Below are 576,716 nucleotides of genomic sequence, written 5' to 3' on the forward strand. Positions count from 1 at the left end.
CTTACTTTTACATTATTTTCTTTCTCTTCATTTTTTAAAACCTTTAGCCAAGAGGGGATTAGAATACTACTTGTGGTTCTCATTTTTGCTGAGAAAGTTCTGGTATTTGATTTCATTCTTTTTGAAGTGTCTAGGAAAAGTTATAAACCTCAGCATTGGTAAGGAAACTTCTCCATCTAGGGAGGGCAGGCAAGAAAGAAGTAGAAGATTTCATACCCATCATATTGATAGAATGTAAACATTTTGAAGGAACTAAGCATTTTGGGGAATGTAAATCAACTGGATCTCTTATACACTATTGGCAGGAGTTTACATTTGTACAACTACTTAGAAAAATAAGTTGGCATTATCTCCATAAAATTGAACATTCACAATGTATACATTGTACTGTTTTGATTATTATTTGATTGAGTATATCAAAGGAGCCATATTTGTCAAGATAATAATGGTGATTCACATACCAAGGTTTGTAATTAATGTAGTTTTTTGCACTTGAGGCCAGACTATTCTTAGAATTCCAGGATGGCTGAGCACATGGGTGGGTATCACTTGTTAAGGCAGCATACCAGGCTAAGGGAAAACTAGAAGGAGTACAGAGAAATGTTGTTTGATAAGAATACTATACATTTAGAGTAGTTCTTGGTTCATAGAATTTTATCAATGACTTTATGAAGCAAAAAAATGAAGAAAGAAGTAATGATGATTATTTGCCAGTGGCTACTTAAGGTACTGGATTTTTAATCAAAACCAAATAAAAACAATTAATTAAAATATTGATAGACCTTGCCAAATTGCCTTAATGGCTAGTGCACCAATTTATTTTACCATCACAGTATTTAAGAAATTATGGTTCATTGAGAATACATATTCATTGCTAACTGTAACTTTTCTCAGATGCCTATAATAAATTATACTTTGAATTGCACAGCTGAAAAAATATGTAACAAATGTTGAAATGAGGAGAGATACAGAGACTTGGACTAAAAATAGACATAAAATCTTTGTTAAACACATGAGAGACTCATGGGAGATTTAAGTTCTGATAAAGTGAAATGTTTAAATAAATATTAAATTATAACTGGTAAACAATGTTTAATAAATGTATAACAATAATAATTATAAATGAGAAAATGAGGCCCAATAACAGTAACTGTTTTCTGATGAAATAGGAAGCTACATAGAAACAAAGTCAAATGAAAAGAAAAGCAATAAGCTTGCTAAAAATGAATGAATGAATAGAATTTCACCATCTAATGTATGTGGAATTGACATTATAAATTGAATTGTTATAATAATGTCAATTCCAATGTTACAATTAACCATATGAAGTCAAACAATAAAATATCAATTAAACTAACTAATATATTAGTTCATTATAACAATTTAGGAGACACCTACTAGGTCTCAGATGTTATGAGAAGAGCAACAGGTATGGGTGGGAAGGCAGTTATAAAGACAGAATGAGGATTAAAAGACGTCTAAAAGCATCTTTTAATCCACATTCTGTCTTTATAAATACAACCAGAGACATTGAAATTAAGAACAAACTGACAGTCACCAGAGGGAAGTGGGAGGGGATAATGGGGAGAAAAGGGGGAAGGGTCATCAAGGAACATGTATAAAGGACACATGGACAAAGCCAAAGCAGGGGTGGAATCAGGGGAGGGAGGTGGGGATGGTTGGGGTAGGAAGAGTGGTGGGAGGAAAATAGAGATAACTGTACTTGAACAACAATAAAAAATGTGAAAAAAAGAGAGAAATGTGCCATAGATGTAAGAGGAAAGAAGGAGCATGTGTCAATAAATAAAAATTATTGAAGCTAAAAAAAATGAAAACACTTGGGGGAGCACATCAAATGAATAGGTTTCTGTTTGGTACAATATATGTGAGAGAATGTAAGTTCCACCCAGATGTATAAAAAAATTGTGTCTGTCTTTTATATATTTCAAGGGCAATGATCTACAAATTCTCATCAGAAAAGTTTAGGAAAGTTTAAATAGTTTTATTCAACATTTAAGCCAACATAAACAATTAGGTATAAAGCAACTTGGCTTTTCTAAGGGAAAATTATAAGACTAGCAGAAAAAGTAGAATTATTAACTAAAAATCCAAGTTTTTGAAATTAAGTTTCTCACAAATAGTAATTTTAAAGAGAAAGACAGGTGCCATTAACAAGGGGTGAGATATTTTGTTGTGATACCAGCTGTTATTTATTATACATCTAATAATATCAGGTATTGGGCTGGACTCTGCAAATTATTTATTTTAATTCTTACGACAGTCAACTATCAATGAAATAGTTATTGTTGATCCCATTTAATATATGAGGAAACATGGGCCAAGAGAGCTTAAGTGAGTTTCCAAGATCCCACAGCTAGTGAGAATAACAGAGCTGGAATTCTGAACACAAACCTACCTGATTCTAAACTCACATTGCTTTCCCCAAAGCTGCCCCATGTATGCAGTAGCAACGCTAAGTGAATGAAGCAATAGATCCTGAGATGTTTCAGGTCTCCCATCCACCTTCTCCTCAAAGCTGGTTCTTCTACACAGGATGCAGGGTCCCAACCCTAGCTCTGCTGTCTAGCACCGGCATAGGACCTATTGGTGTTCTCCTGGACCAAATGGGCATTGAGCAGTAGGAAAGCAAATCCCTCCTAAATCTGGGAAAGTCATGCTGTGGGATACTCCTGCATGCAGGTGGATACAAATGTTCATGCTCCTGTGACCCTGACTAAGAAAAGTGACAGGGTTAAAATATAAATCAAGCAGCTGAGTACCTGCTATTACTAGATAAGGGTGACTATGTTCATATCAGGCTAATAGCAGGTACTAAGAAAATAGTGCCATCATTACTACACCATCATCACCACCATTAGTAACTGTGTAGTTCTTAGCAAGTTACATTAACCCCTCTTAAACTCAATGTCCTAGCACAAACACTAAGGTTGACAGTAAGATTGACCTAAGATCTTAGCTCAGTAACCTAAGATTGTCATGGTGATAACATTATAAAATAAATTCATTTAAGTTCCCTGGAAAATTGCTTATTGTTAGTAAGACAGGAGAGACAAGTTTTCTTTCTGATGTGACACAATGAGATTATAATTATCTTGCAGATGTTGGGATGAAGAGCAGTCAAGATTTTAGAAAGAATTGTTTAATGAAAAGTAGAAGTAACAAAAAAATAGGAGCTGTAGTAGATGTTTGATCATGAATTAGTGCTAAAAGAAAATTTAGAACTGAGAGTATTTCTTTCCTCTGTATTCTACCTTACACACAAAATGCTTATAAACACTGCTACAAGGTATTTCCCCTTACATTTTGTGCAGTTAGGCATGGGAAGGGAAACTGAAGCCCTGTCAGGGAAATATTCTTAGTCAATACCATTCACAGTTTCTTTAAGTAAATTCCAGGTGCTAAGAAATTTCCACTAGCTTTCTACTTAGTCCTATTGGAACTTCAAAATTTTGTGGGTTTCTTTTTTTCAGAAATACATGCTTCTGTACATTTAAATCTATAAATGTACTAAGGCAACTACATTAAGCATTAACTCAGATATGAACAGCTGAAAATTGATAGTGGCTAAAACTAGATTGTAAGTAAATCATTAGAAATCTGTCTTTTCAACTATACTACACATTAATTTTAAATCAGTCTATTGGATTCTGCCAGTCATATTAGACTATTAAATTTTGAAAACTTGTGACTAAAAGGGAAGAAATGGGAAGAGGAAAAGCAAAAACACATATGGAATCAGTTGACAATGTGCTGAAATAGTAATCAGCAGATACCTCTAACTAAGTGTATGTTTAAAACTAAGGTCAAATTTGAAAGCAGATTATTTCTTTTGAAAATGGGCTCAATAATTTCAAGGAGTAGAAGCAAACGCAATGCAAACCTCCACTCATTTTCTGAGTGTGTGTGTTGTGTGTGTGTGTTTAATTATTGTTCTGGCAAATTAAGTGCATGACAAGGGCCAAGTATAAGACAAGAGAAATAAAACAAAGATGCTAACTTACTCTGAGATATGAAGACCTTGAGCAATGCAAACTTGTTTTTAAAAAGGCAATGGGGGTGGGAGGGGCTTCATTTTTGCAATTGAAGAAAGCCAAGACTGCCTAAGGAAGAGTGAGTTTAATAACAAAAAGAGTCCTGGTTAGTGTAGCTCAGTGGGTTGAGTGTGGGCTGTGAATCAAGTGGTCACTGATTAGATTCTCAGTCAGGGCACCTGCCTGGGTTGAGGGCTAGGTCTCTAAGAGGGGACATGCAAGAGGCAACCACACATTGATAATTCTCTCCCTCTCTTTCTCCTTCCTTTTCTCTCTTTCTAAAAACAAATAAATGAAATCTTAAAAAAAGAAAATAAGCTGAATTGAGACCAACAAGATGGTACATATTCCCTTTCTGCCTGATGAGTTATGAAAGTTTTCTAGGACAGAAAGTATAGTAAAGAGAGATCTGCACTGATAGAGTTTCAGGGAAAATGACTGGGTTTTATAACAGAGTTGTAGATTACTGTGTCTTCTTAATGTAGAATGAAATGAATGATTAAATGGAAGGCTTCACTGATTTTCCTAAGCAAACCTACTTAACAGAATTTCAGAAATAGGGAGTGCATTCTCAGATGAGGAATATGAACCTACCCATTCCCCAAACCACACATTGAGAACAAGTTGAGAGGAAACAACAAAATAGCCTGACAGTTCCATACTATAAATTCATTTATTTTCATACCTCCAAATATGGATTTAACAGCATCTATAAGTATCCATTTTTGAAATGCAGAGGCATGAAATGTTATATTCTCAGGGCCTTTAGGTTAGTAAACCTATAGAACAAAAAGTTGCAAATACAATCCTTGTACAACTTTAAAAGTGATTATTTGTAATATGTTTTTGACCATTATATAATATTATCTTATTATATTATGTAATACTGTATCAGCTATTTCATATAATATTCTAAGGGAACAATGAATATTCTTCTGTATCTTTAATTCTGGTTTTGCTTGAGCAGCTCCCTAAATGTGTATTTATTTGGTACATTATTTTTATTATGAAAAGTAAAACAAATGGCTTCTTTGTTAAATAAAGTAGTTCTATAAATATTTTGATTGAACATTTATTAATTTCTATTCATGTGAAATAAACATCTTAAATGCCATTTATTGATGGTTAATTTGTAAGTGTTATTAAATTTCATTTACAAATTATCTGAGGAATTTGTTTTTTAAAGGAAAAGATCATGATGAGGGTATAGATCAACACCTCTGTTAAGGGACTCCCAGCCTGTTTCTGCCATTATATAAATAATCCTTCCTGTTTTTTTCAAGTAACATTATCCATCTGAAATCTAGGAGGCAGGTGCTTGGAAAATACATGGAGGAGGCCACAATGACAACTGTCATCATGATTGATTTCCTTGGGATAGAAGATTGATCAGCTGATTGCAATCAATGCATTTAGGACTCTCTCAGAATAATGAAACTGTTACATTAAAACCCCTCAAAGAAGAACAAAGTAGTGTTTGAAATTTTAAAGATTTTGAAGTGCAAGATATTTTCTTATGTCATTTCTTCTTATACACAACACAATTAGTGTTTGAGCCATGTGTTTTTCACAGATTATAATGTTGCAATGATAAGATACAAGAAAAAATAAAACTTCATAAACTAAAAAATGTACACTCAAAAGATGACAATAGTGATAAAATGACTGAGATTTTTTATTTTAATTTTGTACTTTGTGTAATGCTACTTTGGAAAATTTTGTAGAATTATAAGTAGATTCATATATGGTCAACATATTTTATAATCTTCCTGCCTTTGAGTTTGAAGGGCTATTACAGGTTAAGCTCAAGCCAGGAAACAAGAGTGTTTATAGAATTCCATGATTCTCAAAATTGAGATTTGGAGTGACTGTTATATATCTTTTTTAAAAATGATTTTATTTAATTATTTTTAGACAGAGGGGAAGAGAGGGAGAAAGAGAGGGAAAGAAACATCAATGTGTGGTTGCCTCTCCCATGCCCCCTACTCTGGGCTTGGCCCACAACCCAAGCGTGTGCCCTGACTGAGAATTGAACTATGACCCTTTGGTTCAGAGGTCAGTGTTCAATCTACTGAGCCATATCAGTCAGGACTGAAGTGACTGTGATATAACTTAATAGTAAAATAATAGTAATTATAAAGTAAATATAATCATAAGTTAAATATAAATATATGTATACAATTTATTTCTTTATTCAACAAATACATAACACCTAATACATGCAAGGTATTTTCCATTCACAATCTATTCTTAGTGAAAATCATTTCAGCCACTTAGTAATGGAAATTATATTATCTTCTATTTACCAGAAGGACAATGCATCCCTAAATCATGAAAAGTAGGATTGGACGTCTCTACTCTCCACATTTTCTTCTTAAATGTTTTATACTCTCTTTGGATGGAAAGATGAGACACATATTATCAGGAGTGACTATTGAATAGGAATAATCAAGTGACATTTCCTAATGACATGGTCCTCTAAACAGAGTCAGGTGCACAGATGAGCCACTAGGAAGTAGAACATTAAAAGACTTTGTAAATAGCATCTTATCATTTGCAAGACCACCGGTAGAATTTTATTGAAATTTTGATCTCATGAATTTCAAATTTTATTACACAGAAGATGAATGTTAGAGTTTCTCCAGGCTATGCCATACCACTATGCAGCTTGAAAGTAAATGTTTAACAGCTGTATTTTTGGTAACATATTATGCATATTTCAAAAAATTATTGAAAGTCATTTTGAATTTGATATTTGATTCAATCAAACATCTTTTGAGGACAATGTTAAATGTAATGAAGACAAAAACAAATTCTGTGCACTCAAGAATTTCACAGTATGTGGACACAGATTTCTTAGCCCCTTTTAAAAAGTAGGACTTTTCTACCTTATGCATTTGCCCATCATCTTTAATTTTATAATGACTTTTGTTTTTTAAACTCAAGATTGTTTATTGGTAGTAAATTTTCTACTTAAGCATATGATACTTGACTACATTAGTATATAAAAATTACAAATAGAATCAGATATTCTCTTTTATCATAAAACTAACTTCTGCTTTTGATGAGTCCTTATGTTTAAGAACATGAAATTAGGGCCCCTGTTTTCTGTTGGAGGTTCTTCTGATGTAGAGATCTTGGTTAGTATATTCTCATTTAAAGATAAAGAACCAATTCTATGAAATCTGAGAGTGATTTCCTGACTAGTTCTTATACTGTATTTTTTATTTGTTAAATTTACTTTTATTATTTATTTTTTGATTACAGTTTACTTTCAATGCTACTTTGTTTTTTTAATTGTTGTTCAAGTACAGTTTCCTACCTTTTCCCCTCATCCAGGCCCAACACCCTAACCTCCCCGCCTCTGTCCCCTGTTTCCACCTCCCCATCTTGTTATTGTCCATGTGTCCTTTATAATTGTTCCTGCAAATCCTTCACCCTTTCCCCCAGAAATTCCCTTCCCTCTCCATTCTGGTCACAGTCAGCCTATTCTCCATTTCAGTGTCTTTGGTTATATTTTGCTTGTTTGTTTGTTTTGTTGATTAGGTTCCTGTTAAAGGTGGGATCATATGGTATTTGTCTTTCACCACCTGGTTTATTTTGCTTAGCATAATGCTTTCCAGTTCCATCCATACTGCCACAAAGGGTATAAGCTTCTTCTTTCTTTCTGCTGCATAGAATTCCATTGTGTAAATGTACCATTGATTTTTGATCCATTCATTTACTGATGGGCATTTAGGTTGGTTCCAGCATGTGGCTATTTTAAATTGTGCTGTTATAAACATTGGAATGCATAGGTTCTTTTGTATTGGTGTTTCAGGGTTCTTAGGATATAAACCCAGCAGTGGAATTGCTGGGTCAAAAGGCAGCTCCATTTTTAGTTTTATGAGGAAATTCCATACCGTTTTCCGTAATGGGTATACCAATCTGCAATCCCACCAACAGTGCACTAGGGTTCCCTTTTCTCCACAACCTCTCCAACACTTGTTGTATGTTGCTTTGTTTATGATGGCCATTCTGACCGGTGTGAGGTGGTATTTCATTGTGGTTTTATTTTGCATCTCTCTGATAGCTAGTGATACTGAACATCTTTTCATATGCCTCTGGATCCTCTGTATGTCCTCCTTGGAGAACTGTTTGTTCAAGACTTTTGCTCATTTTTAATTGGGATGTTTGTCTTCCTAGAGTGCAGTCCTGTGAGTTCTTTATATATTTTGGAGATTAAACTCTTGCCTGAGGTACCATTAGAAAATATGTTTTCCCATACAATTGGTGATCTTTTTCTTTTAATATTGTTTTCTTTAGCTGTGCAGAAGCTTTTGATTTGGATGAGATCTCATTTGTTTATTCTTTCCTTTATGTCCCCTGCTCTAAGGGACACATCAGTGAAAATATCGCTGCATGAAGTATCTGAGGTTTTCCTGCCTATGTTCTCCTCTCGGACTTTAATGGTGTTATGACTTATATTTAAATATTTTATCCACCTTGAATTTATTTCTGTGTATTGTGGAAGTTTGTGATCGAGTTTCATTTTTTTTTTTTTTTGCATGTAGCTGTCCAGCTCTCCCAACACCATTTGTTGAAGAGGCTATTTTAATTCCTTTTTATGCTGCTGCTCCCTTTGTCAAAAATTAATTGACTGTAGAGACTTGGGTTTATTTCTGGGCTCTCTGTTCTGTTCCATTGGTATGTCAGTTCTTATGCCTGTACCAGACTCCTTTGACTACAGTGGTCTCATAATACAGTTTGATATTAGGTATTGTGATCCCTCCTCCGTTGTTCTTCTTTCTGAAAATTGCAGCAGCTATTTGGGGTGGTTTGTGGTTCCATATAAATTTTTGAAATGTTTGTTCTATGTCTGCGACATATGTCATTGGTACTTTAATGGGGATTGCATTGAACCTATAAATTGCTTTGGGTAATATGGACATTTTGATGATGTTAACTCTTCTGATCCATGAACATGATATATGTTTCCATTTGTTTGTGTCTTCTTTGATTTCTTTCTTCAGTGTTGTGTGGTTTTCTAAGTACAACTCTTTTACCTCCTTGGTTAGATTTATTCCTAGGTATTTCATTTATCTTGTTGCTATATCAAATGGGATTTTTTTCCTGACTTCTGCTTCTGATGTCTCATTGTTAGTGTACAAAAATGCTTTTGATATCTGCATGTTGACTTTGTATCCTGCAGTTTGCCAGATTCATTTATTAGGCCAAGCACTTTTTTGGCAGAGCCTATATGATTTTTTTATGTACACTGTCATGTCATCTGCAAACAATGACAGTTTTGTTTCCTCCTTTCTGATTCGGCTGCCTTTTATTTCTTTTTCTTGTTTCATTGTTGTGGCTGGACTTCCAGTAGTATGTTGAATAAAAGTGGTGAAAGTGGACAACCTTGTCTTTTTACTGATCTTAGTGGAAAAGACTTTAGTTTTTGCCCACTGAGTATGATGTTGGCTGCAGGTCTCTCATATATGGTCTTTATTATGTTGAGTAATGCTCCCTCTATTCCCACTTTGCTGAGTGTTTTTATCATAAATTGGTGCTATACCTTATCAAATGCTTTTTCTGCATTAATTGATGTGATCATGTGATCTTTACATTTCTTTTGTTTATGTGATGTATTACATTTATTGATTTGTGAATATCGTACCATCCTTGCATCCCTGGGATGAATCCCACTTGGTCATGGTGTATGATCTTTTTAATGTATTACTGGGTATGGCTTCCCAATATTTTGTTGAGGATTTTAACATCTATGCTCATCAGTGATACTGGCCTGAAGTTTTCTTTCTCTGTTATGTCATCTGGTTTTGGGATTAGGATGATGCTGGCTTCATAAAGAGAATTTGGAAATCTTCCTTCATTTTGGGTTTTTGCAAATAGTCTGTGAATGATAGGGGTTAGCTCTTCCTTAAATGCTTTGTAGAATTCTCCCATGAAACCATCTGGTCCAGGGGTTTTGTGTGTCAGGAGTTTTTGATTATTGCTTCAATTTCACCTGCTGTTGATGGTCTGATGGTTTCATTGGTCTGTTCAGGCTTTCTCTTTCTCCTTTATTGAGTTTTGGAAAATTTTATTTTTCTAGAAATGTGTCCATTTCACCTAGGTTTTCAAATTCCTTGGCATACAGTTCTTCTTAGTAATTTCTTACAATCTTTTGTATTTATGTGGTATCAATTATAATCTCTCCTGTTTCATTTCTGATTGTGTTGATTTGGGTCTTCTCTCTATTTTTCTTGATGAGTCTGCTTAAAGGCTTGTCAATTTTGTTTATCTTTTCAAAGAACCTGCTCCTGGATATTTTGATGCTTAGAATTGTGCTTTTAGTCTCTTTGTTGTTTAGTACTGCTCTGATCTTTGTTATTTACTTCCTTCTGCTTGCTCTGGGTTGTCTTTGTTGTTGTTCCTTGAGTTATTGTAGGCACAGTGTTAGGTTGTTTGTTTGAAATGTTTCTATCTTTTTTAGGTTGGCCTGTATCACTATGAACTTCCCTCTCAGGACTGCCTTCACTGTGCCCCATAAGTTTTGGATTTTTGTGAGTTCATTTTCATTAGTTTCCAGAAAGTTTCAATTTCTTCCTTGATCTCATTTTTGACCCATCCATTGTTTAACAACATGCTATTCAATCTCCATGAATTTGAATGTTTTTTTTTTTTCCTTGAGGTTCATTTCTAGTTTGAGTCCCTTGTGGTCATAGAAAATGCTTGAAATAATTTCAATTTTGTTGAATTTGCTGAGGCTTCCAAATGACTATATATATATATAGTCATTTGATATAGGACATTGTTCAATGCCACAATATTTTTGCTGGTATTTTATTTGGAAGATTTATCCATTTTTGACAGTGGAGTATTGAAATCCTCTACTATAATTGTGTTGCTGTCAATATCTTTCTTGAAGTCCTCCAAGATTTTCTTTATGTATTTGGGTGGTCCCGTGATGGGTGCATATATATTTACAATGTTCATGTCTTCTTAATGGATTCTTCCCTTGAGTATTATGAAGTGACCTTTTGGGTCTCCTTTTATGGCCCTTTTTTTTTTAATCAATTTTGTCTGATATGCGTATTCCTACCCTGGCTTTTTTTCCCCCTGTCTGTTTTCTTGGAAATTTGTTTCCATCCCTTTAATTCCAATCTGTATAGGTCTTTTGTCCTAAGGTGGGTCTCTTGCAGGCAGCGTTTGTGTGGGTTATGCTTTTTTTTTTTTTGTCAATTCAGCTGTTCTAAGTCTTTTTATTGGATCATTTAATCCATTTACATTTAAGGTTATTATTGATAGGTATGTATTCATTGCCTTTTTTGGTTCCCGTGTTCCTCTCTCTCTTCCTTCCTTTTCTTAAAGCAGTCCCTTTAGCATCTCTTGCAGAGCAGGTTTGGTGGAGGTGTATTCTTTTAGACTTCTTTTGTCTGGGAAGCTCATTATTTGGCCTTCCGTGTTAATTGAGAGCCCTGTTGGGTAAAATATCCTTGGTTGCAGGCCTCTTGGTTCTCATTGCTTGGAATATTTCTTGCCATTCCCTTCTGGCTTGGAGCATTTCCTTTGAGAACTCAGCTGGTAGTCTTATCAGGGCTCCCTTGTATGTTATTTCCTGTTTCTCCCTTGCTGCCTTTAAGGTTCTCTGTTTGTCTTGGAATTTTGCCATTTTAATTATGATGTGTGTTGATGTGGGCCTCTTTGGGTTCCTCTTGATTGGGACTCTGTTTCCTGGATTTCTGTGACTTTTTCCCTCATCAAATTATCGAAGTTTTCCATCATTACTTTTTCAAACACATTTTCTATCCTTTTCTTCTACTTCTGGTATCTCTATTATACAGATATTATTATGTTTCATGTTGTCCTGCAGTTCCCTTAACCCATCTTCATTCTTTATGAGCCTCTTTTCTTTTTCTAGTTTTTTTTTCCGGGTGTTTTTTTCTACCTTGTTCTCCAGCTCGCTGATCCGATCCTCTGCTTCATCTTAGCCTACTTTTGATTCCTTCTACTGTGTTCTTGTGTTCAGAAATTTTCTTCTTCATTTCTTCTTGGCCCTTGTTGATAGTTTCTATTTCCTTTTTCATGCTGATGTAGTTTTCAGTGAGTTCATCATAGTTTCCCTGTAGTTTATGGTAATTCTCTGTGAGCTCACTGAGCTTCCTGATAACAGTTGCTTTGAACTCAATATCTGATAGTTGACTTGCCTCTATTTCATTTAGCATTCTTTCTGAAGCTTCCTCCTTTTGTTTCATTTGGGGATTCATTCTTTGTCTTCCTGTTGTTTGCCTTCCTTCTTGTTAGCCTGTGTCTCTTAAATTGATCTTTTTTGACTCCCTGTGTTAATGGTGTGAACTTCTACGGTTGAAGACCTGTGAGATTCAGTGTTGCAATCTCCTTAATCTCTTGAGCTTGCTGGTCTTGCGCTTTCATTTATATTGCCTCTCTGTATGTCTTTGGATTTTGTTGTTGTTGCGTCTTCCTTTGGTGGGCCCTTTCCTCCAGCATGTTAACTGAGGGTCACTCTGTCCACCATGTCTTGTATTCTGTTTTGCAGGTGTGGACAAGGTATTGAGGCTTCTCTCTCTCTTTGGTTCAGTTGCTTGTTATGGGTAATTTCTCCACCATTTAGTTGTATTTCCAGATTGGTCCTGGATTGAGGTTAGTGTGACTTCCACTCCCTCCTTTACCTTCTTCCGTTGTTATCTGTTGGTGGTTCGCTTGTTGGTGGGTTTCATCTTCAGGCAGGTGTACTTGTTTCACCACTTACACCTTGCACGTTCTCTGGAGTAGCAAAGTGAAATTTGTCTCCCTGTCTCAGTTGTTTTAATGACTCCGCTTTGGGTCTTTTCTTGTTTTTGTTTTTTTTTTTCCTAAACAAGAAAAAAAAGGGAAGAAAAGAAGGAAGAAGGAATAAAAATTAATGGAAGGAGGAAGGAATAAAAAAAGAGAGAAGAAAAGAAAGGAAGAAGGAATTTTAAAAAAATAAAAAAGAAGGAAGGAAGAAGGAATAAGAAAGAAAAGGAAGGCAGGAAAAAAGGAATAGAAAAAGAGAGATGGAAAAAAAGGAAGAAGGAATTAAAAAAAAAAGCGCCTTCTGCTGGCTTTAAACCGGCCAAGCCAGTTCTGCTGGTCTTCCTGGCTGCGTCAGGCTGTGGAGGGATTCATTTCACTTTTCTCCTTCCTGAGCCACACATTTTGCTGTTGTCCAGCCTTCAGCCCAGTTCCTCAGTTTGTTATTAGGCCCCCAGTGCCCTTTTGTGCCCAGCCTAGGCCTTCAGTATACCAATTGCACTGTCCTTGAGGTGCACCAATTAGAGGCAACTCACACACCACTTTATTACTCTTTGATATCCTAGATGCTAGGGACTCTCATTGCCCCTTCATGGTAGTTTAACCCCCCTCCCCGCACTGAGTCAAGTCTTTGCAGGGACTGCCGTCTCCCTCGAGCCCTGCACCTCCCCTCTGCAGGGAGTTTCCGACTTCCTCCTAGAGAACCAGTTCACCCTGCAGGGCCCTGGGCACAGGAGCCGGGTGGGAGGTGTTCTGTCCTCAGCGCTTTGGGTGTGGGTGTGGGCAGGTAGCCACCAGGCCTGGGATCAGGTGTGCAGTGTCCTGTGGGCTGAGGGAATAGGGGTGTAGGAGGCAGGGCAGCTGCTACAGAGAATTCCCCAAACAGCAGCCAAATGCCTCTTTTATCTCTTTCTTTTTGAAAACTTCCTCCTTTTCATGCCTGCTGGTCTAAACAAGCACCTCTCACACAGCCCAGTCTGGCTCTCTCCCAAGAATCTGGCAGCAGACATCGCTGGCGCCAGGCCTGGGGCTGCAGCCTCCCTGGTCCCCTCACTGGTCCCCACCATGGTCCCAGGGACAATCAGGGACCTGATTGTCCTGAAGCACTCTCCTTACCACCTGATTTTTTTTTTTTTACTGATTTAAGTGTCACTTTATAAAACCAGTATTGATTTTAAGTGATAAAGCGTTTTTATCTAGAGACAAAATCTTCAATTGCTAATTCATCTTGCTAATTTTCTAGAATGTTTTCTGATCTATGTTTTTGTTTTGTTTTGTTTTGTTTTTATTTTAATTGTTGTTCAAGTACAGTTTTCTGTCTTTTACTCCCATCCCAGCTCACCCCCCAACCCTCCCCACCTCCCTCCCATCTCCACCCCTCCTACTAATTTTTGTCCATGTGATTCTTCAATGTCCTCTATAATTTTTGGTCTTCAATCTTCATATATGCTGGGATACCATTGGCTGTTCACTCTGTTCCTCAGAAGATCAGCTAGGCATTTCACTAGTGCACAGGGGGAAGTGGACTCCGCTCCCACCTATCTTGCAGCCATATTCCTCCTCCTTATACTGTTTTTTTTTTCCCCTAAATGATTAGACTTTGAAATTAAAAATAAATTTTGTCAGTCCAGACTTGGTTAGATGTAAGTGGTCACTGACATAAGATCAACAAGGAAAATTTTAATTTTCTTTGAATAATAACTTTTGATGTTTTAGTTTTTCCTTAAAATTTCTCTCAAGAGCAGGAAAGAATGACTATATTTCTCAGCAGACAATCATGAAAAATGATCACGGAGAAAAGATATGTCATTTCATCAAGATGTGGTATTAGTTCAGGCAGTGATAATTTTTTTTAAAGAGATTTTATTTACTTATTTTTAGAGAGGGGAGGGAGGGAGAAAGAGAGAGAGAGAGAGAGAAACATCAATGTGCGGTTGCTGGGGGCTGTGGCCTGCAACCCAGGCATGGGCCCTGACTGGGAATCGAACCTGTGATGGTTTGGTTCACAGCCCACGCTCAATCCACTGAGCTACGCCAGCCAGGGCCAGGCAGTGATAAATTAAGTGCATTAATTTCTATACATCTTTATAAATATCAAATATGCATTTTCATAGCTTAGTTCTTATAACTATACCCTACATGAAAAAACATGCAATCCAAGCAGAAAAGAGTAAATTGCTATAACTCATAAGTGAGCTTTCTATTAATACTATGTAATATTCATATCAACACTTTTTAAAAAACCTCAAGAAAATGTCTCTTTTTGAAACTCAGTTATAGGAATATACAACTTAGAATTTTATATATAATATGGGTAGAATAATAAGTAGGATATTTCTTTATATATCTTTTTATGTATTTACTTATATTTTTATTACTGTTTCTTTTTGTTTTGTTTGCAGGTAACATTTTTCTAGCTTCTGATTTACTTTAGTAAATTTATGTTGTAATATAGGATATTGGACTATATTTGCCTTTATGCAAATTAGTTTTTATAGAAAGATTTTATAGATTTCTCATCAATTTTCAGTTTATACTGAAACACATTTGTTTTCTTGCTAATACATTTTAGCACAATAATTATTTGATAATTAACTACCAACTTTTTCATATTGCTGTTACTGATGAGTGAGTGAGGAAAAATTATGCAAAACAGAATCCATTTTCAAGAAAATAATTATAAAGTAGGATGCATGACTTATTTAGAAAGAAAAAACAGCCCTGGCTGGTGTGGCTCAGTGGATTGAGAGCCAGCCTGTGAAACAAAGAGTTGTGGTTTGATTCCCAGTCAGGGCATGTGCCTGGGTTGCAGACCAGGTCCCCATTAGGGGGCATGCGAGAGGCAACCACACATTGATGTTTCTCTCCTTCTGTCTCCCTGGCTGCCCTTTCTAAAAATAAATAAAATCTTAAAAAAAGTAAAAATGTTATTATTACTGAGTTAGATGTGAAAGTTGTGATGCCATATACTTTTGCTTCTTTTCTGTGTTTTGTTCTATATAAGTGAGGCTCCTGTATAAAAGAGTTTATGTAGTTTACAGAGCATCCTTAGGGTTTTCAGGAAAATGTATAAAGGACACATGGACAAAACCAAAGGAGGGTAGGATCAAAGGTGGGATGTGGGGATGGCTGGGGTCGAGCAGAGCGGAGTAGGGAACATGGAGACAACTGTACTTGAGCAACAATAAAAAAAATGTGAAAAAAATAACTGTTTTCTTGTTCACAAGAATCTAGAAGTTAAATTACTGACTTGTGTGTTAGGAGAAATGGACAAAATGCACATGAAAACAGCCCACAAGAAAAGTGTAAGAAAAGCAGCACTTAATACTTCCATTGTTTGGGAAGGCATATGGAATTTCAAAATTGGTGACAATAGTCCACTCAACTGAAAATCCACCTAACAGTTAAAAAAGAGAGAAGGAAGTATGAGGCAGAAGAAAAGAAATACAAATATCAAGTGGTGACAAGGATGGAAAATCTAGAAGAAAACGGGTACATTAAGGCTCACATAAGGAAAAAGAATTTCAAGAAAACAGTATGAAGGCAATATCTCTGTGGGGAAGGAGGAAATCCCCCTTAACCTTCTTTAGTTCTTACACTTGGACTAATAATAAATAATAAAAGTAACACAAGAGTAGATTAACAGGAGAAAAAAATTAATACATATGCACAGGAGATACATAATTTGATATTAACATCATAAAATGAGGCTCAGAGAAATGATGATCCAGCCAAAAGTATGAAAAAAAGAAACAATACATTTATGAGAAAGTGAAAGGTAGAAAATATTAGGGCTGATTAGAAAGGAATCTAAGTAAGGTTTGTGTATTCCTTAATGAGAAATTTAAACAAAGTAGTAAATTAGAAAAGAGAACAAAGTTTGTTTCTACAGATTTTTCAGCTCTGAGTTGTTTATTACAATAAGGGTTCTCTTCCAGGTGCAGGCAAGATACCTTTCACATGGCATGTTTTTCTCCTGCTTTTAGGGGGACAGAAAGTTCAGTGTTCTTCTTGCAATGATAGTTTCCTAAGTAACTTTAATTCAAAATAATCAATATGACATTGTGGGACAGCTTGGGGTGGCCCACCCTGGGTCCCAATAGCTCCATAGAGAAGGATTTTGTCAATATGAGAAAATAAAATAGAAAGGATTAAAAATAGTACACAACTTCCCCAGGAGAGCTATGAGTGGTGGAAGAGGGAGGCAGAGAGATAAAAACAAAAACATTAAAGAACAATAAAGAATTAGGGAAACAAGCTGCCTTAGTTGGAAACTGACTTGTAAAGCATAGAGGGCAAAGTCAAGGGGAGCATTAAAGAGAGTTTAAGGGGAATCTTCTTGAAGAACTAATTAAAATAAGATAACCAAGAGTAACACAGCTAAAAGCATGTACATGCAATGTATGTAGTATAAGAATACAAAAGGCAGGATTATAAAAATCCAAAAGATTGTGGTGATTTATGCATGTTCAGGGCAATGAATCCAATTTAATAGTTAAGAAACCATTTTTAATAAAAGGGTGAATATGACTCATTTATGAGTAACCTATTTCAGTTACTAGATTTAAAAAAATCATAGAGGAGTTATTAAAAATATAGGAAATCTAGGAAGGATGATGGATGATTATGGATGAGATAGAAAATGGAAAAGAGAAAATCAGGTTTGTGAATATTATGCAATACAAAAGGTGAGATTACTTCTTTTCTATGGATAATCAGATGTTCTAAGGAGTTTTATATTTGTTACAAAAAGAATTCTACAATACAATGAAGAATTTATGTATATTATTTATATTTTTAGAGCAACTGTATTTCATCTTCAAGTCATTAAGGAAGTAAGCATTTGCTACTTTAGTTAAATTTTTATATCAATTCAGAGGAGTACTTTAAATATCTTACTCATTGACAAATATTGCTTGAAATTGTTAAACAGAATTGCTTAGATTATTAAAATTATTTAAAGCATATTTAAATTTTTGTGATATTCTTAGAGATTATAATAGATTTAAATTGACTTCACAATGGTCAGGGCAGAAAAATTATTCCTTTTACCTTTCTGGGTTTTTTTTTTTTTTTTTGCTTCTCTAATAATTAAATTGACATAATATAGATTAACATGAGAAAAACAGTTAATTTTTTACATATGAAAGCCCCATAAAAATATGAGACCCAATAGCAATTAGGCAATTCACACTTATATGCCATCCTGAGCTAAAGAATGGAATAGCTGCCTGGGACTTCAAAGAGGAGGAAAGTAGTCATCATTGCCCAGCTATCCAGGTTAGTCTTTTAGATGACAACTTATCTCTGATAACATCATTCTTTCTGGGCCAGGAAGTCATCTAAATTCTTTTAAGCAGTTAAGGGAGAGGTAAAAGTTTGATTATGCTTGGTCTTGATTTCCTTCAGCTCAAAATAGTCTATGAGCCAAAGTGGCACATATTAAAATGCCGTATCTGACTCCCCTTCAAATCTTTTCCACAAATCTAATAGTATATTTTAAATTGCCTTAGAAACACAACATTAAATGTCCTTTACACATCTGTTTTTTTCCTGCATGAAAAGAGGTCTTTATATTAAATTTTTAAATAATGTCCAAACTTGTAAGAATTCTATGAGTTTATTTGAGCAAAATTGTTGGCAACTGTCATGAAACAAAATGTGAACAGATTGAGAAAATGCTCCAGAGAATGGAAGTTTGCACCTTATTTTATACATTAGAATCAAATGGGGAGGCATAAGGAAGTACATGTAATTTATTGGTGGTAAATTAGGAAGGCAGGAGAAAGCAAAACAGAGAAATCTCTGAGATTGGAATGAAAAGTAAAATGAAGAAACAAATACTTCTTTTACATTGGTGGGTACAGGATAGTTAACAGCTAACAACTAACACACTAACAATAACGATGAAGGGTTCTGTGGTGTGTACTCTAGTGCAGTGATTGTGCCCCATGATCCAGAAAAAAGAAATTTCTCTGACATTTCAAAGGTGTGCTATCTTAGACTAAAAATACAATTGACAGGCTCAGTTAAGTATATATTGACCTTTGCCAAGAAAGATTCTGACCTAGGATGTGACTATCCACCCTGACCTGCTTTTAGTTAGGGAATTTTATGGTCAGATCACCTTAAGTGGTTACTTTCAGTGTCTGAGTTTATAAGGCGCATGCAACATGTAGGCCTCCCCTGAGCTTGCCAGGTTTAGTACGTTGCCCCTTTTTTGTCCATACTATTTTCCTCAACTTCAAGTGTCTGCAAGTATTTTGCTTAGTACTGTTCAGTTCAGTAACAGTTTACCAAATGCCTATGCAGGGATTCAGAATGAACTTCCCTGAAATATGCCACTTTGGCATGTAGATTATTTTGAGCTGAAAGTAATTAGGGCCCAGTGACATGGCCACTGGCCTGCAGTGACCACAGAACACTGCAGATGGCTGAGTCAGCTGGCGCCATGTTGGGCGCCAGCTGTGGAGGATACTGGCCAGCAGTATCCATCCTGCTGTGGATGCTTGTCAAAACATGAGAAAAACATACACAGGGACAACCAAGTCCTGTGGGGAAATAGAGATGAAACGGCCATCTCTCTAGTGGAGAGCACCCAGAGCCCCTGCCTCAGTAGGTTTTTATTAAGAATACAGACACAGTTTGTGGATTCCAGTCTGGCAGGGAAGATCAAACAAGTAGGTAATTTTCAAAGGTGCTGACAGAACTCCTGCTGGGATTCTGGGCAGAGTTTGGGGTTTTATCACTACAGGACCTAAAAGGCTAGTCTCCGTGCCTTCATATTCTAATTCAATAGAATCCTCCAGCAAGCAGATCTCACAGGATCTTGCATATTCTATGTCCCAGGCCTGATTACCCCGGGGGTCCGCTGACTCTGGTCTGGGCTGCACCACCCCTGTTATTCCCGCAGGCCTGAGTCAACAGAAGAGACAAAGCCAGGAGACTTGGAATTCTCACAACTAGAACAAGGACTCAGGCTCTGACAAAGCCGAGGGGGCAGGGGTTGATGTTGATCATTCTTTCATTTCCATAGCCCCAAGTCTCTTCCCTGAGGCCTCCAACATGATCATGCCTGTCTGAGATGATTCCCTCCATGGGAAATCTTACCCGTCATTGGCTAACTGATCAAACATAGGAGGCCAGGCACAGAACAGGCAGAGTTCATGCCAGGGAAATGAGTTTTGTCTCCTTAGTGGCTCCTGGTTTGGAGGTCTCTTACTTAGCCTAAGTCATGGGGGATTACAGCTTCCTGAGACCAGGCAGGGCGGGCCCCAACAGCCCAGTAGATATAAAGTTTCCTTTAACTGGTTAAAATACTTTAGATAGGTGGCTTGGCTCAGGATGAGAGCTGTTACCAGAGATAACTTTTTATCTAAACGACCTATCTGAATGGCAAGGCAAACATCTGATTAGTAAACATCTGCTTTTCTTATTGTCCTATGTCCTAATTACCCACCTCCTCTTTGAAGCCCCAGGTCCCTATCCCATTCCTTAGCTCAGGATGGCACATAAGCCTCAACTTCTCAATTTGTCCTTGGGTTTCAATGTCTTTGTGGGGAGTCCATATTTACATAATCAACCTTGTTTTTCCCCCTGTTAATCTTTATAATACTGATTTGATCATTATACCATCCAAAAGGACCTAGAAGGGCAGAGAAAAAAGATTGTCTTCCCCTACATCTACTATGTGCCAGACACTGGGCCAAGATTTAGGGATTAAAAAGGAATTAAATTATAGTTGCTGTAATTTAATTGCTCTTAGCCTCATAGAGGAGACAGTGTGCAGACAAATAATTAAAATGGTATTAAGACAATGATGAAATAAATGTGAGGTCCACAAGTAATCTAGAGGAGGAAAAGCTTGGTACTGTCAGGGAACTTCATGGAAGACATGAGATATGTAGCAGTGCTCTATGGAATAACTCAGATGTCCAAGTATGGAAATAGGTCAAAGTTCATTACAGAAAGAGGAAACAGAATGTAGCAAGACAGAGATGTCTGAAAAGAGTATAGCCTGTGTAAGAAAGGAAAAATAATTTTCACTGTACCCTTCTGAGTTCCTGTAATAAAAGATCAACAAGAGAAAAACAATGGAAGTTTACTAGCAAGTATACCTCCTGTATATATGGAAGACACCCAGCAAAACAGTATAACTTCCTGAGATTGCTACTGAACAGCCTGTGTGGGGGGATGAGATACTATTGCCAGATGGACTCCCTCTTCTTCCAGGGTACCCCTGGACTAGATTTGCCTTGCCTGCTGCCAGGGAATTATAGCTCTCAATGTCAGAGATTGGTGAAAAGGAAAGGAAGCATTTATTCAAAAAGTTATACAGATTTGGAGTAATGACTTAATGACTTCATTAAGCTCATGAAGTCCCTTAAAATACCCACAAATGCACACAGTCCTTCCTTCTCCTTTCTGCCCAGTCTGGGGTACCATATCTCAGGACAATAAATAGAAGTCTGTGACTCAGATAGCCACCCCCCTCCCCAGTTCTTTTCAGTAATCCACACTCAGCTGGCAGGCCTCCCTTGGTTCCCAGCACCATCAGCTGTGTCGCCATCACAATCTCCAGTTGATCCAAAACCACATGGCACCTTCTCATGGACCACCAGCAAGAGCCCTTTCACCCCTTTTATTCCCTGCAAGGTCTCTCCTGCTTCCTAAGCCATGTGGCAAAAGAGGGCACCCAAAGCTATGTGGTCTCTTCTTTACAATGGCTGCTGCACTTGGGTTTTAAATCCCAGTGCCAAACTTCCTCTGCAGCCCTGTTTCTGACTTCTCCCACAGTCAGCTACACCTGCCAGCATTCCTGCATTTTTCCAGATTTTCTGGGCTGCCATAGTAAGTCCAGGCAGACATGGCCCAATGGTATGAAGCAAATCATCTCCAAGCTCTCACACAGGCACTGTAACCAGGGGGAGTTGCCTCCCAGTTACATCCTGGGTGGAAGTCACTCCCATCTCCCTGTCTCAAAGCATGGCCACAGCTATTTAACATATCCATGAAACCAGTTAAAAGTTATGGATATGCTAAATTACCATTCCTGAGATTATTTGCAAAACTGTTGCTGTGCAGAACAACTCTCAATGGCCCTGCTCAATGTGTCCATCCCTCAGTTCAGACTTGTGGGGGTGAGGACATCCTATATTTTTAATATTTCCTAGATACCCTGAGTTTTGGACCCCATTACAAATCCCTCTTGTGGGAGAGACTGGCTGCACCCTGTTACAAGATGGCCCCAGCCACCACTTTAAATACCATTTTTATTGAGATCCAAGATGGTGGTAGATTAAGTAGATGTTACACTCACTGTCTCCCAAACTGAAGTGGAATTACAAGTAAAATGCAAAACTATCATCCTGAATAACCAACTGAAGATTAGTTGAATAGAAGTCTTATAACCAAGGTTTACAGAAAAAGCCACATTGAGATTGGTAGGGAAGGCGCACAAATTAAAAGAGCTGTCTGCATCCCATGGGTAGAAGCTGAGGTTCTGTAGGGATATCTCAGGTGCAGACATTTCCCCTGAGGAGCATGGAGTCTCATCCCCATGTTGGACTCTCTTTTCCAGAGCACCAGAGCCAGGAAGACACACCCACATAATATCTGTCTGTGAAAATCAGTGGGAATTATCTCTGCCAGGAAGACAGGAGTCTGCTAGAGACACAGACACACTCCTAAAAGGCTGATGCACACAATCTTGTTTGTAACCACTCACCCTGGGCTCCAATAGAGGGAGGGCAGTGCTGATTGGAAATGTATGAGGAGAGACTGAGGTTCGTGGCTCTGGGGACAGAAGGAGGAGACAGTGGCCAGGACCCTGTACTGAGTCACACTCCCTCACCATAGACACCATCTTTCTTTTGGCAGAGCACTTCCCTCCTTACAACATTAACCTGCAGTCACTGTCATCCCACCCTGCAATGCACACACCCTGCTAAGGAGTAACCTGCCAGGGCCCAGGGTATAGAGGTCCAGGTATACTCAGGGAGGCTGTCAGTGACTGATTGATATGGCTTTGGGGCTGGGGCAATGTCCCATGAACCTGCCAAAAGCTGCCTCCCCACAGAGGATCTTCTAGCCTAACCCTGCAGGTAGCCCCTCCCTCTCAATTCCTGGGAGCCTGCTCTGCCAAAGTTTGGGAAGAATCCAGAACTGACTGAGTTGTGTGGCTCTGGGGCAAGGCCCAGTCCTCTCACCTTCCCTTAAGTCTGACCAGCAGCTCCCCTTCATGAGAGAGCTAGTAGCCTTAACTTTCTTCCTGATTCTTGGTGGCAATGCCCTGTTGAGCTGGGGCTCCTGGCACAATATTGGACAGAGTGAGTTGTGTGGCTGTAGGACAGGGCCTTTTTACCCTCACATACCAGACTGGTACTGAGCCCTGGCTTCATGTGGACAAATCTTGGTCCATTTGAACCTAATTACCTCTCTTGGTCTCACCCTGATGACTCTCTGAGACCCCATCACAAAGGTCTGTTGGGAACCCAGTGAGTGACAATGAGACTTGGTGTACCTGCGACTTTTGCCAAATGGCCTAACATCCTTCACTGACACTGAGTTTGGACCTGTATCAATCTGGTGAACACCACTTGCCCCTAACTGGTGATTCACTGAGAACCTACCTCATGCAACTTGAGTACCACCAGAGGCTCTTTCAGTGGCTGAACTTATCAGGCAGCCAGTGGGCAGAGGCAGGTGGAAGCAGATCTGGGAGTGCCTTGGGACATTTTCTGACTTGCCAGTGGGCTCTGTGCTGGTAAAAACTGGCCTTGGTGATCAGCTTGGTCTTTCCTGCCCACACCCCACAAAGGCAGCCACAAACTTTGGACTATTTTGTAACCCCAAACAAGTTACTCAGGGCCAGTAATAGGCAGCGGCTGACATTGGTCTACACTGGACTCCCTCCCAAGAGGCCCCAGAACCAACATACCCAGTAGCCACCTTCAGACAACATCCAATTAGTTTCACAAGTGGCATATCCAAAGTGAGATTTTGGCAGGTACCAGAACCTGCTAAGGCAAATTCCACTTTGTGCTGTCAGCACCTGCACAGCAGCTCATACACTGTGGTTGGCATCAGCCAGCCTGAAGGTTAACCCCACAGAAGAACTGGATAATAACAATCAAAACTCAATGAAAATGTGAGGGCCCACATAACCTACACAAGGGACATTCTTGGAGCATTCAGATCAGGTCATCAAGGAGACAGTGCCACTGGGTCCCACAGGACATCTACTACATAAGCTCAACCTACCAAAACTGGGAATCTTAACACATCTCTCTAATACACAGAAGCTAACACAAAGAGGCAGACAAAATGGGGAGACAAAAACCATGCCTCAAACAAAAGAATAGGAGTAATCCTCAGAAAAAGAGATAAATGAAATGGAGGGAAGCAATTTACCAGATATAGAATTGGAAAAAAAAAGTGGTTTAAAGAATGATCAAAGAACTTAGTAAGAACATCAGGAAAGACATAGGAACTATAAGAAACCATCAAAAAGTTAGAAATGAGGAATACAATAGCTTAAATGAAGAATACACTAGAAGGAATAAACAGTAAGTCAGGTGAAGCAGAAGATTGAATCAGCAATTTGGAAAACAAAGTAGCAGAAACACACAATCAGAGTAACCAAAAGAAAAAAATAATTTTGAAAAACGAGATAGTTTAAGAGATCTTTGGGATAATATGAAGCATAGCAACATCTTTACTGCATTATTGGGGTACCAAAAAGAGAAGAGAGAGAGTGCAAGGGATCAAGAACCTATTTGAAGAAATGACTGAAAACTTCCTTAACATATAAAAGAAGATAACATACAAGTTCAGGAAGTACAGAGTGTCCAAAAAATATGAGCCCAAAGAGACCTACACCAAGATACATCTTAGTTCAAATGCAAAGGTTAAGGTCTAAGAGATAATCTTAAAAGCAGCCAGAGAAAGAGTTACTTACAAGGGAGTTTTCATAAGACTGTCAGCTGCTTTCTCAACAGAAACTTTTCAGGCCAAAAGAGACTGGCATAAAATACACAAAGCCATGAAAAACAAGGACCTATAACCAAGACTATTCAGAGAGTTTATCATTTACAATCAAAGGAGAAATAAAGCACTTCCTAGACGAGAAAAAGCTAAAGAAGTTTATAACAACCAAAGCAGTATTACAGGAAATATTAAAGAGCTTGCTAGAAGAAGAAGGAGCAGGGGGAGGGGAAGTAGGGGGAGGAGGGGAGGGGGAGGGGAGGGGAGGGGGAGGAGGGGGAAAAACAGAGGAACACAGTTAAAAATAAAATGACAATTGATACTCACCTATTAATAATCACTCTAAATGTAAATGGTTTAATGCTCCAATCAAAATACATTGGGTAGCTAAATAGATAAGAAAACAGAACCTATATATGTGCTGTCTACAAGAGAGCCACCTCAGAGTGAAAGACAAACACAAACTGAAATGAAAGAGATGGAAAAATACAGGCAGTAAAACCTCAGACCTTTCTCATAGCAGTGTTTTTACTATTATGTCTTCTCAGGCAAGAAAAAAACAAAAGAAAAATAAAACAAATGGAACTATATTAAAGCAAAAAGCTTTTACACAGCTAAGGAAACTGACAAAATGAGAAAACAACACACTGAATGGGAGAAAATATTTGTCAATAATATATCTGATAATGAGTTAATATCCAAAATTTATGAAGAACATATACAACTCTACACCAAAAAAACAATTAAATTAAAAAATAAACAAAAGACCTGAATAAACACTTCTCCAAAGAGGACATACAGATGGCCAATAGACATGAAAAGATGCTCAACATCACTAATCATCAAAGACATGTAAATTAAAACCAGGATGAGATATCACTTCACAACGGTCAGAATAGCTATCATCAATACATCAGCAAACAACAAGTGTTGATGAGGATGTGGAGAAAGGGCACCCTCATGCAGCGTTGGTGGGAATGCAGACTGGTGCAGCCACTGTGGAAACAGTATGGAGTTTCCTAAAAAAAAATAAAAAATGGAACTGCTTTATAACCCAGCAACTCCACTTCTTGGAATATATCACCTGAAATACTGATTTGAAAGAATATGTATTCCTATGTTCATTGCAGTGTTATTTACAAAAACCAAGATTTGGAAGAAGACAATGTGCCAATCAGTAGATGAGTAGATAAAAAGCAGTGGTACATTTTCACAATGAAATACTATTATGCTGTCAAAAAGAAGGAAATTTTTACCTTTTGTTGTTACAGTATTAACCTGTGGGGGAACCCAGATACTGTTACCGAAAAAAGCCCCCTCTGCTGGGGTCTTTCTGTACTATGGTTCTTCTTGCCCACCACTAGTATAAACTGGGGCTCTTAATGCCAGACTTTGGTAAAAAGGAAAGGAACTATTTATTCAAAAGTTATACAGGTTTAGAGTAATGGTGGAATGTTACTGTTAAATCTCAAGTTTCTTTAAAACACTCACAAGCACACACAGTCCTTCCTTTCTGCCTTTGCCCAGCCAAGCCAGTCTCAGAACATGCCTATCAGAAGTACTGTACTCCAGAAGATGAAGAACAGAAGTCTGCAGCTCTCTTCTCCCTGTTCCTCTCAGTAATGTGCTCAGCAGGGAAGTTCTCCCACAGTTCCCAGCACCATCAGCTGTGTTGCTGCTATCTCCAGTTCTTATTCCAAAACCACATGGTACCTCCTCATGGCCCACCAGGGAGAGTCCTTTAACCCCTTTTCTCTCTGCATGGTCTCAAATTGTCTCTCCATCCTGCACTGTCTCCATTCCTTCTGGCAGCCCATGTTTAGTTCAAATCCCAGCCTAGAACCTCCTCACAACCCCATTTCTGACTCCTCTCACAATTGGCTACACCTGTCAGCACTCTTGCAGTTTCTGCCTTTATTCACTGCCATAGTTAATCCGGGCAGGTGTGGTCCCATGGTGTGGAGTGAACCATCTCCAAGCTCTCTCGCAGGTGCTGTAACCAGAGGGAGCTGCCTCCCAGCTATACCAAGGGTCAAAGTCATGCCAGTCTCCCTAACTAACCTGCTCGTGATATGCAAAATAAATGTTTTTGCATGTAGGTAGGAAGCTAGACTGCTGTTATCGATATGCAAAATAACTCTCAATGGTCCTGCTCTCTGTCTCCCATCCCAGGCCAGGCTTGTGGAGGAGCAGGTGTCAGCCTGCATCCCTTTACATTGTGACAGCATGGATAGAACTGGAGTGCATTACGCTAAGTGAAATAAACTAGTCAGAGAGAGACAAACATCATATGATTTCACTTATATATGGAATCTAATGAACAAAAAGAAAGAAACAAACTCATAAATACAGAAAACAGGCTGACTATTAGAGGGAAGGCAGTTGGGTGGCTGGGTGAAAAAGGTGAAGGGCTTAAGCAAAAAAGAAAAAAAAGCCCTCATAGACACAGGCAACAGTATGATAATTACCAGAGTGAAAAGGAAAGTGGGATTACGGGGAGGTGGAAGAGGGCTAAGGGGGGATAAATGGTCTTGGAAAGAGACTTGACTCTGTATGGTGAACACACAATACAATATACAGATGATGTATTATAGAACTGTACACCTGAAACCTATATAACTTTATTAACAATTGTCACCCCCAAATATTCAATACAAGTTTTTAAAATGAAAAATAAAAGTCACAAATAAATAAGTAATTTACCATCATCAACTAAAGACAAAAGGAAAGATGTCGTGGGGAAGTTGGAAGGCCAGTTATTACAGGTTACCAGGAAAAGCATGGTAAACAAGAGTAAGGTTTGTTATGCAGATTTGAGCAGACATCTTGTCAATTGATAAAATTTTCCTGTGAATTAGGCATCCTTCTCTTCCTAGTACAGTAGGAGTCACTCTCACAAATAGAGATTTCCTTTACACATGTAAATTTTCCTTACAAAAGAGTAATTTTTGCTTTGTTTTTAAGGGTTCTCCAGTGTCTGACGTTTCTCAAAGATAATCTTATGCCAAAGAAGCATATTCTGGGATGGCATATTCTGCTACCCTTCATCTGTATTTTGGTATTGCTATAGTATTAACGTCTTCTAGAATTCTTTTTATTTTTCTTCTAAAGATATACAAACTAACAGGTATATGTGGTTGTTAATATTATTATTGCTTACACTGTGTCAGGTTCTAGTATTTTGAATAGTTTTCTACCACACATCTAATTTTTTTAGCAATTTTAGGTTAATTTTCAAAGACATGAGGACATGAGGACTGTATCAGGAGTTCAGTAAAGTTTTAGGATTCTGTCCTTCCACTGACTATGAATATTTTAGAATCTTCCCCTTCCATATTAGGGTATGGAAACTAACAGGTCCCAGATGGTTTAGTTCAGTGATAATTTATTGATTTCCTACTATACTCTACTTTTAGATATGTTCATATCAACACACCTTGGCTCCAATGGAATAGTAGTGTATCATTTCAAGTACAGACATTATATTCTCCATTTTTCCTAATTATTTCATGTTAAGTGTTTTGCATGTACATTCATGATGATTATAGTATTAAATCTATATTATCTAATATATTTTTCAAGTACTTGGGCAGATATTGTTAGAGTAGTTGGAATCACAGGCTGTGAAAATATTCACAAAGAGAAGAATGTGCAAAGAGTAAAGTTGTATTTTACTTTCTCAAGAGAGGGAAAGGGCTGAGTGCCCAGACATGCGCCAGCCCTGAGTGATTATAGAGCAGGATGTTTCAGTTGCTCTTGTATAAGTTGCAACTTGTTTCAATGTAATCTTTGGGTGCAGAGTCTTGTCTGGTCCTTGTGGTCTGGTATGTCCTGTTCTGTAAATTCCCAGAGCCTCTGCATCTTAAGGGTGCTACCAGCAATTTTCTAGTCCTAAGGATAAAGGCTCATAAAACAATTAGGGTCAGTCATGCTTTATGGGGTCCAGCCAGCTCTGGGGAAAAGGGCCTGAGAAAGTGGCTTCTGTCCTATTGTTCCCTCTTCTGGTTTTTGAGATTAATTTATTCTTTTATATATATATATATATTTTATTGATTATGCTATTACAGTTGTCCCATTTCCCCCTTCACTCCCCTCCACGCTGTACCCCCTCTCCCACCCACGTTCCCCCCTTTAGTTCATGTCCATGTGTCATACTTGTGAGTTCTTTAGCTTCTACATTTCCTGTACTATTCTTGCCCTCCCCCTATTTTCAACCTACATTCTATGCTACTGATTCTCTATACCTTTTCCCCCTCTCTCCTCCTCCCACCCCCCTGCTGCTAGCCCTCCATGTGCCCTCCATTTCTGTGGCTCTGTTCCTGTTCTATTGTTTACTTAGTTTCTTTTGGTTTTGCTTTAGGTGTGGTTGTTAATAATTGTGAGTTTGCTGTCCTTTTACTATACATGTCTTTTCTTTATCTTCTTTTCTTAGATAAGTCCCTTTAGCATTTCATAAAATAAGGGCTTGGTGATGATGAACTCCTTTAATTTGACCTTATCTGAAAAGCACTTTATCTTCCCTTCCATTCTAAATGAGAGCTTTGCTGGATAGAGCAATCTGGGATGTAGGTCCTTGTCTTTCATTACTTGGAATATTTCTTTCCAGCCCCTTCTTGCCTGTAAGGTCTCTTTGGAGAAATCAGCTGACAGTCTGATGGGAACTCCTTTGTCGGTTACTGTCCCTTTATCTCTTGCTGCTTCTAGGATTCTCTCCTTCGTTTTTACCTTGGCTAATGTAATTATGATGTGCCTTGGTGTGTTTCTTCTTGGGTCCAGCTTCTTTGGGGGCTCTCTGAGCTTCTTGGATTTCTTGGAAGACTGTTCCCTTTGCCAGATTGGGAAAGTTCTCCTTTATTATTTGTTCAAATAACTTTTCCACTTGTTGCTCCTCCCCTTCTGGTACCCCTATAATTCGGATGTTGGAACGTTTAAAGGTGTCCTGGATGCTCTTAAGTTTTTCCTCGATTTTTTGAATTCTTATTTCATCATGTTTTCCTGCTTGGTTGATTCTGTCTTCCTTCTGGTCCACTGTATTGTTTTGAGACTCAGATTCCTTCCTTTCACTATTGGCTCTCCTCCATCTATCTTCCTGCATCTCTTCTATCTAAATTGCACCCAAAGTCAACCAATTCCGTGAGCTTTCTGATCATCAGTGTTTTGAACTGTGCATCTGATAGATTGGCTATTTCTTGGTCGCTCAAAAGGATGAGTCCTGGGGGACTGATCCGTTCTGCTGGAAACATGTCTTATGTCTTTCCCTGTCTCTCCTATTTATTTATTTATTTGTTTTTTTGTTTGTTTATTTATTTATTTTTCCGGTCTGGTCGCTCACGTTACGGTGGGGGGCGGAGCCTTAGTTGTTCACTGGGGCTGGGCACCCCAGTCGCTAGATTGTGACGTTATATGTGGGGGCGGGGGCGGGATCGGGGACGGGTGGGAACTAGGTGGCAGTTCGGTTCTCCTTGGCTCAGACACTTCCCTGGGATCCTGGGCTGTGAGCTCTGCCCTGGTCCACAATCGCTGCCTCACTGGTTCCCCCAGCCACTGTTTGCGTACTCAGGGATCACCGCTGCGTTCTTGCGCCCCGAATGGCTGTCGCGCCGATTTTGCGCCAAATTTCCCCCGACCTCCGCGCGCCGCCGACCCGCGCTAGACCCGCACCCGCCCGGCTCGTCGTCCCCTACCAGTCTGGATGTACGGGTCTACTTCAACTTCTTGGCTGTCCGACTTCCATTCAGATAAATCCTCTGACAGTTCTGAGTGATATTATATTTGTAAATTATTGTTGTTCTATTCTTGGTTGTGCGAGGAGGTACGGTGCATCCACCTATTCCTCCATCTTGCCGGAAGTCATGAGATTAATTTATTCTTAATGATATGGACTTATGCTGGTACTGAGGAGTAGGAATGAAGGTCTCTTGTTCTGGGACTACTTCCTGAGGATTATGGACATAGAGTTGTCCATGCCTGTGGATCTGGGTATGGATCATTAAGAGGGAGAGGGTGGAACTGGAGCCCAAGAGGGGAGACCTGTGGACAGAGGCCATTTGCAAAAGGAATTTTCTAGAGCTTGGATGCTTTGTTGGACGAAAGACATAAGATATCTTAGGAGGCATGGCCGAAATCGACAATAAAGAGAAGAGCTGCAATAGGACCTAGGAAAGGAGTCAGCCAGAAAAAACCAGGACTAGATATTGGCCTTGAAATCCCTAAAAGGGAAAGGTGGGGTAGTAGGTGAATTCTGTATGACTGACACTGCATCAGTAGCTCTCAATAATTCCAAGTCAAGGGATGAAAGAAAAATGAAACATTAGCTTGGAAGAAAACTAGAAAATTAAGATTTAATTCAGTTGTGTGTAACAATTGGACATTGTGATTTCCATGGAACTACAATCTCTTTCTCTAAAATCACCCTCATTTTATCAAAGAGACTGCATTAAGTCCAGTTTCAATTTGGCCTGATTATTTGCATGAACACACAAAGAATAGTAATTGATCATATAGGCTCTTTCAAGTCTGCTTTGCTGTAATTTTACAAGGAACCTTCAGATTCAGCTTTAGTCAGCCTCTCAGGGCAAAGAAGCCAAGCCATGTAGTTGCCATCTGAATTTGCCTGAAATACTGTTAGTTTGGGTGGATTCCTTAAGTTCTTGGGGTCCCTAAAATGTCTTGAGGTTCCCTTCCTTCCATTTTTTTCAGGAAAGCAACCTTCATTCCTTACCTGGAAAGACTGCATGAATCACGTGAACAAGCAAGGTACCAGGGCATTTTTCCAGGGGGCTTTTATTGGCTTCAAAAGTCAACCTTGGGGGTGTTATTGGTGGAGGAAGGCAAAGGGGGGAAATTGGGACAACTATAAGAGAATAACAATAAAAACTAATTTTAAAAAGTCAATCTTAATTCCTTAAGGCTTTCTGGTGACATCCAGAGTCCAGGCATGACTCTTTCAATCATGACATTCCAGAAAAAGATTTGGTTAATAAAACCACATTTGGAAACTGGTGCTACTGTAAACACAATAAATTCTTATTGTATTTATGTGAACAAACACATTGCTATGAAAATAATACTCATTAAGAGTTACCAAATTCATGTGGGATTAAGTAGGGAGAAAAATATAAATGCTTCAATACTGCTTATAAGGGTTTACAAGTTGCAATGATTTACAAGTTGCTCTAGAGAAAAAAAATGTTTCCTTATATCTGGAAAACAAAAATATTTAAAATTAGCAATATTTTGAGTAAATTTGTGTTTGTTTTGATTATTTGCTTGTATTTCCATGAATCCACTTATTTCTTATAGTTCCATAAATCTTTATTTACTTCAAAGATATGACCTGCTTGAGTATCTGCAATTTAAAGTAAGCCAGAGTTCTTTTTGTGAACCTTTCCAAAGATACATTTGCAAATGCATTAAAGTAAAATAATGACTGTTTATAAAAGACAAAATTTAAAATTATGTGGTTATAGATTTGATTATAATGCATTGATAAAGAGCTTTGCTTCTTTGTAAGATATAACATTTATAAGATAATAATTTCTTGGTAAGTAATAATTACTATGAAATGACATAAAATAATATAAAGCCTGTATTTTTAGATTTAACACAATCTCAATATGTATAATGACAAAACAGTATGCAAGGTTTTAAAACACTGTACATTACTTATCGGAAGTGTGCATTGAACACTGGAGACAATTCACAAATTCCCAATGTGTAGGTTACAAACACCCAGAGCACCAGTGCTTGATGTCTCCACAGGGAACCATCACTGTTGGCTCATCTGGTGTCACTGACAGGACACCTGTTACCCCTGAGAATTTTATGTTTCAACTTGATTTTAATTTTTTGCATGTTTCTTCCTAAGGCAAGTTGAAATTTATAGAATATCTCTTTTGATAAAAAATATACATATACAAATAGAACATAGTTATTCAGTTTGGCAAAGCTTCCCATGTAATTTCAAGTATACTAAATAGTTCTAATTAGTTTTAAAACTTTTATACTTTGGGAAGATTGTCAAGCAAGTTTAATTATAATATTATAACATACCCTTGTTGTAAAATAAATATATGTATTTTGGTTATAACCCTAAAATGCATTAATCAAACTTAAAGCTGGTTTTAATACCAAATATTTTTTCCAGAATACAAGGTCCTGCTTAATTTATGTAAGTACAATGAAAATACCCAATTATGCCCTCTGGAGGCAGAAAACATACCACATATAATGCACAAATGGACATATCACATACAGGTCATACCCTTGAAGACTAAATACATAAAGACCATACACATACTTTGAATCACTAACTTTTTTAGAGAAAGCAGAAGATTTTTCTCATTTGCTTTTGACAACTTTTAAGAAGACTGGAAAAGGGGATAGAAGGTCCTAAATACCAAGCAAGAAGGCCTATTTAGACTTTTGATGAAAACTTCAAGGACTATGAATGAATGGTGGAAATAAAGAAAGCCTTGGCTGCAATCCAAGGAACCAAGCAGCAGGAAAAAAAAAACAGGCCCCTGAAAGATCAGACACCTGATCTTTCAGGTGTCTGATCTGTCATTTACCTGGTGACACAAGGTAAATGTTCCAGATAGTGGACCAGGAGTTACAGTGATGAAAATAACTCCAGGTCCCTCCAGAGTCAAAGAATGTCCCCAGAGAGAAATTAGGTGGACGACAGGGTACTGGAGCCTGACTGAGGTTTTTCTTTACAAATTTAAAACTTTTACAAACTTTCACAAACCTTCCTTATCCTTTTAGAAATAAGCATCTTTAGAATAACTCACTTGTAATCCCTATCCTTCAAAATTTCATTTCCACACCTTATACCTTCTATTACTAAAACCATACAATTTCTTTTCAACTTATTTTGAACTTTTATAACCTCCATTTCCAATGATTAAAGATATGCAAATGGTATTCCCTAGACTGACTTTTAAGAACACATTTCATGACCTTTTGAAACATAGGCTCCTGTATTTGCAAACACATGCTCACTTTCAAGACATACAACTCCAACAAAGCACAAGACATTTATCTATAGCTCCAAATCCATTTTACGGCCTTTTTGTAATAAAAAGCCAAAAGCAGGTGAATTTAAGACTTTCCTATCAATCAGTGTTTCAGAGTTTCATGTTATTTCAAAATGCCTAGACATTCAATAACTTATCAGAATTATGAAGGAGTAGCTAAAACAAATTAAATTGATTTGCTCAGATTTTCCCTTTTTGATAAAAATTATTTTCCCATATTTTGTATTTTAGATAATGGCTTAGATAAGAGTCCTTGAAGAGGACTAGGTATTTGCATTTTGAAAATGTAGGGAAAGAAAAGCAAACTTCTCCTGGACGACTTTGGTTTCATAAAGCCAATTATCCATAAGCTGTTGTTTTTTTAAGTTAAAAATTTATTTTATTTTTTCAACTTGTTAAAATCTTGCTTTTATTAATTTTTTCTTTTTCTTCTTTTAAATTTTATTTTAATTGTTGTTCAAGTAGTTTTCTGTCCTTTACTCCCATCCCAGCCCACCCACCCATCCCTCTCCACCTCCCTCCCATTTCCACCCCCACCCTAGTTTTTGTCCATGTGTCCTTTATACTTGTATGCCCTTCATGGATGGAACTGGAAAGCATTATGCTAAGCGAAATAAGCCAGGTGGTGAAAGACAAATACCATATGATCTCACCTTTAACAGGAACCTAAACAACAAAGCAAACAAACAAGCAAAATATAACCTAAGACCCTGAAATAGAGAATAGGCTAACAATGACCAGAGGGGAAGAGAGGAGGGAATTTCAGGGGAATTTCAGGGGAAAAGGGGAAGGGTATACCCATAAGTTTTTTAAGGTGAATAGGGTAGGCTTTGGAAAGGTAAAAGAGTTTGGTGGGTTTTGATGTTCTGGAGGCATGTCTCTGGCCCTGTAAAGACTTTATTCATAAAACAAAGAGTTATTTTTAATACCTCAACAGTTGGGTAGCCACTCAAATGTTTGTAAAGGACTGACAAATCTGTTTACCCCTATTTGAAATGCTTTTTCCATCTGGGTACATTTTTCAAGTTTACTGACAGCATATAGAAGATATTTGGGCATCATTAGTTTCAAGAAAGTCTTACCCTATCAAGTGAATCAGGGCCAATTTGATTGGTAAAAATATATGCTGCCCTATAACATTTCCTAGCTGGAAAGAAACAGGTTCTGAATTAAAAACAGACAGTGGACAATTATCTGTACCATTTGTACAGAAGCTTACTCTGAGGGAAGTTGGCAGTTGCCAGAGCTAAAGGGGGATTAAGTGAATAAGGTGAAGGGATTCGGAAGTACACATTGGCAGTCACAAAATAGTCACAAAGATGTCATATGAGTGGGTGGGATTTTCAAACTCCTTTGTAAATTTAGCTGAATTTCAAAAAAGACTGCCATGCCTGACTTCAGTTTGGGAGAGGCCTGACATTGAAAATGGGGTCTGGACCCGAATCGTGCCCTCCAGTTCAGCAACCTCATGGAGAGAGAGCTGGGTCACAGGCTTAGGGGATTCCTGGGGGGATAGCCAGAATGGGAATGGCCAGAAGAAAGCCAATCTAAAGGGTGGGGCAGGGGTAGAGGTCTGAGGAGAAGTAGGAGGAAGAGATGGAGGGGGTGTTAAAAGCCAGGCAAAGGGATGGAAAAGCAGCTTGAGTTTAAAATGCCACTTTTCCCCCTCTGCATTGAGAGGCACGCCCAATTGTTCCCAGGATTTAGCAGCTCCCAGGTCTCCAGGAGGAGAATTAAGAGTGTTTTACAATGTGAGAGGGGGTTAGAGTGAGGCAAATTTGAAGGAAGAGTCATAGTTAGGAGAAAGAGGCCTGAAGCACTGGATGGTATGGCTCAGCGAATCGACTGCTGGACTGCAAACCAAGAGATTGGTGGTTCAATTTCTAGTCAGGGCATATGCCTGGGTTGCGGGCCAGGTTCCTACTTGGGGGCGTGGTAGAGGCAATTGATCCATGTGTCTCTTGTACATTGATGTTTCTGTCCCTCTGTTTTTCCCTCTCTTTCCTTCTCTCTAAAAATAAATAAAATCTTTTTTTAAAGAGGCTTAGATCAAGACAGCGACAGTAAAGGTTGAGTTGGAGGATAGTGTTACAGTCAAGAGATCCGTTCATGGGCCAGACCTCCTGGTCAGTGAGTTTGTATAGAGGCCAAGTCATGTTGTAATAGAAAATCAAGCACTTGGGCTTGAGGTTGGTAAGTCCCAGAGCTTTCAGTTTCTTAAGTAGACAACCCAACCCATGGAGAGTCCTTGGGTGGGGTCGATTGAGTATTTCCTGTGGTGAGAACTACAAAAAAGTAAAGGGAAGAATAACTCAGGGATGAGAACACATGTTGAGGGGAAGGTTTGAGAAGGGTGTCTCCAATTCAAATGACCTAGAGATCTGAGGCCAGACTTGAGAGTCCTTGAGCCTGAGGGCAGACTGAGCATGAGGTTCTGCCTCAGAGCCAGGAGTCCCTGAGCCCTGAGAGCAGACACGAACCAGCAGGGCGATGGTTGGAGGCATTCTTCCCAGTCAAACCTCTGGGAAAGTGATAGACCTAGTACCAGGGATTACAACAATGAGACGAGGGCATAAGCTGTCACCTTTGATAGGATGTTTTCATCCTGAGATTCAGAGGCCATGAAGATGGGTGACAATGAGGCTGTCCAGAGAGTCCAGAGAGATGGAGAATTAGAATCTTCTCTCCAAGACAGCCTTAGGAAGTTAGTCTGGGTCAAGCTTCCGCTCTCAACTGCTCCCCTAGTCAAAAGTCTCAGGAGGGTGGAGTCGAGGGAGAAATGGAAAATGTCCCTGTATGGGCCACCAAAATGTTAGGGTGGTCAGTGATGCAGGCTATAAAAGAATTCACAAAGAGAAGAAAGTGCCAAGAGTAAAGTTCTATTTTACTTTTCCAAGAGAGGGAAAGGGCTAGGTGCTGAGACATGAAAGAGCACCAGCCTTGAAGGGTGAGGACTTTGAGCTTTTATTAGATGATTGGAGTAGTTGCAGAGCAGGATGTTTCAGTTGGTCTCATACAGGTTGCAACTTGTTTCAATGTTATCTTTAGGTGCAGGGTCTTTTCTTGCCATTGTGGTCTTCCATGTCCAGTTTTGTAAGTTCCTGGAGCCTCTGTGCCTTCAGGGCGCTTCCAACAATTTTCTAGTCCTGACTGTAAAGGCTCATAAAACAATTTTGGTCAGTCTTGCTTCCTGGGGTCCAGCCAGCTCTGGGAAAGACAGCCTGAGAAAGGGGCTTTCATCCTACTAGATAATATATTTTCATTTATCAATTTTAACTTTTCTATACATTAACATTGATATAAAGAAAAGGTACTACTGAAAAATAATAAATAAGCAATTGTTTTTATAAAAAAATTATCTATCATAAACAATTTACTTCTATTTTATTTTCTATTGTTCAGGAAGAGTTGTCTGTATTTTCCTCATTATTCTCCGTGTCCTACCCAACCCCACCTCCCACATTCAATCCTCCTTCCTGTTGTTTTTGTCTATGGGTCATTCATACTCTTCCTTGACTTGACCCTTCCCCTTCTTTCCTCCATTATCCCCCTATCCTTACCCTTCTGGTCATTGCCAGTTTGTTTTTTATTTCCATGTCTCTGGTTCAATTTTGTTCACTTCTTTAACTCATTCCATTCCACTTATAAGTAAGATCATATGATATATGTCTTTCACCACCTGACTTATTTCACTTAGCATAATACTCTCCAGTTTCATCCATGCTATTGCAAAAAACAGGAGTTCTATCCTTCTTTCTGGTGTGTAGTATTCCATTGTGTAAATGTACCAGTTGTTAGTTGCTGTTTTTTTTTTTTTTTGATCCATTCATTTACTGATGGGCACTTAGGTTGCTTCCAGCACTTGGCTATTGTAAATTGTACTATGAACATTGGGTGCATAGGTTCTTTTGAATTGCTGCTTAAGGATTCTTAGGGTACAATTCTAGCAGTGGAATTGCTGACTCAAAAAGCAGTTCCATTTTTAGTTTGCTGAGGAAATTCACAGTAGCTGTACCAGTATGCATTTCCACCACATTGTTCTAGGGTTCCCATTTCTCCACAATCTCTCTAATACTTGTTGTTTGTTGATTTGTTTTTGATGTCCACTTTGATTGGATAAAGTGGTATCTCATTGTGTTTTTAATTTACATCTCTCTGATGGCTAGTGATGCTGAGCATCCTCTCATATGTCTCTGGACCCTCTATATGTCCTCCTTTGGAGAATTGTCTGTTCAGCTACTTTGACCATTTTTTAATTTGATGGTTTGTCTTCCTGGTGTGGAGTCATATGAGTTTTTAATATATTTTGGCAATCAAACCCTTGTCCAAGGTATCATTGCCAAACTTGTATTCCCATAAGGTTGGTTCCCTTTTAATTTTTCTGATGTTGTCTTTAACTGTGCAGAAGCTTTTTAATTTGATATCGTCCCATTTGTTTATTCTTTCCTTTATGTCCCTTGATCTAGGGGACAAATCAGTGAAAATATTGCTGTATGGAATAACTGAAATTTTCCTGCCTATGTGCTGGAGTCCAGCTCCAGCAGGTCCAGGGATTCCCAATGGGTGGATGGCATCGGCGAAGGAATGACACGAGAGGTGCAGTCTCAAAGCTCAGCGGCCAGGCATCTCTGCCTGGGCTCTTGAGTTTTTTATTTTTATACAGTTGGGTGTGTACATGTGACATATGTGAAAGCAATAAAAAATGAGGTTTTTAAGTCATATTTGCTTTATCCTTATTCTGCAGAAAATAGGAAACAGCTATCTATTGTATATTATTGTGCAAGCTTTTAGCTCCTAATCTTTGCAAATAATCAGTAACACATTTTACCACATTATATAACACCTTAATTTCTTAAAGCTTAACTTAATTTTAATCTATATATTTTAAAGTTGCAAGCTGGGCACATAGCTGGGCACAGGACTGTTTTAGCTCACTGGCAAAGGCCATGCAGAAGGCTTTCGTGGTCAATGTGGTTAGTACCTGTCTCTCACTTCCTACTTCAGCACCAGAACCCTGTCATCTTGTGCAAGTAATAATCTTTGTTTTGCTCAGTCCATTCGGCTGCCTGCCATCTACCTTGGTGTTGATGTATTTTTATTATTTGTTTCTATCTTTGATGTCTGACATTTTAGGCAATAAACACCATGGGGGTCCTGATCGCTTAAGCACTCATAGAAAAGGAGTGTATAATAATCTTTCCAATACCCATTCTTTGAATTCTCTAACCCACTTAGGAGGACTCCCCACTCTGGTGGGGAGTCACTCTCCAATGAGCTGTCATTTTCTTGCTTACTTTCAAAGAACTGTATTTCTTCTGTGGAATTGCCATTTGTCCCAGTCCCATGGTAGATCACATAGACCCTAAGCATAGGCAGTAATACAATGATTAAGCAGAGGAGTGCCAAGTACTTTCCCCCACTGTGTCTGCTGTGCGGACGTATGGCTCCCTCTGTGACTGTGTTAGACAGCAGGGCTGGGTTGGCTCTCGGCACCTATGTTCTGCTTTAGGACTTGTATGCTATCCTAACTTATATTTAATCCTTTTATCCATCTTGAGTTTATTTTTGTGTATGGTATAAGTTTGAGGTCAAGTTTTATTTTTTTTCCATGTAGCTGTCCAGATGTTTCAACACCATTTGTTGAAGAGGCTATCTTTACTCCCTTGTATGCATCTGCCCCCTTTGTCCAATATCAATTAACCATAGAAGCATAGGTTTATTTCTTGGCTCTCTATTCTGTTCCATTGATCTATGTGTCTGTTTTCATGTGAACATCAGTCTATTTGGATTATAGTGGCCTTGTAATATAGTTTGATATCACGTATTATGATCTTTTATTTTGTTCTTCTTTCTTAAAATTGCTGCAGTTAGTTGGGGTCATTTATGGTTCCATACAAATTTTTGAAATATTTGTCCTGCATCTGTGAAATATGTCATTGGTATTTTAAAAGGGATTGTGTTGAGTCTATAAATTGATTTGGTTAATATGAACATTTTAATGATGTTAATTCTTCAAATCCATGAATATGGTATATGCTTCCATTTATTTATGTCTTCCTTAATTTCTCTCTTCAGTGTTGTGGAGTTTTCTCAGTACAGGTCTTTTACCTCCTTGGTTATGTTTATTCCTAGGTACATTATTATTCTTGTTGCTATAGGAAATGGGATTTTCCCCTAATTTCTGTTTCAGATATTTCATTGTTGGTGTACAAAAATACCTTAAATTTCTGAATATTGACTTTGTATCCTGCTGTTTTGCCAAAATCACTTATTAAGTCGAGTAGTTATTTTGCAGAGTCTATAGGGTGTTCTATGTACACTATCATGTCTTCTGCAAACAATGATGGATTTACTTCCTCTTTTACAATTTGGATGCCTTTTATTTCTAATTCTTGTCTGATGGCCATGGCTAGCACTTCCAGTATTGTGTTAAGTAGATGTGATGAAAGTGGACACTCTTGTCTTGTGCCTGACTTTAGGGGGAAAGCTTTTAATTTTGCCTGTTGAATTGGCTATAGGTTTCTTGTATATGGCCTTTATTATATTGAAGTTTGCTCCCTCTACTCCCACGTTGCTAGATATTTTTATCATAAATGGGTGTTGTACCCTATCAAATGCTTTTTCTGCATTTATTGATATGATCATGTGATTTTTGTCTTTCCTTTTGTTTATGTGATGTATTACATTTATTGATTTGTGAATATTGTTCCATCCTCACATACCTGGGATGAATCCCACTTGGTCATGGTGTACGATCTTTTTGATGCATTGCTGGATGTGGTTTGCCAATATTTTGTTGAGGAATTTAGCATCTATATTGGCCTGTAAGTTTCTTTTCTTGTTCTGTCCTTATCTGGTTTTGAGATTAAGATGATTCTGGCCTCATAAAAAGAGTTTGGGAGTCTTCAGTCTTCTTGTATTTTTTTGGAATACTTGAGCAAGATAGGTGTTAGTTCTTCCTTGAGTGTTTAGTAAAATTCTCCTGTAAAAGCATCCAGGTCAGGGCTTTTGTGTGCCCAGATTTTTTTATTACTGCTTTAATTTCACCATCTGTTATTGGTCTGTTCAGGCTTTCTAATTCTTGATTCAATTTGGAAGATTATATATTTCTGGAAATTTGTCCATTTTACCCAGGTTTTCAAATTTCTTTGCATAGTGGTGTTCATTGCAATTTCTTAAAATCCTTTGTATTTCTTTAGTATCAGTTGTAATATCTCCACTTTCACTTCTGATTATATTTATTTTTTAAAAGATTTTATTTATTTATTTTTAGAGAGGGAAGGGAGGGAGAGAGACAGACAGACAGACAGAAACATCAATGTGCAGTTGCTAGGGGCCATGACCTGCAACCCAGGCATGTGCCCTGACTGGGAATTGAACCTGCGATGCTTTGGTTTGCAGTCCGCACTCAATCCACTGAGCTACTCCAGCCAGGGCCTGATTATATTATTTGGGTTCTCTCTCCTTTATTCTTTTTGAGTCTGCTTAAGTCTTGTCTATTTGTTTATCTTTTCAAAGAACTACCTCCTAGATTAATTGACCCTTTGAATTGTTTTTTGGTCTCTATGTCTTTTAATTCTGCTCTGATCTTGGTTATTTCCTTCCTTCTTCTTAATTTAGGTTTTGATTGTTGTTGTTCCTCCAATTTTTTTAAAAGATTTTATTTATTTATTTTTAGAGAGGGAAGGGAGGGAGATAGGGAAAGAGAGAGAAACATCAATGTGTGGTTGCTGGGGGTCATGGCCTGCAACCCAGGCATGTACTCTGACTGGGAATCGAGCCTGCGACACTTTGGTTCGCAGCCCGCGCTCAATCCACTGAGTTGCTCCAGCCAGGGCCTGTTCCTCCAATTTTTGTAGATGTAGGGTTGGGTTATTTATTTGAAATATTTCTGTCTTTTTTTAGGTAGGCCTGTGTTGCTATGAATTTCCGTCTCTGGACTGCCTTCACTGTGTCCCATAGGTTTTAGGCTGTTATGTGTTAATTTTCATTTGTTTCTAGAATTTTTTAAAATTTCTTCCTCCATTTCATCATGAACCCATCCACTGTTTATAACATTTTGTTCAGTCTTCATGAATTTGAATGTTTTTGAGTTTTTTTCCTTGAGGTTGTTTCCAGTTTCAAGTCATTGTGTTCTGAGAAAATACTTGATATGATTAAATTTTCTTGAGTTTGTTGAGGCTTGTTATGTCTCCTATCATATGGTCTATCTTTGAAAATATTCCATATGCATTTGAAAAGAATGTGTATTTTGTTTCTTTAGGATGAAAGGTTCTGGATATATTGGCTAAGTCCACTTGATCTGGTGCATCCTTCATTGCCACAATATCCTTATTGATATTTTTTGTAAGATATATTCATTGTTGACTATGGGTTGTTAAAATCCTCTAGTACAGGCATGTTGCTGTCTATATCTTTCTTCAAGTCTTCCTAGATACTTTTTATATATTTGGTTGCTCCTATATTAGGTGCATATATGTAACAATGTTTATGTCTTTTGATGAATTCTTCCCTTGAATACTATGACATGTCCTTGTGTATCTCTTTTTTATGGCCTTTCTTTTGAAGTCTATTTTGTCTGATATAAGTATTGCTATCCTGTTTTTTTTTTTCTTGTCTATTTGCTTGGAATATTTTTTCTAACCCTTAACTTTCAGTCTGTCTAGGTCTTTTGTTCTGAGGTAGGTCTCTTGTAGACAACATATATGTGGGTCATGTTTTCTTGTCCATTCAGGTACTCTATGCCTTTTGATTGAAGTATTTAACCCATTTACATTTAAGGTTATTCTTGATATGTACTTATTCATTGCTATTTTTTTCACTTTGTACTTCTGTTCCTCCTTCTCTTTCACTCTTTTTCTTCATTTTCTTAAGGCAATCTCTTTAGCATTTATTGCAATGTTTATTTGATGGAGGTGCATTCTTTTAGCCACCTATTGTCTGGGAAACTCCTTATTTGACCTTCTATTTTAATTGAGAGCATTGCTGGGTAGAGTAGTCTTGGTTGCAGTCCTTTGCTTTTATTACTTGGAATATTTCTTGGCATTCTCTTCTGGCTTGTATTGTTCTCTTAAGAACTCATCTGCTAGCCTTATTGGAGCTCCCTTTTATGTTACTTCCTTTTTCTACCTTGATGCTTTTAAGCTTATCTCTTTGTCTTGGAATATTGCCATTTTTATTATGGTGTGTCTTTGAATGGTCCTCTTTGGGTTCATCTTTATTGGGACCCTGTGCTTCATGGACTAGTGTGACTTTTTCTCTTATCAAATTAGGGAAGTTTTCCATCATTACATTTGCAAAAATATGTCTTCTATCCTTTGTCACTATTCTCATTCTGTTATCCTTATTATAGAGATATTAGTACATTTTGTGATGTCTTGCACTTCCCTTAACCTCTCTTCATTCTTTTTGAATCTTTTTTCCCTTTTCTTTCTCATTCTCAGAGTTTTTTTCTACCTTGTCCTCCAGCTTGCTGATTTGATCCTCTGCTTCATCTGGCCTGCTTTTGATTTCTTCTACTGTGTTCTTCAATTCTGAAATTGTATTAATTTCCTCCTGGCACTTATTGGTAGTTTTTGTGTCCTTTTTCATGATGATGTAGCTCACAGTAAACTCCTTGCAGCTTCCCTATAATTTTTGGTAATTCTCACTGAGCTTCCTTACAACTGTTGTTTTGAACTCAATATCTGATAGTTTACTTGCCTCAATTTTCTTTAGCACTGTTTCTGGGTATTCCTATTGTCTTTCTTATTAGAGGTTGTTTCTTTGTCTCCTGAGTTTAGGGTAGATTCTTCTTGTTTGCTTCTGCTTCTTAAATTGATCTGTTTTAACTTCCTGACTTTGTGATGTGAACTTCTTTGGTAGGAGACCTGTGAGATTCAGTGGTGCAGTCAGTCTTCTTGATCTACTGATCTTGATGCTCTTGGGATGCCCTTTATGCTCTTTATGTTGGCTCTCTGGTTGTAATTATATTTGTTTGTTTTTTGGTCCTTTGTTGGTGAGTCCATTGCTGAAGCTGGTTGACTGAGGGTCACTCCATCCACCATATGTTGTATGCTGTTGTGGAGGTTCTGCCAGAAGGAAACTGCAAATCCCAAGGAACAAACCCATACCCGCAAAAATAACTCCCACCTGCACTCCCACTCTCAAGAGCAAATTAACCAGAATTAATATGGCTGTAAAGAGATTAAGACTATTATAAGTAAGGTGAACAGATATTAGATGACCTACTGAAAGAAAAAGAATTTTGACAAGGTTGAGGGAGGAACACTAGTAAGACTAGGGAATCAGAACAATGCAAAGAGAGAAAGTAAAATTTATATCATAAATAAAAAGGTAATTAAAAAGGCCCAATGGAATAAATGAAGGGAAACATATAGTATTAGGTTTAAATAAGAATTAAAAAAAAATAAAGCAAGAGAGGCAGAAAATGAAAAAAGTAAATAAATAATAAAAAATGGGAAACAAATGGGAGAAAAAGATCCACCACAGCACTATCAAGTACAAATGAGCTAAAATTAATATTGGTGAGATGGTAATGAGAGGGAAAAGAAAGAAAGAAAGAAAGAAAGAGAAGAAAGAAAAGCTTAAGAGATGTCTCGAGGAAATGAAAGTGATTTTGAGATGAGGGAGAGGAAATCCTAAGAGGGAGGAATGAAAAACTGTCTTTAGAGAGGAAAAAATTAAAATTTGAAATGAAAAGAAAAAAGGGAAAAAGGGGTGGGAAGAAAGAGAAAAAAAACAGGCTAAGACAGGGAAAAATTAAAAATTTAAAGTGAGCCCTGGCTGGCATAGCTCAGTGGATTGATTGCGGGCTGCGAACCAAAGCATCACAGGTTCAATTCCCAGTCAGGGCACATGCCTGGGTTGCAGGCCACGGCCCCCAGCAACTGCACATTGATGTGTTTTTTTTCTCTCTCTTTCTCCCTCCCTTCCCTCTCTAAAAATAAATAAATAAAATCTTTAAAAAAGTAAAACTTAAAAAAATTTGAAATGATAAAAAGAGTAGGAGAGGGAACTGGTAAAATTTGAGATTTGAAATACAAAATTAGTGAAGGTCTAGAGATAAAACTGGAAAAATGGAACAACTACACTCTCCACCACCAACAAGCAAAGATTGTTAAAGGTAGAGAGAGAATGTAGATATTTTAAGAGCAAGAAAAGGAATGTGAGATGATCATTGACAAAAAAAAATTGGTTTTGAGATGATGGATGGGGGAGATATAGTAAGAGTGTGAAATGGAAACAAGCTGTAACTAGAGAGAAAACAAAATTGAAAATGAAAATAATAAGAGGTAAGAAGAAGTTAAAACGTGGTAAGACAAGAGAGGAGCAAAATGTGAATTGAAATAAACTATAGTATGAAATCTAGTGAGTTAATGTGCATAAAGTTGAAGGATAAGAAATGAATGTTAAAAAGCTATGCAGGAGAGAAAATATTGCAAATCATGGAGAATACAATGGTCAGTTTCATCTTGGTAACATCTAGTACTTACCACTGTTTTTTCTTTCTGGATCCACTTATGGTGATGTCAGATGGTGACCCGGTCTCGCCTTAGGCAACCTGTTTGAGATTCACCAGGGATCTACTGTGTTTGGCTGACTCCTTCAGTTGTTAATTTAGTCACTCTGTACTCAGCCGTCAGGCTTAAGAGCCATAGGTAAGGCAGAGTCCTTCCTGGGGGTAGGAGTATTGCTTCCCCTCAGGCTGATGCCACTGAAGGGGAGTGGTCTCCCTAAGCCGATGGCTGCTGCAGTATGGGGGATGACTCAGCATCAGGAACTCTCTCACTTCCCTCCCTAAAATTGGAAAAGTCAGCATTTGTGCTGCCTGTCACATACCAAACCCAATAAGCAGAGACAAAGATTGAATCTTTGTAGGTGCTTTATTCATATGGCTGGCAATCTGAGAAGATGGTGGGTTTGTACCCTAATGGACTGTCTTGCATTTCCTTCCAAGCCAGCCTTTTTATAGCAGAAAACAAAGTGCATTGAGGGGTTTTGAAATTCAGGAATAATTAGATTTTAAAAACTGCAGCATTCTTGCCCTAGGTGGTTAGCTGTCCCCAGGCAAGTGGGCATCCCTCTTTCCCTGGAACACAATGGTTTGGATATCTCTAGCTGTACTCTAGTAGGTAGTCTTGAATTGTGCCACTGTCAGTGGTCTTTAGCTGTGCTCTGGTGCTCTAGGCTGGGGATCCCAGCTTAGGGTTTAGACCCCACTCTTCTCAGGAGGATCCAACAGGTCACTTAATTATCCCTCTTGCTTTTCAGCTGCTTCCTTCAGCTACCCAGAAAATCCTCTTAAGTCTCCACTGCACTCCCTACCAGTCCTGTTGTGCTGAAGCTGATTCTTGTCTGTCCGTGGTTATAAGTCTTCTCTGTCATTGTTGTTCAGTTGCTTGTTCTGGGTAGTTTCTCCACTGTTTAGTTGTAATTTCAGATTAGCCCTGGGAGGAGGTTAGTGTTACTTCCACTCAGTCCTCTACCATCTTGGATCTCTCTCTTCATGTATTTTTAATACAATTTAAATGTTACACAGAAAAAAAAATTAACAGTTGGCAGCACATTTCATCACCTTTGTCTATTAACCAACAATGCAAATAGTTTTTATTTTTGTGGGGCTTTTTCTTGATGATGAATTTATTTTGGTGATTCCTGATACAATATGATATAGCACTCTTTATTTTACAAAGAAACAGTGTTTATCATACTGTTAATTGCATTTTTCTCTGAAAGAATGTTTTGGCTTTTCCAGGAGAGTGGTTACAACCAAGACTTTTTCCTATAACTCTGGGAATCTAAGAAAAGCTTAGGTCCTTTGTAAAGCTAAAAGTCTTTAGTCCTTCCTCTTTGGTTTTAAAGAATATCTATATAATACCACCATTCAATCATTTCCTCATTGAATTACAGGTGAGGAATAAGAAACATGGTTTTATCTACATAGCAAAGTGACTCTAATTTTGCGTGACTTCCTATGAAATATAGATAGCATAGGCCTAACATAGTAGTCTATTTTGGCAGACATAAAGAATGAGGAAAAAATGGATGGCATAGATCTCTAAGTTGACTAAATTTATGTTACTCATTACTATGTTGCAAAGTACCATATTAAAAAAAAAAAACAATTAATGCCTACTAAGCAGACATGAAAAGAAAATCCTAAATTTAAATTGCAGATCATTTAAAGGGTAAAACAGGTCCCAAAGGGTACTCAGTTGAAGATATTGAGAGCATGAGAAATTACTTGGTACACTGTAAAGGCTGGTGTTTTAGATCATTGCAACACATCAGTCCATGCTTGAAAATATCAATGCCTTCTTATCTCAAGTCTTTACTGTGATTTGTAACACCTTAAGGACAGATGCCCAGGTTTTTCTTACTAGCTTCATCTTATGCAACCCATTTACTATTCTTCAACCATAGTGGCTTACAGCCATCTTAAGCCATTTGTACTTGATGTTCACTCTGGAACACTATTTTCCCAGATCCTCAAATTACAAATTTTCCGCATTTTTAGAATTTCAGGTCATATGCCACTGCCTCAAAGAGCTCTACTTTTACCACCCTATCAAAACTACTCACCTCCACTGCTCATGTTTATCTGTTTTATTTTATTTTTCACAGAATTATTACTATATAAAATTATCTTATTCACTTCCTTATTAACTCTCTCCCTGCCTTTATATTGAAACTCCATGGTAGTGAGAACCTTATCTGTCTTGTTCATAGCTGTAACCCAAGCAACCAGTTTGCATGTTTATTGAAGTAGGTATCAGTAATAAAAATAGCCCTTAGCCATCTAACCAATTAAGTCTTGGATCTAGTTCATGGCAGAGGAATTGGATAATGATGTAGAAGCTCTTGAAAAGATTTTAGAATTGGAATACAAAGATGACAAAAAGATGAGAAAACAAGACCTATGGAGAGGAGAAAATGGTAATATGAAATGAAATAATACTATTACAAAATTGGAATCCACTATAGTTGTTCATTTTTATAGTGTACAGAGTATTTTTGCATGTATAAGCTCCCTTAACCTTTTACATAATAATTATGTAGATTTGTCATTATTGTCCCTGTTTCATGGACATTGAAATTTTGATATGGAGAATTTAAATGATTTGTCCAAAGTCATATAGTTATATGATATAATTCATATTTTCATAGTCTCAAGTCCAGTTTTTTCCACTATACTACCTCTGGTTTAGCCTGCAGAGCAAAGGATTTAATTTGAATGTAATAAACAAAGACATTTCTCATTAAAATTTATAAATTCTGATAAAAGTTATCCTGGGTGGCTTCCAGATATCTTTGGAATTCACTTGGAATAGATATTTATTATCTGGTATGGTTTGGAAGATGATAAAGGATCTAACTAGAGAGTAAGTGATTACTTAGCTGTAGTTTCTTCAAGCTCTAAGATTCTACAGTGTTTTGGCCAAACTTTCAACTTTCAGAATGAATTATTTCAAATTTATTTAACATTTAAAATATGGCCAAAAGATACTACCTTTTGAACTTTATATCACAACTGGACTTCGCTCCAGGATGTGCTCATTGCATGGACTATGCATATTTTTATTCAATACCCAGAGAATGCAGTGGGAACATAACAGAGATTGAAAGACAGCCAGAAGAGTAAAACATGGATTCTTAAAGAGTAACTTTATCTTTCATGTAGGCTTGTTAACTCATAATTTTATGCTTTTTACTAAACCTGACTCCAAACTCTCAGTTCCATAACCTAGATTCCAAACTCATAACTGGCATTTGCACACTGCTTCTATTTTATAATAGTTTTTTTATTCCTTTTTTATTTAGATTAAATGTTTGTTAGAATTTCACATGGATAGTCAAAGTTAGCTTTCACTAATAGAAGCATTCTTTTCATAGAACTATAAAAAACACATTAGGAAGAATACAATTCTTTTGATTTTCATCATTTTATTGAAATTTCCTTTTTTACACATCAGATGCTTTCTATCTAAAATTGGTAATTGAAATATATACTATGGTAATCTCTATAGTATGATTTTACATCATGATAATATTGGTGAGTATATCACCTTGTGATCATCCAACTGGATGTTACTTTAAATCATGTATTCAAAATCTTCTACAATTTTCAATATTTTTAAAATGAGAATTTATTACTTCAATAATTATAAATTGTTGGTATGTCCTTAGGTCAGAATAGGAAACATATTTTTTTTTCTAGAGTACTAGAATTAATTTGTTTGATTTGAAATCTGCATGATCTTTTCATAAAATTCCAAATATAAAGTACACTTGTTCCAATTTTGACTATATTCCTTGTAATTAAATAATTGTTTTCTTATCCTTCTTTTGGATCACTTTGCTTTATTAAGAACCAAAAGGTGAATGTAGGCATCTAATAGCAAAATAAATATTTAAAGATACTGATTAAAAGACTTATTTTCAAACATGAATTTAAAAATATTATAGGGCAAAAAAAATGACATAAGTGCATTTGAATGAACCTATAAATAGGAGATATATAGAAATTATGTTTATAGGAAAAAAAGAATTTTAATAAATGCTGATTAGAAATATTAAGGCATTTTCTGTAATATTATCATATTTCAAACCATGGTATAATGGTTTTTTAAATACTTTATTTATTTATTTTTAGAGAGAGGGGGAGGGAAGGAGAAAGGAAGGGAGAGAAACATCAATGTGTGGTTGCCTCTCATTTGCCCCCCACTGGGACCTGGCCTGCGTCATAGGCATGTGCCCTAAACTGGGAATGGAACCTGTGACCCTTTGGTTTGCAGGCCTCAGCTCAGTCCACTGAACTATGCCAGCCAGGGCAGTGTAATAGTTGTAAAGAAAATGTCAGACTATATTCAACACATTGTGTCTCTTCATGCCTGGCATATATAGCAGGTCCTCAACAGGTATTTGTTGAAAGAATAAATGAACCAACAAGTCTTATTTGAGCACCTGTTATGTGGAGGATAAAAAACTATGGCTTTGACAGAGTTTATGATAAAATATGGGAGAGAAGAAATATAAAGCAGATGCACAAATGAGCACCATGAAAGAAAGTGTGTGATAAGAATAAATGTACCCTACTGCACACTACTTCTCAATAAAAGGTCAGAGGAAGGCCAGATCATGTCCCATTTGAGAAGATTTTAGGAAGAAAAAGGAAATTGAGACTTGGAATTGGTAAAAATTAAGTGAGCAAAATTATTTGTTTAAGCAAATATATAAAGATTACTAAATATTATTAATAGACACTAAATAAATTAAAAATTAATATTAGATCATCAAGGAATCTTTGCACGATCATCCATTTTTAAAAATTTCATTTGCTTTTTACATTAATATATGAAATAGTTTAGGTTCCTGCAAACTTCTTTGTTTCTTGGCTTATTTTCCCCTTAATGTGTTACATACATCAATTATAATATAACATATTTGAAATGTTTCAGTAATTACTCTGTCAACCATTTTATTCTTCAGGTTAAATTTTTAGTCTAAATTAGAAATTAATTTAGAAACAGAACCTTTTCTTTTAGGAAAAATTAAGAACTTTAATACTTTCTATTTTTATTTCTCCGTAGGTCATCTTTGTGATAAGTAGCTGGTATTAGGAAATGTTGATTTCATCAGGGTAAACAGAGGTGTTAGAAGCAAGCTGTTTTCACCATGTGGGATATTTATGCCTATTATGTGAATGATTTGAAGGTCACTTTCATTCTAAGCTGGTTTTTGATGTGGACACTGGCCCACAGTGTCTGTGGTGCTATGGATGAGATGAGACAGATTCACATGTACTGCAGAGTCCTGTGGAGAAAAAGGGATGACACGGCCACTGTCTCAGTGAGAGTGCCAGCCCATCTCTTGCCTGGACAGGCTTTTATTGCTTTTCTGAGCACATTACATTGAGGATGGTCCTCATTTACTATGTATAGGTTCACTTTAGGTGGTTACCTTTTATAGAGAACAAAGGAGAGGATGTTCCTAATTACATCAAAAAAAGAAGGGTATTTGCAAATGTAAAGGGAAAAGTGGTGAACTGGTTACACTTGTCCTTGGGAGGTTTAGCATAGATTTTAGGAAGTTACTTTAAAGATATGCAGTAAACATTACCTGCCTCAATTCAGGGTGACAGAGTTTTAGCAAAAAGCAAGTCTCAAAGCTGCCTAAGTACAATGCAGCCCTGATTCCCCACAGGAGAACCTGTCTGTGGGTGTGGGTCCTGTGTGCCAGACCTCGCTTTCCACTGGCCTTTCAGAGTGGGAGTTGGGCTACATTTCCCACACTACACAGAACAGTCTCCTATAAGTTTCCTCATTCATTTCATACAACTTGCTCCTAATCCACTTTCCAATTTATCATATGGAATCTAGCTATCCCATTCTCTTCTTTCTCCTTCTCCCAATTCTTCTTGCTCAACTTTCTTTAAGTACACATGGACTATGCAGACTTTGTTTACCATTCTATATCCAGCTGTTATCACAGCCCTTGGGCTTGAATAGGCATGCATATAACATTTGTTGAAGAAAGTAATAATCCCCTGCTCAGGAGACTAAACCATTTAAATATAGCACTCTAAGAAACACAGCAGAGAAAGATTAATCTGATGCCTGAATATAAACAGTGCATAATAAAATAAAATTCAAATGTATTTTAAATTATTAACTCATTTGAAATATTTCTACTACTATGACTTCTCTACCCAACTCTGTCTAAGAGAACAGAAGTCATAGGGCCAGTGTGTCCCATGCTTCTTTTTACCTATTAGCTGTGTAACCTTGAACCAGTGAATTAATAATACAGAGCTTTAGGTGTTTCTCAATGTAAAATGTGACTAATAATATCTTGTCTTTTGAAATATAGTAAATTAAATGAGAAAATCTATTGATCCATCTTATGATGGATAAAAATGTCCACAAGATTCCAAAATTCACTATATTAAAAATAATGCATAGGTACATATACTTTTTATATTTTTGTGTATACATACACACATTTATATATGTACTATTTTAATACATATATAAAATATATGCATAAATATATATATTTTACTAATAGAACTCATGACACCCACTTAGTAATATTGTTAAGTACTATCATTTAGAACTATGTAATCCATGAAATTTTTAAACACAAAATAAGATCAAAATCTTTGTTGTAAATGTATCTCTAGATGTTTAATGATATATTTTGAAGGATTAAGAATGATTACAAATACCCCTTCATTACAGTAATTGTAGAATTATTTTTTATCAGTGAGCTCCTTTTTTTACTTGCACTGAAAATTAATTCCATATTGATCTTGTATTTGTTCAATAAAGTTGTACCTAACATTTAGTACTGTGCTAGGAACTGCAGATGTAGCAATGAATAAGACACAATCTCTCTCCTCAAAGAGATCAAGTTTTATTGGAACAATAAATTTTATTGGGACAAGTAAGCAAACAATTAAAATATTGTATTTCAAGTGCTACAGTAGGAGTGAGATCAGGACATTTTGGGAAGGGAAGGAGAGAGGGACAGAAACATCAGTGTACAAGAGAAATATCCATTGGTTTCCTCTCACATGCCCCTAAACAGGGACCCAGCCCACAACCCAAGCATGTGCCCTGAATGGGAACTGAACCAGTGACCCTCTGGTTTTTGGACAACACCAAATCTACTGAACCACACCAGTCTAAAAGTAGAATCCTTTTCTACCCCTTGAATTTCTTTGACTCATTTGACTGGATTCTTTTGGAAAATACTGTACATTCTCAAGTTTTGCATAAAATTTTACTTATTTGAATTGATCTATTAATTAACATTACAAAAATAACTATAACCTGCTAAATCATGGCACATTTATTTTCATTATTACCATCTTGGCATTCTTTGTATTTTTATTGTCATTTTGAATATGCATTTAATTTTAGTTTGCGTGGTAATTTCAGCCAACTTACCTTCATTTAGGTCACTTTGTGCAAGGAAATAAATTAGCTAATTGTTTCATCCATTTGATTGATTGATTTCTGCTACTGTATATACTTTTGAGCTGCCCCAGACATGTTCTGAGCTTCTCTATTATTTTTATTAACTTGTTTTATCACGGCATCACCTATCACTTTTAAATGCTCACTTTGTTGCTCTTAGATAATTTATTGCCTCACTGCTTATTATTTAACTAGGGAAATTAAAGACAGGGATGGAGATGAAAAAACCTCCCAAACTTACTGTTCTATCTGCTTTTATGTTGTATTCTTTCTAGAGTATTAATCCAATATGCAAAAAAGAATACCCATTTAATCACATTTAATCACCCAACTATCCATTTATTTATTTATTTGTAACTATGATTAGCATACCTTGCATAGTTGGTTACAAATGAATGGGTATATCCATTGGTTTCTTAATGCAAACTAAAGATCCTATTTCCACCAAATCAAGTTTTGTTTTGTTTTTAACTATACTTTTAACTTCCTGTAGTCCAGAAAGGGGGAGAGAGAAAGAGAGAGAAAGAGAGTGAGAGGGTACACACACACACACATACACACACACGTGTGTGTGTGTGTATAATCACTTAAGAAACAAAAAATGATCTAATATATAATCACTTAGAAAGTGTTTGCTAAGATAGACTCAAGAGTCAGGTAATGCCAGATAATTTTCTTTCTGGAATAGGTTTTATTTTGAGCAAAAGAAAATGATCTAACATAGAAGTTTCTACATCTGAAATCTCAATATATTATCATAGACCTTACACTGAAACCTTCCCATAGAAGATTAGTACATTTTTCTGAAGTCGTTTTTAAATGTATCCAAATTGTATCTAGTCATATAGCTTGAAAGTTAACAAGCTGATAATTTCATTTATTTTCTATTTTAGTCAAAAGACAACTTTTGGTCCAAAAAAGAGCATCTGGGAAAAACAAACAAAAATTTAAATATGCTTGTATTATGCCTAACTTCATAGGGAACTTTTCTAGTTTCTCTCAATAATAAAACAATAAATAAATAAATAAATTTAACTATGAGAGTAGACAGTCTTATCTCCCAAAATAGATGCAGCTCGATGAAATTTAGAGGTATATATCTTCAACACAATTAAATCAGTTGCTAAGTCCTTTATCACACTTGATTTTAAAGATATTAGATTGAAACAGAAATATTTTCATACATTTTTCTATTGTTTCTCTTCCATAGTTATCATTTACAATCTAATTATTTCTTGTATTGAATCCTGTTTATAAAGAGGTGTGTTCACCTGTTTCATGCTGCTGACAGAAGATTCACAGTGAAAGTAAGAAGAGCAGCATGTTGAGTTATTAAATAAGAATAATAAATAAGAAACTGGAAATAAGAATATTGGAAATGAGAAAATACAATGACATAGTTGATAAGAAGCAGACTGAGAACACAACCCGCATTTGAGTTTTGAGCTCAATTCTTTTCTGAGTTTGCTCTCTTTGTTGCAGATATTTCTGTACAAAATGGACAAAGTAATGCTAGCCAACCTTCAGATACAGTTTTCAGAATGTTGCCACAGATAATTTTCTAGAGAAATTGAAATGAAAGTCAACCTGAGTACTGAAGACAGTTTTTTTTTTAAGTTTTTCAGGGAACAACCTTTTATCTAACAATCAGTTATCTTATTTCTCTTTATGATTACCTAATTTTATCTTATTAGTGTCAACAAGGAGCCATTTTTTTGTATGATGAGAAGAAAACTTGAATTTTGAGCAAAGACAACATTTTATGATTTGTAATGGCATTGAGAAGATTCAAGTTATTAGCTTTATGCTTGGTTATTTATATTAATATTTGAATACATTGTTTATTTCCCCTTCTATTAGACTTGATTTTTAAGGTCATTTACTTTAGAGGTGTACTTCCTAACTCATACGCATAACTATTACTTTGTTTCATTTAACTATAATCAACTGTTTAGAAAATAATTTGAACTTATCTTACATTTAATAAATACCAATATTGGATACTAAATGCAATGGGTAAGTTATCTGTGATGGAGTTTTATTTTGGAAGCATAATCGTATTTTACAAAATGTACTGTAACTAAATTACTTTCCTGTGCTTTTTGTGAGTAAACTCTTCTCTTTTTTTACTTAAAATATTATTTAGCAACTGCAACAGTGATGTACAGAATAGAGCTTTGCATTATATTCATTTTCTGCTAGGCTGAATAACATTCTAAGGTCTATGCCTTATCAGAATCATTGAATTCCTTTTTCTTTATTAATTCAAGGTGGACAGATCTTGGGGATAACTAAGTAAAATGTAAAATAAAGGTATGTAGTTTGGGAAAACTCTAAATTGCTACAGATGCAACAATGTTTGTAAATCAGAAACTTGCTGGGGTTTTTTTCCCCTCAAAAACATTTTTTTATGTCATGCAAGATTTCTTAGGAATGCCACTATCATACCAGAACCAAGAAGTGAGATGACAGGGGCTATTAATTAGATCATGAACAATGATTTCAAGCATTATATAGTACACAATGATATCTATTAAGGTAGGTTACAGCAAGCCCATTGCTAGTTACTTTCATCATTACTTGCTATCACTATGTACTTATGAAAATAATGTAATAGTTTTACATTTTTATAATTCACGGAACCATTAAACTCCTCTTTTTTTCCATTTGTTTTTGTCTTGAGTTTTAAGTGAACCCTGAGCTTTATCAAATAGAGGAGAATATAAAATCACATTGTAGGAAGATTAATATATTCAAATCTGTAAGCAACAAATCTAAATATTACAATAAGTATTTAATACTAGGCTAATCTGAAAATAAAACTAAAATTTATAGAATCAGTGGCTTTTTAAGAAAGATTTTATTCATTTTTAGAGAGAGGGGAAGGGAGGGAGAAAGAAAGGGAGAGAAACATCAATGTGTGATTGCCTCTTGCACACCCCCAACCAGGGACCTGGCCCACAACCCAGGCATGTGCCCTGATTTGGAATCGAACTGGTGACATTTTGGTGCACATGCCAGCATTCAATCCACTGAGCCACTCCAGCCAGGACCATTTACATACTTTCTTATGTATGGCAAAAATTGCTTTCCTGTAAGCTCAATAAAAATTATTACGTGTATTTGCCCATGTCTTGGAAAATAAAAGACATAACAAAACTTCTATTTTATTGATATTAAAGAGCAATGTACACATATACCCAGAATATAAACATACTTTAGATTTACTATGCATAGTAAATAATGGAAGGATTTTGATATAGTAGACTCCCAATAACACATCTTATGATTTTTTTCTTTCTCAGTACTTCTTCCTTTGTAGAAGGTACTGCCTTATATTTCTAAAATTCAAGGGGTTTATCCTCCTAGCATGGATGCCTGATTTTTGCTCCTTTTAGATTAAAATAAATTCTTTAAGGAATAGTTGTTTGAAAACATACCTAAAGAATATCAGAAACTGGTGACTATTCATGCTAATTAAAAATGACATGTTTACAATTTGCCCACACATTTTTGCTATAAAATTTGTATTACATCTCTGAGGCTGTGAAGGAAGCCATTCTCTGAAGGACCAAAATTCTGTAATTAATTAAAAGGTGTATATTTATGGCTAGATTTAAATTTAAAATAGGTGGATACAGAACCTAAAAAGGCATAAATAGAATAAAAATAGGTTTTACAGTATGTGCCCCAATAAGTAAATTCTGTTCCATATATGACATATTCCCTTTTTGCAGATATTCCAAATCTGGTATCATTCTACTGTGCACTGGCAATTTACATATCTTTTATCCATCAAAATAGTAATATGATCATAAAAGTGGGTACCAATAATGATTTTCTTTTTCCATAATATTTTATAAAGACACTCTTCCATAACTCTTCTGTTCAGGAGACCTAAAACACAGACAGTATGCAGAGGGGAGGTGGGAGGGGATAATAGGGGGAAAAGGGAGAAGGGTTTTCAGGAACATATATGAAGACCAAGGTGGGGTGAGATCAGGGGTGGGAGGTGGTGGTGGCTGGGGTGGGGGTATAAATGGAGATAAATGCACTTGAACAACAATAAAAAAGTATACAATGAAAATGCAAAAAAAATAGTGTAAGCAATGACATAAAAATATAAATAAAACAGAAAGTGCAAGGGAAATTGTGTAGCAGTGATATTTCCTTGGACTTATTTAGCTATTTCAGATCATGTTACATGGTTGGGGCCAAAAATAAAATTTGAATTTAATTAAAACATATAATATATTCAATATAGCTCAGGCTATTTTTAATATAAGTAATTTTTGAAGGGTAGTGGCCCTGGTGACATATTAGGTCATGAAATGATATTTTCTTTCAAATGACCTACAGAGGTTAAAAGGAAAGATACATGTGTTATACAATACTATATATGATATATTTACCATATTTTTGTCAACTTTTAATATATAAAGGAGAGTAGGACTAAGTTACCTTTTACACACCATTTTTTTTCAGTAGATTCTTTTATAAAGTTAGTTCTAATAGGTAAGATGTCATTGTAAAACTGATCAAAATGATAGTAATCATAGGGTGGTTTTAATCTTACCCTTAACTAAATGAAGCTAAGACTTATTCACACATAAATAATTCACTATTAATAAATTAGAGATCTCTCAACATGTGAAATTTCCTTTAATTTGATGATCTGGTTAACCTATTTATTGGAATAGAAAAACTTCATAGAGCCTAATTCATTGGTGATTTATGTAATAGTGCCCAAACCACTACTGGTCCCCCTTTGTCTATTAATTAGAATATCAATATCACATAAATTTTAAATCATTTAATTATGCATAATAATTATCAGGTAAGTGAGTATGAACCAAACCATTGAGTGAATTAACCTTATTATCATTAAGAACACCAATTTCAACTCTTCTTATTCAATATTTGCTAAACAAAATTATATTTTTTCTCTTCAAAGTTTTCTTTGAAGAGAAAAAATAGTAATTTTTTAATAATAATTGGTATTTACATACCATCCAAATCTAAAGGCCATGAATCAGTTGAACCTCTGAGCTGTAAAATTTTCCATACAGTTTAAATTTATTTCTTATGTACTGGGAACCATGTCAAACAGTTCTTTAGAGGGAGCTTTAGTTACAATTTATTTTTGAGTAGTACCAGAAAAGATATACTACTTTATTAATGAATACATACATTTCTATTTTTTAAGCACTAAGTTGAAAGAATACTTTTATGTAATAAATTAGGAGTGTTTTGCACTGATAATGGATCATATTCTTTAAACACTATGTGTTCAGCATTATTCTAAGAGTATTACATGCATTTTTCACTATCTCCTACAACAGGCTTTTTAAAGTAAGTTTTGTTAGTGTCCCAATTTAAAAGATGAGGAAACAATCACAGAGTGGTTAAATAACTAACCTGAGTCACATGGTTTGTACATGGAAAAGCTAAGACAACTACTTTAGTTATTCACTCCATAAAGTTTTCTATTTTTATGCTCAGGAAAATAATTCTCCTCATGTTTGGACTCTATTAACAATATAAATATCAAACTGACCTTTGTCCAAAAAGCATTGCATAGTTACTGTGATATAAGCATTTGTACAAAGAAAACTGATTTTTCTTCTGAGCCTCACATGCAATAACACATCTGAAAGAGTTTACTGATTAAATAGTGTGGTTTCACTGTATACAATGACTATGTGTTGGCCAAAACTGAATTTATGTACTGTATTAAATTTCTCATTAAATGTATAAATTTATAGCAGGTAGATTAATTAATACTTCTTCCAAGCAAACCCACAGACTGTTGTTATGAGTTTGGCATATTTGTACCTTCTGCGCAGTTTTTCTAAATGTATAAATAAAATGTATTCAGGAGTAAAATATTTATCTTTTTACCAAAGTACTCTGTTCATGTAATTAGTGTATGAGTTTAACTGGAGAACAGGTGTAAATAAGTAGTGGACTTAAAATTTATTCTTATTTAATGTTACTATAAATGTTCAGTAGATTATCTATTCTCGGTTTTACAAATACGTGTAAGTGGCATGCCATGTAAACTGTGAACTTGTGTCATTATCAGACTTATATAATTTATTTGATCTTTCAATCAATATTTTTGGTCAATAATTTTATTTTTTAAGATTTTATTTATTTCACATAGAAGAGAAGGGAGGGAGAAAGACAGGGAGAGAAAGATCAATGTGTGAAACATTGACTAGATTGCCTCTCTCTCACCCCCATTCAAGAAGGACCTAGCCATAACACAGGCATGCACCCAGACTGGAATCAAACCAGCGACCATTCATTTTGCAGATGACACCCAATCTAATGACCATCCAGTTAGGGCTGGTCAATGATTTTAATTGACTGATATTTTTGCCAATGATTTTAATGAGGATGTATCTAATCTTTCCAATTTGCAAAACTGTTTCTGTGCAGTTCTTAATAGACTGTGGGAGAAATCAAACTGAGATTAACATTTAAGTTTGTATATATGTCCATTAGTATACACAGAAAGAAAATACGCTAAAACGCTTTCTTTACGAAAATTATGGATGATTCTTGACAAGTGAATTTCAGATAAAAACCTAGTTAAAATGACATGTAAATACTGTTTGTTTGCCTTGTTTTCAGATCCCAGATTCTTGATCTCAAAATTATGTAAAAACTATTATTAATGTTAATAACAAATATTAAAATAAACATTTTGCTTTGCTACTGGCAGCTTGCAATTTTTAATCAATAAAGTGAGAATTCAGAAGATTTAGGTTTGCAGCATTTAGATTCCTATAGATTTGACATTTGCTTTAACTTTTCACTCATTTTTAAATTTCCATGGTAATTGACATTGAACAACAATATGGTGTTTACTGTATTTTGCCATGTATAATATGCACCTTTTTGCCCAAATTTTTTAAGTAAAAATAAGGATGCACATTATACATGGGTAGTGTTACAATGTGGGTACTCATTTTATACAAAAAAATATGGCATTTCTACAGTTCTTAAGTTGATCTACAATCATTGAAAAATATAAAACTTTCAGAATATTTGTTTGATCATTGTAATTGTTATAATTTAGTCATTGATGTTATTGATTTGGACTATATTTTTAAGAACTTGGCATGCATAGTCATGTGCTCAGACATCACCATCATTCACAGTTAGCAGTTCATTGGAAAGTAAAAATAGAATATTCATGTATGGTTGCAATCTCTTCTCTAAAAATATAGATAATTGTACACTTGTGACATACTTAAAAACAGGTTTAAAATTCACTTTTCATAGAAAACAAACAATGACATCACCCAAACACATATTTTCTTCTCTTTAGTAAATTATTGAAATGAAAAACATCACTATTGAACAATATAAATATATACCCAAAATGTCAGGATTCTGTTAGATGTAAGCACACAAGAAACAGATTATAAAAAGTATCAGAAGCATTTATTTTTAGAAAAGTGTTAAATCTGAAAAGTAGAGGAAATGGGACCATAAAGTTAAAGTTTATCTGAAACATTGTTTAAAATAATATTTCAGCCCTGGCTGGTGTAGCTCAGTGGAACGTGGGCTGCAAACCAAAGACCCAAAGGTTTGATTGCCAGTCAGGGGACATACCAGGGTTGTGGGCCAGGTTCCCACTGGGGACCAGATGAGAGGCAACCACAGGTTTCTCTCCCTTTCTTTCTCCCTCCCTTCCCCTCTCTCTAAAAACAAATAAATAATTTAAAAAAATAAATAATATTTTGGAACTTCCAACCAAGATGGAGGCATAGGTAGATACACTGTGCCTCCTCGTGCAACGAAAAGGACAACAACAATTTAAAACTAAAAAACAGCCAGAACTGATAGAAAATCGAACTGTATGGAAGTCCGACAACCAAGGAGTTAAGAAGAAACATTCATCCAGACTGGTAGGAGGAGCAGAGACACGCAGCCAGACAGAGAGGACTAGTGGCAAGGCTGCAGCTGGAGGGCCAGAGTGGTCAAGGCAGTGGCTGGCACATCCAGAGATGTGGCAGCCAGTGAAGCTGGCAGTCCCATATTCATGTGCAGATAAACTGGGAGGAACAACTGGGGAGTGAGACAGACCTTGAAACACAGGACTCCAGTGAGGGGAAATAAAGCTTCAAACCTCTGACTGAAAACACTGGTTGGGGTGAGGCAGCAGCGGGAGAAACTCCCAGCCTCACAAGAGAGTTCATTGGAGGGACCAACAGGGTCCTAGAACATATACAAACCCACCCACTTGGGAATCAGCACCAGAAGGGCCCAATTTTATTGTGGGTATTGGGGAAGTGACTAAAACCCAGCAAAGACTGGAGCAAGCACCATTGTTCCCTCTCTGACCCCTCCCCGACATACAGCATCACACCACAGTCACATGGATTCCTCGCTCCAGTACATACGTAGGGCTCCATCCCTTTCTACATAACAGGCCTGCTGAGACAAGAAAAAGGCCCAAATTAAAGAACAGATCAAAGCTCCAGAAAAAGTACAACTAAGTGATGAAGAGATTATTAACCTATCAGAGGCACAGCTCAAACCACTGGTAATCAGGATGCTCACAGAATTGGTTGAATATGGTTGCAAATTAGATGAAAAAATGAAGGCTATGATAAGTGGAATAATGGAAAATGTACAGGGAACCAACAGTGACAGGAAGGAAATTCAATGCAAATCAACGCTGTGGACCAGAAGGAGGAAACATTCAACCAGAAAAGAATGAAGAAACAAGAATTCAAAAAATGAGGAGAGGCTTAAAATTTTTCAGGACATCTTTAAACATTCCAACATCCAAATCATAGGGGCACCAGAAGGAGAAGAGGAAGAGCAAGAAATTGAAAACTTATTTGAAAAAATACAGAAGGAGAACTTCCCCAATCTAGCAAAGTAAATAGACTTCCAGGAAGTCCAGGAAGCTCGGAGAGTCCCAAAGAAGTTGGACCCAAGGAGGAGCACACCAAGGCACATCATAATTACATTCGCCAAGATTAAAATAAGGAATCTTAGAAGCAGCAAGAGAAAAGGAAACAGTTACCTACAAAGGAGTTCCCATAAGACCGTAAGCTAATTTCTCAAAAGAAATCTTACAGGCAAGAAAGGGCTGGAAAGAAGTATTCCAAGTCATGAAAGGCAAGGACCTACATCTAAGATCACTCTATCCAGCAAAGCTATCATTTAGAATGGAAGGACAGATAAAGTGGTTCCCAGATAAGGTCAAGTTAAAGGAGTTCATCATCACCAAGCCCTTATTATATGAAATGTTAAAGGGACTTATCTAAGAAAAAAAAGATAAAAAATATGAACAGTAAAATGACAGCAAACTCACAATTATTCACAACCACACCTAAAACAAAAACAAAAACAAACTAAGCAAACCACAAGAACAGGACCAGAATCACAGAAATGGAGATCACATGGAGGGTTATCAGCAGGGGAGTGGGAGGGAGAAAGAGGAGGGAAAAGGTACAGAGAATAAGTAGCATAAATGGTAGGTAGAAAATAGACAGGGGGAGGTTAAGAATAGTATAGGAAATGTAGAAGCCAAAGAACTTATATGTATGACCCACGGGCACAAACTAAAAGGGGGGAATGTGGGTGGGAGGTGTTTGCAGGGCTGAGGGGAATAAAGGAGAGGAAATGGGACAACTGTAATAACATAATCAATAAAATATATTTTGAAAACAATATTCATTCCACTTGAATAAAATAATAAATTTTAATTCCATTCTATATTCTGAGTTAAATAAATTAATATGTAAACATTTAGTTATGCAAAACAATTTTAAGAGAAATGTAATAGATATATGACCTCCAGTAATTTACTTAGCTTTTCTCTAAACTGGGATATTCCTCACCTATAAAATGGGGATGAAAACTTTGATAGGAAGTTTAAATGAAACTTTGCAAGACATTTTGTCCGAAACATCCACAGATACATTTGTCCACTGAATCCCAGCTACCTCACCCCATATACCATTACCAGCTAGACTACCAAGGAAAGATGTGTTATTTTGGCATTACAATCGTCACAATTATTACACCAAGAAAACATAATAGTATTTTTATGTAAGAATGCTGCTAACCACAAATAGAAATAAATGTTGTGGGTTCTTTGAACCCAGTATCATTTTCTAAGCAAGGACATTTCAGACAAGCCCAAATTTCAAGGGCCTTTGGCTTGGACCGAAGGTCTCCATGGACATATTGGATAGGACCAAATGTCTGCTAATCAAATGAAGTAATGCAAATATATATACATACATACATACATATATGTGTATATATACACATATATGTATATATACATATATATATGTATATACAGTTTAAAATAGCTGCAGCTAACATCTCCATTAAGAATATTCAAGGGAGAACCACTGCGTCTTTAGCAAAGTGGGGATTCCTGCGGCCCTGTGAGAGAGAATCACCACGTTGCTTTAGCAGAGAACCACCACTCGGCTTTGGTAGAGTGGCGACCCCCCTCCTCTCAGCCATTGTGGAGAGAGAACCATGTGGCTGTGGCCATAGAAAGGGAAGAACCACGTGGCTTTGCCATAGTGGGGACCCCCACAGCTTTAGTAGGGAGAACCACCACTCGGCTTTAGCAGAGATCCGGGTGACACAGCTGATGGTGCCAGGAACCGAGGGAGGCCTACCAGCCAAGCACGGATTACTGGGAAGAACTGGGGGCTGCCTGAGCCATGGATTTCTATTTCTTTTCCTGAGATATGGTACCCCAGAGTGGGCAAAGAGGGGAAGGAAGAACTGTGTGTGTTTGTGGGTGTTCTAGGGACTTTGAGATTTTGATGAAGACATTAGGTTACTACTTTAAGTCTGTATAGCATTAAATAAACATTTCCTTTCCTTTTCACACACAAAAAAAGAAAAAAAATAGAATATTCAACCCAGGTCAGTGTAGCTCAGTTGGTTCTGCACAGCAGAAGGTTGCAGGTTCAGTTAACAGTCAGGACACATACCTAGGTTTCAGATCCGATCCCCAGTTGGGGCTGTATGGGAGGCAACCAATCAGTGTTTCTTTCTCACAGTGATGTTTCTCTCTTTCTCTCTTTCACTCCCTTCCTCTCTCTCTAAAACTAATAAACATATGTTTTTTAAAAAGAATATTCACAATGTGGACAAATGCAAACAACTTACCAAGACTTCAAATTAAGGCATGCGCACTTATTCTGTGGGTTTTCAAATATGAATTTGGGAAATATCACAGCTATATATATGCATACATATTAAAGTTAATATGCAAAAATTGAGATTATTAACCTGTTATAATTTTGCTGTTCTTAACTAGATATATAGTTATATAAACTAGGTCAATGTTTCCTGCTTTCCATTTTTATTATTGCCTTGATCATTGTGGCTTAGTTGGTTGGGCATCATCTCACAAAACGAAAGGTCTGGTTTGACTCCTGGTCGTGGCAAATGCTTGGGTTATGGGTTCAGTTCCCAGTGGAGGTGCATAGGAGAGACAACTGGTTGATGATTTTTCTTGCACATCAATGTTTCTCACTTTCTCTTTCTCTGTCTTTTCCCCTCTCTCTAAAAATAAATGAATAAAATCTTCAATTTTTATTACTAAATAAAACAAACAGCATAGTTGTGAAAGAAATTTATCTTAAGTTAACTGTAACAAGACTAATATGGATCAGAGGCTTATTTAATTGCATCCTTAAGGCCAGAATGATTAGATTAAAAGTGCTGCTTCCCATGTGTAACTGGACTTAAAATTTTTATGATTCTTCATTAGTGAGACAGATTTTCTCAGGGCAAAAGCTGTTCCTCTGCTTCCAAATGAAAACACTTGTAAGCTATATTAACTTGTAAGGTTTCCCAAGAACTATACTTGGCCTAGTTCATTGGATCTTGCTTTGGTGACTTGAATTAATTAGCAATTAACTTCAGTTTAGGGTGAACCTTATATTGAATAATAAATTCTAAGAAGACAAAACACTAAAAAGTAAGTTATTTCACCCAATTATAAAAATTTTATTTTAGTTTATTTTTAATTTTTTAAAATTATTTATTTATTTCTAGAGAGGGGAGGGAAGAGAGAAAGAGAGGGAAGGAAACATCAGTGTGTGCTTGCATCTTGCACAGCCCCTACTGGGGACCTGGCCTGCAACCCAGGCATGTATTGTGGCTGGGAATCGAACCTGCGTCCCTTTGGTTCGCAGGCCGGCATTCAATCCACTGAAGCACAACAATCAGGGCTGAAAATTTGTATTTTAAACATTATTTTTCTGTTATGTTTTTATGTTCCTATTACTCTTTTCGATGAATTTGTTGGGAAAGGTATAGATTGATAAATTTGACATGTATGATATTAAGCTAACAATCCAAGATTTTGAAAACAAGGTTAAGAAATCAAAGTTTGTTACAATTTATCTTTTATATAAATACTAAAAAGCATCCTGGACACTGTATCCTCTCAAAATTTCCATCCTCAATAGAGAGTATGCAAATAATTTCAGAAAAGATGAAAAACATTCATCCTTTGGCATTCTATATCTTTGAATCCTACTATTCTTATTATAAATTAACTGACATCATATGGCAACATGAGGTTTTATTTTAAATGAAAAATCTTGATATTAAGTAGAAAATACGGCTAAAATTATACATTTGATTTCATTTACCTGAAAATATACATATGTTTAAAAGTAGTTATATATGAGTGTTCAAAGTCACCTGGGATTTCTGTATCTTTTTTGTTTTCAAATTTTATATGATGGATATATACATTGTTTATAAGCAGTGGAAATAATAAGTAATATTTTAAAACATTAGAAATTTCTTTACCACAAAGACTGAAAAGAGTCTCAAAAACTTTACTTCCCAGAACCTAATCAACAAAACACACAAGCAAGCATAATACAAGCAGAGACATTGAAATAAAGAACCAACTGACAGTAACCAGAGAGGAGAGGGGAGAGGTGTAATAGGAGGGATAATAGGTGAAGGGCCATCAAGGAACATGTATAAAGGACACATGGGCAAAGCCAAAGGGGGTAGGTTTGAGGGTGGGAGGTGGGGATGGGTGAAAATGGAGACAACTGTACTTGAGCAGCAATTTGGAAATATTCTACTTCTCTAATTAAATTTTTCTTTCTCTGAATCACTCAAAATACTTACATTAATAATATGTTATAATACAGTCTAATAAGAAGGCACTTTGGCCACTGGTTGCTTCAAGGCTATGTTTGATGAGTCTCTGAACTTCCAGCTTGTTCTGGATGGTAAAGAGAAGAGCAGTTGGGTTTTTTCAAAGATAGTGCCTCAGGGCAGTGCAGGGGGACTGTTTTAACACATGAACAAATGTGCTTGTCAATTAAACAATGTCCAGGCTCTGCAATTACAGCTCACCAAATAGCTTCATAATATATCTTTCTAGGTATTTCATAGTCTAGTTTTCTAGGATATTCCCTTTTCTAAGTATTTTATTTATTTTTGGAGAGGTGGGAGGGAGAAGGAGGCAGAGAATCATTGATGTGTCAGAGAAACATTGATCAGTTGCCTCTCCCACACACCCAACTGGGGACCCAGCCCAAAATCCAGGTCTGTACCCTGATGGGGTCAAATGAGCAACCTTTCAGTCAGCAGGCTAGTACCCAGTCCACTGAGCCACACCAGCCAGGGTGGATATTCCTATTAGTACTAAGAAAAGCTTTATTAGAAAAAAATTAGTGACATATGGTTCATTTTATTCAATGTCTAAAGCTGTGTTTCTATGACAATATTTATAATTTGAAATTCTATCATTTTTCATGTTAAACAATAAACTTTTTAAGGGAAACTGCTAAACTAATATTAATGAATTTAAAAGAGAAATAATACTTCAAGAATTGTTTCTTTGTTTCTAAATATGCAGTAGACAGAAAAAAGGAAAAATGTGTCTTCTGGCACCTGTTTTTCTCATCTGCTTTCCCACTTCAGACATATTTCTCACTTTGTTTCTGCTTATATTTTTCTAAATCCTAAATATAAAAATTTGAAACAATATACTTGTGACATGTAATAGAGGCTGATTCACTCCCTTAAATCAAGTGTATGACACAACTTTATATTGCATAGTATTTTAATTTTTAAAAATTACAATCTTCATTATTTCATGTAAGCCTCCCAACAATCTTCTAAAGTATGTAGGGCAGTATTATACTCACTCAACAGATACATGATTAAGTTATATGGGAGTGTATGGCCTAAAAATGTCAAATGTGTATTAAAAACAGAGATGGTTCTAGAACCCATGTTTTCTGAATTTAAACTCCCCTTGTCTACCAGACAAATTTCTTGACACTGTGTTCACTACTGTGGCCTTATATCCTATTTTACAGTTTCATACTCTGTGCACAATGGAGTCTGAATGTAAAATCACATTTATTTAAACTTCAAAGAAATATGGAACTGTAGTTACTTTGGTTAGAGCTAAATATAGAAGGTACTGTGTCATTTTCTGCTTTTTATTCCTACATTGTGTCTACAAAATAAACAAAGTCTTTTTAAATATTACATTTTCTTCAACATAAATGCATTATAAATAATCTTGTGTCATAATTATGGCAAATGCTTGCATATTCAGCAGCAAATATTCTGCATCATTTAACACACTTGTAATTAGCAGTTAAAAGGTTGCATGTATGTGGTATAGATGCAAACAGATTTCTTGTTGTAAATACTAGACAAAATAACTTCTAGACAGTTTGACTTTGGTTGGTTGGAACAGTCTGACGATAGCAGTTCAGGTAAAATCTTTTTGTTTTTTGTTTTAACTTCAACGTCCTTCTAAAATGTATTAGTCTTTTGTTCTGGTTTTTATTCAAAGATCTCATCTGTCATTTACATCAATGAAATAATTCCAATGTATATCAAAGAGGTAACCAATGTATATTTATGGGCTCAAGAGTAGAAAGGGACCTGTGGAATGGCACAGTCTAACTTTTTCGTAATGGGTTGTACTTGGTCTACCATGTATTTATTGAAAGGTTATTTTATGTTATCTCCTTGACAGTTCCCAATTAGGGACCTTAGGCGTTTACATTATTCCTTTTATTTCCCCGAGGTTTGTTGTAGAACAGTGAGATACTGGCTCATCAAATAATATGCGATGACCTGAAATAGTTGCTGTAGCTTTCCAAGGTGACAGACATGGAAATAGTTTAAGTCTTGATATCTTGATCATTTCATTGAACAAAAATCCAAAATAAAATCAGTCATAAAAAATCATAAGAATTAGGGTAATTTTGAGAGGCTTTTTAAGGGTTTATTAAAAATAATCATATCTAATATTGAGTAAGTGAATATCAACCTGAAAATCGTATGCTTGAAATCACATTTTATCTGTGGGTGCCTAACACATTATAGTGAAAAAACACAAAAATTGAGTTGATTAATGTAATAACATGACTAAGCAAAAAGAATTGTACTCCAATATTCAAAATTCTCCATAATCTTGTGATATAATCACTTTCCATCATCCACAGTCGCTATTACATGCTGAAAATGGAAATGTGTTCCAATTCAGCTTTCTGAGGTAAGAAAAGACACAATTCTGAAGAGAAAAATAAAAAGATAATTTGGGCTGCAAAATATTTCCATTTTTATGCATATTAGAAAATTCATTGCTAAGGAATCATTTAGAAAGGAAGAATTCATTGTGATATGCAGGAGTAACAACTTTTGAAGTGCAATATGACTTTTTCATATGGATTTATTAATTGCTGAAAGAATTATTCAGGGAAATTTTTAAATAGGAATGTGGAAAATCACTTCTACAAAAAAAGGTTTAAATAATTTGTAATTGATGTATTACTGCAGATCTATGATACTCTGTTTTTTCCTTGCTTGCATGATTGCTTGGCTTTATAGTTTTAAATCAGAATGAACAATGTCCATCAAACTATTTTTTTAATCCTTTGAAAACGATCAAAAGACTTCTCTGGAATTCTATACTTTGACCTAAAAACTAATCAAAAACAGGTGAACTGAGTGAATGAATGTGAAATTCAAGTGAGATTTGCTAACTTGAAGTCCTTCTCCAGTTCAGTGTTTGAACTTCTTAATTTAATTCAATGCTGAGAAATTATGTTTGATTTCTTATGTGTAAGAAGAAAGACCTAGAGTCATGAAAGGATCTGACATGTTCAATAAATATATTGATTAGTGTTGAATGTGTGTTTGCAGGGCCAGTATTGACGGGGAGGAATGCAAAGTACTCTGTGGAAATTTTGTGAAGGGATGAGAGTTTGGACTTTTATATAAAATTATTTTGAATTCATATTCTATTACAACTGTCCAAATTTTTCACCCTTGCCATCTTTTTCTTCTATTTTTTATTTTAATTATTGTTCAAGTACAGTTTTCTCCCTTTTACTCCATTCCAGCCAAACCACCCAACCCTCCCCACTTCCCTCCCATTAACACCCTCCCCCTAGTTTTTGTCCATGTGTCCTTTAAACTTGTTCCCGAGAAACCTACCCATTCTCCCCTGAAATTCCCTCTTCTCTCCCCTGTGGTCAATGTCAGTCTGTCCTCTATTTCATTGTCTATGGTTATATTTTGCTTGTTTGTTTGTTTTGTTGTTTAGGTAACTGTTAAAGGTGAGATCATATGGTATATTTCCTTAAATGCCTGGCTTGTTTCGCTTAGCATAATACTTTCCAGCTCCATCCAAGCTGTTGCAAAGGGTAGGAGCTCCTTTTTTCTTTCTGCTGCATAGAATTCCATTGTGTAAATGTACCAGAGTTGTTTGATCCATTCATTTACTGATGGGCATCTAGGTTGCTTCCAGGATCTAGCTGTTGTAAATTGTGCTTCTATGAACATTGGAATGCATAGGTTCTTTTGGATTGGTGTTTTAGTGTTCTTAGGATAGAGTCCCAGCAGTGGAATTGCTGGGTCAAAAGGTAGATCCATTTTTAGTTTTCTGAGGAAGTTCCATACTGCTTTCCACAGTGGTTGGAGCAGCCTGCAGTCCGACCAAGAGTGCACTAGGGACCCCTTTTCTCCACAACCTCTTCAACACTTGTTGCCTGTTGCTTTGTTTATGATGGCCATTCTGACTGGTGTGAAGTGGTATCTCATTGTGGTTTTAATTTGCACCTCTCTGATAGCCAGAGATATTGAACATCATTTCATGTGTCTTTGGATCTTCTGTATGTCTTCCTTGGAGAAGTGTCTGTTCAAGTCCTTTGCACATCTTTTAATTGGGGGCTTGTCTTCTTAGAGTGTAGTTGTGTAAGTTCTTTATATATTTTGGAGATTCAACCCTTGTCTGAGGTATCATTGGCAAATATGTTTTCCCATACAGTTGGTTCTCTTTTTACTTTGATACTGTTTTCTTTAGCTGTGCCAAAGCTTTTTATTTTGATGAGGTCCCATTTGTTTATTCTTTCCTTTATGTCCTTTGCTCTAGGGGACATGTCAGTAAAAAAGTTTCTGCATGAAATATCTGAGATTTTCCTACTTCCGTTCTCCTCTAGGACTTTAATGGTGTCATGTTTCATATTTAAGTCTTTTATCCACCTTGAATTTATTTTTGTATAAGGTGTAAGTTGGTGCTCGAGATTCATTTTTTTTTTTTTTTGCATGTAGCTGTCCAGTTCTCCCAACACCATTTGTTGAAGAGGCTATTTTTATTCCATTTTATGTTGCTGCTTCCTTTGTCAAATATGAATTGACCATAGAGACTTGTGTTTATTTCTGGGCTCTGTGTTCTGTTCCATTGGTCTATGTGCCTGTTTTTATGCCAGTACCAGGCTGTTTTGATTATAGTGGCCTTGTAGTATAGTTTAGTGTCAGGTATTGTGATCCCTCCTACTTTACTCTTCTTTCTCAAAGTTGCAGCAGCTACTCGGGGTCATGTATGGTTCCATATAAATTTTTGAAGTGTTTGTTTTATGTCTGTAAAATAAGCCATTGATACTTTAATAGGTATTGCATTGAATGTGTAAATTGCTTTCGGTAGTATGTACATTTTGATGATATTAATTCTTCCAGTCCATGAACACGGTATATGTTTCCATTTGTTTGTGTCTTCCTTGATTTCTTTCCTCAGTGTTAGGTAGTTTTCTAAATACAGGTCTTTTACCTCTTTGATTAGGTTTATTCCGAGGTATATTTTTTCCTTTTTGTTATTTGAAGTGGGATTTTGTTTTGCTTTGTTTGTGCTTCTGTTGTTTCTTTGTTGGTTTACAGAAATGCCTTTGATTTCTGGATATTGACTTTGTATCCCGCTGTTTTGCCACATTCATTTATTATGTCAATCAGTTTTATTGTGCAGTCTGTAGGATTTTCCGTGTAGACTATCATGTCATCTGTCAACAGTGACAGTTTTGTTTCCTCCTTTCTGATTTGGGTGCCTTTTTTTTCTTCTTCTTGTCTGATCTCTGTGGGTAAATCTTCCAGTACTCTATTGAATAGAAGTGGTGAAAGTGGACAGGCTTGTCTTGTTCCTGATCTTAGTGGAAAAGATGTTAGTTGTTGCCCAGTGATAATGATGTTGGCTGTAGGTCTCTCATATATGGCCTTTATTATGTTGAGGAATGCTCCCTCTATTCCCACTTTGCCGAGTGTTTTTATCATAAATGGGTCCTGTACTTTCTCAAATGCTTTTTCTACATCTATTGATATGATCATGTGATTTTTGTCTTTGCTTTTGTTTATGTGATGTATTACATTTACTGATTTGTGAATATTGTATCATCCTTGCATTCTTGGAATGAATGCCACTTGGTCATGGTGTATGATCTTTTTAATATACTGTTGGATGCGGTTTGCCAGCATTTTGTTGAGGATTTTAGCGTCTATGTTCATCAGCGATATTGGCCTGAATTTTTCTTTCTTTGTTGTGTCTTTATCTGGCTTTGGGATTAGGATGATGCTGGCCTCATAAAAAGAGTTTGGGAGTCTTCCATCTTTTGGATTTTTTGAAATAGTCTGTAAAGGATAGGGGTTAGCTCTTCCTTAAATGCTTTGTAGAATTCTCCTGTGAAACCATTTGGTCCAGGGCTTTTGTGTGTTGGGCATTTTTTGATTACTTGCTTCAATTTCTTTTGTGCTATTGGTTTGTTCAGGCTTTCTGCTTCCTTTTCATTGAGTTTTGGAATATTACATTTTTTCAGAAATTTGTCCATTTCATCTAGGTTTTTAAAATTTCTTGGTATACAGTTCTTTGTAGTAATTTCTTACAATGCTTTGTATTTCTATGGTATCTGTTGTAATCTCTCCTCTTTCATTTCTGATTGTGTTTATTTGGGTCTTCTCTCTTTTTTTTTTGATGAGTCTGCTTAAAGGCTTGTCAATTTTGTTTATCTTTTCAAAAAAGCAGGTCTTGGATTCATTGATCCTTAGAATTGTGCTTTTAGTCTCTATGTCATTTAATTCTGCTCTGATTGTGGTTATTTATTTCCCTCTGCTTGCTCTGGGCTTTCTTTGTCGTTGTTCCTCGAGTTCTTGTAGATGTAGGGTTAGGTTGTTTGTTTGAAATGTTTCTAACCTTTTTAGGTGGGCCTGTATCGCTATGAACTTCCCTCTCGGGACTGCCTTGGCTGTGTCCCATAAGTTTTGGGTTGTTGTGAGTTCATTTTCATTTGTTTCCAGAAACCTTTTCATTTCTTCCCTAATATCATTCTTGACCCATTCATTGTTTATTAGCATGGTATTTAAGCTCCATGATTTTGAGTGTTTGGGTTTTTTATTTTCCTGTTGTTGGTTTCCAGCTTTAGTCCCTTGTGATCCGAGAAAATGTTTGGTATGATTTCAATTGTTTTGAAATTGTTGAGGCTTGTTTTGTGTCCTATCATGTGGTCAGTCTTTGAAAATGTTCCATGTACATTTGAGAAGAATGTGTATTTAGCTTCTTTGGGATGGAGGGTTCTGTATATATCAGTAAAGCCCATTTCATCTAGGGTATTGTTCAATGCTACAATATCTTTGTTGATATTTTGTTTGGAAGATCTGTCCATTTTTGATAGTGGGGTGTTAAAATCCCCCAGAATAATTGTGTTGCTGTCAATATCTTTTTTGAAGTCCTCTAAGATTTTCTTTATGTACTTGGGTGCTCCTATGTTGGGTGCACTTATATTTACAATATTTATGTCTTCTTTGTGCAATCTTCCCTTGAGTATTATGAAATGACCTTTTGGGTCTGTCTTTATGGCCCTTTTTTGGAAGTCTATTCTGTCAGATATGGGTATTGCTACCCTGCATTTCTTTTCCTGTCCATTTGCTCGGAAAATTTGTTTCCAGCCCTTCACTTTCAGCCTGTGCAGGTCTTTTATCTTGAGGTCGGTCTCTTGTAGGCAGCATATGTGTGGGTCATGTATTCTTATCCAATCAGCTATTCTATGTCTTTTGATTGGAGCATTTAATCCATTTACATTTAAGGTATTATTGATAGGTACTTATTCATTGCCTTTTATGTACACACATATGTTCCTCTTTCTCTCTCTCTTTTCCTTTCTTTCCTTAAAGCAGTCCTTTTAGAATCTCTTGCAGAGCTGGTTTGGTGGAGATGTATTCTTTTAGACTTCTTTTGTCTGAGAAGCTTCTTATTTGGCCTTCTATCTTGATTGAGAGCCTTCTTGGGTAAAGTAGCCTTGGTTGCAGACCTCTGGGTTACATTACTTGGAATATTTTTTTGCCATTGTCTCCTGGTTTGGAGTGTTTCCATTGAGAAGTCAGCTGTTAGCCTTATTGGGGCTCCCTTGTATGTTACTTTTTGTTTTTCCCTTGCTGCCTTTAATATTCTCTCATTGTCTTGAAATTTTGCCATTTTAATTATGATGTGTCTTGAGGTGGGCCTCTTTGGGTTCCTCTGATTGGGACCCTGTTTTTCCTGGATTTGTGTGACTTTTTCTCTCATCAAATTGGGGAAGTTTTCCATCATTACTTTTTCAAATAGGTTTTCTATCCCTTGCTCTTCTTCTTCTCCTTCTGGTATCCCTATTATAGGGATATTAATACGTTTCATATTGTCTGTCATTTCTCGTAATCCCTCATCATCCTTTCTGAGCCTCTTTTCTTTTTCTTGCTCTTTCTGGGTGTTTTCTTCTACTTTGTCCTCTAGCTTACTCATCCTATATTCTGCTTCATCGATCCTGCTTTTCATTTCATCTACTGTGTTCTTCAGTTCAGAAATTGTATTCTTCATTTCCTCTTGGCCTTTGTTAGTACTTTTTATTTCCTTTTTCATGCTGATGTAGTTTTCAGTGAGTTCATTGTAGCTTCCCTGTAGTTTCTCGTAGCTCATTGTGAGCTCATTGAGCTTCCTGATAATCATTGCTTTGAACTCAATATCTGATAGTTGAATTGCCTCTGTTTCATTTAGCATTCTTTATGATGCTTCCTCCTTTCCTTTCATTTGGGGATTGTTTCTTTGTCTTCCCATTGTTCTTGAGACTCTTCTTGTTAGCCTCAGCTTCTTAAATTTATCTGTTCTGGCTCTCTGGGTTTGTGGTGTGAAGTTGTGTGGTAGAATACCAGTGAGATTCAGTGGTGCAGTTTCCTTGATCTCCCGAGCTCACTGGGCTGTCATTTAAGTTGGCTTTGTGTTTTCCTTTGGGTTTTGATTGTTGTTGGGTCTTTCTTTGGTGGTTCCTTCCCACCAGCTGGTTAACTGAGGGTCACTCTGTCCACCACCTCTTGTATTTTGTTGTGCTGGTGAGGTCAGGTTGTGTTGAAGCCGGTTCTTCTGTGTGTATAAGGTTTTGAGGATTCTCTCTTGCTCTTCTTCAGTTGCTTGTATTGGGTACTGTCTCTACTGTTTAGTTGTATTTCCAGATAGGTCCTGGATTGAGGTTTGTGTGGTTACCACTCCCCCCTTCACCTTCTTCTGTTGTTATCTGTTAGTGGTTCCTTTGTTGTTGGGTTTTCTCTTCCAGTGGGTATCCTGGTGTTCACTGCCTCCACCTATTCTTTTTTGTCATCAGTTGGAGGGGGAAGGCAAAATGGTTTAAGACAGCAACAGAGAATTCTATGATATTTACAGTAGCAGCAAGTAGAGAAGTGATAGGAGATCCTTTGACTATGTATAGTGTTAACCATGATCTTCCACCCAGCTAGCTGATTTTTAGAAAGGATGGAAAGAAGATAAGACTCTTGTTAGGGAAGGAAGGATTGTGAGTTGGATCTATAAAGCAGGGAGGTTGTGGGAGGTCAGATTTTGAGGTAAGGTGAGAGTAAAGGATAGTAAATAGGTGTAGTGTGTGAGAGAATAGAGTTAACCACTGCAGTGATAGAGTTCAGAAAACTTTGACATTGGCTAAGATCTGGGGGGAGGGGGTGTTGTGAAGTAATTACAATTGCACGGAACAGCAATTATTTACAATGATATTAGGGCAACAATCATATGACAGAATCTATGAGATCTAGGTAACAAGAATAGGGAGTACAGAACCTCGAGTAGTGTGCTAATGGGACATAGGTGAGTTAAAGGACAGTAGATTAGCAATACACTATGGAAAGAGATATCAGGGGAAAGCTGTCACGTCCAACAATACATCCAGCCTAGCAAGGAAGACTATACAAAAAGACGAGGGATACAAAAATACTATTAAAAAAAGATGTAAGAATACTGGAAAAACAATAATAATACAAATATGCAATCAATTGCAGGTTCTTTGTAATAGCAGAGTGAAATTTGTCTCACCGTCCCAGCTGTTGTGATGCCCCTTCTTTGGGTTCAACTTTGGTCTTTTCACAGATCCAGGATCTTTTTTCACTTGTTACAGCACTCTTCTTAGGGTCTGGTTTTTCGGTTCCCCCACACCTCTTGGTCCCCTATTTTCACATATGCTGAAGTGTGTTGGTTGCTTGCTTTTCTACTCCATAGACTGGTCAGGATTTTCTCCCCTGAGCAGAGGGAAGCCGAATCTGCTCCTTCCTACTCCAATGCCATCTTAGCCCCCGCCCCGCCCCCCCGCCCTTGCCTTCTTCCTCCCTTCCCATCCCGCACTCCCACGGTCAATTTCCACACTGTTGTCCATGTCTGTGGGTCTTTTATACATGTTCTTTGTCCAGTCCCTTCCCCATCTTTTCCATGGTCAATATAGATTTTTTGAGCTGATGGTTAACATAATCACATCTCATATAAGAAGTAAGCTATGGCGGCAGTACTGAGAAAAATTAGGGTAATTAGACAACAGTCACCCAGCACCAGGGCTGGCACAGCACTTATGACATGGTGGGAGGCTGAGAATCCTCATTGATTGCATTTTCTTTCCTTTCAAATTCAAAATATTCTGATCTCCAACTCTGCTCCCACCAGACAGAATCTTAGAAAAAGCTGCACAATAGAAGGTAGAAACATGAACATCTTGTAAAATTCTAGACCTCCAGCCAAGATGGAGACATAAGTAGATGTTTCCTTAGTTAATTAACTGCCTCCTTGCACAACCAAAAGAAGGACAACAAATTTAAAATTAAACAAAATATCCAAAACTGCCAGAAAATCAGACTGTATGGAAGTCCAACAACCAAGGAGTTAAAGAGGAAACATTCATCCAGACCGGTAGGAGGGGCAGACATGGGCAGCTGGGGCAGAGAGAACTTGCAGCAAGGCAGCAGCTAGAGGACAATGTGGCCCCACATTTGTGTGCAGATAAACCAGGAGGAACAACTGGGAAGGGAAACAGACCATGTAACCCAGGGTCCCAGTGTGGGAAAATAAAGCCTTAAAACCTCTGACTGAAAAAACCTGTGGGGGTTGAGGTGGCTGGAGAAACTCCCAGCCTCACAGGAGAGTTTGTTGGAGAGATCCACAGGGCCCTAGTATGTACACAAACCCACCTACCCAGGAATCAGCCCCAGAATGGCCCCATTTGCTTGTAGGTAGTGGGGAAAGTGACTGAAAGTCATCCAAGAGAGGAGCTAGTAGCTTGTTCTCTCTCAGACCCCTCCACCACATACAGCACCACAACACAACCATGTGGGTTGCCCCACCTTGGCAAATACCTAAGGCTCTGCCTCCTACTATGTAACAATCATGCCAAGACAACAAAATATGGCCCAAATGAAAGAACAGATAAAAGCTCCAGAAAAAAATGCAACTGAGTGGCAAAGAGATAGCCAACTTCTCAGATGTACAGTTCAAAACACTGGTAATCAAGATGCTCACAGACTGGGTTGAGTATGCTCACAAAATAGAGGAAAAAGTGAAGACTATGAAAAGTGAAATAAAGGAAAATGTACAGGGAACCAACAGTGACAAGAAGGAAACTGGGACTCAAATCAATGGTTTGGAGCAGAAGGAAGAAAGAAACATTCAACCAGAAAAGAATGAAGAAACAAGATTTCAAAAAAAAAAAAAATGAAGAGATGCTTAGAAACCTCCAGGACAACATTAAACATTACAACATCCTAATCATAGAGGTGCCAGAAGGAGAAGAGGACGAGGAAGAAATGGAAAACTTACTTGAACAAATAATGAAGGAGAACTTCCCCAATCTGGCAAAGGAAATAGACTTCCAGGAAGTCCAGGAAGCTCAGTGGGTCTCAAAGAATTTGGACCCAAGGAGGAACACACCAAGGCACATCATAATTGCATTCACCAAGATGAAAGATAAGGAGAGAATCTTAAAAGCAACAAGAGAAAAGGAGACAGTTACCACAAAGTAGTTCCCATAAAACTATCAGCGGATTCCTTAAAAGAAACCTTATAGGCAAGAAGGGGCTGGAATGAAGTATTCCAAGTCATGAAGGGCAAGGACCCACATCCAAGATTACTCTATCCAGTAAAGCTATCATTTAGAATGGAAGGACAGATAAAGTTCTTTCAGATAAGGTCAAGTTAAAGGAGTTCATCATCACCAAGCCATTATTATATGAAATATTAAAGGGACCTATCTACCAAAAAGAAGTAGATTGCCCTGGCTGGTGTAGCTCAGTGGATTGAGTGCGGGCTGCGAACCAGGCATCACAGGTTCAATTCCAAGTCAGAGCACATGCCTAGGTTGCAGGCCATGGCCCCCAGCAACCGCACATTGATCTCTTTCTCTCTCTCTCTCTTTCTCTCTCTCTCTCTCTCCCTCCATTCCCTCTCTAAAAATAAATAAATAAAATCTTTTTTAAAAAAGTAGGTCAACAGTATGAACAGTAAGTCACAACTATCAATAACCTAACCTAAAAAGGCCAAAAATGAACTAAGCAAACAAATAGAAAAGGAAGAAATTCACAGAAATAGAGATCACATGGAGGGTTATCAGTGGGGAGGGGACAGAGGGAGAATGGGGGAAAAGGTACAGGGAATAAGACAAATAAATGGTAGGTACAAAATAGACAGGGGAAAGTTAAAAATAGTGTGGAAAATGTAGAAGAACTTATATGTATGACCCATGGACATGAGCTAAGGTTGGGGAATGATGGTGAGAGGGAGGTACAGTGTAGGTAGAAATACAAGGGAGAAAAAATGGGACAACTGTAATAGCAAAATCAATAAAATATATTATAAAAAGAACATAGAGACAGAAGGGGGAAAAATCGACACATTTTTGTTCCTGTCACAGTCTATATAGGCATAAGCATTACCCATCCTCTCCCTCCTCAACAAGCATACCCTATCTGCTATTATTACATTGTAAAGGGATTTGGGAAAATGCTAATGGGTACATGCAAATTGATTTATATAGCAGGAACAGTGGTAAGAAAAAATTAGGGCAAGTAAGAAACTAGAAGCAAGGAAAACTATGTGGAAACTGTTAGAATAGTTTAGACAAAAGTTGAGAAGAGCCTAAATAGAAAGGAAGGGAGAGATTCAGAGAAATTTTCCTAAATTTATTGAATTTATTGGGATGATATTTGTTAATAAAAGTATATAGTTTTCAAGTATACAATTCTATAATACATAATCTGTATATTGTACTTTGGTGATCACCCCAAGTCAAATCTCTTTCCATCACCATTTATCCACCCTTCACCCTCTTCTGTATCCCCCAACCCCCTCCCCTGGTAATCACCGTACCATTGTCTATGAAGATTTTTTTTTTGCTTAATCCATTCTTTTTCATCCTGCCCCACAACACTGCCCAGCTGACAGTTGTCAGTCTGTTCTCTGTATCTATGAGTCTTTTTCTATTTTGTTAATTTATTGTGTTCTTTAGACTCCACATATAAGTGGAATCATGCTATTTGTCTTTCTATGACTAAAATATTTCAATTAGCATAATGATTTCCAGGTCCATGCAGGAACATGCAAAAGGTAAGATTTTCTTCTTTTTATGACTGAATAGTATTCCATTGTGTAAATGTACCACAATGATTTATCCATTCATCTACTGATAGGCACTTGAGCTACTCCAAATCTTGGCTATTGTAATTTGTGCTGCAATAAGTATACAGGTGCAAATATTGTTTCAAATAAGTGTTTTGGGTTTCTTTGAAAAATAAACATAAGTAGAATCACTGGGTCATAGGCAGTTTCATTTTTAATTTTTTTGTGGAAACTATACTATTTTCAACAGTGGGTTCCCTTTTCTCCAAATCCCCACTAACACTTATTGTTTGTTGATTTACTGATGATAGCCATTCTGATAGGTGTGAGGTGATATCTCATTGTGGTTTTAATTTGCATTTCTTTGATGATTAATGACAATATCTTTTCATGCTTCTATCGGCCACCTGTATGTCCTCTTTGGAGAAGTGTCTGTTCATGTCCTTTGTCCAATTTTAATTGGAATATGTTTTTTTTTTATGTTGAGTTGTATAAGTTCTTTATCTACTTTGGATATTAACCTCTCATCAGATGTATCATTGGCAAATATGTTCTCCATTTCAGTGAGTTGTTCTATCATTTGATTTCCTTTGTTGCTCAAAAAAATTTTGAGTTTGATGTAGTACTGTTTGTTTGTTGTTTCTTTTCTTTCCCTTGCCCAAGAAGATATATCATAAAAAATATAGCTATGAATAATATTTGAGATTTTACTGCCTATGTTTTCTTCAAGGATCTTTATGGTTTCAAGGCTTACATTTAATTAAGTGTTTCATCAATTTTCAGTTTGTTCTTGTGTATGGTGTAACAAGGTGATCTATTCTCATTTTTTTTACATGTCTGTCCAATTTTTCCAGCACCATTTATGGAATGTACAGTCTTTAGTTCATTGTATGTTCTTGTGTTCTTTGTCGAATATTAATTCATCATAAAAGTATGGTTTTATTTCTAGGCTTTCTATTGTGTTCCATTGATCTTTATGTCTGTTTTAAGACCAATACTATGCTGTTTTGATTACTGTGGCCTTGTAATATATTCCGACCAGGTAGCATGATTCCTCCAACTTTGTTCTTCATTCAACATTGCTGTGGCTACTTAGGGTCTTTTGTGGTTCCATATAACTTTTGGATTATTTCTTTTAATTTTGTCAAATATGCCATTGGCTTCTTGATAGAAATTCCATCGAATCCATATATTACTTTGGGTATTATGGAAATTTAATGATGTTAATTCTTCCTATCCATGAACTTGGTATATGCTTCCTCTGTTTTGTATCTTCTTCAATTTCTTTCTTCAGTATCTTATAATTTTTCTTGTTTTAAAAATGTTACTTAATTATTTTTATAGAGATGGGACAGAAGGGAGAGAGAGAGAGTAAGAGAAACATCAATGTGTGAGAGATACTTCAATTGGTTGCCTCTCACATGTCCCCAACTGGGGACCTGGCCCACAATCCAGGCATGTTCCCTGACTGGGTTTCACACTGGTCACCTTTTGGTTCACTGGCCAGGGCTTCATCCACTGAGTGACACTAGGCAGGGCAGTGTCTTATAATTTTTCAAGTACAGGTCTTTTATATCCTTGATGAAATTTATTCCTGGATTTTTTTTTCATAATTATTTTCATTTCTCTTTTAGTGTTGTTCAAGTACAGTTGTCTCCATTTTCACCCCACCATGCCCCATCACCGCACCCATCCCTGCCTCACACCTTCGAACCCACCCGTTTGGCTTTGTCCATTTGTCCTTTTTATATGTTCCTTGATGGCCTTTCCCCTATGATCCCCAATTAATCTTCTTCTCCCTACTCTCTGGTTACTGTCAGTTTGTTCTTTATTTCACTGTCTTTGGTTATATTTTGCTTGTTTGTTTGTTTGTTTTGTTGATTAGGTTCCACTTGTAGGTGAGATCATGTGGTATTTCTCTTTCACTGCTTGGCTTATTTCACTTAGCATAATGCTCTCTAGTTTGATCCATGCTGTCGTGAAGAGTAGGAACTTCTTCTTTCTTTCTTTCTGCTGGGTAGTATTCCATTGTGTAAATGCACCATAGCTTTCTGATCCACTCATTTACTAATGGGCATTTGGGCTGTTTCCAGCACTTGGCTCTTATAAATTGTGCTTCTATGAACAATTGTGGTGCATAGGTTCTTTTGAATTGGTGTTTCAAGATCCTTAATATACGAAAAGCTTCTTTATGGTTAAAGAAAACACCATTAAAATGAAAAGAGAACCAACTATATGGGAAAACATATTTGCCAATGATACCTCAGACAAGGGCTTGATCTCCAAATTATACAAAGAACTCACATGACTCCATTCCATGAAGACAAACATCCCAATAAAAAACAGGAAAATGACTTGAATAGACACTTTCCCAAGGAGCAATACAGAGGGCCCAGAGATATGAAAGGGTGCTCAGCATCACTAGACATCAGAGAGATGCAAATTAAAATCACAATGAGTACCACCTCACAAGGGTGAGAATGGCCATCATAAACAAATCAACAAACAAGTGCCAGTTAGGCTGTGGAGAAAAGAGATGCCTAGCACACTGTTGGTGGGAATGCCAACTGGTACAGCCAGTGTGGAAAACAGTATGCAATTTCCTCAAAAACTAAAAATGTAATTGCCTTTTGACCTAGTTATGTGCTCCAGGAATGCCTTTTGTATTGGTTATATGAGTCTGTCTGTTGTAATTGGGTCTTGATTGCTATTGGGCTGTCTGCGCATGGGATTGACCCTCAGTCTGGCTGACTGTGAGCAGCAACCCAGATCAGAGTACACAGACTGTTGACCCTATGAAGTGAAGTTTGCATCAACAAGGTCTGGTGCCTGATGAGATCTTCCTTTGGATATGCTGTTTGTGAAGTTAATTTTATCCTGTTGGGATATTGTCTGAATATCACCACTGGGTGTGTTGCTTCTGTGGCCTTTTGGGATTGTATCTGGTGCAAAACAGCTTCAGACACTTCCTGTGATTGGCCCTTGGCAACTTGTTTGGAGCTACACAGTCATCTGCCATTTGTGTCTGTCTTTGCTGGGCCTTGGTGTGTGTGGGAAGGGTCACCCTGAGCACCAATGTCAGCTTCCACCAGTAATGAGCTTGGGGGCAGGTCAGCAAAAGGACTAAAACACCCTGAGATATGGCTCTGTATGCCTCCAACTGCTGGATGCCTGTTAAGCTCAGTCACCGAAAGAGCCTCTGGCAGTACTTGAGCACGTGAGGTAGGTTCTCAGTGAGTCACCAGGTAGAGGCAAGTGGTATTTAGCATACTGATATAGGTTCCAAGATGGTGTCAGAGCTGGGTCTGAGGTTACTCAACAAATGTCCCAGTGTATAGCAGCTCTAGCTGCCCTACACTGGGTACCTGCAGACATTTGTGGCTTAAGCAGACCAAGATTTGACTATATGAAGGGAAGGCTCCACACCAATCTGTAGCATGAGGGAAAAAATGGCCCCAATCTTAGAACCACACAGGTCAGTCTGTCCCAATTTCTGACAGATTCCTAGTTTGCATGACAAGACCACTGGGAATTTTAAGGGTGGGGCCACCAGGGATCAGAGGGTGGGGTTAGTGATTTCTTGTGCAGGGGAAGCACCACCATTCAGGTTCACAGGAAAGTTAATGGAATGACTCCTGCCCCAAAGCCACACAACTCAGTAACTGACACCCACTAAGTCTGCTGAACCTCTATACCCAGGGCCAGGCAGGTGGCTCCACAGGTTGTAGCAACAGGGAGTCCTGAGTTTGGGCCTATTGTATTCTCCTTAATCGAGGGGAGTTCTCCACCCAAGAAATGTGGCATCTGTAGTGTGGGAGAGGAATTCAACACAAGGATCCTGGAGGCTGTCCTTTCAGTTCTCTCCCAAGACCCATGAACCTCAGTGTCTCCTCACATGACCCTAATGCACTCTGCTCTGCTTCCACCAGATCCCAGGGTGAGTGGCTATGAATGAGATTTTGTGTGTTGGCCCTTGAAGATGCCACCTGTGTCTCTAGCAGACTCCTGTTTCTCCTTGGGTAGAGTCCCTGCTGATTTTCACAACAAGGTGTTATGTGGGCACTTCTTTCTGGCTTTGGTGTTCTGGGCTGGGGAGCCTGATGTAAAGTTGAGACTCTACACCTAACAGGGGAATGTCTGCAGCTGAGATGCCACTCTGGAATCTTGGCTACTGCCCACCTGTGAGGAGCAAGGCCAGCCTTGTTTATGTCCCTGCCCTTCCCACCAGTCTCGATGTGCCTTCTTCTTTAAGTCCTTGGTTATAAAACTTCTATTCAGCTAGTCTTCAGTTAGTTATTCAGGTTGATTATTCTATATATCACTTGTAATTTTGCTTTTGTCCTGGGAAGAGGCAAGTGTACCTTCCACTTACTTTGCCAACTTGTACCTCCCCATAAATATTATAATGAGAAGACACATTGGCTTAAATAATTGGAGAAAAGTACTACTGTATAACATCTCAATGAAGTATTGATGGTTTTGTCTTCTCTGTGGAGGGCAAACCTAATTTAACTGCAAGACAATGTTTGGCTCTAAAGAGCAATAAAGTAGTTACTGATGTTTTAACCATTGCACAATGAAAAAGTATACTGGAAAGAGTTAAAAATGCTATTTTTCAGTCATCACCATCTTGATGACAAAAGAAGCCTTGTGTTTTAAGATACTATAAGAAGAAGCAGCCTCAGTGCTCATCAGCAAATGAGTGGATCAAAAAACTGGTACATTTGCACAATGGAATACTATGCAGCAGAAAGAAAGAAGGAACTATTCTTCGCAACAGCATGGATGGACTGGTTACTTAGTTAAGTTTGTATAGCATTAAATAAACATTTCCTTTCCTTTTCACGAATCTATGGAATTGAGAGATGTCTTTCCTCTGGCAGCAGACATAATGAACCTGGGGGGAGTGTTTCCTTTTGAGTAATAGTATATTGCCCTTTGGCCCCCCTGTGCTCTGTAACACTGTGAAATAATACCATTTTATAATATAAAATTAACTTTGAACCAGAAGATCTGGTCACTGTCTTCTTTTTCTCTGTGATTTGAATTATTTTCATACCCTTGAGTAAAGGGTATGATTTTCTTTTGATTATGTAGTGTATTTTAAAGGTTGATGACACAGTGTGTGCTTGAGAAGATATTTTGCATATTTGGTTGTGCATGCACACACACATTTATAAAAGTGAATGTATGTAAAACAGACTTAATTTTAAATGGTCAAACTAACCCTTCTTAACTCTTGTTGACCTCACTTGCAGTCTTACATGTTCTTAACTCAAACTGGAAAAAAAAGAAGTAGGGAAAAACACAAAATGCTATTAATGACTTGGTAGTGAGGATGATAACAAGGGAGAGAAAACTAAGTTCTCTTGCAGTGGCATTGAAGAGTGTAGCCAGACATTTCTGGAGAATAAATAGAGCCTCAATACTAATTATTAAGTAGGAAGGATGGCATTTACTTTGCTTTTACCCTCTTGTTTCAAATTCTATTGATCCCAATCTTGTGATGTTCTTTGAGAAGATGAATACTAAAGTGTTTTGCAAACTAAAGTACCATAAATTCTAGGAATGTTATACATTTGGTTCTAGGTAACAACACTTCAAAAGATATAGGAATTTTCATCTCTTCATCCCAGATTTAGTTTCTAAGTTACCCACACATTTCTTTGAAAATGGTAGCATCAAGATGTTTCATTTTTATTATATAACTAGCTAGAAGAACTATGAAATTAACTAATAAAATGTTCTTGCTGCCTAACTAATCTCCAATTAGAGGCACTTATTTTTACCCACAAAAGGATCTCTTCTTAGACTTCTACACGAGTTTTCTAAAGAAAAATAAAATATAAATAAATCTGAAAGAAAGAAATATAAAATGTTGAAAAGACATATCTTCTAAACTGTAAATTGAAAAAGCAATTGAAAATTATAAATTAAAAATTACTAGATTCTTAGTGAAGTGATTATATAAACAATTATTAAATGAGCCCCTTGTTGTGGGCTTATTTCTCTTTTTTCTCATAACATATTTTATGTGCAGTTGTAACATGAACTTTCTTTCCCTATACATTATTCTGGCTTATCCTTTGCAATCTCAAATATTAGTATTGCAGAATTTTAAAAGTGAATATGCATTTAGAGATAATCCAGTGAGAAAATAACACCCATCTACAATATAAACATCGCAAAAGTACAGGCTAGTTCATACTCATACCTGTATTCCCAAACCTAGTACCTTATAAATAATGCATAGTAGATGTTTATAGAAGAGGAAATTGAGCTCAAAACAGATTGAGGCTTGCCCAGTTTTACAAAACTAGCATCTAGATCTTCACTTCTAGTTTAGTGCTTTGTCTATATCATGCCATATTGAGTCTCCTCAAAGATCTGGTATCACCTCCAAATCTGTAAAATTTAGGTTCAGAATAATATTTATTTGATTATGAATGTATAACACACTGAATTTGTAACTCTTGAATTTCATTATACTGATACATACTTAAAAGATTAGAAATTCTACCTACTTTATTTGGCTTTACAATTGCACAATATTTGATTACACTATTTATCTATTTAAATTCAGAACCATGGCAAAATAAACAGAATTAGGTGACCAAAAATAATAAAAAGGGATAGGTGTCCTCTTTGAACAGGAAGTACTTAATCACCAGATCTAAAACCATTTCAGATTCCCAAGAAAATTTTAGCTTTCTTGCCAATAATGAAAGCTAAAGAAAAAAGTCTCCAGAAGAAAATTATGCAAAAGAATCATTGATAGCTTGTATTCTGGTGAGGATTAAAAGCATTTAATTAAGGGAGTAATATATACAAAAATACATGTGCAGAGAGTTTATTTAAAGCATGTGGTAACAGAAATATTGTATCTCCCTGTATCCTATTTCTCCCAAATTTTTACAATTTCAAACTCAACAGTTTTCGTAGAAAAAGATTGCCATTGTTTTATACTTACAAAAATACTGCCATGTAGCTCATGGTGCCCACATTTGATGTTTAATTCATTCGGACATTGAAAAGGAAAGTAGTGTATCATACTGGTTAATATTGGTAACAGCCACATGGAAACCTCATTTCATCTGATTATCAAGTTTGTGCTCCATTCAGAAACCCATTTCAATGTTGAATATTTTTTGGTATCCTTCTTTTTTATTTCAAAGTTAAATATATTGTGCCCAAAAGTTATCCCTTTCTTAATTCTATCCCTAAGGAAATTGAGGATAGTCATTTTATTTTAAGTAAGATTACTATTTATTTAGATATCATTAGTAAGTCACTCCCTTGGTCACTGCCAGCCTTAATAATAATTATTATAATTAAGATCTATTGAATGCTTACTAGTTGCTATGCACCTGCAAGATTTTATGTTTCCCACAACTCTTTGAAGTAGAACTGTCTTTTATTTTTTAATATATTTTATTGATTATGCTATTATGGTTGTCCTATTTTCCACCCTTTATTCCCCTCCACCCTGCACACCTCTTCCCACTCGCATTCCCCCTCCTTTATTTCATGTCCATGAGTCATACATATAAGTTCTTTGGCTTCTACATTTCCTATACTATCCTAAACACCCCCTGTCTATTTTCTCCTTACCATTTATGCTACTTATTCCCTGTACCTTTTTCCCCTCTATCCCCCTCCCACTTCCCTGCTGATAACCCCCCATGTGATCTCCATTTTTGTGATTCTGTTCCTGTTCTTGTGATTTGCTTAGTTTGTTTTTGTTTTTGTTTTTTTTTGTTTTTTTTTTTTTTTTTTGCTTTTAGGTTCGGTTGTTAATAGTTGTGAGTTTGTTATTTTACTGTTCATATTTTTTATCTTCTTTTTCTTAGATAAGTTCCTTTAACGTTTCATATAATAAGGGCTTGGTGATGAACTCCTTTAACTTGACCTTATCTGGGAAGCGCTTCATCTGTCCTTCCATTTTAAATGATAGCTTTGCTGGATAGAGTGATCTTGGATGTAGGTCCTTGCCTTTCATGACTTGGAATACTTCTTTCCATCCCCTTCTTGCCTGTAAGATTTCTTTTGAGAAATTAGCTTATGGTCTTATGGGAACTCCTTTGTAGGTAACTGTTTCCTTTTCTCTTGCTGCTTCTAAGATTCTCTCCTTACTTTAATCTTGGTGAATGTAATTATGATGTGCCTTGGTGTGTTCCTCCTTGGGTCCAACTTCTTTGGGACTCTCCAAGCTTCCTGGACTTCCTGGAAGTCTATTTACTTTGCTAGATTGGGGAAGTTCTCATTCTGTATTTTTTCAAATAAGTTTTCAATTTCTTGCTCGTCCTCTTCTTCTGGCACTCCCATGATTCAGATATTGGAATGTTTAAAGATGTCCTGGAGGTTCCTCAGCCTCTCCTCATTTTTTTTTAATTATTGTTTCTCCATTCTGTTCCGGTTAAATATTTCTTTTTTCCCTTCTCGTCCATACTGTTGATTTGAGTCCTGGTTGCCTTTCTGTCACTGTTGGTTTCCTGTACATTTTCCTTTATTTCACTTTTCGTAGCCTTCATTTTTTCCTCTATTTTGTGACCATACTCAAACAATTCTGTGAGCTTCCTCCCTACCAGTGTTTTGAACTGTGCATCTGATAGGTTGGCTATCTCTTCATCACTTAGTTCTATTTTTCTGGAGCTTTGATCTGTTCTTTCATTTGTGCCATTTTTTTTGTTGTCTTGGTTCACCTATTATGCAGTAAGGGGCAGAGCCTTAGGTATTCACCAGGGAAGGGCAACACAAGACACTGTGTTGTGACACTGTCAGCAGGGGAGGGGTCCAACAGGGAACAGTGCTGCTTGCTCTGCTCTCTTCTAGCTTTCAGTCACTTCCAGGGCTTCTGACATGCAAATAACCATTCTGGTGCTGATTCCTGAGTGGGTAGGTTTGTGTATCTTCTAGGACCCTCTGAGTCTCTCCAAGGAACTCTACTGTGAGGCTAGGAGTTTCATTTGATGTCGCAAACCTCAAAGGTTTTTTTCAGTCAGAGGTTTTGAGGCTTTATTTTCCTACACTATAACCTTAGGTTGTGCGGTCTGTCTGTCTCCCCATTTGTTCCTCCCAGTTATCTGCATGCAAATGTGGGACAACACTCTGCCAGCTGCCACCTCCCCTGCTCCACTAGCTGCTGCCTTGCCATGAGTCATCTCCACCTCTGCTGCCTGTCTCCACCCCTCCTATGGGTCTGGACGAATGTTTCTTCTTTAACTTCTTGGTTGTCGGACTTCCATACAGTTTGGTTTTCTGATAAAGAACCAGTTCTGGTTGTTTTTTTGTTTTTAAGTTTGTTGTTTTCCTTCCTTTGGATGTGTGCGGAGGCACAGTGTACCCACCTATGTTCCATCTTGGCCAGAAGCCAGAACTGTCTTTTAAAGAGGAAGAAACTGATGACATCCTAAAATAGCATCGGGCTATTTGAAAGTATGCTATACTAAATTAGCTAGGGGCCTTGATTGCTTTAATATTGAGTAACATTACAAGAAACAAAAAATGATAAAGTGGACTCAAGTATGGATTTTAGTTAGGTTTCTTAGCTTCTAGCACCAAAAAAAGGAAAAGGAAATAAAAGTTGTTAATGTCATCAATAAGTTTAATTCAAACTTTTGAATGAAGTGATCACTTTGTTTGTCTTGTGCCTCTCAGACTAATATGAAAAGTATACTTCTTCAAGGTCTCAGGTATTTTAGTAATTTAATCCCAAGGGGTAATCATGATAGCTCTCTTCTTTCAACAGTTTAAACTACTCCTAATGGTAGAATATATTACAGTTTTCTACTATCAAAATATGTTTCTCTCTTCCTGCTTGCTTTCTATTACTGGTAGACTGTATTTTCCTTTCTGTAAACATGAGCCTTCAAATACTGATTTGTATGGCTAGCAATGTCACAAAAGAAGAAAAGAAATGCGTGCAATTAAAATGGAATATGGGACATGTGAATTTCTTCTATTTTATGTTTTAAACATGTTTATTTATTTTTTTATTTTTAAAACAAAGTCTATTTTATTTTTTAAACAAAGATTTCATTTTCCGTCTTTGGTATCTGAACAACTTAAGACAGATTTTAGTCGAGTTTTGTCACCTATAAAAATTCACTTGTTTAGAATGTATACATGCCACTTTGCCTTGCATTCAGAGAAAAGATTTAAAGATTAAGAAATTCATCTCACAGGCTAACACTTTTTTTTCAAAAGAACAAGAAATTAGTATCTAGAATGATAAAGAAGTATATACTATAAGCATTAATGAAAGACAACTAAATATCTTTAAAATGCTATGAATGAGATTTAATTTGTGTAGATTAAAATTAGCCAGTTTTTGCTCGATAATTTTAGATGTATTTTTAAAGTGAGTAGTACTATTTCAAGTAGATACTGAATCTTTTATAAAACTTAACTACTTAGTATCTATAATTAGTGGGTGATAACAGATTTATATTGAAATTTCTAGATGACATATTCATATGTAAATATGTAATTTATATTATTTAATATGCTGCTTTTTTGAATTTCAAAGTTCAGAGAAATTAGGTTGCCTTAGAAATTTGATTTATTTTTCATTCTCTTAAAAGAATATTTCACTAACTTTCTGTTGCTTATTAAGTTTTATAGTAAAAGTTCCTAATATCTTCTTGAAATAAATCTTTTCTTTTTTGCCTGCTCAGAAAAAAAAAGAAATCTATAATTCACTTAAAGATTTGTCTGTATCTCATTTCCTGTTTCCTGCTCCTCTTCTCTGCACCTGTGCAATATCTTTTTTCTGAAGGCTCTGAAATCCTATACAATATCTGTGCATAAGGTTTCATCCAAACTTCTCCAAAAGTTTCTTTCTGTAAAAAAAGATTGAAGTATATTCTAATGCATATAAGTATTTGAAAAGAAGCAGTATGTCCTCATTGACTTCATTCAAAAGTTTCCATTAATTTAACATTATTCAAATGTGAATAGAAGTTCCTCTTTCTGCCAGCTTGGAAAGTATATATCTGTACTGATGACACCAGGCAAGCAGAGCTGGATCCCCACTTTACTGATGTAATCATAATATAAGATTGTAATCATGGCCATAAAATAAACAAAGCATGATGCACAAGTCACAACTTGGTGTCACTCTAGGAAGTATAATGAAACACTTCAGTGTCTGAAACAGAGGTTGAGCTGTTAACTATTTTTATCTGTCAGTATTTGCTGCATACACAAAGGATAAATGTCTTCTCTGTAATTTTCTTTATAACATGTTGAAATAAGAATAATGAATATAATAGATTGAAGAAAGAAATATCTATACTGCTCTTCATTTATGCTAGTATGTCACTTATTTATACAAAATAGTTTCATAGAAAAAATGTCCCTTGATTTCATATTTGCACTTTTTAATATTTTATGCCTAGTAAATGTAAGCTGAAGTTTTATTGAAGCATTGGGTGGAAGGAGGGGAGAGATTTATCATCCACTGAACTCCTGCATTGCCAAAGAAAAATAAGCCTTAAGAATCCAGAAAAGAGAGACCAAGTGAAAGAACCACTATATTCAAAATGCTTGACTTCTGAAAATTATATTTTTGCACTAAAAATTTTGTTATAAAAATTATCTTTGGAAATAAGAGTATTCTCTCTATAACTTCAGAAAGTTGCTGAGATATATTCCTTTCCCTGAATATAATGGCCCTTGGAATCAATGAATACATTTAATTAATGTAAATTATATTTTATAACCTAAACAACAATCTTTATATTGATAACCCTTTGAGATAGTCTATATCAGCAGATTAAATAGGCCTTGTTTATTATTAACTATTTACCAGTTTAGTATTTTTATATTTTTGCATCAGTTTTATTTTAGAGTTCCAAAGAAGTACTCTGAGATAATTTGTATCATGACTGCTTCTCACATGTTGTAAAATGGTTTACCTACCAAGACTGAAGAATGCAATAAAATAACAATATTCACTAATATTAAGTAAAGATATTGATCTAAAACATTTTTCTTTATTTCTTATTTTTATTTTATTTAATTATTTATTTTTAATGTTTTTATTGCTGTTAGAGCATGGTTGTCTCCATTCATTTCCCTCTACCACTACCCGCACCACAGCAATCCCCACCTCCCACCCTTGGTCCTCCCATGTTGCAGGCCACCCTGCCTGGTTTCAGGAAGCTGTAACCCCCGTGACTTAGGCTGAGTGAAAGACCTCTGGACCAGGAGCCACTGAAGGAGACAAAAACTTATTTCCCTGGCATGAATGCTGCCTGTTCATATGCCTCATTCCTCATGCTTGAACGGCAGTCAATGATGGGTAACAATTCTCTTGGAGAGAATGAACCTGAGACAGACGTGTTCACGAAGAAATGACAGGGACAAGACTCACGAGGCTGTGGAAATGAAGGGGTGATCAGACATCAACCCCTGCCCCCTTTGGCTTTGTCAAAGCCTGAGTCTTTGCTCTTGGATGTGAGAAATCCAAGTCTCCTGGCTGCCTTAGTCTTCTGAGACCTGCAGGGGCAAAACAGCCCAGACCAGAAACTGCAGACCCCCGGGGTTATCAGGCCTGGGACATAGATTATGCAACATCCTGTGAGATCTGTTTGCTGGAGGATGTTATTGTCTTGGAATTTAAAAGCACAGGCAGGAAACTTTTGGAACCTGTACCTCTTTCATATGTTAAAAACCCCAGCCTTCCCCAGAATCTCAGCAGGAGTGCTGTCCCCACCTTTGTAAGTTGTTTACATCTTTTGATCTTTTCTGCCAGACTGTGAATCCACAAGCTAAGTCTGTTTTCTCCATACAAATCTGCTTGGGTATGGACTCGGGGCGCTCCCCATGTGAGGAGTGGCCATTCTGTCCTGATTCCCCCACAGGACCTGGTTGTCTCTGTGTATATTTTTTCTCGTGCTTTGATGAACCATCTGCAGCCTTCTGTGCTCACTGCAGGCAGGTGGGCACGCGACACTACCACCCCTTAGTTTTGTCAATGTTTCCTTTATAGTTGTTCCTGGAAACCCCTCCGACTTTCCCCCATTTTTCCCCTACCACCACTCCTCTGGTTACTGTCAGCTTATTCTTTATTTCACTGCCTCTAGTCATATTTTCTTTGCTTGACTGTTTTGTTAATTAGGTTCCACTTATAGGGGAGATCATATGGTATTTGTCTTTCACTGTCTGGATTACTTCAGCCAGCATAATGCTCTCCAGATCCATCCATGCTGTTGCAAAGGGTAAGAGCTACTTCCTTATTTCTGCTGTGTAGTATTCCATTGTGTAAATGTACCACAATTTTGGGATCCATTCATTTACTGATGGGCACTTATGTTGCTTCCAGCACTTGGCTATTGTGAACTGTGCTGCTATGATCATTGGGGTGCACAGGTTCTTTTGGACTGGTGCTTCAGGGTTCTTAGGATAAAATCCCAGCAGGGGAATTGCCAGGTTGAAAGGCAGTTTGATTTTTAGTTTTCAGAGGAAATTCCACACTGTTTTCCAGAGTGGCTACACCACTCTTCATTCCCACCAACAGTGCACTAGAGTTCCCTTTTCCTATAACCTCTTCAACACTTGTTGATTGTTTACTTGTTTATGATGGCCATTCTCACTGGTGTGAAGTGGTATCTCACCGCAGTTTTAATTTGTATCTCACTGATGGCTACAGATGTGGAGCATCTTTTCATATGTCTCTAGAGCCTTTATAGGTCCTCCTTGGAAAAGTATCTGTTCAAGTCCTTTGCCTATTTTTTAATTGGGTTGTTTTTCTTCTTAGAGTGGAGTAATGTGAGTTCTTTATATATTTGGGAAACCAAACTCTTGTCTGAGGTATCATTGGCATTTCCCATAGAGCTGGTTTTCTTTTCATTTTAATACTGTTTTCTTTAGCCATGCAGAAGCATTTTATTGTGATGAGATCTCATTTGTTTATTCTTGTCTTTATGTCTCTTGCTCTAGGGAACATATCAGTGAAAATATTGCTGCATGAAGTATCTGAGATTTTTCTGCCCATGTTCTCCTCTAGGACTTTTATTATGTCACAATTTCTATTTAAGTCTTTTATCCACCTTGAATTTATTTTTGTGTATGGTGTCATTTGGTGATTGAGTTTTTTTGGTTTTTTTTTTTTTTTGTATGTAGCTGTCCAGGTCTCCCAACACCATTTGTTGAAGAGGCTGTTTTTACTCCATTTTATGCCGCTGCCACCTTTGTTGAAAATTAATTGACCATAGAGACTTGGGCCTATTTCTGGGCTCTCTGTTCTGTTCCATTGGTCTATCTGTCTGTTTTTATGCCAGTACCAGGCTGCTTTGATTACAATGGACTTATAATACAGAGTGATATCAGACATTGTGAAACCTCTTACTTTGTTCTTCTTTCTTTTAATTGCTGCAGCAATTGGGGTCCTGTATGGTTCCATATAAATTTATGAAATATTTGTTCTATAACTTTGAAATATGCCATTGGTACTTTAATAGGGATTGTGCTGGGTCTAATAATTACTTTGGGTAGTATGGACATTTTGATGCTGTAAATTCTTCCAAATCATGAGCATGGTACATGCTTCCATTTGTTTGTGTCTTCCTTAATTTCTTTCTTCAGTGTTGTGTAGTTTTCTGAGTCTTTAACCTCCTTGGTTAGGTTTATACCTAGGTAATTTATTTTTCTTGTTACTATATCAAATGGGATTTTTTCCCTGATTTCTGTTTCTAATATTTCATTGTTGGTGTACAAGAATGTCTTTGATTTCTGATTATTGACTTTGTATCCCACTGTTTTGCCAAATTCACTTATTAGGTCAAGTAGTGTTTTAGGGAAGTTTATAGGATTTTCTGTGTACACTGTCATGTTGTCTGCAAACAATGATAGTTTTGCTTACTCCTTTCCAGTTTGGATACCTTTTATTTTTTTTTCTTGTCTGATTGGTCTGGATAGGACTTCAAATACTATGTTGAATAGGAGTGGTGAAAGCAGGCATCCTGTCTTGTTCTTTATCTTAGTTGGAAAGTTTGTAGTTTTTGCCCATTGAGTATAATGGTGGTTGTAGGTGTCCCCTATATGGCCTTTATTATGTTGAGGAATGCTCCCTCTGTTCCCACTTTGCTGAGTGTTTTAATCATAAATGGGCACTGTACCTTATCAAATTATTTTTCTGCATTCTGTTGATATGATCATGTGATTTGTCTTTCATTTTGCTTATGTGGTGTAGTATGTTTATTGATTAGTGAATATTGTATGATCCTTGCATCCCTGGAATGAATCTAACCTGATGACGGTGTATGATCTTTTTAATATATTGCTGAATGCGCTTTGCCAATATTTTGTTGAGGACTTTAGCATTTATGTTCATCAGTGATATTGGCCTATGTTTTCTTTCTTTGTTGTGTATTTATCTGGTTTTGGGATTGGGATGATACTGGCTTCATAAAAAGACTGGTAATCTCCCATCTCCTTTGAGTTTTTGGAATAGTTTGTGAAGGATAGGGCTCATCTCTTCTTTAAATTATTTTTTAATTCTTTCTTGTTCAATTACAGTTGTCTGCATTTCTCCCCACCCCTCCCCCCACCCCAGCTAAACCCACCACCACCCTTGTTTGCACCCTCACCCTTGCTTTTCTCCATGTGTCCTTTACAGTAGTTCCTGAAAAACCTTCTCTCCACTGTCCCACACCCCTCCCCTCTGGATATTGTTAGCTTGTTCTTAATTTCAATGTATCTGGTTACGTTTTGTCACTTTTTTTTTTGGTGACTGTGTTCCAGTTAAAGGTGAGATGATATGGTATTTGTCCCTTACCACCTGGCTTATTTCACTTAGCATAATGTTTGCCAGTTCCATCCATGCTGTCACAAAGGGTAGGAGCTCCTTCTTTCTCTCTACTGCATAGAATTCCACTGTGTAAATGTACCATAGTTTTTTGATCCACTCACGTACTGATGGGCACTTAGGTTGCTTCCAACACTTGACTATTGTAAATTGTGCTGCAATGAACACTGGGGTGCATAGGTTCTTTTGGATTTGTGTTTAAGGGCTCTTAGGATATAATCCCAGCATTGGAATTGCTGGGTCAAAAGGCAGTTCCATTTTCAATTTTTTGAGGAAATTCCATACTGTTTTCCACAGTGGCTGCACCAGTCTGCACTCCCACCAACAGGGCACTACAGTTCCCTTTTTTCCACATCCTCTCCAGCACTTATTTGTTGCTTTGTTTATGATGGCCATTCTGAGCACTGTGAGGTGGTATTTCATTGTGGTTTTAACTCGCCTCTCTCTGATGGCTAGTGATGCTGAGAATCTTGTCATATGTCTCTGGGCACTCTGTATGTCCTCCTTGGAGAAGTGTCTGTTCAACTCTTTTGCCCATTTTTTAATTGGGTTGTTTGTCTTCTTGGAGTGGAGTTGTGTGAGTTCCTTACAAATTTTGGAGATCCAACCCTTGTCTGAGGTATCACTGGCAAATATGTTTTCCCATATAGTTGGTTCTCTTTTCATTTTAATCCTGTTTTCTTTAGCCCTACAGTAGCTTTTTAATTTGATTAGAGCACATTAGTTTATTCTTTCCTTTCTGTTCCTTCCTTTAGGGGACGTATCAGTGAAGATGTTGCTGTGTGTGATGTCTGAGATTTCCCTGCCAATGTTTTCCTCTAGGACTTTTACAGTGTTACCACTTATATTTAAGTCTTTTATCCACCCTGAATTTATTTTTGTGTATGGTGTAAGTTGGTAATTGAGTTTCATTTTTTTTTTGCATGTAGTTGTCCATAACTCCCAACACCATTTGTTGAAGAGGCTATTTTTACTCTATTTTATGCTTCCTCCCCCTTTGTCAAAAATTAAGTGACCATAAGGACTTGGGTTTATTTCTGGGCTCTCTGTTCTGTTCCATTGCTCTTTGTGGCTGGTTTTATGCCAGTACCAGGCTGTTTTGATTACAGTGGCCTTGTAATACAATTTGATGTCAGATATTGTGATCCCTCCTGCTTTGTTCTTCTTTCTCAAAATTACTGCAGCTATTTGGGGTTGTTTATGGTTCCATATAAATTTCTGAAATGTTTATTCTATATCTGTGAAATATATCATTGGTACTTTAATAGGGATTGCATTGAATCTGTAAATCACTTTGAGTTGTATTGCCATTTTGATGATGTTAATTCTTCCAGTCCATTAGCATGGTACATGCTTCCATTTGTTTGTGCTTTCCTTAATTTCTTTCATCAGTGTCGTGTGATTGTCTGAGTGTAGGTTTGACATTCTTGGTTAGGTTTATTCCTAGGTACTTTATTTGTCTTGTTGCTATATCAAAAGGGATATTTTTCCTGATTTCTGTTTCTTATATTTCACTGTTGGTGTACAAAAATACCTTTGATTTGTGAATATTGACTTTGTATCCCACTGTTTTACCAAATTTGTTTATTAAGTGGAACAGTAATTTCGTGGAATCTATAGGATTTCTATGTACACTATCATGTCATCTGCAAACAATGACAGCTTTGCTTCCTCCTTTTTCCAATTTGGATGCTCTTTTCCCTTTTTCTGGTCTGATTGCTCCATACAGGACTTCAAATACCATATTGAATAAAAGTTGTGGAAGTGGGCATCCTTGAGATGTTCCTGATCTTAATGGGAAAGTTTTCAGTTTTTGAACATTGAGTATGATGTTGGTGGTAGGTCTCCCCTATATGGCCTTTATTATGTTGAGTAATGCTCCCTCTATTCCCACTTTGCTAAGTGTTTTAATCATAAATGTGTGGTATACCTCATCAAATGCTTTTTTCTGCAACTATTGATATGATTATGTGATTTTTTGTGTTTCCTTTTGTTCATGTGTTGTATTATGTTTATTGATTTGCAATTACTGTATTGCTGAATGCAGTTTGCCAATATTTTGTTGAGGATTTCAGCATCTAAGTTCATCAGTGAAATGTAGTTTTCTTTCTCTTTTGTGTCTTTATCTGGTTTTGGGATTAAGATGATGATGGCTTCTTAAAAAGAGTTTGGGAGTCTTTCATCTCCTTTGAGTTTTTGGAATAATCTGTGGAGGATAGGACTTATCTCATCTTTAAATGTTTTGTAAAACTTTCCTGTGAAACCATCTGGTCCAGACCTTTTGTGTCCTGTTTTTTGTTTGTTTGTTTGTTTGTTTTTAATTATTGCTTCAACTTCATCAGCCGTTATTGGTTTGTTCAAGCTTTCTGCTTCTTTTTCATTCTATTTTGTAAGATTATATTTTTTTTCTAGAAATTTGTCCATTTCACCTAGGTGTTCAAATTTTTTGACATACAGTTCTTCATAGTAATTTCTTACTATCTTTTGTATTTCTGTGGTGTCAGTTGTAATCTCTCCTCTTTCATTTCTGATTGTGTTTATTTGGATCCTTTCTCTTTTTTTCTTGATGAGTCTGCTTAAAAGCTTGTTGATTTTGTTTATCTTTTCAAAGAACCAGCTCCTGAATTTTTTCATCCTTATAATTGTGCTTTTAGTCTCTATGTTATTTAATTGTTCTCTGATCTTGCTTATTTTCTTCATTCTACTTGCTCTGGCTTGTCTTTGTTGTTGTTCCTTGATTTCTGGTAGGTGTAGGTTAGGTTATTTATTTGAGATGTTTCTATTCTTTTTAGGTAGGCCTGTATTGCTATGAACTTTCAGGATTGCCTCCACTTTTCCCATAAGTTTTGGATTGTTGTGAGTTTATTTTCATTTGTTCCCTGAAAGTTTCTGATTTCTTCCTTGATCTGATTCTTAACCCATCTATTGTTTAACAACATGCTATTCAATCTCCATGAGTTTGAGTGTTTTTTTAGTTTTTCCCTTGAAGGTGGTTTCTAGTTTCAGTAACTTCTGGTGAGAGAAAATGCTTGATATGATTTCAATTTTCTTCTCTCATTAAATTAGGAAAGTTTTCCATCATTACTTTTTCAAATAGGTTTTCTACCCCTTGCTCTTCTTCTCTTTCTGGTATCCCTATTATACGGATATTATTATGTTTCATATTGTCTTGCATTTCTCTTAATCCCTCTTCATTCTTTATGAGCCTCTTTTCCTTTTCTTGCTCTTTCTGGGTGTTTTTTTGTACTTTGTCCTCCAATTCCCTGAACTGATCCTCTGCTTCATCGATCCTGCTTTTCATTCCTTCTACTGTGTTCTTCAGTTCATAAATTGTATTCTTCATTTCCTCTTGGCCCTTGTTGATAGTTTCTATTTCCTTTTTCATATTGATATAGTTTGCAGTGAGATCATTGTAGTTTCCCTGTAGTTTCTGGTAGCTCATTGTGAGTTCCTTGAGCTTCCTGATAATCATTTCTTTGAACTCAATATCTGATAGTTGAATTGCCTCTATTTCATTTAGCATTCTTTCTGAGGCTTCCTCCTTTTCTTTCATTTGGGGATTGTTTCTTTGTCTTCCCATTGTTTGTGAGACTCTTCTTGTTAGCCTCTGTTTCTTAAATTGATTTGTTCTGGTCCCCTGGGTTTATGGTGTGAACTTCTGTGGTAGAATACCTGTGAGATTCAGTGGTGCTATCTCCTTCGGGTATCCTTGTGTTCACCGCTTCCCGCTACTCTTTTTTTGTGATCAGTTGGAGGATTAAGGCAAAATGGTTTAAGACAGCAAGACAGTATTCTATGATATTTACAGCAGCAGCAAGTAGAGAAGAGATAGGAGATCCTTTGGCTACATATAGTGTTAACCATGATCTTCCACCACACCAGCCACTTTTTAGAAAGGATGGAAAGAAGATCAGACTCTTATTGGGGAGGAAAAGATTATGAATTGGATCTAGAAAGCAGTGAGGCTGTGGGAGGTCAGATTCTGAGGTAGGGTGAGAGTAAAGAATAATAAATATGTATAGTGTGTGAGAGAGTAGAGTTAACCACTATAGTAATAGAGTTCGGGAAACCACAAAGTGGGCTGAGATCTGGGAGGGGTATTGTGTAGTATTTACAATTGTATGGAATAGGTCTTATTTACAGTAATATTAGAGCAACAATCATATTGCAGAATCTATGAGATCTAGATAACAAGAATAGGGAGTATAGGACCTTGAGTAGTGTACTAATGGGACACAAATGAAGGACAGTAAATTAGCAATACACTATGAATGAGATAACAGGGGAAACCTATCAAACAATACAGTATAATTAGCCAAGCAAAGAAGACTATACAGAAAGAAGAGGAATACCAAAGTACTATTAAAATAAAAAATGTAAGAATAATGAAAAAAAGATAATACAAATTTGTAGTAACTTGCAGGTTCAAAAAAAAGGAAGAAAGCAGAAGATGGAATGAAGAAGAGATAAATTTGGAAAGGAAATAATAACACTAGGGTGAAAGGAATAGAAGCATAAGGAATTGAGATATATAAAAATAATAAGAATTAAAACATAAAAAGTTACTCAAAAAAAGATAAAATCGAACAATCAAACAACAATGACGAAGACGACGACGACAACGACGACAACAACAACAAAACCTCTTGTTGGTTTCTAACTGACCAAACCAGTTTTTCTGGTTTTGCTGGCTTCAGCAGGCTGAGGGGCAATTGGAATGCTTTTCTCCCTTCCCAGTCAGAACTCAGTCAGCCTCTCCCATACTGTCCCCAGGGCTAGCTGCACATTCTCCCTAGAGCCAGTCTGGTGCCTCTCCGCAGGGCCCTGAGTGTGGGTCTGGGCACTCCCAAGCAGGTTCTCCAGAGCTCACAGTCACAGGTCCCAGGCTCCGGGATCCTGCGGAGTGCTGGTGTCTTTTCCGGGTTCACGGTGTGAGCCCCGGGGATACTGAGGGGGCACGCACTTCCCCCGAGTTCACCTCCGCAGGCTCCAGGATCCTGTGAGCATCTGTGCCTTTTCTGTGTTCAATGCTGTGGGGTCTGGGTCTTCCACAAAATCACACTCTGAGTTGGAGGCATGGGTGCACAGCCAAGCCACCCTTGGTCACAGAGGCTAGGGCACACACTCTTCCCACAGCTATGTGTGGGTGCTTGCAGCCCCGGTATGATTATCTCTCAGTCCTCACTCCCCTCTCTGTGCCTTCAAGCAATGAGGCCTCCCCAGGTGCTGCTCAATCCTTGTTTGGCTGGGGAGGGAGCAGTTGACCCCGCTCTTTCCCAAGTGCCCTTAGGTAGACCTGGGAGCACAAGGCCTGGGGCCTGCAACCTCCCTAGTCCCTGCGCTGATCCCTGGGCCCTTATTATCCTGGAGCAGTCTGCTTCCTGTCAGGATTTTCAATGTCTGCTATAATTTTTGATGTCCTATTTTCATAAATGTTGTGATATTGTTGGCCCCTTGCTCTGTTCTTCCATAGATCAGTTAGTTTCTCTTCTGTGCGTAGGGGAAAGTGGAATCTGCTCCCTCCTACCACACTGCCATCTTCCTCTCTCCGATTTAAATTTTCTTGAATTTTTTGAGGCTTGTTTTGTGTTCTATCATGTGTTCTATCTTTGAAAATATTCCATGTGCATTTGAAAGGAATGTGTATTTTGTTTCTTTGGGAGGAAAGGTATATATAAAGTCCATTCATCTAGGATATTGTTCAATCTAGCAATATTGTGCACATATGTTTTTGGAAGATCTATCCATTTTTGACAGTGGTGTGTTAAATCCCCTACTATATTTGTGTTGCTTTCAGTATCTTTCTTGAACTCCTCTAAGACTTTCCTTAAATATTTAGGTACTCCTATATTGTGTGCATATATATTTACAATGTTATGTCTTTTTGGTAGATTCATCCCTTGAGTATTATAAAGTGTCCTTCTGAGTCTCTTTTTATCACCATTATTTTGAAATCTATTTGTTTCTGATATGAGTGTTGGTACTCTGCCTTTTGTTTTTCCTATCCATTTGTTTGGAATACTTTTTTCCACCCTTTCACTTTCAGTTTGTGTATGTCTTTTGTTTTGAGGTGGGTGCCTTGTAGGCAGCATATGTGTGGATCATATTTTCTTATCAGTTCAGCTACTCTGTTTTGATTGGAGCATTTAATCCATTCATATTTAAGGTTATTAATGGTAAGCATTTATTCGTTTTTCCCCCTTTATACCTGTATTCCTCTCTTTTTCACCCTTTCCTTCTTCTTCTTATAGTAGTCCCTTTAGTACATCTTGTAGTGCTGGTTTGATGGAAATGTATTCTTTCAGCCTTTGTTTGTCTGGAAAACTCTTTATTTCACCTTCCATTGTAATTGAGAGTCTCACTGTGTATAATAATCTTAGTTGCAGGCCTTTGTTTTCATTATTAGTATATCTCATGCATTTCTTTCCTGGATTGGAGTGTTTTTGTTGAGAAATCAGCTGCTAGCCTTATTGGAACCCTTTTATATGTTACTTATTGTTCTCCCTTGCTGCTTTTAGGATTCTCTCTTTGTCTTTAAAACTTGGCATTTTAATTATGATGTGTCTTGGAATAGGCCTCCTTGTGTTCATCTTGATTGGGACTCTCTGTGCCTCCTGCATTTGCATGTTTTTTCCCCTCTCCAGGTTTGGAAAGAAGTTTTTTGTCATTTTTTTCTCAAATAGGGTTTCTATCCCTTGTTCCTTTCCTTCTCCTTCTGACATTCCTTTGATTTGAATGTTGTTGTATTTCATGTTGTCCTTTCAATTCCCTTAAGCTATGTTCTTAATTTTTTAGCCTTTATTCTTGCAGCTGCTCTACCTGGGTGTTTCTTTCCACCTTGTCTTGCAGCTCACTTTGTTGACTTGTCATAATATAACTGGACAAGTGTCCAAAAATCACACTTATTTTTTAAAAAGGCAATGAGTATATTAAACTTAAATATTCTTGGCAAAGAAAAATATGTTTTAAAGTGTGCTTTTATGTTCTTTTCAAGGCTAGGTGTGTAATGACAGAAAACACCTCTAATTTCACAGTGTTGAAATTTTTAAAAGTTTAGTAGTTACCCTGGTGGTTTTGGGTACTTCTTGGAAGGGGGAGTCATTTTTCTAAGAAAAACAAACAATTCCCACTTCATAAGACTGATTAAAAATACTAAGAATAAGTGCAAAAACATTTTAGGCATATGAAGTATTGCAATGGTTTCACAAGATACCTATTTTATGGAAAAGATAATGGTATTGGGAGGATTATATTTCTTTTAACTATGGTGCAATAAAAATATGTCTGTATATGAAAAAAACTAAAGCAATATATTTTTAAATGTCACCATTACATAAATGAATTTGGTACTTTAAAAGTTTAATTAAAATAGCTCTTTTATAACAAAAAACCTCTGCTATAAAATTGTATCTCTAAGTCTGGACAGGTTATGATTTATGTAAATACTTGAATAGATACTATAGATTGAAAGACTAAAATCTTTCCATGAATAGTGAGATGTAGTTTGATGAGCAATAGTATAGTTTGTGTACTGCCATCGAAGTTTTCAGTAACTTAACATTTGATGGGCATTTTTATTTTAAAGACTATATTTGTGCTTTTTAAATTGTTGTTTTATTAATTTATGTTATTTGTACTATAACTACCATTAATTTGTATCATTAATAAATACCATGGTAATACATTAGTGAACCATTTAACAACAGCTTTAAGATTTATTAATATTTAAACTTGTATTAATAGATTCTAAATCCTTGGGCTAATTAAATCTTATCATCCTACAATAACAATGTTAAATTATCTTGACAATGCAACTGATTAAAAACATGTTAATATAGAGTTCTTGTTTCACTTTTTCCGTTTTATTTTGGTACTTTTGTACTTTCAAAAGTTGTGAGTTAAATGTAGCTTGGTTCTTTATCTCTTAATCATGAATAACATGGAGACCTTTTCAATAAAACTAAGCCTTATGGTTAGTCACAATTCATTTGACTGATCATATGAATTCTGAATTCATCAATGAGGTATTAACTTACTTTGGGAACTGACATAATTTTTATTATTACTATTTGTGTTTACATGTTCTGATACAGCTCCCAGAAGTTGAATACTTTACTTATAGCAAACAAAACTGAAATTAGAGGAACCCGCTGCCAGGGGTATTGTCAATTCCTGAATTGCCTGTCAGATGCTTTTCTAGTGCCATTTATCTGAGACAGGTTATGAGATCAGATTATCATAGATTCATAGGACTTTAGAACAAGAAGGCATCTAGTACAATTGACTTATTTTCCACAAGCAAAAAAAAATGAGAATCATGCTGTGTTTATAACTAGCCCCTAAATTTTTCCCATTAAAATGCTGCTATTCAACTTAATGAAGTTTAACAATGTCAAGCCTTCAATATAGATTTGCTCAATATAGAGCAAATCCTTTTAACAATAAATAATATAAATTAAGGTAATTTTAGTAACTCTCATGATAGCCCTTCCCTGTTAGTATTCACCACTTACTCTTAAGTATTTTATGTAATAAAATTTTACATATTATGTAAAAATAACATTTTTATCCAAAACCTTTGGCCCTAGTATGAGAATCCTGTAACAGAAAGAATTTTTAACTCCTCTACTTCACAGCATATTCTAGAAATAATTCTCCATGTGTTCTGAATTCCACAGAGGGAAAGGGGAATGAGCAGAGCAAAAGTAAGACTTTTGGTGACAAATGTCATATATTATCCAGTGTTCCTTTGCCGTACAGAGTTATCATCTAGTGTATGATTGTGATTCAGGAAAGCTCCGCTTAGTATAGTGAGAGAATTCACTTTAAGGCTAATGCAATATTATTCTGGTTCTATTTTAAGTTAATGTTACAACAAACTGGCTTCCAGAATTACATGAATTCAGGTTTTGGAAGTGAGGAGATATTAGTACATTTTCTTATTTTAAATTAATAGATAAAAAGCAATTTTTGTTTGACAAATGTGATTCAGTGGAATTTCTTGCTACAATTTGGCTGGTCAGGGCCTTATCAATCAAGGGAATATGGGAATACTTACATGACTGCCATTTCTGTGTGACTGCGAAGACAGCATCATTTCCCCCACAAGGAGGTAAGCATCGAATTTGTAACACATTGAATGTATTTTTATAACCAAAGCAATGGAAATGTATTAGACCAGAAACTAGTACCTACTGTAACTTCCACACAACAAAATTCCTAATATTAGTAAATAATATTAATATACTAATAATATTATATACTAATAATATTAGTCATTAATAGTTTGAATGGAACTGTAAACTGATAGATAAGTTTAGCTTGTGATGCAGTAATTTTTAAGTGAAATTAAGTTTGCAGTTATTGCTGGCAAGAGTTCTTATCATTTATAAGATAACTCATGTCTCATTTTTCTAAACATGAGTACTTATAAAAGATATCAATTTGACAGCTTGGAGACATACTTCATATTTTTATTCAAATAATAGAAACAGCAGCACAGTAACTTTCTGCATAATTTCCAACAAAAGCATCTGTCATGTCTCTCACTATTTGAAAAGTCTGTTTCCTGGGGGAATAACTTATTTTGGTGAACATATCTTAGCAGTATCCTGGAAAGGCAGCTTTTTTTCTTCAGAACACTAAAGATAATCACGACAGTTCTTGACTCTTCTGAGATGTAGATGTATATCTGGTTAAGAACTTCCAATCTGCAACCCAGCCATTTCTTTCTTTAAAAATTTATGTCAAGAATTAAATATCTTAACATGTGGATGTTCCTGGCATAGTGCCTGGTATTCAATAAATGATAGATTTCCTTTCTGTTTTTCTTCTTTTCTCCTCCAGAATATACTGAAAAGAAACTAAAACTAGAACTACATGATTTCAACTGCCTGCCTGTCTTCCATCTGCTTCAGTATGCTTCAGGGTGTTTTTTAAATACCATTTCCATCTAATCTAACAAGCAGTTTGAAATCTAACACAGCTATTTCCATATAAAAATAGAATATGATGAAAAAACTTTAAAAGACTGCAGTATGGGAAATAACTCAAACAAAAATATATAAATGAGAAAAGGTTATTTTACTCCACATTGAGTAAATTAGCAACTACATAGTCAATTATTTATTCTGGGATAATAGAGCAAGTGCTCTCTTGAATATTATTTGATAGTTAGATTGAGATGAACATTATAAAGATAGAACTCAGTACAGCTTAAAAACAATAAGCATTCAATGTTTTACTTGATTCATCCTCTAAAATGAAAACATCAATATTTTAGCAAAATACTAGAAAAAACAATTAAGAATTATTTAATAATTTTGTTGTGTTATGAAAAACATGGCCTATACCCTAGACTGAGACCCAGTTTAACACTATACTGCATTCTATACAAGGACAGGAGTTGGCTCATGGGACAGGTATCTCTTCAATGAGTAACACTATTTTTATTTTATCATCATGTTAAATAAACTCAAAGAAGTCTAAAGGCTTTGGTAAGAAACCAACAATAAAGATGTATACATAGGCCATAAGGACTTGCAAACCAGAAACACAGTTAGGCAATACCCAGAGTTTCCCAACAAAGATAGAAAAGCTAAGAGTTCATATAGTAAAAAGTATTTTCTGGAGAAGTATCAGTCCTGTATCCTTAGCCTCTGGATCAGTATGAGATGGCAATCCCCTGGTAGGGGTTCCAACCTTTTGGTGTCTCTGAGCCATGCTGGAAGAAGAGGTGCTATTTTGGGCCACACATTAAATAACAAGCACTAAAGAAAACAAAAAAAATTCAAATATTTTAAGTAAGTTGATGATTTTGTATTGGGCCACATTCATAGCCATCCTGGGCCACATGCAGCCCATAGGCCATGGGTCGTACAATCTTGTATCTAGATGATGGTGGTCTGGATAGTGGATGTCAGATGGTCTGGATACATTCTTTCCTTAGTCCTTCAGGTGTAATCAGAGGGCTATATGTAGGTTTGATGCATATCCAGGCATTGAAGCAGGACTGGGAAGTTAAAAAATTAAAATTCCTTGGTGATAGCCAAAGTGAAGCAGGAGTGGGGGCTGGGTGGAGGTGGGCAAAGGGGAGGAAAATGAAAACATGTGTAATAGTGTCAACAATAGGAATAAGGTTTAAAAAAATTTGTTTCCCGGCTAGTTAATGCAAGAATAAAATCATTTCCTCATGCCCCAACCTACTTGATTTTAGTAATTTAGCAACTTGACTGCAGTGAATCCATTTTATTTCTTCACTCTATTCTTCAATCACAATCATATTAATAACAATAATAATCTTCATTCTATCATTCTCAATACTCATAACAACTCTATGTGATTGACACTATTATAAACTCCATATTACAGAAGAGGAAATTGAGGCTAGAAGTGATTAAGTAAGTACCTTGTAGGACCACTCACAGGACTGTGGTAAAATAGAAGTCACACTGTCAAATGCTTAATGCTGAATGTAAAAAGTGACAAAACAATAGTGGTAAAGTAGCCTATTTAACATTGTAATTAGGTTTACTTTGCTTTGTAGCAGTCTCATGAAAAAATGTGAGTTATAAAGGTTTTTGGTAAAAATCCCAACCTTACCTGTTTACCATATTACCTTCAGATTTTTGTTGCTCTGTGTCTTTAATAAGGCAAGTTTTTAAATAATTTTTTGAACTTTCTTTCTTTTTTATTTTACTTTACATCATCTTTAATTTTGTATAAATTCTTAACAAAATCTCAACTGGTTTGAGAAGCTCCAATAGTTTCTTCTTTGAACAGACATTTACTGAACTACAATATGCCAAGCCCTGTCTTAAGAAATTTAATTTCAATTATCTACATTGATAGTCAGAAACAGGGTTTGGATTCACTTTGCTGTTTTTACATGTTTAAAACAAATTACTTTCCAATATACAAATAAATACATTGTTTCATAAAATGGGTTTGTCCAAGATTGATGCAGCTTGTTAGGGGGAGGGAAACATCTGATATAATTACTGCTAGTCTGGAATTTTTGAAATCCTAAGACAGAAGTGCAACAAGAGAACAATGCTGAGTCTTTATTTTCTTGCTAAAAAAAGAGTCTGAATCTTCCTTAAAAGAAATTATACAGTACATTTCTTCTTGGTTATTATCTTTATTTTCACAGAAAAAGAATTCCTTCAGAAGTGACTATCAATTTTTCAGCATCTCTAATAACAAAATACTATATTTTAGGAAACAATAATTACCAATCAAGTCTTCCTCCAAGATCAAATGTTTCAGCATAACAATCTGAAAATATATGTTGATATTTTCTTTCACTTTATGCTATAATAAGGGAAATGCTAAAATGAGGCACAACACCAGGCCCTTTCATATAAGAAATGAGCCAGAAATTAAGAAATTTTGTTCCCGTTGCTGGTTCTACAGACAGTAATATAGTCTGGTTAGACAAGTAGGAAGCTGGAAAAGAAAGAGTTGGGCAGAAGAGGCAAATCAGAACTCTATTTCCCATATAGTGCCAGAGGTCAAGAGCCTGTCAAATGTTTGAGAACCAAGAAATCAAGTGTGCCCATGCAGCTAATGGATCTGTAGTGCCCATCTGTACAAATGGGGAAAACCCATCAAAATCCCTCAAACTGGGAAATTCATGTGGAATTAAAGAGTTGAAAGCATTCTTTGTCAGGATCAAACCAGATTTTTGGTGACTGGGTAATAGAAGTAGAATTGAATGGGAATAGTCTGACTCCAATATTCAGCAGAAGTTAGGGTTCAGAATATCAGAATGTCAGCTTAGAAAACAGGTCTCTGAGGCTGGTATTTTGCTTTCTGATCCCTTTGCCTGATTAGAGTAGGGGCATGTGGTGTTACAGGTGCATAGATGAAGTAATTAGGAACTAGCTGAAGGGAAGGAACTGGAGGACTGTAGGTATGCACTAATTGCACCTATAGGGATGGTAGGAGTTTGGGGAAAATGTTCAGGTATAATCCATTAATATATGGAGGATGTTTGTGCTGTCATATTTACAATCTCTTAATTGAATTCCCAAGCCTGTCTGTTTGTCTCATAAAAATGATTACAAAGAAGAATTAAAAAATTTTAGATCTCTTTTGGTGAAAAGGTTCTTCATCAATTCAAAATGTTGAGGTTGATCAGAAAGTGTTAAAAAACCTGAATAATTCTAATAAAACAGAAAAAATGAGAGCATAGCTTGGTGTTTTACCTCATTTTCGCATCTCCCTTATTACAGCATAAAGTGAAAGAATATATCAACATATATTTTCAGATTGTTAAGCTGAAACATTTGATCTTAGAGGAAAAATTGATTGGTAATTATTGTTCCCTTTAATATTGTATTTCACTTTTAGAGTTACAAATACAACTGAAAGGAGACTTCATTAAAGTTTCTGAGAAGGCTTCCTTGTTAAAAGTCAATGACTTACTGAAAAATTATTCAACAAATATTTCTTGAGTGCCAACTATGTACAAAGTGCTGTACTGAGACTTTGGAGCATAAGCATAATATAATATAAGGGAGAATATAAAAAGAGATGCAAAAAGGCTAGAAATAATTCAGAGGTAAGAGAAATATTTCTTGCTATCTAAGATCACATAAGTAGAAAGCAACCCATTTTTTACAGATAAATAATAAAATATTTCTTCAACTAGTAAATTAAAGATAAGAATATAATTTTTTTAGTATATGAGGTCTGTCCAGAAAGTATCCTGCCATGAAATTTCAAAAATACAGGCATTTATTGAAGAAGATGCAAGATACAAGAAACATCGTGCAGAAATCCAGTCAAGATGGCATCACAGGTAAACATGGCTCACCTCCTCGCACAACCATATAAAAATTACAACAGAAATATAGACAACCAGCACTCAGAACAGTCAGAAATTGAGCTTAATGGAAGTCCGACAACAACAGAATTACAAAAAAACACATCCATCCAAACTGGTAGGAGTAGCATAGATGCAGAATGGCTGGTCCCACATTCATGTGTAGTGGATACAAATTCAGGAAAGATACCTTGGGTGTGAGGAGTCTCAGCCCCACACCAGGACTCCCAGCCCAGGGTTCCAGGGCCAGAAACATAAGTCCTCATAACATTTGGCTGCAAAACCCAGCAGGGATTGAGTCAGTGGAAGAAACTTCTTGAGTCCCAAGCAGTTCCCTTAAAGAACCCACACCTGGACTTACTCAGACTTACTCTTGCTGAGCTCCAGCACCAGGGTAGCAGCTTGAAAGGAACCAGAGGCATGCAAGGAGGAACTGAAGTATCTGGCTTCAAGGTGGGAGTTGAGGAACAGCTTTCTCCAAGACAGAAAGGTGGACAGAGGCCATTGTCCGTTTTCTGAGCCCTCCTCCTACATAGCCACAGAGAAAGCAGGCAGGTGCCATATCTGAGACACCATCAACCTAACACTGATTGCCCTACCCTGGAGATCCCCTAAGAATCTGGCCCACCCAAATTGGAAGCCCATCCAAACTGTTAACTGTGACTTTTCCACCTGAATGTCTGGTCTTGACTCATGCTTCACAACCACCTAAATCCTATCAAATAAGCAATAGCCAGCCTCAGTGAGCCCACAGGCCCTGTGCCTTTTGCTAAGTGGACCAAGGTTTTTCACTAGCAGCAGCCAGGCTATACTCACAGTGTGGCTGAGACTGGGAATCTCCAAGCCCAGCACAAGTAGCAGCCATCTCAGATTTCTTTATAGCTCTGGCAGAGTGGTCCCAGGCAGAACACAGGTGGGGGTTTACCTTGGCTTGCACCACCTGGGAAATCCCAGGGCCTGCACACCCAATGGACAGCTATAGAACATGTTGCACATCACCACCCTGACCCTGCATAGCTGATCATCCAAGGACGGTGAAGATTGGTGGTCAAACCCTGTCCTTGTAGTTGACTGGCTTGGGTAAATCCTTCCCATTGACCTACCAACAACAGTCAAGACTCAATTACAAGAGGAAGGTGTACTCATTCCACATGAAGGGCACACCTCATGTACCCAACTTGGGTGATAGGGAAAGCTATGCCACTGGACCCTATAGCACAGCTACTATATTAGGGCATGCTACCAAGACAGGAAACCATAGCAGCAGTACCTAATACATAGAAACAAACACAGGGAGGCTGCCAAGAAAGAACAGATCAAAACTGCAGAAAAAGAATTAAACAGCATGGAGATAAGCAATCTATCAGATGCAGAGTTCAAAACACTGATTATAAGGATTCTCAAGGAACTTAGTGAGGACCTCAATAGTATAAAAACAATCCAGTCATAAAAAAGGATACACTAATTGAAATAACAATTTATGGAGAAACAACAGTAGAGTGGATGCAGCTGAGAATCACATCAATGAGTTGGAACATAAGGAAACAAACAAACAAACAAACAAAAATAACCAATTAGAACAAGAAGAAGTAATATGAATCCAAAAAATGAGGATGGTGTAAGGAGCCTCTGGGACTACATCAAGTATTCAAACATTTGCATCATCAGGGTGCCAGAAGGAGAAGAGACAAAAGCAAGAAATTGGAAATCTATTTGAAAACATAGTGAAAGAAAACTTCCCTAATTTGGTGAAGGAAATATACAAGCAAGTCCAGGAAGCACAGAGATTCCCAAACAAGATGGATACAAAGAGGTCCACTCCAAGACACATCATAATTGTAATGCCAAAGGTTAATGTAAAAGAGAGAATCTTAAAAGCAGCAAGGGAAAAGCAGTTGGTTACATACAGGAGAGTTCCCATAAGACTATCAGTTGATTTCTCAAAATAAATTGTGCAGGCTAGAAGGGATTTGCAAGATGTATTCAAAGTAATGAAAAGCAGGGATCTACAGCCAAGATCACTCAACCCAGCATAGCCATGATTTAGAATGGAAGGGCAAATAAAGTGCTTCCCAGATAAGGTCAAGTTAAAGGAGTTCATCATCACCAACCCATTATTATATGAAATGTTAAAGGAACTTATTCAAGAAAAAAAAGATCAAAACCATGCACAATAAAAAGCAATAAATCTATTTTGTTTTTTCATAAATGTAATCTACCCCAATCATTTTTAATTTATTTTCATTATTTGTTCACTCCTTTTAGGCAATTTCCCAAATTAGTCACTTTAGAAATAATAGCCAACTCAAGATGATTTATGAGAAACACATAGATAGGAAATAATGTAGTCAGCGAGGTGATTAATTTTGAGATTTAAAAATTTGCTACTTCTTGAAATAATTTATTTTCTGAACAAATACAATTTTCTTTCTGTCAGTTTTGACCCAATTCAATGTATCTCTCCTGTAGTGTTTACCAATAGTCTAACCTTTTTCATCATGAAATAAAATTACAATGATTTGGATTGCATATGCTTGTTTGGGAGATTTTACTTGTTATTAAATGAATTCTGTTCTGCATAACTAGAATATTTAGCACACTGAATAAATAGGATGTCTTGCAATTATTCAACTATGTCTATATATGTAATTTATATTTTCAGATTTTTGCATTTTCTCAATATTTATGAAATCGTAAGCATTTCCAAAACTCTCTCTTTTACTGTTGATAGTGTTTTTCTAGTAGACTTCTTCATCCTGGCAAGAATGCTGAGTTTTTTATGATGAAATCAAGGGCATATGTGACATTAATAAAATGTCAACACTTTAATTTCTGATCTAAATTAGAGGTATATTTTGTATTTTTCTCCAGGATATATTTAAGGACCTCTCCCCTCCATAAAATAGTATTGCCTTCTAATGTTTTCCCAAGCAATGATACTAAAATCTCAGTTGAGCTATAAATAAGTGGTTACTTTGCAGAATAATTAAAAAAAATATGTATAACTCCAATGTCAGCATTAACAGCTGAGAGATTTTGGGAGTTAAGCATACAAATCAATTAACAGCATTAGAACAAAACATTTCTTCATATAAAATTACTTTATGCCCTGGCTAGCATAGCTCAGTGGATTGAGCATGGGCTGCGAACCAAAGTGTCACAGGTTTGATTCCCAGTCAGGGTATATGCCTGGGTTGCAGGCCATGACCCTCAGCAACCGCACACTGATGTTTCTCTCTCTCTCTCTATCTCCCTCCCTTCCCTCTCTAAAAATAAATAAAAATCTTTTAAAAAATTACTTTATAAAATTTATGTGTTTTCTGAGATTAATATTCAGTAATGGTCACATTTATTTCTTTTTTTCTCCTTGAACAGCTTCCTGGGATGTAATGCATTTAGAATTATGAAATCTGTGATTTATGTACATCATTACATATTTTCTGATAATTTGGTGTACTCAGTTGACTGTAGGTTTCATTTTAAACTATTAAGAGAATTTTCTTTATGGAAGACTAAATTTTCATAGCAACAAATAAAAATAATATAAATATTGTAACTGTATTGTTTAAAGACAATTTTATATCTCTGAAGGTTGAGTCTTTAGATTATTTGCAAAATCTTAATGAATGGCAAATTTGGAGTTGAGGAGCATTCTTAGGTTGTTCTTGACCTTCTGTTATGTTTCAACCAATAGTGTAGTCTTCTACAATTGTTTCCTGACACTGCATATTTTGAGAACCATATCTGTGGTAGGGACTTTTCTGACAGGTGCTTTGTTTATTATTTCATTTTTGTGCTTTCCCAACCCCATTCTAATTTTCTTAGCCATGATAAATAACATATTTTGGACTAAGTACATCTAGGCAGCTATCCAGGGACTTCCTCCTCTCAGGTTATTTGCCACAAATATATTCATCATCTGCTTTTCTGACTGTGTATTTTTTGAGGACATTCAAAAAGCCCTTCATTTATGGAGAAAATAATTTAAACCATCTAGTGGATAGTACTCTTTTCTATGAGTTTTTCATACAATATCATGAGCTTCTTGGTAAGGGAAGTATTTTATTTATATGTTGTGCCTGGCATATAGTAAACAGCGAACATGTTGGTATGGACATTTTTATGAATAATTTGTCTCCTCTTCAAAATTATATCAATTATTTTCTGCAATATTAAGAATTGGTATTTGTAATACTGGAAATGGCTTCATGAAATTATACTTCTAGCTTTATATCTTTGGACAAACTAGGTATTATCCATATTTTATATATAGGGTAAATCAAGGCACTTGCTAGAAGATACAATGTACAATGATAACATCATTTTTAGTCAGTCAATACTTCATTGTGTTGAATGCTGATACAGTATTCTTTTCTAAGCATCATTTTACATTTGGCATCATGATCTTTGAAAACTAGCCTTTGAAAAGTGCTTTTGGAAAACAGGTGAAGAGAGTATTATTAGACATTATTGTCTGTATGCTTTTGAGAGTACTATTTTATCTGATAGTCTCAGGTTTGAACAAGCTTATTTTCTTTAGTGTACAACATTAGCATTATAGTGCAATGTAAATATTCTTTACCAAATATATTCTGTTAAATTATGAATTTAAATAAGTGTGTAGTTAAAATACTTGCACATGTGCTTCAGATTACTTAAAATGTCACCAGATAATGCAATCTTATCAGAGTGGTTTGTATTAGTAAGATCATAAGTAATTTCAGATAAGAGCAATGCAGCATCCGAAACTCATTTTATTCATATTTGGACTTGCCAGTCTTAATATAATAGATTAAAATAAATAATCAACACAGTATCTTCATAAAAGACTGCCCATACATTTGATGAGAACTGTGTTAACTAAACAGATTATCTCTCCCTTGTCATAATCACTACTTTTAGTAAAAACTTCATACTCAAAATAGGAGGAAAGGATGGGATGATTATAAATTTATCTGATAATATATTGTATCCCTAGTATTCAAGAATATTTTAGGAGTTGGAGTAGTAATAGTTATATTATTCTCTATTCATTCCCATAATGTATTTAAAACCAAAACTCCTTGGATTATGCTCTTCCATCTTTGAAACAAAAGTTGGCTAAACTGGGAGATTAAAAAAACAAAACAAAAGGAAACTCATAAAAATTTCAGATAGACTCTTCCAAAGAAATCTAAGGGAATTAAATGAAAATTAAATTTTTGAAATATTGTAGCATGTCATCAGCAATTTTTATACCACACTTGTTTCTTTTTTACTCTCTTTCCAATTTTTTGATGGTATAACCATAAAGTTCAACATAGAAAGTGATCCTATGGTAGCAACTACAAAGTTTCAGTGAGAAAATCAGTGCTAAATTACTTGCAGGAATCTCTAAATTCTTGGTACCGACAGTAGGCCTCTGTGTCTTCTACAACTATGGTTACATTCAGGTCAAGTCAAAGTAAGCTGTTAAACACTAAGCACTGAAAATATTATAGTGCTTTCCCAGGTGACACTTAGAGCACCAGCAAGACAAAATCAAAAGCTAAAACTAATAAGGCCACATAATTTAGGATTATTTTAATGATATATTAAGTGTTGCATAGACTCAGTTAAGGGACAAAATATTCCTCTACTGGAGACCTTACGGCCTCTGGCTGAGGGCTTCCTTTAAGTATCCCCAGCACATGAAGATAAAAAAAATATTTACTGTAGCTAGAGATACCTATTAATTTACTTTTTATCATATACTTCAATATCTATTATATTTATGCTAAGACTACTAAGATAATATTGCAGCCACAGAGAAGTTTTTGCTCTCCTTTTCTTTACATGATCTCTTTCAAACTTCACTAGTAGCAAAATGTATTTCTAATGGATAATCTAGAAATTAATGTTAGATTCTGACATTGAGGGGTTGCAAATGGGTAGAAAAACTTTAAGCGTTTTTATTTTAATATTTTCAGTGAATTTCACAGTTTTCCATTGATGTTATAAAGTGAATGAGAAAGGATTATTGATCCCCTGCCTCTCCTTAGGCTTGTTGTCTGATAGATCAATTATATCTTCAGGATTTTTAAAAATAACAGTTTACTGACTGTAATATCATCTACAAAGGGAAATCTGTCATACAAAGAGATTATATAATTTATTAAAACTTATAAATATTTTGTATGTCTTTAAGAATGAAAAAGACTATTTGATTGGGGCATTTTAAATAGAAATTATCCTTTAGTAGTAGTAGAAACTCTTAAGATGAAATAGAAGATACACCAATTATTGTATGATGAAACACAGACTTAGTTCTGGGTTTTGTTTTGTTTTTGATACTATAGATTCAGACTCTTTAGGTGAGATTAGGATTAGGAGTTCTAAAGTATATTTGTTTGTGTGTGAATGGGAATAAAAGATAACAGTGAAAAAAAAGCTCTGGGATTTTCCTAATGCCACATATTTGCTTTTCCTGAATAATCAGCTGCTCTGTCAGCTGTCTCATAATCAGTTATATTCAACCTCATCATGTCTTTCTCCCTTTCCCTTTACACATTCATTGCAATAAACACAAGAAAGGCATTTAAAAATATTATAATTGCTAGAACCATGATCTTCATTTATGGAAATGTTTTGAGGAGTTATACATTTTTAAGTAGCAGAGTTATATTTAAATCTTTCCCATTCAATGGTAAACACTACCTCGGAATCACTAATGGTATGCAAATAATAACTATGGAGAGAAAATAATTCTCTTTTTTTAATTTTTGAAATTCTATTGTTGTTCAAGTACAGTTGTCTGCCTTTTCTACCCACCTCTCCCCCACACCCCAGCCATCCCCACCTCCCTCCCCTGATTCCACCACCCTTTGGTTTTGTCCATATGTCCTTTAGAGTTGTTCCTAAAAACCCTTCCTACTTTTCCCCCATTATCCCCTCCAATCTTCCCTCAGGTTACTGTCTGTTTGTTCTTAGTTTCAGTGTCTCTGGTTATATTTTAATGCGTGGGTCACCAGCCAGCAGTGATCACGGAACGCTGTGGATGGCTCGTCGAAACACGAGACAAACATACACCGAGACAACCAGGTCCTGTGGGGGAATAGGAACAGCAGGGCCACTCCTCACATGGGGAGCGTGCCACTTGGCCACCCTCCCTGGTGGGAAGAGAGCGCCGGTTCCCCCTCCGGAGAGGCTTTTCATTGGTTTCATTTGAATAAGAACTCAGGTAAAAGCTCATTACTCATTGCTAGGAAGTAAGGATCAAACAATAGATAACAAGGAAGCCTGAGGGTCTATTTTGAGTCAGGGTCAAAGAGCTGTAAGACTTTAAGGAACAAACTAACTTCCTCCTTGGACCCTTCTCATTCAACTGAGAGCATTCTAAACAAAGCAGGTTTCACAGGATTTTACATCTTCTTTCTTAGGCCTGATCACCTGGGGAACCTGCTCTTTTCAGCACAGAGCTGCACCACCCTGTCATTGTTTCAGGCTTAGGTGGAGGAAGGGAACTAAGGCAACCGAGGGATAAGGAGATTGTCTCCCCGACAATGAGGACTAAGGCTATGTCAAAGCCCAAGAGTGAGGGTCCATCACTCCCTTTTGCTGTAGCCCCCAAAGTCCTTCTTTTGGGGGCCTCCCACGTGATCATGCCTGTCTTAGGTTGTTCCCCCCTTGGGGAATCTTACCCGTCTTTGGCTAACCGACCAAGCTTTGGGGTTCACTTATGAATGAAGCAGCAGAAGCAGCGCTCCTGCCAGGGAGATAAGCTTTTGTCTCCTTGCTGGCTTACGGTTCCAAGGGCATTCCCTTAGCCTTAGCCTAGGCAGGGGTTACAGCTTCTGATACCAGGCAGGGATGTTCCCAACAATATTTTGTTTGCTTGTTTGTTTTGTTGATTAGTTTTCATTTAAAGGTGAGATCATACGGTATTTGTATTTGACCACCTGGCTTATTTCACTTAGCATAATGCTCTCCAGTTCCATCCATACTGTCGCAAAGGGTAAGAGTTCCTTCTTTCTTTCTGCTGCATAGTTTTCCATTGCGTAAATCTACCATTGATTTTTGATCCATTCATTTCCCCATGGACACTTAGGCTGTTTCCAGCACTTGGCTATTGTAAATTGTGCTGCTGTGAACATTGGGGTGCATAGGTTCTTATGGATTGGTGTTTTAGGGTTCTTAGGATATAATCCTAGCCGTGGAATTGCCAGGCCAAAAGGCAGCTCCATTTTTAGTTTTCTGATGAAATTCCATACTGTTTTCCACAGTGGCTGCACCAGTCTGCAGTCCCACCAATCTCCAGTGTGCTAGGGTTCCCTTTTCTCTATATCCTCTCCAACACTTGTTCTTTGTTGCTTTGTTTATGATGGCCATTCTGACTGATGTGAAGTGGTATCTCACTGTGGTTTTAACTTGCATCTCTCTGATGGCTGGCAAAGCAGAGCATGTTTTCATATGTCTCTGAACCCTTTGTATGTCCTCCTTGGAGAAGTGACTGTTGAAGTCCTTTGCCCATTTTTAATTTTTTTTTTGTCTTCCTAGAGTAGAGTCATGTGAGTTCTTTACACATTTTGGAGATCAAACCCTTGTCTGAAGTATAATTGGCAAATATGTTTTCCCATAGAGTTGATTCTCTTTTTATTCTAATGCTGTTTTTTTTTTTGTTTTTGTTTTTTTGCTGTGCAGAAGCTTTTTATTTTAATGAAATCCCACTAGTTTATTCTTTACTTTATGTCCCTTGCTCTAGGGGGCATATCAGTGAAAATATTGCTGCATGGAACATCTGAGATTTTCCTGTCTATGTTCTCCTCTAGGATTTTAATGGTGTCATGATGTTACAGAACACACAACAAGGGGGGCCTGAGACAATATACTATTATTGAAAGAAGGCCCGGGGTCCGTTATGTCCGCCGCCAGAGGAAAGACGTCTCTCAATGCCAGAGATTCGTGAAAAGGAAAGGAAATGTTTATTTAATGCTATACAAACTTAAAGTAGTGACCTAATGTCTTTATAAAAAAATCCCGAAGTCCCCCCCAAAACACCCACAAACACACACAGTCCTTCCTTCCTTCCCCCTTTGCCCAGTCCAGAGTACCGTATCTCAGGAAAGGAAATAGAAGTCCATGGATCAGGCAGTCCTCTGGTTCTTAGTTAGTCCTCCATCTCGACTGGGAGACCTCCCTGGGTACCCGGCACCCTCGGCTGAGTCGCCGGGATCTCTGCCAAAACCAGGTGGTGGTTCCCCCTTCTAAAGCTTCGGGGGTCCCCACTCTGTCCAGGCCTCGTGGTTCTCCCTCTCAGGGCTGCGGGAAGGGGAGAGTCCCCACTCCGCCAAAGCCGCGTGGTTCTCTCTCCTAGGGCTGCGGGAGTCTCCACTCTGTCAAAGCCGAGTGGTTCTCTCTCCCTCAGGGCTGCATATGGCTCTCCTTCTCAAGGCAGAATGGTTCTCCTTCCTAAAGCACCACGGTTCTCCTGTCAATGGCCGAGGTCCTCCCCATTCTGCTAAAGCCACATGGTTCTCTCTTCTCTAATGGCCACCAAGTCTGGGTTTTAAATCCCTGCAGCCAATCTTCCTCTGCCGCCTCATTTCCGACTCCTCCCACACTCGGCTTCACATGCCAGAACTCGTATCCTTCCAGCTTTACTGGGCTGCCATCATGAGTCTGGGCAGGTGTGGCCCCATGTCTTGGAGCCAATATTCTCCGAGCTCCCACACAGGGGCTGTAGCTTGGGGGATTTGCCCCCAGTCACGTCTTGGTGGGGAAATTACTTCCATTCCCTCGGCTCAGAGATGATCACAGCTATTTAACATATCTAAGCGACCAGCCAAAGGCTATAGATATGTTAAATGACCACGCCAGAGCTTAGCTGCAAGGCTGTTGCTATGCAAAACAGCTCTCAATGGCCCTGCTCCATTTGTTCCTTCTCTCAACCCACACCCTGGGTGGGGGGATGAAGACATCTTAAAATCTCCTGGACACCTTAAGTTCTGGACCCCATTTCAAATGCCCATTTGGGGTCCCCCCTCTTGGCTGCACCCTGTAACAATGTCTTATGTTTAAGTCTTTCATCCACCTTGATATTTTTGTGTGTGGTATAAGTTGATGATCAAGTTTCATTTTGTTGCATGTAGCTGTCCAGGTCCCCCAACACCATTTGTTGAAGAAGCTATTTTTACTCCATTTTATGCTCCTTCCCCCTTTGTCAAATATTAATTGACCATAGAGACTTGGGTTTATGTCTGGGCTCTCTATTCTGTTTCATTGGTCTATGTGTCTGTTTTTATCTTACACATGGCAAATATAAAGTGCTATATAAATGCACCACAATAATAATAATGATGAGTTGCAGTGAAGCTTAATGTCATATTTCCCATTTAATTATATCTTAAGATTTGATTTAGGAAACTTTCCTTTATTCATTACCAGCAGGAGCCATATATATTCATGCCAGGAAACAAATGAATGCCACTAATAAAGTAGTTTTGTTCTACTAGCATGCTTTTCACATATGGGTTAATTCTTCAAACTTATATAAATGAGCTTGCTTTATATAGTATTGAACAGGACTATGTAGTTGTTAGGTCGGACAAAAAATTCATATTGTTTTTTCTCTAAAATAGAAGACATTTTTTATTTTCACCAATAACTTTATTGACTTGGATATTTTTGAGTATGTAGGCTATCTCCCACATTGATTTTTCTCAATTAATGTCTCAATTTGGTCGCCATCAACTTCAACTGATCTACCTGACCAAGGAGCATCATCCATCGAGAAATCTCCAGCACAAAACTTCCCAAACCACATTTGACATGTTTGGTCAGTCACAGCATCTTCTTCATACACTGCACAGATATTTTTCTTTTAGTTGTGTTTTTTTACTTTCCTGAAATAATAAAGCATAATATGTTGAAAATGTTGCTTATTTCTTCCATCTCCAATATCAAAAGTGGCTACACAAAAATTCACCAATTTTGATAAGTTTTTTTAATTCATGTTGATTTTACAGCTACCACAATACAATCTAACAAAATTGTTCTGAATGAAGTTAGATAACAAACCACTACTAGAACCATGCTATGGAAAAAAAATGAAATTTTTGGCCAAGCCAATATTGATTCCTACTCCCTGATTTCAAGTAAGACCATGCCCTAAGCATACTAGAATAAATAAAAGTATATCTTATCTAAAGGCTTAGATAAAATTTGATTCACTGGTGACTCTTATTAACTCCAACAATCAGGTCACCCATCATCTTTGCAATGTAGTGACTTCTAGGCTGTACCTGAATCTGCTTTACCATTCTTCTTTTCACCCTGACTTGGAAATAAAATCTGTACCTAATTAATAACACCTACTGAAATGTTGCTCCAAATTTACTAGTGTCCTGGCCAGGTAGCTTTGTTTGTTGGAGCATCATCCTGTACACCAAGAGGTTGTGGGTTCAATCCCCTGAAAGGGAACATACCTAGGAGGCAATTGATGAATGATGAATGTTTCTCTGTCAAAGCTATGTTTCTCTCTCTCTCTCTCCCCACCCCCCCAAATCAATAAGCATATCCTCAGGTGAGAATTTTTAAAAATTACTGAGTAACCAGTATTTGCAAAAAGAAAAAAATGAAGTTTTATTTGTGCTATTGAAAATGATAAAATGAAGTGAGTGTAACATTTATCTATACAATTTGGATGTGGAAAATAAGATAAGGAACTCTGGAAACAAGAGTTTTTCTTTGACTAAGAAATTCCACAAGGATGGACCATAATAGAAGTTACAGGAGCAAAACTAAGTGAAAGTACATATTTGAGTTTTCACTTTTTTACTGTGTGTTAAATTCTAGTTGAAAGTGTTTTTATTTTCATTGTTTTGAACTCTGTTAAAGATTTACAACACAAGAAAAAGATATGATGATTGACAAAGCTATACAATGTTGATGATACTTCTTATTTATCTTTCTTCTATTTTCCTAGGGTAGTAATTCTCTGTGGACCTAGTACCTGCCCTCTTATTACATAAACTCCCCAAGGAAAAAAAAAACTCTTTTGTTCATAATAGTGGCTTATTAATGGCTTTTTATGAAGTTTCACTACAAGGGAAGGATTTAAAAATTTAATAATCCTGCTAGTTCTTTGAGTATTTTGGTGCACAGAAGATATTTAAAGTTTTATGGCATTCTCCTGAGAAGCCATCATCTCTTTGCTTTTTCTCACATTTAAGATTTAATTGCTTCAGCATTTCAATAACAATTACAGCCTATTCAGAAATTTTCTTTTCATGAGCTGAAAGCTCTGAGTTTTAATTTAGAAAATTTTTCTTTAAGTAGGTTATATTTGCTACCCAAAGTCTCAGAAGAATTTCAATCTGTGCAACAGGGGATCAATTTCTCATTTACTTGTTTTGGACCCATCAATGTTTTACCCGATTCTGTATATTAAGCAAGCAGCGGTCTCCAATGTTTTTGTTTTCTGCCACCATTCTAACAATGTACTGACTTGATCACTTAACAGTCTGTATCAATTCCAATAAAGTGTTCTGTTTTTAATTTTTTTTTACCATGAGTTTAATTCATTTCCTATTCATTCTTATTCAAATCCAATAAAGTTTTTCTATTGATATGGATTGTGGCAATGTGCAACTTCTATTTTCACTCCAGACTTCATTATGCATCAGAACATATGCAGCTTTAGGAAATCCTGAGCCTAATTCTCCCATTTATATCTACAAAACACTAGAAAAATAGTTAAATAAAGTAGAATGTAAATATTTTTAAGTCCTCACTTAAGGACATATTTATTAATTTTTGAGAGAGTAGAAGTAGGAGAGACAAAGACATTGATCGTGTATGGGAAGATGCTCCAACAACTGAGCTACCCAAGCAGGGCTAAAGTGTAAACATTTTTTAAAAATTTTTATTTACTTCTCTTCAGAGAGAGGGTAAAGGAGGGAGGGAGAGAGAGGAGAGAAACATCAATGTGTGAGAGAAACATCCCATCGCTGCCTCTCACATGCCCCCAATGGAGAGGAACATCAGATTGTACCAACTGGGCACCAACCAGCCTTGCCCCACCAAGAACTGAACCAGTGACCTGAGAATCTTTTGGTCTGCAGCATGACTCCCAACCCAGTGAGCTACACCAGTCAGGGATTAAATGGGTGTGAACCCATTTTCTCTAATAGGGAAGAGATAGTTTTACCTAACTCATCAGACAACTGTCGCTAGTGCTTTGGATCTATTAAAAGTGAGGCCAAAATACCATTTTTTAAATAACCTTGTGACCTGATGAAAAATTGGCATAACTGAATCCTTCAGATCCAAGTTAGTTGTTATTCTTAAAGAAGTCATATTTGACCAACCAATTTAATTAAACTCTCTCACAGCGCCCTATCCTTGTCTCTTAACACTGATCATAGCCTCCAAAGATAAGGAATTAGTTATTATTTATATAAGGTCTGGCACACAAAATAGACTTTCTTCTCCGTATGAAAAAGGATCATATCTAATTTGCTTATTATCATGTCACCAGCATCTAGTACAGTGCCTGACACAAAGAAAGCCCCTGATTAAGGCTTATTCAGTAAATTAATGATGAATATCAATAGGATTCTTTTCTTTTTTCTTCATCAAGACTTTTTAGAGACCTTGCTAACACTTAGGGACATGTGAGATTTTTCTCAGGGAGTTCCAAGGCTTAAGTGAATCACCATTATTGCCATTTCAAAAAAGAGGCAACCACTTTTAGGTATCGTTTCCATTTTCCTCTACAATGTTTTAATAAAAATGTTAATATTGAAATGTCACTATAGGTATGCTATAATTTTCATGGAGAAAGCTAAGAAATGTCAAGCCAATGTGTTTTTTCTTGCCACTGTATATTCTCTGATCCATCTGTCTTTATGACTGCCAGTTTCCTCATTACCATCAAAGGTTGCTGCCACAGATATTGGTCTGTTGCATTTCTTATGATTGAATTAGGAATTTCTTGCCAAAGAAAGCATGAGTGTACAGATTTGAAAGAATATATAATATGATCATAGTAGATGTATCTCTTCATTTCACTCTAGCAGTTGGTATTGTCAGGTGATTTTGCACTTATTCATATACTTTTTCTCTTATAATAATATTACTAATACAGTAAAGCATTGAATTATTCCTTGAAATGGAATATTAATTTTGCTCAAGTGTAAATAGAACTGACATGTTACTCTCAACCATTATGAATAGATATGAAGGCTTGTGATTCTACCTACCTTCATCATGAAAAAGCTATCATATTTTCAGTTTGATGGATATAATACACCTACCCTAATTCACCAGTTCTCCATTTTATTATTGTTGTCTTATATGAATAACAAATGCCTTGCTGAAACAGAAGCCTCAAGAATGTTTTGCTGAAGTGACTTTGAATCAATATGAAGTCTCTAAATGGATTGGACATGCTCATTTTTTCAACACCTGCTTGTCCTGTTTATTTTGAACTTAAAAGTAAAAATAACCCAGAGAGTTGACATAGTCTCATCTCAAGATTTAAGAAAAAAAATCTGATCTCTAATTGCATAAATACACTGTTTGGTTGGCTTTATTGTCCTTATATCTTTATAGTAAACTGAATTTTGGTACCATCTTAAGCTGAAATCTATAGCTTTTGGCAATGTAGTCAAAATACAAATAGTAACCAAGAAACCACATATGATTTCATAAAATCAAAATATTAGATGGTAATGAATTAAAATAATATTTTAATTCAATTTAATCCAATTGGTATTTTTTTTAAATAAGATTTTATGATTTGTCCAGGCTAATTTTTTCTAAACTTTATTAAAAACAACTAAACAAGATCAAAAAAGGTTACAGTTATTGTTGTATGTAGAAAGCAAATACAAACTATCAGTGACAACCACACAGCCACCTTAACCCAGAAAAACAACTCTAAGAACTCTTTATCCTCAAAACTTTAACTCAAATAACTCAAAAACTATTTTTGAGTGCCTACTATGTTTCTGCTTTAAAAAATGATGTAGTGACCTCCTACCCTTTGAGACAGCATGGATGGAACTGAAGAGCATTATGCTAAGTGAAGTAAGCCAGGTGGTAAAAGACAAATAACACATAATCTCACCTATAAGTGAAACCTAATCAACAAAACAAACAAGCAAGCAAAATATAACCAGATACATTGAAATTAAGAACGACTGTACAGTAACCATAGAGGAGGTGGGAGGGCATAATGCCGGGTGGGGGAAGAGGGAAGGGTTTTCAGAAACAACTGTAAAGGACACATGGACAAAACCAAGGCAGTTTGGGATCAGGGGAGGGAGCTGGGCATGGCTGAGGTCAGGAGAATGGAGACAACTGTATCTGAACAATAAAAAATTAAATTAAAAAATTATGCAGTGATAGGATCTTCTAAAAGGAATTCCTACTTTAAATATCATTAATGAAATTTAGATTCAAACATTTATAAAGATGTGTTAATACTGTTTCAATGGGACTCTAAAACCTAAAGATCTATACAGCACTTTAAACACCTACAGAAATCCCTGGCTGGGGTAGCTCATTGGATTAAGCACTGGCCTGTGAACCTAAGGGTTGCTGCTTCGATTCCCAGTCAGGGCACACACCTGGGTGGTCAGCCAGGTTCTCAGTTGGGGCTGTTTTTCTCCTTCTTCCTCCCTTTCTCCTAAAATAAATAAATAAATAAATAAATAAATAAATAAATAAATAAATAAATAAATAAATTTTTAAAAGCCTACAGAAAATGCACATCAATTTGATAGCATGTGCTTGTATAATAAATCATTTTTTTTTACCACTTTTCTCTTGCCTGGTGTGCCAGAAGCTATTGATTTCATGCAGCTCACAATGGTTCAAAAGTCCAGCCTATTAATAATAAGAGAATGAAGCCGACTGGAGAGTGTATGTATGCTGAACCTGTTTTTCAAGAGCTATTTCTTCACTGTAAGAAATAATTCCTCCTTTGGACAGGCTATTTGTCCTTGCACTCTAGTTCATCACTTAAGTGAGTGAATTTGTTTCCCTCCTTACATGTGTAAATTTTGAATGTTTAAGTATCCTCCTCATTTGAGTACCATGGAAATCCTACTAATTTCAATTCTAGTCTGGTGCAAATGCTGTCAATTCAGTCTTTTGAATTTTAACTGACATTTTATTAAGGTAAAAATATTTAGATAAATGTATTATAACCATTTTAACTGATTTGCTTCCCAATCTTTGAAGACAAAAATTTAGATAATTTTTTTGTATTGTCAGTTTCTTTGCTAAGATTGTATTTTATCAGAACTGCATATTAGGAAAGTAATTAACATTGTTTTTATTTTTTTATTTACTTTTAAAGAGAGGGGGAGGAAGAGAGGGAGAGAAACATCAATGTGTGGTTGCATCTTGTGTGCCCCCTACCGGGGACCTGGCCCACCACCCAGGCATGTGCCTTGACTGGGAATTGAACCAGTGACCATTTATTTGTTCTGCAGGCTGGTGCTCAATCCACTGAGCCACACCAGCCAGGTCAGGAAAAATAATTAATGTTAATTTAAATAGTTTGTAACTAATTATGTTACCCTGAACATGATTTTAAAATAATTGCATAACTCTATTGACTATTTTTGAAAATACATTTACTCATTAAATAAAAAGACCTCATTTCATTGTCTATCAAACATTTAGTTTTTACAGGGCAATTTTACATTGATCAGTTTTTTTACCACATATTAAATAAAAGCACAAAAGTTTTAAATGAATTTTCCTAAACTTATAATGATAAGAAATAAAAATTGGACTCAACTTTTCATCTCTGGGCCCCAGAACTCTGTTCTCATTCAAATGCAGCTTACTTATGTCTTCCTTTAATAACAATTAGCCCTGGTTGGTATGGCTAAGTGGATTGAACACGGGCCTGTGAATGAAAGGGTCACTGATTTGATTCCTAGTCAGGGCACATGCCTGGGTTGTGGACCAGGTCCCCAGTTGGGGATCTTTCACACATCAATGTTTCTTTCCTCTTTCACCCCCTCTTCCCTTCTCCCTAAAAATGCATAAATAAAATCTTTAAAATTAATAACAAATTCAACTTATCCCAATATTATATACAATTAATCCAAAGGGTTTAGAGACATAATGCCCTCAAAAAAATTTGTTACCTGACTCAAAAATTTAGTATCATTCAGCTTTATGTGGTATTGAACAAAAGACTTTTTATGCATACTTAAATATGTAACTCAGAGGGTGAAGAAATTATTTGACAACTCTTAACCTATAATTGAATACTTTATCTCTTCAAAGGAATCTCTGCTTTCAAAACAACTGGCACAATCATATACTTTACAAAGTGCCCCCCCACATCACAAATTAAAGTTTTTAAACAGTTTTGAATTTAAAAACAACTGGCACAATTAAACACTTTAGGGAGATCAAAGACAATGTCATTTTGTAAATCACTTGGTTTAATCTCAGTGAGTCAAAACTAAAAGCTATCTTCCATTGCTATTTGAAACCTCCCTAGTGGAGTTTTTTTTTTTTGTTTGTCTATAGTTTTGTCAGTTATGCTAAATTCACAAACTGTATTAAAATAATAATATAGGACTATTGGTTAGTAGGATTATTACCATAGGATTTGTTTGAATACATAAACAAGTTGTGTTTTCCAACAAAACAAAACTTGCCTTCTAACATTTTTGCTCTAGTCATGATAATGTTAATTGCATCTAAAAGTCATTTTGTTCCTCCACTACTGTTGTGAGTAAACTAATTGATAAAGAAAGCAATTGTGAGATTTAACAAAGTTTTGCCTAAACAACTTATATTTGAAAATAGTACTGCCAGCTCTTTCTGGCAGTTAGTCCCAGGAAGAGTATTCACAACACAACCATGTGGGTCTTCCAGACATTTAGGAATCAATACAGATTTTAGGAAAAATTTTATTCCCTTTCTTCCTTGTGTTCCCTCCTTCCTTTTGTTCCCTCCTTCCCTGCCTCCCGTACTCCCTTCTTTCTCTTTTTCCCTTTGTTTATTTTTTCTTCCTGCTTTTTTGCCTGACTTCTATTTTTGAATATTTGGAAAGCCAGGTGTTTGAGAATGCATTCCAAAGTAGCTTCCTACTGCATTTAATTTTTTTAAGTATATTTTATTGAGCCCTGGCTAGTATAGCTCAGTGGATTAAACGTGGGCCTGCAAACCAAAGGGTTGCCAGTTTGATTCCCAGTCAGGGCACATTCCTGGCTTTGTGGGCCAGGTCCCCAGTTGGGGACATGTGAGGAGCAACCACACACTGATGTTTCTCTCCCTCACTTTCTCCTTCCCTTCCCCTTTCCCTAATAAATAAAATCTTAAAAAATAAAATATATTTTATTGATTATGCTATTACAATTGTCCCCATTTTTCACCCCTTTATCCCACTTCTGTCCCATGACCCCCACCCTCCAGCATTCTCCCCTTCTTAATTCTTTTCCATGGGTTGTACATACAAGTTCTTTGGCTTTTCTACCTCCTATACTATTCTTAACCTATCACAGTCTATTTTATGCCTACCAATTATGCTTCTTATTCCTTTTACCTTTCCCCGGCATTCTCCCACTACCCCTCCCCATTGATAACCCTCCTTGTGATCTTTATTTCTGTGATTTTGTTCCTGTTCTAGTTGTTTGCTTAGTTTTTGTTTTTGTTTTTTTAGTTTCAGTTATTGACAGTTATGACATTGTTGTGATTTATTTATTTATTTTGTTGTTCAAGTACAGTTGTCTCCTTTTTACCCCCACCATGCTGCCCACTCTTATTATTCATACATTTTTTCACATCAATATAGATTTATAATTATTGCCTTATTTAGTTGTCTTTTGAAACAGATAGAAAAAGTGTTACAAACAAAATACATTTACAATCTATAATTATGAAGTTTTCTTTACTGATGTTTATTTCTTCATATTGATTCAACTGACTATCTAGTATCCTTTCATTTCAGCCTGAAAATTTTTCTTTAAAATTTCTCATAAGGCAGATCTCGTAGTGATAAACTTTTCCAGCTATTGTTTATCTTAGTATGCCTTAATTTCTTCTTTGTTTTTTGAAGTGTATTTTTTAAAATTTTATTTTAGTTCAAGTACAGTTGTCTGCATTTTCCCCCCACAACTGCTCCCAACCCCAGCCATCCCAGCCTCCCTCCTCTGATCCCACTGCCCCTTGGTTTTGTCCATGTGTCCTTTATAGTTGTTCCTGAAAACATTTCTCATTTCCTCCCCATTATCCTCTCCCACCTCCCCTCTGGTTACTGTAAGTATGTTCATAATTTCAATGTCTCTGATTATGTTTTGCTTGTCTATTTGTTTTTTTATTAGGTTCCTATTAAAGGTGAGACCATATGGTATTTGTCCCTAACTGACCTGGCTTATTTCACTTAGCATAATGCTCTCCAGTTCCATCTATTGCTGTCGCAAAGGGTAGGAGCTCCTTCCTTCTTTCTGCTGCATAATATTCCATTGTGTAAATGTACCACTGATTTTTGATCCATTCATTTACTGATGGGCACTTAGCTTGCTTCCAGAACTTGGCTATTGTAAATTGTGCTGCTATGGACATAGCAGCATAGGGTGCATAGGTTCCTTTGGATTGGTCTTTCAGGGTATTTAGGATATAATCCCAGCAGTGGAACTGCCAGGTCAAAAGGCAGTTCCATTTTCAGTTTTCTGAGGAAATTCCGTACTATTTTTCACAGTGGTGGCACCAGTCTGCAATCCCACCAACAGTGCAGTAGGGTTCCTTTTTCTCCTCATCCTCTCCAACACTTGTTCTTTGTTGATTTGTTTATGGTAGCCATTCTCATAGGTGAGAAGTGGTATCTCACTGTGGTTTTAACTTGCATCTCCCTGATGGCTAGTGATGGTCAGCATTGTTTCATGTGTCTCTGGGCCTTCCATATGTCCTCCTGGGGGAAGTGTCTGTTCAGGTATTTTGTCCATTTTTTAATTGGGTTGTTTGTTTTCCTAGAGTGAACTCATGAGTTGTTTATATATTTTGGAGGTAAAACCATTGTCCGAGATATCATTGGCAAACATGTTTTCTCATAAGGTTGGTTCTATTTTCATTTTATTTCTGTTTTCTTTAGCAGTGCAGAAGCTTTTTATTTGGATGAGATCCTATTTGTTTATTCTTCCCTTTATGTCCCTTGCTCTATTGGACATATCAGTGAGAATATTGCTGCATGGAATATTTCAGATTTTCCTGCCTATATTTTCCACTAAAACTTTTATGGTGTCATGACTTATGTTTAAGTCTTTTATCCACCTTGAATTTATTTTTGTGTTGGTGTAAGTTGGTTGTCGAGGTTCTTTTTTTTGCATGTAGCTGTCCAGATCTTCCAAAATTATTTGTTAAAGATGCTATTTTCACTCCATTTTATGCTGCTACCCCTTTGTCAAATACTGGTTGACCATAAAGACTTGAGTTTATTTCTGGGCTCTCTGTTCTGTTCCATTGATCTATGTGTCTGTTCTTACGCCAATACCAGGCTGTTTAATTACAGTGGCCTTATAATACAATTTGATATCAGGAATTGTGATACCTCCTACTTTGTTCTTCTTTCTCTTAATTGCTGTAGCTATTCAGGGTTGTTTATGGTTCCATTTAAAGTTTTGAAATGTTTATTCTATATCTGTGAAATATGTCATTGGTATTTTAATAAGGATTTCATTGAATCTATAAATTGATTTGGGTAGTATGGAAATTTTGATGATGTTAATTCTTTCAATTCATTAGCATGGTACATGCTTCCACTTGTTTGTGTCTCCCTTAATTTCTGTCTTCAGTGTTGTGTAGTTTTCTGAGTACAGGTCTTTTACCTCCTTGGTTAAATTATTTGTTGGTAATTTATTCTTGCTACATCAAATGGGAATTTTTCCTGATTTCTGTTTCTGATATTTCATTGTTAGTGTACAAAAATGCCTTTGATTTCTGAGTATTGACTTTGTATTCATCTGTTTTGCCACATTGACTTAGTAGATTGAATACTTTCTTTTTTTAAAAAAGATTTTGTTTATTTATTTTTAGAAAGGGAAGGGAAGGAGAAAGAGGGAGAGAGAAACATCAATGTGCGGTTGCTGGGGGCCATGGCCTACAACCCAGGCATGTGTCCTGACTGGGAATCAAACCTGTGACACTTTGGTTCACAGCCCGCGCTCAATCCACTGAGCTACGCCAGCCAGGGCTAGATTGAATACTTTCTTGATGGAGGCTGTAGGATTTTCTACGAACTCTCCCTTGTCATGTGCAAACAATGACAGTTTTGCTTTATACTTTCCAATTTGGATGATTTTTATTTCATTTTGTTGTCTCATTGCTCCAGATAGGATTTTCAATACTATGTTAAATAGGAGTGGTGAAAGCAGACATCTTGTCTTGTTCCTGATCTTAGTGCAAAGTTTTTAGTTTCTGCTCATTGAGTATGATGTTGGCTGTAGTTCTCTCATATATGGTCTCTACTATGTTGAGGAATGCTCCCTCTATTCCTACTTTGCTAAGTGTTTTTATCATAAATGGTGCTGTACTTTAACAAATGCTTTTTCTGCATCTATTGATATGATCATGTGATTTGGGCCTTTCTTTTGTTTATGCGATGTGTTACATTTATTAATTTGAAAATATTGTAACATCCTTACATCCCTGGGATGAATCCCACATGACCATGGTGTATGATCTTTTTAATGTATTGCTGGATGTGGTTTGCCAATATTTTTGAGGATTTTAGCATCTATGTTCATTGGCTATATTGGTGTGTATTTTTTTTTCTTTGTTGTGTCTTCATCTGGTTTTGGGATTAGGATGATACTGGATTCATAAAAAGAGTTGGGGAGTCTTCCATCCACTTGGATTTTTTGGAATAGTCTGTGAAAGATAGGGGTTAGCTCTTCCTTAAATGCTTTGCAAAATTGTCTTTTGAAACTGTCCCATCCAGGGCTTTGTGCACACAGAGTTTTTTTATTGCTGTTTCAGTTTCATCAGCTGGTTCAGGCTTTCTGCTTCTACTTCATTCAGTTTTGGAAGATTATGTTTTTCTAGAAATTTTTCCATTTCACCTAGGTTTTCAAATTTCTTGGCATATAGTTCTTGGTAGTACTTACAATCCTTTGTATTTCTGTAGTATCAGTTGTAATCTCTCCTCTTTCATTTCTGATTGTGATTATTTGGGTCTTCTCTCTCTTTTTTTGCTGAGTTTCCTTAAAGGATTCTCAATTTTGTTTATCTTTTCAAAGAACTAGCTCCTGGATTCATTAATCCTTAGAATTGATGGGAACAATTTAATTTAATTCTGCTCTGATCTTGGTTATTTCCTTCCTTCTATTTGCTTCGGGCTATCTTTGTTGTTGTTCCTCATGTTATTGTAGGTGTAGGGTTAGGTTGTTTGTTTGAAATGTTTCTATCTTTTTTAAGTAGGACTGTATCACTATGAACTTCCCTCTCAGGACTGCCTTCACTGTGTCCCATAAGTTTTGGATTATTGTGAGTCCATTTTCATTTGTTTCTAGAAGCTTTTTAATTTCCTCCTTGGTCTCATTCTTAACCCATTCATTGTTTAATAGCCTGCTTTTCAATCTCCATGATTTTGCGTGTTTTTGAATTTTTTCGTTGAGGTTGGTTTCTAGTTTCAGTCCCTTGTGGTCATAGAAAATGCTTGATATGATTTCAATTTTCTTGAATTTGTTGAGACTTGTTTTGTGTCCTATCATTTGGTCTATCTTTGAAAATGTTCCATGTGCACTAGTGAATAATGTGTATTTATCTTCTTTGGGATGATAGCTTATTGTTGAGAACTGCCCTGCCTGGTTTCAGAAGCTGTAACCCCCTCATGGGTAAGGCTGAGTGAGCAACCTTCAGACCGTAAGCCACTAAGGAGACAAAGCTTATCTCCCTGGCAGGAGCACTGCTTCTTCTCTTTTTACTTCATCTATAAGTGGCCCCCAATGCTTGGTCAGTTAGCCAATGATGAGTAAGATTCCCCAAAGCGGGGAACAACCTAAGACAGGCATGATCATGTGGGAGGCCCCCAAGGAAGGGCTTGGGGGGCTACAGCAAAAGGGGGTGGTGGACCCTTGCCCCTTGGCTTTGACAAAGCCTGAGTCCTCATTCTGTCTGTGAGAAGTCTCCTAATCCCTTGGCTGCCTTACTTCCCCTGCCTGACCTAAGCCTGAAACAATGACAGAGGGTGGTTCAGCCCTGTGCTGGAAAGGGTGGGTTCCCACGGTGATCAGACCTAAGAAAGAATATGTAAAATCCTGTGAAACCTGCTTTATTTAGAATGCTCTCAAATAAATAAAAGTCCAAGCAAGAAGTGAGTTTGTTCCTCAAAGTTTTATAGTTCTTTAGCTATCTGACCCTCACTCAAAATAGGCCTTCAGAGTTTTTTGTATGTTATCTGTTGTTTGATCCTTACTGCCTGACAATGATTAATGAGCTTTGCCTGTATTCCTATGCAAAATGAACCTAATAAAAGCCCACTGAGGAAAAGGCTATTGGCCCTTCTCCTTGGAGAGATTGGCCACCTTTCGTCCCCAAGCAGATCATGTCTTGGTAGACTTATTCTCATCCATGGTGGCTGGGGAGGCCCTGTGGATGGAACTCCCCCCACCCCACACAGATTATATATACACACATGCGCGTGCGCACATGCACACACATACACATACACACTTCAGTTATGTCCATCTGATCTAGGACATTGTTCAATGTCTCAATATCTTTGTTGATATTTTGTTTTGAAGATCTATCCATTTTTTTTTTACTGTGGGGTGTTAAAGTCTTATACTGTAATTGTGTTGCTGTCAATATCTTTCTTGAAGCCCTCTATGATTTTCCTTATGTATTTGGGTACTCCTATGTTGGGTGCACATATGTTTATATTTTTTATGTCTTCTTGATAGATTTTTCCCTTGAGAATTGTGAAGTGACCTCCTGGGTCTTTTTTTATCACCATTGTTTTGAAGTCTGTCTTGCCTGATAGGAGTATTGCTATCCAGGCTTTTTTTTTTTCTTGTCCATTTGCTTGGAATTTTTTTTCAACCCTTCATATTCAGTGCAGGTATTTTCTTCTGAGTTGGGTCTCTTGTAGGCAGCATATATGTGGGTCATGTTTTTGTTCAGCTATTCTATGTCTTTTGATTGGAACATTTAATCCATTTACATTTAAGGTTATTACTGATAGGTACATAATCATTGCCATTTTACTTCCCTGTACCTGTGTTCCTCTCTCTCTCTCACTCTTTTTTTTTCTTATTTTCTTAAAGCAGACCCTTTAGCATCTCTTGCAGTGCTTGTTTGGTGGAGGTGTATTCTTTGATCCTTCTTTTGTCTGAGAAACTTTTTTTTCCTAACATTTTAATTGAGTGCCTTGCTGGATAGAGTAATCTTTGTTGCATGACTTTGTTTTCATTACTTGGAATATTTCTTGACATCCCCTTCTGGCCTGTAGTGTTTCCATTGACAAGTTTCCCCTTTGCTGCCTTTAATATTTTCTCTTTGTCTTGGAATTTTGCCATTTTAATGATGATGTGTCTGGAGGTGGGCCTGTTTCGGTTCCTCTTGAATGGGACTCTCTGTGTTTTGTGGATTTGTGTGACTTTTTCTCTCATCAAATTAGATAAATTTTTCATCATTACTTTTTCAAACAGGTTTTCTATCCCTTGCTCTTCTTCTTCTCCTTCTGATGTCCTTATTATACAGATATTACGCTTCATGTTGTCCTGCTGTTCCCTTAACCCATCTTCACTCTGTCTGAGTCTTTTTACCTTTTCTTGCTCTTTCTGGGAGTTTTTTTTCTACCTTCTCCTCTAGCTCACTGATTTGATGCCCTGCTTTATTGAGCTTGGTTTTGATTCCTCTTACCATGTTCTTCAGTTCATAAATTGTATTTTTCATTTCCTCTTGGTCCTTGTTAATCATTTCTATTTCCTTTTTCATGTTGGTATAGTTTGTAGTGAGTTCATCATAGTTTCCCTGTAGTTTTTGGTAATTCTTAGTGAGTTCATTGAGCTTCCTTATAACCATTGCTTTGAACTCAATATCTGACTTGCCTTGGTTTCATGTAACATTCTTTATGAGGCTTCCTTCTTTCCTTTCATTTGGGGTTTGTTTCTTTGCCTTTCCTTTTTTTGTGTGTGACACTCTTCTTTTTAGCCTCTGCTTCTTAAATTGATCTGTTGTGACTCCCTGGGTTTGTGGTGTGGATTTCTATAGTAAAAGACCTGTGAGATTCAGTAGTGCAGTCTCCTCAATCTCCTGAACTTTCTGCTCTTGGGACATTTTTTATGTTGGCTCTGTGGATGCATTTAGGTTTAGATTGTTCTTGGGTTTTTGTTTGGTGGGTCTTTTCCTACAGCTGGTTGGCTGAGGGTCACTCAACTCTTCAGGTCTTGCATGCTGTTTTGCCAGTGCAGACAGGTGATATCAAAGCTGGTTCTTTTGTCTGTCCAAGGTTATGAGGCTTATCTCTCACTATTGTTCAGTTGTTTGTTTTGGATAATTTATCCACTGTTTAGTTGTAATTCCAGATTGGTCTTGGGTGGAGGTGGGTGGAGCTTCCACTCACTCCTCCACCATCTTCCTTTATTTTCTGTTAGTGGTTCCTTTGTTTTTAAGTTCTCTCTTCCAGCAGGTATATTAGTGTTCATAGCTCCCACCTTTTATGTGGTCTGTTGGAGGGAGAAATCAAAATGGATTAAGACAGCGGGCATGTATTCTATGGGATTTATTATACCATCACATAGAGAAGAGATAAGAGATCCTTTGGATAAGTATAGTGTAACCATGATATTTCACCCAACTAGTCCCTTTTTAGAAAGGGCCAAAAAGAGATAAGACTCTTGTTATAGGGGGAAGGACTCTGAGTTGAATCCAAAAAACAGAGAACTTGTAGGAGGTCAGATTATGAGCTATAGTGAGAGTAAAAGGATAGAAAATAGTCATAGTGTGTGAGAGAATAGAGTTAACCACAATAGTAATAAAGCCCCAAAAGACAGTGAAAGGGGTGAAGATCCAGGAGGGGTGTGGTGTAGTATTTACAATTGTGTGGAGCAATGATTTTTATAATAATACTGGAACAACAATAATATGACAGAAACTATATGATTGAATAACAAGAATAGGAAGTACACGACGTAGAGTAGTGTGCTATTGGCACACAAGTGAAGTGAGAAAAGTGTAATTTAAATACACTATGAAAGTGAAAAGAAGGAAAACCAAAGAATACAATTAAACAAACAAATAAAATGAAGAAAACTAAACAGAAAAAAGAAATAAAAATACTAATAAAATAAGAGAAGTAGAAATAATGAAAAAATAATAACAATACAAATAAACAATAACATGCAAGTTCTCTGGAATAGTAAAGTGAAATTTGTCTCAGTTTCTTAGTTGTTGTGATCAGTCTTGTGATCCCTCTTTGGGTCTGAGTCTGGTCCATTCACAGCTTCTAGTCTTATTGTCTCACTTGGGGGAAAAAGAGAAAAAAATCCTGCTGCTGACTGTAACAAGCCAAGCAAGTTCTGCTGGTCTTCCTAGATGCTGCAGGCTGAGGGGGGTTAGGCTTTGCTTTTCTCCCTTCCTATGGTTTTACGAGGATTGGGGCCACAATCTACAGTTGCCTGGCCTCCAGGCCAGGTCCTTAGTTTGCTGCTGGGGCCCCACTGCCTGTCTGCACAAGGCTGGTGTTCAATTCACCAGTTGTGCAGTGCTTGAGGTACACTAATTAGGGGCAATGCACCGACCACCTTCTCTGTCTTTGCTGTCCTTGGTGCTAGGCACTCTCAAAGTCTCTTCAGTATAGTTCAACTCCCCCACTGAGTTTAGTCTTTCTGGGGACTGCTAACTCCCTGAGCCCTGCTGCTTCCCTCTGTTGTGGGTGCCTCTTTCTTCCTCATAGCATGCCAGCCTGGCCACACAAGGCAGAGGTGCTTCTGCCACTGCTATGGTGGCAGGTGTGTGGGCATGGCCTCTGCCACAAAGGAAGCAGTGGCAGGGGTGTGACCACAGTTTTGGCAGTGTGAGTGTGGCTTCTGTGTCAGCATGGGCACAGCTGAGTTTGTGCCTGCAGTGTCTGCAGGGATTCAGCGAGGTGGTGGGGATGGTTGGTCTCGGAGAGTTCCCTAAACAATCACCAAGAGCCTTTTTCTGAACAAAATCGTGTTCAAGCATGCCACTCCTAATAAGCACCCAGCCTCTCACACAGCCCAACTTTCCAACGATACTGGGAACTATCCAGGTCAAGGTCCATCACAGTCCAGCTTTTCTCCTTTCTCCAGGTTTCACCCTGATCCCCAATTTCTCTGGTAATTAGCCAGCTGACATCCATAGTCTCAGTGCATGAACACTGCACTTGCGCATCTCCCACTTCATCTTTATCCCCCCCCCCAACTACCTCAAGAATCCAGGTCCATCCTGGTGCTACTTTATCTTCCCTGTTTGGCAGTGGAGGGAGCTGTTGATTTGCCTCTTGTCCAAGGATCCTGAGGTATTCCCCAGCAGGTGCCAGGCCTGGACTTGCACCTGCAGCAGCCCTGGTCTCTGCAATGGTCCCAAGGACCTAACCATTCCTAAGAAATCTCCTTAATGTATTTTTTCAATATCCTCTACAATTTTGCCCTCCAACCTTCATATATTCTGGGATTCCATTTACTGTTCACTCTGTTCCTCAGAAAATCGGCTAAGTGTTCCACCTGTGTGCAGGAGAAACTGGGCTCTGCTCCCACATACCTCACCGCCATCTACCAAAGACCTCTTCATAGTTTTTGATTTTCTTCTATTTCTTAGATAAGTCCCTTTAACATTTCATGTAATAATGGCTTGATGATGATGAACTCCTTGAATTTGACCTTATCTGGGAAGCACTTTATCTGCCCTTCCATTCTAAATGATAGCTTTGCTGGATAGAGTAATCTTGAATGTAGGCCCTTGCCTTTCATGACCTGGAATACTTTTTTCAGCCCCTTCTTGCCTGCAAGATTTCTTTTGAGAAATCAGCTGATAGTCTTATGGGAATTCTTTTGTAGGTAACTCTCTCCTTTCCTCTTACTGCTTTTAAGATTCTTTCCTTATCATTAATCTTGGGTACTTTAATTATTATGAGTCTTGGTGTGTTCGTCCTTGGGTCCAAGTTTTTTGGAACTCTCTGAGCTTGCTGGACCTCCAGAAAGTTTATTTCCTTTGTCATCTTGAGGAAGTTTTCCTTCATTATTTTTCAAATAAGTTTTCAATTTCTCGCTCTTCATCTTCACCTTCTGGCAGTCCTATGATGTGGATGTTAGAGAGCTTAAAGTTGTCTCAGATGTTTCTAAGCTTCTCCTCATTTTTTTTAATCCTTTTTCCTTCATTCTGTTTCAGTTGAATGTTTATTTCTTCCTTTGGTTCCAAATATTTGGTCTGTGTCCCTTTTTCCTTCCTTCACTCTTGCTTCCCTGTATATTTTTCTTTATTTCACTTTGGGTAGCCTTCAATTTCTTCCTTCACTTTGAGACTGAACTCAATCAATTCTGTGAGCATCCTTATTTCTAGTGTTCTGAACTCTGCATCAGATTGGTTGCCTATCTCTGCATTGCTGAGCTCTTTTTCTGGAATTTTGAAATGTTCTTTCATTTGGGCCATATTTCTTTGTCTCAGCATACCTGTTAAGTTGTAAGGGGGTGAGGCCTTAGGTATTTGCCAGGGCACAGCAACCCTCTTTGCTGTGTTGTGGCACTGTCTGTGGGGTAAGGGTCAGAGAAAGAACAATGTGGCCTTTGCTATGCTCTAGCCCCACTTTCTGATGAACTCTCCTGTGAGACTGGGAGTTTCTCCCACCTTCGCAATCCCCACCGAATTTTATACCTAAAGGTTTTGAGTCTAGATTCCTAGTGATTCAGCCCCTCCTCACACACACAGTCTTCTGTCTTGCTGGAAGTCTTCTCTGCCCGCCGAGCTGCCCATTTCCATTCCCTCATACCAGTCTGGGTGAATGTTTAACTCCTTGGTTGTCAAAGTTCCATGCAGTTTGATTTTCTGGCCCTTGTGGTTGTTTATTGTTTTTAAATTGGTTGTTATTCTTCTTTTGATTGTGCAAAGAAGCGAAGTATTTCTCCCTATGCTTCCTTCTTTGCTGGAACTCCTACTGGAGTTAATTTTGTAGGGTATGACATTTCCTTCATTTCTTTCACTTAAAGGAGCACATAAAACAACTCTATTAAAAGTTATTCATAAACTAATGAGACTTTAATCATAGATGACTCTTAGAGGCTATTTGCTCTTGGTAAGGCTCAGCACTGAAGGACTGGAAAGAGAATAGGAGATTCTTTTTTATCTTAGTATTGAGAAAAATAAACATAACTATAGTGAATAAGTCATTTATCTCTTCTGGATCAGTTTCCTCAACTATTAAAGCAGGAAGTTGAGAGGTCTTTAAGTGCTTCCTTTCAACACCTTCCATGAAGGTGTTGAACTGCCTCCAAACTCTGGCGCAAGTACAGCAATCCCTTAGCTACATCACATGTTAAGGTCACATCCATCTCCCTGGCCTGGAGGGCAGCAGGCACTACTATTTAGCATAACTATGAAGCTAGCCAAGTTGTCATAGATATGCAAAAATCTGTCAATTCTCCATTTCCCCCATTCCCCAAGCCATGACTGTGGAGGTTTTGGAGACTTTTTTCTGACCCCCATTCTACCCTGTTACACTATCATGAAATATTGAGTCCTTGAAATGACAGACAATAATAATTACTCTCTGGTGGGTACAACATCCTGTGTGATTATTTGATACTGCCAAGATCTTGGTTTAGATAACTGCAGATTTATCTGTTTTTCGAGCTTCTGTCTTTTAGTTCTTTTCTTCAGTTACTTCAGGTACTGTTTTTTTTTTTTTGACATAAAAGTGGTCCTTCAAAGAGACTTGTTGGAGACAGTCTGGATTTTCTTCAAGTTTATGCACAATTTAATGGAAGGTTTCTGGACAGAAGAACAACCTGGTGTTTGTTTAGCAAAAGTTCAGTATGTCTTCAACTGAGGTTTCTTTCATTAAAACAAAACAAAACAAAACAAAACAAAATGATACTCATTAACATATTTCCCAGCACATGTGAGATAAAGTTGTCACAGCATACCTCAAGTGCTGATTTACACTGAGCACATTTTCCTTTATAAATTTGCTGAGTCAAGAGAGGTTTTTGATGAGAAATGAATACATTTAATCAAGGACAATCTTCACTATATTTAGTCACTGGTATTGAAAAGTATGCCTAATCATGCATGATGGAACCAATTTTGAATTTTTAGCTACTAGAAAATCCATACCACATTTAAATACTGTAATATTCATAATGCATGTATAGCTCTCAGAAAACCTTATTTACAATCACCTTCTTTTAAAGAGATCACATTGTTGTAGTGCAAGAGTTTTAAGACCTTTATCAAATTAGAGCTATACCCTGCATTTAGTGAATCACCATAATTACACCTCCCATAATAGCTTAAGTGAATGACTTCAAGTTGTTGTAATCTGTTGTTAAGTGGACAGGGTACTACTGATGACGAGACACTAATGAATTGGTATTAGAAATGCAACTTACCCAAGGGCTACTTTTATCAAAATGCAATATCATAACATCCATTGGGAAGAAAATCATCAAAGAAGAAAGATGTCTATATAATTTTATACTATCTAGGAAGGTTAATTTTTTCTAGAGAAAATACATCATCCTTATCATTTTAGGAGATTGTTAAAATAATGTTTAGTGTTTTTCTTTTTGTTGTTTTTTCTAACAACTGAACTGGTGATACATTAAGGTGCTACAAATAAATACTGGATTGGGTATAAAATAACAAAGTCTTCTATCTTTGAAAAAACTTAATATTTAAATGCTGTATAACCTTAGAACATATCTAGTAACTTCTTCTGAAAAGAACTTTCAAACATACCAGCAGTAAAGACAATAGTACAATCATTCTCCATTAAAGCACCCAGCTTTTATTATTATTAAGATTTTACAATGTTTGTCTCATCTGTCCCTTTCTGTTTCTCTCCCACTCTCTTTGTTGAATTACTTTAATTATTTTGCTTTATTTTAGCATGCATTTTTAATTTGTATTTTCTGTTAACCTAAAAATAAAAAGCCAAAGTGAGAGGCAACAAGAGGTTGAGATCAATAAATGTTTGGGAAGCACTGATTAAGACAGACAATGAAATAGTGCTCCTATTGTGCAGCAAAGGCAAGGGGTTTTATTAGAAAAAGAAAGGAAACATTTACATGAACAGAAGGAAGGAATTTATATTGGTGCTAATAAGCTAAGTTATTCTTTAGTAATACATCATGGTGCTAATTCTAAGGAATGTTCATAATCATCAGCCTTTGTGGTCAGGAGGTCTACTCTCCTGTTAGCTTTGTAAACAGATGTTTGGAATACACTGTCATTTGACTCACTCCAAAGGTTATTTTGGTCATTTAAAACATTCCAGAGGTTTGAGGAATAAGATGTGCAAGGCAGTTCCTCTGGAATGGCTTTTACAGTTTTATTTTAAAATAACTGCACTTCTATTTTTAATATTTTGAAGTATCTTCATATTGCTTTCCATGGTGGCTTCATCAATCTGCATTCCCACCAACAGTGCATAAGAATATGATTCCATTCATATGTGGAAATAATGAACAACATAAAATAACAAAACAGAAACAGACTTATAGATAGCAGACTTACAACTATCAGAGGGAGGAGGTTTTGGGGCTGGATGTAAAGGTTAAGGGATTAAGAAAAAAAATAATCTCATAGTTACAGACAACTGTATGGTGATTACCAGAGAGAAAGGGGGTTGGGGAAGAAGAGGAAGATATGGGGAAATAATTGGTGATGGAAGAATTGACTTGGGGTGGTAAACATACAATACAATATACAGATGATGTATTAATTATACACCTGAAAACTATATAAATTAACTAACCAATGCCACCTCAATAAATTCAAATAAAATAAAAAAGTGGCTCCACTTAACGCTAACTTTTCACAACTCTTGCATAACCATGATGCAATTACCACACCTAACAATTTTAAGAATAATTTCCTGACACCATCTAATATGCTAGTCCATTTTCAAATTTTCTCAATTGCATCAGAAATACTTTTTTACTTTTTTTTAATTTACTTTAGATCAAATTGTGGAATAACATATTTGATATTTTAGCAAAATTGCCTACAGTTGATCTATATTATAGTAGGAGTCTATGTGATAGAAAACTGTTTCTACTGCACACAAGTAGATGGAGCAATCATGATTGCTTATATGTGTAATGATGTTCAGTGATATGTAAAAACAGGTGTGATTGTTATGTAGCATCTTATTTCACAAATGGCTTATTTTACTCAACTTTGCAGTGATCAATATCTTGTAGAGTTTTAATATCAGATAATTTAATTGTACTGCTTCAATACTGAGAATAAAAATATTCAACCACTAAAAAAAGGAGCTTTGAATCATCATGAAATGATTTTAATTTATGAAATTATGATACTTTGAAGGATGATAATAAAATCTGTATATTCTTAGCACCTTTTCTTTGTATTCTCCACCCTCAATGCACACAGACACATATATACACACACTTTAAAATCATATGCAAAAGGATTTGACAGATTTTATTTTTTAAATTGAGTTGTACAAGTGGTACTCTGGGAATGTAATTAGCAGGATTCTTTCCACATCCTGCTAGAAATAAGAGTGAAAACATATTATGTGTCACTTGTGGTCTCATAATTTAGCTTTAAGCTCCCTGGAAAGAGTTATAAAATAGGCATATATGGTTTTCAAAATATTGACATCATCTGATATGAAGTTCACAGAACTAGTGCAAGAAATAGTATTTTCAAAGTCCTCAAACTGAAGTCCTACTTTTCTCCATAAATTTAAAAAAAAAAGGAAGAAAAGAACACAAAACAGTGAAGAGGTTTTAGTTGAGCACTAAACCACTAAAGCAAAAGTCAAGCTTTAAATATCTGCACAACTAGTCATTATTTCTTATACTTCACCTTTTCCTGTAAAATATTCTTGGCATAATATTTTTTAATCATATTTTGTAATTTTTAAAATTACAATTAAATAACTTGGGTCTTTTTTGTGAGTCAGTGTAATCTCCTAACTTTTTGATAATGAGACATATATTTAGGGTTCAGTTAAAGAAGTAGAACACATAAGACAGGATACATATGTATTAATTTGCAGGATATGCAGGCTGCACTATGAGAATACTCAAATTCAAAATCACTTTTACAGTCTTTTGAAATCAAGAGGCTTTGTCAGATGCATATCCTGTTTTACATTTAATTGAAAATAACACAAAGTAGAATCTAATTATAACCAAGCTTACCTACTTAGAATAATTTTATTTAAAAAGCCTATAAAAATAGCATAAAGTCAAACATTTGTGAAAATACATGATTCACAGCATTTCAGAACCAGAAGGATAGAAATCTTCTCTCACAGCCTCTTCCTGTCATAAATGAAAAAAACTGAGGCCCAAATTGGTTCAGTGACTTATCCTAAGTCACACATCACGTGAGTGATAAACTCTGGACTAGAACCCATGTCTCCTACCACCCAGCTTAGAGCCCTTTATGCTATGCTACACATATTTAACACCTAGAGTATTGAATGATACTAGAAAGATACTATATGTTATATAAATGAACAATTATGAAACAAATTTTGATTTGACCCATTTTTAGTTGTGATATATTTTAATGTCACACTATCAGTTATGTATAAATATTGCTGAATATCAGTGATGTAGATGCATTATTTAATAATGTTATAAAACAAAAGTAGAAGTTGCTTTTTTATTTAAGATGGGGCAGAAGAACCAGGAATAGACTGAGTCTTTCATTCCAAAGTAGAATGTTGTTTGTTTCTTTCTCTTCCTTTTATATAGGTAATTCTGAAGCTGTGAAATGAAAAGGTGTTGAAAAAAATGAAGAGTTAAGAGTTCATTCAGATGTCCAGATGTAACCAAGTACCCAGTTATTTGGCACTAAATATGTCTGGGCAACTGATTGAACATTTTGTTTTTCATGACTAGTCTGGGACCCTCTACAGCTTACTGCTATATAACCAGAAGTTTGTGATCTCTTAACCTAATGAGATGGAAAGTTGGAATTGCTTATAGGGGAGGATACACCATTGTAAATATTAGAACACATTTTAGTTTGTAGCTAAATTGAATTTTAAATATCTTAGCAAAGGATGAGTGGGGTTTCCCCTTAGTATGCAAAATGTCAATCAAGCTAATAGAAAATTTTGAACTGTTCAACCAATGCCAGCTGTTATGTACTTAACTACTAGTGTAAAAGAAATGTATTTTTATTGTGATTGAGAATAACAAAATATGCTTGCTAATATTATTAATATATCATAATATTTTTAAAATATGTAACCTTAAGGTATGGCTACATACATAGATCCATCTAAAATATTTCCCCCAGTCACTCTTTATCCCATACACCATTTCATTTTATTTATAGTAATTTTTTCAAAATGTAATTATTTTATTTTTATTTATTTATTTTTGACTGTTATTTTATTAGAGTTGTCCCAATTTTCTCACTTCACCCTCCTCTGTCCAGCCTGCCCTCTGCTCCCACTGTTGTCCTTGTCCATGGGTCATTCATACATGGTCCTTGACTTGACACTTCCCCTTCTTTCCCCTGTTATCCACCTTCCCTCTCCCCTCTCATCAGTCTGTTGCATGTTTCCTTGTCTCTGGTTCTACTTTTCTCATTAGCTTATTTTGTTCATTAGATTTCTCTTATAAGTGAGATCATATGATGTTTGTCTTTTACTGCCTGGTTTATTTCACTTAGCATAATGTTCTCCAGGTCCATCCATGGCGTTGCAAAGGGTAGGAGCTCCTTCTTTCTCTCTGCTGTGTGGAATTCCATTTTGTGAATGTACCTCAGTTTTTGGATCCATTCATTTACTGATGGGCACTTAGGTTTCTTCCAGCACTTGGCTATTGTAAATTCTGCTGCTATGAACATTGGGGTCCATAGGTTCTTTTGAATTGGTATTTTGGGCTTATTAAGGTATATTCCCAGCAGTGGAATCTCTGGGTCAAAAGGCAGTTCTGACCTTTAGTTTTCTGAGGAAGTTCCATACTGTTTTCCATAGTGGTTGCACAAGTCTGCAATCCCACCAACAGTGTCCTAGGATTCCTTTTTTTCCACAACCTCACCAGCACTTGTTTGTTGATTTGTTAATGATGGCCATTCTGACTGGTATGAAGTGATATCTCATTGTGGTTTCAATTTGCATCTCTTTGATGGCTAGTGATGTTGAGCATCTTTTCATATGTCTATGGTCCCCATACAGAGTGCCCACTTCCTTGGAGAAGTATCTGTTCAGGTCCTTTGCCCATTTTTAATTGGATTGTTTGTCTGCTTGGTGTTGAGTCATATGAGTTATCTATATATTTTGTAGACTAAACCCTTTTCCAATGTATCATTGGCAAATATTATCTCCCATATGGCTGGTCCCTTTTCATTTTAATGATGGTTTCTTTAGCTGTGCAGAACCTTTTTAATTTGATATAGGCCAATTTGTTTATTTTTCCCTTTTATTTCCCTTGCCCTAGTAGATATATCAGCAAAACCATATCTCTATGGTCAAGTATTATTTTACAAAGGGAGTATGAGTGTACAATTGAGTAAAAAATAGCCTTTTCAATAAATGGTGTTGGGAGAACAGGACTGGTATATGCAAAAAAATGAAATGACCACCAATTCACACCATATGCCACGATATAAACTCAAAATGGATGAAAAGCTTAAACATAAGCTTGGGCACCATAAAAGTTCTAGCAGAAAACATAGACAGGGAAATTTCAGATATTTATAGCAACTCTTACTATCTGAAATTATCCTACATATTGGTTTAAATGTTATTATCTGTGCCTCTTGCTAGAATGTAAGCTCCATGAGAGCAAAAGCCTTGTCTATGTGCTCCACATACAGCAGAGTGCCTAGCACACAATAAGCAAGCAATAAACATTTGAATACATGGAAGTGCTATTAAAGTTTTCAGTCCTGTGAATCAGCTGGCTTTGGTCTCCAACACAGACATATACCGTATAGTTTGCTCCATGATCTCTGCTGTTTAAAAGCCTTCAGTTTATTCTGTTATGTGGATGCTTATGCTAAGATAATTCAGGGACAAGTCTGCTACCACCTATAGAAAAAGCAGCTTCAAATTCCGGGGGCACTGTGCCCACTAAAACAGATTCTCTCAATGTCTGCTATTACTATCATGGAGTGATTTGGGTAGCTCTTTTAACTCTGTCAATTTTGAAGCTGTTTTGTTTCTAAAGTATTTTAGGAAAATGGAGTGGGTCTTGCTGTGAAAAACTTAAGATCTTATATACTGTAGATTTCAGGAGTTAATCTTGTTTAAGTCTCACTAAATTTAACATTCATCACTCATGAAATATGTAAAAATGAACAGAAACCTTTAGTAAATACAAATAAAGAGAAAACATTTGTTTCATTTTAATTCTAAGTATAAGAGGAACAGTTAAATATTTTTAAACAACTACTTACCTTTCTTGGGTTGGGGGAAAAAAATGACAGCAATAGCACTAAGACCTTCATTCATATAGAATAATAACCTTATTAAGAGGTGTAATGAAATGCCCAGGAGGCCTTGGCTGGGTAGTTCAGCTGGTTAGAATGTCACCCCAATATGCCAAGGTTGCGGGTTCAGTCCCCATTCAGGACACATACAAGAATCAACCAATTAATGCATAAATATGTGGAACATCAAATTAATGACTCTCCCTCTCTCAAATCAAAAGAAAATAAGAAATGCCCAGGAGAGACCCAGTCCCCTCCAGTTAAGGCCCCCTGCCTTTCACTTTCAAAAGCATATCTGTTTGGAGAAGAAATAATAAAGTCACCCAACATATACAATTGCATATTCAGAACTGTTAGATTACTTCATAGCACACTATAAGGAAGCATCCAGTTCTATCAGAAAGCTGTGCATTCTCAAACAAGGCAAAGAAAGATTCACTAAGTATGCTGGTAGTATTACATTATCCTGTGACATAGGTACTTAGTAAGTATTAGTTATTTCAATTAAAGTCTCTTAGCTTGAGGCTTTTTTGCCTAATATAAAATAACATTTTCTGTGAGAACAGATTGCTAAATAGTGAAAGGTTATGAAATTGCTTCTCCTGGAATTTTTTTCTAAAGAACATCAATTATCAAATTTGTGAGGTGGGTTAAATATAGACCCATCTGAAGACAAAAGACTGGATTATTTGATCACTTATAATTTTCAGCCTTAGGAGTTCTGTGAATTCATAATTGTAGAATAAATTATGACTTGAAACTTGAAGATAGAAGGCTTGAATTTATTTAAATTCATAGGATAAATTTCAAAATGAGCTTTACATTTTTAAACAACTACTTCAAATGTCCGTGTTTGCAGATCCTCTGTTGACTGGTACAAGAGCAGCCTTTAATTTCATTGATTATAATAAATGGATAACTTAGTAGGTTTTTATTAAAATCATAAGGAATTATCATTTTATTTAATCATAATCAGAAAAAATTAAACAAGTATGACAATTGTCTCTTAGAAAATTATTATAGTACATTTGAAGTTGAAAGGAAAATTTCTGCAATATTTATTCATCCTAAGGATAACTTTTGAATTACAAATTCCCCCCAAAATGTTATAAATTCATGCCACATTAACATTGTCTTCCCAGGACTAATCTGAGCATTTTTGATTAATTCACCTTTGATTGAGCCATCTGCTGAAACCTCAGTGACTATAGTAACCAGAGGGATGATTTTTGAGTCTGTAATTTCTGAACAGTGAAAGCTGACAAAATTAAACCTCTACATATATTATTATTTATTCAATTATTAAATTCTTTATTATAAAAAGTCAGACAAGAATGATCTCAGTTGACTGTATTCTATGATTTTTAAAAAAACATTCAGTGTCAGATTTATTCTCTTCAGGATTAGAGAAAATAATTTTTGGTATCACTATGAGGACCTCATAGAATTTTCAAAAATCAAATGTAAACTATGTCTTTTTGTGGGTTAATTTATACCCTCTAAATTTTGTAAAAAACTGAAGGGATTAAGCCAAAACAAAACAAAACTCATAGACACAGACAAAGGTGGTGATCACCAAAGGTGAAGTGGAGTAGGGGAAAGAGAAGAAGGTAAATGTCGAAAAATGGTGATGGAAAGAGACTTGACTTGGGGTGGTAAACACTCAATACAATATACAGATGATGTGTTCTGTTACAGACGTGTACAAACATCAGGTAGAAATGTTGGCATTTTCTTTTTAGTCTCATCAATGTCATGTGTGACCAGGTCTGGGAAAGAAAGAATAAGAAACTCTTTGAGGACAGAAAATGTGATTGAAACATGACCAATTTTCCTTCAGCGTCAAAAGGTGGAAGAGGTAATGTTAAAAATGAATTAGAAATGGTTAGTTTTAAAAGATACAAGAAAATGTCCATGTTTTCAATCAAGTTATAGACTTCTATCATCTCCAAGCACAATTTGGACAAAACCACGGCTCCTACTTCATTCTTAAATAAGATCTTTTGTCTTCACACCTTAAGTCTCTTCAAGCCTCTCCTTTCTCTTGTTTTAATCAACCAATTACATTGTACCCAGCATTTGGCTAAGAAATGTGGGTATTACATGGGAAGTATGCATGTCTCCTTCATTCAAACATTTGTCTTTAGTGCATGTTTATTACACATCTACTTCTGGGGCATTAGACAAAAAAAAAAAAACAACCTTTAAACACTTCCCTTTTCCTCCCCAGCCACCTCCCCTCATCTGCCAAGTCCCCTTCTCTTCACCTTTATCAAACTACATTCTAGACTCATTCTATATTATTTTATTGAAATGGTGCTAAGATCACAAGCCATCTCCTTCTGGACAAATCACATAGTATGAGCTCTATTCCTTCCCAAAACACTCTCCTTTAATACATTTCCTTTTCCTTATTCTTTCCATTTTATTTACTGCCTTCCTCCTTATTTTTTTCTTTATCTAATTTAATATTTACTCTCTATTTGCTTAACAGTTGATTCTTAAAGCTAATCCCCAACTATGACTTTATGGGAGTCCAAATTATGTTTTTTTTTTCCCCTTATTGCTATTGTTTATGTTTTTGCCTTTTTCTCTCAATAGATAACAATATATATGCTCTTTCATAATCTAAATGTAATATGTGTAAAACTAATATGAAGTGCAAAACTGATTCCCCTTTCTTGTTCTTGTAGTTTAAAAAATGAATTTGGTAAAAAGTATTCTATAGACTATAAGGATGGCCACATATTTTCACCACTTGGTTGGCAAATTGACATAGAAAACTAGGTATCCTTTATTGAGTACATAACACTGGTCTTCCAAGTGAATCATCACATTATTGTTGAAAAGGTATAGCATACTTAAACTCATTCTCATGCAAAACCATTAAAAGAACACTATAAGAAGTCAAAATAGATTGTTTTTGGTTTTGGGTTTTTTTTTTTTTGCTTTCAGTTCAGTTGTCAATAGTTGTGAGTTTGTTGTCATTTTACTGTTCATGTTTTTGATCATCTTTTTTTCTTAGATAAGTCCCTTTAAAAATAACAAAAACAATCCTAAGCAAACAGCTAGGAGAGGAACAGAATCACAGAAATGGAGATCACATGGAGGGTTGTGAGGGAGAAGGGGGTGGAGGGAGAATGAGGGAGAAGGTACAGGGAATAAGAAGTATAGATGGTAGGTACAAAATGGACAGGGAGAGGTTAAGAATAGTATAGGAAATGGAGAAGCCAAAGGACTTATATGTACAACCCATGGGCATAAACTAAGTAGGGGAATGCTGGTGGGAGGCAGGGTGCAGGATGGAGGAGTATAAAGGGGAGAAAAAAAGGGACAACTGAAATATCATTATCAATAAAATATACTTTAAAAAAGAAGTCAAAACAGTATAAAAAAACTTAGATTCCACCATAGTCATTTTTAAATTTAGAGATAAATAGGAATCACTTCAATTAGATGTGAAATGAAGAAATTCACAAACCTAGTCTGAGGACATATTAAAAAAGTCCAAAACAGTTTTTGCTCCTTTTAATTCATGCTAGCCTCTCTTCACCAAGGCATTTCCCTTGTTTTCATTGTTTTAAACTCTAAGATGATTATTGATAATAGCATTTAAGTATTTCTGTAAGTGATACTGATTCTGATAGTTTGAAATTTATTTCTGAAAACACACTGGAGATATTGTTTTGGTTCAAATATTTTTAAATGTTCACACTATATTTGATGATATATGCATTATGACACATGACATATTGACATATAAGCATAGATTCATAAGCATTAAGTATAATACTCAGGGTGTGAGTTTTACTTAATTAAAATGTCATATTAATTGAGGTTATTCTGCAATATTTTGGGTAACATTGTACTATTGAGAACTATATGAAAACTAATATTTGTCCCTCTTTTTGCTTTAGCAAATGTAATTAGTGTTATTGATGTCTGAAGATCTTACAGTGCTTTAGAGGGACCATGAAAAGGTTTGTAAATTATGCTGAAGTAGGAAATGAGATGGGCTTAAATGTGTACTGATTCTAAACTTATTTCAGTGTTGCTTTAATTTGTGATTTTTTCTTCATTCTTAAGACAGCTGATTGATGTCAGGTTAATCAATGTTTTTCTGTACACAGCACACAGAATTATTATATATATTTCTGTATATATACACATATAAATATGTGCATATATTCTTATAACATTTTATATTGTTACATGATCATAGTTCTTATGAGAATCATATAAATTCTCATTAAAATTAATTATTCCATTATCCCAAAAGTGATTTTTTCTTTATTTTATTAAAACACAATTCTTGTCTCTTGAGTCAACCCTGCTCATGCAGTTTGTGGTGTGTGAGCCAAAAATAGTCCCTGCTCTCTGGTACTTGCATCTCTTCACTTTCAAGATGCCTGAGGAAGTACGCCATGGAGAGGAGGAGGTAGAGACTTTTGCTTTCCAGGCAGAAATTGCCTAACTCATGTCTCTCATCATCAATATCTTCTACTCTAACAAGGAAATATTCCTTTGGGAGTTCATCAGTAATGCTTCTGATGCCTTGGTCAAGATACACTATGAGAGCATTACTGACCCTTCCAAGTTGTACGGTGGTAAAGAAATGAAAATTGACATCATCCTTAATCCTCAGGAACACACTTTGACTCTGGCAGACACAGTCATTGGCATAAACAAAGCTGATCTCATAAATAATATGGGAACCATTGCTAAATCTAGTACAAAAGCATTTATGGAGGCTTTTCAGGTTGGTGTGAACATCTACATGATTGGGCAATTTGTTGTTTGCTTTTATTCTGCCTACCTGGTGGCAGAAAAAGTAGTAATGATCACAAAGCACAATGATGATGAACAGTATGCCTAGGAGTCTTCTTCTGGGGGTTCCTTCATTGTGCAAGCTGACCATGGTGAGCCCATTGGCTAGGGCACCAAAGTGATCCTTCACCTTAAAGAAGACCAGAGTGCTCTCCTCTAGGAGAGGCAGGTCAAAGAAGTGGTGAAGAAGCACTCACAGTTCATAAGTTATCCCATCACCCTTTATTTGAGGAAGCAACTAGAGAAAGAAATCAGTGGTGATGAAGCAGAGAAAGAGAAAGGGAAGAAGAGGAAGGTAAAGATGATGAGAAGAAATCCAAGATTGAAGAGGTGGGCTCAGATGAGGAGGATGATAATGCTAAGGATAAGAAAAAAAAACCTAAGAAGATTAAGGTGAAATATATTGATCATGAAGAACTGAACAACACCAAGCCCATTTGGACCAGAAATCCTGATAGCATCACCCAGGAGGAATATGGAGAGTTCTATAGGAGGCTTACCAATGACTGGGAAGACAATTTGGCAGTCAAACCCTTCTCTATAGAAGGTCAGTTGGAATTCAGGGCATTGTTATTCATTCACCATGGGGCTCCTTTTGACCTCTTTGAGAACAACAGGAATGACAACATCAAACTGTATGTCCACCATGTGTTCATCATGGACAGCTGTGATGAATTGATACCGGAGTACCTCAACTTCATCCATGGTGTGGTTGACTCTGAGGATCTGACCCTGAACATCCCCCAAGAGATGCTCCAACAGGGCAAAATCTTGAAGGTCATCCATAAAAACATTGTTAAGTGCCTTGAGCTCTTCTCTGAGCTGTTGGAAGACAAGGAGAATTATAAAAAATTGTATGAGGTATTCTCTAAAAACCTAAAGCTTGGAATCCATGAGAACTCAACTAACTGGTGATGCTTTTCTGAGCTTCTGCATTATCACACCTCCCAGTTTGGGGGTGAAATGATTTCTCTTTTGGAATATGTCTCTCACATGAAGGAGACCCAGGAGTCCATCTATTACATCACTGGTGAGAGCAAAGAGCAAGTTGCCAACTCTGCTTTTGTGGATCGAGTACAGAAGCAGAGTTTTGAGGTGGTAGTATATATGATGGAGTCTATTGATGAGTATTGTGTACAGCAGCTCAAGAAGTTTGATGGGAAGAGCTTGGTCTCAGTTACCAAAGAGGGCCTGGAGCTACCCGAGGATGAAGATGAGAAGAAAATGGAAGAGAGCAAGGCCAAGTTTGAGAATCTCTGCAAACTCATGAAAGAGATCTTGGATAAGAAGGTTGAGAAAGTGATAATCTCCAATAGGCTCATGTCTTCACCCTGCTGTATTGTGACTAGCACTTATGGCTGGACAGCTAATATGGAGCATATCATGAAAGCCCAGGCACTCTGTGATAACTCTACAATGGGTTACATAATGACCAAAAAGCACCTGGATATTAACCCTGTCCACCCCATTGTGGGGACTCTATGACAGAAGGCAGAGGCAGACAAGAATAACAAGGCTGTCAAGGACCTTATGATGTTGCTGTTTGAAACTGCTGCTTTCTTCTGGCTTCTCACATGAGGATCCACAGACCCGCTCCAACCACGTCTATCACATGATCAAGCTAGGTCTAGGGATTGATGAAGATAAAGTGACAGCAGAAGAACCCAATGCTGCTGTTCCTGGTGAGATCCCCCTCCTTGAGGGTGACAAGGATGCCTCTCACCTGGAAGAACTAGATTAGAAGTTTCTACCTGCAGACCTTGTGTCCTCTGTGTACTGTCTTCATGACTTCCCCAGCAGGCCTGAGTGACCCTGGCCCACCTGGTTTCCTCTTCTGTTTAGTGGGTTTTTTCTCCTGTCATTGCCTAAGGCAGGTTACAAGGGCCTCAAGCCTTCTCTTCTCATTTGACATTGGGTTTGATTGTTGTTGTGTATTTTTATTTTGTTCTGAAATTAAAGTATGCAAAATGTTGTCTGGTAGAACTTTATGGGATAGAAATGGTCTGGCTAATGGCATTCTATCTCTTCCGTAGTATATTTAAGTTTTCTGGAAATCAGAGGTCATATTTTATGTATTACTATAGTTAAGGGGATGATTTTGAGATAGATTTTTTTGTAGACAGAATTGATAGAAATTACCAGTGAAAGTTGATAAATAAGAAGAGAGAATAAATTAACTTTGTAGCTTGAGTGACTAGAATAATATTGCCAATAAATGAGATGGAAAATATGGGGAAATTCATAATTTTCTAGTAAAATTTTATTTCCAAATTTTTAAAAGGAACTAGAAAACACTTTAAAAGATTACCAACAACTGTTTGTTGTAGTTCTTGAAAATTTCCAAATTAGACACAATGGTTGTTTCATGTTATTTCTCATTCTCAAGCTATTACATTCTCTCTCTCAACACACACACACACACACACACACACACACACACACACATTTTTCTCATCGACAATGTTGCCATCCTGACTCTTTCAATAGCTTGTGATCTCAGAAACAAGTACAGTTGGATGTTTGGTATGGGAAGAGAGTACAATCAAAATCATAAAATAGAAAAACAAGATGGAGAACAGAGATGTTTATCTATTCTATTCCCTGTTAGGAACCACTAAACAGAAAAACCAAAGAGTCTCTATGTTCATCACTAGAATCACTACTGAGTATTCATTCAATGTCAATATAAAGGATGAGAGTGACATGTTTCACTCTGTAAGATATTATTTTCACAAGGAGTGTAGCAGAGGTTCTCAGCAAATTTGCATCCAGTGTACCTTGGCCAACCTTTTAGCATACTGAATATAGTGCATGCTAAGTGGTAAATAATCTGCTATGGAAATATTTGGTGGGCTTTGTAATGAAACAAATGACTCCTTGAAAAATAGATTATGTAAATCAAAGATATTCACTCTAAAATTCTTTAATAAGTTGTTTGGAGACTTGTCATGTTTCCTTCATAGTACCTTTGATGATACATTGTCACCTCTTAATAAAACAAACTAAAAATTTTTCTTTCAGTCATCTAGTGCAAGTAACTTTTTGTTTGTAGTTTTCAGCATTTATTCCATGTCTCCTGACTGTAACATACTATCTGTTGGATACTAATTAGTTGATACATGAGGTTTTTTGCTATATTTAATGCACATAATTAACTCATTTATTTTGGTATAAACCTGTTTCTGCCCTGTGGAGAATATTGTTGATTAAAACAAAAATATAAATAAAGTTATCTATGTAAATGCAGATGGCTTCACTTTGAAGAAAAAAGTTTAAAATGTTGTACAAAATATGTTCAATTTATAAAAATGCTTAAAACTTGTTTTAGTTTTCCATATTCCTATAAGATAAAAATTTTTTACTTTTTAGTGCTACTGAATTAGATCACAAAATTTGCCCTAATGGTTTGCAAGTTAAAGAAACACATAATCTTAATTTCTTTCTCAAAACACTGATTTGAAGCTCTCTGCCCTCTAACAGGGGGAGATTAAGTAGAAATAAAGTGTATATAATGAATATAAATATAAATAAAGTGTATACAATAAATTTTAGAAAAACTATGATGGTTGTATATTGATAAATAATGAAAAATTTGTTCTCTTTGCTTTTTTATCACTTATTTTGTATAAAATTTTTACCTGTTTGCCAAATTTAGTATTGGTTGTTTCTTATCACTTAATAAGTATATTTAAGTTCATTTAATTGGTTGTTATATATTATTTAAACCCTTAACTAATTTTCTTTTTCTTTTCTTTTTCTTTTTCTTTTTTCTCACCAGAAAGAATGGCATTATGAATCTAATATAAATTTCCTTTTCTCAATTTTAAATTTTGGTTGCTTAAACCTGAAGCAATCATGGTGAACCTGAGGAAAGCAGTACACTCATTCCTGTAAGGATGTTATTATTTATTGTTGTTATTTATTATTTTTTAAAAGATAACTTTATGGTAGCTTACTCAAAAATGTTAACAAGGATTCTTTATGATCATTCAGCTATATTTTCTTCAATCTACATAAATTACTTTTGTTACAATAGACTAATATTATGGGTGTTTCCTATTAAAGACAATAAATGGAACATCTATTTCAGGAAGAGCTAATAAAGGATACATAGATAGAGCCAGGGAATGGGATGGAGGGTGGAAGGTGGGATGGCTGGGGTGGGGGGAGTGGTGTGGGGAAAATGGAGACAACTGTACTTGAACAACAACAACAACAAAAAATAAACAAATACAGTGAAGAAAAAACAATAAAAGGGAAAAGACAGATATTTGAACTCTGATTAAACACAACTATTTGTGTATTCAAGCAAGTACTATGGTAATGATACCTGTCATTAAAAAATAATACCAATGCCAATGTTTGCCTTTCCATAGTTAAAACACAGAAATGAAAAGATCCTTTCCTTTTTCTTCCTGCATGAACTCAACAGCTGAGAAAATAAAATGTCTTTATGTTTCTGGTTTTATAAAGAATATTTGAGGTTGAAAAAGAATGGATCAGAAGTCAAGTAACAGAGGTTGGGGGATGTAACTATAAAGATGAAAACAATGCCATCTTTGGAAGTCTTGATACAATGACCCAGTGGTTAAAATCAATACAATGTAAACGTAAAGGGGATAAGTAAAGAATTGGATTGAAGTACTGAGCAATTCTAAACATGATCTAATCCAGGCATATCTTCTTTTTAACTTGGTAAACATGAGGTTGATTTCTTCTAAACCTACTCTTTGAGGAATGGGATATTGACAAAAGATCCAGAGCTCTGTACACTCTGACCCACACAGTGGAGAAGCCTTGAATTGCTTTGTTTCTGTACAATCTCCTCTATAATTTGTGCAAAAGAGTTCACTCAAAAAAAAAGTTTACAGAGTAGTGTAGGTGTAAAGTATATCAACATCAATTCCTCTCCAGTATGCACCATTGTAGACCATCTTGGATGTCATTGCACATTATAGTAACGGTAGTTTCATGGATGTGTGATTCCAAGAGAACTAGAGCAGAAAGGAAAAGGAAATGGTAGACAGTGATAAAGAAAAGAGAAGTTAGGTATAAGAAAATGAAAGGACAAATATTCCATGTGCCTGTGCCAACTCAGTATTTGGCCATTGGTCTATATACCAAAATGCAGGACTACTTTAAAAGGTACCAAATTATTCTGGTATGAAACTAAGGAATTCATATAAGCTTCTGTCCATCTATTAAGAGAAACAGGAACCATTCATTACTTCTAATAATGCTCATTGTCATAGGCCAGGGAAAAACAGTAGATTTAAAGTGTACTCAGACTCTTAAATTAAATTATCATTTTGTTTATCTACTAAGAATGTAACATTATATTTTCATTAAAAATTTTGTAGCAATGAATAAATTATTTGCACTGTTCTAAGAGAACTTGTGATTTTGGGGCATACATTTTATTAGACTTCTGCAGGCTTAATAACAATTTATATCAGCTTTAGGAGCAAGACCTAAATTACTCCTTTTTGTGAAAGGACTATATGTATTTTACCAAACATGTAAATATTAGAAATTTAATTTTAATATAACCATGTTTTATTATAAAACTCTAAAATAAAACTCATAGTATCAATAATTGCCCATAAATAATACTCAATAGCAATTTATTAAGTTGAATTGAATTGAAACCAGGGAACTAAAGTAAATACTCTTTCAGGATCTTTCCCAGCACCATTACTTTATTTTATAATTCACAATATGTGTATTTAGATTTTACAAACTTCCTTAGTAGTTCAGTATTTGTCGTAAGGTCTCTTTAATAATATTTGTGGATAGCTGACCAATAGAGGTATACTTAAAGTAGTTTTCTACCCTAAAGTTCTAAGATATTCAAGTTAAAAAATTATAATTGGACATAGTTTTTATGTGTTTTGTTATGTGCAATTTTATTCTCTATTCCTCCACTATTTTAGAGAAATATGAAAAGATTTAGATGTTTCCACTATTTCCTTTTAAAAATGTGAAGTTGTACTGCATATTCTGTTAGGACCTTATTCTGTAGGCTTAAGGATAAATATATTATTTGTGGCTTTGCAAATGACAATTGAAGGTGCAGTATACTATTGTGAGCATGAAGTCTTGTAGTATTATTTGAGATGATCACCATGTAATTTGAAAGAGAAAAAAATTAATGGCAGAAACATCACCATCAGTATTATTATTATTATTATTATTATTATTATTATTATTATTATTTAGGCCAGAAAAGACCTAAGATTTAAAATTACTATCTGAGCTTAGTTGTGCATAAATAAGAAAGTCTTAAAATAAAATCAGGACTTAAGTTCTTGGTGAATTTTAAAATACATGAATTGGGGTATAGTTACCAGAAAATACTTGTTTACCTTTGAAGGCAGAAAGAAGGTAAGCTCCAACATTTACTGAGGACTTATTATAACAAAGGCACAACTTTCAGGACTTTACACATACCATTTATTTTTCACAATAATCAGGCAATAGAAATCATCCTCATTGGGCAGATGAGGAAATTAATGTTGTGAGAGGTTAAGTGACTGGTCAAAAAAATTATTGAGGTCATGTAGCCTGGACATTGGCCACATGCCAAATGCTACAAATAAAATGACAAAGTAATCAAAGCTGAAAGGAAATAACTTGCTTCTATTGAGTTGGTCCATTATTCAATAATTTGTATTCATATCAATCACATATTCATTATGATATAAATTATGTAAATCATATATTATTTTATCTTACTTTTTAATATCCCAGGAAAATAATACAACATACCTTTGAGAGTATTTACTGATTACTTCTCATTATTTGATAAAAATTACTATGTGTGTCTCCTCGCTCCATGTTGCTTACAATATGTTAGCTTTGACAATTGAGAAAGTAATTTTAAGCTGGATGTCTAAAGTATTAATTTTCTATCCATTGTAAAATGATAAAGTGAAAATAATGTCATGATTTCTTCATTATCTTAAAATCCATTGTGTATTAACAAAATATTAAGAGAAATAATTTTAATGTGCTTTAAATTATTATAATATTTTAAGTTTAAATAACGCCAAAATTTTTCAGCCAGAGTGTTATAGTTTGGATTCAGAAGGCATGGTGTGTGTGCATGTGTGTATGTATAATAGTATAGATATGATTATTATAACACAATTATCTAGTTTTACTACAATAAGTTTCTCTGATGATTGATAATAAAGAATGAGTCAATCAAATCACACATGTAATTTCCCTGTAAAGAGTTAATATTTTAAGTTCAAAGACCAAGTGAATGAGATGATAAAATAAAGGCATTTAGGTAAAGGCTTCATAGACTCTGGATGTTGTAGTATCATATGTTCCATCTCCCCAATTCCAGAAAGAATATTACTTCAACTTTTTGCATACAAAATTGTTCAGCACATATTGTACTTGTACAGGAAATTTTCTCCCCTATACATAATAACCGCTACATATAGTTTAGTCATTGTTTAATATTAATTAAATAACTATTACTGAACATATTATAGAATACACATAAGACATTCAAGCACAGATAATAGCCCTTGATTTTAAGCAGGAAATTTTGAATATGCTTGTCTTTCTTGTCTATTTTATTAAAATAAATGTTCATTTTATTAGACATGTTAAAATCTTACACTTTGAAAAGACAATGTATATAACTTGAATAAATCTCATATCACCACCAGGAGAAATTAATTTGGAATGTGCAAAACATAACCACACTCTTGCATTAATCTGCAGCCTGGCCTGAAATTTCTACTGGTAGAATCTACCAAAGTACTATCATGAGAAACATACCTTCTAAATGACTCCCAGTATAGGAAAGCAGCAAACCCATAAGATTTAATCATCAACACAAATCATTTTCCAGCCAGAACAGGGTCCAGAAAATATGACACAAATGGGGAGAGTGTCAGGTAATAAGAAAGTTTCTAGCACTGATATTAAGAAACTATGAACCAGCATAAAGTCACTCTGGACTGTGAGAAAGTAAGAAGAGTTATTTAAAAATGATGAATATGTGCCATTGCCGAAACCCACTGTATCTCTTTCAAAACCTTGCCTGAAGCTGATCTGATGGCAACATAGTTCTCAGTTTTGGATTTTGAAAGACAATTTCTAATTATCTTTAATAATATTACTGGATACTTAAAACTAAGTCTTCTCATTCTGTTTTCAGTTGTCTTAAATGATATCTAAAAAAAGTGAATATTTTTAAAGTATAAAGAATAGACCATTACAGTCAATGGAGCAATATACTATGGTTTCAGAATATTTGCATAGAGTAAAAGTTTAAAATACCAGCTCTGAAATTAGCGAAACCTGAATATGGACTCTTCTGCCACTTACTGGCTATATTGCCTTAAGAAAGTTACTTAACCTCTCTGAATTTATCTCCTAATTTACATAAAGGATATAAATCATCACTGACCTAATGAGGTTGTTGTATGAAATCAAATGAGATTATAGATATATATTTTGGTAAGCTAAGTGCCTGACTCATAATAAGCACACAATAAAAAGTATTCTTTGGATAGAAAATATACTGAGGTTTGTTATGAGTAGAAATGATGATGGTGATGATGAAGGAAAAGCAGTTGTTTCGTACAGACAATTTACTGTATTTAAGCAATACAGGGTGGAGCAAAAGTAGGTTTACAGTTGATATGGAAAATAATACAATAATTAATAAATAATAATACAAGAATAAACTTTGTGCTTCATGTACTCACAACTGTAAACCTACTTTTGACCCGCTATGTATAATATGTACCTGATTTTTGTTTTTCTTATTTTCAGTGTGCACTTAATTGGCCTATTGGTTTGGCAATGTGATATTTCTGTGAGCCCAGTTGCAGCCATAGTAACTGACATTTTCAATACCTCCGATGGTGGACGCTTCAAATTCCCAGATGGGGTACAAAACTGGCCAGCACTTCCAATCGTCCTAATAGTAATCCTGACAATAGGTGGCAACATTCTCGTTATCTTGGCAGTAAGCTTGGAAAAGAAACTGCACAATGCCACCAATTACTTCTTAATGTCCCTAGCCATCGCAGATATGCTAGTGGGACTACTTGTCATGCCACTGTCTCTGCTCACAATCCTTTATGGTAAGTACAATTTTATTAGTTTTTAAATATTAAATTATATCATGAATTTGTGTCAGGTATTGCAGTAAGCACTCATAAAGACTATTATTTTGCTGGTATCATCTGGAAAATGAAGAAAAAAGCAAATTATGTGACAGAAGAAATTGGATGTGTGTGTAGTAGTTATTAAATAAATCAGTAGCAGACTTCAAAAGGTAAAACAGACATTTCATAATATATTAAGATCATACATAGATACTCTATTGCTCAGTGTCATCTGTAAACAATGATGGTTGCCTTACAATGGGACAGTGTCAGAAACATACTCCTACCCCTATATTCTGAGCAGTATACATACCTAGTACTGTCTCATACAGAAAAAGGTGAAAGCGCTCATCATTTTAATAAATATATTTTTAGTAACCTTTTTAAATGTTAGCAGAGTGATTGTCACATAATAAATTATCAATAACAGCTATTCTTCATAGAATTGACAATTTATGTTTTTATAAGGACACAGGGGATAACAAATTAATTAGTAACATAAATGCAAGGTCACATTATCATGATAAAGATTCAGGCAATGAAAGTTTTGATATATTGATTTTAAAGAGGTTTTAATTTTTCTTTTGATTTTCTGCCATCTCTGTTTCATATGTGTTTTAACTTAGATTTTGTTTCTAGCTAGTATGTATAAAGATCAAAGTCACTTCTATAAAACTACAAAGGATCTTTATCAGCAAATTTGAGACCCCAGTTTGAATTTGATTACTGATATGCTCATCTCACAGAGGAGTGAAATAGACTCCCTATTCCCTGGAGTGTGTGATGGAATTGGACTAGACTGGAATGATACTGAAAGTGTACCTAGTTCTCAAATCCTTAAAAAAATCTTCCATGGAACATAAAAACTATTTCTTCTGTTCTAAATATACGGCGATAATAGATTATCTTTTTTAATATATTTTATTGATTATGCTATTACAGTTGTCCCATTTCCCTCCTTCACTCCCCTCCACCCTGTACACCCTCTCTCACCCATATCCCCCCCTTTAGTCATGTCCATGTGTCATACTTATAAGTTCCTTAGCTTCTAGATTTCCCATACTATTCTTACCCTCCCCCTATCTATTTTCAACCTACAATCTATGCTACTTATTCTCTGTACCTTTTCTCCCTCTCTCCTCCTCCCACTCCCCTGTTGCTAACCCTCCATGTGATCTCCATTTCTGTGGTTCTGTTCCTGTTCTAGTTGTTTGCTTAGTTTCTTTTGGTTTTGCTTTAGGTGTGATTGTTAATAATTGTGAGTTTGCTGTCCTTTTACTATACATGTTTTTTCTTTATCTTCTTTTCTTAGATAAGTCCCTTTAGCATTTCATAAAATAAGGGCTTGGTGATGATGAACTCCTTTAAGTTGACCTTATCTGAAAAGCACTTTATCTGCCCTTCCATTCTAAATGAAAGCTTTGCTGGATAGAGTAATCTGGGATATAGGTCCTTGTCTTTCATAACTTGGAATATTTCCTTCCAGCCCCTTCTTGCCTGTAAGGTCTCTTTTGAGAAATCAGCTGACAGTGTGATGGGAACTCCTTTGTAGGTGACTGTCCCCTTATCTCTTGCTGCTTCTAGGATTCTCTCCTTCATTTTTACCTTGGCTAATGTAATTATGATGTGCCTTGGTGTGTTTCTTCTTGGGTCCAACTTCTTTGGGGCTCTCTGAGCTTCCTGGATTTCCTGGAAGTCTATTTCCTTTGCAAGAGTGGGGAAGTTCTCCTTTATTATTTGTTCAAATACGTGCTCAATCTGTTGCTTTTCCTCTTCCCCTTCTGGTACCCCTATAATTCGGATGTTGGAACGTTTAAAGATGTCCTGGAGGTTCCTAAGCTTCTCCTCATTTTTTTGAATTCTTATTTCTTCATTCTTTCCTGTTTGTTTGTTTGTTTGTTTTTTCCTTCCTTCTGGTCCACTCTATTGTTTTGAGTCCCAGTTTCCTTCCCATCACTATTGATTCTCCGTGCATCTTCCTTCATCTCTTTTATGGTAACCTGCATTTTCTTATCTAATTTGCACCCAAAATCAACCAATTCCCTGAGCTTCCTGATCACCAGTGTTTTGAACTGTGCATCTGATAGATTGGCAATCTCTTCTTCGCTCAAAAGGATGAGCCCTGGGGCATTGATCTGTTTTTCTGTTTGTGACATGTTGCTCCTGTTATGGTGAGGGGCGGAGCCTTAGGTGTTCTCCGGGGCTGGGCACCCCAGTGGCTAGATTGTGACGTTGTATGTGGGGGCAGGGGCGGGAGGAAGCAATGGTGGGAGCTCCATTCTCCTGGGACCTCAGAGCCTTCCCTGGGATCCTGGGTTGCGTGCTCTGCCATGGTTCACAATTGCAGCCTCACTGGGTCTGCCAGCTGCTGCTTGCGTACTCAGGGTCCACCCACTGCGATCTTGCATGCCCCCATGGCTTATGCGCCCAGTTCTCCCTGTTCTCCGTGCTCTCCTGCTGCTAGTCTCTGCCCCTCCTACCGGTCTGGATGAACGGGTCAACTTCAACTTCCTGGCTGTCCAACTTCCATTCAGATAAATTCTCTGTCAGTTCTGGGTGTTATTCTGCCTCTAAATTGTTGTTGTTCTAATCTTTGTTGTACACGGAGGTACGGTGCATCCACCTATGCCTCCATCTTGCTGGAAGTCCGGTAATAGATTATCTTAAAGGCATTTTCTAAATAGTATTCTCAGAATATCTGTTTTTATCTTTATTTTTTTAACAATCCATTAATCTCAAAGAGGAAGTATTTTATCAGCTCAGCTCTGAGAATTGTACTACTCTATGGCTCAAAACTTATGTGAGAAAAGATTACTGAAAATAATATGCTTTAGAAGGTATGCTTTGTCTTTTACTGTCTGCTTCATATTGCCAGTTTGTCCTTTAAAAAGTATATGGGTGATCAAAAAATAGTGTCATCTTAAATCCATATCTGGTAACACAACCATCCCCATACCCAATAGGAAAGTACAACAGAAAATAAATAAAACTACACAATACCACCATCAAATTTGGAAAACTGAAACCAGAAACGACACCAGCATTAGGGCTTCCTGTCATTACCAAACCCAATAAGCAATGACAGCGATTGAATCTTTATGGGCGCTTTATTCAGATGGCCCGTGATCTGAGAAGGAGGCAGGTTCTCACCCAAAAGAACCATCTTCCCTTTTTCTTTCCAGGCCAGTCTTTTTATAACAGGGAATAAATAAGGTGCAGTGAGGGGTTTTGAAATTCATGGAGAATTGGGGTGAAAAAGACTGCAGCATTCTTCTCCTGGGCAGTTAGCTGTTCCCAGAGATGGGTGGTCATCTGTCTCTCCCTGGAACACAATGGCCTGGATGCCTCCACTTGTCCTCAGGTGGTAATCTTTAGCAGTGCCCCAGGAGGTCAACTGTCTTCCCAGGAGCTGGATGGGCCTTATCTATCTGTAATTTCTGGAACAAAAACTTTAACATATACATTACTTGCTAGGCTTATAAATATTTACTTTAAACTAAAATTTTCCAACTATTAAGTCCCCTATCAAATCAACCATATTCTGAAATATTTGCAAATAAGAAAATTAAACAGGAGATCACAATGAGCTATCTATTAGGCTCCCATCACATGCCATCCTGTGGAGGAAGGACAATCCAATAAATACTGCATGAAAGGAAGAAAAGCCAGCAGGAAGCTTAAGATTGGTCTAAAATCTTGCAAAAATGAACGTTTACCCTATGGGGGCTACAAAAATACTCTCCTCCCCACTTTCCAACTTCTATGTAGGCTAATAATCAAATTAATAGAGACAGATTAACAGAAGAAAATAAAAATGTTAATATGCAAATCCAGGGAATTTGCATAAACATGAAAATTCCAAAGACAGGGAGGCAAAATTGGATATACATGTTATTTGGACAAAGGAGAAAAAGGGGGCAATGGGATCTTAGATTTCAGAAGTGAGAATAGACCATTTACAGATAGTTGAGGAAAAACAGAGCACACTTGGCGGGCAAATTCTTCCTTCAATGGGACTCTATTCAGTGGGACCTTCAATGGGTGATCTAGTTACCAGACTCCTGCTTGGAGCCCTCCCATCCATGTATTCAATTCAAATTAGGCTAAGGCAAACATTCTAAGATTTCCTTTCTGAAAAGGGTCTTTGTATCTGAATCTCTTAGTCAGGAAAGGGATTGTGGGAGGAGAGTCATCCCATCCCTTTGTTTCTGAGTTATCTGTTTCTTAATAACCAAAAGGTGTAGCTGGTGGGGGTTGGGCAGCAGCAGAAACTTCAGTTCCCTTCAACTAAAGTTTGAAATTTCTCAAGTTTTTCTGAAAGGTCAGCCTTTAAGGAAGTTACTTAAAATTGTGTGTAGGACTCAAGAAAGCAGTCTTGGAAAAGGTACTATTTGGAGATATAAAATGGTAAAAGAGGAAAGAGAGAGTTGAATATTTTTAAAAATGCACAAAAAAAGGAAAAAAAGAAGCAAGAGGAAAAATTATCACCTTACAGGACCAAACAAAAAATGTCGATATGTAAGGTCATCAACCAGCCCCACTATAGCCCCCACTGCGTCACAAAAGTCCTCCTATAAAGAAACCATACTTGTGATATGGAAAGAAGAAGGTTAGATTTGAGCTTAGAATTACTCCCAAGCTACTAGCCATGTTCATACAAACTCAAAGATGCAAATAATTTTAATCTACACCAGGCTACTACAATAAATTTAATTTTAAAATTTAAAAAAGTAATAAAAAACAAATGACAGCAGTAGGAGCTCAGTAAATATTTACTGAATAAATAAAAATTCATCAAAACTAAAGCAGAACATGGGAATTTTAAAAAGTAGTTAATAAAAATTTCCACCACTAAAGAAAAAAAAAACAAGAAAAAGAAAACTGTAACAAAATACTTAAAAAAATGAGATTTCCTCAGTAAGCATATGAAAGTATGAAAAGAAACTTTGATGTATAAAGTTAAAAACTGAGAAATAAAACAGACAAAAAATTGTCAAGCAAAAGCTGATGAAGCCAAGACAATAAAATAGAAGAACAATAAAATCATATTAGAAATGAACGTAAAATTAAAATGTCATAAAGAATAATCAATTTATATCAAACCATAATAAAGAGCATTGAAGCAGAACAGTGCACCAATATAGAGTGAAGTTGAGATAAAACAGTAAAAAGGCTCAGAAAGAAAGTGTTTAAGAAGAAAGACCAGCAAAAGAAATCTAATGTGTGTACAATGAGAATCCTTGAAAAGGACAACAAATAATGGAACAAGTTAATATTTAAATCTATAATTTAGGAAAGCTTTTCAGAAATAAAAGAGCATATGAATCTCCATAAGGCAGACCCGGCACCAGAAATTTGACCTGAAACAATCAACCGTGATCTATATTTCAGACATTAGACTAATTTATTAATTAATTTTTTAGAGAGAGGGAGGGAGAAGAAGAGAAACATCAATCAGTTGCCACTTGCATGCACCCCAGTCAGGGACTGAACCCATGACCTAGGCATGTGCCTTGACTGGGAATTGAACACATGACCCTTTCCTTCGTGGGAAGGCACCAAACCTACTGAGCCCCATCAGTAAAGGTGAGACATTAGATTGTAAATATAAATTAATCCTCTTTCACCACCTAGTTTATTTCACTTAGCATAGTGCTCTCCAGATCCATCCATGCTGTTGTGAAGGGTAAGAGCTCCTTCCTTCTTTCTGCTGTGTAGTATTCCATTGTGTACTGCCATATGACATCACTTATAAGTGGATCCTAGTAAACAAAACAAGCAAGCAAGCAAAATGAAACATTGAAATGAAGACATTGAAATGAAGAGCTGACAATAATCAGAGGGGAGAGAGGATGGAGATAACAGGGGAAAGAAGGGAAAGGGTCATCGAGGAACATGTATAAATGACCCATGGAGAAAGACAAATGGGGATAGGATTGTGAGTAGCAAGTGGGGGTGGGTGGGGCAGGGGAAAGTGGTGGCAGGAAAATGGAGACAACTGTACTTGAGCAACAATAAAAAATAATTAAAATAAAGTAAAATACATTGACAAAAATGCCAGGGATTACAGGAAAAATGAGAAATAGTTTACAAGAACTAGAGAATCAGACTGGCCTCACAATGAACAAAAATGATGGAGCAAAGAGACAGTGAAGCAATATTTTTTTAAAGGTACATTTTTGGAAGACAAAAAAATCCAAATTTATAGAGATAGAAAATAGATCATTAGGGCTAAAGGTGAGAAGATGACTCCAAAGGGGTATTTACTTAATAGGTTGGTATTATGAAGCTGTTCTGTATCTTGATTGTTGTGGCGGTATATATGTTTTCCAAAATGTGAGAAACTATAAAGTCTAGAATGTAGTTTTGAAAGGGTGAATTTTAATTTATATAAATTAAAACTTAAATTACAATATAGAAAAAATGCTCAAAGTTTGAAACAAAGAATTTGTATGAAAACAATTTTGTTTTCCATGCAATAAACTCTTTAACACTTAAACTCAGAGAATTCTAAACCATAAGTTCTTCTAAAAGTTGAATAATCAATCGGATTTATTCAACAGAGAGATAACTTGGAAAACATGAAAAAAACCTGATGATGAATATTTAACATATTTAATTTATTTATTTTCTTTTTTAATTGACTTATTATTGTTCACGTACAGTTGTCTGCATTTACCCCTCACCACTTCCCCCCTACCCCAGCCATCCCCACCTCCTTCCCCTGATTCCACATCACCTTAGTTGTGTCCATGAGTCCTTTATACTTGTTATTGAAAACCTTTCCCCACTTTCCATTCATTATTCCCTCCCACCTCCCATATGGTTACTGTCAGATTGTTCTTGGTTTCAATGTCTCTGGTTGTATTTTGCTTGCTTGTTTGTTTTGTTGATTAGGTTCCACTTAAAAGTGAGATCACATGGTATTTGTACCTCACCGTCTGGCATATTTCACTTGCCATAATGCTCCTCAGTTCCATCCATGCTGTTGCAAACAGTAGGGACTCTTTTTTTCTGCTACATAGTATTCCATTGTGTAAATGTACCATGGATGTTTGATCCATTCATTTACTGATGGGAACTTAGGTTACTTCCAGCACTTGGCTATTGTAAATTATTCTGTTATGAACATTGGGGTGCATATGTTCTTATGAATTGGTCTTTCAGCCTTCTTAGGATATAATCCAGCAGGAAGTATAATCTCAGTGGAATTGTTGGGTCAAAAGGCAGTTGCATTTTTAGTTTTCTGAGGAAGTTCCATACTGTTTTCCACACTGGCTGTTCCAGTCTGCATTCCCACCAAGAGTGCACTAGGGTTCCCTTTTCAACACTTGTGGTTCCCTTTCCACAACCTCTCCAACACTTGTTCTTTGTTGATTTGTTATGGTGGCCATTCTCACTGGTGTGAAGTGGTAACTCATTGAGGTTTAAATTTGCATATCTCTGATGACCAATGATGCTGAGAGTCTTTTCATGTGTCTCTGGACCCTCTGTATGTCCACCTTGGAGAAGTGTCTGTTCAGGTGTTTTTCCCATTTTTTAATTAGGTTGTTTATCTTTATGGAGTGGGGTCGTGTGAGTTCTTTATATATTTTGGCGATCAAACTTTTGTCTGAGGTATCATTGGCACATATGTTTTCCCATATAGTTAGTTCCCTTTTATTTTAATGCTGTTTTCCTTAGCTATGCAGAAGGTTTTTAACTCCATGAAGTCCCATCTGTTTATTCTTTCCTTTATATACCTTGCTCTAAGGGACATATTGGTGAAGACGTTGCTGCATGGAAAGTCTGAGATTTTTCTGCCAAGGTTTTCCCAAGGACTTTTATGGTATCACAACTTATAGTTAAGTCTTCTGTTCACCTTGAATTTATTTTTGTGTATTGTGTAAGTTGGTGATGAAGTTCCATTTATTTATTTATTTATATTTTTGCATGTGACTGTTTAGATCTCCCAACACCATTTGCTGAAGAGGCTATTTTTACCCCATTTTATGCTTCTGCTCCCTTTGTCAAATATTAATTGACTGCAGAGACTAGGGTTTATTTCTGGGTTCTTTGTTCTGTTCCATTGGTCTATGTGCCTGTCCTTATGCCAGTACCAGGCTGTTTTGATTACAATGGCTTTTTAATACAGTTTTATATCAGGTATTAGCATCCTTCCTTCTTTGTTATTCTTTTTCAAAATTGCTATAGCTATTTGGGGTCATTTATGGTTACATATAAATTTCTGAAATGTTTCTTCTATGTCAGTGAAATATGTCATTGGTACTTTAATAGAGATTGCATTGAATCTATAAGTTGCTTTAGGTAGTATTGACATTTTGATGATGTAAATTCTTTCAAATCATGAGCATAGCACATGCTTCCATTTGTTTGTGTCTTTTTGAATTTCTTCAGTGTCATGTAGTTGTCTGAGTACAGGTCTTTTACATCCTTGGTTAGGTTTATTTCTAAGTACTTTATTTTCTTTGTTGCTATATCAAATGGGATATTTTCTGATTTCTGTTTCTGATATTTCATTGTAGATGTACAAAAATGCCTTTGATTTCTGAATATTTTCTTTGTATCCTGTTGTTTTGCCAAATTCACTTTTTTAGGTGGAGCAGTTTTTTGAGGAGATCATAGGATTTTCTATGTATACTGTCATGTCATCCGCGAACAATGAGAGTTTTGCTTCCTCCTTTCCAATTTGGATGCTTTTTATTTCTTTTTCTTTTCTGGTTCCTATGGCTAGGAATTCTAGTACTGTGTTGAGTAGGAGTGGTGAAAGCGGGCATCCTTGTGGTGTGCCTGGTCTGTGTGGGGGCTCCACCCACAGAGCTACCCCCCCCACCCCACCCCAGTCTGACACAGCGAGAATAAGTCTCCCAAGTCATGATCATGATCTGCTTGGGGAGGAAATGTGGCCCATCTCTCAAATCGGAAGGTCCAGGAACCTGTTCCTCAATGGGCTTTTACTGAGTTTAACTTGCACAGGAATATGGGTAAAGCTCATCAATCATTGTCAGGCAGTAAGAATCAATCTTATGTCCTCCATTGGCAGACCCAGGCCCATGAGTGATGGCACAGGTGTCTGTTTTCCTTCTGGTTGTTCAGGGTCAGCTGGGCCATCTGGTCTCTCAGTCAATTGGTTCTTGGCTCCAGGTAGTGGAGCTTGGTGTTGATTTCACTCATGATAAAGTTTTATTCTTTTGACTGGTAGCCAGACAGAACCTGTAGGAATGGAAACACACACATACCCTCTTCCACATCCCAAGAGATCTACAGGGCCTTGTCAAGAGCCTTCTCCCAGTGGATCTCTATATAAAACCTGAGGATAAGATAACCTTGGCTCTTTCTTCTGAAAATGTTTCTCAATTAATGTACACAGTGATTATTATCACAATTTAGAAAATTATATGTAAACATAGCCAACACAATCAAATTTTCAGGGGGAGAACTCATGGCTCCCCCATTTTTGTTTTTTAAGAAGATGTTTAGAAGTATGATGAGCCCATTCTATGGTTGCATGACCAGTTGGATGGTAAGCTATTCTTGTGTTTTTTTCAAATTTTATTTTAATTGTTGTTGCAGTACAATTTTCTATCTTTTATTCCAATCCCAGCCGACCCACCCAGCCTTCCCCTCCTCCCTCCCATTTCTACCCACCCCTAGTTTTTTATCCATGTGTCCTTTATACTTGTTCTTGTAAACCTTTCCCCTTTTCCCCAGAAATTCCCATGAAATTCCCTCCCCTCTCCCCTCTGAACACTATCATTCTGTTCTCTATTTCAGTGTCTTTGATTATATTTTGCTTGTTTCTTTGTTTTGTTGTTTAGGTTCCTGTTAAAGGTGAGATCATATGGTATTTGTCTTTCACTGCCTGGCTTATTTCACTTAGCATAATGCTTGCCAGTTTCATCCATGCTGTTACAAAGGGTAGGAGCTCCTTCTTTCTTTCTGCTGCATAGAATTCCATTGTGTAAATATACCATACTTTTTTGATGCATTCGTTTATTGATGAGCACTTAGGTTGCTTCCAACACTTGGTTATTGTAAATTGTGCTCCTATGAACATTGGGGTGCATAGTTTCTTTTGGATTGGAGTTTCAGGGTTCTTAGGACAAAAACCTAGCAGTGGAATTGCTGGGTCAAAAGGCAGATCCATTTTTAGATTCCTGAGAAAATTCCATACTGTTTTCCATAGTGGTTGTACCGGTCTGCAGTCCCACCAACAGTGCACTAGGGTCCCCTTTTCTCCACAACCTCTCCAACACTTGTTCTTTGTTGCTTTGTTTATGATGGCCATTCTGACTGGTGTGAAGTGGTATCTCATTGTGGTTTTAATTTTCACCTCTCTGATAGCTAGCAATATTGAGCATCTTTTCATATGCCTCTGGATCCTCTGTATGTCCTCCTTGGAGAAGTGTCTGTTCAAGTCCTTTGCCTATTTTTAATTGGGTTGCTTGTCTTCTTAGAGTGGAATCATTTAAGTTCTTTATACATTTTGGAGATTGAACCCCTGTCTGATGTATCATTGGTAAATATGTTTTTGCATGCAGTTGGTTCTCTTTTTATTTTGATACTGTTTTCTTTTGCTGTGCAGAAGCTTTATTTTCATGAGATCCCATTTGTTTATTGTTTCCTTTATGTCCCTTGCTCTAGGGGACATATCAGTAAAAATGTTGCTTCATGAAATATCTGATATATTCCTGCCTATGTTCTTCTCTAGGACTTTAATATTGACATGGCTTATAGTTAAGTCTTTTATCCATCTTGAGTTTATTTTTGTGTGAGGTGTAAGTAAGTTGGTGCTCAAGTTTCATTTTTTTTTGCACATAGCTGTCCAGTTCTCCCAACACCATTTGTTGCAGAGGCTGTTTTTACTCCATTTTATGTTGCTGCCTCCTTTGTCAAATATTTATTGACCGTAGAGGCTTGGGTTTATTTCTGGGCTCTCTGTTCTGTTCCACTGCTCCATGTACCTGTTTTTATGCCAATACCAGGCTGTTTGAATTACAGTGACCTTGCAATAGAGTTTGGTATCAGGTATTGTCATCCCTCCTATTTTGTTCTTCTTTCTCAAAATTGCAGCAGGCATTTGGGGTAATTTACAGTATCATGTAAATTTTTGAAGTGTTTGTTCCATGTCTGTGAAATATGCTATTGGTACTTTAATAGGTATTGCATTGAATCTGTAAATTGCTTTGGGTAGTATGGATATTTTGATGATGTTAATTCTTCCAATCCATGAACACGGTATATGTTTCCATTTGTTTGTGTCTTCATTGATTTCTTTCTTCAGTGTTGTGTAGTTTACTGCATACCGGTCTTTTACCTCCTTGGTTAGATTTATTCCTAGGTATTTTATTTTTCTTTTTGCTATATTGAATGGGATTTTTTTTTCTTGATTTCTGCTTCTTCTCTTTCATTGATGGTATACAAAAATGCCTTTGATTTCTGGGTATTGACTTTGTATCCTGCTGTTTTGCCAAATTCGTTTATTAGGTCAAGCAGTTTTTTGGTGGAGTCTATAGGATTCTCTATGTGCAAAATCATGTCATCTGCAAACAATGACAGATTTGCTTCCTATTTTTTGATTTCGATGCCTTTTATTTCCTTTTCTTCTCTGATAACTGTAGCTAAAATTTCCAATACTATATTGAATATAAGTGGTGAAAAGTGGACAACCTTGTCTTGTCCCTGATCTTAGTGGAAAAGTTTTAGTTTTTGCCCACTGAGTATGAAGTTGGCTGTAGGTCTCTCATATGTGGACTTTATTATGTTGAGGAATGCTCCCTCTATTTCCACTATGCTGAGTGTTTTTTTAATCATAAATAGATGCTGTACCTTATCAAATGCTTTTTCTGCATCTATTGAAATGATCATGTGATTTTTGTCTTTCATTTTGTTCATGTGATGTATTACATTTACTGATTTGCAAATATTGAACCATCCTTGCATACCTGGAATGAATCCCTCTTGGTCACGGTGTATGATCTTTTTAATGTATTGTTGGATGAGGTTTGCCAGTATTTTGTTGAGGATTTTAGCGTCAATGTTCATCAGCGATATTGGTCTGAAGTTTCCTTTCTTTATTGTGTCTTTATCTGGTTTTGGGATTAGGATGATGCTGGCTTCATAAAAAGCAGTTTGGGAGTTCTCCATCATTCTGGATTTTTTGGAATAGTCTGTGAAGGATAGGGGTTAGCTCTTCCTTAAATGCTTTGTAGAATTCTCCTGTGATACCATCTGGACCCGGACTTTTGTGTGTTGCGAGGTTTTTGATTACTGCTTCAATTTCATGTGCTATTATTGGTCTGTTCAGGATTTCTGCTTATTCTTCATTGAGTTTTGGAAGATTATAGTTTTCTAGAAATTTGTCCATTTCATCTAGGTTTTCAAATTTCTTGACATACAGTTCTTCATAGTAATTTCCTACTATCCTTTGTATTTCTGTAGTGTCAGTTGTAATCTCTCCTCTTTCATTTCTGTGTGTATTTGGATCCTCTCTCTTTTTTTCTTGATGAGTTTGCTTAAAGGCTTGTCAATTTTATCTTTTCAAAGAACCAGCTTCTGGATTCATTGATCCTTAGAATTGTGCTTTTAGTCTCTATGTCATTTAATTCTGCTCTGATCTTGGTTATTTCCTTTCTTTTGCTTTCCCTGGGCTGTCTTTGTTGTTGTTCCTCGAGTTCATGTTGTAGGGTTAGGTTGTTTGTTTGAAAAGTTTCTATCATTTTTAGGTAGGCCTGTATCACTATGAACTTCCCTCTCAGGACTGCGTTTGCTGTGTCCCATAAGTTTTTGGTTGTTGTGCGTTCATTTTCATTTGTTTCCAGAAAGTTTTTAATTTCTTCCCCAATTTCACCCTTGACCCATTCATTGTTTAATACCATGCTATTCAATCTCCATGATTTTGAGTGTTTTGGGTTTCTTCCCTTGGGGTTGGTTTCTTGTTTCAGTCCTTTGTGGTCAGAGAAAATGCTTGGTATATTTTCAATTTTCTTGAATTTGTTGAGTTTTGATTTGTGTCCTATCAGGTGGTCTATCTTTGAAAATGTTCCATGTACATTTGAGAAGAATGTGTATTTTGCTTCTTTGGGATGAAGGGCTCTCTATATATGAGTTAAGTCCATTTCTTCTAGGGCATTGTTCAATGCCACAATATCTTTGTTGATATTTTGTTTGGAAGATCTGTCCATTTTAACCAGTGGGGTGTTAAAATCCCCTACTCTAATTGTCTTTCTATCAATATCTTTCTTGAAGTCCTCTAAGATTTTCTTTATGCATTGGGGTGCTCCTATGTTGGGTGCATATATATTTACAATGTTTATGTCTTCTTGGTGGATTCGTCCCTTGAGTACTATGTAGTGACCTTCTGGGTCTGTCTTCGTGGCCCTTTTTTTGAAGTCTATTTTGTCTGATATGAGTTTTGCTACCCTGGGTTTCTTTTTCTTGTCCATTTCCTTGGAAGATTTCTTTCCAGCCCTTCACTTTCAGCCTGTCTAGGTCTTTTGTTCTGAGGTGGGTCTCTTGAAGGCATCCTATGTGTGGTTCATGCTTTCTTATCTATTCAGCTATTCTATGTGTTTTGGTTGGAGCATTTAATCCATTTACGTTTAAGGTTATTACTGATAGGTACTTTTTCATTGCTGTTTTCATACATGTGTTCCTCTCTCTCTCTTTTTTCCTTCTTTTCCTTAAAGCAGTTCCTTTAGCATCTCTTGCAGAGCTGGTTTGGTGGAGGTGTATTCTTTTAGATTTCTTATGTCTGGGAAGCTCCTTATTCGGCCTTCTATCTTGATTGAGAGCCTTGCTGGGTAAAGTAGCCTTGGTTGCAGATCTCTGGTTCTCATTACTTGGAATATTTCTTGCCATTCTCTTCTAGCTTGGAGTGTTTCCATTCAGGAGTCAGCTGCTACCTTACTGGGGCTACCTTGTATGTTCCTTACTGTTTCTCCCTTGCTGCTTTTAAGATTCTCTCTTTGTCGTGGTATTTTGTCATTTTAATTATGCTATGTCTTGCAGTGGGCTTCTTTGGGTTCCTCTTGATTGGGACTCTCTGTGTTTGCTGGATATGTGTGACTTTTTCTCTCTTCAGGTTAGGGAAGTTTTCCATCATTACTTTTTCAAATATTTTTTCTATCCCTTGCTCTTCTTCTTCTCCTTCTGGTATCCCTATTATACAGATATTATTATGTTTCATATTGTTTTGCATTCCTCTTTAACCCTCTTGATTCTTTCTGAGCCTCTTTTCCTTTTTTGCTCTTTCTTGGTGTTTTCTTTTACTTTGTCCTCTAGTTCACTGATCCGATCTTCTGCTTCATCAATCCTGCTTTTCATTCCTTCTACTGTGTTCTTCCGTTCAGAAATTGTATTTTTCATTTCCCCTTGGCCCTTCTTGTTAGTTCCTATTTCCTTTTTCATGTTGATATAGTTTTCAGTGGGTTCCTTGTAGCTTCCCTGTAGTTTCTGGTAGCTCATTGTGAGCTCTTTGAGCATCCTGACAATCATTGTTTTGAATCAATATCTGATAGTTGAGTTGCCTCTATTTCATTTAACATTCTTTCTGAGGCTTCCTCCTTTCCTTTCATTTGGGGATTGTATCTTTGTCTTCCTATTATCTGTGAGACACTTCTTGTTAGCCTCAGCTTCTTAAATTTATCTGTTCTCGCTCCCTGGGTTTGTGGTGTGAAGTTGTGTGGTAGAATACCACTGAGATTCAGTGGTGCAGTTTTCTTGATCTCCCGAGCTCACTGGGCTGTCATTTAAGTTGGCTTTGTGTTTTCCTTTGGGTTTTGATTGTTGTTGGGTCTTTCTTTGGTGGTTTCTTCCCACCAGCTGGTTAACTGAGGGTCACTCTGTCCATCACCTCTTGTATTTTGTTGTGCTGGTGAGGTCAGGTTGTGTTGAAGCTGGTTCTTCTGTGTGCATAAGGTTTTGAGGATTCTCTCTTGCTCTTGTTCAGTTGTTTGTACTGGGTACTGTCTCTACTGTTTAGTTGTATTTCCAGATAGGTCCTGGATTGAGGTTTGTGTGGTTTCCACTCCCTCCTTCACCTTCTTCTGTTGTTATCTGTTGGTGGTTCCTTTGTTGTTGGGTTTCCTCTTCGAGTGGTATCTTGTTGTTCACTGCTTTCACCTACTCTTTTTTTGTCATCAGTTGGAGGGGGAAGGCAAAATGGTTTAAGACAGCAAGAGAGTATTCTATTATATTTGCAGTACCATCATGTAGAGAAGAGATAGGATATCCTTTGGCTAGGTATAGTTTTAACCATTATCTTTTACCCAGCTAGCTGATATTTAGAAAGGATGGAAAGAAGATAAGACTCTTGTTAGGGAAGGAAGGATTGTGAGTTGGGTCTAGAAAGTGGTGAGTTTATGGGAGATCAGATTCTGAGGTAAGGTGAGAGTAAAAAATAGAAAATAGGTGTTGTGTGTGAGAGAATAGAGTTAACCACTACAGTAATAGAGTTCAGGAAACCATGAAGTGGGTTAAGATCTGGGAGGGATGTTGTAAAGTACTTACAATTGCATGGAACAGCAATTATTTACAATAATTTTAGAGCAACAATCATATGACAGAATCTATGTGATCTAGATAACAGCAATAGGGAGTATAGAACCTTGAGTAGTGTGCTAATGGGACACAGGTGAAGTGAAGGACAGTAAATTAGCAATATACTATGAAAGAGATATCAGGGGAAACCTGTCAAGTGATATAGTATAACCAGCCTAGCAAAGCAGAGTCTACAGAAAGAAGAGAAATACAAAAATACTATTAAAATAAAAGAAGTAAGAATAGTGGAAACATCATCATCGTCATCATCATCATCATCATCATCGTAATACAAATATGCAATAACTTGCAGGTTGTCTGTAGTAGCAGAGTGAAATTTGTCTCACTGTCGCAGCTGCTGTGATGCCTCTTCTTTTGGTTCTACTGTGGTCTTTTCACAGTTCCAGGTTTTTGTTATTTTTTTTTGTCTCACTTGTAGGTGTTTTAAAAAAAGGCAGGTGAAGGAAGGAAGAAAAGATAAAACTGGAGCAAAGAAAGGAAGAAGGAATAAAAGAAGACAACAGGAAAGAGAGGAAAAAGAAATTGAAAGAGAATAAAAATAATAAAAATTTAAAAATTAAAAATTGTTAAAAAATAGAATAAAATTAAAAAGCCTCTTTCTCTCCAAGTAGCCAAAGCAGTTTTTCTGCTCTTGCTGGCTGCAGCAGGCTGCAGGGTGATTGGTATAACGTCTTCCTTACCAATCTGAACTCAGTCAGCTGTGTGCACTGTCTGGGGAGCTACAATGGCACCTCTCCCCTCACCCTGATTGTGGGAACCAGGCCTTTCCCCAGTGTTCCTGCTGTGCGCTGGGGTGCAGGGGTAAGCTCAGGCACATGTGCCCTCCGCCAGGCTGCCTTACCTTTCCCAGTGCTATGGGGGTGCACAGGGTCCTCTACGCAAGCACAACCTTCCGTGCAACCTCGGGATCACTGCCTGGCTGGGTGGCAGGGAGGCCGAACTGAGTGCTATAGGAGAATTCCCCAAACAGTGTCTGTCTTTTCACTCCTTCCTCTTGAGAAATTCCTCCTACTCAAGTCTGCTGCTCCAATATAGTGGCCTGGCCTCACCCACAGCCCAATTCTCCAGCCAGACCAGTGACCGTGCGGGTCAGGGCACATTGCGAGACCCAACCCAACTGGTGTCCACAGACTCTGAGGGTGCTCACAGCTCCTGTGTGTTTGCTAGCAACTGGGTTCCTCCCGGTGCCACTCAGACATTGTTTGGCTGGGGAGGGAGCAGTTGCCCTCCCTCTCTCCCAAGGACTCTGTGGCAAACCCAGCAGCAGGCACTAGGCCTGGGGCTGCAGCTCCCCTGGACCCCGTGCTGGTCCCTGGTACCCTACCATCCTGCAGCACTCCTCTCACTGTCTGGTTTTTCGGTTCCACCACAATTCTTGGTCCTTTATTTTTATATATGTTGAGGTATGTTGGTTGCTTGCTCTTTTACTCTGTAGATCGGCCAGGATTTTCTCTTGTGTGTAGCGGGAACTGGAATCTGCTCCCTCCTACCCTGACACCATCTTCCTTCCTCTCTCTATTCTTGTTCTATATTGGATATTCTAACGCTGAAGGAAGACCTGAGTAGAATATGCAAGGTATCCAGGGCCATTATCAGTTTTAATTTGCTGAGGCCATCCTAAATGACTAAAGACCTCAAGACAATGGGCTTGTATATTTTTAGCAGATTCTCCTGTTAAAGCGTATGCATGTAGGGCACCAGAGTAAGTATCAAGAGAAATATGAACGTATTTGAATTTTCCAAAGGGAGTGTAATGAGTGACATCTGTTTGCCAAATTATTTGAGAACTTAGTCCTCGAGGATTAACTCTTGTAGATGTGGATGCCTTGCTAAGGAATTGGCAATCAGGACATTCTTTAATAATCTGCTTAGTTTGGAAGTGAGGAATATTAAATTGGTTTCAGAGCGCCTGGCTGTTTTGATGAAAAAACTCATGAGAAGCTGTTGCTTGCTGGAAGGTAGTAAAGACACTGACTAAGTTATCTGCCTTATTTTTACCATCCACCAGGGAGCCAGGTAAGCCTGGATGGGATTGAATATGAGTAATGAAGAAGGGGTATTCTCACTTTTCGAGGAGGGACTGTAGGGTCAAAAATAGTTTAAGTTGGTTGGGTTCAATAGAAGTCTTAATTAATGCCTGATCTGGATGCAGAGTAGTATAAACAGTATATACTGAGTCACAGACTATATTCAAAGGTTCCTGGGGCCATTGCCACAGGGCCATGATTGCAGTGAAAAACTCAGCCATTTGAGTAGAGGAATGTCCTGAGGATATAAAACTTCTCCAGTTTTTGCCTTCTTGCCAGGTAATAGCAGTCCATTTGTTTTTTCTGGACCCATCAAGAAACACAGTTCTCACCCCAGTTATTGGCATGGGGCTGACCTTTTCTGCTAGCCTTGTTTGAAGGAATGGAATGTTTTGAAGCAATTTATCTGAGGGCAGATTAATTTCTAGTCCTCCTACGAAATCAGCTATGGCACACTGAAATTTTAAAGATTGAGCTGCCAATTGTTGTAAATAGACTTGAGTTAAGGGGATCATACCCAAATAACTACTGTGTTCACTCACATTCTTTTATAACATGTTGGGAACCGCCCTGACTGGTATCAGAAGCTGAAACCCCCGCCTAGCTAAGGCTAAGGGAACGCCCTTGGAACCATGAGCCAGCAAGGAGACAAAAGCTTATCTCCCTGGCAGGAATGCTGCTTCTGCTGCTGAACCCCAAAAAGCTTGGTCAGTTAGCCAAAGACAGGTAAGATTCCCCACGGGGGGAACAACCCAAGCCAGGCACGATCACTTTGGGAGGCCCCCCAAAAGAAGGACTTGGGGGGCTGCAGCAAAAGGGGGTGATGGACCCTCACTCCTCGGCTTTGACAAAGTCTGAGTTCTCAGCATCCGGAAGAAAATCTCCTTATCTCTCGGTGGCCTTAGTTCCTGCGCTCCACCTAAGCCTGAAACAATGACGGGGTAGTACAGCTCGGTACTGGGAAGTGCGGATTTCCCGGGGTGATCAGGCCTAAGAAAGAACATGTAAATTACTGTGAAACCTTCTTTGTTCAAGAATGCTCTCAGTTGAATGAGAAGGGTCTTAGGAGGAAGCTAGTTTGTTCCTCAGCCTTACAGCTCTTTGACCCCCAACTCAATAGACGGGCAGAGTTCTTTGTTTTCTATAGTTCCTTACTTCCCCTAATGAGTATTGTACTTTACCTGAGTTATTATGTAGCATGAGCCCAATAAAAGCAGGTATGGACTGTAAATCGGCGCGCTCCTCACTAGAAGGGGTGGCCATTTCGTCCCTACTTCTCCACAGAAACTAGTTTGTCTCTGTGCATGTTTTTTCTCGCGTGTTTATCGTCGAGCCATCCACAGCGTTCCGTGGTCACTGCTGGTTGGTGACCCACGCGCAACAATAACAAGATGGCACAATGCAGTTATATAGTTGTTAATAGTGCGTTGTGGTTGATGAGAGAAAAAGCTGCTCTATCATAGCTAAGTGGGGTGATAGCTACTCTCTAAGACTCATTAGGGTGCCTAAGGTTGGAAAACAGAAAAGCCGGACAGGAAACTGTGAATTAATTCTAGTTAGTTGTTGCTACTGAATATGTTGATTTATTATATTTAATTCTTGTAGGGCCTCGGAGGACAGTTTTCTGGGGGAATTATGATCCAGGTCCCCTTTACGGGCATTAAATAAATGAGTTAATTGTTGGGTAGTTATTCCAAGGCTGGGCCGAGCACCCAGGTGAGTGCTCCCAGAAGTTGTTGGAGGCAATTAAGAGTTAAATCCTTGGATGGATTAATTTGAAGGACTTGAGGCTGAATTGTACTATTAAAAAGGATATAGCCTAAATATTTCCAAGGTTCTGAATGCTGGATTTTTTCTGGAGCAATTACTAGCCCACCAGAGGATACAGAATTTCTCAGAAAGGAAACAATTTTTGCTAAAATATGTTGTGAAGGAGCTGCAATCAGGATGTTGTCCATATAATGGCAGATAATTGAATTAGGAAACCTATCTCTTACTGGTTGAATGTCTGTATGAATGAAATGCTGGCAGATAGTTGGGCTGTTAAGCATTCCCTGAGGCAAAACTCTATTGAAACTGCTGTAAAAGCTGGGAATTGTTAATGATTGGAAGGGAAAATGCAAAACGCTCCTGATCCTTTTCTGCTAAAGGGATTGTAAAGAAACAATCCTTAGGTCAATAACTAAAAGTGGCCAATCCTTTGGAATCCAAGCTGAACTGGGGACTTTTGGCTATAGGGGGCCCATGGGTTGGAGGGATTCATTGATTTTTCTTAGGTCATGACTAAGCCTCCATTTGCCAGATTTCTTTGGTACAATGAAAATAGGTGTATTCCAAGAGCTGTTAGAGGGGTCAATATGACCTGCTTCTAATTGTTCTTTAACAAAAAGGCAGGTCTGTTCAAGTTGCTCTCCTTTAAGCAGCCACGGATCAACCCATACCAGCGTATTGGAGAGCCAAGTAAGCAGTAGGGGAGTAGTTGAATGAGGCTCCAAGTAGCAGCTGAAAAATAGCCTCAGTTTAAAAGTACCTTCTTGTAAGCCCTGGCTGGTGTAGCTCAGTGGATTGAGTGCGGGCTGCGAGCCAAAGCATCGCAGGTTCGATTCCCAGTCAGGGCACATGCCTAGGTTGCAGACCATGGCCCCCAGCAACTGCACATTGATGTTTCTCTCTATCTTTCTCCCTCCCTTCCCTCTCTAAAAATAAAAATAAATAAAATATTTTTTAAAAAGTGCCTTCTTCTTTTTTTTTTTTTTGTTTCACTTGGAAAGACAGGCTCCCTGCTATTTCTGCAAGCTGCAATGAGTTTAAGCAGCAGGTTAATTGCTCTATTTTTCTCAGGACCTGGTAGTTCTGAGGTTCAGAGTTTGCAAGGAAAGTGGGAAAGATGGAGGAGGGGTGCTCCACTCAAATATGTTTTAGACAAAAGTGGTTATGCGCCAAGGGATTCGATTGATTAACCATTACCTCTGGGAGAATAGCCAGTTCTTCCCAAAGTAAATGATCAGTATTTACAGATACTGAGTTAAAAGACGGTGCTTAGACTTCCGTGGAGAAGGGCTAGTCTCCCCGGGAGACAGTATACCTATATTTCATTTTTACAATAAAAGGTCATGGCTCTGGCATAAACAAGGAGGATTCTTAATATTTCTTTAACACATCACACCCCCATTCCACTTATAGAATGCTTTATTCATAATTTTCAGAAACAGTTTTTTCTCTACTGACAAATACATTTACCTTTTTTGATTAATTTTTAGTGATTACTGCATTCCTTGAATGTGCTCAGAAGTGAGCTGTCTCATTACCTAGTGCCCTTGACAACTTTAGGGAGGCTAGAGAAGAGGGAGGGAGGATGCTAAGCTGCATGGCTTGTTCCTAGGACTAAAGCAGTCCCTGGGCCTCTAGAAGGAGGATTCAGAGTGGTTAAAAGACACATTTTCTTATTAAATTTCTTCCTATACTTTTTTACTGTCTGAGGAAAGTGAGATCTTTTTCCTTCTTTAAACAATCAATTTAAACTTTTGGAGTAAAATCCTTATGATGTAACATTAAAGATCGTATTCTATTTACAAGAGGTTTAGCAAAATATTTCAAAACAAAAATAAAATTCAAGAAAACCAGTATTTTCAAATTAAATCCTCTAAAGGAGGGAGTGAGACACTAGCCTTAGAATCTTATCACACACCACCTGGTGTTATTTCAACTTCTGCCCAACGTTTTCCTAAATAACTAAGTCTAAAGATCCCTTATCAGGGAGACATTTAGCGGCCTTAAAAAGCTGCTGAATTAGCTTAAAACATTGCTCTTGTTCCTTAGAGAGCCCATTCCCCATGGTTGAAGATTCGCAGAAACCTATAAATAATTTTTTTAACAAATAAAAGAACCTTTTTTTGAAATTCCTCCCACTGCAGGCACAGTGATTACAAAACCAGTCTCAATTTTGCTTTTTCTCCACTTTTAATCCTTATGCAGGCAGATGGAGGGAAAAGGCAAAATAGAAGGGACTGCAAGACACAGTTTGAAAGAATGAATTTGCTGAGATGTTTGTAAATTGTCCTGTAACTAGCTGATGTTTTTAAAGCTGATTAAAGGGAAAGTCTTTGCTCTCTCTCTCTCAAGCCTAGACTTTTTTGGGGGTTGTGCCACAGGGATGGGCTTGTGGGTGTTTTTACAGTGTGCCTATCATTGCGTGGACTTTTGCTTGCAGCTGGCGAGAAACCTAGTGTTCTGTCCCGGTCCATGTCTAGCTAATCCTCTCATGGGATTTTTTATTGCAGTGTGCACCCTTGTGGCTCTTAACTGCTCAACCCATGCCTGTGAGATAGTGGCAAATACTTGGGAGAGGGAGCAAAGCTCTTTCTTACTAAAGAAGGTACAGTTGCAAGTTGGTCTCAAGAGAGGGCAGCTTAGGAAGAAAACCCCTTTTCTCTGAAATCCAACACACCCTATGACCTACCTGAAAAGCACTCGGTGTCATCAGGTATTACCTGGGCTGATACGCACGCACTCCAACCAAGTTGGTGTGTTGTCCACAATGATGGCTCGTAGCCCTGGGTCCCTGTTTGGGCACCAGCTGATGCAGACACTGGCCTGCAGTGTACATGGCATTGTGGCTGAGACAAAACAAATTCACATGGACTACTGAGTCCTGTGGAGGAAAAGGGATGGCACAGCCACTCTTTCAAGAGGAGAATGCCCCGACCCTTGCCTTGACAAGTTTTTATTGCTTTTCTGGGCACATTACATTGAGGATGGTCCCCATTTACTATGAACAGGTTTGCTTTAGGTGGTTACATTTTACAGAAAACAAAGGAGAGGATGTTGCTAATTATATAAAAAAAGAAGGATATTTGCAACTATAAAGGGAAAAGTGGTTGAACTGGTTACACTCGTCTTTGGGAGGTTTAGTATAGATTTTAGGGAGTTACTTTAAAGATATGCAGTAAACGTTTGCTGCCTCAATTCGGGTGAGGGAGGTTTACCAAAAAGCAAGTCTCAAAGTGGCCTAGGTACAATGCAGGCCTGATTACCCACAGGAGAACCTATCTGTGGGCCTGGGTCCTGTGCATCGGACCTCGCTTTCCACTTGCCTTTCTGAGTGGGAGCTGGGCCCACGCCATGCGGAACAGTCTCTTATAAGAAGTCAATCACATTTTTAGACTAACAATGATTATGTGAAGAAGCGAAAATTGAAACTCTGTCATATAATTGTTCAAAAGAAAATAAAATGATCCGGTCTAAAAGTTATATGTACTAAGTTTGTACACCTAACATTACAAAGTGGTGATGATAGAAATCAAAGACCTAAGTAAATCAGGAGACATTCCCTGTTCATAGATGGGAACATTTGTCATAGTAAACATGGCAATTATTCTTGTATCAGTTTGCAAGGGTTGCCATAATGAACTACCATAAATTGTGTGGCTTAAACAACAGAAATTTATTTATTTTCTCATAGTTGTGGAGGTTAGAACTAGGAGGACAAGAAATCAGAAGAATTGGTTTCTTTGGAGGCTTCTCTCCTTAGCTTGGAAATGGCTGCCTTCTAGCTGTGTCCTCCCCTGGTCTCTCCTTGTACTGTCTGTATAGAAGTCTCTTTGTTTTAAGGACACAACTTATATTGGATTAGGGCCCAACAGAATAACCTCATTTCAACATAATTACTCATAGATACACAAAAACTTGTATACTGATGTTTATAGCAGCTTCATTCATAATTGCCCCAAACAAGAAACCATATTCAATTGGTGAGTAGCTAAACTAACTGTGGTACATCCCTATCATGGAATACTAGAGAGCAAGAAAAAGGAATGAATATTGATTCACACAACACCCCTAGAGGATTCTCCAGAGAATTATTCTGAGTGGAAAATGCCAATCCAAAAAGGCCACATTGGGTTATTCTTCCATTTATATAGTATTCTTTATATGAAAAAAATATAGTAACAGAGAACATATTAATGGTTTTCATGGTTTAAGATTCGGGTGCCTGGGGAGGGAAATAAATGTGGTAATAAAGGGAGGAACAGGAGGAATCCATTCAGTGATAGAAATGTTCCATATCTTAAATACATCAATGTCAATATCCCAGCTTTGGCATTTTTATTTATTTATTTTTAGAGGGAGGGGGAGGGAGGGAGGGAGAAATATAAGGAGATGTACACCAATCATTTGCCTATCTCATGCTCCTAACTGGGGACCTGGCCTGCAACACAGGCATATGCCCTGAGGTGGGAATTGAACCAGCAACCTTTCAGTTCACAGACCAGCACTAAATCCTCTAAGCCCTACCAACCATGGCCTGATTATGATATTTTACTATACTAAAAGATGTTACCATGTTATAATGTCAAGATGTTACCATTGGAGAAGACTGGGTAAAAGACATAGTAACATCTTTTAGTACAGTGATCTCCATGCACGATTTTTTTACAAGTAATTTCATGTGAAAATACAACTATCTAAAAAAAGGTTTAACTTAAAAATACACATGTAAGGCATATATAGCTTTCAAGTGTGGAATTCTAGGCTTATTCCACACTTGGACCTAGAACTCCCCACCTTTCTGGAGATTTTGATCCTTCTAGCAAGGAGTGATATATATAAAACATAAATATGTATATTAACACACATATGATATATGTAAAATATAAATGTATATAATAACACATATATAGGATATATAAACAATAAATGTACATAATAACATGTATAATCTTTAAGACATAAAATATAAATGTAGGCTGAAGAAAGTAGCTATCTATATACAAAGTTGATAATATTTTAGCAGTTACATACTTCAATGAGGACCACATCTACGCCTAAGGTTACAGAAAATTAAAACCAATGGGATTCAGTTTTCCTTGACATTTTTCTCCTATACATTAACACAGATTTCAATTAAATCAGAAACCAAAAATCCTATTTTCTCTAAATAATATTCCACAGGTTGTTAGATTCCTACAGCACCACTGACCTCAAACCTATATATCAACCACAACTTAAATATTTAATTTTTCTAGCTACCATTTTAGCCATAGCTCACAACCCTCAAAAACATAACAAACAAACAAACAAAAAAAAACCACAAGAAAATACCCAGAAGTATAAGATCTAGTCTTTACCTGTCTTTTGTAAATTCTCCTCTAGCTGCACAAGTACCCATATTGTTCAGGCGAATAAGATATCGTCTGCAACAAATTCAACTTTGTAGTCCATGGTGATGAAACTCAAAAAAAGCCACCTAATAAAAAAAATCTCTATATTTATACTCATTGCCAGAAATGTGTTTTTCCTCACCCTTATATCACCAATGTATTTGTATCAAACAGTTAAAATTTGTCCAGTTAGAATTTTGCCAACAGAATAAACTTATATTCTACAATTTCAATTTATTGTCATGATTTTATAATTTATCAGTAAACAATACCCAGCCTTAACATTTCCATTAATGTGTTTTAGAAACCAGTTGTCCTTGCCCTCCCTATTTCCTGCCATCATGACAAGATTCCTGCAAATTGATAGATGTGTTTTGCCAATTTTATAAATATAAGAGGAATAAAACTTTAGAAAACACAGACAAAAAACACAAAAATAATAAATATTTGCCTAATTTGATATTATGCAATCTTATGCCTCTTTTTACTGCAAATATATTTGCTTCAAAAAGTTTTAATAGAGGTTACAGAAGATGGGGCAAGATAGGGGGGAGCAGAGTCCACTTCCCCCTACACATGGGAGAATAACCTAGCCGATCTAAGGAGAAACAGAGCAAATAGCCAACAATACCCTAGTATATATGAAGATAGGAGACCAAAAATTATAGAGGACATTGAAAAACCAGATGGTAAGGAGGGTGCTTCAGGACAATAAGGTATCTGGGACCGGTGCAGGGACCAGGGTGGCTGTAGACCCAGGCCCAGTCCCCACTGGGTCTGCCACAGGATTCTTGGGAGAGAGCCGGGTCAAGGGCTCCCTCCCCTGCCAACCAAGGATTGAGCAGCACCAGGAAAGACCTGATTGCTTGAAATCACAGAGAGGGGAAAAAGGACTAAGGGCAAACACACAGGGGCTGTGAGCACCCATGGAGTCTGTGGAAGCTTGCTGGGGACAGTTAAGAGTTGGGGCGTGACAGGCCCTGACCCCAATAGTTCCTGGTCTGGTTGGAGAGTTGGGCTGTGTGAGAGGCCAGGCCTCTGTAGGGAGTGGCAGCCTTGAGTAGGAAGAATATCTCGAAAAGAAAAAAGTGAAAAAAGAGACATGTTTGGAGAATTCTCCTGCAGCAGCTGCTCCTGTGTCCTCCCCTCTAAGCCTTCCAATGCTCCCAAGGTGGCCTGGAAGGCCCTGTGTGTACTCCCATAACCCTGGGAAGGGTGCGCACCTGAAGCTGAGGGACTGGAGGCGTCCTGGCCTAGCATGCACGCCTGTAACCCAGGGAGAGTACATTCTGCAGAAGGCCCTGAGCCCACACCCCTAACCCCAGGGAAAGTGTGCTCTGAGGAAGGACTGGACCCCTCACTCAAAGCCCTCGGGGGAAGCACCTGGCTAGCCCTAGGGAGAGTGGGCACCTAAACTGTGGAACCTGAGGGACCAGAGGCTGCTGGAGAGCTAGGCTGGAGGCTGACTGACTGTAGATCAAGATGGGAGAAAAGTGCAAAACCAATTGCCCCTCAGCCTGCTGCAGCCAGGCAGACCAGCAAAACTCATTTGGCCAGATTGAAGCCAGCAAGAGGCTTTTTAAAAGTAATTCTTTCTTTATTTTTTTATTTTTTATCTTTCAACTCCGTTTTCCTCTCCTTCTTTCTTGTTTTATTCCTCCTTCCTTTCTTTCCCATTTTATAGCTTCTTAATTCCTTCTCTTTTTTTAATTCCCACAAGTGAGACCAAAAAACCTGGAACTGTGAAAAGATCAGAGATCGACCCAAAGAAGGTTCATCCCAACAGCTGAGACAGTGAGAGAAATTGCTCTTTGCTACTACAGAGAACCTGCAAGTTATTGCATATTTGTATTATTATTTTTTCATTATTCTTACATCTTTTATTTTATCAGTATTTTTATATCTCTCTTCTGTTTAGTCTTCTTTGCTTGGCAGGTTAAATTGTATTGTTTGACAGGTTTCCCTTGTTCTCTCTTTCATAGTGTATTGTTAATTTACTGACCTTCACGTCACCTGTGTTCCATTAGCACACTACTCAAGGTCCTATACTCCCTATTCTTGTTATCCAGATTACATAGATTCTGTGATATGATTCTTCCTCCATTATTATTGTAAATAATAGCTATTCCATACAACTATAAACACTACACAGCACCACTTCCAGATATTAGCCCACTTCATGGTTTCCTGAACTCCATTACTGTATTGGTTAACTCCACTTTCTCACACACTACATCTATTTACTATCCTTTACTCTCACCTTACCTCTGAATCTGACATCCCACAAGATCGCTGCTGATTAGATCCAACTCACAATTCTTCCCTCCCCAACAAGGGTCTTATCTTCTTTCCACCCTTGTTAAAAAGTGACTAGTAGGGGAGAATATCATGATTAACACTATACATAGCCAAAGGATCTCCTATCTCTTCTATACATGATGGTACTGTAAATATCATAAAATAAACTCTTGCTGTCTTAAACCATTTTGCCTTCCCTCTCCAAATGATCATAAAAAAAGAGTAGGTGGAAGCTGTGAACACCAGGATACCTGCTGGAGAGGAAACCCCAAAACAAAGGAACCACCAACAGATAACAACAGAAGAAGGTGAAGGAGGGAGTGGAAGCCACACTAACCTCAATCCAGTACCTATCTGGAAATACAACTAAATAGTGGAGAAATTACTCAGAACAAACAACTGAACAAGCGCAAGATAGAATCCTCAAAACCTTGTACACATGGAAGAACCATCTTCACCACAACTTGCCCACACCAGCATAACAGAATAAAAGACATGTTGAGCCCTGGCTGGCATAGCTCAGTGGATTGAGTGTGGGCTGCGAACCAAAGTGTCACAGGTTCGATTCCAGTCAGGGTACATGCCTGGGTTGCAGGTCACAGCCCCCAGCAACCACATATTGATGTTTTTCTCTCTCTCTATCTCCCTCCCTTCCCTCTCTAAAAATAAGTAAATACAATCTTTTAAAAAAAAAGACATGTTGGACAGAGTGACACTCAGTTAACCACCTGGGGGGAAGGACCCACCAACGAAAGACCCAACAACAATTAAAACCCAGAGACAAACACAGAGCCAATATAAACAACATCTGAAGACCAGCCAGCTGAGAAGATCAAGGGGATGACACCACCAAATCTCATAGGTATTCTACTATAGACGTTCATGCCATAAACCCAGGGAGGCAGAACAGATCGATTTAAGAAGCTAAGGCTAAAAGGAAGGGTCTCAAAAACAATGGGAAGACAAAGAAACAATCCAAAAATGAAAGGAAAGGAGGAAGCCTCAGAAAGAATGCTAAATGAAATAGAGAAAACTCACCTATCAGATAGTAAGTTCAAAGCAATGGTTGCCAGGAAATTCAATTAGATCACAGAGAATTACCAGAAACTACAGGGAAACTACAATGAACTCACTGCAAACTATATCAACATGAAAAAGGAAATAGAAAATATCAACAAAGGCTAAGAGGAAATGAAGAATACAACTTCTGAACTGAAGAACAGAGTAGAAGGAATCAAAATCAGGATCAATGAAGCAGAAGATTGGATCAGTGAACTGGAGGACAAGGTAGAAAAAAACACCCAGAAAGAGCAAGAAAAGGAAAAGAGGCTCAGAAAGAATGTAGAGTGGTTAAGGAAAATACAGGAAAATATGAAATGTAATAATATCTGTATAATAGGGATACCAGAAGGAGAAGAAGAAGAGCAAGGGATACAAAACCTGTTTGAAAAAGTAATCATGGAAACTTCCCTAACTCGATGAGAGAAAAAGTCACAGAAATTCAGGAAACACAGAGAGTCCCAATCAAGAGGAACCCAAAGAGGCCCACTCCAAATCACATCATAATTAAAATGGCAAAAATACAAGACAAAGAGAGAATTTTAAAAGCAGCAAGGGATAAACAGTAAGTAGCATGCAAGGGAGCCCCAATAAGATTAGCAGCTGACTTCTCAATGGAAACACTCCAAGCCAGAAGAGAATGGCAAGAAATATTCCAAGTAATGAGAACCAGAGGCCTACAACAAAAGCTACTTTACCCAGCAAGGCTCACAATCAAGATAATAGGCCAAATAAGGAACTTCCCAAACAAAAAAAATCTAAAAGAATACACCTTTACCAAACCAGCTCTGCAAGAGGTGCTAAAGGAACTGCTTTAAGGAAAGGAAGGAAAAGAAAGAGAGAGGGAGAGGAACACATGTAGAAAAATGGCAATGAACAAGTACCTATCCATAATAACCTTAAACATAAAAGGATTAAGTGCACCAATCAAAAGATATACAATAGCTGAATGGATAAGAAAGCATGACTCATGCATATGCTGCCTCCAAGAGACCCACCTCAGGACAAAAGTCCCAAACAGAGTGAAAGTGAAGGGCTGGAAATAAATTTTCCAAGCAAATGTATAGGGAAAAAAAGCCAGAGTAGCAATACTCATATCAAACAAAATAGACTTCAAAACAGGGGCCATAAAGGGATACCCAGAAGGTCACTTCATAATACCCAAGGGAAGAATCCACCAAGAAGACATAAACATTGTAAATATATATGCACCCAACATAGGAGCACCCAAATACATAAAGAAAATCTTGGCAGACTTCAAAAAAGATATTGGCAGCAGCACAGTTATAGTAGGCAATTTTAACACCCCACTGTTTAAAATGGACAGATCTTACAAACAAAATATCAACAAAGATATTGTGGCATTGAACAATGCCCTAGAGGAAATGGACTTAACTCATATATAGAGAGCCCTTCATCCTAAAGAAGCTAAATACACATTCTTTTCAAATGTACATGGAACATTTTCAAAGATAGACCACCTGATAAGACACAAAACAAACTTCAACAAATTGAAGAAAATTGAAATTATATCAAGCATTTTCTCCAACCACAAAGGACTGAAACTAGAAACCAACCCCAAGGGAAAAACCCAAAACAATTCAAAATCAAATCATGGAGATTGAATAGCATGGGTCAAGAATGAAATTAGGTAAGAAATCAAAAAGTTTCTAGAAACAAATGAAAATGAACTCACAATAACTCAAAACTTATGGGACACAGCAAAGGCAGTCCTGAGAGGGAAGTTCATAGTGATACAGGCCTACCTAAAAATGATAGAAACTTTTCAAACAAACAACCTAACCCTACAACTACAAGAATGAGAAAGAACAACAAAGACAATCCAGAGCAAGTAAAAGGAGGGAAATAGATAATAATAGAGCAGAATTAAACGACATAGAGACTAAAAGCACAATTCTAAGGATAAATGATTCCAGGAGCTGGTTCTTTGAAAAGAGAAACAAAATCAACAAGCCTTTAAGCAGGCTAATCAAGAAAAAAAGAGAGAGAACCCAAATAAACACAATCAGAAATGAAAGAGGAGAGATTACAACTGACACCACAGAAATGCAAAAGATTGTAAGAAATTACCATGAAGAACTGTATGCCAAGAAGTCTGAAAACCTAGGTCAAATGGACAAATTTCTAGAAAACTATAATCTTCCAAAACTCAATGAAGAAGAAGCAGAAATCCTGAACAAACCAATAAAGCTGATGAAATTGAAGCAGTAATAAAAAAAATTCCCAACATACAAAAGCCCTAGACTAGATGGTTTCACAGGAGAATTCTACAAAGCATTTAAGGAAGAGCTAACCCTTATCCTTCACAGGCTATTCCAAAAAATCCAAAATGCTGGAAGACTCCCCAACTCTTTTTATGAAGCCAGCATCATCCTAATCCCAAAATCATATGAAGAGACAACAAAGAAAGAAAACTTCAGTCAATATCACTGATGAACATAGATGCTAAATTCCTCAATAAAATACTAGAAAAATGCATCCAACAATACATTAAAAAGATCATACACCATGATCAAGTGGTATTTATCCCAGGGATGTAAGGATGGTACAATATTCAGAAATCAACAAATGTAATACATCACAAAAACAAAAGCAAAGGCAAAAAGCACATACTCATACCAACAGATGGGGAAAAGAACTTTTTAAGGTATAGCACCCATTTATGATAAAAACAGTAAGCAAAGTGGGAATGGAAGGAACATTCCTCAACATAATAAAGGCCATATATGAGAGACCTACAGCCAACATCATACTCAGCGGGCAAAAACTAAAACTTTCCCACTAAGATCAGGAACAAGACAAGGTTGTCCACTTTTCACCACTTCTATTCAACATAGTATTGGAAGTTTTAGCCACCACAATGAGACAAGAAAAGGAAATAAAAGGCATTCAAATCAAAAAGGAGGAAACAAAACTGTCATTGTTTGCAGATGATACGATAGTGTACAGAAAAAATCCAATAGACTCCACTAAAAAACTGCTTGACCTAACAAATGAATTTGGCAAAACAGCAGGATACAGTCAATATCCAGAAATCAAAGGCATTTTTGTATACCAACAATGAAACAGCAGAAGCAGAAATCAAGAAAAAAATCCCATTTGATATAGCAAAAAGAATAATAAAATACCTAGGAATAAACCTAACCAAGAAGGTAAAAGACCTGTATGCAGAAAACTACACAACACTGAAGAAAGAAATCAAGGAAGACACAAACATATGGAAAGAGATACCGTGTTCATGGATGGAAAGAATTAACATCATCAAAATGTCCAAACAGCCAAAGCAATTTACAGATTCAATGCAACACCAATTAAAACTACCAATGGCATATTTCACAGACATAGAACAAACACTTCAAAAATATATATGGAACCATAAATGCCCCTGAATAGCTGCTGCAATATTGAGAAAGAAGAACAAAGTAGGAGGAATCTCAATACCTGATACAAAACTGTATTATAAGGCCACTGTAATCAAAACAGCCTGGTACTGGCACATAGACCAATGGAACAGAACAGAGAGCCCAAAAATAAACCAAAGTCTCTATGGTGAATTAATATTCGACAAAGGGGGCAGCAACATAAAATGTAGCAAAAATAGCCTCTTCAACAAATGGTGTTGGGAGAGCTAGTCAGCTACATGCAAAAAAATGAAACTCCAGCACCAACTTATACCATACACAAAAATAAATTCAAGGTGGATAAAATATTTAAATATGAGTCATGACTTTGTTAAAGTTTTAGAGGAGAACCTAGGCAGGAAAAACTCAGATATTTCATTCAACAATATTTTCACTGATATGTCCCCTAGAGCAAGGGACATAAAGGAAACAATAAACAAATGGACCTCATCAAAATAAAAAGTTTCTGTACAGCTAAAGAAAGCAGTATTAAAATAAAAAGAGAACCAACCATATGGGAAAACATGTTTGCCAATGACACCTCAGACAAGGGTTTAATCTCCAAAATATATAAAGAACTCACATGACTCCACTCTAAGAAGACAAGCAACCCAATTAAAAAATGGGCAAAGGACTTGAACAGATACTTCTCCAAGGAGAACATACAGAGGATCCAGAGACACATGAGAAGATGCTCAGTATCGCCAGCTATCAGAGATATGCAAATTGAAAGCACAATGAGATTCCACTTCACACCAGTCAGAAGGGCCATCATAAACAAAGCAACAAACAAGTATTGGAGATGTTGTGAGAAAGTGGAATTCTCGTGCTCTGTTGGTGGGATTGCAGACTAGTGCAACCACTATGGAAAACAGTCTGGAATTTCCTCAGAAATCTGAAAATGGATCTGCCTTTTGACCCAGCAATTCCACTGCTAGGATTGTGTCCCAAGAACCCTGAAACACCAATCCAAAAGAACCTATGTGCCCCAATGTTCATGGCAGCACATTTTACAACAGCCAACTGCTGGAAGCAACCTTGGTGCCCATCAGTAAATGAATGGATCAAAAAACCATGGTACATTTACACAGTGGAATTCCACACAGCAGAAAGAAAGAGCTCCAACCTTTTGCATCAACATGGATGGAACTGGTAAGCATTATGCTGAGTGAAATAAGCCAGGCGGTGAAAGGCAAATACCATATGATCTCACCTTCTCAGGAACCTAATCAACAAAACAAACAAACAAATAAACAAATAAACAAGCAAAATACAACCAAAGACACTGAAATAGAGAACAAACTGTCAGTATTCAGAGGGGAGAGGTGAGGGAATTTCAGGGGAAGTATGGAAGGGTTTGAAGGAACTCGTATAAAGGAAAGATGGACAATAACAAGGGTGGGGTGGAGACGGGGGGGAGGTGGGGAGGACTAGGTGGTTGGGCTGGGGTGGGGTAAATGGCAGAAAACTGTACTCGAACAACAATTATAATTTAAAACAGTTTTAATAATCATAGTCATATGTAGTACAATTATAACAATTTATTCAAATCAGTATATAAAATTAATTATTATTATTGCATTTATTCTGTTCAATGGTAAAGATATGATATCCTAGTTTATTACAGTTCTTAAAAATCATTATTTAATAATTCAGAAACAAAGAAAAGTTATCATGATAATTAATGTTGAACACAAAGGTGTTTTGTTATCAAATTGCTTTAAATTCTTATTAAGTCTTTTCAAAATGGGTAGTTTTTCTGAGATTTTCAAATATATTGTTTTCTTCATTGTATACAGCAACACCTAAATAAACAGAAGAAACAATAAATTATAACCAGAACAAATTGATGCTCAGTAAGTTAACTGTGGAAAAAATGAACACATTCAAATCAAAATCCATCTTGACACATAGATAAATATTACATTCAGACACAGATATTTCCACTTATTGACACATATTAAAAATTCCACAAAAGTACAAATTATTTATTGACCCTTCTATTCAAACTATCTTTCCTCTCTTGCAGGACATGAAGGCTATGATCTTAGAAGTATGGAACTATAATAACAAGGCCAGATAAATAATTTTAATATTCATGTAATAGTGGCAATTTCCTCCCATGCTTTTGTACAAGCAAAAATAATTGCTTGTCACAAAATAATAATCTCCATTTTCACTGGTAGGTATTAAAAATCTTCATGCTCAGGATTATTGCTATTTATCATTTCTAAATTTGAAGAAATCAATTCCCAACTTGTTAGTGCCTCAGTTCAAGTTAACATTTCCCATGTCCTATTATTCTAGGGCTTGTGCAGTTGTTAGTCAAGATTTTCAGATTAGCTGTCATGATTCCTATGCTTTCCTCCTCATGAAAAATAAATATTTTCCTATTTCAGAAATTTCTCTTTTCAGCAGCTTCCATTTTATAGTTCTGACAGTATATGTGCATACTGGTGTGCCCAGAGTTGAAGTCAGGCTGTCTGGTTTATTTCTTCTAATTTATTCCTTCTTCATTTATTTCTTCTAATTTGGTGGTGTCCTGATAGTAATACATTTTAATGTTTAGATCCAATATATTTCATATCTATTTAAAATTAAAACATATGTATACATACATATGACAATTATAAGCTTAAAATTTATCTGCTTTGCCATATAAAGTGAACTGTTTAAAATATTAAATGTAGAAAATCTGGTTTTTGAACTGAATCTAAATATAGAGTTTGTAGGTTTAAAGTAATCCTTGCCCATGGTTTGCTTTACTAAGTTTCCAAATATCTAAGTCATATTTAACTTTACATGGGGTTTCTCAGACTAATGACCTCCAATTTATCACTCTCAACTCCTTGGGTTGTTTCTGGCTTTTAGTAGTTGGTAAAAGCTCATCACTAAGTGAAATGGAGCCATGCTGCCTGGCACTTTGCTTGCTCTAGGGTTTTCCCTCTCTCTCTCCCTCTCCCCCCCCCTTCCTCTCCCTCCCCTCCTTTCTCATCACTGCAGGAAGTGACACCTTCACAGCATACTGTACTAAGCATTAGAAATCATCACCTTATTCTCTACCCATAGATTTCCTCAGACCACCTTATTACCAGATTTTTTTCAGAATCAGTGGAAATCTATTTAATGTCATTCATTCATCAGTTTTGACCACTCACTATATGTTAGGTGCCATGTTAGACAATGGGAATAAAGCAGGAAAACAAGAAAAGAAAGGAGACATACCTATGGAATGTGCAAACTAGTTGGCAAGGTAAAGGCAAAACAGGAGCAAAGAGCATGCTCATTTTGGAAACTGTCATTCATGAGGCACAGATACTTTTGAAGTAAAAGGGAAAGGGCAATGAATGGAAAAATACTGCTCCTAGTCATTAACAAAAAGCAAGGAGCAAAAAAGAAAATTTAAACCACATACTGGCCAGCCTATATAGTTTTGCAGTGTTGAATTACAAAATATAGTTATAATTACAACTTTTTGCATTGTTTGGTGATGAGTGTTCCCCAGGAGTCTTCCAGACAAGTTTTAATATTGTCCTGTCAATATTTAAGAATACCAGATCAAAGCGATTTCTCTTTAAATGATACTGGAGTGATTTATGTAAGTACAGGGAGTCCATTCTTCAATGTGTGATTCTCTACCCAGATGTTATCACACAATATCTTCCACTGAGCAATCATGATGATTTCACATACATTATTTAATTTACCACAATAGAACTATACTAACTCAAGCCTTTTTCTGATGGCCATAATTTCTTTCCAGACAACAATATATTTATAATTCATTTGCAAGTCCTCAACCAAACTAGAATTCTAGAGGATTTGAGGTGAGATAAATGCCCCCCTTCACCACTGTCATGTAGTCTGTGCAGTCAATCATCTGTGTACAATAGTGGATTCTAGATTATTTGTTAAGGAAATACATTATCTATTGTAGTGGCCTTTATTTTTATTTGGAGGAAGTACTTTCCAAAATCAAAAACCATGCAAACTATAAACAACCATATTAGTGGACTGAAGCAAGTAAGCATCATTTTTAAAAGATTTTAAAATTATTTATAATATTTTATCTTTCTAAAGTATGGATATTTGTAATACCTAAATACTCAATGTGATTCCTTTGAGAAGGTAAGTGTATTAAATTTGTTCCTCTGTTCACTTGAGTCAATAAATCTATTCATCAGAAATAAGTCTGGTAGCTAAAACTCCTATGGAAGTTATAAAAGGGTTAGTTGTTACCAAAATATATCATAGGATCACCTATGTATGAAGAATATCAACCAACTGCTTAAATATGTTAATGAGAATTTGAAAGGATTTGAGGACTGGAAGTAGAGAGAACTAAAATTGTTGACGAGTAACTCCATGAAGCACTAGACTACAATCACTGAATTATATCTTCACACTCATAAAAATATCATTAATTAAGAACATACTGTTTCCCAGTTTTCTGTGAATAATTTTGCGTGCATTAATTCATTTAATCCTCACCTAGTAATACATATGATTTTTTTCATATTTTGAAGATGAAGAAACTAATATTTAGAGAAGTTAAGTAAGTGTCTAAAGCTTCAAAACTTAACAGTGGCAGTACTAATTATTAAACTCAGGCCAAATAAACACCAAAACCCTCATTTTATCCTTTTCTTCTGTTTATTGTTTTTTTAACTATTTTTTTAAGTTTTTATTTATTTATTTTTAGAGAGAGAAGGGAGGGAGAGAGAGAGAGAGAGAGAGAGAGAGAGAGAGAGAGAGAGAGAGAGAGAGAGAGAAACATCAATTTGTGGTTGTTGGGGGTTATGGCCTGCAACCCAGGAATGTACCCTGGCTGGGAATTGAACCTGCGACACTTCGGTTCGCAGCCCACGCTCAATCCACTGAGCTACACCAGCCAGGGCCCTGTTTATTGTATAATTAGCATGCAAGTAATTACACATGGTTAAAGTTACAAATTGAAACTATCACCACAGTCAAGATAGTCAACATATCTTCAGCCTCAAAAGTTTCCTCCGGAGCCTTTGTACTTCCCTGCATCTCACTGTCACCTCATTCTTAATTACTGCTTCATGTTACATATCACTTAGAACATATGTTGGTGTTTAGTTAAATTCCTCTTTGGAATGTAATTATTCCATTAGAATGGAATATATGCTTATAGGCTAAGTCTTCATCTGTTTCATAATTTTATCTTCATTTCGTTTGAAGAATTCCTTATGTTAACTTCCTTTTACTACAGATTTACTCCTTTTAGTGAAGAATGAATATTGTTTAACCCAGGCTCCAGAAATATGTTTGGGATAAAGGATTTGGAAATATACCCAGAAAATATACATCTACCTTCATATTTTCCACTGTCAACCTGGGAATTTTCAGGGATTCCATCATAAGTCATTCAGCAGATTCAAGGTTGTCCTAACTATTATGAAAAAGCTTATAGGTTTCAGAAATAAACATGTGATAAATAGAATCTCCCTGATTTCTTTGTGTAACAAATAGTAAATATATATAAAATATCTCCTAAATTTGTATACCTAGAGTTCATTCTCAAAATGAAACAATTCTCTTATTTTTGTAAAGGTGATAAATAAGGTATCACCTTTCTAAATAAGTGATTTAGGAATGACATTCTTAAATAAGTGATATATTAAGATCTAGGACATTGATACGTAGTGTTCATCTAAATCAGAGGTCAGGGACTGGCAGTCCTTTATTTGACTTCTTCCTGCAGGTAAGTTTCATTTTAGTATAGCCAATGATTTTTAGGTTCCATCTTTGCCATATTTTCTACCACTCTCCATTTTTTTTCAATCTACCTATCTTACTCACCAACACTACCTACCTTGTCCTTAAAAGCACTGAAGTTTGCGACAGGCCTCACAACTTATGTGTGTAAAAGAGATAACCTTGATATTGACCTGATAAAGTCACTGGTTTGTTATCACCATGTGCTTACAAAATTACTGCAGTCCCATAGAAAAATGCATGCCTTCTCTCAAAGTACTTTCCAGAAGTCCCCAGGAGTTGTCTCCCATGTGATCATGAATAAATCTATTTCCATCATTCACTGCTGCAACTGTTCTTGGCTTTCACCAAGCATGTATACTCATATATCCACCACTACCTGCCTCCATTCACTGTATCTGCTGGTAATCTATCATCTCCCACTGGTCGTCCATCATCTCCCATCAGGCATTCATCATCAGCATCTGCTACTGGGTATAAATCATCGTTTGCTGTGCATTTGATGAGTACCACCATGTTTGTTGGGTATAAACAGTCTTCCACCAGGCATTGTGGTCTCTGTTGATGCTCTGCCATTTCACCATGGGTACCTTCAATGAGATGCTGCTTACCTGTCTTGGTTGTTGTTACTTGGTGCTGCCAAAGCTATAATCCCTCAAGATATCACATGGTGTTGTATTTTCTCCAGTCTTCGTTGTACTTATGATCCTTGCAAAAATTAAGAACATGCAACTACATAACTGTGGCATGTTTTGTTATCTAAACATTAAAAAGCAATGCTTGTCCCTGCTCCCTTCACAAAATTCCTCTGTAAAACAGCTTTTTATTTTCTTTTACTTTTTTACTTATAATTTTCTTCCTAGGGCTTATACATCCTATAGATCTGATTTAAAGTCTCTTTACTGATGCCTTAATTCTTCTTCTCAGCACTCCAAACAAAAAACTTCCCTCTGAAAGGCTAAGCAGTGACCTTGTCACTCTTGTTTACTTGTATAAACTGAGTATTTATCCCTGTCTCTGACATTTTTAATGGATAAATGAAAGCATCATTACTTCTTATAAATCCATTTATGAGATTAGATACTTGGGATTTCCTAGCTCCATACATCTAGACCTGTGAATCTTTACTTTTTGGTTCAAATGTTTTCTCCCAATATTTTCTTTCTCTCTTTCAATACACAAAATTTCACTGAAAGCTCTTTACAACAAGAGAAAAATATTTTTCTAGGTAATTTTCAACTCTAAGTATAAAAAGGAAAAATGGCACTCAGTATATTTACAAAAAATTACTATAGAGTGACATATTAAAACTACAGTCCAGAGGCCCTGGTTCCATTCTTATCCCTAGGGTATGCTATCTCAAGTTATTCTTTGCACCTTATCTCTCTTCTCTCTTCCTTAAAAGTATGCATCTTTTGAAAATTACCAGTTTAATCTCCCAATAAATTCACAAAATAAATTTATAATATAATTTTAGTTAACTTTCCAGTTGTGCCTATAAAAGGCATTTTACTACAGCAAATAGGCAGCACTGTCTTAGTTAAATAATAAAAACAGCTAACTAGCCCTGAGTGATGTGGCTCAGTGGATTGAGTGTGGGCCTGGGAACCAAAGGGTCACTGGTTCAATTCCCAGTCAGGGCACACAGCTGGGTTTTGGACCAGGTCCCCAGTAGGGGGCACACAAGAGGCAACCACACGTTGATGCTTCTCTCCTTCTCTTTCTCTCTTCCTTCCCCCTCTCTAAAATAACTAAATAAAATCTTTAAAAAAACCCAGCTAACTAAATGCTTGCTTAGTGCCAAGCCCTGATGATAAGGAAGGTGATAATAACAATAATTATATTTTCTAATCTTAACTGAACACTGTTAGGGAGTGAAATTTTTCTTCTACCCTCTTAAATTCAGTGCCAGGGACCTGAAAATTAAATTACCAAGAGACAAGTTAAAAGGAGAGTTTATTACTTATAAATACCGAGGCCTTCATAAAAAAGAAATAAAGACCCAAAGAAACAGACGCAGGGAGTTATATACCATTTTAACAAAGAGCAATAATAGTGGAGAAGTGACAAGACAAAGGAAAGGGGTTTTGGCTTCGAGGGGTGGTAAATTGTGAGAAGGTAAATATATTGGGGAAACTAACAGAAGATAAAGGTTTGTTATGCAGGCTCAATCTTACATAGTATCAGGGGTGATAAGTGTGTCTCTCTTACTGGTATTCAGAGGGAGACACTTTCACAAAGGGAAATATATACCCTACCTGTAAAGAGAAATGTGAGTAGAAAGTTTTTCAGTAGCTGCTGTTTCTCTACTGCCTTCAGCTAAAAATAATCCTTATGTCAAAGTGGAATATTTTGGGGCAGTAGCAGCATATACTCTGTGTCTGTTACCATATTTAACCATCACAACCAACATGCAGGGAGAATTTCACATATCTTTTTTTCACTTTAGAGATGAGGCAAACTGAAGCACAAAATTTTACCTGGTTTAGAGCCATAAAAGGCTACTATCCATTCTCACTTAGATCACTGATATTAAAAGCCTTACTTTCCCAGCTAGTTAGATTGGTATTGCTGCCACTGATCCATGGAAATGTGGAATATGCTGTGTTCTTGTAATTTTCCCAAACCCTACAATGATACTAATAGTTAACAGTTATTGTAGATTTGCTATTGCTACACATGATACTAGCTGATAGACACTATTAGAATCATGGCTTTTCTCAAAGTAATTTAATTTCTGTGTATTTCAGACTTTATTAACACCCTTTTAAGACACTGGGTGTATAGGCCTAGCTTTCAGTGCTTTTGTGGCAATGAGATTAGAAAATTGAATTAAGAAAAAGTTGGGGAGGGACATGTAATATTTTCAAACAGTTGAAGGACCTTATGCTAAATGGTTGCAAAAGATGAAGGCAAAGTAAATAATAAAAGGTACATAAAGAAGCCAATTATGCTTTAATAAAAATGGTCTTTATTGATGAAAAGCTGTCTTTCAAGGAGAGAAGCCTCCACATTATTGGATGTTATACAAAAAAAATCTGCTTTAAAAATATTTTATGTATTTATTTTTAGAGATGGGGAAGGATGGAGGGAGAAAGAAAGGGAGAGAGATATCAATGTGCAGGAGAAACATCAATTGGCTGCTTCCTGCACACACCCCAACCAGGGACCGAACCCACAACCCAGCAATGTGTCCTGACTGAGAATCAAACCAGCAACCTTCTCTCTGCTGGATAACGCCCAACCAACTGAGCCACATGGGTCAGGGCCAAAAAATTTCTGCTTTGAATAGGAGGTTGAACTAGATATTTTTCAGGTTTACTTATATCTTTCAGGTCTTATAATTAAGTTTCCTACTGATGTTACTTTGAAAGAGTTACTTGGAGTCTGGAATTCTCATTATGGAGGTGGAAGTAAAGTTGTACCCCCTTATCTGCAGTTCCACATTCTGTAGTTTCAGTTACCTGTGGTCAACTGTGGTCCAAAAGTGTTAAATGGAAATTTCCAGAAGGAAACCATGAATACTTTTTAAAATTTTATTTATTTTAGAGAGCGGGGAAAAGAGGGAGAAACATGATGTGAGAGAGAAATATTGATGGGTTGTCTCTTGCACGATCCCCGACCGAGACTGAACCTGCAGCCCAGGCATGTGCCCTGACTGGGAATCCAACCTGTTACCTTTTGCTTTGCTGGAAGATGCCCAACCCACTGCACCACACAGGTTAGGGCTACAATTACTAGGTTTAAGTTTTGGGCCATTCTGAGTAGTGTCATGAAATCTTCCTTCCTTCTCTGGACAGGAATCATCCAACTTCCAGTATGTGCACACTGTATATACTTCTCACCCATTCATCACTTAGTAACTGTCTATGTTACCAAATCAACAGTCAAGATATTGCACATTTGTGTAACCCTTTTGTTACTTAACATGATCCCAAAACATAAGAGTAGTGATGCTGTCCATTTGAATATGACAAAATAGAAGCTATAACGTGCTTACTTTAAGTAAAATGTATCAATAACATATAGGAAAACTGTAGTCCATATAGAATTAGCTACTCTCCATAGTTTCTGGTATCCACTAATGGTCTTGGGACATATCCCCTGCAGATAAGAGGGGACCAGCGTATTGTACCTTTGTGAATGACAAGGACATGCAATGTAAAATTACTATCTTATACAATAGGGTTACATTTCACATGAGCTTTTTTGTGCCTATGCCCTTTATAATCAATTTGATTAGTCCCAGTAAGAGACCCTAGATGGAAAATTTACTCATTAATTATATATTATTTTAATAACTTAGAAGACCTTTCATCTCTTGTTGCCATCTTAGTGAACATAAAAGAAAATTTGTATAGAATGAATGAACTATATGTAAGTGGCGGACTCCGGCCAGCGGAGTTCCACCTTGTTGTGGCTGAAAGAGAAAATAAATGCACAGGTGACAGCAATCCTATGGAGAAAAAGGGAAAGGCATGGCTACTTTCTCAAGGGGAGAGTGTCCATGAATGCCTTGGCCACTCTCTCAAAAGGAGAGAGCTCCGACCCTTGCCTAGACAGGCTTTTAATGTTTTTCTTGGGGCTTACATCAGAGAAAGATTTATTATGTATTACATAGAATATTGTTGTCTACATGTTAGGTACAATCAAGGAAATGAAAATAACATACAGAGGGGAATGGCAGCGAGCTGATTAGCTCTGTCCTTGGGTGAATTCATGCAGGCTTTGGAAATTACCTTGAAGATAGACGATAAACATTTGTTATTTTAGAGCAGGGTGATAGAGTTTTAGCAAGAGCAAGACATAACAGTCAGTATGCATTTTCTAGGCCTGATTGCCACGGGAAAACTCAGTTTGAAGGTCTGGCTCCTGCCTACCACTTCACTTCTGTAGGTTTTCCATACAGAGCTGAGTCACATTTGCCAGACTGAAACAAACCGGTCCCCTACATATGTACATAACCCTCACTCTTAAATATTATAAAATGATTAAGAATAGTCTATTTAGCCTTTATGTCAAAAGGCAGTAATTCAATCTTGAAAGTTGTCTTTTATATGCTAAATAGAATATCTTACTACTATGAAGCTTAACTGTCCTAATTTATCTCTATATACTCCCAACACATGGCTTGTACTGTGTAGTATCTAGGTCCTTGGACTAAGAGTTAAGAGTTTCTTTGATTCTTTTTCTCCTTAGTCAAAATCCTATATTCCAAGTGCTCAAATTTGTGTTCCAAATAAAAGATCAAAAATCTAAAATCAGCCCTGACTGGACAGTTTAGTTATTTAGAGCATCATCCAGATATGCCAAGATTGCAGGTTCAATCTCTGATCAGTACACATACTGAGGTTGTGGGTTTGATCCCCATTCAGGGTGCATGTGGGAAGCAACCAATCGATGTTTCTTTCCTACATTGATGTCTGTCTTCCTGCCTCTCTAAAAATCAATAATCTTTAAAAAATCTAAAATCTTTATGTTCTAATTTTTCCACATTCAAAATATAGCAAAAGCAAGCTGCTTACCTACTTTTCACATAATACTAAGTTCAAAAAGTACAATTTATGATTTGTTCCTTCATGACTTGATGCCATTTTATTTATTTTAAATAAGTCAATGTGCAAAACAGGCACAAAAAGATTTTTTTTCAGTGTGGATTTTTTTCACTGAAAAACATTTAATAAAAAATAGGTGGAGATAAAATTTTAATCACTAGCCCATTTATCTATACTTTTGTTCTTTGCTTACATGTTCAGGGTCTTTATGGAAGTATGTTCAGTTACAAATTAACCCAAAGCCATTACAATTTTATCGCTATTTTCTATATAATTGTAAAATCCACAGCATTTGTGGATTTTAACCATATTCAGAATGAAGCAGAAAATGTATTCTGAATTAGTACTTGGAAAGCACATAGAATAACTAGGTTGGGCCATCTTCTGTAGAGGAAAAGATTTCCTTATTTTAAATCAAGGTCATTTTTGGAACCCAAAAGAATTCCACTAGCTAATAATAAAGCATATATTCTCCTCAGAATTACACAGGAAAAAATCTTGAAGTGGAACGCAAAGAAAGACATTTCATTTTTATTAAGCACTTATTTATTTTTCTTATTTTCCTTCACCTTATCTCATATATTCTCAGCTTAATATCTCCCTCATATTTCTATGGAAAAATAACTTTACAGCATTCCTGTTTTCAAAACAAGTACAGAGATGAAAGCTAAATATGTGCTATTGAACTAATAGTTAAAGCTAATTCATGTATTTAATTTCAAATGGAAAATGTATTGAAAATAGAGAATAGATGAATAATAAAAAGTAAATACCATATATTCTTAGAAATATTTCTTATGATGGGAGAGGGTTAAGTCTCTAATTTTCAACTCCTAAAAAACCCTAAGATTATAATTATGAGATCTGTATATACATGAATTTCACCAGGGTGGCACATATAAACCATTGTAATCAACCCCTGTGCTCTCTTAAAGAAAAAATGGAGTAAAAAATAAAGATAACAAACTGTTTCCACTACACATTGTGATATATGCTGCTTCGTTACCAATAAAAAGGAATACATATCTATATAAGCTAAATATATAAGAGTTATTTATATACATATTTGAATTTTGACAGTTTCACATCCTTGACTACAATTCTGGCTAAGAAATATTGTGTTTTAACTAGATCTTTTTCATCAAATGATTCTTTTTTTATTTTAATCATTGTTCAAGTACAGTTTTCTCCCTTTTACTCCCAATCCAGCCCACCAACCGAACCCTCCCCAATTCCCTCCCATCACTACCCCCCCAAGTTTTTGTCCATGTGTCCTTTAAATTTGTTCCTGTAAACCCTTCCCATTCTCCCCTGAAAATCCCTGTTCTCTCCCCTCTGTTAACTGTCAGGCTGTCCTCTATTTCTGTGTCTTCAGTGACATTTTGCTTGTTTCTTTGTTTTGTTGTTTAGATTCCTCTTAAAGGTGAGATCATATGGTATATTTCTTTCACTTCTTGGATTATTTTGTTTAGCGTAATGCTTTCCAGCTCCATCCAAGCTGTTGCAAAGGGGAGGAACTCCATCTTTCTTTCTACTCCATAGAATTCCATTGTGTAAATGTACCATAGTTTTTTGATCCATTCATTTACTGATGGGCATCTAGGTTGCTTCCAGCACCTAGCTATTGTAAATTGTGCTGCTATGAACATAGGGGTGCAAAGGTTCTTTGGTATTGGTGTTTTAGTGTTTTTAGGATATAGTCCCAGCAGTGGAATTTCAGGGTCAAAAGGCAGATCCATTTTTAGTTTTCTGAGGAAGTTCCATACTGCTTTCCACAGTGGTTGTAGCAGTCTGCAGTCCCACCAACAGTGCATTAGGGTCCCCCTTTCTCCACAACTTCTCCAACACTTCTTGTTTGTTGTTTGTTTATGATGGCCATTCTGACTGGTGTGAAGTGGTATCTCATTGTGGTTTTAATTTGCATCTCTATGATAGCTAGCAATATTGAACATTTCTGTCTTTGGATTTTCAGTATGTCCTCCTTGGAAAAGTGTCTGTTCAAGTCCTTTGCCCATTTTTTAATTGGGTTGCTTGTCTTCTTAGAGTGGAGTCATGTAAGTTCTTTATATATTTTGGAGATTAAACCCTTGTCTGAGGTATCATTGGCAAATACGTTTTCCCATACAGTTGGTTCTCTTTTTATTCTGATACTGTTTTCTTTAGCTCTACAGAAGCTTTTCTTTTAAATGAGGTCCCATTTGCTTATTCTTTCCTTTATGCTCCTTGCTCTAGGGGACATGTCAGTAAAAAAGTTTCTGCGTTAAATATTTGAGATTTTACAACCTACATTCTTCTCTAGGACTTTAATGGTGTCACAGTTTATATTTAAGTTTTTTATCCACCTTGAATTTATTTTTGTATAAGGTGTAAGTTGGTGCTCAAGTTCCATTTTTTTTTGCATGTAGCTGTCCAGTTCTCCCAACACCATTTGTTGAAGAGGCTATTTTTACTTCATTTTATGTTGCTACCTCCTTTGTCAAATATTAATTGACTGTAGAAACTTGGGTTTCTTTCTGGGCTCTCTGTTCTGTTCTATTGGTCCATGTGCCTGTTTCTATGCCAGTACCAGGCTGTTTTGATTTAGTGGCCTTGTAGTATAGTTTAGTGTCAGGTATTGTGATCCATCCTACTTTATCCTTTTTTTCTCAAAATTGCAGCAGATTTCGGGGTTTTTTATGGTTCCATATAAATTTTTGAAGTGTTTGTTCTATGTCTGTGAAATAAGCCATTGGTACTTTAATAGGTATTGCATTGAATGTGTAAATTGCTCTGGGTAGTATGTACATTTTGATGATAGTAATTCTTCCAATCCATTATACTCGGTACATGTTTCCATTTGTTTGTGTCTTCCTTGATTTCTTTTCTTAGTGTTATGTAGTTTTCTGAATACATGTCTTTTACGTCCTTGGTTAGGTTTATTCCTAGGTATTTTATTTTTCTTTCTGCTATTTGAAATGGTATTTTTTCCTTGATTTCTGCTTCTGCTGTTTCATTGTTGGTGTATAGAAATTCCTGTGATTTCTGGATATTGACTTTTTATCCCACTGTTTTGCCAAAATCATTTATTAGGTCAGCAGTTTTTTGGTGAAGTCTATAGGATTTTCTATGTACACTATCATGTCATCTGCAAACAGTGACAGTTTTCTTTCCTCCTTTCTAATTTGGATGCCTTTTATTTCTTTTTCTTGTCTGATCACTTTGGCTAAAACTTCCAGTACTATATTGAATAGAAGTGGTGTAAGTGGACAGCCTTGTCTTGTTCCTGATCTTAGTGGAAAAGATTTTAATTTTTGCCCATTGAGTATGATGTTGACTGTAGGTCTCTCGTATATGGCCTTTATTATGTTGAGAATGCTCCCTCTATTCGCACTTTGCTGAATGTTTTTATCATAAATGGGTGCTGTACCTTCTCAAATGCTTTTCTGCATCTATTGATATGATCATGTGGTTTTTGTCTTTCATTTTGTTCATGTGATGTATTACATTTACTGATTTGCATATATTGTACCATCCCTGCATCCCTGGAATGAATCCCTCTTGGTCATGGTGTATGATCTTTTTAATGTATTGTTGGATGCGGTTTGCCAGTATTTTGTTGAGAATTTTAGCGTCAATATTCATCAATGATATTGGTCTGAAGTTTTCTTTCTTTCTTGTATCTTTATCTGGTTTTGGAATTAGGATGATGTTGGCCTCATAAAAAGAGTTTGGGAGTCTTCCAGTACTTTGGATGTTTTTGGAATAGTCTGTGAAGGATAGGGGTTAGCTCTTCTTAAATGCTTTGTAGAATTCTCCTGTGAAACCATCTAGTCCAGGGCTTTTGTGTGTTGGGAGTTTTATGACTACTGCTTCAATCTCTTTTGCTGTTATTGGTTTGTTCAGGCTTTCTGCTTCTTTTTCAGTGAGTTTTGGAAGATTATGTTTTTCTAGAAATTTGTCCATTTCACCTAGGTTTTCAAGTTTCTTGGCATACAGTTCTTCATAGTAATTTCTTACAAACATTTGTATTTCTGTGGTATCTGTTGTAATCTCTCCCCTTGCTTCTGATTGTGTTTATTTGGGTCTTCTCTCTTTTTTTTCTTGATGAGTCTGCTTAAAGGCTTGTCGATTTTGTTTATCTTTTCAAAGAACCAGCTCTTGGATTCATTGATTCTTAGAATTGTGCTTTTAGTCTCTATGTCATTTAATTCTGCTCTGATCTTGGTTAATTCCTTTCTTCTGCTTGCTCTGGGCTGTCTTTGTTGTTGTTCCTCGAGTTCGTTTAGATGTAGTGTTAGGTTGTTTTTTTGAAATGTTTCTACCTTTTTTACGTGGGCCCAAATCACTATTAACTTGCCTCTCAGGACTGCCTTGGCTGTGTCCCATAAGTTTTGGGTTGTTGTGAGTTCATTTTCATTTGTTTCCAGAAACCTTTTGATTTCTTCCCTAATATCATTCTTGGCCCATCCATTGTTTAATAGCATGCGATTTAATCTCCATGATTTTGAGTGTTTTTGTTTTTTTTTCCTTCGGGTTGGTTTCTAGCTTCAGTCCCTTGTGATCTGAGAAAATGCTTGGTATGATTTCAATTTTCTTGAAATTCTTGAGGCTTGTTTTGTGTCCTGTCATGTGGTATATCTTTGAAAATGTTCTGTGTACATTTGAAAAGAATGTGTATTTGGTTTCTTTGGAATGGAGGGCCCTGTATATATCAGTTAAGTGCATTTCATCTAGGGTATTGTGTAATGCCACAATATCTTTGTTGATATTTTGTTTGGAAGATCTGCCCATTTTTGACAGTGGGCTGTTAAAATCCCCCACTATAATTGTGTTGCTGTCAATATCTTTCTTGAAGTCCTCTAAGATTTTCTTTATGTATTTGGGTGCTCCTATGTTGGGTGCATATATACTTACAATATTTATATCTTCTTGGAGGATTCTTCCCTTGAGTATTATAAAGTGACCTTCTGGGTCTCTCTTTATGGAGCTTTTTTGGAAGTCTATTTTGTCTGATTTGAGTATTGCTACCCTAGTTGTTTTTTTTTCCTGTCCATTTGCTTGGAAAATTTTTTTCCAGCCCTTCACTTTTAGCCTGTGCAGGTCTTTTATCTTGAGGTGGGTCTCTTGTAGACAGCACATGTGTGGGTCATGTTTTCTTATCCATTCAGCCTTTCTTTGTCTTTTGATTGGAGCCTTTAAACCAATTATGTTAATGGTTATTATTAGTAAGTACTTATTCATTGCCTTTTATGTACGTGTGTTCCTCTCTCTCTCTCTTTTCCTTCCTTTCCTTAAAGCAGTCCCTTTAGAATCTCCTGCAGAGCTGGTTTGGTGGAGGTGTATTCTTTTGTACTTCTTTTGTCTGTGAAGCTTCTTATTTGGCCTTCTATCTTGATTGAGAGCCTTGTTGGGTAACGTAGCCTTGGTTGCAGACCTCTGGTTCTCATTACTTGGAATATTTCTTGTCATTCTCTTCTGGCTTGGAGTGTTTCCATTGAGAAGTCAGCTGTTAGCCTTATTGGGCCTCCCTTATATATTACTTGCCGTGTTTCCCTTGCTGCCTTCAATATTCTCTCTTTGTCTTGGAATTTTGTCATTTTAATTATGATGTGTCTTGAGGTGGGCCTCTTTGGGTTCTTCTTGATTGGGACTCTCTGTGTTTGCTGGATTTGTGTGACTTTTTCTCTCATCAAATTAGGGAAGTTTTCCATCATTACTTTCAAATTGGTTTTCTGTCCCTTGCTCTTCTTCTTCTCCTTCTGGTATCCCTATTATATGGATATCATTATGTTTCATATTGTCTTGCATTTCTCTTAATCCCTCGTCATTCTTTCTGAGCCTCTTTTCCTTCTCTTGCTCTTTCTGGGTGCTCTTTTCTACTTTGTCTTCCAGTTCTCTAATCCAGTCTTCTGCTTCATCAATCCTGCTTTTCATTCCTTCTACTGTGTTCTTCGGTTCATAAATTGTATTCTACATTTCCTCTTGGCCCTTGTTGATAGTTTCTATTTCTTTTTTCGTGTTTATATAGTTTGCAGTGAGATCGTTGTAGCTTCCCTGTAGTTTCTGGTAGCTCATTGTGAGTTCATTGAGCTTCCTGATAATCATTGTTTTGAACTCAATATCTGATAGTTGAGTTGCCTCTCTTTCATTTAGCATTTATTCTGAGGCTTCCTCCTTTCCCTTCATTTGGGGATTGTTTCTTTGTCTTCTCGTTGCTCGTGAGACTCTTCTTGTTAGCCTCTGCTTCTTAAATTGATCTGTTCTGGTTCCCTGTGATTATGGTGTGAACCTCTGTGGTAGAATACCTGTGAGATTCAGTGGTGCAGTCTCCTTCGTGTATCCTGCTGTTCACAGCTTCCCCCTACTCTTTTTTGTGATCAGTTGGAGGAGTAAGGCAAAATGGTTTAAGACAGCAAGACAGTAAACTATGATATTTACTTTAGCCGCCAGTAGAGTAGAGATGGAATATCCTTTGGCTACTTATAGTGTTAACCGTGATCTTCCACCCCACTAGCCACATTTCAGAAAGGATGGAAAGAAGATAAGACTCTTCTTGGGGATGAAAGGATTGTTAGTTGGATCTAGAAAGCTGTGAGGCTGTGGGAGGTCAGATTCTGAGGTAGGGTGGGAATAAAGATTAGTAAATAGGAGTAGTGTGTAAAAGAATAGAGACAACCCCCACAATAATGTAGTTCAGGAAATTGAGAAGTGGGCTGAGATCAGGGAGGAGTGTTGAGTAGTATTTACAATTGTATGAACTAGGTCTTATTTATAGTAAATATTAAAGCAACAGTCATGTGGCAGAATCTATGAGATCTAGATAACAAGAATAAGGAGTATAGAACCTTGAGAGGTGTATTACTGGAACACAGGTGAAGGATAGTAACTTATCAACACACTGTGACTGAGATACCAGGGAGAACCTATCAAATGACGGTATAACCAGCCAAGCAAAGAAGATTATACAGAAAGAAAAAGAATACCAAAATACCATTAAAATAAAAAGTGTCAGAAAACTGAGAAAAAGATACTACAAATTTGCAGTAACTTGCAAGCTCAGAAAAGAAAAAGGGAAAATAAGCAGAAGATGGAATGCAGGAGAGATAAATTTGGAGTGGAAGGAATAATACTAGGATGAAAGGAAGAGAAACATAAGGAATTGAGAGATATAAAAATAATAAGACTTAAAAAATAAAAAGTCACTTAAAAAACAAGATAAATCAATCAACCAAAAACAACAGCCAAAAAAAAAAAAAAAATCCAAAGCAAAAAAAGCCAAAGAAAAAAACAAAAACAAAAAAAACCCCAAACCACCTCTTGTTGGTTTCTAACTGGCCAGACCAGTTTTTGTAGTCTTGCTGGCTTCAGCAGGCTGAGGGACCTTTCAAATGCTTATCACTCTTCCCAGTCAAAACTCAGTCAGTCTCTCAGGTACTTTCCCCAGGGCCAGCAGGGCGCTCTCCCCAGAGCAAATCCTACGTCCCCCCTGCAGGACCCTGGGCGCTCCGAACAGACTCTCAGGAGCTCACTGCCACGGTCTCCTGGACTCCGGGCCCCCCGCAGAGCTACTGCGTCTTTTCCGGGTTCACGGTGCAAGCTCCGCGGTTTGCAAGGAGACACGCCCTTCCCCCAAATTTCACCGCAGCAGGCTCTGTGTTCTCGGGAAGCACCCGTGTCTTTTCTGGATTCACGGTGCAAGCTCCGGGGGATTGCGAAGGGGCGCGCACTTCCACCAATTTCCCCGTTGCCAGTTCCAGGAACCCCCCAAAGCGCTGCGTCCCTTCTGGGTTCACAGCTCGAGAGTCGGGAATCCTGAAGGGGCCTACGCTTCCCGATTCACTACCGCAGGCTCCAGAATCCCGAGAACCATTGCGCCCTTTCCTTATTCAGGGCTGCGAGGTCTGTGTTTTCCACAGATCCACACTCCCATGGGCTCGGGGTGTGGCGCAAGTCCAGGCCGCCTCTGGTCGCACTGGCTGGGGGCACTCACCCCTCCCAGGGCTATGCTTGGGTGCCTGCAGCCCCTTCGAGATTGTCTCCCAGTCCAACTCCCCTCTCTGTGCCTTCGAGCAACAAGGTGTCCCATGGTGTTGCTCAACCCCCAATGTCTGGGGTGGGAGCAGTGACTCTGCTCTCCCAGGTGCCCTGAGGCAGACCAGGGAGCACTAGGCCTAGTGGCTGCAACCCCCCTGGTCCCCACGCTGATCCCTGGGTCCCTGTTGTACTGAAGCAGTCTCCTTACCACCTGGTTTTTCAATGTCCACTGTAATTTTTGATGTCTTGTTTTCATAAAGGTTTCGATATCCTATGCCCCTTGCTCTGTTCCTCCACAGATCCATGAGTTTTTCTCCCCTGCCCAGAGGAAGGGGTTCACCATTCCTCCAACTAAGCTGCCCTCATAGGACCCATCAAATGATTCTTAAATAATTCCATATTAGCATTGTGATTTTGAGCAAATCAATGGATATCTCTAAGAATTAGATTCTCCTTTATGAATGGCTACCTTTTATTGTGTAACTATCATGTTAAGTATTTTAAAGCACATTATCTCACTTAGCATTTACTTTATAGGTATCTGTGAATATTCATGACTAACAGGGAAAGTATTTTTAAACTATAAATGTCTATACAATTTTAATATATTATTTTTGATATTACATTGACCCAAGCCTCTATATACAAGTAAAAAATATGTATATGAAAATATAAATTGTGTATTTCTATGCCTACCAAAATAAATGTTCTGGAATTATTTTCTTGATTATAATATATTTTTCAGTTTAATTATAATTAAGTAAGGTAAACTCCTTGTAGTTTATGTAGATTAAGAAAATTATGAGCGCGGGCTGGGAACCAAAGTGTCCCAGGTTCGATTCCCAGCCAGGGTACATTCCTGGGTTGCAGGCCAGAAACCCCAGCAACCGCACATTGATGTTTCTCTCTCTCTCTCTCTCCCTTCCTTTCCCTCCCTTCCCTCTCTAAAAATAAATAAATAAAATATTAAAAAAAAGAAAATTAAATAAATATTTTGTCAAAACAGATTTCATTTCAAAATATAAAGACAATTTTTTTAAGACATTTTACAAATATTTTTAAAATGCAAAAGTGTGACACATTAATCAATTAACTTTTGCTGTTTTTTATTCTTCTAAAAGGTTTATTTTTAGTCACTATTATTTTACTCATAGTTAGTAAAACCTAATTAAATTAGTTATGAAAATGACAGAATGAAAGAAAAATGACATAGCCCTGGTTGGTGTGGCTCACTGGATTGAGAACTGGTCTGGGAACCAAATGGTCACCAGTTCAATTCCCAGTTAGAGCACATGCCTGGATTGCGAACCAGGTCCCAGTAGGGGCCTATGAGAGAGGCAAGCACACATTGATGTTTTCCTCCCTCTCTTTCTCCTTCCTCTCCACTCTCTCTAAAATTAAATAAACAAAAATTTTAAAAAACTCATTAAAAAAAGTAAGAAAGAAGATGTAGTTAGAGAATCTAAGACTCTATTTCTAATGTGAAATAATGTGACAATGTAATTAAGAATGGTCCAATTTTTACTGTGAAAAAAACCAAAAACTCAAAAGGTATTGCATGTGTCATCAATATGGCATTTGCATCCTTACCTGATGTTCTCTTGCAGTTTTCTTTCAAACTTGTGTTAGGATTACAAAAGAAAAAGTCAATTAATTTAACAGTAAACATCTGTGATATTTAATAGTACAAATAAGAGTAAGCAGCAAGAGAAAAGGAGACAGTTGCCTACAAAGGAGTTCCCATAAGGCTATCAACTGATTTCTCAAAAGAAACCTTACAGGCAAGAAGGGGCTGGAAACAAGTATTTGAAGTCATGAAAGGCAAGGACTTACATCCAAGATTACTCTATCAAGCAAAGCTTTCATTTGGAATGGAAGGGCAGATAAAGTACTTCCCAGACAAGGTCAAGTTAAAGGAGTTCATCATCAACAAGCCCTTATTATATGAAACATTGAAGGGACTTATCTAGGAAAACAAAGATAAAAAGAAGATAAAAAACAATAAAATGACAACAAACTCACAACTATTAACAAATGAACCTAAAAGAAAATAAAAACAATGAAAACAAAAACTAAACAAACAACCAGAACAGGAAAAGAATCAGAGAAATGGGTACCACACAGAGGGAGTTCAGTGGGGAGGAAGAAGGGAAGAACAGAGGGGAAAAGATACAGGGAAGAAGAAGCACAATTAGTAAGCATAAAATAGATAGCAAAAGGTAAAAAAATGGTATAGGAAACAGAGGACTCTAAGAACTTATATGTACAAGCGATGGACATGAACTATGGGGAATGCTGGAGTGTCGTGGGTCAGGGTGGAAGGGGGATAAAGGAGGAAAATTGGGAAAACTGTAATAGTGTAATCAATAAAAATATTTTAAAAAAGAGTATGGAAAGCTAAATTAATAGAACAACAAAATTGAACTTCGACTCATCTTACATTTTCACCTATTGCTTTTTTATTCATGTGTACTTGGGCAGAGTTATGGTCTTAGGAAATTTTTATATACTATACAAAAATTAACAATGTACAATAGTATATTAACAAAAATAAGGTTAATAAATAGGGGTGACTATGATATATATTGGGACCCAGCTACATTCTAAGTATTTTATTTAAATCTCATGACTTAAACTAAAATTGCTTATGGCAGGAGTTGTTATTATTCACCTTTTACAGATAAGAAAATCTATTTTGTAAATAACACAAACTACTTTGATGTGCTATAATGTACAAATATGTCATTTGCATGAGAATAATACTAAAAATGGGGAATGAAATAAAAATATATTGGAGCTAAGTTTCTGTATGCTATTGAAATTTAATATTAATCTTAAAATTACTTGTATTTAAGATGCATAATATAGGGAGTACCTTCTACTTTGTATGGTAGGTTTAGGTTGTATTATGCCAAGAGTATGGATTCTACTTCAAAGCCTATGCTTTTTAAAAAAAATATTTTATTTATTTGTTTATTTATTTATTTTAGAGAGAGGAGAAGGGAGGAAGAGAGGGAGAGAAACATCCACCAGTTGCCATTTGTACCTGTCCTCACTGGGGACCTAACCCACAAAGTGGGCATGTGCCCCGACTGAGAATCAAATCCAGCACCCAACCAACTGAGCCACACTAGTCAATGACTCAGAGCCTGCCTAAGAAGGACTCTTTCCAGTGTACTTTGCTGTGTCACAGCAAGAGCAGAGTTTTTTTTTAATTTAGTAATTTTACTTGTATTGTCCAACAAAACCTCAGAACATTCTTGTGTTACAGATTTATCCATGCTTAATAAATCTGGCAAGGAAAAACTTTATACATGTAGACTTGACAAAAAATAAGGTAATAAGAAAAAATACACAACAGGTTTAATCATTTTCTCCATTAAAGAAGAAGCCAATCCCCACAAATGTATCTTATAAAAATTACACATTCAGACAGGAAATATAATCAATAATATTGTGGTAACTATGTATAGTTCCAGGTGGGTACTAGAAATATCGAGGGCAACACTATGTAAAATATACGATTGTCTAACAACTAAGTTGTACATTTGAAACCAATACATAATAAAAATATTTAGATAAAAAGAATAACACATTCAGAAAAAAGGTCATTATTTTTCTTTTTATTTATTCTTACATTCTTTTATTTTATTTTTCCTCCATTTTTATTGTTGTTCAAGTATAGTTGCTGCCATTTTCCCCTCACCACTCCCATCCACCCCAGTCATTCCCACTCCCCACCCTTGATCCTACCCCACTTTGGTTTTGTGTATATATACTTTATAGATGTTCCTGAAGACCCTTCCCCATCCCTCCCCTATTATCCCTTCCCACCTCCCCTCTGGTTACTGTCAGTTTGTTCTTAATTTCAATGTCTCTGGTTATATTTTGCTTGCTTGTTTGTTTGGTTAGTTAGGTTCCTCTTATAGGTGAGATCGTAAGATATTTGTCTGTTACCGCCTGCCTTATTTCACTTACCATAATGCTTTCTAGATCCATCCATGCTGTTGCCAAAGGTAAGAGCTCCATCTTTCTTTATGCTGCATAGTATTCCATTGAGTAAATGAACCACAGTTCTTTGATCCATTCATTTACTGATGGGCATTTAGGTTGCTTCCAGCACTTGGCTATTGTAAATTGTGCTGCTATGAACATTGGGGTGCATAGGTTCTTTAGCATTGGTGTTTCAGAGTCTTTAGGGTATAATCCCAGCACTGGAATTGCAAAGGGTGGGAGTACAAAGGGATAGTAGAAAGATCACTGAAGGCCTAGTCTCTATTTTCAGCTTTGCCACTAATTGTGTAATCTAGGTGAAGCCACTTGTCTTCTTTAAGCCCCCTTGTCCTGACTTTCAAAATGAGAAAATTGGTTTAGATGTCACTAAAATTATTTTTGTCTTTAACATATGATTATTCTAAGGTCTTTTTAGGTAGATACATGCAATAAATAGAGATTGTTTTCAAACACTGAACTTACCCTTATTGCTTTCCTTACCCTAAAATTCAGGTACCCAAGAACTTTCTCTTCTTCCCAGCAGAAATTATTTTATAGAAACAATATAAATAAAAATTAAAGTCTGATATAGACTATATTAATAACAAAGAAATATTACCCCTTTTCCCACTTAAACTCCACAATAAAACAATATTACCATGACTGGTTTTAGTTGTTTTTTGTAATGAAAGCCAGTTTTATAAATTAAACTTATAACAAACAAAAATGGGCTTCTGCCATATGCCAGGCATAGGCAAATTCTAGAGGCAGAAGTTTGGTGAACAAGGAAAGGAGTCCTTTCTTTTATTCAAAAGCTACACTATTTTGGAATAGCAGACTTCTGCCTCAGTGCCCATCTGCTCTAGAATACCCAGAGAAAAATTCTCCCACCCCCTGCCAGATCCATTCAAGGCTGAATCTGAAGTTCCTTCTCCCATTTAAAAATAAGATCTTTTGGGAAACTGCAGGCAGCCACTGAGTCATCCTCCAAGCTGCTCCTTTTTTTCCCCATCACTGTTGGGCCTCAAGTGCCTTTCTGGAGTCTCCACATAGCCCATGTTTCTGCCACTGCTTCTATAGCAGGGGGCCTGGGGCCTGGGGCCTGCCACCTGGCCACACAGTTTCCAGAGCCTGCCAGTCCGTGAGTGCTCTGCCTCTGACAAGGCGAGCAAGGGGAAGAAAGTGCCCGTTTCTCCCTTCCTTCCATTTAAATTTCCCAGCCCAAAATTCCGTGCACTCCAGAAGGGTTCAGCTCCCCATCCAATCCCATCCATTTCCCAGGCTAGACTGGAAGGTCTGCACCTCCCACTGCTACTGTGTTCAGGAAGGGTGTAAGAGGGTTTTCCCCTTTATCAATCACCCTTGTCTGACTCACACGGACTCTGTGCAGGGCCCCCTTCCCTTTGCATCTCATCATGCACTGCACTAACAGTGTGGCCTCACTTTTGCAGCCTTGAGTATTTTCTGTGGCTTCTCCCTCACTCAGCTCCTCCTCTGCCCAGTGGTCTAGCCAGATCTACCCTATATCAAAACTACCTCAAACAGCTCAGAGGGAGTTGAAAAAAATTGTGTTGAGATTGAGAATACTCATATAAAATTTCCAAAAGTTGCCCTGGCTGGCGTAGCTCAGTGGATTGAGCACGGCCTGCGAACCAAAGTGTCGCAGGTTCGATTCCCAGTCAGGGCACATGCCTGGGTTGCAGGCCGTGACCCCCAGCAACCGCACATTGATATTTCTCTCTCCCTCTTTCTCCCTCCCTTCCCTCTAAAAATAAATAAAATCTTTAAAAAAAATTTCCAAAAGTTAAATCCTAAAGCTACCTTTATCAAGTTGGAACATAGACATTTAAATCATCTCAAAATGGAGACAATTTCACCCTCATTTTTATCTAAGAGTCAAATTTATAAAATGAAGACAACTTCATATATATCATGGAGTCATATTCATTCACAATAATAAAAAGTTATGTTTGTCAGTGCACTTTTGGGATATTCATCAGATATTTCAGATACCACATTTGCAGAAAATATAATAGGTATATTCCTAAAGCTGCAACTGCACATCCATTTGTATTGTACTTTTTAATCAATGAAACCAGATGATTGAAACCACAAATACATACAGAGACTAGAATTAAACATTTTTCTTTACAGATTTTAAACAAGTAAGCAAAATATAACCAGAGACATTGAAATTAAGAACAATCTGACAGTAACCAGAAGGGAGGTGGGAGGGAATAATGGGGGAAGGGGGAAGGGTTTTCAGGAACCTGTATAAAGGACACATGGATAAAACCAAGGCAGGTGGAAGAAAGGGATGGAGGTGGGGATGGCTGAGGCAGGGGGAGTGGTGGGAGGTAAATGCAGACAACTGTAATTGAACAATGAAATAAATTTAAAACATCAGATGATTACAAAAATGCCTTTCAGATTGTATAGCTAGTTCTATCGCCATCGGATTTGATTTCTGTATCTTTTAAAAAATGTATATCTAAATGGGATTAAAACTTTTAAAATTAAATGAAAACCTCACATTACCATGAGGCTCTCCATCCCATCCCACACAGTGCCTAAACTCTACTGTTTAAGGAGTTCTTACGGGCCCAGAAGCAACCAGTAAGCCACTAGGATGAAGAAAGTCTAACAATCATAAAAGAAAATAAAGGTCATAATTGAACTATCATAACTCATGGGCCAAAACACAATATATGTAGAAATACTAAATATCTGCTCTTTTTCACCACTGGAAAAAAAACCCCAAAACCTTAGTATTAGTTCCAATCCCTGCCTACAAGAGAGTTTACAATATAATTATGCATATGCACATATGTTTTTGTATGTGTGGGTGGGAGGCAGAAATTTTTATAAATAGATAATGAATAATGTGTGTTTATAAGATAATGCAAGATATTGAACATGTAATAGGTTGTTCAGAAGTCCAGATGAGGGACATGTCTCAGTGGTCAACTGATAAGAACAAGGCTCACAAAGGCAGCATTTCAATGACTATAATAATATAGATGGCATATTTCTCAACTACCAAATTACTACATAACTGGTCCTTTTCATACTTAAATATATTCAGAAAGACAACCCATCTTTGAAGGTAAATAGAGAAACTCAATTATACTCCCAGGATTGTATTTTTTTACTAATAGTTTATTAGAAATGCAAGTGGTTATATTTCTAGAATGTTTAGAGATAAATTCTTAATATACTATCATATAATTCTGCTAAAGAAATATATATATGTAGTTTAAAATGTTTTATCAAATGCTATGGAACAGAAACATGACAGCAAAAACATTTTAATAAAAACTTGCTGCCTTGGCTGGTGTAGCTCAGTGGATTGAGTGCTGACCTGCGAACCAAAGGGTCACCACCAGCTTGATTCCCAGTCTAGGGCATGTACCTGGGTTGCAGGCCAGGTCCTCAGTAGGGGGCACAAGAGAGGTGACCACACATTGATGTTTCTCTCCCTCTTTTTCTCCTTCCCTTCCTTTCTCTCTAAAAAATAAATAAGTAAAATCTTTAAAAATAAAAATAAATTAAAAAATAAAATACCTGGGAAAAAATTAACCAAGGATGTAAAAGACCTGTACTTGGAATAACCTTCCAAGTACAGGTCTTTTACATCCTTGGTTAAAACACTGAAGTGAGAAATTGAAGAAGATACAAATAAGTGAAAGCATATACCATGTTCGTGGATAAGAAGAATTAACCTCATTAAAATGTCCATACAACTCAGAGAAACTTATAGATTCAATGTAATTCTTATCAAGATGCCAATGATGTATTTCACAGAACCAAAACAAATATTCCAAAAACTTATATAGAGCCACAAAAGACCCTGACTAGGCACAGCAGTCTTGAGAAAAAAAGATCAAAGTTGGAGGAATCACACTACCTGATATGAGACTAGCCTACGAGGCTGTAGTTATCAAAGCAACATGGTACTGGCATAAAAACAAACACATAGATCAATGGAACAGAATAGAGAGCCCAGAGATAAACCCACACCTTTATAGTCAACTCATATTTGACAATGGAAGAAAGAACATTCAAAGAAGTAAAGACAACCTGTTCAATAAATGGTGCTGGTAAAATTGGACATATAAGTGCTAAAAAAAATGAGACTAGACCACCTTCTTACACCACACACAAGAATAAACACAAAATAAAGATTTAAATGTAAGACTACAAACCATAAAAATACTAGAATAACACATAGGCAGTAAAATATCAGGCATTTCTCATGGTACTGTTTTTTTCTGATATGTATCCTTGGGCATAGTTGATATTTAAATATTTAACTCATTTATATACAGTATCTCAATGCATCCTCAAACAATCTTTTAAGGTAGGTAAAACTGATAATTTTCTTGAGCTTTCTGAAAAGAAAACAAAATATGAAATTGGAAACACACATACAGATATGTGGCAGAGTGTAAAAGAACAGGTCTTCTTCCTCCCTTCCTCAAACTCAGTATATCTATAGAATATGTTTTCTCCTGTGCCATGTAGGTTGGAAGCAAACTTAAGCACCCGTTAAGAGTATTGATGTTTTTCTCACATAAAATCTCTAATACAGCTTCCTATTTTAGGTAAAAATCCTTTAAACTCAAGCAGGATAACTGCTTCACATGAACAGTGAGGCCCTGAACTCATTCAGACTCACATAGCCCCTACTCTGTAAGGTCACTGGAGGTACAGTTATAATAAAAAACTAGCAGCTATTTCAAGTAACTATACATTCTGATAAAAAAAAAATCTCTACAGTTCAGATCCTGTCTCCCCATTGTTAGATGTCAGCTTATTGGCAAGAGAATTGGAGGCACTAAGTATAGCACAAGATTTTACAGGTTTTTTTTTAAGCTGTGAGTTCTGTCTTCTGTTTGTTTTCTAAATAGGCAGACTAAGTTGTCTGGAACACCACTACCAAACAGGTATATTGGGTATTTGGATGTTTGCATGTGCATGTGTATGTGTGTTTATCAAAAAGCTGACATTTAGTAGAAGTCAAGGGTGGAACCCAGATGTAGGCTGAGGAATAAGGCACCTTCTGCCCTGTGAAAATTTGCTAAACAAGGGATTTTGAAAGTATTGAAACAAGAACTCAAATAAGAGCATGTGTGGAAGTGGAGAGCATTATGCTAAGTGAAATAAGCCAGGTTGTGAAAGACAAATACCATACAATCGCACCTATAAGTGGAACCTAATTAACAACACAAACAAATGAGCAAAATAGAACCAGAGACATTGAAATAAAGAACAAACTGACAGTAACCAGAGGGGAGATGGGAAGGGGTTAATGGGGGAAAATAGAAGAAGGGCCATCAAGGAACATGTATAAAGGACACATGGACAAAGCCAAAGCGGGTAGGTTCGAGGGTGGGAAGGGAGATGGGGGGGGAGGGTTCCTCATGTGGGAAAAATGGAGACAACTGTACTTAAACAACAATTAAAAAAAGAACTCATGGAAAAAAGAATTCAATCACAAGATCATCCCCAGTTTAAGCTATCACTCTAAAGAACTATACCCTAATATAATGGTATGATAAACCTGATCCACACCCTCATCCCTAGGGTCTGCAAGGAAATGATCAGGTCTCTTATTATTTTTAACCACAGCCAGAACTCACGGTGGTGTTCACTGGTCAAAAAAATTCAAGCTATACATTTAGTTGATAATATTATTTGAATATAGTACCCCTATGCATCAATAAGGAAACAACAAATGATACAACTCCCCCCAAACACTGAAAAGGTACTTCACAAAAAATCCAAATGACCAACAAACATATGTAAAAATGCTCAAATTAGGAAAATTAAAGCCACAATTAAAGATCAGTAAATAGTCACCAGATCGGCAAAAATTAAAGTGGAGCTATACTTGTGTTGGCAATCATATGGAACAATAGAAACTCATACAATGTGGTGGGAATGTAAATTGATACAACTATATTAAAAAACAACCTAGCATTATATAAAAGTATTAGAAAAGTGTATACCACATGATCCAAAAGTTTCATTGGGGGTATTTAGTCTAAATAAAGGCTTACTTCTGAGTGCCAAGACATGTGTAAAAGAAATAATTGTAGTAGTATTGCTTGTAATTATCCCAAACTGAAAGCGACTAAATTCTACAATCAGCAGTAAAATTGATACTTAAATTTGTATTAATACAAGCAAATATTACACAGATGAGGACACAAAGGCACAGAGAAGTACAACAGTTTACCCAAAACCATGCAGATGTTTTTAAAAGATTTTATTTATTTTTTTAGACAGGGAAGGGAGGGAGATAGAGAGAGAGAGAAACATCAGTGTGCTGTTGCTGGGGGTCATGGCCTGCAACCCAGGCATGTACCCTGACTGGGAATCGAACCTGTGACACTGGCTCGCAGCCCGCGCTCAATCCACTGAGCTACGCCAGCCAGGGCGATTTTAAGTGACAGGCAGGGTTTGCCTCCAAGCAATGTAGGCCTAAAGGCATTAGCTATTACACTGTGCTGCCACTCATAAATTTATTTTGTTGGAAATGAATAATGTAAAGTTAAACCATGTAAAATTGATATTTATATAAGTTAAAAGAGTTGAATATTAACAAATTCATATGATTCAGCCTTATAATTCCCTTAAGATCTGAGCCCAGTTTGTCTGAAATCATATCACCTTGCTCAGTATATCAGCTTACTTCTACTTAGCTTCTCACTCAAAATGATTTTCTATGCTGTATTTTATTGGTGAACAAACAAGTTTTCTTTGCACTTTTTCCCTAAGAGCCATCATTATTAAAAGGCCTTGGCTGCTTCTTTATTCTGGTTTTCGTTTTTTTTTTAAGTGATTGTGGCACAAAGGACTCTGAGTAAATTAGGGAATGGAAATAATGAAAGCAATTATAATTGTTGACATCTGCCAAGAAATATAGTCTTTGGCATGCATTTGTACTAGTTACCCACTTCTATGCAACAAAGTATTCCTAAATTTTAAAAATATATGAATATTTTATTCATATTCAGGCCACTCTATATCCCGAATGAGAATGAACTACTGTTCTTGGGACTGATACCCCAGATAACTCTACAACACAAGCCCACCAATTTTGAAAGATCCTTCTAAATTTTCAGGGATTCGAGTAAGTACATGCAATACATCAATGTATATATGCAGAGAAATTTCATAATTATATTTTAAGTTTTCAAGAAGGTAGGTAGAGGAGAATGACAAGCAAGTGATGAAAACTTTGGTCATAATAAAGTAGGATTTCACAGGGCAGAAATATCTATCTGTTGAATATGAAAAAAATGAATTAGAAATTTACAAATGTTTGAGATAACTCATTTGTGTATAGAGATTGGATTAACTTAAATAACCTGGAAAAAACGAGGTTATAAAATGACCATGCAATTTTTGTCTAAAAAGTGTACCTTCTCCTAATGATTCAAAGCTAGTATTTTCTTTTTTCTGAAGAAATAAACATATCAAAGCTAAATTTTAAATTATTCCCCAAATATTCCTTAAAATAATAAAAATATTTTCTATATATTTTCTGTTTAGATAAGAATTTGGAGGATAAAAGAATTTTGTTAAAGTCCAGGGATCAGTTCTGCATTTTTTTTACCCAAAAGTATTAATAAAAGGAAGAGAAAACTAATTCCCTGTCTCTGCCCCTCCAAGACCAGGGGTAAATCTTTATTATCCATATACACTTCAGATTCTAGTGATGTTTTATGCTTTATTAATATAACTTCCTCAATTCAGATGAATTAATGTATAGATTAATAGAAAGTCAGGGGACTTATTTTGGAAATTCTTTTTGATATCTCAAATTCAAGTTTTTATCTTCCTACTTAAACTTATGTCTGGGAGAAAATTACTTTATTAATGTCAGTCTTCTCACAGGACACTTTCCCTGGTGTACATTTAAAAAAAAGCTGTTAGATATTATTTTATATCTCTCAAGAGAGCTGAGACCCTCCCCACTCTTTAGTGACACTTTCTAAAGAAGAAAATTGTTTGCTTCAGACTTTGGCCCAAGGAGAGTTTTGTAGGAAAGAGTTTGAAACAGATTTATTACGCTTTTGTGATAATTAAAATGGATGACTACCAGAAACTCTAACTGCCACAGAATGCCAAATATTTCAGTGTAGTTATTTCGTTACTGCTCAACAGATTTATGACTCATGCTTTATCATGTTTTACACTTAAAAGGAACTGAATATTCCAGTGTTTCTCATTAACTGCAGGCATGTACACTCTACAGCGTTGTCATATCGTCCCAATGCTGCAGCTTCTCAGTGGAAATTAAAAATGTCATTAATTCTTTCTCATTTGATTCCTGAAAGGAGGCTAACCTACTATACATCTTTCTCAGAAAGAAAAATTTACTGGTAATTATAACTATTAGTGATGTTAATTAGAATTTATCTTAAGTATTAGGGTAAAAAAGTTGCCATGACCTATAAGAACCTGAAAAGTGAGTTTAAAAGATGATATTAAAGTATAGTTGGCATACAATATTATATTAGTTTCAGGTGTGCAACACAGTGATTGATCACAAGAAATATATGATCACCACTATAAGTATAGTAGCCATTTACCACTGTGTAGCTATTATACCATTGATTATATTTCCTGTGCTGTACAACCATTCTTATCTTTTATTTATTTTATAATTGGAATGTTATCCCTCTTTTTCCCCCTTCAGCTCCTTAAAAAACCCCTCCAACACTTTCCCCTCTGGCAACCATCAAACTGTTCTCTGTATCTATGACTCTGTTTCTGTTTTGTTCATTTATTCTGTTCTTTAGGTTCCACATATATGTGAAATCATATGGTATTTATCCTTGTATAATTTATTTCACTTAGCATACCATCCTCTACATCCACCCATGTTGTTGCAAATAACAAGATTTCATTGTTTTATGGAGTAATATCTTATTGCATATATATGCCACATCTTCATTATCTATTCAGCTAAAGATGGAGAGACACATAGGCTGCTTTCATCCTTTAGCTACCATAAATAATGCTGCAATGAACATAGGGATTCATATATCTTTTTGAATTGGTATTTCCACTTTCTTTGGACAAATATCCAGAGGTGTAATTGCTGGGTCACATGGTAGTTCAATTTTTAATTTTTTGAGGAACCTTCATGCTCTTTGCCATAGTGGCTACACCAGTTTAAAATCTCACCCCACATCCTTGCTAATGTTTGTTGTTTGTTGACTTTTTAAAATTTTATCTTTCTTTTTTTTAAAGATTTTATTTATTTTTTTAGAGAGGGAAGGGAGGGAGATAGAGAGAGAGAGAAACATCAGTGTGCTGTTGCTGGGGGTCATGGCCTGCAACCCAGGCATGTACCCTGACTGGGAATCGAACCTGTGACACTTTGGTTCGCAGCCCACGCTCAATCCACTGAGCTATGCCAGCCTGGGTGTAAAAATTTTATCTTTCAATTACAGGTCACTTTTTGATAATAACTATTCTGACAGGTTTGTGGTGATAGCTCATTTGGTTTTGATTTTCATTTCCCTGGTGTTGAGCATCTTTTCATATCTGTTGGCTATCTGTATGTCAGATATGTATATCATCTTACACACATATCCAAAGAGAAGGGTGTATTCAGGTTTTCAGTCCATTTTAATTGGATTATTTGGGTTTTTATAGTTTATTTCTTACTGTATTTTTCCATTACCATGTATCCCTCTCATACCCTCGCCCACCTCCACTTACCCCCTCACCCCCACAATCACCACACTTTTGTCCATGTCCATGAGCCCTCTTTTGATTTTGCTTGACCCCTCAACCCCCATAACTACCCTCCAGAGCTGTCAGCCTGCTCTCTATTTATGAGTCAGTCTCTTCCTTGCTTGTTAGTTCTGTTTTTTCCTTAGATTGCACATATAAGTGAAATAATATGGTATTTGTCTTTCTCTGACTGGCTTATGTCATTTAGCATAATGTTCTTAATGTTGAATTGTATGAGTTCCTTATACAGTTTCAATATCAACCCCATATATCATTTGCAAATATCTTTCCCTATTTAGTAGATTGTCTTTTCATTTTGTTGTTGGTTTCCTTTACTGTGCAGAAGTTTTTAGGCCCCGTTTGTTTATTTTTGTCTTCTGTTGCCCTTGCCTGAGGAGATATCAGAAAAGATATTGCTAAGACCTATGTCAAATAATTTACTGCCTATATTTACTTCTATGAGTTTTATGGTTTTAGGCCTTAAATTTAAGGTTTTTATTCATGTTGAGTTCATTTTTATATATGGTATAAGAAAATTGCTCAGTTTCATTTTTAAGCATGAGTCTGTAGAGTTTTTCCAATACCACATATTGAAGAGACTGTAATTTCCCCTGTATATCCTTGCTTCCTTTGTCATAGATTAATGGATCATGTACTTGAAGGTTTATCTTTGGGCTTTCTATTCTTTTTCATTGATCCATGTGTCTGTTTTTGTGATAGTCCCATACTATTTTGAATATGATATTTTTGTCATATAGTTTGCAACCAGGGAGTATACTTCCAACTTTGTTCTTCTTTCTCAATATTGCTTTGGTTATGTGGGATATTTGTAAACTTGTTTATATTTAAGAATTATTTGTTCTAGTTCTGAGAATAATGTCATTGGTATTTTGATAGGAATTGCATAGCATCTATAGGTTGCTTGAAGTAGTATGAACATTTTAACAATATTAATCTTTCCAATCCATATGCACCATGTATCCTGTCATTTATTTGTGTCCTCTTCAGTATTTTTCTTCCATGTCTAATGGTTTTCACTTCCTTGGTTATTTTTGGTTATCTACTCCTAGATATTTTTTGATACAATTGTAAATGGAATTTTTTCTTAATTTCTCTTTCTGATAATTTGTTAATGCATAAGAACACAACAGATTCTGTATATTAATTTTATATCCTGCAACTTTACTGAATGAATTTATTAGTTCTAACAGTTTTTTGATAGAGTATTTTGGGTTTTCTGTATATATTATATCATGTCATTGGCAAATAGAGACACTTTTACTTCTTCCTTTCTGATTTGAATGGTTTTTATTTCTTCAACATCTCTGATGGCTATGGCTAGGACTTCCAAACCTATGTTGAATAAAAGTGGTGAAAGGGGGCATCCTTGTCTTGCTCTTGATCTTAGAGAAAAACATTTAGCTTTTCACTATTATAGTGTTAACTATGGGCATGTCATATATAGCCTTTAATATATTGAAGTGTGCTCCAAGTCCACTTTGTTGATAGTTCTTATCATAAATTGTTGAATTTTGCAGCTGCTTTTTCTGCACTTCTTGAAATGATTATATGATTTTTTCCTTTGTTTTATTGATATTGTATATCACATTGATTGATTTCCACATATTAAACCTTCCTTGCATCCATTAAATAAATCTCACAAGATTGTAGTATATAATCATTTTAATGTATCATTGAACTTGGTTGGCTAACATTTTGTTGAGAAACTACATCTATGTTCATCAGGGATATTGACTTGTAATATTCTTTCTGTCTTTCTTTCTCTTTTTATTGTATAATTTAGCATTACAATTTAGTTTCCTTATACTGCCCTACTTCCCTCAATCACCACAGTGTTGTCCAAGCCATGACAACAAGTCCTTTTCCTTTTAAGCTCAATCCTTCCACTTTGATGTCATCCTGCTCTCTATCTGTGAATCTGTCACTATTTTGTATGTCAGTTCAGTTTCTGTATTTGTTTATATGAGTAAAATCATATGGTGTTTGTCTTTCTCAGAATGGCTTATTTTACTTAGCATAATGTTCTCCAAGTACACCCAACTGTTGCAAAGGGTAAATTTTTCTTCTTTTTTATGGTCAAGTACTATTGCATTGTGTAAATGTCCCATAGTTATTTTATCCACTCATGTACTGATGGACACTTGGGTTGCTTCCATATTTTGGTGATTGTAAATAATGCTGCAATGAACATAGGGGTGCTTATATTATTTTGAATTGATGTTTGGGATTCCTAAGGATATATTCAAAAAGTGGCATCATTGGGTAAGAAGGCAGATCCAATTTTAATCATTTGAGGTATCTCCATACTCTTTTCCACAGTGGCCACACCAATCTCATTCCTGCTGCCAGTGCACTAGGATTCTCCTTTCTCCACATCTTAGCCAGCACTTGTTATTTGATGATTTATTGATGATAGACATTCTGACAGGTGTGAAATGGTATTTCATTGTGGTTTTATTTTGTATTCGTCCAATGATTAGTGATATTGAGCATCTTTTCTTATGTCAATTGGCAATTTGTGTGCCTGCTTTGGGGAAGTGTCTATTCAGGTCCTTTGCCCATTTTTTAAAATTGATTTGTTTGGTTTTATTTGGTGTTTAGTTTTGTAAGTTCTTCATACATTTTGGATATTAACCCTTTATCAGATGTATCAGTGAATATGTTCTCCTATAGTGTGGGTTGTCTTTTTATTTTGTTGATGATTTCCTTTTCTGTGCAAAAACATTTTTAGTTTGATGTAGTCCCATTTATTTATTTTTTCTTTTGTTTCCCTTACCTGGAGAGATACAGACAATAAATGAGCAATGTCTTAGATTTTACTGCCTATGTTTTCTTCTAGAACTATTATGGTTTTGGGTCTAATATTTAAGTCTTTGATCCATTTTTGAATTTATTTTTGTTTGTGGTGTAAGAAAGTGGTCTGGTTTTATTTCTCTGTATGTCTCTGTCTAATTTTCACAACACCAATTACTGAATAAACTATCTTTAGCCCATTGTATGTGCTTGCTTCCTCTATCAAATATTAATTGACTATAAAGGTGTGAGTTTATTTCTGGGCTGTCTACTCTGTTCCATTTTTCTACATGTCTCTTTTTATGCCAGTGGCATGCTATTTTGATTATTATGATCTTAAAGTATAGTTCAGTGTTGTGATTCCTCCAACATTGTTCTTCTTTCTCAGAATTGCTGTTGCTATACGGGGACTTCTGAGGTTCTGTATGAATTTTTGAAATATTTGTTCTAGTTCTGTGAAATATGTCATTGGAATCTTGATAGGAACTGCACTGAACCTAGAGATTTCTTTGGGTGGGTGGTATGGACATTTTAACAATATTAATCCTTCCTATCCATGAACACAGTATATGCTTCCACTAATTTGTTTTCTTCTTAAATTGCTTTCTGCAGTGTTTTCTAATTTTCTGTGTACAGGTGTTTCACATACTTGGTTAGGTTTATTCCTAGATATTTTATTAATTTTGAAGCACTTGTGAATGGATTGTTTTCTTAACTTCTATTTCTGTTAGTGCATTATTCGCATATAAAACTGCATCTGGTTTCTGGATGTTAATTAGGTATCCTATTACTTTACTGAATTCACTTTATCAGTTCTGGTAGTTTCTTGGTGGAATCTTTGGGTTTCTCTATGTAGAGTATCATGTCATCTGCAAATAAAGACAGTTTTACTTTTTCATTTTCAATTTGGATACTTTCACTTCTTCTTGTGTGATTGCTATGCACAGGACTTCCAGTACCATTTTGAGTGAGAGAGGTGAAGTGGACATCACTGTTTTGTTCCCAATCTTAAGGAGAATGCTTGTAGTTTTTGCTTGTTGAGTATGATGCTGGCAGTGGGTTTGTCATATATGACCTTTACTTTGTTTAGGTGTGTTCCCTCTATTCCCACTTTGCTGAGAGTTTTTGTTATATATGGTTACTGGATTTTATCAAATGCTTTTTCTGCATCTATTGATATGATCATGTGGTATTTATCCTTCATTTTTTTTATTTATCACATTAATTGATTTGTGAATGCTGTCCCTACCTTGCATTCCCAGAATAAATCCCACTTGAGCATGATGTAATGATCTTTTTTATGCATTGTTATATTCAGTTTGCTAATATTTTATTGAGGATTTTAGCTTTTGTGCTCATCAGGAATATTGGCCTATAATTTTCCTTTTTTTGTAGTGTCTTTTTGTGGCTTTAGAATTAGGATAATGTTGGCTTTGTAAACGATCTTGGGAGTTTTCCTCCTCTTGAGTTTTTTGAAGCAGTCTGAAAATGAGAATGTTAGATCTCAAAATGTCTGATAAGATCCACCTCTGAAGCCACCCCATCTACAGGTTTTGTTTGTTGGCTGTTTTTTTATTACTGCTTCAATTTCACTAGGTGAAATTCTGTCTATTCAGATTTTCTGATTCCTCCTGATTTAGTTTTGGAAGAATGTGTTTCCAGGGATTTATGCATTTTGTCCAGGTTGTCCAGTTTGTTGGTATATAATTGTGATGTGTGGGTCACTGGCCAGCAGTGATCACGGAACGCTGTGGATGGCTCATTGAAACGTGAGAAAAAACATGCACAGAGACAGACCAGTTTCTGTGGAGAAGTAGGGATGGAACGGCCACCCCCTCTAGTGGGGAGCATGCTGATTTACCGTCCAAACCGGCTTTTATTGGGTTCATTTTGCATAAGAATTCAGGTAAAGCACATTACTCATTGTGAGGAAGTAAGGATCAAACGATAGGTAACAAGGAACTCTGAGGGTCTATTTTGAGTCAGGGTAAAAGAGCTGTAGGACTTTAAGGAACAAACTAACTTCCTCCTTGGACCCTTCTCATTCAACTGAAAGCATTCTAAACAAAGAAAGTTTCACAGGAATTTACATGTTCTTTCTTAGGCCTGATCACCGGGGAATCTGACCTTGCCAGCACAGGGCAGCACCACCCTGTCATTGTTTCAGGCTTAGGTGGAGCAAGGGAAGTAAGGCAGCCAAGAGAGTGAGAGATTTTCTTGCAGAGCAGGAGGACTTGGGCTTTGTCAAAGCCAAAGGGCAAGAGTCCATCACCCCCTTTTGCCGTAGCCCCCAAAGTCCTTCTTTTGGGGGCCTCCCACATAATCGTGCCTGTCTTAGGTCGTCCCTGCTTGGGGAATCTTACCTGTCATTGGCTAACCGACCAAGCATTGGGGTCCAGGCAGGGTGAGGTATGAAGGAGCAGAAGCGGCACTCCTGTCAGGGAGATAAACTTGTCTCCTTGCTGGCTTACGGTTCCAAGGGTGTTCCCTTAGTCTTAGCCTAGGTGGGGGTTACAGCTTCTGATACCAGGCAGGGTGGTTCCCAACATAATTGTTCATAATATTTTCTTTCAATCCTTTCTATTTTTCTTGATATCAGTTGTTGTTCATCTTCTTTCATTTCTGATTTTATTTATTTGTGTCCTGTCTGTTTTTTTTTCATGATGAGTTTGGTTAAATGTTTGTCAATCTCGTCTCTCTTCTCAAAGAACTTGCTTTTGGATTCATTGATCTTTTGTATCATTTTCTTAGACTTTATGTCTTTTATTTTGGCTCTGATCTTTATTATTTCATTCCTCTTACTCAGTTTTGGCTTTGTTTGATGTTCTTTTCTTAAGTTCCTTTAAGTATAAAGTTAGATTATTTATTTGAGCTTTTTGCTTTTATTTTTTGAAATAGGCCCGTAATGCTGTGAATTTCTCTGTTAGGGTTGCTTTCCCAGTATCCCACAGATTCTGGAATGCTGTGTCCTCATTTTCAATTGTTTCAAGGTATCTTTTGATTTCTTCCTTGATCTCATCATTGACCCATTCATTGTGTAATAACATGTTATTTAGCTTCCATGTCTTTGTGTACTTTTCAGTTTTCTTCCTGTGATTGATTTACAGTTTCATAGAATTGTGCTCACAGAAGATGCATGATATGATTTCAACCTTCTCAAATTTATTTAGATTTGTTTCATGTCCTAACATGAGTCTATCTAGAAAACATTCCATGATCACTTGAAAAGTATGTATTATACTGCTGATTTGAGGTATCAATTAAATCCATTTGATCTAGTGTGTTGTTTAAGGCTGCTATCTCCTTGTTGATTTTCTGCCTGGGAGATCTATCCATTGAAGTTAATGGAGTGTTAAAATCCCCAACTATGACTGTATTTCTTTCCACCTCTCCCTTTATCTGAATCAAGATTTGCTTCACATAATTAGTTGGTCTTATCTTAGTATGTAAATATTTATTAGGGATACATCCTCTTATTGGTTTGTTCCCTTCATCATTATGTAGTGTTCTTCTGTATCTCTTACTATAGCCTTGGTTTTAAAGTTTATTTTGTCAGGTATTAAGTATTGGCATCCTGCTTTATTTTTTCCTTTCCATTTGCATGAAATATAATTTTTCATCCTCTTAGTTTTAGTCTGTGTTTATCCTTTGATCTGAGGTGGGTCTCTTGGAGAGAGCATATATACGGGTCTTGTTTTCTTATCCCTTCAGTTATCCTGTATATTTTGTTTGGAGCATTTAAGGCATTTACATTTAAGGTGATTATTGATAGATATGTACTTAGTGCCATTTTATTGTTAGACATTTTTTCTGGTTTTTTTTTTCTCTTTTGTTCTTCTTGGAGCAGGCCATTTAACATTTGTTGCGGTACTGGTGTTGTGTTAACAAACTCCTTTAGCTTTTTCTTGTCTGGAAATCTCCTTATTTTGCCTTTGATTTTAAATGATACCCTTGCTGATTAAGGTAGCTTTGATGGTAGGTCCTTGCTTTTCATCACCTTCAGTATTTCATGCCACACCCTTCTGTCCTGAAGTGTTCCAGCTGACAAATCAGATGACAGGTTAATTAGCATTCCCTTGTATATAACTACCTGCTTTTCAGTTGCAGCTTTTAGGATTCTCTCCTCTTTCCATCTTGTCATTTTAATTATTATGTCTTGGTGTAGGCCTGTTTGGGTACAACTTGTTTGGGACTCTCTTAGCTTCCTAAACTTGTGTCTTTTTCCTTCACCAGATTAGGGAAATGTTCAGTCATTATTTCTTCAAATAGGATCTTGATCCCTTGCTTACTCTCTTCTTCTAGTATTCCCAAGACGTGGATGTTTTTATGTTTCATGTTGTCCCTAAGATTTCTTATGCTCTCTTCTCTTTTTGAAAATTTTTGCTGCTCTGTTTGGTTAATTTTTCTTAATTTGTCTTCCAAATCCCTGATTTGATCATCTACTTCATCTAATCTACTATTTATTCCTTCCAGTGTATTGTTAATTTCAGATATTGCATTTTTTTTTAATTTCTGACTGGTCATTTTTTATGGTTTCTATGTCTTTTTCCATGATTTGAAGTATCCTTATAATCTTTACTCTAAACTCTCTATTTGATAAATCTCTGCTTCCCTTTCATCTCATTCTTCTTCTAGAAAGTTCTCTTATTCTCTCATTTGGGACCTGTTTTTTTTTTCTCATTTTGGCTGCCTCTTTGAGTTTGTTTGTATGTATTAGGTAGATCTGCAAAGACTCTAATGCAAGCCTATGTGTGTGGTGACTCACCCTGGACAACCTATTTTGAGCTACCAGCGATCCACAGCATGTGAGTTCCTCTGCTGGGCTTTTTTGAGTGCAGAAAGAGCTAGGATGCCTACCAAGGTTGTGTTTTATCAGCACCAGTCCTGGGGGAGAAGTCAGATAATTTCTCAGAACTCCCTGAGATCTGCTTGTGCTTGTAGGCTTTCTGTTAGGCTTAGAGAGTAAAAGTCTTTCAGCTATAGTCTTCAGCAGCTGGGTTTAAGTGCCACAGTGTGGGGCAGAGTAATTGCTGTGTATGGGTCTATTGCTTCCCCTCAGGCTGATGCCACTTGGAGGGTAGTGCTCTGTCTGAGCAAGATGGCTCCTGCAGTATGGGGAATTACTCAGCATAGGGATCCTGGCAGCTGTTCCTTCAGTTTCTCCCCAGAGCCACCTGCCCAGACTCTCCTGCAATATCTCTAGTCTATTCTTCCCTCCTTCTGCCAAAGCCAAGGGTAAGTGGTTGTGAAGAGAATTTTGTTAATTGGCCCTTTAAGAGGCTTTCTGCATCTACAGCTATATATCCCTGGCAGTCAGAAACACTGATGTTTTCATAGTCATATGTTTTTTTTTGGGGGGGGGGCAGTGGTTTCCTTCCTGGTTCTGGTGTTGTAGGCTTGGGAGACCAGCTTTCCCCAGTTCTCAGGGGAAATACCGCATACCCCAGCCACTGAAATATCCCTCCAGCACTTCAGCTACCACCCATAGGAGCCAAGCAAGCTCTCTTGCACCTCTTCTGCACTCTCTACCAGTCATATTGTGGTGATGTGGTTTCTTCTGTCTGTCCATGGTTATAAGGTTTCTCTCCAACTAGTGTTCAATTGGTTATTCAGGGTGCTTTTTCTATAATTTAGTTGTAATTCCAGTTTGGTCCTGGGAGTTAGTTAGTGCAGTTTCTACTTACTCCTCTGCCATCTTGTGGCTCCCTCTTTCCTTTCCTTTCCTTTCCTTTCCTTTCCTTTCCTTTCCTTTCCTTTCCTTTCCCTTCCCTTCCCTTCCCTTCCCTTCCCTTCCCTTCCCTTCCCTTCCCTTCCCTTCCCTTCCCTTCCCTTCCCTTCCCTTCCCTTCCCTTCCCTTCCCTTCCCTTCCCTTTCCTTTCCTTTCCTTTCCTTTCCTTTCCTCTTTTCTTTTATTTTCTTCCCCTTCCTTCCTTCCTTCCTTCCTTCCCTCCCTCCCTCCCTCCTTCTTTCCTATCTTTTTTTAGTTTCTTTGTCAAAGTTTGGTATTAGCGTAATGCTGGCCTTGTATAATGAGTTTTAAAGTGTTTTTTCCCTCTTCAGTTTTTTGGAATAATATGAGGAACATAGGTATTTTTTAAACGTTTGGTAGAATTTACCTCTAAAACTACCTGGTCCTAGATTTTTGTTTGTTGGGAACTTTTTTATTGCTACTTTAATTTTGTTGGTAGTAATCAATGTGTTCATATTTCTTGTTCCTTCCTGCTTCATTCTTGGAAGGTTGTATGTTTTTAGAAATTTTATCAATTTCTTTTAAGTTGTTCAATTTGTTAGCATATAATTATATTATTGTTTAATGATACTTTGCATTTTTGTGGTGTCAGTTGTAACTGCTCTTTGATTTCTGATCTTATTTGGGAACTCTTTTTTTTCTTGATTAGTGTAGCTGAAGATTTACCAATTTTGTTCATACTTTCAAAGGGCCAGATCTTAGTTTCATTAATTTTTATATTGCTTTTTAGTTTTTGTTTCATTTATTCTCACTTTGCTCTTTATTATTTTCTTTCTTCTACTTATTGAAGGTTTTCTTTTTGTTCTTATTTTTCTAGTTTTTAGATGAAAAAGTTAAATTACTCATTTGGGATTTTTGTTCTTGATATAGCTATAAATGTCTCTCTTGGGGCTGATTTTGCTACATTTCATATATTTATTTTCTTTTTATTGCATTTATTGAGGTGACATGGTTTAACAAAATTATATAAGATTCAGGTTCAGTTCCACAATACATCATATGTACAGTGTATTGTGTTGTCATTACACTAAGTCAAAGCTTTTTCCATCACCATTTAGCCCCCTTATACTGTCCTCCCCTTCCCCTACTTCTCTTCCTACAAGCAATCACCATGCTGTTGGCCATGTCCATGAGTTTCTTTCTTTATTTTTCTCAGTCCCTCCAACTCACCTCCACCTAGCTCCCCAAACCTTCCCCTGAAAGCTGTCAGCCTGCTCTCTATGCATCTCAAAGATTTTGGACAGTTATATTTTAATTTTCATGTGTCTTGAGATAGTTTTGATTTCTGTTTGATCTCTTGTTTGATAAACTGGTTGTTTAGTAGCATGTTGTTTCATCTCCACATGTTTATGGTGATTATTATTATTATTTTTTTACTTTTCTTCTTGCAGTTGATTTCTAGTTTTATACTGTGTGGTCAGAAAATACACTTGATATGATTTGTGATATATTTCTCTTGGATTGACCTCTTTATAATTATATAATGGCTTTTTGTTGCTTTTTGCCATCTTTGTTTTAAAGTATACTTTGATGAGTATTGCTACCACAGAGTTCTTTTTCATTTTAATGGAATGTCTTTTTCTATTCCTTCACTTCCTTTCTGTGTGTGTCTTTCAATATGAAGTGAGTCTCTAATAGACAGCATATAGATGGGTCTTGTGTTGTTAACCATTCACCCTCCCTATATCTTTTTTGAAGCATTTAGTCAATTTACACTTGAAGCAATTATGTGTTGATAATGATTTGTTTATTGTCATATTGTTAATTGTTTTGTTAATTCTCTGCTCCTTTATTCTTTTCTTGATCTTTTTCTTTACGGAGTGCTGGTTTTCTTTAGTGTTTTGCTTGGGATCCCTCCTTTTATGGTTGCTGTCTGTGTATGTGTATCTTTTGTAGGTTTTTGGTCTTTGGTTACCACAAGGTTCATATATATTGATCTTTAACTATAGCAGTCTGCTTTAAGCTGATTGGCCTTAAGTTATAATGTATTATAATCATTTTATGTTTTTACTCCCACCTCCATGTTGAAGGTTTTCTGACATAATTTTTTCAGTATTTTTGTTTTGTTATCTACTAACTACTTATTGTAGTTATAGCAGATTTTGCTCTCTTTTTAATTGAACCTTCATACTAACTTTTTAAATTGTTGGGGTGCTGTGTTTATATTATATATTTGCCTTTACCAGTGATATATTTTCTGTCATTTTTTAAATATTCTGGTTCTAGACTTTGCTTTTCTAATTAAAGAAGACCCTTTAAAATTTCTTTTAAAACCATCTTGGTTTTTATAAGCTCCTTTAGATTATCATTGTCTGAGAAAGTTTTTATGTATTCAATTTTGAATGATAATATTGCTAGGTATGGTATTCTAGTTTGTAGATTCCTTTTTTCAACACTTTAAATGTACCCTGTTACTCCCTTCTGGCCTGTAAAGTTTTTGCTGAAAAATCAGCTCAAAACCTGATTGGGATTCTCTAGTATGTGACTAGTTCTTTTTATTTTGCTGCCTTCAACTTTCTTCATCTTTAACTTTTGCCATTTTCATTGCAATGTGTCTTGGTGTGGGACTGCTTGGGCTCATCTTCTTAAGAATCCTGTGCTTCCTGGACCTGGATGTCTCTTTCCTTCCCCAGGTTAAGAAAAGTTTCATCTATTAGTTCTTCAAATACACTTTCTTTACCCTTCTCTTTCTTTTTCCTTCTAGGATTTCTATAATGTGATTGTTAGTATGTTTGATTTTGTCCCAGTTTCATTTAAACTCTCCTTATATTATTTACTTTATTTATTTGTGTGGTTCTGTTTGTTTTTCAGATTGCTAATCCATTCTCCTGTATTATCTAGTCTTCTGTTAGTTCCCCTTACTGTATTTTTTATTTCAGTTGTATTCTTTAGTTCTGATTGTTTTTATTTTTTTGTATTTTCTATCATTTTGTTGAAGTTATCACTGGGTTCCTCTATTCTGCTTCCCAGTATGGTGAGTACCTTTATGACCATTACTATTTACTATTTATCAAGCTTATTGCTTATCTCTGTTCCATTAGCATTTTTTCTGTTTTTATTTTGGTTCCTTGATTTGAAGCATACTCCTCCACAGTCTCATTTTGTTTGGTGTTCTGTGTTTGTTTCTATGAATTGGACAAAACAGCTACCTCTCCCAATTGAAAGAGAGACCATTTGAAAAAGTGGTCTTTTGTGGAAGCAACCTCTCTATAGACTGTGTATGCTGGGTGGTTTTGTCAGGCCAGATGGAGCTGGAGTGGTCTTCTGGGGTATCCTGGTGGTCCGGCTCACGAGGGCTGTATCAGGCACTGGTTGAACTGACCTAAGATTTAAGGTTCTGTGGAGCACCCTGCTGCTTTTGCTGTCCAGGACTGGAGTAGACACAGGGCAGGGTGGCCTGGTACAAACACTGGAAGGCTTGGAGTTTAGTCAGGGCACTTGAATGGCACTCCTGCCCAGGTGGAAAAGGGAATGTAAACAATGTCACTCACTAGCAGCTCCAGCGAGTTCCTGCAAATCCTGGCAAGCTTCCATATTCTCCAAAACTTCTCTATGTGGTCTCTAACTTGCTTGCTATGCAGAAGCTGTTTGACCAGCATTCAGTTATCTCTCTGGAGGCATTATTCTATATGTAGGTGTATATTTAGTGTGTTTATAAGAGGAGGTGACTTTAGGCTCTTCTTACACTGTCATCTTGGGCCCTTTCAAAAAGGGAGTTTAAAGCCCTGGCTGGCATAGCTCAGTGGATTGAGCGCGGGCTGGGAACCAAAGTGTCCCAGGTTCGATTTCCAGCCAGGGTACATTCCTGGGTTGCAGGCCAGAATCCCCAGCAACCTCACATTGATGTTTCTCTCTCTCCCTCTCCCTCTGTCTCTATCTCCCTCCCTTCCCTCTCTAAAAAATAAATAAATAAAATCTTTAAAAAAAAAGGGAGTTTAAGCTTAGCAATTACAGAACATGGAAGCCATCAATGGGAAATATTGCTAGCACTCCCATTACAATATTGATAAGAAGATAGAATGTAAGAACCTCCTCATTTGTGTTTAAATAGGGGTTTGAAAATGAAAATATGGCTCAGATGTACTCCATGTTCTTCATTATTAAAAAGAGGATAATAGCCCTGGCTGGCATAGCTCAGTGGATTGAGTGCGGGCTGGGAACCAAAGTGTCCCAGGTTCGATTCCCAGCCAGGGTACATTCCTGGGTTGCAGGCCATAACCCCCAGCAACCGCACATTAATGTTTCTCTCTCTCTCTCTGTCTGTCTGTCTGTCTCTCTCTCTCTCTCTCCCTCCCTTCCCTCTCTAAAAATAAATAAATAAATAAAAATATTTTAAAAAGAGGATAATAATAGTAGGCATCTCATATCATTTGAAAAGTAAGTAATGTAATTTTAAAAAGCACCTGAAATATTTCCTGGCACTTAGTTAGCAACATATAAATATTACCTACAACTAATACTAATAACATTTAGTATTCTAAGCCTTTTGTTTCATATGAAGTTTCATATTTATCTTCAAACCTTTAAAGTGTCCTTTGAACAGTGCTGACTTATGTTTGTCCATCTAAGTACTTATATTTACTGTTTTATTTTTTAAAAACTATGAGTGACTGTTGTAATGTTCATTGCAACATTATTTACAATGGTCAATATATTGAAGCAATTCAAGTGCCCATCAATAGATGACTGGATAAAGAAGTGTTACATATATACAATGGAGTATTACTCAGCCATAGAGATGAATGAGTGAGAATGGCCATCATAAACAGATCAACAAATGACAAGTGTTAGAGTGACATGGATAAAAGGGAACCCTAGTGCACTGTTGGTGGGAATACAGACTGGTGTAGCTACTGTGGAAAACAGTATGGAATTTCTTCAGAAAACTAGAAATGGAACTTCCTTTGACCTGGCAATTCCACTGCTAGGATTATGTCCTAAGAACCCTGAAACACCAATCCAAAAGAACCTATGCACCTCAGTGTTCATAGAAGCACAATTTACAATAGCCAAGTGCTGGAAGCAACCTAAGTGCCCATCAGTTAATGAATGGATCCAAAAACTGTGGTACATTTGCATGATGGAATACTATGCAGCAGAAAGAAAGAAGGAGCTCTTAACCTTGGAGACACCATGGATGGAACTGGAGAGCATCATGCTAAGTGAAATAAGCCAGGTGGTGAGGGATAAATACTATATGATCTCACCAATAAGTGGAATATAATCATCAAAACAAACAAGCAAGCAAAGTATAATCAGAGACATTGAAATTAAGAACATCTGACAGCAAACAGAGGGGAGCTGAGAGGGGATAATGGGGAGAAATGGGGGAAGGGTTTCCAGGAACAACTATAAAGGACACATGGACAAAACCAAGGAGGGTGGAAGCAGGGGAGGGAAGTGGGGATGGCTAGGGTGGGGGGAAGTGGTGGGAGATAAATTCAGATGACTGTACTTCAACAATAAAGTAACTTTAAAAAAGATGAATGAAATGTTCCCAATTGCAACAACTTAGGTGGACCTAGACTTTATTAGGCTAAGTTAAGTAAATTAGTCACAGAAAGACAAATGTCATATGATTTTACTTATATGTGGAATCTAAAGAACAAATGAACAAAACAGAAACAGACTCATAGATATAGAGAACAGACTGATGGCTACCAGAGGGAAGGGGGTTTGAGAGACTGGACGAAAAATGTGAAGGGATTAGGAAATACAAATTGATAGTTACACAACAGTCATAGGAAATATAAAGTGCAGCATAAGGAATATAGTCAATAGTATTGTAATAATTTTGTATGGTGGGTCCTTGAATTATGGGGGAGGCATTGCAAATTATATAATTGTCTAACCATTATGCTGTACACCTGAAACTAATATAAAATAATATTGAATATCAACTGAAATTGAAAAACAAAATTCAAAAAAAGAATAAATGACAGTCTACAAACATTTTCTTGGCCCCTTCTTTAATTTACACAACATCAAAATACAATAACTTTATGAAGAGCTAATCCATTGAATTGATATGAGAGAGTGATAATATAGAGTAGAAGAAACAAATGAATTTTCTTATCTTCTCAGAAAACATTAGAAAGCTTCTCTACAACCCTTAGATTTATAACAATTTCATGTCCAAATAATATGTAGGAAAATGAAATATCTTTAGCCAAATTCTTTCCAATATTTGCCAACTAGAGATAGGTAGTGAATTCATTCATTAATTCATTCATTCATTGGAATATTTACTGAATATCTGTACTAGGTGATGGATTTACAGTGGTAAATGAAACTAACATTACCCTTTTAAGGAGGTTACAATCTTCTACAAAACTTCAGACAATAGATACATGATTTTGTGTAGAATCTCAGACAATAGATATACAAGCAAACAAATACATGCAAATGATAGGTTTGAAAAACTAATTATAAAATACTTAAGGGATTTGGAGATTTGAGTTTACCAGTTTATATTGCAGATACCTAAGTTGGCATGTGATTTTTTAAAAGATTTTATTTATTTGCTTTTAGAAAGAGGGGAAGGGAGGGAGAGAGAGAGAAAAACATCAGTGTGTGGCTGCCTCTCACGTGCTCTCTACCAAGGACCTGGCCTGCAAACCAGGCATGTGCCCTGACTGGGAATCTAACCAGAGACCCTTTGGTTTGCAAGCTGGCACTCAATCCACTGAGCCACATCAGCCAGAGCTGGCCTGTGATTTTTTTATGGTAATTTTATTGTACTGTAGCTAAAATTATTGGAATGTGACTATGTGCTTCAGAATTACCTGGTATTTGAATCAGTATTTGAACAAGATCCTCAGGTAATTATGATGTATTATAAAATTCAAGTCTCCCTTTTCTATATAATTATCTTTCTTTTAGAAAGACAGTTTTTACATCTAAGCCTCAGGGTCCACCCATTATTGTGCAGACACATATACATTTCTATTGTCCAGCAGCACAATAAAATTGTAAAGTTCATTCTGCCTTTTTATATCTTGACCAAATTTCCATACAGTAATATATTCATCTCAGCCAGTGAAGAGAGAGAATAAGTATTTGCACAATTATCTAAAAAGTATTATTTAACAGTGAGGCTCTTAGGAAAATACTGATATTTAACTGATCTAATATCTATACAACCAAATATTGAATCTATGCATCACTGATTTCTCTCTTTCCCTCAGACTTAGGACAATTAACTGTTTTTATTTTCTCACCCAAGAATATGTTTTTATTGATTTTACAGAGAAGGGGAGGCAGAGAGAGAAGGAGAAACATCAAAGTTAGAGAGAAACATCTGTTGGTTGTCTCTTATACACGCCCAACTGTGGATTGAACCCACAACTTAGTTATGTGCCCTGACCGGGGATCAAACTCACAACTTTTTGGTGTACAGGACGATGTTCCAACCAACTGAGCCACCAAACCAAGGCAGGAAAGTTAATTTTTGATAGGATAAGTTACTATATGTCAATAGTCTTCAAATAATCTCCAAAGAATGATCTTTTCATTACATGTGTTACCTCTATTACCCCATTCTCATCTTCCTATAGGAGGAATTGTTATGGATTTTATAGGTATCTTCCATTGATTAGCTACAAAAATGGTGTATAAAGAGGTTAAAGTATAGTAAGTCAGGAGGTCTGGTCTCTAGGTCTGACTGTGTTATTAAATGATGCCTAATTACAGGCAAATTAGTCAAGAACTACCCAGACTTTATTTTTTATGTGTTCATTTAGCTATCCATCCATTCGTTCAATCAACCAATATATATTAAGCACCTACATTGTATCAGACACTCTCTTAATCACTGTGGCTGCATCAGTGAAAATAACAAACATGAAGTTATATTTATTGAAGATGAAAAATAAATAAATGAGTAAATATAAAGTAAGTTAGATGGTATTCAGTACTATAAAATGAAATAAAATTACAAAAAAAGAATAAGAAATGTGTGTGTGTACACAGATACAGTACTTTGGTAATGATGCTGTGCAATATACTTTGGTAATGATGGTGATTAATGATTTAGTATTTGGTGTGTGTTTATGACAATTTCAATCTTTGCTTTACATCTCCTTCCCTAAATCAGAAAACAACATAAAAATAACAAAAACTTAAGGGAGACACACACTAATATGTATCAAACACCAAAATTATATAACCAAAATGTTTGCACTTTATTCCTTGATTTGTGATTTGTTGCTTGTGTAATAATAAAGGCAAATATAGGGTGGGACAAAAGTAGGTTTACAATTGTTTGCATTAAAATAATAATTAATAAATAATAATACAAGAATAAACACCATGTTCCACATCCTCACAACTGTAAACCTACTTTTACCCCAGCCTGTAATAAACACCCATTGTTTATTTGTAGTTCTAATCTGTGGCTGCCTCTTTTAAGCAGCAGAATCCAATCAGGTAGTATTCTAAGGATGTACCCTTCTTCAATTTATTGTCCAGTTTGGGCACACCCTTTTAAAAATGTGAGAGGCTATTCTGGCCTCACATCAACCAGACTAGCTCATCAGGAGTCAACAATCCAACTATAAAGGACACTGGATAAAACCAAGAGTGGGTGGAAGCAGGAGAGGGAGGTAGGGACAACTGAGGTGGGAGAAAGTGGTGGGGGGTAAATGCGGACAATTGTACTTGAACAACAATAAAATAATTTTAAAAAATCACTGCTCCAGACTGGACAGAACATTCTCCTCTTTGTTTTACTGACAGAGAGCTCTCATTTCTCCGCTGAGAACACTGGGTGTCAGAATTGTAGGATCACAGTGCCTCAGAGATAATGTTGTTGCTTTCCTTGGTTTTCCTTTTAATATGAAAGATGCCTACATTCTAGCTCATTGGAATCCATTTGATACTTCCATAGTAAGATTTTATTTACTGACAATGAGAGAATTTTAGTTGATAGTGAGTAGCTGCAAACATCTGGGAAATATAATGAATGCTAGAGGTCTGATTTGCTAATTATTGCCAGTTTAAAAAGTCTGATTTGCATAAAGCTTAAATATTAGATATAGGAAAGACACAGAAAACATATTGGATTTGTGGAAGAAATATGTCTGTAAAGTCTTATTCAAATACCTTAAAACAAATAAAAACTAAAAATAGGGGTTGTAAGATGGTGGCTTTGCTGGAGGGGTTGTCATCCCATTCCTCTGTGCCAGGGAGAGAAACTTCCTGATCAGCGGAGGAACAGAGCAAAGGGCCTAGGTTGGCGAAATCTTTATGAAAACAGAATATCAAAAATTATAGTGGACATTGAAAAACCAGATGGTAAGGAAACTGTTTCAGTACAACAGGGACCCAGGGATCAGCGTGGGGACCAGGGGGGTTGCAGCCACTAGGCCCGGTGCTCCCTGGTCTGCCTCAGGGCACCTGGGAGAGCAGAGTCACTGCTCCCTCCCCAGACATTGGGGGTTGAGCAACACCATGGGACACCTTGTTGCTCGAAGGCACAGAGAGGGGAGTTGGACTGGGAGACAATCTCGAAGGGGCTGCAGGCACCCAAGCATAGCCCTGGGAGGGTGAGTGCCCCCCAGCCAGTGCGACCAGAGGCGGCCTGGACTTGCGCCACACCCCGAGCCCATGGGAGTGTGGATCTGTGGAAAACACAGACCTCGCAGCCCTGAATAAGGAAAGGGCGCAATGGTTCTCGGGATTCTGGAGCCTGCGGTAGTGAATCGGGGAAGCGTAGGCCCCTTCAGGATTCCCGACTCTCGAGCTGTGAACCCAGAAGGGACGCAGCGCTTTGGGGGTTCCTGGAACTGGCAACGGGGAAATTGGTGGAAGTGCGCGCCCCTTCGCAATCCCCGGAGCTTGCACCGTGAATCCAGAAAAGACACGGGTGCTTCCCGAGAACACAGAGCCTGCTGCGGTGAAATTTGGGGGAAGGGCGTGTCTCCTTGCAAACCGCGGAGCTTGCACCGTGAACCCGGAAAAGACGCAGTAGCTCTGCGGGGGCCCGGAGTCCAGGAGACCGTGGCAGTGAGCTCCTGAGAGTCTGTTCGGAGCGCCCAGGGTCCTGCAGGGGGACGTAGGATTTGCTCTGGGGAGAGCGCCCTGCTGGCCCTGGGGAAAGTACCTGAGAGACTGACTGAGTTTTGACTGGGAAGAGTGATAAGCATTTGAAAGGTCCCTCAGCCTGCTGAAGCCAGCAAGACTACAAAAACTGGTCTGGCCAGTTAGAAACCAACAAGAGGTGGTTTGGGGTTTTTTTTGTTTTTTGTTTTTTTTCTTTGGCTTTTTTTGCTTTGGATTGGCTGTTGTTTTTGGTTGATTGATTTATCTTGTTTTTTAAGTGACTTTTTATTTTTTAAGTCTTATTATTTTTATATCTCTCAATTCCTTATGTTTCTCTTCCTTTCATCCTAGTATTATTCCTTCCACTCCAAATTTATCTCTCCTGCATTCCATCTTCTGCTTATTTTCCCTTTTTCTTTTCTGAGCTTGCAAGTTACTGCAAATTTGTAGTATCTTTTTCTCAGTTTTCTGACACTTTTTATTTTAATGGTATTTTGGTATTCTTTTTCTTTCTGTATAATCTTCTTTGCTTGGCTGGTTATACCGTCATTTGATAGGTTCTCCCTGGTATCTCAGTCACAGTGTGTTGATAAGTTACTATCCTTCACCTGTGTTCCAGTAATACACCTCTCAAGGTTCTATACTCCTTATTCTTGTTATCTAGATCTCATAGATTCTGCCACATGACTGTTGCTTTAATATTTACTATAAATAAGACCTAGTTCATACAATTGTAAATACTACTCAACACTCCTCCCTGATCTCAGCCCACTTCTCAATTTCCTGAACTACATTATTGTGGGGGTTGTCTCTATTCTTTTACACACTACTCCTATTTACTAATCTTTATTCCCACCCTACCTCAGAATCTGACCTCCCACAGCCTCACAGCTTTCTAGATCCAACTAACAATCCTTTCATCCCCAAGAAGAGTCTTATCTTCTTTCCATCCTTTCTGAAATGTGGCTAGTGGGGTGGAAGATCACGGTTAACACTATAAGTAGCCAAAGGATATTCCATCTCTACTCTACTGGCGGCTAAAGTAAATATCATAGTTTACTGTCTTGCTGTCTTAAACCATTTTGCCTTACTCCTCCAACTGATCACAAAAAAGAGTAGGGGGAAGCTGTGAACAGCAGGATACACGAAGGAGACTGCACCACTGAATCTCACAGGTATTCTACCACAGAGGTTCACACCATAATCACAGGGAACCAGAACAGATCAATTTAAGAAGCAGAGGCTAACAAGAAGAGTCTCACGAGCAACGAGAAGACAAAGAAACAATCCCCAAATGAAGGGAAAGGAGGAAGCCTCAGAATAAATGCTAAATGAAAGAGAGGCAACTCAACTATCAGATATTGAGTTCAAAACAATGATTATCAGGAAGCTCAATGAACTCACAATGAGCTACCAGAAACTACAGGAAGCTACAACGATCTCACTGCAAACTATATAAACACGAAAAAAAGAAATAAAAACTATCAACAAGGGCCAAGAGGAAATGTAGAATACAATTTATGAACCGAAGAACACAGTAGAAGGAATGAAAAGCAGGATTGATGAAGCAGAAGACTGGATTAGAGAACTGGAAGACAAAGTAGAAAAGAGCACCCAGAAAGAGCAAGAGAAGGAAAAGAGGCTCAGAAAGAATGACGAGGGATTAAGAGAAATGCAAGACAATATGAAACGTAATGATATCCATATAATAGGGATACCAGAAGGAGAAGAAGAAGAGCAAGGGACAGAAAACCAATTTGAAAGTAATGATGGAAAACTTCCCTAATTTGATAAGAGAAAAAGTCACACAAATCCAGCAAACACAGAGAGTCCCAATCAAGAAGAACCCAAAGAGGCCCACCTCAAGACACATCATAATTAAAATGACAAAATTCCAAGACAAACAAAGAATATTAAGGGCAGCAAGGGAAACACGGGAAGCAATATATAAGGGAGGCCCAATAAGGCTAACAGCTGACTTCTCAATGGAAACACTCCAAGCCAGAAGAGAATGGCAAGAAATATTCCAAGTAATGAGAACCAGAGGTCTGCAACCAAGGCTACGTTACCCAGCAAGGCTTTCAATCAAGATAGAAGGCCAAATAAGAAGCTCCCAGACAAAAGAAGTATAAAAGAATAGAACTCCACCAAATCAGCTCTGCAAGACATGCTAAACAGACTGCTTTAAGGAAAGGAAGGAAAAAAGAGAAAGAGAGAGGAACACACGTACATAAAAGGCAATGAATAAGTACTTACTAATAGTAACCATTAACATAAATGGATTAAAGGCTCCAATCAAAAGACATAGAAAGGCTGAATGGATAAGAAAACATGACCCACACATATGCTGCCTACAAGAGACCCACCTCAGGATAAAAGACATGCACAGGCTGAAAGTGATGGGCTGGAAACAAATCTTCCAAGCAAATGGACAGGAAAAAAAAAGCCCGGGTAGCAGCACTCATATCTGACAAAATAGACTTCCAAAATAGGGCTATAAAGAGAGACCCAGAAGGTCACTTTATAATACTCAAAGGAAGAATCCACCAAGAAGACATAAATATTGTAAATATATATGCACCCATCATAGGAGCACCCAAATACATAAAGAAAATCTTAGAGGACCTCAAGAAAGATATTGACAGCAACACAATTAAGGGGGGGGGCAGTATTTTAACACCCCACTATAAAAAATGGACAGATCTTCCAAACATTATAACAAAGATATTGTGGCATTGAACAATATGTTAGATGAAATGGACTTAACTGATATGTACAAAGCCCTCCATCCCAAAGAAGCTAAATACACATTGTTTTCAAATGTACATGGAACATTTTCAAAGATACACCACGTGATAGGACACAAAACAAGCCTCAAGAATTTCAAGATAATTGAAATCATACCAAGCATTTTCTCAGATCACAAGGGACGGAAACTAGAAACCAACCCCAAGGAAAAAAACCCAAAACACTCAAAATCATGGAGATTGAATACCATGCTATTAAATAATGAATGGGTGAAGAATGAAATTAAGGAAGAAATCAAAAATTTTCTGGAAACAAATGAAAACAAACTCACAAAAACCCAGAGCATATGGGACACACTGAAGGCAGTCCTGAGAGTAAAGTTTATAGTGATACAGGCCCACCTAACAAAGTTAGAATCATTTCAAAATAACAACCTAACCCTACATCTGCAAGAACTTGATAAACAATAACAAAGAGATCCCAGAGCAAGCAGAAGAAAGGAAATAACCAAGATCAAAGCAGAATTCAATGACATAGAGACTACAAGCACAATTCTAAGGATCAATGAATCCAAGAGCTGGTTCTTTGAAAAGATAAACAAAATCGACAAGCCTTTAAGCAGACTCATCAAGAAAAAAAGAGAGAAGGCCCAAATAAACACAATCAGAAATGAAAGGGGAGAGATTACAACAGATACCACAGAAATACAAAGGATTGTAAGAAATTACTATGAAGAACTGTATGCCAAGAAACTTGAAAACCTAGGTGAAATGGACAAATTTCTAGAACATATAATCTCCCAAAACTCAGTGAAAAAGAAACAGAAAGCCTGAACAAACCAATAACATCCAAAGAGATTGAAGCAGTAATAAAAAATCTCCCAACAAACAAAAGCCCTGGACTGGATGGTTTCACAGGAGAATTCTACAAAGCATTTAAGGAAGAGCTAACCCCTATCCTTCACAGACTATTCCAAAAAATCCAAGATGCTGGAAGACTCCCCAACTCTTTTTATGAAGCCAGCATCATCCTAATTCCAAAACCAGATAAAGACACAACAAAGAAAGAAAACTTCAGAGCAATATCGCTGATGAACATTGATGCTAAAATCCTCAACAAGATACTGGCAAACCACATCCAACAATACATTAAAAAGATCATATACCATGACCAAGTGGGATTCATTCCAGGGATGCAAAGATGGTAAAATATTTGCAAATCAGTAAATGTAATACATCACAGAAACAAAAGCAAAGACAAAAACCACATGATCATATGAATAGATGCATAAAAGCATTTGATAAGACACAATACCTATTTATGATAAAAACATTCAGCAAAGTGGGAATAGTGGGAGCATTCCTCAACATAATAAAGGCCATATACGAGAGACCTACAGTCAACATCATACTCAATGGGCAGAAACTAAAATCTTTTCCACTAAGATCAGGAACAAGACAAGGCTGTCCACTTTCACCACTTCTATTCAATATAGTACTGGAAATTTTAGCCAGAGCGATCAGACAAGAAAAAGAAATAAAAGGCATCCAAATTAGAAAGGATAAAACAAAACTGCCACTGTTTGCAGATGACATGATAGTGTACATTGAAAATCCTATAGACTCCACCAAGAAACTGCTTGACCTAATAAATGAATTTGGTAAAACAGTGGGACACAAAGTCAATATCCAGAAATCAAAGGCATTTCTGTACACCAAAAATGAAACAGCAGAATCGGAAATCAAGAAAAAAATCCCATTTGAAATAGCAAAAAGAAAAATAAAATACCTAGGAATAAACCTATCCAAAGAGGTAAAAGACCTGTGTTGAGAAGACTATATAACGCTGAGGAAAGAAATTAAGGAAGACACAAATAAATGGAAACATACACCGTGTTTATGGATAGGAAGAATTGCTATCATCAAAATGTCCATACTACCCCAAGCAATTTACACATTCAATGCAATACCTATTAAAGTACCAATGGCTTATTTCACAGACATAGAAAAAAACACTTCAAAAATTTATGCGGAACTATAAATGACCCCAAATAGCTGCTTCAATTCTGAGAAAGAAGAGTAAAGTAGGAGGGATCACAATACTTGACACTAAACTATACTACAAGGCCACTGTAATCAAAACAGCCTGGTATTGACATAAAAACAGGCACATGGACCAATGGACCAGAACAGAGGCCATAAATAAACCCAGGTCTCTATGGTCAATTAATATTTGACAAAGGGGGCAGCAACATAAAATGGAGTAAAGATAGCCTCTTCAACAAATGGTGTTGGGAGAACTGGACAGCTACATGCAAAAAAATGGAACTTGAGCACCAACTTATACCTTATACAAAAATAAATTCAAGGTGGATAAAAGACTTATTATAAACTGTGACACCATTAAAGTCCTAGAGGAGAACATAGGTAGGAAATTCTCAGATATTTCATGCAGAAACTTTTTTACTGACTTGTCCCCTAGAGCAAGGAGCATAAAGGAAAGAATAAACAAATGGGACCTCATCAAAATAAAAAGCTTTTGTACAGCTAAAGAAAACATAATCAAAATAAAAAGAGAACCAACAGTATGGGAAAACATATTTGCCAATGATACCTCAGACAAGGGTTTAATCTTCAAAATATATAAAGAACTTACACGACTCCACTCTAAGAAGACAAGTAACCCAATTAAAAATGGGCAAAGGACTTAAACAGACACTTCTCCAAGGAGGCAAACAGAAGATCTGAAGACACATGAAATGTTCAATATTTCTAGCTATCAGAGAGATGCAAATTAAAACCACAATGAGATACTACTTCACACCAGTCAGAATGGCCATCATAAACAAACAACAAACATGAAGTGTTGGAGAAGTTGTGGAGAAAAGGGGACCCTAGTGCACTGTTGGTGGGACTGCAGACTGCTACAACCACTATGGAAAGCAGTATGGAACTTCCTCAGAAAACTAAAAATGGATCTGCCTTTTGACCCTGCAATTTCAGTGCTGGGACTACATCCTACGAACACTAAAACACCAATACAGAAGAACCTTTGCACCCCGATGTTCATAGCAGCGCAATTTACAATGGCTAGGTGCTGAAAGCAACCTAGATGCCCATCAGTAAATGAATGGATCAAAAAACTCTGGTACATTTGCACAATAGAATTTATGCAGCAGAAAGAAAGACGGGGCTCCTACCCTTTGCAACAGCTTGGATGAATCTGGAAACCATTATGCTAAGCGAAACAAGCCAGGCAGTGAAAGACAAATACCATATGATCTCACCTTTAACAGGAACCTAATCAACTAAACAAAGAAACAAGCAAAATATAACCAAAGACACTGAAATAGAGGACTGGCTGACAGTGACCAGAGGGGAGAGATGAGGGAATTTCAGGGGAGAATGGGAAGGATTTACAGGATCAAATTTAAAGGACACATGGACAAAAGCTAGGGGGAGGGTGGTAATGGGAGGGAAGTGCGGTTGGTTGGGTTGATGGGCTGAAATGGGAGTAAAAGGGAGAAAAGTGTATTTGAACAATGATTAAAGTAAAAAAGAGAGAGAAAAACTAAAACTATATACATAGATGTTCAGTACTAGATGTTCTATATGAAGCTCTTCTTTACAACAGATCTGGCAGTGTGAATGAACTGTTGGATAGCTGAAATACTTAAATGCAGCATAAGCAGCTGTAGAAACTTGTGTGTATCCCTTTGGAGACAGACATTCCTAGATTCAAATTTTAATTTCTTATACTTATCAGTTATATTAGTTTTAGCAGGCTTTAAACTTCTGTGAACCTCACTTTTAAAAAATCTACAAACTGCGGAGGACACAAACTGCTTTTAGTTATTAAGATAAAGTACCACATGTTCAACACAATAGTGTCATCTCCCAAATACTAAGGAAGTAGCTTATTTTTTGGCTCTTTAACAATGCCAAAGAAGTCCCCACCAGACAATTTTACATTGTACTCTTTACCTTCCTGAGACCTAATTTTCTAGACTTGTTACCTTTTGTTCCCATCTTTTGCTGCCCAATGATGATATATAAAGGCAAAAGCTACTGTAATTGAGGATGGAATACAGCCTTCACCATGCTGAGAATAATGGCTTTAGTTAGCTGCATCTGGTCACTGAGATAAATATTCCAACAAAATGTGACTCTCATATGGTAACAGAAGATATTAAATCTTAATAGAATGTTCCTTGTAGTTGAAAATACCTCTCAGATAGATGTGAGTTGCCCTTAAAACAATTCTTCCTAGAAAGGTAAGTTGAATCTGACTCCAATCTCAGTTTTTGCAAATCAACAGACAGAAACAGGTTGTGGTGAAATATCTCATCTTGCAAGAAAACTGTCTTATTGATGGAAAGGCCAAAGTTCACTGGCTTCTTTTAGTTTGCTTTCATAATTATCTTATTCCTTGGTATGGCTTGCTGCAATTCACAAGACTTCAGTTAAGCAACTTAATTAAAAAGCCATATTGTTTTGGTGCCAATATGGTTTCATTTTAAATCTATATGGTAATATCTTTGTCTCTCTATATGTTGAAGTTTGACGCTTCTATGGATTACTTACATAGATTTATCAAAAATGAATAATAATATTTTACCTATGGCCAAGAACTCTGAAGGCCTTCACAGTCTCTCTCCTCAAAATCCACATACACATACTCTTTCTTTACTTCTATGTGTCTCTGCATTCCTTGTGAAATGGTTCAGTAGAAAATAATATAAGAAAAATATTACAAAAGGATAGTAAAAATAAAGTAGACAAGTCAAGGCTTGCCAATTCTTGGCAAGAAAGATAGCAATATCATAAAAAATAAATTGGAAATTCTGTAATATAAACATTTAACATTCTTACATGTTAAATATCCTTAGATTTTAAAAGCACTTTTACATGTGGCATCTCATTTCATTATTATTATTTGTACCAGTGACTGAATATTGCGATCCCAAGAATTGGGTATGATTAGTTTCATTTTTAAAGACAAGAAATGAGTCCTTGCTGTTGAGCTCAGCAGATTGAGCATTGGCCTGAGAACAAAAGGGTTACTGGTTCAATTCCCAGTCAGGACACATGCCTTGGCTGTGGGCCAGGTTCCTGTGGGGGGCATTAAGAGGCAACCACACATTGATGTTTCTCTCCCTCTCTTTTTCCCTCCCTTCTACTCTGACTAAAAAGAAATAAATAAAATCTTTAAAAAATAAAAATAAAGAGAAGAAATGAGGATCAGAGAGATTGAAAAACTATTCTAGCTCAGAAGTGGTAGAGTTTGGATTAGTGCTCAGCTATGTCTAACTCCAAAGATTGGAGTACACCATTTAATATGTACAATGATATAAGAGGTACATAGTAGAAATAGGATAATTATTGGAATTTATCGGGGTATGGTGAAGAATTGAGTGCAACATCTGCACCCCAGTGTTCCTTTTTCCTTTTTCCTTTCATTCCATTGATAACCTGAGAGGGTGATGTTTCTGATAGTAAAACTTGTCATTTTTAACACTGGAACCAGGAATCATGTGTTACCCTTGACCCTGTTCTCTTTCCACTACAACATTCCTTCTGTTAAATTGTAGCCCTCTTAACTATAATCCACCTGTAGTTAGCCTAAGGTTAATTATGGTAAAGAGCATTTAATATAGTTTTCTAATTATTACAAGTTCATTTTTACTGATTAGTCAAAACTGGGTTTTAAGTTTCTAATTTAAGCTATGATTTATATAAATTAAATATCCACAGGTACAAAAGTATCCACCCATTTTACTTCTTGCTCTTAAATTAATTAAATAATAAATTAATTGTTGTGCTATCAAGAGTAAATAGGACTAATGTCTTTAAAAGTGTACAATGTTCCCTATGCTCTCAAGCAGGAAGTTGAAAGCAAGTATTAATCAAGCTAAAGAAAATTTTCCCAAGACAGTGTTTGACTAAAATACCTGTAGTCAGACTGGAATGTCTGTCCTCATCAATTAGAAAAAGGGGACAAACAATCTCCCACTGGGATTTAACAGTAAAATTAACTTTGTACTTGTCACCTATGCCAGATGTTGTGGTATGCATGTGCTAAGATAGGGGTATTGAAATAGTTAACCAGATTTTGATAAAATTATTTGTCTCTTTCATGTGATTTTAAATAGGTCTAAGTTTTAATCTTGGTGTAAATTAATAATATTAATATTAACATTGCCCTGTTAACATACCATTTCAGTGAGCCTGAAAGAATGGTTTGAACACCTCTGTATTCTTCAGATAATTAGAAAGACAATTATTAATTTATACCCAGTGTCTGAGAACTAGAAGAGATCTTAAAATTCAAATAGCTCAGCTTCCTTCATTTTACAGACCTGGAAACTCTAATGACACAAAGGTAAGTAGTATGAGAGCCAGCAGTGGAGTCTATATTCAGATTCTGATCACTGAACCAGACTTCAGCCATTTAAAACTAAGACAGCCCTAGACAGTTAGGGCTTCCCAAGCATACCTAGCATTGATATTGCCAAAAACTGGTTAATCATTGGTTAACTAATGAACAGTGCTTAGTGTTTTCATGTCAAGAAATAACCTAAATCCTTACTCTTTCTAGTGTGTGTATATTTCAACATGGCCTTCCATGACCAAAGTCTTCAACTGCATATAATAATTTTTAAGTGGTAATATGAACAAAAGGATATATAACAGAGGATCTGACTGATATGTCAAGCCAGTAGTATGTTGCCTACAAAAAAGATATTTCAGATAGTACTTAGTATTCAGATTACAATTAAATAAAAGCCCATCATGTTTTCCATATGATGTTAAATACTATGTTATGGTATAATTATCTCATGAAAACACTGCTTACTAACCATAATGTACTACTGTTGGTCATATTAAAGACAATGCATTATCTTACCAGTCAAAAAAACTTTCTCACTGTGCACAAAGTTGACCTATATTTCTAAGCACTTCACTTCTAAAACATTAAAAACCATCTGTTATGAGTTAAGTAGTTAAATATTGGATAAAGTATTTTGATAATTATTTCCATAAATATAAACAGCCCACAGCATGTATATATATGTATACTTCCGCAAAGGTATACATTGCTCAAGTCTTCAATACTATGTAACACTGAATTAGTTATATTTAAAATTATTTCTTCATTCTAAATTTTACTATTATCTACAGTCTAAAGTTTACTTCAACTTTGACTATACCAGTTTATTGCTATTACCTTGCTATTAAATACAAAACAGAGAGAATGAGAGACACATTATCCTCATTGATCTCTCTTTTAAATGTTTATGAGCCTAGACAAAAGTAACACATTGCTACCCCTAATGTTTATACAGGAAGAGATGAAAGACAATGCAGAGTAGTTTAGGTCAAGTGACAAATATACAATAAATGTGTGAGGCAAAAGAAGGGAACAGTGACTAAGAACTAGTGATCAAAGAGGCATTTATTGAGACAATATCAAACTCAAATGACATTTTCAGAAAACTAAAAGTTCTTATTAGTGAATTTCAAAATATAAGAAACTTTTTTTAAAATTTTTTATTGTTGTTCAAATACAGTTGTCTGCCTTTTCCCCCCACCACTAACACCCCACCCCAGCCATCCTTACCTCCTTCCCCTGATTCCACCCTGTTTTGGTTTTGTCCATGTGTCATTTATAGTTGTTCTAGAAAACCCTTCCTCCCATTATCCCCTCTCACCCCTCTCTGGTTACTGTCAGATTGTTCTTAATTTCAATGTCTCTGATTATGCTTTGCTTGCTTGTTTGTTTTGTTGACTAGGTTCCACTTATACGTGAGATCATATGGTATTTGTCCCTCACCATCTGGCTTATTTCACTTACCATAATGCTTTCCAGTTCCATCCATGGTGTCGCCAAGGTTAGGAGCTCCTTTTTCTTTCTGCTGCTTAGCATTCCATCATGTAAACGTACCACAGTTTTTGGATCCATTCATTTACTGATAGGCACTTAGGTTGCTTCCAGCACTTAGCTATTGTAAATTGTGCTGCTATGAACATTGGGATGAACAGATTCTTTTGGGTTGGTGTTTCAGGGTTCTTAGGATATAACCCCAGCAGTGGAATTGCTGGGTCAAAAAGGCAGATCCATTTTTATTTTTCTGAAGACATTACACACTGTTTTCCATAGTGGGTGAACCAGTCTGTAGTCCTGCCGACAGTGCACTAGAGTTCCCTTTTATCCACATCCTCTCCAATACTTGTGGTTTGTTGATCTGTTTATGATGGCCATTCTCACTGGTATGAAGTGGTATCTCATTGTGGTTTTAATTTGCATCTCTCTGATGGCTAGCAATGCTGAACATCTTTTCATAAATCTCTGGAACCTTTGTATGTCCTCCTCAGAGATGTATGTGTTCAAGATCTTTGCCCATTTTTTAATTGTGTTTTCTGTCTTCCTGAAGTGGAGTAATGTGAATTCTTTATATATTCTTTCAAGATCAAACCCTTGTCCGAGGTATCATTGGTAAATATGTTTTCCCATACTGTTGGTTCTCTTTTCATTTTAATGATGTTTTCTTTAGCTGTGCAAAAGCTTTGTATTTCATGAGAGCCCACTAGGTTATTCTTTCCTTTATGTTCCTTGCCCTAGGGGATATATCAGTGAAAATATTGCTGCATGGAATATCTGAGATTTTCCTGCCTATATTCTCCTGAATGACTTTTATGGTGTTATGACTTACTTATATTTAAGTCTTTTATCTACCTTGAATTTATTTTTGTGTATGGTGTTAAGTTGGTGATCACATTTCATTTTTTTTTTTTGCATGTAGCTGTCCAGCTCTCCCAACACCATTTGTGAAGAGGCTAATTTTACTCCATCTTGTGCTACTTCCCCCTTTGTCAAATATTAATTGACCATAGAGATTTGGGTTTACTTCTGGGCTTTCTATTCTGTTCCATTGGTTCATGTGTCTGTTCTTCTGCTAGTGCCAGACTGTTTTGATTACAGTGGCCTTATAATACAGTTTGACATCAGATATTGTGATCCCTCCTACTTTGTTTTTCTTTCTCAAAATTGCAGTAGCTGTTTGGGGTCATTTATGGTTCCATATAAATTTTTGAAGTGTTTGTTCTATATCTGTGAAATATACCATTGGTACTTTAATAGGGATTGCATTGAATCTATAATTTTCTTTGAGTAGTACGGGCATTTTGATTCTCTTAATTGTTCCAATCCATGAACACAGTATATGCTTCCATTTATTTGTGTCTTCCTTAATTTCTTTCTTCAGTGTTGTGTATTTTTCTGAGTACAAGTCTTTTATTGCCTTGTTTAGGTTTATTCCTAGGTTCTTTATTTTCCTTGTTGTTCTATCAAATAGGATATTTCCTGTTTTTTTGTTTCTGATATTTCATTGTTGGTATACAAAAATGCCTTTGATTTGTGAATATATTGACTTTGTATCCTGCTGTTTTGCCCAATTTGTTTATTAGGTCAAGCAGTTTTTTGGTGGAGCCTATAGGATGTTCTATGTACACTATCATGTCATCTGCAAACAATGACAGTTTTGCTTCCTACTTTCCACTTTGGATGTCTTTTATTTCCTTTTCTTTTCTGATTGTTATGTCTAAAACTTTCAATACTATATTGAATAGAAGTGGTAAATATTAACAACCTTTTCTTGTTCCTGATCTTATTGGAAAGATTTTAGTTTTTGCCCATTGAGTATGATGTTAGCAGTAGGTCTCTCATATATGGCCTTTATTATGCTGAGGAATGCTCCCTCTACTCCCACCTACTGATTGTTTTCATCATAAATAGTTGCAGTACCTCATCAAATGTTTTTTCTGCATTTGTTGATATGATCATGTGATTTTTCTCTTTCTTTTTGTTTATGTGATATATTACATTTATCGATTTGAAAATGTTGTACCATCCTTGAACCCCTGGGGTGAATCCCAATTGATCATCGGTGTATGATCTTTTTAATGTTTTGCTGGATGCAGATTTTCAATATATTATTGAGAATTTTAGCATTTATGTCCATCAGCATTATTAGCCTGTAATTTTCTATGTTTGTTGTGTCTTTCAGGGGATAGGAAACTTTAGTTTCAATGTATTAATTTCTCCATCATGATATTCTTTTATTAAATAAATTGTTTTTTAAGATTTTATTTATTTTTAGACAGAGGGGATGGAGGGGGAAAGAGAGGGAGAAAGACATCAATGTGTGGTTGCTTCTTGCATGCCCTGTAGTGGGGGTCCTGGCCTGCAACCCAGGCATGTGCCCTAACTGGGAATCAAACCAGCAATCCTTTAGTTCACAGGCCAGTGCTCAGTCCACTGAGCCACACCAGCCAAGGCTCCATCATGATATTCTTTATATAAACTGTCTCTGCTACAGCTATCTAATAATAAATTTCACTCAGAATGATAAAATTACAAGAAGGTAAGTCACAGCATATGAACTTTTGGTATTTGTCAGTTTGATTTTTATCACCACTTGTGGGTTACAAATGGTTGACCTTAGCCATCAGTCTAATAGTCACTCAAAATTTCTCCTCATTGAACAATAGAAAGAATTTTCATTACAAAGATTCTTTCTTCATTTCTGAGGGATATTTAAAAATTTTATCACATATTCTCTTCTACCACTCTGGGAGGAAAAATAAACTCTTTTCAGTATCTAAAAATAGATGACCAATAATTCACTAAATAAATAGAAATAAGTATTTTAGACTTGAATTTAGCAGTATATTAGTACAGGATATATATAATTAGATTTTAAATATATTTATATATTTTATGTTTATATACATTTCACTATAATATTTGATAGATACTAAATTAAAAGTGTATATAAGCTTCTGAGAATAATAGATGTGCTCAGAAGCCACACTCACTAATCCATTCACTTATTCATCTGAAAAATATTCACTTAGGGTCTATTTTGTATGAAGCATTATGCTAGATGCTTGCTATGAAAACTGACATTCAAGCAGGTTTTTAAAGTATAACTGGGATTTTCACAGGCTGAGGATAAGTACAGCTTGACATTCTAGCCAATAGAAATTATAGGAAAATAAATTCAAATACATGATATGATCAGGAAAATTAAGCCTATATGGTAAATATGCTGTGAATGCCAATGTTAAGTGAACCTAGGAAAAGTAGTCAGATGTCAAATTATAATGTATCTCAAACTTCAAAATCCAAAGAATTTGGAAATTACTCTTTGAATAATAGAATACTGTTTTTTTCCTATTAAGGCTTTTCAAAATAATTTGATTTTTATTTTAGAGAAAAAGTTGTGTAGGATTACTGGATTTAAGTAGAGTAAGTTGGAGGCAGCCATTTTTTATACACACCCATCCTTTGTGTATTTTCTGAATCTTTTTGAAGACACTATCATATATGCAGGAATGTTTAATGGCCTGGAAGTAAGTCAAAGCATCAGGGCTTACTGGCCAAACTTCAGGCTGATGAGCAATTCAAGTATTAGCGTGGTTTTGTTTTTTTTTTTTTTTGCTAATCATATATATTTTCTCTTAACTTATTTTTCTCCTATAATATGGCATAAAAAAACAAACCAAAACAAAACATATATTTGAGACATCAGTGTTTGTAGTAAGCTGCAAGTGCCCTACGTCTTACTGCAAGATTTACATAAAAACAGATGTTACTAGCAGAACTGTAAAGTATAGTCATGGTCTCTGTGATAAAGACAAAGATCAATCTGACAGAAATTAATGCAAAGCATTACAATACATACTGGCCAATTCTATACAAGCAAGTTTTTTTTTTTTAAGATTTTACTTATTTTTCAATGAAGACAAGGGAGGGAGAAAGAGAGGGGGAGAAGCATTGATATGAGAGAGAGAAACATTGATTGCTTGTCTCTCACGTGTCCCCAACTGAGGACCTGGCCTGCAACCCAGACATATGCCCTAGACTGGGAATTGAACTGGTGAACTCCCAGTTCACTGGCTGTCATCCAATCAACTGAGCCACAGGAGCTAAGACCATAGAAGCAACTTTTATGGCAATTTATTTAGCCTTCTTATCACTGAAACAATTCACATCTCCTTACAGAATGTGACTCAGTAGGCCCTTCTGTGTGTTTGTGTGTGTTAGCTCATGTCATAGAGGGACTCAAGGTAGCATACCAAGCAGTGAGGAATGTGAGGAAGCAGTGAAAGAATTTAGGGAGTCCATATTAAGTAATTGGGAGTATTCAGCAATCTTTATTAAGCAGTGGCGAACAAACCCACATATTAACACAGCTACCAAGTCCAAATTTACATTTTTCTTTCTCAAGTATGCAGTGATAATTTTTCTTCTCTGGCTTTTCTGTGTTGTCTAGGCATATAACTTTCTTGTCAAGATCATACTGGAGATTCCAATCAGGCTCATACATATTCCCCACACTGTTCATCATCAATGCATCAAAGAAAAAAGGGAGGACTAATTTACATGAACTCTAGTATAGAAAGAACACAAGATCATTTCTTGCAGTTGATATGGTATCCAGATGGAATAAAATGAGCTCTGATCATGGATGGTTTTTCTGTACTCTGCAATATTTGTCTCCATGCTAGCAAGGTATACTTTATTTAGATTAGTCTAATTTTTATGAGTTAGAGCCTACCAAGTTAAACACTGAACTGCTGATGGATTTGGGCATTTCAGGACAGCTATAATCACTTAGACAAAGTGCCTTTCTAGCAAAGAACTTTGTTAGAAAAACTTGGGTGTGTGTCTCTGTGTGTGTATTCAAATAAGTGATCTTAGTTTTATTATTTTAATTGACTTTATTTTGAAAAGTTTTAGGTTTATAGCAAAATTGACTAGAAGTTACAGAGTTCCATATATTTTGTTTCCCTGCAGGTGCATAGTCCCCTCTGTTATCAATATCTCCCATCCAGCATATGTACATATGTGTATCTTACAAATGATGAATCTACATTGATATATTATTGTCACCCAAAGTCCATAGTTTTCTTAGGGTTAATTCTTGGTGTTGTACATTGTTTGGATTTGGACTAATGTATAATGACATATATCCATCATTATAGAATCATATAGAGTGTTTTCCCTGCCCTAAAATTCCTCTGTACTTTAAATATTTATCTTTGTGTCCCTCTACCCACCATTGATCTTTCTACTGTCTCCATTGAACCTTTCCAAGAATGCCATATTGTTGGAACAATACAATGTGTAGCCTTTTCAAGTTGGCTCCCTTCACTTCATGCATCTAAGGTTCCTCCATGTCTTTTCAGGGCTTGACAGCTCATTTCTAATTTCCCGCCATTGAGTTAATTGTTTTAATCTTTATTAAATGTATTGGTGTAACATTAGTTTTTAAAATTATATAAACTTCAAGTGTGTGACTTTATAATACAGCATCTCTACAGTCTATTATGTGCATGCGATCTTAATTTTAAAAGACCTCTGCAGTTTCCCCAAATTTGGGTACATTTTCTAAGCCACAAGGAGTCTTTGATGAAAGCCATATTGCAATATGGCATAAGGACAGCAAAACTCTCCCATGTTTAAAAAAATCCACTTATGAAAATTATTATACTGTATTCCTGAGAAAGATGCCTAATAAATTATTTTAAATTGCAGCATTGTAATTTTGGAATTATCAACAGAGCTTTTACAATAGTATGTGGTAGCTATTTGGTGAATACTTAGCACTGACTCTGAAGCATTCTTCTGTGATTTTAGTTCCATGAAGTTTCACATACAAGATAACGAGCATTCTTAAGTTTCTCTTTGCCTTGAAAAAATAGGCATCTCTGTGGAGACTTGCTTCAAAGGCTGATCTAATGATACTATTAGACACAGTGATGGGAAATCAAAGAGCAAGGCCAGAAGATTTTGCACAAGTTTCTGGGCTATTCCCTGACACTTCCATTAGGAAGATGAGCTAATTAAGTACAAAAAAATGGTAGTTATTTTAGAATGTGGCATGGAGTTTCACAATTCAACTTTTTTCTCAGAAATATGCTTCAGTATTTCCAAAGAACCAAATTAATTGTGAGAAACTCCTCTGTGCACTGAACTAAACCCAAGTCTTTATTAGTCCACAATGACATTTCAACATGAGGCTCTCTCTTGCTTCAAGTTTTGCTCAGGGTGATGTCTTTAGCTTTACATTTTCTGGTATTATTTTACTGACACATTCTGCTTAGGTTTTTTTACTCATATTTCTGGGGGGAAAAGTGTTATCAGCCCTAACTTTTATTCGCTTTTTAAGAAAAAGATAAATCAAGCCACTTAAATGTTTATTCACCTACATTTTTAAAGATGAAGAGGAACACCTAAAATGTACTGGGCTTGGGGACCCAATACAGGAGTGGAGTAGGTTGAAGCTACACTAACTAACCCCAGGAACAAACTGGAATTATAACTAAATTATAGAAAAATCATCCTGAATAACCAACTGAACATTAGTTGGAGAGAAGCCTTAAAGCCAAGGACAGACAGAAGGAACCACATCACAACAACAAGACTGGTAGGGATTGTGGAAGAGGTACAACAGGGCTGGCTGGACTCCCATGGGAGGAAGCTGAAGGTCTGGAGGGATATTTCAGCAGCCGGAGGTTTCCCCCTGAGAAGTGTGGGGTCTACATCCCAAGCTAGGCTTGCTCATCTACAGCAACAGAGCCAGGAAAGGAAGTCAGATACCATCCAGCTGTGAAAAGCAGTGAGATGTATTTCTCCCAGAAAGAGATGGCTGCAGATACAAAAAGCCTCTTAAAAAGCCAATGAACAAAATTTCATTTGCAGCCACATACTTTGGGTTCTGGCAGAGGGAGGGAAAAGTAGACTAGACCTGTGAGAAGAGAGTCTTGGGTTGGTGGCTCTGGGGAAACAGCTGAAAAGTCACCCACCAGGATCCCTGTGGAGAGTCATTTCCCATTCTGAAGAAGATATCTTTCCTAGGCCCAGCACTACCCTCTAAGAAGCATCAGCCTGAAGGGTAGCAATAACCCCACCCACAGGAATCCCTCTCTCCCCACCACATGGAGGTTAAGCCAAGCTGCAGAGGGGTACAGCTCAGGGCAATTTCAGTTTTTAAGCTTAACAGAAAGCTTACAGGTGAAGGTGGATTAATGGGAGCTCTGAGACTTTAGCTGACCTTCCCCTGGGTCTACTGCTAATAAATGCCAGCTTTGATGCATAACCCGGTTGTTTCTACACACAACCAGGCCCACCAGAGTAAGATACAAACTATGGATTGCTGATAGCTCCAAATAGGTTTCCCAGGACCAGTCACAGGCAACATCTGACACAGATCTCCACCAGAGTCTTTGCAGATTTACCTAATACATCAAAACAAACATAAAAAAGCAGTCAAAATTAGAAAACAACAAAACAGGCCCCAAATGAAAGAACAAGAGAATTCTCCAGAGGAACTAGATAAAATGGAGGCAAACAATGAATCAAATAGAGAGTTTAGAATAACGATTATAAGGATACTCAACAGCATGGAAAAAGACATAGAAACCATAAAAGGACCAGTCAGAAATAAAGAATGCAATATCTGAAATAAAAAAAAAATACACTGGAAGGAATTAACAGTAGGTTAGTTGAAACAAATGGTCAAATCAGAGATTAGGAAGACAAGGTAGAGAAAACACCCAAGCAGGACAACAAAAAATAAATAAATAAATTTTAAAAAATAAGGAGAATGGAAGAAATCATTGGGACAACATGAGGTCTAACAACATCCACATCATAGGAATATCAAGAGAAGAGAGTAAGCAAGGGATTGAGAACCTATTTAAAGAAATAATGACCAAAAAACTTCTCTAATCTGGTGAGGGAAAAAGACACAAAAGTAAAGGAAGCACAGAAAGTCTCAAACAATATGGACACAAAGACACCCACAACAAGACACATTATAAATAAAATGGCAATGCTTAAATACTGGGAAAGAATCTTAAAAGCTGCAAGAGAAAAGCAGTTAGTTACATACAAAGGAATTACCATAAAACCATATAATCTGATTCTCAACAGAAACATTTCAGCCCAGAAGCTATTGGTGTGAAATATTCAAGGTGATGAAAAGCAAGGAACAACCAAGGCTACTTTTCCCAGTACAACTGTCAACTAAAATTAAAAGAGTAGTAAAGAGTTTACCCAACAAAAAAAAAAGTTAAATGAGTTTAACATCAAATCAGTACTGCAATAAATGTGAAAGGGCTTGCAAGAAGAAGAAGAAGGAGGAGGAGGAGGAGAAGGAGAAGAAGAAAAAGGAGGAGGAGGAGAAGAAGAAGAAGAGAAGGAAGAGGAGGAAGAGGAGGAGGGAGAGGAAGAGGGGAGGGGAAAGAACAACAACAACAGAGGAAAATAGTCTGACAATATAGTGGCACTAAATATGTTTCTATTAACAATCACCTTAAATGTATATGGCTTAAATGCCCCAAACAAAAGCTAGGGTAGCTGAACAGATAAGAAAACAAGACCCATATATATGCTGTCTTCAAGAGACCTACCTCAGATGGAAACATAGGTATAGACTAAAAGTAAAAGGATGGAAATAGTTATTTCATGCAAACAGAAAGGAAATAAAGCTAGGAAAGCAATACTCATACCTGACAAAATAGACTTTAAAACCAAATCTATAGTGAGAGACACAGAAGAACACAACATAATAATAAAGGGAACAATCCAACAAGAGGACATAACCCTAGTAAACATGCATATGCCTAACATAGGAGCACCTAAATATGTAAAGCAAATGTTGGTGGAAATAAAGGGAGACACTGACAAAAAATACAGTCATAGGGATATTAAAACCCTATTGACTTCAGTGGATAGATCCTCTAGACATGAAATCAACAAGGAGACAGTGGGCTTAAACAACACAGCAGATCAAATGGATTTAATCAATATCTTCAGAGCATTTCATCCTAAAGTATCACAGTATACATACTTTTCAAGTGCTTATGGAATGTTTTCTAGGGTAGACCTCATGTTAGGACATGAAACAAGTCTCAATAAATTTAATAAGATTGAAATCATATCAAGCATCTTCTCTTATCACAATGATATGAAACTAGAAATCAATCACAAGAACACTGAAAAACACACAAAGTCATGGAAGCTAAACACCATGTTATTAAACAATGAATTATTCAACAACAAGATCAAGGAAGAAATCATAATACCTTGAAACCAATGAAAATTAGAACATAACAATCCAAACTCTGTGAGACACTGCAAAAGCAATCCTAAGAGGGAAATTCATAACATTGCAGGCCTATCTCAAAAAAAAAAAACAACAACAATAATAAAAATCTCAAACAAATAATCTAACTTTACAATTAAAGGAACTTGAAAGAGAACAGCAGACAAAGCTCACAGTGAGTATAAGAAAGAAAATAATAAAGATCAGAGCAGAAATATATAAAATAGAGTTTAAGAAAATGATACAAAAGGCCAGTGAATACAAGGGCTGATTCTTTGAGAAGATAAACAAGATTGAAAAAGCTTTAACCAGACATATAAAGAAAAAGAGAGCACCGTGTAAATAAAATCAGAAATGAAAGAGTAGAAATAACAACTGACAGCAAAGAAAAACAGGATTGTAAAAAAAATGTTATGAATAACTATATACCAACAAATTGGACAACCTAGATGAAATGGATGAATTCCCAGAAACATACAATCTTCCAAGCTAAATCAGGAAGGATCAGAGAATCTGAATAGACAGATTACACTAGTGAAATTGAAGCAGTAATCTAAAAACTCCCAATAAACAAAAGCCCTGGACCAGAAGGCTTCACAGGTGAATTTAACCAGATATTTCAAGGAAAACTAATACCTACCTTCTCAAACCACTTTTAAAAGTTCAAGAGGATTGAAGACTCCCAAGGTTATTTTAAAGGCCAATATTATCACAATTTAAAAGCCAGATAAAGACACTATAAAGAAAAAAATTATAGGCCAATATCTCGGAACATATTGCTTTCAGAGATACTGCTTTAACATCTATGTTCATAATGAACATAGATGCTAAAATAGTCAACAAAATATTAGCAAACCAAGTAAGCAATGCATCAAAAAGATCATACAACATGATCAAGTGGGATTTATTCCGGGATTGCAAGGTTCACACATTCGCTAATCAATAAGTGTGGTTCACCACCCAAACAAAATGAAGGATAAAAACCACATGATCAAATCAATAGATACAGAAAAATAAGTTAATAAAATCCAGCACCACTTTATGATAAAAACTCTCAGCAAAGTAGGAATAGAGGAAATATACTTAAACATAATAAAGGCCTTATATGACAAACCCACTGCCAGCAACACACTCAAAGGGTAAAAACTACAAACATTCCCCTAAAGATCAGGAATAAGGTAGGGATGCCCACTTTTATCTCTCTTACTCAAAATAATACTGGTACTGGAAGTCTTGGTCATAGCAATCAAACAAGTAGAAGATATAAAGAGCATCTAAGCTGGAAAAGAAAAAGTAAAAATGTCTTTATTTGAAGATGACATGATAATGTACATAGAGAACCCTAAAGATTCCACCAAGAAACTACTAGAACTGATAAATGAATTCTATAAAGTAGCAGGATACAGAATTAATCTAGAAATCAGTCATAATTTTATATGCCAATAATGAACTATCAAGAAAGGAAATTAAGAAAACAATCCCATTCACAATTGCTTCAAATCAAGTAAAATAGCTAGGAATAAATCTAACCAAGGACGAAAAAGACCTCTGCTAGGAAAATTATATGACACTGTAGAAAATATTTGAAGAAGATACAAATAAGTGGAAGTACATACTGTTTTCATGGATTGCAATAATTATCATAATTAAAATGCCCACACTACCCAAAGCACTCAATAGTTTCAATGCAATTCCTATCAAAATTCCAATGATGTATTTCACAGAACTAGAACAAATAGGTGAAAAACTTATATGGAAGCACAAAAGGCCCTGCACAGCAACAGCAATCCTGAGAAAGAATAAAGAATAAAGTGAGGAACCTCACTACATAATGTAAAACTATACTATAAGGCCATAGTAATTGAAACCACATGGTAGAAAGAAAGGGAAGGGACTAGTCAAAGAACATGTATGAATGTCCCATGCACGTGAACAATGGTGTGGGGATTGACTGTGAAAGTGGGGGTTGGGCTGGACAAAGGAGGGTAAAGGGAGAAAAATTGGGATAACTGTAAAAAATAAACAATAATAAAAATTTGAAAAAATACTGTGGCAGTCACAAAAACAGACACAAATATCAGTGGAACAGAAGAGAGAGCTTAGAAATGAACCCACACCGGGAAGGAAGATGGCGGCTTTGCTCTAGGCAGCGTATTTCTCGGTTTCTGTGAAGAGGAGGGAAACTCGCAGATCAGTGGAGAGGCAGAGAAAGTGAACTGGGTTACTGAATCACTTTTGAAAGCAGGACATCGGGGATTATTGCGATCACTGGAAAACCAGACGGTAGGGAGACTGCTTTGGGACAAAAGGGACCCGGGGATCAGTGCGGGGTCTGAGGGTGTGCAGTCCCCAAGCCCGGCACTTCAGGGTCTGCCTCAGGGCTCCCAGGAGAGGGGAGTCGCTGCTCCCTCCACTGAATATGGGGGTTGAGCAACTCCAGGGGAGAACGTGTTGCTTGAAGGAACAGATTGGCCAGTTGGTCTGGGAAAAAATTGCCCAGGGTCTATGAACACCCACCCAGAGACGTGGGAGAAGTGAAGGCCCCCAGCCAACACAACCGCCCCTGGTCAGGAAAGGCGCCAACACCCCTGGCCCGGTCGTGGTGCCGATGGGTGGAAAACAAAGAGCTGGGAAGGACTCCGCTCGCGCCCCATTGGGAGGACCGACTCGCCCATGCTGTGAACCCAGGGGGGTCACGCACTCCATCAGGAAGCCTGTCTCCTGCTCGCTGTGAACTCAGAAAAGTCGCAGCCTGACACTTAGGGCAATCCTAGAGCCCGAATCTCAAAAGTTTGGTGGAGGGGCGCACACTTTTACGATTCCCAGGGAGGGTGCAGTGAATCCCAAAATGTCTCGGGTGCCTTCTGAGATCACAGAGCTGGAACCCTGCAGGACCCCGGAGTCCGGAAGAACACGGCAGTGAGCTCTAGAGAGCGAGTGTGCTCGGGAGAGCCCAGGATACCTGACAGTCTTGCTGAGATCTGGCTGGGGAGAGAAGCATTTCAAAGGTCCCTCAGCCAGCTGAAGCCAGCAAGATCAGAAAAACCGGTCTGGCCAGTTAGAAACCAACAAGAGGTTTTTCTTATTTTGTTTTGTTTGGTTCGGTTTTGTCTTGTTTTTGTGGCTGTTGTTGGTTGATTGATTTTATCTTGTGTTTTATGTCACATTTTATTTTTCAATTCTTACTATTTTTATGTCTCACAATCCCTTATGTTTCTCTTCCATTCATCCTACTATAATTCTTTCCACTCCAAATTTATCTCTCCTGCACTACATCTTCTGCTTTTCTTTCCTTTCTTTTTTTTTAATCTTGCAAGTTACTGTAAATTTGTATTATCTTTTTCTCACTTTTCCGACATTTTTTATTTTAATAGTATTTTGGTATTCTTTTTCTTTCTGTATAATCTTCTTTGCTTGGCTGGTTATACTGTCATTTGATAGGTTCCCCCTGGTATCTCAGTCACAATGTGTTGATAATTTACCATTCTTCATCTGTGTTCCATTAATACACCTCTCAAGGTTCTATACTCCTTATTCTTGTTATCTAGATCTCATCAATTCTGCCACGAGACTGTCACTTTACTATTACTGTTAATAAGACCTAGTTCATACAATTGTAAATACTACTCAATACCCCTACCTGATCTCAGCCCACCTTGTGATTTTCTGAACTATACTATTGTGGGGATTGTCTCTATTCTTTTACACACTACTCCTATTTACTAATCTTTAATCCAATCATACCTTAGAATCTGACCTCCCACAGCCTCACAGTTTTATAAATCCAACTAACAATCCTCTCGCCCCCAACAAGAGTCTTACCCTCTTTCTATCCTTTCTAAAACATGGATAGTGGGGTGGAGGATAACGGTTAACACTATTAAGAGCTAAAGGATAAACCATCTCCTCTCTACTGGCTGCTAATGTAAATAACATAATAGATTGTATTGCTGTCTTAAACCATTTCGCCTTACTCCTCCAACTCATCACAAAAAAAGAGTAGGGGGAAGCTGTGAACACCAGGATACACGAAAGAGATTGCACCACTCAATCTCACAAATATTCTACAACAAAAGCTCACACCATAATTACAGGCAATCAGAACAGATAAATTTAAGAAACAAGAAGAAACCCACGAACAATGAGAAAACAAAGAAACAACCCCCAATTGAAGGGAAATAAGGAAGCCTCAGGAAAAATGCTAAAAAAAATAGAGGCAACTCAACTATCTGATTGTGAGTACAAAACAATGATTATCAGGAAGCTCAATGAACTCACAATGAGCTATCAGAAATTAGAGGGAAACTACATCAATCTCACAGCAAACTATATAAACATGAAAAAGGAAATAGAAACTCTCAACAAAGGTCAAGAGGAAATGAAGAATACAATTTCTGAACTGAACAACACAGTATAAGGAATGAAAAGCAGGATTGATGAAGCAGAAGATAGGATTAGCGAGCTGGAGGACAAAGTAGAAAACAACATCCAGAAAGAGCAAGAAAAGGAAAAGAGCCTCAGAGAGAATGAAGAGGGATTAAGAGAAATGCAAGACAATATGAAATGTAATAATATCCGTATAATAGGGATACCAGAAGGAGAAGGAGAAGAGCAAGGGATCGAAAACCTGGCTGAACAAGCAATGAAGGAAAACTTCCCTAATTTGATGAGAGAAAAAGTCACACAAATCCAGGAAAAACAGAGAGTCCCAATCAAGAGGAACCCAAAGAGGCCCACATCAAGACACATCATAATTAAAATGGCAAAATTTCAAGACAAAGAGAGAATCTTAAAGACAGCAAGGGCGAAAAAGGAAGTAACATACAAGGGAGCCCCAATAAGGCTAACAGCTGACTTCTCAATGGAAACACTTCAAGCCAGAAGAGAATGGCAAGAAATACTCCAGGTAATGAGAACCAGAGTTCTGCAGCCAAGGCTACTATATCCAGCAAGGTTCTCAATCAAGATAGAAGGCCAAATAAGAAGCTTCCCAGACAAAAGAAGTCTAAAAGAATACACCTCCACAAAACCAGCTCTGCAAGAGATCCTAAAGGGACTCCTTTAAGGAAGGGAGGGAAAGAGAGAGAAACACACATACATAAAAGGAAATGAATAAGTACCTATCAATAATAACCTTAAACGTAAATGGATTAAATGCTCCAATCAAAAGACATAGAATAGCTGAATGGATAAGAAAAAATGACCCACACATATGCAGTCTACAAGAGACCCACCTCAGGATAAAATACTTACACAGGCTGAAACTGAAGGGCTGGAAACAAATCTTGCAAGCAAATGGACAGGAAAAAAAAAAGCCTGGACAGCAATACTCATATCAAACAAAATAGACTTCCAAAACAGGTCCATAAAGAGAGACCCAGAAGGTCACTTCATAATACTCAAGGGAAGAATACATCAAGAAGACGTAAATATTGTAAATACATATGCACCCAACATAGGATCACCCAAATACATAAAGAAAATCTTAGAGGACTTCAAGAAAGATATGGAAAGCAAAACAATTATAGTGGGAGATTTTAACACCCCGCTATCAAAAATGGACAGATCTTCTAAACAAAATATCAACAAAGATATTGTGGCATTGAACAATACCCTTGATGAAATGGGCTTTACTGATATATATAGAGCCCTCCATCCAAAAGAAGCTAAATATACATTCTTTTCAAATGTACACGGAACATTCTCAAAGATAGACCAGATGATAGGACACAAAACAAACCTCAAGAATTTCCAGAAAATTGAAATCGTACCAAGCATTTTCTCAGACCACTAGGGACTGAGGCTAGAAACCAACCCCAAGGAAAAAAACCCCAAACACTCTAAATCATGGAGATTAAATAGCATGCAATTAAACAATGGATGGGCCAAGAATGATATTAGGGAAGAAATCAAAAGGTTTATGGAAACAAATGAAAATGAACTCACAACAACCCAAAACTTATGGGACACAGCCAAGGCAGTCCTGAGAGGGAAGTTCACAGCGATACAGGCCCACCTAAAAAGGTTAGAAACATTCCAAACAAACAACCTAACCCTATGTCTACAAGAACTTGAGGAACAACAACAAAGGCAGCCCAGAGCAAGCGGAGGGAAGGAAATAACCAAGATCAGAGCAGAATTCAATGACATAGAGACTACAAGCACAATTCTAAGGATCAATGAATCCAAGAGCTGGTTCTTTGAAAAGATAAACAAAATTGACAAGCCTTTAAGCAGACTCATCAAGAAAAAAAGAGGGAACACCCAAGTAAGCACAATCAGAAATGAAAGAGGAGAAATTAAAACAAAGGATTGTAAGAAATTACTACAAAGAGCTGTATGCCAAGAAATTTGAAACACTAGATGAAATGGACATATTTCTTTGTAGAATTCACAGGAGAATTCTACAAAGCATTTAAGGAAGAGCTAACCCCTATCCTTCACAGACTATTCCAAAAAATCCAGAAAGATGGGAATCTCCCAAACTCTTTTTATGAGGCCAACATCATCCCAATACCAAAACCAGATAAAGACACAGCAAATAAAGAAAACTTCAGGCCAATATCACTGATGAACATTGATGCTAAAATCCTCAACAAGATAGTGGCAAACTGCATCCATCAATACATTAAAAATATCATACACTATGACCAATTGGGATTCATTCCAGGGATGCAAGGATGGTTGAATATTTGCAAGTCAGTAAGTGTAATACATCAGATAAACAAAAGCAAAGACAAAAACCATATGATTATACCAATTGATGCAGAAAAAGCATTTGATAATGTACAGCACCCATTCATGATAAAAACACTCGGCAAAGTGGGAATAGAGGGAGCATTCCTCAACATAATAAAGGCCATATATGAGAAACCTACAGCCAACATCATACTCAATGGGCAAAAATTAAAATCTTTTCCACTAAGATCAGGAACAAGACAAGGCTGTCCACTTTCACCACTTCTATTCAATATAGTACTGGGAGTTTTAGCCACAGCAATCAGACAAGAAAAAGAAATAAAAGGCATCCAAATCAGAAAGGAGGAAACAAAACTGTCACTGTTTGCAGATGACATGATAGTGTACACAGAAAATCCTATAGACTCCACCAAGAAACTGCTTGACCTAATAAATGAATTTTGCAAAACAGCGGGATACAAAGTCAATATCCAGAAATCAAAGGCATTTCTGTACACCAACAATGAAACAGCAGAGGCAGAGATCAAGGAAAAAATTCCATTTGAAATAGCATAAAGAAAAATAAAATATCTAGGAATAAACCTAACCAAAGAAGTAAAAGACCTGTATTCAGAAAACTATATAACACTGAGGAGAGAAATCAAGGAAGACACAAACAAATGGAAACCTATACTGTGTTCATGGATTGGAAGAATTAATATCATCAAAATGTCCATACTTCCCAAAGCAATTTACACATTCAATGCAATTCTCATTAAAGTACCAATGGCATATATCACAGACATAGAACAAACAGTTCAAAAATTTATATGGAATTATAAATGACCCCAAATTGCTGCTGCAATTTTGAGAAAGAAGAGTAAAGTAAGAGGGATCACAATACCTGACACTAAACTATACTACAAGGCCACTGTAATCAAAACAGCCTGGTACTGGCATAAAAACAGGCACATGGACCAATGGAACAGAACAGAGAGCCCAGAAATAAACCCAAGTCTCTATGTTCAATTAATATTTGACAAAGGAGGCCGCAACATAAAATGCAGTAAAAATAGCCTCTTCAACAAATGGTATTGGGAAAACTGGACAGCCACGTGCAAAAAAATGGAACTTGAGCACCAACTTACACCATATATACAAATAAATTCAAGGTTGATAAAAGACTTAAATATAAAATGTGACAGCATTAAAGTCCTAGAGGAGAATGTAGGTAGGAAAATCTCAGATATTTCACGCAGAAACTTTTTACTGACTTGTCCCCTAGAGCAAGGGACATAAAGGAAAGAATAAACAAATGGGACCTCATCAAAATTAAAAGCTTCTGCACAGCTAAAGAAAACAGTATCAAAATAAAAAGAGAACCAACTGTATGGGAACACATATTTGCCAATGACACCTCAGACAAGGGTTTAATCTCCAAAATATATAAAGAACTTACAAGACTGCACTTTAAGAAGACAAGGAATCCAATTAAAAAGTGGGTAAAGGATTTGAACAGACACTTCTCCCAGGAGTACATACAGAAAATCCAAAGACACATGAAAAGATGTTCAATATCGCTAGCTATCAGAGAGATGCAAATTAAAACCACAGTGAGATACCACTTCACACCAGTCAGAATGGCCATCATAAACAAAGCAACAAACAACAAGTGTTGGAGAGGTTGTGGAGAAAAGGGATCCCTAGTGCACTGTTGGTGGGACTGCAGATTGGTACAACCACTATGGAAAACAGTATGGAACTTCCTCAGAAAACTAAGAATGGATCTGCCTTTTCACCCTGCAATTCCACTGCTGGGACTCTATCCTAAGAACACTAAAACACCAATTCAAAAGAACCTATGCATCCCAATGTTCATAGCAGCACAATTTACAATAGCTAGATGCTGGAAGCAATGTAGATGCCCATCAGTGAATGAATGGGTCAAAAAACTATGGTACATTTACACAATGGAATTCTATGCAGCAGAAAGAAAGAAGGAGCTCCTACCCTTTGCAACAGCTTGGATGGATCTGGAAAACATTATGCTCAGTGAAACAAGCCAGGCAGTGAAAGACAAATACCGTATGATCTCACCTTTAACAGGAACCTAAACAATAAAACAAAGAAACAAGCAAAATATAACCAAAGATACTGAAATATAGGTCAGGCTGACAGTGCCCACAGAAGAGAGTAGAGGGAATTTCAGGGGACAGTGGGAAGGGTTCACGGGAGCAAACTTAAAGGACACATGGTCATAACCTAAGGGGATGGTGGTAATGGGAGGGAAGTGGGGAGGGGTGGGAGCTGGGGCTGGATTGGGAGTAAAAAGGAGAAAACTATTTGAACAATGATTAAAATAATATTTTTTAAAAAAGTAATAAACCCACACCTTTATAGTCAATTAATATTCAACAGAGCAAACAAATACATACAATGGACTAAAGATAGTTTATTCAATAAATAGTGTTGGGATAATTGGACAGATACATGCAGAAAAATGAAACGAGATGACCTTCTTAAACCACAGACTAGAATAAATTCAAAATATTTTTTTGTATTTTGTTTTTTAAATTACTTTATTGTTGTTCAATTGCAGTTGTCTGCATTTTCTCCCCACCGCTTCCCCCCAACCCCAGCCAAACCCACCTCCCTCCCTTGCTTCCACCGTCCCCCTTGGTTTTGTCCATGTGCCCTTTATACTAGTTCCTGAAAACCCTTCTCCCTACTGTCCCCTCCCGCCTCATCTCTGGCTCTTATAAGATTGTTCTTAATTTCAATGTCTCTGGTTATATTTTGTTTTCATTTTCTTTTATTGATTATGTTCCAGTTAAAGATGAGGTCATATGGTATTTGTCCCTCACTGCCTAGCTTATTTCACTTAGCATAATGCTTTCCAGTTCCATCCATGCCATTGCAAAGGGTATAAGTTCCTTCTTTCTCTGTACTGTGTAGAATTCCATTGTGTAAATGTACTATAGTTTTTGATCCACTCATTTGCTAAATTCAAAATATATTAAAGACTTAAATGTTAGACCCCAAACCATAAAAATCCTAGAAGAAAACATAGGCAATATGATCTTGGACATTGTTCATAAAATATTTTTTCTATCTCCCCAGGCAAGGGAAACAAACAAACAAAAAAGGGACTACATCAAACTAAAAATCTTTTGTACAACAAAGGAAACCATCAACAAAATAAAAAGACAACCTACGGAATGAGAGAATGTATTCAATGATACAGCTGATAAGGGATTAATATCCAAAATTTATAAAGAACTTATAAAACTCAACACCAAAAAAACAAACAACCCAATTAAAAAATGGGCAAAGGACCCAAAGAGACACTTCTCCAAAGAGGATATTCAGAGGGCCAATAGACATATGAGGAGAACCTCAACATACTAATCATCAGAGAAATGCAAATTAAAACTCCAGTGAGATATCATTTCACTTCCATCATAATGGCCATCATCAATAAATCAACAAACAACAAATGCTGGTGAAGATGTGAAGAAAGGGGAACCCTTTTGCATTGTTGGTGGGAATGCAGACTGGTGCGGCCACTATGGAAAGCAGTATGGAGACACGCCCAAAAATTAAAAATGGATATGCCTTTGGACCTAATGATCCCACTTCTACAAATATATCTGAAGAATCCCAAAACACAGATTGAAAAGTACATAAGCACCCCTATCTATGTTATCAGTGTTATCTACAATCACCAAGATATGGAGGCAGCCCAAGTATCCATCAGTAGATGAGTGGATAAAACAACCACGGGACATTTACAAAATGAAATAGTACATGACCATAAAAAAGAAGAAAATTTTACCCTTTGAAACAGCATGGATGGACCTGAAGAACATTATGCTAAGTGAAATAAGCCAGTCAGGGAAAGACAAATACCATATGATGTCACTTATAAGTGGAACCTAATGAACAAAGTGAACTAACAAGCCACACAGAGGCAGATTCATAGATGGAGAGCAGGATGACAGCTATGGGAGAAGGGTGATTGGGAATGGAAGGAGTTAGCAAAAAGGAAAAAGAACTCATGGACATAGACAACAGTGTGGTGATTGTGGGGGGCAGGTATATGAGGGATAAATTTTAATGGGAAAAGTATAATAAAAATAAATTAAAATGTTCTGGGCTCTGTTTTGAGTAGCTGATGATTTTAATATAATGAAGCATAATTACAAAGTTGGATCTATATTACAGTTTCTTGTGAACACAAAGGAAAGTAGCTAATGAGGGTGGGTGAAGAGTTTCATGAATGGCTTCATGGATGTGGTGACAACTAAGATGATGATATTGCATCTCAGACTCAGGTTTGTCTAATTTCAAAGTCCATGTTCATTCTATTATAGTACAATAGAAGCTGTACAATGCTGAGCTAGCAGTTAAATGTTGCTGAACAATAAGTTTCTCAATTTACAGAAAACATTCTTCTATTTTCATATAAGGTTGTTGAGAGAAAAAGAATGAAAATCTTCAAGAAATCATTCCTATGAAAATGATGCTATGTTAAAATAGTATATGATTGCCTTCTATTTTTGCAAAAAATTTCAATAGCCAAGAGACATCAAAGTGATTGAAAGAAATAAAGTAAAAATTTGGAATTTTCAGCTTTAGTGTATGGACTCTGGAGTAAGCATCTGTAATCTACTATTTAGGATGAGAAAAGCCATAAAATTTTGAACTTTTTAAATAATTGTCCTCACCAAAATACTGCAGAATGCTGATTAACTTTATGTGCTCTTAAATAACAGGTAATCTAATCTGTTGAACCATAGCATCTTATGCTAGTGGTCCCTGGAAAGATTTCAGGTGGTATTTGTAGGGATTTGTTGCAGTAACATAAATTTCAGGTAGAACTTAATTTAAAAAGCTATTAAAGTTTTTGGTCTGATAGCTGCTTCCCCTGTATTCTTGCTCTAGGCAATACATCCACTTTCCTATTTTTAGCTACAATCTGCTGATGACACCAAATTCTAAAGTCCAAGCCATAAATGTTTCCTATATCTTAAGCCCTTTTTCCTTTTCCTGCACTTTAAGCTATTTTATATTTTTATGCCAAGGGAAAAGTTTATCTTGACAAAGTTTTTCATGACAAAGTCATGCAGAACAAAATTCTGCTCAGCCTCCAGGGAACAAAATATAAAGGTGGAAAGTTAGGAAGGTAGCCAAATAGTTCATTTAATCTGGAGGAAACAGGCAAGACAGGAACTGGGATTCACCAGAGGTACCAATGGGTTAAAGCTGGTTTTTTTCCCCTATTACATTTATCCTGGTGTGTCCCGTGGGGTACCAAATTGCTCCATTTTACTTCCTAATTGTATTTCCTGCATTTTTCCTTCTGTTCCCTGCCTACTTGATCTTCAGACTTTGGATTATAATTCATCTATTTCTTAAGCAGTAGACATACAGCTTCATTCCCAAATTAAACTTTGTTGCCTCCTTGACCAGGATTCACAGACTTCTCTTGTGATACAGTTCCATAGTCTGTCCATCACTGAAACTCTGTACCTGTCATTGCTTTTTCAGTTTCATGTCTTTAATTTCAAATTCGAAGCAAAATTTTCATCACATAAGAAAAATTTAGAAAAATTCCTACACCTCACCTTGGAGTGATTATATGATGATAATCCAGCCTGAATGAAAAGTTTTTGTTTATTTTTAAATAAATTTATGTAAATATTTTACAGTATATTCTATAGAATATTAATTAGTAAAATGGTGAATATGTGGCATAGTAAGACCAATAAACTGCTTATGTCACAGATAGGATGGCTGTCTTGGAAGTTCAGAATAAGGCCCTGATCAGGTATGATTTGAGAGCCATTGCTAAAGTTGCTTTGCTTTCCCACAGCAGCCAAAATAATTCCCTATTCTCTGCCATTCTCTACAATTCCAACAGAAACTTAATTTTATTTAAACATACCTAATTAAAATATAGACATTATTAATGAGAGAAAGAGATTTGAGAGTAAAGAAAGTTTCCAAAGACCAATTTTGTCTTTTCATCATTTCCTCCAGACACCACTTTATGTGTCTTTTAGAAGAATAACATGCTAATGTTTATAGAATGCTTTAAAGTCTTTGGATAACAAAAGGGACCTAAGTAGTAAAATGACAATAGCAATACAGTAAAATGTTTAAAGATCATATAGCTGTCACATATACATATAGAACACTCAAAACAGAGAAAACCTTCCATATTTCCTCTTTGCTTTTGCATGGCATTTTTTTCTCTCTTTAATTGTGGCAATATCTGCCATATGAAAAAAAGGCAGGGTCATGGTAATATGATCCCATTGCAGGCATTCATTACAAAGATTTAAGTCACTGATAAATATATTAGCATATTAAATCTGCAATTAGATTAAATATTTTGTGACAGTATATTTTTAAATGCATATTCTCAATAGAAGATATGAGGAGTTATTGCAGGAAGCTTCCTCCTAGGAAAGTTTTTGCTTTCTGGCAAGCTAGTGATTGTTCCCAGCCTATGCCTTCATTAGTCATTCATTAACAACCACCAATTTATGCTCCAGATATTCAAGGTTCCCCATGGTAAAACAACTGTTTCTTCCTAGTGTCATTTTTTCCCACTGCTCTATGTAACAACAATTTTTGAGATATTTTTAGTGCTGCTACCTTCTCTTCTTTAGGTTATTTACTCACCTAAAATAATTTTCCATAGAAAGAAGACACTTTTCTAGAGTGGTAGCCAATCCAAAACTCTGTGGGTTCTTCTTTGGTTACCTCAATTTGGTCCCCAATCCCTTATGTGGTTTATATGTTTAACATACCTACATTATGAAAACCAGGCCATATTCTTTAAAGATATTCTCCAGTAGCTTAGCCAGAATACGTTTAAAGAGAATTATGAAAATGCCATCATGTTAATCTCAAATAACTTGTTAGTGAGTTGAAGTACTTGGTACTAATTTGCAATCTTCCACAGCAATACCAGTTTATAAATTGAATTATTATGGTCAATAGTGCATTTTTGTTACATAAAAATAAAAAAATATAAAGTAGCATAACAAGTATTTGAATATTTTACCAGACAAAAGATCTTATAATATTAAGTTTATAATAAATTAATTTTTAAAAATATACTATAGATTTACAGTTTTTATCTAATTAAATTCTTTGCATTCATAAAAACAGCTATGCTGCTCTGAAAATAAAAATCTACCCAAAAACTATCATATACATCCAAACATATTTCACAATCTCCTCTATTTATGCATACGAACATTTCAAACTACACCCGTGATGATTAAATAATGTCAGAAACAGGCTCAATAGAAAATGATTTGGAAACTCTTGACTACAATTTGGTGAAAGAGGCCCATTAGTACATTCATAAATTTCGCCCATGACAGGATAAAATAGTCAAGTGAAAACTGCTATCTCCATCTTCAAGACTGGTTCAGCAGATTGAATTCAAATTCACAAGCTTAAGGTGCTAAACTAAAATTCAAGCATAGAGTATCTGGACAATCCAAGGAAGCCATTTGTATTTTTTTCTATTTCAATGACTTTATTGAAATGTATGTCTCTTGGTACAAAAAAAATAATGGTAGTTGGTTAGGTTACCTCTGCCAAATCTACACTAACAAGATGTAATCAAAGTATTTAAATATATCAGCATTTTGGAAAAACTAAAAGTTAACAAAACAGGGTTTACAAAAATATAAGATATATTGTAGTTCTTTGGTTTAAGTTCTAATGCATATTTATCCATTACGTGATCTCAAAATTAGATACAGCCATCAAGGATGGACTCAGGTGACACAATGCACTGGGTAACTGTTTGTAACACATCTAACACTGTAGATTTCCTTATATTCACTGACTTAATATAAAATCCTAGACACATCTCAGCAAACACATACATGATTATGAAGATGCTTATTCACTTAAGACTTCCTGTTGGTGCAATGGCACATTTTTTAAAAAAAAAAATCTAAATTAGGAGCAATGGCAGTTTTGTAAACAGAGTCCTTAGTAAAAAATTCTGAAGTTTTAAATCAATAAATTTTCAGAGTGTGTTAATTTATTTTGAGTCACTAATGCAATAAAACTAATTGTCTCAATGGGACTAGATTGAAGCAGTGGATTTTGTATAAAACTAATTTGGTAGATACAAACATCACCTGTTTTCTAGAAAAATATGAAAGGTAAATTAATATGACGAAATTACTAGGTATGAAGTTTTGCTTTAAATAAAATGGCCATAAATGTAAATGTAATTCTCATGTGGCAATGAAGTCCACATCTTTGGTTACTTGCTAAATAACCATTTAGTAGGTGCTAAGAAACCATTTTTACTGCTTAAAATATTGAACCTTATTGTTCGTTCAATGTGAATTTGTAAAATGTTGGTTTTGATATAAACCTTATAATTTAAAATTTAAATTTAAATTAAATAGGTTACCCTTTTTAATACCATCTAAATATATTGACCCAATATAGAAAGTTGGATCAATGTTAGAAATAGATTCATGGCTTACCTTCTCAGACTTGTCATTAATATTTAACATTATGTTATTGGCTTTATTTGTATGCCTCACAGATTAATTCCAATTTAAGCATTATTCCACTACAGTATAATGTTAATTAGGCAATTTTCCCATATCTGAGAACATCAATGTTAATATGGTTATGATATGTTGAGGCTTCACAGCTTAAAACCACTATAACATTATGGGAGTCATAGTTCAGGATTGTGGAGAATGGCTTCAGAGAACATTTTTTGTTGCTGTAATAATCCAATTAAGGAACTGTTTTAGGAATTGTTGTAAGCTAGGTTAGTCTGTAGTAGCTATGCTTCAATTATCATGCAGTTCGTACAGAAACAATCCATTTCAGCTTCTGAATATTTAATTTTGAACACTCATTTGATGAATGTTCAGTTAAACACTTGGATACAAGCTCTTGCCAGAAGGTCAAATCCCTGCCATTTATCTTGGAAAGTTTCTGAAGATGATCTAGCTCTTCTGTTAACCCTACACACTTCTGTGCTTGGATTCCAATGCAATGACAGACACTCCTGGCACAGAAGGCTTTCCTTTAGAAAATATGATCCTGCAGTGGCATGCCTTAAATTGAGCTCCTAGTCTTTCAAAATTAAGGCTATTCCTTCTTTCAAATGGTAAGTTTTCTTGAATCAGTGAATAATAGAGTTGCAGAAATTGGAAGGCAGTAGTAGCTTTGACTTTCCAACACAATCTTTTCTATTCTCATCAAGTCTGGAACTCCATACCTACAGTAGCTTATGTGGATCAAGTCTCTCGCTAGTGGAACATTGCTTTCTTCTTCTGTTGATTTTACGACCAGCTGCTCATAGAAGCAGCTCAGTCTAACACACCCTGGGTGCTTAGGCTGTACCTTCATTTTGGACAGGATTCTTTCCAGTAAATTCACAGCTAGAGAAAATGTCTCTATGTCAAAACCAAAGTACTGAGTTAGACTAAGAAAATCTTTGCCCTGGCTGGTGTAGCTCAGTGGATTGAGCTCGGGCTATGAACCAAAGTGTCGCAGGTTCGATTCCCAGTCAGGGCACATACCTGGGTTGCAGGCCACAGCCCCCAGCAACCGCACATTGATGTTTCTCTCTCTCTCCCCCTCCCTTCCCTCTCTAAAAATAAATAAATAAAATCTTTAAAAAAAAGAAAATCTTTAACTTCAGAGTCCATTAGTCTTGCAATCATTCTAAGGCTGTCACAATGTGCAGATTCAATTAATCTCAAGCTGCAGACTTTCCTGTGAAGTTATGAAACCTAACACTATACCTATTGTGTACCTAGTCAGTGTTAAGAATTTGTAAGACAACATGGCCCTGGCTGGCGTAGCTCAGGGGATTGAGTGTGGGCTGTGAACCAAAGTGTCGCAGGTTTGATTCCTAGTCAGGGCACCTGCCTGGGTTGCAGGCCACGACCCCCAGCAACCACACATCGATGTCTCTCTCTCTCTCTCTCTCTCCCCCTCCCTCCATTCCCTCTCTAAAAAATAAATAAGTAAAATCTTTAAAAAAAAGAATTTGTAAGACAACAGACCACTTTATTTGATTAATTAATAGGAAATTAAAATGCAACCTGAGCATTACTAACAATATAGAGAAATATTAAGTCATCAGCATCGATAATGTTATGCAGTTATTATGAAATATAAAACAATAGGGGCGGGCAGCAGCGGCGGCTACGTGCGGAGGAGGTGGAGGTAGTGCTGGGCGACCACTTCCCACCCCCAAGCTGGTTCAGAGCCGAGTGGATCTGAGGTCGGCCGGAGCTGAGCACCCCCCACCCCATGGCCTGGAACACGCTATCCTCACACTTCCGTCAGGTGAACATCCACGAGTTTGACAGGAGGCGGCGGTGGCAGGAGAGCCAGGCCCGGACCCTAGGGAGGTGGATGGTCTCCTGCGGCAAGGGGACATGCTTTGGGCATTTCATGCAGCCTTACGGAACTCGCCCGTCAACACCTAGAATCAAGCCGTGAAGGAACGAGCTCAGGGCATGGTGCTGAAAGTACTTACAAACTTTAAGAGCAGCTAAATTGAGCAGGCCGTGCAGTCACTGGACAGAAATGGTATTGACTTGCTAATGAAGTACATTTATAAAGGGTTTGAGAAGTCCTCAGAAAATAGCAGCGCAGTGCTACTCCAGTGGCATGAAAAGGCATTAGCAGTAGGAGGACTAGGCTCCATTATAAGAGTTCTTACAGCAAGAAAGACTGTTTAAAAAAAAAAAGACTCGTTACTTTGAGAAGAATTTTGGATGCACAGGCTGGTGAAGAAGGGATTGACAATGGACCACCTTCCCAGGAACTCCCAACTATTTCAGGACATGCATCCATTGAAGTGTATTTTATTTTCAAGGTGGAGGGAGAAATTGTCTTACTGTTTCCTACCTAAATCCTTTGCAGGATCGATAGTCTATGCCTTTGTCCACGAATAATGCAGAACTGACATTGTGACTGTCTGCCAGAGTGACTAGCCACCACTGTTGGTCAGGTGTGTCTGTGGGCACTGCCCGTTTAAAGTGGGAGAGGGATGGCTGGGGCAGGTGCAGATCCAAGGGCTGCCACAAATGGGCGAGCTGGTGTTTCTGAAGCGGAAACTCCCCGGGGGTTTGTACAGACGTCCCATCTTCCCAGAGAAGGCGGGCTCTCTTGGGTTCATTGTAAAGTGCCTGCTGCATCAATAAAGCTCTTGGCTTATTAGTATATAAAAAAAAAGAAATATAAAACAATAACAAAACATAAATTTTCCTGATCCAACCTGAAGCCATGCATTGTACTAATTATTGGCTGAAAGAAACCCTGTGTTCATCTATCAAGTTCTACAAAGAAAATTATATAATAAATGGCATTCTGTTTTATAAACATCCTTTTCCCACACCAAAATAAAATTTTTCTTATCATTAGCAGGTTTTCCAGAGAATATTAACTAGTGAAGTGCCTCTTCTGTCATTTTTTCATTGCCATAGACTTCTACTTCATAGCACTGCCCTATTTTGTTCTGACCATAAAATTACCCTTTATCTTCTTTCAAAATCAATTTGTCACATTTATAAAGGTTAAAAGGATATTTGAATGATGACCTGAAAAAAGATAGTGCTGCTTTAGGCAATTAGGCATATCTTTCTGCTTGATTCTTTCCCTCCACTCCATCCTAGAAGTAAAATAATAATTTTTTGTTTATCTTAAAGTGAGAGAATATATAAAAGTACTGGGGACTGCTCCTAACATCTCAGATAAAACCTGTAAAATCAAATAAAAAGAAACCTAAAACCCTACCAGAATTTAATAAGGAGCATTGCATGCATGGTAGAATTTTAAACATTTTAAAAAATTATAATGATGTGACTGAAATGAGAAATAACACTAAACATAAATTCTATTCCCTCAATTAAGATGGGGTAGTGGTAAAAAGAAATCTTGGGCCCTGGCCAGGTAACTGTTGGTTAGATTATTGGCCCAATACATCAAGTTTGTGGATTTGATTCCTGGTCAGGGCACATACAAGAATCAACCAATGAATATAAAAATAAGTGGAACAACAAATCAAAGTTTCTCTCTCTCTCTCTCCCCCTCCCAAAATCAATAAAAAATTAATCAAAAGGACATCTTGATTCACTCCCAGCTATGGTTTCTAAATTATTAGTAGAGCAAGGAAAGCTGGAGGATGAGAAAATCTGAAATAACAGAAAATATTTATAGTAGAGAAAGTATAAGATATAATATAGTTGGAGTACATGCCAAATAATGTAGCAATAAGCATTGTTTCAACACACAACCTTCCTGGAAATTCACAAAGCCACATGATTTTAATGGCTACTCTTATAATATATCAAAAATTTGAACTACTCTACCTCTATATATAGTCAACTTCCTACTTCTAAATATAAAGTTCTTCCTTCCAGCTCTTTAACTCCCTCATTCACAAATAGTGTGTTCCATGACATGACTGCTGAATCTCTTTGACATTTTTTCCAAATCTCTTGCTTCATCCAAGTGTCATCTTCTTCCCAGTCCAACAATCTCAGAGAAGCCATATTTCATAAACATGGAGAGAGTCAAATATATCATACTCAGTATTTATAGAACATAATGTGCACTACCTCTGTCATAACACTTAACTCTTGTACTGAAATTTATTGCATATGTTTGTCCATTGTACAGTGAATTCTAGTTACTAATGTAGAAAAATGCTAAATGAAGTACAGTACAAATTGAGTAAATAGGGTGAAATCAGAGCTTTCAATATCTATTTAAATCAAAATTATCAACTGCACCACTTTAAGCATCAACATCACCAAATCTCAGGGTTGTGGTTTTAATCTATAACTACTTCATAAGGTTATGGTCAGGCATAAATGATATAATTCCTGCAAATTTCCTAGAAATATATAAATTAATTAATCTTAGTTTTTTTAATATAATGAATTCAAGGCTTGCTCTTTCTTTCTTTCTCTTTCTTTCTTCCTTCCTTTCTTTCTTCCTTCCTTCCTTCCTTCCTTTCTTCCTTCCTTCCTTCCTTTCTTTCTCTTTCTTTCTTTTTCCCTTCCTTCCTTCCTTCCTTCCTTCCTTCCTTCCTTCCTTCCTTCCTTCCTTCCTTTCTTTCTTTCTTCCTTCCTCCCTTCCTTCCTTCCTTCCTTCCTCTCTCTCTCTCTGTTATTCAGTTACAGTCATCCCATATTTTTCCCCATTGCTCACCCATACCCCAACCTCTATACTCCCACAGTCAATCCCCCCTTGTCCATGCCCATGAGTCCTCTATTCCTGTCCCTTCACTTGCCCCTTCTCCTTCTTTCCTCCCTTATCCCCCTACCCCTCTCATCTGGTCATTGTTAGTTTGTTCTTTATTTCCAAGTCCCTGGTTCTATTTTGCTAATTTTTTAAGTTGATTTAGTTCCACTTACAGGTGAGATCATATGGTATTTATCTTTAACTGCCTGGCAAATTTCACTAGCACAATGCACTCAAGTTCCATCCATGCTGTTGTGAAGGGTAGGAGTCCCTTCCTTCTGCTGCATGGTATTCTATTGTGTAAATGTACCATAGTTTTTTAATCCACTCATTTACTAATGGGTACATAGGCTGTTTCCAGCTTTGGCTATTGTAACTAATGCTGCTATGAACATTGGGGTGCATAATTCTTTCAAGTCGGAATTTCATATTCTTAAGGTATAGTCTCAGCAGTGGGATTGCTGGATGGCAAGGCAAATCCATATTGAGTTTTTGAGGAAATTGCCTACTGTTTTCCACAGTGGCTGCATCAGTCTGCATTCCCACCAACAGTGTACGTAGGTTTCCTTTCTTCCACAACCTACCCAGCACTTGTTGTTTGTTGATTTATTAGTGATGGTCATTCCGGCTGATGTGAAGTGGTATCTCATTGTGGTTTTAATTTGCATCTCTCTAATGGCTAGTGATGTTGAACATTTTTTCTTGTGTTTATGGGTCTTCTGTATGTCCTCCTTGGTGAAGTGTCTCTTCAGGTCCTTTGCCCATTTTTTAATTGGTCTTTTCATCTTCCTGGTGTAGAGTCATGTGAGCTCTTTACATATTTTGGAGATCTAGCCCTTGTCTGAGTTATCATTGACAAATATCTTTTCCCATATGGTTGGTTCTCTTTTCGTTTTAATGATGTTTTCTTTAGCCATGCAGAAGCTTTTTATTTTGGTAAGATCCAATTTGTTTGTTCTTCCCTTTATATCCCTTGCCCTAGGGGATGTATCACTGAAAATGTTACTGTGTGTGATATCTGAAATTTTCCTGTGTATGTTTACCTCTAGGAATTTTATGGTGTCATGACTTATATTTAAGTCTTTTATCTACACTGAGTTTATTTTTGTATATGGTATAAGTTGGTGGCCTAGTCCCATTTCTTTGCAAGTAGCTGTCCAGGTCTCCCAGCACTATTTGTTGAAGAGGCTATATTTACTCCATTTTATGCTGCTGCCCCCTTTGTCAAATGTTAACTGACAGTATTGATATGGGTTTGTTTCTGGGTTCTGTATTCTGTTCCATTGGTTCTCTGTTTTATTCCATTGGTTCTCTATTCTTAAGCCAGTACCAGGCTGTTTTGATTACAGTGGCCTTGTAATAAAGTTTGATATTAGGTATTGTGATCCCTCCTACTTTGTCCTTCTTTCTCAAAATTTCCGAGGCTACTGGGAGTCGTTGATTGTTCCATATAAATTTTCAAAATATTTGTTCTATAACTGTGAAATATGTCATTTGTATTCTGATAAGGATTGCATTGAAGCTATAGATTGTTTTGGGTAGTATGGACATTTTGATTATGTTAATTCTTCCAATCCATGAACATGGTATATGCTTCCTTTTATTTATTTCCTCCTTAATTTCTTTCTTCAATGTTATGTAGTTTTCTGAGTACATGTCTTTTATCTCCTTGGTTAAGTTTATTCCTAAGTATTTTATTTTTCTTGTAGCTATAGTAAATGGATTTTTTCTTCTAATTTCTGTTTCTGTTATCTCATGGTTGGTGTACAAAAATGCCTTCAATTTCTGAATGTTGACTTTGTACACCGCTGTTTTGCCAATTCATTTATTAGGTCGAGTAGTTTTTAGGTGGAGTCAATGGGATTTTCTATGTACATTATCATGTCATCTACAAACAATGACAGTTTTACTTCCTCCTTTCCAGTTTGGATGCTTTTTATTTATTTCTTTTTTTTTTTTGTCTGATCACTGTGGGTAGAACTTCCTATACTATGTTGAATAGAAGTGGTGCAAGTGGACATACTTGTCTTGCTCTTAGGGGAACAATCTTAGGGGAAAAGCTTTTACTCATTGTCCATTGAGTTTGATATTGGCTGTAGGTTTCTCATATATTGCTTTTATTATGTTGAGGTACTCCCTCCATTCCCAATTGGTGAGTGTTTTTTACCTTCTGTACTTTATCAAATGCTTCTTCAGCATCTATTGATAAGATCATGTGGAATTTGTCTTTTGTGTTGTTTATCTGATGTATTACATTTATTGATTTGCATGTTATATCATCTTTGCATCCCTGGGTTGAGTACCATTTGATCTTTTTGGTGTATTGCTAGATGGGGTTTGCCAATATTTTCTTGAGGACTTTAGTATTTATGTTCATCAGTGATATTGGTCTGTGGTTTTCTTTCTTTGTGTGTGTTTAACTGGTTTTGGGATTAGGATGATTCTGGCTTCATAAAATGAATTTGGGAGTCTTCCATCTTCTTGAATTTTTGGAATAGCTTGAGAAGAATCAGGATTAACTCTTCTCTAAATGTTTGCTAAAATTCTGTGAATCTGTTCAGCTGAGGGCTTCTGTGTGCTGGAAATTTTTGATTACTGCCTCAATTGGCTAGCTAATATCAGTCTGTTCAGGCTTTCTGCTTCTTCTTGACTTAATTTTGGAGGATGTGTTTCTAGAAATGTGTCCATTTCACCCAGCTTTTCAAATTTCTTACCTTATAGTTGTTCATTGTAATTATGATCCTTTGTATTTCTGTGGTATCAGTTGTAATTTCTCTTTCATTTCTGATTTTATTTATTTGGGTCTTCTCTCTTTCTTTCTTGATAACTTTGGTTAAAGGTTTGTCAATGTTTTTCATCTTTTCAAAGAACCAGCTCCAACATTCTTTCATCATTTAAATTGTTCTTTTAGTATTTTGTCATTTTTAACATTTTTTATTGTTGTTCAAGTAAAGTTTTCTGCCTTTTCCCCCCACCCCTCCCCACCACCCCAGCCCTCTCTACCTCCCTCCCTTGTTATTACCCCACTTGTTATTGTCTGTGTCCTTTGTAGTTGTTCCTGCAAACCATTTGCCCTTTTTCCTGTAATCCCCTCCCCTCTCTCCTCTGGTCACTGTCAGCCTGTTCTCAATTTCATTGTCTTTGGTTATATTTTACTTGCTTGTTCAATTAGTGATTAGATTCCTGTTAAAAGTGAGATCATATGGTATTTGTCTTTCACTGCCTGGTTTATTTCACTTAGCATAATGCTCTCCAGGCCCATTCATGTTGTTGCAAAGGGTAGGAGCTCCTTCTTTCTCTCTGCTGTGTAGAATTCCATTTTGTAAATGTACCACAGTTTTTGGATCCATTCATTTACTGATGGGCACTTAGGTTGCTTCTAGCACTTGGCTATTATAAATTGTGCTACTATGAACATTGGGGTGCATAGGTTCTTCTGGATTGGTGTTTCAGGGTTGTTAGGATATAATCCTAGCAGTGGAATTGCTAGGTCAAAAGGCAGTTCCATTTTTAGTTTTCTAAGGAAATTCCATAATGTTTTCCATAGTGGTTGCACCAGTCTGCAATCCCACCAAGAGTGCACTAGGGTTCCCTTTTCTCCACAACTTTTCCAACACTTGTTGTTCGTTGCTTTGTTTATCATGGCCATTCTCAATGGTGTGACGTGGTATCTCATTGTGGTTTTAATTTGCATTTCTCCGATAGCTAGCGATACTGAGCATATTTTCATATGTCTCTGGACCCTCTGTATGTCCTCCTTGGAGGAGAGTCTGTTCAAGTCCTTTCCCATTTTTAATTGGGTTGCTTGCTTGTTTGGAAAATGAGGGGAAAAATAATAAAATTAGGTAGTTACCACAACAGAATGCCGCTCATTTTTGTCATTTAATTCTGCTCTGATGTTGGTTATTTCCTTCCTTCTACTTGCTCAGAGGTTTGTTTGTTGTTCTTCCTGTAGTTTTTGTAGATGTGGGTTTAGGTTGTTTCTTTGAAATTTTTCTATCTTTTTTAGGTAAGCCTTTATTGATATGAACTTCCCTGCCTTCCCTGTGTCTAATAGGTTTTGGGTTGTTGTGTGTTCATTTTTATTTATTTCCAGAAACTTTTTTATTTGTTCTTTGATCATTGTTTACCTATTCATTGTTTTATAGCATGTTATTCAGACCTCATTTATATGACTGTTTTTGAGTTTTTCCTTGAGGTTGGTTTCTAGTTACAAGCCATTGTGATCTGAGAAAATGCTTGATGTCATTTCAATTTTCTTGAATTTGTTGAGGCTTCTTTTGTGTGCTATCATGTTGTCTATCTACAAAAATGTTCCATGTGCATTGCAAAAGAATGTATATTTTGCTTTTGGGGGATGAAATGTTCTGTATATATCAGTTAAGCCCATTTGACCTAGTGTGATATTCAGTCCACAATGTCCTTGTTGATATTTTGTTTGGAAGATCTGTCCATTGTTGACAGTGGGGTGTCAAAATCCCCAACTATAAATGTTTTGCTATATATGTCTTTCTTGAAGTCCTCCAAGTTTTTCCTTATGTATTTGGGTGTTCCTGTGTTGGGTGCATATATGTTTACAGTATTTTTAGCTTCTTGATGGATTCTTCCCTTTAAAATTATAAAATGACCCTCTTTATCTCTTTTGTGGCCTTTGTTATGAAATCCATTTTGTCTGATATAAGTATTGCTACTCTGGCTTTTTTTCTTTGTCCATTTGCTTGGAATATTTTTTCCAACCCTTTGCTTTCAGTCTGTGTAGGTCTTTTGTTTTGATATGGGTCTCTTGTAGGCAGCATATTTGTGGGTCATATTTTCTTTCCATTTAGCTACTCTGTGTATTTTGATTGGAGTGTTTATCCCATTTACATTTCAGGTTATATTATTGATAGGTACTTATTCATTTTCCCCCTTTGTACCTCTGTTCCACTCTCTCTCACTCTTTTTCTTTCTTCCTCAATCTTAAAGCAGTCTCTTTAGCATCTCTCACAGTGCTGGTTTGGTGGAAGTGTATTCTTTCAGTCTACTTTTCTCTGGTAAACTCCTTATTTTGCCTTCCATTTTATTTGAGAGCTTTGCTGGTTAGAGTAGTCTTATTTGCAGGATTTTCCTTTTCATTACTTGGAATATTTCTTGGCATTCCCTTCTGCCTTGTAGTATTTCTGTTGAGAAAGCATCTGCTAACCTTTTCAGAGTTCCATTGTGTGTTACTCCTTGTTTCTCCCTTGTGGCTTTTAAGATTCTTTCTTTGCCTTTAAGACTTGGCATTTTAATTATGATGTATCTTAGAGTAGGCCTCTTTTGGTTTCTCTTGATTCAGGACCCTCTGTGCTTCCTGAAGTTGCATGGCTTTTCCCCTCCCAGGTATAGGAACTTTTCTCTCATTATTTTTTTCAAATAGGGTTTCTACCTTTTGCTCCTTTTCTTCTTCTTCTTCTGGTATTTCTGTGATTTGAATGTTGTTGCATTTCATGTTATTCTGGAGTTCTGTTAAGCTATCCTCATACTTTTTGAGCCATTCTTCATGCTGTTGCTAGGTATTTCTTTCTACCTTGTCTGCCAGCTAACTTCTTCTGTCTTCTGCTTCATACAATATGCTTATAATTCTTTCTAGTGTATTTTTTATTTCATATATTGTATTCTATTTAAATTTTCATGCTGTCATAGTTCCCGCTCAGTTCCTTGTAGCTGTCTTTGAGTCCTTTGAGCATCCTTATAACCATTTTTTCTGAATTCCATGTATAATAGATTGCTTGCCTCAATTTCACTTAGCTCTTTTACTGGGGATTGTTCCATTTCTTTTGACTGGGGTATCTTTCTTTGTGTCCCCATTCTAGGTGACTCTTTTTGTTTGTTTCTGGGTCTCAGGGCACTCTGCTTTGCCTGCCTATCTTTGTGGTGTGAACTTTTGTGGTAGGAGTTCTGTGGAACTCAGTGCTGCAGTGTGTTTGATGCCTTGTCTGGATGCCCTAGGATTGTCCTTTTTTCCTTTTGAGGGGCTCTATTGTTATACTTGGGTTTTACTTGTGTGTGGCTTCTCTGTTGGTGGGCTCTCCCCTTCAGTGGGCTAAGCATTGCAGTAGGTTAAACACAATAAACTATATAGCTCATCCTGGTAAAGGCTCAAAATTACTTTTAAGAGATGGGAATAGAAAAGCTATTTTTGATGTATATATTGTAATCCAAAAACCAGTATAATAGTCTCCCTTATCCATGGTTTCACTTTCCAAAGCTTCAGCTGCCCCTGGTCAAGTGCAATCCAAGAATATTAAATGAAAAAATTAATAAATGAACAATTCATAACTTTTACATTTCACATTATTCTGAGTAGCATAATGAAACTTCACATTGTCCTGTTCCTTCCTGTCTAGGGTGTGAAACATCCCTGTATCTAGTGCAGCCATGTATACATTTCCCACCTGTTAATTAGTAACCATCATCGTTATCAAATTGACTGTTAGTGTATTGCAGTGCTTATATTCAAGTAACCCTTATACTAGCCCAATGCTACATCCCAATGCCTATGTCATTCACCTACCTTCATCTCATCACATAGGCATTGTGTCATCTCACATCATCATATGAAGAATGGTGAGTGCAGTACAATAAAATATTTGAAACAGAGAAAGATGCCAGATTCACATAACTTTTATAACAAAATATTTTATAATTTCTCTATTTTATTATTGTTGTTAATTTCTTACTGTGCTTAACTTATAAATTAAATTCTATTATAGGTATGTAGCTGTGTATATATTGGAAAAATCATAGTTTATATAAGGTTCAGTATTATCTAGTTTCAGGCATCCACTGAGGAACATATCTCTGGCAGGTAAAGGGAGATTACTGTATGGTAATAATGTATAGGTGTAAGATTAAATGGTTGAAAATGTTAAAGAAAAATTTTAAACACTAGGTCATGCTATTTATGATAAATGAGGCATCAAAATCAATGATAAAGGAAAATGGGGATTCCTTATGTGAGTGGGGGGACATGGTGGAAGGAGACAAAGGGGGAAAATTTAGGTAATTTTAATAGCAATAAAATATTGAAAAATAGAAAATGTACCTTTAACAGGAACCTAAACAACAAAACAAAGAAACAAGCAAAATATAACCAAAGACACTGAAATAGAGAACAGACTGACAGAGTTCAGAGGGGAGAGGAGAGGGAATTTCAGGGGAAAAAGGGAAGGGTATACAGGAACAAGTATAAAGGACACATAGATAAAAAGTAGGGATGGATGGAAATGGGAGGGAGGTGGGGAGGGATGGGTGGGTGGGCTGGGCTGGGAATAAAAGATAGAAAATTGTACTGCAACAACAATTAAAATAAAATTAAAAAAGAAAAAAGAAAAAATGTGTTAGATAAATGTAGATATTCACCTCATTTCACACACAAAAATAAGTTCTAAGAAGAGTAAATAGTTGACCATTTAAAACATAGTCAAAGAAAAACAAGAAGAGTCAGTGGGATATTTATCAAAACTGTTGGATATTTAGCTAACATCAAGGGCGAAGAAAGTTAAATGATTACACAGATGAGAAGAATGAGAGATTTGGCTACATATAAATATAAAACTTTTGACTATGGCAATGTTTTTCTTAAATGTAAAGTAGGCTGGGTAAAATAGTTGCAAAAATAAACATAAACAAAAAGACAAGATGGTGACACAGCTAGCATAAAATATTTGAAACAACCATTAATGTTAAAATATCCTTAACTATTTGTTCAATATATTTTATTTCTTTTCTTTTTAATTGAATGTATTGGAGTGACATTGGTTAAAAATTATATAGGTTTCAGTTGTTTAATTCTATAATACATCATCTGTATACTGTATTAAGTGTTTACCACCTCAAACCAAGTCTCCTCCATCACCATTTATGCCCCCATACCCACTTCTGTTCATTCTCCCCCTCACAGATATTTACAAAAACCAGTGTATAATGCACCCTGTAGATACTTGGAAATGAATTTGAACATAATATTTCCATATTCTCAATAACACTTCTACTGCAAATCACTATTTCCATTCTCTATATTAGTAATATGATTTCAGTGGGCAAAATTTTGTACAATTTCTAATCTCAGGGAGATTATAAAATTTTTAAATGTTTATAATACAAAAATTGCATTGTGGACATCAGTAAAAATGGTGGACTAAGGACTTCCAAAATTCTCTCTCCCTTAAAAGCAACAAGAATATTGACAAAAATTGTCAGAATCAACTAATTCATGACTTTAGAAATTAATATATAAATAATGCAAATTGATGTGGTTACTGTGGAAAACACTATGGAGATTTCTTTAAAAATTAAAAATGAAACTGCTTTATGTCCCAGCAATTTCACTTTTAGGAATATATTTGAAGAAACCTCAAACACTGGTTCAAAAGAATATGTGCTATGTTAATAGCAGCTTTATTTACAACAGGCAAGATTTAGAAGTACCTGATTGTCCATCAGCAAGTGAGTAGATAAAAAGAGCTGTGGCAAATTTACACAATGGAATACTACTCCTCTATAAAGAAGGAAATCTTATCTGTTGTGACAGCATAGATAGACCTCGAGAGCATTATGCTAAGTGAATTAAGCCAATCAGAGTAAGGCAAGCACCATGTGATTAAACTTCTATATGGAATCTAATGAACAAAATAAACTAACAAAATAGAAACAGACTCATAGGTACAGAGAACAAACTGGCAGCTGTTAGACGAGAGGGATTTGAGGAACTGGGTGAAATAGGTGAAAGGATTAAGAAAAAAACACTACTTCATACTTCATAGACACAGACAAGAGTATGGTGATTACCAGAAATGAAGGTTGGGGTGGGGTAGAAGAGGGTAAAGGGTGGATAAATGGTGATGAAAGGAGACTTAAGTTGTACTTGTGAACACACAATATAATATACAGATGATGTATTATAGAATCATGCATGTGAAATCTACATAATTTTATTAACCAATGTCACCACAATAAATTTAATTAAAAATGAACAGAAGCGTCCACAAAGAACTTAAAAAACTAAATACAAAAAAGAGAAAAAGATTATGCAATTATATAGATGATGGAATTATTAACAGGGACTTATGCAACAGGGAGAAATCTTGAGTCGACCAGTGACTTCTTCCTAAATACCAGTTCTGGAGCAATTTTGATCCACCCATGTGTCTGTCTTTGGGCACTACCTGACAGAGAATACCTTTCTAAACCTTCCTAGACAATTGCCAGGCAATTCAGAGTTGAGGGTAAAAGAGGTTCAGAGAAGAGGGAAAAAAGTGGAAACTTAATCATTGATTTCTGGGGATACTGCCATGATTAGAATTTATTAAGTGTAAAAAACAGCTTTGAGAATAAAAAGGAGAAGACAAAAATACAGAAATTAAAAAAGAAAAAGAGAACAAATGAGCACAGTAATTAAAAGAGAAAAAATGTGTGTTTGGGAAAGGAGGTGGATTTAAATCAAACTACTCTAATGAAGAATATGAGTGTGGTGAGTATGACAGAAGAGGGTGGGTGGAGGTGGAAGAGGTTATAGGAAAGATAAACAGTAATGGAAAAAAGTACAATTAAAAAATGAAAACTACTCTTCTCCTTCTGGTACCCCTATAATTCCAATGTTGGAAAGTTTAAAGATGTCCTGGAGGTTCCTCTTGTAATTTTTTTTTTTTGAATTCTTGTTTCTTCATTCTTTTCTTTTTATTGTGGGTCTCATCTTCTTTATTTTTTTATTTTATTTTAATCATTGTTAAAGTACAGTTTTCTCCCACTTACTCCCATTCCAGCCAACCCACACAACCATCCCTACTTCCCTCCCATTACCCCCCACCCCTAGTTTTTGTCCATGTGTCCTTTAAATTTGTTCCTGTAAACCCTACCCATTCCCCCCTGAAATCCCCTCTTCTCTCAGCTCTGGTCACTGTCAGTCTCTCCCCTATTTCAGTGTCTTTGGTTATATTTTGCTTGTTTCTTTGTTTTATTGTTTAGGTTCCTGTTAAAGGTGATATCATGTTGTATTTGTCTTTCACTGCCTGGCTTGTTTCACTTAGCAAAATGCTTTCCAGCTCCATCCATGCTGTTGCAAAGGGTAGGAGCTCCTTCTTTCTTTCTGCTGCATAGAATTCCATTGTGTAAATGTACCAGAGTTTTTTGATCCATTCATTTACTGATGGGCATCTAGGTTGCTTCCAGCACCTAGCTATTGTAAATTGTGCTCCTATGAACATTGGGGTGCAAAGGTTCTTTTGGATTGGTGTTTTAGTGTTCTTAGGATAGAGTCCCAGCAGTAGAATTGCAGGGTCAAAAGGCAGTTCCATTTTTAGTTTTCTGAGGAAGTTCCACACTGCTTTCCATAGTGGTTGTAGCAGTCTGCAGTCCCATCAACAGTGCATTAGGGTCCCCTTTTCTCCACAACCTCTCCAACACTTGTTGTTTGTTGCTTTGTTTATGATGGCCATTCTGACTGGTGTGAAGTGGTATTTCACTGTGGTTTTAATTTGCATCTCTCTGATAGCTAGAAATATTGAACATCGTTTCATGTGTCTTTGGATTTTCTGTATGTCCTTAGAGAAGTGTCTGTTCAAGTCCTTTGCCCATTTTTTAATTGGGTTACTTGTCTTCTTAGAGTGGAGTCGTGTAAGTTCTTTATATATTTCGGAGGTTAAACCCTTGTCTCGGGTATCACTGGCAAATATGTTTTCCCATACAGTTGGTTCTCTTTTTATTTTGATACTGTTTTCTTTAGCTCTGCCAAAGCTTTTTATTTTGATGAGGTCCCATTTGTTTATTCTTTCCTTTATGTCCCTTGCATTAGGGGACAAGTCAGTAAAAAAGTTTCTGAGTGAAATATCTGAGATTTTCCTGCCTACGTTCTCTTCTAGGAATTTAATGCTGTCACAGTTTATATTGAAGTCTTTTATCCACCTTGAATTTATTTTTGTATAAGGTGTAAGTTGGTGCTCGAGCTGCATTTTTTTTTTTTTTTTTGCATGAAGCTGTCCAGTTCTCCGAACACCATTTGCTGAAGAGGCTATTTTTATTCCATTTTATGTTGCTGCTTCCTTTGTCAAATATCAATTGACCGTAGAGACTTGGGATTATTTCTGGGCTCTCTGTTCTGTTCCATTGGTCCATGTGCCTGTTTTCATGCCAGTACCTGGCTGTTTTGATTACAGTGGCCTTGTAGTATAGTTTAGTGTCAGGTATTGTGATCCCTCCTACTTTACTCTTCTTTCTCAAAATTGCAGCAGCAATTTGGGGTCGTTTATGGTTCCATATAAATTGTTGAAGTGTTTGTTCTATGTCTGTGAAATAAGCCATTGGTACTTTAATAGGTATTGCAGTGAATGTGTAAATTGCTTTTGGTAGTATGGGCATTTTGATGATATTAATTCTTCCAATCCATGAACACGGTATATGTTTCCATTTGTGTCTTCCTTGATTTCTCTCCTCAGTGTTATGTAGTTTTCTGAATACAGGTCTTTTTCCTCTTTGGTTAGGTTTATTCCTAGGTATTTTATTTTTCTTTTTGCTATTTCAAATAGGATTCTTTCCTTGATTTCTGCTTCTGCTGTTTCATTGTTGGTGTACAGAAATGCATTTGATTTCTGCATATTGACTTTGTGTCCCGCTGTTTTGCCAAATTCATTTATTAGGCCAGCAGTTTTTTGGTGGAGTCTATAGGATTTTCTGTGTACACTATCATGTCATCTGCAAACAGTGACAGTTTTATTTCCTCCTTTCCAATTTGGATGCCTTTTATTTCTTTTTCTTGTCTGATTGCTGTGGCTAAAACTTCCAGTACTATATTGAACAGAAGTGGTGAAAGTGGACAGCCTTGTCTTGTTCCTGATCTTAGTGGAAAAGATTTTAATTTTTGCCCATTGAGTATGATGTTGGCTGTAGGTTTCTCATATATGGCCTTTATTATGTTGAGGAATGCGCCCTCTATTCCCACTTTGCCGAGTGTTTTTATCATAAAGGGGTGCTGTACCTTATCAAATGCTTTTTCTGCATCTATTGATATGATTATGTGGTTTTTGTCTTTCCTTTTGTTTATGTGATGTATTACATTTACTGATTTGCGAATATTGTACCATCCTTGCATCCCTGGAATGAATCCCACTTGGTCATGGTGTATGATCTTCTTAATGAACTGTTGGATGCAGTTTGCCAGTATCTTGTTGAGGATTTTAGCGTCAATGTTCATCAGTGATATTGGCCTGAAGTTTTCTTTCTTTGCTGTGTCTTTATCTGGTTTTGGAGTTAGGATGATGTTGGCCTCATAAAAAGAGTTTGGGAGACTTCCATCTTTTTGGGGTTTTTGGAATAGTCTGTGAAAGATAGGGGTTAGCTCTTCCATAAATGCTTTGTAGAATTCTCCTGTGAAACCATCTAGTCCAGGGCTTTTGTGTGTTGGGAGTTTTTTGATTACTGCTTCAATTTCTTTTGCTGTTATTGGTTTGTTCAGGCTTTCTTCTTCTTTTTATTGAGTTTTGGAAGATTGTTTTTCTAGAAATTTGTCCATTTCATCTAGGGTTTAAAATTCCTTGGCATAGAGTTCTTTGTAGTAATTTCTTACAATCCTTTGTATTTCTGTGGTATCTGTTGTAATCTCTCCTCTTTCATTTCTGATTGTGTTTATTTGGGTTTTCTCTCTTTTTTTCTTGATGAGTCTGCTTAAAGGCTTGTCGATTTTGTTTATCCTTTCAAAGAACTAGCTCTTGGATTCATTGATCCTTAGAATTGTGCTTTTAGTCTCTATGTCATTGAATTCTGCTCTGATCTTGGTTATTTCCTTCCTTCTGCTTGCTCTGGGCTGTCTTTGTTGTTGTTCCTCGAGTTCTTTTAGACATAGGGTTAGGTTGTTTGTTTGAAATGTTTCTAACTTTTTTAGATGGGCCTGTATCACTATGAACTTCCCTCTCAGGACTGCCTTGGCTGTGTCCCATAAGTTTTGGGTTGTTGTGAGTTCGTTTTTATTTGTTTCCAGAAAACTTTTGATTTCTTCCCTAATATCATTCTTGATCCATTCCTTGTTTAATAGCATGCTATTTAATCCCATAATTTAGAGTGTTTTGGGTTTTTTTCCTTGGGGTTGTTTTCTAGTTTCAGTCCCTTGTGATCCGAGAAAATGCATGGTAAGATTTCTATTGTTTTGAAATTGTTGAGGCTTGTTTTGTGTCCTATCATGTGGTCAATCTTTGAAAATGTTCCATGTACATTTGAAAAAAAATGTGTATTTAGCTTTTTTGGATGGAGGGCTCTATATATATCAGTAAAGCCCATTTCATCTAGCGTATTGTTCAATGCCACAATATCTTTGTTGATATTTTGTTTAGAAGATCTGTCCATTTTTGATAGTGGGGTGTCAAAATCCCCCACAATAATTGTGTTGCTGTCAATATCTTTTCTGAAGTCCTCTAAGATTTTCTTTATGTATTTGGGTGCTCCTATGTTGGGCGTATATATATTTACAATATTTATGTCTTCTTGGTGGATTCTTCCCTTGAGTGTTATGAAAGGACCTTCTGGGTCTTTCTTTATGTCCTTTTTTGGAAGTCTATTTTGTTTGGTATGAGTATTGCTACCCTGGCTTTTTTTTTTCCTGTCCATTTGCTTGGAAAATTTGTTTCCAGCCCTTCACTTTCAGCCTGTGCAGATCTTTTATCCTGAGGTGAGTCTCTTGTAGGCCGCATATGTGTGGGTCATGTTTTCTTATCCAATCAGCTATTCTATGTCTTTTGATTGGAGCATTTAATCCATTTACGTTTAAGGTTATTATTGATAGGTACATATTCATTCTTTTTTATGTACGTGTGTTCCTCTCTCACTCTCTCTTTTCCTTTCTTTCCTTAAAGCAGTCCCTTTAGCATCTCTTGCAGAGCTGGTTTGGTGGAGGTGTATTCTTTTAGACTTCTTTTGTCTGAGAAGCTTCTTATTTGGCTTTCTATCTTGATTGAGAGCCTTGCTGGGTAAAGTAGTCGTCGTTGCAGGCCTCTGGTTCTCATTACTTGGATTATTTCTTACCATTCTCTTCTGGCTTGGAGTGTTTCCATTGAGAAGTCAGCTGTTAGCCTTATTGGGGCTTTCTTGTATGTTACTTCCTGTTTCTCCCTTGCTGCCTTTAAGATTCTCTCTTTGTCTTGGAATTTTGCCATTTTAATTATGATGTGTCTTGAGGTGGGCCTCTTTGGGTTCCTCTTGATTGGGATTCTCTGTGTTTCCTGGATTTGTGTGACTTTTTCCCTCATCGAATTATCGAAGTTTTCCATCATTACTTTTTCAAATAGGTTTTGTATCCCTTGCTCTTCTTCTCCTTCTGGTATCCCTATTATAGAGATATTATTACGTTTCATATTGTCTTGCATTTCTCTTAATCCCTCTTCATTCTTTCTGAGCCTCTTTTCCTTTTCTTGCTCTTTCTGGGTGTTTTCTTCTGCTTTGTCCTCTAGCTCGCTGATCCGGTCTTCTGCTTCATGGATCCTGCTTTTCATTCCTTCTACTGTGCTCTTCAGTTCAGAAATTGTATTCTTCATTTCCTCTTGGCCCTTGTTGAGAGTTTCTATTTCCTTTTTTTATGCTGATGTAGTTTTCAGTGAGTTCATTGTAGCTTCCCTGTAGTTTCTAGTAGCTCATTGTGAGCTCATTGAGCTTCCTGACAATCACTGCTTTGAACTCAATATCTGATAGTTGAATTGCCTCTATTTCATTTAGCATTCTTTCTGAGGCTTCCTCCTTTCCCTTCATTTGGGGATTGTTTCTTTGTCTTCCCATTGTTTGTGAGACTTTTCTTGTTCGCCTCAGCTTCTTATATTGATCTGTTCTGGCTCCCTGGGTTTATGTTGTGAACTTCTTTAACGGAACAGCAGTGAGTTTCAGCGGTGCAGTTTCCTTGATCTCCCAAGCTCACTAGTTGGGCTGTCATTTAAGTTGGCTTTGTGTTTGCCTTTGGGTTTTGATTATTGTTGAGTCTTTCTTTTGTGGTTCCTTCCCACCAGCTGGTTACATGAGGGTCACTCTGTCCACCACCTCCTGTATTTTGTTGGGCTGGTGAGAGCAGGTTGTGTTGAAGCTGGCTCTTCTGTGTGTATAAGGTTTAAAGAATTCCTGTTCAGTTGTTTGTATTGGGTACTGTCTCTACTGTTTAGTTGTATTTCCAGATAGGTCCTGGATTGAGGTTTGTGTGGTTACTATTCCCTCCTTCACCTTCTTCTGTTGTTATCTGTTAGTGTTTCCTTTGTTGTGGGTTTCCTCTTCCAGTGGGTATCCTGGTGTTCACCTCCTCCACCTATTCTTTTTTGTCATCAGTTGGAAAGGGAAGGCAAAATGGTTTAAGACAGCAACAGAGAATTCTATGATATTTACAGTAGTAGCAAGTAGGGAAGAGATAGGAGATCCTTTGACTATGTATAGTGTTCACCGTGATCTTCCACCCAGCTAGCTGATTTTTAGAAAGGATGGAAAGAAGATAAGACTCTTGTTGGGGAAGGAAGGATTGTGAGTTGGATCTATAAAGCAGGGAGGTTGTGGGAGGTCAGATTCTGAGGTAAGGTGAGAGTGAAGGATAGTAAATAGGTGTAGTGAGTGAGATAATAGAGTTAACTACTATAGTAATATAGTTCAGGAAACTTTGAAATGGGCTATGATCTGGAGGGGGGGGTGTTGTGAAGTAATTACAATTGCATGGAACAGCAGTTATTTACAATAATATTATGGCAACAATCATATGACAGAATATGTGAGATCTAGGTAACAAGAATAGGGAGTACGGAACCTCGAGTACTGTGCTAATGGGACACAGGTGAGTTAAAGGACAGTAGATTAGCAATATAGTATGGAAAGAGATATCAGGGGAAAGCTGTCAGGTCATACAATATATCCAGCCTAGCAAAGCAGACTATACAAAAAGAAAAGGGATATAAAAATACTATTTAAAAAAGATGTAGGATTACTGGAAAAATAATAATAATACAAATATGCAATAACTTGCAGGTTCTCTGTTATAGCAGAGTGAAATTTATGTCACTGTCCCAGCTGTTGTGATACCCCTTCTTTGGGTTCAATTTTCGTCTTTTCACAGATCCAGGATTTTGTCTCACTTGTAGGTATTTAGAAAAAATTTAAAAAAGTAAAAATAGAAAAGGCAGACGAAGGAAGGAAGAAGAGATAAAATTGGAGGACAGGAAGGAGGAAGGAATAAAACAAGAAATCAGGTAAGAGAGGAAAAAGAAATCAAAAGAGAATAAAAACAATAAAAATTAAAAAATTGAAAATTGTTAAAAAAAAAGAATCAAATTAAAAAGTCTCTTGGTTTCAAAGTAGCCAAACCGGTTTTTCTGCTATTGCTGGCTGAGGCAGGCTGAAGGATGATTGGTTTGGCTTTTCTTCCTCAGCCAGCAGAGCTCGCACTGGCTCCTCAGCCTTGAGCCCTGGGTGTGTGAATCAGGTCTTTCCCCAGTGTTACTGCTGTGAACTGGGGTGCGGGGATGCTCTCCCTGCACACGAGCCTGTGTGCCCATGCACCGGCGCCCAGGGCTGGGTAGCAGGGAGGCTGGAGCCACTGATCACTTTAGGAGAATTCCCCAAACAGTGTCTGTGTCTATTCACTCCTTCCTCTTGAGAAATTCCTCCTGCTCAAGCTTGCCGCTCCCCACAGTGGCCTGGCTTCTCCCACTGCCAAACACTCCAGCCAGACCGGTGACCGTGGGGTTCTGGGTTTGCAGCACGACTCAGCCCCTCTGGTGTCCACAGCCTCCAAAGGTGCTCACAGCCCCCGTGTGTTTGCCAGCACCTGGATTCCTCCCAGAGCCGCTCAGACCTTGTTTGGCTGGGGAGGGAGCAGTTGACCCAGTTCTCTCCCAAGGACCCTATGGCAAACCCAGCAGTGGGCCCTGGGCCTGGGGCTGCAGCCCCGGGACCACACGCTGTTCCCCGGGACCCTCCCTTGTTGCAGCACTCTTCTTAGGGTCTGGTCTTTGGTTTTTTGGTTCTGCCACAATCCATGGTCCCCTATTTTCAAAAATGCTGAAGTATGTTGGTTGCTTGCCTCTCTACTCCATAGATCAGTCAGGATTTTCTCCCCTGAGAGGAGGAAAGCCGAATCTGCTCCTTCCAACTCTGATGCCATCTTAGCCCCCTCTCTTCATTATTTTCTGATTAGGTGTTTCTTTCTTCCTTCTGGTCCACACCGTTCATTTGAGTCCCAGTTTCCTTCCCATCACTATTAGTTCCCTGTACATTTTCCTTTATTTCACTTAGCATAGCATTCACTTTTTCATCTAATTTGCGACCAAATTCAACCAATTCTATGAGCATACTGATTACCTGTATTTTGAACTGTGCATCTGATAGGTTGGCTACCTCTTTGTCACTTACTTATATTTTTTCTGGAGCTTTGATTTGTTCTTTCATTTGGGCCATTTTTTTTCTCAGGGTGCCTGTAGATGGAAAAGTTGTTTGAACAAATAATAAAGGAGAGCTTCCCCAATATGGCAAAGGAAATAGACTTCCAAGAAGTCCAGGAAGCTCAGAGAGTCCCAAAGAAGTTGGACCCAAGGAGGAACACACCAAGGCATATCATAATTATATTACTCAAGACAAAAATGAAAGAGAGAATCCTAGAAGCAGCAAGAGATAAGGAGACAGTTACCTAAAAAGGAGTTCCCATAAGACTGTCAGCTGATTTCTCAAAAGAGACCTTGTGGGCAAGAAGGGACTGGAAAGAGGTATTCCAAGTCATGGAAAGCAAGGACCTACATCCAAGATTGCTCTATCCAGCAAAGCTTTCATCTAGAATGGAAGGGCAGATAAAGTGCTTCCCAGACAAGGCCAAGTTAAGGAGTTCATCATCACCAAGCCCTTATTATATGAAACGTAAAAGGGATTTATCTAAGAAAAAGAAGACAAAATATGTACAGTAAAATGACAGCAAACTCACAATTATTAACAACTACACCTAAAACAAAAACAAAAACAAACTAAGCAAACAAGCAAGCAGCTAGAAGAGAAACAGAAGCACAGAAATGGAGATCACATGGAGGGTTATCAACAGGGGAGTGGAAGGTGGGGAGGGGGGAGTACAGAGAGTAAGTAGCATTGATGGTAGGTAGAAAATAGACAGACAGGGAGAGGGTAAGAATAGTATGGGAAATGTAGAAGCCAAAGAACTTATATGTATGACCCATGGACATGAACTAAAGGAGGTGAATGTGGGCAGGAGGGGGTGAGCAGGATGGAGGGGAGTGAAGGGGGAAATGGGACAGCTATAATGGCATAATCAACAAAATATATTTTAAAAATAAATAAAAATAAAAATAAATTTAAAAAAGAAAACTAGCAATATTTCCTCCCAAGCACGAGTGCAGTATGTGAACCAGTGAAATTAGAATAAACTTAAAAGTATTTATATATATGTATATATGGATATATGGATATATGTACATACATACACATATACAACATAATTGAAGTACAAAAAAAGAGGAGGGATTCAACACTAAGACAATGGGTTTTATCCTAGAAATGCAAAGTTGGTTCAACATTTGAAAATCTATGAATTAATGTCCCTTATTAATAGAATAAGGAAAAATACCTGATTACCTCAACAGATATACCAAAAAAAGCATTTGACAAAAATCCAACCCCCTTTTCTGATTAAAACAAACAAACAAACAAACAAACAAACAACAAGCTAGGACTAGAAGGGAGACTTCTTCATCTGGATCAAGAGCTTTGTGTCAAATGAAGAACAAATGTGTATGAGTTTGTTTTATTTATTTGAATTAGAGAACTTTGATTCTTATAGAAAATAGTGGCTCTCAGTACCTAATTCAATTAAGCTTATAATGTTCAAATGTACCATGACATTTTTAGTGGTTTGGGTGAAATACTGTTCAAATTTAATTCTCTTTTGAATAGTAATGTCCTTCAAGAAATCTAATGACTATCCCCACTAATACTTTTATGCAGTCAGAGCAAAATATTTTTGTGTGCTAGAATTATTTTTCTAATCCCAACACCACCTTAATATATATGAAATTAGCTTGATCCCTGATAACTCCAAGCAACAGCATTGAAGATAATACTGAATCATCTCCATCAGTCCCCAATCCTCAACCACACCTCAGCTTGGCCTTTCCAAGCCTTTGAAGTCAGTAGTGGGCTGATTAGGGTTCATGCACCAAACCCTGCTGTCTACTTATTTTAATAAATAAAGTCTTACTGGCATACAGTCACACCCATTCTTTTAAGGATTACCTGAGTCTGTTTTCACCCAACATCAGTAGAGTTGAATAATCCCAAGACTAAAATGCATACCATTTGGTCCTTTATAGAAAATGTTTGCCATTCTCTGCTCAAAGATAGAGTCAAAAAATCCCAAGGTGATTTTTATTTTTATTTTTTGGATTGTTTGTTTGTTTTTTTCATTATGCTTTGTTTTTCTTTTAGCTTTCTTCTTTCTCTGTTAATTGCTGCATGTAAAAAAATGCCCTTCTACTACATGTGTTTTTCTTCTGCAAAATTTATTTATTTAATTATTTTTTTAAACATTTAATATTCCTAACTATACTATAAATTCATAAGAAAAAGTATAACATTTGCTTTCTGAATCATTATCTCCCTCTGGATAGTGTATATTAAAAATGAATGTTTATTAAATACATTTTTATTTTAAATATATTTTATTGATTATGCTATCACAGTTTTCCCAATTTTCCCCCTTTATCCTCCCTCTGCCCTGCACCCCCCAACCCTCCAGCATTTCCCGACCATTATTTCATGTCCATGGGTTGTACATATAAGTTCTTTGAGTTCTGTTGTTTCCTATACCATTCTTAACATCTCCCTGCCTATTTTGTGCCTACCAGTTGTGCTTCTTATTCCCTGCACCTTTTTCCCTCTGTTGTTCCCCTCCCCTTCCCCACTAAAAACCTTCCATATGATGTCCATTTTTCTTATTCCGTTCCTGTTCTAGTTGTTTGCTTAGTATTTGTTTTCATTGTGGGGGTTTTTTTTAGGTTCAGTTGATCATTGTGAGTTAGTTGACTGTTCAGTTAGTCAACTGTTAGTTGACTATGACATTTTACTGTTCATAGTTTTTGATCGTCTTCAATTTATTAAGTCCCTTTAACATTTCATATAATAAGGGCTTGGTGATGATGAACTCCTTAACTTGACCTTATCTGGGAAGCACTTTATCTGCCTTTCCATTCTAGATGAAAGCTTTGCTGGATAGAGCAATCTTGGATGTAGGTCCTTGCTTTCCATGACTTGGAATACCTCTTTCCAGCCCCTTCTTGCCCACAAGGTATCTTTTGAGAAATCAGCTGACAGTCTTATGGGAACTCCTTTTTAGGTAACTGTCTCCTTATCTCTTGCTGCTTCTAGGATTCTCTCTTTTATTTTTGTCTTGGGTAATATAATATGATGTGCTTTGGTGTGTTCCTCCTTGGGTCCAACTTCTTTGGGACTCCCTGGGCTTCCTGGACTTCCTAGAAGTGTATTTTCTTTGTCAGCTTGGGGAAGTTTTCTTTCATTAGTTTTTCAAATAATTTTTTCCATTTCTTACTGTTGTTCTTCTGGCACCCTGATAATTCAGATGTTGGAATGTGTAAAGTTGTCCCAAAGTTTCCTAAGCCTCTCTTCATTTTTTTTGAATTCTTGTTTCTTCATTCTGTTACAGTTGGATGTTTTTTTCTTCCTTTTGTTCCAAATTGTTAATTTGAACCCTGGTTTCCTTCCTGTCACTGTTGGTTCCCTGAGTATTTTGTTTTATTTCACTTTGGGTAGCCTTCATTTGTTCTTTCATTTTGTGACCAAGCTCAATATGTTCTGTGAGCATCTTGACTTCCAGGGGTTTGAACTGTACATCAGATAGGTTGGCTATCTCCTCATTGCTTAGCTCTCTTTCTGGAGTTTTGCTCTGTTCTTTCATTTGGTGCATATTTGTTTGTCTCTGCATACCTGTTAAGGTGTAAAGGTATGGGGCCTTAGGTATTCTCCATGGCAGAGTAACCTTCATTGCTGTTTGGTGTCACTGTCTGTGGGGTAGTGGTCAGAGAGGAAACAATGCAGCTTGCTTGCTGGGCTCTATCCCCACTTTCCAATGAACTTTTGTGACCCTGGGAGTTTCTCCCACTGTGGCAACCCCCACCATAGTCCACAGTCAGCTCTGAGTCTCAGTTTCCCCATTCATCCAGCTCTGCATGTGCAGCCACCTCACCACAGGTCCCTTCAGCCAGCCCTGCCTTCATGGTCCACCACCTTGCCGCAGGTTCTCTCTGTCCACCCATCTGCCCCATCTCACTCTTACTGGTCTGGTTGGTCTGGTTGACTGTTTCTTCAATTCCTTGGTTGTTGGAGTTCCATGCAGTTTGGTTTTCTAACTCTTCTGGTTGCTTATTGTTTTTAGATTGGTTGTTATCCTCCTTTTGGTTGTACAAGGAAGTGAAGGGTTTCTACTTATGCCTCCATCTTAGCTGGAACCTAAGTACATTAGTTAATGCCACATGGATAAACACCTTAAACTTATTTTGGAACAAAAAAGAGAATAAACCCATAAGTTAATTAAATATTTCATTTCTTCTAAAACCCATTTTTATAACTAATCATACTAATAATTTCAGTATACATTACTCTGAAAAAGACATTTCTATTATATAATGTGGTAGTTGCTTTAGCATTTGTCTTATAAAACACATTGTAATTATTTTTTTAAGTAAATTTGTGCAAGATTTAAGAAACTATATTTAAATGTTTATAATTTAATTGTAGGCCACAACTTTACAAGTCATATATATGACTATATATTTATATATGTAAATATGATTATATATAAACTATGTAATTTGGTTTTATCTCTGAAATTGTGTATCAATATTTAATTCTGATACCCTTTAAAATCTTTGGAAGTACTTTTTTGTTTATTAAAATTTTACTGTCACTTTTAACCTGTTCTCATAATTCTGCAGTGAACTATTTGAATAGAGAATAAGCAAAATGTATAAGGCTGAATTAGTACTACTTTGGATGTGGAGATGTTTTAAAAGTTGGACATATGAAAAGTAGTGAATAACTAATATTGATTTCAACCTACAATGGAAAAGAAGGGAGATCATGGGGGCATTCAAAATCAAATACCTGGACTTTGTTTGGAGATGTACTGCATCCCTAACTAGAGAAAGCAGATAGGAGTACAAGCTACAAATTCATAAACAGCAGTTACTAAGGTCACCTGACTAAGGCTGTAGGTGGTGTCTTTTTGACCTAGTGTTAATTTGAGTAATCTAAAGTCATGTTTGCTATTTGAAGGTTTAAGAAATCTTCCTAGTACCTGACACCATTGTGTTGACACTAGTATCCGTATCTACTACTATAGATTTGAATGGATTGTTTGGTAAATATTAGTATATAAAATTTAAGATCAAAGTAAATGTATAAGTTATTTCTTATATTTTTAACTTGAAATGCATTGTAGAAAATAATGCAGCCCACCAAATTTCATGTCAAACAATCAATAGCAGCCAAAGAAAATAGAAACATCAATCTAAAATCCTCTAATGATATATTACTTGGTCAGAGATAATTTATTCATTATTTAGAACATGAATCTTTACAAAATGTGCATTTTAGTGTTTATGAAAATGCTATTAGAATTAGATATTTAAAGAATTATTTGAGAAATATTGAAAAGAACATTTTTCAGTTTATTTGACCATCAGTAAGAGTAGAATGATGGAATGGTCATGTTACTTATGATTCAAGTAGCTGGGAGAGTTAGGTCATTTTATTCCTGCTAGTATCATCAAGACTAGATAAATTATGAATACTGGATGCAATTTTTAAAAGTATAGTTTTCTTATTGATTTAGAAATCACCTTACATTAATGACATAGTCAAATAGGCTCAAAAAAGTAAAATACCAGATTAAGGGTATTCCTAACATAATAAACTGAAGCCAAAACCAAAACCATAAAATCTAGAGTCATAAAGTTAAAGCCACAATAATATCTTATTTCCTTGCCTACATCATTTCTGCACCTCTCCCCTGACCAAGAGGGTAGAGCCACATAGTAAAAATAGCAGAAGTCCTCATTAATGTACACTTCATTAGGCAGTACACCAGAAAAAAATATCTATGATTCCCCCTTTGTCTTTTTCCATTTCCTACCACCCTAGATACATATAATTGTTAAATCTTTCATTCAACACTGAAGAAAATATCAACAGAATAATGGAAATATTTACTATATGCCCATCAGGAAAGATTTGAGGTCAGCTTGAAAGGAACTAGCTCAATCACAAATCATATGGAGAGCCCCAGGGTCAATGCTTTGTGAAACTGTCCCAGGGGAGCCAAATCTAGGGTGTTTTTCATAAGATATTATACATTGTATTGAACCTTTCATGTATCAGTTCCTGGTGGAACTGCGGGTTTACAAGGTTTCACAGGATAAAAAGTTCTCAGTGATAAGAGGCTTCAGAAGAGAAAGTACATAATGCAGAGTTGCTCAGCTGAAAGAATGAGCTGACAAAATCTGTCCCTCTCTGTTTCCTTATTTCAGAATGTGGTAGTCAGGATGCAGAGCCAGAGAGCATTAAGTTTCAGGATGATGCCCCTATATCTATGCTTTGGCCAAATAATTTATTATATATATGAGATGGTTAATTTCAACTGGGGTAGCTTGGGCAAAACACACACACACACACACACACACACACACACACACACACACATCCCACCAGGATCTTCCAGCAATAGAATTGCCTGTATTGTAATGTAAAAAGTCTCAGTTTATTACTTAGAGAGGATTTCATTACTTAGAAGTTTATGTTATTTAGTAAGGGTTCACTAAATTGGTAGTGGAATTAGAGAGTGTTTGTAAGCCATGATATAATTTGACACCTGTCTCCAGAGGATTTTCTCTATTTCAGCTGATGGAAAATTATATTGTTAGAGATATAGGGTTTATGTTTGGTTAAAAGGTGGGTTATTAGTTAACCAGTGTTCTAGTTCATATAGTCTATTACTAATCACAGCCAGTTCATCAGAAAGGAGGGATCAGGTTGGAAGAAGCCTTCCTGGAGTTGTTCAGTTCACACAGAGAAACATCAATCAACAGCAAGCCCTTTGATGGAAACTGGAACTTCATGATGCAGCAGTTAACCATGACATGGGCAGGGAGGCTGAACATCCTACATAGTGCTGCCAGGAAATCCCTATTTTATACTTAGACTGGCTGGTTGCATATGTAGGATGTCCCATCTCCCTGCCCACTTCATCAGGACCAGAACCATCACTCTTTGTCTCCGAAGAACCATAAAAGCTTCATGTCAAGGAAATACAGATGATGAGCTACATCACTAGAAAGGCATTCTCACAAATGTATTTAGTAGAGGATATAACATTGGGTGCTATGACCCTGACTCATAAGAAGTTGGGTAGGGGAGTCAATCTGCCAGCTCAGCATCAGTAGGAATTTATGGAGCTATAGAGGCCAGCTAAAGGACCTGCAGAATTGCCAGCAACTCCTCTATCCATACAGGTAAAGCCTCGACAATTGTACCTCCTACTCTCAGCATTACACCAAGGTCTGGGAAATTAGTGGTTGGGCATATTATATTTATTTAGGGTGTCCAAAGACAGAGTAGCTAGAGAGAGAACCCAATTCCAACACTGTAGGAAGAAGAAAAGGTTATAACCCATAAAACAGCTCAGAATTTCAAGTCTGGGTGACAAGGTAAAATGGTAAATTGTTTGACAATGTCTCCTACCCTTTGAGACAGGATGGACAGAACTGGAGAGCATTATGCTAAGTGAAATAATCCAGGCAGTGAAAGGTAAATACCATATGATCTCACCTTTAAGTTGAAACCTAATTAAAAAAAAAAAACAAGCAAGCAAAACATAACCAAAGACATTGAAATTAAGAACAAATGGACAGTAACCAGAGCGGGGGTGAGAGGAGAAAATGGGGAGAAGGGGGAATAGTTTTCAAGAACAACTCTAAAGGACACATGGACAAAGCCAAGGGGGAGTGGAAGCAAGAGAGGGAGGTGGGAATGGCTGGGGTGGGAGGGGAGTGGTAGGGGTTAAATGCAGACAATTGTAATTGAACAACAATAAAATATTTTTTAAAAAGAAGTAAATAAATTGCTTTGTGAATAAAACAAAAAAAAAATCTCAATGTCAGAAGGAAGAGATCTGAGAGCAGTAGCCCAGAGAAGATCTTATAATTCTAAATCAAGTTCAAGTTGGTGGAAACATAGTCTAATATCAGGGAAGAATCAGGTCACAGGAGGATGAGTGTGATTCCAAAGAAAGTTAGTTGCATGTTCCTGAGTCATCTAGAAGATGTAGTATCCAATCATATATGGGGAACTTTGTCAAAAGCAAGGTAATAGGAAATAACAAGAGCAGGACTGAGCTCTGAAAAACATGGGCTCAGAAATAAAATAGTAAAGGAAAATCTAGTGAATCCTAAGGGCAGGCCTCCTCTATTTCTGGATTCTATAGGAAAGATATAATAATCTCAGAATACAATAAGTAATTTAAATGGGTATCTATAGCTTTATACAAATCTGTTATATTTAATTTCCCAATTTTCACCACAGGCTGCTGAAAATTTTGCTATGGACCTGTAAATGGGAATTAGGAATCTATAGGGGACACTTTTGGCAGACAATCAATTCTGTTGACAGCACCAATTTGAGTGACAGTATGGGATGCCATTGAGTCACAGATTTTAAGTTAGGGGCCATGTTAACTAAGCCATCTCAAAAAACTTTGGAATTCTAAAAAGGGTTCATTCACTATACATTCAAACCTGTATTTTCAGTCAACTCTCAGTTAAATTCAGTCAAATCTAACTTTTCATTCAACTCTCCTGGCTTTAGCACTCTTCAGTGAATGACAAGTATGCCAATCTTAGGCTGAGGAAAAGTCTGACTCAGGGTTGGGGATTGAAGCATATGTTTTCTTTTCTTTTTTCTTTTCTTTTCCTTCCCTTCCCTTCCCTTCCCTTCCCTTCCCTTCCCTTCCCTTCCCTTCCCTTCCCTTCCCTTCCCTTCCCTTCCCTTCCCTTCCCTTCCCTTCCCTTCCCTTCCCTTTCCCTTTCCTTTCCTTTCCTTTCCTTTCCTTTCCTTTCCTTTCTTTTCTTTTTTCTTTTTCTTTTCTTTTCTTTTTCTCAGCAGCATAGTCTCTCTGCTGAAATTTTGTTCCCATTGCTTGGTTCACAAAATTTGTGGTTTCATGTATAGGGGTCCCAAAACCCCATGCAAATTTGTGGCCAAACTGCTGTCTATAACATTCCCTTATAATTGTCTTTGGGATCTGTACAAGTATACCAATTCATCACTGATATTGGTAATTTGTGTCTTCTCCTTTTATTTCCACCTTAATTTGTCTAGAAGTTTATCAAATTTATTGATCTTTTCAAAAACCCAACATTTCATTTCACTGAATTTTCTCTATTATTGTCATTGCTCAATTTTATTGATTTCTGATTTTATTTTTATTACTTTCTTCTGATACTTTGGATCTACTTTGCCCTTCTTTGCATGGAACTTTAATGTGGAAGCTTAGATCATGGATTTGAAATTTTCTTTTCTAAAATAAATCTTTAACGTTAGAAAATTTAGTGTCATCACACAAATTTTGATGTTTTATTTTAACTTTTATTTAGTTCAAATTACTTCCTGATTGATTTTGTCCTCCTATTTGCAACATGGGTTATCTAAGACTGTGTTGTTTTATTTCCAAATACTTGCATGTTTTCAAGATATATTTTGTTACTGGCTTTTAGATTAATTTTGTTATGGTCAGAGAACATACATTGTATGATACCAACATGTTAATTTCCTAAGATTTAAAAAAAGACTTTATTTATTTATTTATTTTTAGAGAGAGGGAAGGGAAGGAGAAAGAGGAGACGGAGAGAAACATCAATGTGTGGTTGCCTCTTGCATGCTCCTACTGGGGACCCAGCCTGCAACCCAGGCATGTGCCGTAACTGGGAATTGAACTGGTGAACATTTGGTTCACAGGCCAGCACTCAGTTCACTGAGTCATACCAGCCAGGGCTGATTTCTGAAGATTTATTTATGGCCCAGGTTATGGTTTTCCTTGATCAAATTTTCATGAGCTCTTGAAAAGAATATCTATTCTACTATTGTTGGGTAGAGTGATTTATAATTGTCAATTTGGTCAAGTTCATTATTAATGCTGTTCAGTTCTTTTATGTCATTGGTCATTTCCTGTCTATTTGTTCTATCAACTACTGAGAAAAGGATGTTGAAATTTCAAAGTAAAATTGCATCTGTACTTTTGATTTCTTCTTTTCTGTTATTTTTTACTTCATGAAATTTGAAGTTCTATTGATAGGTGCATAAATGTGCAGGATTGTTATATTCCCTTGATGAATTGATAATGTTGTCATTATGAAATACTCTCTGTTATCCCTGGTAATATTCTTTGATTTGAAGTTTACTTGGTCTGACATTAATATAGGAACTTCAGCATTCCTTTGATTAGTGTTTGTATGGTATATATTTTTCCATCTCTTTACTGTTGATCTATCTATGCCACTACATTTAAACTTGTAGTCTTTCTTATAGAAGGCATATAATTGGGTGTTATTTATTTTTGTTCTTTTTACTCCAACATTATTATCTCTTTAAATTGATACTGTTTGTACTTTATATCATTTACATATAGTGCATATTGATTTGTTTGGAATTATGTCTGCTATTTTATTGTTTTCTATTTATCCTTTCTCTTTTTCATTCGTTTTTCTTATTTCTGAATTATTTTGGGGTTTGTGAATATTATTTTAGTATTCCATTTTTATTGATTTTTTGACTTTTTGTTTTGACTATATTTCTATACAGTTTTTTAATGATTGCTTTCAAGATTCAAATATCCACACCTAATATTTATCAGTATTCTTATAGTTAATGTTATCACTTCAATGGAATATAAAAACCTTACAACCACATAGGACCCTTTACCATACCCCCTTTTGTTTTAATTATAATATAGAGTACATCTACACATACTGGAAACCTTCTCAGACAATGTTGTAACTTTTCTTTTTCACAGTCACATACATTTTAAAGACTTTAAAAATAACCTATTATATATTCCCAGGTTATCTACCATTTCTATTGTTATTCATTCATTCTTAAAGTTTTCTTCTAGTATATATTTTTTTTCTTTCTGAAGAACATACTTTCACATTTTTTAGAATAAACCTTCTGGCAGTCAGTTCCTTCATTTGCCTTTATGTGAAAATCTATTTCACATTCATTTCTGAAGATATTTTCATGAAGTATAGGATTCTGCTTTGTGATTACACTGCCTTCTGGGCTCTGGGATTTCTGATGGAAAATCTGAAGTTGTTCATATCATTGCTCTCCTATACATAAAGAGTAATTTTTCTCAACTGCTTCAAGATTTTCTCCCTCTCTTGTGTTTTCACCAGATTATGATATGTCTAGACATGTTTTTTTTTTCTTTAACTCTTTGAGTTTTTCAGACTTTAAATCTGGAAGCTTACTTTTCATCAAATATGGGATGTTTTAGACTATTGTTTCTTAAAATATTTTTTCTAGACCAACTTTTTCTTCTTCTCAGATTCAAATGACACAAATGTTAGACCTATACATATTGTCCTATAGATCCCTACTATATTCATTCAAATTATTTTGTCACTCTTCTTCAGTTTGGATGGTTTCTATTGACCTACATTCAGTTTTCATATCTGTAGTCACCATTTCTCTACTGAGCCCATCCAATTTTTTTTTCTTCAGATACTGTATTTTTTAGCCCTAAACTCCTGTGGTTCTTTTTATAAGTCCTATTGCTTATTTGACAAATTCTCTTTTTGTTTGTTTCAAGAGCATTCACCCTTCCTTCATTGAGTATAGTTATGACAGCTGCTTTGAAATTTTTGTCTGTAAATTACTGTCTTATTTCTGAATTTAATGTAGTTGAAATGTATTTACTGCATTATTGTTTATAATATTTGTGGTTGGATATTGATTTTAAATTATCAAATTTAAGGGAATTCTTTTTATCCCTATATATTTAATTTTTTTAAATTTGGATTTTTTTTTGCATTTTACCAAATTATTTATTAATCTCTATTAAAATTTATAAAATTTCTTTACAAATGTTAATATAAGAGATTACATTGGAAGATTTCTGGTATTAAAGTACACTTGCATTCCTGGAATCATTTTTGTTTTTCTATGATGTATTACTCCTTTGATAGTTTGCTGAATTCTCTTTGGTAATATTTTGTTTGTAACTTTAGTCTATTTGTCTCTAGTCTCATTTTTCAGTATTCTGAAGTTTTATTGTTGAAACTACATTGATTTATATAATGAACAGGGGGAAACTTTTAAATTATTTTGTTTGTTTACCTTTTTAAAGACTTCAATTATGACTTTTAATTTCTATTCTAGCTTCAGGATTACTCCACAGCTATCCTCAGATTTCCACATGTCTGAATTATGTTATTAGAATAATGAATAATTATTGTTTCTGTGTAGTGGAAATATGATCTGCAGGGTGGAGATATTCATTTATACACAACATATTTATTGAATGTGTACTTTGTGACAAGCAAAGATTGTCTACATTATTTCATAAGAATAAAACCTTTTTAGATTTCATTTGTGCAAATGAATTAAAATTTACAGTGTCTTTTATTTAATCATTGCCATTATTTTCAATATTGGTGAGGGTGCCTGTGAATTTTAGAGTTACTAAGCATTATGCAACCTTTCAAGAAATAAATGAGCAAATAAATATACAAAAATGTTTTAAGAAACACTATACACAACTTTTTCTGATGAAAACAAAATTTAATCTCATTCAACTAAGAATTCATTTCCATGAAAATTATGCTATCTAACCTTTTTGCTATACAAATTCCACAAACTTTCTACATATTCCTTGTCCAGAATGTGCCTGAATCACATAAATTTATCTGAATAAAATACTCTTTATTTTTACTTTATTTTTTGATTACAGTTCACATTTAATATTATTTTGTATTAGTATTAGGTGTACAACATAGTGGTTAGACAATTATATATACTTTATAAAGTGGTTCCCCCAGCATTTCAGGGACCTACCTGGCACCATACAGTTATAACAAAATTATTGACTATATATTCTATACAATACTATACTTTACATTCCCATGACTATTTTGTGACTACTAATTTCTAATTCTCAATCCCTTCACTTTTTTTACCCAATTCCTCAATCTTCCTTCCCTCTGGCAATAGTCAGTCTGCTTTCTCTACTTGTAAGTCTGTTTAAATTAAGAAAATACACTTTAATTGCATTGAAATAACTTGGAAATCTATTTGCCTTTTTAAAAGTACAAACGTAAAAAGATTAAATTTTCATTAAATACTAAATATTCTAATAGGTCTGTAGTGAGGCCCAGAAAAGAATCTTTTAAATAAAAATCCCAGTTAATACTTTGATCAGTTACATTTGGGACAACTTATAGAAATTCAGAGAAAGGTTTTTTTTTTTTTACAATTATTCTTGATTATGAACTTAATCTAGAAATTAATTATTTAATTAATTTCATATGGATATCTTTGGGCTAGTTTTTGCTTTAGGTGCTTGTTATTTGACTTTGTCTTTGGATTTTGCTGTATTGTATGTTTGGAAGTAGACTTCTTGGATAAACTTCTTTACAAGGAATGTTATTCATCTATTGCAAAAGAAATTGTATTAGAGTTCTTATGACATAATCCTAGCAGTGGAATTGCTGGGTCAAAAGGCAGATCCATTTTTAGTTTTTTCAAGAAATTCCATACTGTTTTCCATAGTGGTTGTATCAGTCTGCAATCTCACCAACAGTGCACCAGGGTTCCCTTTTCTCCACAACCTCTACAACACTTGTTGTTTGTTGCTTTGTTTATGGTGGCCATTTTGACTATGTGAGGTGGTATCTCATTGTGGTTTTAATTTGCATCTCTCTAATAGCTAGCAATACTGAGCATCCTTTCATGTGTCTCTGGACCCTCTGTATGTCCTCTTTGGAGAAGTGTCTGTTATGCTAAGTGAAATAAGCCAGGCGGTGATAGACAAATACCATATCATCTCACATTTAACAGGAGCCTAATCAACAAAATAAACAAACAAGCAAAATATAACCAAAGACACTGAAATTGAGAACAGACTGACAGTGACCAGAGGGGAGAAGGGAGGGAATTTCAGGGGAAAAGGGGGAAAGGTTTTCAGGAACAAGTATAAAGGACACATGGACAATAACAACGGGGGGTGGAAACGGGAGGGAGGTGGGGAGGGCTAGGGTGGTGGGGAGGGGTGGGGGGAAAGGCAGAAAACTGTATTTGAACAACAATAAAAACTTTTAAAAAAGAATTAATGTTTTGGGTTCCTTTGGATATATTCCCAGAAGTGGGATTGCTGGGTCAAAAGATGGATACACTTTTAGTTTTTTGAGATATATCAATACTGCTCTCCACAGTGGCTGCACCAGTCTGTATTCCCATCAACAGTGAAAAAGAGTTCGCCCTTCTGCACATCCTTGCCAGCACTTGTTTATTTTTTATTTATTTTTTAAAACATTTTATTTATTTGCTTTAGAGAGGGGAAGGAAGAGAGAAAGAAAGGTAGAGAAACAGCAATGTGCAGTTGCGTCTCATGTGACCCTTGTTGGGGACCTGTTCTGCAACCCAGGCATGTGTCCTAACTGGGAATTGAACCAACAACCCTTTGGTTCACAGGCTGGTGCTCAATCCACTGAGCCACACCAGCAAGGGCTTGATTTATTGATGATAGCCATTCTGAGAGGTGTGAGATGGTATCTTATTGTACTCTTAATTTTCATTTCTGTGATGATTAATGACATTATGACTCAGGCAAATACCTCAGCCAAGGACTTGATCTCCAAAATATATAAAGAACTCACATGACTCCACTCTAAAAAGACAAGAAACCTAATTTAAAAATGAGCAAGGACTGGAGCAGACACTTCTCCAACGAGGACATACAGAGGGTCCAGAGACATATAAAAGGATGCTCAGTATTGCTAGCTATTAGAGAGATGCAAATTAAAATCACAATGAGATACCACCTCACACTAGTCAAAATGGCCACCATAAACAAAGCAAAAACCAGCAAGTGTTGTAGAGGTTGTGGAGAAAAGGGAACACTGGTGCACTGTTGGTGAGATTGCAGACTGGTACAACCACTATGGAAAGCAGTGTGGAACTTCCTCAGAAAACTAAAAATGGATCTGCCTTTTGACCCAGCGATTCCACTGCTAGGATTATGTCATAAGAACCCTGAAACACCAATCCAAAAGAACCTATGCACACCAATGTTCATAGCAGCACAATTTTCTATAGCCAAGTGCAGGAAGCAACCTAGGCGCCCATCAGCAAATGAATGGATCAAAAAACTATTGTACATTGCACAATGGAATTCTATGCAGCAGAAAGAAAGAAGGAGCTCCTACGCTTTGCAACAGCATGGATGGAATTGGAAAGCATTATGCTATGTGAAATAAGCCAGGCAGTGAAAGACAAGTACCATATGATCCCACCTTTAACAGGAACCTAATCAACAAAACAGGCAAACAAGCAAAATATAACCAAATACCCTGAAATTGAGAATAGGCTGACAGTGACCAGAGGGGAGAGGGGAGGGAATTTTAGGGGAAAAGGGGAAGGGTTTTCAGGAACAAGTATAAGGGACACATGGACAATAGCAAGGTGGGGATGGAAATGGGAGGGAGGTGGGGAGGGCTGGGGGATGGGCTGGGATGGGGGAAAAGGCAGAAAACTGTAGTTGAAAAACAGTTGTAATTTTAAAAAATGTTAAAATTGTATCAATTAATATGAAATAATTTATAGTGACAGGAAATATCTTCATATAAAAAAATCAAATTTTTACCAAAATTTTTACACTCTGAACTTGAACAAGTCTAAGACTTTTCAAGACATATTTTTATGTCTGTAAGATAATCGAACCTATATTGAAGAATTTTTGGTTGTGTGCAACAGAATAAAAAATAAAGTACCTAATACTGTACTTGGTATATGACAGGTACTGTGAAATAACTATTTCCATTTTTGCCATTGTTAAACATATATCTGCTAAAAGCTGACCAGATAGTATATTGACTCCAAGAATGCATATGTATTCAAATAAGACTATACATTGGTGTATGGTCAAGTTGAGTTTAAGGTAAGGTGATAATCTATTGGATGGTGATATTATTTGTACATTTAACAAATATTTATTGAGTACCTACTCTGTGCCATGTATTGATCTAAGCATTTTGGGTAAAATGGTCCAAAATGGCCAGTGTGGCTCAGTTGGTTGGAGCACCGTGCTATGACTGAAAGTTTTCAGGTTCAATTCCTGGTCAGGGCACATACTTAGGTATCAGGTTCAATCCTCAATCCCAGATCCCCAGTCTGGGAGCCTATGATCCCTGGTGCAGGCATGTATGGGTAGCAACCAATTGATGCTTCTTTCTCTTGTTTTTTCTCTCTCTGAAAGCAATGAAAAAATGTCCTCAGGTCAGGATAAAAAAATTAAAGTGGGGGAAAAATATAACAGGCAACACTGTTAAAATCACTGATTTAATGGAATTTATATTTTAGTGGTTATGGCAACAAAATTCTTCATGTAATGGTAGTTAGGTGGTACATGAATATTGGAAGCACAAGTGGAAAAGTAATTTTTGCAAGTGCATTCATTCATGATCATTTTTGTTTAGAAGAATATCTAGTTATATATTTTATTTCTTTAAATCACTGTTTCAATTATAATGATTGGTAGTTCCACTTCTGATATGGCCACATAAGCTTCTATTGAACCAATTTTCTAGCAGATAAAAACTATCAACTTTAAATAAAATAGAAAAACAGTTATCTCAAGATACTGGAGAAAAAACAGTGTGATTCTGGAGGGTCTGAAGACTTGGAAATAAGGAAAAATGCTGGCTGAGTTTCCAACTTTCAAGACTTAGACCCTAAGAGGAAGATTCAGTCTCTACCATGTAAGGTAACTAAAACTAAAAACAAAAAAGGAAAAGAAAGAAATCTGCAGCTTTTGTAGTCTCAAGGAACTGGAGAAAGACTTTGTGGTAATCTGAAAATTGGAAAGCAAGGGAACATCTAGGAAAAGGTAGAGATAGATAGAGCAAAGCACAAATTCATCTCTGGGAAACAATGGACTCTGCCAAAAATCTCTAGCTGACCTCTGAACTATGCATCTCTGGGGTATACTTCAAGCAGCCTAAGAAAGGATAAATGAGCTGACCTGACTTTTGAGGTATAGTGTAAGAGACAGAGATTAAAGTTTGAGTCCAACCAAGCTAATGGACAGAAAAACACAAATTCTAACATTATTTAGAGAAATGTAATGTAATATATTTTAACAATATAGCATTCACAATGTTTAGGTAACAATATAAAATGTCTTACTATAAGAAGAAAGAGGAAAATGTAACCTATTCACACACATGTTCTGGCACAAACATGCACACACACACAAACACTAATCTTTTAACAGAGACCTATTCTGAAAACACCCAGATGTTGAAAATCACAAATATTTCACTGTTATTATAATTATGTTCAATGACATGAATGAAAATATGCTCTTAATGTTCGAAAATCAGAAACCTCAGAAGAAAATAAAAACAAAAAAAACTTAAAGGTGGAACCATTTGATTATTTTTGTTGTTTTTATTTTCTTCTGAGGTACAAAAAAGCAGGCAAAATATAACCAGAGACATTGAAATTAAGAACAATCTGACAGTAACCAGAGGGGAAGTGGGATGGGATAATGAGGGGGAATGGGAAAAGGGTTTTCAGGAACTATAAGGGACAAATGGACAAAAACAAGGCTGGGGTAGAATAAGGGGAGGGGGGTGGGGATGACTGGGCTGGGGGGTAGTGGTGAGGGAAAAATGCAGACCAATGTACTTGAACAACAATGAAATAAAATAAAAATAATCAAGTGTAAACGTGAAAGCTGAAAAACAGTATGTGAAATTCTAAAAATTTCCTGGATGAGCTAAAAGGAAAGTGGAGATGGAGAATGCACTTGAACATAAATCAATAAAAATTATCCAAAATCAAGATCAGAGAAAAAATATATACTAAGAAGGAAAGAATGCACTCTCAGGAATCCATGACACTAAAATATTAAACATTCTACCATACAACTAATTGGAGATTCATACTGGGAAACAAAGAAGAATGAGGTCAAACTTATTTGGAAAAAAAGAATTAAAATTTTCTTAAATTTCATGCAAAACATAAGTTTTATGGATTCATGAAGTTCAATAACTAACAAGCAGTGTAAATATGAATTCTAATGATTTCTCTAAGAACAGTCCATCATTCAAGTATGCATGAATAACTCATATAGACTGAAGCAGCACCAGCTATAAAAATGAAAAAATAAAATTCATCTCTAGGATAAACATCTAAGGACACATTATATCCCACTAAAAGTTGGATGTTGGCCAAATTAAATAGTAATATTGATGAAGGGATAGAACCCCCAAATGAAAAAATAATCAGCCATACAAATCTCTTACTAATTGGCAATAATGTTCACCTTGAATGTAAGGTGGTTTAATCAGTCATTATCAAGAAAGTCCTTACATCATTATACACCAGTTGATCAGTCTATATCTTCACATATGCTTCAGCCCTTTCCTGAGAAACCAAAAATATCTAAAGGAAGGATGCTGGTCATCTAAATATTTCTGCATCCAGATTTTCTTTCTTTCACTTTTCCAAAAAAATAATATTCTGTATTGATTACTGTGTAAAGTGATAACACCTACAAAGATTGCCTCAGAGCAGAGCACAGTATCTAAGATAGTTCTTGCTAACAACTCCAGACTAGAATAAAATACATTATAAAATGATTCAACAAAGAATGGATAAAAAGAAGTTGACTTTTTGGCCTGATTTAGTTGCTAAATTCTGGATGCCAAAGTCATTACAAAAACTTTAGACCTGGAGTGATTCTCTAGTGTGAAAACTTTAACACTATGAGACACCACTTGGATCTGAACACTTTCTTTAAGAACACCAATACTAAAAACAACCTATTTAGAGTATTCTGTGAATCTTAACACCAACTCAGAGTTAGAAATAATGCCACACCAAAGATCACCATTAAAAATGGAAACAGGAATTCACCTGGTAGCTGGAAAAGTAGAAACAACATAAGTTTTTGCCACTTATGAATCCTTATTTCTAGCACTTAAAATAATGTTTAGCACATAGTAAGCAAAAGAATGACATAAGATAATTTGAGGAATAATACTTTATGTGAGAGGGAACACCAGTGTTCTGTCTTTCCATAAGAGCAACAAATGACCTGGCAACATGGTCAAAGTTTTTACAAAACTATGAAATCTAAAAAAAAATTAAAACAAAGAAGGAAAGGCATTGTGAAGAAAGAAGCAGTGCTTTGTAGTAAGAGAATACTGTGGCATTTTAAGATTTCTGGCTATCATACCCCACCTGCAGATCAGCAGCTGATTGAAGAACAGCCTGCCCTCTTAGTACAGCTAGTCAGTGCCAGAAGGAATAATACAGACCTTATTCTTAAGGAATTTTGCTTGTCTTTTTAGACTTCTGTGTGGATCCCTGAAGTACAGGCACAAGGACTTGCCTTTGTTTTGCTTGACAGAATATTCCTAGATCTGCTGTGATGTTTTGGGTGGGGGTTGTTAGAAAATTTAAAGATATAAGAATTATCTGCAGCACATTGGGATAAGAAACAACAGACCAGACAAGCAAAAGACAGCCTAAATGACATGGGAAAGAAGAAGTTGGGAAAAGAGATAATTTAAGAAATAAGACTTTATTTTGAAGGCATTCATATATTCCCACAATTTCAATTTTAAAAAAGTATTGCTCAGTAAACAAAAACTGAGGAATTTCATTACTAATAGAACTGCCTCACAAGAAATGCTAAAGGGAGTCCATCAGAAGGCATATGAAAAAGTATTTTTAAATGGAGTCACATAGGTTAACGTATTATATTGTTAATGTGTTACTCTTGTTTTACTTTACTATGTTATATAAAAGGCAAATACATAAAACAATACTTATAAATCAATGTTAATGAACCCACAATGTATAAAGATATAATTTGTGACAATAACAAATAAAGAGAGAAAAAGATATACCATTAAAATTAAGTTGGTATTAATTAAAACATGCTTGTTATAATGTTCAGGTTATAGATTTAATTCTCAAGCTAATCTAAGGGAAAAAACTAAAATAATGTACAGAATAAGAGACAAGAAGAAAACTAGAAGGCATCATATAAAACCAATTTATCATAAATGAAGATAGTAACAGAGAAATCTATGAGGAAAATAATATGTATTATATAGGAAACAAGTGGTGGAAATAAATCTTTTCTTAACTGTAATGATTTTAAATGTGAATGCATTAAACTTTCCAATTATAAGGGTGAAGTTGGCAAAATGGTTAAAAATACATGTCAGATTGTATTTAAAATTTTTCCTCCAAATGCTGTCAATAAAAGATGCATTTTTAGTAAATTAAAACAAATCATTTACTTACTTTTACAGAAAGGGGAAGGGAGGGAGAAAGAGAGAGAGAGAAACATCAATGTGTGAGAGATGCACCATTTGGTTGCCTCTCACATGCCCCAAATGGGGAACCTGAACTGCAACTTAGACAAATGCCTTGACTGGAAATCAAACTGGCAACCATTTGGTTTGCAGGCTAGCATTCAATCCACTGAGCCACACCAGCCAGATTCATTTTACATCCAAAGTTAAAAACATGTTGAAAGTAAAAACATGAAAATATATTCCACGCAAATAGTAACCAGAAAGAGCTGGGTGGCTACAGTTTAGACAAAATAGTACCTAAGACAAAAGTTGTTACTACAGACAAAGAAAGACTTAATATATTGATAAGAGGCTCAAACCAGCAAGAATATAAAACAATTATAAATATACATGCACTTAAAAACAGAGACCAAAAAAATGTAAGAAGAAAACCTGAAGGGAGATAAAGAAAGATCTATAATGATACTTGGAGACAATGCCCTATTTTCGGTAATGTATAGAACAACTAGACAGAGAATCGATAATAAAATAGAAGACTTGAACAATATTATAAAGCAAATAATCCTAACAGAGACATGTACCACATCCCATTCCAAACAACAGTAAGGGCATTTTTTTCAAGTGCACACAGAGCATTCTCTGGAATAGATGTTTTATCAGGCCTCAATACAAGTATAAACAATTAAAATATTGTTATCATTCAAAAAATCTTCTCCATGTTGGAATTAAACTAGAAATCAACAACAGAAGAAGACTGACAGATTCATAAATATGTGAAAATCAAATACCACACTCATTATTAAGCAAACAATATATCAAAGAAGTAATTACAAATGAAAATAGGAAATATTTTGAGAAGAGCAAAATGAAAACTTAACACACCAAAAATTATGGGAGGTCTGCCCTGACTGGTGTGGCTCAGTGGATTGAGTGCCAGCTCATGAACCAAAGGGCCACCTGTTCACTTCCCACTCAGGGCACATTCCTGGTCCAGGTCCCTGGTAGGGGGTGTGCAAAAGTCAGCCATGCATTGATATTTTTCTCCCTCTTTCCCTCTCTCTAAAACTGAATATATTTTTTAAATTATTGGATGTAGCAAAAGCAGTGCTTATAGGGAAATAACCTAAAGAAGAAGAACAAACTAAGCCCAAACTAGTGAAATAAAGGAAATGGTAAAGATTCAAATGGGAAGAAACAAAATAGAGCATAAAAAACCCCAAAGAATTACAAAGACTTAAAGTTGATTCTTTCAGAAGTCAACAAACTTAATAAACCTTTAACTAGAGTGACTGAAAAAAAAGAGAAGACACAAATCATTAAATTATGAATGAAAGTGGGTTGAAAGCCATTGTTACCAATGCTACACATATTTTTAAAAGATTATAAAAGAATACAATAAACAATTGCACTCCAATAAGTCAGATAACATGAATGAAATGGACAAATTCCTAGAAACACACAAACTACCAAAACTGACTCATAAAGAAAAGGAGAATCTGATGAGACTAATAACAATAAAGACACTGAATCATTAATCAAAAAACCTTCGAAGAGAGAGTCCAGTATCTGATAGCTTCACTGGCAACTTTTAAGAGACATCTAATGAAGAATTTACACCAACTCTCCAACTTACAAAATAGAAGATAAGGGAATACTTTGTAACTCATATTATGAGACCAACATTATCCAGAAACTAAAATCAAATAATAACATCACAAGAAAAGACAAGTATGGACCAATATCACTTATGAATAAAGATGCAAAAAAAAATTTTCAACAAAATATTAGCCAACTCAATAAAGCATCATATGTCATCATATGCTTCATGAAGTATCATAGGCTTCAAGCATCATATACACCATGACCACACAAGATTTATCCCAGGAATGCAAGGGTAGTTAAACATAAAAAAATAATCAATATAATGCATCATAGTGATAGAATGAAGATTAAAGAAAACCATGACCATCTTATCAATTGATAAAAAAGATAACAAAATACATCACTCTTTTGTGATAAAAAACACACAACAAACTAGTAAGAGAAGGAAATTTCCTCCCCATAATAAATCACATTTGTGAAAACGCACAGTTTATATACTAGCTGATCACGAAAGAATGAAAAATTTCCCATTAAGATCAAGAAAAAAGGAGGATACCTGTTTCTTTACTTCCATTCATTGTTGTACTGGAAATTCTATCTAAAGCAATTAAGCAAGGGGAAAAAAAACTATAGAATTCATGCACAAAATGATAGATCTAATAAATGCATTCAGAAAAGTTGTAGAATACAAGATTAACACATGAAAACCAGTTTGGGTTCTATACACTAATAATGAACAATTCATAATTTAAATTAAGAAAACAACTGCACTTACAAGACCATCAAGATACCTCAACTAATAAGAACTTTGATTATAAAAAGGAATGATGTACTGATACATGCTACAAAATGTATGAATGTCAAAAAACTATGCTAAGTGAAAGAATCCAGACACAAATGTCACCTATTTTATGTTTCAATTTATATGAAATATCCAAATTAGCTAAATCCAACAACAAAAAAGCAGAGTAGAAATTGTCAGAAGATGGATGAGGGGAGATTAAAGAGTAATTGCTTAATGGGTAATGGTTTCCTTTGGGGATACTGAATGTTTTGGAACTAGAAAAAAAGTGATGGTTGCATAATACTGTGAATGCAGTAAATACCATTGGGTTGTGCAAAATTATTAATTTTATGTAAATGTTACCCCATAAAAATAATGTATGTAATGTATGTAACACTGAAGGAATTATCATCACCACCACAATTGCTATGGAAAATGTTTCCCAAATTTCACTTTCTTTAAAATGTTTAGATTAGAAGGAGAAGAATAAGAGCAAGGGATAGAAAACCTGTTTGAAAAAGTAATGACAGAAACCTTGCCTAATTTGATGAGAGAAAAAGTCACTCAAGTCCAGGAAACACAGAGAGTCCCAATCAAGAGGAACCGAAAGAGTCCCACTTTAAGACACATCATCATTAAAATGGCAAAATTCCAAGAAAAAGAGAGAATCTTAAAGGCAGCAAGTGGAAAGCAGGAAGTAAAGTGGCCCAAATAAGACTAGCAGCTAACTTCTCATTGAAAATGCTCCAAGCCAGAAAGGATTGGCAAGAAATATTCCAAGTAATGAAAAACAAAGACCTGCAACCAAGACTACTCTATCCAGCAAGGCTCTAAATTGAAATTTTAGGCCAAATAAGGAGTTTCCCAGACAAAAGAAGCCTCAAAGAACACACCTCGAAAAAACCAGCACTACAAGACATGCTAAAGGGTTTGCTTTAAGAAAAGGAAGAAAAACAGTGAGAGAGAGAGGTACAAAGGAAGTAAAATGGCAATGAATAAGTACCTATAAATAATAACCTTAAACATAAATAGATTAAATGTTTCAATCAAAAGATATAGAATAGCCAAATGGATAAAAAAATGATTCACACATATGCTGCCTACAAGAGACCCATCACAGAACAAAAGACCAACACAGACTGGAAGTGAAAGGATGGAAAAAAAATGTTCCAAGCAAATGAACAGAAAAAAAGGTGGAGTAGCAATACTCATATTAGACAAAATAGACTTCAAACCAAGGGCCATAAAAAGAGACCCAGAAGGTGACTTCATAATACTCAAGGGGAGAATGCATTAAGAAGATATAAATCTTGTAAATATATATGCACCCAACATAGGAGCACCCAAATATATAAGGAGAATCTTAGAGGACTTCAAGAAAGATATTGACAGATATTATAGTAGGGAATTTTAACACCCCACTCTCAAAAATGAATAGGTTTTCCAAACCAAGATATTGAGGCATTGAACAATGTCTTAGTTCAGGGTGTCAAAGTCATTTTCACTGGGAGCCACATCATCCTTGCAGTTGCCTTCAAAGGGCTGAAACAATTTTAGGACTGTATAAATGTAACTACTCCTTAACTATTAAGGGATTGAAATTACATTTGACCCTTTGAAGGCAACCAAGAGGCTGATGTGCCCCACAGTGAAAATGAGTTTGACACCACTACCCTACATGAAATAGACTTAACTGATAAATTTAGAACCTTTCACCACAAAGAAGCAAAATACACATTCTTTTCAAATGCACATGGAGCATTTCCAAAGATAGACTACATGCTAGGACACAAAACAAACCTCAACAAATTCAAGAAAATTGAACTCATACCAAGCATTTTCTCAGATCACAAGGGACTGAAACTAGAAACCAACCCCAAGGAAAAAAACACAAAATATTCAAAATCATGGAGATTAAATAGCAAGCTATTAAACAAGGAATGGGTCAAGAATGAGATTAGGGAAGAAATAAAAATTTCTGGAAACAAATGAAAATGAACTCACAACAATCCAAAACTTAGGACACTGTGAAGGCAGTCCTGTGAGGGAAGTTCAGAGCAATACAGGCCTACCTAAAAAAGTTATAATTATATTTCAAATAAAGAACCTAACCATGCAACTACAAGAACTCAGGGAACAACAACAAAGACAGCCCAGAGCAAGTAGAAGGAAGGAAATAACCAAGATCAGACCAGAATAAAATGACATAGAGACTAAAAGCACAATTCTAAGGATCAATAAATCCAGGAGCTGGTTCTTTGAAAAGATAAACAAAATCAACAACCCTCTAAGCAAAAAAAAAAAAAAGAGAGAGAGAGAGAGAGAGAGAGAGAGAGATAGGACCCAAATGAACACAATCAGAAAGAAAAGAGGAGAGGATACAACTGATGCCACAGAAATACAGAGGATTGTAAGAAATTGCTATGAAAAACTGTATGACAAGAAATTTGAAAACCTGGATTAAATGGACAAATTTCTGGAAAAATATAATTTTCCAAAACTTAATGAAGAAGAAGCAGAAAGCCTGAACAGATCAAAAACAGCCAATGAAACTGAAGTAGTAATCAAAAAACTCATCACACAAAGCCCCAGACTGAAATATTTCAGAGGAGAATTTTACAAAGCATTTAAGGAAGAGCTAATCCTTATCCTTCAAAGACTATGCCAAAAAATCCAAGAAGACAGAACACTCTCAAACTCTTTTTATGAAGCCAGCATCATCTTAATCCCAAAACCACATAAATACATAACAAAGAAAGAAAATACAGGCCAATGTCACTGATGAACATAGACACAAAATCCTCAACAAAATATTGGCAAACCACATCCAGCAATATATTAAAAAGACCATAAACCATGATCAAGTGGGATTCATCCCAGGGATGCCAGGATGGTACAATATTTGTAAATCAATAAATGTAATATATCACATAAACAAAAGGAAAGACAAAAGTCACATGATTATATCAATAGATGCACAAAAAGCTTTTGATAAGGTACAACACCCTTTTATGATAAAAACACTCAGCAAAGTGGGAATAGAGGGAGCATTCCTCAACATAATAAAGGCCATAAATGAGAGACATACAGCCTACATCATACTCAATGGGCAAAAACTAAAATCTTCCCCACTATGATCATGAACAAGAGGAGGTTGTCCACTTTCACCACTCCTATTCAACATAATATTGGAAGTCCTAGCCACAGCAATCACACAAGAAAAAGAAGTAAAAGGTATCCAAATTAGAAAGGAGGAAGTAAAACCATCATTGTTTGCAGATGACATGATAGTATACATAGAAAATCCTATAGATTCCACCAAGAAACTATTCAATCTAAAAGGTGAATTTGGCAAAACAGTGGGATACAGTGAATATTCAGAAATAGAAGGCATTTTTTGTACACCAACAATAAAACATCAGAAACAGAAATCAGGAAGAAAATCCCATTTGATATAGCAACAAGAAAAATAAAATACCTAGGAATAAATCTAACCAAGGAAGTAAAAGACCTGTGTCCAGAAAACTACACAACACCAAAGAAGGAAATTAAGGAAGACACAAACAAATGGAGGCATGTACTGTGTTCATGGATTGGATGAATTAACATCATCAAAATGTCCATACTACCAAAAAAAAATTATAGATTCAATGCAATCTCTATTAAAATGCCAGTGACATACTTTACAGATATAGGACAAACATTTCAAACATTTATATTGAACCATAAATGCCCCCAAATAGTTGCAGCAATTTTGAAAAAGAACAAAGTAGAAGGGATCACAATACCTGATACAAAACTGTATTACAAGTCTACTGTAATCAAAACAGTCTGGTACTGGCATAAGAAGAGACACATAGACGAATGGAACAGAACACACAGACCAGAAATAAACCCAAGTCTCTGTGGTCAATTAATATTTGACAAAAGGTGAAGAAGCATAAAATAGAGTAGAAATAGCCTCTTCAACAAATGGTGTTGGGAGATCTGGACAGCTACATGCAAAAAAAAAAAAAAAAAAAGAAATTCGACCACCAATTTACACCATACACAAAAATAAATTCAAGGTGAATAGTAGACTTAAATATAAGTCTTGACACCATGAAAGTCCTTCAGGAGAACATAGGCAGGAAAATCTCAAGATATTCCATGCAGCAATATTTTCACTGATATGTCTCCAAAGCAAGGGCCATAAAGGAAAGAATAAACAAATGGCATCTCATCAAAACAAAAAGCTTCTTCATGGCTAAATAAAACATCATTAAAATGAAAAGAGAACCAACACTATGGAAAAACATATTTGCCAATGATTCTTCAGACAAGGGTTTGATCTCCAAAATATATAAAACCTCACATGAGTTCACTCAAGGAAGACAAACAATCCAGTTAAAAAATGGGCAAAAGACCAAAGGGACACTTCTCCAAGGACATACAGAGGACCCAGAGACATATGAAAAGATGCTCAGCATCACTACCCATCAGAGAGATGCAAAATAAAACCACTGAGACACCACTTCACACCTGTCAGAGTGGTCATCATAAACAAATCTACAAACAAGTGTTGGGGAGGATGTGGAGAAAAGGGAACCCTAGTGCCTTGTTGGTGGGACTGCAGACTGGTGCAGCCACTGTGGAAAACAGTATGGAATTTCCTCAGAAAACTAAAAATGGAATGGCCTTTTGAAACCTGCAATTCCACTGTTTGGATTATATCCTAAGACCCCGGTAACACCAATCAATGCACCCCAATGTTCAAAGCAGCACAATTTATAATAGTCACATGCTGGAAGCAACCTAAGTGCCCATCAGTAAATGAATAGACCAAAGAACTATGGCACATTTGCACAATCCAATACTATATGCAGCAGAACTAAAGAAGCAGCGCCTAACTTTGGTGACAGCATTGATGGAAGTGGAGAGCATTATACTAAGTAAAATAAGCCAGGTGGTGAGGGACAAATACCATATCATTTCACCTATGATTGGAACCTAATAAAAACAAACAAACAAACAAACAGACAAGCAAAATATAACCAGAGACACTGAAATTAAGAACAATCTGACAGTAACCACATGGGAGATGGGAGGAGCTAATGGGGGATAGGGGAAAAGGGTTTTCAGGAACAACTATAAAGGACACATGGACAAATCTAACAGGTGTTTGGATGAGGGGGAGGAAGGTGGGGATGGCTGGGTTGGGGGTAGTTGTGGGGGGAAATGTAGATGACTGTTCTTGGACAACAAAAAAATTAAATAACATGAAATTAAATGCTTAGATTATGAGAGAGAAAATAAGTAGACTAAAATTTAAAACTACAGTCAGCATCATTTGTACATATATGTTCTTGTGTTCTCTCTCTTTTCTTTCAGATTATGTCTGGCCACTACCTAGGTATTTGTGCCCCATCTGGATTTCTTTAGATGTTTTATTTTCTACAGCGTCCATCATGCACCTCTGCGCTATCTCGCTGGATCGGTATGCAGCAATACGTAATCCTGTTGAGCATAGCCGTTTCAATTTGCGGACTAAGGCCATCATGAAGATTGCTATTGTTTGGGCAATTCCTATAGGTAAATAACTTTCTGGGCCATTAGAATTGCAATGGCTATGCTCAGTACCTTTGGATTATGTACTGTGAACAACGAAGAGACATCGACTGGTAACATTTGTGTGTAATCGGGATTGTTATATTTAATAATTATTCTTAACCTATTTATCTGACATTTAGGTTAACAATAATAGAAGAATGTAATGTATATGAGTATTTATGTGAAAATTTTCTACTTATTATGCTAATTTATTTTATGCATCAATATGCCAATGAATTCTGCAACACAGACACAAAACCTTTAAGATGTTTAAAAAGATTTGAAGATGACAAAGATATGTGAAAAAATCTAAATTAAAAAACGTAACATTTAAATGTTATAAGATATCAATCTACCCTAGAATATTAATCTTAACATTTTTATTGTATTTCCATATGTTCTTTAGTGGAAATATTAACAGTGCAATAGGAATTTTCATGAAGTAAACATGCCAAATTTATGTTGTTAATAACCTAAAATATACTATTTCCTCTTAATTTTCAAATATCTCCTTGGATTTTGGTTACTGAAAAAGAGAAAAGTCTCTTGATTTGTTTTAAGATTTGGGGGAGGTTGAAGAAGAGAAATGATCACCTTATCGCTTGTATTTAAAATATTCATAAATGCCTTAACAATGCTAATATTCAAGACACAAAATTTAACCAATTGGAACATAAGAGCTTTTACAATTCTCTTACTTTTCTTTTCCTCTCTGGCAGTTGGAACTTACATATTTAGTGTCTCATTAAATAATTCTTTTTTTCAAGTTATTCTTCTGTAAAAGATTCTGGTAAAGTTTACAGTCTTCTCTGATATCATCTAAAGATTTCGACTTTGGGTTTATCTATAATATAAATTGATCTAAGTTTTAAGATTTTTCTATTATAGGTGAATGCATGCACACACACTTTTGGACAAAATACAATGATACTTATATCACAAAAAAAGTGAATATATATACACAGTTTGACCTACATACTCAAGTGTTCACAGATTTTGCCTCCTCTACCCTGAAGAACTCATCTGAAAAATGCCATTTCTTATGGTGCTTACAAAGGAAATGCATAGCTAAATTTAATTAGAATATTTGGGGCATCAGCTTCTAATAGTGAGTCTTGCACTAAAAACAACTAAAATATGAAAAAAATACCATAAGTGTCATGAAGCTAATAAGATAGTGAAGGATCCAGAAAGAGACAGAAATCCAGGAAAAATTATCATGGCTTTTGGTTCATTCTGCCAGTGATGCATTTGTAAACCTGAAGCTGTGGCTGACAAGTTAAGAAGCTCATTTTACAAACTTATGAAGAGAGGAAAACCATGGTAAGAATATAGAACCTGGCAAGGGTTAAACAACTTGAACTTATTTTTTTCGATACCAAAGGTCTGTATACTAGAAATAAGGATGGGCCAGGATTAAACACCCTTGTTACATTCAGGCCTGATTCACGTCACCTATGTAACTAAGAAAAATCTTAGTCTGAGAATTGGATTAATGTGATTTTACATTCTTTATGTCTCTAAATTTTTTGATATAGGTGAAAAAGATCATCACCCTAGTCTTCAAATTATTTCTTTCAATAATTTTTAATTACAGTGACTGGAATATAATAATAAACAGGTGAATAAAGAGACAAGGCAACATGAACCAGATACGACAAAATGAAAGGTAATAAAAATGAACCCAGAGTCACTCAAGATAGTTGAATTACCGACATAGACTTTAAACTGACTTTGTAATTTGCACATGGAAATTACATGCTGAGCTTAAATATTTCAGCAAGAAACTGCAAACTATAAAGAGTGACATTTAAGATTTCAGAAACTAGGAAAGCTGGAGGTTTAGCATAACGTGAAAACCTAAGAACTCAAAGGCAGATTGGATATGGCTAAAAAAAGAATTACTAGAGGTTGGTTAGAAGAAACTGTGATGGGTGAAGAAAGAAAAATTGGAATGGTGGAGAAGATATAATAATATAAAGGGAGAAGAGTTCCACAAAGTGAGAAAAATGGCAGAAAAACAGTATTTGCAGAAATAATGGCTTTTAGAATTGATGAAAAACACTGAGTCTCACATTTAGAGGGTTCAACAGTCTCAAGCAGAATGAATAAAAGGCAATCAACATTAGACTCATCGTAGTGACACTGCAGAAATAAAAACAATGTCAACCTTAAAGAAAAAAATAGAGATCAACTTCAATAAAGAAACAATAAGGTGTATGAATGCATTCTCAACAATGAAAGACAGAAGTGGTTGAAATAATAGTTTTAATGTGCTGATTAAAAAGTGAATGCTAAATTAGAATTATATACTCAACAAATTTACACCTCAAGAATTGAAGTAAAATAAAGACATTATCAGACAAGCAAAAACTAAGAGAACATGGCAAAAGCACACTCACTTAAGGGAACACTAATGACTCTTCATAAAACAAAGGAAATGGCCATGGATAGAATGGTTGGAGAAAAAGAAAACAATTAAGAGCAATAAAAATGGTAAATGTGTAGTTAAATATAAGTAAATATTGATTGTATAAAACAACAAGAAAACACTGTATTCTAGAGCTCAGAATATTTATGGAACTAAAATGCACAAAACAATAGTATATGAGTAAAGAGTGTTGATAGTAAACTTTTTCATTGTCCAGGAGAAAGACAAAAATGATATTTGATATTAAGCTCTGATAAATAGCCTACATAATTTTTGTATATTCAAAGGTATTAACAGAGAAGAATGTTTAATTTTCAAATTTACCAAGGAATATTATAGTATAATAAAACAAATCCAAAAGTTGGCAATAACATCAGGTGGGAAAATATCTAAACCCATACTAAGATGGCAGAAATAAAAACAAATAAAGTTGATACTTGAGCAACGTGAGGGTTTATGGGCACCAACACCACTCACAACTGAAATCTCGGTATAACTTTTGACTCCCTCAAAGCTTAATAGCCTAAAATTAACTTTTCCAGTAACATAAACAGTTAGCACATGTTATATGTGATTTGTATTATATACTATATTCTTAGGGTAAAGCAAACTATAGAAAATGTTATGAAGAAAATTGTAAGGAAGAAAAAAATATGTACAGTTCTGTAGTGTTATTTATTCATACAATAAGTTAACTTCATCTCTTTACAAGATGAATTGTCTATCAGAACCTACATCAATATTGTCTTATATGACACAAAACACTGTAGATGTTATATGTATTACTAATACTAGACATCAAAAATGTGAAAAAATCATATTTATTATTTATAGTTATAGTGAATGATTCATGCATTGATTATGAAAAAGCAGCAATATGATTGCTTTATGATAACCTAGTATAATCGATACATTGCTAAATAGTAGACTAGCCTATACACTAATAAATACATCTTTATAAAATTTTATGACACATAGTATTACAGTCATATTCATAATACAGCATTAGAAATATTGTTACATTTTTTAAATCATTTGCCTGTGATGAGAGGCTAATATGCTATTTCTCCAATTATGAAATAGAGATATACTACATGGTAATGTAAATCTTTGAGAGTGAAGTTATAAAACAGCAAGAAAACTAAGACATTATTAGATTTTTAAAATTATTTTTAAATATTTTATTTATTTTTCAGAGAGATGAGGGAGGGAGAAAGAAGGATGTAAACATCAAGGTGTGAGAGAAACATCAGTCAGTTGCTTCTCACATGCTCCCAAGTGGGGACCTGGTCCACAACCCAGGTGTGTGCCCTGAACAGGAATCAAACCAGTGACATTTTGGTTCACAGTCTGGTGCTCAAGCCCACTGAGCCAACCAGTCAGGGCTATTAATTTTATGTTAACTATCACACACTTACCTACAGGTCTTGCACACAGTGTTTTAAAAGATGAATACTTAGGTGATGATGGTGATGACACAAAAACATCTCATACAGTTCTGGCAGTACAGTTATTAGATTTTTGCATGAAGACACTCACACACATAAATAACAGATAAATTTATTGCCTGCATAGCCTGATGATTATTTACTGTTCATTAAGTAGAAATGAATCATCATGAAAGTTTTCATTTTTTGTGTTATTCACATTGAGTAGTCTGAGGAGGAGGAGGAGGAAGAGAGTTGTTCTTGCAGTCTCGGCAGTGGCAGAGGCAAAAAGAGGAAGGGAAGGCAAGAGAGGCAGGCACACTTGGTGTAACTATATGGAAATAGATCATAATTTCTGTTAGAAATTTTTTGCTCTTTCATTTCTCTAAAAATGTTTCTGTACTGTATCAATCTGTCTTTCACCATTTGCTTTAGTTTCAGTGCCCATATCATAGAAGGCTCCATGTCATAAAAGAAGTCAAAAGCAGCATTAAGTAATCAAAACCCTTCTGCCATATTGTGTAATAATTTGTTTTTCTGCCACTGTTTTTTCTATGTCTTTTTCTTCATTGTCTGACACTGGCTCAGAAGCACTCATCTCCATTAAGTCATCTTCTATTAGTTCTTCTGGTGTGTTGTCTATTAGCTCTTAAATTTCCCCAAGATCCACATCTTAAAACATTTCACTCTCTACCATTTTTTGGCCATATCCACAATCTCTTTCATGATTTCCTTGTTTGGCTTTATCATAAATCCTGTGAAGTCATGCATGGTATGTAAACACAGTTTTCTCCACCAGAAATTTATTATTTCAGGCTTGATGGTTTTCATGCCTTTTTTTGTAACAATGATAGCACCTTCATATGTGTAATCCTTCCAGACTTTCATAATGTTCTATCAAGATTCTCTCCCATAGTTTTGATGACTCTTTCCATAGACAACCATGTGTAATGAGCTTTAACAATCTTTATAACCTCCTGATCTAGTGGCTGAATTAGAAATATGTTTGGGAGCAAGTAGACCACTTTGATGCCTTCTGTGCTGAACTCATGGGATTCTGAATGTCCAGGGACATTGTATAAATCAAAAGAACTTTAAAAATCAGTCCCTTTCTGGTAAGGTACCTCCTGACTTTGGGGACTAAACATCAATAGAACCAATCCAAAGAGAGAGTTCTTGTTGTCCAGTCCTTTTTGTTCTATAACCACAAGACTGACAACTGGTGTTTATCTTTTCCCTTCATGGCTTGGGGGTTAGCAGCTTTATAGGTAGTCCTGATCATAAACCTGACATTTGCACAAAAGAGTAGAATTAGCCTATTCCTTTGTGCCTTAAATCCTGGTTCTCACTTCTCTTCCTTACTAATACATGTTCATTGTGACTTTTTTTCCCTCAATAGGGCACTTTTATCTGCATTAAAATCCTGTTCAGGCAATTGTCATTTCTCTTCATTGGTTTTCTTGATGACATCTGGAAATTTGTCTGCTGCCTTGGTTGGCAAAAGTTGCTTCTCCTGTTATCTTGACATTTTCAAAGCTAAATATCTTTCTAAAATTATCAAACCATTGTTTGCTGGCATTGAATACTACTGCTTTACATCCAGTACCTTCCTTTTGTTTTAATTTTTCATATAATAACTTTGCTTTTTCTAAAGTCATAGAATCTATAGGCATTCCTTTTCTTATACCATTTCTGCCCTCACATAAAAACTGCATTTTCTTTTTTATATATCTATCAATAATCACTTTATTTTTATTGGTACTCTATTATAGTTGTCCCATTGCATTTTCAATATGAGATAAAAAAGTGTTTCTGCAAAAAAGTGCACAATTTTTGTACCTGCTGATGTAGGTGTAGCTGCAGCAACAACTTAATGAATTTCCTTTTCTATTTTTACAGTAGTCCTTACTGTGGATTAATTTATCTTGAAATGGCAAGCAAACTGCAGCTGCAGCCCTCAATGTATGGTGCATCAAGCAATTCAACTATTTCTCTTTTTTTTTAGATTTTATTTACTTAATTTTAGGGAGGAAAGGAGGGAGAAAGAGAAGGAAACATCAATGTGTGGTCACCTCTTGATCACCCTCTGCTAGGGACCTGGCTTACCCAGGCATGTGCCCTGACTGGGAATTGATCCAGCAACCCTTTGGTTTGCAGGCTGACACTCAATCCACTGAGCCACACCAGCCAGGGCCAGTTCGACTATTTCTTGTAATGTCATGACTTTTCTCTGCTTCTTGGGAGCACTTCCAGCATCACTAGTGGCATTTCATGTGGGTCCCATGGTGTTATTCAGTATTTACAGTACTGCATGAAACATGATGAAAAAACATGTGAGAACTGCGAGAGATCACTTTTTTACGGTGATACATAATTTTACTAGGGAGGCAAACTGCTCATTCAGCAGTGATTAGAGTTACAGGGCATTTTAAGCAGATACTTGAACATTTGAGCTCACTATAATAGTGACAAGAGGTGGCTACAGAATTATTACAGTAGTATGAACTAGTTAATTTTATGCAGTTATGATTTAATACTGTATTTTAAGTTTGTTTACATTTATTTTGACTGTGAATGGTGCCATATACATTACATCCATGTTTATGTGCATAGGCTTTGATAAATTTTAACTTTTCATAGTAGATTTGTGTATATTTCATGATAGCGAATAATAAAATAAACTACTACCTACATATACTTAGACACTTTTTGATATTTCTTAAGTTTTTGATATTTCTAAGCTACAAAGTTTATCTGCAAGATTTTTCAAGTTATTGCACTTCTGCAAAAAAATTCCCAATGTATTTACTGAAAAAAAATCCATGAATGAGTGGACCTATGAAGTTGAAACTCATGTTGTGCAAAGGTCAGCTACATGTCTATAATTATATTCCTTGTAAATGGGACTAAATCTTCTAAGACTGTCAGGGAGGATTTTAAAAATAATTCAGCTATGTGTTTATATATGGCATATATGGGTCAATAAGGAAAGTAAGTGATAAAAGGGTATTCCACACAAGCACTAATCAATGCAAAAATTATGTAGTTATATTAATAATCTTTCAGAATAGGTTTTGAGCAAAAAACAATTATTTTTAAAAAGGTGACTTCATAATGATGAAATGTTTACTTCATCTGGAAGACATGGCATAATGAATTGTATGTGTATAATAATATGATCTCAATATCAAAAGATAAAAGTGGACAGAACTATAAGAACAGATACAAATATCTCTTTATCATCTGGCTTAATAGAGGACAAATAAATTCTAATCACTGCTTTTGCCTCTAATGTGATGCAATGAGCTGTTTTGATTGAATTATGCAAAAAAGATACAGAACCTCATCACAAAAGTATTTTAACAATGTTTTTAGATAATAGTAAACATTCTTCTTTGATAGCATAGGAAAACTCAGCAAATGGTAGTTTCGTTAGTTAGAATGTGAAATCAGAAATCATATCACTAAATTTTTCATATGCCATTACATTAAAATCCACTAGTCTGTCTTGCACTCTGTCTTTTTTACCCAAGATTCATTTTGTAACATTAAGTATAAGTCATTTGGAAAATATTGATTTTCTGACATGCGCAGATTTTCTGATTGTTAATATAATAGCAAAAAATCACATGCATTAATAACCCTTATGCATCTTCACAGAAAAGTCTCTAAATTTTGGAAAACTATCAAACTCTAAGGCAGGGGTGTCAAACATTTTCACCAGGGTCACATCGGCCTCGTGGTTGCCTTCAAAGGGTCAAGTGTAGTTTTAAGATTGTATAAATGTAACTACTTCTTAACTAGGGGAAAGGAGCTCGGCACTGCCACTGGGTAGAAACAAGGTGCCAGGCCAGATAAAACAAGGTGGTGGGCCAGGTTCAGCCTGCAGGCCTTGTGTTTGCCACCTGTGCTCTAAGGAATAGATACAAGTTTTCCAAAGTTCCAATATTCACTTGAAAGCTCAAATTTTATCATTAGCAGCAAATGTCATCTGCCTTTTCCTTGATATGGCAGGTTCAACTCATCCATTTTCAAGAAAATAGCTGACAAATATCCAAGTATGTGTAACACATGGGTGTCCAACAGTCATTCTTTCCAATACAAATGTTACTCCATGAAAAAGGGGCTGGCTCATTCATCTTCCAGCTCCAACAATTGTATAAGGGCTTTTCCTCTAAGCGATCATTTTCTGTCAGAATGCAGCAGAAGTTATGTATACTTATGTTTCATCACATGCATTATTTTCTTTAATTTTTAATTTAATTTTATTTTTATTGTTGTTCAATTACAGTTGTCCCCATTTTTCCTCCATTACCTACCCACCCCCACTTCCCACATTTAATCCTTCCCCTTCGTTGTCTTTGTCTATGGGTCCTTGATACATGTTCCTTGACTTGACCCTTCCCCTTCTTTCCCCCTGTTATTCCTGTTCTCCACTCCCCTCTAGTCATTGTCGGTTTGTTTTTTTATTTCCATGTCTCTGGTTCTGTTTTGCTCCCTTGTTTGTTTTGTTGATTACGTTCCACTCGTAAATGAGATCATATGGTATTTGTATTTTGCCGCCTAGCTTATTTCACTTATCATAATACTCTCCAGTTCCATCCATGATGTCCTGAAGTGGGAGCTCCTTCTTTCTTTCTGCTGTATTGTATTCCATTGTGTAAATGTACCATAGTTTTTTTATTCACCCATTTACTGATGGGCCCTAAGGCTGTTTTCAGCACTTGGCTATTGTAAATTGTGCTGCTGTGAACATTGGGGTGCATACATTCTTTTGAATTGGTGTTTCCATCATCACATACATTATTAGAAGGGTCAAAATTTAACAAAATTATTTTCTTTCTGCTGGATTAAAGGCATTCTTTAGTAAAGCTGGTCACTCTTTTCCCTGAAAGTGTGGTGGTGAACAAGGCAATGACTACTTGTATAATTTGGTTTCACTAGCCTGATTCGTGCTAAGGTACCAGTAGTTTTACACCATTAGTAAAAATGTAAACACAGGAAAAGCACAAAATAACACATTGATATTATTATGAGAGTAGTTTTGACTTCATGAAGCCATTGAAAGTGTTGTAGAGACACTTAGGTATCCATGGACCATGCTTAAAGTACTGTATTTCCAACTTTTGCTCCCTTTGCAGCATTCAAAACAATTGAAGTTGCTTTTCTTATAATTCTCTTTTTTTCCCAATGCTATCGACATAATTTTTTTGTTTTGTTTTCTCCTACTTTTCTGTCTGCTCCTATTCACTTTTTTTCCATTTTCTTCTTTAGTCTCACTCTTCTCCAGGACTCTGTTCTTTCCAATTATGTTGGGGACCACCCTGCCTGGTCTCAGGAAGCTGTAACCTCTCGTGACTTAGGCTGAGTGAAAGACCTCCAGACCAGGAGCTGTTACAGAACAAAACAAGGGGGGCCTGGGACGATATACTATTATTGAAAGAAGGCCCCGGGTCCGTTATATCCGCCGCCTGAGGAAAGACGTCTCTCAATGCCAGAGATTCATGAAAAGGAAAGGAAATGTTTATTTAATGCTATACAAACTTAAAGTAATGACCTAATGTCTTTATCAAAAATCCTAAAGTCCCTTTTAAAACCCCCACAAACAGGCACAGTCCTTCCTTCCTTCCCCCTTTGCCCAGTCCAGAGTACCATATCTCAGGAAAGGAAATAGAAGTCCATGGCTCAGGCAGTCCTCTGGTTATTCCCAGTTAGTATTCCATCTCGACTAGGAGACCACCCTGGGTTCCCGGCACCCTCCGCTGAGTCGCCGGGATCTCTGCTAAAACCAGGTGGTGGTTCCCCCTTCTAAAGCTGCTGGGGTCCCCACTCTGGCAAAGGCACGTGGTCCTCTCTCCCCGGACCATGGGAGTCCCCACTCTGCCAGAGCCGCGTGGTCCTCTCCCTCAGGACCTCAAGAGTCTTCACTCGGCTAAAGCTGTGTGGTTCTCTCTTGCAGGGCTGCACATGGTTCTCCTCCTTCAGGGCTTCACATGATTCTCCCCACCCCCTCAGGGTTGCAGGAAGGGAGAGTTCCCACTCTGTCCAGGCCACGTGGTTCTCCCTCAATGGCTGCTGTGTCTGGGTTTAAATCCCCGTGCCAATCTTCTTCTGCAGCCCCATTTCTGACTCCTCCTACACTTGGGCACACTTGCCCTCAATCTGCTGTCTTCTCCAGCTTTTCTGGTCACCATCGTGGGTCTGGGCAGGTGTCACCCCATGTCATGGAGCCAATCTTCTCCCAGCTCCCACGCAGGCGCTATAACTCAGGGGACCTGCCCCAAGTCCCATCTTGGGGGGGGAGATCCCTTTCCATCCCCCTGGCCTTGAGCATGGTCATAGCTATTTAGCATATCTAAGTGACCAGCCAAAGGCTATAGGTATGCTAAATGACCATGCCATGGATTAGCTGCAAAGCTGCCCTGCATGTTCTTGCTCTGTGTGCCCCTTCTCCCAACTCACACCTGTGGGGGAAGGGGTGAAGACACCTTAAAATCTCCTGGACAACTTGAGTTCTGAACCCCTTTTCAAATGCCTATTTCGGGTCCTCCCTCTTGGCTGCACCCTGTAACAGAGCCACTGAGGAGACAAATCTCATTTCCCTGGCATGAATGTTGCCTGTTCTAATGCCTGGCTTCCCTTTTGCATAATCGGCAGTCAATGACGGGTAACAATTCTCTAAGAAAGAATGAATCTAAGACAGACGTGATCACGTGGCATGGCCTGAGGGAAGAAATTCACAGGGCTGTGGAAATGAAGGGGTGGTCGACATCAACCCCTGACCCCCTTGGCTTTGTCAAAGCCTGAGTTTTTGTTCTTAGATGTGAGAAATTCAAGTCTCCTGGCTGCCTCTGTTTCCTGCCCTTCTCAGGCCTGGGGAAATTGCAGGGGCGGTGCATCCCAGACCAGAAAAGGGCGGGGGGGGCCCTGGGGTAATCAGGCCTGGGACATAGAATATGCAAGATCCTGTGAGATCTGTTTGCTGGAGGATGTTATTAACTTGGAATTTAAAGGCACAGTCAGGAAACCTTTAGAACCTGTAGTTCTTTTATATGTTAAAGACCCCAAACCTTGCCCAGAATCACAGCAGGAGTTCTGTCCCCACCTTTGTAAGTCACCTACATCTTTTGATCTTTTCTGCCAGACTGTGAATCCACAAACTAAGACTGTTTTCTCAATAAAAATTGCTTGGGTACAGAGACGGGGCCCTCTCCCCACTTGAGAGAGGTGGCCATTCTGTTCCTATTCCCCCACAGGACCTGGTTGTCTCTGTGTATGTTTTTCTTGTGTTTCGAGGAACCATCCACAGCATTCCGTGCTCACTGCAGGCAGGTAGGCACATGTCACAATTACTTATACAGTCTTCCTGGCTTACTTATTCCACAGAAATAACAAAAATCTATCTACTGTTAACTCTACAAGTCAATATTTCTATTTATTTCTATTCACATTATATTCAGGCCTCTAGCTTAAGTTGTATATGGATATAGAGATGTTGGATATATATCTCAAAAGCCATCTCATCTTGATTGCTTTCACTACCTTTCTTCATCTCCACTTTTTCCTCCTCCAACATTTTTGTTTCTCAAGTGAGTAACAACATCTCCCATTTACCCAGAAGAAATATGAGAATCATTTTAGACCCCTTCTCTTTCCCTCTCATAGCCAATCAATAAAACCTGCCCTTAATATGTCTCACATTTTAGTCTCTCCATTCCTTCAGTTGTTCTCTTTGTTTAAACTTTTTAATCATTAATCATTTATACAACCATACCTCCTTCTCATCTCTCTCTGTAAAAGAGGTCGTTCTTATTATACCCAAGGCACATATTTCCTTCCTTAGGTGAGCTGGGTACACCATGAAAAAAGGACACATGCACAAAACCAAGGGAGGGTGGGATCAGGGATGGGAGGTGGGGATGGCTGGGGTGGGGGAAAAATAGAGACAACTGTACTTGAACAACAATAAAAAAAGAACTAAAGTTCTTCTCCAAATCTCCATTTTCAATTACTCAGACAACTTTTTCAAACATTGCCTTTCTAACATTTTTCTGTGCTTTTTTGTGTTTTGTGTTATTTAATTTCTTAATCATCTTCCCTTTGCATGTTGGCTCACCGTTTTCCTTTGGCTAGATAACAGTTTGCATTGCTTCTCAAAAATTTCTACCGTATTAGTGGCTTAGTTATTTGCACACCCATTAAGGTAACTTTGCCCACATTCATAATTCATTAGGAGCCATAGTTCACAAATTTATCCCATGCCATCAGAATATCTTCTCTACTTCATCTTCCAACATAGTTTATATATCATTTTTACCATAGGTCAGTGGATCTGACCTTCTATGTCTGTGAATAGAATTCAGGGTATCTATGAACTTTATCTTTTTTTAAAAAAATAAATATAACATGTACCATAAAGTGCACAAATTTTAAGTTAATAGCTTGATGAGTGTTTACCAACTGCATACACCACTCTAATGAACACACAGGAAAAGATATAGAACATTCCAAATATCCAAAGGACTATCTATTGCCCCATTTCTACCAGCAATCCTCTATAGGTAGCCAATAGTATTGTGACTCCTACAATCACAGATTAGATTAGTCTTGACTGTTTTGAAACCATCATATAAATGGAAGCACATAATATGTACTCTTTTGAGTCTAACTTCTTTCAATCAATACTGTTTCTGTATGACCCATGACCCATCTGTGTCATTGTATTTATTAGTAGTTGGTTCTTTTTGACTGTCACATAGTGTTCTGTTGCATAAATATAAAAAATGAATTTATATTCCTTTTTTAATCATTGTTCAAGTACAGTTTTAATTTATATTCTTAATGTTGATGAACATTTGCTTTGGTTCCTATGTTTGGCTATTATAAATAAAATTGCAAAGAACCTGAATGTCCATGATTTTTTGGTGGATATAAGCATTTATTTATGTTGTACTTATACCCAAAAGAGAAATCTGAGAATCATTTTTTATTTCTTCTGTATGTAGTGTTGAAAATTTTTCCTGTTTTTATTCATCCACAAAACCATCAATAATATGAGATGAAACAAATGTAAAAAAACATAACATGTTTGCCAAAAATTGATACTGTCAGCCTCAATTAGGGAACAACATATGTTTTTTATTAGGGACAGACAGCAAATATTTTTGTCCACATATGATCCCTGTTGCATATATTTTTACTAACTGTCTAGATTGTACAAAAATAGGCTGCAGACAAAATTTGGCCCATGAGTCACAGTTTGCCAAACCTTTATTTTAATAATTCAATGTGTTCTAGTAAGTGAATAGCGATGATTTCATTTTAGTATTTATTTTTATATCTATTGAGTCATAATATTGAACACTTTTTAAAATGTTTTTTATGTATGTGGATGTCCTCTTTTATATATTTTGTGATGTATCTTTTCAAGCAACTTGCCCATTTTCTTTTTTTAATTTTCTAAAAAATTTTTTATTAGTCTCTTGTCAATTTAAGTCTTTATTGATTTCTACAATTTTTTGTATTCTACATGAGTCCTTTTCCAAATATATATTTGAAATATTATTTCCCAATCTGTGTTTAGCTTTTCACTCTCTCAATATTCCCTTTGTCGATTTTTAATAGTCAGCAATTTTGTGTCCAGTTTAAGAAACATTTTTCTATTCAAAGTTCAAGAGGAAATTGTTATGAATGGAGACATGACTTGGGGTGGTTATCACATGACACAATATAGAGATGATGGATTGTATACCTGAAACCTATATAATTTTATTAAACAATGTCACCCCAATAAATTCAATAAAAAAAGTTCCCAATAAAAATTGAGCGCAAGAAAAAAACTAAGTTGAAAACTAAGAGGATAAACCCATTTGCTTGGGTTTGGGGTTTTGCTTTTTTTTGTTTTTCTGTTTGTTTGATTGTTTGTTTGTTACTTAATAGTTTGATGATCTGAACTTTCACATTTAGGTCTAATAACCATCTCAACTTCATTCAAATATCCGATATGAGCTAAGGATTGGGTTTTTTCCCACATGGATATCTAATGCATTCTGCAGCATTTCTTGAAAAGTTTATTTTTGCCCACTGAATTAGAATAGAATCATTCTCATAAATCAGGTGACCTTAAGTATGTTGTTTCTTTTGGGCTGTTTGGTTTCATTGGTCTAATATTGTTCTGTACTAATATCGAAATGTCCTACTTACTGTGGCTTCATGCTGAATCTTGATATCTAGTAAAGTAATTCCTTCAATTATTTTTTTCATGAAAAATGTCAAGGCAATTCTAAAGCTTTTTCATTTTCATGTAAAATGTAAATTACCTTTTTAATCTCCAAAACAAAACATGCTGTTTTTTTAATATGAGTATTATATTAAATCTGTGAAATGTTTAAGTGAATTGATGGTTTAACAATATTCTGGCCTTCAATCTATGTACATATGTATATGTACAAGTAAATATTCCACTATTTACTTAAGCCTTTTTTAATTGCTTTGTTATATTTCGTAGTTTTCAGTTTAGAGATCTTGCACATCTTTGTTAGATTTATCCTGAGGTATTTAATTTCCTAGAATTTTATTGTAAATATTGTTGATATTTTAAAATTTTATTTCCAAAAGATTGTTGCTAGAACATAGAAATACATTTGATTTTTGTGAATTTCTTCTGTACCAAGATATCTGGCTTAATTCATTTAGTATTTCTAAGATTGGTTAATAATTCTTTGAAATTTTCTGCTTAACAGGTAATGCTATAACAACAAATGTAGTTTCTCTTTTCCTATCGTAGTACATTCTTTAATTTATTGTTCTTGCTTTATTGTACTGATAGGACTTGAACAATACTGTTTAACAAAAGTGGAGATGATTAGCATATTTTTCTTTTTCCTGAATAGAATAGTGGAAAGTGTTTAATATTTCTTTCTTTTTTAGAAAACAAATTTATTGTTGTTCAATTACAGATGTCTGCATTTCCACCCCACCACTCCACCCCACCCCAGCCAAATGCACCTCCTTCCCTTGCTTCCACCCCCTTTGGGTTTGTCCATGTGTCCTTTATAGTAGTTCCTGATAATCCTTCCCCTCATTATCCCCTCCCATCTCCCCTCTGGTTGCTGTCAGATTGCTCTTAATTTCAATGTCTCTGGTTATATTTTGCTTGCTTGTTTGTTTTGTTGATTAGGTTCCAGTTAAAGGTGAGATTATATGGTATTTTTCCCTCACTGCCTGGCTTATTTCACTTAGCATTATGCTCTCCCATTCCATCCATGCTGTCACAAAAGGTAGGAGCTCCTTTTTTCTCTCTACTGCATAGTGTACCACTGTGTAAATGTACCACAGTTTTTTGATCAGCTCATTACTGATGTGCACTTAGGTTGCTTCCAGCACTTGGCTATTGTAAATTGGGCTGCTATGAACATTGGGGTGCATAGGTTCTTTTGGTTTGGTGTTTCAGGGTTCTTAGGATATAGTTCCAGCAGTGGAATTGCTGGGTCAAAAGGCAGATCCACTTTTAGTTTTCTAAGGAAATTCCATACTGTTTTCCACAGTGGCTGCACCCGTCTGCATTCCCACCAACAGTGTACTAGGGTACCTTTTTCTCCACAACTTCTCCACTTGTTGTTTGTTGCTTTGTTTATGACGACCATTCTGACCAGCGTGCGGTGGTATCTCATTGTGGTCTTATTTTGCATCTCTCTGATAGCTAGTGATGCTGAGCATCTTACCATATGTCTCTGGGCCCTCTGTATGTCCTCCTTGGAGAAGTGTCTCTTCAAGTCTTTTGCTCACTTTTTAATTGGGTTTTTTGGTCCTCCTAGAGTGGAGTCTTATGAGTTCTTTATATATTTTGGAGATCAAACCCTGCTCTGAGGTATCATTGGCAAATATGTTTTCCCATATAGTTCATTCTCTTTTAATTTTAGTGCTGTTTCCTTTATCTGTGCAGAAGCTTTTTAATTTGATGAGATCCCATTTGTTTATTCTTTCCTTTATGTTCTTTGCTTTAGGGGACATATCAGTGAAGATGTTGTTGCATGGAATCTCTGAGATATTCCTGCCAATGTTTTCCTCTAGGACTTTTTATGGTGTCATGACTTATATTTAAGTCTTTTATCCACCTTGAATTTATTTTTGTGTATGGTGTAAGTTGGTGCTCTAGTTTCATTTTTTTGCATGTAGCTGTCTAGATCTCCCAACACCATTTGTTGAAGAGGCTATTTTTACTCCATTTTATGCTTCTTTGACCTTTGTCATATATTAATTGGCCATAGAGACTTGAGTTTATTGAAAGTGTTTAATATTTCAACATTAAGAATGATGTCTGTCCCTGGCTGGTGTGACTCAATGGATTGAGTGCCAGCCTGCACATCAAAGGGTCACTGGCTCCTTTCCCAATATAGGGTATATGCCTGGTTGCGGGCCAGGTCCCCACTACGGGACACATGACAGGCAACCACACATTTATGTTTTTCTCCCTTTCTTCTCTCTCTCCCTCTCTAAAAATAAACTGTTTTTTTAAAAAGAGTAATGTTAGTTGTAGATTTTGTGTAACACCTATAATCTTACTTAAAAATTTTCCTTCTATTGTGTATTTACATTTATAATAAAAAAGGTATAAAGTTTATCAAATTATTTCTATGCATCTATTGGGGTGATTACAGGATTTCTTTTTTTCTTTTCTCCTGTTAGCATAATAAATTATATAAAATTTTAAATTGTAATTAATCATGCATTCTTAGAAATCCTATTCCATAATGAAATCTTATTTTTTCATAGTATTTTAGTAGAATTTATTTAAAAATTTTATTGTTGTTCAAATACAGTTTTCTACATTTTCCTGCCACTACTTCCCCCTGGCCACAACCAATTCTAATTCTAGTCCTAGCATATGTTGAGTGTTATCTAGTGTTTTGATTTGTATTTCCCTAATGCCTAATGGTATTAAGCATCCTTTTATATTGGTATTGGCCAGCTGTAAGTCTTTGGAAAAGGATATATTTAGATCATTTGCTCAATTTTAATTAGGTTATCTCTCTTCACTATGAGTTGTAAACATGCTTTATATGTTTTAGATAAAAACAATTAGTTATATATGAGTTGCAAATATTTTCACTCATTATATTAGTTGTCCTTTCATTTTCTTAATGGTGCATATGAAGCACAAAAGCTTTTAATTTTCATGAAGCCCAATTTATTTATTTATTTATTTATTTATTTATTTATTTATTTTTAATTTTATTTAAATTGTTGCAGTACAATTTCCTATTTTTTACTCCCATCCCAACCCACCCACCCAACCCTCCCCTCCTCCCTTCCATTTCCACCCACCCCTAGTTTTTATCCATGTGTCCTTATAGTCATTCCTGTAAACCCTTCCCCTTTTCCCCTGAAATTTTTCTTTAATGGTTTATGATTTTGGCATCATGAATATCTACTCATGTTTTATTCTAAGATTTTTATAATTTTAGCTCTTACATTTAGGTGCTTTATTTTAAGATCATATTTACAATTGTTATGAGGTGAGTTGAGCTTCATTCTTTGTGAGTAGATACGCAACTGTCCTAGCATGCTTTATTGAAAAAACTATTAGTTTTCCATTGAATTGCATGGGCATCTTGTCAAAAATACTTGACAAAAATAAGAATTTGGCTTTCGACTCTCAATTCTATTTCAGTGATCTACAAGATTCTCATTATGTCAGTAGTATAGTATACAGTCTTAACTACTATGGTTTTCTAGCATGTTTTAAAATGTGGAAATACGAGCGTTCCAAAGTTGTCCTTCTTTTTCAATATTGTTTTAGCTATTCTGTCACTTGCAGCTCCATATGAATATTATAAGCAGTTTGTCAATTTCTGAAAAATAAAGCACTTAAGATTTTGATAGGTATTGCATTGACTCTACAGATCAATTTGTAGAGTATTGTCATATTAACATTGTTAAATTCTTTAATAATAACAATATTAAATATTTTAATCTATAGACATATCTTTCAATGTATGTCAATACTCTTTAACTTCTCTCAAAAAATTTTTGTAGTTTTCAGCATAAAAGTCTTAAATTTCTTTTGTTAAATTTATTCTTAAATTTATCATTTTTATGCTCTTGACATTGAAATTGTTTTATTTCAGTTATACATTGTCCATCACTATTATATACTGTTATAATTTATGTTTTATATTGATCTTGTATTCTGAAGTCTTGCTAAACTCATTTTCTAGTGTAAGATTATATAATCTTTAAGTAATGATAGTTTTACTTCTTTTTAAAAAATCTGGATGTCTTTCATTTCTTTTTCTTTCCTGAATGCTCCACTTAAAACCTCATGAATAAAAGTGGTGAAAGTAAACTTGTCTTGTGTTGATCTTAGGAGGAAAACTTTCAGTCTTTCATAATGAAGTGTGATGGTAGCTCCAGGTGTTTTGTAGAAACCTTCTATAAATTTAAGGAGATTTCTTTCTATTTTTCATATGTTCACTGTTTTATAATGAAAAAGGCATTGGATTTTGTACTTTATTCTGTTAATATGCTGTGTCACATTAATTGATTTTTATATGCTGACATAACCTTTCATTTCACGGATAAATCCCATTTGGTCATGACATATAATATTTTTATGTTATTGGATTTGGTTGGCTAGTATATGATGCTGAAGTTTTTGTGCCTGTATTAATAAGTTTTTAAAAAAGCATTGGTCACTTGTTTTCTTTTTGTATAACTTTAAAAAATATTTTATTTATATATTTTCATATAGAAAGGAAAGGAAAGAGAAAGTGAGGAAGAAAAACATTGATGTGTGAGTGAAACAACTATTCTTTGCTTGCCTCATGGCCCCATCCACTGACCTGGCTTGCAACCCATGCATGTGCCCTGATGGGGAATTGAACTGGCAATCTTTTGGTTTGTGGGACAATGCCCAGCCCACTGAGCCACACCTGTCAAGGCTTATATATCTTTGTCCATTGATGGTATCAGGGTAATAATCAGGGAAATGTTCTTTTTTTTCAATTTTTTTTGACGAGTAATGTTCACAGTTAATTCTTCTTTAGACATTTGGTAAAATTCACCAATAATGCCATTTAGGCAAGGGCTGTACTTAGTGAAAAGTTTTATTTTTTTACGACAAATTAAAACTTTAACTTGTATGTTTATTCAGATTTTCTTTTCTTTTAGGAGGAAATGTGGAATCTGTCTTAATAGCCTGTGTATTTCTAGGAATTTTTTTTCATTTGTGCAGTTTTTCTGATTGGTTGGTGTAAAATTATTCATAGTAGCGCCTTATAATCCATTTTATGTCTGTCATGTTGCTCTTTTATTCACATATTTGGTCATTTATATCTTCACTATGTATTCTGGTAAGATTAGTTACTAGTTTACTTGTTTATCAATGTTGGAGATCTTTCCAAAACACAAATTTTGTTGTTTTCCATTTCATCCTGGCGGGTTCCCTTTTGTACTTTTTGTAGGGCATGTTTGTTAGCAAAAAATTCTCTCAGCTTTTGCTTACCTGGAAACATCTAATTTTCTGCTTCATTTTAAAATAATAGCTTGCTAGATATATATAGTATTATGGGTTGACAATATTTCTATTTCAAGACTTTGAATATATCTTCCCACTGTCTTGGTTCCTTGGCTCCAAGTTTTCTGGTGAGAAATCAGTAAAATGTATTGATAATCCCTCATATTTAATGAGTTGCTTCTCTTTTGCTGCTTTCAATAATTTTGTTTTTGGAGTTTGACATTTTGATTGTGATATTTCTAGGAATGGGCCTCTTTGACTTTAGTATACTTAAGTTGATTGAGCTTCTTGGATATACACATAAATGTTTTTCTTCAAATTTGAGAATTATTTTGCTATAATTTCTTCAAATATTCTTTGTGTCTCTGTCTCTCTCACTTCAGTTTTTGGGAAACCCATTTTGCATATGTTCGTGCACTTGATGGTGTCCTACAGACTTCTGAGGCTTTCCTCTTTTTCCCTCATTCTTTATTCATTCTGTTCTTGAGAATGTATTATCCCAATTGACCTATCTACATGTTTGTTGATGTTTTCACCTGCCAGTTCAAATCTTTTGGTGAGCTAGTCAAGTTAATTCTTTATTTCAGGTATTGTGCTTTCAAGTCCACAATTTCTATTTAACACCATTCCTTAATTTCTCTAGTTTAACAACTTTGGAAATCAGTTTTTAGTTTGGTGTTGTTGATGTTTGCAATTGTTGCATTTTTTCTTTTATCACTTTCCTAAACTAATTCTTTAAAGTATGCATTCTTTGTGCATGGTCATTGGTGTTTCTGCTAAGTTAGTTTAGTGGTCAGCTAATGATTTGGAAAGGATTTCCTTAAATGCCTGGACCAGTGAGTCTCTGGATCTTTGTCAAGAGACTCTGTGTATATATTGGAACATGTCTTCAATGCTGACAGTTTACAACTGTGTCATAGCCTTCATTTCCTTCTTGCGTAGGGCCTCAAAGAAATCCTTAAATAAGCACTTAGGACCTGCTTAGATTTTTCCCTAGGTCTATGTACAGAACCAGGCATGTGCACAGCTTTACTCATAGATTTCTAGATTCCCAGAAATATTTTGTATCTTTGAGAATATCTCATGATCTTTCCTTGTAAGTTTTTTGTTGAGAATGTTTTGTTTTGTTTTTTACCTCATCCTTGATCACCACTTAAGGCAACTGCAATGCTAAACACTTGGCAATGATTGGATTTGATAAATGATCCCTAGGGAAAAGCTGCTTTTACTGGATGAGCACTGAGTTAGGTCAACTGATGACAAACCCTGAAGTGGGATTTTTCCAGGGAAAAGACAAAAAAGTTAAGAAATAATTCTCTAGAATGGGGTTTTGTGAGATCTCCAACCCTGTTCTGGCCTCTAATGTGGCTGGTAGGCTGCTAGTTTTCAGTGGTATTGAAGGACTGTTGTTTTCCATGGCTATAGCAGAGTTTTGGAGAGAGAAATAAGAACAAGGCAAGTTTAAATACCACAAAACACTGTTCTTGTGTAGATAGAGCTTTTCTTGAATAAATGCTCTGCATATTATTGGAAATTTTGGGGTGATTTCTAGAGTTTTAAAAATTTGATTTTGACAATATTTTCCAGTATTCTTATTGTTTTCATAGAAAAGAGCATTTTCTAATACCTATATTCCACCATTCCTTGTGATGTTACATCTAGTAATATCATTATCCTTTACTTTAACTTCATTTTTGTCTTTATAATTAAACAGAGTTTCTTGTAGGTAAACTACAGTTGAGTCTTACTTATTTATTCAATCTTACAATATCTACCTCACATACTTTTTTCATATCCTGTCTTTTTTCAATACTCAATCACTTCTGAGTCTCTTCTATTAACTCATGCATCTTCTGATTAGCAGTTGCTCTTTCAAGATTCTTTGCATATCTAATACTTTTTAGTGTATGACCAGCATTGTAGAAATGATGTTACAAAAGACTTTGATTATGTTATCTTTCTCTCATAAGTATTAAATGTTGTTCTAACTGAAAGTTAAATTATCAGCATATTACCTGATTACTGTATCAGACTTTGTTTGGGAAAAGTGCTGTTTCACTTTACTCTTACTCCTAAAAAATATTCCTTACTTCTAAAATAGCTTTTATTTATTGAATTGCATTAGATGAATGTCTACATTGTTTTCAGTTTGGGACTATTAGGAATAAAATTGATATGAGTGTTCTTGCACAAAGTTTTTTTAAGTCATATATTTTTATTTCTTTCAGGTAAATACTTAGGAGTGGGAGTGCTAGGTCAAAGATGAATGTTTATCTTTATTTAACAACATTTACTTTTCAAACTGGGTTTATTTCTGGGCTCTCTATGCTATTCCATGGATCTGTGTGTCTGTTTTTGTGCCAGTACCAGACTGTTATTAATTACTATATCTTTATAATATAGCTTAAAATCAGGGAGTGTGTTAGCACTAACATTGTTCTTCTTTCTCAAAATTGCCTTGGCTATTTGGAATCATTTTTGGTTCCATAAAAATTTTAGGATTATTGTTCTAGTCATGAGAAAAGTGCTGTCAGTATTTTGATAGTAGCTGCATTGAATCTATAGATTGCTTTGGGTAGTATGGACATTTTAGTGATGTTAATTCTTCTATATGTGAGCACTCCATATCCTTCCATTTCTCTGTGACCTCTTGAATTTCTTTCATTTATTACAACATGGAGTTTTTTGAGTTTTGTTTTTTATCCCTGGATATGGTTCAGTGCCTCCTAGTTAATAGTCTGTAAGCTCTTGAATAGAATTTGTATCCTGATGTTGTGTGAAATGGTATATAAATCTTAATTATGTTGAATTGGTTTATAGGGCTATTCAGGTCTACTATGCCCTTATTACTTTTCTGTCCATTTATTCTATTAATTTCTGAGAGTTTAATATTGAAAACTTAATTTATCAATTTCTCCTCTCAATTCTGTTGAGTTTTGCTCCTTGTATTTCAAGGCTGTGTTATTAAGTGTACATATATTTTTAATTATTATCTTACTATATTAACCTGTTTATACTTATGCAATTTCCCTCTTTACCCCTAATAATCATATTATTAAGTATATGTTATCTAAAATTAATATACCTACTATAATGTTTAATGAATATTATTTCATTTAATATATATACCAATTATTTATCAACATATATGTGTTTGAAATTAAAACATATCTCATGTAAACACCAAAGAATTTAGTCACTCTTTTTAAAACCATTTATCCAACCTGATGATCTCTATCTTTTGATTAGATTGTCTAGTTGGTTTACATTTAATATGATTATTGATATTGTTGAATTTAGGTCTTCACTTTTGACATTTTTTCTATTCATCTTATATCTTTATTCTTATCTGTTATTTCTCTCCTATTTTTCTTTATCATGTTATAATTTATATACCATAAAATTCACCATTAAAAGTGTGTGATTCAGTATTTTTGATGTATTTACAAGCTTATAAAACCATCACCACTTTGTAATTACATAACATTTTCATGATACCAAAAAAATGAGTACCTATCAGGAGTCATTCCTCATTCCCCCTTCCTCTCAGACTCTACATACCACTAATCTTCTTTTGGCTTTTATGGATTTACTTATCTTGTGGACTCCCAATTATATTTTACTGACTTATATGTCTCTTCTCATGTCAGTGCCACATGGTCTTGATTATCATTGCGTTGTATTATGTTTCAAAATCAGGAAGTGTGAGTTCTCCTAACTTGTTCTTCTGTTAAAAAATTATTTTGACTGCTCAGGGTTCTTATATGAATTTTGGAATTGGCTTGTCAATTTCTACAAAGATGTCAGCTGGGATGCTGAAAGAAATCTTGTTAACTCTTTAGAATATTTTGGGAAGTGTTACCTGCCATCTTAACAATTTTAAATCTTCTGATCAATGAACATAAAATTTCTTCCATTCATTCAAATTCTTCACTATTTTCAACAATGGTTTGTAGTTTTACTTTAAAAGTGTTGAATTTCTTTTGTTAAATTTATTACTAAATAATTTATTCTATAAATGAAATTGTTTCCTTTTTTAAAGATTTTAATTAATTAATTAATTAATTAATTAGAGAAGAAGATAGGGAGAGAAACACCAATCAGTTGCCTCTCACATATGCCCTAATTAGGAACCATGCCTGCAACCCAGACACCTGCCCTGACCAGGAATCAAACCAGTGACCTCTTGGTTTGCAGGATGACACCCAACAAACTGAGCCATGCTGGTCAGGGCTAGAATTGTTCTCCTAATTTTATTTATTGGATTGTTTATTGCTATGGTAAGAAATATAATCAAATTTTGTCTTCTGAAATTTTATCATGCAATTTTACTGTCATCGGTTCTAATTTTCTGTAGATTCTTTAGAATTTTCTATATACAAGATCATGTCATTTGCAAATAAAGGTAGTTTTGGGTTCTTCCACTCCAATATGAATGTCTTTTATTTTGTTTTCTTTTCTCATTTCCCCCTCTAGAAACTCTAGTACAATGATGAATAGAAGTGGTCAGAGTGGCCATGTTTTGTTTTTGATCTTAGGGAAAAATCAATAGGTGTTTCACCATTAAAAATTTTGCAGTGGGTTTTCTGTAGATGCCCTTTATCAAGCTGAGTGGTTCCCTTCTATTTCTTGTTTATTGGGTGTTTTTATTATAAAAGGGCAATGAATTTTTTTCAAATGCTATTTATGCATCTATTGGGATGACCATGTGGTTTTTGTTTTTAGTCTATTGATATTAAACCAAATTTGCACCTTGCATACCTGCAGTAAATTTCACTTGATTATGCTGTTTTTAATATGTTACTGGATTCTATTGCTAACATTTAATGAGTATTTTGTGATTATATTTATTACGTAATTGAAGTATAATTGGCATACAGACTGTTTAAATTTTAGGTGTACAACATGTTAATTTGATATACTTATATATTGCAATATGGTTATGACTAATGCATTAGCTAACAGCTCTATCACATCATTTGTTGTGCTGGGAACAATTAATAACTTCTCTATTAGCAACTTTGTAGTTTATAATACAATACTGTTGACTATAATCACTATGTTGTGCATTAGTTCTCTGAGACTTACTTATCTACTAGTACCAAGTTTGTGCCCTTAAACAACATATCCTGAATTTCCTCACCCCCAGCCTCTAGAAACCTCAATTCTATTCTCTATTTTTATAAGTTAAGATATTTTATATTCTAACTTTAAGTGATATCATACAATATCTGTCTTTTTCTGTCTTGCTTACCTCACTTAGTATAAAGCCCTCCAGGCCAATCCTTGTTGTTGTTGCAAATGACAGGATTTTCTCCTTTCTAGTGGCTAGATAATATGTTTGTGTGTGTGTGTGTGTGTGTGTGTAATATCCCAACTGCTTTATCCATTCATCCACTGACAGATACTCAAGAGATTTTAATATCATGGTTATTGTGCCCTGGCCAGTGTGGCTCAGTTGGTTGGGTGTCGTCCTGCAAACTGAGGGGTTATAGGTTGATTGTTAATTCCTGGTCAGGGCACTTGCAGGAGTAAACCAATTGACATTTCTCTCTCACATGAATGCTTCTCTTTCTCTCTTTCTCCCTCCTTCCCCCTCTCTGGAATCAATAAAAGAAAAAAATATAAATATCTTGACTATTGTGAATAATGTTGCAATAAACATGAGAGTGTATTTGTCTGTTCAAAACCTTGTTTTCATTTCCTTTGCATATGTACCCAGAAGTAGAATTTTTGAATCTTATGATAGTTCTACTTTATATTACTTGAATAACCTTCATATGGTTTTCCACGATGGCTATACCAATTTACATTCCCTCCAACAATGTGCAAAAGGTTCCCTAATCACCACATTCTCTCCAACACCCTACCTCTTGTCTTCTTGATGATAGCTATCCTAACAGTTGTGAGGTGATATCTCATCATGGTTTTGATTTCCATTTTTCTGATGATTGGAGATGCTAAGTATCTTTTCTTGTACCTATGCATTGTTTGAAAAAAATGCCTATTTAGTTCCTATACCCATTTTTTAAAAATTGAATTGTTTATTTTATGTTACTGAGTTGTATGAGTTCTTTATATATTTTGTGTATTAATTCTTTATCCAATATATGGCTTGCAAATATGTTCTTTCATTCCACGAGTTTACTTTTTATATTTTGATTGTCTCTTCTGTTGTGTAAAAGCTTTTTAAACTGCTTTTAATTTTTTTTTTAGTTTGACATATTCTATTTCTTGATTTTTGTTTTTGTTGCTTGCACTTTGGTGTAATATTTAAAAAATGATTGCCAGTCCAATGTCAAAAAAGCCCCCTCCTTATGTTTTCTTCTAGGAGTTTTATGTATCAGGTCTTATGTTCAAGTTTTTAATTCATTTCTGGTTAATTTTTGTGATTGGTGCAAGATAGGGTGCAATTTTAATTTTCTGCATCTGGTTATGCAGTTTTCCCAACACCATTGTTGAAAAGACTATCTTTTTCCCTCTGAGTGTTTTGGTTTCATGTCAAATATTACCTGTGTGAATTAGTTTTGGGGACCTGTCTACTGTTCCATTCATCTATGTACCTATGTTTATGTTTTTACCATATTGTTTTAATTCCTATACCATAGTACTATAGTTTGAAATGTGATATCTCTAGATATGTTCTTTCCCTTGGTTTCTTTGACCATTATTTGGGTCTTTTGTGGTTCCATAAAAATTTTAGGACTGTTTTCTCTTTGTCTTCAAAAATACCATTGCAATTTTGATTGGGATGGCACTGAATCTATAGGTGGCTTTGGGTAGTGTGGACATTTGCAAATATTCAAACTTCTGATCCATGAACACAGGATATCTTTTCATTTGCTTTTGTCATCTGAAATTTCATTTGCTTTTGTCATCTGAAATTTCTCTCAACAAGTTCTTGTATTTTTTATTTTATACACCATTCACATACTTTGCTAAATTTTTACTTAAGTATTTGATTGTGTTTGAAGCTCTTATGAGTAAAATATTTTTATCTCTTTTTCAGATGTTTACTTCTTAGTATATAGAAATATAATGAATTTCTGTATGTTGATTTTTAATCCTGAAACTTTACTGAGTCCATTGATTAGCTTCAACAATTTTTTGGTTAGTCAATTTTTCTCCATATAAGATCACATCATCTTCACATAATGAGAATGTTCTTTCTTCCTTTTCAATATGAATGCCTTTAATGTATTTGTCTTGCCTAAATGCTCTAAGATAGAGTGGGCACCCTTGTCATATTCATGATCTTAGATACAAAACTTTCCATTTTTTATAATGTAATATAATGTTAGCTATGGGTTTGTCATATATGCCCTTTAATATGCTGAGGTATGTTCCTCCTAGACCAAATTTGTTGAGTTTTTTAATCATAAAATGTTGTTTCACGTCAAGGGCTTTCTAGCTTTCATTTTTTTAATGCATTAGTTGATTCTTTTTTAAGTATATTTTATTGATTACACTATTACTGTTGTCCCATTTTTTCTCCCCTTTATTTCCCTCTGCCCTGCCTGTTCCCTCCAACATTCCACCCTGCTCTTTAGTTCATGTCCATAAGTCATACATATAAGATCTTTGGCTTCTCCATTTCCTATACTATTCTCAATCTACCCCTGTTTATTTTTTACCTACCAATTATTCTTCTTATTCTCTGTTACCTTTTCCCCTATTCTCCCCTTCACCCTCCCCACTGATAATCCTCCATTTGATCTCCATTTCTGTGATTCTGTTCCTGTTCTAGTTGTTTGCTTAGTTTCTTTTTGTTTTTGTTTTAGGTTCAGTTGTTGATAGTTGTGAGTTTATTGTCATTTTACTGTTCATAGTTTTGATCTTTTTGTTAAATAAGTCCCCTTAATATTTTACATAAATAAGGGCTTGATGATAATGAATTCCTTTAACAACTGTATCTGGAAGGCACTTATCTGCCCTCCCATTCTAAATGAAAGCTTTGCTGGAGACAGTAATCTTGGATGTAGGTCCTTGCTTTTCATGACTTTGAACATTTCTCCCCAGCCCCTTCTTGCCTGTAACTTTCATTTAATTAATGGGGTATATCACATTTATTGACTTATGCATATTGATTCATTTTTGCATTCTAGGTGTAAATGTCACTTGATCATGGTATATGGTCCCTTTCATATGTTGCATTTACTTTGGTAATATTTTATGGATAATTTTTGCATCAATATTCAGCAGATATTAGTCTATAATTTTCTTTCTTTTTAGTATCATTATCTGGCTTTGATATCAGGGTGATGCTTTCCTCATAATATGAATTGGTAGTGTTCTCTCCTCTTTAATTATTTTGGCACAGTGTGAAAAGAATTGGCATTAATTCTTTTTAAAATGCTTGGTAGAATTAACCATAAAGACATCTTGTCCTGGGCTTTTTTGATGTTGACAGATTTTTTTATCACTGATTTAATTTTCATACTTGTTAATGTCTGTTCAGATTTTTAATTTCTTCTGGATTCCATCTTGATAGTTTGTGTATGTATAAGAATTTGTATACTTCTTGTAGGTTATTCAATTTTTTTTGCACATGATTGTCATTGTAGTCTCTTTTGATCCTGTAACTTTCTGTGATATCAGTTGTAATTTCTTTGCTTTCAAGTTTTATTTATTTGAGTCTTCTCTCTCTTTTTTAGTTCATATAAAAATAATCTATTTTGTTTGTTGTTTGAAAAATTAGCTCTTCGTTTGGTTGATATTTTTATTGTTTTATGCTCTCTATTTCATTCATACATGCTCTGATCTTTGTTATTTTCTTCCTTTGGTTAACCTGGGACTTAGTGTCTTTTATTTCTAGTTTCTTAAGATTTAAAGTCTGGATGCTTACTGGATATCTTTCTATTTTCTTAAAATATGCATTTATCCCTATAAACTTCCCTCTCAAAATTGCTCTTGCTTCATACCATAAGTTTGGGTTACTATGTTTTAATCTTTATTTCCTTAGAGATACTTTTATTTCCCTCTTGATTTTTTTCTTTGACCCATCGGTTGTTTCAGTGTGTTGTTTTTCATTCCCCACATATTTATCCATTTTTCAATGTTTTCTTTTATTTAAATGTACATTTATTTTTAGAGAGAGGTGAAAGAAGGGAGAAAGAGAGGGAGATGAACATCCATAGGAGAGAAAAACATCAATAGGTTGCCTTTTATATGTGCCCCAATTGGGGAAGCAAACCACAACATCAACCTTTCTCTTTGTGGGATGACACCCGACCAACTGAGCCACACTGGTCAGGGCTCAATTTTTCTCTTTTCATTGTTTATAGTTTCATATAATTGTGGACAGAAAAGATACTTTATATATTTTAATCTTCTTAAATTTGCTTTGACTTATTTTGTGACCTATTATATATCCTGGAGAATGTTCCATGTGTGCTTGAGAAGAATGTGTATTCTGCTGTTGTTGGATAGAATGTTCTATAAATGTATTTTAGGTTGATTTAGTCTAACATATTATTCAAGTCCATCATCTTGACTTTATGTCTAAACGAGTAATCCATTGCTAAAAGTAAGGTATTCAGGTCCCCTACTATTATTGTAGTGATGTATATTTTTTCCTTTATATCTGTTAGTATTTGTTTAATATATTTAGGTGCTTTGATGTTGGGTGCATATATGTCAACATTTTTATATGTTGTTGATGAATTAACCCCTTTATCACTATATAATGACCATCATTATCTCTTATTCTTATTTTTGTCATCAAGTCTATCTCTTCTGATATAAATATACCCATTCCAACTTTCTCTTGGTTTCCGCTTGCAAAAAAAAATAACTTTTTACATCCTTTCACTTCAGCTTATGTGTGTTCTTAAACTTGAAGTGAGTCTCTTGTAGATAGAATATAGTTAAATCTTATTTTTTCCATCCAGCAACTCTGCCTTTTGATAGGTGAATTCAATCTACTTATACTTGGAGCAATTATTGATATGTGAGGACTTACTAATGCTATCTTACTAATTGTTTTCTGGTTGTTTTGTATTCCCATTATTTCTTTTCCACTGTGTTTCTGCCTATCTTTGTATATTGGTGGTTTTCCATAGGGGTTTGTTTTGTTTTCCTTTTATTTATTTTTTCTGCATTTGTTCTAGGTTTCTGCTTTGTGGTTACAATAAAGCTTACATAAGACATATAGACAAAACAGTAGTTTTAAGCTGACAGCAACTTAATTTTGATCTCTACAAATGCTTTACCCTTTTACTCCCTTGTTTACATTTTGAAAGTCATTACTTACTTTTGTTTATATTATGTTTGGTAACACATTATAATAGCTATACTTATTTTTAATTCTCTTTTCATTTGACCTTAACATGATAGTTAAATGGTTAACTCATCACCATATTTAGCATTTTCTAAGTCTGCTTGTGTGTTTATCTTTACCTGTGTTTCTATACTTTCATGTTTTCTGTCACTGATTTTTAGCATCTTTTCATTTCTGCTTGAACAACTTTCAGCATTTCTTGCAATGCTGGTCTAGTGGTGATAACCTCCCTCAACTTTTGTTTATCTAAGTTAGTCCTTATATATTTTTTATATAATAAATAACTTTTCCACATAAAACATGCTTGGCAGGTGTTTTTTTCTTTCAATATGTCTTTGAAATATGTCTTTTTACTCTACCCTGGGGCAAAAGGTTTTGAAACAGGAAAAGACAGCATTTGTACTGTCTGTCACATGCTGAACACAATAAGCAGAGACAGGGATTGAATCTTTATTGGGCACCTTATTCAACTGGCTGGCAATCTGAGAAGACAGCAGGTTTGTACCCTAATGAAATTTCTTACATTTTCTTTCAAGCCAGCCTTTTTATAACAGAGAACAAAGTGCAGTGAGGTGTTTTGAAATTCAAGGAAAATTATATTAAAAAAAAACCCTGAAGCATTCTCACCCTGGGTGGTTAGCTGTCCTCAGGAGGGCAGGTGGTTGTCTGTCTCTCCCTGGAACACAGCTCCCAGATGTCTCCAGCTGTGTCCCAGGCAGTGGTCTTTAGCTGTGCCTCAGGAGGTCCTCTGTCCCTCCCAGGAGTGGGGGGCCATATCTGCAGTTCCTGAAACAATAGCTTTAACATATGCATTACCTAATAGGCTTATTAACTATTTAACTTAAAGTAAAATTTTCCAACTCTTGAGTCCCCTATCAGTTTCTACTGAGAAAAACACTGATGAACTAATGGGAGGGGTGACCCATTGTAGGTTACAAACTTTTCTTCTCTGGTTATTTTTAAAATCTCCCTTTATCCTTGAATTTTGTTAGTTTCATTATAATATGTCTTGAAGATGGTCTTTTCACTTTGAGATAATAGAGTTATCTACTAGTTTCATAAATTTGCATGTCCAGTTCTCTCTCCACAACAAAATAGTTCTCTCTCCAGAGTTGGGATGGTCTTAGCTATTATTTTTTTAAATACATTTTCTTCTCCCTTCTCCCTCTCTTTTTCTGGAACCCCAAATATTCTAATATTTATACTTTTAGTAGAATCCCATAGATTACATATTTTTCTTTTCTTTTTAAAATTGTTTTTATTTGTTCTTCTCTAACTGGTTTATTTCAAAGTTCTTATTCTCTAATTTATTTTGTCTTTCATTGTTTTACTGCAGGTTCTCTCTAATGCATTTTGCATTTTATTCATTAAGTTCTTCAACTCCAGAATTCTTGGATTTTTAATTATTTATCTTTATCAAAGTGCCAGTTTATCATATATTTTATTCAAGCTTTTATTAAATTGGCATCCTGAGTTTTCTTGTAACTAGTTGAATTTGTTCAAAATAACTATTTTGAATTTTTTATCAACTAGATCACAAAATCCCTTGCCTTTGAATTGATTATGAAAGAACTCTTATTTTCTTTTCATGATGACACATTTCCTTAAATTTTCTTTCTTTCTTTTTCTTTCTTTTTCTTTTTCTTTTCTTTTTTTTTTTTTTTTTTTTTTGTAGTTGCACATTGCTGGTTTTGCATTTGGAGTAGCAGAAACCTCCATAAATCTTTGCTAGTTGCCTTTAGATGCAATGTTCTGTACTGTGGTGTTGCTGTTATCTGGGGTTATCTTTGCCTTTGCAAAGATAAGTAAAGCTGCTCTAGTCTTTGCTCCTTCTTGTGGCAGAGTTCTGAAGCAATTATGTCTTCTCTGGTTCTTAAAACTTAGCAGGTTGGCTACTGAAAACCTCTCTTGTTTTCCAGAAGGTGGTGCTATAGCTCAAGTCTGTAGTTTCTGGCATGCTCACAGACTTGGACCTGTTTTCTAAGTACAACTCCAAGTCTATCAAAGCTCTCTTTCTCTGACACAAATCGGAGTAAGCACAAGGAATCAGCCACAGAGCTGGTGGAGTTGTGGGTTTTGCACTCAGGCACGTCGGAGCTGCCTGTGACCTGGTAAGGAGTTCCAGATCAACTACTCCCAAAGGCTCCTAGGTGGACTTCCTGCTGAGTACAATCCCTTTAATGCTTTTGAACCTCTTATATGCCTGTATCCCAGTATTTGCCCTCCCTCAGGCATGGAAAGCTATCTTTATCCTAGTTGCCAGACACTCCCTCACCCTGCTTGTCCTCTATAATAAGAGGTTGCTGCAGCTCGATAAATTAGAGGCAGAGGCAAACTAGGATTCCTTTGTGGGGAAGGGGCTGGCACTCTAAAAGTTTCTCTTACCATCTCCACTGTGACCTAACTGGTTTTATTAAGTTTTTTTTTGGCGGGGGTGGTGGGGGTGTTGTTTTTTCTCCAATGGTGAGCTGGAATTCTGGACATCTGCAAATTCTCTCACTCAAGGATATCTGAAAAGGTCAGCTATATCCAGATTTGCCCTCCCTACCTCCAACCCACTAGAGAGAGTGGGAAGAGTCTGCACAGATTCACTGACAGTACTGGTTCTGCAGACCAAATTGAGGTTTGTCTGCCTATTACCAGTTAGACAGTTAGGCAAGACTTTTTCTGGTTTCCTTGATATATGGTACTAGATCCCACAACTCCCACCTTTGTTTATGAATGAATGTCCAATTTGTTGTTAAAGGAGGAAATGAAAAAGAAAAACCATCATATGGTGCAGGTTTCACTGCCATATTTCTAAAAAGCATTAGTCTATAGCTTTCTTTTTCTGTGATGCAGTCACCTTGTTTTATTATCAAGGTGATACTAGCTTAGAATGAGTTGGGAAGTATTACTTCCTTTTCCATTTGTTGGAAGACTTTGTGAATAACTGTTTTTAAATTGTCCCTAAACTTTTTATAGTTCAGAGGTACAGCTATCTGGTCATGAATTTTCTGTATGAGTAGTTTTTCATAACTGATTCAATCTTTTTACTTGGTAAAGGCTATTCATACTCTCTATTTTTTAGTCACTTTTGGTAGTTTGTATCTTTCTAGAAATTTGACCATTTCATTTAAGAGATCTTATGTATTGGCATACAATTATAATAATATTCCTTTATAACATTGTTTTTATTTCTGGAAGGTTGGTAGTAATGTTCTATTTTAGTTGATTCTTATAATTTGAGTGTTCTCTCTCTTTATCAATCTAGCTAAAGGTTTTTCAAGTTAGCTGAATTTTCCACAAAACCAGCTTTATTTTTATTGATTTCCTCTATTGTTTTATTATTTTCTATTTTATTAATAACTACTTTAATGTTTATAATTTCCTTCCTCTGCTTGTTTTAGGTTTAGTTTGCTTTTTTTTTTATCCCATGGCTTAGATATGTCAAGTTTATTTGAGATATTTTTTAAGTATTAATTATGTTATTACAGTTTTCCCAATTTTTCCCCTTTATCTCTCTCTGCCCTGCATCCCCCTCCCTTCTGCATCCCCCCTCCTTAGTTCATGTCCATGGGTCATACATATAAATTCTTTGGCCTCTCCATTTCTTATGCTATTCTTAACCTCTCCCAGTCTATTTTGTACTTACTATATATGCTTCTTAAATCCTGTACCTATTACATTGTAAGGGGTGGAGCCTTAGGTATTTGCCAGGACAGGGCAACCCACCATAGCTGTGAGTTGTGGGTTGTCTGTGGGGTTGGGTCCGAAGGGGAACGATGCTGCTTGCTTGGCTCTCACTCCACATTTAGTCTTCCCTTGTTACCCCCAAACAAATTGGGCTTCTCTGGTGCTGATTCCCAGGTGGGTAGATTTATGGATATTCAAGGATCCAGTGGGTCTCTCCAATGAACTCTCCTGTGAAGCTGGGAATTTCTCCTACAACCACAACCTCCATGGGATTTTACAGCCAAAAGATTTGAAGCTTTAGTTTCCCACACTGAAATCCTGGGTTGGACAGTCTATCTTGCTCCCTAGTTGTTCCTCTTGGTTTATCTGCCCGCAAATGTGGTACCACCCAGTCCACCAGCTGCCACCTTGCCATGTGTCCTCTCTGCCTCCTCCACCAGTCTGGATGAATGTTTCTTCTTTAACTCCTTGGTTGTCAGACTTTCATACAGTTTGATTTTCTGGCAGATCTTGTTGTTTTTGTTTTTAAGTTGGTTATTGCCTTTCTTTTGGCTGTACGAGGAAGCAAAGCATATCTATCTATGCCTCCATCTTGACAGGAAGTTCTATTTGATATCTTTTTTTTTTCTGTCTTAATGTAGTCATTCAAAGCAAGAAATAAATCTCAATGCACTGTTTAACTGAATGCCCTAAGTTTGGGTATAGTATGTCTTCATTTTTATTCATCTAAAGTTTATTTAATTTTCATTCTCATTTCTTCTTTGTCTCTTTTGTTTTTAGGAGTCTGTTGTTTAATTTACATGAATTTTGTTCTGTATTGATTTCCAACTTTATTTCACTGTGGCCAGAGAACATAGTTATTTTTTCTAGTTTTTAAAATGTATCAAGGTCTATTTTACAGCTTGACATATAATGTATTCTGGAGAATGTGCCAAGTGCCCTCAAGAAGAATGTGTTATAATATAGACATCTTTGAAGTCTAATTGATTTGTAGTGTTATTAAGTCATCTTGTCGATATTTGCCTACTTGCCTATTAAATGTGGAATATAGAAGTTTTCCACCATTAATGTCAAATAGTCTATTTCTCCATTTCTTTCAAGTTTTTGGTTCATGCAATTCAGTGCTCTGTTATTAGGTGAATACACACACACACACACACACACACACACACATGCACACACTTTTATATCTTCCTGATGGATTCTTTCATCATTTTTAAATGTTACTCTCTATGTATAGTAAATTTATTTGTTTTCATGTGAAGCTTTCTGGTGGTTTCTCATTCTATGATCTATTCCTTTTTATCTCTTAACGTAATTTTTATTTTTATATTTTAATTCATTTTAGTTTATTTTTTGTATTTGAATAGAAATTGTGGCATCTATGTACAAAAAATATTTGGACCAGTTTTTCATCTGGTCTGTCGCTGACTTTGAGTAAACTTAAATTCATTCACATTTAATACAATTATTGATATATTTGGATTCAGATCTTCCATGCTAGCTTTTGTCTCTATATATTTCATAGTCTCTTCTAGTCCTCCTTTTTCCCTTCTAGTCCTCCTTTACTGCTTTCCTTTACATTAAGTGATCATTTTGTAATGTAGCATTTTATTTCTGAAGGATTTTTACTATTTTTAGTTACTTTAAAATAACTCAAATAATTATTTTCACATATTTTTATAGCTCTAAGGATTATAATATACATCTTACATTACCAAAATCAGCTTTTGATATCTAACAATTTTAGCTAAATGTAGGAACATTACTCCTTTACAAATCTATTCCTTTCCCTTTTTTGTGATATTATTGTTATACATATAATATTATACCAATAAATTTAGAAACACACCTATATATTGTAATTATTACTTTATACAATTTTATATCTTTTAAAGAACCTGAGATAGGATAAGAGAACATTTTTGTATTTATAGTATTTGTTTTATTAACCTTCTTAACATTTTAGGTTCTCTTCATTTTTTCATGTGGATTTAAGTTACTATCTAGATTATTTCTTTTGCTTATTATACCTTTCTTTGCACTTACCTCCTTTGTGCTGACATTGAAAAATATGTTACATTTCTATATTAATATATTAATACACCATGTATATGTTTATACAATTTTAAATCAATCAAGAATAAAGAAATATACACATTTATATCTTTATAATTTTAAAAAATTACCATTACAGCTGTTCTTTGTGTTTTCTGTACATTTGCGTTAGTATCTGGGGTCATTTGTTTTCAGCTTGAAGAACTTCCTGTAATATTTATTGTAAGACAGGTCTTCTGGAACAAATACTTGCAGGGAATGACTTTATTTTGCTTTAATTTTTGCAACATAAATTTACTTAGTATTGGCTACTTGAACAACATTTTTCTTCTTTAACTATTTTGAATGTTATCTCACTACATTCTACTCTCCATTGTTTTTATTGCAAGTCAGCTGATTATCTTATTATGATTCTCTTGTGGATAATGAGTCATTTTTCTCTTGCTGCTCTTAAAAATTATCTTCTTTTTTGGCTTTCCTCATTTTGAGTATGATGTGTCTGTGGATCTCTTTGCATTGATCTAACATGGAATTTATTGAATTTCCTACATGTATAGATAATGCACATTCAATAAATTTAGGAAGTTTTCATCCATTACTGCTTAAATATTTGTTCAGTCTTTCTATCTCTTCTCTCTCTCTCTTTCTCTTTTCTCTACCAGGTATTTCCATTATATTTGCTATAGTGTACTTAGTAGTGTCCCACAATTTTCTGAGATTCATTTTATTTTTCTTCATTTTTGCTGTTGGTTCTTTGGCTCGTATACTCTTTATCAATATATCTTGAAGTTCACTAATTCTTTCCTCTGCCAGTTTAAATACCATGTTTTGGTGTGAATAATGCATACATTTTGCCCAAATATTTGAGTGAAAAATAAGGGTGCCCATTATACTTGGCTAGTACTAATTCAGTACATCTGATATTGACAGTGACAAAGAGTTCTTGGCCTTAACTCTGATGCATAAATATTGTGAATTTGTTACTGGTACATAAAATTTCTTATACCTTGTATCTGTTCTTGTGTTTTGTAATTGTTCATTACATAAAATTTCTTGTACCATAATATGTTTAAAAAGAAATGCTAAAATTTCTTTATAATACAAAAATAAATATCTAAATATAAACAAATAATTGAATTAAAAATTATAATGAAATGTTTTTTCCTGAAAGTTTGGGCTAAAAATGTGGGTGCGCATTACTCACCCAAAAATATAGTATACTGTTGAGACCCTTAAGTGATTTTTTTCATTTGAGTTATTGTAGTTTTCAACTCCAGAATGTCGATTTGCTACTTTTTGTATAATTTCTATTTCTGTCCTCTATTTGATGCTACATTGTCATCATACCTTCCTTTTCTTTCTTAACTTTAGTTTCCATTAGTACTCCATATATATTCATAATAGCTATTTTCAAATATTTCTTGATCTGACTACTATTTGCTTTCACAAGTAATTTTTTAGCCTGCTTTTATATCAGTATATGGGTCATGCTTTCTTTCTTTCTTTGTTTTTTGGTGTTTTTTGCAGGTTTTATAATTTTTTATGTTAAAAAGTAAAGGTTTTAGATAATATATTTTAACAATATTTGGAACCTGACCCCCATCCATGGATTATTGTTATTATTTGCTTTTAATTAATTTAGTGATTGATTGGATTATTTTAAGGATGTCTATTCTTGCCCTGTAGTGTTTAGGCTCCTATGTTACTCCTGAGGGAGGCATAGCCTTTGACATGCTCGTATTGTGAAATGATCACCACAAGACGTTTTAGTTAGCAACTGTCATCATATACAGTCATAATGATTTTTTTTCTTGTGCTGAGACCTTTTAATATCTGAAAGATCTGGTCTTTTAACTCCAACATTTTTGACCAATTCAGTTTATTTATATTGACTTCTCTTTGTTTCTGTTTCAGTTCTCACTTTTCTATTTCTTTGGATAGTCCATAACTTTTTATTTAAAAGTGGGCATTGTTATATATTATGATACTCATACTTTTTGTTTTATCTTATGAAAAGTATTGTTTTTGTCTTCTAGTAAGCAGTTATCTTCCTGGACTCAAACTATAAAATGTATCCTTCAATATGCAGCATCTAAAGCCTATGCTCAGTTTCCTTGGCTTCCAGCTGCTTCTTTTTTAGTGTTCCTACAATATTTTCCTCTGTGCCCATGTAGTTTAAAGATCAGTCAAGGATTGGGGCAGAGTTTATATATATATTTAAATATTGCTAATATATTACTAAGGAATTCTGCATCCATGTACATTAATGATATTGTTCTGTGTATGTCCTCTCTGATAAGGTTCTTTTCCTGTTTTTACATCAGAGTTATGCTGGCCTCATGAAGTTACTTAATGGTGTTTCCTCATTTTCAATTATCTGAAAGCATTTGTGTAAATTTGATGATATTTCTCTCTTAAATATTTGCCAGAATTCACTGATGAAGCCATGTAAATCTCAATTCATTTTTGGGGAAATGTTAAAATATTGATTTCATTACTTTGATATGTGAGAAGTAATATTAACTTTTTTACTTCCTTCCATTTTGATTCACTCTAGTTCATAGCCAGTTATGTAAGACAAATATAAATAAATGAAGATAATAAAAAAGGAAAAGTTGAAACTTTTATACTTGAAAATAACCATCTATGTGGGAACTCTTAAAGAACTTACAAAAAGGCCCTTGGCTGGTGTAGCTCAGTGGACTGAGTGCAGACTGTGAACCAAAGGATTGCTGGTTCAATTCCCAGTCAGGGCACATGCCTGGGTTGCAGGCCACGGCCCCCAGCAACCACACATTGATGCTTCTCTTTCTCTCTCTTTCTCCCTCTCTTCCCTCTCTAAAAATAAATAAATAAAAATTTTAAAAAATTGTTTAAAAAATGAAGAAAATGTAAATATAAAAAAAGAATTTACAAAAAGGAAACTTTACTAATATCAATAACTAAATTTATAAAGTAGCACAATATCAGAATTAATATACCATACAAAAATAAATTGTATTTCCATACACTAAAAACAATTGAAATATGTGAAAACATTCTACACTATAAACTTCAAAACACTGTACAGAAGAATTAAGATAGACTAATTAACTGGAGAAATATTCTGCATTCTTGAATTGGAACTAAAATCTAAAATATCACTCAAATTAATCTACATATAGACTCATAGAATCTCAAAAATAATACTATCCATTTCTTGTACAATCTGACAAAGTGATTTCAAAATTTATATGCAAATGCAAAACACTTAGGATAATCAAAATAATTTTGAAAAAAATGAACGTAGGAACACTTACACTATCTGATTTTAAGATTCATTATAAAGCTAAAGGAGGCAAAAGGATTTTTACTGGCAAAGGAATAAATTGATGCAATTTTTCAAAATAGTTTAGAAAATACACTACAAAATCAAGTTTCAAAAAACGTGCCAAAATAATTAAAGGTATAAAATAGTTCTTTCAACAAGTGTTCTGAGTCTTTTGTATATATTGACATGAAAAATACTAACCTTGATCCCTAACCCATACTATATAAAAATTACTTTAAAATAGATTTAGACTTAAAAGGAAAACCTAAAGATAAAATTATTATAGATAAATTTTAAGAGATTATCATAATAACCATGCCATAGGCTAATATTTTTAAATCGGAAACAAAATACATTAACAATGAAATTGCAAAGTTGATAAATTGAACTTTCTCATAATTAAAAACTGCTTTTTGTATGACATTTCTAAGGAAATAAAACCAAGCCACAGACTCAGAGCAAATCTTGGGAAAATAGTTCTAACACAAAACGTATACTAAGAATATTTAAAGTCTTACAATTAGATAATAATAAGGTAAAAAACTCAAAAATTGGCAAAATCTTGATCACTTTTTAAAAGAATGCATCTGAATGGCAATAAGTACATGAAACAATACTGTGTCCAGATCTCCCATCATTTGTTGAAGAGGCTATTTTTACTCCATTTTATGCTACTGCCTCATTTGTCAAATATTAATTGACCATAGAGACTTGGGTTTATTTCTGGGTTCTCTATTCTTTTCCATTGTCTATATGTCTGTTCTTATGCCAGGACCATGCTGTTTTGATTACAGAGGCCTTGTAATACAGTTTGATGTCAGCTATTGGGATCCTTCCTACTTTGTTATTCTTTCTCAAAGTTGCTGTAGCTATTTGGGGGTCCTTTGTGGTTCCATATAAATTTTTGAAATGTTTGTTATATATCTGTGAAATATGTAATTAGTACTTTGATAAGGATTGCGATAAATCTGTAAATTTCTTTGGGTAATATGGACATTTTTATGATGTTAATTTTTCCAATCCATGAACACTCTATATGTTTCCTTTATTTGTCTTTCTTAATTTTTTTTTTCAGTGTTGTGTAGTTTTCTGAGTACTGGTCTTTTACCTCCTTGATTGGATTTATTCCTATGTACTTTATTTTTCTAGTTGCTATAGTAAATGGGATTTTTTCCTGATTTCTGCTTCGGATAATTCATTGCTGGTATATAAAAATGACTTTGATTTTTGAATTATGACTTTGTATCCCATTGTTTTGCCAAATTCACTTATTAGTTCAAGTAGTGTTCTGGTAGAGTCTATAGGATTTTCTATGTACACTATCATGTCATCTGCAAATAATGACAATTTTATTACCTTCTTTCCAATTTAGATGCCTTTTATTTCTTTTTCTTGTCTGATTGCTGTGGCTAAAACTTCCAATATCATGTTGAATAGTAGTGGTAAAAGCAGACATCCTTGTCTTATTCCAGATCTTAGTGGGACAACTTTTAGTTTTTGCCCATTGAATATGATGTTGGCTGTAGGTTTCTCAAATACAGCCTTTATTATGTTGAGGTATGCTCTCTCTACTCCCACTTTGATAAGTGTTTTTATCAGAAATGGGTGTTGTACCTTATCAAAGTTTTTTCCTACATCTATTGATATGATTGTGTGATTTTTGACTTTCCATTTGTTTATATGATATATCATATCTATTTGTGTGTAAATATTGTACCATCCTTGCATTCCTGGGATGAATCCCACTTCATCATGGTATATGATCTTTTTAATTTATTGTTGAATGTGGTTTGCCAATATTTTGTTGAGGATATTAGTGTCTATGTTCATCAGCACTATCTGCCTATAATTTTCTTTCTTTGTTGTCTTTATCTGGTTTTGGGATTAGAATGATGCTGGCCTCATAAAAAGAGGTTGGCAAGTAAATCATATAGTGTGTCAGAGGAAGTTAAGATTTTTGGAGAAGAAAAACAAGGAAGGAGCTAAAATGCTAGAGGCAGGGTGAGGCCATCATAATTGGATCTGTCCTCAAAAGGCTCACTGGTGAGCAGAGGCTTGCAAAGGAGAAAAACATTCACACTTACTTTATTTTATTTTATTTATTTTATTTTATTTTATTTTATTTTTTGACTAGTGTCTTATCTCTTCTACTATACTGACAGTTCCAAAGGGCTGTGCTCTGTTTTTATTTACTGCTCTATTTCAAGGTTTAACACAATGACTAAAATAGAAGTACTCAGAACTTGTGTAATGGATAAAGAAACCTTATATAATAGAGTCTGGAATAATAAATTGTGAAAAAATGGCTTTAAGAAATATAGCACACAAAAATAATTACAAAAAGACTTAATGCGATAAGTAAAGTGAATATTAGTTTGTACTTGTTGTATGAATTTTATGCAAACTAAAGGGAATCCAGTGTTTTGTATTCAACCATATTGTTTGATATAACAGAAATTAATTAGATGTTTCCAGAATAAAATTTTCTAAATTGTGTTGTAGAGAACATTCAGTGTAATGAGAATGTGTGATATCCAATTAAAACAAGTTTTATGTAATTAAAGATGTTTAGGGGAGAAAAGGAGTTTGGGAATCTTCCCTCTTCTTGGATTTTTTGGAATAATCTGACAAGGATAGGGGTTAGCTCTCTGTTATAGGTTCTGTAAAATTCTTCTGTGAAACCGTCTGGTCCAGGACTTTTGTGGGCTGGGAGTTTTCTGATTACTGCTTCAATTTCAGTATCTGCTAGTTGATCTCCTAGGATTTTCTGCTTCTTCTTGATTTAGTTTTGAAAGATTATATGTTTCTAGAAATTTGTCCATTTCACCCAGGTTTTCAAATTTCTTGGCATATAGTTGTTCATAATAATTGCATACAATCCTTTGTATTCTGTGGTATCAGTTGTAATCTTTCCTCTTTCATTTGTGATTTTATTTACTTTTGTCATCACTCTTTTTCTTGATGAGTCTGTCTAAAAGCTTGTCATTTTTTGTTTATCTTTTCAAAGAACTAGTTCCTTGATTTATCAATTCTTTGAATTCTTCTTTTAATCTCTATGTCATTTAATTCTGCTGTAATCTTGTTTACTTTCTTCTTTCTATTTGCTCTGGACCTTGTTGTTGTTCCTCCAGTTCTATAGATGAAGGGTTAGTTAGTTTTTTTGAAATGGTTCTGTCTTTTTTAGGTACACCTCTATTATTATGATCTTCCCTCTCAGGAGTACCTTTGCTGTGTCCCATAGGTTTTGGACTGTTGTGTTTTCATGTTCATTTGTTTCCAGGTATTTTTTTTTCTTCCTTGGTCTCATTATTAACACATTCATTTTTTAATAGCATGCTATTCAATCTCCACAGGTTTCAGTATGTCTGAGTTTTTTTCTTGAGGTCAGTTTCTATTTTCAAACCCTTGTGGTCTGAGAAAATTCTTCATATGATTTCTTAAATTTGTTGAGGCTTCTTTTGTGTTCTGTTAAGTGATCTATCTTTGAAAATGTTCCATGTGCACTTGAAAATAATGTCTAATTTGCTTCTTTGGGATGAAAAGTTTTATATATATATATATATATATATATATATATATAAAATCAGTTAAGTACATTTGATCTAGGGCATGGTTCAGTGCCACAATATCTGTGCTGATATTTTGTTTGGAAGATGTGTCCCTTGTTGACAGTGCAGTGTTAAAATCCCTTAGTGTAATGTGTTGCTATCTATCTCTTTTTTGAAGTTCTCCTAGATTTTCCTTATATATTTGGGTGCTCCTATGTTGGGTTCATATATGTTTACAATGTTTATGTCTTCTTGACAGATTCTTCCCTTGAGTATTATAAAGTGTCCTTCTGTGCCTGTTTTTATGGCCTTTGTTTTGAAGTCTATTTTGTCTGATATAAGTATTGCTACCCTGGCTTTTTGTCCTGTCCATTTGCTTGGAATGTTTTTTTTTCTAACTCTTTACTTTCAGTCTGTGTAGGTCTGAGGTGGGTCTCTTGTAAGCAACATGTGTGTGGGTCATGTTTTTTTTATATTTTATTTATATATTTTTAGAGAAAGAGAGGGGAAGGGTAAGAGAAAGAGAGGGAGAGAAACATCAATGTGTGGTTGCTGCTCATGTACCCCCAACTGGGGACCTGGCCTGCAACCCAGACATGTGCCCTGACTGCGAATTGAACCGGCAACCATTTGGTTTGCAGGCCCTCACTCATTCCACTGAGCTATACCAGCCAGGGCGGGTCATATTTTCTTATCTATTCAGTTACCCTATGGCTTTTGATTGGAGCATTTAATCCATTTACATTTTCGGTTATTATTGTTAGGTACTTATTCTATGCTATTTTGCCTGCTTGGTACCTGTGTCCCTCTTTCACTCTTTTCCTTCATCTTCTTGAAACAGTCCTTTTAGCATGTCTTGCAATGCTGGTTTGATGGAGGTATATTCTTTTACCTTTTTTGTGTGTGGGAAACTCCTTATTTCTCCTTCCATTTTAATTGAGATGTTTCCTGGATAGAGTAGTCTTTGTTGCAGCCTTTGTTTTTCATTACTTGGACTATTTCTTGCCATTCCCTCCTGGCTTATAGTCTTTTTTTTTTGTTTTTGTTTTTGTTTTTTGAGAAATCAGCTGCCAGCTTTATCAGAGCTCCCTTGTATGTTACTATCTCTTTATCCCTTACTGTCATTAAGGTTCTCTCTTTGTCTTTAAAATTTGACATTTTAATTACTATGTATTTTGGAGTAGGTCTCTTTGGGTTCATCTTGACTGAAACCCTCTGTGCTTTCTGAACTTGTGTGGCTTTTCCCCTCTCCAGATTTGGGAAGTTTTCTGTTATTATTTTTTTCAAAGAGGGTTTCTATCCCTTGCTCCTTTTCTTCTCCTTCTGGTATTCTTATGATTCCCATGTCATTGTGTTTCATGTTGCCCTGCAGTTCCCTTAAGCTATCTTCATATTTTTTTAAGTCTTTGTTCATGCAGCTGCTCTACCTGGGTATTTCTTTCTAGCTTTTCTCCAGGCCACTAATTTGGTCCTCTGCTTCATGCAGCCTGTTTGTGAGTCCTTCGAGTGTATTTTTTATTTAAGAAATTGTACTGTTCATTTCTTCCTAGTTCTTGTTTATAGTTTCTATTTCCTTTTTCATGCTGTTATAGTTCCCATTCAGTTCCTTATAGTTGTCACTGGGTTCCTTGAGCATCCTTATAATCATTCTTTTGAACTCTGTGTCTGATAGTTTGCTTGCCTACATTTCATTTAGCTCTTTTATTGGGGATTCTTCCATTCCTTTCTACTGCAGGTTCTTTCTTTGTTTCCCCATTTTTGTGACTCTTTTTGTTTGTGTCTGCGATTCCAGATGCTCTACTTTGCCAGCTGTCTTTGTGGGGTGAACTTCTGTGGTAGAAGACTGTGGAACTCATTGGTATAGCCTCTTTGATCTCTTTGTCTAGATGCTCTAGGGTTTCCCTTTCTTCTGTTTGTGTGGGCTCTCTTGTTGTACTTTGGGCTTTACTTGTTGGTGGCTTCTTTGTCAGTGGGTTCTCCCCTCCAGCTGGTTTACTGAAAGTCACAACTTCCACCTTGTCTTGTATGCTGTTGTACAGGTGTTGGTTAACAAAGCATTATTACCACACAACCAAAGCTACATCAGCAAAAAGAAACTCCCCTACCACATCAGCAATCTCAACTACAATTGGAGATTGTGGATATTATAAAATATGTCAAAGAGATATGATATGACTAAAAGAGGGGAAACTGTTATTGCATGGTAAGAGGGAGGAGAATTTATGAGTTGGGATTAAACCAAGGTGAAGAAATGGAAAGAGAAAAATTTAAAACATAAGTAAAACATGAAAGGGCAATGGGAACAATAGATTAAGAAAAGGGAAGAATATACTATGAGATTTGAAGTAAAATTGAAAAGGTAATGGACCAATTGGATCAAAATTGCAGAAAAACACAGCCAGGTCAATAGCAACAATAGCTTAATGATGTTTAACAAAGATGGAACAGGAATGAGAATATTGTAGAAAAGTGAAAAGTGAATATGAAATGTCTACAATAAAAAAGAATTATTTTGAGAGGATGGGAGAAGCAAACTAATAAAGCCAAGGAGTAAAGCCCAGAGTAAGAGAGGGTAAAAAAGGGGAGGGATAGGAGAAAATAATGAAATAAAATTCCTCACTCAACTGATCAGGGGCAGGAAGAAGGTAAAATGGAGTAAGACATTGGGACCATATTCTATGAGATTTAAAATGCAAACAAATAGTGAACAAATAGGAGTTCCTTTGGAGAAGTACAGCAATAACTGTGCTATTTCACCCAAATAGCAACTGTTTATAAAAGGTAAAAAAGAAATAACACTCTTATTAGAGGGAAAAAAGAATATGATCTGACTTAAGAATATGATCTGACTTAACCTTATGCAAGGTTAGTTGGAGGTGAAATAGTGAGAGTAAGGGATAAAAACTTGGCACAGTGTGAGAGAAAATAAAGTTTACAACAGTAATAGAGCTCAGAAAGGTGATAAAACAGATTAAGATCAGGGAAGGGTGCTGTGTGGGATTTGGAATAACAATAGTATGACAAGAAGTATATAATCTGAATAAAAAGAATAAAAAGTAAAAGACCAAGAGTAGTGAGTTATTTGGAATATGAGTGAAGTGAAAGAAGAAAAATTAAAATGCAATATGAAAGAAGAATAAAAACAAAACAATTAAAAACTAAATAAATGGAAAGAAGACAGAGAAATTAAAACAACATGCAAGTTCTACTGAAGAGCAAAGTGAAATTTGTCTCAGCTGTTGGTTTTCACCTTCTGACTTCTTTCTGTATCTGTCTCTGGTTGTCTGTCAGCTCCAGGTCTTACTGTCTTCCTCTTGAAGAAATAACAAAAGTTTGCATAGCTGGTTTTGCAGATCTTCCCAATTCCTGCAGGCAGAGGGGAGCTGGGCTCCCATTTTTTTTTTTTTTTTTTTACCTTTCCTGTGATTCTGGAAGGATGCGGGCTCTGTCTAGGCTATAATAATCAGAGGTGCCCAGTTCCCTCCTGCACCCTCAGAGAACTGTGTGGCCCACACTCTCCACTGTGTGCATTTGTGCCCATTTGATGCCAATAAGCTACTTCACTTTGCTCCCCTTGATCAGTCTGTGAGGTGCACTGAGTAAGAGCAAGTTGTGTTACCTCTCCTCCTTCTTTGTTCGCCTGGCTGCTGCATACAAGGTCCCTACACAGTGCACCTTAGTCCCCCTTTTGTAAAAAATCTGTGGGCACTCCTGCCACTGTGAGCCACCACCTGGCTTTCCATACAGTCCTATACTCTGGCAAGTTGGGAGTCTATATGGGTCACAGCCAGTCTTGGCCCATCTCCTCTCCCAGCTCCAGGTGTCACTGGGATCTCCAAAATTCTCTGACAATGTCCCAGCATGCAACTGTAGCTACAGCCTGGGTACTCTGCTGTCTGTGTTGCTTGCTGCCTCCCCCCACTCCAGTGACCTTCTGTGCTCAGATCTCTCCTGGTGCAGGTCTAGGACTTCCCTGCCCCAGGAGGGGAGGGAGCTGCTAGGCTGCTATCACTGATCTGGCTCTCCTCCAAAGTCCCTGTGGCAGCCCAGGTCTCCAGAGTCAGGCCCAGAGACCTTCCCTGTAGGCCAATAAAACCTCTTTACTGCCTGTTTTAAAGCATCCTCTGCACACTTTGGCTTCCAAACTTCACATTGGTTGAGATTCAGTTTGCTGATCACTTTGTTTTTTGGAATATCCGCCAAATGTCCTAGTTGGGTGCATGAGCAAGTGGGCTCAGCTCCCACCCGCATAGCCCTCATCTTCTCCCTTCCTCCTTATTTTATTAATATGTAAGATATGTAGGGATATCCTCTTTTTTATATTGATATTGATAATTTGTGTTCTTGCTCTTTTTCTTAATATGTCTTGTTAGAGATTTGATAATTTTATTGAACTTTTCAAAGAACCAGATTATTCTTTCAGTTTTCTCTGTTTGTCTGTGTTCCCTTTCATTGAACCATGCTTTTGTCTGTTTTCTTTCATTGATTCATGTTTTTGTCTTTATTATGTCCTTCCTTCTATGTAGAATTTACTTTTCTTTCTTGTTTTCTAACATAGACATTCATGGCTAAAATTCACTCTATACACTTTTCAAAATCTTCATCATAGTGTTTTAACACTTTTTCTTGAGATCTCTTTTTTTGCTCATGAGTAATTTAAATATTGTAATTTGATTTCCAATTATCTGAGGAGTTTTCTCAATATCTAATTATTTCAGACTTCTACTATGGCATTTATTTTGAAATCTACTTTTATTGACTTTATTGGATTGACACTGTTTACTAAAACTATGTAAGTTTCAGATGTACAATTCTATAATACATCATCTTTATATTGTATTGTTTGTTCACCAGCCCAAGTCAAGTCTCTTTCCACCACCATTTATCTCCCCTAGACCCTTATCTACCTCTACCCATACCATTTTTCCTCTGTTAATTGCCACATTGTTGTCTGTGTCTATGAGGTTTTGTTTTTGGTTTTGGTTTGTTTGTTTGTTTTTTTTTGCTTAATCCCTTCACCGTTTTCACCAAGCTCCTCAACCCTCCTCCCCTCCGACAGTTGTCAGTCTGTTCTCTATGAGTCTAATTGAACTGTTTTTTGGTCAGAAAACATACAGTAAAAGATTTCAGTATTTTTAAACTCCTAAGATATAGTTTATATTCCAGCATATGATTTACCTTGGTGAGCATTCCATGTGAACATTTAATATATAGTAAAAGACATGTGTTCTGAAATATTTGGAGTAGTGTTTTGTGAATGTCAATTGCATCAAGTTATTTGAGAGTATTAATATTTTGTGTATCTCGACTCTTTTTTCTAATAGTTACTGAGGGAGAAATGTTAAGTTTGCCAATTGTGGTTGCAGACTTGTTCATTAATTCCTTTAGTTCTGTTAAATTTTGTTTCATGTATTTTGAAGCTGTATTATTTGAGAAAAACATTTAAGATGGTTATGTCTTACTCTTGAACTTATTGTTTTATTGTTTAGAATGACCCCTTTTATTTCTGGTCATATTTTTTCTCTTCAAGTATGCTTTGCCTGTTATTAACTTGGCCATACCAGTTTTTTATAGTGACTGCACGATGTCATTTTCATTTTTTTTTTAAATTTTCAACTTATATGTGTCTTCATATTTAAAGCTCATCTCTTTTAGACAGTGATAGTTTGCTTTTTTATCCTAATCTAAGAAGTAATGCCTTCTAACCAAACTATTTGTTCCAAATGTTCCACCAATGCTGTTCTGGAGCAGAGGTGGGGTTCAATTGCCTGCAACCAAGAAGTGTGACTCCCAATACAAGAGTTTTGTGTAAAAGGAAATAATTTGTTTACTTAAAGGTTATGCAGATTTAGAATAATGGCACATGTCTGCTGTTAAGTCCAACTCCCTTTAAAAATACCCCAAAACACATAGTCTTGCCTCCCTTTGCCAAACTATGGCAGTTTCAGAACATGCCAATCAGAAGCACCATCTTTCAAAGAAGCAGAAGTCTGCAGCTCAGCTTTTCTGGTTATAGTTCAGCTCCAAGCATCCCCCAGTGAATACAGGAGGCTAAGCAGGTCTCCACAATTCCACCAGCTCTGACAACTGGTTTCTCCAGTCAGACTCGAATCTGGGTGGCTGCACAAGTCCCCCACAGCTGCACCACCAACTGTGGCAACTCACTGAACTGACTTTCAGGCCTTCTTTCTCTTACTCCAGACTACCTGCCTCTTCCCTTTCTTACTCCAGACTGTGTGACTTCTCTTCCACATCAGACCTCATGGCAGACCCCCTTCTCTGTCAGCCCACCCTAATTTAAATGCTTGGCCTGAAACTTCCTGCATGATTTCATATCTTGCCCCTCCTATGATGTGTTAGTGTTACAGAATAAACAAGGGGGGGCCTGGGACGATATACTATTATTGAAAAAGGCCCGGGTCCATTATGTCCTCTGCCCTAGGAAAGATGTCTCTCAATGCCAGAGATTTGTGAAAAGGAAAGGAAATGTTTATTTAATGCTATACAAACTTCAAGTAGTGACCTAATGTCTTTATCAAAAACCCTAAAGTCCCTTTAAAACACCCACAAACAGACACAGTCCTTCCTTCCTTCCCCCTTTGCCCAGTTCAGAGTACCGTATCTCAGGAAAGGAAATAGAAGTCCATGGCTCAGGCAGTCCTCTGGTTCTTCTCAGTTAGTCCTCCATCTCGACTGGGAGACCTCCCTGGGTTCCCGGCACCCTCATCTGAGTTGCTGGGATCTCTGCTAAAACCAGGTGGTGCTTCCCCTTCTAAAGCTGTGGCGGTCCCCACTCTGTCCAGGCCACGTGGTTCTCCCTCAATAGCTGCCATGTCTGGGTTTAAATCCCCCGCGCCGATCTTCTTCTGCAGCCCCATTTCTGACTCCTCCTACACTTGGGCACACTTGCCCTCAATCTGCTGTCTTCTCCAGCTTTTCTGGTCACCATCGTGGGTCTGGGCAGGTGTCACCCCATGTCATGGAGCCAATCTTCTCCCAGCTCCCACGCAGGCGCTGTAACTCAGGAGACCTGCCCCCCTGTCACATCTTGGGGGGAGATCCCTTTCCATCCCCCTGGCCTTGAGCATGGTCATAGCTATTTAGCATATCTAAGTGACCAGCCAAATGCTATAGGTATGCTAAATGACCATGCCATGGATTAGCTGCAAAGCTGCCCTGCATGTTCTTGCTCTGTGTGCCCCTTCTCCCAGCTCACACCTGTGGGGGAAGGGGTGAAGACATCTTAAAATCTCCTGGACACCTTGAGTTCTGGACCCCATTTCAAATGCCTATTTGGGGTCCCCCCTCTTGGCTGCACCCTGTAACATTAGTGTCTGCCATTTTTGCCTGTTCCACCATATCTTTTAATTTTGGGGGGCTGCCATCTGTAATCAGAGCAAAAGATCCCCACCAATGCAGGCACATCTGGGGTGGGCATCCATCCCTACCTTTCTCACAAGTGCCACCTGAGCCCCCCACCCCCTGGCTATGTCATGAGTCCCTGAGTGTTTTCACAGTCAAGTGTACACCTTGGGAAGCAGCCCTCCTCCCTTCAGGAAGTCATGGTGTTACAGGTGTGCACAGGTAACCAGGTTCTTAGTGATTGAGGACAAAGAATTGAACCGAACACACCAAGTTTATAGCATAAAGAAAGAGGGCAGATTTATTAAGCCATCGTACACTCCACATGACATGGGAGTGGGCCAACTCTGAGCAGAGAAGGAACACATGGGCTGGAGGGATTCTGTTCTCATAGGGCAGAAGCTTCCTGGCTAGTCTCTGGCGGGCTTTTCCTGCACAGGTACAAGGAGTTGGATTTCAAAGCTACTGCGCATGTGTGGTTTCCCATGATTTTCTTGATTGGCTACTGGAGAAAGGAGTTACACAACGTTAATTCGTTATAATACTATTATAATGAATCAGGGGTAGTGCGCAGGTGCATTCCATGATTCAGAGTTATCCCAGAAAACAGGAACAACTGGTCTTATGGGGTCTTTGTCATGTATGGGTGTTTTTTATCTCAGCCTTGCGGGGCCTCTGGAGTTTCCTTCCTGACTATCCCCTGCCTCAATGGCTATTAACTTGCAATTTTGTGCAATGTATCTTAAACACCATATCATCCACTTCCCCTTTCTCCAATTCAAGGATTGTGGGGGTTGTTTTCCTATTTGGGGGAGACTTAGCTTCTATATCCCATTACACAATTACATTTTATGTAATTATTGATATGATTGGGTTTAAACATCTTGCTCTTTGTTTTCTATTTTTCTCCTCTTTTCTTGCTTTCTCTTCTGTTTATCAAATTTTTGGCATTGCATTTCAATTTCTTTATTAAATTTTTAACTATACATCTTTATAATCATTTTTAGCTGATCTAGTGATTACCATATGCTCTCTTAGCTCATAGTCATCCCTAAATTTACTAATGTGCCACTTTCCCATTTCAGACTTCAGAAATGTGAGAAACAAAACAGTATAATGTCATTTAGTAGGCCTGCAGTGTTTTGCTATTGCTACTGTTGCACATATGTTATTTCTATACATATTATAGATACAACCATTAAATTAATTTATTTTTTCTCCAAAACCACATTTATATCTTTTAAGAAATTAGGATAAAACAAAAAGTAGTCTTTTATATTTACTTGCATAGTTACCACTTCAAGTATTTCTCTTTCCTTCAGTAGATCTGAAATCCTCCTGGTATCATTTGTGTAAGTCTAAAGATGTTCCTTTAGAATTTTTTTAGTGAAGGTCTATTGATAACAAATATTCTAAGCTTAGTCTACCTGAAAATGTCTTAAATTTACCCTCATTTTGAAAGATATGTTCACTGAACACAAAATCCTTGGTTGACAGGTATGGGTTTGGTTCTTATTTTGTTCTCTGTAAAGATAGCTTGATTATCTTCTGTCCTTCATGTTATCAGATATAAAGTCCTCAAATATTTGTATATTAACTCTCTCCATGAAATGTCACTTTTATCTTGCCTTTTATACTTAGTATTTATATTGTTTATTAGTAGTTTTACTGTGATATTCTTATGACTTACTTTCTTTGGATTTACACTGCTAAGTTCTTGTTGAATTACATAGAGCTGCTATTGATTAAAACTTTAATAAACTTGGGAAATTTTTACCATTATTTCCTCAAACATTTTCCTGCCTCACTATTTCTTTTCTTCCTTCTTACACTTAAATCGCATGTGTGCTAAGGTGCTGTTCCATTGGCCACTGAAACTTTAATCTTTTGTTGTTGTTCTTCAAATGACTAATTTTTATGAATGTCTTCTGGTTTATGGTTTTTTCCTCTTGCCGTCTCTAACCATCTGTTAAACTTGTCCAGTTTATTTTTCATTTAGATATTTTACCTTGTAGTTCCAAAATGCTATTCTATACTATTTTATAACTTACATTTCTTTACCATGAGTCAGCATCTCTTCACAAATCAGGACCACACATTTTAAGTCTTTGAACTTCTTTATAATAGTAGCTGCAAACTTCTTATCAAAAAATTCCTCCCTTCAGTTATATAGGAAATCTGAAAAGAATACTTTCAAATATTCAGTCCAGTTTTATAGTTGTTTTTGGCAAGATAACAAGTCTTTTTTTGTTTTATTTTTCAAATACAGTTAACTTTTAATATTATTTTGGAATAGTTTCAGGTGTACAGCATAGTGGGTAGCCAGTCATATACTTTACAAAGTAACCCCCCCGGTATTACAAGTGTCCACCTGGTACCATACATAATTACTACAATATTGTTGACTATATCCCTTCTGCTGTAATTTACTTCCCCATGACTGCTTTGTGACTACTAATTTGTATTTATTCTTTCACTTTTTCACCCAGTCCTCCAACCCCTTTCCTTCTGAAAACCCATCTGTTCTCCAGATCCATGAGACTGTTTATATTTTTGTTCATTTTTTGTTCTATATATTCTATAGTCCATATGTAAGTGAAATCATATGGTATTTGTCTTTTTCTGTCTGATCTATTTCACTTAGCATAATACCCTCTAGGTCTATCCATGTTGTTGGAACTGGTATGATTTCATTATTTCTTATGGCCAAGTAATAGTTCATTGTAAATATGTACTACCACTTTTTTATCCACTCATCTATTGATGTTCACTTGTATCACTTTCATAGCTTAGCTATTGTCAATAATACTGCAATGAACATAAGGGTACATATATTCTTTCTCTCCTAAATATATTCTCAATGCCATATAAGTTTGTTTAACTGTCTGATTTTATTTTTAAAAAATCTCGCTATTTACATTCATCTATCTGTATTAACTCTCCTTATTTCTCACTGCTTTTTGAAATCAGCACATATCTATTTAAATAATTTGCTTCATACAGTTAATAATTCTCCTCTTCTACCACCTAACACTTTTCACTTCTATTTATCCTTTTTTCACCTTTTCATATCAGCCCTGGTAATTTCTGCCACCCATTCATACAACCATCTCTTCTGATAGAAAGTAACAACCATTTTTTAGTAACAGCCATATTTTGTCCTAATGTAATTCTTCCAGCTGTTTCTGACTTTTCTTCCTAGGGGGCCTATATCCATGTGGAGGCTGAAAAGATAATGTTTGTTTCCTCCCACCTCCTAATTCCTCTAACTGGGCTAATAATCAAAGAGATTAACAAGAAAAATCAAATTTTAACACATGGGCATGTGGAATTTACATAAGCATGAAAATTCCCAACAGTGTGAGGTAAAATTTGGTATATATATAATTTTGGCCAAAGGAGAAGGAGAGGAAGCAGTAATGGGTGATCTAAATACCAGGTCCCTAGTTTGGAGATGGTGGTGAGGTAGATTGAAGCAAAGTCCACTTCCCCCAGTGTATGGGAGAAATACCTGGCTAAATCTTCTGAGGAACATAGCGAGCAGCCAAGGGTATTCCAGAATATATAAAGATTGGAGACCAATAATTATAGAGGACATTGAAAAAATCAGATGGTAAAGAGAGTGCTTAAGGACAATAAAGTCCCTGGAACCAGCGCGTGGACCAGGGTGGCTGCAGCCCCAGGCCCAGGGCCTGCCAGGTCTGCTGCAAGATTCTTGGGAGAGAGCCAGGCTGGGCTGTGTGAGTGGCCAGGTGCTCGTTTAGATGGGGCGGGGTGGGTGAGGGGCTTGAATAGGAGGAATTTTTCAAAAAGAAAAAGAGAAAAAAGAGGCATTCCGTGGCTGTTTGGGGAATTCTCCACAGCAGCCTCCTGCCTCCTGCACTCCTACCCCCTCAGTCCTAGCTTGGGAGGCCCACCTGCGCCCACACCTGAAGAACTGGGATGGTGTGTACATGGTACAGCCTGGAGGGGCCCCATGCTGACTCCAGAAGCACCTGGATGGTGCATGACCAGTCCATGGCCCAGCAGCCACCCAGCTGTTCCCACGCCAAAAGCACTGGGGATGGTGCACACCCTGTCTGAGGTTTGCAGCTGCTGTCTGTGCTCATGCCTGAGACACCGAGAAAGCAGCACCTCCCACCTGGCCCCTGCTCCCAGAGCCCTGCAGAGCCAACTGGCTGTCTAGGAGGAAGGCAGAAAAGCCCCTCAGAGGGGAACTGCAGTACCCAGAAAGATTTGACTCAGTGGGGGACTGACCTACCTTGAAGGGGGGCTGAGAGTCCCTAGCATCTAGGACAACAAAGAGCAAGAAGATAGTGTGTGAGTTGCCCTTAATTGGTGTTCCTGGAGGACAGAGCAACTGGAGGACTAACGGCATAGGCTGGGCGCAGAAGTGAACTTAGAAACTGGGCTGGAGGCTGGACAAAAGAGAAGAGTGTGGCTCATGAAGGGAGAAAAGTGAAACCAATCCCTCCTCAGCCTGACATAGCCAGGAAGACCAGCAGCAGAACTGGCTAGACCAGCTTAAAACCAGCAGAAGGCTTTTTTAAAATTCCTTCTTCTTTTTTGTCCTTCTTTCTCTCTTTTTATTCCTTCTTCCTCCCTTCCCTTTTTTATTCCTTCTTTTTTCCTTCTTTTTAAAATTTTTTAATTTTAATTTTTTAATTCCTTCTTCCTTCTATCTTTTTTCATCCTTCTTTCCTTTCCTTTTTTATTCCTTCTTCCCTCCTTATTTTTTTAAATCCCTAATTCCTTTCCTTCTCCTGCTCTTTTTTTTCTCATTTTTTCTTTTCTCCTTCTTCCTTCCTTCCTTCCTTTCTTCCTTCTTTCCTTCCTTCTTTCTTTCCCTTTCCTTTATTACTCCTTCTCCCTTCCTTCCTTTCCTTTTTTCCTTCTTTTTATCACAGGTGAGACAATAACAACTGGAGTGGAGAAAAGACCAAAGTTAGACCCAAAAAGGGATGTTCCCAACAACAGACACAGGGAGACGAATTTCACTTTGCTACTCCAGAGAACTTGTAAGGTGGGAGTGGTGAACACCACTATACCGGCTGGAAGAGGAAACCCACCAACAAAGGAAACACCAACAGATAACAACAGAAGAAGTTAAAAAAGGGAGTGGAAGCCACACTAACCTCAAACCAGAATCAATCTGGAAATGCAACTAAAAGGTGGAGAAATTACCCACAACAAACAACTGAACAAGAGCAAGAAAAAAGCCTCAAAACCTTGTAAACACAGAAGAATGAGCTTTAACAAAACCTGTCCACACCTGCACAACAGAATACAAGACATGGTACATGGAGTGATCCTCAGTTAACCATCTGGTAGGAAGAACTGAACAAAGAAAGACCCAGCAACAATCAAAACCCAAGGATATACAGAGAGCCAATATAAATGACAGCCCCAGACCAGTGAGCTCAAGAGATTAAGGAGATTGCACTGCTGAATCTTACAGGTATTCTACCATAGAAGTTCACACCATAAACCCAGGGAGTCAGAGCAGAACAATTTAAGAAGCAGAGGCTAACAAGAAGAGTCTCACAAACAATGGGAAGACAAAGAAACAATCCCCAAAGGAAAGAAAATGAGGAAGCCTCACAAAGAATGCTAAATGAAAAAGAGGCAACTCAACTATCAGATATTGAGTTCAAAGCAATGGTTATCAGGAAGCTCAATGAGCTCACAGAGAATTACTAGAAACTACAGGGAAACTACAATGAACTCACTACAAACTATGTCAACAGGAAAAAGGAAATAGAAACTAACAAGGGCCAAGAGGAAATGAAGAATACAATTTTTGAACTGAAGAACACAGTGGAAGGATTCAAAAGTAGCCTTGATGAAGCAGAAGATCGGATCAGTGAGCTGGAGGACCAGGTAGAAAGAACTACCCAGAAAGAGCAAGAAAAAGAAAAGAGGCTGAGAAAGAATGAAGAGGGATTAAGGGAAATGCAGGACAACATGAAACTTAATACTATCCATATAATAGGAATACCAGAAAGAGAAGAAGAACAATGGATAGAAAACGTATTTGAAAAAGTAATGATGGAAAACTTCCCTAATTTGAGAAGGGAAAAAGTCGCAGAACCAGGAAGCAGAGAGACTCCCAATCAAGAGGACCCCGAAGAGGCCCACTTCAAGACACATCATAATTAAAATGGCAAAATTCCAAAGCAAAGAGAGAATCTTAAAGGCAACAAAGGAGAAACAGGAAGTAACAAAAAGGGGACCCCATATGGTTAGCAGGTGAATTCTCAATGGAAACACTCCAAGCCAGAAGAGAATGGCAAGAAATATTCCAAGTAATGAGAACCAGAGGCCTGCAACCAAGGCTACTTTACCCAGCAAGGCTCTCAAAAGGATAGAAGGCCAACTAAGGAGCTTCCAAGACAAAAAGAAAAAGTCTAAAAGAATAAACCTCCACCAAACCATCTCTGCAAGAGATGCTAAAGGGACAGCTTTAAGGGAAGGAAGGGGGAGAGAGAGAGGGGGGAACACAGTTACAAAAAGGCCAATGAATAAGTACATATCACTAATAACCTTATATGTAAATAGATTAAATGCTCCAATCAAAAGACAGAGAATTGCTGAATGGGTAAGAAACAGTTACCCACGCCTATGCCACCAACAAGAGACCCACCTCAGGACAAAAGACAGACACAGACTGAAAGTGAAGGGCTGGAAACAAATTTTCCAAGCAAATGGATAGGAAAAAAACCTGGACTAACAATACTCATATCAGAAAAAATAGACTTCAACAAAAGGGCCATAAAAAGAGACCCAGAAAAGCACTTTATAACACTCAAGGGAAGAATCCACCAAGAAGACATAAACATTGTAAATATGTATGCACCCAACATAGGATCAGCAAAATACATACAGAAAATCATGGAGGACTTCAATAAAGATGTTGACAGCAAAACAAGTACAGTAGGATAGTTTAACACCCTACTGTCAAAAATGAACAGATCTTCCAAACAAAATATCAACAAAGATATTGTGGCATTGAACAATGCCCTAGATGAAATGGACTTCACCGATACATATAGAATGCTTCATCCCAAAGAAGCTAAATATACATACGTTTGAAATGCACATGGAACATTTTCAAAGATAGACCACATGATAGGACACAAAACTAGCTTCAAAAAAGCAAGAAAATTGAAGTCATACCACGCATTTTCTTGGATCACAAGGGACTGAAACTAGAAACCAACCCCAAGGAAAAAAGCCCAAAACATTCAAAATCATAGAGATTGAATAGCATACTATTAAACAATGAATGGGTCAAGAATGAAATTAGGGAAGAAATCAAAAAGTTTCTGGAAAAAAATGAAAATGAACTCACAACAACACAAAACTTATGGGACACAGCAAAGGCAGTCTTGAGAGAGAAGTTTATAGTGATAAAGTTCTACCTAAAAAAAGATAGAAACATTTCAAACTAACAACCTAACCCTCACAAGAACTCGAGTAACAACAACAAAGACAGTCCAGAGCAAGTAGAAGGAAGGAAATAACCATGATCAGAGCAGAATTAAATAACATAGAGACTAAAAGCACAATTATAAGAATCAATGAATCCAGGAGCAGGTTCTTTGAAAAGATAAACACAATCAACAAGCATTTATGCAGACTCATCAAGAGAAAGAGAGAGAGAACCCAAATGAACAGTCAGGAATGAAAGAGGAGAGATTATGACGGATATCATAGGAATGCAAGGCATTGTAAAAAATTACTAAAAGAACTGTATGCCAAGAAATTTGTAAACCTCAGTGAAATGGACACATTTCTAGAAAAATATTATTTTCCAAACTCAGTGAAGAAGGAGAAAGCCTGAACACACAAATAGGAGCAGACAAAATTAAAGTAGTAACCAAAAAATCTCAACACACAAAAACCCTGGACCAGTGATGGTTTCTCAGGAGAATTCTATAAAGCGTTTAAGGAAGACTTAACCCCTAACCTTCACAGACTATTGCACAATATCCAAAATAATGGAAGACTCCCAAACTCTTTTTATGAAGCCAACATCATCCTAATTCCAAAACCAGATAAAGACACAACAAAGAAAGAAAACTTCAGGCCAATATCACTGATGAACATTGATGCTAAAATCCTCTACAAAATACTGACAAACTGCATCCAACAATACATTAAAAAGATGATACACCATAACCAAGTGGGATTCATTCCAGGGATGCAAGGATGGTACAATATTTGCAAATCGATAAAGGTAATAAATCACATAAACAAAAGCGAAGACAAAAATCACATGATCATATTGGTAGATGCAGAAGAAGCATTTGATAAGGTACAGCACCCATTTATGATAAAAACACTCGGCAAAGTGGGAATAGAGGGAGCATTCCTCAACATAATAAAGGCCATATATGAGAGACCTACACCCAACATCATACTCAATGGGCAAAAATTAAAATCTTTTCCACTAAGATCAGGAACAAGACAAGGCTGTCCACTTTCACCACTTCTATTCAACACAGTATGGAAGGTTTAGCCACAGTGATCAGACAAGTAAAGGGGGAAAAAAAAAGGCACCCAAAGTGGAAAGAAGGAAACAAGGCTGTTATTGTTTGCAGATGACATGATAGTATACATAGAAAATTCTATAGACTCCACCAAAAAACTCCCCATCCTAATAAATGACTTTGGCAAAACAGCCAGATACAAAATCAATATCCAGGATCAAAGGCATATTTGTATACCAACAAGGAAACAGCAGAAGCAGAAATCAAGAGAAAATCCCATTTGATATAGCTACAAGAAAAATAAAATACCAAGGAATAAACCTAACCAAGGAGGTAAAAGACCTGTATGTAGAAAACCACACAACACTGAAGAAGGAAATCAAGGAAGATACAAACAAGTGGAAAAATATACCATATTTTGGATCTGAAGAATTAACATCTTCAAAATGTCCATACTACCAAAAGCATTTTACAGATTAAATGCAATAGCTATGAAAGTACCAATGACATATTTTGCAGACATAGGACAAACATTTCAATAATTTATATGCAACCATAAACGACCTCGAATAGCTGTTGCAATTTTGAGAAAGAGGAGCAAAGTAGGAGGGATCTCAATACCTGATACGAAACTATTGCAAGGCCACTGTGATCAAAACAGCCTGGTGTTGGCATAAAAACAGACAGATAGATGAATGGAAAAGAATAGAGAGCCCAGAAACAAACCCAAGTCTCTACAGTCAGTTAATATTCAACAAAGGGGGCAGTGACATAAAATGGAGTAAAAGTAGCCTCTTCAACAAATGGTGTTGGGAGAGCTGGACAGCTACATGCAAAAAAGTGAAACTCGAGCACCAACTTACACCATACACAAAAATAAATTCAAGGTGGATAAAGGATTTAAATATAAGCTGTGACACCATTAAAGTGTTAGAGGAGAACATAGGCAGGAAAATCTCAGATAGTTCATGCAGAATATTTTCACTGATGTCCCTAGAGCAAGGGACATAAAAGAAAGAATAAACAAATGGGATCTCTTCAAAATGAAAAGCTTCTGCATGGCTAAAGAAAACAGTATTAAAATAAAAAGAGAGCCAACCGTATGGGAAAATATATTTGCCAATGATACCTCAGAAGGGTTTAATCTCCAAAATATATAAGAACTCACACAAGTCCATTGTAAGACAAGCAACCCAATTAAAAAATGGGCAAAGGACTTGAACAGACACCTCTCCAAAGGGGACATGCAGAGGATCCTTAGACATATGAAAAGATGCTCAGTATCTCTAGCTAACCACAACGAGATACCACTTCACACCAGTCAGAATGGCCATCATAAACAAATCAAGTAACAACTGTTGGAGAGGTTGTGGAGAAAAGGGGACCCTAGTGCTCTGTTGGTGGGATTGCAGACTGGTACAACCACTATGGAAAGTAGTATAGAATTTTCTCAGAAATCTAAAAATGCATCTGCCTTTTGACCCAGCAATTCCACTGCTAGGATTATATCCTAAGAACCTTGAGACACCAATCCAAAAGAACCTATGCACCCCAATGTTCATAGCAGTACAATTTACAATAGCCAAGTGTTGGAAGCAACCTAGGTGCCCATCAGTAAATAATGGATCAGAAAACTATGGTACATTTACACAATGGAATTCTATGCAGCAGTAAGAAAGAAGGAGCTCCTACCCTTTGCAACAGCATGGATGGAACTGGAAAGCATTATACTAAGTGAAATAAGCCAGGCAGTGATAGACAAATACCATATGGTCTTACCTTTAACAGGAACCTAAACAACAAAACAAAGAAACAAGCAAAATATAACCAAAGGCACTGAAATTAAGACCAGCTGACAGTGACCATATTGGGAGAAGGGAAGGAATTTCATGGGAAAAGGGTGAACAGTTTTCAGGAAGAAGTATAAAGGACACATGGACAATAACAAGGGGGGTGTAAATGGGAGGGAGGTGGGAGGGCTGGGGGTGGGCTGGGATGGGAGTAAAAGGCAGAAAACTCTATTTGAACATCAATTGAAATTAAAGTATAATTACCAGGTCTCTGACTGATACCTTCTTATCTACCATAATAAAGTCAAATTAGGTTAAGATGAAATTTTCTTTCTTAGAGGCATCCTTTTCATCTATCTGAATTTCTTAGGTGGGAAAGAATGATGGGTCAAAGTTTCTGCACCTTTTGTTTTTTAATCATCATCTTAAAATCAGTATTCCAAAAGGCAAAACTTGCTTTTTTTCAGTCATCATATGTAACCTTTCTTTTTGTATCTTAAGACTCTTCCATTCTACTGATTCTCAGCTTTAATGTATATGCACATTATTACATGTCAAATATAATCTTTAATTTCCTCAAAGTTCATTAGCTTGTGAGTAGCATAGAAGAAAAAAAATTTCTTTCTACCCTTCTGCATTCCTGGCTTAGATGCTCTGTAATAAAAAAACAGATTAACAAGAGAAATACAAACAGAATTTTAATAACATGAAACAGAATTTTATATAACCATACAAATTGCAGCTCATCCACATGGTGCCTTGACACATGATCCAACAATTAGTGTTGAAGGAAACAGGTTTTTATTTACGGCATTACAACCCAGGGGTTGGGGCACTGGGATCACTCCTGCTTAAAACCTTGTTCTCCCATAAGACCCAGCACTTCCCTTGCTCCCCATCAGGCTATAGGCCAAAACATGCCCAAAAGTTCCCCATATCCTTATCTGTTCTTAAGCTGGCTACACGAGCAGTCCCTAATCTTTCTATAAAGTACACTTGTGGGTTTCAGAGTTGCTGTCCTCTCACGGCAGCTCTCTCCTTCAGGATCAGGTGTGTTGTCTTCAGCCTCCATGTAGTAGTCCAGAAAAACATGTGCCATGTTACACTGGATCATGAAGGCAGATCCCAAGAGAGTGGCTTCTCCGTACATCCTTCAGAGAAACAGAAGTCTGAATTCCCTTGTCAAAGTTCAGCATTCCAGGCATCTCTCACAAACCTGTGCTTGGTTTGGCAGGTTTCAGCAGTCTCCAGGTCCGTCACCTTTGCTGGCATCTTCCTCAGGCAGGTTTCCCAGCAGGTCTCCTCTTTCTTACCCTAGCTTCTTCCACACTACAGACTGCATGGCTGCATCTCCTCATGGCTGCCTGCTCAGAGGAGCAGATGTAGCTCTTCCCTCACTACAGACAGCATGGCTGAATCCTGACTCCTGGCCAGCTTGGCTTCTGCCTTACATATCAGTTCTCATGGCAGACCATTTCACTACAAATGGCATAGCTGCTTGCTGCTTCCTTTCTTAGACCTCATGGCCAAATCTCCCTACTTCATGGCTCCTCCCTCATGGCAGCTGCCTACTCTCTGAGCCCTTGTGGTAGACCAGCCTTCCTCTCTCTGCCTGCCCTTATTTTAAGTGCTGATCCAGAACTTCCTATGTGACCTCATATCCAGCTCCTCCCACGATGAGCTACTCTTGCCAGTTCCTTCATACCTTTTCACCTTCTTTTAGTTGCCATCTTTAGTCAGAATAAGAGTACCCTGTGACACAGGAACCTTTGCCTCCTTGCCTTTCATGTGGGTGCTGTATAAGTTCCACTGGCAACACCACCAGTCACTATACATTCTGAAAATCTTGTATTCCTTTTGTCCTGGGGTGGGCGTGACAGCCTGCTTCCCTTCAGGAAAGACATAGCTATCCACTTGCCATTGTGTCTTAAAGAATCATTCATTCCCCCTTCCCCCAATTATGGGCTATGGGGGATAGTCTCTTCTCTGCACCCCATTAAATGTATGCTTTAAGTATACATGGAAGATATCCAGAAAAACTGAGTAAATCCCCCAGATGGCACAAGCCATCATCTTAAATACTATCTTCAGCAAAAATCAAAGAAAGATGTTGGCTATGAGGCTGTCAATTATAGAAGGTTACAAGGACAATCACAATAAACAAGGATAAGGTTTGTTATGCATATTTAAGTGGGTACCTTATCCATTGACAGCATTATCTTGTGATTTAGAGTAATCCTCTTCTTGGGACGGAGAGGGAAACATTTACAGTGGAGATTTCTTTCATAAATGCAAATTTCCCTCACAAAATGTTAACTTTTACTCTGTTTTCAGAGTTTCTCTTGTGCCTGCCATTTCTTAAAATAGTCCTTATGCCTAAGAAGCATATTTTGGGGTGACATATTCTGCTACCTTTCAGTGTTAACTGTGGTCATATTTCATTGCTACCTGAAATTTCACTTCCTCGTGCCTCCAGCTACATTGTTGTTGCATACTACGACCCCTTCCACTGCTTCTCCACAAATTCTTTTCCAAGAATATCTTACAAAACCTGGGCACTCCTCTCAGTTCATGGAGTGTCTGCTCATGCTTTCCCGCTTATAAGCTTTCTCTTTTAGTTCAACCTCCTTCAAATTCATTTAAGGTCTTGTCTTACCACTAATTTGCAATTACTGTCTTTTATTTAAATATGCCTATGTTCTTACTATTGTTACTGGGCTAAACTGGTCCATTTGCCTGCATGCATCAAAGTCCAGTTAAGACATAAACAGGAGCTTGCAGCAAAGAAATTAAGGGCATATTTTCAGAATGCCGCCCATGTCTGGAGACAGGTGAGCCAATGCTCAAAAAGGATCTGGCTCCTGGATGACTTCTAAGAGGTGGGTTATTCAGGGGAAAAATTTTAATTATGATGACTAAGGGAGTTAGGGTCATGGTCGGGGTCACAGTATCTGCAGATTGGTCATCACTAGAGTAGGGTGGGTGATTGGTGCCTCTGGCTGTGATTTCAGCCATGGCATTGCCTCCTCTGGTGTCACCACTTTGCTGGGTCTGGAGCTGAAAGAACACTGAAGTCTACATGTTATCTCTATTTGAGGACTCTGTCTCTGGTGTCCGTAGTGCCAAGGTATTGTTCCTCGGCTATTTGATGCTGATCAGAACCTCACTGATGATTAAAGGAGTAGACTTGCAAGGGAAAATGAGGCAGGTGAGTCAGGGTGCTGAATGAGGACAGTTTGAATCAAAGGAAAGAAAGGAGAAAAGGTCATATTTTAAAAATGCAGTTTCTATGCTGTTACACTATTCCTAAAGCTGAAAATAACCCTTGGAGTTCAAAGCTGACTCTGAATGTCACTCTGAATTTCTTAAAACTCTCACTGCACTAATACCATACTAATCAAATTACAAAAGCATTCAAAATGCTTTTTTTCTCAAGTCTCAGTAATACTTCATTACCTGAGAACTGAGAAGCAGCTCTGTGTTTTGTCTTCTGTGTTCTCTGAAAACAGTTCCTTCATCTTCTGCTGTTAACTTCCATGTTCAAGGGATTCACTTGTTACCCCACGAGGTAAGATACCACTCATGTCAGCTTGACATGGTGTGGTCCTTCTAGGTGTCCTTGAAAGAAATTCTTCATGAAGATAAACACCTCTCATATAGCCCTGCAGTCTGGTAATAATTTTCTTAAAATATGTTTTCATTTTAATGTTGACCAATCTGTTCCAGGAAATGTATTTTGTAATCTCCCTCCTCTTTCACATTATCATTTATTATTCATCTGTTAGAAATCTGCATCCTGTCTTCACTACTCCACTGAAAGTGTTCTCCCCATAATCACCAGTAACCACATCTTTTTCAATGACAGAGAAAATGTTCAAATTCTAGACCTCTCTGTGGTGTTTGATCCTGTTGAGAATGTCTTCTTCAGAACATTCTCTCTCTTTGCCTGTTACGATTTTTGGTTCACACTGAACTATTTTACTTGCTGATTATGTGCTGTTCATACTCATTTTTCATATCTTGCTGTTGGTAATTTGGACATCATGTCAGAAGATAGCAAAAGAAGATTATTCAGACCAGGTTCATATATGCATTGGCAGTGTCAAATATATAATGACTGCTACCTGGCCATCAGTGACATTTATTATTTATTTATATTATTTTTATTGTTTCAAATACAGTTGTCTGCATTTTCTCCCATGACTCCCCTCCACCCCAAGCATCCCCACGAGGGATCCCCACCTCCCATCCCTGATCCCACCCCACCTTGGTTTTATCCATGTGTCCTTTATACTTGCTCCTGAAATCCCTTCCCACTTTCCTCCCATTATCCTGTCCCACCTCCCCTCTGGTTATTGTCAGATTGTTCTTAATATCAATGTCTCTGATTATATTTTGCTTGCTTGTATGTTTTATTGATTAGGCTCCATATAAAGGTGAGATCATATGATATTTGTCTTTCACCACCTGGATTATTTCACTTAGCATAATGCTCTCCAGTTCTATCCATGCTGTCCTCAAGGTTAGGCACTGCTTCTTTATTTCTGCTGTGTAGTATTCCATTGTGTAAATGTACCTTAGTTTTTTGATCCATTCATTTACTGATGAGCACTTAGATTGCTTCCAGTACTTTGCTATCATAAAAGTGCTACTATGAACATTGGGGTTCATGGGTTCTTTGGATTGGTGTCTCAGGGTTCTTAGGATATAATCCTAGAAGTGGAATTGCTGGGTCGAAGGGCAGCTCCATTTTTAGTTTTCTGAGGAAATGCCATATTGTTTTCCACAGCGGCTGCGCCAGTCTGCATTCCCACCAACAGTGTGCTAGGGTTCCCTTTTCTCTACATCCACTCCAACACTTGTTGTTTGTTAATTTGTTTATGATGGTCATTCTGACTGGTGTGAAGTGGTATCTCATTGTGGTTTTAATTTTCATCTCTCTAGTGGCTAGTGATGCTCAGCATCTTTTCATATGTCCCTGGGCCCTCTGTATGTCCTCCTTGGAGAAGTGTCTCTTCAGGTCTTTTGTGCATTTTTTAATTGGGTTTTTTGTCTTCCTGGATTGGACTTGTGTGAGTTATATATTTTGGAGATCAAACTCTTGTCTGAATTACTATTGGCAAATATGTTTTTCCATGTAGTTGGTTCTATTTTGTTTTAATGCTATCTTCTTTATCCATGCAGAAGCTTTTTATTTTGATGAGATCACATTTGTTTATTCTTTCCTTTATGTACCTTGCTCTAGGGGACATGTTGGTGAAAATATTGCTGCATGGAATATCTGAGATTTCCCTGTCAATGTTTCCCTCTAGGACTTTTGTGGTGTCATGATTTGTATTTAAGTCATATCCACCTTGAATTTATTTTTGTGTGTGGTGTAAGTCAATAATGAAGTTTCATTTTTTTTGCATGTAGCTGTCCAGATTTCCAATCACCATTTTTCAAAGAAGTTGGTTTTACTCCATTTTATGCTTCTTCCCCTTTTATAAAATATAAATTGACTATAGAAACTTGGGTTTATTTCTGGGCTTTCTATTTTGTTCCATTGATCTATGTGTCTGTTCTTATGCCTATACCATGCTGTTTTGATTACAGTGGCCTTATAATGCAGTTTGATATCAGGTATTGGGATCCCTCCTACTTTGTTAATCTTTCTCAAAGCTGCAGCATCTATTTGGAGTCATTTATGGTTCAATATAAATTTTTGAAACATTTGTTCTATGTGAAATATGTCACTGGTAATTTTATAGGGATTGCGCTGAATTTGTAAATTGCTTTGGGTAGTATGGACATTTTGATGATGTTAACACTTCCAATCCATGAACACAGTATACGCTTCCATCACTTTGTGCCTTTCTTAATTTATTTCTTTGGTGTTGTGTAGTTTTCTGAATACAGATCTTTTACCTCCTTGGTTAGGTTTATTCCTAGGTATTTTATTTTTCTTGTTGCTACATCAAATGTGATTTTTTTCTGATTTTTGTTTTTGATATTTCATTGTTGGCATACAAAAATGCCTTTGATTTCTGAGTATTGACTTTTTGTATCCTTTGTTTTGCCAAATTTACTTATTATATTGAGTAGTTTTTTTGACAGAGTCTATACGATTTTCTATGTATACTATCATGTCATATGCAAAAATGACAGTTTGTTTCCTCCATTCCACTTTTGATGCCTTTTATTTCCTTTTCTTGCTTGATCTCTGTGGCTAAAACTTTCAACACTATATTGAATAGTAGTGGTGAAAGTGGACATCCTTTTATTGTTCCTGATGTTAGTTGTAATGCTTTTAGTTTTTGCCCATTGAGTATGATGTTGGCTGTAGGTCTCTCATGTATGGCCTTTATTATGTTGAGGAATGCTCCTTTTATTCCCACTTTTCAGAGTGTTTTTATTATAAATGGCTGCTATACCTTATCAAATGCTTTTTTCATATCTATTGATATGATCATGTGATTTTTGTCTTTGCTTTTGTTTATGTGAAGTATTATATTTACTGATTTATGAATATTGTACCATCCTTGCATCCCTGGGATGAATCCCACTGGATCATGGTGTATGATCTTTTTAACGTATTGCTGGATGGGGTTTGCCAATATTTTCTTAAGGATTTTAGGGTCTATGTTCACCAGTGATATTGGCCTGAAGTTTTTTTCTTTGTTGTGTCTTTGTTTGATTTTGGGATTAGGATGATGCTGGGTTCATAAAAAAAAGTTTGGAAGTGTTCCATCTTCTTGAATTTTTTAGAATATTCTTTGAAAGATAGGGGTTAACTCATCCTTAAATGCATTGTAAAATTCTTCTCTTAAAACATCTGTTCCAGGGCTTTGTGTGTTGGGATTTTTCTGGTTACCACTTCAGTTTCATCAGCTGGTATTGGTCTGTTCAGGCTTTCTGCTTGTTCTTCATTGAGTTTTGGAAGATTATATTTTTCTAGAAATTTTCCCATTTCACCTAGGTTTTCAAATGTCTCAGCATATAGTTCTTGGTAGTAATTTCTTACAATCCTTTGTATTTCTGTGGTATCAGTTGTAATCTCTCCTCTTTTATTTCTGATTGTGTTTATTAGGGCCCTCCCTCTTTTTTTCTTGATGAGTCTGCATATATGCTTGTTGATTTGGTTTATCTTTTCAAAGTCCCACCTCCTGGATTCATTGATCCTTAGAATTGTTCTGTTACTCTCTGTGTCATTTAATTTTGCTCTGATCTTGGTTATTTCCTTCTTTTTACTTGCTCTGGGCTGTCTTTGTTATTGTTCCTCCATTCTTGTAGATGTAGCATTAGGTTATTCGAAATGTTTTTATCATTTTTAGGTAGTCTTGTATTGCTATGAACTTCCCTCTCAGGACTGCCTTCACAGTGTCCCATTGATGCAGACCCTGGCTTGTGGATTCTGCCACATTGTACATAAGACATGAGACATTCACAGGGACTACCGAGTCCTGTGGAGGAAAAGGGTGAGCATGGCTTTTCTCTCAAGGGGAGAAAAAGCCACAGCCCTTGCCATAACTAGCCTTTATTGGGTTTCTCGGCACATTACATGATGATCTTCATTTACTATGCACAGGTTCGCTTTAGGCTGTCACCTTTTACAGAAAAACAACAGATGCCGCTAATCATATCACAGAAGAAGGATATTTGCAAATGAAAAGGGAAATGCAGGTGAACAGGTTACACTCGTCCTTGGAAGGTTTAGCATGGGTTTTAGGAAGTTACAGTAAGCACTCCCTGTCTCAATTCAGGGAGAGGGAATTTTAGCAAAAGCAAGTCTCAAAGCAGCCTAGGTACATTGCAGGCCTAATTCCCCACAGGAAAGCCTATCTGTGGGTGTGGGTCCTGTGTGTCTCCAAGTGGGAGCTGGGCCCTCACCATGCAGAATGGTCTCCTACATTCCCCCCTTGTTTTTAGTTAGGACCACTATAGATCCCGCAAAGCTGCTACTTGCTGGTCTTTCACATGACCCTGGGAAAATAATTTGCAAATACATCAAAGTACATAGAGCATTATTATAATCAGTAAGCAACCAGCGATTCCAAAGACACACACTCTCAGATTAAGCCCATCAATCATTGTCAGGCAGTAATGATCAAATAGATGACATTCAAAGGACTCTGAGGGCCTATTTTGAGTCAGGGTCAAATAGCTAAAGTGCCACAAAATTTGGGGGAAACAAATTCATTTCAGGCTTGGACCCTTATCATTTAAATTGAGAGTATTAGCAAAGCAGGTTTAATGGGATTTTATACTTTCTCTCTTAGGCCTGATTGCCCTGGGAAATCCGCCTTTTCCAGCACAGGGCTGCACTCACCACCAGCATTGTTTCAGGCTTAGGTTGAGCAGGGGAAGTAAGGCAGTCAAGAGATTAGGAGACTTCTCACAAACAGAAGAGGACTCAGGCTATGTCAAAGCCAAGAGGCGAGGGTCCATCCCCCTCTTTTTCCAAAGCCCCTCAAGTCCTTCCCTGAGGGCCTTCCTGTGATCGTGCCTGTCTTAGATTTATCCTCCCTTGAGGAATCTTATCTGTCACTGGATAACTGACCAAGCATTGGGGGCCAGGCAGTGTGAAGTAAAGTGGGTAGAGGCAGTGTGCCTGCCAGGGAAATAAACTTTGTCTCCTTCGTGGCTTATGGTCCCAAAGTCTCTCACTCAGCTTTAGCCATCGGGAGGTTACAGCTTCTGAAACCAGGCAGGGCAGTTCCTAACATCTGATCTCCCCACTTTTTCATTTGTAAATGCAATTGTAGCTGCTAAGCCTGTGAAACCTACTATTTTCCATTCCTGAATGCAATCTTAAGAAAACAACCTCTCTCTCTCTATATATATATCATAAAGCACAAATAAGGTTAAGACAAGGGGTCACCCAAGGGCTGTTAGGACACAAACCCATAAATTCAGCCCATTGAACCAGTTTTTAGGGTTCAGCCATTAAACATTATGGGGCACCAAGGGGTTGTTGCCCTATGCAGGAGGTGCTTAAGCTTTGGCCTCTGTCATTGGAGCAGGCCCCATCCTTCTCCGTTGGCAGACCCAGACCCATGAGTGATGGTGTGAATGTCTGTTTTCCTTCTGGTGTTCAGGGTCAGCTGGGCCATCTGGTCTGTCAGTCGATTGGTTCTTGGCTCTAGGTAGCAGAGCTTGGTGTCTATCCCACTCATGATAAGGCTTTACTCTTTTGGTTGTTAGCCAGACAGGACCTGTAGGGATGGAAACACATGCCTACCCTCTTCCCCAAGTTAAGAGGTCTACAGAGTCCTGCCAAGAGCCATCTCCCAGCGAATATCTATATAAAACCTGAGGATAAGGTGACTTTGGCTCTTTCTTTTGAAAATGTTTTTCAATTGGAGTACAAAGTGATTTATCACAATTTTAAAAATTATAGGTAAACACGGCTAATAAAAATCAAGTTTTGGGGGGAGGACTCATGGCTACCCCTTTTTTTGTTTTTTAAGAAGATTTTTTTAAAGTATAATGAGCCTGTTCTATAATTGCCTGACCTGTTGGGTTATAAGGTATTCCTGTTTTATGTTGCGTATTCCAGCACTGAAGGGAGACCTGAGTAGAATATACAAGGTATCCAGGGCCATTATCAGTTTTAATTTGCTGAGACCATCCTAAATGACTAAAGGCCTCAAGCCAATGGCTTGTGTATTTTTAGCAGATTCTCCTGTTAAGGCAGATGCATGTAGGGCACCAGAGAAAGTATCGATAGAAATATGAACGTATTTGAATTTCCCAAAGGGAGCGTAATACATGATATGTTTGCTAAATTATTTGAGAACCTAGTCCTTGAGGATTAACTCCTGTAGATGGGGGTGCCTTGCTAAGGGCTTGGCAATCAGGACATTCTTTAATAATTTGCTTAGCTTGGAAAGACAGGCCCCCTGCTGTTTCCCCAACCTGCAATGAGTTTAAGCAGCAAGTTAATTGCCCTGTTGTTCTCAGGACCTGGTAGCTCCTAGGTTCAGAGTTTTCAAGGAAAGTAGGAAAGATGGGGGGGCAGGGTGCTCTACTTAAATATGTTTTAGACAAAAATGGTTACGCACCAAGGGACTTTTGTGACTCGACTGACTAACCGTTCCCTCTGGGAGAATAGCCAGTTCTTCCCTAAGGAAACGATCAGTGTTTACATGTACCAAGTTAAAAAATGGTACTTTGTCTTCCATGGAGAAGGGCTAGTTCTCCCCGGGAGACACTACACCTATATTTAATTTTTACAATAAAGGGTCATGGCTCTGGCATAAACAAGGAGGATTCTCAATATTTCTTTAACACGTCACACCCACCAGCCCACTTATAGCATGCTTTAGCTTGACACATTTATGATCGTAACTTTCCGAAACAGTTTTTTCTCTACTGGCAAATACATTTACATTTTGTTGTTGTTGTTAATTCTTATTGATTACTGCATCCCTTGAGTGTGCTCAAAAGTGAGCTGTCTCATTATTTAGTGTCCTTGACAACTTTAGTGAGGCTAGAGAAAAGGGAGGGAAGATGCTAAGCTTAGCACAGCCTGTTCTGAGGACCGAAGCAGTCCCTGAGCTTTCAGAAGGAAGAAAGGAAGATTCAGAGTGGTTAAAAGACACATTTTTTCATTATTTTTCTTCCTGCACTTTTTACTGTCTTAGGGAAATGAGATCTTATTCCTTTCTTTAAACAGTCAATTTAAATTCTTTCTGAGTAGAATCCTTATGGTGTAACAACATTAGAGATCTTATTCTATTTACCAGAGGTTTAACAAAATATTTTGAGACTGAGCCATTTTTTTTTCAAAACAAAAACAAAAGCAAAATCTAAGCAAACCTGTATTTTCAAATTAAATCCTCTAAAGGAGGGATTGAGACACTAACCTAGACTCTTATCTCACATCACCTCGTGTTATTTCGACTTCTGCCCAACTTTTTCCTAAATAACTAAGTCTAAAAATCCCTTATCGGGAAGACATTCAGCAGCCCCATAACTACTGAACTAGCTGAAAACATTGTTCTTGATCCCCAGAGACCCCACTCCCCATGGTTGAGGATTCGCAGAAACCTTTAAATAAATTTTTTAACAAATAAAAGAACTGTATTCTGAAATTTCTCCCACCGCAAACACAGTGATTACAAAACCAGTCTCAATTTTGCCTTTTTTCCATCTGCACCTTTAAATCCTTATGCAGGTAGACGGAGGGAAAAGGCAAAAGTGAAGGCACTGCAAGAGGCAGCTTAAAAGAAAGAATTTGCTGAGATGCTTGTACATTGTCCTGTAACTAGTTGAAGTTTTTAAAGCTGATTAAAGAGAAAATCTTTGTTATTTCTCCCAAGCCTGGACCTAGTTGGGGGTTGTGCCGCAGGGATAGACTTGTGGGTGTTTTTACAGTGTTGTGGCAAGCATCCTTGTGGCTCTTAACTGCTCGACCTGAGCCCTCGAGGTTATGGCAAATACTTGGGAAAAAGAGCAAGGCTCCTGCTTACTAAAGAAGGTACAGTTGCAAAGTGGTCACAAGAGAGAGTGACCTAGGAAGAAAACCCTTTTCCTCTGAAATCCAACACAACCTTATGACCTTACTGAAAAGCACTCGGTGTTGTTGGCCCTTACCTGGGCGAATGCGCGAATACTCCAACCAAGTTGGTGTGTTGTCCACAATGATGGCTCATAGCCCTGCTCGCTGTTCATGGGCGCAAGCTGGTGTGGACCCTGGCTCGTGGTGTCCGCCACATTGTGGATGAGACACGAGACATTCACATGGTCTACCGAGTCCTGTGGAGGAAAAGGGTTTTTCTCTCAAGGGAAGAAAAACAACAGCCCTTGCTGTGACTGACCTTTATTGGGTTTCTCAGCACATTACATGACGGTTCTCATATTCTATGCACAGGTTTGCTTTAGGTGATTACCTTTTACAGAAAACAAAGGAGCCAATGCCACTAATCACACAAAAGAAGGATATTTGCAAATGAAAAGGGAAAAGTAGTTGAACCAGTTACACTCATCCTTGGAAGGTTTAGCGAGAGTTTTAGGAAGTTACAGTAAGCACTTGCTGTCTCAATTCAGGGAGAGGGAATTTTAGCAAAAGCAAGTCTCAAAGTGGCCTAGGTATATTGCAGGCTTGATTTCACATAGGGGAACCTATCTGTGAGCGTGGGTCCTTTGCATCTCTGAGTGGGAGCTGGGCGCACACCATGCAGAACGGTCTCCTACATCCCATAAGTTTTTGATTATTGTGAGTTTATTTTCATTTGTTTCTGGAACTTATTTCTTCTTTCATTTCATTCTTGACCCATTCATTGTTTAATAGTATGCTATTTAATCTCTGTGAGTTTCAGTGTTTTTGAATTTTTTACTTGAGGCTGATTTCCTGTTTCAGTCCCTTGTGGTTGGAAAAAATGCTTGATTTGATTTCAATTTTCTTGAATTTGTTGAAGCTTGTTTTGTGTCCTATCATATCATCTATCTGAAAATGTTCCATGTGCATTTGAAAAGAATGTGTATTTTGGTTCTTTCGGATGAAAGACTCTCTCTCTCTCTATATATATATATATCAGTTAAATCCATTATTTCTAGGACATTGTTCAAGCTGCAATATTTTTGTTGATATATTTTTTGGAAGATCTATCCATTTTTGTCAGTGGGATGTTAAAATCCTCTACTATAATTGTGTTGCTGTCAATATCTTTCTTGAAGTTCTCCAAGATTTTCCTTATTTACTTGGGTCCTGCTATGTTGGGTGTATATATATTTACAATGTTTATGTTTTCTTCATGGATTCTTCCCATATTATGAAGTGACTTTTTGGGTCTCATTTTATGGCCCTTGTGTTGAAGTCTATTTTGTCTGATATGAGTATTGCTACCTCACCTGTTTTTATTCTGTTCATTAGCTTAGAACATATTTTTTCCATCTCTCCACTTTTGGTCTGTGTAGGTCTTTTTTTCTGAGGTGGGTCTCTTGTAGGCAGTATATGTGTGAGTAATGGTTTCTTATCCATTCAGCTATTCTATGTCTTTTATTTGCAGCATTTAATCCATTTACATTTAAGGTTATTACTGATAGTTACTTATTTACTGCCTTTTTATGTCCTTCATACCTGTGTTCCTCTCTCTGTCTCTGTCTCTGTCTCTGTCTCTCTCTCTCTCCTTTTCTTCCTTTTCTTAAAGCAGTCTCTTTAGCATCTCTTTCAATGCTGGTTTGGTGAAGGTGTATTCTTTCAGTATTCTTTTGTCTGGAAAACTCCTTATTTCTCCTTCCATCTTAATTGATAGCCTTTCTGGATAGAGGAGTCTTGGTTTTAGGCCTTTGTTTTTCATTACTTTGTATATTCCTTGCCATTTCCTTCTGGATTATAGTGTTTCCATTGAGAAGTCAGCTGCAAGCCCTATTGGCGCTCACTTGTATGTTACTTCCTGTTTCTCCCTTGCTACCTTTAAGATTCTCTCTTTGTCTTTAAATTTTGCCATTTTAATTATGATGTGTCTTGAGGTGGGCCTCTTTGGGTTCCTCTTGATTGGGACTCTCTGTGTTTCCTGGATTTGTGTGACTTTTCTCTCATCAAATTAGGGAAGTTTTCCATCATTACTTTTTCAAACAGGTTTTCTGTTATTCTTCCTTGCTCTTATTCTTCTCTTGATGGTATCCCTATTATATGACTATTATTATGCTTCATGTTGTCCTGCAGTTCCCTTAACACCTCTTCTTTTTTTCTGAGTCTTTTTTTCTTTTCTTGGTCTTTCTGGGATTTTTTTTCTACCTGATTCTCCCTTGCTGATTTGATCTTCTGCTTCATCTAACCTGCTTTTGATTCCTTCTACTGTGTTCTTCAGTTCAAAACTTGTATTCTTCTTTTTAAAAGATTTTATTTATTTATTTTTAGGGAGGGAAGGGGGGGGAGAGAGAGAGAGAGAGGGAGGGAGAGAAATATCAATGTGTGGTTGCTGGGGGTTATGGCCTGCAACCCAGGAATGTACCCTAGCTGGGAATCGAACCTGGGACACTTTGGTTCCCAGCCCGCGCTCAATCCACTGAGCTACGCCAGCCAGGGCTAAAACTTGTATTCTTTATTTATCTTGACTCTTGTTGATAGTTTCTGTTTCCTTTTTCATGTTGATACAGTTTGCAGTGAGTTCATTGTAGTTTCCCTATAGTTTCTGGTAATTCTCAGTAAGCTCATTGACCTTCCTTATAACCATTGCTTTGAACTCAGTATCTGATACTTGACTTGCCTCTGTTTCACTTAGCATTCTTTCTGAGGCTTCTTCCTTTCCTTTCATTTGGGGATTGTTTCTTTGTCTTCCCATTGTTTGTGAGACTCTTCTTGTTAGCCTCTGCCTCTTAAATTAATCTGTTCTGACTTCCTGGGTTTGTGGTGTGAACTTCTATGGTAGGAGATCTATGAGATTCAGTGATGCAGTCTCCTTGATCTCCTGAACTGGCTCATCTTTGGTTGTCTTCTATGTTGGCTCTCTGGAGCTATTTGCATTTTGATTGTTGTTGGGTCTGTCTTTTGTGGGTCCTTCCTTCTGGCTGGTTGACTGACAGTCACTCCACCCACCACCTGTTGTATTCTGTTGTGCAGGTCTGAACAGGTCGTGTCGAATCTGGTTCTTCGGTCTGTCTGAGGTTATGAGGCTTCTTTGTGTCTATTGTTCAGTTGTTGTTGTTGCTGTTGTTTTCTGGGTAATTTCAAAAATGATTAGTTGTAATTCCAGACTGGTCCTGGGTGGAGGTTAGTGTGGCTTCCACTCACTCCTCCACCATCTTCTTTTATTATCTGTGGGTGGATTTCTTTGTTGGTGGGTTCTCTTTTCCAGCAGGTATATTGGCGTTCACTGCTCCCACCTACTCTTTTATGTGGTCAGTTGGAGGAGGAATGCAAAATGGATTAAAATAGCCAAAGTGTATTTTATGGTATTTAAATTACCAGCGTGTAGAGAAGAGTTACAAGAACCTTTGGATAAGTATAGTTTTAACCATGATATTTCACCCAACTAGCCACTTTTTAGAACAGGTGAAAAAGAGATAAGACCCTTGTTAGAGGGGGGAATGATTGTGAGCTGAATCCAAAAAACCAGAAAGCTTGTGGGAGGTCACATTATGAAATATAGGGAGAGTAAAGGATAAAAAAGAAACATAGTGTGTGAGAGAATAGAGTTAACCACAACAGTGATAAAGCTTGGGGAGAGCGTGAAATGGGCTAAGATTCAGGAGAAGTGCTGTGTAGTATATACAATTGTATGGAACAACAATTTTTTGTAATAATACTGGAACAACAATCATATGACAAGAACTATATGATCTGGATAACAAGAACAGGAAGTACATGACCTAGAGTAGTGTGCTATTGGAACACAAGTGAAGTGAAAGAAGAAAAAATAAAAAATACACTGTGAAAGAGAAAACAAGGAAAACCAATCAATGCAATTAAACAAACAAATAAAATGAAGAAAACTAAACAGAAAGAAAAGAAATTAAAAAATACTAATAAATAAAAGAAGTAAAAATAATGAGAACATATTAATAATACAAATAAACAATAACATGCAAGTTCTCTAGAATAGCAAATTAAATTTGTTTCAGTGTCTCAGTTGTTGGGATTAGTCTTGTGTTCCTTCTTTGGGTCTATCTCTGGACCTTTCACAGTTCTATGTCTTATTGCCTCACTTGGGTGAAAAAAAAAAGGAAGGAAAAGAAAAGCCTCCTGCTGACTTTAAACCCACCAAGCGAGTTCTGATGGTGTTCCTGAATGCCTCAAGCTGAAGGGGGTTGGGCTTTGCTTTTCTCCCTCCTTATGATTTTGTGAGGATAGGGGCCATGTCTGGGCCATAATCTTCACAGTTGCCCAGTCTCCAGCCCAGTTCCTCTGTATGTTCCTGGGCTCCCACTGCCCATCTACACCATGCTGGCAACTTCTGTCGACCAATAGTGCCATCCCTGAGGTGCACTAATTAGGGGAAACTTACACACCACCTTCTTGCTCTTTGCTATCCTAGGTGCTAGGCACTTTCCAAATCTCTTCAGGGTAGTTCAGCTCCCCCACTGAGTTAATTCTCTCTTGGGACTGCTAACTCCCTAGCCTTGCTGCTCTCCTCTACTGGGGGCACTTCCTCCTTCCTCTTAATGAGTCAGACAGGCTACATGGGGGCAGGGGTGCTGTTGCTATTGCAGCAGGGGTGGGGCACACCAGCACAGCCACTGTGTCAGCAGGGGTGGGAGACTATCAGTGATTTTAAGACACTATCAGTTGTAAGATGTATTGCACTGCAAGATGTATTCAAACATGTTAAAATGTGAAAGGAATGAGAGTCTAAGAATCATTGGCATATGGTATTATTATGTTTGTTTGAAGAGAGCTGATCTGTGTTGCTTGAATTCAAGGCTTTAAGAAATAACATGAACATCATTATACATTCTCTGAACTTGCATTATTTGCAATAAAATATACTGAATTATTTTATGGCTCTAATGATCCTGGAATGAAATAGTGCATGTAAAGTGTGTAATCCTGATAAAGTTCCAGAGTCAGAAAGCGCTCATTGAATGATAGTAGTAATAGTAATGGTAACATTAGTCCTCATAGTAGTCATAGTAACACATGATATTTTCAATAAAAACTGGACTATATCTGTTATTAAATTCAATGTTTTTGAAATGCTAAGATCCTATACATTTGTTGAAGGTTTTTTTACTTTAAGTTTAAGTAGTCTTAGTAAATAATAATCACTGCTCAGTGCTTTTGATGAGATATTATATACAAAATTGTTGATTGTTTATTGGTTAAAATAGTATTTGATACTTCCAGAACATGAAATATAACTTTTGTTGTTTCTAAATTTCTAAAGATTATACAGATTTATTGAAGTTAATTTCAGAAAGATTAAGTGATTCTAGTTAATAATTCTTTCTATGTTTTTATCTGGGTTGAATAATATATGAAAGTATATAATAATTATAAAATAATTGACACAATTTGTAACAAATAGGAAATACACAGTAAAATATAGTATCATTGCAATTGTTATTTGTAAAGAGTATTTTCTATTGTAGTTCATTTTTCCCTTTTTCTCCTTGGCCAAATCAAAAGTTTTTAAAATGTCAAAGATTGCTCCATTATGCTTGCGAAATCTATTTAACTTTTCTGAAGTTAACTTCACCAAATAATATGTGTCTTTCAGAATTTCTATGAAAATAAAAGATGATGCATGAGATGATGCATGTGAAGTATTTTGTTGCTATTACTGATGTGTAATATTTATATTTTCCTGGCATTATAATATCACCTGAATATTTACTGGTTGACAAATTTAAAATACTGAGAAAGACTTAATACATTTGCTGAACTTAACTCTCTAAAACTAATATAACTTCATCCACTAACACAGAATAGCAGTTCTCAAACTCTTTGGTGTCAGGGCCACATTATGTTCTCAAAATAATTGGAAACCACAAGAAGCTTTTGTTTATATGATTTATATCTTTTGATATTTATTATGTTACAAAGTACAACTAAGAAATATTTTGAAGTTTATGAATCATTTCATTTAAATGACAATAAGCCCATTTATTGTTAACATAAATACTATATTTTCATGAAAACTAACTGTATTTTCCCAAAATATTAAGAAAGAAATCAAGCATTGTTTTACAGTTTTGAAATTCTCTTTAATGTTTAGTTTTATGGAGAGACAGTTGGATTTTCATACATGCATGCGTATTCAACCTGTTGTGATATGTTGTTTGGATTGAAGTTTATAAAGAAAATTCAGTTTTAAAAACAAATAGTTGGAAAAGGGAAACCTAGCACACTCTCTAAAAGAGTATCAGAGTCTAAGAGTCCTTGAACCACACTTTGAGAACTGCTGACACGTATCTTTAATTTTTAAGGTATTGAATAAGATAATGTATGCAATATATATTTTTATTAATGCTACCTTAGAGGGTGCTATTATTTATACTTTCCAGATATTCTCAAAGAACTTGAGTTTCTTCTTGTTTTGTTGACTGTGTTCATGGTTTCTAAAAACAAACAAAAAAATGATGGTATAGATTTCGTAAAGAAGTTAAGTTACTTTACCAAATAATATCTGTATTAACCCAATTGAGATCATGATTTTTACATCTATAATGTCAGTAATATGCATAGTTCCATGCCTGGCACATATGGTAGACTCAATAAAAACCAACTTTACTCTTTACTCAATGTACATAAAATTATACCAGTAGATGCCAGGGATAAAACTAGCCTCAAGTATTCAAAAACCGTTTCCGCTCATCTGGAATCACTCTGCTACTCTCTCTTGTTTTTCCTCAACAAGCCTGTTGCGCATGGGTCACCGGCCAGCAGTGACCACAGAACGCTGTGGATGTCTCGACGATAAACACGCGAGAGAAAACAACACATGCACAGAGACAAACTAGTTTCTCTGGGGAAGTAGGGACGAAATGGCCACCCCCCCTAGTGGGGAGCGCGCTGATTTACCGTCCATACCTGCTTTTATTAGGCTCATTTTGCATAATAATTCAGGTAAAGTACAGTACTCATTAGGGGGAGTAAGGAACTATAGAAAACAAAGAACTCTGCCGGTCTATTGAGTTGGGGTCAAAGAGCTGTAAGACTGAGGAACTAACTAACTTCCTCCTAAGGCCCTTCTCATTCAACTGAGAGCATTCTAAACAAAGAAGGTTTCACAGTAATTTACATGTTCTTTCTTAGGCCTGATCACCCCGGGAAATCCGCACTTCTCAGTACCGAGCTGTACCTCCCTGTCATTGTTTCAGGCTTAGGTGGAGCAAGGGAACTAAGGCAACTGAGAGATAAGGAGATTTTCTCCCAGACGCTGAGAACTCAGGCTATGTCAAAGCCGAGGAGCGAGGGTCCATCACCCCCCTTTTGCTGCAGCCCCCCAAGTCCTTCTTTTGGGGGGGCCTCCCAAAAGTGATCATGCCTGGCTTAGGTCGTTCCCCCCGTGGGGAATCTTACCCGTCTTTGGCTAACCGACCAAGCTTTTGGGGGTTCAGTTGTGAATAAAGCAGCAGAAGCAGCATTCCTGCCAGGAAGATAAGCTTTTATCTCCTTGCCGGCTTACGGTTCCAAGGGCGTTCCCTTAGCCTTAGCTAGGCGGGGGTTTCAGCCTCTGATACCAGTCAGGGCGGTTCCCAACACAAGCCCTACTTTCAGGGCCTAGAATCCATTAGGAAAAATAATAAATCTTTTAATAGAAGCAAGCTAACACCACTCCATACCTGAGCTCATGAGTAATGCTGATTTCTATGGATCTTAGAGTCAGTGTGTGAGGCCTTCTCCAGAGACATCAGGTGATTCTAGGAATACCTAGAAGATTGTGCACCATTTCCTGTGGAGATTGAATCTCCACCTCAACACTCGTTTCCTGAGTGTAGGTGTGTCTATCTTGTCAGGATTCCTTTAAACTCTAGTTCCCATATTGCTGGGGGGCAGTGCAGGAGGAGATTGGGGAAAAACAGTTCCCCTATATTCCTCCTCTGGTCTTATTACAAAATCCTGAGAAAACATAAGCATTTTTGTCAGAAAATGGGCTTCTTCCCTATAATTATATCGAAGTGGTTACTGTTTCCACTTACCAGTCCAAGTGTTTAGTTCTAGAGGTAATCACTTTCAGGATTAGCAATGGCCACTATGTCTTGGAGACCTTTCTGATCTTAATAGGGATTTATTTGTCAGTTTCAGAAGGGACCTCTATGTTTTCTTTTTCCTTTTATAATTTTAAAAATATTATTAAACTTTGTTTATGGAGACTTTCAAAGGATATAAAAGTGCATAGAATTATGAGAGGAACCAAAAGAACCCCAGACTTTATTTATAAAAAGTGTTTATTAATTCTTACATGTTTAAATTTCAGTCACCTTCAAAGTACTTTCTATTTGATGCAATACACCATTGAGACTTTTCCACTGCTCAGAACAGTTCTTTAACTCATCAATGTTGATGCTTTTTAGTGTTTCTGCCATATTTTGTTTTATCTTTTCCACATTGGCAAAACATTCCCCTTTGATGACTTTTTTCTTTTGGGAAACAGAAAAAAATGTGGCTTGGGGAAAGATCAAGTGAATAAGGAGGGTGGGGCATAGGAGTCATGCCATTTTTTATCAAAAACTGCTGAACACTCAGCATGGTATTCACTCATAAATCACACATTGTAAGATGGGCAAACCTTTTGAGTCTTCAAAAAATTCATTAAAGCCAAATTCAGCCTCTCACAACAATACCACCTGGTACATGGATACAGATGTGTTCCTAGAACATTCACCTAACGTGGGAAGCCTGTACTACAAAGGGCTCACCCTTCAGAAGATAATTGTGGTTTCTTTTGGGTCCTCCCTTATGTATAATAAGACCCATGCATTCATTATCCAGCTCCAAAATTTATCAATTTATGGACTGTCTTGTTTCATCCATACTTCCATCCACTTCTCCCTCCCATTATATTTTGAAATAAACTCCAAACAACATAATACTTCATTCACAAATATTTCAGCACATATATCTAAAAATGTTAGAACTATTTTTCTGTGTAACCACAATGTGAACATCACTCTTAAAATTAATGAGCAATAATTATTTAATATCATGAAAAGGCCAGTCATTGCTCAGAATTTCCAGCTGCATCATGAATATTTTTAAAAATTTGTTAGCATCAAGAACCCAAGGAATTTCACACATTATACTTGCTTGATAGGTCTTTTAGTTCTCTTAATCTGTAGACTCTCTCTTTACCTTTTTATCTTGTAAATTATTTGTTTTGAAGAAATCTTTCCCTCTTTCTTTAATCCCATATTAGCTTCCTTAACTCCAGAAAACTTTCTACAGTCTAATCCTTCACTAAAACATTTCAACAAGGGTAAGTCAATACCCACTTCTTTGTGGCAGGCTTTCACTACACTCTTTCTAGAGATTCCCTTACATTTATGACTTTTGGATCAAATGTTCTAATGATACAAGCTGGCAGTATTCTTACCTGCCTTTTTATATTTTTAAGACATGTAACCTGTATGGTTTTATTGTATTCTGTACACCAAAAAGCCTGTCAAAACTCCTCCAACCATTTCAATAAACTTGGTGAAAATCACCTTTTGATACTTGCCACTCTTCTCATCCAGGCTTAAAAATTTCTTCACCAGGATCTTGCACTATATTACCTGAAGATACTTTTTTTGTTTTTGATATCTCCTAGTTTTTATAGCCTTTCTTAATTTTTATGGATAACATGCTTAGATTCAGAATTGTAGGGATGTCCCAATACCCCCAAGGAGTCTTGTCACATCTATTGCTGCTTCCCACACCATCACTTGGTCTCTTTTTTCTAGTATAAGGCCAATCATTTTAGAATTCACTGTCTGAAGAAGAAGGTTTAAATATCACTTTCCAAACATCCTGAGAGAGCTCTCACACACACAAAAAATATTGACCACTTTTTCTCTCTTGATCATCCAGTCACTTTATACCTGAGAAAGTATATTGAGACAAACTGTAGGGACTCTCAGTTTCTGATTTGTTCCCTCTGTGTTCAAAAGCCAGCAATGATCTCTGAGAGTGCACTTCTTTTTATTTTGGTGGGGGGGGTATTTTTTTAATTTTATTTTAATCATTTTTCAAGTACAGTTTTCTGCCCTTTACTCCCATCCCAGCCCACCCACCCACCCATCCGTCCCCACCTCCCTCCCATTTCCACCCCCCTAGTTTTTGTTCATGTGTCCTTTATATTTGTTCCTATAAACCTTTTCTATTCTCCCCTGAAATTCCCTCCCCTCTCCCCTCTGGTCACTGTCAGCCTGTTCTCTATTTCAGTGTCTTTTGCTATATTTTGCTTCTAGCTCTTCTCACAGTTCATAGTGTAGATTTCTGCCAGGCCAGGATTCCTAATAATAATCTCTGATAGAATCCTTAAAAAGCAATCTGATTTTTCCCAAGCTTCAACTTCCTGTGGACACAAAAGAGAATAAAGTAACATTGAGATTTGAATTTCACTTTCAAGTTATCTCTACTTATTGATGCAAGACCTCTTCAAGATCTACTGTAAGAGAGAGGAAGATGGCGATGGGGAAGGAGGGAGCAGATTCCACTTCCTTCTAAACACAGGAGGAAAACCTAGCTGATCTACAGAGGAACAGAGCAAACAGCAAACAGTATCCCAGCATATGAAAATAAGAGACCAAAAATTGTAGTGGACACTGAAAAACCAGACGGTAAGGAGAGTACTTGAGGCCAATAAGGTTTCAGGGACCAGCTCGGGAAGCAGGGTGGCTGCAGCCCCAGGCCTAGCACCCACCATCGGGCCTGCCACAGAGTCCTTGGGAGAGAGCCGGGTCAACTGCTCTCTCCCTCCCTGGCCAATCAAGGTTTAAACAGAACTGGGAGAAACCTGGTTGCTTGAAGTGGCAGAGAGGGGATCACCCGCAAAGTCTGTGGATGCCAGCTTAGGAGAGTTGAGAGCCCCGCAGTGACAAGCACTGGCCCGGATAATCACTGGTCTGGCTGGAGAATTGGGCTGTACGGAACCAGAGCTGCAGACTTGAGTAGGAACAATTTCTCAAAAATAAAAACTGTTTGGTGAATACTCTAGCATCAGCCTCTTGGCCTTCACCCCAACCAGCAGGGCAATGATCCTGAGGTGGCGGGAAAGTTTGCACAGAAGGCTCTGCAATGCCCATACCATTAGGAAGGGTGTGCGCCCAAGCCCACAGCACTGAGACAGCCTGACCTAACGAGTGTGTGCTGCACCCCAGTTCACAGCAGTAACCCCGGGGAAAGAGCACTCTCAGGAAGACCTGAGTCCAACATCCAAGGCTTGGGGAGAGGCATCAGACTAGCTCTGGGGAGAGTGGGTGCAAGACTGGCTGAGTGCAGAATGGGAAGGGAGAAAAGCCATACCAATCACCCCTTAGCCAGGAGACTGCAAAAACTGGTTTGCGGTTTGTCCAGTTTGAAACCAGCAAGAGGTGATGGTGGTAGTTGTTGTTGTTGTTGTTTTGTTTTTAGAAATTTTTTTATTTTTTATTGTTTTATCTTTCAATACCTTCTTCCTCACTTTCCTTCTTCATTGATTTCCAATTTAATCTCTTCCTCCTCCCTTCTTCTACCTTTTCTTTGAATACCCACAAGTGAGACAAAAAAGAAAAAAATACCTGGGACTGTGAAAAGACCAGAGTTGGACGCAAAGAGGGGGCATCCCAACAGTTGAGACAGTGGGACAAAATTCACTTTGCTATTACAGAGAACCTGCAAATTATTGCATATTTGTATTATTATTTTTTTATTATTCCTACATCTTTTATGTTAATAGTATTTTTGTACTCCTCTTCTTTCTGTATAAACTTCATTGCTTGGCTGGTTATATTATATCATTTGACAGGTTTCCTCTGTTCTCTCTGACATAGTGTATTGCTAATTTACTGTCCTTCACGTCACTTGTGTTCCTTTAGCACACAACTCAAGGTCCTATACTCCATATTCTTGTTGTCCAGATCATATAGATTCTGTCATATGATTGTTGCTCTAATATTACTGTAAATAATGGCTGTTCCATACAATTGTAAATACTTCAAAACACCCTTCCCAGATCTTAGCTCACTTCACAGTTTCCTGAACTCTGTTACTGTAGTGGTTAACTCTATTCTCTCACACACTGCAACTATTTACTAACCTTTACTCTCATCTTACCTCAGAATCTGAACTCCCACAACCTCACTGCTTTCTAGATCCAACTTACAATCCATCCCTCACTAACAAGAGTCTTATCTTCTTTCCATCCTTTCTAAATAGTGACTAGTTGGGTGGAAGATTGTGGTAAATACTATAGATAGCCAAAGGATCTCCTATCTCTTCTCTACTGGCTGCTACTGTAAATATCATAGAATACTCTCGCTGTCTTAAAACACTTTGCCTTACCCCTCCAACTGATCACAAAAAAAGAGTAGGGGGAAGCTGGGAACACCAGGATACCGGAAGGAGACTGCACCACTGAATCTCACAGGTATTCTACCACAGAAGTTCACACCATAAACCCAGGGAGCCAGAACAGATCAATTTAAGAAGCTGGGGCTAACAAGAAGAATCTCACAAACAATGGGAAGACAAAGAAACAATCCCCAAATGAAGGGAAAGGAGGAAGCCTCAGAAAGAATGCTAAACGAAATAGAGGCAATTCAACTATCAGATATTGAGTTCAAAGCAATGATTGTCAGGAAGCTCACCGAGCATACAATGAGCTACCTGAAACTACAGGGAAGCTACAATGAACTAACTGCAAACTATACCAACATAAAAAGAAATAGAAACTATGAACAAGGGCCAAGAGGAAATGAAGAATAGAATTTCTGAACTGAAAAACACAATAGAATGAATCAAAAGCAGGTTCAATGAAGTAGAAGATTGCATCAGCAATTGGAGGACAAAATATAAAAAACACACAGAAAGAGCAAGGAAAGGAAAAGAGGCTTAGAAAGAATGAAGAGGGATTAACAGAAATGCAAGACAATATGAAATGTAATAATATCTGTATAATGGGGATATCAGAAGGAGAAGAAGAAGAGCAAGGGATAGAAAACCTATTTGAAAAGTAGTGATGGAAAACTTTCCTAATTTGATGAGAGAAAAAGTCACACAAATCCAGGAAAGACAGAGAGTCGCAATCAAAAGGAACCCAAAAAGGCCCACCTCAAGACACATCATATTAAAATGGCAAAATGTCAAGACAAAGAGAGAATCTTAAAGGCAGCAAGGGAGAAACAGGAAGTAACACACAAATGGGCCCAATAAGGTTAGCAGCTCACTTCTCAATGAAAACATTCCAAGCCAGAAGAGAATGGCAAGAAATACTCCAAGTAATGAGAACCAGAGGACTGCAACCAAGGTTAACTTACCCAGCAAGGCTCTCAATCAAGATGGAAGGCTGAATAAGGGACTTCCCAGACAAAAGAAGTCTAAAAGAATACACCTCCATCAAACCAGCTCTGCAAGAGATGCTAAACAGAATGCTTTAAGGAAAGAAAGTAAAATAGAGAGAGAGAGAGAGGAACACAAGTATGTAAATGGCAAAGAATAAGTACCTATCAATAATAACCTTAAAGGTAAATGGATTAAATGCTCCAATCAAAAGGCATAGAACAGCTGAATGGATAAGACAGCATGACCCACACATATGCTGCCTACAAGAGACCCAACTCAGGATAAAAGACCTGCACAGGCTGAAAGTAAAGGGCTGGAAACAAATTTTCCAAGCAAATGGACAGAAAAAAAAATGGGGTAGCAATACTCATACCAAACAAAATAGACTTCCAAAAAAGGACATAAAGAAAGACCCAGAAGGTCCTTTCATAACACTCAAGGGAAGAATCCACCAGGAAGACATAAACATGTAAATATATATGCACCCAACATAAGATAACCAAAATACATACAGAAAATCATGGAGGACTTCAATAAAGATATTGAGAACAACACAATTGTAGTGGGGAATTTTAACACCCCACTGTCAAAAATGGACAGATCTACCAAACAAAATATCAACAAAGATATTGTGGCATTGAACAATGCCCTAGATGAAATGGACTTCACTGATACATATAGAACCCTTCATCTCAAAGAAGCTAAATATACATACATTTCAAATGCACATGGAACATTTTCAAAGATAGACCACATGATAGGACTCAAAACAAGCTTCAAAAAAAAAACAAGAAAATTGAAATCATACCAAGCATTTTCTTGGATCACAAGGTACTAAAACTAGAAAACAACCCCAAGGAAAAAAAAACCAAAACACTCAAAATCAGGGAGATTAAATAGCATGCTATTAAACAATGAATGGGTCAAGATTGAAATTAGGGAATAAATGACAAAGTTTCTGGAAACAAATGAAAAAAAACTCACAACAACCCAAAACTTATGGGACACAGCAAAGGCAGTCCTGAGAGGGAAGTTCATAGTGACACAGGCCTACCTAAAAAAACATAGAAATATTTCAGACAAAGAACCTAACCCTATGTCTACAAGAACTCAAGGAACAACAAAAAAGACAGCCCAGAGCAAGTAGAAGGAAGGAAATAACTAAGATCAGAGCAGAATTAAATGACATAGAGACTAAAAGCACAATTATAAGAATCAATGAATCCAGGAGCTGGTTCTTTGAAAAGATAAACAAAATTGACAAGCATTTAAGCAGGCTCATCAAGAAAAAAAAGAGAGAAGACCCAAATGAACACAATCAGAAATGAAAAAGGAGAGATTATAACTGATACCACAGAAATACAAAAGATTGTAAGAAATTACTATGAAGAATTATATGCCAAGAAATTTGAAAATCTAGGTGAAATGGACAAATATGTAGAAAAATATGATCTCCCAAACTCAATAAAGAAGAAGCAGAGGGCCTAAACAAACCAATAACAACAAGTGAAATTGAAGCAGTAATAAAAAACACCCAACACACAAAAGCCCTGGACCAAATGGTTTCACAGGAAAATTCTACAAAGCATTTAAGGAAGAGCTAATCCCTATCCTTTACAGACTATTCCAAAAAATTGAGAATAACGAAGACTCCCAAACTCTTCTTTATGAAGGCAGTATCATGCTAATTCCAAAACCAAATAAAGACAGAACAAAGAAAGAAAACTTCAGGCCAATATCACTGATGAGCATGGACGCTAAAATCATAAACAAAATATTGTCAAACCACATCCAACAATACATTTAAAAGATCGTACACAATGACCAAGGGGGATTCAATTCAGGGATGCAAGGATGGTACAATATTTGCAAATCGATAAAGGTAATAAATCGCATAAACAAAAGCAAAGACAAAAATCACATGATCATATTGATAGATGCAGAAGAAGCATTTGATAAGGTACAGCACCCATTTATGATAAAAACATTCAGCAAAGTGGGAATAGAGGGAGCATTCCTCAACATAATAAAGGCCATATATGAGAGACTTACACCCAACATCATACTCAATGGCCAAATGTAAAATCTTTTCCACTAAGATCAGAAACAAGACAAGGTTTTCCAATTTCACCACTTCTATTCAATATAGTATTGGAAGTTTTATCCACAGCAATCAGACAAGAAAAGAAAATTAAAGGCATACAAATCGGAAAAGATGAAACAAAACTGTCATTGTTTGCAGATGACATGATGGTGTACATAGAAAATCCTATAGACTCCACCGAAAAATTACTTGACTTAATAAATGAATTTGGCAAAACAGGGGAATACAAGGTCAATGTCCAGAAATCAGAGGCATTTTTGTATACCAACAATGAAACAGCAGAAGCAGAAATCAAGAAAAAAAAATCCCATTCAGTATAGCAAAAAGAAAAATAAAATACCTAGGAATAAACCTAACCAAGGAGATAAAAAAACTGTATGCAGAAAACTACACAACACTGAAGAAAGAAATCAAGGAAGACAGAAACAAATGGAAACAGACACCGTGTTCATGGATTGGAAGAATTAACATCCTCAGAATGTCCATACTACCCAAAGTAATTTACAGATTCAATGCAATACTTATTAAAGTTACACTGGCATATTTCACTGACATAGAATAAACACTTCAAAAATTTATATGGAACCATAAACCACCTAAAAGAGCTGCTACAATTTTGAGAAAGAAGAGCAAAGTAGGAGGGATCTCAATACTTGATAATAAACTGTATTACAAGGCCACTGTCATCAAAACAGCCTGGTACTGGAATAAAAACAGACAGATAGATAAATGGAACAGAACAGAGAGCCCAGAAATAGACCCAAGTCACTACAGTCGATTAATATTTGACAAAGGGGGCAGCAAAATAAAATGGAGTAAAAATAGCCTCTTCAACAAATGATGTTGTGAGAACTGGACAACTACATGCAAAAAAAAAAAAAAAGAAACTCAAGCACCAACTTACACCATACACAAAAGTAAATTCAAGGTGGATAAAAGATTTAAATATAAGCCACAACAACGTTAAGGTCCTAGAGGAGAACATATGCAGGAAAATCTCAGATATTTCATGCAGCAGTATTTTTACTGATATGTCCCCTAGAGCAAGGGACATAAAGGTAAGAATAAACAAATGGGATCTCATCAAAATAAAAAGCTTCTGCACAGCTAAAGAAAACAGTATGAAAATAAAAAGAGAACCAACTGTATGGGAAAACATATTTTCCAATGATACCTCAGACAAGGGTTTAATCTCTAAAATATACAAAGAACTCACATAACTCCACTCTAAGAAGACAAGCAACCCAATTAAAAAATCGGCAAGGGACTTGAACAGACACTTCTCCAAGGAGGACATACGGAGGATCCAGAGACACATGAAAAGATGCTCAATATCGCTAGCTATCAGAGAGATGTAATTTAAAACTACAATGATATACCACATTACAATGGTCAGAATGGCCATCATAAACAAAGCAACAAATAACAAGTGTTGGAAAGGTTGTGGAGGAAAGGGGACCCTAGTGCACTGTTGGTGGGATTGCAGATTAGTACAACCACTATGGAAAACAGTATGGAATTTCTTCAGAAAACTAAAAATGGATCTGTCTTTTGACCCAGCCATTCCACTGCTAGGATTATATCCTAAGAACTCTGAGAAACCAATCCAAAAGACCCTATGCACCCCAATTTTCATAGCAGCCCAATTTACAATAGCCAAGTGTTGGAAGCAGCCTAGGTGCCCATCAGTAAATGAATAGATCAGAAAACTATGGTGCATTTACACAATGGAATTCTGTGCAGCAGTTAAGAAAGAAGGGGCTCCTACCCTTTAAGACTGCGTGGATGGAACTGGAAAGTATTATGCTAAGCGAAATAAGCCAGGTGGTGATAGACAAATACCATATGATCTCACCTTTAACAAGAACCTAAACAACAAAACAAACAAACAAGCAAAATATAACCAAAGACACTGAAATAGAGAATAGGCTGACAGTGTTCATAGGGGAGAGGGGAGGGAATTTCAGGGGAGAAGGGGAAGGGTTTATAGGAACAAGTATAAAGGACACATGGACAAAAATTGGGGGGGGATGGAAATGGGAGGGAGGTGGGGAGGGCTTGGTGGGTGGGCTGGGATGGGAGTAAAGAATAGAAAATTATACTTGAACAATAATTAAAATAAAATAAAATAAATTTTAATAAAGATCTACTGTAGTGATTTCTGAAAATTTCCACCTTTCTTATTTTTGGGTATAAGATCACCTTCACCTCACACATTTTCTGCTTGGTAGCCTATTTATCATTGGATGTGCTTATCCAAAATACTACTTCTCAGTATTCTTTAAAAAATCTTTCAAATTTCACACAAAAATGGGAGGATTGTGTGTCTTCCAACTTTGCATTTTACTCTGTCTCTTGACTTTAAAACAACATTGCCTATGCCCAGAGTCTCATTAAAAATCTTGCTAAACAGAGAGTTTTTTCAATTTTTACTTACACAATGTTTTTGAGTAATGGTCTCATATAGTCCCTGTAACATGTTTGGGGGTCACACTGTCCTCTCTATTCCCAATAACTCCAGAGTTCTCAGGCCCTGTCTCCGAAGGACTGACACACAAACTTTCATTTTCTTGACTCCTTTCCTTGGGAAAGGGTGTGTGTGTAAATGCATATTGTCAGCTAAAAACTCATCTCAAGTTCAGCCCAACCAACCCTGATATGCTTTTATTACTCTTATAGGTTATATACATATCATTTTATTGCATTTGGAAGATGATAGGGTAAAATAGAATTAATTGAATTTTTAATTTTATTGAGTACAGATGTAAATGTTTTCATTCATTCAAGAAATATTTATTGAGTACCTTCTCTGAGCCAGAACAGTTTTAAGAACTGGAAATAAAACAAACAGGCACAATCTAGTCTTACACAAACCTTATCTTTAGTAGTTAACCTCAATAATGATAATTCCAAGCCTTCTACATGAATATGCAGAGAAAGTATTCTTAACATAAAAAAAGAACTTTCATTTTCTGATATCATATTTTTATTCTTTCATGTAAGTCTTCTTTTATACTGTGAATAGCTTTCAACAAACATCAACTCTAAATTTTCTTCCCCAAAATGCAATTGAATACATGCCATTGCACAAATCTGTTCAATCCTTCAATATGCTATAACAATGTCCTACCTTTTCTGCTCTTGCTGTTCCTTCAGGTGTATCAGTTCCTATACCAGTGATTGGACTGAGAGATGAAGACAAAGTGTTCGTCCACAACACCACCTGTGTGCTGAATGACCCAAATTTTGTTCTTATTGGGTCTTTCATAGCTTTCTGCATACCGCTGACGATCATGGTGATTACCTACTGCATGACGATTTACGTTCTTCACAGACAAGCTCTAATGCTACTCCGTGGCCACACGGAGGAACTGCCAGGAATAAGCCTGGATTTCCTGAAGTGCTGCAAGATGAATATTATTGATGAAGATAACGCTGCAAACCCTAACCAAGATTTGAAAGTGCGTCAAAGAAAGAAGAAAGAAAAACGTCCTAAGGGGACTATGCAAGCTATCAACAATGAACGGAAAGCGTCTAAAGTCCTTGGCATTGTTTTCTTTGTGTTTCTGATCATGTGGTGTCCTTTTTTTATTACTAATATTCTGTCAGTCCTTTGTGAGAAGGACTGTAATCAAGAGCTCATGGAAAAGCTTCTGAATGTGTTTGTTTGGATTGGCTATATTTGTTCAGGAATTAATCCTCTGGTGTACACCCTGTTCAACAAAGTTTACCAAAGGGCTTTCGCCAACTATCTGCACTGCAATTATAAGGCGGAAAAAAAGCCTCCTCTCAGGCAAATCCCGAGAGTCTCCGCCACTGCTTTGTCTGGGAGAGAGCTCAATGTTAATATTTACCGGCATACCAATGAACCAGTGGTAAAGAAAGCTAATGGCAATGAGCCAGGGGTAGAGATTCAAGTTGAGAATTTGGAGCTACCAGTTAATTTCTCCAATGTGGTTAGTGAAAGGATTAGTAGTGTGTAAGAAAATGAAGCGCAGTCTTTTCCTACAGTAATTCTAGAAATGTATGAAAATGTTCCATAATTCTTCTGTCAGTCCTAACTAATGTAAATATTGCTGTCTGAAAATAATGTTTTTATATATAGCTTTGCAATCCTGTACTTTATAATCATGTATATGATAGTGAGATTTAGGGTTCTATATTTACTGTTTATAATAGATGGAGAGTAACTTGTTTTGATTCTTTGATGTGTAAAATGTTGATTGTTTTCTTTCCCTTCCTCCCTTCATCCCTTCCTCCTTTTCTCTCTCTTTCATCCCCCCTCTCTCTTTTTCACTCTTTTGTGAATAAGGAAATGTTCATCTCAGGTGGCATTTGCAGGAGACCAGAATGAAGCATGTGACAGTGGTTATATTTTAACTGCACCAAAAATTAAAAAATTAGTGTTATATTTTCAGGGTTAACAGTAAATATATACTTTAAATTCTTGCTGTGTTGTGCTCATCTACACACATAAAGACAGTGAGATAGTTTCTGCCTTCCTATACTCTATCACATCATTAGTGAGTCATAGGCAGAACTTCACTTTATTGTCACATATGGGACACAATTTGACATTGTCAGAGAGTTGTGTTGGTATTTTACTGCAGTGTCTGTCCCCAAACGTAGTGGTATTTTAACATAAGCAGCTGGTTAACCTAGACTACAGAAGTGGAAGGATGATAGTATATATATCCACCAATAACTTTTCACTTCTTAAGGATAATGTTCAAATTCTGATTATAATGACAAGCAAATTGAAATTAGTGTTTTCATTCTGGTCTGTACTAAATACCCAATCCATAATTAAACTTGGAAATGAGATCCCAGATTTTATTTCCCAATCCAGAATTAATATCAATTGGATTTTGGTCTCAGGATCTGGAAATTCGTGTGCTTTACACAAAGTGAAGTTAACATTTTGAGCCTTATTAAAATATTTTTAAAATTATGGTACCACTATCTATAGGACCTAATTTTGTTGTCCTTTTTTTTAGTAAAACTTGCATTTGAAGCATAGACAGTCAAAACCTTGAAAGTTTTACTTGATTAAGGACTACAGAATTAGGCCCTTAGAATGTAGAAAAAAAAAGTAATTAAAAAGAAAATTTTACTGAACTCTATGAATAAAAGAAATACAGAGTTTCCATTTGAGTTTTAAACAAAATTTTCCTCACTTTCAGTTCCTTCCAAACTCTATTCCAGGAAAAGGCTGCAGCTAATTTGTGAAAGTGGCAAGCTCTTCATTGTACTGCAATTATGTACCAGAAGTTTAAACCTTTGTCAAAATATAGTGTTGTATTACAATCAGTGTTGGCCATCGTTTTATTCATGGCCCTGCTGCTCTCTAAGAATTCAGTCCCAGTTTACTAGCTTGTTAACCATGAAAGGTTTTCAAACATTGCTAATGTCAGACCATCAAATCTATGCTGTGTACAGTGTACGAGTGTTTCCAGTAATTGTATTTCCAAATGTGTCCATCTCACACAATTGTGGATCAATTTCTAAAGAATTCATGATGCTATTTCTTATGCTTGACAGTTATTTACACACCTTAGAGTGTGCCTCTCAATATCCTGAAACTTACGGAGGCAGAATCTGAATTTCTAAAACCCCTGATCTGTGTCCTCAACACACAGCATAGGAAATCCAACAGTCTGCCACAAGGGGCAGTGGGAGAGCTTCTGTACTTGAGGAAACTCATACAGTCTCTACTTGCTTTGCAACACTGCCAAAATGTCAGTCAATTGCTTGAGCATGCCCAAATATAACATGAAAGTAAAGCCTACCTGCCTGTTAGCTTTGTCAAACTGCATGTTAAAACAACTATATGAAGTTGAATGAGATGATCTAATTCTTATTGAAACTAAAATGTCTGAAGAAACACAGTATGTATCGAGCATGAGTTCTGCATGTACGGATGGTGTTCTGCATGTATGTCATGCATATTGCATGAATCTACCAATCTGTATTAATGTAGGACAGCGTAGGTGATACCAAAAGGACTGAAGAAAATCCTCCAGCAGTTCTTAGAAAGACCACACATTCAGATCTGAAGTATTGTATTAGAGAAAACTGGAAACATCTGATTTCTTAACTATCAGGGCAAGCTCATAGCACATGTTTTACAGAGAAATAAAATATAAACCACAATTTTCAAAAGTGCTAGCAATAAATTGAATGGTAATAGCTTATAACACATTTGTTAATAATTCTTATTTCATCAAGTAGTAGTACTTAATGGTACCCACCACAATAATTATCCTCAAATTGTGTGCTATTTATAAGTTTTGTGCAGTTTGGTATGAAACAAATATATTCATTTGGATATAAATCTTGCAGCTCAATGTTAAATCTATAAACTTTTATAAATGTTTTAAAATTCCATGTTATAAATGCCATGTGGTGAATTTACTGTCAAACCTATCATTTTGATGAACTATTATATATGTACATCTGTTTAAGAAACATGCAACAGACTGCCTTATTTCATTTCCTGTGAAATTTCTCCTTTGTTATATGGTACTTTTTGAGAGTGGTGGCAAAGTATTGTCTTATTCCTGGTTCCTGTATGTTATTCACTCCAGGTTTTTGTAATACTTCCTATTAATTTATTAAATTTGTTAAATGTTGTCTGATATGTCATGTGTTTTTCCCCTGCATAGTTTGAGGGGAAAATATAACACTTCATTTTCTTTTAAAATAAGTTTATAAACACTACAAGAAATTGTCACTCTTCTGATTAATTCTGCATGTACTCAAAGGCTGCAACACCAGAGAAAAGACAATTAAGAGGTATAAACAACAAAAACAATATTAAGAGCATTAGTGGTTACTCATGAGCAGAATAACTGCACTTCCAAGTTATCCTACCTTACTTAACCTGAGCAGGAAACTGAGATGGCTCACTTGCTCTCCCTGCTGTAAGTATCATTACTATCTTATTCCTACCAGTCTCCAAGCTCCTCAAGAACAGAAAGGGCCATGTCTATCTTCTTGATAGTTTTAACCCAAATAATTAGTGGCCACTGTACATTCAACAGATATATATTGAGCATCAATATCTATGGACATTGTATTATCTTTCCCTGTTGCCAAAATGGGCCTTGCAATTCCCTGCTCTTCAATAATGCAGTGTCACATAATCACCTTAAATTATCTCTATCCCAAATGGCTTTGGATGTCTCTGCAATCATCTAGGTCACCATACTAAGCTGCTCTGTTCCTCTCTACCTGGAGCCAGGGATGACAAAATACATTATATTGTTCTTTCAATATTTATACCCTCTTGCTGCTAGGTGAACATACGCGATATTAGTATGACTTCAGTTTTCTGAGAAGAAAGCAGGAATACTTCATTTCTTTGCCACTATGAATAGGTTGATTTCTAGGAGTGGGTGAAAAGATAAAAGTTCAACTGACACTTGAAATAACAGGGTCACTGCTGCCCACAATCAGAAATATTGTGTACTATTGAAGCTACAGGCTACCCTTCCCCAACAGCTATGAAATGGAGAGAGGTTGAAATTTCTGAAAGTACAGAATTAGAGGGCTACAACTATTGGAAAGGAAGGTGGATGGAGGAAGACTGAAGTGACTGATTCCATAACATTGGAAGTTCTTTATGTTCTGAAGTGAGAAAAATGTTTCCTGTTATTAAGAACCAGGAAGTTTCTACCTACTGCAGAGACACATGGTTTCTCAGTTTACACTTAGGCCAATGCAATCTGCAAGGTTGTAGCTCACTTCTCTCTGCATCTTCTCACTAAACATATGTTAACATAACACCTACAGAGCAGAATATGTTAAAAAGATATTTTTATAGGCAATACCAACAGGAGTAGGTGGCATCTTAGTGGTTCTCAAATATTATGTGATGTATAGTATATTTATAAACATAAATAGCTCTAAAAGATAGGTTGGGTTTCTCAGGATATAAATTTTGTGATGGAAATGGAAATAAGCATGCAAGATATTTATTGGGAAGTGATCTTGGGATTCATATGCAAAGGGAAAGAGAAAGAAGTGGGATTGGGCAGAGGGAGAAGTTAGGCCGTGATGTAGTTATAAGGGCTTATTCAATGTGTATCTTGAGAGGAGAAATGTACCATTTCACTTCATTTTCTTTGAGAGTTAAATTGAATTCTGTAAAATAAATTCACAAAGCTAAACGCAACCACAAAGTATCACCCCTTCTGATTAATTCTGCATGAACTCAAAGACTACAACACCAGGAGAAAGACAATTAAGAGGTATGAATAACAAAATCAATATCACACTTAGTTGACTCCCATGAACTTTGAATCTAGAATTTCCCTTTAGAATTGTACCAAGTGGGAGCAGGGGGACCAGACATCTGTACTTCTACTTCCCCCAGGAGAAATGTATGACGTTATGCAAGTTCACTCTCTTCCAAAGAGGCAACTCCAGAAGAGGGCTTATAGCTGAAAGCTATCAGCCCACAATCAGCCTAGCCCCTGAGGAAAAAATCCTTTAGCTCCAAAGGCTGGATCTTGGCAGGAGAGCATGGCATCCATAACAAGCAGTATATTTATTGAGTAGGGAATATTCACCACCTAGTCTACCACCTTATGTAAATAACACAAAACAAACTGGCTGGCTGTCACACTAGACAAAATTAAAGGAAATAGAAGTGAAAGAAAATCCATGTTTTTATATGTGGTTCTCTGCTTATTAAAGGTATTCTCAATCAACAGTTTACTAGGATTCCTAGATTTCTGAATCCACCTGGATAGCTTAGGCTAAGCTGTAGTAAGAAACAATCCCAAAGTCTCAGTAGCTTAACAAAAACAAATGCACATTTTGTTGCCAGCAAACCTCTGCTCACCGTAGTTACTCTGGGAAAAAAATGGTGATAGAGGCTCCATCTCCACATATGCTTTCACGTAGCAGAGGGAAGGGAATTTAGTGAACATATTTCTCTCAGTAAATTTAACCCTACTGCTAATTTTCAGTTTAATACTAAATTTATCTTTATCCTTGCACCTTACCTATGACATTATTTCTATCCTTACCTTTAGTCTTAAAACTATCTCTACATGCAATCCTATTTCTGCCCTTAACTTTATTTTTTTAAATTTTTTATTGTTGTTCAAGTACAGTTGCCTCCATTTTCACCCCACTATGCCCCCCCACCCATCCCTGCCTCCCACCCTCAAAGCCACCGCCTTTGGCTTTGTCCATGTGTCCTTTAAGCATGTTCCTTGATGGCCTCCCTATTTTCCCCTATTATCCCTCTCCCCGCTCCTCTCTGGTTACTGTCAAATTGTTCTTTATTTCAATGTCTCTGGTTGTATTTTGCTTGCTTGTTTGTTTTGTTGATTAGGTTCCACTTACAGGTGAGATAATATGGTATTTCTCTTTCACCACCTGGCTTGTTTCACTTAACATAATGCTCTCCAGATTCATCCATGCTGCCATGAAGGGTAGGAGCTCCTTCTTTCTTTCTGCTGCATAGTATTCCATTGTGAAAATGTACCAGTTTTTTGATCCAGTCATTTACCAATGGGCACTTAGGTTGCTTACAGCACTTGCCTGACATTAATTTTATAATTAATTATAACCCTAACTCTTATCTCTAGATTTTAACATCTCTATTATCTTGCCTGTCTCTAAGCTTTAACTTCACTCAAACCTCCAACTCTACCCTTATCATTAACTTCAATTTTCCCCTTCTTTTAACCCTCCTTAGGGTTAACTCTAAACTTAACTTTTAACCTTATATCTAAGCTCAAGCTCTAGAACTAATTATTTTTGCTTTATTCTGAAAAATTCTGTTTTTGTTATTATCCAGAGAAGCTGGACTGGAAGACACAAATAAAAATATGATTGATCCTTGTTTACTTCTCTGTCTTAAAACCTCACATCTAAAACAGCTTCAAGTGACCTACTCCTTACATACTCTCTTGACATTATCAGTTGTGTTATATTTATTGACACCTGACTATGTGCGAAGTATAAATATGCTTTGTTTTATGTAGCTATGTTGGTGTATTCAAAATCTCCTCTTTACTCTTATGGAAACTGAGGATTCAAGAGTGGGGTGGGCAATGGGTCTTCACCTAAGTCACAATGCTGGGAAGAGCAGATAGAACTATCTGCTTTCTAAGTCTGTGTTGTTTCCAGTGTGCCATATGATTCTTTTGTAGAGTCCCATAGGCAAAATTGGCTTTCCCAGAGCAGAAATCATAACCCACACCAAAGTGCATCTTTCCAAATGTTACCATTTCAAAATGGGATAGGGAAGTAGATGAGTGGAAGAGAAGAATAAACCTTTTAATATTCCTTCACTCCTGCCACTAAAGTTAATAAGGATGGCCAGGTATAGTCCCACTGTGAATCCCCATCATTAAAGAGTCCTTCTTATAACAGCTTGGAGAGAGAGACAAGGTTTGAACAAACAGCAACTAACATGAGATTAAAAGTGACAAAGACCCTTCTTTCATAAGTTACTTGTTCAAGCTTATGGTCAAAGTGGTACTTGGAACACTTACGATGATGAAGATTATGTTGCTGATGATGCTCTAACATCAAGAGAAAATACAATTAATATTTCAATAGTGTCTTAGTCCATTCAGGCTGCTACAACAAAATACCACACACTAGGTGGAAATTTATTTCTCACAGATCTGGAGGCTGGAAAGTCCAAGATCATAATGTCAGAATGTTTGCATTCTGATGAAAGCATCTCTTGGGGTACAGACTACTTATATTGCTGGATCCTCATGTGGTTGAAGACACAAGGAATTCTCTGGTGCCTTTTTATAAGGGCACTAATCACATATCTGAGGGCTCCACCCTTATGTCTAAGCACCTCCCAAAGGCCCACTTGTTAATGCTATCACATAGAACATAAGAATTTCACCATATAAATTTGGCATGGAAACAAGCATTCAGGCCACAGCAAAGTTTAATTTTATTAGCAAAAACACCTAAAACCTTATTTAAATGTTTAATTTGTAAATTAACGTTGGGGTCCGCTCTGCTTGGTCTCAGGAAGCTGTAACCCCCCATGGCTAAGGCTAAGTAAGAGACCTCCGAACCAGGAGACACTAAGGAGACAAAACTTATTTCCCTGGCATGAACGCTGCCTGTTCTATGCTGGCCTCCAATGCTTAATCAGTTAGCCAATGACGGGTAAGATTTCCCAAGGGGGGAATTATCTAAGACAGGCATGATCATGTGGAGGCCTCAGGGAAGAGACTCAGGAGGCTGTGGAAATGAAGGGGTGATCGACATTGACCCCTGACCCCTTGGCTTTGCCAAAGCCTGAGTCTTTGTTCTTAGTTGTAAGAAATCCAAGTCTCCTGGCTGCCTTTGTCTCCTCTGCTCAACTCAGGCCTATGGAAATAACAGGAGCGGTACAGTCAAAACCAAAGTCGGCAAGCCCCCAGGGTAATCAGGTCTGGGACATAGAATATGCAATATCCTGTGAGATCTGCTTGCTGGAGGATGCTCTTAAATTAGAATATGAAGGCATGAGCAGGAAACAAAACTAACCTTTTAGGTCCTGTAGTCTTTTAAAGTGATGAAACCCCCAAATCTCAGCCCAGAATCCCAGCAGGAGTTCTGCCAGCCCCTTTGAAAACTACCTACTTATTTTATCTTCCCTGCCAGACTGTAATCCACAAACTGTATCTGTATTCTTTTTTTAATATATTTTATTGATTATGCTATTACAGTTGTCCCATTTTCCCCCTTTACTCCCCTCCACCCTGCCCACCCCCTCCCACCCACATCCCCCCCTTTAGTTCATGTCCATATGTCATAAGTTCTTTAGCTTCTACATTTCCCACACCATTCCTACCCTCCGCTGTCTATTTTCTACCTATTGTCTATGCTACTTATTCTCTATACCTTTGCCCCCTCTCTCCTCCTCCCACTTCCCTGTTGCTGACCCTTCATGTGATCTCCATTTCTGTGGTTCTGTTCCTGTTCTATTTGTTTGCTTAGTTTGCTTTTGTTTTAGGTATGGTTGTTACTGAGTTTGATGTCTTTTTTTTACTGTTCATATTTTTTATCTTCTTTTTCTTAGATAAGTCCCTTTAACATTTCATATAATAAGGGCTTGGTGATGATGAACTCCTTTAACTTGGCCTTGTCTGAGAAGCACTTTATCTCCCCATCCATTCTAAATGAAAGCTTTGCTGGATAGAGCAATCTTAGATGTAGGTCCTTGCCTTTCATGACTTGGAATACTTCTTTCCAACCCCTTCTTGCCTGCAAAGTCTCTTTTGAGAAATCAGCTGACATTCTGATGGGAACTCCTTTGTAGGTAACTGTCCCCTTATCTCTTGCTGCTTCTAGAATTCTCTCCTTCATTTTTACCTCGGCTAATGTAATTATGATACGCCTTGGCGTGTTCCTCCTTGGGACTCTCTGAGCTTCCTGGACTTCCTGAAAGTCTATTTCCCTTGCCAGATTGGGGAAGTTCTCCTTTATTATTTGTTCAAATAAGTCTTCCAGTTGTTGTTTTTCCTCTTCCCCTTCTGGTACCCCTATAATTCAGATGTTGGAACATATAAAGATATCCTGGAGGTTCCTAAGCCTCTCCTCATTTTTTTGAATTCTTGTTTATTCATTCTTTTCTGTTTGGTTGTTCCTTTCCTCCTTCTGGTCCCTTCCATTGATTTGAAACCCAGTTTTCTTTCCATCACTATTGATTCCCTGTGCATTTTCCTTCATTTCTCTTATCATAGCCTGCATTTGTCCATCTAATTTATGACCAAAGTCAACCAATTCTGTGAGCATGCTGATCACCAGTGCTTTGAACTGTGCATCTGATAGGTTGGCTATCTCTCGGTCGCTTTAAAAAAAAACTGGCTCTGGGGATTTTAATTCTGTTTGAGCCATCTTTTTTATTTATTTTTTTCCTTTTGTCTGGCCATGCCTGTTACCTATGAGGGGCAGAGCCTTAGATGTTCACCAGGGCGGGGCACCTCAGTTGCTGGGTTGTGGGTTGTATGTGGGGGTGGGGTCCAAAAGGGAACAATGGCGCTTCTTCTGGTGTCTCTAGGACTTCAGTCCTCTTTGCCGCTTCCCACAAGCAAATTGGGCCCTTCTGGTGCTGGCTCCCGGGCGGGTGGGCTTGTGTACTTTCTCGGACTCTGTGGGTTTCCCCAAGGAGCCTTCTGTGAGGCTGAGAGAATCTCCCATCCTCAACTCCCACAGGTGTTTTCAATTGGTGCCTTTAGGCTTCGTTTTCTGGCGTTTGGTCCCTGGGTTGCGCAGTCTGTGTTGCTGCCCGTTTTTGCTTAGTTTGTCTGCGTGAATGTGTGGCTGTGGACAGCCAGCTGCCTTGCGCACCTCACTGGGTCTGCTCATTGCCTCCTGCACCTAGGGTCTGCCAGCTGCCCCTGCGCTTCCGGGGTCTGCCAACTGCTGTCTGCACCCTGTGCGCCCGTGTCTGCCAGCCACCGCTTTTTCCTGCCGGACCCCTACCCCTTGACCCCTCTCTGTATGCCTCCGACTCTGCCCCTTTTTACTGGTCTTAATGAATGGTAGTCAGACTTCCATTTGGTTCATTTCTCTCTGTTCTGGTTGTTTTTTGTTTCTAAATTTTTGTTGTCCTTAGTTTTGGTTGCGCAAGGAGGCACAGTGCAACTACCTATGCCTCCATCTTGGCCAGAAGTCCCTCTATCTGTATTCTTAATAAAAACCTACTCAGGCAGTGACTCAGGGTGCTCTCCACTAGAGAGAGAGGCCATTTTGTCCCTATTTCTCCACAGGACTCGGTTGTCCATGTGTATGTTTTTCTCGTGTTTCGATGAGCATCTGCAGTGATGGATACTACTGGCCGGTATCCACCACAACTTAACTACATGCTTTGTGTGACAAAACTAAGATGAACTTCTTCCAGTTTGAATATTCATTCTTTGTAGGGTAATCTGTCAGAGGCAGTCAACACAAAGTTCAAAGGGGAAAATAAAAAGCAGGTGAACCCTGACTGGTGTGGTTCAGTAAATTGAGTGCCAGCCTGCAGACTATTGGGTCACTGGTTCAATTCTAATTCAGGGCACATGCCTGGGTTGCGGGCCAGGTCCCCTGTAGGGGTGCATGAGAGGCAACCACACATTGATGTTTCTCTCCCTCTCTTTCTCCCTCCCTTCCCCTCTCTCTAAAAATAAATAAATAAAATCTTTAAAAAAGAGCAGGTGAGGCATTTAATTCCAAAACCTAACACATAGACACTAATGTAATTTGAAGTCTCCAATGTATGGCTTTAAGGAAAACTTTGCAGGCACTTAAGATACAAGTGTATGTGTTCCCAGGAAACCTTTGAAATATAGGACTACTCCAGTTTCAAGTGTCTCCACCCCACCATTAGGCACTTGCCCTCTAATGTTCAGTTTTTTTCTTTCTTATCTATACCATTTTTTAGTTTTATAAATATTTTAATTTTGACAATAATTATAAGCAATATTGAAGGAAGCAATGCAAGATAACATTTTATTTAGATTTTTGACACTGTTATTGAGGTATAATCTACATGTCTCAGCTGATAGTAGTAGTGGAGATTCACTGCAGACAGGCATGAGGTAAGTTTTGGGGTGATGAAAATGTTCTAAAATGATATTATGGTGATGCTAGCATATCTATATCAACCTACAAATATTATTGAAGTATATACTTACAGTAAGTGTCTGTACAGGTATTATTTAGAATGGATGCTCTGTAAACAGTACATTCAAGCAGGTAATGAATCCAAAGATAAAACCACAGTGAGTTTAGAAATCTCTAGACAAACTGCAGCCCATGTTGCTGCTGAAGCTTCATGATAGCCTGGAAACCAGGTGAAAACTAAGGACTTTGACGATTGCATTGGTTTCTCCAGAGTATTTTTTTGTTAAGTACTGTTACAGGGGTTTGAAATAAACTAAGCCACCCAGATTCCTCTGGGTTTTATGTCTCAATTTTAAAAAAATAGCTTCCCAGCCCTAGATGATGTGGCTCAGTTGGTTGGAACATGATCCTGTAGCCAAGAGTTTGAGGTCCTATTTGTGGTCAGGGCACATGCCTGGGTTGCGGGTTCATCACCAGTCTGGATGCATACAATCCTTGATGAGGCATGTGTAGGAAGGCAATCAATCAATGCTTCTTCTTTCTCTCTCTCTCTCTCTCACTGATGTTTCTCTCACTCCCTTATTCTCTCAAAAAACAATGAAAAAAGAAATGTCCTTGGGTGAGGATAAAAAATGGCATCCCAGGAATATGCTGTCTTTAAGAAATGGGTTGGGAACCAAGTACCTCTACTAAAAGCAACTGAGATGCACACATTCATATCTATATACATTCTCAATCCCTCCTCCTCACCTTCCATAATGATACCATAGGCCAGAGGCTGTCTTATAGAGATATAGTCTCAAAAGAAAGACACTTGTCCTTCATTTTGCTGTAGAAAACACAACATTTATATTTAAAAACATTTTGTTTTTAAATATATTTTATTGATTATACTATTACAGTTGCCCCAATTTTCCCCTTTTGCCTCTCTTTGCCCAATACCCCCCTACCCTCCAGAAATTCCTTCCTTAGTTCATGTCCATGAGTCATGTGTGTAATTTTTTGGCTCCTCCATTTCCTATGCTATTTTTAACTTCTCCCTGTATATCTTGTTACTACCAATTATGCTTCTTAATCCCTGCACGATTTCCCCATTCTCTCCCTTCCCCCTCCCAGCTGATAACTCTCCAAATGGTCTCTATATCTAAGATTCTGTTCCTGCTCTGGTTGTTTGCTCAGTTTTTTATATTTTTTTAGATTCAGTTATTGACAGTTATGAATGTGTTGCCTTTGTAATGTTCATGGCTCTGATCTTCTCTTTCTTAAAGAAACCCCTTTAACATTTCTGTAATAATGGTTTGGTGGTGATGAACTCCTTTAGCTTTACCTTGTCTGGAAATCATTTTATCTGCCTTTCCATTCTAAATGATAACTTTGCTGGATAGAGTAATCTTGGTTGTAGGTCGTGGCTTTTCATAACTTTGAATACTTCTTTCCAGTCCCTTCTTACCTGCAAAGTTTTTTTGAGTAATCCACTGATAGTCTTATGAGGACTCCTTTATAGGTAAGTCTCTGCTTTTTCTTGCTGCTTTTAAGATTCTCTCTTTATCTTTAAACTTTGATATTTTAATTATGATGTATCTTGGTGTGTCCCTCCTTGGATCCAACTTCTTTGGGACTCTCTCTGCTTCCTGGACTTGTATGTCTATTTGCTACACCAAATTGGGGAAATTCTTCTTCATTATTTTTTCAAATAAGTTTTCAATTTTATCCTCTTCCTCTTCTCTTTCTGGCACCCCTATTATTTGGACATTGGCATGTTTGGAGATGTGCCGGAGGTTCTTCAGCCTACCCTCATTTTTTTTAAATTCTTGTTTCTTCTTTTTTTCTGGTTGAATGTTTATCTCTTCCTTATGTTCCACACCATTGGTTTGAATCCCAGCTTCCTTCCCTTCTCTGTCAGTTTCCTGCAGCTTATTCTTTATTTCACTTAGTGTAACCCTCATTTTTCCTTTAATTTTTGATGTACTCAAAGAGTTCCCTGAGCATCCTGATTACCAGTGTGTTGAACTCTGCATCTGATAGGTTGGCTATCTCTATTTATCTTAGTTCTTTTTCTGGGATTTTGTTCTGTTCTTTCATTTGGGCCATTTTTCTTTGTCTCTTCACTTTAGCAGCCACCCTGTGTTTGTTTCTGTGTATTAGGCAGAGCTGCTTTTACTCCATGTATTGGTAGTATGGCCAATGCAGAAAAGGTATCTGTAAATTGTGTCAGGTAGAGCCTTAGGTAATTTACAGGGTGGGGCAATACACTTCACTACTTTGTGGCTGTGTGGGAGGGTTCCAAGAGGAAACAATTCTGGTGCCTGGCTTCTGGCAATTTGCCCGGCACTCCCCCTATTTCCACTCATTTCACTCCCTTCTTGTGTGCAGCTGGTGTCCTTCAAGCTGCCACTCTGGCGTTGAATTCCTGAGTGGGTGGGTTTGCATACATTCTAAGACCATGCTGGCTCTTTAAGTGGCAAAAATATGACAGTTTCTTCTGATGCCCAAGCCCCCACTGGTTTTTAGAGCCAGAGGTAATGGGGTTCTATTTCACCAGTGCTGGAACCCTGGGCTGTGTGGTCTGGCCTGGGGCTAGGATTGCTCAGTCCCAAAGGTATCCCTCAGTCCCAAAGGTATCCCTTCCATATGTTCTGCCACTTCCACCACTGCCACCTTTCCACACCACATTGCCTCTCTGCCCTTCTCTGTGACCTCTCCCCTCCTGCCTGTCTGGATGAATATGTTTTCTTTAAATCCTTGGTTGTTAGACTTCTACACAACTAAATTTTCTGACAGTTCTGGGTATTATTAGTTTTGAAATCTGCTTATAATTCTTTCTCTGGTTACACGAGGAGGTGAAGCATGTCTGCTTACATCTCCATCTTGACCAGAAGTGAGAAAACACCTTTTGGTTTAATTATGGAAAATCTTGGCTCATTTCACTGCCACAATTCAACCAATAGCTCTTCTGTTCTCCAAATGTACACTATTTTACCTTAAGTGATTAAAGAAGAATAAAAAATAACATATTACATATTATTGACTAGTTCAAATGATTGTATTTACATATAAGTCTTTCTTTTGTCAGTGTTCAGCAGTTAAGAGAAGATGGATAGCTCAATGAAGCTAGTACCAACAAAAGAAATGGTAGACCATAGAGAAGTTTAACAATGTGTGAATGGGAAAAGGGGGCTATGTAATAAATCTGACAAGCTCAATGACAAAGAAACCTCACATGGGGATCTGATCATAACTTCCTAACTAGGCAGGTCATGGTGGATAATTATACCTCAGGCATATAACTTCTTAGTAAAGGGTTAATCTTTGTCTTAAGCAAGCTCTGCCCATTGTTCTTCTGTATCTAGGTTAACACACCTTTGAAATGTCAAAGTAATTATCTTTTCCAGACCCCTCCAGGGCAGAGGAGTAATGACCCTTAAGGGAACAAATGATCTTGTTGCCCATATACCATCCTTATTTACTGTGTTAAATGTTAACTATCCTGTACCCACCAATGTAAAAGTATTTACCTCTCATTTTTACTTTTTATCCAGTCATAAGGATTTCCCCACCTTGCTTTCTTCTACCTCCTTAATCTACCACTTACAGATTTCATGTCATCTTCCTTACACTCCCTACTTTGAGGCCTAACCACCCTCAAGAGAGCACATGCTTTTAACTATCCTGTAATCCAAACATACAGATCTCCTAGCTTGGCTTTCTCCCACTGTCATGTAATTTTCCTTAGGGTCCCTCCTTAATTGCAAATATATATATTTTAAAAAGCTGCAGAAATGTCATTCCCTGGAGCATTTGGGATCTTGCTTCCTGGCATGTCATCAGTTCAGCTCAATAAACTCATAACAATTGTCTCCAGGTTTGAGCATTCTTACCTTAACAGCTAGGTGCATAGATAGACAGCTCTTACTGGTTTTGTTTCTCTGGAAAGCCCTGAGTAATACACCCTCTCAAAGCCCCTGGAAGGAAGCAGCGAGAAGTCTGGTGCATAGACTTCAGCTCAGTGAGACTAATTTTAGACTTTTGACTTCCAAAATTGTAAGAAAACACAGTTGTGTTTTTTGAGATACTAAATTTTGAGTAGTTTGTTATAGCAGCGATAGGAAACTAAAAAATGTGTGCCATAAATTTTGTCAAATTCTGAATTGTATAGTTCAGTCACTCTGTCTTGAAGGGGTATAGAACAAGCTGCTCCAGAACATGCCATTCTCGCCTGCAGATTGTAGTTGTTCCCCTTATCCATGTTTTGTTTCTTTAGGTTTTATTTACCCATGGTCATTCATGGTACAAAAATATTAACTAAAAAATGAAAAAATTAAAAATTAAATTGATTGCCTTGATGAGCATGATAAAATCTAGCACTATCTTGCTCTGTCCAACCTTGAACATAAATCAGCATATCCATGATATATATGATACTTGACTGTTAGTCACGTAATAGCCATCTTGGTTATTAGGTCGACTGCTGTGGTATTGTAGTATCTGTGTTTAAGTAAACATTATTTTACTTAATAATAGCTACAAAGGGCAAGAATAGTGATGTTGGCAGTTTGGATATACCAAAAGGAAGCCATAAGGTATATGTATATAGAAGTATTTAAAAATGTAGTATAAATGCGATTTGGTACTATCCATGGTTTCAAGCATCCACTGGGGGATCTTGGTACATATCCCCCATGAATAAGATGAGGCTACTGTATATTTCAGGAGAAGACAACCAAGGCCCCAAAAGATTCAGGAAGAGCCATTTACATCACCCTTAACCATAAGAATTTAGATAGAGCACCTGGTCCAAGAAAAGACCTATCACCAGAGATAACTGCAAAGAGTGTGGGCTAGGTGGTCTAGGTGTGATAAGCTGGGGGGAGCTGGCAAGCCTTGTTTATTTATATCCTTCTTTGTATCTCATTGTCTCCATGTCATGACAAACATTTGTTTGCCAGACATTGGCTCATCCCATCTTTCTGTGAATCATCTTTCTTCCCTTTTAAGGCCCAGACCCTAAACCCTCCTACTTAGCTCAAGATGGTATCTAAGCCTCAATTGTCTGATTGGGTTTGGATTTCTCCTGTCTATGTGAGGCATCTGTACATATGTAATTAGATTTTTTTTTCTCCTGTTAAACTGGATTAAGTCCATTTAATTATTAGACCAGTCAAAAGGACATAGAAGGGTAGAGAAAAAAGTTTTCCTTTCCTACTACATTATGTTTACTGCTTCCATCAGTGAAGGCATTCCCTTCAATGATTGGTTTTGTTCAGACCTGCTTATGATAAATTCTCCCAGGTTTTATTTATCTTTAATTTTCAGAAGTTTATGATGTATCTAGCTGTGGTTTCCTTTGTATATTTCTTGCTTGGGATTTACTGAACTTCCCAAATGGATAGGTTAATATCTTTTATCAACTTTGAAAATCACTGGCTACATTCTTTTTTAATATGGCTTTTGTCTTATCTCTCTTCTCTATTGCTGGGACCCTAACTGCTCATATGTTCAACCTTTTTAACATGTTCTACATGTTTCTTAAACTATCATCTGGTTTTTCCCATTTTATTTTCCTATCTTTCAGTTTATGTACTTTCTATTGACCTAGCTTCTATTTAGCTATTTCTGAAATGTATGTCCAATCTGCTGTTAAATTAACCCATTGAGTTATTAATTTCAGATATTGTAATTATCAGTTCCAAAATGCCTATTTAATTATTTTATAGATTTCAATTTTAATATAAAATGATTTAGTGATTTATCTATTTTTATTCTCTATTACATTAAAATTTTAGTTATAGTTATTTTAAAGTGTTTTCTAGTAACTTGAATATCGTGATCACCTATAAAGGTGCTGTATATCAGTATTTTTCTCTTGACTGTCACATCCTTTTGACTTTTTATATGTCTCATTTTTATTGTATATACCACATTGTGAATTAAAGAACCATAAAAACTTCAAACAATATTATCTTCCACAACAGATGATAGTTCTAATAGAATATGGGATGGGAGTAGGGGATGATCATGACAATCTAATCAAGAATTGAGCTTCTTTTTTTTGCTGGATTTAAGTTTGGTAAGACTATTTACCTCTATATAACCAGTGATTCCTTCCATTGTTTTCAATTGAAATTTTAGTAGAGCTTTGTCACCTCAGCTTGAAAGACTGTTAGAGATTCAGTTCTGCTCTTTGGAAATTTTCAGCTCCAAACTTTGGTAAAAGTCTTGAGTAGGAAATAGCCATATTTTTGATACCCTTTAAGTTTCTACCTTTTCATTCTAACCTCACATGACTGTCAACATCTCTGGTGATCTCATTTCCCCTCAACAGTGGCCTTCTAAAAGAGGTCCAATCTGCATTTGTAAATGTTAAGTAAGTCTGGTATTAATGAAGTTCCCCAGGTAAAAAGGAATCACACAGCTTCAGTATTAATTCACCATTTTCTAGGTCTTTTATTTATTTTCTGTTTTGATTTTGTATACCCTTCCTTCTGACTCATTCCTCTTTCCTAAATACCCCAAGATGACAGGATATTTTACTTTGCGCTTCAAAAGCTTCAAAAACTTCTTGCTTGTCTATATAAGATCCTATACAGGATCCTATGAAAGAAATATCCGAGGCCTCTCTAATTTGCAATTTTGTCACTGAATCTCCGTGTACCCAATAAAAGCTTTGATGATTTCTCTTTCTCCTCATGTGACCCTTTGTTTATTTCCAGAATCAGCAAAAGCTCCAAGTGGGAAAATGGTGACTTCATAATCTGCTCACTTGTATACAATTTTTTATTCTCTGAATTTTAGTCAACTTAGTGATTGTTTCCATACTTTTTTAAAATATCTTTTTTATTTTCCATTACAGTTTGCCATACAATGTTATATTAGTTTCAGGTGTACAGCCCAATGATTAGACATTATATAATTAATTAAGTGATCATCTCCCCAAATTTAATATTTACCTGGCATCATACATAGTTATTACAATGTCATTGACTACATTCCCTATGCTGTATATTACATCTGCATGACTATTCTGTAACTACCAATTAGTATTTCTAAATACCTTCAACTTTTTCACCCATCCTCCCAACCCCACCTTCCTTTAATGGGTTGTAATGGCTAACTTTTTGTGTCAACTTGTTTTGGCTACAGTGTCTAGATTGGTCAAAAACTTGTCTAGGTGTTTCTTTACAGTAATTTTGTAGGTGTGATTTCCATTTATAATCAGTTGATTAAATAAGATTACCCATGATAATGTGGTATGGGCCTCACTAAATAATTTGAATACCTTAAAAGCAAAAACTTTTTAAAGATAGTAGTATACTATTTTCCAAAATGGTTATACTATTTTGCTTGTATATTAACAGTGCATGTATTACAGTAACACCACATCCTTTGCAATGCCTATTTGGTCAGTGTTTTAAATTCTAGCCACTTTAATAGATTGTATGCCATTGTGGCCCTAATTTACATTTCCCTGTTGATTTTGAGATTGAGCATATTTACACATGCTTGTTTAGGATCCATAGATATATCTTCTTTAGTTAAATGCCTGTTCAAACACTGCTAGTTTTATTGGCTTCCTTATTTCCTTATTACTGAAGTTTGAGAAATCTTTACATAATTAGGATACAAGGCCTTTATTGTTTATGTGATAATACAAATATTCTCTCCCAGTCTTTATTTTTTCTTTTCAAACTCTCAATAATGTCTTTCAAAGAGGAGAATCATTAATTTTGACAAAGTTCAATTTATAAATCTTTTTTTATGAAGTATGCTTTTGATGTTATGTATAAGAATTATTTGCCTATCCCAAAGTCATAATAATTTTCTTAAATTTTTCTAGAATTATAAGAGTTTTAGGGTTTATATTTAGGTCTGTAATCTGTTTTGAGCTAATTTTTGTAGATTGTGTGAAATACAGGTCAAACCTCATATTTATTTAACATGGATGTACAATTATCCCAGCACCATTTAATGAAATGTCTTCCATTTATTAACTAAGTTTGAATCTTGTTAAAGATTAATTGATCATATATATTTCCAAACTTCAGATTCTGTGCTATTGATATGCCAATATTTTAGCCACTGTTTCTTCAAATATTGTGTCTTTTTTCTCCTGTTGATGTTAAAGTTTTGATACGTCTCAAAGTTCTGGCTCTCTGTGTGTTTTTGTCAGAATATTTTCTACTTACACAGTCCAACTATTCAAATCCTAAGTATGTACCCAAAAGAAATGAAATATTATATTCATACAAAGACTTGTTTAATTATGTTTATATTAGACAAAAAGTTCACAATAGAATCTGTTCACAAATCAAAAGTCCAAAGAAGTTAATGAATAAACAAGACTGGAGTAGAACCATATAGGGTGGGGCAAAAGGAGGTTTCCAGTTGTGAGTACATGAAACACAACATTTATGCTTTTATTATTATTTATTAACTATGGTATTGTTTACCATATGAACAAGTAGAAACCTACTTTTGTCCAACCCTGTGTAGTATATTACTACTCTGCAGTAAGACGAATGGACAGGAAGAGTACACAATGTGTTGTGTGATTTCATTCACATAAAAACAATTTAAAATGTAAATAAATCTATAGTAACAGAAAGCAAGTCAGTGATGGCCTAGGGATGAGAAGTTAAGAAGGGCAAGAAGGAAAGGTTACAAAGGGGCTCAAGAAAACTTGGGGGTGATAGATATTTCATTGTCTTGACAGTGGTGATGTTTTTGAAGGTGTATATATATATATGTGTGTGTGTGTGTGTGTGTGTATAGTATGTGTATATATACACCTTCATATGTGTATGTGTGTATATTCAACATCAAATTGTACAGTTTAAGCTTGAGTAATTTTTATATAGCAATTATACTTCAGTAAAATTGCTTTAAAAGGAAAAAAAGAATGGTGGAAAACATAGGATTCTAGCAGGACTACAGGCCAGGAATATTTTGTACCCCATGATTTAACAGACTAAATAAATATCTCTGAATGAAGAAAAAAAAAAGAGCAAACTGAAGTTTCCTGAAGAAGAAGGAATGCTGCTCTAAGACTGTATCAGAAATTTTGCCTGAATGTGTAAACTGCTGGCCTAACCCATAGGTTTCAAACTTAAATAACTTCAACTTTTGCTCGTCAAAGTCTAATAGAAAGAAAGCTGTTGTCACAGCTCTCTTGTGACAATACAGCTTTATTTTTTGTGTTGTGTTGTTATTATACAACACAAAAAATAGACCTTAAAGGCTCAAAAAATTATTATAGTACAACAATAATTTAAAAATTGAAGTAAAAAGTTTTAAGCAATGATTTGACCAATTAAAAGATAACAAAAGAGAAGACTACTTACAATAGTGAAAAAAGTAATGTTCCATACAATTATGAAGTTCCCAAAATATATGAAAATACTATAAATTTATGAAGAATATAAAAGGAGAATTAAACAAATGAAATCACCTTGTTCTTGCAGAAGAGAACTCCAGAGCAAAAGTATTATCTTCTTAATTTCATCTCCCCAAATGCAATCATTTTTGAGATAGATAAGTTGGTTATAAACTATATTTGGAAAAAAATTGTAGAAAAAATTTCAGGAATGCACTGGAAAAAAGCAGTATGAGAGTGTCGACTTACCAAATAAAACTTACTATAGTGTCTATAATTAAAATATTGTTAAATTGGCATAGGAATTTTTTTAAGTGGAATAACACAAAATCAAGATACAGACTTAAATGCATATGGAAATTCTGCATACAAAATGGTGCTATTCAAGTAAGTGGGAATAAATGGATTTGGTAATAAGTGGTAGTAAAATAACTTAATTTACATAAAGAAAACAAAATTGTTTTCATTCTTTACAACATTCATCAAAATACTGTTAGAGACCATAGGAGTATTTTACTATCTCCTGGAACTGGAGAAAACTTTCCAAATTCTGATTCATAATCCAAAAGCAATAAAGTAAATAGTAAATATTTTTATTAAAACTGGAAAAAATACATGAAAAGAAACACTATAAGAAAAATGCAAAACTAATGTAAAACTGGAAATAATATTTTCCATATATATCACCAAGAAATGTGAACATATCATACAGGTTCTAAAAATTGAGAAAACTAACAATTCCATAGAAAAATGGGGAAGAGATATATGAAGAGGAAGTTCACAGAAAAAAAAATGCAAATGATCCTTAACCACATGAAAAAGATTTCAAATGTTTTCATGTAGAAATTCAAAATGTATTTTAATTTTTCTTATCAAAAATACCAAACAATACTAAACAGAATTGTATGATGACCCCCATATACCTACCACCCAACTTCATAAATTATCAACATAACTGCTATAGCATATTGTGTAGAAAGCCATCCAGATCAAACTATACCCCGAATTCCAAAATTGAAACAAACATTTCTCCAGCTGTTGGGAATGCCAATGGTTGCAAACTGTGAGCTGAGCTCCTCTCCAGAAATCAGCTTTTTCAGCTTAAGAAAGCTACCTTGTCCTGTATCATGCCCCCTTTTTGAGGGTAGCCTGGATCCAAAATGGTCAGTGAGGGATATAAAGGCCTGACCCGTTGCCCCAAATTAGAACATCACTTATAGTTATTCCCAACTTTGGAGTTCCCTCTGGTATTTGCTGAGGTCTTTATTCTATAAGTATCATAGTTTAACCTTTCCATCAGTCCAGGTCTACTTCCATTAAATCAGAGTCTGTTTCCTGGGGAATTGGCATACAACAAATATGAATCAAAGTACATTGAAGTTTGCCTATCAGATTGGCAAAATCCAAACATTTGACAACATATTCTGTTGGCAAGGATGTAGGTGAAAGGCATTCTCATATATTGCTAGCAAGAAAGCAAATGGTACAATTCTTCTGGAGAATTGGCCATATTTAAGAAAATTCCACATATGTTGGTCATTTGACACAGAAATTTTTAGTTTTAACAAATGATCTCAAAGACAAACTCATAAAAATATGGCATGATATGTGCACAAATATATATTTTGTAGGATTATTTATAATAGTAAATATCTGTAAAGAACTCAATAGCCGTCATTACAGGACATTTTGAATAATATATGATACATTATCATAGTAAAGTAGTAGGCAGCTAAAAAAACTATAGAATGGCTCTACGTATTTCAATGGAATGATTGCAAGGATGCATTGTTAAATAAAAAAATATGTATAATTTGTCACCTTTTATTTAAGAAAGGGGAACTACAAACGCATATATAAATATATTTATTTGTATTAAAACATTATTGAGAGAAATTAAAGAAAGCCTATGTAAATGGAGAGGTACACTGATATTATCACATATTACAGTTCTGGAAGTCCCAATATTGTAAAGATGTTAATTCTTTCCAAATTGACCTATAAATTCAATAAATGCCAAATATAACTCCAAATATAGCTGATTCTAAAATTTTTATGGAAATAAAAGGGACTTAACATTGTCAAAACGAAGTTGAAAAATAACAAATTTGGAAAACTAACACTACCTGTTGTCAAGGCTTTATAATATAAATACAGTAATTAAGACAATAATCTTAGCAACAAAGTAGATGAATAGATCAATGAATAAAATATGAAGTCTAGAAGTACATACACATATATATGGACAACTAATTTTTGACACAGATTCAAACACAATTCAGTAAAGAAATGATAGCCTTTTCAACAAATTTTGCTGGAAAAAATGTGTATTCACATAGAAAATTTAACCTCAGTTCCTAATTCACACTACATACAATCCTTAAATAATTGACCAAAATGTAAAACCTAAAACTATAAATGTCTAGATTAAAGCCTCAAAAAAAACCTTCTTGTGTGAGATCATGCTAGACATGTCTCTTCCAACCTTCTTAATGAAAGGCTGGCCAGAGGGCCCCTGACCAGAAGGAATGTGTATTGCTTTGGAAATGGATTGTGATTCCCTCTTTATCTCCTGTTGGGAACAGCTTTTTGTCCTGTGACTGCTTCTTGACCCTTTCTTTCTGCACACACATACTGAGGTAATGTAGTTTAGAGTCACATGGAAGGCACATGTCCCTTTTTGTCTGGGACCCCTTAAAACAAGTCTTAGATTCAGGGAGGTGTGGTCCTGTCTTGCTGATCTGCCACAGTCAATGCTTCCCATAATGTGAGTAATAAAGGCTATGTCTGCTGCACCCAGTCTTTGTGGTCTTTTCAGCTAACCTGAATGAGCAGTTGAGATCTCTGGGCTTGACTTCCTGTGTTACACTTTGCAATCTTGGTTTAGGAAAAGATTTCTTAGATTAAACACCAAGAACATGACCCATAAGAAACAGACTAATAAGTTGATCAAATTTAAATTTTATCACTTTGAATGACACTCTTAGAGAAGGAAAAGACCAGCTACAGATTGGGAAAATTTACAACTCACATATTTGATAAAGGACTTATTTCCAGAATATATAATGATCTTTAAACCTTAATAATATAAAAACAACATAATTTTAATAAGACAAAAAATTTTAAGAGACCCTTAAGAAAAAAAAAGATATGGTAATTCACAGATGATAAAATTAACTATTTAGAAAATCTAAAAGCATCAGCAGAAACTCCTGGAAATAATAAGCAATTATAGCAAAGGTACAGGATACAAGGTACAGATGTCAGTTGCTTTACTCTATACCAGAAATGAATGAATGGAATTTGAAATTAAAAAACACAATACCATTTATATTGACACTATAAAAAGAAATACTTAGCTATAACTCTTGTAACAAAATATGTACAAGATATATATGAGGAAAAATTATGAAACTCTGATGAATAACTTCAAAATAACTAGAGAGATATGCCATGTTCATGAATAGGAAAACTCAAAATTGTCACTATGTCATTTCTTCCCAACTTGACCTACAGAGTCAAGCAATCCTAATTAAAGTTCTAGCAAATGATTTTGTGAGTATTAAAAAATGCATTCTAAAGTTTATATGTAGAGACAATTGTTCCCGAATAGCCAATACAATATTGAAGAAGAACTAAGATGGAGGACTGATGTTACCTGACCTGCTTAAAAACCACTATAAACAAGGCAAGGTGGAAATAAGTCAGAGAGAGAAAGAAAAATACTATATAATTTTGCTTATATGTGTAAAATAAAGAACGAAATAAACAAATAAACCAAACAGAAACACTCATAGATACAGAGAACAAACTGACGGTTGCAAACTGAAGGGGAGGGTGTTGGGTGGGAAAAGTGAAGGGATTAAGAAGTACAAATTGATAGTTACAAAATAGTCATGAAGATGTAAAGTACAGCATAGGAAATACAATGAACAATATTGTAATAACTATGTATGGCGACAAGTAGGTTCTAGAATTATTTGGGAGGATCATTTTGTTAATTATATAGTTGTCTAACCACTATAGTGTACACCTGGAACTAATATAAAATAAAATTTAATGTCAACTGTAATTGAAAAATAAAATTAAAAAGATAATATGGTATTGACAAAAGGATAAATAGAACAATGCAGTAGAATAGAGAGTCCAGAAATGACCCACATAAATTAAAAAAAAGGTAAAAAAAATACCTTTTTGACAAATGGTGCTGAACAAATGGATATGGCATGCAAATAAATCAATCAAAAGACAGGCTATACACCTTTTGCAAAAATTAATTCAAAATGGATCACAGACATAAAGATAAAATGCAAAACTATAAAATTTGTAGAAGGTAACAGGAGAAAACCCACAGGACCCTGGATATGGCAATGAGTTTTTAAATACAACACAAAAGGCAGGATCTGTGAAAGAAATAATTGATAAGCTAGACTTCATTAGAATGGAAAACTTTTGTTCTTCAAAAGACAATGTAAGAGAATGAGAAGACAAATGACAGAAAATATTTGCAAAAATAAACAAATGCGATAAAGAGCTATTATCCAAAAGCTACAAAGAATTCTTAAAATTTGACCATAAGGAAAGTAACAACCCCATGTAAAAATGGGCCAAAGATCTTAAGAGGAATCTCACCAAAGAAGATATAGAGATGGCAAATAAGCATGTGAAAAGAAGCCCCACAGTATAGGTCATTAGGGAAATGAAAATTAAAATAACAATGAGATTTTACTATGTACCTAGTAGAGTGGCCAAAATCCAAAACACTGACAACACTCAATGCTAGAGAAGGTGTGGAACAACAGGAAGTCTGACTCACTGCAGATGAGAATACAAAATGGTATAGTCACTTTGAAAGACAGTTTCTTACAAAACTAAATGTACTCCTACATTACAATCCAGCAATCACACTCCTTGGTATTTATCCAAAGGAGTTGAACATTTATGTCCACACATGGATGTTTATAGAAGATCTCTCCATATTAGCCAAAACTTATCAGCAACCAAGGTGTCCTTCAGTAGGTGAATGGATAAAGTGGTACTTACATAAAATGGAGTATTATTCAGGGCTAAAAGAATGAGCTATCAAGTCATGAAAAAAATATGGAGGGACTATAATGCACATTACTAAGCAAAAGAGGCCAATCTGAAAAGGCTACATATTGTATGATGCCAACTATATGACATTCTGGAAAAGGCAAAACTATGAAGAGAGCAAAAAGAGCAGTGGTTGTCAAGATATGGGATGGGGAAGAGTGGAGCACAGAGGATTTTTAGGGCAGTGAAAATTCTCTGTATGATACTATAAGTAATGTATCCTTGCCATTATACCTTTGTCCAAACCTATGGAATGTACAACAAGAGTGATCCAAACTATGAATTTGAGGTGATTATGATATGTCTATGTACATTTATCAATTGTAACTAATGTACCACTCTGGTGAAGGATGTTGACAGTGAGGGAGACTATGAATGTGTGGGGGTAGAGGATATATAGGAAATATTTGTATCTTCCCCTCAATTTTGTTGTGAAACTAAAATTGCTCTTAAAAATAAAGTCTTAATAATAATGTCACTGAGTAAAAAATATATTTTAAAGGAATATATACAGTCACCATATATTTGACCCCCAAATATATGGTGGCAAAAGAAGATTTGATTTTGGATGGTGGGCACGCAATGCAATACATAGATGATGTATCATAGAAATGTATACTTGAAACCTATATAATTTTATTAACTAATGTTGCCCCAATAAATTTAATAAAAATAAAATACACAAAACATTACTCATTAATAAAAAAAAGAAGTTATCTGAATGACAAATTGGTACCTCACAGACTTTCTATCCTAGTGAAAACAGAGGAATAAAACAAATGACTATCCTGTTCTGTAATGGAGATTTTATTTTATTTATTTTTTGTTCGTTTTTTTTGTCTTTTTTATTTTTAAAAATTTTATGTATTCATTTATAATGGAGATTTTAGATAAAGTTCTCTCTGAAGATATATTTTATCAGACACCTAAACAAAGTGAGGGGGTAAATCATATGATTTGGGATAGTATTCCAGCCAAAGGGACCAAGTGCAAAAGCCCGTTTATAGGACAAAACATGTTTGGTTTATTTGGGTGACTGCAAAGAGACCAGTGTGCTTATATCAGAGTGAATAAGGGAGAACATCAGAAGAAAAATTCAGAGAGGTACCAACTAGAAAATCCCTGCAGAAACTTGAGTTTCAAGGTTTTGAACACAGGAATGGCGAGAACTATTTGTTTTTAAAAGATACTTCTGGTTTTTGTGTTGAACAGAATATAAGGGGAGAAAAAGTAGAAGCAAGGATACAATTTAGGTATTCTAATAGTCCAATGGTGGTAAGAATTGGTTGGGTTCAGAGTATATTTTGAAAGGCAAAACTGTCAAGATTTGATGACTGATTGAGTATCAGTGTGAGAGAAGAGTGAAGATAACTCCAAGTTTGATCAAGTGAATAGTGGTGCATTGTACAGAGTTGAGGACCATTAAGGGGAAGCAGGTTGGAGGTGAGGGAATCAAGTGCTCAATTTGAACATATTTTATACAGACATACTTTCAGAGATATTGCAGGTTTGGTTCCAAACCACTGGAATTAAAAATATAGCAACAAAAGGAGCTATAATATTTTTCCTAGTGGGAAGTCTTGCCTTCAATTTGTAGAAAAAACAAATCTGCAAAGTGCAATAAATGAAGTATGCCTATATACATATGATTACAACTAAATATATACATACTAATGTATATGCTAATACATATTTATACACAGACATTTATATAGATTTTTTAATGTAGCTAGATTTCCGCTCTTGCTTTTTGTTCTTCACAAAATTTTAGATAGCTTTCCACAACATTACAAATACATAAATTTCATTCTTTTTAATGTCCTTATGGAATTCCATATTATGATAAACCTTAATTCATTTAAGCATTTTCTAATTGATAAATATTTAGGTTATTTGTTAATTTTTTCTTATATTATTCTTTCATATACATACTTATACATTTATGCTTATAACCATTGTGGGTATTTTTTATTTCTAAAATCATTGAGTCAGAATTTTCATTTTTACTAAAAATTATTTTGAGAGAGGATTTTTCATTGTTTTTGTAGTATTATCCAAGAGACAAACTATCTGATTATAGCACTCACAGTTCAACAAGGGAAACTGAAACCCCTATAGGTCTTTCAGGGACAATATAATAGTTGGAATTTGTTAGATGAACATTCTGAGAAACCAAAAAGAGGTGTCCAGAGATTAGAAATGACAGGAAGCCACACTTATCTCTATGGAAGAATGATAAAGGATAAGTAAATACTATCAGAGCCCAGAAACTATAGGGCCAAGAAACAAGGCTGGATCTAGAACCATAAAAGATGAGACCATGCAGTGGAAATTAGAGCCAAGCAAGAGGATCAGCCATTGTTAGAGGTGCTAGAAAAAACAAAGAGGGGGACTTTCCCTCTCCCACAATAACCCATGCTATTTCTTTTCATCTTGGACCTGGCATAATGGCTCCCACAAAGAAGGGTGGTGAGAAGAAAAAAGGCCATTTTGTTATCAACCAGGCAGTGACCACAGAATCCATCATTAGGCTTCACAAGCACATCCACTGTTTCAAGATGCGTGCCCCTTGGGCCCTGAAAAAGATCCTGAAATTTGCCATGAAGGAGATGGGAACTCCAGATGTGCACATTGACACCAAGCTCAACAAAGCTGTGTGAGCCAAAAGAAGAAGGAATGCCTGATATCATATCCAGGTGTGGTTGTCCAGAATACATGAGGATGAAGATTCACAAAAACGCTCTGTACATTGGTCACCTGTGTACCTGTTACCACTTTCAACAATCTATAGTTAATGTGGATGACAGCTAACTGCAGATTGTCAAATAAAGTTATGAAACCATAAAAAAAGAAAGAAAGAAATAGAAAAGAGAGGAGAAATATCTTGCTTTCTAGCCTCACAGTGGTCAAACCTGTTCAGAAAGGAAAGAACAAAGATATCAAGTAAAGATAGCTTGTCTTAATAGAGAATACAGCAAGAAAATAAGTTCTAGAGCATATAGACAACAAACCAAGGCAAATACTCTAATTAATGAATACCCAAATATAAGGAGTAAAGAAGTCATCAAACTTTCCCATAATGTGATCAGTTTTCAGTTTATGTTTACAAATGAATTATAAACGTTGATTTGATTTCTGAGATTCTTGATAACAGGAAGATAATATCCTAAGGACCAACCATAGATATTCCAGTATTGGCAAGTTCTCCTAACAATTGAGTGTTAATAAATTGCCATTAGAATGTTCAGTGAGAAAACAAAACTGGAAAAAATAATTGAGGACTGGGGACAGAGGCTTTGGGGAGAGAATAGAAAGAGTAGCCACTGGGATCCCAGTGCTGAGTTCTCCCTCATACACAAACAGCCATCATGCTCAGGCAGACCACTCCCCTCATAGTGGCACCAGCCTGAGGGGAAACAATAGACTTGGCCTCAAGAGGGATTCTGCCTGTCCTGTGGTGATTAAACCTAATTGCTGAGTACAACGTGACTAGATTAACAGCTGAAGGAGTCAGCCACTGACAGTAGATCCCTGGAAGTCTCAAATAGGCTGCACAAGGTCAGGTGGGGTCACCATCTGGTATCACCAGAGGCAGATCCAGTCAAACAAAAACAGTGCACCTGCACAACAGCATAAAATATGTGGTAGGTGGAGTGACCCTCAGTCAACCAGCTGGAGGGAAGGACCCACCAAAAAAAAAGACCAAACAACAATCAAATTGAATTATATCCAGAGACCAGCATTAACAGCATAAAGGGTATCCAAGAACATCAAGTTCAGGAGATCAAGGAGACTGCACCATTGAATCTCATAGGTCTCCTACCATAGAAATTCATAACACAAAGACAGGGAATGAAAGCACATCAATTTAACAAGCAGAAACAAAGAAAAGAGTCTCCAAAAAAATATGGAGACAAAAAAAAAAACAACCCCCAATCAATAGGAAAGGAAGAATCCTCAGAAAGAATGCTAAATAAAATAGAGGCAAATAAATTATCAGATATTGAGTTCAAAAAATGGTTATAAGGAAGCCAAATGAGCTCAGTGAAAATTATCAAAAACTACAAGGAAGCTACAAGGAGCTTACTACAAACTACATCAGCATGAAAAAGGACATAGAAACTATCAACAAGAGCCAAGAGGAAATGAAGAATACAATGTCTGCATTGAAGAACACAGTAGAAGGAATCAAAAGCAGGCTAGATGAAGCAGAGGATTGAATCAGTGAGCAGCAGGACAAAGTAGGAAAAAAAAACTCCCAGAAAGAGTAAGAAAAGGAAAAAAGATTAAAAAAGAATGAAGAGGGGTTAAAGGAACTGCAGGACAACATAAAAGGTATAATATCCATATAATTGAGATACCAGAAGGAGAAGAAAAGGGGCAAGAAACAGAAAACCTGTTTGAAAAAGTAATGACACAAAACTTCCCTAATTTCATAAGAGAAATAGTCATGCAATTCCAGGAAGCACAGAGAGTCTCAATCAAGATGAACCCTAAGAGGCCCAGTCCAAGACACAACATCATTAAAATGGCAAAATTCAAAGACAAAGAGAGAATCTTAAAGGCAGCAAGGGAGAAATAGGAAGTAACATACAAAGGAGCTCTGATAAGGCTAGCAGATGACATCTCAACAGAAACCCTACAAGCCAGAAGGGAATGGCAAGACATATTCTAAGTAATGAAAAACAAAGGCCTGCAACCAAGACTACTCTATCCAGCAAAGCTCTCAATTAAAATGGAAGGTGAAATAAGGAGTTTCCAACACAAAAGAAGGCTAAAAGAATACACCTTCAACAAACCAGCACTGCAAGAGATGCTAAAGGGTTTGCTTTAAGAAAAGGAAGAAAAAGAGTGAGAGAGAGGAACACAGGTACAAAGGAAGTAAAATGGCAATGAATAAGTACCTATCAATGATAACTTTAAATGTAAATGTATTAAATGCCCCAAACAAAAGACATAGGATAGCTGAATAGATAAGTAAACATGACCCATACATATGCTGCCTACAAGAGACCCACCTCAGAAAAATAGACCTAGACAGACTGAAAGTGAAGCATTGGGAAAATTATTCCAAGCAAATGGACAGGAAAAAAAATCCAGGGCAGCAATACTTATATAAGACAAAATAGACTTGATATAAACAAAGACCATAAAAACAGACACTGGACACTTCATAATACTCCAGGGAAGAATCCATCAAGACAATATATAAATATTGTAAACATATATGCACTCAACATAGGAGCACCCATATATGAGGAAAATCTTGGAGGACTTCAGAAAGATACATACAACACACCTATAGTAGGGGATTTGAACATCCCACTGTCAACAATGGATAGGTCTTCCAAACAAAATATCAACAAAGATAATGTGGAACAGAATGACACTAGATCAAATGGACTTAACTGATTATATATATATATATATAAATTTTCACCCCCCAAAAGCTAAATGCACATTATTTTCAAATACACATGGAATGTTTTCAAAGATAACCACATAATAGGATACAAAACAAACCTCAACAAATTCAAGAAAATTGAAATCATACCAAGCATTTTCTCAGACCATAAGGATATGAAACTAGAAACCAACCTCAAAGAAAAAAACTCAAAAACATTTAAATTCATGCAGACTGAATAGCATGCTATTAAACAATGAATGGGTTAAGAATGTGATCAAGGAAGAAATAAAAAGTTTCGGGAAACAAATGAAAATGAATTCACAACAGTCCAAAACCTATGGAACACAGCAAAGGTGGTCCTGAGAGGGAATTCATAGCAATGCAGGCCTACCTAAAAAAGATAAAAACATTTCACTTAAACAACCTAACATTATACTTACAGGAGGTAGAGGAACAATAACAAACAAAGCCCAGAGTGAATAGAAGGCAAGACATAATCAAGATCAGAGCAAAATTAAATCACATAGAGACTAAAAGAACAATTCAAAAGATCCATAAATCTAGGAGCTGGTTCTGTGAAAATATAAAGAAAATAGAACCAGAGATATGGAAATAAAGAACAAACTGACAGTAACTAGAGGATTGTGTAGAGAGGCATAACAGGGGAAAGAAGGGGAAGGTTCAAGTCGAGGAACATGTATAAAGACCCATAGACAAAGACATCATGGTCCAGGGGAGGATTGAAAGTGGAAGGTGGGGGTGTGTAGGGCAGGGAGAGTATTGCGGGAAACATTGGGACACCTGTAATTGAACAAAAATAAAAACATACAAAAAATAAAAGATTAAAATGTCCAAAACTCCCACAAATAATGAAGATTGAGAGAGGAAAAGGAGAAATAGAAGAGAAATGATTGCAGCATAATGTGTCACAGAAGATTTTATTTCCTTGTCTAGATACTTTGGAGAATTATTCTGGTGTTCAAATTACTATATTGCCAAATATAAGCTCACATCACCTCCTGAAAAAGGAATTATTGTAACTGACTTGAGGATGAACCTCCCTGAGGCTTTTGGTTTAGATGGCTTTGTGTTATGTGTTTGCACTTGCCAAAGCTGTTTGACACATATCTTGTTTTGACTGGAGAATAGTTGGATAGACATCTTGTTGGTCTTTATTCTCTGGCAATAAGTAGTTTAGGAACTTGCCTGAACAGTATTTCATTTTCTTGATTCTATGCTACAATATCCTGCACACCACATACACATTTTTTTATTCCCTTGGTTTTATCTACCATTTCATACTATTGTAGAATGACAGAAAAAGCTTTTCAGTCTGACGACACTGATCGCAGTTCAGGATTTGAGTTCCAAGTGTCTTTCTGATTAACTGAAAGATTGTTATTTATTTAAAAACATTTTTTAAAGATTTTATTTATTAATTTTTTAGAGAGGGAAGGGAGGGAGAAAGAGAGAGAGAGAGAGAAACATCAATGTGTGGTTGCTGGGGGCCGTGGCCTGCAACCCAGGCATGTGTGCCCTGACTGGGAATTGAACCTGCGACACTTTGGTTCACAGCCCACGCTCAATCCACTGAGCTATGCCAGCCAGGGCTATTTTAAAATTTTTAATTGATTTTACAGAGATGGAGAGAAACATTGGTTGACTCTCACACATAGCCCAACTGGGACCAAACCCACAACACAGGCATGTATCCTGATGAGGAATCGAACCTGTAGTCTTTCAGTTAATAGGCTGCTGCCCAAGCAAGTAAGCCACACAAGCAAGGGCTTCAGTTATTTCTTTGTTATTTGGACAGATTCCTCACTATGGTGGCATTAATGGAAGTTCAGTTCATAAGTATTGATGGAAGTACATGGGTTCACCATTTAGCCAACAAGAATATCATGACAAGCAGGCAAAATAAAACCAGAGATATTGAAATAAAGAACAAACTGGCAGGAACCAGAGGGGATCGGGAGGGGAATAACATAGAAATTAGGGGAAGGGTCTTCCAAGAACATTTATAAAGGACCCATGGACAAAGCCAAAGGGGGTTAGGATTGAGGGTGGCAGGCAGGGATGGGTGGGTGGAGGGAAATGTGGGGGGGAATGAAGACAACTGTACTTGAACAAAAATAAAAAATCCAAAAAAAAAAAAAAGAATCTCATGTCAATATAGGCAAATGATTCTCATGCTCCAGAAGATTTCTCCTGACCATTTAGGTACTACAATGAGAGAAACAATTGTAATGCTCCAGAGCAGTGAATCTGCAATGCCTTTTACAAACCTATACTCAATCAATGGTCACACAAACACCAGGGAAGTTTGTTTTAAATAAACAAACAACTTGATTCCTGGCTCCCACTCAAATCAATACCTCAAGAGATATCATTTACTAGGGATGTGTAGGCCTAGGGATTTGTGTTTCAAAAAACTTTCCTCATGTTTCTGATAATCCACCAAACAGAAAATAATGTTCCAGAGTATCTTACACAATCTGTAAAAAGTACTCAGAATGTGCTAGTTTAGTTCTAACATGTTACCAGAGTCAGAAGAAAGGTAAAGTGTCACATATACAGAAAATTATTTATAACCATATCTAACTTATCATAGGCAAGAGGAGCTTAAGGAGACATGGTGACTAATATATTCAAAGTCATGAAAAGCAGGGACCTACAGGCAAGATTGCTCTACTCAGCAAAGTTATCATTTAGAATCAAAAGGCAAATAAAGAACTTCACAGACAAGAAAAAACTAAGTTCATCAGCACCAAACTATTATTAAACGAAATGTTAAAGGGATTTATTTAAGAAAAAGGAGATCAAAACTGTGAACAATAAAATGTCAAGAAATGCATATTTATCAGCAATTGAATCTAAAAAAACAAACTAAGCAAACAAGAAGAACAGAGACAGAATCATGGATATGGAGAGTGTTTTGATGTTTGCCAAATGGGAGGGTACTTTGGGGGAATGGGTAAAGAGCTGAGGGGACTAAACAGTACAAATTCATAGTGACAGAAGTGCCACAAGGATGTAAAGTACAGTATAGGAAATAGAGTAGCCAAAGAACTTACACACATGACCCATGGACTTGAACAAAGTATTGGGATTGTCTGAGAGAGTGGGAGGTGTTGAGTCGGGGAAGGCAAAGGGGGGAAATTGGGACACCTGTAATAGCATAACCAGTAAAATATAATTTAACAGAAAATATGGAAAGGAAAAGTTGTTGAAGATAAATCCTCAAAATGATTGCTGCATTATAAAACTTTGTCCCTTAAAGGGTCTTCCAAGGTAAGTGGGTCCAGATAAATATTGGGCCCTTTTTATTTGAGCACCTAGATGCCCTCCTACCAAGATGTTCAGGTATAATGCTTTATCTATCTTTTGATAAAGTATTTAAGGTTGATTTGTTTATTCTGAATCCCAGAAAGAGAGAAGTTTCCCAAAATGTAAGGAATTCAAAACTACAGAATCCCATACGCAGTTTGGCCAACAGGGATCTTTGAAACAATGAAAATGTCTAATGTGAGTTTCTTGAATTGTTGTGTACCCTCCTCTAACTCCCACAAAAATAAAGACTACCTATGCAAATCATGATACAACTTAGTATGCTTGAACTTGGGAAAATCAGAGGTGGTGCTGAGCTGTACATACTGCTAGATATATTGGTGAAACAGAATCACTACATGGGACTGAAATACAGTTGAAAACTGGGGTACAATACTTATACTTGCTAAACTGTTAAGTAATATTCCATTTAACATATCATCTTGATATCTTGGCAACTTACTTGGCTTCCTCACAGAATTTGTCAGACTTGGACTATATAAAGTTAAGTTCATATTTGTCTGAATATGGCAGAGATAAAAAATTTCAGTTAGACACACAGTCCAGTGGTAATAGTGTAAATCATTTTTTATTGGTAAACTGAATCTTCTCAAGTTTCTGTCCCTCATTTATACCTGGCCTCCAATGATTCCAGTTTCACCATCCTTTTTGAAAACATTAACCAACCTGGCTGGCGTAGCTCAGTGGATTGAGCACGGGCTGGGAACCAAAGTGTCCCAGGTTCGATTCCCAGCTAGGGTACATTCCTGGGTTGCAGGCCATAACCCCCAGCAACCGCACATTGATGTCTCTCTCTCTCTCTCTATCTCCCTCCCTTCCCTCTCTAAAAAGAAATAATAATAAATAAATAAAATATAAAAAAAAAAGAAAACTGGCATCAAAGAGTTAAAAAAAAAAAAAAAGAAAACATTAACCAGGACAGGAAAGTTTTACCATATCTCATGAAAATAACACCCTCAAATTTATTCTCAGCATTTCTCATATTAGGAGTTCAATCTCCAGTTATCATGACATCTTTTTCTGTTATTATTATCTTCAATCTGCCCTCAAATTCTTTTTCTAATCCCAAAGCCCTCTGTCCTACTTTATTAAAAAAAACAAAATCTGTCATGTAAATAAGTGAATTAAAGATAAGTGGATAGAAAATCTTTCCTATCAACAAAGTCTGATTTTTTAAGAAGAAAATTGCTCCTTTGATTTAGTCCTAAAATTTCCCACATTATGGGCTAAATCTAATGTACCTTGAGTATTAGGAATATACTAATTCTATCTTTGGATTTCTGCTATAATTATTCTAAACCTCACCAGATACATGTATAACTGTTCTAAAATAAGAAAGTGTTCAATACAAGGAAAAGCACAAATTATAGCAATATATATCAAATAACCTTGTTATAGCAATGCATGAGTTCCTAAGATAATGAGTTTGAAGCAATTTCACTAAAATTTTATATATTTTGTACATGATTATTTCCAAATTTTTCTTTACTACTTTATTTTTATGTCATAATGAATTATTACTGAGAGAAATCATGTTGTTATGCTTTTCATGTCAGAATCTCATTCTGACATACATCTATTGTCTTTCTGCCATCAACTTCAGAGAAACACCTCACTACTTACCCTAAATGTATCCTCCACACTTATCAAAATAATATTTCTATAATATAATCACATAATTCTAGAGCTGAAACTCTTTGAATGGCTTCCCTATCCATCATCTACATTTATGGTTTCAACTATCACTTACATGTTAATGACCCCCAAATCTTCAGCCCAAATTTTTCTGTTAGTGGTGAAATGGCACCAGAATGCTGTTGGACCTCAGTTCAGAAACCTTGATACTTGAGTTCTGTCTGAGAAAGAATCAGGGTCAAGACTCAAATATAGGCAAAAGTTTATTTAGAGGTAGAAGAAGTGAACCATGAAAGAATAAGCTAGCTGGGCTGTGTGGACTCAGAAAACAAGTTAAAGAGGCAAAATAAGTGCCCTTGGAGCTTGGGAGAATGAAAAGAAAAGAAACCACACCTGGGGAAAGCAGAAGGGGCATGCTACAGTGAGAGAGAGTACACCCTGGAGAAGGAACAGGCTTGGGGAAGGCATGGGCATGCTCAAGACAGAGGAAGAGCACACTATGGGTCCTTTAACCTGAGGGTTTTATCCCCCCTCTAGTATGTGGATCATAGGGGAAGTTCTAGGGGAAGATCTCAATAGAATATTCATCTTTTCCAGGCATATCCTTTCAGGGCCATGGTCTCTAGTCATAGGCTGGTGCTAGGGGAGGGAGTCATTAGTCAGTGCATCTGGTCCTGATGTCAGCCATAGCATCACTCTCTCTGGTTTTGCTGTTTTTCTGGGCCTGCAGCTGAAACACAACTTAGGCATTGATGTTATCTCTGGGGCTTAATGCTTAAGGGAGTGGTTGTGCAAGGGATTCATATGAAGCTCTTTTCTGGCCCCCTTTTTCCTTCTCTAAGGTGCTCTATCACATGAGTAGCAACATACTAGGGGAAGAAAGTTCAGGGGAAGGACCAAACCACATGATCAGCAATATGGGAGGTTAGGGGTAAACAAGGACGCCCAGGGTAATATTTCCTCCCTTAGTGCATCACTGGTCATGAGGTTTAGGCTCCCTGACCTTTCCTCCCGTACTATACTGTCTCCCCTTTATAAAATATATATCATATTTCACATTACCTATCATTGTCATTTTACTTATTTGTTTTCCCAACTAGATTCTGAACAGTTTAGGAAAATGAATCATGCCTATCTTGTTCACTATTTTATCCCCTGTAGCATGACCAATTTTTAACACACAGAAAGCATTCAGCAAATGTGTTGAGGGTATGACTGTAGGTTTAAATCAACAAGTGGCTGTTTTAATATGTTTTCTGGGCAATTCTGCTCTATATAGTACTAAATGGTTTTATAGAAAACACACACACACACACACACAACTGTAAGCTAACAGCTTGGTTTTATTTTACTTTCTTGAGATTTTCCATTTCTTAAGTTATCAAATTATAAGAAAGTATTATTTATTATGTGTTCTGTAATATTGTGGTGATTACAAAGCATTATCAGCCAGGGAATAAAAGTATTACCAATATATAGTTTAAAAGCAGTTAGTAATAAAATCTAAAATGAAAAAAATATTAATCAAAATAATAAAAAAATAAATTTTAGAATTATCAGACATCTTTAAAGATTGTTGGTTTAAAGTCACACATTGCTGACACCCAGTGATAATCAGATATAAAGCAAGTTTGGTTTATATGATTTTAATTTTTGACCACACTGAATGGTTTTATTTTATATTTACACTTTATTTTATCTTTACATACCTAATAATTACTTGTTTAATTTTATAAAATACAGAGTTTTCAAAGAATATTGTTCATTAGCATATCAACAAACAATAATTAATTCTTCCAATGCAGTTTTAGACATAATTGAGGTCATAACAATAGTGTTTTAGAAGGAGTATTCAGACACATAGCTTAGGTTGTTTCTCTAGCACATTAAAAATGCTTTAATATCCATGTAATATTAAAACTATGAAGGAGAAAATAAAAAACTGGAAGAAGTAGTTGTTAAGTGTGTATCATCTTTGCAAAGCATTTGAAATGCATTATATGATACACACCCCTCAGTACAACATAAAAAGTTATCTCCTGTTTTTAAATATGTTTTGTTTATTTATTTTTTAGAGAGGGGAAGGAAGGGAGATAGAAAGGGGGAGAAACATCGATGTGAGAAACAACCATCAGTTGCCTCCTATAGGTGCCCCAGCTGGGGACCAAACCCGCAACCCAAACATGTGCCTTGCCTTGGAGTCAAACCAATGATCTTTTGCTTTGCATTGTGATGCCCAACCAACTGAGCCACAACAGTAAGGTCAGAAGTTATCTCCTTTTTTCATATAATTATTACAAAATTATTAAATAACAGAATCAATCTATAATCCCCTCTAATGTTCTCATGTTTTAATTGTCTTAGCTGATAAAAGTATAGTAAGTCATTTTGGTGATTTTGAAGTATGAACATAAAATGACAAATTGAGGTCACTGCCATCGACATGAATCTTTCCTCTTACCCAAAATTGGAACAAAATCTATTGCTGTGTTTAATGTCAAGATTCCAGCTGCTCTGGGAAATTGTCAGTGAAAACCAAAACATCATTCAAAGACATAAGTATGGAAGAAATAAGTATTTGCACTAGTAGATAGACAAAGTGAGAACTTACACTTTGATGTTTTAGCTTTAAGTGTAACTTATAGTGATCATGGCCCTTAGTATAGTGGTATTTACTATAGTGGTATTTATTTATTTGGAAAATAAAGCTTCCATGTAAGAGGTTGTTGAATTCACAAAAGTTATGTTTTAGATAACGAGATTAGTACTCTATGGAGATTCTGATAAACAGGGTCCAGCAGAGGTAAGGCCTGTTTGCATGTGGTTGGTAGGGTAATAATATGGGTGTAATAATTTATAGTTTTAATTTGAACATTTCACCTGAATGTCCTATGGTGTACTTGAGTGTGATATTGTTATGTCACAGAATTACATGCTTATGATTTTGTAATAAAGAAGGGGCTTTATTTGTGCCAGACCCTGTATACATGTAGAAACTTCATTAGTAATGAAGAGATATACAAATATTTAATACATCTTATGTGTCAAGAACTATTTGTGAATTATATTCACTATTTCATTTGATTCTCCTAGCAATCATATAAAGTAGATACTAATATTGTGGCAGGAAAAGAAAACTCCAAAAGTTTCTTATGCTCTGTAACTGTAACACTTGCAAAATTTCACACAGGACTGTAGAAGCTGACAAGTCGTAACCAAAGCAACGGCCAGTTACTCAAGGTCGTACACAGACTCCCATGATAAGCTCCTGTGCTCTGTAACTTCTGCAAATTCCTCCTGAGTTTTCTCTTTGTCTCCCATATAAGGTAGCTGGACCTAACTTCCGCATTCAGCTTCTGTAACCTTGCTTCGCCACGTAGGTAGGAAGCCCGGGACTATTTAAACATTTAAACCCCGGGAGAGTGAGGATCGGTGCTCAGAGGATTTGGATGTTATCCACCCCCTCTGGGCCCCCGGGTAATAAAGTTTGTGCTTCATTATCTCCCCACATGTGGGTGGATTTTCCACAACAATATTACCCTCATATTGTGATTGGGAAAACTGAGGCACAAAAAGGTTAAGTAACTTTCCTAAGGTTATACAGTTAGCAATGGGAAAAAAACCTTATTTGAACAGAAGGTATATAAATCCAGAGCTTGAAACGTTAACCAAAATGGTATAACTTTGGATGTGAATTCTTCACTTGCCTTGCTTTCATAGGTAAGAGACAGTAAACAGAAAAAGTTAAATAGGTTTGAACTGGGTTCTGCTAGTCCATGTTGGTTACATTTGAATTTTCCATCAAAGAGCATAAACATTTACATCTCTAGTTACCTTCAAAGCAGTTTCAAGGGAATTAGGAATAGAATACTTGGTTGACTTGTTTTTCCTTCATTCCAGAGAAGGAGATGTCTGATACAAATTAAGTCATTTTGGTGACACAGCAAAAAGTTATCTTCCATTTTCAAACAAACAATCCTCCCCCCTCACTTGGATCAATAAGTGAGCGTCTACTCTGTACAATCACTGAGCTATTAATTTTGGACAATATAAAGAAGTGCAAAACATCTGGTCTCTGTTCTAAAAAAATATGGACCTGGAAGAATATGCTATGGTTTCCAAGCCTTTACTCTCATTGGAATTACCTGAAGATATTTTTAAAATATTTACAATCTCAAGCTCCATCCCAGATTTCTTCCATGAGAAACTCCAAGAGTATAGTCCAGTGATATAAATATTTAAGAAGTACCTCCAAGTCAGTGATTTGTGTGCGTGTAACCAGGTTTGAAACCTCTGCTGCAGAGTACTGAAAATCTTTGTAATAACTGGAGGATTTTTGTCAGTTACAACTCTTCTTTCTAGATAACATGTGGGGGTCCTCAAACTTCTATTTTAAAACATCTCCTCCTACTACAGCACAAGCTGAGAATGTAAAAGCAAGATGAAACTAAATCACATAAAGCCTTAAATGTTATGCTAGGGAATATCATTGTTTTCTAAATTAGTGATTTGAAAATCTTACTGAGAATTCATTTTATAAAAATGGAATTTTATAAAATGTCCTAAATTATTTTTTTTAGGAATAGAGCCTGGGCATCTTTAACAGGCACTTGAAGAAATTCTGAAGCAGCCATACACAGAGCAGAATTTGGGATCCATTACAAGTAAGAACTAGGCTACAGGCTTTATCAGGAGACTGTAGACTTGGTCACAATTCAGACGAGATCGGGTGCATTCAGGGTGGTATGGCCGTAGACAGACTTGGTCACAATTCAAATTTAGTAGCCCTGCCCGAGGTTATAATAACAATGAGCATAATTTAGCAATTGCAGCTGCCATGTATTGAATAAAAATGTTTAGTAAGGCATAACATAAAGTGATTTACATGCATTACCTCATAATATTTGCAACAAATCAGTGAAGCAGATAATATATTTAGCATCACTTTATTGATGAAGAAAAATGAGATGCACACAAGTTATTTTACCAAGTTAATACAATTAGTAAGGGGCAGATTCAGAATTTCAATCCAACATTTTCCAGATTTAGCTTCCCAGGAAATCCTTCTGTTTCATGTAATATCTATTAACTTTCAAAACATCTATTAGCTAGGGTTCTGTGGGGGTAAATTGGGAAACACTGAGGTTTTGCCTTTCTAAGAAGAGGATACATAGCCAAAATAGAAGAGATATATATGTTGAGTGTAAAGGAAAGCATTAAACCAGCAGAATTCCAGTCTTCCCAGAAGTTAGTAACAGATGGGCTCTATCTATAGAAGATGGCAGAGATTAGAGAAGGTAAATTTATGTTGTGAGGATGAATACTAGTCATCAGTTTGGAAGGTGACAGTTACTATTGAGAGCTTAAGAGGGAAGAGGCCTAAAACAACAGCTGTAGAAACTGAAAAGCAAATAGCATAATTCCATAGTGGACAGTTTCAGTTGAATTTAAATATCTATTAAATATTTAGAATAGAATGTACCTTCCCCTCCATAGAATGGTTCTCTCCCCATAGACTAAGTATATTGAAAAAATGAAGTTTACATGCTATGGTAGACAAGACCATGAATTCTGGGACCAAATTGCTTGGGTTCATATTCACATGACTCTGAGCAAATTAATCTCTGTATGCTTTAGGTCTTTCATCTGTAAAATGGATATAATTATAATTACCTATGTTTTAGAGTAGTTATGAGGTTTAAATGAGGTAATACAAGTAATGGTCTTAGACTAATCCCTAGCAAGTAAGTGCTATATGTAAAATGTATTATTACCAACTCACTTTATGCTCTTAACATCCATGCCCTTTAATTTCTACTTAAGAAGGAAGCCTATGGACTTACAATAAGAGCTAAGAAACTAGTAACTAGTACTGTGAAGTTGCCATATTAAAATCAGCCAATTAAGTCTGTTAGTGAAAGAATTTTAATTTTCACTTTAGTGAAGACTTCATAAATTTTTACACTATAATACTAGGTTAACTTCAGGTTTTATCATTCTATTCCCATCCACTACAAATTTGTATAACCTTGAATGTCTAGCTATGTCATTTATAAATTATTACCTAATAAAATTTTATTAATTAAATAGTAAACTATTTAATATATTACTTCTACTTATTTTATGACTTCCAGTTTTCAGAATCAATTATTAATGATGTGGATAAATATAAAAAACATACACAAATATATGACATGTTATCTGCATATTCTAAACTACATATAGCTTCCAATATCAAGAAACAGTATTGGCATGAAAAGTATTGCTCAATAGTGCTACAGAGTGCAATTTGCAATGTGAGGAGTAGTGAAAAAAAAACCCTCTTCTTTACATGTGGAACATACATTTGGATTTCTTTCTTTAAGGTTTTCTCTCTAAAGAATTTTTCTTGAACCCCTCTGAAATTAGTGCAATAACAAAAACTCACTTGTAATCCAGCTCTGGCTACAATTTCTTTTTGGAAGTTTTTCTAGTTCTGAAGACAAAGTTTCATCACTTTGAAACTATCAAAAAATTATATGACTGCCCCTCCTCTTTATTATATCCTTCTGCCAAATTTCAAGTAATTACAGGTATTAGGTCAGTTCTGTTTCAAAGGAGTGCCTCTATACATTTTGACATGGTTTTAAAGATAAACAATTTGGTGGCTGAAAGTAAAAGAGCACATGATGTGATTTGCCTTAAGGCCAGAATATCATGTGTGTCCCTAAGGACAGTTGTTATTCTGCTAATGAAGAAGAGGGAATTCAATGTTGTATTCTTTTGTGACTAAAGGCAAAAAAAAAAAGACATTAGAGAAAAGAATTCATGGAAAATGTATAGAAAATGAAAATTACTCAAATTAGTCTAATTTGACTGAAGCAAAATGTCTTTGTTGAAGCACAATAGGGGTAAATATGAAGATGGGGTTGGGCTCTTATTGTTAAGGGCTTTGAATGCTATGCTGAGAAATTGTTTTAGCCCTAGCTGGTGTGGCTCAGTGGATTGAGTGCTGGCCTGTGAACCTAAAGGTCACTGGTTTGACTCCCAGTCAGGGCACACGCCTGTGTTGTGGGCCAGGTCCCCCACTGCAGATGTGCAAGAGGCAACCTTCTCTCATATATCAATGTTTCTCTCCTCTTTCTCATTCCCTTCGCCTCTCTCTAAAAAATAAATATATATAATCTAAAAAAAGATAATATAACTTAAAAGAAAGAAATAGTTTGAATGTTTTGAATAGGAAAACAACATTTAATCTTTAGAAAACTTAACATGGTTTTAATCACAAGGGAACTTGGGGAAGATGGCGGCTTCACTCTAGGCAGCGTGTCTCTTGGCTTCTGTGAAGAGGAGGGAAACTCGGGGATTAGTGGAGAAACAGAGCAAGTGGACTAGGTTACCGAATCACTTTTAAAAGCAGGACATCAAAAATTATTGTGATCACTGAAAAACCAGACAGTAAGGAGACTGCTTCAGGACAAAAGGGACCCAGGGATCAGCGCAGGGTCTAGGGGTGTGCAGTCCCCAGGCCCCGGTGCTCCCGGGTCTGCCTCAGGGCTCCCGGGAGAGGGGAGTCGCTGCTCCCTCCCCCAAATACAAGGGTTGAGCAACTCCAGGGGATAACATGTTGCTTGAGGGAACACATTGGCCAGTTGGACTGGGAAAAAATTGCCCAGGGACTATGAACACCCGCCCAGAGTCCTGGGAGAAGTGAGGGCCTCCAGCCCAGAGGACCAGGGGCAGCCGGGAAAGGCACCAACACCCCTAGCCTGGTCGGAGTGCAGATCGGTGGAAAACACAGAGCCGGGAAGGGCTCGGCTCACGCACCAGCGCGAAGCCTGACTCGTGCCCATTGAACCCAGGAGGCGCTTAGGGCGATCCTACAGCCCGAATCTCAAAAGTTTGGGGGAGGGGTGCGCCCTTTTACGATTCCCAGGGAGGGCGCAGTGAATCCCAAAACGTCGCGGGTGCCTCCTGAGATCATAGAGCTGGAATCCTGCAGGACCCCGGAGTCCGGAAGAACGTGGCAGTGAGCTCCGGAGAGCGAGTGTGCTCGGGAGCACCCAGGGTACCTGACAGACTTGCTGAGATCTGGCTGGGAAGAGAGAGAGGCATTTCAAAGGTCCCTCAGCCAGCTGAAGCCAGCAAGATCAGAAAAACTGGTCTGGCCAGTTAGAAACCAACAAGAGGTTTTTGTTATTTTGTTTTGTTTGGTTTCGTTTTGTCTTGTTTTTGTGGCTGTTGTTGGTGATTGATTTTATCTTGTGTTTTATATGACATTTTACTTTTCAATTCTTATTATTTTTATACTTCACAATCCCTTATGTTTCTCTCCCATTCATCCTACTATAATTCTTTCCACTCCAAATTTATCTCTCCTGCACTCCATCTTCTGCTTTTCTTTCCTTTTTTTTAAGCTTGCAAGTTACTGTAAATTTGTAATATCTTTTTCTCACTTTTCCAACATTTTTAATTTTAATAACATTTTGGTATTCTTTTTCTTTCTGTATAATCCTCTTTGCTTAGCTGGTTATATTATGATTTGATAGGTTCCCCCTGGTATCTCAGTCACAATGTGTTGATAAGTTACTATCCTTCATCTGTGTTCCATTAATACACCTCTCAAGGTTCTATACCCTTTATTCTTGTTATCTAGATCTCATCAATTTTGCCACAAGACTGTCACTTTACTATTACTGTTAATAAGACCTAGTCCATACAATTGTAAATACTACTCAATACCCCTACCTGATCTCAGCCCACTTTGCAATTTCCTGAACTATACTATTGTGGGGGTTCTCTCTATTCTTTTACACACTACTCCTATATACAAATCTTCAATCCAATCCTACCTTAGAATCTGACCTCCCACAGCCTCACAGCTTTCTAGATCCAAATAACAATCCTCTCGTCCCCAATAAGAGTCTTACCCTCTTTCCATCCTTTCTAAAACGTGGATAGTGGGGTGGAAGATCACAGTTAACACTATAAGGAGCCAAAGGATAACCCATCTCTTCTCTACTGGCTGCTAAAGTAAATATCATAGTATACTGTCTTGCTGTCTTAAACCATTTTGCCTTATTCCTCCAACTGATCACAGAAAAGAGTAGGGGAAAGCTGTGCACACCAGGATACATGAAGGAGATTGCACCACTGAATCTCACAAATATTCAACCACAGAAGTCCACACCATAATTACAGGGAATCAGAACAGATAAATTTAAGAAACAAGAAGAAACCCACGAACAATGAGAAAACATATAAACAACCCCCAATTGAAGGGAAACGAGGAAGCCTCAGGAAAAATGCTAAATGAAATAGAGGCAACTCAACTATCAGATAGTGAGTTCAAAAGAATGATTATCAGGAAGTTCAATGAACTCACAATGAGCTATCATAAATTAGAGGGAAACTACATCAATCTCATGGCAAACTATATAAACATGAAAAAGGAAATAGAAACTCTCAACAAAGGTCAAGAGGAAATGAAGAATACAATTTCTGAACTGAAGAACACAGTAGAAGGAATGAAAAGCAGGATTGATGAAGCAGAAGGCCGGATTAGCGAGCTGGAGCACAAAGTAGAAAACAACATCCAGAAAGAGCGAGAAAAAGAAAACAGGCTCAGAAAGAATGAAGAAGGATTAAGAGAAATGCAAGACAATATGAAATGTAATAACATCCATATAATAGGGATACCAGAAGGAGAAGAAGAAGAGCAAGAGATAGAAAACTTATTTGAAAAAGTAATGAAGGAAAACTTCGATAATTTGATGACAGAAAAGGTCACATAAGTCCAGGTAACACAGAGAGTCCCAATCAAGAGGAACCCAAAGAGGCCCACCTCAAGACACATCATAATTAAAATGGCAAAATTCCAAGACAAAGAGAGAATCTTAAAGGCAGCAAGGGAGAAACAGGAAGTAACATACAAGGGAGCCCCAATAAGGCTAGCAGCTGACTTCTCAATGGAAACACTCCAAGCCAGAAGAGAATGGAAAGAAATACTCCAGGTAATGAGAACCAGAGGCCTGCAACGATGACTACTTTACCCAGCAAGGCTCTCAATCAAGATAGAAAGCCAAATAAGAAGCTTCTCAGACAAAAGAAGTCTAAAAAATACACCTCCACCAAACCAGCTCTGCAAGAGATGCTAAAGGGACTGCTTTAAGGAGAGAAAGGAAAAGAGAGAGTGAGAGAGGAACACATGTACATAAAAGACGATGAATAAGTACCTATCAATAATAACCTTAAATGTAAATGGATTAAATGCTCCAATCAAAATACATAGAATAGGTGAATGGATAAGACAACATGACCCACATATCTGCTGTCTAAAAGAGACCCACCTCAGGATAAAAGACCTACACAGGCTGAAAGTGAAGGGCTGGAAACAAATCTTCCAAGCAAATGGACAGGAAAAAAAAAGCTGGGGTAGCAATACTCATATCAGACAGAATAGACTTCCAAAAAAGGTCCATAAAGAGAGACCCAGATGGTCACTCCATAATACTCAAGGGAAGAATCCACCAAGAAGAAATAAACAATGTAAATATATATGCACCCAAAATAGGAGAACCCAAATACATAAAGAAAATCTTAGAGGACTTCAAGAAAGATATGGACAGCAACACATTTATAGTGGGAGATTATAACACCCCACTGTCAAAAAGGGACAGATCTTCCAAACAAAATATCAACAAAGATATTGTGGCATTGAACAATACCCCAGATGAAATGGGCTTTACTGATATATACATAACCCTCCATCCCAAAGAAGCTAAATACACATTTTTTCAAATGTACATGGAACATTTTCAAAGGTTGACCACATGATAGGACACAAAACAAGCATCAACAATTTCAAAAAAAATTGAAATCATACCAAGCATTTTTTTGGATCACAAGGGACTGAAGCTAGAAACCAACCCCACGGAAAAAAACCCCAAAACACTCAAAATCATGGAGATTAAATAGCATTCTATTAAACAACGAATGGGTCAAGAATGATATTAGGGAAGAAATCAAAAGGTTCCTGGAAACAAATGAAAATGAACTCACAAGAACCCAAAACCTATGGGACACAGCCAAGGCAGTCCTGAGAGGGAAGTTCATAGCGATACAGGCCCACCTAAAAAGATTACAAACATTCCAAACAAACAACCTAATCTTACGTCTACAAGACCTCGAGGAACAATAACAATGAGAGCCCAGATCAAGCAGAAGGAAGAAAATAACCAAGATCAGAGCAGAATTAAATGACATAGAGACTACAAGCACAATTCTAAGGATCAATGAATCCAAGAGCTGGTTCTTTGAAAACATAAACAAAATTGACAAGCCTTTAAGCAGACTCATCAAGAAAAAAAGAGAGAAGACCCAAATAAACACAATCAGAAATGAAAGAGGAGAGATTACAACAGATACCACAGGAATACAAAGCATTGTAAGAAATTACTATGAAGACCTGTATGCCAAGAAATTTGAAAACCTAGGTGAAATGGACAAATTTCCAGAAAAATATAATCTTCCAAACCTCAATGGAAAAGAAGCAGAATGCCTGAACAAACCAAAAACAGCAAAAGAAATTGAAGCAGTAATCAAAAAACTCCCAACACACAAAAGCCCTGGACCAGATGGTTTCACAGGAGAATTCTACAAATCATTTAAGGAAGACCTAACCCCTATCCTTCACAGACTATTTCAAACAATCCAAAAAGATGAAAGACTCCCAAACTCTTTTTATGAGGCCAACATCATCCTAATTCCAAAACCAGATAAAGACACAACAAAGAAAGAAAACTTCAGGCCAATATTGCTGATGAACATTGACGCTAAAGTCCTCAACAAGATACTGGCAAACCGCATCCAACAGTACATTAAGAAGATCATATACCATGACCAAGTGGAATTCATTCTAGGGATGCAAGGATGGTACAATATTCGCAAATCAGTAAATGTAATACATCACATAAACAAAAGCAAAGACAAAAACCACATGACTATATCAATAGATGCAGAAAAAGCATTTGATAAGGTACAGCACACATTCATGATAAAAACACTCAGCAAAGTGGGAATAGAGGGAGCATTCCTCAACATAATAAAGGCCATATATCAGAGACCTACAGCCAAGATCATACTCAATGGGCAAAAATTAAAATCTTTTCCACTAAGATCAGGAACAAGACAAGGCTGTCCACTTTCACCACTTCTATTCAATATAGTACTGGAAGTTTTAGCCACAGCAATCAGACAAGAAAAAGAAATAAAAGGCATCCAAATTGGAAAGGAGGAAACAAAACTGTCACTGTTTGCAGATGACATAATAGTATACATAGAAAATCCTATAGACTCCACCAAAAAACTGCTTGACCTAATAAATGAATTTGGCAAAACAGCGGGACACAAAGTCAATATCCAGAAATCAAATGCATTTCTGTACACCAACAATGAAACAGCAGGAGCAGAGATCAAGGAAAACATTCCATTTGAAATAGCAAAAAGAAAAATAAAATATCTAGGAATAAACCTAACCAAAGAGGTAAAAGACCTGTATTCAGAAAACTACACAACACTGAAGAAAGAAATCAAGGAAGACACAAAGAAATGGAAACCTATACCGTGTTCATGGATTGGAAGAATTAATATCATCAAAATGTCCATACTACCCAAAGCAATTTACACATCCAATGCAATTCCCATTAAAGTACCAATGGCATATTTCACAGACGTAGAAAAAACACTTCAAAAATTTATATAGAATTATAAATGACCCCGAATAGCTGCTGCAATTTTGAGAAAGAAGAGTAAAGTAAGAGGGATCACAATATTCGACACTAAACTATATTACAAGGCCACTGTAATCAAAACAGCCTGGCACTGGCATAAAAACAGGCACATAGACCAATGGAACAGAACAGAGATCCCAGAAATAAACCCAAGTCTCTATGGTCAATGAATATTTGACACAGGAGGCAGCAACATAAAATGGAGTAAAAATAGCCTCTTCAACAAATGGTGTTGGGATAACTGGACAGCTACGTGCAATAAAATGAAACTTGAGCACCAACTTACACCATATACAAAAGTAAATTCAAGGTGGATAAAAGACTTAAATATAAAATGTGACACCATTAAAGTCCTAGAGGAAAACGTAGGTAGGAAAATCTCAGATATTTCACAAAGAAACTTTTTTACTGACTTCTCCCCTAGAGCAGGGGACATAAAGGAAAGAATAAACAAATGGGACCTCATCAAAATTAAAAGCTTCTGCACAGCTAAAGAAAACAGTATCAAAATTAAAAGAGAACCAACTGTATGGGGAAACATATTTGCCAATGATACCTCAGACAAGGGTTTAATCTCAAAAATATACAAAGAACTTACACGACTCCACTCTAAGAAGACAAGGAATCCAATTAAAAACTGGGCAAAGGACTTGAACAGACACTTCTCCAAGGAGGACATACAGAAAATCCAAAGACACATGAAACGATGTTCAATATTGCTAGCTATCAGAGAGGTGAAAATTAAAACCACAATGAGATACCACTTCACACCAGTCAGAATGGCCATCATAAACAAAGCAGCAAACAAGTGTTGGAGAGGTTGTGGAGAAAAGGGATCCCTAGTGCACTGCTGGTGGGACTGCAGACTGCTACAACCACTATGGAAAGCAGTATGAAACTTCCTTAGAAAATTAAAAATGGATCTGCCTTTTGACCCTGCAATTCCACTGCTGGGACTCTATCCTAAGAATATTAAAACACCAATTCAAAAGAACCTATGCATCCCAATGTTCATAGCAGCACAATTTACAATAGCTAGATGTTGGAAGCAACCAAGATGCCCATCAGTAAATGAATGGATCAAAAAACTATGGTACATTTACACAATGGAATTCTATGCAGCAGAATGAAAGAAGGAGCTCCTACCCTTTGCAACAGCTTGGATGGAGCTGGAAAATATTATGCTAAGCGAAATAAGCCAGGCAGTGAAAGACAAATACCATATGATCTCACCTTTAACAGGAACCTAAACAACAAATCAAAGAAACAAGCAAAATATAACCAATGGCACTGAAATAGAGGACAGGCTGACAGTGCCCACAGAAGAGAGTAGAGGGAATTTCAGAGGACAGTGGGAAGGGTTCATGGAAACAAACTTAAAGGACACATGGTCATAGTCTGAGGGGAGGGTGGTAATGGGAGGGAAGTGAGGAGGGGTGGGGGGGGGGCTGGATTGGGAGTAAAAAGGAGAAAACTGTATTTGAACAATGATTAAAATAAAATTAAAAAAAGAAAAAAGAAAAAAAAAACTTAACATGGAAACTATTCATTAGGTAAATAAAGTAAAATGAGACTGATATACAGAGAGGCCAGTTAGAAAACTTAAAATAGCCTGCTAAGTGACAGCTGATATTGGGTCTTGGCAATGGAAAGATAGAGAAGGGTAGGGAAGATGATATGCATAAAAATGCTAGAGGTCTTGTAATTCATGAATGTTGGACTTGAGAAGAAGGAGTCAAATATGAGCGATATGAGCTTGAGTGGCTGAATGTATGATCATACAACTAACAGAAACTGGAAATCAAGGGCAGAACTACAATGTGATAGAAAAATGTACATCTGTTTTTTAAGCCCCTGGTCTGAGATGTGGCTATATATACCATGTGCAGTTTCAAATGAAGCACTGATTCATAAAAAAGGGAATGAAAACTAGCGATACATGTCATAGACAACTAACTATGCAGAGGTAACTTGAAACTATAAAAGTGTGAGAAGAAAAGAACATAAGAAAATAAAATAGAACTATGGGGAAATTCCACATTTAGGAAGTGGGAGGAGAAAAGAAAGTCAGCAAACAAATACATTACAAGTGCTCAAAATTAGGAATAGGGTTAAAGTTTCATAACTATGCTACCTGCCTCTACTCTGTACATCATGGCTATCTTCTACATTAGCAAATAGAGTGATATTTTTGGTGTTAAATCTGAATGTGTTATCCCCAATTTAAGAAGTTCAGAGGACTGTAACATCAAGCAACTGTGTATTCTAAATCCCCATTGAGTGTGTACTAAAAATACCACACATGTATAACTGGAATCTCCTAGAATAAGAAGGGAGAAAATGAGAAAAACAAAATATTGGTAGAGATAATGGTACATAATTTCTCAAAACTAAAGAAAGACATCAAGCTACAGATTCCAGAAGACCTACAAATTTCAAGCAGGAATGAATAATAGTAATACCACTCCAAGGCACATCACAGTAAAACTTCTAAAAACCAAAGATGAAGAAAAACTTTGAAGTGCCCAAATTGTTTTTTAAAGGTTTAGTTTCTTCTTTTACAAAACATCAAAATAAGACTACAAAAGTGATTTTTAAAACAAACACTGAGAGCCAGAAACAATAACATAACTTCAAGTTATTAAAAAAGAAAATGGCCACGCTAAAGGATACACAAGGTGATATTATTAAAGGAATGATCTTTTTTCTTTTACTTTGTTTTGCACATTTACTTCAGTGTGTATGAGGAAAAAAAGTAACTAATGCATCAAATCTGTTTTGTACTTGCATCAAGTTTGCATAAGATGGATTTTTAAAATTTGACTTATTTTATTAAAAAAGAAATGACCAGTTTATAGATCTGTACATAACAAAATATTAATTAAAAAAGGAAAGATAAGGTGTAGAGAAAGTACATGGTGATGAAAGGATACTTGATTTGGAGTGGTAAATATATAACACAGTGTACAGATGATCAATTATAGAATTGTATACCTGAAACTTATATAATTTTGTTAAGCAATGTCACCTCAATAAATTCAATTAAGAAAGACAACAAAAAGACACAAAATGACATAGATATTATTATACCATTTATGTACATAAACTTAAACCACAAAGTAATATTACATATCTTTTATAACTATACTTATGTATGGCCAAAGTGCAGAAAAGTGTCAAGAAGATTATGTACATAACATGTCTATTCAAGAAGGCCCTTTAACACTTCTTGTGATACTGGTTTGGTGGTAACAAACTCTTTTAACTTTTTCTCACCTGGGAAGTTCTTTATTTCAACTTCAACTTTAAATGATAGCTTTTCTGGATACAATAGTCTTGATTATAGGTCCTTGATTTTCATCACTTGGAATAATTTCATGTCAATCCTTCTGGCTTAAAGTGTTTCTGTTGAGAAATCAAATGACAGCCTTATGGGAGCTCTTTTGTAGGTAACTGTTTCTTGCCGGGTTAAGATTCTCTCTTTGTCTTTAATATTTGGCATTTTAGTTAAGATGTGTCTTGGTGTGGGCCTCTTCGAGTCCCATCTTATTTGTGACTCTCTGTGCTTCCTGGACTTGCATGTCTATTTTCACCAAATTAGGGAAGATTTCTTTCATTATATTTGAAATAGATTTACAACTTCTTATTCTTTCTCTCCTCCATCTGGCACCCCTGTGAGGCAACTGTTGGAATGCCTGAAGTTGCTCCAGAGGCTCCTTACACTATTCTTGTTTTGGGGAGATTCTTTTTACTTCTTGTTGTTCTGATTGGTTGTTTTTTGTTTCCTTATGTTCCAAATCATTGATTTGATTCTTGGTTTCATCCACTCTATTGTTGATTCTCTATAAATTGTCCTTTATTTCAATTAGTGTATCCTTCATTTCTGACTGAATATTTTTTTTTTCCTTTTGAGGTCTTCACTAAGTTCCTTGAGAATCCTAACAACTAGTGTTTTGAACACTACATCTGATAGATTGCTTTTCTCAATTTCATTTAGTTCTTCTTCTGGAGTTGGGATCTGTTCTTTCATTTTGGCCATGTTTCTTTGTCTCCTCATTTGGGCAGCCTCCCTGTGTTTGTTTTTATGTATTCAGTAAACTTGTTTTGACTCACTGTCTTCATAGTGTGCCCTAATGTAGTAGGTGTTCTGTAGGGTCCAGTGGTACAGCTTCCCCTATGACCTTAGCTGAGTACTCGAGGTGCACCTTCCATTTTGGCTAAGTACATGACACACACTCACCGGCCTGCAGTGAGCATGGAATGCTGTGGATGGCTCATCAACACATGAGAAAAACATACACAGAGAACCAGGTCCTGTGGGGAAGTAGGAACAGAATGGCCACTCTCTCTAGTGGGAAGCACCTTGTCTCCATTCCCAAGCAGATTTTTATTGAGAATACAGACTTAGTTTGTGGATTCACAGTCTGGCAGAAAAGATAAAAAGAAATAGGTGACTTACAAAGGTGCAGACAGAACCCCCACTGTGATTCTGGGCAGAGATTGGAGTTTTAACATTTGAAAGGAGTAACAGGGCTCAAAGGGCAGTTTTGGTTTCCTGCCTATGCCTTCAAATTCTACTCTAATAACATCCTTCAGCAAACAGATCTCACAGGATCTTGCATATTCTATATCCCAGGCCTGATTACCCTGGGGGTCTGCCATTTCTGCTCTAGGCTGCACCACCCCTACTATTTCTACAGGCCTGAGTTAACAGAGAAGACAAAGGCAGCCAGGAGACTTGGATTACTCACTTCTAAGAACAAGGACTCAGGCTTTGACAAAGCCGAGGGGGCAGGGGTTGATGTCCATCACCGCTTCATTTCCACAGCCCTGAGTCTCTTCCCAGAAGCCTCCACGTGATCGTACCTGCCTTAGGTGTTTCCCTCCATGGGAAATCTTACCCGTCATTGGCTAACTGATCAAGCTTAGGAGGTTTAGGTACAGAACAGGCAGTGTTCATGCCAGGGAAATAAGTTTTTGTCTCCTTAGTGGCTTCTGGTTTGGAGGTCTCTCAGCCTAAGTCACAGCGGGTTACAGCTTCCTGAGATCAGGCAGGGCAGTCCCCAACAAGTACACCCTCCCCTTGTAGTTAAGCTTTAGTTTCTGTTGGCAGGTCAGTGAGAGGAATTTACCCAGGCTACTTAGCTGCAAGGACTGGCTGTGACCACTGACTATCAACTTCTGCCCTATGTGGAGGATCAGCTGCACAGGAGGAGGATAATGGTGCTCTGACATGTTCTGTAGCTGTCCACTGGGTGCATAGGCTCTGAGCTTTCCTGGGTAGTATAGGACAAAGTCAGCCACCATCTGTGATCTTCCTAGGGTGACCCAACATGAGCTACAAAGCAATCTACAGATGGCTGCTATTTGTGCTGGCCTAGAGGTTCCCAAAGGAATCCAAGCTGTGAACCTAGGCTGGCTGATTTTAGTGTCAGGCTTGGGGCCACTTAGCAAGAGGTATGAGGATTTGGGGCTCACTGAGGCTGGCTGTTGCTTGTTTGAGAGGATTTGTGAAGTATGAGGTAAGAGAAGCTATTCATATGGAAAATCCACTGTTAACTGCTTGAGTGGGCAGGGACCATGTGCATGTGCAGCTGCCTAGCCAACAAGGAAGAAGGATTGTGGGCATGATTTGCTCCCCTCAGTACACCTGGTAGATTGATTGAAAGAGTGCAAAGCAAGATGGTTTCTCAGCTCTAGCCCAGTGCAATGGCACAGAATGTAGAGTGTAGGCTGCAGAGTGCTCTGAGGGCAGTAGGCTAGAAAAGGTGCACCTGTAATTATTGTACAACAGACTGAGCCCCCTTTCCTGGCAGAACCACCACTGGGAAAGGAAAAATTGAGCCCAGCCTCCTCCTCTTACAGAAGCAAAGGAAGATCTGCAAAATCAGCTGGGAAGTCTTAACAACCAGCAGGCTGTTCTTTCCATAAAAGTAAGATAGCAAGATTAACACCTAAAATTGCCCACTTTGAACTCCCCACAGGGAGACAAAGTACACTGGGTACCAGGGCCCTATTTCAATGAGGTCATCAAAACAGGAAGTTAGGAAAAGGTACAACAAAGGAGATTCAGGACACCACCCTGAACTGGCTCACACACACAGCTGCAGACTACACGAAGCAAGAGAAAGCTGGCACTCTTACACAGATTGTCCCTTGCCCCCCGTGAAGTGGACAGCTATTTAAGCAGTAACTATACATTATTGTAAATAAACTGGGGCAGACTAAGACAGGAGGTATTAAGGGCAGGGGAAATGCACCAACAATTTTCCCAGAAGACTGAACAGTGCTTCCAAGGGGAAACACAGAGAACTTACCCTCTCAATCACAACAGAAGCTTCCTCTAGAGGCAGGGGAAGGAGATACAGGCAGTGTTGCCTGAAGTTTGACAACCCACTCCAGAACCTTGAGCTGAGAGAATACCAGAGAAAGATCTAGAAAGAAGTCAGAAGGTGAACACCAACAGCTGAGACATATTTCACCTTCCTCTTCATCAGAACTAGCATGATATTTTTATTTCTCTCCTTTTTTTGTCTTTTTTGTTTGTTCGTTTTGGGTTGTTTTTTTTTGTTTTTTTTGCTTACTTTCATATAGCATTTTAATTTTTCTCCTACCAATTCTTCTCCTTTCTCCTTCTCCTTTCTCCTTTCAATTTCAATCTCCTCGTATTCCAAATAACTCACTACTCTTGGTCTTCTATTTTCTATTCTTTTTATTCAGATTATATATATATTTTTCACATTATTGTTATTCTGAATCCCACATAGTACCCTTCCCTGTTGTTACTCCATTTTGCCATCTTCCTGACCTTTCTTACTGTTGTTGTGAATGTTATTTTCTCTCACACTACGCTATGTTCTGATCCTTTACTCTCACTATTTCTCTTCCACCTAACCTCACATAAGCACTCTTCCTTCTTAAGTCAGCTCACATTCTTTTCCCCCTCTTATAATAATAGCCTTATTTCCTTTTCACCTTTATGAACTGTGGCTAACTGGGTGAAATACTATGGTTATTGTTTTACTTCTTCAATGCAACTCCTATCTGTTCATTAATAATTTGTACTTTAAATCCCATAGGATATTCTCCCCCTGTTTTATTCTATTTTGCTTTCCACCTCCTCCTGATCAGTTGAGTGAAGAATCTTATTTTAATTTCTCCCCCTATCTCAAACTGGGCTTTATTCCTTACTCATATTAGTTTGCTTCCCCCATCCTCTCAAAGTCATTTTTCGTTACTTTAGACATCTCATATTCACTTTTCTCTTTGTAAAATATTTGTATCTCCTTTCTACCTTTATTGGACTTCATTCAGCTGTGATTGCTATTGACACTGCTGTGGTTTTTCTGCAATTGTGCTCCTGCTGGTCCAATACTTTTTAAATTTTACTTCAGACCTCATAGTATAATCTTCCCTTTTCTTACTCCATTTTTACTTACTCCATGTTTTACTTACATTTTAAATTTTGTTCTCTCCATTTCTTTTCCTTGGTTTTATCCTTACTCTCATTAACTCTCCTCCCTCTTCCCTCTCAAAAAAATTTCCCCCTCTTTTAGTTGTCTCATATTCCCTTTCTCCTATGTTATAATATTCTTAATCTCTCTTTAACTTTATTAATCCTTGTTCAATTGCCATTGATAGTGCTGATGTGGTAGGAGGTTCTTTTTACTGGTGTGGGTTTGGTTGTCTGGTAATACTGCTTTGTTAACCAACACCTGTACAACAATATACAAGACAAGGTGGGAATTGTGACTGCCAGTAAGCCTACTGGAGGGCAGAATCCACCAACAAAGAAGTGACAAGCAGGTAAGGCCCAAGTACAACAAGAAAGCTCACACAAATGGAAGAAAGGGCAACCCTAGAGCCTTCAGACAAGGAGATCAGAGAGACCGCACAAGTGACTCCCACAGAATTCCTACCACAGATGTCCACCCCATAAAGACAAGCAGGAAAAGCAGAGCATCACGACAGCAGAAACAAACAAATAGAAACACCTAAAATGGGGAGACAAAGAAAGAACCCATAATCAAATGGAATGGAAGAATCCTCAGGAAAAGAGCTAAATGAAATTGAGGCAAGCAAACTATCAGATATAGAATTTAAAAAATGGTTATAAGGCTGCTTAAGGAAACCAGTGACAACTACAAGGAAATGAATGGGAACTATAACAGCATGAAAAATGAAATAGAAACTATAAACAAGAACCAGGAATAAATGAAGAAAGCAATATCTGAAATAAATACACTTGAAGGAATAGTAAACAGGCTTCATGAAGCAGAGGACCAAATTAGTGAACTGGAAGATAAGGTAAAAAAAAAAAAAACAGATAGAGCAGCTGAACAAACAAAGACTAAAAAAATATGAAGATACTTTAAGGAAACTGCAGGACAACATGAAACATAACATCATAGGAGTAGCAGAAGGAGAAGAAAAGGAGCAAGGGATAGAAACTCTATTCAAAAAATTAATGACAGAAAACTTCCATAACTTAGAGAGGGGGAAGGCCATGTAAGTTCAAGAAGCAGAGAGTGTCCCAGTCTAGATGAACCCAAAAGCGCCTACTATAAGACATCATAATTAAAATAACAAATTTAAAGATAAAGAGAGAATCTTAAAGGCAGCAAAGGGGAAACAAGAAGTAAAATACAAGGCAGCTCCAATAAGGGTAGCAGCTGGAAACAAGAAGTAAAATACAAGGCAGCTCCAATAAGGGTAGCAGCTGATTTCTCAACAGAAATACTATAAGACAGAAGGGAATGGTAATAAATATTCCAGGTAATGAACAACAACAAATGCTTGCAAACAAGACCACTCTACCCAGCAAGGGTGTCGTTTAAAATGAAAGGATAAACAAGGACTTTCCAAGACAAAAGAAGGCCGAAAAATACATTTCCACCAAACCAGCACTGCAAGACATGCTAAAGGGACTGCTTTAAGAAGATTAATGAAAAGAGTGAGAGAGATAGGAAAGGAAAAAATGGCAATGAATAAGATAATTACCTATCAATAATAACTTTAATGTAAATGGATTACATACTTCAATGAAAAGACATAAGGTAGCTGAATGGGTAAGAAAACATGATCTGCACATAGGCTGCTTACAAGAGACTCACCTCAGAACAAAAGACCTAAACAATTAAAATGAAGGGCTTGAAAGAAATATTCCAAGCAAAAGGACAGGGAAAACATCTGGGGTACCAATGCTTATATCAGACAAAATAGATTTCAAAACAAAGGCCATTATTAACCTATTCACTCTTTAATAACATGCTATTCAGTATCAATGAGTTTGAATATTTTTTAATTTTTTCCTTGAGGTTGGTTTCTAGATACAAGCCCTTGTGGGACAAGAAAATGCTTGATATGATTTCAATTTTCATGAATTTGTTGAGGCTTGTTTTGTGTGCTATCATGTGTTCTGTCTTTGAAAATGGTCCACATGCATTTGTAAAGCATGTGTATTTTGCTTCTGGAACCTAATGAACAAAACAAATAAGCAAGCAAAATATAATCAGAGACATTGAAATAAAGAACAAACTGACAGTAACCAGCAGGGAGGGGGAAGGTGTAATTGGGGGGAAGGGTTGTCAAGGAACATGTATAAAGGACTCATGAACAAAGACAACTGAGGAGGAGGATTGAATGTGGGAGGTGGGATGGATAGGGCAGAGGGAGAGTAATTGGGGAAAATGGGGAGAACTGTATTCAAAACACACACACACACACACACACACACACACACACACACATTTAAAAGGAAGGAAAAATAACAAAGCCATAAAAAGAGACAGAGCATGTCATTTCATAATACTTTAAGGTAGTATCCACCCAGAAGATATAAACATTGTAAACAGTCACCCAAAATAGGAGCACCTACATATATAAGGAATATCTTGGAGGATTTCAAGATGATATAGGCAACCACACACTTATACTAGGGAGGTTTAAGATACCACTAAAAAAAATGGATAAACCTTCCAAACAGAATGTCAGCAAGGATATTGTAGCATTGAGCAATGCCCTAGATCAAATGGACTTAACCAATATACAGAACCTTTCACCACAAAGAAGCAAAATACACATTCTTTTCAAATGCACATGGAACATTTTGAAACATAGACCATATGATAGGACACAAAATGAGCCTCAACAAATTCAAGAAAATTGAAATCAAATCAAGCATTTTCTTAGGTCACAATGGCTCGAAACTAGCAACAAAACTCAAAGAAAAAAACTCAAAAACACTCAAACTCATGGAGATTGAATAGCATGCTATTAAACAATGGATGAGTCAAAAATGAGATCAAGGAAGAAATTAAAAAGTTTCTGGAAACAAATGAAAATGAACTCACAAGAACCCAAACCTTATGGGGCACAGTGAAGGCAGTCTTAAGAAGGAAGTTCATAGTGATACAGGCCAACCTAACAAAGACAGAAACATATCAAACAAACAACCTAACCCTACACCTACAAGACTTGAGGAACAACAACAAAGACAGCCCAGAGCAAGTACAAGGAAGGAGATAAAAAAGATCAGAGCAGAATTAAACAACATAGAGACTAAAAGAACAGTTCAAAGGATCAATAGATCCTGGGGTTGGATCTTTGAAAAGATAAACAAAATGGATATTCCTTTAACCAGATTCATCAAGAAAGAAAGAGAGAGGACCTAATAAACACAATTAGAAATGAAACAGGAGAGATTACAACCGATACCACAGAAATACAAAGGATTATAAGAAATTATTATGAACAACTATATGCCAACAAATTAGAAAACCTGGGTGAAATGGACAAATTTCTAGAAACATACAACCATGATCAAGCAGCATTCATATAAGGGATGCAAGGATGGTACAACATTCACAAATCAATAAACATAAGACATCACATAAACAAAAAGAAAGACACCCTGACTGGTGTAGTTTAGTGGATTGAGTGCGGGCTGCAAACCAAAGGGTCACCGGTTCAATTCCCAGTCTGGGCACATACCTGGGCTGCAAGCTGGGTCCTTTGTGGGGACCACATGAGAGGCAACCACACATTGATGTTTCTCTCCTTCTCTTTCCCTTTCCCTACCCTTCTCTCTAAAAAGAAATAAATAAAATAAAATAAACAAAAACATAAAGAAAGACAAAAATCACATGATCATATCAATAAATGTGGAAAAAGAATTCAATAAAATACAACACCCATTTACAATAAAAACACTCAGCAAACTGGGAATAGAGGGGCCTACCTCAACATAATGAAGGCCATGCACAAGAAACATGCAGCCAACATCATACTCAATGGAAAAACTAAAAGCTTTCTCCCTAAGATCAGGCACAAGACAAGAATGTCTGCTTTCACCAATTCAATTGAACATAGTATTAGAAGTTCTAGCCACAGTGATCAGACAATAAGAAGAAATAAAGGCATCAAAATTTGAAAGGAGTAAGTAAAACTGTCACTGCTTACAGATGACATAATAGTGTACATAGAAAACCCTACAGAATCCACCAAAAAACTACTCTACCTAATGAATGAATTTGGCAAAACAGTGAGATACAAAGTCACTATTCAGAAATCAAAGGCATTTCTGTGCACCAGGAATGAAACATCAGAAACAGAAATTAAAGGAAAATCTTATTTATTAAGAAAAAATACTTAGAAATAAACTTAACCAAGTAGATAAAAGACCTATACTCAGAAAACTTCAGAATACTAAAGAAATAAATTAAGAAAGGCTCAAATAAATGGAAGCAGGGGTTGTGTTCTTGGATAGGAAGAATTAACATCATTAAAATGTCCATGCTACTCAAAGCAATCTATAGATTCAACACAATCCCTATCAAAATACCAATGACACATTTCACAGATATAAAACAAAGTATTTTTTAAAAGTATATGGAACCATAAATGACCCCAAATAGCCTCAGCAATTTTGAGAATGAAGAGTAAAGTAGGAGGGATCACAATACCTGATATCAAACTATATTACAAAGATACCATAATCAACACAGTCTGGTACTGCCAATAGACCAATGGGACAGAATGAAGAGCCCAGAGATAAACCTGTCAGTATGGTAAATTAATATTTGACAAAGTGGCAGAAACATAAAGTGGAGTAAAAATAGCATCTTTAATGAATAGTGTTGGGACATCTGGGCAAGTACATACAAAAAAAAAATGAAACTAGACCACCAACTTGTATCATACTCCAAAATAAACTCAAGATAGATAAAAGATTGAAATATAAGTTGTGACACCTAAAAAATTATTAGAAGAGAACATAGGCAGGAAAATTTCAGATATCCTACACAGTGACTTTTTCACCAATACATCCCCTATGACAAGGGATATAAAGGAGAGAATAAATAAATGGGACTACATCAAATTAAAAAGCTTCTGCATAGCTAAAGAAAACATCAACAAAATGGAAAAGGAACCAACTGTATGGGAAAACATAATTACCAATGATACCTCAGACAAGGGTTTGAACTCTAAAATATATAAAGAACTCACACAACTCCACACCGGGAAGACAAGCAATCCAATTTAAAAATGAGCAAAGGACTTGAACAGACATTTCTCCAAGGAGAACATAGGCACGTGAAAAAATGCTCAACATCACTTGCCACCAGAGAGATGCAAATTAAAACTACAATAAGATACCATTACACACCAGTCAGAATGGCTATCATAACAAATCAACAAACAACACATGCTGGATAGGTTATGGAGAAAAGGAAAACCTAGTACACTCTTGGTGGGAATGCAAACTGGTGCAGCCACTGTGGAAAACTGTAGGCAATTTCCTCAAAATACTAAAGATGAAATCACCCTTGATCCAGCAACTCCACTGCTGGGATTATGCCCTAAGAATCCTGAAGCAGCAATTCAAAAGAACCCAAGCATCCCAATGTTCATAGCAGCATTATTTACAATAGCCAAGTACTGGGAACAGCCTAAGTGCCCATCAGTAGATGAATGGATCCAAAAAATGGTATATTTACACAATGGAATACTACACAGCAAAAGGAAAGGAGCTCCTAGCCTTCACAACGGTATGGATGGAACTGTAGAGCATTATACTATGTGAGATAAGCCAGGCAGCAGAAGAGAAATACCATATTATCTCTTCTATAATTGGAAGTTAATCAGGAAAACAAACAAATGAGCAGAATAGAATCAGACATGAAAATGAAGAACAAACCTTCAATGACAAGAGGAGAGGTTGGCAGTGGATAAGAAAGGGAAGGGGCAAATCAGGGGACATGAATAGAGGACTCATGAGCATGTACAATGGATAGATTGGCAGTGGGAGTAGGGAGATGGGGAAGGGAGAGCAATGGGGAGAAAGATGAGTCAACTGTAACTGAACAACAATAAAGAGATTAACAAAAAAGTTGGAAAGGAAAAGCTTGAGAAAGAGATATCTATAGGGTTTTGAAAAACTCTGACATATTTCTGGGAATCCAGAATGCCACAGTATGTGTAGTATTATGCACGTGCCCAGAGATGTACATATGCTCAGGAAAGACCTATGAAGGTCCTAAACTCTCATGTCTGTCATGTCTTGAAGCTGTACACACGAAATAAGTAAAAGCTGAGGCAAAATTGTCAGTTACCTGTCTGGGTGTTTTAGCCATGCCCCAGCAGGTACACAAAGCTCTTCAACAAATATTAGGAGACTGTTTTAGGTGCTTAAGGAAATTTCCATTGATTCATCAGCTTGTGAGTTAGCTAAGAAAACAAAGACTTCAGTTACTACACATTAAGAAAAATTATGGATTTCACAGAGTCAATGCAGAAACAAGCAGCAATAATATTTAAATAACAGACAAAAAACAGTGGGGTGGGGCTAGAATCTGATTTTCAGAGCTGACACATTAAAAAAGTGTCTAGTTTTGAAAAATAATGAGACATGTAAAGAAGCAAGTATATTACATACACTAGAGCAATATAAATCATAGAAACTATCCCTGATGAAATGAAACATTAGACTTACTAAACAAAAAACTTTAAATTAGATATTTAAGTATGATCAAAGAACTAAAGCACACCACATTTTAAAAACTAAAAAAAAGTATGAAAATAATGTTTCACCAAACATAGACTATCAATATGGAGATAGAAATTATAGAAACAATGACCAAAATAAATTTAGGAGGTGGAAAGTACAATAACTTGAATTAAAAGTACGCTAGAGGGTCTCAATAACAGATTTTAGTGGACAAAAGAAAGAGTTAACTAGAAGAAAATTGGAGGGCTTACACTTCCTGATTTTAGAGAAGGCTTTTTAGATAAGCCTACTATAAAGCCATAGATCAAGATAAGGTGCTCCTTGCATAGGGATGACATATAGATCTATGGAAAAGAATTGAAAGTACAGAAGTAAACCTTACATTTAAAGTCAACTGATATTCAACAAATAACTCAAAATAATTAAATGAGGAAAGAATTGTCTTGTCAGCAAATGATGCTGGAACAAATAGATATCAACACAAAAAATGAAGTTCAGTCATCCCAACATAAGTGATAGGTGATTAATAATTTGGCTTCATGAACATTAAAATTATTTGTCTTTCAAAAGACTGTGAAGAAAATGAAAAGACAACCCACAAAACAGAAAACAATTACAAATAATGTATCATTTAAATTTTTTGTTTGAACATTTATTTCAATTCTTTTAGATACACACTTAAGGGTATATGTTATAAAGAAAGCTTACCACTCCACCATAAAATGATAAATAACTCAATATAAAAATGAGTAAAAGATTCAAATAGACATTTCTCCAAAAAGATATACAAAGAGCCAGCAAGCACTTGAAGAGATGTTCAACTTCATTGCACATTAAGAAAATGCAAATCAAAACCACAAAGTGATACTAGTCCACAACCAATAAGATGGCTATAAACAAAACAACAGGAAATACATATTATTAGTGTGAATGTGAAGAAATTAAGACACTCATACATTGTTGGGGGAATGTAAAGGGGTTCAGCCACTTTGAAAAAGAGTTTGACGGTTCCTCAAAAAGTTAAACAGAACATTACCATATGACTGAGCAATTACACTCCAGAGTACATAACCAAGAGAACTGAAAATAGTCAAACAAAAACTTGTTCATAAATGTTCACAGCATCATTATTCATAGCATCATTATTCATAATAAATGAAGAGTGGAAACAGCTCAAATGTCCATCAGCAGATGAATGGATAAACAAAATGTGATATAGTCATACAACAGTAATTCAGCCGCAAAAAGGAATAAAGTTTCAATTCATGGCACAATATGAATGAACCCTGAAAACATTATACAAAGTAAAAGAAGCCAGACACACAAAAAACCCACATCATGGATGATTCCATTTATGTGAAATGTTTATGGAAAGCAAACTTATAGAGATAGAACATAGATTAATGGTTATTTGGGGTTGAAGGCAGAGTTGGGGAGAAAATGAGGGGTGATTGCTAATAGGCACAAGGTTAATTTTTGGAACAATAAAAATGTTCTGAAATCAAATAATATGATGTAAAAATATACTAAAAACATTAAATTGTATACTCTAAGTGGGTGTACATGAATCCTGTATAAATTATATTTCAACATAATTTAACTGTTTAGACACTTAAAACTTGTTTTAAATTAACTTAAAAAGAGTATATCTATAGAAATGGCAGAAACTTAAAATATAACAAAATACTATAAACAGCGTTATGTCAATAATCTTGATATTCTAAATTGAATGGTAAATTATCTAGAAAAAATATTACCTACAAAAACTAACTAAAGATAATATACAAAGACTGAATAATCTTGTATTTAAACTACTATTTCAAATAAACACTAGCCTTAAGTAGCTTATGAGTGTGTAATACCACATTTTCAAGAAATTGACTATTTACATATTATTAAAATCTTCCAGAGACCAGACAGAAGGAAACACAGTACTACTATATTTTTGATTTATATAAATATAATAATACAGTATTAAAGAACAATTGATCTCAAGAAAACAAAGCTGGCTTAACATTATCTAATCCATAAATAGAATTCAACCTTATAACAGAATAAAAGATCAAATAAACATAGCAATCTCCATAGATACAACTTTTTTGATAATATTCAATATACCTTCAAAATTTTTTAAAATTAAAAAATCTTACCAATGTGGGATAATATGAAATTTTGCTAATCTAATAAAGGCCATCAACTAAAAAATAAAATAAATATCATTCTTAAGAGTTAAAGGTTTGATGCACATCCTTTAAAAACAAGAAGAAAACAATGATATTATTACTTTTTCCTGTCAACAATGCACTGTAGATACCTAACCAGAGAATAAAGGCAAGAGAAAAAAAACATATGAGATTAAGAAAGAAAAAAGAGCACTGTTGGTATCCACTACACAAAGCATCAAGAAGAAAGGTGTCTGTGTCCTTCAGTTGGAAGGCTAACACCCAAAAATGTACCTTGGACTTAATGTGTATGACAAACTACTCTTGTGTTGAGACACTGAAATTTATGGGTAAACCTCATAAATCTCCTCTTTTGTCAGAAGAGCAAATATGACTTTAACAAATATGTTCATAGAAGATAATTTATAGAAAAATGAGAAGAATCTACAAATTAATATAAATAATATTTAGCAAAATGGGTGTATGGAAAAATATACCAAACTTGATTTGTTGTACTGCAACAAACAACAAATATAATTTTAAAGATTTTCAATACTACTTGGCTATTGTAAATTGTGCTGCTATGAACATTGGGGTGCATAGGTTCTTTTGTATTGGTGTTTCAGAGATCTTAGGATATAATCACACAAGTGGAATTGCTGAGTCAAAAGGCAGTTCCATTTTTAGTTTTATGAGGAAATTCCATACTGTTTTCCACAGTGGCTGCACCAGTCTGCATTCCACCAACAGTGCGCTAGGGTTCCCTTTTCTCCACATCCTATCCAACAATTGTTTGTTGATTGGTTCATGATGGCCATTCTTACTGGTTTGAAGTGGTATCACACTGTCATTTTAATTTTCATCTGTCTGATGGCTAGTGATGCTGAACATCTTTTCATATGCCTCTAGGCCCTCTGTATGTCCTCCTTGGAGAAGTGTCTGTTCAAGTCTTTTGCCCATTTTTTAATTGGGTGTTTTGTCTTCCTGGAGTAGAGTCATGTGAGTTCTTCATATACTTTGGAGATCAAACCCCTGTCCAAGGTATAATTGGCAAATATGTTTTCCCATATAGTTTGTTCTCTTTTCACTTTAATGCTGTTTTCTTTAGCTATGCAGGAGCTTTTTAAATTTGACTAGGTCCTATTTATTTATACTTTCCTTTATGCTCCTTGCTTTAGGAGGCAACCTAAGTGCCCATCAGTAAATGAGTGGATCAAAAAACTATGGTACATTTTCACAATGGAATAATATGCGTCAGAGAGAAAGAAAGAACTCCTACCCCTTGTGACAGCATGGATAAAACTGGAAAGAATTGTGCTAAGTGAAATAAGCCAGAAAGTAAGGGGCAAATACCATATAATCTCACCTTTAACTGGAGCATACTTAACAAAAGAAAAAAGTGAACAAAATATAACCAGAGGAATTGGAATTAAGAACAATCTGATAGTAACCAGAAGGGAGGAGGGAAAGGATAATGGGGGGAAGGGTTTTCAGAAACTACTATAAAGGACACATGGACAAAACCAAGGTTGAGGGTGGAAGCAAGGGAGGAAGGTGGGTTTTGCTGGGGTTGGGGGAAATGCAGACAACTGTAATAAAAAAATAAAATAATTAAAAATAAATAAATAAATAAATAAATAAATAAATAAAAGATTTTCAATAGCAATAAAATATTAAGGTGCATAAGAATAAAGCTAATAAAGTTATAAAAGATCTTTAAAATATCATAATTTGTATTGAAAATAATCAAGAACATCCAATAAGTAGAGATATATACATTTGCTGGTAGAAGTCTTGACATTGTAAATATATAAATTCTATCATAATTCATGTATAGATTCACTGATGTTTTAATAAAAGACCCAACAAGGTTTTTCAAGGAACTTGGCAAGCTGATTATAAAATTTATATGTTACAGCAAAGGGACAAGAATAGCTAAAATACTCCCAAAGAAAATCTAAGAGGAAGAAAAGGGGGAGAAATTGGGGAGGGAGAGGAAAAATAGGAGGACCAGGGAGACACAAAGGAGGAAGATATGGTATATAGTATGAAAACCTGTCCTAGAAGATCTCAAAACTGATTAAAAAGCTACAGAACTGAAGACAGTGTGGTTTTCCCACACAAAGAGATACATTAATCAATGGAACAAATAAAGGAGACTGGAAATACTCACTCATTTAAAGAAACAATACATGTCAGTGCTCATTGTAAATCAGTGGGAAAAACAGATGATACAATAGGATGTAATGGGATAAATTGGTTATCCCCTTAGAAAAAAATGAACTTAACTTTAATAGCTTCATGCCAAACTTCCTTGCCAAAGAAACCAGCCCAAAGTAAACGTCACTGCTTTGAAGAGTGAGAGATGATAATAACTCTGTTTGTATTGCCCTTGATATTTGAAAATGGCTCTTCTGGCTAACTGTGTGGTGTGACCAAAAGGTCAAAGGTACAAGAAACCTCAGAAAAGGACAGACATACCTGGTGAGTTCCTTGCTTGTGGCAATCTTGGACCACCTTCTGCAGGGGGGCTAGGCAGGAAAAAGTTAGGTGGAAGCTGTGAACAGCAGGATACCTGCTGGAAGAGGAAAACCACCAACAAAGGAACTGCCAACAGATAACAACAGAAGAAGGTGAAGGAGGGAGTGGAAGCCTCACTAACTCAACCCAGGACCTACCTGGAAATACAAGTAAATGGTGGAGAAATTACTCAGAACAACAAAAAAAAAACTGAACAAGAGCAAGAGAGAATCCTCAAAACCTTGTACGCACAGAAGAACCAGTGTCAGCACAACCTGCCCACACCAGCACAACAGAATACAAGACATGGTGGATGGACTGACCCTTAGTTAACCAGCTGAAGGGAAGGATCCACCAAGGAAAGACCCAACAACAATCAAAACCCAAAGACAAACACAGAGCCAACTTAAATTACAGCCCAAGACCAGGGAGATCAAGATATCAAGGAGACAGCACCATTGAATGTCAGGGGTCTTCTAGAAGTTCACACCACAAACCCAGGGAGTCAGAACAGATCAATTTAAGAAGCAGAGGCTAACAAGAAGAGTCTCACAAACAATGGGAAGACAAAGAAACAATCCCTAAATGAAAAGAAAGGACGAAGTCTCAGAAAGAATGCTAAATGAAACAGAGGCAAGTCAACTATCAGATATTGAGTTCAAAACAATGGTTATAAGGAAGCTCAACAACTTCACAGACAATTACTAAAAACTACAGGAAAATACAGTGAACTCACTACAAACTAAATAAACATGAAAAAGGAAATAGAAGCCATAAACAAGATCCAAGAGGAAATGAAGAATACAATTTCTGAACTGAAAAGCACAGTAGAAGGAATCAAAAGTAGGAGCTATGGAGCAGAGGATTGGATCAGTGACCTGGAGGACAAGGTAGAAAAAAACACCCAGAAACAGCAAGAAAAGAAAGAAAGACTCAGAAGGAATGAAGAGAGGTTAAGGGAAATGCAGAACAACATGAAATGTAATAATATCTGTATAATAGGGATAACAGAAGGAGAAGAAGAAGAGCAAGGGATAGAAAACTTATTTGAAAAAAGGAATGATGGAAAACTACCCTAATTGGATGAGAGAAAGTCACACAAATCCAGGAAACACAGAGACTCCCAATCAAGAGGAACCCAAAGAGGCCCACTTCAAGACACATCATAATCAAAATGACAAAATCCCAAGACAAAGAGAGAATCTTAAAGACAGCAAGGGAAAAACAGGAAGTAACATGCAAGGGAACCCCTATAAGACTAACAGCTGACATATGAATGGAAATGCTCCACACCAGAAGAGAATGGCAAGAAATATTCCAAATAATGAGAACCAGAGGCCTGGAACCAAGACTATGTTATTCAGCAAGACCCTCAATTAAAATGGAAGGCCAATTAAGGAGCTTCCCAGACAAAAGAAGCCTCAAAGAATATACCTCCTCAAATCAGTTATGCAAGAGATACCAAAGGGTTTGATTTAAGAACAGTAAGAAAAACAGTGAAAGAGAGAGGAATACAGGTATGAAAAAATGGCAATGAATAAGTATCTATCAAAAACCTTAAATGTAAACAGATTACATGTTCCAATCAAAAGAGACAGAATAGCTAATAGCTGCATGGATAAGAAAACATGACCCACACATAGGCCTGAAAACAAAAGACCTAAACAGACTGAAACTGAAGGGCTGGAAACAATATTCCTAGCAAATAGACAGATAAAAAAAAGTTTGGGTAGCAATACTCATATCAGACAAAATGGACTTCAAAGAAAGAGCCATAAGAAGAGACCCAAAAGGTCACTTCACAATACTCAAGGGAAGAATCCACCAAGAAGACATAAACATTGTAAATATATATGCACACAACATAGAAGCACCCAAATGCATAAAGAAAATCTTAGAGGACTTCAAGAAAGATATTGACAGAAACACAATTAGAGTAGGGGATTTTAACACCCCACTATAAAAGATGAACAGATCTTCTTAACAAAATATCAATAAAGATATTTTGGCATTGAACAATGCCCTAGATAAATGGACTTAACTGGTACATATAGAGCCTTTCGTCCCAAAGAACACATTCCTTTTAAATGCATATGGAACATGTATCATTTTCAAAGATAGACCACATAATAGGCCACAAAACAAGGCTCAACAAAGTCAAGAACATTGAAATTAAATCAAACATTTTTTCCAACCCCAAGGGACTGAAACTAGAAACCACCCCCAAGGAAAAAACCGAAAACACTTAAACTCATGGAGATTGAATACCATGCTATTAAATAATGAATGGGTGAAGAATGATATTCAGGAATAAATCAAGAAGTTTCTGGAAACTAATGAAAATTAATTCACAACAATCCAAATATTACGGGATACAGTGAAGGCAGTTCTGGGTGGGAAGTTCATAGCCATACAGGCCTATCTAAAAAAAAAAAAAAGATAGAAACATTTCAAATAAACAACCTAAGCCTACAACTACAAGAACTCAAGGAACAACAACAAAGATAGCCTGGATAAAATAGAAAGTCGGAAATAACCAAGATCAGAGCAGAATTAAATGACATAGAGACTACAAGCACAATTCGAAGAATCAATGAATCCAGGAGATGGTTCTTTGAAAAAATAAACAAAATTGACAAGCATTTATGCAGACTCATCAAGAAAAAAAGAGAGAGGGCCTAATAAGTATAATCAGAAATGAGAGAGAACAGATTACAAATGATACCACAGAAATGAAAAGGACTGTAAGAAATTATTATGAAAAACTCTATGCCAAGAAATTTGAAAAGCTAGATGAAATGGATAAATTTGTAGAAAAGTATAATCTTCCAAAACTCAATGAAGAAGCAAAAAGCCTGAACAGACCAAGAACAGCAGATGAAATGGAAATAGTAATTAAAAGTTTCTGACGCAAGAAGCCCTGGGATGGACAGTTTCACAGAAGAATTCTACAAAGCATTTAAGGAGAGCTAGCCCCCATCCTCCACAGATTATTCCAAAAATTCAGGAAGATGGAAGACTCCAAAACTCTTTATGAAGCTAGCGTCATCCTAATCCCCAAATCACATAAAGACATAACAAAGAAAGAAAACTTCAGGCCAATATTGCTGATGAACATAGATGCTAAAATCCTCAACAAAATATTGGCACACACCATCCAGCAATACATTATAAAGATCATACCCCATGATCAAGTGGGATTCATCCCAGGGATGCAAGGAGGGTACAATATCCACAAATCAATAAACATAACACAACACATAAACAAAACAAAAAACAAAAATGACATGATCATATCAATGGATGTGGAAAAAACATTTGATAAGGTACAGCATCCATTTATGATAAAACCATTTAGCAAAGTGAAAATAGAGGGAGAATTCCTCAAAATAATAAAGGCCATATATGAGATACCGACAGCTAACAACATACTCAATGTGCAAAAACTTAGAGGTTTCCCACTAAGATCAGGAAAAAGACAAGGATACCCACTTCCACCACTCCTATTCAACATAGTATTGGAAGTCCTAGGCACAGCAATCAGGCACGAAAAAGAAATGAAAGCCATTCAAATTGGAAAGTAGGAAGTAAAACTGTCATTGTTTGCAGATGACATGATGGTGTACATAGAAAATCCTGTAGATTCCACCAAAAAAACTGCTTGACTTAAAAAATGAATTCAGCAAAACAGTGGGATACAAAGTCAATACTCAGAAATCAAAAGCATTTTTAGACACCAACAATGAAATACCAGAAACAGGCATCAGGACAAAAAAAACCATTTGATATAGCAATAAGAAAAATAAAATATGTAGGAATGAACTAAGCAAGGAGGTTAAAGGCCTATACTCAGAAAACTCTACAACACTGAAGAAAGAAATTAAGGAAGACACAAACAAATGAAAGCATGTACCATACTCATGGATTGGAAGAATTAACATCAAGAAAATGTCCACACTATGCAAAGCAATTTATAGATTCAATGCAATCCCTATTAAAGTACCAATGACATATTTCATACATATAGAACAAACATTTCAGAATTTATATAGAACCATAAATGACCCCGAAAAGCTGCAGCAATTTTGAGAAAGAGGAACAAAACAGGAGGGATCACCATACCTGATATCAAACTATTAAAAGGCCACTGTAATCAAAACAGCCTGATACTGACATAAAAATAGGCACATAGAGCAATGGGACAGAACAGAGGGTGAGAAATAAGTGCAAGTCTCTATGGTCAATTAATATTTGACAAAGGGAAAAGAAACATAAAATGGAGTAAAAATAGCCTCTTCAACAAATGGTGTTAAAAATCTCTATAGCTACGTGCAAAAAAATGAAACTCAATCACCAACTTACACCATACACAAACATAAATTCAAGGTGGATAAAAGACTTAAATGTAAGTTGTGACACCATAAAAGGCCTAGAGGAAAACATTGGCAGGAAATTCTCAGACATTGCATGCAGCAACATCTTCACTGATATGTCCCCTAAAGCAAGGGATATAAAGGAAAGAATAAAAAAATGGGACCTAGTCAAATTAAAAAGCTTATGCATGGCTAAAGAAAACAGCATTAAAATGAAAAGAAAACCAACTGTATGGGAAAACATATTTGCCAATGATACACCGGACAAGGGTTTGATCTCCAAAATATATAAAGAACTCACATGACTCTACTCCAGGAAGACAAAAAAAAAAAATTAAAAAATGGGCAAAAGACTTGAACAGACACTTCTTCAAGGAAGACAACATAGGGTCCAGAGACATACAAAAAGATGCTCAGCATCACTAGCCATCAGAGAGGTGCGAATTAAAACCACATTGAGATACCACTTCAAACCAGTAAGAATGGCCATCATAAAAAATATCAAAAAACGAGTGTTGGAGAGGATGTGGAGAAAAGGGAACCCTAGTGCACTGTTGGTGGAATACAGACTGGTGCAGCCACTGTGGAAAACAGTATGGAATTTCCTCATAAAACTAAAAATGGAACTGCTTTTTGACCCAACAATTCCACTGCTGGGATTACACCCTAAGAGCCCTGAAACACCAATCTGAAGAAAACTATGCACCCCAGTGTTCATAGCAGCACAATTTCCAATAGCCAAGTGCTGGAAGCAACCTAAGTGCCTATCAGTAAATGAGTGGATCAAAAAACCATGGTACATTTACACAATGGAATTCTGTGCAGCAGAGAGAAAGAGAGAACTTCTACCCTTCAAGACAGCATGAATGGAACTGGAGAGCATTATGCTAAATGAAGTAAAAGGTGGTGAGGGAGAAATGCCATATGATCTCACCTTTAAATGGAACATACTCAACAAAAGAAAAAAAGCAAACAAAATATAACCAGAGACATTGAAATTAATAACAGTCTAACAATAGCCAGAGGGGAGGAGGAAGGGGACAGTGGAGAGAAGGGTTTTCAGGAACTACTATAAAGCACACATGGACAAAAACCAAGCAAGGGATGGAGATAAGTTTGGCTGGGGTGGGGTGAGAGTGGTGGAGAGAAAATGCACACAACTGTAATTGAACAACTGTAAAGTAATGAAAAAAATTTTAAAGAAAAAAAAATGAAGTTGAAGCCTATACCTTATACAACATTTAATTTAAGATGGATTCAAGATGTTAATGTGAAAAGGAAAACTTTTGTATTTCTACAAGGAAATTGTAAAATATTATGTACTGTGAACTTAGAATAGGAAATGATTACTTTTGTGTGTGTGTTTCAAAAACTTTTTGGTTTTTTTAAAGTTTTACTTTTTGCCCTGGCTGGTGTGGCTCAGTGGATTGAGCACAGGCCTGCCAACCAAAGGTCAGTGGTTTGATTCCCCATCAGGGCACATGCCTGGGTTGTGGCCTAGGTCCCAATTTGGGGGCAAGTGAGAGGCAACCAATAGATGTTTCTCTCACACATTGATGTTTCTCTCCCTCTTTTTCTCTCCCTTCTCTTCTTTCTGAAAATAAATAAAACCTTTTTTAAAAAACAATTTTTATTTTGCAATAACACTCAACATTCAATATTATTTTGTATTAGTTTCAGGTGTCCAGCATAGTGGTCTGACAATCATACACTTTACAATTTCTTAAACAAGAAAACACAAGGACTAACCATGAAAACATTCCCATAGCACCTATTCCTTATTTCCAAAATTCTATTGTATCTAATTTACATAGGATTGTAACTGGTTACTTGATTGTGGTTGCCTACTCTGGAACTGACAACTACTTGAAGATAGAAACTAGATTCTATTAATTCTATCTTCTTCCTCACTCTGGTATGTGTTAGTTGTGTCTCTATAACACGAGAGGGGTTTCATGAAAGAAGGTAAGTTTTACATTTCCTTTGATTCGTTACTCCATTTCCAGTGCTTTGTCTTCCCTGACAATTACCCAAGGTTTTGTCTCCTTATTAGACAAAGAAGTTATACTTACACATCTATAACATCATTATCCTCATTCTATCCATGTTTTCATTGCCCACTCTTAATCATCACCTCATTTGAAAATTTTTAGTTCAATATTTCATTCCTTTATGGCCTGAATTTCTGGACTTTCAAAGGGACCAAATAATTGAAGAATGAAGCTCTATTAATAACCAAAAAATCTGTAGCAAACCTTTGCCAGGTATTGTTTGTTTATTTATAAATTGAATCTCTGAAGGCTAGCCTGCAGAAAAGAGATTCTAAGAGTGCAATTATAATTCAGAATGAGAGGGCTATATATGAAGTCTGTCTGGAAAAAAGCCAGCCATTGTTGATATAACAAGATTGATTTGCACAACATCGATAGAACCTGGGAGTCAAGGAGAGTGGACTGCAATGTGCATATGTGAACAAAGACAATTTCATGGTATTAGCCAGTGGAGATGGCAGACACCGTTAAGTGAGCATCTGTAATGTGTGGCCTTCACATTCAAAATGACAGAGCAAGTAGAGTAATAAATCTGCATCAAATTTTGCATTAAGCTTGACTTCCACAGAAATATTCAGATTAATCAGAAGGCCACAGCTCTGAGCAACTGGTGACTGGCAGCTTCATCACAACAACATGCCTGCTCATGCATCACATCTCATGCAGAGTTTTTTGGTGAAACAATAAACCACCCATATGATTCAGCCCTCCTACAGCCCAGATTTGGTATCCAGAGACTTCTGGCTTTTCCCAAAACTAAAATCACCTTTGAAAGGGAACAGATTTCAGACCATTGATGAGATTTAGGAAAATACAACTGGGCAGCTGATGGCAGTTGGGAGAACTGTGTGAGGTCCCAAGGTGCCTACTTTGAAGGGGACTGAGGCATCATTGTCCTTTGTACGTTTCTTGTATCTTCTATCTTCTTCCACAAATGCCTCTATTTTACATAGTACATGGCTGGATTCTTTCTGGGCAGACTCATATATCACTGCAGACCAGTCTTAAATATGGAAGGGAACTTCCCAAGGAAATTGGGTCTAATTCCCCTTCCAATGTGAGAAGTTCTTTCATATTTCTGACATTTCATGAACTTACTCAGTTGTAATCTTTCAAACAGAACACTTCTGGTGACTATTCCAGAAAAAAAGTCTGTTCCTTTTTCCTTAGTCCCAGCTAAGCATTCTAAATCTAAAAGAGGGAACACACAGTTCACATATTTCAATAGGTGGTTTCCCAAGATATTTTCTCCAGAAAGCCTTTCAACATGACCTCATAGATTGCATGACTAATAAACACAGAATGCCCCAAAGCCCTTTGTGCATAGAAAAGCAACTAGTGGAGGCTAGTCACCATCCTCTAAATTCTGCATTCCAGAAATGTCAAGTCATTTGAAAAGTGAAAAGACTTTGAATCATGAAGATCATATACCAGCAGCTCCATAGGGTGTGACAATAATCAGATTATCAGTGAATCAGAGATGAATGTTTAAAGCTGCTTTGGAAAAAAGTCTAAACAAGACATAGAGGACAAGCATAAATCAATTTCATTAAAGGAATCATAGTATGCCAGATAGTTCAGTTGCATTACACAAAATACATATTTTACAAGAGATTCTGAATCAGAAGGAATTCATGGTAAACATATGCTAAAAAAAAACACATACTAACATTCCTTCTAGATGAGCATGTTACAGAATCTTGATGATTGAATCTTATTTAACTTTGCTTATCTTAGTACATCTCAAATGTGTCTAGCTATAACCAACCTGGGGAGGGAGAGAAGCAGCAATGTGCAAGAGATACATCAATCAGTTGCCTCTCGCACACCCCCATCTGGGGACCTGGAGTGCAACACAGGTATGAGCCTTGACTGGGAATTGAACCAGAGTCCATTTGGTTCCGAGGCTAGCACCAAATCCACTGAAACACTGAACTCCTTTCATTTGAAAGATAAAGGAAGAATGACCCATAAAAGTTTTCAAAATTCCTAACTAAATCAAGAAAACTACTTAGTTGCAGAGCCAGGAGTACAACTGAGGTATATGGCAGTTTATAAACCTGGAGGATTCTCCTCTTCTGCCTTTAGTATTTCAAAATACCCAGGGAAAGATAACGTTCCAAACATAATTGCAGATTGGTTTCTTGGTCCTCTCCTTCATTCGCTCTTTAAGGAAAATTTTACCACCTATAGCAATGATTTATAGCCAGATGGGTATTGTGCTGAGAGAGATCAGACAAGGGTGTTGACAGATGCTATAGAGCAAGGAGCATATGAAATGGTAAACTACACTTTTTTTATTTGGAAAAAAGAACTTCTAAGCCTGTTTTATATTTTAAATTACAAAAAGTATGACATTATTGATTACCAAAAATGGTAAGGATTTTAAAAAGCTGTGAGACACTGACAATAAGAACACAAATGAAGAGAACATAATCTCACCTTACATAGGCTTTCTGGAGGAAACAACATTTAATATGACAGAGAACAAGTAGGAGTCAGCCAGCCAAGCCAAAGCAAGAGTGGTTGAAGGGTGTTTCTGACAGAGAGGGTAGTAACTGTTAAGAACTAAAGGAAAAAGAGGTGGTGCCATGACTAAGGTAGTGAAAATAGTTTAGTGGGGCTGAAGGAGAGAGCAGGCTATTGGAGAGGGCAGAAACCAAGGAAGTGGGAATGGCAGGGAAAGGTATGTGGTCAGAGATAAGCAAAATAGTAAAGAGGGGGTAGGTCTTGAAGGGCCTTGTATCCCATGCAGTGGAATTCATCTTTATTGTGTCTACAATAACAAAACATTGAAAAGTTTCAGCAAGAGAGTTATATAAAAATCAGATGTGAATTATAAAATCATTTAGGGCAAAAACTCACACTTACAGAAGGAAGTTTGTGCTGTGTTCAAATTTTTCTCATACTTAATTTTCATTTTTTTGAAAATTAAAAATGAAATAAATAAAGGCCAGCCAGGGTGGCCTTTATTCTGCGTGCTGAGTGATTATTGTATAGGGCCTAAGGAGAAATTCTGACAATTTAAATCACTCAGAGATTGAGGTTCAAGAGTCAGCTCACCAAAAGGGCATAGCTGACTCAAAAGCAGTAACATAAATTAACCAAGTCAATAAGTATTGCAATTGGGGTCACCAAGAGAATAATGCACAATGAAACACATTCGCTATTTCCCTAAGACAGTAGATTCATTGTGAACATTTTATTTTTAACTTATATTAAGGTTTTAAATATTCTAATTGAAGAAACAATTTTTTAAAATTTTCTTTCATAATTTAACTTGTCATCGTCTTGAAATTAATTGTCCATCAAAATATTGTCTCAACCACCCTCACCCCAAGACTCATACTGGAGAAGCTCATCATTTTTTAAGATCCTGCAACAGTTATAATGTAGTGATACTCATCCCATGACCAATTTACCTGAACTGCATTCATTTTACAAATAATGATTTTAATGAAGTTGGTCAACTACATTAGGGCCTGTGTTCCACTTAACTGTCATAGGCCCTACATAACTCCAATACCATTACAACCATTGTTTGGTGCCTTAAATCCTTTGTCACTGCAAAACCCTATTGAAGAACAAACAATAATTATACTAGAAGCATAAATAACAAATCAAAAAGTTATACTAATAATGCAATACTTTCTATATCTTAGGCACTGCATCTATTATCTCAGACATATACAAACTCCTTTACAAAATCCCACAGGTCAGATACTCTTAAGATCCCAATTTAACAAATGAGGAAACTAATCCTTAGAGGAATTAGTAAACTGCCAAGGATCATACAGCTTGTGATCAAAATAGGAATTCAAATCCAGGTCTGTATGACTGCAAAACATAACTCTTAACCTTATACTTTCTAGTATTTCTAGTTACTTATTATAGAGCAATCACTATATGCTTAGAACTGTGCTAGTCAATTTACAAGCACTATATCACTTAACCTTCAAACTAACCTACCAAAAGGTAATATACATATTTTACAGATTAAGAAACCAAGGCTGAAAAAACTTATTTAAATTGTCAATTCTCATACAGATAGAAAGAAGCAAAGGCAGGACTCATATCTAGATTTGTCTGATTCTAAATCTGCTTCTTTAACCACAATTTATGCCATTAGAGTATGATAACATAAACCAGTCATTTCCAGCTATTCTCCACAGAACTCCATGTCTCTCAATACATGGATCAATGTTCACCACAGCAGACAGAGGAGTTGACAGAGGGAGCAGAAGGGAGGTTGAGAGGGCATGCCCCTCTTTCCTACTTCTCTTGTAATTCAAATGGTACAACTTCGTGTTTATCTGTTTTATATTTAGATTTCAAGATTTTAAAAGAAGAAAGAGCATTTTACTGTTTTTAAAAGTAGAAATCCATTGTGTCAAGTTTTTACCCTCTAACACCTTAGCAGAGGTTGGTTGACAGTCATCTGAGACCTGAGGGCATGGAACTCCAAACTGACAGGAGAACACAGCTGTGAAGACCCAGTATAGATTGCAGCAAGGAAATCCATAAAATGGGCATCTTATGTGGAGCACAGGGATCCTTTTGTTTCCCCTCTCTCCTCCTGTGGTACTTCCCGTCTCAGATTCTAAGACTATAGAGTAAAAGAAGAGACATCCAAAGCTAACAGTTGCAACATCAATTTTCTTAAGTGTCAGTGGGCTTTAGGCTCCAAGTCATGAAAGCCTGTCCTAGGCCAGTCTTGTGGATTTTAAAGTCACATTTCCTCTGTTCTTTGAAAAAGCAGGGGAATGGGCCTCATGGGACCAAATGCCCTTTGTTCTGCCTCAAGATGCTTATAGTCATAGACATCAAATACAACCAAGTATAATGTTTCACAAATATATTCCATGGAGCCCTTAAGACACTCCTTGAAAAAAAGTTCTCATGGACAAATAAATGTTAGGAATATTGCATAAACTCTGTCTGAAAGATAGAGTGACCTATAATTAGTCATCTAAACTAGGCCACTTCTGCATGCCAAAGGGGATGTTATTAGTAATTATACTGAGACAACAAGCACATGCTGGAAATGTCCTGGGAATATTGGAACCTATGATTAGCCTGATGATTAGTTCAGAAGTTTCCAAATTTATATGGTCACAGAACATTTTTCTCCCCTTGTAATACCTGCTAACCTCATGAGAGACCATTATTCCACAGAATACAATTTGGAGATCACTAAAGTTAGAGGTTCTACAAGAATCTTCATGGAATGCAATAGACCAATGCTTCCCAATCATTTTCTGTCAATGCATACCTAGGAGAGAAATTGTTAATTGTCATAGAAAGGTAAATGGTGAGGTTCCTCATATCCATAAAGGATGTCCAGGGGAGTAAGGTGTTTGCTAGCATTTCTATCTCAGCATTCCTGTAATCCTCTGACACATATAGATATTGGGCAAACAGGTCAAGAATCTGTGAATAGACCAAAACATACCCACAAATGACCTCCATGTGTTTCTCTTCCTTAAGACCAATTGCAGATGATTAAATTAAATGAAAGACTAACAAAACTATTTTGACCTTTATTCTTCTCTTGGCCTCTTTTGTCGCCTAGAATTTTGGTCAGTGCAAAGGTAGGGGGGGTGGGGGACATCCATAATAGTGTCAACAATAAAGCAATCCTGAAAATTATGGAATATTCAACAAATGTCATGACTGACTCAATCAAGACACTGAAAAAAAAAAGCACTTCTGTATAAAAACACCTATATTAGGTATTTCAACATAAAGTTCAATACAAGAAATTGGTTAAACAAACAGCAGATGATTAAAAAAGCATAAAAGGGAACACTGGGGCTACACAGAGACTGAGCTCAAGCCTCAGATTTCTGAGGAGTGGTCACTGCCCAATGATTATAGCACATCAGAAGGGCACAGGAGACTTGGTCTGTTCAGAGCCTCCTGAACAATCAACCAACTGTAGATGATTTCTCTCACTTAATTATAGAAGCATTTAGAAAAAAAATCTGCATCTTCAAGCACTGGGTTTAATACCAGAACCAGCAGATAATCCCTACCAAAGACTTGCCACTGGATTGAGGACTGAGCTCTAAGGTAGCTCTTGATAAGTCTGAGTTTATTTAGCTCAATAACCTGACAGAAAACACCTTGGAGAGGGGTTTAATTTAAATGGAAATTTGAAGCACCTCAGCCTTAAATGTTGCTTAAATTTCAGTGAAGAAATAGGAGGCAAAAGGTATAGCTCAGATGGAAGAGAGGAACTTGAGAGATATTCCCACATTTTCTATTCAGGAGGGAAAAAAAACTCCCATTTTAGAAAGCATTTTAAGCAAGGAAACAGGAGTTGAAGGTTAGTCTTACCATGTGCTTTTACATTGTATTATTCATTTCATAATGATCATTTTGCCCAATTTAGCTATTCAGTGAAAAATCAGAAGCCATGCACTTAACAAGCTGCCCTCCAAAATTTATTCCAGAGAAGGTCACACTCTGCTTACCTTCCTCAAAGGTTCTGTGGAACAAAGAAGTACAAAGGAATTTCCCTACACCCTGGCCAAGGAGAAAGCATGAAGGGCCTTAGATTAAAGGGTATGATCTGAAATTATAAACTGATGAAAACATTGAAAACTAACATATTCAGGAGAGGAAGTGTATTTTAAAGGTTAAGATTGCAGGTACTGACTTCCAACCCCTTCTGATTTAGCCACTATTCAATTTGGAACAATTCTTTGCTCAGATAAATTCTTAAAATTTTAATATGCCAAGGAAGATGGCATTGGGGTAGGAGGAAGCAGATTCCACCTTCCCTTACACATGAGAGGAAATCCTAGCTGATCTACAGAGGAACAGAGCAAATAGCCAACAGTACCCCAGCATATATGAAAATAAGAGACCAAAAATTGTAGCAGGCATGGAAAAACCAGACAGTAAGGAGAGTGCTTCAGGACAATAAGGTCCCAGGGACCAGCGTGGAGACCAGGGTGGCTGCAGCCCCAGGCCCAGCGCGCACCAGGTCTGCCACAGGGTTCTTGGGAGAGAAGTGGGTCAACTGCTCCCTCCCCAGCCAAATAAGGTTTGAGCAGCACTGGGAGAGACCTGGTTGCTTGAAGTTGCAGAGAGTGGAATAAGGACTAAGTGGCAAACACAAAGGGGCTGAGAGCACCCACAGAGTCTGTGGACACTGCTTGGGGAGAGTTGAGAGTCAAGCAATGACAGGCCCTGACCCCTATAGTCACCAGTATGGCTGGGGAATTGGGCTGTGGGAGAGGCCAAGCTACTATATGGAGTGGCAGGCTTGAGTAGGAGGAATTTCTCAAAAAGAAAAAGAGAAAAGAGAGACACTGTTTGGGGAATTCTCCTGCAGCAATTACGCTGGCCTCCCTGCTGCCAGCGGGCAGTGATCCCGAGGTTGTGCTGAAGGTTGTATGGAAGACCCTGTGCACCCCCCTAGCACTGGGAAGGGTGGGCGCCTGCAGGGCTGAAGCAGCCTGGCGGAGCGTGTGCTCACCCGCACCCCAGCCCACAGTGGTAACCCCCAGGGAAAGTGCATGTTCAGGAAGGCCTGGATGCCATACCCAAGGCGCCAGGAAGGGGCGCCAGACTAGCCCTGGGGAGAGTGCACATCTGAGTGTAGATCAGGAAGGAAGAAAAGCCATACCAATCACCCCTCAGCCTGCTGCAGTCAGCAAGACCAGAAACAACTGGTTTGGCCACTTTGAAACTAAGAGGCTTTTTAATTTTATTTTATTAATAATTTTTTATTTTTTAATTTTTATTATTTTTATCTTTCAATTCCTTTTTGCTCTCTTTCCTTCTTTGTTCTTTTATTCCTTTTTCCTTTCTTTCCAATTTTATCTCTTCCTTCCTTTTTATGTTTTTTAATACCTACAAGTGAGACACAAAAATACATGGAACTGTAAAAAGACCAGAGTTGGACCCAAAGAAGGAGCATCACAACAGCTGACACAGTGAGACAAATTTCACTCTGCTACTACAGAGAACCTGCAAGTTACTGCATATTTATATTATTATTTTGTTCATTATTCTTACATCTTTTATTTTAGTAGTATTTTTGTATTCCTATTCTTTGTGTATAGTCTGCTTTACTTGGCTGGTAATATTGTATCATTTGACAGGTTTCCACAGATCTCTGTTTCATAGTGTATTGCTAATTTACTGTCCTTCACATCACTTGTGTTCCATTAGCACACTACTCAAGGTCCTATACTCCGCATTCTTGTTACCCAGATCACATAGATTTTTTCATATAACTGTTGTTCCATTATTGTTATAAATAATAGTTGTTCCATACAATTGTAAATACTAAAAAGCAGCCCTCCCAGATCTTAGTGCACTTCACAGTTTCCTGAATTCTATTACTGTAGTGGTTAACTCTATTCTCTCACACACTACACCTATTCACTAACCTTTACTCTCACCATACCTCAGAATTTGACCTCCCACAAACTCACTGCTTTCTAGATCCAACTAACAATCCTTCCCTCCCCAACAAGAGTCTTATCTTCTCTCCATCTTTTCGAAAAATCAGCTAGTTGGGTGGAATATCACAGTTAACACTACACATAACCCAACGATCTCCTATCTATTCTCTACCAGCTGCTACCATAAATATCATAGAATACTCTCTGGCTGTCTTAAACCATTTTGCCTTCCCCTTCCAACTGCTGACAAAAAAGAGTAGGTGGAAGCGGTGAACACCAGGATACACACTGGAAGAGGAAACCCAACAACAAAGGAACCACCAACAGATAACAACAGAAGAAGGTGAAGGAGGGAGTGGAAACCACACAAACCTCAATCCAAGACCTATCTGGAAATACAGCTACATAGTGGAGAAATTACCCAGAAAAAAAACAACTGAACAAGAGCAAGAGAGAATCCTCAAAACCTTGTAACACATGGAAGAACCAGCTTCAACACAGCCAGCCCACACCAGCACAACAAAATACAAGACATGACAGACAGAGTGACCCTCAATTAACCAGCTGGTGAGAAGGACCCACCAAAGAAAGACCCAATAGTAATCAAAACCCAAAGACAAACACAGAGCCAACTTAAATGACAGCCAAGACCAATGAGCTCGGGAGATCAAGGAGACTGCACCACTGAATCTCACAGGTATTCTACCACAGAAGTAAACACCATAAACCCAGGGAGCCAGAACAGATCAATTTAAGAAGCTGAGGCTAACAAGAAGAGTCTCACAGACAATGGAGAGACAAAAAAAATCTCCAAATGAAAGGAAAGGAGGAAGCCTTGGAAAGAATGTTAAATGAAATAGAGAAAACTCAACTATCAGATATTGAGTTCAAAGCAATGGTTATTAGGAAGCTCAATGAGCTCAAAATGAATTACCAGAAACTACAGGGAAACTACAATGAACTCACAACAAACTACGTAAACATGAAAACGGAAATAGAAACTATCAACAAAAGCCAAGAGGAAATGAAGAATACAATTTCTGAAATGAAGAACACAGCAGAAGGTATCAAAAGCAGGCTCTATGAAGCAGAGGATCGGACCAGTGAGTTAGAGGACAAAGTAAAAAAAACAAAAACAAAAAAACAAAAAACACAGAAAGAGCAAGAAAAGGAAAAGAGGCTCAGAAAGAATAAAGAGGGATTAATAGAAATATAAGACAATATGAAATGTAATAATATCCATATAATAGGGATACCAGAAAGAGAAGAAGAAGAGCAAGAGGTAGAAAACCTATTTGAAAAAGTAATGATGGAAAACTTCCCGAATTTGATGAGAGAAAAAGTCACACAAATCCAGGAAACACAGAGACTCCCAATCAAGAGGAACCCAAAGAGGCCCACTTAAAAACACATCATAATTAAAATGGCAAAATGTCAAGACAAAGAGAGAATCTTAAAAGCAGCAAGGGAGAAACAGGAAGTAACATACAAGGGAGCCCCAATAAGGCTAGCAGCTGACTTCTCAATGGAAACACTCCAAGCCAGAAGAGAATGGAAAGAAATACTCCAGGTAATGAGAACCAGAGGCCTGTAACCTGGGCTACTTTACCCAGCAAGGTTGTCAATCAAGATAGAAGACCAAATAAGGGACTTCCCAGACAAAAGAAGTCTAAAACAATACACTTCCACCAAACCAGCTCTGCAAGAGATACTAAACAGACTGCTTTAAGGAAAGGAAGAAAAAGAGAAAGACAGGAACACAGGTAGGAAAATGGCAATGAATAAGTACCTATCAATAATAACCTTAAATGTAAATGGATTAAATGCTCCAATCAAAAGACATAGAATAGCTGAATGGATAATAAAGCATGACCCACACATATGCTGCCTACAAGAGACCCACCTCAGAAAAAAAGAGCTACACAGACTGAAAGTGAAGGGCTGGAAACAAATATTCCAAGCAAATGAAGAGGAAAAAAAAATGGGGTAGCAATACTCATATCAGACAAAATAGACTTCAAAAAAAGAGCCATAAAGAGAGACCCAAAAGGTCACTTCATGATACTCAAGGGAAGAATCCACCAAGAAGACATAAATATTATAAATATATATGCACCCAAAATAGGAGTACCCAAATACATAAAGAAAATTTTAGAGGATTTCAAGGAAGATATGGACAGCAACACAATTACAGCAGGGGATTTTAACACTCCACTGTCAAAAACGGACAGATCTTCCTAACAAAATATCAACAAAGATATTGTGACATTGAACAATGCTATAGATGACATAGACTTAATTGATATATATAGAGCCCTTCATCCCAAAGAAGCTAAATACACATTCTTTTCAAATACACATGGAATATTTTCAAAGATAGACCACATGATAGAACACAAACCAAACCTCAACAACTTCAAAAAATTGAAATCATACCAAGCATTTTCTCCTAACACAAGGGACAGAAATTAGAAACCAAGCACACAGGAAAAAAGAAAAAAAAACACTCAAAGTCATGGAGATTGAATAGCATGCTACTAAGCAATGAATGGGGAAAGAATGTAATTAGGGAAGAAATCAAAGACTTTCTGGAAACAAATGAAAATGAATTCACAATAACCCAAAACTTATGGGACACAGTGAAAGCAGTTCTAAGAGGGAAGTTCATAGCAATACAGATCTACCCAAAAAAGACAGAAACATTTCAAACAAATAACCTAACCCTACAACTACAAGAACTTGAGGAACAACAACAATGACAGCCCAGAGCAAGTAGAAGGAAGGAAATAAATAAGATCAGAGCAGAATTAAATGACATGGAGACTAAAAGCACAATTCAAAGGATCGATGAATCCAGGAGCTGGTTCTATGAAAAGATAAACAAAATTGACAAGCCTTTAAACAGGATCATTAACAAAAAAAGAGGCAGGACCCAAATAAACACAAACAGAAATGAAAGAGGAGAGATTCAAACTGATACCACAGAAATACAAAGGATTGTAATAAATTATTATGAAGAACTATATACCAAGAAATTTGAAAACCTAGGTGAAATGGACAAACTTCTAGAAAAATATAATCTTCCTAAACTCAGTGAAGAAGCCGAAAGCCTGAACAGACTAATAACAGCAGATGAAATTGAAGCACCAATCAAAAAACTCCTGACACACAAAAGCCCGGGACCAGATGCTTTCACATGAGAGTTCTACAAAGCACTTAAGGAAGAGTTAAGCCCTATCCTTCACAGATGATTCCAAAATATCCAGAATGATGGAAGACTCCCAAATTATTTTTATCAAGCCAGCATCATCCTAATTCCAAAACCAGATAAAGACACAACAAAGAAAGAAAACTTCAGGCCAATATCGCCAAGGAACATAGATGCTAAAATCCTCAACATAATATTGGCAAACCACATCCAACAAGATCATACACCATGACCAAGTGGTATTCATCCCAGGAATGCAAGTATGGTTCAAGATTCATGAATCAGTAAATGTAATACATCACATAAACAAAAGCAAAGAGAAAAATCACATGACCATATCAATAGATGCCGAAGAAGCACTTGATAAGGTACAGCACCCATTCAGGATAAAAACACTCAGCAGCATGGTAAGAGAGGGAGCATTCCTCAACATAATAAAGGCTATATATAAGAGACCTACAGTGAACATCATACTCAATGGGCAAAAATTAAAATCTTTTCCATTAAGATCAAGAACAAGCAAGGTTGTACACTTTCACCACTTTTATTCAATACAGTATTATTGAATACAGTTTTAGCCACAGGGATCAGACAAGAAAAGGAAATATAAGGCAACCAAATCAGAAAGGAGGAAACAAAACTTTCATTGTCTGCAGATGACATGATAATGTACATAGAAAATCCAATAGACTCCACCAGAAAACTGCTTGACCTAATAAATAAATTTGGCAAAGCAGCGGGATACAAAGTCAATATCCAGAAATCAAAGGCATTCTTGTATACCAACAATGAAACAGCAGAACTAGAAATCAGGAAAAAAAATCCCATTTGATATGGTAAAAAGAAAAATAAAATACCTAGGAATAAACCTAATCAAGGTGGTAAAAGACCTGTATACAGAAAACTGCACAACACTGAAGAAAGAAATCAAGGAAGGCACAAAGTGGAAACATATACCATGTTCATGGATCAGAAGAATTAAAATCACCAAAATGTTCATACTACCCAAAGCAATTTACAGATTCAATGCAATAGTAATTAAAGTACCAATGGCATATGTCACAGGCATAGAACAAACACTTCAAAAATTTATATGGAACCACAAACGACCCCAAATAGCTGCTGCAATTTTGAGAAAGAAGAGCAAAGTAGGAGGGATCTCAATACTTGATAATAAACTGTATTACAAGGCTACTGTCATCAAAACAGCCTGGTACTGGCATAAAAACAGGCACATGGACCAATGGGACAGAATAGAGAGCCCAGAAATAAACCCAAGTCTCTATGGTCAATTAATATTTGACAAAGGAGGCAGCAACATAAAATGGAGTAAAAATAGCCTCTTCAACAAATGGTGTTGTGAGGACTGGACAGCTACATGCAAAAAGAAACTCAAGCACCAACTTACACCATACACAAAAGTAAATTCAAGGTGGATAAAAGATTTAAATATAAGTCACAACAACATTAAAGTCCTAGAAGAGAACATATGCAGGAAAATCTCAGATATTTCATGCAGCAGTATTTTTACTGATATGTCCCCTAGAGCATGGGACATAAAGGAAAGAATAAACAAATGGGATCTCATCAAAATTAAAAGCTTCTGCACAGCTAAAGAAAACAGTATTAAAATAAAAAGAGAACCAACTATATGGTAAAACATATTTGCCAATGATTCCTCAGACAAGGGTTTAATGTGCAAAATATATAAAGAACTCACACAACTCCACTCTAAGAAGGAAAGTAGCCCAATTTAGAAATGGGCAAAAGAACCAAAGCATCGCAGGTTCGATTCCCATTCAGGACACACGCCTGGGTTGCAGGCCACGGCCCCCAGCAACGGCACATTGATGTTTCTCTCCCTCTCTCTTTCTCCCTCCCTTCCCTCTCTAAAAATAAATAAATAAAATCTTTAAAAAAGTGGGCAAAGGACTTGAACAGAAACTTCTCCAAGGAGGACATACAGAGGGTCCAGAGACACTTGAAAAGATGCTCAGTATCACTAGCTATCAGAGAGAGGCAAATTCAAACCACAATGAGATACCATTTCACACCAGTCAGAATGACCATCATAAACAAAGCAATAAACAAGTGTTGGAGAGGAGGTGGAGAAAAGGGAACCCTTGTGCACTGTTGGCTGGATTGCATACTGGTACAGCCACTATAGAAAACAGTATGGAATTTTCCTCAGAAAACTAAAAATGGATCTGCCTTTTGACCCAACAATTCCACTGCTAGGATTACATCCTAAGAACCCTGAAACACCAATCCAAAATAACCTATGCACCTCAATGTTCATAGCAGCACAATTTACAATAGCCAAGTGTTGCAAGCAACCTAAGTGCCCATCATTAAATGAATGCATCAAAAAATTATGGTATGCTTACACAATGGAATACTATACAGCAGAAAGAAAGGAGCTCCTACCCTCTGGGACAACATGGATGGTATTGGAAAGCATTATGGTAAGCAAAATAAGCCAGGCGGTGAAAGACAAATATCACCTAATCTCACCTTTAACAGGAACCTAAATAACAGAACAAACAGCCAAACAAAATATAATCAAAGACACTGAAACAGAGAAAAGGCTGACGTTCACCAGAGGGAAGAGGCGGGTGAATTTCAGTGGAAAAGGGGAAGGGTTTACAGGAACAAGTATAAAGGACACATGGACAAAAACTAGGGGGGTGGGAATGGGAGGGAAGTAAGGTGGAAATGGAAGGGAGGTGGGGAGGGCTGCGGGGTGGGCTGGGATGGGAGTAAAAGGCAGAAAAGTGTACTTGAACATCAATTAAAATTAAAAAATTTAAAAAAGTTTGCAGGTATTGGTATGGTATATATAGAACAGAGATTAAATCTTCGCTCTTTTACTTTCTAGCTACTAATGCTGAAAAAGTTTTCTTAACCTTTTTAAGCCTCAATTTATTTGTGGAATCGTATAACCCATATGTGGGCAGTATCCACACACAATGTTTCATTTTGCCCCTGCACCAAGTGTTAAGCAGGACTCAGAACATCTTTGCATTCTTTGTGAAGAAGCCTTTTGCATTGAATGTATACCTAACTGAAAATTTCAAAGGCAATGTGGAGGAGAATTACAAGCAAAATATTTCTCTCCAGAAGTCTCTATTTGAAGTCTCTGTTTTACTTTTCATAGCTAGTAGGTCTCCTTTTCTGCATTCTTTTCTTTTATGCTTATCCTCCCCAGTTTTGGCTTCACCCTTTCAGCATCATTATACCCCTCTTTCTATCCCTTCCTCAGACAACATGAGTTGTCTCTGTCTAGGGACTAACAAACTCACATACCTATACTCGAATCTACTTGGAAAATGTAGCATCCATCAAACGCGAGAACAAATATCGGAGACTTTCAGGGTATCAAAGATGTTACTTTATTGGCCAAGTTTAACCTGCGCAGGGGCGAACTCTCAAAGTGTCCAGCGACACAGTGCCCACAAGGAGCTACAAACGAGAGCCCCGCCGAGCGCTTACAACTACGTCCTTATATAGGGGCGGGCAAGCAAGCGTTATACAGAAGCAGACGTGGCAGTTAGCAATTCGCTTACAAAGACTGCGCGCGGGAATTTCAAACCAAGCATTCTTGCATAAGGCAGGATGTTTGTTCATTAACCTAGTAAGCTCCTGGCTCTAGCTAGCTAGGTTCCTATTTTCTCATTAAAAACTACAAAGCATTGCTTTTCTAGCCTACCCAGGGGAGAGCATCTGCTCGACACAGGATGTTTGCTTAGCTGCCCTATGTCTCCCTTATCATTTCCTTTTAGCTACAATGCGGTTCTTGTTTACTAAGGTGAAATTTAGTTCTTAATTTCCTTATTCCCAACAGAAAACAAAGGACCCTCCATTGGTTTATAGGCCCCACTCATTAAAGGACAGCAAAAGATTATGAGTAACACCTTTTGCTCTTCCATGTTGATAATTACAGCAGCTAACAAACAGGGCTATTATGAGATTAAATGAAATAATAAATCTAAAACTGTAATAGGGTGAAGCCAGGGAGCCCCCCAAAGAGGGATTTGTAATAAGGTTCAGAACTCAGGGTATTCAGGAAATATTAAAAAATATAGGATGTCATCACCCCAAGTCTGAACTGGGGGATGGAGCACATGTAGCAGGGCCATTGAAAGTTATTTTGCAAATCAATTATTTTGCAAATAACCTCAAGAATGGTCATTTAACACATCTATAACTTTTGACTGGTTTCATAGATATGTTAAGTAGCTGTAGCCTTGCCTTGAACCAGGGAGATGGGAGTGACTTCCACACAGGATGTAACTGGAAGACAAACCCCCTCTGGTTACAGCGCTTGTGTGAGAGCTTGGGGATGATTCACTCCACACCCCAGGGCTATTCTTTTTCCTTCCACTGATCATCATTTCTTCACATCCAAGGAGAATGGAGAGGCTGAGTGAGCTCCCTCTTGCCAGGCATGCACATCTATTAACAAAAGACTATATTTTATTCAGCCATATTTCTCACCCTTCACCCCTTTTCTCTCCAACCACTTGAAAACAGGAAGTGATAGGATCTCTAACCCTGGACTGTTTTTGGTCAGGGACTTGTAATTCTCCAATTCCTTTTTTTTAAACCAGAATCTAGAAAGGGGCCTGGAGATGGTTGCTTTCAACTCCCATTCAAACCTTGTGTTCTGCACCAACACATCCTACCTTCTTCCTGAAAACACCTCTTTCACACAGCTGCATGAACACAGAAGCAGCAGATTTGAAGTGGGAAGAGGCAGGGAGTTAAATTTTGAACTGGGGATGACTGAGAGACATACAAGTAGAAATGCAGACTTGGTGTTCAGCTCAGGGCTCTACACTGAAGACCAAGAAATGGGAGATTGTACCCAAAGTCAAGAGAATAAATGAGGTTACTAATGAGAAAAAGAAGGCAAAAGAAAAGGAAGTGAAGGAAAGAGAAAAGTGTTCAGAACAGAGTTTTGGGGCTTGACTACATGATAAGAGAAGGAAGATTTGCTAAGAAAGTGAGCAGAAGACAGATTGCTCATCTGTATATCTCACTCTACACTACAGTACCATTAGCAGGGGTTATTACTTTCATTTTTGTTTTTGTTTTGTTTTTGTCTCAGGATACTGGCTCTCATCTCACTTTTTCTTATATTGATTTTTTCTTTATTTTATTTTTTTAAAGTTCTTCTGATTTCTATTCTTGTTCAACTACAGTTTTCTGTCTTTTCCCCCAATCCCTCCATATTACCCCAGCATTCCCGACCTCCCTCCCCTGTTTCCACCTGCCTTGGTTATTCTCCATATGTCCTTTATAGTTATTCCTGTAAACTTTCCCCTCTTTTACCCCATTAACCCCTCCCTTCTCTCCTCTGTTTCCTGTCAGGTTGTTCCCAAATTCAATGCCTTTGGTTATATTCTGCTTGCTTCTTTGTTTCATTGATTAGGTTCCTGTTAAAGGTGAGATCATATGGTATTTGTCTTTCAATGCCTTGCTTATTTCACTTCGCATAATGCTTTCCAGTTCCATCCATGCTGTTTCAAAGGGTAGGAGCTCCTTCTTTCTTTCTGCGGCATAGTACTCCATTGTGTAAATGTGCCATGGTTTTTTGATGCATTCATTTACTAATGGGCACTTAGGTTGTCTCCAGCACTTGGCTATTGTAAATTGTGCTGTTATGAAAATTGGGGTGCATAGGTTCTACTGAATTGGTGTTTCAGGCCTCTTAAGGTATAATCCCAGCAGTGGAATTGTTGGGTCAAAAGGCAGTTCCATTTTTAGTTTTCTGAGGAAATTCCACACTATTTTCCATAGTGGCTGCACCAGTCTGTATTCTGCCAACAGTGCACTAGAGTTCTATTTTCTCCACATCCTATCCAGCACTCGTTTGTTGATTTTTTTTTTATGATGGCCATTCTTACTGATGTCAAGTAGTATCTCCTTGTGGTTTGAATTTGCATCTCTCTGATGGCTAGCAATACTGAGCATCATTTCATATGTCTCTGGACCTTCTGTACGTCCTCCTTGGAGAAGTGTCTGTTCAAGTGCTTTGCCCATTTTTTAATTGGGTTGTTTTTCTTCTTAGAGTGGAGTCATGTGAGTTCTTTATATATTCTGAAGATCAAACCCTTGCCCAGAATATCATTGGCAAATGTGTTTTCCCATACCATTGGTTCTCTTTTCATTTTAATGTTGCTTTCTTTACCCATACAGAACTTTTTTATTTTGATGAGATCCCATTTATTTATTCTTTCCTTTATGTCCCTTGATCTATGGGACATATCAGAGAAAATATTGCTGTGTGGAATATCTGATATTTTCCTGCCTGTGTTCTCCTGAAGGACTTTTGTGGTGTCATGACTTATATCTAAGTCCTTTATCCACCTTGAATTAATTTTTCCCTACGATGTAAGTTGGTGGTCGAGTTTCATTTTTTTTTTTTTTACATGTAGCTGTCCAGTTCTCCCAACACCATTTGTTGAAGAGGCTATTTTTGCTCCATTTTATGCTGGTGCCCCCTTTGTCAAATATTAACTGACTGTAGAGTCTTTGGTTTATTTCTGGGCTCTCTATTCTGTTCCACTGGTCTATGTGACTACGCTTATGCCAGTACCAGGTCACTTTGATTACAGTGGACTTGTAATACAGTTTGATATCAGGTATTGTATTCACTCCTACTTTGTTCTTCTTTCTCAAAATTGCTACAGCTACTTGGTGTCATTAATTGTTCCATATACATTTTTGAAGTGTTTATTCTATATCTGTAAAATATGCCATTGGTACTTTAATAGGTATTGCATTGAATGTGTAAATTGCTTTGGGTAGTATGGACATTTTGATGATGTTAATTCTCCTGATTCACAAGCACGGTATATGTTTCCACTTGTTTGTGTCTTCCTTTATTTCTTTCTTCAGTGTTGTGTAGTTTTCTGAGTACAGGTGTTGTATCTCAATGGTTAGGTTCATTCCTAGGTATATATTTTTTCTTGGTATATCAAATGGGATTTTTTTTTTCTGATTTCTGCTGCTATTTAATTTTTGGTGTACAAAGATGCCTTTGATTTCTGAATCTTGACTTTGTATCCCACTGTTTTGCCAAATTTATTTATTAGGTTGAGCAGTTTTTTGGTGGAGTCTATTGGATTTTCCATATACACTATCATGTCATATGCAAACAATGACTATTTTGTTTCCTCTTTTCCAATGTGGATGCCTTTTATTTCCTTTTCTTGTTTGATTGCTGTGGCTAGGACTTCCAATACAATGTTGAATGGATGTGGTGAAAGTGGAAAACCATGTCTTTTTCCTGATCTTAGTGGAAAAGTTTTCAGTTTTTGCCCATTGAGTATGATGTTGGCTGTAGATCTCTCAAAATGGCCTTTATGAGGTTGAGGAATGCTCCCTCAATTACCATTTTGGTAAGTGTTTGTATCATAAATGGGTGCTGTACCTTATCAAATGCTTCTTCTGCATCTATTGATATGGTCATGTGATTTTTGTCTTTGCTTTTGTTTACGTGATCTTTCAGGTTGATCGATTTGTGAATATTGTACCATTTTTGCATCCCTGGGATGAATCCCACTTGTTCATGGTGTATGATCTTTTAAATATATTGTGGGGTGACGTTTGTCAAAATTTTGTTGAGGATTTCAGCATTTGTGTCCATGAGCAATTTTGGTCTGAAATTTTCTTTCTTTCTTGTTTCTTTATCTGTTTTTGTGATTAGGATGATGCTGGCTTCAAAAAGAGTTTGGGAGTTTTCTGTCTTCTTGGATTTTTTTGACTAGTCTGTGAAGGGTAGGGGTTGGCTCTTCCTTAAATGCTTTGCAGAATTCTCCTGTGAAACTGTTCATTTCAAGTCTTTTGTGTGTTGGGATTTTTTTGGTTACTGCTTCAATTTTGTCAGCTGTTATTTGTCTCTTCAGGCTTTCTGCTTATTTTTCATTCAGTTTGGGAAAATAATATTTTTGTATAAATTTGTCCATTTCATCCAGGTTTTCAAATTTCTTGGCATATAGTTCTTCATAGTAATGTCTTACAATCCTTTGTATTTCTGTGGTATTGGTTGTAGTCTCTCCTCTTTCACTTTTGATGGTGTTTATTTTGGTCTTCTCTCTTTTTTTCTTGATGACTCTGGATAAATGCTTGTCAATTTTCTTTCTTTTCAAAGAAACAGCTTCTGGATTTATTGATCCTTAGATTAGTGCTTTTAGTCTCTATGTTGTTTAACTCTGCTCTGATCTTGGTTATTTCCATCCTTCTACTTGCTCTGGGCTGTCTTCGTTGTTGTTCCTCCAGTCCCTGTAGTTGTAGGGTTAGGTTTTTTATCTAAAATGTTTCTATCTTTTTAAAGTAGGCTTGCATCTCTATGAACCTCCCTCTCAGAACCGCCTCCATGTGTCCCACAAGTTTTGGGTTGTTGTGAATTCATTTTCATTTGTTTCCAGAAACTTTTTTATATCTTCCTTGAGTTCATTCTTGACCCATTTATTGTTTAATAGCATGCTATTCAGTCTCCATGAATTTAAATGTTTTTGAGTTTTTTCCTTGAGGTTCGTTTCTAGTTTCATTCCCTTCTGGTCACAGAAAATGCTTGATATGATTTCAATTTTCTTGAATTTGTTGAGGCTTGTTTTGTGTCCTATCATGTGGCCTTTCTTTGAAAATGTCCCATGTGCATCTGAAAAGAATGTGTACTTTGCTTCTTTGGGAAGGCAGGTTCTGTATATACCAACGGAGTCTATTTGATCTAGGGCATTGTTCAATGTCACAATATCTTTGTTGATATTTTGTTTGGAAGATCTATCCATTTTTGACAGTGAGCTTTTGAAATCCCCTATTATAACTGTATTGCTGTCAATATCTTTCTTAAAATCCTCCAAAATTTTCTTTATGCATTTGGGTGCTCTCATGTTGGGTGTATGTATATTTACAATGTCTATGTCATCTTGATGGATTCTTCCCCTGAATATTATGAAGTGACCTTCTGGGTGTCTTTATGGCCCTTTGAAGTCTATTTTGTCTGATATGACAGCTTTTTTTATATGTCCATTTGCCTGGAATATTGTTTCCAGCCCTTCAGTTTCAGTCTGTGTAGGTCTTTTGTTCTCAGGTAGGCCTCTTGTAGGCAGCATATGTGTGTGTCATGTTTTATTATCCATTCAGCTATTCTATGTCTTTTGATTGGAACACGCAATCTGTTTACATTGAAGGTTTTTGATAGGTACTTATTCATTGTCATTTTTCATACTTGTGTTGTTCTCTCGCTCGCTCTTTTTCTTCCTTTTCTTAAAGCAGTCCTGTTAGCACCTCCTGCAGAGCTGGTTTGGTGGAAATGTATTCTTTTAGAATTATTTTGTCAGGAAAACTCCTTATTTGGCTTTCCATTTTAATTGAGGGCCTTGCTGGATAAAGTAGCTTTGGTTGCAGACCTCTGGTTTTCATCACTTGGAATATTTCTTGCCATTCTCTTCTGACTTGGAGTATTTCCATTGAGAAGGTAGCTGCTAGCCTTTTTGGACTTTCTTTTTTGTTACTTCCTGTGTTCCCCTTGCTGCCTTTAAAATTCTCTCTTTGTATACTTACCTGGCAGGGGAGATACCATGATCACGAAAATTCTCTCTTTGTCTTGGAATTTTGGCATTTTAATGATGATGTGTCTTGAAGTGGGTCTCTTTGGGTTCCTCTTGACTGGGACTCTCTGTGTTTCCTGGATTTGGGTGACTTTTTCTCTCATCCAATTAGGGAATTTTCCCATTATTACTTATTTAAATGGGTTTTCTATCCCTTGCTCTTCTTCCTCTCCTTCTGGTATCTTTATTATATGGACATTATTCTGTTTCATGTTGTCTTGCAACTCCCTTACCACCTGTTCATTCTTTCTTAGTCGCTTTTCGTTTTCTTGCACCTTCTGGTTGTTTTTTTTCTACCTTGTGCACCAGCTTGCTGATTCAGTCCTCTCCTTCATCCTGCCTGTTTGTAATTCATTCAAGTGTTTTTTTTTTTATTTCTGAGACTTTATTTTTCATTTCTCCCTGGTTTTTGCTTACAGTTTCCATTTCCTTTTTCATACTCTTGTAGATCTAACTCAGTTCCTTTAGTTGTCTGTGAGTTCCTTGAGCATCTTTATAACCATTATTTTGAATTCTATATCTGATAGTTTGCTTACCTCCATTTCATTTAGCTCTTTTAGTGGGGAGTTTTCCATTCCTTTTGATTGCATGTTCTATTTTTGTCTCTCCATTTTAGGTGATTCTTTTTGTTTGTTTCAGTGCTTCCTGATATTTTGCTTTGCTACCTGTCTTTGTAGGGTGATCTTCTATGGTAAGAATTCTATGGGGTTCAATTGTGTGGCCTCTTTGATCTCCTTGTCTGGACACTCTGGGTTTCCCCTTTTCTGCTTATGTGGGCTGTCTTGTTATACTTGGCTTTTTACCTTTTGGTGGTTCCTTTGTTGGTGGTTTCTCTTATCCAGCAGGTATACTGATGGTCGCAGCTTCCACCTATTCTTGTATGTGATCAGTGGCAGGCAGTAGGCAAAATGGATTAAGACAACAGGAGAGTATTTTATGAGATTTAGAGTACCATCAAGTAGAGAAGAGATAGGAGATTCTTTGGATAAGTATAGCATTAACTGAGATATTTCACCCAACTAGTCACCTTTTATAAAGGGTAAAAGAGAGATAAGATTCTTGTTAGAGGACAGGAGGATTGTGAGCTGAATCCAGAAAACAGAGCATTTATAGGAGGTTAGATGATGAGATATGGTGAGACAAAAGGATAGAAACTAGGTGTAGTGTGAGAGAGAATAGAGTTAACCACAACAATAATAATGGTCAGAATTAAAGTGAAGTGGGCTAAGATCAGGGAGGGCTGCTGTGTAGTATGTACAATTGTATGGAACAACATTTATTTACAATAGTACTGGAACAACAATAATATGACAAGAAATATATGATTTGGATAACCAGAATAGAAAGTACCTGATCAAGAGTAGTGTGTTACTGGTACATGAGTGAAGTAAAAGAAGAAAAATTAAAATACAATACAGATAGAATAAGGAAAACCAGTCAAAAAGCAATTAAACAGAGAAATAATATGAGGGAAACTAAACATAGGGAAAAGGAAAAAATACTGATAAAATAAATGTGGTAAAAATAATGAAAAAAACAATAATAATACACATAAACAATAATTTGCCAGCTCTATGGGATAGCAAAATGACACTTGCCTCAGTTTCTCAATTTTGGGAGTTAGCCTTGTACTCCCTCTTTGGATCTATGTCTGTACCCTTTGTATCTCCATGTCTTATTGTCTCACTTGGGGGAAGAGAAAAAAGGAAAAAAGAGAGAGAGAGGTATGGGGGGAAAAATAAGCCTCCTGCTGACTTTACACCTGTTCAGACAGTTCTGCTGGTCTTCCTAGATGCCACTGGAAGAGGCGGGGCTGGGCTTCACTTTTTTCCCTTCCTATAGTTTTGAGAGGATGGGGACCAGGTCTGGGCCGCAATATTAACAATTGCCTATCCTCTGGCCCACATCCTCAGTAAGCTTCCAGGCTCCAATCAGCCACTCAGTCTCTGGATGCACAGCATGAGTCAATCGATGTTCCACTCAGCCACTGGGCCTCTGGGTGCACAGCATGAGACAAGCTCAGGTGCATGGTTCCACTTAGTCTCTGGGCAAGCACAGCTCAAATCAACCTCAGGGCTCACCTGCTGCTGCTGAGAGTTCCTTACAAAGCAGCTGCCCACCTTTCTTAACAAGTGCACAGCTTTTCACACAGCCCAGCTTTCTAGCCTGTCCAGAGACTATCTGTGTCAGGGTCCAACACAGCCCAAGTCTTCCCTTCACCAGATGTAGCCCAGAATCTCAATTTCTCTAGTGCCAGCATCCCCATGGTTGTACACCACCTCTGTGTGTCTCTCACTTCATCTCTATTCCCCCAAGTGACTTCTAGCATCCATGTCCCTCCTGGTGCCAGGCTGCCCTCTCTGCTTGGTAGGGGAGGAAGCTGGTGCTCTAACTCTCTTCCCCATAGCCTGCGGCAGGCACCAGGCAGGGGGGCCACAGTGGCCTAGGACCCTGCACAGATCCCAGGGACATTACCATCCCAGCTCAATCTCCTCACCATCTGTTTTTCAATGCTTTCTACAATTTTTGGCCTCAAAACTTCATACAGGCTGGGATTCTGTTGGCTGTTTACTCTGTTCCTCAGAAGAATGGCTAGGTGTTCCAGCTGGACACAGGGAAAACTGGGCTTCGCTCCCACCTACCTCACCACTATCTTTGTCCTTCTGTTTTTATTCTTAAAGTATTACCTACTCTCCTTTTAATTCCTTCTTTGACCAATTGATTATTTAAGAGTGCATTATTTTATTTTGTCATTGCTCTATTTAAATTTTTCTGTTGCTTATTTTTAACTTTTTTCTATTTTTCTGTTGCTTAACTTTAAATTTTTTCAGATTTAAACATTACTTTCTTTTTTATTGTTGTTCAATTACATTTGTCTCCATTTTCACTCTACCATGACCCCCCCACACACACCCATCTGTGCCTCTCACCCTCAAACCAACCCTATTTGGCCTTATCCATGTGTCCTTTATGCATGTTCCTTGATAGGCCTCCACCTATTTTCCCCCATTATCCCTCTCCCCCTCCCCTCTGGTTACTGTCAGTTTGTTCTTTATTTCAGTGTTTCTGGTTATATTTTGCTTGCTTGTTTGGTTGGTTGATTAGGTTCAACTTATAGGTGAAATCATATGGTAGTTTTCTTTCACCACCTGGCTCCTTCTTTCTGCTGCCTAGTATTCCATTGTGTACATATACCATATATTTTTTTTTATCCACTGATTTACTGGTGGGCATTTACTTTGCTTCCAGCACTTGGCTATTGTAAATTATGCTGCTATGAAGATCAGGGTGCATAGGTTCTTCTGAATTGGTGTTTCAAGACTCTTAGGATATAATCCCAGCAGTGGTATCAATTGGTCAGAAGGTAGTTCCAGTTTTAGTTTTCTGAGGAAATTCCATACTGTTTTCCACAGTGGCTGCACCAGTCTGCATTCCCACCAACAGTGCAGTAGCATTCCCTTTTCTTTTTTTCTTTTTTTAATTTTATTTTAATCATTGTTCAAGTATAGTTTTCTCCATTTTATTCCCATTCCAGCCCACCCACCCATCCCTCCCCACTTCCCTCCCATTATCACCCTCCCCCTAGTTTTTGTCCATGTGTCCTTTAAATTTGTTCCTGTAAACCCTTTTCTCCACTACCATGGTAGCACTTGTTCGTTAATTTGTTTATGATGGCCATTCTCACTGGTGTGGAGTGGTATTACAATATGGTTTTAATTTGCATCTCACTGATGGCTAGTGATGCTGAACATCCTTTCATATGTCTCTAGACTTTCTGTGTGTCCTCCTTTGAGATGTGCCTGTTCAAGTCCTTTGCCCAGTTTTTAACTGGATTGTTTGTCTTCCTGAAGTGGAGTTGTGTGAGTTCTTTATATATTTTGGATATCAAACTCTTTTCCGAGGTATTATTGGCAAATATATTTTCCCATACAATTGGTTCTGTTTTTCATTTTACTGCTGTTTTCTTTAGCTGTGCAGAAGCTTTTTATTTTGATGAGATCCCATTTGTGTATTCTTTCCTTTAAAGGACCTATGAGTAAACCTAACCAAGGAGGTAAAAGACCTGTACTCAGAAACCAACATAACACTGAAGAAAGAAGTTAAGGAAGATACAAGCAAATGGAAGCATGTACCATGTTCATGGATTGGAAGAATTAACATCATCAAAATGTCCATACTACCCAAAGCAATTACAGATTCAATGCAGTCTCTATTAAAATACCAATGGCATATTTCACAGATGTAAAACAAACATTTCAAAAATTTATATGGAATCATAAATGAGCTCGCATAGCCATAGCAATTTTGAGAAAGAAGAACAAAGTAGTAGGGAATCACTCTATCTGACATCAAACTATATTACAAGGCCATGGTAATCAAAACAGTCTGGCACTGGCATAAGAACACACAAACAGATCAATGGAACAAAATAGAGAACTCATTAATAAACTGAGATCTCTATGGTCAGTTAATATTTGACAAACTGAGCAGGAGCACTTTAGCTTCTAAATGGGATAAAAATAGCTCCTTCAGCAAATGGTGTTGGGAAATCTGGACAGCTACATGCAAAAAAATGAAATGATCACCTATTTCCGTGCACAAAATAAATTTAAGGTGCATAAAAGACTTACATATAAATCACAACACCATAAAAGTCTTAGAGGATAACATTGGCAATAAAATCTCAGATATCCCATGCAACAATATCCTCAGTGATATGTCCACTAGAGCAATTTTAATGTTTTATTCTTTTCTAACTTCATTACATTATATTCAGAGAACATACTTTGTATGATTTCAATCATTTTAAATACATCAGGTTCATTTTATGTCCTGGCATGTGGCATATCTGGAAGAGCATTCCATGTGCTTTTAAGAAGAGTTTGTGTCCTCTGCTATAGGATAAACTGTTTTGTAAATTTCTGTTACATCATGCTGGTTTACATTATTGTTCAAGTTCTCTGTTGTATAATTTTCTGCCAAGTTGTTTTATCTATTATTGAACGTTGATTATGGAAGTCTAACTGTTATTGTTGGTTTGTCTACTTCATTCTTTTACTTTATCAGATTTTTTACCCATGTCTTTTGGGGCTGTCTTGTTAAGTGCGTATAATATAATCATTATGTCTTCTTGTTGGACTCACCTTTTTTATCCTTAGAAAATGTCCTTCTTTATCCTTAGTGACATTTTTAAAATTAAATTAATTTTTGGCTCTAGCATAACCAATTCTGCTGTCTTTGGTTGATGTTTGCATAGTGTATCTTTTTTAGTCATTTCACTTAAAACTTAATATCATTGAATCTAATGTGTGTCTTCTGTAGATAGCATATAGTTGATCTTTGTTTTTTTATCCAGTCTCAAATTGTCAGTCTTTTTATTAGATTGTTTAATTCAGTAATATTTTATGTTATTAGTCATATGATTGAATTTAATACTGACATTTTAGTTTTTTGTTTTTTCTATGACTCATGTCCTTTTGTCCTTCTTTCCCTCTTTATCACTTTCAATTGTAAATGAATGTTTTTAGTATAACATTTAAATTACTTTAACTATTGTTCAATATATTTTAAAGTGCATTTTCCTAGTGGCTACACTAAGGCTTTCAGCATACATGTTATTGTATCTACTTCAAATTTATATTAACTTCAGTGACAGTGAGTTATAGAAATGTTACGCTTATTTAGCCCTATCTTTTCTTCTGCCTTTTTGTGCTATTATGTTTGCTTACTAGCAAAATCTACATTTTTTACATCACCATTAGCCCTGAGCATACTCAGTTTTTATTCCAGATAAAATAGAAGAGCTATTCCAGATAGAAGAGCTAAGGAACTCTTTGTTGTTAAGGCCTAATTGTCCCCTATGCAGAATCTCTGTGCTACTGTCCATAAATGGGGCAGGAATTTTACTCTTACAATTAAAACTCTGGCTTGAGGAGGGAAGGGCATCACTGGTCTTCTGGGTTTGTTCCTCTAAACATGGAACCTATGCCCTACACAGAAGCTGGGGTGAAAGTTATGAGAACCCAGTATTTTCAGCTTGCTGTGCCTGGAGTAGAGTTTCTGTTCTATAAATGGGTACTGGTGGATATCTCTTGCCCTGGAAAAGAATTTCTGCAAAAAAAAAAAAGAATTAAGAAAGATAAAAGATGCTGGGGACCAACTTCCCATGGGGAGAAATCACAGTCTTAAACTTGATGTGGAAAAAGAGGAAATCCTATATTATTAGCTATACCTACCTTGAGGAGAGTTTCCATTGCACTGAGCTGGAAAAGAGGAGAAAATTCATTGCTCAGATGACATGAACTCTAGCTAATCTTATCAAGATTTACTGGATTTTTTTGAATAAATGTTTCTCTACTTTCTGTAGACTTTTAAGCTAATTTCCAGCTACTTTAAATACTTGGGTTTTTAAAATAATTCTCACCAGTTACGGTTGTTTTGCTGACTGAGAGGGACAATGGAGCTCCTCATGCCACCATTTGAGAAGTGCTTTTTCAAATAACTGCCTTTTACTATGAATGAGACTAGAACTATTCTGAGCATAGAAATTATAATAAATTCTCACTTTAACTCTAGTACTGTAGATGCTTTATGTTCAAACATTTAGAAATATCCAATGGCTTGGAACTCTATCATAATGCAAAAATTAAAAAATGAGAGTTCAAAAATTTTAATTTCAGAAAATTTGAGGTCACATTATTGAAAGGTTAATAAACCCACACAACAGCAGCCCAGTAGTTCCACTTGTCCTTTTACAAGGTCCAAATCTTTCTACATTTTGTGCTACTTGGTTGTCACATCCACTTATTGGGGCAATTCTCTAACTGCAGAAATAGCTCATTCTGGTCCTATCCAGTTTCTAATAAGACCTGAAATTAAAGTTTAAGCCTTGAATACACTAGTTATTAGTAATACCACTCACAAATAACACTTGTGGACCTTTAACCATTCCTGCACATAAAACCAAAAGACTAGAGTACTCAATGTACATTGAGTACATTGATAGTAAAGGATTGTGAACCCCAAGAAGAAAGATTAATTTGATGTGAATTATGAGAAGATATTTATCTGCTGAGAGGGGAATCCCCACAATCAACAGAAGGCACAAATTTTGTGAAAAATAAGAATCTAGCAACCATTTGTTGACAGGGGCTATGCCTACTCTATACACCAGGAAGACCCTCAAACTGAACTCTTGGCTTTCAGTATTATGCCTTGTTTGTTTATGCAGTCTAAGTCAACTACGGCATGGACTACGAACTGCCCTGTCCAATGAGAACTACACAAATTGTACACTCACTTGCATCTACACCAACCAACCAGACCTGCAACATTTGGAAACCTCACTTGCATAAAATTTGGAACTTGTGCTAGAACTTTGTCTATAGAAGATGGTTTCCCCATTTGTCTCAGGAGATCCCATTTAGGTTGCTACCTGAATCTCTGTCTACTGGGTTGCAGCAGTAACTGAATAGAAACTTCATTTCTTTTTTTTTATTTTAATCATTGTTCAAATACAGTTTTCTCCTTTTTACTCCCAATCCAGTCCCCCCTCCGCCCCTCCCCACTTCCCTCCCATTACCACCCTCCCCTTAGTCTATGCCCATGTGTCCTTTAAGTTTGTTCCTGTGACCCCTTCCCACCATCCCCTTAAATTCCCTCTTATCTCCCCTTCAGTCACCATCAGCCTGTCCTCTATTTCAGTGTCTTTGGTTATATTTTGCTTGTTTCTTTGTTTTGTTATTTAGGTTCCTGTTAAAGGTGAGATCATATGGTATTTGTCTTTCACTGCCTGGCTTGTTACGCTTAGCATAATGTTTTCCAGCTCCATCCACGCTGTTGCAAAGGGTAGGAGCTCCTTCTTTCTTTCTGCTGCATAGAATTCCATTGTGTAAATGTACCATAGTTTTTTGATCCATTCATTTACTGATGGGCACCTTGGTTGCTTCCAGCACCTAGCTATTGTAAATTGTGCTGCTATGAACATTGGGATGCATAGGTTCTTTTGAATTGGTGTTTTAATATTCTTAGGATAGAGTCCCAGCAGTGGAATTGCAGGGTCAAAAGGCAGATCCATTTTCAGTTTTCTGAGGAAGTTCCATACTGCTTTCCATAGTGGTTGTATCAGTCTGCAGTCCCACCAGCAGTGCACTAGGGTCCCCTTTTCTCCACAACCTCTCCAACACTTGTTGTTTGTTGCTTTGTTTATGATGGCCATTCTGTCTGGTGTGAAGTGGTATCTCATTGTGGTATTAATTTGCATCTCTCTGATAGCTAGCGATATTGAACATTGTTTCGTGTGTCTTTGGATTTTCTGTATGTCCTCCTTGGAGAAGTGTCTGTTCGAGTCCTTTGCCCACTTTTTAACTGGATTCTTTGTCTTCTTAGAGTGCACTTGTGTAAGTTCTCTCTATATTTTGAGATTAAACCCTTGTCTGAGGTGTCATTGGCAAATATGTTTTCCCATACAGTTGGTTCTCCTTTAATTTTGATACTGTTTTCTTTAGCTGTGCAGAAACTTTTAATTTTGATGAGGTCCCATTTGTTTATTCTTTCCTTTATGCCCCTTGCTCTAGGGGACACATCAGTAAAAAAGTTTCTTTGTGAAATATCTGAGATTTCCCTACCTATGTTCTCCTCTAGGACTTTAATGGTGTCATGTTTTATATTTAAGTCTTTTATCCACCTTGAATTTATTTTTGTATATGGTGTAAGTTGGTGCTCAAGTTTCATTTTTTTGCATGTGGCTGTCCAGTTCTCCCAACACCATTTGTTGAAGAGCCTATTTACATTCCATTTTATGTTGCTGCCTCCTTTGTCAAATATTAATTAACCATAGAGACTTGGGCTTACTTCTGGGTTCTCTGTTCTGTTCCATTGGTCTATGTGCCTGTTTTTATGCCAGTACCAGGCTGTTTTGATTACAGTAGCCTTGTAGTATAGTTTAGTGTCAGGTGTTGTGATCCCTCCTACTTTACTCTTCTTTCTCAAAATTGCAGCAGCTATTCAGGGTCATTTATAATTCCATATAAATTTTTGAAGTGTTTGTTCTATGTCTGTGACATATGCCATTGGTACTTTAATAGGAATTGCATTGAATGTGTAAATTGCTTTGGGTAGTATGGACATTTTGATGATATTAATTTTTCCAATCCATGAACACGGTATAGGTTTCCATTTCTTTGTATCTTCCTTGATTTCTTTCTTCAGTGTTGTGTAGTTTTCTGAATACAGGTCTTTTACCTCTTTGGTTAGGTTTATTCCTAGATATTTTATTTTTCTTTTTGCTATTTCAAATGGGATTTTTTCATTGATCTCTGCTTCTGCTGTTTCATTGTTGGTGTACAGAAATGCCTTTGATTTCTGGATGTTGACTTTGTATCCCACTGTTTTGCCAAATTCACTTATTAGGTCAAGCAGTTTTTTGGTGGAGTCTATAGGATTTTCTATGTATACTATCATGTCATCTGCAAACAGTGACAGTTTTGTTTCCTCCTTTCCGATTTGAATGCCTTTTATTTCTTTTTCTTGTCTGATTGCTGTGGCTAAAACTTCCAGTACTATATTGAATAGAAGTGGTGAAAGTGGACAGCCTTGCCTTGTTCCTGATCTTAATGGAAAAGGTTTTAATTTTTTGCCCATTGAGAATGATGTTGGCTGAAGGTCTCTCATATATGGCCTTTATTATGTTGAGGAATGCTCCCTCTATTCCCACTTTGCCGAGTGTTTTTATCATGAATGGGTGTTGTACCTTATCAAATGCTTTTTCTGCATCTATTGATATAGTCATGTGGTTTTTGTCTTTGCTTTTGTTTATGTGATGTATTACATTTACTGACTTGCAAATATTGAACCATCCTTGCATCCCTGGAATGAATCCCACTTGGTCATGGTGTATGATCTTTTTAATGTATTGTTGGATGCGGTTTGCAAGTATTTTGTTGAGGATTTTAGCATCAATGTTCATCAGTAATATTGGCCTGAAGTTTTCTTTCTTTGTTGTGTCTTTATTTTGTTTTGGAATTAGGATTATATGGGCCTCATAAAAAGAGTTTGGGAGTCTTCCATCTTTTTGGAATTTTTGGAATAGTCTGTGAAGGATAGGGGTTAGGTCTTCCTTAAATGCTTTGTAGAATTCTCCTGTGAAACCATCTGGACCCGGGCTTTTGTGTGTTGGGACTTTTTTTATTACTGCTTCAATTTTTTTTGTTGCTATTGGTCTGTTCAGGCTTTCTGCTTCTTTTTCAATGAGTTTTGGAAGATTACATTTTTCTAGAAAGTTGTCCATTTCATCTAGGTTTTCAAATTTCTTGGCATACAGGTCTTCATAGTAATTTCTTACAATCCTTTGTATTTCTGTGCTATCTGTTGTAATCTCTCCTCTTTCGTTTCTCGTTGTGTTTATTTGGGTCTTCTCTCTTTTTTTCTTGATGAGTCTGCTTAAAGGCTTGTCAATTTTGTTTATCTTTTCAAAGAACCAGCTCTTGGATTCATTGATCCTTAGAATTGTGCTTTTAGACTCTATGTCATTTAATTCTGCTCTGATCTTGGTTATTTCCTTCCTTCTGCTTGCTCTGGGCTGCCTTTGTTGTTGTTCCTCGAGGTCTTGTAGACGTAAGATTAGGTTGTTTGTTTGGAATGTTTCTAACCTTTTTAGGTGGGCCTGTATCGCTATGAACTTCCCTCTCAGGACTGCCTTGGCTGTGTCTCATAAGTTTTGGGTTGTTGTGAGTTCATTTTCATTTGTTTCCAGGAACCTTTTGATTTCTTCCCTAATGTCATTCTTGACCCATTCATTGTTTAATAGCATGCTATTTAATCTCCATGATTTTGAGTGTTTTTGTTTTTTTTTTCCTTCGGATTGATTTCTAGCTTCAGTCCCTTGTGGTCTGAGAAAATGCTTGGTATGATTTCAATTTTCTTGAAATTCTTGAGGCTTGTTTTGTGTCCTATCATGTTGTCTATCTTTGAGAATGTTCCGTGTACATTTGAAAAGAATGTATATTTAGTTTCTTTTGGATGGAGGGCTCTGTATATATCAGTAAAGTCCATTTCATCAAGGGTATTGTTCAATGCCACAATATCTTTGTTGATATTTTGTTTAGAAGATCTGTCCATTTTTGATAGTGGGGTGTGAAAATCTCCCACTATAATTGTGTTGCTGTCCATATCTTTCTTGAAGTCCTCTATGATTTTCTTTATGTATTTCGGTGCTCCTATGTTGGGTGCATATATATTTGCAATATTTATGTATTCTTGATGGATTCTTCCCTTGAGTATTATGAAGTGACCTGCTGGGTATCTCTTTATGGCCCTTTTTTGGAAGTCTATTTTGTCTGATATGAGTATTGCTACCCCGGCTTTTTTTCCCTGTCCATTTGCTTGGAAGATTTGTTTCCAGCCCTTCACTTTCAGCCTGTGCAGGTCTTTTATCCTGAGTTGGGTCTCTTGTAGACAGCAGATATGTGGGTCATTTTTTTTATCCAATTAGCTATTCTATGTCTTTTGATTGGAGCATTTAATCCATTTATGTTTAAGGTTATTATTGATAGGTACTTATTCATTGTCTTTTATGTACGTGTGTTCCTCTCTCTCTCTCTTTCTTCTCTCCTCCTTAAAGCAGTCCTGTTAGAATCTCTTGCAGAGCTGGTTTGGTGGAGGTGTATTCTTTTAGACTTCTTTATTCTGGGAAGCTTCTTATTTGGCCTTCTATCTTGATTGAGAGCCTTGCGGGATATAGTAGCCTTGGTTGCAGACCTCTGGTTCTCATTACCTGGAGTATTCCTTGCCATTCTCTTCTGGCTTGAAGTGTTTCCATTGAGAAGTCAGCTGTTAGCCTTATTGGGGCTCCCTTGTATGTTACTTCCTTTTTCTCCCTTGCTGCCTTTAAGATTCTCTCTTTGTCTTGAAATTTTGTCATTGTAATTATGATGTGCCTTCGGGTAGTTCTCTTTGGGTTCCTCTTGATTGGGACTCTCTGTGTTTCCTGGATTTGTGTGAATTTTTCTCTCGTCAAATTAGGGAAGTTCTCCTTCATTTCTTGTTCAACTAAGTTTTCTATCTTTTGCTCTTCTTCTTCACCTTCTGGTATCCCTATTATACGGATATTATTACGTTTCATATTGTCTTGCATTTCTCTTAATCCCTCTTCATTGTTTCTGAGCCTCTTTTCCTGTTCTTGCTCTTTCTGGATGCTGTTTTCTACTTTGTCCTCCAGCTCGCTAATCCGATCTTCTGCTTCATCAATCCTGCTTTTCATTCCTTCTACTATGTTCTTCAGTTCAGAAATTGTATTCTTCATTTCCTCTTGGCCCTTGTTGAGAGTTTCTATTTCCTTTTTCATGTTTATATAGTTTGCAGTGAGATTGATGTGGTTTCCCTCTAATTTCTGAAAGCTCATTGTGAGTTCATTGTACTTCCTGGTAATCATTCTTTTGAACTCACTATCTGATAGTTGAGTTGCCTCTATTTCATTTAGCATTTTTCCTGAGGCTTCCTCGTTTCCCTTCAATTGGGGGTTGTTTCTTTGTTTTCTCATTGTTCGTGGGTTTCTTCTTTTTTTCTTCTTGTTTGTTAATTTGAACTGTTCTGATTCCCTGTAATTATGGTGTGAACTTCTGTGGTAGAATATTTGTGTGTTTCAGTGGTGCAATCTCCTTCGTGTATCCTGGTGTTCACAGCTTCCCCCTACTCTTTTTTGGGATCAGTTGGAGGAGTAAGGCAAAATGGTTTAAGACAGCAAGACAGTATACTATGATATTTACTTTAGCAGCTAGTAGAGAAGAGATGGGTTATCCTTTGGCTCTTTATAGTGTTAACCACGATCCTCCACCCCACTGTCCACGTTTTAGAAAGGATGGAAAGAAGGTAAGGCTCTTATTGGGGCCGAGAGGATTGTTAGTTGGATCTAGAAAGCTGTGAGGCTGTGGGAGGTCAGCTTCTAAGGTAGGGTTGGACTAAAGATTAGTATATAGGAGTAGTGAGTAAAAGAAAGAGACAACCCCTGCAATAGTATAGTTCAGAAAATTGCAAAATGTGCTGAGATCACGTAGGGGTATTGAGAAGCATTTACAATTGTATAGACTAGGTCTTACTAGCAGTAATAGTAAAGTGACAGTCTTGTGGCAGAATCGATGAGGTCTAGATAACAAGAATAAAGAGTATAGAGCTTTGAGAGGTGTATTAATGGAACACAGATGAAGGATAATAACTTATCAACACCTTGTGACTGAGATACCAGGGGGAACCTATCAAATGACAGTATAACCAGCCAAGCAAAGAAGATTATACAGAAAGGAATAGAATACCCAAATATTATTGAAATAAAAAATGTCAGAAAAGTGAGAAAAAGATAATACAAATTTACAGTAACTTGCAAGATTAAAAAAAAGGAAAGAAAAGCAGAAGATGTAGTGCAGGAGAGATAAATTTGGAGTGGAAAGAATAATATTAGGTTGAATGGAAGAGAAACATAAGGGATTGTGAGATAAAAATAATAAGAATTGAAAAAAGTCATATAAAACACAAGATAAAATCAATCAACCAACAACAGCCAGAGAAACCAAAGAAAACCAAACCAAACCAAACAAAACAAAACAAAAAACCCAAACAAACAAACAAACAAAAAACCTCTTGTTGGTTTCTAACTGGCCGGATGAGTTTTTCTGATCTTGCTAGCTTCAGCTGGCTGAGGGGCCTTTGAAATGCTTCTCTCTCTCACAACCACACCTCAGCAAGTCTGTCAGGTACCCTGGGCGCCCCCAACACACTGGCGCGCGAGAGTCAGTCTTCCCGACAATGGTGCGCGAGCCCAGCCGTTTCCAGCTCCGTGTTCCCCGCCGTACCGCACTCCGACTGACTGGGTGTTGGCACCTTTTCCAGCTCCCCTGGTCGGGCTGGCTGGAAATCTCTGAGCCACCACTGCTGGAATGCACCCAGCACCACGTCCCTCCCAGGATCGCAGTGCGCGATTCTGGCCTCCCTATGGGGCTCGATTCCGGCCTCCCTATGCGGCGTGAGCCGAGCGCGGCCGTTTGGTGCTCTCCACCGATCTGCACTTCCACCGGGCTAAAAATGCCCCTGGTCCTGTTGGCTAGAGGCTCTCACTTCTCCTCGGTTTCTGGGCGGATGTTCATATTCCCTGGGCGATTTTTTCTCAGTCTAACTGGCCAATCTGTTCCTTCCAGCAACCCGTTCTCCCCTGGAGTTGCTCACCCCCGTATTCAGGGGAGGGAGGGAGCAGCGGCTTCCCTCTCCTGGGAGCCCTGGGGCAGAGCCTGGAGCACCGGGCAGGCCTGGGGTCTGCGCACTCCCAGACCCCGCGCTGATCCCCAGGCCCCTTTTGTCCTGTATCAGACTCATTACCGTCTGGTTTTCCAGTGAGTGCAATAATTTCTGATGTTCTGCTTTCAAAAGTGATTCGGCAACCCAGCCCACTTGCTCTGCCTCTCCATCGATCTGCAAGTTTCTCCCCTCTTCACAGAAGCCAAGAAAAACGCTGCCTAGAGTAAAGCCGCCATCTTCAGATCCCGCAAAACTTCATTTCTTTAATATGACTTTTCTTTAATTCAAGCTAGATTTTTCCAGTCTAATAATAATATAACATACTGCAGATCTACTCCATCAATTATTAAGGCCTTAGGACAACAGGTTCTGGTCAGTATCAGAATGTCTTAAGAATAAAACTTAAGTTTTGTTGGTCAAAAGAACAAAGTTTTGGTCAAACTGATGATTACATCTTGACTTCAGTTGTGTTTCAGCCCCAGGTCCATCTAAGAAGAAAAACCCTACTGACCACACACTCATGAAGGTAAGTGGTAGAACAATGCCATAGCTGACAACAGGACCTGATACAATTATCAATTACTCTCTACCCTGACCCCCAACACATCAGTAGATCCCACAACCTAAATTCCATTAGTCAACATAACTAAAGATTTTTCTCCTATATAATCTATCCCCTAGAGGCCATTGTGGAGGTCTTAGAGCAACAGCTCACCTGTGGCTCTGGGATCAAAGCCATTCCTTTAAAAAAAAACTTTAACTTTTTTGCTGCAAACTCCTGTTTTCCTTTTATTGGGCTTTGATGTACACTGGCAAATGAACCCCTTCAGTTCAGTAACACAGCTCTGATGACTCAAATAAATAATTTTTATCTTTTATTATAGTCTAAAATTAATTTTGGTTTACAGTATTCTAGTTTAAAGCTGAAGGGGAACAGAATTTGCCACCCAAAAAGATGCCTCTTGGCATAAGGATTATTTTTTAAGAAATAGCAGATACAAGAAAAGTTCTGAAAACTAAGTAGAATTTACTCTTTAACAAGAGACATTTACTTTTATAAGGGAATCTCCATTTGTAAGAGTGTCACACTCCCTGCACCAGGAAGAGGAGAATGACTATATCTCTAGAGATTCTGATCTGTGGAGAAGACAACTGACTTAAATCTGCATAACAACCTTACCTTTGTTTACTGTGCTTTTCCTGGTAACCTCAATAAGTGGCCTCCTACCCCCCCCCAACACCTTCTTTTGTCTTTAACTTGAGATGGTATTTAAGCTGGTTGCTTGGGATATTTTGGAGACTTATTCAGTTTTCCTGGGTCTTTCCAATATATACAGGAGGTGTATATACTATTAAAATTATGTTTCTCCTCTGTTAAAATGTCTTTCATTATGAGGGCAGATGGTAGGTGTTTCAGGCAAGAACCTAGAAGGATAGGGGAAAATTATTTTTTCTTCCCTACACACTAAAGTTTTAACTGTTTTTCCCCTCTTAGAGATATAAGATTAGTAACAATGACAAAGTTGTAGTTACCCTGCCCATAGACTTGATTTTTCATTATATTGATTTACTCTTTTTCATTTTCAAACAGTGCTGTACAATAAGTTCTCACTTAACATCATTGAAAGGTTCTTTGAAAGTGTGACTTTAAGTAAAATGACGTAAGGAAACAAATTTTACCATAGGCTAATTGATGTAAACAAAAGTTATGTTCCCATGGCACGTTGTTGGTAACAAATGCATCATCAAATTTCTAAAGACCCAAAACATGTCTGTTATTAAACATTGAAATAAATAGGAATATATATACAATTGAGAAAGATTAATAAAAACAAATACTATTTGCCAACTCACTTATTTGAATTCAGGGTGGCAGGTGGCTGGAACTTATCCCAGCAGCTCAGAGCACAAAGTGCAAACCCACTCTGGACATGATGCTCTTCCATGGAAGGGTGCACTCCCACACACACGCTCATTCAGACGGGAGCAATTTGGACGTCCAATTTACCTAACGTGCACATCTTTGGGATGTGGGAAGAAACTGAACCACGCAGAAGAAATCCACACAGACATGGAGAGAGCATGCAAACCTCACACAGACAGCAACCATGGATGGAAAATAATTTTTTTCTCAACGTTATAGTAAAAAGACATTATTTGAGGACCTGCTGTACATCAGTGTTTTTCTAGTTGAATGTACAAATGAATTTCCTGGGGACATTATTAAAAGGAAGGTTGCTAATTGGATAGATCTTGGTTGGAGTCTGAGATTTTGCATTTCTAATAGGCTCCCAATTAATGCCTATTCTGTAGGTAATGTGGACCAGAGTAGAATCACTCTGAAGAATATTAAACAGTGATCAATCCAAATTAAACCTTGGATCCTGATTATAATCTGTTGGTCATTTATTATTTCTTATTTTTTAAAGCAACTGTCTTATATTTAAAGCATACTCTAAAGCTAGCCCTAAATTGCCACATTCTCTCCTAGATGTCAATTGTCAATTAATCTGAAGTTTCAATGTACTTTTAAAAGGCTTCTTACTGATTTCACAAGCTCCTGCCTTTTGGTCTCCGAACTGAAAAAACTCACACCATCAAAATGAAAATATGTTTTTTTGAGTAAATTCCATACTTTTTTCTGACAGTGGCTGCTCCAATCTGTACCCCCACCAACAGTGCACTAGGATTCCTTTTCTCCACAACCTTGCCAGCACTTGTTGTTTGTTCATTTGTTTATGGTGGCTATTCTGACCAGTATGAACTGATATATCATTGTGATTTTAATTTGCGTCTCTCTGTTGGCAGTGATCCTGAGCATCTTTTCATATGTCTCTTGCCTCTTGCCTTTTGATCCTACAATTCTATGTGCTGAGATTATATCCTAAGAATCCTGAAACACCAGTTCAAAAGAATTTATGCAACCCAATGTTCATAGCAGCATTATTTACAATAGCCAAGTGCTGGAAACAGGCTAAAGGCCTATCAGTAAATGAGTGGATCAAAAACTATGGTGAATTTACACAATGGAATACTACACAGCAAAAAGAAAGAAGGAACTCCTACCCTTCACAACAGGATGAATGGAACTGAAAAAGCATTATGCTAACTGAAATAAGCCAGACAGTGAAAGACAAATACCATATGATCTTACCTATAAGTGTAACCTAATTAACAAAACAAAGCAAGCAGAATAGAACCAGAGACATAGAAATAAAGAACAAACTGACAGTAACAAGAGGGGAGGGGTGAGGAGGATAATGGTGAAAAGAAGGGGAGGGGTCAAGCCAAGGAACATGTACAAAGGACCCATGGATAAAGACAACAAAGGGGGAGGATTGAATGTGGGAGGTGGGAGTCAATAGGGTGGGGGAGAGTAATGGGGAAAAATGGCGACAAGTGTAATTAAACAAACAAAAAAATAAACGGACTGAAATGTAACCTAATTTAATTAAAATTCCATGAGCAATAACTGAAAAAAAAAAAGAGGAAAATATGTTGCCTGCAAGCTAGTATAGGGAACTCCTAAAATTTTATTTTGTAGTTTGTGTAGTCTGTGACATCTGATTTTTTTTCAAATATGATCTCTAGTCATGTTATTACTTCCGGCCTTTTAAAGACATTGCATTTCTCTAGTTTCTTTCATTAAATGTGAAGCACACTTTACACTATGAATGTATTTAAAACTTCTTATTAACCCTCTTCATGGGTTATTTTTAAAACCAAACAATCTTATTTATGATGAACACTTCCATTCCAAATGCAATTTTTTTTTTTAAATTAGACTCTTCATCTTCCAAGATTGGACAATATCTCTATAGCTTAGTGCAAAATGTGAAATCACATTGTTTTATTATTCTCGTAGGCAGTTAAATAGGCATGAGCAGAACAGGAACAATGGGCCAGGTGTAGAGGGTCACCAGGGCAGACAGACCCAGGTGCCTAGCAATAGGCAAAACTACAAGCCCTTTCAAAACCTCTTTTAAGCATTAACCCTTGGAGATGACATCTAGGCCTTAGCAGTGTTTCAGCCCCAAGCCCAGAGAAGTAGCAAAACCTGGTGGAGCAATGCCATGGCTGATATCAGGACCAGATGAAATGAGTAGTGATCCTATCCCCTGGTGCCAACCAATCAGTAGAGACCATGACCCTGAGGAGACACACCAAGAAAGCTGATGAGTATTCTATTGAGGTTCTCCTCTGAGACCTCAGATAAAAGCCCGCAGGATGGAGGACCCAGCATAGCTGTTTCAATTGAGCACACCAGCACTTTGCCCCACTCCCTTCTTTCCCCAGGGCACACATTCATATCTCTCATCTCTCTCTCTCTCTCTCTCTCTCTCTCTCTCTCTCTCTCTCTCTCTCTCTCTCTCTCTCTCTCTCTCTCTCTCTCTCTCTCTCTCTCTCTCTCTCTCTCTCTTCCAGAGCACACCCAAGCCTCTCTTCCCCTTTTGTCCCTTCAAGGCATGTCTGTATCTCTCTCTCTATTTCTCCTAAGCTCCAAGGGCCCTTTTACATCTGTAACTTTCTAAATGAATTTTCTGTTATAATTTGAGACTTGGCTCTGAATTCTCTTAGCCAGAACTCAGGAACTGAGGTTGCTTAACCAAGGTTAACAGCTGGCACTGTTTTTCCACTGCTAACAATTAGTACATCACTAAATAGAATCTGACTCATCCTTTGACTTCTGCAAATGCACCACTCTCACCACATATTATTAATGAGGAAAAAACTTGTTAATAGAATCTAGAAAATTTACTACTAGAATGATGGTTTGAATACTCTAAAGACTACTTAAATACAATGCTTTTAAAATCAGGTTTATTAAACATTTGGAGGAAATTTTCAGTTTAATAAGACTCATAATTAACATTTGGCCATAAGACAAAATGACTGAGTCAACAGAGTGTCTCTTGATGAGAAAAGACTTCTTGTTTTGTATGAAACATCTGAAATTAAAAAGAGCTCTATTATCAACAAATAAGCATTAATAACAAACTATTTGACTTAGATTAATTACTCACAGGATAGGCAAAGGAAAAAAAGAATTCAGCAGAGAAATGAAGTGAGACATATTATACATAATCTTTATCTTTGAAAGACTTGACATTAAGATATTTTCCTCCAAGTCACAATTCCTCCTGAAAGCCCACAAACTCAGTGATCCCTCCATCTTTTGAAACTCTATTACATTATCCATACAACTCAAAAACAAAAATCTAAAATCAGCTTATAACACAGGTTATTTTTTGTATGAATTCTATCTCCCCCAACTGGAGTGTGAGCTCTTGAAGGATAGACCCCCTGGTAATGTTTGTGATCCTCTGCCTGTGGCACACTAGTAATACATTTTAGAGTATGTCCACTTTAAGTCACTCAATATTTTTCTCTTAATCCTGCTTTCTCCTGTAACTCCTTTCTTATATTTTACCTTAATCTAAATGTAAGTAGTGTTTCATATTCTAAAGCAATATTCTCTTATTTCAGCAAAAGTAAATCCACCCCAAAATGTAGCTTTTCAGGGTTAATTTTTAAATTGTTATATTTTCTGAAGACATCATCACAATCCATACAACATTAATTGTCCATCCACAGTGTATAGGCAAAAATTATTCCATTAGTCCTAAATGCAGAACATTTCTTTTTATCTACTGTTGGGAACTACCCTGCCTGGTTTCAGAAGCTGTAAACCCTCATGGATAAGGCTGAGTAAAAAGATCTTAGGACCATACGTCACTAAGGAGACAAAGCTTATCTTCCCAGCAGGGGTGCCACCTCTGTCCCCTTTACTTCACCCTGCTTGGCCTTGGGCAGATAACTATTTAGCCAATGATAGGTAAGATTCCTCAAGGGAGGGACAACCTGAGACAGGCATGGTCACAATAGGGCCATCAGGGAAGGACTTGGGGGACTATAGAAAAAGAGGGTGATGGACCTTCACCCCCCAGCTTTGACATAGCCTAAGTCCTCATTTGGTCTGTAAGAAGTCTCTTAATCTCTGGCTGCCTTACTCTCCCTGCCTGACTTAAGCCTGAAACAATGCTGGAGGGTGGTGCAGCCCTAGGCAGGAACCAGCAGTTCCCCAGGACGATCAGGCCTAAGAAAGAATGCATAAAATCCTGTGAAACCTGCTTTGCTAAGAATCCCCTCAATTTTCTGATAAGGGTCCACGCGTAAAATGAGTTTGTTCCCCAAAGTCTTATGTCCCTTTGGCTATCTGACCCTGACTCAGAATAAGCCCTCATAGTTATTTGAATGTTATCTATTGTTTGATCATTACTTCCTGACAATAACTGATGAGCTTTACCTGTATTCTTGTGCAAATTAAGCCCAATAAAAGCCCATTGAGGAACAGGCTCAGGGCCCTTCTCCTCGAAGAGACTGGCTACCTTTCCTTCTCATCCGAGGTGGCTGGGGGAAAGGGGCTTTGCTGCACAAAGCTCCCCCACAGTCTACTGTCCCAGAGTAAGTATTATAATGTTATACAACTTACCATTTTCAGTAAAGCTTTTTGTTTAGAAGTAAGCAGGCAGCTTATTAACAGAATAAAAATTAAGACAAAAGCAAATGGTATCAAGAAAAATAGCAGGATTTCCTTCCACATGCCATCTAAGTGGGAAAAAAAATCACAAGAAAAGGGGAGAAGGGTTAGATGTTCACAATTATTTTCAAAACTGAATTATTTCATAAATAATTTAGTAAATGGTGAAGAGCTGAGTTTTAAGTCAAAAACTTCTGCCATCTTTGTCAGTGCATAGACACCACAGATATGTTTGAGTGTACCATTTCTTTCATTTTTGTACTTTTTATGTAGAATTACCTCACTGAAGTGTGACATCTCTTCATTTCACTTGGAAAAATAACTCCCCAAAACCCAATTCTTATTTTCCAATATGGTTTTGTTTAAAAATTGACCTTGAGAATTTTTCATAGGAATAAAGTGATAAAACATTAGCCGATTAATAAAATAAATGTATCTTATGTATCTCTTAACTCTCAATAAGTCAAATGTTTATATCATATAATGGTGTACTAAGCAAAAGCTGGTCTTCAGTATAAGTCTATGTGTAAATAATGGACCTCATCTTTAAAGGTTATGATTTTAAAGTTGCCTCACATTTCAGTGACTAAAGAGTTTTTCTTTATTAAATTTTTATTTTATTTTATTTTATTTTATATTTTATTTATTTTATTATTTAATTTTATTTTAGAAAGAAAAGAAAAGAGAGAGAGGGAGAGAAATATTAATGGGGGAGGGAAACATCAATTGGTTGCTTCTCACACATGCCCCCGACCAGGGACCTGGCTTGCAACCCAGCCATGTGCTCTGACTGGGAATCGAACTGGTGACCTTCTCTTTGCAAAAAGATGCCCAACCAATTGAGGCATACCAGCCATACCAGTATTTTTTTCTTGTTTTTTAAAGGTTGTATTTATTTATTTTTAGAGGTAGGGGAAGGGAGGGAGAAAAAGAGGGAAAGAAACATCAATGTGTGGTTGCTTCACATGAGCCCCCTACTGGGGGCCTGGTCCACAACCTAGGTATGTGCCTTGACTGGGAATAGAACCAGTGACCCTTTGGTTCACAGGCCGGCATTCAATCCACTGAACCACACTACCCAGGGCTTTTGTTTTCTTTTAGAGATAAACTTTTAATGGTTCTTCTGCGTAGCAAGGAATGAGAAATGACTATACAGACTTAGAACAGTAGGCAAAGCTTGTCCTTCCAAAACTAGTATGTCTCATTTGTTTTTAAGTAGTACTATAAAGCATCTTGAATCCTAGACCCATACATACACTTAAAACTACCCACAGTCCAACCTTTTTCTTTGCCTTCTTCCCTCCAGATCATATTTTCTAATAAGTCAAATTCATATGGTCAGTTCAGTTAAGATTTGCAAGGATATAATCCAGAAAAGTAACTAATAATGTAAGATTTTGGCATGCAAAAATAGTGGGAAAGCAGTTTTCTTTCCTGAGTTTCCAGTTGCTTCTTCTGTTTATGAGTCAACCCTGAAGAAAAAATATTTTCATTAAAAAATGTCCTATTCTTCTATAACTTGAAACATCCAATAAAAATATAGCCTAAAGAACTAAGGCCACATGTATCTGAGGAAATTCTTTACTCTTGAACTCAAAGTTTTAAGATTTTACCAGTAGATATCCATCAGGGAAAAAGAAGTCTCAGTCATCAATATCATGGTTAAGACTATATGTACAATACATAAAAAGATGTAGATTTTGAGGATGTGGCTAAAAACTCACCATAAACTATGCATCAACTAATGACAAGATACCAGTAGAACATGATTTTCTCAACATCAGTTCCATAGAGTCTACAGATTTCTTATAGTGATGACAAAATTAAAAAAGTAGAACCAGTAAGTGTTCATTCTGACTTCATGTTATCTCTTAGTTAATTGAGTTCTCCATCTCTCTGCCTATTTTTTTCTCCATAGCCCTTAGTGATTACACATATGATACATTTAGCTTCATTGTTTGTTGCCTATCTCTACTCAGTGTGGGAATAAAATATAAATTTCTTGAGGACAGGGAATTTTTTTTACTGCTCTTTGTCTCATGGCTGAAAAGTGTGACACATAGTAGGTGCTTAATAAATTTTTGAAAAATTAAAGAGAACAATAATGTCATTGTATTAATAGGGAGATAACAGTCAAACAGTGATTCTAGTATAATGGAACAACATGAAAGGAGATGAATGATAGATAGAAATGACAGAATCTGTCTATATCTATATATGTATATGTATTTACATATGTATATATCTGAAAGAGCAGTGCTAAGTTAATGTACTTCATTTTCAAACAATTATTAGTCATGTCTATTGATAAAGCTAGTATACTGAAAAGCACAATAATATTTTGCCTCATTCTCAAGGCTTTTTAGTTTATATTACTATTTCATCATGTATTTTATCATGTCAATTTAAATCAGTGTTGGAAATGAATGGAATATGTATTTTACTAATGATAACATATTAAGTAGAAAAACATTCATTAGGCATAGTACAAGACACTCAAAAAAAGTATATGCTGACTTATCCTTGCTTTAAGATTTCTGTTCTATTAAAAATTGAAAGCATAGGAAAATATTTTTTTAACATAGGTGCCCCCCTCCAAAAGAAGAACTAGCATATTCTCTTTACTGATAGTCAGAAAAACAAGAATGTTGGTAACAGAACCATAGCAAGACTCTTAAACTACTTTAACCACTCTCAGTTAAAACTCGATATTAGATTTTCCATAAATCTATGTTTGATTAAGGTTCTTGTTAATTTATCTTCTCTGATTATAGACTCTATGAAAAAGACTTTTGATTTCTTTTTTGATATATTTTATTGATTATGCTATTACACGTGTCCCATTTTTTCTTTCTTTTATTCCCCTCTGATCTGTACCACCACCCCCACCATCATTCCCCGACTTTAGTTCATGCCATGGGTCATAAATATAAGTTCTTTGGCTACTCCATTTCCCATACTATTCTTAACATCTCCCTGTCTATTTTCTACCTACCATTTATGCTTCTTATTCTCTGTACCTTTTCTCCCATTCTCTCCCCACTAATAATCCATGTGATCTCCATTTCTGTGAATCTGTTCCTGTTCTAGTTGTTTGCTTAGTTCGTTTTTGTTTATGTTCTTCTTATGTTCAGTTGTTGATAGTTGTGACTTTTGTCATTTTACTGTTCATATTTTTCATCATCTTCTTTGCCTTAGGTAAGTCCCTTTGACATTCCATATAATAAGGGCTGGATGGTGATGAACTCCTTTAACTTGACCTTAACTAGGAAGAACTTTCTCTGCCCTCCCATACTAAATAATAGCTTCTCTGGATAGAATAATCTTGGTTGTAGATCCTTGCCTTTCATGACTTTGAATACTTCTTTCCAGCCCCTTCTTGCCTGAAAGATTTCTTTTGAGAAACCAGCTGATAGCCTTATGGGAACTCCTTTCTAGGTAACTGTCTCCTTTTCTCTTGTTGCTTTTAAGATTTTCCTGTTATCTTTAATCTTGGGTAATGTAATTATGATGTGCCTTGGTGTGTGCCTCCTTAGGTCCTACTTGTTTGGGACCCTCTGAGCTTCCTGGACTTCCTGGAAGCCTATTTCCCTTGTCAGATTAGGGAAGTTCATTATGATTTCAAATAAGATTTCAATTTCTTGCTCTTCCTCTTCTCCTTCTGGCACCCCTATGATTAAGATGTTGGGACACTTTAAGTTGTCCTGGAGGTTTTTAAGCCACTCCTCATTTTTTTGAATTCTTTCTCCATTCTGTTCTGGTTAAATGTTCATTTCTTCCTTTTGTTCCAAACCATTGATTTGAGTCCCAGTTTCCTTCCCTTCACTGTTAGTTCCCTGTACATTTTCCTTTATCTCACTTTGCATAGCCTTCAGTTTTTCCTCTATTTTGTGACTATACTCAACCATTTCTGTGATCCTCCTGATTACCAGTGTTTTGAACTGTGTGTCTGATAGGTTCACTATCTCTTCATTGCTTAGTTGTATTTCTTCTGGAGCTTGGATCTGTTCTTTCATGTGGGCCTTTTTTTTTTTTTGTCTCAGGGCACCTGTTATGTACTAAGGGGCAGACTCTTAGGTATTTGCCCAGGCAGGGCAACACACATGGCTGCATTATGGTGCTGTCTGTGGAGGAGGATTCTGAGAGGGAACAATGGCACTTGCTGGGCTCTCAGCTGGCTTTCAGTCACTTCTCCTGCTACCCACAAACAAATTGGGTCCTCCTGGTACTGATTCTCGGGTGGGTGGGTTTGTGTACATTCTAGGGCCCTGTGGGTCTCTCCAGTGAACTCTCCTGTGAGGCTAGGAATTTCTCCTGCCACCTCAACTCCCACAGGTATTTTCAGTCAGAGGTTTTGAGGCTTTATTTCCCCACACTGTAACCCTGGGTTGCGTGGTCTGTCTTACTCCCCAGTTGTTCCTCCTTATTTATCCACGTGCAAATGCAGGGCAGGATAGCTGCTCTGCCAGCCACTTCCTTGACTGATCCACAAGTCCTCTCCACTATGGCTGCCCATCTCCATGTCTCCTATCAATCAGGATGAATGTTTTTTCTTTAACTCCATGGTTGTCAGACTTCCATATAGTTTGATTTTCTGGCAGTTCTGGTTATTTTTTGTTTTTTAATTTGTTGTTGTCCTTCTTTTGGTTGTGCAAGGAAGCTAAGTGCATCTACCTACACCTCCATCTTGGACAGAGGAACTGATTTGTATAACCACAAAATACACCAAAAGAAAATTAATTATGCTAACAAAAAGCCAGTTATTTAGTTGCTGTTCTTTTATTTCATACCTCTCCAGCATTGTGTATCACTCCATTCACTCCAAATTCCATCATCTGAGCAATAAATATTCATTCTGTTTCTCACTAAAAAGCATAATTGCTGGCTTTCATTTGATGTTCTTCTGACATATATTTCATTTTCAAATGTGGTGGTCTGAAAGCCAAGGAAAAAAAAAGATGCCATTATTTCATCTAATTGTAGCTAGATCAATCCCTTTTGTCACCTTCAAAATGGATTTTGTAACATAAAATATATGCATCGAATGACTAGAAACATATCTACCAAAATTTAACAGTGGTCATCTCTCTGTAAAGTGGGTTACATTTTTTTTTATTTTTATTCCCTTCTTTATCTATATCTTAAATTTTCTCTATAGTGACAATGAACGCATGCAGTAAATGACATGTGTGACAGGACACAATTTCTAGGTAGCTTTGGTGTGATAGCCAATATTTGGACTAGTGTCAAATTTCCCAGATTTCATGAATTGGAAAATGCTATGTACACTGTGTTGGAAAAAGACAGAGCCATCATGTGAATGCTATTGCTATAGAAACTATAGGATTCATACACATAAAGCTTCCCCCTCCCCTTTTTTTATTTTGGTTAATCACCTAAAACCTGTGTAGTAGGTGCTTTGGGCTTGACATGAAACTACCCTTTCAGATGTAAGAATACATAAAGGTGGATAATCTCAAAGGAAAAATATAGCTGAGCAATTATTTCAATTTTATATTTTAAAGAGCTGAGGAGTGTTTCTCATAAAAATAATAGTTTTCATTTTGTTGTAACTTTCTTGAGAACCAACATAGTGTATATAGGTTAAAGTGGACAGGGAATAAGATCTGGATTTTAGTTCTAGCTGTGTAATGTGAATGTAAATCAATTCAGTTCCTTGGGACTTGTAAATCAATTCAACTCCCAGTTTTCTCATGCTTATGAAATGAATTGATTAGAACTAATGCCTCACTTACTTTTTCTGCAACACCTTCTAAGTTAGAAATAAATGATTAAAATTATCATATAACAATGTGGGGCTAACGGCATCATCACATTTTTGGTGCTGGAGGATAATCAGTCTTTCAACCATTGCCTGCTTCCTGTTAACCTCTCTGCCCAGCTACAAGCAATTCTCAGGAAGCCCAGCTAGACTCGACTCTAACTCCAGCCTGGTGGTTGTTCCTCAATAAGTTGTTTTTTATGTTTTTGTTTTTTATTTTTTTAATCTGAGACCTCTTCATAATCCATCTTATGCATGTACTTATCAACTTTAATTTATTCACACATTATTGAAAATAAGTGACTAGATTACCTCTAAGGTTCTATGCAGCTTTAAAGTTGGTATGATTGATTATACTTTCAAACAGCAAAAATCTTTCTTATATCCACTAGATGATTTGATTTTCTTGAAATTAAACTAAGATACATTTCAATGTCATGTTATCTCCTGTGCTACTTCTTGTGGACAGCAATTGATTGGTTCTCATGTTTGTTATTTTATTTAAAAGGCTATGTTTGTTTTTCCCAAATAAATGTAATGCTCATACCACCCAAGTAGTATCATCTTCTGTGAACTTAATTTCATAAATGAAACACTTTGATGGAATGGGTCCATTAGGTATGTTCCATTTCAGGTTAATTTCATCTGAATCCTTCACAATAATACTAAGATAGTCTGGTGGCAAAGATTTAACTGAAAAACAAACAAACAAAAAACTATTTCAACATGGAGGTTACTGAAGTTTAACAGTAGTCCGTACGAAAAGCAAAGGAAACCTAGTAACCTAAGCCTCCAGGACAAATCAAGTGGCTCAAGACTATTCTCTATAAAGTGAATTAAAATCAAGATTGCTTGTCAACCTAGTTTAGGTTATTAACAAACTTGGTTGTTTTGGAAACTAATTTTCGGTGAGTCACATATTGACAAATAATAAAGCCAAAGAAAAAAGTTAGATGACCCAAATCATTACCGTCATTTTTTCATTTTGTAGTGAAGGGAAACAGACTATATCACCACAAAAAGTGCCACTTAAGCATATAGATTATTTCAAGCTGAAAACTATTAAGTTCCAAAAGACTCAGGAAGTTTTCCTTCCTTTCCTTTCTTTTCCTTTCCTTTCCTTTCCTTTCCTTTCCTTTCCTTTCCTTTCCTTTCCTTTCCTTTCCTTTCCTTTCCTTTCCTTTCCTTTCCATTCCAACTGTCCACTTAACTGACTGAAACAATTTAAATATGGGCTGGTCCAGGAAGAGAGCCATCACCAGAGATAACTAACTACAAAATGTATGGGCCAGGGGTGGTGGGCTGGGGAGAGCTGGCAGGGACTATTTGTTCAAAGTCCTCTCTGTGCCCCACTGTCTCTGAATAGTGTTATAAACATTAATTTAGCAGTTACTCTTTCCATCTTCCTATGAATTGTCTTCCTTCTCTTTGAAATGCCAGGCCTCTAGGCCCTTCTCCTTAGCTCAGGATGACACATAAGCCTCAATAGCCTAATTGTCTTTGGGCTTTTCATGTCTATGTGGGGCTCTCATATATATGTAATTAAATTTGGTTTTCTCCTGCTAATCTGTCTTATGTCAATTTAATTATTAGGCCAGTCAAAGGAACCTAGAAGTGTAGAGGAAGAGTTTTAGCCCTTACAATAGCATTAGAAACACTTACCATAACTATGACTACTATTATTTTTGTTAATAGCTAACATTTAGAGCTTATGATGCATCAGGCACTGAACCAGGGATGGTTTGTAGAGAAATTTATATTATAAATGTATTCATACCCACAGTAAATCTATGAGGTGATCCTTTATTATCCTCATTTTACTGATGAGGAAATTGAAATATGTTAAAAGTAACTTGCCCAGAGTCATAACCCTAGGAAGCAGTAAATTCAGACCCAGGTATGGCCAAGTCTAGAACCTGTAATTTTTGTAACTGTTAGAACTGAGAATCCAAACTTGGAAAATATCCAACCATTTCCTATTTAGGCCTGCAAGCAAGTGACTGTATAATTACTCCATCACTAACACTAGACAATAATACTGTATAGCAGACCACCCTTAGAAGCTGAGAAGTAGATTGTGAGTTCTAATGAAAATGCTACTTTACCTTTCACTCAATGCCTTATCTTCCATACTTTTATATTTAATAAGTGCTTCCTCTGTATCCTCTGTAGGCCCACATTTTTCTAGCTTTGCACTTTAGTAGGTCTCCATCTCTACCTCTCTTTCTCTCTCTCTCTATGTCTAACTCTTCTCTTTCATGTGGTTGTAAATGGCCTAAAATAGAAACATTTTAAAGTTGTTTGGTTACCTCACCTATATTTTGAAGCTGAAAAATGAAATAGCTGGGTCTGATAAGCTGGGATTTTGAGGATCCATTAACACAGATGTAGAAATCTTTATAGTCTGGTGATTCCAAATAGGGAAACCTGCATCCAATATTTTTCCCATTACCCTGTATGTAATCAGCACACTGTAATGCATGGTCCAAGCCCTCATACCTGTAAAGGGAAGTTTTGCAAGAATTGTTTTACCAATATCTTCTAGCATTATGGTGTCCCATTTTCAATTATCTTAAGGCACTAAGTGAGTTAAAAATCCCTTAAGAACATTCAATATTTATTGAGTTACAACTATGTACCAGACCCCATGATAAGTGCTAAGGATACCACAGTAAGGAAAGGAGACATAGTCCATAATATCATGATGGGAACTTTTATGAAATATCAAAGATAATGCACATTTATGTTGACTCACCAGCAGGATTTATGAATCAAAGAATAATTTTCCTATTAAGAAAACCAGGAATTTATACAGTCTTAGATGATACTGCCTTTTTTTAGTATTATAGTTGGCTTAGTTTAATATTATCTTAGTTTCAAGTGTACAATATAGATTCAACATTTGTACAACTTATAAAATGATCATCACAATAAGTCTAGTAACCATCTGTCACCATGCAAAGTTATTACATTATTGACTATATTTCCTATGCTGCACACTAAATTTCTGTGGCTTATTTATTTTATAACTAGAAGTTTTTACCTCTTTTTCCCCTTCATTTTTTTCCTCAAGCCCTTTCTCTGGCAACCTTCACACATGGTTGATGAGATTATAAATTGATGCAGCCACTATGGAAAACCTTATGGAGGTTCCTAAAAAAATTATAACTAGGACTAGGACTTCCATATGACTGAGCAATTTGTACTTTTGGGTGTTTATACAAAGAAAATGAAAATCTTAATTTGAAAAGATATGTGCATTCTATGTTCATTAAAGTATTATTTACAATAGACAAGATATGGAAATAACCTAGGTGTGCATGGATAGATGACTGGATAAAGATGTGAGAAAATATATATATATGAATTTGTATATATATATATATATATATATATATATATATATATATATAAAATCTCTTTCTATATATAAAGAGAGAGAAATATTACTCAGAAATAAAAAAATGAAATCTTGTCATTTCCAACAACATATATGCTAATTGATACTGTTTTGTCTATATTGTACTGGAGAAGTTACATTTGAAGAAAGCAGGTTTAAAAACAGATTTATAAAATATTGTTATGTTTAATAAAATAAATGAAAATTCTCTGAGGATACACTGCACATCAAGAGATAAGCCTCTGAAAAACCAATGGGGTGAAAAAGGAAAAGAGGAACTATTTGACAAGTAAATATGTAATTTCCCAACATCCTAGACAAGAAACGTTGCCATATCATTGAAAGTTAACCTCTTCCCAGTAAGAAAACTAATGGGAATTAAGGGGAATTCCCCTACTGCTTTCCAAAGCAAGAAATGCCTGATTTATTTTCCTAAAGAAAAGCTTGCAATGCAAAATGTGACATTAACTATAAAAGCAGCCAAAATTCTCCCTTTGAAATAAGGCCAATCCAATCAATGATGTTGGTACAAATAACTAGATTCTACAGAACTGACTTTATGCCAAGTATTTACTTTAGCCAGAGTTTGTAAAATTGTAGTGTTTTGGTTAGTTTACCTGATTAGAAGTTTGACTTTACACAGATTTACTTTGTGTCAGTGGGAAGCCTCATAATATACTTATTTTCCGTTCTCTATATTTATCCTTCACTATTTTACTAAGAAGATGATAAAATTATGTTAAACATGAAATACAATGTACAAGAAGGAAAGGACTTTGTCTTATTCACATTTTTGTCTTTTTTATGTAGAACAGAGACTGGCATTTAATAATTGCTTAATATTTGCTGCATTAATGAACAAAAAGTTAGACCTTAAAAACTGGCACATCCAATTTGAGATGAGGAAACTGAGAGCCCCAAAAGGGAAATTGCTTACCGAAGACCCCTGGATAAAATGATGTCAGAGCAGGGATTAGATCCCAGTTCTCAAGATTGTTAATAATTTATGTCTTATCACTTATTATTATGATTTTCTAAAGAAAAATGCCATGGCAATTTGGCCGTAAGACTCACAAAGAGTAACACTTTGTCCTCTCATATGCTTTTTCTTTTTCTTTATTTCCTTTTTTCTTTTTATGCTTGCTCTGTAAATTTATTGTCTTTATCTGAAAAATCTCCATAGAAAATTGTGGTTTGATTTGTTAGCTCTCAGCACCCCATTCTGAGGTCTGGGGAAGCTTATTTTCTTCTGCGTTATGTAATCTTTCTTATTGGCAAGACACATTTTGAAACTGTTCCACTTTTTTTAAGCTGCTTTTTTAAGCTTCTTCTCATAGACTGAATTCTCTCATACAGCAGTGAGAGCTTTCTTATACAGATCCTACATCATGTCTGGAGTTATGTTGTTCTTTATGTACTGAGAGAATTGTTTCTAATAAGCATCATCATCTCCTCCCATTAAATAACATATAATTTGCAATGTTGTGACCCATGATGTGCTTCTGATGTACTTCTGCATTGAATTTCTTGCTTTCTGAACCATACCCAGGGAATCATTTGGTACTATGAGAGACAGACAAGCCTCCATCCACAGCTCCCTTCAAGGTCCCCAAAGTTTTATTTCTGGTAGTAGTTAGGTAAGCCCTACACCCAAAGAGCAGGTGAAGACATCAGGTTGACCATTAATGTTTTCCACATTGTATTCATCTCCAGTCACCTCCACTTGTCAAACCTATTGAGAAGCCTGTGGGCCAGGAGCAGGCCAGTACATATGCTGCAGTCTAATCTGTCAAGCTGACCTTCACACCATACTTGGGTAGTTCATGAGCATAAGTTGCACAGACTGTCATATCTCCTTCTCTACGAGCATAAGAAATATGACAAATGACATCTCTGTTGGTTACACGAACTATCATCCTGTACTTACATTTGAAGTGTTTTTAGGCATAGTAATCAGTTTTACTCTCTTATCATCATCTAAATTTCACTAGGTATCCCTTAAAATAGGCCTTATTTTGACAACTTTAACAAACCCCATCCTGCAAAAGAGAGACCCATGTCCTCAGCTTACCACAGACCTGCAGGCACAGCAGAGCTCCAGTGGGGACAAACATACTTTTTCTATTATTTCATAAATACATCTTTTTTCATTAATTTAGTAAATATTTAGCAATAGTCCACTACGGGTATAGCACAGAGGTAGTCAAGTGAAATATAAGAAATAGTTCATCCCCACCAATCTCTTAACAATTTAAGAGAGGAAACAAAGCATATATGCATATATGTGAAAAAAAGTTAAATGTTATCTGGACAATAAGTAATAGTTCCGAGAAAAAGTGAGCAGAAATTGATGTGATCAGTAAAGGTTTAAGGAAATTTAATACCAGACGGCCTTTGAAGGATGGATAAGAGTTGGCAAAAGAGAGAGTCATAGGGCATTTCAGATAGGAATGCACACAAAAGCATAAAAGAATATAACATGTGTGAGAATAAAAATGTAGAAATGGGTCTAGATAGAGTGGAACATCCACAATGGTGATAGTAGAAGGTAACATTGGAAAGGCAGTGGTACAGTGGGGCAGAGACCTTGAATGGCAGTTAGATTTTATCCTGGAGACAATGAGTAGCCACTGGAGGTTTTTAAGCAAAAGAGTGGTATATGAATACTGCAGTCTAGGAAGATAGATCTGACTACAGTGAGCAGTATGTATAAGAAGGAGAGAGAGTAGAAGCAGAGAAACCTTCACTTGGGAAGCTATAGCAATCATCCAAGTGTGAAATGAACTGAGCCCAAAGTGGTGTTCTTAAAGAATACACGGGAAGTAAAGAACAGATGTATGACCTAGTAAAGGAGTGTCGGGACATGACCAATGTTGTCATGAAACAAGGAATGAGGGAGATAGAAGATTTAAGATGGCTGTAAGTTTAAAAACCTCAGTGATAGTTACCAAAGGTAAAGTCAGAAAAAGGATCCAGTTTTAATAGGTATTTGCTTTTTCAAAAAGCAAAAATATAAAACATGCCAATATTTTTTAGGTTATACATCCATTTATTTAAATAATACAAAACTGAATCTAGTATAAAAACAGTGATTACATTCGTGTATAACCCACAGAGAGCCTTCCAGAAGCCATAGCCTAAACATACTTCTCCTTTAAAACCCCAAATAATTATAAACAACTTCATCATAAGTACAACACTGAAAAATACAATGAATTTAATTAAGTGAAAATTCAGTTACCTCATTCTATGGATTAATCTTACTAGATATTTTCCTAATATGAAATTCTTATTATAAAATACTCACCAGTAAAACAAGTTGTAATTGGTGTCAAAATGGACACCCGTGCCAAGTTTCCAAGAACAGAGTAAATACTGCCAGTTATAATATATGCAATTCATATCCCACACTTTAGTTTCCAGATTTCCTAAAGGAATGAATGAACTGTAAATGCTTGAAATACGTGGTGATGAATCACTTGGGAAATCACTGTACAATTCTTTTTCATTTCCTTTTACCTCTCCATTTAATTTAGCAATCAACATAATCAAGAATATTCCAAAAGGAAGTTATTGAATCACTTCACTGTAAGTGGGGCATGCAAAATCAAAAACTTTTGAGGGTTCATTTACTAGTGTCAGTACTAGTGTAAGCATATATGCAAGTACTAAATTAATAATTCTAAAATGCTCTGAGCAATTGAGCAAATGCTCATAGGCATATTTATTAATATGATGCCAAAACTGGCAACTATATTAACCAAATAAGATGTAGGCTTCACCAAATGTGTTTGCTAATTTAAAGAATTCAAAAAGGCTAGTCACCCACTCCTAAAAATTATTCTTTTTGTACCATACTCTCAATTGTACATGCAATCTCATGTATAAAAGTTAAAGGACTTATTCCCTATATGGATTGTTCTCACAGTATTAAATATGAAAAGAAAGCTTTGTTTTAACCTTGAGGTGATGTCCAATAAGTAGCTTCTGACCATGAACTCTGGACTTCAGATCCATTTGTGCATTGTCCTCGCAGAAGCGTATGTATCTTTGCTTCAACACCTTTGTTAAGATCAAACCCATCTTTGTAATGTAGATTCTTAGTAATGATGGTCTGTTTGATAAAAACATGAGACAGAGCCAGGCTTAGAAACAGTGCTGGTATCATAAACTACATTAATAAGGCTAATAAGTCATTAATAACCTGGCGAGTTCTCAATAGCTAAGAAATTACTCAGGATTATCTGATACAGTCAATGGTTCAGTTATATTTCCGTCAGAACTTTTGTATATCATTTGATGAGACCATTTGAATCTTAATATGTCATTTTAAAAAGTCTGGAAGAGACAAAGGATCTAATGGCATGATTTGCATTATAAGCTACTTGAAATCAAGAGATAATTTTCACATACCATGCACATATGACATGGCAAATGATTTATCACCTTTCAAATGTCATATTAATTCTTCAGGAATAATATAAAATAAAATCTTGGAGGTAACTGGAGAAAGACAAACTGTAAGTTCCTAGAGCAGTGGTCCCCAACCTTTTTGGCATCAGGGACTGGTTTTGTGGAAGACAATTTTTCCACAGATGGGGTGAAAGGAATGGTTTGGGGATGACTTAAGTGCATTGCATTCAAGCTCACCTGCTGCTGTGCAGCCCAGTTCCTAACAAGCCAGGACCAGTACTGGTCCATGGCCCTGGAGGTTGGGAATACCTGTCCTAGAGGACTAAAATCACATATTGTTTATCCTTGTATTCTTGATGCCTCGCAGAGTGCTGGGAACAAAAATTGCTCAATAAATGTTTGGTTTGAATTGTTTCTTGAGCCCTGGCCAGTGTGGCTTAGTTGGTTGGGTGTCATCCTGCAAACTGAAAGGTTGTGGGTTTGATTATCAGTCAGGGCAGATGCTTGAGTTGTGGGTTCAGTCCCTGGTAAGGTGCAGTAGGAGAGGTAACCAATCAATGTTTCTGTCTCACATTGATATTGAAGTTTTTCTTTTTTTCTTTCTCCCTCCCTTCCCCCCTCTTTGAAATCAATGAGCATGTCCTTAGGCCAGTATTAAAAAATAAAAAATAATAAAAAATGAATTGTCCTTTGAAACTACCTAGCTAAATTAGGAGGGTAAAAGAATTCATTGTACAACAGAAATCTTTGAATGAACATGCTTGTAGACTATGTAAATAGTTAATAATTTGATTTACTAAAATATATGCAAAGAACCATGTTGTGTTCCATGGAGTGAGTACAAAGATAAATATATCTTGACTCCCACAAAGAAAAAAAATCACAGTCTAGTAGCATATATAAGACCCATATACAGGTATATAAGTAACTATGAAGTATGGTAAAATGTATAAGCACTCTTCAAGTTCATATTCCATGGACCAAGTGTTTTGCTTGTTTTTTTTTCTATAGTAGTCTTAATACTGGATAGGGTGAAAACAGATGTGACAGTAAGCACAGGAAAAAGCAGCAGCTATGGAGGCTTGTTTTATCTTAATAATACCTATTAAGAGACAGAAATTAGAGTGGACACTGACATCAGGAATCACAAGAAAACTCCTAACAATCACTCTGACGTCACAACTGCATGCTTTACTTACCTTCCAGTTTTCACTATCAATGTTTCGGTATTTTAGTTCGTATTCTACCATGCATTCCTTACAATTATCCAGAAACAGTGGAGGTTGCCATTGCAAATAGAGATAACCTAAATATCCAGGATCCACTATCTCAAAATCCTGAGGAGGATTAACTGAAATAAAATAAAAATATTTTTACTTTTTTCCTGTATTTAATGACAAAAAAATGCTAAATCTGGATTGCTTCCATATGTTCATTAACTGATGAATAGATAAATAAATTGTGGTATATTTACACAATGGGATATTCATCCATAAGAAAGAATGAAGTATTGATATATGCCACAACATAAAGAATCTTGAAAACTTAAAGCTAAATTTAAAAAGCCAGTAGAAAAGACCACATATTGCATGATTACATTTACATTAAATATCCAGACTAAGCAAATCTATTGAGACAGAAAACACTAGTGGTTGCCAGTAGCTGGAAGGAGAGGAGAATGAGACATGACTGCTGGATGGATATAGGGTTTGGTTTGGGGGTGATGTAAATATTTTAGAATTTGACATTGATGGCTGTTGTACAACCTCATGAATAGCCTAGACACCACTGAACAATACACTTTAAAAGCATGAGTATACACTTTAAAAGCATGAGTTTTTTTGCTATGAAAATTACATCTCAATAAAGCAGTTTAAAAATTGATTTACTGCTATATGGTTATCCCTTTTTAAAGAAATCACATATGCAAAATGTGACTTTGCCTAGAGAGGTACTAAGTTTTCACAGAAACAAGAAATTCACATGGAGTTATCTCTGTGGTCATACAGATCATAATTTAGTCTAAAATGGGAACACTTTATTACAGAAATCTCTCTAATAAAAAGAACCAGTCTTAATTCATTGTTTACAATATCCATTTTACACCATAGCACACACACAAAAAGGGATAGAAAATATAAAACATAATAGTTATGGCTAAAGGCCTTAAGAATTAGGAGAATAGGCAGATCTTGTTGGTCTAGCCTGGTTAATAAAATCCTTTAGTAAACTAAAGTTCAGAGCTAGCCCTAAAGTATGGCAAACCAGAGCCACTCTTTGGAAAGAGTCAAGAAGTGGCAGGCAGCTGAATAGAATGATATCAGGAAATGGACTCTTTTATTCTGGGCAAAGAAGCAGTAGGAGGCAATGGTGACCCCATCTGATAATTTAAAAAGCAATGAAAACAAATATTCTATAAACTTTCCTACTAGCAAAGCTAGTAGTTACTATACTACAACCCTCATGTTGCCTTTCTGCCAATAATTTGCTCTCGTTTCTGCCCTGTTGTTCATTTTAATACAACACTTAATGATGTGAGGGGAAAAAGACCCACAGAAAGAAATTGTGGCCCTGGCTGGCATAGCTCAGTGGATTGAGCGCGGGCTGGGAACCAAAATGTCCCAGGTTCGATTCCCAGCCAGGGTACATTCCTGGGTTGCAGGCCATAACCCCCAGCAACCGCACATTGATGTTTCTGTTTCTCTCTCTCTCTCTCTCTCTCTCTCTCTCTCTCTCTCTCTCTCTCTCCCTTCCCTCCCTAAAAATAAATAAATAAAATCTTAAAAAAAAAAGAAATTGTGGCACAAGTAATAATCTGATGTAGGATCCTCATGTGGGTACATGAGGAAAGCCTGCCTTGGGGAAGAAATAACAGTCTTGTTGTTTCAACTTTTATAGTTAGAAATTTTTGTCAAATGCATCATTCTAATTACCTTCAGTTATAAGAAGACTTAATGAGATAATTTAATAATTCTGTAATTAATTTTAAGTTTTACTTTAAATCTCTATATTTTTTTATTTATCTAATTGTTTTAAAAGTTAATGGTAGGAATTAAAAAAAGTTTTGGTTAGTTGGGTATCGGGCAGTGTTGTTTCAGATAATTAACATATTCATTAGTGAGGACTATAGAAAATATTTACAAAGTGTCTTTTAATTTGGCTTTTATCCCACAAAATGTTTGTTATCATAGTTACCTTACACATGGCACTGACTAGTATGAACATATCTTTTGTGCATGGACTTCCTGAATTCCAATAACAATCTATCTATTTGTCATGTACTTTTTTAGGTCAAGTTGAAAAGACAGTTAATATCTCTAATTTTCAAACTACCTCATTGTTGGTTTACCTTTTATCTCAGCGTTTGAAGAACAAGTAGAGCCAAATGCTGTGCAAATAACAATGGCATATAGGCATCTGAGGTCCAAATGAATTAAATCCATTTCTCTAAAATTTAATACCTTGAATTTTCCACTCTAAAAAAAATACAACATTTTAACTTGATCTTACTTCAGATAACCAAATAACTAAATGTAATTGAAAATACATTTGGGAACTCTCTGCATGCTTTCTACCAAGACTTGGGAAAATTGTGCCACACTGAACCATGAACAAAGAAAGAATTAAGTCTGGAACCAATATAATTGAAAAAGGAGGATTATAGTTTCATCTTTCTCATAAAAATAAAAACAAAGCAAAGCAAAACAAAACAAAACAAAAAAAAACAGTATCCCTTTACTAGCCCCACCCCCACACTTTTCTATATATCACAGCTGTAGCCAGGATGGGTTGACTTAAAAAGCCTTCAGCCTGTAGACTGAGCCAGACCCACCAGTTCTTAATGGTTCATGGGGGGAATTATGACATCATTAGTCTCCATAGCAATCCTCTCCTCTAAGAATGAAAACACACAGATACATACACTCCTTTCTGAAATGAAAAATATTTGAAAGTTATCTGACTACTAAGAATGCTCAGAACCTACACCAAACCTCAGATAACTCAGAACTTTGTTCCATTTAGAAATCAGTTCCATTTCTTCATAAATATGAAATCATCATCTTCTACTCTCTTATCTGTTTCACTCTTCCTTGTGTTTCCTATATCTGTAAACAGCATCATCATCTTCCTAACTGCCCAAATCAGAAACCCGGGAGTCTTCCTCAACTTCTCCCTCTCCCATCTAATCTCTCAGCTATCACTACCACTTTCTAAATTGAGGATCTTTTCATCAAGTATCTCCTTATCTAGCATTTCCTGTGTCCAAACCATTCTCCACCACATACAGCAAGAATAGCCTATCTAAAGGGCAAATCTGAACTTAGTAGCCCTTTCTTAAAACAGCACTTCACTGCCACAGAATACAATTTAATCATCTATTTATCCTTAAAGAATACTGGTTTTGTGATAAAAACTTAAAGGATTCATTTCTCCACATACCTGCTCAATAAAAAAAAACTTTCCTTTAACAATGAGATATCACCTCACACCTGTTGGAATAGCTATCATCAATAAATCAACAAGCAAGTGCTGGTGAGGATATGGAGAAAAGGGAAACCTAGTGAACTGTTAGTGGAATACAGATTGGTGCAGCCACTGTGGAAAACAGTACAGAATTTCCTCAAAAAATTGAAAATGGAACTGCCTTTTGAGTGTTCCACTTCTGGGAATATATCCAAAGAAACCTGAAACACTAACTCAAAAGAATATAAACACCCCTATGTTCATTGCAGCATTATTTACAATAGCCAAGATTAGGAAGCAGCCAAAGTGCCTACTAGGGGACAAGCAGATAAAAAAGCAGTGGTGCATTTACACAATGGAATACTACTTGGCCATAAAAAGAAGGAAATCTTACCTTTTGTGATAGCATGGATGGACCTAAAGAGCATTTTATGCTAAGTGAAATAAGCCCATCAAAGAAAGATAAATACCATATTATTTCACTCATATGTGGAATCTAATAAGCAAAATAAATTAACAAACAAAATGGAAACAGACTCATAGATAGAGAGAATAGACTGACAACTGTCAAAGGGGAAGATGGTTGGGGAACTAGGTGAAAAAGGTGAAGAGATTAAGCCAAAATGATATAACCCTCATAGACACAAATAACAATATGGTGAGTACCAGAAGGAAATGGGGTGGGGGAGATGGAAGAGGGTAGAGGGGGGATAAGTGACTTGGGATAGTGAACACACAATACAATATAAGATGATGTATTATAGAATTGTACATCTGAAACCTATACAATTTTATTAACAAATGTCATCCTGATAAATTCAGTTAAAAATACCTGTGGAGATTGACCATGGAAGTGAGGGGTAGGCTGGGCAGAGGAGGGCAAAAGGGTAAAAGCTGGGACAACTGCAATAGAATAACAATAATAAATAAATAAATAAATAAATAAATAAATAAATAAATAAATAAAAATTTAAAAAACGTTCTCCTTTCAAAGAAAAATCACTACTTACTTGAAGTCCTACACTGCTCTTTGAGTCTACAATCCTGGAACCAACAATTTCACAGGAAGTTAAGGATTAAAAGTCACTTACCCAACATTCAGGGACAACCTTTCTTTTCTCCTATGTAAATTAATTGAGCATAACAACCCTCTCTCCTTGCCCCACCCTCTTTATCCTGGTCAATCTATAATGTTCTAATGTTGGTAGGCTTCAATTATTATGTAATAGAATCTTGGGATCAAGCTGTTAAAGACAGCTAGTATACCGGAGACAATGCTTGTCTGATCCTTCTTTATATATTGAGAAATAAAACTCAGACTTGTCCAAGATTACACAGCAAGTTAATGACAAAACTAGAAGAGGACAGAGATATGATCCCCAATTCAATGCACTTCCACCCTACTGTGCTGGTTCCCACATGTTTGACTCAGGATTATGAAAGCTTTTCCTCTGGGGCTCCAATATTTGTCTTCCCTCAATTAGCTAACTAGGCTGAATCAACACCATGCTATGTTGTATGCTTCATAAAATTATAAGGGGATGCCTTTTCTCTTACTGAGGTCCAATAAATATCCCTCCTGATTTCCTCCCTACACACTTGCCAGCCTATTGCTGCCTTCTAAAGCATCTATAAGTAATGGGTAGGTTTGGTCAACATAAGACCACAGACCTTCCACAGAGCTTCTCTCATAGATTGAGATAAACACACTAGTCACTTTTGGACCCAAGACAATAGGTCTGACAAAGAGAAATCTATTAATATTACCTATAAACACTAAGACAATCAGGCTTCCTTCAAAATGTTCACAGACAGACCTTAAAGTCCTCTTTCACCTACCAATCTGTCCTTAAATATTTCATACCCTTACATCATGTATAGCATAAATATTAAATAAAGAGTTAAAAATCACTTGCTTCTATTGCATTTATAAGCTACTGAAGCTTGACTCAAGCTATCAAGTAGTATTTCCTGGATCAGCTCAATATACTTAAGCAAAATCAGGAAATGGGATAGCTGACTTCCTGACTTATCTGTAAGCCCATGAAAGAAGTTCCTAAATTACACCTAGGCTCCCATCTAGACTTTCTTATCCAAATGAACACAAAGGCAATCATTTCCTTGTCTGTTGGGTTACAGAGTTGTCACTAGTGCAATGATGTGCTTTATATATTTTTTTAATCCTCACCCCAGGATATGTTCATTATTTTGAAAAGAGAAGAATAGAGGGAGGAGGGAGAGAGAGAGAGAGATTGATTAACATCAATATGAAAGGAAAACATCTATCAATTGCCTCCCATACATGCCCCAACCAGGCACCAAACCCACAACATAGGTATGTGCTCTCACTGGGGAGAGAACCCACAATATTTTGGTGGATGGCATGATGAGTCAACCAACTGAGCCAACTGGCCAGGGCTATATTCTTTATATGGTTATATGATTACCAAGAAGGATGGAGTTTTCACAAGAGGGGTGCAGGGGGGAGGATATGAGGACAAAGGGAAGATGGGGAGTAGAAATGCAGATATACAAGATTTAAAAGTTTATCATGCACTCCCCACCCCCAACCCACAGTTAACAACCACTTGCCTGATCTTAACTCCTTATTTTTTATTTTTCTTAAGATTTTATTTATTTATTTTGAGAGAGAGGGGAAGACACGGAGAAAGAGAGGGAGAGAAACATCAGTGTGTGGTTGCTTCTCACACACCCCCTACTGGGGACATGACCCAAAACCCAGGCATGTGCCCTGACTGGGAAATGAACCAGCAACCTTTTGGTTCACAGGCTGGCACTCAGTCCACTGAGCAACACCAGCCAGGGCTTAACTACTTATTTTTTAAAATGAGGAAATACCTAGAAAGGAAAGTGAGTTGTCCAAGTTCACACAACTTATTTGTTGCAGATCTAGAACTGGAAAACACTCTCTTAAGCCCTTTCCTCTAACTAGCAAATAAGTTTTCCTGTTATATGGCATCTGTCCTGTACCTATCTTACCAGAAGCTGCACCTGGAACCTTCCTCAACTTATTGTCACCAACCAAACCATCAACCCACCACAGAGTTTCATCATCATAACATTTTTGGCAGAGTAATAATTCAATAAAGCTTCTTTAAGCACTTATTTTTACCAGATATTATTCCAGTTAAACCTTGTCTAATATACAAGATGCAAATTACAACAGTCATAATATCTGCAGTAATAATAATACCTCCTACTACTTCCTTAGCACTCACAGCAGCCCAAGTACTGCCCTGCTCTAAACAGTTTATGTACATTATCTCATGTCATACTCACAGTCAGCCTTGGGTGTATATACTCTTTTTATTCCCATTTTAAAGACCAGGAGCTGAAACACAAAGAAATTAAACAATTTCCAACAAGACTCATAGACCACAAATGGTGAAATATAGCTTTGAATCCAGATAGTCTCCTGGCAGAGCTCTTGAAGACAACCACTATACTAGGCATTTTTCATACCTGAGATCAATGTGGAAGGCAGCTTCTGGTTTCTACCCACTCAGTTTCACCTAATACTCTTGCTTAGACAGTTTTCACTGAGACAGACACTCCTTTGGAATGGCAAGCCTAAAGCTATTTCCTGTTTTCAGCCTCACTTCCCCACCTCCTCAAAGCCATGCTATACAATCTCCTTCTAAGAGTTGGCTGGGACAATCCTTGCATTATTGGAGAAACTCCAGGTACTTACCAATAATATGATTTCTCAAGAAATAGATTATCATAGGCAATTATCACAGGCCCTGTTTTTTTTCTCCTCTCCAGTGTAGAGGCATTAATTAGAGTCTCTAGTAAGTCCCTTCTTGTGTAAGAATCAAGCACACTGAAAAAAATTACATAGGTGATCAAAAAATAGCCAGCAGCCTGGATACGGACTCCACAAATCACAAGATAGGTGAGGTTATGGGTGTGGCTAAAAGCCCATATGAAGCAAATTTAGAATCACAGCAAGGTGTTATAAAAGTTTACAGGACTAATTAATCCTTGCATAAACTAACAGATATACATCTAAGGAGCTTATTATAATAAAAGTTACAATGTTATAAGTATCAACCTGAACTTCAGCCCTGCCTCAATCATTAATATGCTTAGAGGAAACTTATAACTCAATTCCCAACTATAAAATGAAGGTAATTAGCACAGCCTGGCAGATTTGTGCTGAAGATCAAATGAGATAATAAATGTGAAAGTGCAATCAAAATAATAAATTGCTTTATGTGCTTGAAAGGGATTTGCTTCTGAGCATCTAGTCACTAAACAAAAACTTGAAAATAAGTTGCTCCAACCTATGCATTTGCCTCTACTAGTTCAGCAAAATTAACCTGACAGTAGATAGCTAAGCACTTAATATTAAACTCCAACTTCTACCACTTATGTTGTTCCATTATCTGCCTTTACTTCTCTTTGTCCTAATAAAAATATATTTATATTTCTTTATCTTTTGATAATTCACAACAAATTTATTAAATTTATTGAAATCTTCAGGGGTATAACATTGGTATTGTATATTTATAATCATTAAAGCTGAGGTTTAAAGAAATGATGTGACTTGTATAAGACCCCACAGCTGGTATAATCTGTACTGAAAGGGAAGTTAAAAAAGAAAGGGATAGAAAAATGTTGTAAGGCTAATAATCTAGTCACCCACATGATACGGTTTTGTAGAAAAGTTTCTTCTCTGCCTTGAGAGAGGAAAAAAAGAGTCTTCCAAAGTATTGGAAATGACCACAGATTCCTGTTTATAAAACAGGATGTGTTTATAAAAGCAGTGACCAAATTGCAGAGACAAATAATTATGTGTCAGGAAATGAGGAATGAACTTTTTCAATGTTATTCAAGTGGCTTCTAAAAAATTCACCTAGCCCTGACTGATGTGGCTCATTTGGGCATCATACAGCAAAGCGAAAGGTTGATTCCCATGCCTGGCTTGAAGGTTTGGCCCCCTATTGGGGCACCGTGAGAAGCAACCAATTGACATTTCTCTTGCACGTCAATGTTTCTCTCCCTCTCTTTCTCCCTTCCTTCTCCTCTCTCTAAAAATAAATAAATAAAATATTTAAAAATTAAACAATTAAAAAACCACTTAAAAGAAGTATGAGTGTTCGATTCCCAGTCAGGGCACATGCCTGGGTTGCAGGCCATGGCCCACAGCAACCACACATTGATGTTTCTCTCTGTCTCTGTCTCTCTTTCTCCTTCCCTTCCCTCTCTAAAAATCAATAAATAAAATCTTAAAAAAAAGAAGTATGAGCATATTATGTATACTTCTTTTAGGTTTTTTTTTAAAAATTAGTTTATTTTGGGGGGTGAAAAAACCAGTGTTATAAAATTTGACATTTTCCACTCACATTATTTAAAATATCCAAAAAATATCACCCAAAGCAATTAGAATAGGACTTACAGAAAAGGAAAATGGGAAAATAGAAAAGTAGAACTTGAAGATAGAAAAAACGTAGTGTGATTACAAAGGCTTAAATGTCACCTGTGGGTGAAATGATAAATTTATATGGCCTTACTTGAGAAGGCACTGACCAGGAGATCTAAGCTCTAGTACCAAATTTGTCAGGTATTTAGAAAATAATGATAATAGAGACTATAGTTTATTAAGCTCTGTGCCAGATGCTTGATATGGATAGCTCATTTAAGTCTCACCAACACTGATCATTACTACTAATTTTTAGGTTTTTATTTATTTTTAGACAAAGGGGAAAGAAGGAAGAGAGAGAAAAAAAATCCATGCAGGACAGAAACATTGATCAATTGTCTCTCACATGCTCCCCAACTGGGAACCTGGTCCAAAGCCCAGGCATGTGCCCTGACTGGGAATTGAACCAGTGACCTTTTGGTTTGCAAGCTGATGCTCAATCAACTTAGCCACACTAGCCAGGGGTATAGTTACTATTATTATTATCTCAGTATTGCGACTGAGTAGTTTGAGGCTCAAAAATGTTAAGTAAATTACTCAAGGTTACAAAACTTCAGCAAGCAAAAATGTTTATATCTGATTCTAAAAACTCTGCTCACATTAACACATAATATTGTCTTTCACCTAATTTTACATTAGTGAAGCTCAATTTCCTCTCACATAATTATCCCTGGGCTATCATTTTGTTTCCTCAGTCTGCTGTGTATCCATCCACAGTTTTAGGATGTGACTCAAAAGAACTGGCTTCCTGAATAACTAATCTTATTTCAAGGAGACCATCCAACATATACAAATGTCTATGCAGAGCTTGTAGAGAATGACCAAGACTCAGCATCATAATCAATATCTGCAGAATCTGCCAGATCTTAAAGTTTGACAGCTTGCTGAGATCAATACATGACTCAATAATAGTACAATCAGCCTATGAACTTGTGGTGAGTCAATTCTAATTTAGATAATAACTAGCAAATATTACATCCTATAGTAGAGTATTTTGTAGAGAATGATGAAAACCCCTTGACTGATGTGGTTCAGTTGGTTGGGCAACATTCCATGAAATGAAAGGTTGCCAGTTCAATTCCTGGGTTTCAGGTTTGATCTCCAGTGGTTGGGCTGCGTATGAGAGGTGACCAGTGGATATTCTCTCTTACATCAATGTTTCCCTCCCTCTGTTTCTCCTCCCTTTCCCTCTCCTTAAAAATAAATCAATAAAATATTTTTAAAAGAATGATGAAGATGACTGTATATTTGCAAACACAAAAAGACTTTGTGTCAAATAGATTCATCATGCTCACCACTGTTTAAGTAGTGTAAGTCATTTCCCACCAAAATACAGAAAGAAGTTAGGCATATATTGAATGATGGAAACCACTGCAGACAAAAGAAATACAGGTAGGATCTCTTTTAAACAAATATCACTTTAACATCCAATTATGTATAACATTATTATATTTGTGTCCCTGTCAGTATTACATACTAATATTTCCAATGACATTTATAAGATGTGTTCAATACATCTTGTAAAACATAACTAATCATCTTATTCCCTAATCCTTTTTTAGATGGTTTCCTGTATGACATCCTGAGTTTATCCAGTTAACAAATTTCTTGAAGCACTGTCAAAGCTAGAGAACTCAGTTTTGGAATACTATAGTAACTGCCAGATAAACAGTGTTAATTCACAAAGCAGTTTACACATTTCAGAATCTGTTCCTAATTTGAGCAGATCAAAGTTTTTTTTAGTTTATAATGTCATCCAACATATCAGCAACAGGATTTTACAGCCCTTTAAAAAAACAGGTCATTCTGGCTGGTGTGGCTCAGTGGGTTGAGCACCATGCTGCAAACCAAAAGGTCACCAGTTTGATTCCCAGTCAGAGCATATACCTGGATTGCAGGCTAAGTCCCCAATTCGGGGCTTATGAGAGGCAACCAATCAATGTTTGTCTCCCTCTCTTTCTCCCATCCCTCCTTTCTCCTCTGTCTAATAATAAATAAAATATTTTTAAATGAAAAATCCCCACAGGTCATTAATTTCTTAACACTGATCAAATTGTTATTAAATAATTAAATGTGCCTTACATTCTATTCAAATGAAATCATACTGGAAAGCAATGCAGTATCTTGAAAGTCTCCACTGCTCTGGAGTTAGCAAAACAATTTTTTTTGATCAACAACCTTCTCCCCACTCCCAGATGCTCCCAAATACTTGTTAGTAATCAAACACTGTGTACTCAAAACATTCACTTTGTGCAACAATTTCAAAAGTAAATAAGAGAATGAGCCTTACCAAATCAGAACAATACGAAATGTAAAAAAAGCCAGCTTTTATATTACTTCAAGATTATTTTACTAACATATTCTTTCATGTCCATAATATATAGATTATAAGTACATGGAAACGTGGTATTATATCATATATAGTACCATCAGTTACAGAAAATAGTGCTAACAAAAACATGTAAGTATTTCTACTGTGTGTTCATTATTCAACAATTATTTTTGGAAACCTATTACATGCCAGGCCCTATTTCAGGCACTGGGGGTATAGCGGTGAACAAGACAAAGAACCTGCCCTCTTGGAATTAATTTTTTGATGAAAGAACCGGACAATAAACATATCAGACAATTATAAGTTCTATAAAGAAAAACAAAGCAAGATAATGTGAAAGAAAGTAATGGGGCTCATTTTAGATAAGGTGGTCAGGGAATGCATCTCTGAGAAACAGACATTAAGGATCTCAACAAAGTGAGGGAATAAGCCAGGTGAAAATACAGGGGAAGAATTTTCCAAATAGAAAGAATAGCACCTTCACAAGCCCTGAGGTGAGAAGCAGCTTAATAGTCCTAGAAACAGCAACACCAGTACAATAGAAACAGAAAAGGCTAGATGACACAGGTACCAGGTAGGCCATGTGCCTGTTTATTTTACCATTTGCTTTTAGTAAAATGAAAAGCAATTGGACAGTTGTGAGTTGTGAGCTGAGTGACATGATGTAACCTATACTTAAAAGGCTACTCTGTATGGAAGGAGAGAGAAGAATCCAGGATTCTTGGATTACTACTAGCAGTAATCCAGGCTAGAGTTGATGGTGACTTGGACCAAACTGAAAGCAATGGAGATGCTGATAGGATTTACTGATAGATTGAATCAGAAGATGCTGCCTCTGTTTTTTGTTATGGGCAACCAGATAATTATTTATGGGGCCTGGAGATGATGAACAAGAGTTCAGTTTGGATGGTTCAGTTTTAGCTGCCTGACTAAATATGCAAGGGAAAAGATGAGTAGGCAGTTAGATATTTGACTCCAGTGATTAGGGAAAGACTAGAGCTTTAGATATATATTTGAGATTCATCACAATATAGATAGTATTTAAAGCCACAGGATCGATTGAAGTTCCTTAAGGTATCGTGGAGATGAGATTAAAAAAGCAAAGAAAAAAGGAAGACCAGGGACTGAGATCTGGAACCCTTCAATATCAGAGAGGTCAAATGGATGAGGAGGTACCAACAAACGAAACTAAAGAGAGACCAGGGAGGTAAGAGGAAAACCCAGAGTTTGTGGTATACTAGAAACCAAGTAGAGAAAATTTTTCAAGGACAGAGTGATAATGTCAAACACTGTTGACAGACTCAATAAGATGAAGCCTTAGAATGGCCTAATGGATTTAGCAAAATGGAGATAATTGGTGGAATTGATAAGGGAATAAGTGAAATATTTGGAGCAAAACTCAGATTAAAGTGGGTTCAGTAAAGAATGGAAGGGTAGATTTCTGCTCAAGATGGAGGCACAGGTAGATACACTTCACCTCCTCATGCAACCACAAGTAGAACTATAAGTAACCTCAAAACAAATAAACTCAGAAGTGCCAGAAAAATGAACCTGTATGGAAGTCAAACAACTAAGGATTTAAAGAAGTCACATTCATCCAGATGGGTAGGAGGAGTGGAGACACAGAGTTGGGGTGGAGAGACGAAGAGATGTGGTGTGGTGTGGAGAGGCAGTGGTGGTGGTGGACAGGGTAGTCCCACACTCACGTTTGGTGGATAAAAATCAGGAGGGATACCTTGGGACTGAGTGATCCCACTCCCAGCCAGACCACACAGCCCAAAGATCCAAGACCAGGAAGATAAAACCCCAAAACCTCTGGCTGTAAAAACCAGTGGGGGTTGGGGCAGCAGAAGAGACTGCTGTTTTCTTAGGAGAGTCAGTTCAAAGGGCCCGCACAGACTTAAAACATCCATGAACCCACCCACTCTGGGATATACTGCCAGGGCAAGAGCTGGAAAGGCACCAGTCCCATATGAAAGTGGCTGAGGTGACTGAAAATGAAGTGAGTGCTGGGAAAATCTCCAGAAACCAGGCAGCAACATTGTCCCCTCTCCAAGCCCTCCCCCACATACGGAGCCACAAAACAGTGAAGTGGGGTACCCCACCCTGGTGAATACCTAAAGCTCAGCCCCATACACCTTAGTAGGTGTGCTAAGGCAGGGAATCAAAACAGCTCTACCTGTTACACAGAAATGAACACAAGGAGGCTTCCAAACTGAGGAGACAAAGAAATATGACCTAAATGAAAGAACAGAACAAAACTCCAGAAAAAGAAGTAAAGAAAAGAGAGATAGCAAACCTATCAAATTCAAAGTTCAAAACACTGGTGACAGGATACTCAGAGAACTCATTAAGTATGGCAACAACATAGAGGAATAAATGAAGGTTGCACTAAGTGAAATAAAGGAAATTCCACAGGGAACCAACAATAAAGGGAAGGAAGCCGGATTCAAATCAACAATTTGGAACATAAGGAATAAATAAACATTCAACCAGAAGAGAAAGAAGAAACAAGAATTCAAAAAAAAAAAAAAATGAGGAGAGGCTTAGGAACCTCTGGGACAACTTAAAACCTACCAACATCTGAATCATAGGGGTGCCAGAAAGAGAAGAGGAAGGGCAAGAAATTGAAAACTTATTTTAAAAAATAATGAAATAAAACTTCTTTAATTAGGTGAAGGAAATAGACATACAACTCCAGAAAGCACAGAGAGTTCCCAACCAAGTTGGACCCAAAGAGGACCACATCAAGACACATCATGATTAACATGCCAAAGGTTAGAGATAAAGAGAGAGTCTTAAAAGCAGCAAGAGAAAAGGAAATAGTTACCTACAAAGGAGTTGCCATAAGACTATCAGCTGATTTCTCAGAAGAAACCTTATATGGCAAGAAGTATTCAAAGTCATGAAAAGCAAGGTCTTACATCTTTACTTTCTGTGTGTAATCTGATATTTCATTTTTTCTTCTAAATTTGTTTTCCACAAAAACGTCTTCAGAAACAACTTTATATTTTATAAGGCAATTTTAAAATTTGGTTGTTAGTCTAAGAACATGATTAAAGATTTTAACTGAGAATCATCAGAAATTCTGGTTCTAGTCTCAATTTCAAAATGCTCTAGATAACTCTATCCGACAAAGCTATTATTTAAAATCGAAAGGCAGATAAAGTGCATCCCAGATAAGGTAAAGTTAAAAGAGTTCACCATTAACAAGCCATTATTACATGAATGTTAAAGGGACTTATTTAAGAAAAAGAAGATCAAAACTATGAACATTAAAATGGCAACAAATTCACAACTATCAACAACTGAATCTAAAAAAAAACAAAAAGCAAACAAAACAAAACAAAACAAAAACAAACTAAGGAAACAACCAGAACAGGAACAGAATCATAGATATGGAGATCATTTGGAGGGTTATCAGTGGGGAAAAGGAAGGGCGAGAATAAGGTAAGGGTATAGGGATTAAGAAACATAATTGGTAAGTACAAAATAGACAGGGGGAGGTTAAGAATAATATAGGAAATTGAGAAGCCAAAGAACTTATATGCACGACTCATGGACAGGAACTCAGGCAGGAGGATTGTTGGAGCAAAGGGGGGTACCGGGTGAAGGGCAGTAAAAGGGGAAATATTGGGACAACTGTAATAACATAATCAATAAAATATACTTAAGGAATGGAAGGGTAAAAAGTGAAGATAATGAGTATAGATAACTCTTGAAAAATTTGTAATGATGGGACATAAAGTGGTCTAACTAGAAGTAAATCATTATTTTTTTGCCCCTTGAACACATGAATGGAGAACATCTCACATAAAGGCTTACTCCTGTTCTTGGATTTTTGCTATGTTATTTGAGGGGCACAGGTCAGTGTGTTTTAGGATTATACTTATCAAAGGGTGCCATACAAAGTAGAACATTTTTGTAAGACAATAAGACTCTACCAAAGTTTAGTTTCACCAGTGATAACTTTAAGAAATATGTTCCATCTGTTCAAAGTTCTTGCATTTCTAATGAAATAATGTTTTCAAAGCCTGCCAAATTCTCCAGACTATAGTATATTTTTATTTTCTATGTGCAAGATGAGATTTCATTTTTTTCTTCCAAATTTTTTTCTACAAAAGTCTTCAGAAACAACTTTATATTATTATAAGGCAATTTTAAAATTTGGTTGTTAGTCTAAGAACATGATTAAAGATTTTAACTGAGGAACATCAGAAATTATGGTTCCAGTCTCAATTTGAAAATGCAGAATAGAAACATATAGCTTTTATTGTAGTTTGAAAACTTTGAAACTGAGGGTTCAAACAATGTATCTGAAAATACTCCCAACAGGTTCCTTCCAGTAAGTGTATATCTCTAGGCAAGTAAATTTGTATTCTGGCTTAGATAAGCAGCCATTTTGAAACCAAAGCTGGAGAGGAGCTTTTTTGTCACTTCAAGCTCTTACTGTTGCCTTCTTCTCCCACATTCACCCCTTTCTCTGGCCCCTTCCTTTTCTTTTCTCCACTTTTTTCCCATTATATCCCTCTTTTTTTCTCTCTTACTGATGTTTCCCTTTTCCATTAAGTGGAAATTAATATATTTTTGAATCACTGTCTATCCTTATATTTAAAATACTGGAGTATTCTCTCTTTTCAATACACTTCCATTAGTTCTTTGCCTTCAGAATATTTTCCATGCACCACTTGATTGTTAAACCAGTTTTGTAACCTTATAAGCTTACTTTTTATTAGTGTTTATGACAACGTTATTTTTTACTGATATGTGAATGGAGCTTTATTGTTTTTCATTAGCCTGATTACCTGTCATAAAAATGAATTTTGTGCTTTATGAGGACTAGTTATTTATCATCATCTGCTTAAAACCTCTAAATATGCTTCATAATCTTAAGTGGTAGGTCTGCCTAATCATCTATTTTCTCACTGTTTTGATAGCTGCTTTAAAGTTTAGGTTAGACAAATGTCTCCTAAGAGATTTTAGAGTCGTCTCATCAAAATAGAACCTCAGAGTCTCTATTTTTATAACTATGCCTTTGATTGCTGTATTAGTGCTGACATGGTCATAGGCATCCATACAGATCTTCATTTTACAGACATTTCCTGAACATCAATTTTTCACTCAAGGCTACAGATATGAAAACAATCAAGAAACATTGTTCTTTGCCTTCAAGTCTATTGAAAGAGCAAACAAAATATATATATTCACAACACACCCGTTAAAATGGCCTAAAATCCAGAACACTGACAACATATGATGGTGAGAATGTGTAACAACAGGAACTCTCATAATTTGCTGGTGGGAATGCAAAGATACTCTGGTGGTTTCTTACCAAATTATACTCTCACTGTATGATCCAGCAATCATGCTCCTTGATATTGACCCATTGGAGCTGAAAACTAATGTACACAAAACACCTGCACATAGATGTGTATAGCAGTTTTATTCATAATGGCTAAAACTTAGAAACAACAAAGATGCCCTCTATGAGGTGAGTGGATAAATAAACCATGGTACATCTAGATAACCAGATGTCATTCAGGGCTAAAAAGAAATGATCTATCAAGCCATAAAAAGACGTGGAGTTACTTTAAATGCAAATTACTATGTGAAAGAAGTTAATCTGAAAAGGCTACACACTGTATTATTCCAACTACATGACATTCTGTGAAAGGCATAACTATGGAGACAGTAAAAACATTAAGGGTTGCCAGGGGTAGGATGAGCAGGACAGATGAATGAGCAGAGCACAGAGGATTTTTAGGGCAATGAAAATATTCTGCATAATACTATAATCATGGATATGTGTCATTATACTTGTGTCTAAACCCATAGGATGTACAACATCAAGAGTGAACCCTATGAATCCTAAGAATAAACTATGGACTTTAGGTGATTACAATGTACCAATGGAGATTCATCAACAGTAACAAATATACCACTGTGGAGGGGCATGTGGATAATGGGGAGACTACATATGTGTGGGTGCAGGGAGGTATAGGAAACCTCTGTACTTTCCTTTCAATTGTGCTGTGAACCTAAAAGTGCTCTGAAAATTAGTCTTTAAAAAATAAGTTATATAAACTTACAGTTAAATAAATTATAATATAAGCAAAATTAATTTAAAAGGGTGAACCTTTTCGCAGGCTACTTGTAGAAATATGAATTGCTACAATCCTTTTTGGATGTGGTACACTGAGATTACCAGCTGTCTCCTAATATTCATTCCTTTCTTCTTCAGTAGTAATGGAAACCCCCGAGTTTTAGCTGGGCACATGGCCACACAAAATGAAGACTGTTTCTGAACAGCCTTTCAGCTGTATGTGACATCCCATTAAATTCTGGCCTAAGAGATCTCTCTCCCCAGCTAAAGTTTTGACCCCACAGAAAGAATGGAAGACATAATTCCAAAGAGCTGATTTCCTCAGCATGGCCTAGGCATGACACTAGAAGCAGCATGGAATGATGGAAAGAGCATGAACATTACAGCCACACAGGTCACAGAAAGACAATCCAGCTCTGTATACCTCAATTTTCTCATCCAACAAATTAAAGCAATGATACTTGAGGTTTAGGAAATGACTAAATGAGATAGTACATTTAAGATGTCTACAGCATAGTGGTCATATAATTCAAGTGTTATTAGTTGCCTTCCACTTATCCCATATCCAGAGGCCACCTCCTATTATTCTTTGAAGACACTCTGAAAAGTGCATCAAAAGGAACAAGCAATCCACCCTACCCCCCACTCCTCCAAGTTGTAGCAAAACACAAGTGATATTTCTCTCATTTTCAAAAAATACTTTGAAAGCAGATTTTCATTTACAGGGAAGATCTTAGCATTAAAACAAAAAAATAAAAAGAATCCAATAGTTGCTCTGCCTCTTTATTTAGTCCTGCTGTTTGAATAATCATTTCTAATATTTCTATTTTCTTTCATGACATTACGCAGAGTCAGAACATCTGATTTATTTTACAAGTGGATAAATTAAGATGGAGGGGGGTGGAAGTCTATCCCAAGGTCACAAGGCTATATGGGGGAGAGCTGTGTCTGAAAACCAGACTGCTTATTTATTATTTTATTATTCTGTAGTAATAATAATAATTATATGCACTTAAGTCTTGAACTCTCTAAAACATTCTATGTTTTAATAAGATTTTTAAAAAGACTTTATTTAGTTTTAGAGAGAAGGGAAGGGAGGGAGAAAGAGAAGGAGAGATACATCAATATGTGGTTGCCTCTCATGCACCCCCTATGGGGGACCTGGCCTGCAACCCAAGCATATGCCCTAACTGGGAATCGAACTGGCAACCCTTTGATTCACAGGCCGGCACTCAACCCACTGAACCACACCAGCCAGGGCAAAGATTTTTTTTTTATATAGAAAACAGCTGATAAATTCCCTGTATTCATGTCCTGGTTCCCTATACCCTTTTACATATTAAAAGTGACAGTTAATCTGTAAGCATCTAAAGTGAGTGCAACATGTAAAAGTGATATGTTTTTAAGTGTTAGATTTGTGTTAACTATGTATTCTTTCAAAGGAAAATATGAGCTAAATACATAAGCTGCTACTTCATTTTACAGCAAAAGCAGTGAAAATTAAAATTTTTTATTTTAGTATCCCTACAATACATGTAACCACATTATACAAATAAATGAAAAACCGCATACAAAGGATATGGATGCCTATAAACTCAAAACACCACAAAAAGACAAATTAAGTCATTCATTTTAGAGGAGTTCTATGGTTATTTCTGAGTTTAAGAGAGAAAAGTTACTGCAAAGTGAATGTTCTCATTTGTATGAAAAAGCCTCATAGAAAATAATCTCAGAAAATCTCTTAACTCTGAAATGGAACTATTCTTACTATTTTGAAAGGACAAGGTTTGCTTATAAGAGGTATGATTTTTATAGAAAATACAGGTTAATAAGGAAACACCAATAAGAATTAAAAGCTGGCCTGGCTGAGTGGCTCAGTTGGTTAGAGCATATTTCCAACAAATGAATGTTGTGGGTTTGATCCTTGGTCAGGACACATACAAGAATCAAGCAATGAATGGGTAAATAAGTGGAACAAAAATCAATGTTCTCTCTCTCTCTCTCTCTCTCTCTCTCTCTCTCTCTCTCTCTCTCTCTCTCTCACTCTCTAAAATCAAAAACTAAAACTTTTTTAAAAAGACATTTTTAAAAAGCTGGTCATTAGAAAGATAAATTTAAAAGAGTTAAAAGCAATAGTGGTATTTATGCTAATCAGCCAACATCTATGAATTAGCTTCATGCAAAAAGTATTCTATTTCTCCAAATTAATATCGTATCAAGTCACACAAACTATTTTTTGCTACAAATGAGCCTATTTTTAAAGGTGAAGAAAGTGAAACAAATTATTATTCAAAACAATTTACTTCTCACTCTCACACTCCTTCCCCCAAATTTAAATTCCAGACTTACTGTAAGTAAATAATGAGCCCAGTTATAATAAAATCTTCTGTAATCCCAATGAAATATGTCTCCATGAACAGCTTCTTAAACTTAATGAATTTTAGGTGGCCTTAGAATTGAAGTTTTTGATGTAGGAGGAGCTCTGCTTTATCCACCAAATTTACCAACTGTCGTGAGAAAATCTGCATTCAAAGCAGGTCAGTATCCAAGCCTACATTTGTCAAAAGATTCAGAGGAAATCACAATTTTCTTTCCCTTTTAATTAGTTCCTGATAGGCATTTCAGTGTGCCAATGTTATTTTACTATGTGACTCATCACACTGAGAATTAAAAGATAATCCAAAGGTTTATCAGGTCTATGTTGTTCCCTCCAAGTGCACTATCCAAAGTACTTCACTGTTTTGAGTTTCAAATATCTTTAAGTATCAACAGTCATAAATGGACAAGGAATCTGAAACCTGCATTCTATTTGAGGCTTTTCCTTCCACAATCAACTAGGTGACCTTGAAGAATTGCCTTAACACTTTTAAACTTCAGTTTCAATAAAAATATTAAAAACAAAAACCCCAGAAGTCATCTAGTTCACCCTTCAATTCCAAACAAAAGTTGCCTTTTCATTTGCCCTAAGGAATCTCCGATTTCTAAATTCCTTGGTGCTGTAATTAAAATTCAGTGTCATGTATCTTTTTCCCATTGAAAGTTTATCAAGTCTTTCTTTACATAACCAAACAAGATTTTATTTCAGCTCAAATAAAATTAAATAAAATTAAGAAACTCAGATTGCCATGAAATTGTCCTTCATCTATTAAGTCCCCACAGAGTTTTTAATCCACCCCTGATTTAATCTCCATGCTGAGGAACTATGAAAAGTCATAGGAAGCCAGAATACTGTGGTGCTTTTCTAAAGTACATGAAATGATGTCAGCGATTTATTCCAAAATAGGAATGAATTGAGATTGGATCCAGTTTGCATACCATCTAATGTTTCAATGGATAAAAATTATTTTCCTTGTTGTGGAACACAGGTTCAAGCAATAAATTTCCTCAGAGACCAAAGATACATTTTATACTAAATATGTAAATAAATAACAAAAAGCAAGGACACTGACTGAAGAGGGGATTGTGGACACAGTCTTCCCTCCATTACTAACTTTATGTTTTACCCTAACAGGTTTCTTTTCTTTTATATCCATTTGTATGGTTAATGCCTCATCCTAAAATGAAGTTGAAAGGTGGGAAGAAACTGGTAATTGTTTAGGGAGTTTAGTATCTGCTTTTCAAGAGTCAGCTAGTTTGGCTCTTTCACAATTATTTTTGTCAGAAGTTACTTATCATGTATTTTATGATAAGAATTTGTTCACATAGTGGTAAAAAAATGGAAACCTGGATTTAAAAGTTTTTCTTTTCTTGTGAATGCAATTCCAATTAACTCATTTATCTTCTTCTATTAAACAAATAACTCTTCAGGCCCTGGCTGGTGTAGCTCAGTGGATTGAGTGCGGGCTGTGAACCAAAGTGTCGCCAGTTTGACTCCCAGTGAGGGCACATGCCTGGGTTGCAGACCAGGTCCCCAGTGGGGGCCACGTGAGGGGCAACCACACATTAATATTTCTCTCCCTCTCTTTCTCTCTCCCTTCCCATCTCTCTAAAAATAAATTAAAAAAAAAACTCTTCAGGAAGTTTTCTTCAAGCTTCTTTTTCCACCAAATCTTCTACCTCTTGCAAATATTACTTTATATCATATTTTATTACACTATGGTATAAGGAAAACATAATTCAAAGAAATACAATTATAACAATATCTCAGAATAAAACAGTGCTCTTGTCTGTAGACATGCAAACTCTAAGTATAGTTAATAAAATGCACTATGGAAATGATGCACCATGCTTCAGATGTTAAAATTGATTAGATATGAACTTCTACCCTGGTTTGATAGCTTACCCAGTGAAAGCATAGGCTAAGCTTTGTTTCTTGGTGTGAAGAGAAAGACACTAAAAAGACAACTAATTTTAATATACTAAAATTTCTATTTGATGGCTTTCTGGTGACATCAATGGAACTTGCCAATAATACTTGTGTGCTTGTTCCTTCTCACTCTCATTACTCTAACCCAGATACAAGGCATGTTACGAATCCTAAGAAAAAGAGAATTTGGGAGTAAATTTTGTTGGTGCAGAAAAAAAAGATTGAATAATACTAGTTGGAACAGTCCTTCTTTAGCTGGAGGCTGGTCTACACCAAAATTAAGAAAAGGCCTAAACTTGCACATTAAGCAAGCCAGGGTCAATTTCACCCAAGGGTTGTGGAATGAAGAGGTACATCAAAGCCTCAGGGAAGGAAAGTTCTTCAGGATAGTTGGGATCAAGTCATTCTTGTGAAAGAACTGGGCAAGATGGTACAAATGATTCCACAAGTAGTCTACAGTTAGTCCCTGGAAAAGAGCCACCAGAAACTACATTAAAAGATTTAAGCCAGGGCCCCAATTTCAACAGACACAGAGGAAGAATTTAGCTTCCAGATCAGGGCCAAAGTCCAATTAAACAACCACAAGCAGATGGTGGGGTAAGAGATAAGAGCCAAAGCCTAATGCTTACAAAGTGTCCTGGGACCCACATCAATTCTAGAGGCAAAGCACACATTTTGCTGTTTCCAGACTTTCTACCTAGTAAAACTTAATTGTTTTCACTGGGCCTGGACTGTGTTGAACTGAGACTTTCTAAGCTGACACATGAAGTGAAGCTAGGACAGGGCGAAGGTGGACAAGCACTATCCCTGGCCTCTCTAGCAGGAACATATGTATATTACTTTATTTTATCCATTATCCCCCTAAGATAGATGGAGAGAGGCTAGTTCATTTTTACGAATGGATATGAGTCAAATTTTAATAGATTAAGTCACTTTCCAAAAGTCAAAAATTCAGGAGAAATAAAATCTAGGTGGACCTAACACCTAGTCCAGTGCTCTTCCTGCAGAGTCACGCTACTGTTGGGACACTTTATGATCCCTCAATAGCTAAAGTAGTTGACTAGCAGGGATCATGATATTTCTTTCCTGTGTAAAGTTCTGTAACTCCCCTTCTGTTGATCATCAAAACAAAAAGAGGATATTCCTGAACTTCTGTTCAAAAGAAGCAATCAGCAAAAGCAGTATTTGATTTCCCAAAGTGTTATTTCCTTTGTAAGATTAAGGAACATTAGATAAAGAAAAACAATAAAAATAATACTATTGACTATATTGTTTACATGTATACACACATATACAGAGTTCTTTAAAAAAAATCTATGAATTTAACAACAGTTTTTAACCATTCAGGCATATGTCAAACTTCTAAGGTTCTGAAGGTTCTTTTCAGTAATAGCATCCCCGAAAAGCTAATTTGAAAAGTTACTTAGTAGAGTTGGCTATTACACAGAAAAACAATGTCCTATGAAGACCACATTCTGTTGAGACAGAGGACATTTAGACTGCCTGCTTTCCCTGAAATCCAGTTTTTTTTATTATTCTGAAACCAACTAATTTATGAACTTTGAATTCCCCTTCAGACAACCACAAATTCAATAGCGGGACACTAGAGCTGAGCTTCTCAGGAAACCCACATGAGCTGGGAAACACATAATCCAGTGCCCAGATTAACACCAAACAGTCTTAAACACAGACCCACAGACTGCAGAGGTCAGCAGTGCTGGAATCTAGTTTTCATTCATTCACATTCATGCAACAGTTTACAGAGAAACAATGTGCCAAGCACTGTGCCAGATGCTATGTGTACAAATGTGAATGAGATTATACCTCATGCAACTCACCTTCTAGTTAGAGTAAATAGAAAGTAGAAACTATTGAATAATTACACTCCTGCTTCTGATAGTATCAAGTTGTGGTATAGTAAAAAATATATGTGGTCTTCATCCCCAGTTCCTGGCACAAGCATCCTAAAAACCTTGGAATTTCCTGAGTGATAGGAGTGTCTTTTGTTAATTCCTAAGGAGTCCCTTTTAGCCATACCCAAGTTTAAGCTAATGTGGTGACTACTGATCACCTAGACAGAAAGAAAGAGGGCTGGTTGTCAGAGGAATTAACCAAGTGATCAGAGGGTTGGAACTTTCAGTCCCACCCTGACCTCCTGAAACAGGAGAGAGGCTAGAAGTTGATTTCAATTTCCCATGGTCAGTGATTTCATCAGTCATGCCTATCTAATAAGACTTCCATAAAAACCCTAAATTTGTGCAGAGAGCTTCCCTGTTAGTGAACACATCAAGGTCCCGGGAGGTGATCTACCTGGAGAGAAAAGGAAAGCAAGATCCCCGAGCTGTGGCATGCCTCTCCCACCCCAGTACCTTGCCCTGTACAGTGTATCTCTTCCATGTGGTTGTTCCTGAGTTACATCTTTCATAATAATCCAGGAGAGTGTTTACCTGACTTGTTTGAGTTGTTGTAGCAAATTATCAGACCTGTAAAGGGTCATAGAAACTCCTGAATTTATAGTTGATTGGTCAGAAGTGCTGAGACTTTTTACTGGCATCTGAAGTAGGGGCAGACTTGTGACACTCAGCCCTTAACATGTGGTGTCCTTGGTAACTATAGAAACTAAGTGTCAGAATTTAATTAAATGATAGGGCATCCACTTGGCATCAGAGAATCTGGAACCATATAATTGGTTGATGTCAGAAAACACTTCAGACAAGTCAACCTTCTTTATAACCATTTCTTTATGAGTCATAAAGCCCACTTCAGTGAAAAGGTCTAGGTCTTTCAGGAGGCTTATCAAAATAAAGTCATCTGATAAACTAAGGCAGACACTGCTAATTGTTTCTCATTATCCATTCCCCTAACCTCCTTTTAGCAATAGAAATCCATAAGTCAGCTGTCTATATGACCTCCCAGCCAAACTTTTTTTCCAGACTCCTTTGTAGTTTGGTATGAAGATACAACAGAAATTTAGACAATGATATGCAAGGAGTAGTGATTTGCACAATCTTTGGATCATGTTTTAACAGGAAAATCCCTTGTCCTCTTTTTTCTCTCCCTTTACTCAACCAGCACAAACATGATAGTAGGAGCCATATTGGACCACACAGACAAAGTCAGCATACTGGGAATTGACAAAGTAACAAGGTAGAATGATCCTGAGCCATGGGGGACCTTCTGTATCAGTACTGCTGTCCACTTTTGATCTGTTTCTTGAGCTATAATATTTTGAGAACTCTTGATTATGACAACTTCCCTTGTACTCTAAATAATATAAAACTAAATGTTCATGAAAGTGCAATTCGTATTACTTAATGTGTTATGTTTTTCAAAGGCATTTACACATGGATTCTAAAAATTAAAGAATGTACAAAGTTCAAAGAAAAATATGCTAATGGTGTTTGAAAACCAGTGACAGGCCAGGGGTTTTTGTTTTTATCTCCCTTAAATTTCAGTATACCAACAGTTGGCTACTCTGTCACTCCTTTAAGTTCAGCCTAACTCAAATATCTCACATGTCTGTTTCTCCACTTAGTACAGTAGCCCCCCACCCACTTATCCATGAGGTATATGTTCCAAGACCCACAGCAGATGCCTGGAACCTCAAATAGTATCAAACCCTATATATAATATTATTTTCCTATACATACCTATGATACAGTTTAATTTATAAGTTAGTTACAGTAAGAGATTGACAATAACCAATAATAAAACCAAACCATCATGACAATATCTTATAATAAAATTTATGTAAATGTGGACTCTTTCCAATTATTTTTTTAACTTTTATTTTAAGTCAAAACCTATTCCTGAATCTCTGTAACCACCTCTTACTTGCAGTAAATGGCTTGTTGTCACTTGTTTCAGGGGATTCCTTGCAGAAGTTTCAGTGTTTGCTGGTGCAACATGTTGCCATCGTCAGAAAACATTTGTAGTTCATGTCTCCCACCCACAAATACGATGATTTTTTTTCATGTTAACTAAACACTTACCTTGTATTGTGGCCCTAACTTTTGCAGTTTGAGGTGGGATGGCAAAACTAGCAAAACTTTCTTCTTCCTTCTTCACAACTTCATGGATAGAAGATTCATTCTTATCATAGATTTTAGCAACCTCAGCATATGGATTTTTTTCCTTATTAAGTCAAGAACTTTCCAGTTTTCACTTAAAGAAAATACTTTATGGCTTCTCTTTGGCGTATCAGAATTGCCACATCACTACTCTTGTGCTTTAGGGCCATTATTAAGTAAAATAAGAGTTACTTGAACACAGGCACTGTGATACCATGATAGTCTATCTGATAACCTAGGTGGCTATTAAGTGACTAAAGGGCATGCAACGTATATAGTGTGGATATGCTGAACAAAGAGATGACCCATATCCCAGGCAGGAGAGCACAAGATTTCATTAAACTACTCAAAAAGGCATGCAATTTAAAACTTATGAATTGTTTATTTCTGGAATTTTCGTTTCATATTTTTGGACTGCAGTTGATCATGGATAATTGAAATTGCAGATGAGAGAAAACTGCTGTATGTGATTTCCTTAGGAACAAAAAATGTGCCTTACTTACTTCTGTAAATCCAGTCCCTAGAATGCAGCAGCTATCCAATGAGTATGTATTCAATGCTTTTTGTGAAGGTAACCAAAATAGCCACATTTCCTCCCTTGTTTTTTAAATTCTTCCACACATAAATTTCATTTCAATACAAATAACTAAATACATAAGTAATGATGACAGAAATAGGCTGATATTGTTGGTTTAAGCTGCTTGTCAGACAGTTGGCAGTTACCTAAAAACTGAAGAAAACGGCTCTGGAATGATCTGAAGAGGGAAGGGTATTTTGTATAATTGTTTCAGAGGATAATGGAAGAAAATAGCATAGACACAAAATAGACTTCACAAAATCAGTTTGAATATAGTATATTATCTGCTATTAAGCATTGTACTAATCAATTAACTTCTAAATTTGTTATTGTTTAAGAATATTGAAACATATAGAAAAGTCAAAATAGTACAGTAAAATTGCATGTACCCATTACCTAGATTCAACAATTATCAAGATAAAATATTTATTAATCTCATCATGAGAACTGATATTCCCAGTCAAGAAATATCATATTCACAGAATCTTAAACTAGTAATGCTGAAACACATTTAATGCTCTAATCTTAACACTCTCATTTTACAGCCAAGGAAACTAAGGTCCTGAACTGAGAGATGGAGTATTCAGGTCATTTAGTTAGTAATAGCCTATACAAGAATAAATTTCCACTTTACCACACTGCTAGTTAGTATTAATCACTCTTTAATTTATTTTAATCTTTTGAAAGTAATTGATGAAATATGCTAAAAGCCTTTTCTGGATAAATTCATTAAAACAGACTAGGCTATTCTGCAGATATGAGTCTTTTCTACCTAAGTTTTTTTTCCCCAAGAATATAAGTTACAAAACAACTCTCTCATCTATCCCCTTTAACATCTAATTGTATTATAAAGTAAATAGTTCTTCAATCAAGATTCAGAGAAACAATCATACAGAAGTTTACCATAACATGGTGATCTTTCCCAATTTGTCTTTTAATAATGCTGAGACAGGAACAAACACATAATGAACTTGTTAATGAACTAGTAGCAGGAAACCACAGTGTATACATGTGTGTCCTTGAATTGAGCCTTAATGAAATTAGGAAGTTAAGACCCACCCAGAGACTGAACAACCAGCAGAAAATTTCTAACAGCCAGAGCACCCCATAATTTCAGGAAAAATAAACATCAACAATACATATTAATTTTCTCAAGTTGCAATTTTATTAGTGACATATGGGTTTTTAAATGTTAAAATAGATTACTAAATCAGGTTTCAAAACTAACTCATCTATTAACATTTACATTAATTTAGAAAAACCCCATAGACTTATGGATCATATTTACTGCATATTAACAATTGACTTCCAAAGTGGCTGTAACTCCTAAAAAGAGAACAGTGGGAATTTTTACAGTAATACTGAGATGATTTTGGGAACTATATTTTATATTGGCAGCATATCTTAGAATAAATGTTTTATTTATTTCCTCAGACCATGACCCACTTTCTCCCTAGGTTATGGCCATTGAGTGATTCATTCATTCAGTCTTTCATTTATTCAGTAAATAGTTATTGAGTTGTATGTTAGGTAATTGGGATACAACAATAAAAAAACAGACAAATTCTTGACTCATTGAACTTATATTCCAGAAATGGGAATA

The 576,716-nt window shown here is 36.5% G+C and overlaps 2 protein-coding genes, 1 non-coding gene and 4 pseudogenes across 3 annotated transcripts; 4 read left to right on the forward strand and 3 right to left on the reverse strand.

Annotated features, from left to right (window-relative positions):
• The first annotated feature begins 2,584 nt into the window (after window positions 1-2,584).
• On the forward strand, window positions 2,585-2,712 carry LOC123805270. The gene has a single exon (XR_006783295.1). It is a non-coding gene; the product is annotated as a small nucleolar RNA SNORA35 (small nucleolar RNA).
• Window positions 2,713-149,704: 146,992 nt separating this feature from the next.
• On the forward strand, window positions 149,705-151,867 carry LOC123805203 (annotated as a pseudogene).
• A 2,114-nt stretch (window positions 151,868-153,981) lies between these two features.
• HTR2C (5-hydroxytryptamine receptor 2C) lies at window positions 153,982-418,807 on the forward strand. Its single transcript, XM_045817631.1, has 4 exons — window positions 153,982-154,016; window positions 158,926-159,239; window positions 327,721-327,921; window positions 417,981-418,807. The coding sequence occupies exons 1-4, from the start codon at window positions 153,982-153,984 to the stop codon at window positions 418,805-418,807; spliced, it is 1,377 nt and encodes a 458-aa protein (XP_045673587.1).
• On the reverse strand, window positions 277,849-282,568 carry LOC123805154 (annotated as a pseudogene).
• On the forward strand, window positions 279,382-279,914 carry LOC123805155 (annotated as a pseudogene).
• A 113,691-nt stretch (window positions 418,808-532,498) lies between the features above and the next one.
• IL13RA2 (interleukin 13 receptor subunit alpha 2) lies at window positions 532,499-555,855 on the reverse strand. Its single transcript, XM_045817654.1, has 12 exons — window positions 555,763-555,855; window positions 555,580-555,631; window positions 553,112-553,182; window positions 551,165-551,291; window positions 549,015-549,166; window positions 547,363-547,516; window positions 546,710-546,830; window positions 542,317-542,501; window positions 540,550-540,695; window positions 539,011-539,155; window positions 534,173-534,288; window positions 532,499-532,628 (listed from the first exon to the last, which is right to left on the reverse strand). The coding sequence occupies exons 2-12, from the start codon at window positions 555,614-555,616 to the stop codon at window positions 532,578-532,580; spliced, it is 1,305 nt and encodes a 434-aa protein (XP_045673610.1). The 5' UTR covers window positions 555,617-555,631; window positions 555,763-555,855; the 3' UTR covers window positions 532,499-532,577.
• On the reverse strand, window positions 544,565-545,449 carry LOC123805217 (annotated as a pseudogene).
• Window positions 555,856-576,716: the final 20,861 nt, after the last annotated feature.

This window comes from Phyllostomus hastatus, unplaced genomic scaffold (assembly GCF_019186645.2).
Source record: "Phyllostomus hastatus isolate PE091 unplaced genomic scaffold, TTU_PhHast_1.1 phas_scaffold_28, whole genome shotgun sequence".
NCBI classification, from domain to species: Eukaryota; Metazoa; Chordata; class Mammalia; order Chiroptera; family Phyllostomidae; genus Phyllostomus; species Phyllostomus hastatus.

Excerpts from the sequence above, each read along its gene's own strand:
- IL13RA2 (XM_045817654.1), bottom strand. The coding sequence starts at position 555,616 with ATGGGAATAAAAAGAGTATATACACCCAAGGCTGACT. Across the intron at positions 553,183-555,579 it reads ATATACACCCAAGGCTGACT|TTGTCCCAGCTTTTACCCTT; the intron begins GTGAGTATGACA and ends ATTCTATTGCAG. Across the intron at positions 547,517-549,014 it reads TTGATAGTGAAAACTGGAAG|ACCATCATTACTAAGAATCT; the intron begins GTAAGTAAAGCA and ends TTTATCAAACAG.
- HTR2C (XM_045817631.1), top strand. The coding sequence starts at position 153,982 with ATGGTGAACCTGAGGAAAGCAGTACACTCATTCCT. Across the intron at positions 154,017-158,925 it reads AAAGCAGTACACTCATTCCT|TGTGCACTTAATTGGCCTAT; the intron begins GTAAGGATGTTA and ends TCTTATTTTCAG. Across the intron at positions 327,922-417,980 it reads TGTTTGGGCAATTCCTATAG|GTGTATCAGTTCCTATACCA; the intron begins GTAAATAACTTT and ends CTGTTCCTTCAG.